This window comes from Halichoerus grypus, chromosome 8 (genome assembly GCF_964656455.1).
Source record: "Halichoerus grypus chromosome 8, mHalGry1.hap1.1, whole genome shotgun sequence".
Taxonomy (NCBI): Eukaryota; Metazoa; Chordata; class Mammalia; order Carnivora; family Phocidae; genus Halichoerus; species Halichoerus grypus.
The window spans coordinates 32,433,558-33,010,273 of record NC_135719.1 but is presented as its reverse complement, the minus strand read 5'-3'; the positions used below and the strand labels follow the sequence as shown (position 1 = coordinate 33,010,273).

At 38.2% G+C, this 576,716-nt stretch overlaps 3 protein-coding genes, 1 non-coding gene and 3 pseudogenes across 15 annotated transcripts in view; 3 read left to right on the top strand and 4 right to left on the bottom strand.

Moving 5' to 3' along the window:
* The window catches only part of GABRG3 (gamma-aminobutyric acid type A receptor subunit gamma3), a 742,225-nt gene extending 703,088 nt beyond the window's left edge, over positions 1 to 39,137 (bottom strand). For 3 of the 7 annotated variants that reach the window (XM_078079005.1, XM_078079006.1, XM_078079007.1), the window contains exons 1-2: positions 38,621 to 39,134; positions 33,353 to 33,501 (exon numbers count right to left, since the gene is read on the bottom strand). In XM_078079005.1, coding sequence (XP_077935131.1) covers positions 33,353 to 33,501; positions 38,621 to 38,673 — 202 coding nt within the window. In that variant the 5' untranslated portion in view covers positions 38,674 to 39,134. Of the gene's footprint in view, positions 1 to 33,352; positions 33,502 to 38,620 lie in introns of all 7 variants that reach the window. The other 4 variants (XM_078079001.1, XM_078079002.1, XM_078079003.1 and 1 more) reach the window with 3 other exon arrangements.
* Positions 39,138 to 64,361: 25,224 nt separating this feature from the next.
* Positions 64,362 to 152,486, bottom strand: GABRA5 (gamma-aminobutyric acid type A receptor subunit alpha5). 5 transcript variants are annotated; one of them, XM_036083577.2, is made up of 11 exons: positions 152,383 to 152,486; positions 150,768 to 150,827; positions 150,225 to 150,384; positions 136,493 to 136,614; positions 134,585 to 134,652; positions 134,255 to 134,475; positions 96,767 to 96,849; positions 75,522 to 75,665; positions 72,231 to 72,383; positions 69,240 to 69,451; positions 64,362 to 65,650 (listed from the first exon to the last, which is right to left on the bottom strand). In XM_036083577.2, the coding sequence occupies exons 3-11, from the start codon at positions 150,308 to 150,310 to the stop codon at positions 65,348 to 65,350; spliced, it is 1,392 nt and encodes a 463-aa protein (XP_035939470.1). In that variant the 5' UTR covers positions 150,311 to 150,384; positions 150,768 to 150,827; positions 152,383 to 152,486; the 3' UTR covers positions 64,362 to 65,347. The 5 variants fall into 5 exon arrangements, with proteins under 5 accessions (XP_035939470.1, XP_035939476.1, XP_035939471.1 ...); XM_036083583.2 differs by lacking the exon at positions 152,383 to 152,486 and adding an exon at positions 152,090 to 152,321; XM_036083578.2 differs by lacking the exon at positions 152,383 to 152,486 and adding an exon at positions 152,110 to 152,321.
* Positions 152,487 to 155,786: 3,300 nt separating this feature from the next.
* On the bottom strand, positions 155,787 to 155,897 carry LOC118530707 (U6 spliceosomal RNA; annotated as a pseudogene).
* Positions 155,898 to 215,366: 59,469 nt separating this feature from the next.
* Positions 215,367 to 215,474, top strand: LOC118530712 (U6 spliceosomal RNA). The gene has a single exon (XR_004914783.1). It is a non-coding gene; the product is annotated as a U6 spliceosomal RNA (small nuclear RNA).
* Positions 215,475 to 272,765: 57,291 nt separating this feature from the next.
* On the top strand, positions 272,766 to 273,705 carry LOC118530224 (ribosome production factor 2 homolog pseudogene; annotated as a pseudogene).
* A 33,558-nt stretch (positions 273,706 to 307,263) lies between these two features.
* GABRB3 (gamma-aminobutyric acid type A receptor subunit beta3) lies at positions 307,264 to 555,397 on the top strand. 2 transcript variants are annotated; one of them, XM_036083608.2, is made up of 9 exons: positions 307,264 to 307,413; positions 308,273 to 308,364; positions 308,586 to 308,653; positions 482,668 to 482,888; positions 506,925 to 507,007; positions 509,697 to 509,834; positions 535,926 to 536,078; positions 542,398 to 542,642; positions 551,062 to 555,397. In XM_036083608.2, the coding sequence occupies exons 1-9, from the start codon at positions 307,274 to 307,276 to the stop codon at positions 551,401 to 551,403; spliced, it is 1,482 nt and encodes a 493-aa protein (XP_035939501.1). In that variant the 5' UTR covers positions 307,264 to 307,273; the 3' UTR covers positions 551,404 to 555,397. The 2 variants fall into 2 exon arrangements, with proteins under 2 accessions (XP_035939501.1, XP_035939506.1); XM_036083613.2 differs by lacking the exon at positions 307,264 to 307,413 and adding an exon at positions 307,949 to 308,143.
* LOC118530251 (translation initiation factor eIF2B subunit beta pseudogene) lies at positions 444,975 to 446,596 on the bottom strand (annotated as a pseudogene).
* Positions 555,398 to 576,716: the final 21,319 nt, after the last annotated feature.

Here is a 576,716-nt window from a genome sequence, read left to right as displayed (position 1 = left end):
TGAAAGAGCCAAGATGTCCATCGACAGATGAATGGATAAAGAAGAGGTGATATATATATATACAATGGAATATTACGCAGCCATCAAAAGAAATGAGATCTTGCCATTTGCAATGATGTGATGGAACTGGAGGGTATTATGCTGAACGAAATAAGTCAATCAGTGAAAAACATGTATCAGATGATCTCACTGATATGAGGAATTCTTAATCTCAGGAAACAAACTGAGGGTTGCTGGAGAGGTGGGGGTTGGGAGGGATGGAGTGGCTGGGTGATAGATATTACATAGTATGTGCTATGGTGAGCACTGTGAATTGTGTAAGACTGTTGAATCACAGACCTGTACCTCTGAAACAAATAATACATTATATGTTTAAAAAAAAAAAAAAGAAGAAGAAGAAGAAGATAGCAGGAAGGGAAAAATAATGGGGGGTAATTGGAGGGGGAGATGAACCATGAGAGACTATGGACTCTGAAAAACAAACTGAGGGTTCTAGAGGGGAGGAGGGTGTCAGGGTGGGTTAGCCTGGTGATGGGTATTAAAGAGGGCATGTATTTAATGGAGCACTGGGTGTTATATGTAAACAATGAATCATGGAACACTACATGAAAAACTAATGATGTAATGTTTGGTGATTAACATAACATAATAAAATTAAAAAAATAAAAATAAAAAAATAAGTAATTTGGGTTATCAAAAGCATAAAGTTTTCGGGGGTATAGAGATGTAAAGAAGTAGATTTTTTATATGCAATTACAGTTGTTATCAGTTTAACATAGATTATTATAATTTTAAGATGTTTAGTATAATAATAACCATAAAGAAAATATCTTATAAATATAACTAAAGGAAGTGAGAAGGGAATCAAAATATGTCACTACAAAAAATAAATGAAAATAAAATAATGCAGTGAGGGGAAAAGAGGACAAAAAGCTGTAAGACATACAGAAAACACTAAAATGGCAATATAGGTCCCTCCATATCAATAATCACTTTAAAAGTAAATGGATTATGGCGCCTGGGGTGGCTCAGTAGATTAAGCATCTGACTCTTGATTTTGGCTCAGATCATGATCTCAGGATTGTGAGACTGAGCCCCACGTGGAGCCTGCTTAAGATTCTCCATACAACAACAGCAGAAACACACACTATTTTCAAATGTGATGGAACATTCTTTAAGACTGACTACATGTTAGGCCATAAAACAAGTCTTAATTTTAAGAATATTGAAACCATACATACAAACTATTTTCTCTGACTATAATGTAATGAAACTAGGAATCACTATGAGAAGGGGGAATTAAACACATACGTGGGAATTAAACAACTCATTCTTAAATAACCAATGGGTCAAAGAAGAAATCACAGGAATTTAAAAGTATTTGGTGTGCGAATGAAAACAAAAACACAACATACCAAAACTTATGAGATGCAGAGAAAGTAGTAGTAAGGGGGAACTTTATACCAGTAAACAATTGCAAGAAAGGAAGAAAAGAAGAAGAAGAAAAGAAGATGAAGAAGAAGAAGAAGAAGAAGAGGAGGACGAGGAAGAGGAGGAGGAGAAGAAAAGAAGAAGAAGAAAAAGAAGAAGAAGAAGATGAAGAAGAAGGAGGAGGAGGATCTTAAATCAATAACTTAACTTTGCATCTCTAGGAACTAAAAAAGAAAAACTAAACCAAAAGTTAGCAGATGGAAGAAAATAATAATGATTGTAGAAAAGTTAAATATAATAAAGAATAGAAAACAACAGAAAAAAATAAACAAAAGCAGGAGCTGATTCTTCAAAATAATCCAGAAAATTGACAACATCTTAGCTACACTAATAGTAAAGGAGAGAAAACTCAAATAACTAAAATTATAATTGAAAGAGGGAACTTAAAATTGATGTCACAGAAATAAAAGAGGTTATAATAGACTAACAATAATTATACACCAACAAATTGAATAATCTGGAATAAACATACAACCTACCAAGACTGAATCATGAAAAAAAAAATCTTAACAGATCAATAACTAGAAAGGATATTGAATAAGCAATGAAAGCCTCTTAACGCAGAAAAGCCCAGGACCAGATGGCTTCACTGGTGATTTCTACCAAACATTTAAAGAATTAACAATCCTGCCCAAACTCTTCCAAGAAATTGAAGAGGAGGAAATATTTCCAAGCTCATTCTGTGAGGCTGCTATCATTACTCTAATACTAAAGCTAGACAAAGACACTACAAGAAAAGTACAGACCAGTATCTCTGAAGTCTGATAAAAATTTCTCAAAAAAATACTAGCAAATAGAAACAGCAAATTAAAGGGACTGTACACCGTGACCAAGTGGGATTTACTCCTGGAATGCAAGTTAGTTCAACATATGAAAATCAACATATATATATATACACACACACACACATATATGTACATATACACACATACATACACACACAAAAAAATTAACAAATTAAGAAAAAAACGTACGATAATCTCAATTGATTCACAAAAAGCATTTGACAAAATTTAATACCCTTTCATGATAAAAAAAAAAATTCAACAAACTAGGAACAGAGAGAAATTATCTCAACCTAATAAAAGCCATACATAAAAAGCCCACAGCTTACAATACAAAGAAATAAAAGGCACCCAAAATGTAAAGGAAGAAGAAAAATTAAATATTATCTTATAAGATGAAAACTCTAAAGATTCTACACACACACACACACACAAATTCATCAAAGTTGCAGGATATAAAATCACAAAAATCAGTTGGATTTCTATACACTAACAATGAACAATCTGAAAAAGAAATTTAAAAAACAGTTCCAGTTACAGTAGCATCAAAAAGAATAAAATACTTAGGAATAAATTCAACCAAAGGAGCAAAGGACATGTACACTGAAAACTATAAAACATTGATAATAGAAGTTAAAGAAGACACCAGTAAATGGAAGACATCCTGTGTTCATGGACTGGAAGACTTAATATTTTTAAGATGTCAATACTACCCAAAATACCAATGACATTTTTGGCAGAAATAGAAAGTCCCATTCTGAAGTCCATATTGAACCTCAAGGGATCTTAAAGACCATAATAGTCTTAAAAAGGAAAAGGCTCAAGTTAACAGTCTCACGTATCTTTAAACATACTACAAAGCAACAGTAACCAAATCAGTGTGGCATAAAGACAGATATATAAACCAATGAAACAGAATAGAAAACCAAAAATAAACCCTTGTGTACATGGCCTAATGATTTTTGACAAGAGTGCCAAAACTACATAATGAGGAAAAGATAGTCTCTTCAACAAATGATGTTGGAAAAATTGTATATCTATGTGAAAAAAAAAAATGAAGTTACATCCTTACCTTATCCCATATGGAAAAATTAGCTGAAATGTATCAAAGATTTTAACATAATACCTAAAACCGTAAGACTCCTAGAAAACTCCTAAAACTAAATGGGAAAATATTCATGATATTGGATTTGGCAATGATTTCCTGGATATGACATGAAAAGCCCAAAGAACAAAGGCAAAGATGGATAAATGGGACTGCATTAAACTTAAAAACTTCTGAAATCACAATAGCCAAGAGGTGGAACTAACCTGTCAATCAGTATATGAATAGATAAAGAAAATGTGTACACAAATACAATGGAATATTACTCATCCCTAGAAAAGAAGGAAATTCTGTCATATGCTAGAGTATGGACGAATCTTGATGACATGTTAAGTGAAATAAACCAATCACAAAAGGACAAATGCTAGATGAGTCCACTAATACTAAGTTAAAAGCCATCTGTGAACCTGTGATTCTATTACAACAAATTAAGCATTAATAATACAAAATATTTTTACTATTTCAAATTGCTTTCACTTTCCAATCTACTTTTATAACTCAACTTTTCAGTATCACAATTAATGGGTTTTATTAATATTTATGTTTTAATATTGTCCTTTCTAAGAATATATGGTAAATCCTATCCTTGCCTTCCTACTTAACGTTCTTCATTCACTCAACAAATAATCAGTGGGTAATTACTGAGCTAGATAGAGTCCTAGGAGCTGAGGATAGCCTATAGTCAAGACATAAAATTCCTACTTTCATAGACTTTAAATCATAGTGAGTTAAACAGATAGGAAACAAGCAAACTAATAATAAATCAGGTATTTTGATAGTGCTGAGTACCATGACAGGAATAAACTTAGATATTGAGATAAAGAGTGAGTATGGTGTGAGGACAGGAGCCTGCCCTCAGTTACTGTGGTTCACACCCCTATAGCCATGATACCCTAGATAGTTAATAGAGCCTTGACTGTAATTATTTTTGAATACACAGGCAGCCCAACTACATCTAATGATTTATAAAGAAAAAAATGTAGAGAATTGGATTCCCAGAAAAAGAGATATTGGGATGAAAAAATTTGAAGAGATTAGAGTCAAGAATTTTCCAAAACTGATGAAAGATATCAAATCACAGATCTAAGTGAGTCATCTAACACCAAGAATCATAAATATAAAGAAAACTCTATCTTGACATGTCCTTATCAAACTGCTGTGTAGTCAGTAAAGAACAAAGTCTTAAGAGCAGCCAAATAAAGATATATTATATAAAGAAGGAAAATGATGACTGATTCATCATAAGGAATAACACAGGCAAGAAAACAATGATACGAGACTTTTTTTAAGTACTGAAAGAAAAAAATATTAACCTATAATTCTGTACCTGGAAAAATATCCTCTAAAAATCAAAGGAAAATATATCTTCAGCCAGATGAAAGAATTCATCTGCAGCATATTTTCATTGTAAGAAATACTAAAAGAAAGTTTTCACACTATTAATAAATTATAACATATGGAAGCCTGGATCTGCAAGAAGGAATCTGCAAGAAGGAATGAAGAGCACCATAAAAACTGGCTATGCAGGTATCAGGCAAAATTTAATTAAATTCAATCAAAATTTGTTATGGCCCCACTACGAACAAACATTGTACCAAGGGGGAAGGTAAGGACAAATTAGATGAACTGCCTGTGAGACTCCTAAAGTGAAGAAAATAAGATGTACATGTCTAAGTAGACAGCAGAGTTGAAAGTAACATGTTCTATTAAAATTACACATGTGTTGTAGAGTTTACTGTGGTTTGCAGTGAAAGCTCATTGGACAAAGTGACCTTGTGAAGTGAGGCTAACAGAAGCAAGTAATTCAGGCAGTCAGAACAGCAAGAGCCGCTTCAAAGAAAGTGGAAATCACTACATGGATACTAAAATCGTTAGACAGCGCCTTTGTCTTTAACTGGTATATAGCAGGCATGCAAGAAAAAAGGGAAAATATGTTTGAAAAAACGTTGGTTTTTATAAAACTATTATACTCATTTGTTGCCAGAATAAGAAGCTTGACTTTCATGGTGAAGAACTTTAACAAGAAGAGGCTCTGCGTCACCACTGACTTTATCCAGATGGTTCTGGCAACAGTGGATAGCTGTAAGGATGGGATGGGAAACTGCCAGGCCAGTTGGGACCTATTTTAAAAGCCACTGCATATGTGAAGTTAAAGAGTTTGATGGAATAGCATGTACCTCAAATATCCAGAAGTAAACTGCAAATGTAGAACTAAGTAGCAAAGTGGTCTAGGCCAAAGTATAGATTTTGGAAAATATTATAAGAATGCATGGGAATAGTGGTTGAAGCCACACATGTTGATGTCACTATTACATTAAAAATGATCAGATTTAAAAAAAGAAGAAGAAGAACAGAAGAAAACTTATTGAAGGGCCAAGAATCTGGGTGATGGGAAGGGAAAGAGATACCAGAAAGGGGATAATGAGAGAGGAGAAAGTATTTCATTGAAAGATATGTTGCTATTAAAAAGGTGTCAAGGTTCTACAGACAGCAGTGAAGAGAAAAAGAAAAAAAACATTCTGAAAGGCCTAAGACAGCTGGGGAATTTTAAGGGAAATAAGTCAATCAGAGAAACACAAATTTATCACATGGTTTCACTCATATGTGGTAAATAAGGAATAGTTCAGAGGACAATAGGGGTGTGGGGGGGAACTGAATGGGAAGAAATCAAAGAAGGAGACAAACCATTCTCACTCGACTCCAGGAAACAAACTGAGGGTTACTGGAGGGGAGGGAGGTGGGGGGATGGGGTAACTAGGTGATGGGCATTAAAGAGGGCATGTGATAGGATAAGCACTGGCTGTTATACTCAACTAATGAATCATTGAACATTATATCAAAAACTAATGATGTACTATACTTTGGCTAATTGCATTTAAATTAAAAAAATACTAAAACAAAAGTTGATGCTATGGTCAGAATTTAAAAGTAAGAATTTCAGTTTTTAAGCAGTTCTGAGTTACGTCAAGGACCAAATTTTGGGATGGTGGAATGGAGAACAATGGTGACTAAACTCTTTAAAACTGAGTAGGTCCTGAGTTGGGGACATGGGTGTGTTATTAAAAAGAGGGGAACAGAGGGGAGGAGCAAGATGGCAGAGGAGTAGGAGACCTGGATTTCATCTGGTCCCAGGAATTCAGCTGGATAGGGATCAAATCATTCTGAACACCTACGGACTCAACAGGAGATTGAAGAAAAGAATAGCAACAACTCTCTGAACAAAAAAGCAACCACTTTCTGGAAGGTAAGACGTGCGGAGAAGTGAATCCGAGGCGATATTCGGGAGGACAGACAGCGGGGGAGGGGGCCTCCGTCCGCTGCTTCTGGCAAGTGATAGAGCCGCGGAGCACAAAATCGGCAGAACTTTTACAAGTCAGCTCCGCTGAAGGACGTCACTCCAGTGGCTAAGCAGGGGGTGGAATGCTCGCTGGGCCAGTGTGGTCTCAGGACCCTCGGGGTCACAGAAAGACCGGGGGTGTCTGAGTGCGGCAGAGCTCCCAGGTATCGGAGTGGGGAAGCCGGCTGCAGAGACAGAGCTGAGGCGTGGGCTCTCAGCTCGAGGTTGCCATAAACTGTGATCGGTGGCACAGTCAGGCCCCTGCTCCTTCAGCAGGGACCCAACAACTGGCAGATCCAGGGAGACTCCCCTTCCTCCCCCAGCAGGAGCATCGAGGGAGTGCACTGCAGGGATCTGCTGGGCTTGGAGACTCCACACGGGGTCCTGAATAAGCCAGAGATAGAAATGATTGGTCACAGGCTGGGTGAAAATGGAGTGTGTGGCCGGAGACCGGGGAGACGGGAGTGACTGCTTTTCTCAGGGGGCACACTGAGCAGTGGGGCCCTGAGTTCTCGGCTCTTCCCGGACGGAGATTGGGAGGCCGCCATTTTCGCTCTCATCCCCCAAAGCTGTACGGAAAGCTCGCAGGGAACTAAAGCTCCCAAGAGCAAACCCGAGCAAATTACTTAGCCCAGACCCGGCAAGGGCAGGGCAATTCCTCCTCCAGCAAAGACATTTGGGAACCACAACAATAAGCCCTCCCCCAGAAGATCAGCAAAAACAGCCAGCCAAGACCAAGTTTACCGATCTCCAGTGCTAGGGGAATACTGCACATAGAATTCATGGCTTTTTCACCATGATTCTTTAGTCTTTCAAAGTTAATTTTTTTTAACTGTCTTTTTTTTTTTTATTTTTATTTTTCCCTATTTCAACCAACATCTTATCAATCCTTTTTTTAAAAAAATCTTTTTTATTTTTCATTTTTAGAGTCATATTCTACCCCTTCAGAGTAGTTACCCTTATTTTTGGTATATATATGTAAGTTGTTGCTCTCTTTAAAATTTTGGGATACAGTTTCTTCTAACAGATCAAAATATACCCTAAATCTCTAGTGTATGGCTTTGTTCTGGTCTCCTGCCTAATCACATTCTCTCCCTTTTTTTTTTTAATCCTCTTCTTTCGTTTTTCAATGAAAACCCTCATTTTTGTACATATATAAGCTTTTCTTTCTTTAAAATTTTGGGAGGCACTTTCTTCTAACTGACCAAAATACACCCAAAATCTAGTGTGTGGCATTGATCTATGCACCAGCCCGATCATATTTGATTATATTCTGCTTTTTTTGTTTTGTTTTTGTTTGTTTTTATCTTTTTCTTTTTTCTTTCTTTCCCTTTCTTTTTCCCTGGTTTCAGGTCTTCTGTGATTTCTTCAGTGTTTATTTTCTGGGGACGTTGTTACCCTATTAGCATTTTGTTCTCTCATTCATCTATTCTCCTCTGGACAAAATGACAAGACGGAAAAAATCACCTCAACAAAAAGAACAAGAGGCAGTACCGACTGCCAGGGACCTAATCAATACGGACATTGGTAAGATGTCGGAACTAGAGTTCAGAATGATGATTTTAAAGATACTAGCTGGGCTTGAAAAAAACATGGAAGTTATTAGAGAAACCCTTTCTGGATAAATAAAAGAACTAAAATCTAACCAGGTAGAAATCAAAAAGGCTATTAATGAGGTGCAATAAAAAATGGAGGCTCTAACTGCTAGGATAAATGAGGCAGAAGAGAGAATTAGGGATATAATAGACCAAATGATGGAAAATAAATAAGCTGAGAAAAAGAGAGATAAACAACTACTGGATCACGAGGGCAGAATTCGAGAGATAAGCGATACCATAGACAAAACAACATTAGACTAATTGGGATCCCAGAAGAAGAAGAAAGAGAGAGAGGGGCAGAGGGTATATTGGAGCAAATTATAGCAGAGAACTGCCCTAATTTGGGGAAGGAAACGGGCATCAAAATCCAGGAGGCACAGAGAACCCCTCTCAAAATCAATAAAAATAGGTCAACACCCTGACATCTAAGGTAAAACTTATGAGTCTCAGAGACAAACAAAAATCCTGAAAGCAGCTCAGGAGAAGAGATATGTAACCTACAATGGTAGAAACATTAGATTGGCAACAGACCTATCCACAGAGACATGGCAGGCCAGAAAGGACTGGCAGGATATAGTCAGAGCACTAAACGAGAAAAATATGCAGCCAAGAATACTATATCCAGCTAGGCTGTCATTGAAAATAGAAGGAGAGATAAAAAGCTTCCAGGACAAACAAAAACTAAAGGAATTTGCAAACACGAAACCAGCCCTACAAGAAATATTAAAAGAGGTCCTCTGAGCAAAGAGAGCCTAAAAGTAACATAGACCAGAAAGGAACACAGACAATATACAGTTAACAGTCACCTTACAGGCAATACAATGGCACTAAATTCATATGTTTCAATAGTTACTCTGAATGTAAATGGGCTAAATGCCCCAATCGAAAGACACAGGCTATCAGATTGGATTAAAAAACAAGACCCATCGATCTGCTGTCTGCAAGAGACTCATTTTAGAACCAAAGACACCCCCAGATTGAAAGTGAAGGGCTGGAAACCATTTACCATGCTAATGGACACCAAAAGAAAGCTGGGGTGGCAATCCGTATATCAGACAAATTAGATTTTAAACCAAAGAGTGTAATAAGAGATGAGGAAGGACGCTATATCCTACTTAAAGGGTCTGTCCAACAAGAAGATCTAACAATTGTAAATATCTATGCCCCTAACATGGGAGCAGCCAAATATATAAGGCAATTAATAACAAAAGCAAAGAAACACATTGACAACAATACAATAATAGTGGGGGACTTTAACACCCCCTCACTGAAATGGGTAGATCATCTAAGCAAAAGATCAACAAGGAAATAAAGACTTTAAATGACACACTGGACCAAATGGACTTCACAGATATATTCAGAACATTCCATCCCAAAGCAACAGAATACACATTCTTCTCTAGTGCCCAGGGAACATTCTCCAGAATAGATCACATCCTAGGTCAGAAATCAGGTCTCAACCAGTACCAAAAGTTTGGGATCATTCCCTGCCTATTTTCAGACCACAATGCTTTGAAACTAGAACTCAATCACAAAGGAAAGTCGGAAAGAATTCAAATACATGGAGGCTAAAGAGCATCCTACTGAAGAATGAATGGGTCAACCAGGAAATTAAAGAAGAATTAAAAAAATTCGGGGAAACAAATGAAAATGAAAACACAACTGTTCAAAATCTCTGGTATGCAGCAAAGGCAGTCCTGAGAGGAAAGTATATAGGAATACAAGCCTTTCTCAAGAAACAAGAAAGGTTTCAAGTACACAACCTAACCCTACACCTAAAGAAGCAGGAGAAAGAACAGCAAATAAAGCCTAAATCCAGCAGGAGAAGAGAAATAATAAATATTAGAGCAGAAATCAATGAAATAGAAACCAAAAGAACAGCAGAGCAGATCAACGAAATTAGGAGCTGGTTCTTTGAAAGAATTAACAAGATTGATAAACCCCTGGCCAGACTTATCAAAAAGAAAAGAGAAATGACCCAAATAAATAAAATCATGAATCAAAGAGGAGAGAGATCACAAACACCACCAAAGAAACACAATTATAAGAACATATTTTGAGCAACTCTATGCCAGCAAATTAGATAATCTGGGAGAAATGGATGTATCAACTACCAAAACTGAACCAGGAAGAAACAGAAAACCTGAACAGACCTATAACCACTTAGTAAATTGAAGCAGTCATCAAAAATCTCCCAACAAACAAAAGCCCAGGGCCAGATGGCTTCCCAGGTGAATTCTACCAAACATTTAAAGAAGAATTAATACCCATTCTTCTGAAACTGTTCCAAAAAATAGAAATGGAAGGAAAACTTCCAAACTCGTTTTATGAGGCCACCATTACCTTGATCCCCAAACCAGACAAAGACCCCATCAAAAAGGAGAATTACAAACCAATATTCTTGATGGACATGAATGCAAAAATTCTCACCCAAATACTAGCCAATAGGATCCAACAGTACATTAAAAGGATTATTCACCATGACCAAGTGGGATTTATCCCTGGGCTGCAGGTTGGTTCAACATCTGCAAATCAATCAATGTGATACAATACATTAACAAAAGAAAGAACAAGAATCATATGATCCTCTCAATAGAGGCAGAAAAAGCATTTGACAAAGTACAGCATCCTTTCTTGATCAAAACTCTTCAGAGTATATGGATAGAGGGTACATACCTCAATATCATAAAAGCCATCTATGAAAAATCCACAGTGAATATCATTCTCAATGGGGAAAAACTGAGAGCTTTCGCCTTAAGGTCAGGAACATGGCAGGGATGTCCAGTATCACCCCTGCTATTCAACATAGTATTAGAAGTCCTAGCCACAGCAATCAGACAACAAAAAGAAATCAAAGGCATCCAAATCGGCAAAGAAGAAGTCAAACTCTCACTCTTTGCAGATGATGATACTTTATGTGGAAAACCCAAAAGACTCCACCCCCAAACTGCTAGAACTCATACAGGAATTCAGTAAAGTGGCAGGATATAAAATCAATGCACAGAAATCAGTGGCATTCCTATACACCAACAACAAGACAGAAGAAAGAGAAATGAAGGAGTCGATCCCATTTACAATTGCACCCAAAACCATAAGATACCTAGGAATAAATCTAACCAAAGAGGCAAAGGATCTGTACTCAGAAAACTATAAAATACTCATGAAAGAAATTGAGGAAGACACAAAGAAATGGAAAAACGTTCCATGCTCATGGATTGGAAGAACAAATATTGTGAAGATGTTCATGCTACCTAGAACAATCTACACATTCAATGCAATCCCCATCAAAATACCATCCACTTTTGTCAAAGAAATGGAACAATTAATCCTAAAATTTGTATGGAACCAGAAAAGACCCCAAATAGCCAGAGGAATATTGAAAAAGAAAAGCAAAGCCCGTGGCATCACAATTCTGGACTTCAAGCTCTATTACAAAGCTGTCATCATCAAGACAGTATGGTACTGGCACAAAAACAGACACATAGATCAATGGAACAGAATAGAGTCCAGAAATGGACCCTCAACTCTATGGTCAACTCATCTTTGACAAAGCAGGGAAGAATGTCCAATGGAAAAAAGACTGTCTCTTCAACAAATGGTGTTGGGAATATTGGACAGCCACATGCAGAAGAATGAAACTGGACCATTTCTTTACACCACACACAAAAATAGACTCAAAATGGTTGAAAGACCTAAATGTGAGACAGGAGTCCATCCAAATCCTAAAGGAGAACACAGGCAGCAACCTCTTCGACCTCAGCCATAGCAACTTCTTCCTAGAAACTTCGCCAAAGGCAAGGGAAGCAAGGGCAAAAATGAACTATTGGGACTTCATCAAGATAAAAACCTTTTGCCCAGTGAAACAGTCAACAAAACCAAAAGACAACTGACAGAATGGGAGAAGATATTTGCAAATGACATATCAGATAAAGGGCTAGTACCCCAAATCTATAAAGAACTTATTAAACCAACACCAAAGAACAAAAGATCCAATCAAGAAATGGGAAGAAGACATGAACAGACATTTTTCCAAAGAAGACATCCAAATGGCCAACAGACACATCAAAAAGTGCTCAACACCATTCGGCATCAGGAATGTCCAAATCAAAACCTCAATGAGATACCACTTCACACCAGTCAGAATGGCTAAAATTAACAAGTCAGGAAATGACAGATGTTGGCGGGGATGCAGAGAAAGATGAACCCTCCTACACTGTTGGTGGGAATGCAAGCTGGTGCAGCCACTCTGGAAAACAGTATGGTGGTTCCTCAAAAAGTTGAAAATAGAGCTACCATAGGACCCAGCAATTGCATACTGGGTATTTACCCCAAAGATACAAATGTAGGGATCTGAAGGGTACATGCACCCCAATGTTTATAGCAGCATTGTCCACAATAGCCAAAATGTGGAAAGAGCCAAGATGTCCATTGACAGATGAATGGATAAAGAAGAAGTGGTATATATATACAATGGAATATTATGCAGCCATCAAGAGGAATATAATCTTGCCATTTGCAACGATGTGGATGGAACTGGAGGGTATTATGCTGAACGAAATAAGTCAATCAGAGAAAGACATGTATCATATGACCTCACTGATATGAGGAATTCTTAATCTCAGGAAATAAACTGAGGGTTGCTGGAGTGGTGGGGGGTAGGAGGGATGGGGTGGCTGAGTGATAGACATTGGGGAGAGTATGTGCTTTGGTGATCGCTGTGAATTGTGTAAGACTGTTGAATCACAGACCTGTACCTCTGAAACAAATAATACATTATATGTTAAAAAAATAAATGAAGAAGATAGCAGGAGCGGAAGAATGAAGGGGGGGAAATCGGAGGGGGAGACGAACCATGAGAGACTATGGACTGTGAAAAACAAACTGAGGGTTCTAGAGGTGAGGGGGGTTGGGGGATGGGTTAACTTGGTGATGGGTATTAAGGAAGGCATGTTCTGCATGGAGCACTGGGTGTTATATGCAAACAATGAATCATGGAACACTACATCAAAAACTAATGATGTAATGTATGATGATTAACATAACATAATTTAAAAAAAAAGACCAAACAAAAAGATACTCACCAATTTAAATGTTGAGGGGAAAATGTCAAATGGTTAAACAAAACTACCATAAGCTTGTTGTGAAAATTTCTAAAGAAGTTTATGAAATCAGAATGATCTGTTTAGAGAGGAAATGTTATCAGTGAAGACTGGCCTGCAGCCAGAGAGAAGTAGACAGACAATGAGCAGACTCTGCCCTGAGATGACACTGGAAAATCTTCCTGTCGGCCACTGAACCCTAACAGAAAACACGATGGTGTGTTATCAGGGTATGACTTCAGGCAGTAGCCTTCAACAACTGTATTATAGTTATGGCTCAAGGTACATGTAATGACAGGGTTTTCAATGTTTGAGTAAAATGCTAATTATTTTTAAAACTTCATTGTTGGAGGAAGATTGGGTTTACTGGTAAGAATATTTTAAAACTTTAAGCTCTTTCATTGTTGTGGTTGACATAGGTAAAAATAAATAGTTTCCTGTGTAATCACTGTAAAAACATATATAACACACATGATAGTTATCACAATATTTGCCACTAGCTGATAATACCCCAACAATCCTTAAAGAGTCCACTTTGCCCTGACCACAGTCTTAAAAGCTGGATATGGGCAGCTTTCTTTAAGAGAAATCCCCTTTTTCCCATCTGTTTCTAAGCCAGATCAGGGACTGCCTCAGAGAAAACAGACCATGAGGGTATCAATTCATCTTTCCCATTCTTTCTGTGACCTACTAGAAACAAGTAATAGAATGTGGTAGATATAAAATTACTGTAAGTACTAACTACTGCACACCCCCATCTTGTTACAAATACGACTTAAGGAGCAACCCGGTAAGAAAATGGCTAAAAAGCAGCATACAAACCCTCCTGCTAGTCCCAATTTAAGCAGTAGCTCCTCAAATCAAGTGGAGAGAAGAAATTCAAGGTCCACAAATGCTAGCCTGTAGAGAAGTAACAGGCTTGCAATGTTAAACTCAGCCAGGACAATGAACACTCCTGTTTCCATCCAAGATGGAGTAATAGAAACTGAATTTACTCTGTCATTTGAAACAGTAAAGAATCAGAAAAAAAAAAAAATATGTGAAACAATGGTTTTCAAGACACTGGATATGTGGCAATGAAAGTCAGTGGTCTCTGAGACTGGAAATAAGTAAGGTTAGCCTAACAACTGCCCCAGCTTACTATCTTAAAAAGAGTTTCCAGGCTGTGGCTCATGACAAGGCACCCAGGCAAAAGCTCAGTGGATTACCTGAGTTGAAGAGATGAAGCTGATTATTTAATGAGACGAAGGCAAATAGTGTTCACAGAACACAACTTGGAAGAGGAAAGAGCTGTGCAGGAGAATTATGGAGATCTGCAGAGGGCCCCTCTCTGCTATCCAGCAGAGCACTTATCAATGCATATGGGTAAGGAAAACTAACTGAAATCAGTGTAAAAACAATCCATACAATTACAGAAGGGTTTCCCATGCTCTCGTACGACTGGGAACAGTGCCTGTGCTCAAAAGCCAGAGTGGAAAAACGCAAAATTCATGGGGTTTTTGGTACTCACAAAAATCTTGACTTAATAGTGGAGAACAATTAGCCCTAGAATCTGCCAGACCACTTCTCCTGATCTGCTGAACAAATTAAAAAAGCAGGATTTAGAAGATCAAACTGTTTCAAAGTAACTTAACGCACCCTAGAATGACACTCAAGAATATTTACAGAAGTGGGATGCCTGGGTGGCTCAGTTGATTAAGTGTCCAACTCTTGATTTTTGGCTCAGGTCATGATCTCAGTGTCATGAGATCAAGTGCTGCATGGGGCTCCACGCTCAATGTGGAGCCTGCTTGGGATTCTCTCTCTCCCTCTCTCTATATGTCTATTAGAGAAGACAAAAGATATGTGGGCATCAGAGCAAATACACTTTTGAAGAAATAATAACTGAAATTTTCAGAATTTAATGAACCCATATACCTACACATCCGTGAAGCTTGAGGAGACTCAAGCATGAGGAACATGCCACGAGGCAAATCATAATCAAATTTCTCAGATATAGTAATAAAAAGAAAATCTTAAAAGACTCGGCAGGGGGGGAGACCATATGGAATACAAAGGAACAAAAAGAAGTACAGCACCATATTCCTTGTCAGAAAAAGGCAAGTGAGAAGACAGTGGAGCATTGTCTTTTAAGTACTGAAAGGGAATAAATAAACAAAAAACCAAAACATGGCTGCTAACCCAGAATCCTATATCAAAAATGAAGACAAGTGACAGGACTTCCAAAATGGCAGGATGAGGAGTTCAGTAGACCCACTCCCAAATAAAATAGCCATTTAACTGGTAAAAATTATTAGACCCAATGTATAACTATAGTTGACAACACTGGTGACTATAGTTGACAACATTGTATTTTTTAATTAAAATTTTCTAAGACAGTGAAATTTATATCTCTCATATATATATATGTATATGAGATGATGGATGTATTAATAATCAGATGAGAGGAATCCTTTCACAATATATATGTACATCAAATTATCATAATGCATACTTTGAATATCTTAAAATTTTACTTGTCAATTATACCTCAATGAAGCTGGAGGAAAAAGAATTTAAAGTCCCTATATCCTAAGGGCATACAGCAAATAGAGATACATTCATTTAAGAAAATCTACTAAATATCAGTGAGAACAGTGAGTCTATGGCATTTTAGCCCTCCACCTCACCCCCAGATCCATTTTAAAAACTCTACTCTGGAAATCTATGTTGGGTGGGTTTGGCCAAGACAACAAATGTCCCCACTCTTCCAGGCTGAGATTAGGGTTAGGGTTTCACCCTTGGAGGGGCAGGTTACCAGTGTTTCTCACTCTTTCTAGCCTTATTTTTCAGCAGTTCTGTTTCAGGTAGGCATGGTCTAGAGGGCTGCTGTTGCCTTTCACCACCGAAGCCTTCCTCATAGGGAAGAAGTTTAATCCAGGTGCTCATACATTGTACACTTGTAGGGTGAAGGTTGCACACTGAAAAGAGCAAGCCAAATAGGCCAAGGTCACCAACCTCCCTCCCCCACAGTCCTTGTAGAGCAGAGATGTCACCATCTGAGAGTAGCAGAGTGCTGTCCCAGTCCTCAGCACTATCCAGTGGCATAGAGAGAGATTCTTTCCAGGAGAAGAAGAAGGCCATAAATATGAAATACTCTTCAGATCTGCATAAGGAGGATGATATTATTTGGCACAGAGTGTGGATAATTCCATGCCTAAGGGTGTTGCTGCAAACAATGGAAATCTTCAAAAAGAGTAATTAAGATCTTAGCTTTATGATACTGGTAACAAAACAAAACAACACAAACAAAATAACAGAGCAACCAGAAGTTTAACAAAGAGAATCAGAGCAAGAGGCACCTATAAAGAGTGCTCTTGTGGAACCACAGTCAACATTGGGCATCAGAAATTCCATGAATATGTGTTAAGCTATATCTACTCAGGAATAATCAGAGCAAAATATGAACATACTGAAAACATTCCCCAAGCCATAAAAACAGATATATCAGTAAAGGTTGGAAGCCTCAATGGCACAAGGGCTTAAACACAACCACTGACCAAACACTGGCTGAAGAACAAAGTACTCTGACCCAGGGGTGATTCTTAAGGAAATCAGACTTTAAATAAAACCATTTGCATACTTGGAAGTCTGGAAGACTGTGTATGACAAAGGCTGCAACATCTCAGGAGTGATGTGTGGGGGGACGGAGGGGTGGATATCCAACCTACTAGTTCCTAGCTGAACATGTGGTAAAATGTAAAATTTCAAAACTTTGAGAGTAGCCTCCAACTCACAAAGACATCCTCTCATAAAATATCTAACTGGAAAAGGGGACTTAAGGACACCTATTGGCCAATAAGTAGTAGATCTGTGACTCAGGCAAAACTCAACCACTTGGTTACTAAGCTAAATGGGGAAAAAAATGTGAGCAGAGACATCACTGGTTGCCTACTCTGGGGGATGGGGGTGGAATATACTTCTCAGAGTTAATACAGGTAAATCACTAGACTAATAAATAAAGGACCTAACAAACAAAAACAATATCAATGCTTAAATGATGGAGGATTAGTATTCAGAGTTGCCGTAATATATTATCTAAAGTGTAAAGTTTTCAAAAAAAAAATTATGGACAAACAGAAAAATGTGACCCAAACAAGGAGGAAAAAAAAAGTAGGCACTTACTCTTCAGGGGTTTCAGATACTGGACTTAACAAAGACTTCAAAACAGCTATTATAAACTAAATATGTTCAAAGATTTAAAGGAAACCATATCTAAAGAATTAAAGGAATATGATAACAAAGTCTCATGGAATAGAGAATATCAATAGAGAAAAGATAACAAAGAACCAAATGGAAATTCCAAAATGGAAAAGAATAATAACCAAAATAAAAATTCACTGGAGAGACTTAACAGTAGATTTGAGCTGATAGAAGAATCACCAAACTTGAGGTTAAATCAGTAGAGAGAATGGGATCTAAAGAACAGAAAGGAAAAAAAATGAAAAAATCAACAAAGATTCAGAGAAATGAAGGATACAACCGAACACACCAATATATGCATAATGGGAATATCAGAAAGAGAAAGGGGCAGAAAATATATTCAACAAAATAAGATTTAAAATCTTCCCAAATTAGATAAGAAACATTCATCTACACGCTCAAGAAACTTAACTCTAAGTAAAATAAACACAAAGAAATCCACATCCATACAAATCATACTCAAAATGTTGAAACTCAAAAATAAAATGCTGAAAACAGAAAGAGAAAAATAACTCATCATATACAAGGAAATTTCAATTAAATTAAAAGCTGACTTCTCATCAAAAACAAAGGCAGAAAGCAGTGGGATGACATAGTCAAAGTGCTGAATATAAAAAAAAGATTATCTTTCAAAATAAAGGCAAAATAAGGATATTTCAGGAAACAAATACTGAGAGAAATTCTTTGCTAGCAGACCTGCCTTATAAGAAACACTAAAATACTTCTTCAGGTGAAAAGCAAACAATCCCAGACAATAATTCAAATAAAAAACAAAAACAAAAACAAAAACCCACAAAGCTGATAAAGATAATTATGTAGACAATTATTTTTTAAAAAGCATAATTGCAAATATCTTCTCTGCTTTCTTCCTAACTAACTTAAAAAGTAATTGCAAAAAATAGTACATATACAATTGTATTGTTAGGACTATAACAAGAAATAAATTTTAAAATAACAAAATATATGTAACAAATATATTTATATTTGTCAACAAATATATTTGATGAAATACATTTAACAATAACAAAAAGACAAGTGATATGTTTAACAATAAGAGCGTGGTGGGAATATAGCTTTATTAGAATAGGTAATAATTCCAGATGACAGCTCTAACAGGAAGAAATGACAAGAATCAGAAATGATAAGTATAGCATTTAAATAGTAAATACAATTTAAAAGACATAAATTATATAAAATAATAATTTGAAGAATAAATTATTGGGTTTATAATACATATGTTTATAATAGCATAAAAATGGGTGAGTGAATGAAGCTACTAGAGTAAATTTCTATATTTAATTTGTGTTAATTAGTAAGATCTAAGGTAGATATTGTTTAGAGTAGAAAAGATTTTGATAAGATGTATATTGTAATAGGCTTGCAAATACTAAGAAAATAAAAAATATATAATTAAAAATCACTGATCTACACAAAAACCCACACAGGAATATTTATAGCAGCTTTATTAACAATTTCCAAAACTTGGAAACAACCAAGATGTCCCTCAGTAGGTTAATGGATGAATTGCAGTATATCCAGATGCGTATTACTTAGCACAAAAAAGAAATAAGCTATCAAGCCATAAACAGATACGAAGAAACCCTGAATGCATATTACTAAGTGAAAGAAGCCAATCTGAAAAAGCTACATACTGTATGATCCCAACTATATGACATTCTGGAAAGGCAAAACTATGGACACAGTAAAAGATCAGTGGTTGCTAGTGTAGGGGAGGGAGAAGAATAAATAGAACACAGAGGATTTTTAAGGCAGTGAAAATACTCTGCATGATATTATAATGATGGATACACGTCATTATACATTTGTCCAAACCCACAGAATGTATAACACAAAGAGTGAACCCTAAGATAAACTGTGATCTCTATGTAACCATGATGCATCAATGTTGTCTTATCCTTAGAAAAGTATACCATTCTTGTGGTGATGTTGATAATGGGCAAAGCTATGCATGTGTGGGGACAGGAGGTATATGGGAAATCTCTGTACTTTCCTCTCAATTTTGTTTTAAACCCAAAAGTGCTCTTGAAAAAATTAAGGTTTTTTAAAAGTCATTAAAGATACTAAAATATTATACCATGAAATATTCATTTAATATAAAAGAAAGTAGTAAAAGGAAGCCAGAGAAAATACTTAAATAAATAAACAAACAAGCAAACAAATGAACTTGAGACAGAAAACAAAAAGCAAAATGTCAGAAGTCTAACTGTATTAATAATATCATTAAATGTAAAATGATTAAATAGTACAATCCAAATGAATATAAAAAGAAGACCCAATACTTTGTTGGTTCTGGAGAAACATTCTAGATTCTAAGATACAAATAGTTTGAAATCAACAAGATGGAAAAGGATGTATCATGCAAACAGCACTGTAAGAAATTGAAAGACCTAGAATAATATTAGACAAAATACTTTAAATAAAAAATGCTATTAGAGACAAAGAGGAATATTTTATAATTATAAAGAGTCAATATTCTGGTAAATACAGTAACTAGAACTATTAACACAGCCCAAAATTACATAAAGAACAAAACTAATGGAATTGAAAGAAGTAAGAGATAATTCAATATATCATACTTTACTTCAATTTTCTACTTTCAATAATGGATAGAATAATTAGACAACAAATGACAGGGAAACAGAGAACTTGACCAACACTACAAAATGACAAGACTTAACAGACTTCTATAGAACACTCTACCAAACAATAGCAGAATATGTATTTTTCTTAGGTGCACATAGAACATGCTAGAATAATATGATATTCTATAAAACAAGCCTTGATAGATGTAAAAGGACTGAAATCATGCAAAATGCGTTCTTCAACTATAATAGAATTATATTAGAAACCAATAACAGAAAGAAATTTGGTAAATTCACAAGTATGTGAAAATAAACAATGCACTTCTAAATAAACAATGGGTGGAAAAAATAAATCACTCAGCAATTCCATGAATTCACAAATATGTGGAAAATAAACAATGCACTTCAAATAAACAATGGGTGAAAAATTTCTGAGTGATTTCTTTTTTCACCATTGTTTATTATAAGTGCATTGTTTATTTTCCACATCTTTGTGAATTTACCAAATTTCTTTCTATTATTGATTTTTAATATAATTCTATTAAAGTATAAAAATCAGAGAGGGAGACAAACCATGAGAGACTCTGGACTCTGGGAAACAAACTGAGGATTACAGAAGGGACGGGGGTGGGGGATGGGGAAGCTGGGTGATGGGTATTAAGGAGGGCACATGTTGCAAAGAGCACTGGGAGTTACATACAACTAATGAATCATTGAACACTACATCAAAAACTAATGATGTACTAAAACTCCTCTCCCTCTGCAGCTCCCCCTGCTTGTGTGCTCTCTTTCTGTCAAATAAATAAATAAAATCTCAAAAAAAAAACTAATAATGTACTATATGTTGGCTAACTGAACATAATAAAAAAAAAATTCCACTTCTACATGTATAAGAAATGAAAATATATGTCCACACAAAATACACACATATTCATAGCAGCATTATTAAAACCAGCCAAAAGTGAAAACAACCTTATGCCTTATTGAGTTTTGTTATTATTAATTGATGAAGGGAAGAACAAAATATAGCCATACAATAAAATATTATTAATAGAAATAATGAAATACTGATACCTGCTATCATATAAATGAACCTTAAAAATTATGCTAATAATAGAAGCCAGTCACAAAAATGCACATATTCTGATTCCATTTATATGCGAAGTCCAGAATAGGCAAATCATAAGAGATGTAAATTAGATTACTGGTTGCCTACTGCCCAAAGTGGGAGGTTGTAACAATGAACAGTGACTGCTAATAGATACTTGTCTTTTGGGGGGATGATGAAAATGTTCTCAACCTAGGGGTGCCTGGGTGGCTCATCTGATTAAGCGTCCAACTCTTGATTTCAGCTTAGGTCATGATCTCAGGGTCCTGAGATCAAGTTCCACATCAGGTTCTCCACTCAGCAGGGGGTCTGCTTCCCCTCTCTCTCCCTCCCCCCCACTTGTGCAATTTCCCTCTCTTTTTCTCTCTCTCAAATAAATAAATCTTAAAAAAAAGAAAAAGAAAATGTTTTCCAACTAAATCATGGCAGCACAACTTTGTGAACATTTAAAAACCACTGAGGGACACCTGGGTGACTCAGTTGGTTAAGCTTCTTCCTTCAGCTCAGGTCATGATCCCAGGATCCTGAGTTGGGGCTCCCTGCTCAGTGGGGAGTCTGCTTCTCACTTCACCCCTGCCCCTCCCCCTGCTCATGCTCTCTCTCTCACTCACTGTCTCTCAAATATATGAATAAAAACAAACAAATAAATAAATAAATAAATAAATAAATAAATAAATATAAAACCAGTGAATTGTATACTTTAACTGGATGAATTTTGTAGTATATGAATTATATCTCAATAAAGATTTTTTTTAAAAAGTAAACTAAAAATATTTTCAGGTTTACAAATGCTGAAAGAACTCATCATAATAGACTCATACTAAAAGAAAAATCAAAGGAAGTTCTTCAAGTAGAAGGAAAATGATAAAAGACACAAATATGTATCCACACACATTTGTACTATATGTAAACTGGTATAAAATCACCTGGAGGTAGACTGTGATAAGTTAAAAATTATACTACAAACCTTTAGTACAACCACTAAAATTGCATCATAAAGGGTTATAGACAATAACAAAGGAAATAAGAGAGAATTATAAAAAGAGGAGAAAAGGAACAACAGACAGGATCTATAGAAAACTAATAAAAAGGTGACAGGTTTAAATTTAACCACAACAACCATTACAATAAATGTAAATGGTCTAAAGACTCCAATTAGAATGAAGAGATTGATGGACTGAATGTTAGGAAAGCAAAACCAATCTATAAGGTGCCTACAAGAAGCACACTTTAAATCTAATGAGGAATATAGTTTGTAAGTAAAAGAATGGAAAGACCTATACCATACTAAAACTAGGCAAAAGAAAGCTGGAGTGTCTATTTTAACATCAGACAAAGTAGATTTCACAAAAAAGAATATTGCCAGGTACAAGGATATTCATTTTCTAATGATGATGTAGTCAATTAATCAAAAGGACATAAAAATCCTAAATGCTTCTACCCCTAATATCATTGTTTCAAAATTCATGATTCAAACACTGATAGAACTATAAAAAAAAAATGGACAGATCCCTAGTTATTGCCAGAGATTTCAATACCCTACCCTGAATAATTGATAAAAATAGGTTTTAAAAAATCAGTAAGTAATAAATAAGTCATGAGAATGAAAAGTACAGCATAGGGAATATAGTCAATAATATTAATGTTGTATGGTGACACATGGTAACTATGCTTATTGTGGTAAGCACTGCACTACATTGTACACCTGAAACTAATGTAACATTATATGTTAACTATACTTCAATAACAAAAAAATTAAATCAACAAGTAGATCTTCATAAAAATATGAACTAACTTCACTTAATCTAATTACACAACATTCCACCTCACAATAACAGAATACGTTCTTTCCAAGTGCGCACCAATATAGATCATATTTTGGGCCATGAACCAAGTCTCAGTAAATTTAAAAGGATCTAAGTTACACAAAGTATGTTCATTGACTACAGTGGATTTTAATTAGAAATCAGTAACAGAAAGATAACTGGAAAAATCTCCAATATTTGGAAAATGAATACCACACATCTAAATGAACACCATGCATGGGTGAAAGAAGAAATCAAAAAGGAAACTAGTAGGGTTTTCTTTATTGAATGTAAATGAAATCAAAACACTGAAATCTGTGGAATGTCACTATAGTATTGCTTAGGAGGAATTTATAGCACTAAACACTAAAATTAGATAAGAAGGTCTCAAATCTATGACTTCATCTTCCACTTTAAGAAACTAAAAATAAAGCAAACTAAATTCAAAGCAAGCAGAAGAATGGTAATAATACAGATCTAAGTGAAAATCAGTGAACTAGAAAATAGAAAAATAATATTCCATAGTAGGTCTTGGGGTTGGGCCCTGAGCTCTGTGTTTTAAAGAGCTCCCAAGGTAATCCTGATATAAAGCCAGATTTGTAAACTGTTGGACAGGTTTCCTTTAGAATCCTTTCAAGCCATGATATTCTATGAAACTATGATTCTCACATCTGCATTTGTCCCTCAAATGTGAATTAGTAGGATAACAACCTAATCAGTATGGGCACAGTAATACTTTATAAAAGGATCTGTAAGATATTTTGGATCAGGATGTTAATTACATACTGATGAAATGCCGACAGCTGAACAGAAATCTCGACCTAAGACAAAGCTTTTATGACAGTGGAACTGGCTGCGACTTCTATTTCACTACTCATAAACCAGGCGGAACAAGCAGCCAACACGGTGTGTAGGTCTAGGAATAGAGTGGGCGGAAGGCAGATGACACGTTCTGTCCTCTCTCTATGGGTCAGGTGTTATAATCTACAATTCTTACAACAAGACTTGGATATAGTTTTAATTAACCCATTTAGAGATGGAAACCCACAGGTCAGTGAGTTTGTATCTCTAAGTGAATCTGCTGACAACTGGTAGAAGAACCCATTATTTGAGTCCAGCTCTTTTCTCACTCAAACCCTCTCTAAGCCACATGAAGCTATTTTGCTCAATTCCTGCAGTGGTAATGAATAAACATAAGAAACAGATCACTTGTTATTCTATAAACTGAATTGCATATTCAAATCAAGTCCAGTCATTAGATTATTCCTAGGGACATGTTATTGGAGTTATTTACCAAATTACAGATAAAAAAAAATACTTATACATTGAGATCTCATTATATGTCTCCTACAAGAAAAAATATAGCCTAGTAAAAAAATCTTTTTTAATGAACCAAACTATAGGCATATGCTCTCATACAGCCTTGCCTTACACAGAATTCTGCCTTAGGTAGAATGCCATGGTGAAATCCCAAGTGCCAAGGTATATGTGTGAAAAGGATCACTGCCCCAAATGGTAAGGATTATGAGGGGAAGGGTCACCTACCAACATGTAGGTCTTACCTGAGGTAATGGGTCTTAACCCAGCATCCTCTGGATGCCTAATTACTCTCCCATAGAGATGACAGGTATAATTTCTCCACAAAATTTGTTCTCCACCTCCCTATGCATTTGAATTAACTTTGTGAGAAAATCAGTTAACTAAGTCTACAGTAATAGCTTTTACTTTGAGCACAGCAATTAAGAATGTCTGTTTCCTCTCCTCCTACATCTGTTCTGAGAATGGAGTGAATATATCTGAATTATTTTCTGGATATACAGTAATTGCTGGGAAATGACAACTCACCGTCTGCATAGTAGGCTGTGGTTTTAGATGAAGACTAACCAAGCTAACCTAAATGTACAATTCAGACAGTCATCTGATGTGCACTAAGACAGGAAAAGACAGTTAGAAAGGTCATCTGAAAATCAGTACCAAAGCTGAGGCACTTAGATTGTGATCCATCGAGTCACTATGCTTTAGGGACCCCAAAATCAACTCTCTCTTCCTCTGGCACACAAGCACCTACACTTTAACATGTGTATTTCATTCCTTCAGATTAAAACCTTATGTCTCTTATTTTTTCTTAAAATATAAAACCATCAGGATGAGGGACAATTGTATATATCCATTATAAATCATATCTTAATATAATTGATTGTTTGTACAGTCCTTCACACATTTCAAAATTCTCTCAAATTCTATGATCCAGCTTAAACTCTCAAAACCCTATGGCAGGGCCTGACAGGAGTTGTCACATTTACACACATCAGGAACCAGCCCAGAAACATAGGAGGGTTTGCTCTGCCTTTCTACTGGCTACTCCAGGCCTCTCTCAGAGACACCACATCTGTGACCAACATTCTTTAGGCATTCTTTTTACAGTTCTTTGGTTACTCAATTATCCTCATAATTTTGCACTGAAAGATATTAAAGAGCAACATGATAAGGTGTGCTTTAAAAATTATACTTCAGAGCCCACTTGTTAGGTCTTTTAGTTGTTTAACATAACATTATCTGCAACAAAACTAACTCCAGACCTATCTGGGGTCATATTCCCACTACTGAGTCATTCTCTCGTTCCCCTTCCTCATCCAGGAACGTGACCCTGGAAGGAGCAGGAGCTCCTCCTAGCGAGGACTTGGCCCTGTCACTTCAGTACTCTTGAATCAGTGCCCAGCTGCCATGTCCAGCTCTGGGAATTGTGAAGAAAAGAAGCTCAAGTGGCCTCTCCACCAGGGGGGGGTACTCCCCACTGAAGAGGAGGCTGGGGTTCCTCTGTCTTCTGCCAGCAAGTTACAGCAGTGCAAAGCTCACCTTCTCACTCATGCAACCAGCTTCTTCTCATACTGGATGCTCATCATTCCTCATTTTGAAGAAGTTTTAACTAAACTGGGAAAATAAGCTTTAGAAAAGCCTGGAAAAGAAGTCCAGATATGCAAACACCTGAAGAAGAGGAATAGAAAAATTAATCCCTCTTGTCATGGACAAAGCCAAGAAAAGATTATTCGGATGTTCTGCCTAAATTAAATGAGTCCATGAGTCATTTCTATGCATTGTGCATGTATTCGGTGTTCATTCACCTTTAAAAGCCAACACATAACCTTTTATTTTTCCCAATACTGACTATATTTGGTATAGACTGTCCAGATTATGGACAAATAATTTGTATTCTGAAATACTCTATTTTCAAGACAGTGGTTCAAATTTCTTCAAACCCTGAAGGGAGAGAAATTCACTCAGGTTCATTTCCTTTCCTTTTCACAGTTCTCTTATTAGAAGGTTTATCCTCCTCTAGCCTTTTTGAGCTCACATGACAAGACCTGTTCCTGAGATAAATGATACCCTGAACTAGTAAAGGACATAGCTGAAGTATTACTTAGAATGAGGGATAGTTAAAGACAGAGAACTAAAACAGATACATCCATAATTTAGTAGTTAGTTGAGAGATAATAGCTGGAAAAATAGTGAGTATTTTTAAAACATGATCACAGTTTGTATTATGAAAACTAAGTTGAGGATTCCATGTGGGTATGTTACTTCTGTGCAACATAAATGAGTCTGTTCGATTCCATCTATTTATTGTGGACAATAACGGTGATGAGCCATTTTATTTATTTCCTGATGTTGGATCTTTGTGGATGCAGTTGGACTACGTATGTTGGGAGAAGCCAACGTAAACTGATGCATCTATAGTTAGGAATGGGAACTGTGTCCTGGCGTGGGGGAAAAGAAGATCAATTCCCAGCTGCAGAACTGTGGAAAGTACACAGAAGTGTTGCAGAAACTATTTCACGGCTGCACCACATTTTGCCATCCTCAAGACAGTCTTTCAAAATGTACTATTCCTATTGCACAAATGAGAAAATGATGCTAGAAGAAACTCAGAGAAACACTTGATCCACCCTGGCAGGGAGGTGAGAAGGGGACAGGTCATGGAAGAGGGCTTCTAATAGGAGGTAACTTCACGGCTTGAAGAAAGGTAGGAAAGAGCTCAGTGCAGAAGAGGGAGAAGGGTGTTAAGAGAACCACATGTTGGAATGAGAGAACAGTAAAAGCAAGCATCCAGTTAAGGAAAGCAGGAGGTTTGGTGTCCCCAAAGGGTATAACATGTGAGACGTGGAGTGTCAGGAAGTAAAAGCAAAGAGGTAGGCAAGGGCCAGATAGTGGCTTACCACTTTATGTCATTCTAAGGGCTTGGATTTTATCCTAGGATTAAAGTGGAATTTTCAAGGAATTTAAACTAAAGAGTGCCTTAAACAGGCTTGCCTTACTCCAAAGTGGGAATCCCAATATCCCAATATCGACTCTTACATGCTTGTAGTCGGGGACCCTACCTCCTTCCCTCTCCTTTAGGAAAACCCAAGCATCTGCTTTGCTCCCCACATATCCATGTCCCAGGGCTTGGTGCAGAGTGAAAGCACAGTAAATAGAGGTTGACTGAGAGAGGGAGGAAGAGTGTAGGAGAGGTGAGTAAATAAACTGCGAATTATAGTAAACTAATGATAAATCCATGTATAGCACTATGCTATGTAATATAAGTTGATTGTGCCTTGAGGAAGAGGCACAATGGTCGTAATAAATAGGCTACAAGTGATAAAAGTAGTGAAAAAAAGAAAAGAAATTCAGATTGTTATAGGAAATTGTCCTTTAAAGCAGAGCCCTTCTAAACCATGAAAGAAAATGGTGTCTAATTCAGTATCTTTGACCAGGAGAGCTGTTCTTGGGCAAGACTCTGATTGAGCATCAGTGAGTTGCTGGATTCTGCCACTCAGACATTACTTAGCATTTAAATGAGACAGGAGGAATCCTAAGCTGCACCAGTGATCCTGCAGACTTTCATCAGGTCACTCTGCTGCCGCAGGGATCATGACATTGTGCTTGGAAGAACTTTAAAATCATAAAACAAAAGAGGAGCATCCTGCTTTATGGTTTTATATTTAGTTGTTTTTTAAGTATCTTTTGCTCAAAAACCACAGAGCCCTTCTGATGACATAAGGCTTTAGAAGAGTTGCCATTTAAAAAAGTATTCTTTCTTAGTGTGTAGTACACTGTTTCACTTAGAAAATTTACAATTCTTATGTACATAGTGGAAAAATAAAATCCTTAGAATTGTGAATTCTGCTTGCCTGTTGCACGTGACAAAGCCTTAGTACATCCCCTTCTGAGTGTTTTGGTGTGTGTGTGTGTAAGAGGGGTTCCCTGTTTTATGAACAGAATTGCCTGGCATTTTCTACAGTAAAGTGGCTAAGTGATCAAGGTATCGTCAGAGACCTGGGTGGGAAGCCGAGCTCATCCACCTTCTACCCATGTCCAATTTTCCACCTCAGAGGACAAATGTGGTACTGAATAATACCATAGATGGAAAGTGCAGTGCTGTATTAATAGCACGGGATAAGCAAAGGACTAAACTTACCCAGAAGGGCAAGGAAAAAGTCTTATTTATCTTTGCTGTAGGGTCAAGCACAGTGTCTGACAATTAATGAAGAAATTAGCAATATTTTCTCAATTTTCTCTTTCCATATAAGTGCAGAACTGCTGCACACTCTTCACACTGGATAGACCCTTTATATAATTATAAAGGGGGAAATGTGGTGACAGTTGAATTTATGAACCTTGTGCAATGGTAATTTAGATGTATTGCTTACTGAATAAATATCTTAAAGCTGGAAGGAAGTTTATAGGTAATTTGTTCCCTTTCCTTTATTGTATGGAAAGGCAACAGAAACATGTAAAGATGAGATGACATGCATCTCCAAACCTCCTGCACACTACACCACAGGGTTTTGATGTTCTATGCCTATTGGAACCAATGTAGTTCTATGTCCTGCTACTGATAAATTGGACACCTGAGCCTCAAACTTGGAAAAACAGAGGAACAAGGTGGCTGGGGTAGTATGCGAGTTGGCAAGCTGCTGGGCTCTAAATGAAACTGAGCCCCATGGAAAAGAAGAAATAAACTAAAGCTTGGGTTCATCCTATAAAAAATGTGTCTGCCACAATCCCCATGGTCTCTGATCATCATCATGAATATGGCACAGGCCTATACCAATAACTGTATGTGATTCTCTCCTGGACAAACACACCACTCTTGTCTTGGTCTTGGATCAAAATCTACTTTTTGATCTATCTATTGTTAACTTATCAAAACAATTGATAGAAAAACCAGACAGAAAATCAGTAAAGATATGGAAGAACTCAAGAGTACCATCAAACAACAGGTTCAATCCATTCAACAACAGCAAAATATACATTCTTTTTAAGTGCCTATGGGATATTCACCAAAATAGACCATATTCTGGGTCATAAATCAAAGATTAACAAATTCAAATGAATTTAACTCATATAGAGTATATTCTCTTATTAAAATAGGATCAAACTAGAAATCAGTAACAGATAATAGGAAAACTTCCAAACACCTGGAAACTAAAAATACACTTCTAAATAATGTGAGTTAAGGAAAAAAAAATCTCAAGAGAAACAAATACACTGAACTTAATAAAAATGAAATTTCAACATACTAAAATCTGTGAGAGAACAGTTAAAGCAGTGTCATTTAAAGCACTATTGCTTACATTAGAATACTTACTGTTCATATTTATGGATGCTATTATTTTATTATTTTTTATATATCCACAATAAACTTGTGTAAGTCTTTGCAAAAAAAAAAAAAAAAAGAATAGTCTTATGTCAAGAAACTAAGTGCTACCTCAAAAAAGAAGAAGCGCAAAATAAACCCAAAGCAAACAGAAAAAAAGCAAATAATAAATATAAAAGAGAAGTTTAATGAAATTGAAAACAGAAAAACAATATGAGAAAAACAATGAAACAAAAAGGTAGTTCTTTGAAAAGATAAATCAAACCTCTAGCAAGATGACAAAGAAAAAAGAAAGATGACACAAATTACTAATATCAGATATGAAGCAGAGGATATATTATAGGCCATAAAGATATTAAGAGGATTATAAGGGAATATCATGAAAAATTCTACACATATAAACTAACATCTTAAAAGAAGTGGACCAATTTCTTAAAAAGCACAAATGATCACTTACCTAATATAAAATTGATAAGCTGAAGAGATTTATATCTATTAAGGAAATTAATTTGTAATGACAAAACTCCAGAAAAGAAATCTCCTGACTCAGAGAATATTGCTGGAGAATTCTATGAAATATTGAAGTTTACACAAACTTTTGCACAATCTTTTCCAGAAAACAGAAGATCAGAGGGCTCTTCCTAACTTATCTTATGAAACTAGTATTACCTGATACCAAAACCAAACAAAGATTGTCAAAAAAAAGAAAAGAAAAGAAAAGAAACAAGAAACAGAAAACTGCAGACCAATGTTCCTCATGAATAGAGAGGCAAACATCCTTAACAAAATATTGGCAAATAGAATTCAGCTATATATAAGAAGAGGTTTTTAAAAAGAATATTATCAAATACATAACTATGTGGGGCTTATTCTAGGGATGCAAGACTGGTTCAATATTTGAAAATCACTCAACCTAATCCACCGTATTAACTGGCTAAAAAAAAAAAAAGTCACATGATCTCATCTACTGATGCAGAAAAAGCATTTGGCAAAATTCAACATCCATTCATGATTTTAAAAAAAGTGACTTTCAGAAAACCAGGAATAGAGGGAACTCTCTCTGATAAAAAATATATACAAATATATAGCTAACATTACACTTAATAGTGAAAGACTGAATGTCCTTCCTCTAAGATCTAGAACAAAGCAAGATGTCCATTCACACCACTGCTATTCAACACAGTGTTGGAAGTTCCAGCCAGTGAAATAAGGCAATAAACTAAAATAAAAGATATACAGATTGGTAAGCAAGAAATAAAATTTCCCATATGACATGATGGAATACACAGAAAATCCCAAGGAACCTATCAAAAAACAAACACACAAAACTTCCTAAAATACTGAGTTTCAGCAAGTCAGAGAATACAAAATCAATATATAAAAAATCAACTCTATTTCTGTATATCTAGCAATGAACATAGGGAAAAAGAAATTTTAAAATACAGTACCATTTATAATCACTCCAAAAACATGAAATACTTAGGTGTAAATCTAACAAAATATATTCAGAACTTGTATACTAAAAACTGTAAAACACTGAATGTAAGAAATTAAAGAAGATCTAAAATGGGAAGACATATCACATTTGTGGATTTGAATACTCAACATAGTACAGATGGCATTTTTCCCAAACAGATAGAGACTTAGCAGAAGAGTTTTTCTAGATATAGGCAAGATAATTCTAAAATTCATATGGAAAAGAAATGGCTTATAAGAGTTAAAATAATTTTTAAAAAGAGGAATAAAGAGGTTGAATTAATCTACCCAATTTCAAGACTTATTATGTAACTATAGTAATCAAGACAGTGGGTATTACACAGTGATAGACACATAAATAAATAGAACAAAATAGAGAATCCAGAAATATCCTATGCCAGTTGATTTTTGGCAAATGTGTAAATGCAATTCAACAGGGGAAAGACAGTCTTTTTAATAAACGGTGATAGAGGGACTGGATATCCATAGGAAAAAAATGGTGGGGGGAACTTAGCTCTAAACCTCACATACTGATTTTATATAAAGACAGATAATGAATTAAATGTAAAACATAAAATTATAAAACTTTTAGAAGAAAACAAAGGAGAAAATCTTCAGGAACTAGGGCTTCATGAAGAGTTCTTAGTCATTACTCCAAAAGCATATTCCAAAAAATGTTTAAAAATCAATAAGTTGAATTTCATCTATATTAAAAAAACTTTTCCTCTGTGAAAGATCTTATTAAGAGAATGAAAAGACAAGCTACATACTGAGAGAAAAATATTTGCAAACTACATCTGGCAAAGGAATTATACTAGATTATATGAACTCAATAATTCAACAGAAAAAATAAAACAAAATAATCCAATTTTTAAAGGGCAACTAATAGGAAGAGATATTTCAATGAAGAGGATATATTGCTGGCAAATAAGCACATTAAAGTAGTTCAGTATCACTAACCATCAGGAAAATGCAAGTCAAAACACAATGAGGTATCAACTTATTAGATTTATGCCTATTAGAACAGCTAAAAAAAAAAATAGTGACAATACTCATTGCTGGTGAAGACAGAGAAACCGGATCTCTTATACATTGGCTGGTGGGAATAGAAAATGGTACAGGCACTTTGGGAAAAAAATTTGACAGTTTCTTTAAAAAACTAAACAGCATAAAACCTAGTAATCATACTCCTGGGCATTCATCCGAGGGAATGAAATCTTATTTCCGTATAAAAACCTCAATACAAATGCACATAGTCATTTTATTTGTAATAAACAAAAACTGGAAGCAACAAAAATGTTCCTCAATAGGTGAATGGATAAACAAACTGTGGTATATTCCTCCTATGGAAGATTACTTAGCAATAAGAAAGAACAAACTATTATTAATACACAGAACAACTTGAATGGATCTCTAAATCACTTTGCTGAGGGAAGAAAAGCCGATTTCAAAAGGTCACATACTGAGGGCGCTTGGGTGCCTCAGTTGTTTAAGTGACTGCCTTTGGCTCAGATCATGATCCTGGAGTCCGGGGATTGAGTCCCGCATCGGGCTCCCTGCTCAGCAGGAAGTCTGCTTCTCCTTCTGGCCCTCCCCCCTCTCTCATGCTTTCTCTCTCATTCTCTCTCTCTCAAATAAATAAATAAAATCTTTAAAAAAAAAAAAAGGTCACATACTGAATGGCTGCATGTATATGACATTCTAAAAATGACCAAAACACAGAAATAACAAATAGTGGCTGACAGGATTTAGGAATTTTGGAGGAGGGAGGTGGGTGCAACTATAAAGAGGCACAGGAAGGGGGTCTTTATGATGATGAAACAGTTCTATAGCTTGATTTTGGTGGTCCTTCCACAAATCTACATATGATAAGATGACATGAAATCATGCACATACATTGTACCCATGCCAATTCCCTGGTTTTGATATCATATTACACTCATAAATTGTGTGATTCTGTACCATCTTTGCAACTTCCTGTGAATTTATAATTATTTAAAATAAAAACTTAAAAAATATATCATCACAGTATATTTTCTATTAGAATAACAAACATCGACACTCACTTCCAATATCCGGCCTCAGCTTTTTATCATATTCTCTTAGCAATTTGTTGAGAATAAGAGTCACATCAGTGTCTTGGGATTTTGGAGCCAAGACCCATTTTTGGTTTGATGATGAATCCTCATATTCATCCTCTTCCACCTTTCTGGACCTGTAATTATGGCACAAAGCATGAAGTATAAGTCGTAGCAATGGCTCCAGGAAGTGTCTTAAGCTTGGCCCACTCAAGCACCACTGACATAAGTAGGCAGTCCCCAATACTCGCAGCCCAATCAATAGATTACCTCTAAAATGAAAACAAAACACCATTTAGAAAGAATCCAATAGGAGGAATGCCGCTGCTCTTAACATGTTACAATGTTTTCATTTAATGTCACAAAATGACTCCTTGTCTATGTTAAGCTATAGACGCGAAGATAAGCAAATCAATGCCAGGAGATCAAACAGCAAGCAATCAGTCTTGCTTGGCTCCACCCTGAGAACCTCTAAAGGTCAACGCACAAACCTTCCAGATGTTTGTCAGATGGTGACTTTATCATGCTGTCTCTACCCCCTACTGCCAAGACCTCATTTTTGTTGAAGGTGAGACTAGCTTTTGCTGAAAATAGCTGAGTCTGACTTTTGTGCTTCTTAAGGAGAAGGGAACCTTCTCCTTAAGAGACATGGGGACAGTATGAGGTGGTCTGCTTGGCCAGCACTCATGTGTGGTGACAAGGAGCAGAGATGGTGTTTGACGAATACCCTCTGGCAATTTTACCTCTTACAACACAAACTGATTCATTTCCTACAGAGCAGGCTAATACAGACATTAAAAATTAAAATCTTTCTAATATGTCTTAATCATTTGCCCTTGAATAAACGGGTTGAAACGAATGCTTGAGCATCTCTGAGCTTGTCTTGTGCAGCAGGTCAGCCGCCTCTCCTGGGTGATACACACTGACAGGAGTACTTGAATGGAGAGGCCTCAAAATGACAAGCTAGTTTTCTCAGTGAGTGAGGCCAAATCAACAACACAGCCATTCAGGCTTGAAAAGAGGAGAGTCTCCTTCTGCCTTAAAGCAGCATTTCCAGGTGGACTTTCATTTACTAGGGCAAGAAAAACTTGTAAAACAACAAACAACTTTGCTTGTTTCCTTATACTTCGTCAACATAAATGCCTTAATGACTTCTTTCTTCACCAAAGAGAACAAAATATAAAATAGAAAATTGTATTGAGGTTTATTTGTCCTGACTTGGTATGAGCTCATTTCTGTTTAGCTTCCCAAACAGGAGCCAAAATGTTAACATTATCCCAGGGCAAGTTGTGCTCTGGAACACAAGTTTAAGTTAATTTTTGGAATTGTCTAAATTATCTATAATGAACATGAAAGAAAGGAAGAGAAGAAACTTCTAAAAATTCATTATCTCTATTTGTTTAAATGCTCACAATCGTATATATAATATTATAATCACATAGTTACATATATAGTACAATAGTATACATGATTTTATATAATATGTAATTATATGTATATGTCATGTATTATATACATTACAGTATTTTTATGAGTGTTAACTAGCCTTAACCTAGACTAGGGCTGTGTCACATAGTCTGGTCCTGGTTGAATATATACATATATATGAGATTTTGAAAATGAGTATATGGCATATGTCTGGCAGATTGACTTCATTTAAGTTTTCCTAGGCTTATCTTAGACTGTAATTCTATTTCTTGAATATATATTGGCTAGAAGGTTAAAATATATCATCCACAGAAACTATAAAATGCTGTGAGTTTTTATTTGCACTGAACATTCACCATCAATAGGAACCTACAAAATTTGGGACACATACAAGAAGTGATATGCTGCATTTCATTATTTTTAAAACTGAACTTTTACAAATAACATTATAGAATTTAAAATGTCACTTTAGAATATTTTATCAGAAATATTGTCAGGAATATTAATTTTATCATCTTGGGAAAAAAAGAACTAGGTTGAAGCAGGTTCTGTAGGACATGGTTAGCTGGAAGCAGTCATTGCCTACAGGACCTGGCAATTCATTCTGCAGCAAAACCATTCGGAGGGACTACGGACAGAGGGGCAGATCACTTTGGCAGAATCACATACAACATTCTCAAGACACGTTCCAACTCCACCACAGTGCTTTCCCCTCTCCCTCTTCTGTCTCTCTGCCTCTTTCTCTCTCTTCTCTTCCCCTCCCCTACCTTTCTCTCTTATTCCTCTCCCTATTTCCCCTCTCCCACCCCCAAAGATAGCTCACCAGCAGAGACCAGACTATGTTCTCCATGCCCTGTTATTTTCTATTGCCCCAATGGTCATATGTACATAGATTGAGCACACTAATTATTCATCAGTTCTCTGTATACACACAGCCTTCGTTTTTGAAAGACTTTGAGCTACTTCAAAAGCAGGTATTATAATGAGCCTAATTCTCCCTCTAGTGGTGATGAGAGGGTTTTCCTGAAATTGCATAAGCTTCTTCCTTAGAGGCCAAGGCAGGTGAGAGTGGGAGAGAGGAGGAAGGAAAAGCAGCAGGGTCCTCTCCCACCCCTTCAGGAGGTAAACCAGAACCTGCAGCGCAATGACTGGGTTGGGGTGCACAGTGGCAAAGTGTGGGCAGAGATCCTCTTGTCCCCTTAGAGGCTGACACCGAGCTTCTCCCAATCCTGGTCTTCGTCAGTTTGCTGCAGGACTTCAGGGAATGAAGTAGAAGCCTCACAGTGCTAGTGTCAGACCACCAGCCCCACAGGAAAATCCTCCCTTTCATGAAAACAAAATCCCGTCTCAGAGGACCCACTAGAATATGAATAAAACAAGAATGATCTGCTTTTCTAGGTAGGCTATATATAATCTTTATGAGTGTTCTATTATCAGGAATGTTGGATCCTAAATACCATCACTGCAATTAGCTTTTCTTAAAAACAAATCGGCAATGTATTGTCATTGTCAAAGAACTGCTCAACCTCCAGATGTTATTTTCAGGTCTTACACCTTCCCTTCAACTAGAAAGACAGAGACAAAGTCTGAAGTATTTTTAAACATTAAAAGGAGCTCCTAAACCTCAGAAAGCAGTTAAGTGTCTGCAAGGTATCACCAAGGTCCACGCATGCCGTGGTGCATTGTAATGCATAATAAGCTCATCCATGGGTGTCAGAACAGGGTGTTTTTCTCTCCATGGAGGTATCAAGCCATCATCACAGAGCACAACTCTCAGAACCTTTTCCAGGGATTCTGAACACCAGAACGCCATTCCAGAGTGCAAACGAGAACACTCTCAGCATTAATAATAGTTTTGAAAGATGTCACTGGACTTCAGATTATTTTACATGTCTGTAAAACCCATTCAAAGAACAAAGACGCTCTCAAAGGAGAGGCATAGAGCAATGCAATTAGTTTAAAATTTGGATTTTTTTTTTCAACTGATATGCAACCTCTATTATAAAGGCCAGGGAATGAACCGAGAGACAGAACATATTAAAATCATTACATCTGCCTTGGTGAAATGGAAGGATGAGGAATCCCAAGAAATTGTACATGTATTCGGGAATCCCTAGAAACCTGACTGCTTCATGTTAGATACTAAGATATCTTCCTACTAAGCACATAAACTAATGAGGACAATAAGCAGTTTTCCTTGTAGCATGTTAAGTAGCTACAAATCTAAACTATATGTAATTATCTAACTCTGAAATGCAGGTCACTTCATCCAGTTGGTAGCAACAGAAAGGTCATGCAGATGTGACTTCAGATCGAGATTATATACTTCAGACGTCTACATTATGCCTGGTGCTATCTGCTGGTCTCTCTGCCTCTAAACAGAGATACTTCCAGGCAGAATCAACTTCAGAAAGTGCACTTCCATATCCTTCCCTAGCTCTCTCCTTAGACAGGAAGAAACTTGAGGTGAAAGGCCCAAGGAGTACAATGCCTGGTTGAGAGAGCTGCCTGTGTATCACCAGCTGACACTGTCTCTGGCACACTGTCCGCCTTTCACACTCTCACCTCTTAATAGGGATAAGTGGTATGGAGGGGAGAACCAGGGCTTTCTTTGTCAGGGTCAAGCACCCCTGTCAAAAGTGGGGAGTGAAACTGGGGGTCCCTTTATGTCTGCTAAGATTTGTTAATGTGCCTTCCTACTTCACCAGTATGAATGAAAATCTAAGACCTGGCATTGCCTGCTGGCACCTGCAGGGCTAACTGCCCATAGGAAGGCTCTCTAGCTCTCTAGCTTCCAGATCCAGGAAATGAACAAAGAGTGTTTTGGGGAAAGGGGTGTCCCAAGACTCTTGGGATGGGGGTAGGAGAAGAGGCATGGAGCTGCTCTGATTTCCAGTCTGCAGGCTCTGGGCTAGAGGATCTAGTCTGGGAGACAGAATTAAAGAAACCAAACCCAGAATATCCAGTTATATTTACAGCAACAGGGTTTAATCTTCTGGTTCGACAGCCCTTCCATCCTCATGAGCCATCTTCATCCCTTCCAGGAGCGTCTCTAAGCTCCCATAAGCGGGTTGCTATTCTAGGAGGCAGGTTAAGGGTATTTAGGGTAAGATAATATCTTACAGTTACCAGGCACAAGACTTATTATCAATTTCAACATGTTTGCTTTATGGGGTAAGTGTGTGTATGTTCGTGTGTGTGAAAAGTGGCTCATCTAGAAGGGGTGCAATGTGTATAGCGTGTGTTTGCAGGGCCTGGGTCGGGGGGAATCCTTTCTAAGAAGTAGGGTTCTTTCCCTTGCTCCAATCCTCTTCCACCTGCCCCCAGCCTGGATGCTCTTTGCCAGTGTGATCTAAACTAGGCAGCTAGGAAATCATGACTTCTGGGTCCTGGGAAATTTCAGAGTGATGGAAATTATACAGAATGTCGGCCAATGTGTGTGTGTGAGCCCCTGGAACACTTGTAGGGAGGGGTAAATAGGAGGTAGACACCTCCGGTTCTTTATGATAGTGGTTTTCAAAACCCCTAAAACAACCAGATCCTAAAAGCTTCAGGAGAAGCCCATTAATCTCAGAGTCCCCACATTCCCGGTTGCAGAGAAGGCTGCAGCCACCCAGCCTGGAGAGGCAGATGGCCATGTCCAGCGGGCAATGGGACAGGTGAGGTGCGGGCCGACTTCCCCTCTTCTCCTGGCCCGGCCCCAGCGGGCTATGCCGCAGCCCAGCCGACGGCGGAGCGCGCCGGGACTCCTGGCCGGCAGACAGCGCCCCCCGCCGCCCTCCGGCCCGGTTCAGAGCCCCGGGGCTGCGGGGCCCGGGCGCCACTTACCGCGCGTGCAAGCCCGAGAACAGGCAGAGGAAGAGCAGCAGCTTCGGGGCCATGGTGCGGTGGAGCTTGGGGAGCAGCGTCCAGGGCCTCCAGCCGGGTGCGGCGTCCTCCGGAGCACGCGCCTCGCCTCCGCCCGCTCTCCTCTCCTTCCCTGCCTCCGGTGCCGCGGAGTGCGGCGCCAAACCGGCTCCCGGCCGCCGCGGCCGGACAGGTGTGGGCTTTGGCGGCCCGCCGCGCCCCCGACGGCCGGCGGGTCTGCGCGCGGCTCCGCGGGGCGCACGCGGGACGCCCGGCCACCGCGGCGCGCCGCCCCCCGCCCGCACCCGGGCGCCGGGTCCGCGCAGCCTGGTGGCAGGAGCGGGTGGGCGCGGGCGGTCCCTGGCGCTGCAGCCCCGCGGCCCGCCGAGGCACTGCCCCCTCCGCGAAGAGCTGCGCGCCAGTGCCCCGGCGGTGGGGTCTGCGCGCGGAGTGAGGCCGCCGCGCGCTCAGAGGTGGGGGCAGCGAGGCAGCTCCTCTGGCAGCGCCTGTGAGGCGGTCCCGGCGGGGAGGAGTTTCCCCAATTACACGCCTGACAACGCGCGTGGCGAAGAAAGCAAGGTTTGAATGGAGTCAAGAGTTTGAGGCCAGGAAGGGGGCGGGGCTCAGCGGGGGAGGGGAGGCTTGGGGATCCCGCAGGGAGCCATTAGAAGGATCCCAGGGACTGGCACCTCAGCGTTGAGAGCTAGCCCCCGAGTCCGACGGAGTGCGTTCCTTCTGTCCTTTCAGCAGACGTGTTGGTTCTCCCAGGCTCTCTGACCTCCTGTTGCCCGTCCTTCCCTGCGCGTCTTCAGCTAGATAGCCATAACAAAGGAGTGAGATGGTTTGCTGAAAGCGCCCCTTCCATGCACACGTCCTGCTAGGCCTACTGAACTCCTATGCACTATTAAGATTGTGTGTGGAAAAAATGGTTTGCTAGGGATATTTAGAAAAAAGCACTCCCAATATGTACCATTCTAACACATACCAATAAACAGGTGAAAAAGTTAAAGGTAGGAGAGAGAAAGATCCTAAGTCAAAAAGTAAAAGACATTGTTTGATTGAACCACGAAGAGCACTTCGTTCAATGTATTTTCATTCCCCAAAGACTGAAAATTGCATTTATGTTTTCATTTGTAATAGTCGCCCCCGAAAGCTAGTCTGTCACCAAATAAGTATTACAATGTTAGGATAGCTTAGAATAAATCCACTAAGAAGTTTGCTTTTATACTGCAAAACAATAGTTCTTATAAATTATTTTATGTTTGAACTACTGTTCATAGAATTATGAAAGAGTATGATAACTGTTTCTTAATATTGTCAAATACTTTTGCTCATAAAATATATAGAACAGTAAGTTGGAAGTTGTTTGGTGTTTTCTCTCTGATTTCTAGTTCATCCACATGAATGTGGTCATGAAGTGGAGTGGAGTGAAGTCAGTGAAGTCAGTATTGGTTGCTTCCTTGTCATTACTATCTTTTTATCTCTGTGTGGCCTTGAGCTCACTCCAGCTCACTGCTTCTCAGGGCTCCTTCTGGCATCCTCCTCTGCCTTCCACATCTCTCCTACTTAAATGCACAGACCCCATTCAAGTCTTATTTTCTAAGAGGACCCCCAACATTCCTGCATTCTGCCACTTCCAGAAATTCTTCCAGCTTCATGGGAATATGAGACTTTATCATACTCTGCCCTAATCTCTAATTTTCTCTATCACACAACTGAACACTTTAAAAATCAGTTAGATAATAACTTATCATTTGTTAATTGCTTATAGAAATATGTCAAATGCTCACATAGTTTTTAAATGTGCTGTGAGAAAACTGCAAGTAAAGAATTCTGACCCCCAATTTTTAACACAGCAATAGGAATATAGGTAAAAATAACCTTCAGATATTGATAACATAAAGGGGCCCAGGGCTGATGTGAAGGCTTTACATTGACTAACTCATTTTTAACTTTCACAGCAATCTTCCTATTTCAAAGATGGAGGGAAAAGTACAGAGAAGTTAGGTCACTTCCCTAAGATCACACAGGTTGAGAACTGGAGGTTAAAACCCAGACAGTCAGCTCCAATGTCTCAGTCTTAATCACTATGTCATACTGCCTCTCAGATGAGTAGGAGCTCAGTGAACCATTGTTGTTTGCCCCTTTGAGCAAAGTTTTAGACTCGTAGCTGTATTCTTTATTATTTGAGCATGAGTAAAATGCTTACAAGTTGTTTATAATAAAGACAGAACAATACTTGAGTGTTTTTGAAGCTCTTCTGGCATTTGGAATGCTTTGCTCCACTTATTGGACTTAATGGGTCAGCTTGGTAGACATGAACATTTTACCTTCAAAAGCCCCCTTTCTCATGTTGAGATCTGGAGCAAAATTTTCCCTTTCCTTTCCTCTCCTTTCTTTTCCTCTATTATAATCAAACTGAGTTGAGAGGAAGGAAAATCCAAAACAAGCTCTCTGGGCATGAGTGTAAAAACAAAATGCAAGGTCCAAAATAGAGAATCTTCAAAGGACAAACTTTCAGGCTTTGATTGTGATTTTCCTCCTTTGCCCAGTTTGACCTGTGGGTAGGGGAGGGGAGGGGAAGGAAAGGAAAGGAAAGGAAAAGAAGGGGCGGGGGGGGGGGAGAGAGAGAGAGAGAGAGAAAAAATGCTTTACAGAGCATGCGCGGTGTTCACTCTCCGTTTGCCTCAGCTCTCCATCTTCAGCACCAGAGAAACTGACAGTTCCACATGGATGCGCGGGACTTGCATTCATTCAATTCCCCAAGTTCACAGAAGAGAAAGGAAAAATGAAACGTAACATAAGAGGTAAGGGTTGGGGATCGATCCACTCAAACCAAGCACATGCACTCCTGCGAATATCGAACATCTTCCGGCAATGCATGCTGTTTGTTTCGAGCTTTTCGGGGAAAGACCCGGGCTGGCCTGCACAGCATGGGTTGAGCTGCATCTCTGCAGGAGGCGGGAAGGAACCCAAGGAGGCAGCCAGACTGGCTGCTTGGTTAGGGATCCTCTTGCGGCGTCTCTGAGAAATACCTCAGGATTTCTTTCACGGCCTCGCTTCACCTCCTACAGGCGCGAAGGGGCAGAGCGAGTCACCGTGCTGAATATAACTAGACCACTGCATCAGTTCTGCATCTTATTCTTTATTGCTTCTGAATTTTCTGTTTGAATAAAATCTCTCCTGCCCTCAAAATTATACTTCTGAATTGTATTATGATGTTTCATAGTTGTTTAAAAAAAACTTTTCCTTGTCACTTAAAAATATTAAGAGAACACATACAACAAAACGCACTCATCTTAAAATAATGGCTCAATGAATTTTTACACATGTATATGCCATATGTATAAGAATAGCATGTGTATATCATCCAGATAAAGATTTAGAACATTTTCCAGGTGCTCCCTCCCAGTCACTGGGTCATCTTCCCAGTCAATACTGACCCCAGGTAAACACTATTCTGGCTTCTGTCACAATAGACAGTTTTTGCCTGCTCTTGAAGCTCACATAGAATCATGTAGTATGTTCTATTTAACATGTGATTTCTTTCACCCAATATAGTGTCTGCAAGATGTATTCATTCCTTACGCTTTATTGAAGCACATGGTATTTCGTTGTGGCATTCAATATACCACATATTATTTAGCTGATATGAACATATTGGTACATTTTTTGTGTGGAAATACGTGCTCATTTCTCTTAGTTTTCTGACTAAAAATGGAATTTTTAGAATACAGGGAAGGTATATGTTTAGTTATAATAAATATTACTGAAGAGATTTTCAAAGTAGTTTTATCAATTTACCACCTATTAGCTATGAATGAGTTCCATACATAACTTCAGTGAAATGTGACTTTATCATTCTTTTTTAATTATAGCCATTCTGATATTTTATTCTAATTTTAATTTCACTGAGCTCCTTTCAAATTCTTACTAGCCACTGGAAAATCTTTTTGTTTATAGAAACTCATTATGTATTTTTGATATGAGCCCTTTAATGTGTGTGTGATGAATATCTTCTCTCAGTCAATAGTTTGCCTTTACATTCTCTGAATAGTGTTTTATGAACATTATTGCTTTGTATCCTATGTAATAAATCGTTGCATACTCAGCCATGGTAAATACAGCCTACCATATTTTCTTCTGAAAGCTTTAGAAGAAAACTCCTCTTTTAGGTCTAGATTTCTTTTCTAGTTAGTTTTAGTATATGATTTTATTCATGTCATTGTTTATTCTTATGCTGACAACTAACTGACCTAGCATGATTTATTTAAAATACCATCTTTTTACCACTAAATTTGCATAAATCAGGTGACCATACATGAATACATCTTTTTTGCTGAGCTCTATTCTCTTGATATATTTGCACCAATACCACACTTTTTAAAATTACTAAAGCTTCAAAATTATTCTTAATAGTATTATTTTTAGTACTCTGAATTTATTTCTTTGGCTGTTCTAGGCTGATTGCATTTCCACAGAAGTAAGCTTCCCCCAAATTTTTAAACTATTTACTCCAAATTTTTCACAAGCTTAAAAAGAAACTGATAAAAATAATACAAAAATTTCATGTAATATAATCTATAGTCCATAGTCAAATTTTAGTAATTGTTTCAATTACATCTTCAAAAGCATTTCCTCTCATATCCTCCAAGATCCCACTCAGGGTCACACAGTTTATAAGTTATTGTGTTCCTTTAGTCTATTCTTAATCTAGAACATTTCTTGTCCTTTCTTGATCTTTCATAACATTGATGGTTTCAGTAGAGAAAGTGATTTTGTAGAATGCATCTCAGTTTGTATCTACCTGCTGTTTCCTCTTGCTCAGATTCAAGTTACACATTTTTGGCAGAAATCCAGCATAAATAATGTTGTTTTTCTCAGTGCATCACATAAGGGACACATAATGTTGGTTTGTCTTATTATGAATCTTGCTGATCACTTGGTTAAATTGGTATCTATCTATTTCTCCACCGAAGTAACTTTTTTTTTCTTCTTCTTGAATTGTTAACTATTCTTTAGGACAAATTATTTGAAAACATTTAACTATTTTAGTTTTAGCTTGCATTGGTGGTTCTTCCCTGCTAGTTGTAAACATTTATTTATTTAAGAGAGAGAGAGAGAGAAGTGTGAGTGGGGGGAGGGACAGAGGGAGAGAATCTTTCAAGCAGACACCCCCACTGAGTGGGAAACCAGAGGCAGGGCTGCATCCCAGGACCCAAGAGATCATGACCTGAGCCTAAACCAAGAGTCTGGAGTTCAACTGACTGAGCTACCCAGGCATCCCACCTGCTAGTTGTAAAAGGTGATTTTGTTGTTCCTTCTACATTTATGAGTTATTATTAGTACACTAAGGAAACACTTTCCCTCTTATTATTTTCAGCATGGATTCATGGTTTCTTGTTTTATTCAATGCATTTTAATCCATTGCTGTAATTATTTATTGTTATTCTCATATTATCCAAGATTTAGACAGTAGGAGCCTCTCCAAGCTGCTTCCTAACTCCTTTTAGTATGTCACCAGTATACTTTTGAGTACATTCTTACATTGTGGTGCAAGAAGACTCTCAAGGCCCACTCATAAGTTCTTTTTCCAGCCCTTGAAGCCACAATTTCTTCCTGGTTCCTTTTAATTGGGAATGATATTTAGAACACAAGATCTAATTCTTCTGAAGTGCCATTGATTTGAGGCTTTCTAGAAGGATGAGCTAGAATATATATATTCTATATGATATACTGAACTACACTATACTACTATAGACTATTATATCATATATCATACCATCTTATATAATATTATGTTATGGAATTAATTATATATGATATTGTATATTAAATTATATATATTACATATATCATATTATATAATATTATATAATATTATTTTATTTTATAGAATTAATGAGTGCTAATGGTACTCCCATAGCATTCTTCCTTACCTTTGCACTTCTATTTGTAACTCTCTTCTTTCACATCAGGACTCCCAATTCTCAACAAAATTAATATATTTATTAATTTGCTCAACCCTACAATGCAGGCAAGGTAGTTTCAGAATTACTGTAAACATACTACAATGAAAAGCAGATTTCTAGATTGAGTTCAAGATTTCTTTTCAGATCTTTTTGTCCTCTTTAAAAGAATTCAAGAGAATAATCAAAATACTGTGTTCAAAAGTTATCTGGTTTAGGTTTTTTTGTTTTTTTCCCCAATGAGAGTATGCTATTAATTTAAACTGGAGAGGACTTCATTTGTTTCCATTTGTACTCAACTTTAGGGTTTGTTCCCCTTCGTGGTAAATTTAAATTTATTTTTTAATATGTAAAATATTAATATGATTCCAAAAGTCAAAACTATACAAAAAGGAGTAAGGAATACCCAGAAGAGTGTCATTGCACCCCATCCTTTCCATTTGCCCCAACCACACATACCCTTCTTGTATATAACCTATTCTATGAATTTCTGCTTTATATTTTTCTTTCTTTTTTTTTACAAAAATACATAGGTGAATAACTATTTTCTCATTCCCTTCCTTTGTTTTTTTTATATTGCATGCTAGGTAAAAAATTTTTGCATGTTTTTTCTTTAACTTCTTCAATAATGTATCTTGGAAACCACTCTATACCAGTTAATGCCGCTTTTACTCATTTTATGTAGCTACTCTGTGAGTAAATACTACCATTTTAAATCATTCTACTTTGTTGGAGAATTTTAGTAGTTTCCAATCTTTTGCAATTGCATATAATGCTGGATTATATATCCTTGTTTGTGTTTATTTTCATTCTGTTGGAGGTGTGTCCATTTCCTTCACTTTTCATATATTTATATATGTTTATATTTATTTTATATATAAAATATAAATATTTTATATTTTAGCAAATTGTCTTCCCATGCCCTTTGAACATTTTTCTGTAAGATTTCTTCATATCTTGTCCTTACACTTTAAGAATTTATATTTTTATATATTATAGCTATTTTTCTATAGTATGAGTTACAAATAATTCCTTCCCACTTGTCATTTTTCATTTGACTTGCTTAAATTTTTCTCATCATGCAAATTTTAAAAATATTTTTGTGGTCAAATTTATCAATATTTTATTGCATCTTGATTTGGATTTTCCCTACATCCAAGTTATAAAAAACTTCAACCATTATTTACTCTGGTCACTATGTACTTGCATTTTTTACATTTATATCTCTGGTCTATTTGGCGTATATTCTTGTGTATTGTGTGAGGTATGAATGTAATTTTAATATTTTCCAAATGGCTATCCAGATCTCCCCACACTACTTATTCAAAAGTTCAAGTTTGTCCCACTGATTTGAAGTATCACCATTATTATATACTAACTTTCTATATGTACCTGGATCTGTCTTTGAATATTCATTCAATTCCAAAGGGTGTTTTACTACTAATGTGCTAATACCACAATTTTAATTATAGAGACTTTGTACTATGTTTTAACATCTGTTTGGGTTAGCAATAGCTCTTAGTCTTCTTGTACAGTATTTTCATGTACTTTCACATATTTTTCCAAGTTAACTTTACTCTCAACTTGTACAGCTGCAGAAAAAACTTTCTTCATCTTTTTTTTTTAAAGATTTAATTTATTTGACAGAGAGAGACACAGTGAGAGAGGGAACACAAGCAGGGGAGGGGTGGGAGAGGGAGAAGCAGGCTTCCCGCAGAGCAAGGATCCCGATGTGGGGCTCGATCCCAGGGACCTGGGAGACACTTAACAACTGAGCCACCCAGGCGCCCCAAATTTTTTCATCTTTTACTGGAGTTCTATTAAACCGATAAGTTAACTTAGGGAGAATTGACAACTTTATGATACTGAGTTGTCCTAGACAAAAACAAGGCTTATTTATTTATTTATTTATTTATTTATTTATTTTTAATTTAAATTCAATTACTTAGCATATAGTGTATTCTTAGTTTCAGATGTAGAGTTCAGTGATTCATCAGTCTTATATAATACCCAGTGCTCATTACACCTTGTGCCCTCCTTAATGTCCAGCATCCAGCCACCCTATCCCCCCCACACCCCTCCCCTCCAGCAACCCTCAGTTTGTTTCCTATGATTAAGAGTCTCTTATGGTTTGTCTCCCTCTCTGATTTCATCTTGTTTTATTTTTCCCTCCGTTCCCCTATGATTTTCTGTTTTGTTTCTTAAATTCCATGTATGAGTGAGATCATAAGATACTTGTCTTTCTCTGATTGATTTATTTTGCTTAGCATAATACCCACGTCATTTCAAATGGCAAGATTTCAATTTTCTGATGGCTGAGTAGTATTCCATTGTATATATATATACACCACATCTTTATCCATTCATCTGTCAATGGATAGCTGGGCTTTTTCCATAGTTTAGCTATTGTGGACATTGTTGCTATAAACATGGGGTGCAGGTGCCCCTTCAGAGCACTACATTTGTATCTTTGGTTTAAATCCCTAGTAGTGTAATTGCAAGGTCATAGGATAGCTCTATTTTCAACTTTTTGAGGAACATCCATACTGTTTTCCAGAGTGGCTGTACAAGCTTGCATTCCCACCAACAGTGTAAGAGGGTTTCCCTTTCTCCACATCCTTGCCAACATCTGTTGTTTCCTGACTTGTTAATTTTAGCCATTCTGTGAGATGGTATCTCATTGTGGTTTTCATTTGCATTTCCCTGATGCCAAGTGAGGTGGAGCATTTTTTCATGTGTCTGTTGGAGAAATACCTGTTCATGTCCTCTGCCCATTTCTGGATTGGATTATTTGTTCTTTAGGTGTTGAGTTTGATAAGTTCTTTATACATTTTAGATACTAGCCCTTTATCTGATAAGACATTTGCAAGTATCTTCTCCCATTCTGTCGATTGTCTTTTGGTTTTGTCAACTGTTTCCTTTGCTGTGCAAAAGCTTTTTATCTTGATGAAGTCCCAGTAGCTCATTTTTGCCTCTGTTTCCCATGCCTTTGGAGTGGTGACTAGCAAGAAGTTGCTGCAACTAAGGTCACAGAGGTTGCTGCTTGTGTTCTCCTCTAGGATTTTGATGGATTTCTGCCTCACATTTAGGTCTTCCATCGATTTTGAGTCTATTTTTGTGTATGGTGTAAGAAAACGATCCAGTTTCATTCTTCTGCATGTGGCTGTCCAATTTTCCTAACACCATTTGTTGAAAAGACTACCTTTTCTTCCCCATTGGATATTCTTTCTTGCTTTGTCAGAGATTAATCAACCATAGAGTTGAGGGTCCATTTCTGGGCTCTCTATTCTGTTCCATTGATCTATGTGTCTGTTTTTGTGTCAGTACCATACTGTCTTGATGATTACAGCTTTGTAATAGAAGTTGAAGTCCGGAATTGGATGCCACCAGCTTTGTTTTTTGTTTTTGTTTTTTGTTGTTGTTGTTGTTTTCTTAACATTACCTTGGCTATTCAGGGTCTTTCCTGGTTCCCTATGAATTTTAGGATTTGTTCCAGCTCTGTGAAAAATGTTGATGGTATTTTGATAGTGATTGCATTGAATGTGTAGATTGCTCTAGGTAGCATAGGCATTTTAACAATAATTGTTCTTCTGATCCATGAGCATGAAATGTTTTTCCATTTCTTTGTGTCTTCCTTAATTTCTTTCATGAGTATTCTATAGTTTTCAGAGTATAGATCCTTTACCACTTTAGTTAGGTATATTCCTAGGTGTATTATGGTTTTTGGTGCAATTGTAAATGGGATCGATTCCTTAATTTCTCTTTCTTAAGTCACATCATTAGTGTATAGAAATGCAACTGATTTCTCTGCACTGATTTTATATCCTGCCACTTGGCTGAATTCCTGTATGAGTTCTAGCAGTTTTGGGGTGGAGTCTTTGGGGTTTTGCACAGAGTATCATGTCATCTGCAAAGAGTGAGAGTTTGTCTTCTTCTTTGCTGATTCTGATGCCTTTTATTTCTTTTTGTTGTCTGATTGCTGAGCCTAGGACTTCCTAGTACTATGTCGAACAACAGTGGTAAGAGTGGATATCCCTGTCCTGCTCCTGACTTTAAGGGAAAAGCTCTCAGTTTTTCCCCATTGAGAATGATATTCGCTGTGGGCATTTTGTATATGGCTTTTATGATATTGAGCTATGTTCCCTCTATTCCTACACCATGGAGAGTTTTAATCAAGAAAGGATGCTCTACTTTCTCAAATGCCTTTTCTGCATCTATTAAGAGGATCATATGGTTCTTGTCCTTTCTTTTATTAATGTAGTGTATCACATTGATTGATTTGTGGATGTTAAATCACCCTTGCAGCCCAGGAATAAATCCCACTCGGTCATGGCGAATAATCCTTTTAATGTACTGTTGGATCCTATCGGCTACTATCTTGGTAAGAATTTTGGCATCTATGTTTATCAGGGATATTGGTCTGAAATTCTCCTTTTTGGTGGGGTCTTTGGTTTTGGAATCAAGGTAATGCTGGCCTCATAAAACGAGTTTGGGAGCTTTCCTTCCATTTCTATTTTTTGAAACAGCTTCAGAAGAATAGATATTAATTCTTCTTTATTTTTAAAGATTTTATTTATTTATTTGAAAGAGAGAGAGAGACAGTGAGAGAGAGAACACAAGCAGGGGGAGTGGGAGAGGGAGAAGCAGGCTCCCCGCTGAGCAGGGAGACTGATGCAGGGCTCCATCCCAGGACCCTGGGATCATGACTTGAGCCGAAGGCAGACGCTTAATGACTGAGCCACCCAGGCACCCTAATTCTTCTTTAAATGTTTGGTAGAAGTTCCGTAGGAAGCCATCTGGCTTTGGGCTCTTATTTGTTGGGAAAGTTTTGATTACTGCTTCAATTTCTTTGCTGATTATGGGTCTGTTCAGGTTTTCTATTTCTTCCTGTTTCAGTTTTGGTAGTTTATAAGTTTCTAGGAATACATCCATTTCTTCCAGATTGCTTATTTTTTTGCCATATAGTTGCTCATAATATGTTCTTATAATTGTATTTCTTTAGTGTTAATTGTGATCTCTCCTCTTTCATTCATGATTTTACTTATTTGGGTCCATTCTCATTTCTTTTTTTTAAGTCTGGACAGGGGGTTATCAATCTTATTAATTCCTTCAAAGAAGCATCTCTTGGTTTCGTTGACCTCTTCTACTGTTCTTTTGGTTTCTATTTCATTGATTTCTGCTCTATTCTTTATCATTTCTCTTCTCCTCTAGGTTTAGGCTTTATTTACTATTCTTTCTCCAGCTCCTTTAGGTATAAGGTTAGGTTTTGTATTTGAGACCTTTCTTGTTTCTTGAGAAAGACTTGTATTGTTTTATACTTCCCTCTTAGTACTGCCTTTGCAGCATCCCAAAGGTTTTGAACAGTTGTGTTTTCATTTTCATTTGTTTCCATGAACTTTTAAAATTCTTCTTTAATATCCTGGTTGATCCATTCATTCTTTAGTAGGATGCTCTTTAACCTCCATATATTTGAGTTCCTTCCAAATTTCCTCTCGTGATTGAGTTCAAGTTTTAAAGCATTGTGGTCTAAAAATATGCAGGGGATAATCCCAATCTTTTGGTACCAGTTTAGACCTGATTTGTGACCCAATATGTGATTTATTCTGGAGAATGTTCCATGTGCATTTGAGAAGAATGTGTAGTCTGTTGATTTAGGATGGAATGCTCTGAATATTTCTGTGAAGTCCATCTGGTTCAGTGTGTCATTGAAGGCCCTGTTTTCTTGTTGATCTTCTGCTTTGATGACCTGTCCCTTGCTGCGAGTGGGGTGTTAAGGTCCCCTATATTATTGTATTATTATTAATATGTTTCTTTAATTTGGTTATTAATTGGTTTATATAATTTGCTTCTCCCATATTAGGGGCATAAATACTTACAATTGTTAGATCTTTTTCTTGGTAGACCCTTCAATTATGATATAGTATCCTTCCTCATCTCTTATTACAGTCTTTGTTTTAAAATCTAATTAGTCTAATATGAGGATTGCTACGCCAGCTTTTGTTTGATGTCCATTAGCATGATAAATGGTTTTCCACCCCCTCACTTTCAATCTGGAGGTTTCTTTGGGTCTAAAAAGAGTCTCTTGTAGACAGCATATGGATAAGTCTTGCTTTTTAATCCAATTTGATACTTTGTGTCTTTTGATTGGGGCATTTAGCCCATTTACATTCAGAGTAACTATGGAAGGTAAGAAATTAGTGCCATTGTATTACCTATAAAGTCACTGTTTCTGTACATTGTCTCTGGTCCTTTCTGGTCTATGTTACTTTTGGGCTTTTGAGGGGGGTTCTCTGAGGCGAGGGGGGTTCTTGCCTCCTGGATTTGAATTCCTGTTTCCTTCCCCAGATCAGGGAAGGTCTCAGCAATAATTTGCTCAAATATACCTTCTGCCCCACCTCCCTTTCCTCTTCTTCTGGGACCCCAAGTAGCCTAATATTGTTTCAGTTTATGGTATCACTTATCTCCCAAATTCTCCCCTCATGATCCAATAGTTGTTTATCTCTCTTTTTCCTCAGCTTCTTTATTCTCCATCATTTTGTCTTCTATATCACTAATTCTCTCTTCTGCCTCATTTGTCTTAGCAGTTAGAACCTCCATTTTTTATTGGATCTCATTAATAGCTTTTTTGATTTCGACCTGATAGATTTTAGTTCTTTTATTTCTCCAGAAAAGAATTCTCTAGTGTCTTCTATGCTTTGGTCAAGCCCAGCTGGTATCTTTATAATCATTATTCTGAAATCTAGTTCTGACATATTACTTATATCAATACTGATTAGGTCCCTGGTAGTCAGTACTGCCTCTTGTTCTCTTTTTTGACGTGACTTTTTCCATCTTGTTATCCTGTCCAAAGAAGAATAGATGAATGAGGGAACAAAATACTGAAATGGCAACAATGGCCCCAGAGAAATATACACTATACAAATCAGAAGAGACCAGAAACTGAAAAGAAAAAAAAATAGAGAATATAATCAGACAGGTGAACAGAACAGAGCAATACACTAGATCCTTGGTGTATTTTGGTCTGTTTGTTAGAAGAAACTACATCCCAAAATTGTAAAGCAAGAAAAACATATATGTACAAAACTAAGATTAAATACAATGAAAGGATAAAATGTAACTCTAAAAGTGAAAATTAAAAAAAACTTAAAAAAAGAGTTAATAAAATAAGAAATTAGTTGAAAGGAAAAAGAAAGAAAAATAAAATTGAAAGACTAAAGAATCATGAAAAAAAACCACGAATTCTATACACTATTTTCCCCCAGCACTGGAGTTTTGCAGTTCTGTGTGATTGGTAAACTTGGTATTAACTGGATGTTCTTGCTGGTCTTCTGGGTTGGGACCTGTTGTGCTCATACTCAGGTGCCCTTGCCCAGGTGGAATTACACTTCCCTTGCCAGGGGGCCAGGCTCAATGTCAGCCCTCTGGATTGCTCTATGTGTCTTTTGTTCCTTGAAGGCTTTCTGCACCACTTTAGAGGATGAAAATGAAAATAGTGGCCTCCCAACCTCTAGCTCCAGAGCTGAAAGATCACACCCCCTACTCTTCAGTGGACCCTTAGGGAAAAGCAGTCAATCACTCTTGTCTCCCTGGTTTCTGTCCACACTCTGTGCCTACCCAGCCTGTGACCAAGCATTTCTATATTAGGCATGCAACCCCACTTTGAGTCCCCAAGCCCTGTAGACTCCTGTGGCATGCACCCACGCAGCTCCCCCCAGGGGGAAGGAGGAGGGTCTCACCCTGGTTCTGTTGCTTGCTGGGTCCTTGCTCAGAGAGCAGTCACCTGACCATGCCAGGGTTTGCAGCTTATAGCAACACCTAGCTGAGAGGCCACTCCAGGGCTTGCTGATTGCAGCTGGCTTCCCTGCTCCAATGCCTGGGAACTCTGCCACACTCAGACATCCCCATTCTTTCTTTGACCCCAGGGATGCTGAGACCACACTGTCCCAACTAAGATTCTGCCCCACTTTGCCATCTGAGTGCCTTTCAGGCAGGGATGTCCCTCACCAGAGCAGACTTCTAAAAGTTCCGATTTTGCACTCTGAGGCTCTATCACTTTTCAGTAGCAGGTTTATGAAGATGCCCTCCTCCTGCATTTTATCTTCCAATATGTTGCCTCAGATTCACTTCTCCACACCTCCTACCTTGCAAAAAGTGGTCGCTTTTCTATTTGTAGAATTGCAGCAATTCTTTTCTTAGATCTCCAGTTGAGTTCACAGGTGTTCAGAATGATTTGATAGCTATCTAGCTGAATGCCAGGGACCAGATGAAACTAGGTCCCCTACTCCTCTGCCATGTTCCTCCCTCCCCTGTGTAGAAGTTTCTTGAGAAAATTCTTTTCTTTCTTCTATGGAAAATGGTCTCCTTAAACTAAAGCTGTGTATCTTTAATGAGGTTAATTTCAGTAAACTACTTCCTCCAAGAAATCATCCACTACATCCATGTTTCCATGTTTTTGAATAAAGGTATGCTAGGGGCACCTGGGTGGCTCAGATGGTTAAGTGTCTGCCTTCGGCTCGGGTTGTGGTCCTGGGATTGAGCCCTGCATCGTGCTCCCTGCTTGGTGGGGAACCTGCTTCTCCCTCTCCTTCTATTGCTCCCCCTGCTTGTGCATGCTCTCTCTCTCTCTCTCTCTCTCTGTGTGTCAAATAAATAAAGTCTTTAAAAATAAATAAAGAATAAAGGTATGCTAAATAGTCTCTTTTTGTTTTGACTTCTTTTTGTTTTTCTCTGTGTATATAGTATCATTTCTTACTTTGTGTGTGATTCCCTTTTATCCCTAAATGGATTGTACATTTCAGTTTATCACCAGAGTTTTGGTTCATTAGTTAGATCTTCTGTTTTTATATACTCTACATCATTAATTTCTGCTTTTATCTTTATTATATTTACCTTGTGCTTTCTTTTGGTCTATTTCATTGTTTTACTTCTAGCTTTTGAGTGAGAATTTAATTCTTTTTTTGCATTTTTTCATTTTTATTGATATAAGTATTTAAGAATATGAATTTTCTTCTGATATGCCTTAAATGTATCCCATAGACTTTTATGTGTAATTTAAAATTACATTTGGGTTTTTTTTTTTTTTTTTGTAATTTTGGTAGTTTTTATGTCTCCCTTTCATTCTTACGCTATTTAATAGAAGTATTTTTAAATTTCCAGTTGGAAGAGACTTTTTTGAATTTTGTCTTTAATTTCTAGTTTTATTACTTATGATCAAAGTACCATTCATGAAATTTCTAGGCTCTTTTTCCATCTCCTAGAATTTCCCTTAGTGAGGATCATTTGGCATTAAATCTCAGATTTTATTACCCTAAATATGTCTCCACTGTATTTTCTTTCTTAAAAATATAGTTGTCATGGGTATAGAATTCAATTTGAAAGTTATTTTCTCTTGACTCTCATTATCTTTTGGTTTCTCATATGCAGTGGAGAAAAGAGGTATCAATTTAACATTCATTTCATCTTTTTTGTCCCTCTGCATTTTTATTAATTTGGAAAAGCATGGCAATTTTAACTAATTAAGCATTTTTTCTATATAATTGCAGATTCATATGAACTTGTAAAAAATAATATAGAGAAATCTCATGTATCCTTTAGTAAATTTCTTCCGCAGGTAACAACTTAATAAATGATGGCAAAATATTATAGCCAAGGTATTGACATTAATACAATCAAGATACAGAATACTTTCCTTACCACTGGGATCTCTCATGTTGCCTTTTTATAGCTATACCTACTCATTCTCACTTCCATCCCTGGTATACCAATTTTTTAGCCTATATCATATTAATTCCACAGAAATCTTGATCACCTTTCAAATCCAAAAAAGGGAAGAGACCCAAATGCCCATGACCATTTTACCTGGAATGAAAGATGTCCAGACATTTGAGTCTGTTCTATTTCATGGGCTGTGGCCAGTAGTGTGTCTGGATGACCAGAGACCTGGAGGGAATACAGTTGGAATATTGGCAACAAGGTGGTCTGGGGAAGATGTATGTAGAAAGAACTTTTCATATGTGCACAGAAGGAAGACATATATGTCCCATGAGAATGCTCACCAACAGATGACCTCGGTAGAGATAACTTTTAATAAGTAAGTAGACAGTATGACCCGGGCTTGGGATACTAGATAGCCTCTTTTTTCAGCCACTTCTGTCATTGACCAATAGGCTAATGAACAAAGAGGCCATGGTGGCAAGGATGGAGACTGTGCATAGACTCAGCAACATGGACTTTCACTCAAATAGGCCAACATGGCTACAGCCACTGTTGAGAGCCCAATCTTCCAGCAGCAGAGAGCTACATTCAATCCTCAATACGGCACCAGTTCCCATGGTGATCAATTCCCATGGTGCTACCTGGTGGTAGGTTGATTACTTTGAACTGCTTCCATTAGGGGGCAGTGTTTTGTTGTTATTGGAAAAGATACTTACTCTGGATATAAAGTTGCCCTCCCTGCCCATAATGCTTCTGCCAAAAGCACTTTCCATGGACTTAACAGAATTCCTTATCCACCACCATGGTATTCCAGACAACATTGCCTCTGATCAAGAAATTCATTCACAACAAAAAAGTATGATAATGGGCCCACACTCATGGAATTCATTGGTCTTACTATGTTCCTCATTATCCTACAGCAGCTTTCTTAATAGAATGGTGGAATAGTAGTATAGAGTAAATGTTTGTATTCACCTAAAATTCATATGTTGAAATATTAACCCCACTGTGATGATTTTAGGAGGGCCTTTGGGAAGTTATTAGGTCATGAGAGTGGAGACTTCATGATGGAATTAGTGTCCTTAGAAGAGATTCACAAGGCTTGCTTGCTTTCTCTCTTCACTCCTCTATAATGAGGATACAAAGAGAAGACAGCTATTTGAAAACCAGTTAAGTGGGCTCTCAGCAGACACTGCTGGCACCTTGATCTTGGACTTCCCATCATCCAGAACTATGGGAAATAAATGTTTGTGGTTTCAGCTACCCAGTCTCTGGTAATTTGTTATAGCAGCCAGAACCAACTAAGACAAATACCCCTTGAAGACTCAGCTATGACACTGGTTAATTGGCAAAACCTAGCAAAATTTGGGTTCCCTTCCCCTTGATCTTAGACTCTACTTGTTTAGAGGTCTCAGTTCCAAAGGCAGGAATGCTTCCACCAAGGGACATAACAGTGATTCCATTGAAAACTAAAAGATGAGACTAGCAACGAGCCATTTTGGGCTCCTCATGCTTCTGAATCAATAGGCCAAAAAAGAGTCACTGCTGGCTGGATTGACTAACCCTGATTACCAAGGAGAAATTGGACTATTGTCCCACAATGGAGGTAAGAAAGAGTATATCTGGAATACAGGAGATCTCTTAGGGCATCATTTAGTACTCTCATGTCCTGTGATTAAAGCCAATGGAAAACTTCAACCACCCAGTTCAGGCAGGACTGCTAATAACAGACACCTTTCAGGAATGGACCTGGTTCACCCCATCAGCTGAAATGCTTGCTGAGAGTAAAGCAAATATGAAATGATTTGTAGAAGGAGGTATTTGTAAATACCAGCTCCAACCATGAGGCAATTTCAGAAATGAGGACTAATAGTTATAAATATTTCTTCTTTATTTTGGTGTGAGTATTTTTGTATGTACATACAAATATTTTGGTTTTTTTTCTCTTTATTATCCCTTCATCTAATATAAAATGTATTTGATAGTAGTTAATTTTATATCTCATTATTTAAGATATAATATATCAGGATGAATGAATAGCACCCAAAGACTTTGTGTACTCACCTGGGGAAAATGTTGGTGTGTTTTTTGTTGTGGGTAGGTTAGTTGTATTATGTTATGCAGAGATATAACTTTGTTATTATCTTTATTAGAGGATTGAATGAATACAGTTTAAGGAGATATTAAATACAGTTTGACAAGGGGTAGACTGTGTTGGCATTTTGATGTGTGAACTTGGTTAGGCTACTGTCCCCAATTATTCAATCAAGCACTAATCTAGGTGCTGTTATGAAGGGAATTTGCAGATGTAATTAAAGTCCCCAATCGCCCATCCTGGTGGTCTACCCTATAGACTTTGAATTTGCTTAGTCAGCCCCTACATTGTGTAAGCAATTATATATCTGTATTATTTATATCTATATATATCCTGCTGATTTGCTTCTCTGGTTTACTGCTGACAAATACAAAATCATTAAAATCATTTGGAGGTATACTGTTAATTCTAGTAGCAAATTAAAAGGATCACAAAAATATTCAAACTGCTTTCTCTCACAGACAATGGTCAGGAATTCAGAAGAGTGGTTTTGACCAAACATTTACATTTTGCCTACCCCTTTTATACTCAAACTTTTAAGTTAGAATATTTCTGCTAACAAAATCCCCTCCATATAATCAAGCTCAATTAGCTCACCCCTGTAAGCAAAATAATAGGTGAGAAAAGTGGAAAATATCTCTTTTCCCCTCTCTTATTTACCATATCAAGGTTTTACGATGTTTGAGGTTTGGAATGGTATACATTTCTAGTAAAACATGGAATTTCCAGGTAGATACAATAAGTAGAGATTAACCATTCTAAAATGCTAAGCATTCCCAAAGCCAAGACTGAGTCTGAAGCCAAATGCAACAAAGGGACAAAGCCAAACTTTTCTTTAAAATTTCCCATAGCCCACCTTTGTCATGTGGATTTAATTTAAAAGTAAAAAATTCTAACTAAATTTGTCTTTAAAAATTGTTTTAAATAGGCATACTGAATTTAAGATTAATTCATTTGAAAATAAAGTGCATGTCCCCTAAAATACCCCAATTCAAATTAGTCTAGAAGATGTGTTACAAACTCAAAAGTCTATAGGGTGAAGTAGGTTTCACACTGCAGATGACTGAAGGAGAAGGAGAGGGAACTATGGGGAGTGGTATAGTCGATTCCCTGCTAAAAGTAGGATGAACACATGCCTTGATTTGTTTAAGTCCGTTTTCATTTATGTCTGTTTTCTTGGTGTAATTATCAGTATTGAGCCCCTCTTAAAAGTATCCTGGTTTGAACAATGAATATTTAATTGAATTCCACTGTGTTTTGAAAACAAACTTTTGTGATTTTAATCTCTTTAATATTGTTAAGACTTGTTTCATGGTACAGAAAATGTGCTATCCTGGAGAACGGTGCATGTGCATTTGAAAAGAATATGTGTATCTTCTGCTGTTGCTGGGTGAAGCCTTCTATAGATGTCAGTCAAGTCAAGTTGGTTGATAGTGCTGTTTTTGTCTTCTGCATCCTTGTTAATGTTCTGACTAGTTGTGCTATCAATTATTGAGAGTGGAGTATTGACATTTTCAACTATTATTATTGATCTATTTCTCCTTTCAATTCTGTCATTTTTTGCTTCATGTATTTTGGGGCTCTGTTGTTAAGTATGTATCTTTTTTCAATTTTTTACATATGCCCGAAGAATTGACTGTTTTATCATTATAAATGTCCCACCTTGACTGTAGTAATATTTTTTGTATTAAAGTTATTTTTTCTGATATTGGTATAATCATTCCAGTGTTTTTTTGGTTACTGTATGCATGCATGGTATATATTTTCCATCCTTTACTTTCAACCTATTTGTGCTTTTGAATCTAAAACCTATCTCTTATTGACAGCACATAGTTGGATCTTTAAAAAAAATCCAATTGACAATCTCTGCCTTTTGATTGGAATACTAAATACATTTCCTTTAATATAATTATTGGTATGGTTAGATTTACATCGGCAGTTTTGCTATTTGTTGTCTTATATCCTTCATCCCATTGTTCCTTGTTTTTGCCTTCTTTTGTATTAGATATTTTCTAGTGCACCATTTAAATTCCTTTTAGCATTGCCTTATGGCCTCCATGGTTTCTGATGAGTAGTTAGCTGTTAAGCTTATGGAGGATCCCTTCTACATGAGAAGTCTCTTCTCTTGTTGCTTTTGAGATTCTTTCTATGTCTTTGGCTTTCAACAGCTTGATTATAATGTAGATCTCTTTAAGTTTACTATACTTAGAGTTCATTGAGCCTCTTTGGTGTGTGGATTAATGTTTTTAATCAACTCTAGGAAATTTTGACCATTATTTCTTCAAATATCTTTATCTTTTTCCTCTTCTGGAATTTCTGTTATGCACATGTTGGTCCATTTGATGGTGTTCCATAGGTATCTTAGACTCTGTTTATTTTTTTCATTCTTTTTCTTTCTGTTCCTCAGACAATAATCTCTATTAAGCTGTCTTCAAGTTTGCTAGTTCTTTCTTCTGCCTGCTCCAATCTGATATTGAGACCCTGTAGTGAATTTTTCATTTCAGTTATTGTTTTTTTAACTACAGAATTTCTATTTGTTTCTTTATAAAAATGATTTCTCTCTGTATTGCTATTACCTATTTAATGAAATATTGTTGTCCCACTTTTCTTTATAGTTTCCTTTTCTTTGAACATATTTATAAATCTCATTTAAATTTCATCTACTAAGGCACACATCTAGGCACCTTCAGGGTCAGTTTCTTTGGATTGTTTTGTTTCCTGTATACAGGTTGTACTTCCCTGTTTCTTTGCATATCTCCTAATAGTTGTTGAAAACTGAACAAACTACGTGTATATTTTAGTAACTTTGAAATCTGATCATCCTTACCATCTCCCCAGTTTGTTGTTATTGTACTTTTTTTTTGTTGTTATTGGGAATTAGATTTGTTTTTTTAGTGACTTCCCAGGACCAGTTCAGTCGTGTTTGTATCCCATGTAGTGTGAAGTCTCTGTTTGTTTTAATTCTTGGTTAATTTTTAGTCCTGGCTTCTTAGGTGTCATTCCTGTATCAGCATAGCTCTCTCTGCAATTTCTTTACTGTTCATAAAACCCTGAACAGGCAAACAGCATTCCAGATCTCCCAGCAATATGTCAGAGGTGTTCCTAGCCCACTGTGGACATGTAATTACCTAGCTAGATCTTCCTTTTAAATTCTTGTCTGGGCTCCTTCTTGCACAGCTGATATCACAGCCTTACGAAGGCATGATATGTACCTTCCCTGACTACGACTGGTTTCTACTGTTATCAACTACACCCTGGGAATAAAGTTTTTCCATGAAGCTCCAGGTCAGGTCAAATAGTGGCAAAGCCCTAGGGACAGGTTTTGTGTGTGTGTGTGTGTGTGTGTGTGTGTGTGTGGAGTTCCAAATCACATTAGCTCCCTCTGGTGGCGGCAAGGCTTCTGGTCTTCACGTTATCATTCTAAAGAGTTGGTAGGGAGATGGGAGTATTCCTAAGTTAAAATGTCATAGACTTCTTTATTCCAACTTAGGTTCAGTAGTTTTTCTTCAGTAAGTACTTTTAATTTGTTGTATGTCTTTGGTTAAATTTCTAGAGTTCTGGAATGATTGCTTTTGATAATCTTGCCAGTGTTACCATTATTTGTCATAATTTACTGAGGTACTCACTCTAACATCTGGAAGTTTCACCCCTAGATAATAAATTTTATAGTCACTCTACCTAAAGGGTCAGCCTGTTAGCCAGACCAAGCCAGTTGTTGCCATGTGGGGATGTGTTCCCAGTAGTGTTGTTATGTGAAAATATGGATAAGTTCGTAAAAATCCTGAAATTTTTATTTTATACATTCTTAAAAAATATTTTCCTTGTGTGGGATACAACCACCCCTCCCCAAAGAGGTTTCATGACATCCAGTCTATCCACTTTCTAGTATCCATTCCTCTCTCAGTTCACATTCACTGAGCACCTGTCACTGCCCTGGAATAGTGCTGGCTGCTAGAGAGGCAGTGGTAGCAACATGAAGAATGTAGAATAGATTGGACCTAAATTAGTATTGGGTCAATTACAGCTCATTTCAAAATTTGCTTTCTAAGATTATACATTATAAAATATAGTATCTGATCTTCGGTTTTGTTTGTCTTTTAATTTGAACTCAGAAAATCTAAGGAAATTCATTTCTTCAGACTTTTATATTAGGGAAATCCAAAGCAGTAAATATTTTTGAATCACAGGTTTCCATAAAGAACCCATGATCATTTCAAGATAAGATACAGGGCATCTGAGTTTGGGATTGAGACAGCCTATTGAAAATGACAGTGACAAACAGATAATCATGCAAATCTTTGATGAAATGAACCTTTCGCACACTTCAGCAGCATTACCTTATATCACTGCAAACCTGGCAAGTAATTGCAATGATCAGAGTTATTCATATTCAAATTCTCACCATGTTTGCTCATGGCATTGATTGTCCCAGATGTACTAGTATTGTAAAAAAGACATCAAGAGTAATTATTAAATATTTAAAACACTGTTTTCACTGAGAGAACTATGGCATTTCCAATTTTCAAAAAATAGTTCTTTTTGATTTGAAGCTAGTTCTTACAATGGAAGCTAATGTTGATTGAAGACTTGATGTCATCATAGTTACGCTTTCTCCTTGAGGTAGACACCACCCAATGCAGTAACCATTATGATTTACGTCAGTACTCTGGAAGGAGCAATCACATCAAGATACTTGGCTCCAGTCAATCAGGGCTTCTCTCTCCCCTCCCTTCCTCCTTCCACCCATCTGCTCCCTGCCTCTTCCTTCCTTACCACTTCCCTCTACCAATTCCCCCACTCACTGTTTTTTTGTCTTTTAGATGGGGGAGGTGGGATAGAGAGTGCTACACTAATAGGTCCATTCCATCAAAAGGAGTTTCTAAGATCACAGAAGCACAGAATTTTTATGTAAAAAGGAACAGACTTAAAGGTCATGCTTTCAACTACTGGGTATTTACTTCAAAGATACAAGTGTAGTGATCCGAAGGGGCACCTGTATCCCCAGTGTTTATAACAGCAATGTCCACAATAGCCAAACTGTGGAAAGAGCCCAGATGTCCATCGACAGATGAATGGATAAAGAAGATGTGGTATATATACACAATGGAATACTGTTCAGCCATCAAAAAGTAAAATCTTGCCATTTGCAATGAAGTTGATGGAACTAGAAGGTATTATGCTAGGTGAAATAAGTAATCAGAGAAACGTGATTATCATATGATCTCACTAGTATATGGAATTTAAGAAACAAAATAGAGGATCATAGAGGAAGAGTGAAAAAAATAAAACAAGATGAAATCAGAGAGGGAGACATAAGAGTCTTATAAGAGACTCTTAATCATAGGAAACAAACTGAGAGTTGCTAGGGGGAGGGGGATGGAGGGATGGGTAACTGGGTGATGGGCATTGGAGAGGTTATGTGTTGTAATGAGCACTGGGTATTATGTAAGACTGATGAATCACAGACCTGTACCTCTGAAACCAATAATACATTATATGTTAATTAATTGAATTTAAATAAAAAAATGAAAGTGAGGGAGAGAGAGAGAGCAAGCACGAGAAGGGGGGAGGGGCAGAGGGAGAGAGAGAGAGAGAGAATCCTAAGAGGACTCCCGCTGAGCATGGAGCCTGATGTGGGGCTCAATCCCATGACCCTGAAATCAAGAGTCTAACATTTAACTGACTGAGCCATCCAGGTGCCCCTCAACTTTTTAAAAATAAAATGTTACAGATGTAGTTAAAACCTTTTGTAAATTCTATCCCATTCCATTCCTCACATTCTGCCTCCCATGTATGCACTATTACACATCAACGGTTTTTCCTCTTGTATCTTTTTATAACTTTATTATATATGACTGTGTAATAAATAAAATACAGTACTGACATGCAAAAAAAAAAAAAGTCATGCTTTCAGTGAAAAAGACAAAAACAAAACAAAAACAAACCAAAAATATCCTTTAAGGTGTTCTTAATAGATAACCATTCAACCAGAGCACAAAGCAAGATTTTTCATTTTAGGTTACATTTTTGTTCTAAATGAACTTCCACCTGGAAGCAATCACATGGTGTTGTGAACTATGAGAACTAAAATCTAGGCCTGCATTTTCTTCTAACATGTGATATGATTTGAGCCAATGGATTAACCTCTTTGGGTTTCAATATCTTTATTTGTAAAACAAATTTCTCCTTTGCTATACCTATTTCCCATAGCTTGTTCCATTGGAGACATAGAACACTATTTCTAAGGCATTCACATACAAATAGGTTAGAAGATTTACAACCTCTTTGTCAACCTTCAATGAGGTGGGATAATGTTTGCTATACCATTTTAACTTTGGTGGTTACTCTAAAAACAATTGAACCCAATTATTCATACAACCATTTAGGCCAACTTTAGCCAAAGCATGCCTTAGATAGGTCCCTGGATTCCTGAGAAATACAGAAGTAATATTGATTGCTAACTTATTAGAATATTCTATTTATGGTAATGTCAAAAGAGATACATTTAAATACATACCCTCATTCTAAAAGTAGGGCACTGTAATTTATAATTATTTCCAAAAATTTTTATTTCTTGCCTTGTTATCATTCTTCCCAAGGTGATTCTTTATTATGTCCTCATTAAAAATAATACACACTGAAATATCTACCATACAAAATCAGAGAGCAAAAAACTAATGTGATCTTTTTCACTAAATAGTAATCATTTTTAAGACTGAGCAGCATGTAAATGCAATAGGCATATCTTCAAACTGGAATTCATGCAGCAGAGCTCCTAGGATTCTCTGTAATAAAGGCTAGAACTTGTCAAGAAAATTATTGCAACTTGTTATGGAAGACATCATTTTCCATTAGATGTTTAAGGTGTCTGTATGTATAGCCATCTAGACCTAAATTATAGTATATATTTCTCCAAACTACAATGCAATGCTAAACCGTGAAGACTATATAGGCAGACTATAACTAAACAATTGATAAAACGGAAGTTTCATACTGAGCTAGGTTTGCCTTTTGTTATAGCAGATTTTATGCTGTGGCATAAGGAAAAGCACATACATTAATTCTACAAATATAGCACCATTTGTAATTGAGAAATGCTTCTTGCTTGAAGATTTAAGAGCACGTTTTTGTTGACCTTTATCTTTCTATGTGTGATATCCTGAAACCAGGCAGAGATAGTGAAAAATGGGTACCCATCTTTTTAAAGAACAAAATGATCTCTCTTACTACTCTGATTAAATATGATAACTGAATCCCATGAAAAGCCTTTTCAGGATAAATACTTGGAGTTCTCAATGAATGGATGTTAGGGGCATTTACATGGTTATTCAAGATGAAAGGTGTTGCTGAATGTCTGCCTATGTGTGTGTCCATGGCCGAGACTGTGTCTACCAAACACAGTGAAGTAAACTGGTATTAAAGAACTATGTACCACTATGTAGTCAATTTAGGCAGGCCTAATTTTGATGCTGTGTGCTAACCATCATAACTCCCCTTTTATAAATCCAGCTGAGTCACAGAGGAGGCAGGAAGTGTTTATTTTATACATGTCATTCCTGGATACTTCCCTTCAACAGTAAGTAGATGGTCCAAATGCAGTACTTTGCATCACTGTCCATAAAAAGCAAAAGGAAGGAGTGAGGACTGAGCAGTTACCTTGCCCATAGCAAGCACCCACTGTGGGAACACCCTCAGGTAGGATTCTATCAGGTAGAGACCCATGTGACATATGTGATGGCAATGGACTTCTCGTTTTACTCATTTACCCTGTGGTTGAAATTGCTTTCTCTTTACCATGCTAGAGAATTAGATTCAAACAGACATGAACCACCAAGAGACTTTTTGCAAGCAATTTCATGACTGGTTTTCTTTATGTCATTTTTAGGAAATGAGCCCACCAAAATATGGATTTTTTTTTTCAAAAAATGACATTTATCCACAGGATTGGTTCATTTTTTATTTTTTAATGAACATTTAAGGTTCATATACAAAAGCTAACAGAGCAATAAGTCAATCATGAAATAAGTACAAGGAAACAAAATGAAAAATAACTCAATTACAATTTCTCACCACTGAAGCACTACGCGCTGGCTGCAGCAAGAGGTGGTCAATGTTTCAGCCAGTGAATGCATGGGCCAAATGCCAAGACTGTCATCACATCGCTTGCTGTGTTAACACTTCCTTTTCTTTCTCTGATCAGTATTCAGTTGGGTGGGGAGGTGGGGGGGGAGAGAAATGTTTCTTTTCCAAAAAAAAAAAAAAAAAAAAGATTTTTAAAGCAGTTGATTTTTTTCCTTGGGGAAATAATTTATCTGTTAATCTAACATACCATATATTTGTTATTAAATTTATCTGCATAAATATTTGCCTAATCTATTTCTTAATGTAAGATCATGCAGTACTTTCTAATTTCAGAACAGTAAGAATTATCAAAGGCAATTAGTTTTGTACATAAATGCCCACAGTTTCCTTTTTAATGAAAAATGTGCTCTTTGTGATCTTTGTTTCTTGCAAGAGAGTTGGTCAAGTAATAATCATGGAGCATTTCCTAAAATATTTATTTGCTGGGAAAATTTGTATGAAATGACATTTGAAGTATAAAAAACATTGTTAGGTAACACTTGGAACAGTTAAAAATATACTTATCTTGTTTGTAAACTATCAGTGTAAGATACTGAGTGTCTGAGTGTCAGAGCCATTGTCTCCTGTTTTTCTAGAAAGTTGTTTGCTTTATTTATCAATGTGACATCTTTGAAACATCTGACGTTATATATAGAAACATCAAGGCAATATTATTTGTACATATTATTAAACATGCAAAAATTTCCTGAAAGATAGTGCCCGAATATGGAAAATCCCTCTGAGCTCAACCTCTCCTTGGTACCATTCTGCTGGAAGTATGGCTCTCTTGGAGTTTGGGAGTGTGGTGGGTTATTTTGGAGAGGCAGCCCCTTTAATCACCGGTTCCCTATTCAAATATGTTGCCCAGTAAACTAAGTTGAAAGTGCCAAACAAGACTGGGAATACAATTCGGGACATTTTGTCAATCTTGCTGATGCTGTTGTAAGTCTTTTTGTTTTCAGAAGTCTTCTCTTCAGAAGGCTTTACTGAGGCTGAAGATGCATTTGAGGTCCCTGCAGGGGTCTGTTCCTTTGGGATGTTGGGGGGGTGGGTCATCTTCCCAGTAGTATAAGCATTTGTTGACTTATTTAATATGAGTTCCCGCTCCTTTTTCTGCAAAATATAATAAGATTGTAAGGACATGACATTCGCAGGCAACTGTCAACTCATTTTTGAAGATTCGAAAGGTTTATCTCTCAAAAGAGAGATAGAGAAACATTAGCTTAGCTCTGGGGAGGGCAGTTCTCCACAGACTTCTAAGCCTACAACCCCACATGGCCAGTCTTGAATAAAAAATTCTAGAACAGGCAAAATAATTCATGGCAAAAAAAAAAAAATCAGAACAGTAGTTGTCTTTGTTGAGGTGGAGACTGGAAAGGCCTCTGTTGATTGGGAAGTGGCATGGTGAACTTTCTGGAGTGCTAGTGATGGTCTCTATCTTGACAGGGATTTGCGTTACACAGGTGAACATGTTCAAAATGCAGCAAATGTATCCTTAATATCTTTGTATTTTACACTATGCAAATTTTTCTTTGAAAGAATCAAATGGTAAACAAATACTGAACTGTAGTTAATGACATACATAAATTTATGTGTATATAAATATATTTACTGGGAAATGTACTGTCCTTTAAAATTTACTTTGAAATGGATAAGAATATAAGATGGATTGAAGATGAGTGAATACATGGATAGATAGATGATAGATAAATAGACAGTAGTGACACATGCATAATAAAATGTTCATAATAGAGAGATTTTCATTGTAAGATTCTTTAAACATTGCTGTCAGTTTGCAAATGTACATGATAAAACACTGCAAAAATTCTGTTCCATTAATATAGTGCCATTAAGTAAAATTTACTTGAGAAAACACAGGAGAGTAAATTAAAAGAAATATATCAACCATTAAAACTGTGGAAAAGGTTAAGAAGTAGAAAGGAAACACATGCAGCAAGGAGCAAGAAGAAGCAAGTGAAAAGAGAGGTAGAGTAAATGTGGAACCAGAGGCAAAGAGCATGGTGACCACCTGGGGACATGGTGAGGTAAGCCACAACAGTCCTGGGCCAGAGTAGGGACCCTCTGGGCCACTCTTCAGAAATACTACAGCTCTTCCATATACCAATGATCATGTGTGCACCCACACTGGTCTGCCAGAGAAACTTTTTTTTTTTTTTTTTAACTACCTTGAATGGCTCCCATTTCTTGGTGGGGCCAAGAAAAGAACAGACACTTTAGGAGACACTACTAATCTGTCCTGGTAGTGCATGTTTTACTTGGGGAGATGAGCAGCAGCACAGGATTCAGCACAGTCACAATGGCTGTAGTGTTCCTGAAGATGTGCCCTGGTCCCCTTTCCAGGATGACTTGCTGCCCAACTGCAGGAAGAGTGGCTGGAAGACATCCTCCAGCTCCAACTCCTTCAGGGTTGACTTCAACTTCTTCCTCTACTGAATGTTGCTCTAAACAAGGTCTGTTCTTTCACTGGTGTTCACCCTTAAAAAATACCCTGCACCCCAAACTCTTAGCTGGCATTTGCCTCTGGAGACCCAACATGTGACAATGGTGAACCTAGTCTATTTTTCAAGCTCTCTACTTCTAAGTAAAAGTCAGTTTATGTGAGTAGGCTAATACTATTTTTACTAATTCATGTGTACTACCCATGTCTAACAGTGTGACTTGCCCGCCTGAATGCCTTTAGATGCCCTGATGCTTCAAATGCACAGCACCTTTCAGGCCTAAGGGATAGGATCCCCAGCACCACAGCCTTCTGGAGAACAACATGTAGTCTTGAAGTTGCACAAGACACTGAAGTGTGCTGCTTATTCTAAAAGATCAGTGCTAATCTAGGACTAGGCAATCCATGTTAGCTTCAACTCTCCCTCTCCTTTCAGGTTTGGATCTATGGCAAGTAGTAACAACAGTGGAGTCAAGTGTGAAAGTGGTGGCTGACAAGGATGGTGAGCCTACATGACATTTTGGGGCTCTCCATTCATCCCTTTCTCTTAGACTCATAGATATGAGCCTGAGGCCTCAATTCCTGTAATAAGCTCCCATCTGCTTTCCTACTCAGACTTGGCTATCTCCAGTCCACTGTCACGTGGCCACCAAGACCCAGCCCTTAGTAATCATTTAATTTCTGGCAACACAGTGCTGGGGGTTGGGAAGTCTTCTCTCCCGATTCCATTCTTGTTCCTCCCCCCACAAACCTCCTCCACGGCTCCTTTTGTCTTCATCATCAAGTCCAGATGCTCTGTCAAGAATCCCCAGTCTGCCTCTACAAATGTTTTCCCAGGTCACCACCAGTCATCCACTGTGGTCAGCTCACTCCTATTCTCCCACTTGGTCCCCAACCCCCAAAACACCCACTCCTGAGGTTGCTACTTGTCAAGGCCCTCCCTCCTGTCCTTCTCCCTTGAGAGGGCCCAGCATGGATCCCACTAGGCCTTCCTCCAACCGGGGAAGCTGGACTTGGAAATGGGTTTTCCATGACTGAAACTCTGGCATGGGAGGGGGCTCCTGGGAAGGAGGAAGGAAATTGCTGTGTTAAATGCAAAAAGCAAGCATGAGGCCATCAGTGAGACAGAGCTGAATGTTCTCAACAAAAAGAGTGTCCTGGGTTGCCATTCCTGATTTGTGGCCCTGGCTGGGAGGTCAGGCCACACAATTCCAGTCTTCTGTAATACCTTCCAGGACTCCCTTCATGCTGAGTTCTCACGGACAGATTTTTTATTTTTAAGGACAGATTTTTACTTGAAGTCTACCCTGTTAACTTTGGCCTGCTCTTGTCTCAGAGGAAAGGCTTTACCTATTTGTTTAATGCATGGTATAATTAGCAGTTTATGCTGTGCTGTTTTATTTTCTGTTCCATAAATGTTATTCTCATCTCCCCCAAGGACATGGTTCAGCTTGGAATTCTGTGTAACCTCTTTTCTTCAACTATTCCTTAGATTTAGGCACCAATCATCCTCTAAATATCTGGCATTTAATTGCTTTGAACAGACTAATGCTTTCCACAATTACTGTGCATCATTTAAGTGAACCAAATCATCTCCTCAGTGGAACTGGGTATATTTTGAGGCTTCTAGGAGGTCACATTGCTCTCCTCACATCTTTAGAGCCACCCTGCAGAAAATCTACTGCTTTGAAGTGACAAAAGAGTGAACAGAAGATGTATAATTCAAAACTGGACAAGTAATCACCGAACAGACAGGAGGTACTCTAGCAAAAATAATAGGCCTAAGTCTTTGCAAGCCCAAGCCATTCACATGACATCAGACCTTTTGCTTGATCGAAGCGGATGATTCCAAACAAAGTGGAAACAGGACCCCTTGCAATAAGACTTGATAGGGTCGGGCGCCTGGGTGGCTCAGCTGGTTAAGGGACTGCCTTTGGCTCAGGTCATGATCCTGGAATCCCGGGATCGAGTCCCGCATCGGGCTCCCTGCCCAGCAGGGAGTCTGCTTCTCCCTCTGACCCTCCCCCCTCTCATGCTCTCTCTCTCTCATTCTCTCTCAAATAAATAAATAAAATCTTAAAAAAAAAAAGATTTGATAGGGTCCTTGAACATAAGGGAAGGGGTTATTTTTTCACTGGCGGGGTGGGGGGAGATAGGGAGGAGAAACACCTGTCTTGTATTTGATATTTTATATCAGGTACATTTTCTCTGGAGGAAGGGGGAAAATGAAGGGGGAAAATTTACCTTGACCTTGGCTGCTTCTGAGGCTTTTTTGCCATCCCAGGCCCAGCCTCTCTTTGTGAAATAGTTGACGGTAGCAAACTCGATCAGCGCGGAGAACACAAAAGCGTAGCACACAGCTATGAACCAGTCCATGGCTGTTGCGTAAGCCACTTTGGGCAGAGAGTTCCGAGCACTGATGCTGAGAGTCGTCATGGTCAGCACCGTGGTCACCCCTGTGGTTGTTAGCAATGGGGCAGGGGCAAGGAGGGTCAGGCAGGGAGAATGGAAACAGGAATCAGTATTGGCACCCAGACCCTAGTATAATATCCTTGACCCTGACAGATGAAGACAGGAAAGGAACTGGTTACTTTTATCCCCAGACAGAACTTCCCTCTCTCCTGTTTCCCTAACATTTAACACATTCATAGCATTTATATTGCTTACTTGATTTATCTTATTAATTGGCTCCTTCCTCTAGAATATAAACTGAGGAGGGTAGGAACTGGGTCTGATATATACACATACTTTGTGTCCCCATTGTCCCGAACCAAGCCCAGAAGACAGCTCGTGTCCAGGAATGGTGTGTTGAATAGGTGGTATTCCTCTGTGCCAATGGGGCAATACCCAATTGAGAACAGGTAATGACATTCATGCGCCATCTAGTGAAGTGTTTCAATAAAATTTGCTTATGCACCCTGTGAGTACGGGGCTCAAGGCAAACTGAAGAGTCAGACTTGCTTTTACATGATTCACCCAACTTGCAGACTTCCAGGAACCGAGCAGCCAATTGCAATAGAAATACTCTGTCTGAATCTGGATCTCAGCACTTCACTCTATCCGAGAGGGATCAGTGTCCCCTCAAAGCCCTTGTGTGAGGCGCCTGTGGCTGTCTGCCTTGGCTTCTGTGGAAACTCTGCAATGACCATGCAACAAGGCCAGACTGTTGGAGGGGGACATCCAGGACTGGCAGATTATGAGCCATCTCTCTTAGTATCCACTAAGTGCCAGACTGATCTAAGCCACATTCTGGATGGGTGTCATTACCCCAATTCACAGACAACAAGCTTAAAGATTTAAAAATATTTAGCAATGTACTCCATTTCACTAGCTGGCAAATGAGAACCCATATTCGGACTCAGGTCTGCAGGACCCTTCACAGCCCGTGCAGCTTCCACATGCTCTGTGCCCTCCTCCTTACCGCAGTTTTGTCTGCACGAGGGTGCACCTATGTGCATGGGGTGTGGGTGAAATGCACTTGTTACGGGTTGAATTGTGTTCCCCCGAATCCACATGTTGAAGTCCTAAGCCCCATAATTTCAGAATGTAACCTTACTTGTAAATACAGCCTTTACGGAAGTAATCAAGTTAAAATGAGATTGTTAGGGCAGGCCCTGATCCAATATGACTGGTGCCACAGATATGCACACAGCGTGCGAAGACTGGAATTATCTGCCACAAGCCAAGGAGCTACCAGCTAGGGGAGAGGCCTGAAACAGAACCTTCCCTCACAGTCCTCAGAAGGAACCAGCTTTGCTGACCTCTTGATTTGGGGCCTGTAGCCTCCAGAACTGAGACAATTAATTTCCATTGTTTAAGCCACTCAGGGCGTGGTACTTTGTTATGGAGCCCTAGGAAATCAGTAGAGTACCCAGGATGTCATGTCACTGGTGGTCACAGCAGCTGAGTTTTCATCCAACGTCACCCTTCAAAGGTATTTATATGTACCCACTGAGCATGGTACCATGCGTGGAATTAATGCTTAGTGAGAAATCAGTAGGCATCTTTGATTTTTCTTAGAAATCCACTTAATCATTGTGCTGGGGGAAAGTGTTCTGTGCATGAGCTTGAACAAGCTTCTCGCAACTTCTTGGGTCCTTTAACATTCCAACGTGCACTGGGAAGCTCCCAGAAGAAACAGAAACTAATATGCAGCATTCTTCAAACTAATTTTTTTTTTCCCCTGCCCACCTGCTAATATTCCCCTGAAGATCTGGGGAGCACTGCCTGGCCATGAACCAACCTCCACACCCCTCTGAAACATTCCTGAAGCTAGATGAAGCAAGGCAAGTGAAGCTGGCCATGTAGGTAGAAAGATGCTCTGACAGGAGTACTCCTGGGCCATCACTTAGAAACTCCCTGGGCTCTCAGCTCCCTACAGACTACGGGAGGGGTAACATAAAATGCAGGTCATGGTTTCCTTCTTCGCAATAGTAAGAGCTGAGGCATGAAGTGTACCTTACAGTTTAGAAATATGTCAGCATCCATTACCACAACTGACCTGCAAAACTACCTTTAGTATTGCTACTCAAATGTCAGGAAGCAGAGCTTCAAGGTAAGAGTTAAATGCTCAACTATGTCTGCTCTGCCGAGGTACCTCCTAAACTAGATCTTGCTAAACCTAATGTATGTCTTAGGGATGCCAAATGATGTTGTTCCAGATTCTTATCATATATATGTGTATATGTATATGTGCATATCTATGTATAATATATATGCATTATGTATATATATATATACAGATATCCACATATTCATATCATATACCCCATAAATATGATGGTATATATGATATATAGATATGTAATTTATTATTACCATATAACATATGATGGATTGAATGCCCCTTGGGAGTTCATTTTAAAGTGGCACTCACATTTCAAAGAAAACTGCCCGATAACATACAAAGTAGTACTTTGGGAGAAGTGTGAAAATACTGTAGCAAAATCTCACATAAGACAGATTGCCGGCAGTTTCAAATCTTAAAAAAAGGCTACCAGCAAAGGCTTTTCAAAATGGAAACAATGATCAAATAGACCATGCATCATTTTCTAAACCCTTGTTAGAGAGCCATCCTGAATCCTAATCCTTAACATTGACTTCTTAACTAATTGGTCTGTTTGTTTTCCAGGTCACAGAACAGACAGTAGGCACTAGGAGTTTAGAGGCTGTTGTTTGGAGGTAGTTAGAAGCAGTCCCAAAACACCTGTGCAGGTCTGGCCTGGGGACACTCACCAAACACTGTCCTGGCAGGGACCGATTCTCTGTTCAGCCAAAAGGACACCTGTGACAAGATCACGGTCATTATGCAGGGAAGGTAGGTCTGGATGACAAAGTACCCGATCTTCCTCTTCAGATGGAAATGAGCCGTCATGATTGTGTATTCACCTACAAATAAGCAAATTAATGCAGGATAACCACCTGTCCTGGAATCCTGCCTGTCACTCCTGCTCCTGGACCAGAGGTGGTCCTTCTCTCCACCTTCCCCTTGGAAAACTATTAGTTTGTATTGTTGGAGTAAAGGAGAGAATGGAGGATGCAGGGATTTCTTCACTGTCATTTTATAAGTAAGTCTTCTAAGCCACAGCCTCTGAAGAGCCTTTGCTGGTGGATGTTTTTCCTGGGGAAAATCAGATTTGTGTGTTTTCCTAATCCCTGGTCACAATCTGTGTCACTCTCTGCCCACCCCTCGCTGCTACTGCCATCAGGATTTTAGGATTTAGCCTCTCCGGATAGAACTCAGGACATCACAGAGCCCTGTTGCAGGTGGAGAATTTTTCTCCCTATTCCCCAGCCAGGGAAGGCTGGAAGAAGCTAGGCGTGACCAGCCCCTGCTCCGTGCTCCCTGCCAGACAGAGGTGGAGGGTGAGCACCAGCAGCTGGAGGAGGCCACGGGTCCTAGCAGCCCTTCCCTCCCGCCGCCTACCAGGGAGATTGGGGCATTTCCTTGGCGATGCCCCAGTGCCTTCTCTGGATCTGCCTGGCAGTGTGGGAGGCCCGCGGGGACCTTCCGTTCATTGCTGAGAATGATGCTACCTTGATGGTGAACTGGTAAGGAGCTGAGATGGGCTGCAGTGGGAGGGCGTGTGAATGGCTGTCAGCTGGAGAGTCTCCAGGGCTAGAAATTTTTTTTTTTTATTCAAGTATAGTTAACATACAATGTTATGTAAGTTTCAGGTGTACAACATATTGATTCGGCAATTCTGTACATTACTCAGTGCTCACCGTGATAAGTGTAGCCACCGTCGATCACCATATAACATTATTACAATATGATTGACTGTTCCCTGTGCTGTACTGTTCATCTCTGTGACTGCGCTCTGGGGAGATGGGAAGGCTGCTTTGAGAAGCAGAGGCAGAGTTGAGCTGATCTGAGGACAAGAGTTCTTTCACTGAATTGCAACGAGTAGACGGTGTGGCCGGGTGGAACTGCGAAGTGGGGAGCAAGGGTGTGAGGCCCCCCTGAAGCAGACCCGGTGGGAGCCGTCTATTCAGGGGGTGGTCTGCTGGAGACCAGTGTGGAGCACTGGGACGTCTGAGCCAGATAACACAGATCCACGCTTGCTTTTGGAATCAGAGCCCAGAGCTCAGCACGGCCAGCTGTGGATGTGTCCCTGCCTTTTCTCACAGCTGGCCAGATGTCAGAGGCAGAGGGAGCCTCATGCAGCAAAATCTGCCCCCTTACAGAAAAAGAGAGCAAAATTCTCAGCAGTGCCTGCCACACACCAGCGGCGGCAGACCACGCTTCCCCATAGTTCCGAGGCGGGTCGGAGCAGAGAGCGGCTGAGCTGGCTCTGTCACAGGGACAAAGAGAAGGAGGACGAGGTATGTCTGATGGCATGGACCAGACCTTTATCGCGATCCAATTTTGCATCTCCTTAACATCTGAGAAGAGGGGAAATGCCACTCTATTTCTCTGGGGTAGGGTTTGATATTACTCTCTTACTTACAGTGCTTTTACTGTTGTTCTTTTCATTCTGGTTTTTTGTTTTGTTTTTTAATTTGATTATAGTTGACACACAATGTGACACTAGTTTTGGGTGTACAACATAGTGATTCAACAAGTTTATGCGTTATGCTGTATTTGCCACAAGTGTAGCTACCATCTGTCCCAATACACCCCTATTACAGTATCATTGACTATACTCTTCATGCTGTGCCTTTGATTCCCATGACTTACTCATGCCTTCATAGGAAACCCCTACCTTCCACTCTCCTTCACCCATTTTGCCCATCCCTTCATCCCCTATCTCATTTGTTTTATTTTTGAGTTGAAGGTAACAATATCAGATAATGTTTTTTTAAAAAGACCATCTTTTTAGAATGCAAAGAGGCAGAAACCCCATTTACACATTTTTGAAGAACCATATGAAACAATCCCTCCATTAGCATGGCGATTCTTTACCCCACACATCTGCCATGCCACCTTTTCACTGTTCCCATAAGGTCAGGCTACCACCCTCCCAGTCCTGCCAGGCTCTCTCCCCTCTCCTCAGGATGCCCAGCACAAGGCCAGTGGGCAGGCTCTGGGAGCCTGTATGTAGAGGAGGCATGCACTCAACGTCTGTGAGCTTCCTGCTGGCTGTGAGGTTTGGCAGTGCGGACAAAGAGTGGTGCTGACCACGGTACGTTTTGGGGCTTACAACTCATCCCCGCGACAAGGGCCCACACCATCCCTGCTACACTTTTCTTCTCTGCTGTGGAGATTCTCTGTGGCCCTGCAGTCTCCTCTTCTGCTAACAGCCAAGCCTCCTGACTGCTAAGGCTGGGCCTCCTGTGGCCAGGAGTCAACCGAGGACACACCTTGCAGGTGCAGCAAGCAGAACACGCTCTGTTCTTTTGGACATCTCACCCATTTTGCATTAGGTGAAGCCAGGTTGTGCTGGGCCTGTGGTACTCAGCCTAGGCATATGCATGTGACAGTGAGAGCCCCTTCCTTCTTGGTGAGGCCTCAGCTGTTTCTATGCTGCTTGGTTGTGCTTTCCAAAATTCAACCCCTGGGAAATCTTCTTAGAAATGTTCAAAACAGAAGTTAGGGGAGCAGGTAAACAGGAGCACCTGCAGGAAGCTGTCTCCCTTTCCTGCAGAGACTGCCACCTCTGTGTCTCAGTGCCTGAAGCAGGAGCTGTGCTATACAAGCAGGTTCATGTGGCTTCCAGGCAGAGCATGCAATCACAGGCGTGTGCTCACTCGAAGGCAGACACACCTGAGATTATACCTCCCATTGCCCTTAATACTGCCAGCCACGGCAGCTGGTGCCTCCCTGTGCCACTGCAGGGACTGCGACCCGAACTGGAGGGCTCCTTGTGGCTACTGCCAGCCACTGCAGCTGGTGCTCCCTATGCCACTGCAGGGACTGCGACCCGAACTGGAGGGCTCCTTGTGGCCAGTACTGCACAATGACAGCCGTGCCCCAGACTGCTAAGCAGAACTGAGGTGAGCCTGGGGTGCATCCTCCCCACAAACATGCCACAGGAGCCCTGAGCTCTCCCAGGGTGCAGCATTCTGCATTCACTTGGGTCTCACCTGTGCTGGTGCTGATGTTCTCGGTGCCCACCGTCTGCCCCATCAAGTGGTACTGGTTCAGCCTGGAGCCATCTTCTGCCACCACCACTGACTTAGTGGTGCCATTGGTCCAGACATAGACAACTTCGGAATTAGGATATGCATCTGTATTGGGAGGGGCAGAAGGTGGTATAAACGTGGAATTATTTTCAGCCTGGCACAACCAAAGATGTTTATAAAAGTAGCAAGACAGATGATTGGAAGGTCAAAGTTAAAGGACCTGAAGAATGCGCAGGGTGGTCAGACCAGGGCAGATGTCACCACTGTTCAGGTCCTTTTCATTTCTAAGTATCTGAGTGGTCAGCAATCAGTGCCTGGTGCTTCCTAGTATGTATTTTGTCTGTAGGGTACACTATTGCATGGACTGAGACCACAGTGCTGGGGGCTCTCCCAGCTCTGTGGTCTTGGGCAAGTCACTTATGCTCTGTGCCTCAGTTCTTCCATCTGTAAAATGGGGCAGTAGTAGCAGCTACTTCTTAGGGCTCCTGCTATCATGATACAAGCTCTTTAATGACCTCATGCACAGAGCACATGAGCAGTGCCTGAGTGCGTGAGCTATGATAAACGTTCCACTTTTGCAACTGGTACTGCTTGTCCTGTTGTCCAATGCTGTCCTTGTGGGAGGGTGGCATGGTAGGTAAGACTTCCTCCCCCTGGCATCATGCCTGTGACTGTTACCTTATATGGCAAATAGCACTGTACAGATGGAGTTAAGGCTATGGGCCTTTAAATCAGAAGATTATCCTGGATTATCCCAGTACACCCAATATAATCACTTGAGCCCTTCAAAACAGAGAACTTTCTCCAGCTGCAGCCAGTCAGAGACCCAGCTCAGAGAGATCTGAGGCTTGAAGTCGTTGACCGTCATGAAGATGGAGGAAGGGGCCACGGAGTGTGAGCAGCTTCTAGAGGGTGAGAATGATCCCCCCAGGTGACAGCTAGCAGGAAACAGGGACTTCAAACCTACAGCCACACAGAACTGAATCCTGCCAACAACCTGAATGAAGCTAGAAGTAGATTCACCCCCAGAAAGAAATGCAGCCCTGCCAACACTATAACTCTGGCCAAGGGGACCCAGCACAGAGACATCAGGCAAACACATTGTATTCTGACCTACAGAACTCTAAGACAATAAGGGTATTGTTTTCTTTTTTCTTTTTTCCAGCTTTATTGAGATATAATTGACATGTAACATTGTGTAAGCTTAAGTTGTACAATGTGATGATTTGATATATGTATAAATTGTGAAATGATTACCACAATAAGGTTAGCTACACATGGATTGCTTTAAACTGCTAAATTTGTGATAACTTGTCATGGAGCAATAGAAAACTAGAACAGGTAGATGGAGAACAAACAAAGACATAAAACATGTAACAGGTGTGTTAGTGCTATAGAGAACTACACACAATTTTAAATGGCATTGCCTGGGAAGGCCTAACTTAGGAGACCCAAGAAATGTTCAGGAGCTGGCCACGTGGCTGTCAGGAGGACGAGCATCCGAGGAATGGGTGCTACAAAGGTCCTGAGGCGGGAGCGTGCCTGCAATGCCTGAGAAGCCAGGCAGGCACTGTGGCTGGACACGGCAGAGGGGAGAGGGCAGAGGAAAAGACCAGATAAAACGGTACCTCAAGGCCATTTTAAGGCCTCTGACTTTTGCTCTGAGCTAGTCAGAAAACACAGAGGTGGGGGTGAGGGGTTAAGCAAATAAGTGACATATTCTAACTTATGCTTTAAAAGGATCCGTCTGGCTGAGATGGGTGAATAGAATGGAGGTGGGAACCAGACAGAAACGGGAGACTGCTGAGGGTGGTATTAAAATAATCCAGGTGGAAGATGATAGTGGTGGGCAGGGGCAAAAAGAGGAGAAATTAGGGATACACGTTAAAGGAAAGGGTCATCCAGTCGCTAACGAATCATGTGAGGTGTGAGAGGGAGAAGGTGGCCAGGCTGGGCATCTGGATAGGTCATTTGCACGTAGGAGGATGGCAAAGATTCTGGAAGGACCTGGCTTTGGTGAAAAGGCAACAGCGCCGTTGCCAATGTGTCAGAGTTGAGACCTTCAAGGGCTTTACTTAGGGACGCTGAGTGGACAGTTATACAAGTTAGTTCATGGGAATGGTCCTGGGTAAGGATGTGACTTCTCCCGTCACCAGCATATGGATGTCAACTGAAGCAGAGGCTGGTGAGATCACCTGAGGAGTGCTGGTGGAGAAAAGGAGAGGGCGGAGCATGCCTTCCTAGGGTGCTGCAGGGTCTAGAGTTTGAGAAGCTGAGGGGAGAACAGCAAAGCCCCTGGACCAGCAGGCACTGCGTGGGAGGGCACAGGGAATGTGCTGTCCGGGAGGCCTGTGTTCAGGCTTCAGATGATGGCTCAGGAGTGGCCCCAGGACCTAGCAGGATCTGGCCACCTCGGCAAGAGCAGTTGGCTTTGAAGAACTGACAGGCTTATTTGTTCCAGATGTCTCTTGAGGACCCTGGAGGTAAACCAGCACACCTGCCCCGTAATCAAGTCCACGAGTCTGAACAGATGCCACATCCAACCACTCTGACACCTTTCGAACAAAGCTGTATGCTTGCTCCTAGCTACTTAAACAGAGCACGACCCTCACTCCAGGTTGAAAGGAACCATGCACCCTCCCAGGTGAGGAATCTGTAGATGTCTCAGGAGATGAGGGATCAGCTGCAGAGGTCTGCTGCCCCTGCGGCAGGGGAGGCCTCCCTAAGTAGGACAACATGCCCTGCAACTCTCCACCAGGAGGGGCTAGCTCACTGCACCGTGAAGGACCCCTAGAGCAGTTAGGCTGAACCAGCAAAACTATCCACTTAGATCAGAGATCTTAACAGATAGAAGCCAGGAGAATGGTCTCAGGAATGACCAAGAGTCCTACTAAAAAGTGTGGATGTTTCTTTGCTAATGTACATCACTACCTTTATTCTTCATTTATGTGCAAAAGAGCACCTGTAACAGTTGAAAAATAATAAAATCAGCATGTATGTTGAAACACTGAGCTTAATACAGAGGAAAACAGCAGAAGCTTCAAAACCCTCTGTGCATGACTCACTGAAAGCTCACCTCCTCTCTACAAGGTGGTATTCTGAATTTTATGATAACCACTGCATTGTTTGCTTTGTGGTTTTACTTTCTGGGCAGAAGTCACTGAATGAAGCTTTTTTCTTTTTGGATTTGCCTACGTTTTCTTTGTGAAATTTGTTCATGTTTTTACCCATTTGATTCATGTTTCCTTTATATATTCTGATACATTTTGTTCTATGTGTTACACATACCTTCAAATTTGTGGCTATTTCACTGTGTTGATGGCTTTTTTTTCTTTTTTGATAAACATTAGTTTTAGTCAAATTTATCCATCTTTTCATCACTCTGCATCTTATTTAAGTGTGAGGTCACACTATATTACACGTGCATTATCAAAGTTTTAATGCGTCATCCTTCACCCTTAGGGCCTTAATCACCAGGAGGTGATTGTATTTATATATATCTTCCAAACAAAAGGCATCCAATGGCATTTTCTCTGTGTGGTTTTCTGTGTTGCCACTGACCTCATCAAGCCGTCTCTCCCACCCACTCACTTGCAGACTTTGCTCTGCCAAGTAGGGTTTCCATCATGCACAGGTCTTCTCTTTGCTGGATCTTCTGCTCTGCTCCCTTTTTCTGTCCTGTTCAGAAGATGCCAATAGCTAGAATGGTCAGGTCCTCCTCTTTTCTTCTTCAGGGGGCCCTGGCTATTCTTGGTCCTCTGCTCACCCAGATACATGTCGGAATCGGCTTCCTTAAAAATACTCTGATGAGATTTATATTGGAACTGAACTGGATCTATATATTATAGATTATATATGGGAAGACATGACATCTTTTGGTATTGCATCTTTTTCATCATGGACATGATGTATCTCTCCACGTATTTAGGTCTTCGTAGTGAAAGTGCCTGACAATAAGCTTTTTTTATTGTAATGTAAGCACCTTATGTTAAGCTTTTGATTTCGGAGGCACTCCCTTCAGACATCCCTCTTGATCACACTGCCAGCTACACAACTAAAGAGCCAGGCCGCCCCACCCATGAGGTTCCCCTTTTAGAAAGCTTGGGGTGACCTAGATAGCTGGCCACTGGAGTCACCCACTTTTCCCTTCTTGTGCCCTAATCCTTGCTCTTATGTTTTAAATTTGACAATAATAAAGAGTGAAACTGCCAAACCCTTGTCACCCCAACCTAGATCCCTATATAAAGGAAGAACCCTAGGTCTGCATTCTCCCTTTCCCTCTCTCTACCTATGACCTCGCTGTGTGGCCCTAAGCATGCAGTGTACCTTCCAGGACTTGTGAATAATATGTTTTTTCAAAGTTCCCTAATGGTTGTTGCTGAGGTGCATCTTGCAATCATTATGAGAACCATAGGGCTAATCCCAGCACAGCATTGGCTCCACTCAGAGAAATGTCACTACGAGTAATATGGCCAGGCAAGTGCCCAGACATTCCTAGCTGACAGCATCACTATTGATAGGCTGAGAAGTACCCAAAAGAGTCTTCTATATTGAAATATTTTTCAATAAGGTTGTATCATTCTCTATCTTTTGCTAGATGTTCTCCCCCTAGATGTGTGATACCTAATAACAGACTTTTCCAATAACCAGTGCGCCCTGTCCCTGAGCAAAGGCCAAATGGTAAGCTAACTTATCAGGAAGTTGCTAAGCAAGGGTGGGGTGAGGTCAGAACCATGAGAATTACTGATATAATTCTGAGATTTATCTGCATATTACTGATATGAAATGGAAGTGAATAGATTGTTATAGCAATTGATGAAATATCATGGATGCTAGACTTAACTCACATTGCAGGTAAATGTTGAGTGGTATTTTTTTTTAATTAACATGACCTTCTATTTTCAAGTTTTAAGTAATACAGAAGTGTATTTTTCACATGGGCAGCATTGGAGCCCCCCTGACACAAGTGCTTTCTGTTGTAATTTCCCTTCTCTACTGAGGAGATGGGTGGCTCTGGGAGCTGAGGATGTTCATGGGGGCTGATGATGCCCTGCGCCTTGGCAAGCTGCTTTCCAAATGTCTGGTCATAGGCACCACTGGGCATATGCTAAGACTGTGAAGGTGCCCTAAGTTCCACATAAATAACAGTGAGATTTCTATCTCCTTCCTACTGTGTAAATGCTATAGGACCCTGAACATTAAAGAGCTGTGGCACTCAGACATGGACGTGAGCAGAGCACCCCGCTGGATTCTGGCCAAGGCTGTGAGTGTGGAGCAGACAGTAGATGGTGATAAGATAGGATCCCCTGGCTTCTTACTGTCCCCAGACTGACTCAGGCAGCTTCCGTTTCTATTGTCCTGTGCACTGCCCTGTATCTTATTCCCAGCTCATCTGCCTCATACGGGGGAGAACTGCTGCCCTGTGAAGCTGTCCCCCCACCCTCCCCGTGGCTACATTTCCAGTGAGGAGGGCTGCACACGTCCCATTAATACCTCCTCATTCCATTTCCCAGTCCCCAGCGGAGTTGTGAGTCTGAACTCTGGTCAAGAGAAGGACCTCCCCTTTAACCCTTGGGAAATACGAGTAGGTTGGAAAATGTGAATCCTGAAGCTCACAAGGGAATTCAAATTTCAAGGCAACAGGTCAGAGTGACCAGGGTCAGTTCTGAGAGTCAAGAACATCTAGGAAACAGATGTGTCTACAAAGAGTACAGAACACAGGAAACAACGCTGCCCTGGTGGAGCTGTCTACTTGGTGCCTAATTTGCTCAAGAAAGAAGGGAAAGGAAGCAAAGAGCATATGAGAGTCAGGAGAGAAAGGACATCAGGACACATGGAGTGTTCTGGGATGTGGCAGAGGTCTAGGGGGCAAGTGTTCCCTCTGGTGGCCTGCAGGGAGGCCGAGTGAGGAAGTGAGGATGCAGATGGGAGTCCTGGAGCGGTGGAGGCACTGAGGTAGGTGTGGAGACTGGGACAAGCCTACGGAAGGCACAGACCCCACCCCGTCTGCTCTCCTGTCTGCAGTGCTGGACATCACTTCCTATGGGGTCTTCTATATTGTGAATTCTGTATCTCCAAGACTGGAGAGGGCACACAGTTACCGATGGCTCTCCTTGGGCCCTGAGGCTGAGCGGCATGGTGACCAGGGAGGCATGTCTGTGCTGCAGGGGTCACTGGCTGGGGATGCGGCTGGCCTGAGACCTGCAGACGTGCTGGACACACAAGCCTCTTTCTCCACTGTGTGTGTGTGTGTGTGTGTGTGTAATAATAATTATCTTATAATAAAGACCCAATAATAATTGTAACCAGATAAAAGTTACTTAAAATCACAAAGTGACAGATGAGCATCACAATGCATACTAATAATTCATATCATCTTACTTTTCAAACTGTTAGGAAGTATTAAGTGTTTACTGATAATGTTAATTGCATTAATAATAACAACACCAGTGTGGCCTCTGGCACATCAGTGCAGCACTGGTGAGTTCTGCTCTCTTCCTCAAATTAAGGGTGGAATAAATGATCACTCGTGTGCATTTCATCTTGGGTATTTAGCAGCACTAAATTCTTCTCTTTGTGTCAGCTGCGTGGCATTCAATCTCTTAGCCAGGCACAACGGTAAATGAGGCAATCAGGTTTGTTCTGCTATCATTTGTCATGAGTTAGAGCTCCAGAAACATAATGCTCGCCTCCCGTTGACCATATATCAGCAGAGCAAGGCAGGAAGGTTTGAAATGTTTTCACTCTTAACTGACTTGGGAATTCATCAGAGTTTTCTGAGTGGCTCCTTCTCCTGGGTTGACACTTTCTGTTTTTCTAGGTCTAGCTTTGCAAATCCTGATGAGGAGGTGGCGATGTCACTATTAATCCTTATTTACAAGGCCTTTCAAAAGCAATGCGTGTTTGCCAAACTATGAGAGAAATACGGTGACACAGCTCTGAACTTCAACAAGCAATATACGCTTTAAGCCTCTATTTCCCCATCTGTAGATTGGGGGGAAATAACTCCTATCTCCTAGGGGTACTGTGAGGACAAAGTACATTCATCAACATCAAGTATTTAGCATATGCCTGACACATAGTAGGTGCTTAATAAATATTAGGAATGTACTCATACAGTGGGAAAGATTCTGGGTATGTGTCAGATCCAATCCTATGAAAAGATATTTCTACCTGAATTCACTTTCTGTCAGTCAAAAGCAAACCGGATGTGTGAAGACCACTGGTTAGCCTTATCTGCCAGGCTACACGGGCACCTGGGAAACCAGGAACTGCCAATAACCAGGTAGGAAATCTGTTTTACTCCGTGCATTCATTGCCTATGATGTTAGAAGAAATGTAGATTAGGATGTACCCAAAAAGCAGAATTTGGGTAATCTGAAAACATACAGAATTTAAGTTGTCTGACAGCCATGTCCTCAGCTTTCCTTTCTCCTCTGAAATGGAAGGTGGGAATGCGCAGAGTAACTAACTCAGAAAACCTCACTACCCACCACCTGTGTGACCTTCTGCAGGATCCTCAACTTCCCTAAACCTCAGTATTCTGAGCCGAAATCCAAGTCAACACTTGACCTATCAATTGCATAATCTAGATTACAAACTTCCTAAAATATAAATGTACGTAGATACATTTTCTCTAACAGCCTACTAGATTCCCAATATCCCTGCTTTCAATCCATCAGGTAGAAGTTAGATCAGAGGGGCTTTGCCATGCTTTTTTCCTTGCCTGGAATCAATTGAGACATAGCTCCATCTGCAGCTATCTACAGATGGAGAAAAACAGATGACACTTCTGCCCTGTTACCAAAGGAATTACAGGGGAAGGTTGAGATTTGCTAGTCCAATGGCCCATAACCACTCCACAGCCCAGTCTGTAAAATTACAGAGTCACTGCCCTGACTGGTCTGACAGAGAGAGAGTCAAAAAGACTGCGTCCTCCATGTCCATGGATTTAAATGGGAACAAATCAGGAAAGAAGGACTAAGGACTGTCACCTACCCAGCAGAAAAGACCGTCCCGTTGTGGAAAGGAGTGAGAAGCAGAGCAAAAGGCTAGAGGTAACAGCAGGAAATCCCTTCATGTAATTTCCCACTATCTCATAAACCAATCAGCTTTTTTAAACCTTGAAACCAGTAGTTCCTTCTAATTACATTCAATTTCCTCACGGAAAATAGATTTCCTAAGTTACATAGTCCTAAAATCGTAATGCCATCTTTGACTCATGACCCCCTTTGATCCTGTATATCCACTTGTCACATCTGGTCACCACCCTGCTCTCAACTCTCAGCATTTCTACTGCTTCAGGGTAATTCCTAGCTCTTGGTGTCACCTCTCTAATAGTGAGTCCAGCACATTCTCCCCTTGCTCCTCAAACAACTCCCAGTCTGCCTACTACTTTTATACTTTCACATTTGAGTCATAAGGTCATCCTGTCATTTCCCCAAAGGACATGTTCATCCCCTCCACTAACCGACCCCCAGTCCCTTGTGCTTTGCCCTTATGTCAGTTATACTTTCTACCCAAATCCTTCCAGGTTCAGTTTAAAATATCATCCCCATGATGAGTTTCCCTGTCTGAATTCCAACTGGCTTTAATCTTACTATGTAATGTGTCCATCAATTTGTTGGGAGCAGAGCATCACTCATGCTTCTGTGATTCTCACTGCACCTAGCAGAAAGGAGAACACACCCAGTGTATCTGTTAAATAGTAACCAAGGTTAACTAGCGCATCTAAACTTAGACACAACTTCAATGTGTTTTTAAGACCTCACAGACTAGCATACCCACATTAGATACTCTGAAATCTGTGTTCTACATCACCCACACTCATGCTGAGTTGCTACATGCTGGGCATGATGAATGCAGTTAATAGTGTCATAATTCCACGTGTTTGAATGAACTAATAGCTCACTACAGTGAGATTTACCCTGATTTTGTGAAATTGTCTCTGCTGGATGTTTACCAAAGAGGCATCTGTATCTAATTTAGCATATATTTTCATGAATCCAGATGTTGTCTCACGACTTAATCTACTATTTAATGCATCATTCCACAAATAAAATGAACAAAAAAAATTAAGTTTTTTTTTTTTTTTCTTTTATAAAAGTCTTGATTTAAGCATTTGCTTCCAAATATAAGCCATGCCATTATCTTCTCGGAATTTCCTCATGGACTAGGAAACATCCCTCTGTAAAGTAGGGCTAATTTCAACATTTGTTTGAATTCTTCAGAGTGGAGATAGCAATAACAGAAATGTCTGTTAATTCAGTTCTGCTTTAGAGAAGCCAGAGCATGTGGCTCATTAGAATAATGACACCTATTTGCATTCCTTTGTCTCGTAATAGCAGAGAACTGTTGGATTGGGTAATTTGAAACTCATTATACTATCACATTTAGCCTCTGCACCATGCTTAGATGCCCATGGTATAAGTGAACTACTTGGCCAAGCAGCTATTTTTAGTAAATCAAAAAAATGAAAGACAAGTAAGAAAAACACTTAATTAAATAACATTTCTTCTCTTAAAATTATTAAGCTTGGTGCTGAAACCACATATGCTGAGGAAAGGTGAAGTTTCTGCCGTTTTCTAGCCCTTGGACAACTGCATATAAACATGATGTATTAAGAAAATCCTTCCAGGGCGACTGGGTGGCTCAGTGGGTTAAGCGTCTGCCTTTGGCTCAGGTCATGGTCCCGGGGTCCTGGGACCAAGCCCCGCATCGTGTTCCCTGCTGGGTGAGGAGGCTGTTTCTCCTTCTCCCCGCCCCCACCTCATGCTCTCTCTCGCTCTCTCTCTCTCTCAAATAAATAAAATCTTTAAAAAAAAATCCTTCCAATTGCTTTGTATATTTTAGTAATGATATTAACAGCAGATATAAAGAAACAATCAACATCTAAAACCAATCTTCAAAATATCAGGCAGATAAAAATAAGAAATTTAGCATGAGAGTTCAAAATCTCTACTGAGTTCAAGAAGTGTTTATATTGGTTTTGGGCTCTCTACTGAGTTCAAAATATATGTATATACATGCACATACACATATACACATGCTAATTGATCTCATTTGGTGTGACTGACTGTAGAAGTGATGAGATCCTATCAGATGTGTATTTTATCTTTGAATGCAATAAATGACTTAACTGCAGTTGGTTGGCTGTTGAATATGAGATAATTTAGCGAAGAAGGATTTAGAGGGTCACATATTTTCTTTCACCAAAAATTGCTTTTGTGCTGCCTGTTCTGCACACCATTGTCATTATATCTGAATATCACATTAACTTGAACTTATTTAACTAATGATGAAAAAAAATGACAATTTCACTTTCAGTGTTTTGCCTTTGATCAAATCAAGAACATAATTTTCATATGCAAAGAGAGGTATAATTTTAAGTCATACAACTCATCTTCTTCTTGGGGACATGAACAATTCATTTCCCTTCAGAGACATGAATCAGTGATTCCCAAAAAAGATGCCGTAGGGATCTTCTGAAGGCTTTGTCAAGTACTGACGTGCACAGCCACCCCATGGCAACAAATGACTTAAATAAATCCTGGTGAAAGTCCCCTTCCATTATACTGCTTCCCCCAAATAAATGTACGTTTAATTTCATAGTTTGAAAAAAATATATATTATCTCCATCCAACCTAAACTTTTGGCTCATCACACACAGTCACCTCTCCTAATTCCAAAAATCTCTTTGAAATGATAGAAGTAGTAGAAAAGGAAACCCCTGGAGTCAAACGAACTTCCCCTGCCAGTGGTTGTAATCAGGTCACAACTATTAACTCTGGAGTTAGTAGTTAGGCCCTGGAGAGTAAACACACAGGAAGAAACCGGAGGGAGTCGCCACTTAGAAGAAGGGAATGCCTTTTTACTTAAAAAGCTTTGAGTCAGAGCTGTGAGGTAACTAAGGCTTAGATACATCCCTTGGTCTTACTGGCTTGAAGAACCAAAAGAAAGAGTCTAGAGCTATCAAAATAGCATGTCTGAAAAATGAGGTATAAAATCCTGGAAAGGAAAGAGCACAGAGAAGCCCCAAATTTAATGTAATGGATGTATGTAAACTCTACCCAGATATCTACACTTATCCCTGAATTATGCATACCTAGAGCATAATCCTATCAGCCCAACTAAGGTAGAGGAACCGCCTGACCATTTCAGCTATTGCCTACTGCAGGAAAGTCAGAGTTTGGAGGTTTCCTTTGGTCAAGTTAATTAGCTAAAAAAAAAAAAAAATTGACACTCTAAATTTAACAGAATCCAGTCTCTGTAATATAACAGTGAAATATTCAGGAAAGAATTCAAAATATTAAATGTAAAAGAAACAGGAAAATATGATCCATACTCAAGAGAAAAGAGGATCAATGTGGAACGATCCCAAGAGGATTCAAATCCTGGATTTAGCACACAAGGATTTTAAAGCAGCTTATATGGTTATGCTTAAGAGTGTAAAGGGAAAAAATGTAATGTTCTGTAATGAAAAACCAAGAGTAAGTCTAGCAGAGACATTGAAACTACTTAAAAGAACCAGATACAAATTCTAAAACTGACAAAGATACTAAATAAAAAATTTACTGTATGAATTTAGCAGAAGATTGAAAATGACAAAAACAAGGTGGTGAACTTGGGGGCTCTGGGTGGCTCAGTTGGTTAAACATCTGCCTTCAGCTCAGGTCATGATCTCTGGGTCCTGGGATTGAGTCCCACATCAGACTGCCTACTCAGTGGGGAGTCTGCTTCACCCTCTGCCCCTCCCCCCTCGTACTCTCTCCCTCTCTCTCATAAATAAATAAGAAATCCTTTTTAAAAAAAAAAGTCAGTGAACTTGAAGACAGACTGATATAAATCATCCAATATAAAGAATAAAGAAAGAAAACATTCTTTAAAAAATGAATATAATTAGAACTCCAGATAGAAAAAGGAGGATGGAACAGAAAAATATTAGAAGAAACAATGGCCAGTATTCCTCAAATTTGATGAAAGACAAATTTAGAAATTCAAGAAACCTAGGAAGTATCAATAAAAATAAAAATACATGTAAGGGGACTTCTGCTTCCAGGAAAATGGAGATGTGTTTTCCCCTAATCCCCCCACTAAATATAACTAGAAAACCTGGACATGATATAAAATATACGAAGGATCTGAAAGCTAGAAAGAATAAGGCAGACAGGTCTTGGGATCTTGGGACCCAAGGGATGACCCAGTAGTGGGTTCTGTGGTTTTATTCTTGCCATATACATCCCAGACTGGGAGCCCAAGAAGCTTAGCAACCCAGAAACACAATGGGCATAGACAAAACACAGTAACACCACTACCATAAGCCTGTGCTCTCTCTAGCCCAAGGACCAGGAAAAGGGCCAGCCTATCAAGACAGAAAACTTTTAGACAATAACTGGAGAAGTCCAGTCACACACCACAGAAAAATTGCAGTCCTGCCTGACCACAGACCAAAAAGAAAGTGGAGAGCCCAGACTTCCACTCCCATCAGATACCCAACCCACCAGTGTAGTGGCATCAGAGAAGGGAACCAGCACCTTCATTCCTGCTGGGCAGTAATGACACCCATTCCTTACAGTGTGCTGGCAGCCACGTGGGGAGCCTGGAGGCCCACATTAATCCAGCAGGAGCAGATCCCTCCTGTGTCAGCAGAGAATCAGTAAAAATTGAGACTTCTGCTACTGCTCAGTGCTAGTGAGACCACCCTACATTTGGTGTCTGCGGAGAGCTGGTATGCAGCTGGAAATCCAGCGCCCATCCAGCAGGAATAAAGGACACCACGCAACCTGTGTCATGGGTATTGAGTGGAGAACCTGGACTTCTACCTCCTCCTGGCAGTAATGAGGCTATGCTGCATCTTTCCCTGCCAGAGCAGTGTTAAAAAAAAAAAAAAAAAAGCCAGCTAAAACAGAAGATTTGAGTAGTAGTCTCACGACACAATACACAAAATGTCCAGGTTCCAACAGAAAATTATTTATCATACCAACAACTAGGATGATCAAACTGAATAAAAAAAATCAATACATATCAAAACAAATATGACAGAGATACTAGGATTACCTGACAAAGAATTTTTGAAGCAGCCATCGTAAAAGGCTGCAATGACCAATTACAAATATGCTTGAAACAAATGAGAAATTATAAGGTCTCTGCAAAGAAACCGAAGAGATAAGGAAAGACCAAACAGAAGTTTTAGAAGTTGTGTTGGTCTGCTTGGGCTACCACAACAAAATGCCGTAGTCTGGGTAGTTAAACTACCACGATTTATTTTCTCACAGATCTAGAGGCTGGGAAGTCCAAGACCAAGGTGCCAGCAAATTTGTTTCTGGTGAGAGTTCTCTTCCTGGCTTGCAAATGCATGCCTTTCTGCTGTGTGTTCACATGGCTTTTTCTCATTGCATGTGTTTGCAGAGAGAGAGAGATTTCTCCCTCTTCCTCTTCTTCAAGGGCACCAATCCTATTGGATTAGGGTTCCACTCTTATGACTTCACTTAATCTTAATCTCTGTCTGTGTTAAGTGTTTGTTGCTTAATTGTGCTCTGTCTCCAAACACAGTAACATCGGGGATTAGGGTTTCAAAATAGGAATGGGGGGAGAGGACACAATTCCGAACATAACACTATGACACTGCCCCCCTCAAATTCATGTCCTTCCTGCATGCAAAATATTTCCATTCCACCCCAATAGCAACAAAACCTTAACTAATTCCAGCATCAACTCTAACATCTGAAGTCCAAAGTCTCATCTAAATCAGATATGGGTGAGACTCAATTCATCCTGAGGTAAAATCCTTCTTCAGCTGTAAGTTTGTGAAACCACACAAATTATGGGCTTCCAAAACGCAATGGTGGGACAGGCAGAGGATAGACACTCCCATTCCAAAAATGAAATCAGAAGGAAAAGGGTGAGTCCCAGGCAAGTCCCAAACCTAGCAAAGCACATTCTTATAGCCTGAGAATCTTCCTCTTTGATTCAGTGCTCTGCCCTCCACGCCCAGTGGGGTGGCAGTATCACCCCAACTGGGGTGCTGCTGTCAAGGCTCTCTGTAAGGGCTCTGCCCATACAGCTCTGCGGGTTGGCAGTTCTGCCCTTTGAAACTGAGGCCTGTGATGGTACCGGCAGCCCTTATCATCTCTGAATTGCCTTCAGAGTCATTCTTCCTGGTTTATGTTGAGACAGCCGATCAACATCATGGGTGTCAATTTTATGAAGTAATTGTCCAGTCACACCGTTGGTGTTCTCTCCATAACAAGCTTCCTCGTTTTTCACAATATGGGCAGGCTAAAGATTTTCCAAATCTTTAAATTCTAGTTCCTTTTTGCTTAATAATTCCTTCTTGAATTCATCACTTGCTTCTCATGTTTTGTTATAAGCAGTGATGAGGAACTCAACACTTTGCTAGAAATCTCAACTAAATATCCAATTTCATTGCTCACAAATTCTACCTTCCATGAAACACTAGAACACAATTCAGCCAACTGCCTTGAACACAATTTAGTCAATTTGTAGCAAGGACTGCCTTCCCTCCAGTTTCCTCTAACTTGTTCCTCATTTCTGCTGAGACCTCACCAGAAGACCTTTCACACCATATGTCTACCAGTAGGCTGTTCATGATTATTTATGGATTCTCTAAGAAGATGGACTTTCTCTCCAGCTGTCCTTTTTTCCTTCTGAGCTCTCACCAGAATCACCTTTTCTATCATGCACCACAATACTCTCCAGCCTCTACCCATTATCCAATTCTAAAGACACTTAACACATTTTCTTTTATTTTTTTTAGAAAACATCCACATTTTTAATTATTTGTTACAGCAGCACCCACTTCTCAGAACCAATATATGTATTAGTCTCCAGAGAAATAGAACCAATAGAACATAAATATTCTTTTTTTAAAAATTTATTATGAGAAATTGGCTCATGTGAAAATGAGAAGTCCTGCAGTCAGCAAGCTGGAGACCCAGGAAAGCTGATGGTATAGTTCTAGTCTGAAAACTGGCTGGCCAGAGACCCAAGAGCTGATGTTTTCAGTTTGAATCCAAAGGCAGGAAAAGACCAATGGTCCTGATGAAGGCAGTCAGGCAGGAGGAGTTTCCCTTATCATAGGAAGGTCAACCTTTCTGTTCTGTTCAGGACTTCAACTAATTGAATGAGACCCACCCACATTAGAAAAGGCAATCTGCTTCACTCAGTCTATTAATTTAAATGTTAATCTTGTCCAAAAGCATCCTAACAGACATCGTTCAGAATAATGTTTGACCAAATATCTGGGCTTGCCATGACCCAGTCAAGATGATAGACAAATTAAACTTCACAGAACTGAAAAATACAATAACCATAATACAAAGCTCAATACATGAATTCATAAGCAGGATGGAGGGAAAAAAGGAAAGAATTAGTAAACTCAAAGATAAAACAACAGAAATTAAATAATAAGAAAAATGGAGAAAACAGGAAAAAATGAAAAGAGCTTCAGAACTTAGGGGGATATAAAAAAATATCTAATATTCATGACATTGGATTCAGGAAAAGAGAAGAGAAAGAGGAGTATTCAAAGAAATAATTGCTCAAACTTCTAAATTTGGCAAAAATCTATAGATTCAAGAAACTTAGCAAGGCCCAAGCCAGATAAACTCAAAGAAATCTTCACCAATACACATCATAGTTAAACTTCTGAAAACTAAAGACAAAGAAAAAAATCTTGAAAGCAACCAGAAAAAAATGACATCTTATCTATAAGTGAAAAATGATTTGAATGGCATCAGATTTCTCATCAGTAAGCAAGGAATCAAGAATAAAGTAGCACATTTTTCAAGTGTCAAAGAACTATCAGAACAGAATATATCCGGTGAAAATATCCATCAGGTATGAAGGGAAAAATCAAAACATTTTCAGATGAAGAAAAACAAAGAGAATTTATTGCCAGTAGTCTATCCTAAAAAATGGCTAAAGGAAATTTGCTAAGCAGTTATAAAATAAGTTCTATTATAAAATATTTTATCGTGTTATTATTTTTATTATTATTTTATTATAAAATAACTTAGTTTTAAAGAAGAAATCTTGGAACACTTAAAGTAAAAAAAGAACACAGTAAGTAAAAATATGGGTAAATATAATAGAATTTCCTTCTTGTCTTGAGTTTGTAACTCAAAGAGAACATCTTTAGGCAACTGTATTATAATTATGGGAAGATAAGCACATATAAAGGGAGGTAAGGTTTTTATTTTTCATTTGATCTGGTAAAATGAAGACACCAGTAAATTGTGATAAGTTATGTATACAGTTGACCCTTAAACAACATGGGTATGAACATGTAGGTCCACTAATACATGGATTTTTTTTATGTAAGTATAGTACAATACTATAAATGTATTTTCTCTTATGATTTTCTTAATAACATTTTCTTTTCCCTGGCTCACTTTATTGTAAGAATACAGTATATAATACCTGTAAGTACAAAATATGTGTAAATTGACTGGTCAGGTTATTGGTAAGGCTTTCAGTAAACAGTGGGCTATTAGTAATTAAGTTTTGGCAAGTCAAAAGTTATACATGGATTTTCAATTGTGTGGGAAGTTGGTGCCTCTGTGATATTGCTCAAGGGTCAACTGTATGTAAACAACTATAGCAACAACTAAAAAAGTTATACAAAAATATACAGAGTTCCCAAATTAAGATGATTTTACTTATGACTTTTCATCATGGTGGTACAAAAACAATACGTACTTTGTAGCAACCGCACTTCAAATTTTGAATTGTGATCTTTTCCCAGGCTAGCAATATGTGGTTCTGGGCTGTGGCACTGAGCCACTGCTCCCAATCAACCACATGATCACAAGGGTAAACAATTTACACATTTACAACCATTCTATGCCCATGCAACCATTCTGTTTTTCATTTTTGCATAGTATTCAATAAATTGCATGAGATATTCAACACTTTATAATAAAATAGGCTTTGTGTTAGATTATTTAGTCCAACTGTCAGCTAATGTAAGTGTTCTGAGCACATTTAAGGTAAGCTAGGTTAAGGTATAATGTTCTATAGATTAGGTATAATAAATGCATTTTCAACTTACAATATTTTTAACTTACAATGAGTTTATCAAGATGTAATCCCATTACAAATTGAGGAAAAACTGTATAGAAAAAGTACTATAAGCAAATAAAAAATTAATAATAATATGATAATTAATCATAATAATTGTCCAGCTAACCAACAGGAAGGCAGAAAAAAGAAAATAGAGAAATGAGAAAAATAAAGAAAACCAAAAATGAATAAATAAAATGGCAGACTTAAGCACTAACATATCAATAGATACATTATGTATAAATGATGAAAATACACCAATTAAAAGACACAGACTGACAAAGTTAATTTAAAAATCTGACCTAGCTAGGGGCGCCTGGGTGGCTCAGTTGGTTAAGTGACTGCCTTCGGCTCAGGTCATGATCCTGGAGTCCTGGGATCGAGTCCCACATCGGGCTCCCTGCTGAGCAGGGAGTCTGCTTCTCCCTCTGACCCTCCTCCCTCTCATGCTCTCTGTCTCTCATTCTCTCTCAAATAAATAAAATCTTTAAAAAAAAAAAAAATCTGACCTAGCTATATGCTGTCTACAAGAAACTTATTTTCACATAATGACATATAAGTGTTGAGACTAAAAATAAGAAAAAAAATACCATTCAAACATTATTCAAAAAGAAAGCAAGAGTGGCTATGTGGATATTAGGCTGACTTCAAAACAAAGAAAATTACCAGAGACAGAGAAGGATATTATACAAATCCACCAAGAAGACATAACAATCCCAAATGTGTATTCACCAAATAATAGCTGAAAAATATGTGAAGCAAAAACTGATTGAACTGAAAGTGGAAATACACAAATGCACAATTATATTTGGAGATTTCAATACCTCTTTCTCAAGAATTGATGTGAAACAACTAGACAGGAAAATGCTAGTCCTAAACTAATGCAATAAGACAGGACAAGGAAATAAAAGATACAAAGATTAACAAGTAAAAACCCCGTCTTTCTTTTTTTTCTATTCTGCACACTTTTATTTTCCTTTCTTGTCTTATTGCACAGGCTAGAATTTCCAGCTTTATGCTGAGTAAAAGTGGTGAAAGCGACATCAATTCCTTATTCTCAGTCTTAGGAAACTACTGTCTTTTTTTTTTTTTTTACATTAAGTGTAATATTAATTATAGCTTTTCATTGTGGTTGTTTGTAGAAATACTTTATCAAATTCGGGAATTTCCCATCTATTACTAGTTTTCTGAGAATGTTTTTCCTGCATCAATTGATATTATTATGTTAGTTTTCTTTTTTTTTTTTAAGATTTTATTTTTTTTAGAGAGAGAGTGTGTGTGAGCAGGGGTAGGGGCAGAGGGAGAGGAGAGAGAGGTAGAATCCCAAGCAGGCTCCACACCCATCGCAGAGCCTGACACAAGGCTTGATCTCATAACCCTGAGATCATGACCTGAGCTGAAACCAAGAGTCAGATGCTTAATCGACTGAGCCACCCAGGCACCCCTATTATGTTAGTTTTCTTGTTTACAATGTTAAAATAGTGGATTATAACTCAGTCTTGCATCTCTGGAATAAACTACTTGGTCTTGGTCATTGTGTATTATTCATTTTATTGTTGAATCCAATGTGCTAGTGCTTTGTCAAGGATTTTTTTTGTGTCTCTATACATGAGGGATACTGATCCAAAGTTTTATCATTTTTGCAATATCTTTGGTTTTGGTGCCAAGGTAATCTGGCTTATATAAAGAAAAATACAAAACTCTAATGAAAGAAATCAAAGAAGAACTAAACAAATGGAGTTATTTCATGTTCATGAACAGGAGGCCTAAATTATGTCAAGATGTCAGTTTTTCCCTATTTGATCTATAGATCCAATGCAATAACAATAAAAATCCCAGCAAGTTATTTTGTGGATAATGACAAACTGACTCTAAAGTTTATGTGGAGGGGCAAAAGAATGGCTAGCACAATACTGAAGAAGAGCAAAGTCAGAGAACTGACACTACCCAACTTCAAGACTTAGTATAAAGTTATAGTAGGAAGACAGTGTAGTATTGGCAAAAGAATAGGTAAATAGATCAATGGAACAGATTAGAAAGCTCAAAAATTGACCCACACAAACCAAGTCAACTGGTCTTTGACAAAGGAGGAAAGGCAATACAATGGATTAAAGATAGTCTTTTCAACAAATGGTGCTGAAACAACTAGACATCCACATGCAAATTTATAAAAAGGAGGATCTAGACATACACCTTCTATCTTCACAAAAATTAACTCAAAATAGATTACAGACCCATGCATAAAATGCAAAACTATAAAACTCTCAGATGATAACACAGAAGAAAATCTAGATATAGACTTTTTTATAGATAACCTTAGTTTTTAGATACATCAGAGACATGATCCATTAAAGAATTAATAAGCTAGACTTCATGAAAATTATAAATGTCTGCTAGATGAAAGACACTGTCAAGAAAATGAGAGGATAAGCTGTAGACTTGGGGAAAATATTTGCAAAACACATATCTGATAAAGAACTGAAAGACAAAATATACAAAGAACTCTTGAAACTAAACAATAAGAAAATGGACAAACAGATTAAAAATGGGAAAAAACCCTGAACAGACACCTCACCAAACCACCATAAACAGATGGCAAATAAACATATGAAAAGCTATTCAGTATCATATGTCATAAAGATATTATAAATTAAAATAAGATACCATTACACACCTATTAGAATAGATAAAATTCAGAATACTGATAACACCAAATGCTGATGAAGATGTGGAGCAAGAGGAACTCTCATTCTTTGCTGGTGGGAATGACAATTTGTCAATTTCTTACACAGCTAAACATATTCACACTATATGATCCACCACTGGTGCTTCTTGATATTTAACCGAAGGAATTGAAAATGTATGTCCACACAAAAACCTGCACACAGATGTTTTCAGCAGCTTTCTTCATAATTGCCCAAATGTGGAAGCAACCAAGATGTCATTCAACAGGTGAATGGATAAATTATGGTACAACCAGACAATGGAATATTACTTAGCACTAAAAGGAAGTAAGTTCTTCAGACATGAAAGGCATGGAGAAACCATAAATACATATTACCAAGTAAAAGCAGCAATCTGACAAGGCTGCATACTATATGATTCCAACTGTATGACATTCTGGAAAAGGAAAAACTATGGATACAGTCAAAAGATCAATAGTTGTTAGGGACTGAGGGAAGGGAGGGTGAATCAGTGGAGTACAAAGGATTCTAAGGGCAGTGAAAACACTTTGTACGGTAATATAATGGTGTATACATGTCATTATACACTTATCAAAACCTATAGAATATACAACACAAGAGCGAACCCTAACATAAACTATGGACCTTAATTAATAATAATGTAACAATATTGGTTTATAGATTATAAAAAAATGTAGTACCTTAATACAAATCTGATGCTCAATCTCAAAGAGCACATTCTTCTGCTTTCAAAAATGAAAACTTCACATAGCATGAGCATAAAGGGATAGCATAAAGAAAGAAGGGAAGAGTTTGGTTCTAACCCTGCCTTCCAACATCTCAGAAGTGAGGATGAGGCTGCAGGCATATGTTGGGGCCAGTGTCATCACTCCACTGTCTGGAATGGCTGGAATTCAAGACTTCCTACCAGAATCAGAGAGATGTTCACCTAATGAATAATTATTTGTTCAAGCAACACATTTCCCAATATGTGTACAAGGTGAGTAGTGAGGGTGAATATGACAATGTCATTGCTCTCATGAACACTCTAGAAGAAGTGTGTTAAGACAGCAATGACTACAATTCAATAAAAAAGATATTGGTTGGGTATTGGAAAGTGGGTCTGGAAGGGTGTCCCCTTGCAGGAGGCAACCTGCAATCTGAGACGTGAAAACAACAAAGAACTACCAGGTGAAGGCCTGGAAACACTTCCCCAGGATCATCTTCTAGATGGTTTGTGCCTCCACTCATATTCTCGCAGTTACAGACAAGGAAACTAGTCTGTGAGGACAAAGGTATAAGTAATCCACAGCATTCCAGTCTTCTCAAGCAGACTGCCACCCATATCGTGCTTATTCACATATGGAACCTAAATTCTGAATGAATGTGGAAATAACCCCGAAAGTATATCCATGGTTCTTACTTGTGAAAATAACTTACAGCTGCCAAATTTCAGAGGGCAAGCATGGGCATCCATCGGGAAATCCTCAAGTTGCATTGGGCATTCTGCAGAGATGGTCAAGCTGAAAAGTAAGAGACAAAGACCTTTAAATGACTCGCCAATTCTGACTATTTACTGAGCAGCACCATGTTCCATAAAGCCATGTTAAGTACTTCACTCATTATTTTAATTACCATATTTCATGAAATTGTCTAAACTGTTTCACCAAATTATATAGGTTTGCATTGAAGATGGATATCATTTAGAAATATGGCTTAAGTCAAATCTACTCGGTTCTGTGGCTTGGTGTGCGTGTCTGTACATACATTACCACTTGCAAAGCAATTTTCAGATGCCTTTAAAAATGATTTATTCTTTGTTTCCCATCCCTTACTCAGAGTAATCTAAAAAACTTCCTTTGACAAGGCTGAAAATAGAAGTATTTTCTAAAATAGTTTATACGCTCAAAAAATATAAATGTGTAATAAATGCTCAGTCTAAATTTTGACCAGAAGCTGGCTATAATTATTGTGTACTGGACTGATGACATGACACTGAAGAGTAGGTGAAATTGTGTTATGACAGCAATCTTCTGGTACAACCTAATTGTTTTTAATCCAAGCCTGGTCTTCCAGATAATAATACCACCATCTACTACCACTGTCACCAATGACTCAAACAGTAATGGACATAATATCCACCAGCTCTACGCCAGGCACTGTATTAAATGCTTACCTGCACTAACACATCTAATCAGAATAGCATTAGGAGATTTGTTGCTGTTAATATCCCAGTTTACAAAGCAGGAAAGTGATGCACAGATATTAAAGGATCAGGACAAGGATATAGAGCTATTAAGTCATGGAGTCATGATTTGAACCCAGACCCCTGACTACTGTGACTCCATAATGGCACGTCTACCACACGCTAAGTAGTAATGGGTTCTGTACACTTCCAAATTTGCCACACTGTCATGCTTTTATTTCTCTACAGACTTACTAATTAGGTAGTGAACCTAAATTTCATTAATGAGTTAATCTGTTTCTTAAGTTTCTTATTCTACTATTTAAAATGAAATTAAATTATATAGAATGAAATCATAATATAAAACATTCACCCTTAAACAGATGTTATAATTACATTTTTGGACAAATAATAATTCGATATGATATTAGCACTATTGGTCCTTCCCTCTTATATTGAGTCTGGATCTTGGCTATGTGCCCAGGGTGAGAATAAAAATGTAAAAACATTCATTTTTGCCTTCACTACTTCCTCCTGTTAAAACAGAGTAAACTTTTGCTATTAAATTGGGCACAGAATTCACACTTGACGACTGCAGACAGAGTAGTCAATGTATGTATTCTCTTTTTTTTTTTTTTAAGATTTTATTTATTTATTTGACAGAGAGAGAGACAGCGAGAGAGGGAACACAAGCAGGGGGAGGAGCAGAGGGAGAAGCAGGCTTCCCACAGAGCAGGGAGCCCGATGTGGGGCTCGATCTCAGGACCCTGAGATCATGACCTGAGCTGAAGGCAGTCGCTTACTGACTGAGCCACCCAGGCGCCCCAATGTATGTATTCTCTGAATGAATGACACAAAAATATGAGTCAGTGCAAGAAAGGTCTGTGTCCATCAAAGAGAAGAAATCCTCTGCTGCCTCTGGTTTGAGGGGATGGAATAATGCTTAAAAGGTGGGAGTGCACATGGACTAGAACACAACACCAAGTATCACATTCAGACAGGGAGATGGTATTTAAAATGATACACTGTATATGTTCATAGAAAGATATGGGAATGTACAGGAGAATTGTGAAGGAGAAAACTACAAATAGATATCATTTCACTTATAATTTAACCCGGTAAATTTTGTCCAGAGTTTTCTGACATGTACATGTATTTTCTTTTTGTTCTTGTATACAAAATTCAGTCTTTCATATACCTAACATTAGGAACAGGGTACTTCTGATGTGAAAATCTCTACATAATCATGATTTTGAAAGACAAACTATTTAATTCTAGGATGCAGATGTGTGGGCTATATGCATGTGTATATACATATATTATATGTATTATGTATATATATATATACACACACACATATAATATAACATGTATAACATTAAATCAATTATGTATAATAATAATAATGGATATATATTAAAGCAATTATTGTTAGACTTTTAGATTGTTTTACATGATAAATAATCTGCAATGGACCTCTTCAAAAGGACTATTATTAGAGACTATGAAGTAGATAAAGTACTTACTTACTAGAATTAAGAAAATTATGACTTAAAAATCTCTGTGAAGAGAGCATTCAGCCAACACAAAAGAAAATAATGTTAACTTTATCTGTTTGTTAGCAAATTTAAGAAATTTTTAAAGTAAAGCATATAGTGTGACAAAGAACTTAAATGAGTCAAAAATGTTTTAGAGAATAAATTCACAATGAACTCAGAAAATCTAAAATTTTCTTCAGAAGCAAATTTTTAGTAGGAAGATAAGAAGTATATATAAAGCTGCAGTGCCAGGTACAAAGCAATAAATGCGAGAATAAGCACACAAAATAACGGGGCTGTCGGAGCTTAAAGGAGAACAGTTTTGATTTGGAGATTCTGTGCTGGTCTGCAGCCTCTGTTCAAACGGTTTATGGATGCAGGTGTAAGGACGACCCTGGCTCAGTCAGTGGGAGCAGTGTGAGGTAGGGTGTAAGCGGAGAGGCTTCAGGTGATCCTGACTGTCTTAGTCCAGCCGCAGGTACTGCAGATCCAGCACTGCAGTCTTCAAGTTGCCCTCCCAAAATGCTGACAACTTCATGGGCCCCATTCCCATCATCAGGGTGATGTGGAGATGGTCTCTCCATGGAGTAATCCTCTCTCTAGACACAGCCACGTCTGCCAGCTCATATAACTGAGCCTCTGTTCCCCAGGAAACACTCTACTGCCCACGGGGTCTGGAGGCTGACCTGAAGCCAGATGTGTTGGCTGAGTCCTTGAAGGTGTCGTGAATCATGGGTCAATGCCTCTTCCCTCCGTGCTCATGGCGGTACTTTGCTTCCATCTCCATGACCATTGGAGGCACCACCACCTGGCTTTTCTATTGTTTGCCCCACTTGTCAGAGAAGATCCCCTCAAGGAGACTTGACTTCCCACCTTGGGCACACTGCCCACTCCTGGCTTCTTCCCCTTTTCCTCATGCCTTCCTTTTTTTCTTGGCCAACACCATGTATTTATAAGAGGGATGAGAAGTCTTCCTTTCTGTCATGGTGGTCTCAGGTCTTACTCAGTTCATCTCATGTCCTGCTCTATTCTGGCTGTTTGGCCCTGAGAGCTGGTTACCTTCTGAAAGCTACTGCACTGACATTTAAAGATGGTAAGGATTATACACTAAGGAGTCTGCTTTCAGCATACAGCTGCAAGACCACAGGGTTTAGTGATGGTGGGAAGAGACTGGTGGACAGAATTTAGCTGGATCTAACTAAAAAGAATATGTTTAAAGAAAAAATAATTCCAGTAAAAACATTAAAAAAAGATAGTAATTCTACAATTACCATCTCAATAAGTGCTATCATTAAAGCCTCATGGATTGTTCCCCCATTTTAACAGACCTCCTTAGAAGTAGAATTCCAAACACTGGAAAAATATACATCTATGATAGCATCTTTCTTCTAAAGGATGAATGTATTATTCAGCTAAATCCTCTAATAGCAAATGTTTCAGCCTCAGTAGGGGAATGACATTCAAATTTTTGATCTCTTTGAACATTTCAAAAATAGCCTATGCTTTTATAATACTCAAAAAATATCTCTAGATAAGAGGATGCCTTCCACTGATGGGTTCCCTAAAATGTAGAATGCCTTGATATATAACCAACTTCCTTCATACAGAATTGAGATCAAAGCAGTCTAAGGAATAATAGATTGTCATAGTTCAAAGGAGCCAGCCAGGCCACCTACTAGAAACTTTCACTTTTCAGATGAAGGAAATAAAACCTAAAAGTTTAAGAAATGTGCCTTATGGAAAAACCACTGAATTACTGGTAGATCCAAGAATCCAGCATTTCCCCCCCCCAGAGGTCAAATTTCTATTATACTTCCCATTTCTGTTAAGATATTCAAACATTAACTTATTGAAACACATGTCTCAATTTTCAACAATATTTTATTTTTAGGGTCAGGAAAGGGCATTTTGTGAGATAAACTACTTGCTTCAACTTGGATTTATATCATACTAATCAAGGGTTTAGGGTCCTAAACTCACTAGAGAGCTCTCTGCTTGACCAGGGGCAGTTCACAGTGGAGAGCACTTTAAGGTGGTTAAAACAGCCAAATTCTAGGGTAGCTTTGCCATTAACTAACTGTGTAAACTTTGTAAAACTGCCTAACTTCTCTGGTCCAGTTTCCCATTTGAAAAAAAAAAGATAATAACAACTGCTTTTATTTTTTGAGAAAAAAAATAGTTGATAAGTGTGAAAAGGGCGTTAGCCTCCAGATGTCTACCTGGTGATCTCTTCAGAGCTGAGCCTTCTTCACTTACATGGAAATACTACCTCAGTGCAGCAGAAGGTATGGTGGTGGCAGGTAGAAAAAGGGTCCCTCAAAGATGCCCATGTCCTAACTCTCCACACTCCCAAACCTATAAATATGGTACTTTAAGTGGCAAAGAAGCTTTACAGATGTGATTACATCAAGGCCCTTGGGGTAAGGCAGATTATCCTGGTTTATCCAGATGGGCCCAGTGTAATCACAAGGGTTCTCATGAGAGAGAGGCAGGAGTCTGAGGGTCAGAAAAGGAGATGTGATGACAGAAGCAGAGATCAGAGCGATGTGGCCATGAACTCAGGAATGCGGGTAGCCTCTAGAAGTTGGAAGAGGCAGGGAACAGAACAGATTCTCCCCTAGAGAATCCAGAAAGAATTCTGGGTGTTATATGCAATGGATACAATGATGAAACTGGATACTTAGATGAGATTTCCAAGCAAAGTGTTGTAGTTGTGGCCTGTTTTCTTCCTGCTGCTTATAGCAAAATGTGAGAAAAAAAGAGAGGATGACGGAAGACCTGCCAACAAAAAAGGACCAGGACTTGATTTGGGAAATTCTCAGTCTATCCAGGTTGCAAGAGATGCTGTAATTAAGAGATTAACTGTCAGGAAAGAATGCTCTTAAAATAAAGATAAGGGTGTGGTTGGACAAACTTTTGCTAATGCCTCGAAAGTATCAAAAGGTCAGAGTATTCAGTTACATAGCGGACTCTCTGAGATTAGGTATGTGACTCATGGGACCCCACACTCCCAAACTTATAGATATGTTACTTTAAGTGGCAAAGAAGCTTTAACCGTGTAAGCAAAAGCCAGGAATAAAGATTAGATTATCCATGAAAGATTTAAGTAGGAGCCTTTGTCTAGTGGTATGAATTCTTGAGACACACAAAGGAGACCTAAAAACTTTTGAGAATTTTATACCAGCAGAAACACTGCCAATTTGGACTGAAAAGGACAGAGAGAGGGAAGAGTGCTTCATTTTTTCCTGACATTTTCTCCCCTTTCAAATGGGAGTATCTGTGACTATTATCATATGCCTGTCCAACCATTTGATTTGGGGAGCAGAAACTTGTTTCTTGAGTTCCACAAATTTACAAATGGGAAGGAATTGTGCCTCAGGGTAGATCATACCCCAATCATCTTGCATAGTCTATTTAGATAACTTCAATAATGATATTTGGAACTTTTGAGCTGCTGAGATTTAGTTGGGTCTTTAATTCAATGCTGTAATGAGTTGTGACATTTAGAGATACTGGGATGGGGTTAATATATTTTTCACGTGGGAAAGACATGAGTTTTGGGGAGAACCAGAAGACAGATTGTGGTAGGCAAAATAATAACCTCCAAAGATGATCATGTCCTAATCCTTCTTACCTATCACAGCAAAAGGAATTTTTCAGATTAGGATGGGATTAAGCTCTTGAGATAGGAAGATTATCCTGGGTTTTCTGGGTGAGCTCAATGTAATATAAGGCTACTTATAAGAAGAAAACAGGAGTGTCAGAGTCAAAGAAAGAGATGTGATGATGGAAGGGGTGATGTAGGGCCATGAGCCAAGGAATGCACACATCCTGTAGAAGCTGGAAAAGGCAAGGAAATACTCTTCCCTAGAGAATTTGAAAGAGACACAATCTTGCCAAAAGCTTCATCACACTTCTAGTCTCCAGAGCAGTGAACAATAAATGTACATTGTCTTAAGTCACTAAGTTCATGCTAATTTGTTACAGCAGCAATAGAAAACTAATACAGTAGTTTCCCTTAAAAAAATAGTATTATAAGTCAAATGGTCAGTTGTTAGTGTGCTGAATAGCAGCCCCATGTATATTTTGAAATCATTTTCCAAAGTTAAGAAAGAAATTTGGTAATATTAGCCAATTTATAAACAGCTCACAAATTGTTAGCTACAGTGAAAATTCAGACCTTGTTAATGAAATAGCATCTCGTGCAAAGTGTTGTGAGCTGTACACCATACTTCAGCTAGATTCACTCAGTGGAAATATAATCTCTCTGTAAAGATGCTACAGTGACTCTCAGGCAATATATGAAATTTATTTGGGGACTCTTAGAAGTAAATATTAACATAGCATTTAATGATTGGTGTTACGGGAAAGAAATAAGGCTTAATTTGGTCATGATACGTTTCTAGCCCTATGAGTCCTTGTAAAGAACAGATGAATTCTTAACGTAGATTACTTTCTATTTACCACAGCTGCTCCCATCTGAAGGGCTGCAGGGTTTCGAGATAGAGCAAAGGGGCGCTGCTCACCTGGCATTCCTGTAGGCAGCATCCTTATTGTACTGTAGCCTCACTGTGCTGCCTCTGGCTTATTCCCACCTGCATGGGGTAGTGAAGGGCTCCTTCAACCCTTCAGTAGGGATGCTGCTGGAGAGTTCTCCTTGCTCTATAGCTAAGTCACATCCTCATTGTTGATGAACTGTAGATTCACACTGCATGTGAGAAGGATCTTTTCCACTGTGAGGGGCTGTCTGAAAGGAAGCCCAGCTTTGAGGAGTATATGCCTCCTCTTCTTGTATTTGACTCACCTCTAGATTGACAAATGAAGAGATGTTTATTCATGTATTCAATTACAGAGAATTGGCATTATTATTAACACATATATGTAAATATATTATAGAAAAGTATAAATTATATATATTTAATAATTTACTAGTGCTAGGAATACACATAGACCTGCTTCTCCTTCAGAAATTTCCCTTTGATACCGTCTTGATGCTAAAACCCTGCCCCACTGGAGCTTTCTCCCTTGTATGTCTGCATCAGAAAAAAAACTGCAAACTTTTTCATTAAATAAAAGAATGCAACAAAGCATTTGTCTTGTTATGAACAATCACTAACATGATGTACCATGCATACTATTGGTTAGTTAGGAATTACCAGTTCTTGGGAACGTAATTACAATTTATAATAATGTTTTGAGGAAAAATGTATTCTAAAACTCAGTCAACTATATAAAAACTGAATTTTTTGAATCTAAACATTGTCAAGTTGGGAACAGTGTATGTTTGGAACCCAAAGGTCATTGCCAGGCTCATCCATTCCACTGCCTTTTTACTAACTGTAATGTGTGTACTGGTCCCTTCTGTGATAATTGTAGATCTACTGCAATTGTGTTTGGTCCAGACCAGAACTGCAAGCCTAGTTACTTTCAGGACCTGGCCATTGTGCTTGTCCTGGTGAGCCAACCTCCTAAGGGATCTTCACCATAGAACTAACCCTGGCCCTACCCAAATCACAGGCAGGGGTTTTGCCTGTGATTACGAATAGATGAGATACCATGTTCATCAGGGGTTAGTGAGGTATGGGAATAGGGAGTAGTCAATGGAGAGCTAATAGAATAAAGTGTGCAGTGACCTGCTTAAAATGTAATAGAATTTAAAGTCAGTGAAGGGCAACCTTGTAAAAAGCAGAAATTAGGAAACTATCTGAAAGTTCAAGTAAGAATATACTAAAATGATGAATGTTCTGACTTATACAATTGTAGAGTTCCACACTTTTTAAAAAAATGTGTTTTAACATAACGAATGTCTTCTTTTTAGCAATGGTGCCAAATTCTACAACTTACTTCAAGCTTGAGTTACATATTTCACTAGTAAGTTGTAGGCTAATTTATTCATTTTGTACTCTTATTGTAATAAGAATGTACATGAGACCAACCATTGGAATTATGCTGGGCTAAAAATTCTCTCTGAACTTCACATTCCTCTTCAGCTACTGGAAAGATTTCAGCAATTCTCATTTATGTTGAGAAAACTAGTATATGTGTGATAATTTTTCAAAGTTAGCATATTTCTTATCAAAAGGAAACAAAATTTATTGATCTATTTTGATTAACGTGGCTGTATCTATTCTTTTTTTTTAAAAAGATTTTATTTATTTATTTGAGAGAGAGAGAATGAGAGACAGAGAGCATGAAAGGGAGGAGGGTCAGAGGGAGAAGCAGACCCCCAGCTGAGCAGGGAGCCCGATGTGGGACTCGATCCCGGGACTCCAGGATCATGACCTGAGCCGAAGGCAGTTGCTTAACCAACTGAGCCACCCAGGCGCCCAACTGTATCTATTCTTAATACTCTTGTTTCTCAGGAAGGCACTGTAATGATTAACCTGAGAGTGGAAATATTTTGTTTAAATTTTTATACATATTCACATGCCCATCAATAATTCTTATTAGATCAAATATAGGAAAATAAAGACAAGCCTGAACAATTTAAAAAAATGCTGCAAAGAAGGAACAGCACAAATATGCAAAGAAGTTCCTTTCTCAAAATGAAATTCAAGTATGTCTTTAATCATAAAGCATAAGGCAACCAAGACTATAATACAGGAGAAAGCACAGAGAAGAGGTAGCAGAATCAAACAGACCCTGCTTCAACTCTCATCTCAGGCTCTGTATACTTGCTGTGTCACTTAACATTTCTGGGCCCAAACTATCCTCTAAAGGGGATTCTAAAGCTTATTTTACAGTGCTGTTTTAAGTCCTGAATATAAATATGTACTGCAATGCCTGACACATAATAGATGCTTTAAAAATGCTTGGGAAGAAGTAACGGTGATATCAGCAAAAGTAGTGAATTAGGGAGCATCCACAAAAGCAATGAATAAGCTGACAAAAACTGTCAGCATCATCTTTTTTTTTTTCTTTTTAGAAAACTGGAATCTAACAAAGAACTTACAACAGCCAGGAGAATGCTTAGTGAAGAAAAAGAATACCCGAATTTCAGTGAGCAAGCTCTGTGGCATTTGAACTTACACTGTCACCAGCCCCCATTCTCTAGCTCTACAGTGACCTTGAAAATGGCAGCCCATATTCCTGCTGCAGGTTGCTGAAGTAGCTGAAGGTGGGTCCCTGAAGGACTGACTCAGGGTTTGCTTTAGTTTCAACTGACTCAGAGTTTTCCAAGGCTGAGGTGTCCTCTAAGGGACCATTTGTTCAAAACATTCAAACAAATATATTCACCACAGCCATCAGGCAATGTATACAGCTGGGGCAAGCAACAGACAGACTAAAAGTCTAGGAAGGAGAGGCTAGGGAAAGAGATACTTGGGGAAGTAAGGGCTGAAAGCTCCTCATATTCCAGAGAATCTAGAAAAATATGTGCATGCCCAGGCCTGGGTGCATGCTCAGAAAAGACCCAAGAAGACTAAGTTCTTATCTCCAGTTGAGCTAAAAAAGCACTGCAAAAGCAAGACATGAAAGCTATGGAAGTTGTAAACTGCCTGGATAAGCATTGAAGGAGCACCCCAACACACACAGAACTTATCTGCAAAGACTGAGAGTTTTCATTTTTTTGGGAACTGTTCCAGATTTTAATGACATACATAAATATAAATGCCAGTATTATTTTATTTTTGGTTTATAACCCCTCTCTTATTCTACAGATTTAAAAGACAAATGCATAAGATGAGAATTATTAATCTACATTAGTGTCTACACTATGTAAAAAGATGTAATTTTTTACAATAACAATATAAAGGAACAGAGCAATGCAAGCAAAGTTTTTTTATTCCACTGAAACTAAGTTGGTATTAATTCAAATTTGATTGTCATGAATTTAGATGTTAATTTAAATACCCAGAGTAACCACTAAGAAAATAATTAAAAATATATACAGTAAGAGAAATGAGATGGAATTGAAATGGTACACTAGGAAAAGAAATCAATTGAACACAAAAGAAGGTACTAATGGGATGCCTGTTTGGCTCAGTCGCGTTAAGCATCTGCCTTCAGCTCAGGTCATGATCCCAGGGTCCTGGGATCGAGCCCTGCATCAAGCTCCCTGCTCCACGGGAGGTCTGCTTCTCCCTCTCCCACTCCCCCTGCTTGTGTTCCCTCTCTTGCTGTGTCTCTCTCTGGCAAATAAATAAATAAAATCTTTAAAAAAAAAGTACTAATAGAAGAATTAAGGAACAAAAAAGAAATAAGACATATAGAAAGCAAATTTTAAAAAAGCAAAGTCTTTTCTTGTCAGTAATTATATTAAATATAAATGGAATAAAAACTTCAATTAACAGGCAGAGACTGGTAGAATCAATAAAGAAATATGAACTATACGGCCTACAGCAGATTCACTTTAGTTTCCAAAACACAAGAAGTTGAAAGTGAAAAGATAGAAAAAGACATTCTATTCAAACCATAACCAAAAGAGAACTTAAGACAAAATTTGTGAGAAGAGACAAAGAAGGACAGTATATAATGATAAAAGCCTCAAGGTATCAAGAATATATAGAAATTATACACATACATGAACCTCACTTCAATACCTCACTTTCAATATTGGTTAGAAAAACTGGACAGAATATTAATCAGAAAAGAGAAGACTTAAACAGAAGACACTGTAAACCAACCAGACTAAGCAGCCATATACAGAACACTCCATCCAACAACAGCAGAATATACATTTTTTAAGAACACATGGAACATTATCCAGGATAGACCATGTGTTCAGCCACAAAACAAGTTTCAATAAATTTAAAAATATTGAAATCATACAGAGTATCTCCTCTGACCACAGTGGAATAAAACTAAAAATCAGTAACAGAAGGAAAAGTGAAAACTTCATAAACATGTGGAAATTAAACCACATTCCTAAGTAACAAATAAATCTAAGTCACAAGAGAAATCAGAAAATAACTTTGAGATGAATGGAAATGAAAAACACAGCATACCAAATCTTACATGATGCAACAAAAACAGTCCCTAGGTTGAAATTTAGAGCTATAAATGCCTACATTAAAAAAGAAGAAACAACCTAATTTCATATATTAAGAAACTAGAAAAAGAAAAGCAAATTAAACCTAAAACTAATTGAAGGAAAGAAATACTAAAGACAGGATAAATTATATGAAGAACAGAAAAACAATAGCCCACTGGGCTTACAAAGAGGTGTTAGGGCATAGGGCATGCTAAGTAGTGATGTGAAAGCCCTCAGGATCCCAACCCCAGTGCCAGTCTTCCACACTACAGATGGTGCTATTTTCAATTCCTGAATCTCTTCTTCCAGATTTCTGAATGCTATAGATAATGAATGGGAAATTTCAGCTGGTTTTAGAACGTTATTTAACATGTTTTAACAACCCAGAATCTTTGAAATGATGATACCCCATCCTTCTTTTGGGGAGCTAACAGAAAGGATGGTGTTGCAGCAGGTGGGTGCACATACACTTGATGTACTAAGTGATGTTGAGAAGACTGACCCAAGGGCAGCCACATCAGAGTGGCAGCCTGCAACCTCCATAATGCAAGTACTTGCGCTGAGTTTTCTGTTGGCCTTTATTCACTGACCAGAGGGGATTTCCTTTTCTCGGAGACTTGACAGTGATTTTCTATCTGGAACTGTCAATCAGTGTCATTGCTCTCAATTTCCATGACTATGATTTGAGTCTCAATCTCTTCTTTACACTTCACATTTCAAGATGATCTGTTTTCTACAATGGCGGCCTCCTTGTTTTACTGAAGTATAGTTGACATACAATATATTTTATTAGTTTCAAGTGCATAACATAATGATTCAACAATTCTATACATTATGAAATGCTGACCATGATGAATGTAGTTACCATTTGTTAGCATAAAAAGCTATCATAATATTATTGATTTTATTCCCTGTGCTGTACTTTTCATCTCCATGATTCATTTATTCTATGACTGGAAGTTTGTACTTCTTAATCCTCTTTATCCATTTCACCCATCCCCCCACCCACCTCCCCTCTGGCAACCACCAGTTTTTTCTCTGTATTTAGAGTTTGTTTCTGTTTTCCTTGTTCATTTGTTTTGTCTTTTTAGTGGACAAAGAATAGTGATACACACACACACACACACACATATATATATATATATGAATGAATATTACTCAGTCATAAAAGAAAAATGAAATCTTGCCACTTGGGCCAACATGGATGGACCCAGAGGGTATTGTGCTAAGTGAAATAAGTTAGAGAGAAAAAAACATATACCATATGATTTCATTTACATGTGGAATCTAAAGCTACTCATTTTGTGACAGTCTGTCATTCCCACAAAGCTAGACAAATATTCTAGACTATCTGGAGTTTCTGAGTTTCTGTGAATCAGTTTCAGGTTTCTCTCACTATTCTTCAAATTACTGAGCTCAAGGCTCCTCAGAAAAGGGTCATCGACTTAGAAATGGTGCATTATTTTTAGCAGTGTGATAAAAAAAGCAGTAAAAAGCCCCTCCATGGGTCAGTCATGTCCCAAGTACATAGTGGATGCCCTACAAGTGGCGATGACTGGTCTGCACTGTGCTAGTTGGGTAGATGGTGGCTCTCGGAAGGGCCAGGGCAGTATGGTAGAGAAATAATAAAAAGCAGGCAATGATATACAAAACCAGCTGGTTAACTACTAACTAGGGAAACAGTCACTATTTAAGAACACTGGGATGAGTTTCAAACTTTGGAGGAATGTGCATGAGGAGGTGTCCTGTAGGCCATTAATTAGGGCTTGACTGTATTTTAAAGCATATAGGTAGACAGACAGTAGTTGGATCCACAGAAGCAGATGGATTTTCAGAGAAGAAATCCAAGAGTGATGCCAGAAGACAAAACACTGCAGGAACCCTATTCTCTCTAGGTCCATGTGGCCAAGTCTCAGTTCAATCACATACAAAATAGGGCAAAATATATGCCCAACCTCATTTCAACAGAGCACACAACACACCTTGAGTGGCCACGAATAACACGTTTTAGCATCCTTCGTAGTGAGTAAGGAAAGGAACGCTGTTGGTGAGTGGAGATTACAGGAAAACAAAGGCTCAAGCAGTGAAGGACAACAAATGCTTTAGTGCCCCAGTGTTCTGGAGGCCAAGAGATGAAGATGAAGGAAAACTGAGGGAAACTGGATGTGACGGGGAGAAGATCCTTGCCAGCCTTAGACCAGCTGTTATAAATAGGTGACAAAGAAAGTGCAACAGTCTGAAGCTGTGAGAAAACACGTATCGTCGCGTGTAGGATGGGAGTGCAGACAGAAGCACCTCCTGTGTGAGGCTGCAGCCCATGGGGTGTCGTGCCAGGAGCTTTGCCTGCACCATCTCATTGATGATCCCCCAGCTCGAGGAGATGCTACAGTGACTATTCTAATCTTCCTGATGGGAACTGAGACTCTGAGAGATGATAGTGCCTGGCGAAGTGGCAGAGCCAGACCACTGCCAGCCAGTCTGATGAACAAGGTTGACGCTCCAGACACATGGCTAGTCTCTCCTTAAGTAGTCCAAGTATTCAGAGAATCGTAGTCATTACATGGAGACATGGATCCCTTCCAGAAGGTTTTTTGTTTTGATTTTTTTTGCAAGTGAATGCTGTAGCTGCTGTTCATGGCAGTCCCAGGCCAGGGGTCCAGGCCTCCTGCACCCTGCTGTGAGGGGTGGAACTTTCTCACCTGGTGGCTTTGACATGGCCTCTGACCTCATGATGTCCTCTCCTGTTAAATGGAAACAGTGATTCCTACTACTCTACAGACATCTGAGGAGGAAAGTAGATGTGGGGTCTATGTGGGTGGTCAGGAAAGGTTCTTCTGACACTTGCCCTAAAACTTCCTGCAGCCCAAAGCAAAAGCAACTAGCTCTGAATACAGGGATCCTTTGAATCAGTTCCAGTCCACCATTTAGGTATTATTCCTGCTGCAGGACACACTTTTCAACTGCTACTTTCACATTTGTACATGTTCGTCCCTATATCTGGGACACCCTTGCAACTCCACCCCTCACCCCAACTGCTGCACCTCCTCAAGACTCAGCTCAGGTATGACTTCTGTGAACCCATCCTCTTCCCCCTCCCACTTACAAAGCCAGGTTTCCCCTTACTCACTGCTGTTTTCCCAAATTTGCCAGCCTCCATCCCAGTGACATCCAGGTTCTACAGATGGTGTTCAATGCACAATTTTTTCAAGGAATTTTATATTAATGAATGGATACAGCAAGTAGAGAGAAAATGATGGTTAAGTGAAGGGTTGAGCGAAGGCAGGGAAGCAGTCAGACTATGGGTCTGCTCCTGGGGTCACTGCTTAGTTATTTAAATGAACACTCAGGGAGATCTGTCCAAACAGATCTGTCTTGACCTCTCCTCTCCCTGTTTAATAATATACTTTCACTTGGGAGATTAAGGCCTATCCCCTTACTCCCACCCCTCAACACACACGTGCCCACACATTGCTCCAACTTCAGCACTGACATCTTCAGTAAGGATGTTCTCGCTAGCTCAGTTGTGCACCAAGAAAGCAGAGCAGGGAGGGGAAGGAGTATGTCCTTCAGAAGCATCTGAAGTTTTCAGTTATTCAGGTAAGCAAAACATAGCTTGTATGTTTGGGGCCTGACAGAGCACAAGATGCAGGTGAAAACCAGTGCAGTAGACACCACCCAGAGCCCTCCAGGAAAGGCTAATGCCCGTCTGCCAACTCCCCTGCCCCCCCAAGCATGAGCACCGGTGCACTCACTGGCTGCTGCCCAGGGCTTGGTCTCTGCTGCCCCACACTCAGGGAAAGGGTTTAGTAATATGCTGAGAGCCAAACATCAAACATCTAGTTTGACTGCATTTTGTCTGCACTACATACCTTCACTTAGCGGTCTCAGAGACTACACAAGCTCAAATTATTTAAAACAGAATTCAACCTTTCTCTGACCTTCTCAAGAAGCCCCAGTGCCCTTCAAGTGCTTCCATTCATTCATTCCTTCAAATCATTATCTTGAGGAATAGCACAACTTCGGCAAGACAGATCCGGGAATCACTTCGGACACTTCTCATATATCACTCCATTTCAGTTCTATCAGCAAATCCTGTCAGTTCTCCCTCCAAAATGACTCTATTTTTTTTCCCCATGGCTTCTGCCTCTGGCAGAGTTGTCCTCATCTCCTACCTAGATATGGCAAGCACCCCATAACAGCTCCTTGATGTCACTTGGAAGCCTGATTTCTTTAAGCCGTATTTTTTCACAAGGCAGCAGATTCCTTTTTTTTTAAAATTTTTTATTGTTATGTTAATCCCCATACATTACATCATTAGTTTTAGATATAGTGTTCCATGATTCATTGTTTGTGCATAACACCCGGTGCTCCATGCAGAACGTGCCCTCCTCAATACCCATCACCAGGCTAACCCATCCTCCCACCCCCCTCCCCTCTAGAACCCTCAGTTTGTTTTTCAGAGTCCATCGTCTCTCATGGTTCTTCTCCCCCTCCGATTTCCCCCCCTTCATTCTTCCCCTCCTGCTACATTCTTCTTCTTCTTTTTTTCTTTCTTAACATATATTGCATTATTTGTTTCAGAGGTACAGATCTGAGATTCAACAGTCTTGCACAATTCACAGCGCTTACCAGAGCACATACCCTTCCCAGTGTCCATCACCCAGTCACCCCATCCCTCCCACCCCACCCCCCACTCTAGCAACCCTCAGTTTGTTTCCTGAGATTAAGAATTCCTCATATCAGTGAGGTCATATGATACATGTCTTTCTCTGTTTGACTTATTTCGCTCAGCATAATACCCTCCAGTTCCATCCACGTCGTTGCAAATGGCAAGATCTCATTCCTTTTGATGGCTGCATAATATTCCATTGTATATATATACCACATCTTCTTTATCCATTCATCTGTCGATGGACATCTTGGCTCTTTCCACAGTTTGGCTATTGTGGACATTGCTGCTATAAACATCGGGGTGCACGTACCCTTTCGGGTCCCTACTTTTGTATCTTTGGGGTAAATACCCAGTAGTGCAATTGCTGGATCATATGGTAGCTCTATTTTCAACTTTTTGAGGAACCTCCATACTGTTTTCCAGAGTGGCTGCACCAGCTTGCATTCCCACCAACAGTGTAGGAGGGTTCCCCTTTCTCCGCATCCCCGCCAACATCTGTCATTTCCTGACTTTTTAATTTTAGCCATTCTGACTGGTGTGAGGTGGTATCTCATTGAGGTTTTGATTTGGATTTCTCTGATGACAAGGCAGCAGATTCCTAAGCTTAAATCACAACAGAGGTCCCCAATGCATTAGAATGGACCTCACTCCCCACATTAGCCTCCTCTTGTTTCCTAAGCTCTGCACATCTACTCACAGCCCTTTTCTTACCCACACAATGCTGCTACATCCTTCTAGCCACGATTGCAAAGTGACTTAAAGATGCCATTCTGGCCCTACCCCCAGCCTAAAGGTCCCCTCCTTATTATTCTCCCATGTTCTTTTTCTTCTCTATGTCTCAATGCTAATGGAAAATAACATTTCCTAGGCTTACATTTACTAGTGTGTATTTATTGACCTTATTAATATTGCCTAAAGCATGATGGAAAAAATTTTAGGTTCAATTTAAAAAAAAAAATAATTTCAATAATAAAAATTAGATTAGCACTGTTTACTATTTTCTTATTAGAAGTCTATTAAAATATTTATAGTCTATTTGGTTATTCATACTTTTAAAATACTTTTCAAAAAAAAATCACCCCAGTTAAAAGATTGTAAGGAGGTAACATCACCAAAATGGCAACTTAGGAGAGCCCAGCATCTGTAACCCCACAAAGGTCAACAATTAGCTATCTACGAACAAAAACAGCTCTGTTAGAGACTGGGGTCCACTTACTAAACTTTAGTGACACAGTGGAGCAAAAGCCTGCAGATAACCACCCAGAAAGGAAAGGAAGACAGCTTCGCTTGGCTGCATCATCCCCCCCACAAGCTATTATTACTCAGAGCCAAGAAGACACTCCCCAGGCAGAAAGAGTACCCCGACCAGGAAAGCAAGAGCTGAATGAGTGACCAGCTTCCCTGGCCTTTCGAAGCACCACATTAAGTTCCCTCTTCAGTTATACCCAACCAAGACTGGCAAAGTTGAGACAGAAAGAGGTGGTGAAGAACGAGGAACAAACACGGGGGCTGCCAGTAGCAACCACACAGCAGCAGCAAGAGCAGGTCACAGTACTATGCTCCGTGGACAAACCCAGCTTGTTTTACTACCGAAGAAACCAAAGGCTAGTCCAGACACCACGGAACCCCTGCGGATTCTATCAGCTCTGGCCCCACAGGTATTCACATTCATGATGCCAGCTGCCTGGGTCCCTCCCCACGGTGCCCCCACCGGAGCCCAGGAACTGCAGCTAGCCTTTCTGGCTGTGCACAAGCATGCCCCAGCCTGATTCCTGTCACCAGTCTCCACTACCATGTGCCTGTGGTGTAACCCAGCAACCACAGTAGTGCACACAGACAGCCGGGGCCCCTGTGCTGCCAGTGAGCCCACAGCTGGCCCTAGGCCTTGCTGCTTGTCCTGGCTCCCACCACTACATGCAACCAGTCTCTGCCACTACACAGGCACCAGCAGCTGGCTCCTATAACCAAGTGTGCACCACAGCCACCTGCCCTGGTCCCCAGCCACAGACCATGGAGATGCTGCTAAGAACCCAACAGCCATTACAGCTGCTTGCGATAGTGCTTGCCATGGAATTCATAAGGAATCAGTGAACTATGACTCCACCAAAGGAACACAGTAAGCTTTTTGTTAACTGGCTCCAAAGAAATGGAGATCCAGGATTTGTCCAACAAAGAATTCAAATTGATTGTTCTAAACATATTATGAGAGCTACAGGAGAACACAGATAAATAACTTAACAACTCCAGGGAAATTACACAAGATCATAATTAGAAGATCAGCAAAAATATAGGGGGGAAAAAAAGAATCAAAAACAGAACCACTGGAGCTGAAGAAGACAATTGACTACACTGAAGAATTCAATGGAGAGCTACAACAGCCGACTTACCAAGCAAAGGAGACTATCAGTGAGCTAGAAAATAAATCAATTGAAGTTATCCAATCAGGGAAGTTAAAATAAAAAAGAATGAAAAGGAATAAAGAAAACCTATGGAAGTTATAGGACACTATTAAGGGAAAAAGGTACTATAATCAGAAAGGAGAAGAGAGGGAAAAGGGAGTGGAAAGCTTACTTAAAGAAATATATGTGCTGCTGAAGCGAGCACAAGCTTACTTAAAGAAATAATACCTGAGAATGTCCTAAAGTTGGGGAGAAAATTAGATATCCCAATTCATGAAGCTAATAGGTCACCCAAAAATTTCAACTCCAAATAATCTTCTCCAAGACAAATTATAATAAAACTATCTAATATCAAAGACAAACAGAATTTTAAAAGCAGTAAGAAAAAAAATTCTCTGATATACAGGAACCCACATAAGATTATCAGTGAATTTTTCAGCAAAGACCTTGCAGGCCAGAAGAGAATGAGATGATATACCTAAAGTACTAAAGCAAAAAACAAAACACAAAAAATGCCAGTGAAGAATACTTTACCAGGTAAAGCTGTCCTTCAGAAATGAAGGTGTCATAAAGACTTTCCCTAGCCAACAGAAGCTGAGGGAATTCATCACCAGTAGTCCTATCTTACAAGAAATGCTGAAAATAGTTCTTCAAGCTGAAATTAAGGGACAATGATTAGTAATATGAAAAAAATATGGAAAAGAGGTGGAGGAGCAGGTGACCCTATTCCAACCGGTCCCCGGAATTGAGCTGGATATCTACCAGACCACTGTGAACACCCACGAATACAGCCTGAGATGTTAAGAAGACAGATCTGGATCTCTACAAACAGAATATCGCAGGAGGTTGTTTTCAAGGTATGAAGCCAGGAGCCGTGATTCCCCGGGCAGATACTGGAGGATAAATGGAAGGAGGAGGGAGCCTGGCCGTGGGGATCCTACACCGCCGGTGAGCGATAGCCTCCTGAGCTGGGGATAGGGCACAGACTTGCAGACCGGTGGCGGGGAAAGGACTTTAGGGCAGCCTCCCGGACAGAAACCTGGAGTGGCAGGGCTGTGTGTGGGAACTGGGTGCGGCTGGCAGTTTTAGAAGCACAAATGGCAGAGATGTGCCCCAATCTGGAGGCCACCACTGGGAGCCCTGCTAAGGAGCGCACAACCCAAGACGCTGCAGTTTATAGCAGCACAGACAGAAATGGAGAGAGTGTGACCTGGAGAGCTCACTGAAGAACAGACTGCGATCTCTCTGCTCTGAGGCAGAGGGTTGGAAACAGTCTCTTCTGCTCTGACTCTCAGAAGAGATGGGGAAAGCCACCAGGCAAAGCTGCCAATGAATAAAAGCCCCCCAAAACCAGTTTTCACTGAGCCCATCCCCCACCACAGGGGGCAGGGCAGATCTGCCCAAACAGGGTTGCCTGAGTAATAGCACAGCAGGCCCTCCCCCAGAAGACAGGCTGGGAAAACAAGAGGCCAGCAACCCTCAGGTCCCTAGAAAACAGGTGCATCTTGCTTGGGTTGTGGTCAATAATTTGGACTCCATACATTCCCTCAACCACCCATCAACAGAATGACTAGGAGGAGAAAACCCCAAGATAAGAAAGACTCAGAGATTATGACTTATGCCACAGATTTACAAATGGATTCAGATATAACCAAGATGTCGGAGATGGAATTCAGGCTAGCAATGGTGAAGACAATAGCTAGAATGGAGAAATCAATTAATGGCAACATAGAGTCTCTAAGGGCAGAAATGAAAGCTGAATTGGCAGAACTTAAAAATGCTATCAATGAAGGGCGCCTGCGTGGCTCAGTTGGTTAATCGACTGCCTTTGGCTCAGGATATGATCCTGGAGTCCCAGGATCGAGTCCCGCGTTGGGCTCCCCACTCAGTGGGGAGTCTGCTTCTCCCTCTGACCCTCCCCCGCCATGCTCTATCTTAAGAAAAAAAAAATGCTATCAATGAGATCCAATCTAATCTAGATAATCTAACAGTGAGGCTAAGCAAGGCATTAGAATGAATTAGTGACCTGGAAGACCATTTAATAGATAAAAAGGGAAAAGAGGAGGCCAGGGAAAAACAACTCAGAATTCATGAAAATAGAATCAGAGAAATAAGTGACACCATGAAACGTTCCAATGTCAGAATTATTGGAATCCCTGAGGGGGTGGAGAGAGAGAGAGGACTAGAAGATATATTTGAGCAAATCAAAGCTGAGAACTTCCCTAATCTGAGGAATGAAACAAACATCAATGTCCTAGAGGCAGAGAGGACCCCTCCCAAGATCAAGGAAAACAGGCCAATGCCCTGGCAATGTAATAGTAAAACTTGCAAATCTTAGAACCAAGGAAACCATCTTAAGGGCAGCTAGGGGGAAGAGATTCCTTACGTACAGAGGGGGGAACATCAGAATAATGTCAGATCTATCCACAGAGACCTGGCAAGCCAGGAAGGGCTGGCAAGACATATTCAGAGTACTAAATGAGAAGAACATGCAGCCAAGAATACTTTATCCACCAAGGCTGACATTTAGAATGGATGGAGAGATGCAGAGCATCCAAGACTAGCAGAAACTGAAAGAATATGTGACCACTAAGCGGGCCCTGCAAGAAATATTAAGGGGGGTTCTATAAAAGGAGAAAGACCCCAAGAGTGATATAGAAAAGAAATTAACAGGGACAATCTATAAAAACAAGGTCTTCACAGGCAACATGATGACAACAAATTCATATCTTTCAATAATCACTCTCAACGTGAATGGCCTAAATGCTCCCATAAAACGGCACAGGGTTGCAGATTGGATAAAAAGACAGGACCCATCCATATGCTGTCTACAAGAGACTCATTTTGAACCTAAAGATACATCCAGACTGAAAGTGAAGGGATGGAGATCCATCTTCCATGCCAGCGGACCTCAAAAGAAAGCTGGGGTAGCAATTCTTACATCAGACAAATTAGATTTTAAACTAAAGTCTGTAATAAGAGACACAGAAGGACACTATATCATTCTTAAAGGGTCTATCCAACAAGAAGATTTAACAATTGTAAATATCTAAGCCCCCAACATGGGTGCAGCCATCTACATAAGCCAACTGTTAACCAAAATAAAGAGTCATATTGATAACAATGTGTTAATTGTAGGAGACCTCAATACTCCGCTCTCAGCAATGGACAGATCATCTAAGCAGAAAATCAACAAAGAAACAAGAGCTTTGAATGACACACTGGACCAGATGGACCTCATAGATACACACAGAACATTCCACCCTAAAACAACAGACTACTCATTCTTCTCGGGTGCACACAAACTTTCTCTAGAATAGACCACATACTGGGTCACAAATCAGGTCTCAACCGATACCAAAAGATTGAGATTGTTCCCTGCATATTCTCAGACCATAATGCTTTAAAACTGGAACTCAATCACATGAAAAAATTTGGAAGAAATTCAAACACTTGGAAGCTAAAGACCACTCTGCTCAAGAACGTTTGGGTCAACCAGGAAATCAAAGAAGAACTTAAACAATTCATGGAAACCAATGAGATAGGAAAACACATTGGTCCAAAACTTATGGGATACTGCAAAGGCAGTCCTAAGGGGGAAATACATAGCCACCCAAGCCTCACTCAAAAAAATAGAAAAATCCCAAATTCACCAACTAACTCTACACCTTAAAGAACTAGAGAAAAAGCAACAAACAATGCCTAAGCCACTCATTAGAAGAGAACTCATTAAGATTAGAGCAGAGATCAATGAATTAGAAACCAGAAACACAGTAGATCAGATCAATGAAACTAGAAGCTGGTTCTTTGAAAGAATTAATAAGATCGATAAACCACTGGCCAGACTTATCCAAAAGAAAAGAGAAAGGACCCAAATTAATAAAACTATGAATGAAAGGGGAGAGATCACAACTAACACCAAGGAAATAGAAACAATTATTAGAAATTATTATCAACAACTATATGCCAAACTGAGCAATCTGGATGAAATGGATGCCTTCCTGGAAACCTATAAACTCCCAAGACTGAAACAGGAAGAAACTGACAACCTGAATAGGCCAATAACCAGTAACGAGATTGAACAGTGATCAAAAACCTCCCCAAAGGCAAGACTCCAGGGTCTGATGGATTCCCTGGGGAATTCTACCAACCATTCAAAAAAGAAATAATACCTATTCTCCTGAAGCTGTTTCAAAAAATAGAAACAGAAGGAAAGCTTCCAGACTCATTCTACGAGGTCAGTATTACCTTAATCCCCAAACCAGGCAAAGACACCATCAAAAGGGAGAATTTCAAGACTGATATCCCCAATGAATATGGATTCCAAAATTCTAGCTAATAGGATCCAACAATACATCAAAAGGATCATCCACCAAGACCAAGTGGGATTTATCCCCAGGATGCAAGGGTGGTTCAACATTCACAAATCAATCAATGTGATAGAACACATTAATAAGAGGAGAGAGAAGAACCATATGGTCCTCTCCATTAATGCAGAAAAAGTATTTGACAAAATACAGCATCCTTTCCTGATTAAAACTCTTCAGAGTACAGGGATAGAGGGAAAATTCCTCGAGTTCATAAAATCCATCTATGAAAAACCCACACGAATATCATCTTCAATGGGGAAAAGCTGAGAGCCTTTCCCTTAAGATCAGGAATACGACAAGGATGCCCACTCTTGCCACTATTGTTCAACATAGTACTAGAAGTCTTAGCAACAGGAATCAGACAACAAAAAGAAATAAAATGTATTCAAATTGGCAAAGAAGTCAAACTCTCTCTTTTTGCAGATGACATGATACTTTATGTGGAAAACCCAAAAGACTCCACCCCCAAATTACTAGAAGTCATACAGCAATTCAGTAATGTGGCAGGATACAAAATCAATGCACAGAAATCAGTTGCTTTCTTATACACTAACAATGCAACTGTAGAAAGAGAAATTAGAGAAACAATTCCATTTACAATAGCACCAAAAGCCATAAGATACCTCGGAATAAACCTAACCAAAGAGGTAAAGGATCTATACTCTAGGAACTACAGAACACGCATGAAAGAAATTGAAGAAGACACAAAAAGATGGAAAAACATTCCATGCTCGTGGATTGGAAGAATAAATATTGTTAAAATGTCTGTGCTACCCAGAGCAATCTATACCTTCAATGCCATCCGATCAAAATTCCAATGACATTTTTCAAAGTGTTGGAACACATAACCCTAAAATTTGTATGGAATCAGAAAAGACCCTGAATCGCCAAGGAAATGCTGAAAAAGAAAAACAAAGCTGGGGACATCACATTGCCTGATTTCAAGCTATATTACAAAGCAGTGATCACCAAGACAGCATGGTACTGGCACAAAAACAGACATATAGACCAATGGAACAGAATAGAGAACCCAGATATGGACCCTCAACTCTACAGTCAAATAATCTTCGACAAAGCAGGAAAAAATATGGAATGGAAAAAAGACAGTCTCTTCAATAAATGATGCTGGGAAAATTGGACAGCCACATGCAGAAGAAGGAAACTCGACCATTCTCTAACACCATACACAAAGATAAACTCAAAATGGATGAAAGACCTCAATGTGAGACAGGAATCCATCAAAATCCTAGAGAAGAACATAGGCAGTAACCACTTTGACATTGGCCACAGCAACTTATTTCATGATACATCTCCAAAAGCTAGTGAAACAAAAGCAAAAATGAACTTTTGGGACTTCATCAAGATAAAAAGCTTCTGCACAGCAAAGGAAACAGTCAACAAAACAAAGAGGCAACCCACAGAATGGGAGAAGATATTTGCAAATGACACTACAGATAAAGGGCTGGTATCCAAGATCTATAAAGAACTTCTCAAACTCAACACCCAAAAAACAAATAAGTCAAAAAATGGGCAGAAGATATTAACAGACACTTCTCCAAAGAAGATATACAAATGGCTAATAGACTCATGAAAAAATGTTCATCATCATTAGCCATCAGGGAAATTCAAATCAAAACCACATTGAGATACCACCTTACTCCAGTTAGAATGGCAAAAATTGACAAGGCAAGAAACAACAAATGTTGGAGAGGTTGTGGAGAAAAGGGAACCCTCTTACACTGTTGGTGGGAATGCAAGTTGGTACAGCCCCTTTGGAAAACAGTGTGGAGGTGCCTCAAAAATTTAAAAATAGATCTACCCTATGACCCAGCAGTTGCACTACTGGGTATTTACCCCAAAGACACAGATGTAGTGAAAAGAAGGGCCATATGCACCCCAATGTTCATAGCAGCAATGTCTGCAATAGCCAAACTGTGGAAAGAGTTGAAATGCCCTTCAACAGCTGAATGGATAAAGAAGATGTGGTCCATATCTTCAATGGAATATTACTCAGCCATCAGAAAGGATGAATACCCAACTTTTACATCCACATGGATGGGATTGGAGGAGATTATACTAAGTGAAATAAGTCAAGCAGAGAAAGTCAATTATCATATGGTTTCACTTATTTGTGGAACATAAGGAATAGCATGGAGGACATTAGGAGAAGGAAGGGAAAAATGAAGGGGGGGAATCAGAAGGAGAGATGAACCATGAGAGACTATGGACTCTGAGAAACAAATTGAGGGTTTTAGAGGGGAAGGGGGTGGGGGATGGGTTAGCCCAGGGATGGGTATTAAGGAGGGCACCTACTGCATGGAGTACTGGGTGTTATACGAAACAATGAATCATGGATCACTACATCAAAAACTAATGATGTATTGTATGGTGACTAACATAACATAATAAAATTAAGTTAAAAAAAAATATATATAAAAGAAAAAAATATGAAAATATATAACACACCACTATATCTAAGTATATAGCCAAATTCAGAATACTCTGTAATACTGTAATGTGGTGGTGTCTTAATAAAAGTTAAAAGAAAAAAAGTATTAAAAATACTGTAGCTACAATAATTCATTAATAGACACACAATATAAAAAGAGATTAGTTTTGACATTAAAAACATAAAAGGGGGGAATAAGAGAGTAGAGATTTTATATGTGATTGAGGATAAATTGTTATCAGCATAAAATAGATTGTAATATCTATAAGATGTTTTATGGACGCCTCATTTAAATATCAATTCACAAAGGAAGAGAACAAGAGAGGAAGAAAGGAACAAGGGAACTACAAAAGAACAAGAAAACAATTAATAAAATGGCATTAGTAAGTTCTTACCTATCAATAATTACTCAGTGTAAATGGATTAAATTCTCCAATCAAAAGACATAGAATGGCTGGATGGATAACAAAAGTAGACCCAATTACATGCAGCCTACAAGAGATCCAGTTTAGACTTAAGGACATACATGGGCTCCAAGTGAATAGATGAAAAAAGATATTCAATGAAAGTGGAAACAAAAAGAGAGGAGGAGTAGCTACACTTATATATGACAAAATAGATTTTAAGCCAAAAAAAATGTAACTAGAGATAAAGAAGGTCATTATATAATGATAAAGAGATCAATTCATCAATATATATAAATATATATGCACTCAACACTGGAAAACCTAACTGTAATACTAAATGTAAATGTAAAACCTAAATTGAATACTAACATCTGAAAGATGAAACAGACAATACAATAAAACTAGAGGACTCAATACCTCACTTTCAATAATGGATACATCATCCAGACAGAAAATCAATAAGGAAACATTGAACTTGTCCCATATTTTACACCAAATGGACCCAACATACATAAATATTTGCCAACAAATTTGATAACCTAAAAGAGACAAATTCCTAGAAACATACAAACTACCAAGACTGAATCAGAAAGAAAGAAAATCTAAACAGGTGAATAATGAGTAAGGAGACTGAATCAGCAATCAAAACCTCCAAAAAAGAAAAGCCCAGGACCAGAGGGTTTCTGTGGTGAAATCTGCTAACATTTAAAGAAGAATTAGCACCAATCCTTCTCAAACTCTTCCAAAAAATGAAGAGGAGAGAACATGCTAAAATTCATTTTATAAGGCCAGCATTACCCAGATATCAAGGCTGGACAATGGCACCATAAGAAAGGAAAAGAGCAGATAAATGTCCCTGATGAATACAGATGCAAAAATCCACAACAAAACATTAGTAAGTTCAATTCAACACTATATTAAAAGGACCACAGTATGGAACCACAAAAGACCCTGAATAGCCAAAGCAATCTTGAAAAAGAAAAGCAAAGCTGGAGGCATCACAATTCCAGACTTCAAGTTATATTACAAACCTGTAGCAATGAAGACAGTATGAGATTGGCACAAAAATAGACACATAGATCACTAGAACAAAATAGAAAACCCAGGAATAAATCGATGATTATATGGTCAATTACTCTTTAACAAAGTAGGAAAAAATATCCAATGGAAAAAAAACTGTCTCTTCAACAAATGGTGTTGAGAAAACTGGACAGCAACATGCAAAAGAATGAAAGTGGACCATTTTCTTATACCATACACACAAATAAATTCAAAATGGATCAAAGACCTAAATGTGAGACCTGAAACCATAAAAATCCTAGAACACAGGCAGTAACTTCTTTGACATCAGCCATAGCAACTTCTTTCTAGATATGTCTCCTGACGCAAGGGAAACAAAAGCAAAAATAAACCATTGGGACTATATCAAAATAAAAAGCTTTTGCACAGCGAAATAATCAATAAAATTAAAAGGCAACCTATGGAATGAGAGAAGATACTTGCAAATGATGTATGGGTTAGCATCCAAAATATATACAGAACTTATAAAATTCAACACCCCAAAAATGAATAATCCGATTAAAAAATGGGCTGAAGACGTGAACAGACATTTCTCCAAAGAAGACATACAGATGGCCAACAGATACATGAAAGATGCCCAACATCACGGATCATCAGGGAAATACAAATCAAAACCACAATGAGATATCACCTCACACCTGTCAGAATAGCTAAATTCAACAACACAAGAAACAACAGGTGTTGGTGAGGATGTGGAGAAAGATGAACTCTCCTGCATTGTTTGTGGAAATGTAAACTGGTGCAGAGACTCTGGAAAACAGTATGGAGTTTCCTCAAAAAGTTAAAAATAGAACTACCTTACCATCCAGCAATTGCACTACTGGGTATTTACCCAAAGAATACAAAACCACTAATTAAAGGGATACATGCACCCCAATGTTTAAAGAAGCATTATCTACAATATCTACAATTCCAAATTATGGAAGCAACCCAAGTGTCTTCTGATTGATGAATGATCAAAAAAATATGTGTTATACACACACACACACACACACACACACACACACACACACACAATGGAAAATTACTCAGCCATAAAAAGGAATCAAATCCTGTCATTTGCACTGACATGGATGGAGCTAGAGAGTATTATGCTAAGCAAAATAAGTCAATCGAAAAAGACAATACAACATGACTTCACTCATATGTGGAATTTAACAAACAAAACAAAGGAGCATAGGGGAAAAAAGAGAGAGAGAGGCAAACCAAGAAAAAGACTCTTAACTACAGAGAACAAACTGATGGTTACCAAAGGGGAGAGAGGTGGAAAGATGGGTGAGTTAGGTGATGGGGATTAAGGAGGGCACTTGTGATGACAATTGGGTGATATATGGAAGTGTTGAATCACTATATTGTACACCTGAAACTACTATAACACTGTATGTTAGCTAACTAGAATTTAAATCAAAACTAAAAAAAGAAGGTCCACACACGATAATCAAGCAGGATTTATTCCTGGGATTCAAGGATGTTTCAATATACACATATCAATAAATATGAAACACCACATTAATAGAATAAAAGATAAAAATCATATGATCATCTCAATAGATGCAAAAAACTATCTGACAAAATAGAACACCCTTTTGTGATAAAAACACTGAACAAATTTGGTATAAAAGGATCATAACATAAAGAGGTCATATGACAAGACCACAGCTAACATTATACTCAATTGTGAAAGTTTGAAAGCTTTTCCTCTAAGATCAGGAACAAGACAATAGTGTCTACTCTCACCTCTCCTATTCAACATAGTACCCGAGTACTGGCCAGAGCAATCAGTGAAGAAAAAGAAATAAAAGATATCCAAATTGGAAATGAAGAAGTAAAAGTCCTCTTTGTTTGCAGATGATAGGATCTTATATAGATAGAATCCTAAAAACTCAACCAACAAACTGTTAGAATAAACAAATTCAGTAAAATTGCATGATACAACATCAACACATAGAAATTAGTTGTTTCTCGACAGATGTTGGCAGGGATGCGGAGAAAGGGGAACCCTCCTACACTGTTGGTGGGAATGCAAGCTGGTGCAACCACTCTGGAAAACAGTATGGAGGTTCCTCAAAAAGTTGAAAATAGAGCTACCATACGATCCAGCAATTGCACTACTGGGTATTTACCCGAAAGATACAAATGTAGGGATCCGAAGGGGTACGTGCACCCCGATGTTTATGGCAGCAATGTCCACAATACCCAAACTGGAAAGAGCCAAGATGTCCATTGACAGATGAATGGATAAAGAAGATGTAGTATATATATATACATATATATATATATACACATACACAATGGAATATTATGCAGCCGTCAAAAGGAATATAATCTTGCCATTTGCAACGACGTGGATGGAACTGGAGGGTATTATGCTGAGCGAAATAAGTCAAACAGAGAAAGACATGTATCATATGACCTCACTGTTAGGAGGAATTCTTAATCTCAGGAAACAAACTGAGGGTTGCTGGAGTGGGGGTGGGTGGGAGGGATGGGTGGCTGGGTGATAGACACTGGGGAGGGTATGTGCTATGGTGAGCACTGTGAATTGTGCAAGACTGTTGAATCACAGATCTGTACCTCTGAAACAAATAATGCAATATATGTTAAGAAAAAAAAAAAGAAGAAGATAGCAGGAGGGGAAGAATGAAGGGGGGGATATTGGAGGGGGAGACGAACCATGAGAGACGATGGACTCTGAAAAACAAACTGAGGGTTCTAGAGGGGAGGTGGGTGGGAGGATGGGTTAGCCTGGTGATGGGTATTAAAGAGGGCACGTTCTGCATGGAGCACTGGGTGTTATGCACAAACAATGAATCATGGAACACTACATCAAAAACTAATGATGTTATGTATGGTGATTAACATAACAATAAAAAATTTTAAAAAAGCAATTAGTTTTTTCTCTACACTAACAATGAGACATTTGAAAATGAAATAAAGAAAGCAATTCCATTTACAATAGTATCTAGAAACAATAAAAGACTTAAAAATAATTTAACTAAGGATGTTAAAGATGTGTAAGCTGAAAACTACATGACTTTGAGATAAAAGAAACTGAATGAAGAAAATATGAACAAACACAAATCCTGTGTTTATGAATCAGAAGAATCAACCTTGTTAAAATGCCCATATTACCCAAAACCATCTATACATTCAATGTAATCCCTATCAGAATTCTAATGGCACTGTTCATAGAAAAAAAAAAAAAAGAAGTAGAAAAAACAATCCCAAAATTCATATGGAATCACCAAAGACCCTAAATAGCCAAAGCAGTCCTTAGAAAGAAGAACAGAGCTGGAGGATCACACTTCCAGATTTCAACTATATTGCAAAGCTGTAGTAATCAAAGCACTATGGTATACTGACTTAAATATAAACACATAGACCAATGGAACAGAATCAAGAGCCCAGAAAGAAATCCTCACATATACAATCAATGTTTGACAAAGGAGCCTAACAAACTCATTGGGAAAAGAATAGTCTCTTCAGTAGTGTTGGGGAAACTGGACAACCTCATGCAGACAAATGAAATTGGAACCCCATCTTATACCACTCACAAAAAATACCTTGCAGTGGATTAAAGACTTAAATATAAGACCTGAATCCATAAAACCCCCAGAAGAAAACACATGGGAAAAGCTTCTTGACACTGGTCTTGGCAATAATATTTTGGCAACAAACAGCACAAGCAACAAAAGCAAAACTTAATAAGTGGACTATATTAAACTAAACCTGTCAGGATGGCTATCATCAGAGAGACAAGAGATAAAAAGTGTTGACAAGGATGTGGAGAAAAGGGAACCCTTGTACACTGTTAGTGGGAATGCAAATTGGTACAGCCACTATGGAAAGAGTATGGAGGTTCCTCAAAAAAATTAAAAATAGAACTACCATATGATCCCACAATTGCACTTCTCAAGATCTCAAGGAGATATCAGCATTCCCATATTCAGTGCAGCATTATTCACAATAGCCAAGACATGGAAACTATCTAAGTGCCCTTCTATGGATGAATGGATAAAGACAATGTGGTATATTTATAAAATGGAGTATTACGCACCCATGAGAAAAATGGAAATCCTGCCCTCAAAGTTCATTTATAGATTACCACAAATGGAGGATGGATTTCTTGGCTCCAAGCATCCTCAGATCTGTTGCAGATATGCCAACTGCACTTCCATGGCAAAACACCCCAGAAATGCAAGTTTATTTTCCCTGAAAGTGTTTTAGTGAAACCAGTGCTTTACTTGAATCTGATAAAGTAGCAGGGCACTCAGGAACTCTCTATCCTAAATTGGCATAGCACCACCTGGTGGACATTATTTTCACACGCGTTGGCAGAAAGGGAGTGCATAGCTTCCTATTTTACACTTCTTAGATATTATATTAAAATAGATACAGGCAGGTGGATTTGGCATTTGGGCTTTAGTGATAGTCTAATTCCTCATCTATCAATGGGCATAATGATGATACTAAATTCTTAGGGTGTTAGGAGTTTACGTTTCTGAAGCACCCAGCACATAATAAAGGCCACATATGTTTTTGGAAAAGTAATTAGCAGACCAGCTTAAGTGGTTCTTCCTTTTCAGACACTACCTTTGTGAGGCTGGGGGCCTGGGGCTGGAGGCCTGGAGCCAAGACCCTAGCCAGCAGCTGCCTGGGGCTTTCCACCCAGAGCCTGCAACCATCACCTCCAAAGAGCAGTCACTAGAGATTCCTGGAAACCTTTTGAAGACGTGGCCCCGAGTTTGCAGGTGGCTCATTTCCAAGAAGGTCCCTGCCTGGACAGGAAAGTGAAGAGCTGCACCAGGAGCCTGGCTTCTCTCTCGCTAGTAGAGAGTGTCTGACAGCCTCTGTGGGCTCTGGACCTCAGAAGACAAAAATGTGCTGGAGATGGCCCATTTGCAAAGGATGAGGTTGTCCTTCAAGAAATGTGTGCCTAACAGTCCAAAAGTCCAGACTGACCAGACTGAATTGACCCAGGATAATTCCAGTCAAGTTTTCAAACCAAATATGCAAGAAATATGTATTAAAATATCCTCATTTGTGTACCACAAGTACAAATTGTTAGCCAAACATCAACTCAAATTTTCATAAACTGGTGGAAACCTATGCACTGAGCATGTTTGTGAAAGAGAAATTCTGTAGGTCTCCTGTCTCAATCCCTCAAACTAAGGTCTGAGAAGTGGGAGGGCCTAGATTATGAGAAGGCAGTGTCATGCATTCATGCATTCCATTATTACTGTCCCTGCATAAACATGCAGGACGTTCCTCCTGAGGGCCAGCCCAGGTGCCAGGCGCAGGGAAAGAGATTACTCAGGGTGCCACAAAACACAAAGGATGCACAGGTGAGTCACGGTGCAACAGGCTGATGGAGAGCAGGAGACTTCAGGAAGAAGTCAGGGGAAGTCTCGGTTTTCCGTGGCTAAGGAAACTGAGGGAGGGTGTGGATGTGTGTGTGATGGAGATCAGAGCATAGTTTGCAGGTCAGGTTGCACGTCTCCAAATTTAGATCATTCTCAGTCAAGACAGTGCACACGCTATCTGTGGGAGTCCTTTCCCAAAGGGAAAAAAGAAAGCCAATGTTACTAGAAATCTCAGGATGAGTCAACTTTTAGACAGTGGTTGCTAATCACATCTTGTGTAGCAAAAAGGGGCAACATTCCATCTTCATCTTTATATATAAAGTGTGAAGGAGGAAGTACTAAAGAGGATTTCCACTCCCACAGCTGGTGAAAGGGAAATTGCTAGTTTTTCTAAAGAACAACTTGGAAGTGGGTATCAAAAGTCTTATCTTTTGGCCAGTTCTTGGAATTTATCCCAAAGATATAATTATGGGTTTGCATGGCAATGTTGCTTATGATAGGGGAAAAATGGAAATGACATGAATTTTTGTCAGCCACAGTATAATGACAGGATATCCACATGACGGAATGTGTTGGACCATGAAGTTTCAGAATGGTGTTAAATGATGGGGGAAGAAGTTTTCAATATATTTTAAATTATAAAAGCTACTTACAAAACACTTTTCAGAGAGTGAGACCACTCAAAAGCTATAGGGAGAGTATGTGTGCAGACATACACCAATATACACAGACGTATACACGAGTCTACACACACATAAACACGTGTACATGATACACACCAAACTTAACAGTGATTCTTTTTGGTCTGAGCGTTATTATAGCTGTATTCATACTTGGTGATTTTCCATGTTTTACAAATTTTTAATTCATATTTTGATCCTTGTCATTAAAATAAATGTTATCTTAAATATTGCAAGATTTAGCCAGCATATCTGTTGGTATCATGAAAGACATTTTTATCCACACACTAGTGTGTGTGTATGTGTGTATAAATACAGATATGTAGACGCCTGCATGTGTGTATAGGGGTACATATACATATCAGTGCCCTGTTAAAAACTTCTACTTATAAATGTATAATTTCCTTTAAATATGTTATCCACAAGTCAAACACGTGATAACTTCCAGTTACTTGTCTTCTAACTTTAACGGATGCTGCCAGTGATTATGCAAAATTATGACTACGCTGCCTCCCAGTGGCCATTCCAGGAATCAGTGTCTATACTACTATTTTTCAAACAAACTTTCTCAGACCCTACAGCTATACTGCTTAGGAAGAAAAGAAATAAAAAACAACAAAAATCGATCTAAGAGATAAAATGACCAAGGACTCATGACTACTAAGTGACAGAGTCAGGACTTGAACTTAAGTCAGCCTAATCCTAAAGCCCATGCTCTTTTCATTACATCATAGTCCCTCAATTCAAAGCAGTGCTTTCTACTGATGAAAATCTAAATGGGGTGTAAGCAATGATAAAGATACGCCTTTCTATTAAGACAAGTGCTAAAAACACATGTGATAAAGATGCTTATGAGATCTGTATGTGCAGGAAACTTTGAGAAGAGTGTTATTTCAGGGAACAGATGATAGATCTTCCATAATGCATGTGAAGAAGTGTTTAAAAACAATTGTAATAACTAAATTTAAAAAAGTTCTGTACTTGCTTGGTAGCAAAAGAACAGTGTTGCCATTTTTAAATGCATTTAGAGTCGTGTTTAAAAACACACATAATAAAGATGTTTATAAAAGTTGTAAAAAAAATATGCCTTTCTCAAATAAAAATAGCACAGGCAAATAGGTATTGTGTGAAAGTGACAATGTGGAGTGGCATGCAGTGCATGACTCTGTCCAATACTTTTACTATGTACAGTGCATTCTATGAGCCCCCCCCAATGGCCCAAGGCACTGTAAAATATTTGCCCGGATGTCTCTATTACACGTCTATTGCAAGGTGATCTTGGATAGAATGGCAGCCAGGTTTTCTGAGACAGGCAGAACTGTGTGGTCCCAGCAGAGCCTGCCTTCTAGTAAGTTCTTTCTTGCCTATTGTGGTTTCTTATACAAGAAACTAAGAGAGACTTGCTCTTCTGCCAGAGGCCCAAAGACCAGGGGAATTGCCCTAAAGTGGTCCTCACTGTGGGTCTTACAGGAGTTTGCACTATTAGATGATGTGGGGAACAGGGGGATGAGAGGAGGGCATTGTCCCCCAGCTCAGGTGTTCATAAAGGAAAATGGATCATCAGATTTGGCATGCTCCCTGAGAGACATGGTCATCCTATACTGCATGGGCTTGCCTGGGCGTGGAATAGGGACCTACTGCTACATGATGACAACTACCAGTTCTACCCAGGGGGGAAAAAAAAAACAATTAGCAAGGCTGGCCAGAAGGACAAGTCCTTTGGTCCCTAGATGGACTGATGTCAAGCTCTGGGCTCGCACCTCCTCTCTCCAGCCCTGCAAGGGAAGGCCCAGGAAATCACGGTGCTGAGTTTCCCTTTGAGGTTTCCTGGCTACTTGTCTAATGTCTAAAGCGCAACTCTGGGGATGGTTCTGTAAAATGTATCACTCTGTTTGCTGAAAGACTGTCCTCAACAAATTGTTCAGTACTCTGTAAGTGTCATCTCCTTGAGGGTCCAACCGGAAATGTTTGTTGCTCTCTATGGAATTATCCTGAGCGACTGATGATTTTTACCTTTATATCCTATAAGCAGATAACCCATCGGTGGTAGAAAGTTCTTCAGAACCAAAATTGGCAATGACTTCCAGGCAAGCACCTAAGACTTTTTGGCAGATATTTTGGGAGCAAATGACAGCAATAGCTTATGTTCCCTTGGCTTCTTTGGAATCACCTATTTAAAGAATTCCATCTTAAGAACTGTGTGTTATCTTTGAATGCTACTTTAAATGATCTCTGGAGCATGGTGGGGATTTTACACAAATAAACCCCATCCACGTACCATAATCTTTACGGAATTACTTTTTAGAAGTTGGTAACAGTATTTTATTAGACATTTGTCTCAGTGGATCACATGAACCCCAGTATGTTCTACACTTTCATATTTCATCTTTTTCATTAGGTCCAAAGTCTGGATAAAAATGTAAAAACAGGGGTGCCTGGCTGGTTCAGTCAGTTAAGCTTCCACTTCTTGGTTTTGGCTCAAGTCATGATCTCAGGGTCGTGAGATCAGGCTCTGTGCTGGGTGTGGAGCCTACTTAAGATTCTCTCTCTCCCTTTCCCTCTGCCCCGTCCCTGCACATTCACGCTCTCTCTCCTAAAAATAAAGTAAAAATAGTTTTAGTTGGAAAATGTTCATTTTTCAGATTCCTTCCAATGTTTGATATCACAAGTAACATAATAGAAATCTTTGTGCATAAAGCTTAATCTATATTCCTAATTATTTCCTTAAGATGGACATTACATGGGAATTACCAGATTTAAGTATATCATTGTTTTTGCAAGGCTTGACAGGAGTGACCCAAATGCCAAACAGAAAGGCTCTGACAATGACAAGGTGGGGGCGCTGAGACAACAATGGCTGTGCGATTAGTCCTATCACACCGTCTTTGCTAAATCAATAGGTAAAATGCTATCAAATTATAGCTATAGTTCTATCACATAAAATTCAGAGCACTTTCAAGTGGAACTATGTACATTTTCCAAATGTATATGACTAAAAACGAAAACTCATTATCAACTTTGCAAATCATTAGCAGACTTCCTCTGCATAAACAAGGAAAAATTACTGCTGACAAGTTGCTTTGGTTCTCACCATCTTCCTTCTGGGCATAACATTTGACAAGAATAAGAAAAAGGCTAGTATATGTCTAGTAATGCTGCATCCTCCAATTTTCAAGTGTGGTGGATCAAACAAGGAAATTGCTTAGAGCTGAATTCAAATTCCTGCTGCCTTTCTCACTAGCTGTGTGACCTTAGGCTGATTACCAAACCTCTCTGAGCCTCATTCTCTTTGTTGGTTAATGGAAATGGTATCATGTAGTGGCCAGGCTGTTTGTGAAGTTGCCAGGTACGTAGACACTCAGTAAGAGGCCCCTCTGCTGCCCCTTCCCTTCTAAACAGGGGGCCTACCTAACCCTGTTCAAGAAATCATGCACAAGATTAAAGCATCCCGCTGTCTTGGGCCTAAATACACTCTTTCAGTGTTAGAAACCAGATGTGAATCAAGGTCAATAATCTGTGGGGACTAGAGGTATTTTTATTCTATGAACAGAATGAAGGCAAACAGCAGGCTCAATGGTGCCCCCACATTAATGGCATCCAATTATTCATCCCAACCAGCATCTTCCAAGACCTGGGACTCTCCCCACACCTGCTCTTTGTTCACAAGGCTGAACAAAGTACCCTTGGATTCACTGCACAGACTGACTCCCTTTTACAAGAATGATGACCAAGGACTAATTTTCAACACTTGAGATATTTTGTAGCTTTTCAAAATACTTCTCTGCATGAAGAATGTGCTGTCCTAGGGCACTGATGTTCACAACTCATGTTTCCATCCATGGGCAAAACATGTTCAAGACCAATGTAGGGAAAAGGAAAGGGTGAGAAATAGTACAAAATGCTAAGGTGTGTATTATAGGCTCATTTATCAGAATCCTTATTGGACTGTTACAAGAAAAATCGAGATCTATTGTCAAATAGGTCTGGGACACAATGTGTCAAAACATTCCTCAGAACATATGTTAGGGCATGTAGCCTCAGAAGATGAGAGCATCAGTGTTATTTCCACTATGATTGCTTCTTTCAAACATAGTTTATAAGTTAGGTGGAGAGAGAAATTCCAATAATGCCCATACAAATATATGCTGTTTTTTTTTTTAAATTTAACTTAGCTTTAGTGCTTTTTTTTTAAATTAAAAAAAAATCTTTTTTAAAAATACTTAGACCCACCATGGAAACTGAAAAGCTATAAAGGAGGCTTTCTCGCCGCCAATGTATTGATTTACTCAAATGTAATGAATAATTCAGAATTTAAAAAATGACTACTGATCATTTTAAATTAGAAATACTAAAATTTAACCTCAGCATTGGAATGTTACCAAAACATGTAAGAAATGGGCTTTTAAAATTTACAAGGGTGCACAACTGCAATAAAAAAAAAAAAATCTCCTTAGAGCTTTTAAAATAAAATTTGTATAAAATAAATTTTCCCTAACTTCCATTACCTAGGTCACTATTCCAAAGATGCTTTCTATCTGGAACCAACAAGTATAGATCGCAAACACACGGACCTACAGCAGCTCAGGTAAACAATCCACATGGACACCAGAATGGACAGGCAAAAGGTAAAGACTACCCCAAACCGCACGTGCTCACCAACTCGAAGCACTCTTCGACCCCACGAGGCTGCAGGGCCCTCGGGGCAGGACAGGCGGGGGCGCGGGCCCCGCGCTGCGCGCCCGGCCAGTCGCGCGGCCGGCGCCCCCCCTCGGCCCCGGACGCTGCGCCCTCTCCCCGCAGCTGTGCGTGCTCACCGCATGGTGTAGAGCAGCGTGCCGTCGTCCTCCAGCCTCAGCAGCTTGTTGGGTGTGGTCATGTTGTGGGCGATGGACTTTTTCCCGTTGTGGAAGAACGTGTCTGGGGTCCAGATTTTGCTGGCAAGAAGATTGTTGAGAGGGAGGCGCTGCATGGGCCCTTTGAACCGAAGCCTTTCATCTTTCCAGCTTTGTCGGAAAAACACGTCTATGGTGTATTCCTAATGCAAAGGAAGGCAACCGGTGATGTGTCAGTAGCGAAGGCCGTCAGGGGAGGTGGTTCGGGGCCTACTGAGAACGGTGGGGGCGGGGCCGTGCCCTGAGACCTACCATTTCCGTGTCGGAGACCGGGCCGAAGCTGGTGACGTAGATGTCCGTCCTCACCTGCGTGATTCGCTCTGAAACACAGACACAGGTTCCTGCCTGGGCTGGAGCTCACACGGGACCGCCCATCACAGCGTCTGCACGTCCTCAGTCTAGGAACCGGTTTCACTCTTGGCAATCACGGGGCTTTGATAATGTGTTTGTTGAATTTGGAAAACTTGACAAACACCAAATGAAGCCCAACTGCTCGGAACTATAGCAGGAAATAAAATGCCCATCGTGTAAGGAAAGGGTGTTGGCTCTCATTGTACTTCTTGCCCCGTGAGAATCTGTCCTCAACAGATGGGGAAGGGGTCCTGGGTTTTAGTTTCCTCCTCCCTAAACCTGAACAATACTCCCAACCTCACAGTGCGATACCCGCTCTCCACAATCTCCGGCTTTTGAAAGGGTTAGGCAGTTTTGATGAGGGGATAAGATCTGAAGGAATGTCTAGTCAAAACTGCAGCACTGGGTGGTCTCTGGGGAAAGGCCGTATGAGGAGGTGTCCACAGTGTGGCTTGGGACAGGACCGCTTGAGAAGACCCATCTTACCTTATGTTGCATTTTGAATTGTTAGAAATTTCTACCATGACAGACTATTATATCAGTTACAATTATTAAATTTATAAAGCAATCCAAGTAGCTAATAATATTGGGGGGAAAGTGTGTGTTCCCTGGGCATCACCCAGGCCCTGTACCCCCTGTGGTCATGAATGGGGACCATTCACAGTATACTACAGTTCACTATAAATAATGCCACACCATTGGTAGCATTGTTGAGTCACACCTGGGGGGCTGGGGGGGGAGGGGGACTTTTTTCTCTGGACATCTCGTTGCGTGGTAATCATATATGTGCATGGTGTGTAGTTAAGTGTGTGTAGGTGTTAGTATGATGCTGTGTGCTTTCGGTGCCCACTGAGATTCTAGCCCCAGCAGGCAGCTCCTTTGGCTCTCTGTGGTGTTCTCAGGATCCTGCCCCAGAGAAGTGTGCCACATGCTGAGTGGATGAGAGAATATTGTATAGCAACAACTCGTTGGATCTCTATATGCTTTGATCCTTGTGGATGTGTTCAAAGGGACAGGGGCTGCTAGACATAAGAGGCCCAGGGGCATAACTCGGAGGGTGGAGTAAGACAGTGTCAAAGAGGCTTTGTGGACTTTTCTTGCCAAGAAGGTAGAGAATGGCAATTCATGCTTTAAGTGAATCTCCCTGTTAAAAATGCAATAATGGAAAAGAACTTTTTCCTCTAGGAATGTAGTTGCTAGAGGGTCTCTGACTTACCTAATGGAACAAGTTCAAATGCACCACAACTAAATCAGCTAGAGCCAAGGGCACTGCACATGCCTGGAAACAGCACATGAGTCTCCGCACAAAATTAAGCTGTTCTAATTGTGCCCTGAAAGCGCATTTTGCTATCCACTTATTTTTATCAACTTCCAGGGGTTAAAGTAAATACAATGATTATGGTCCTAGTGAAAAAGTTAAACATAATATATAAAGATGTAAAGAGCAATTGCATTAAACAGTGGATTTGTGAAAAGGATTTGCATCAATACAAGAGTAGGCAGTTGATTATGCATTATTTCTTAACATAAGTTAATCTTGGCTTTAGTAACACCTAAGAACTGGTTCCTCCCTAAGCAAAGCAGAATGGATAGATTTTCTGAGGAAAAGGGAGTTTGCAGAGAGACCACATCCCCCAGCTTTTTGTACCTGGGAAATGACAATAAAGGATGCAGGAGCCTTTGCAAAACCATCAGTTCAAACTCCTGGTAAGGAACTCTTGAATGAATTGTCTGAATCACAGCAGTGTGAGCTTGGGACTGAGTTTAAGCATGCACTTAGTGGGCTGTAGCTAAGGAGAACCTACTCACCTCCAAGGCCAGGCCGCAGTCTATTGTCATAGCCATCCAAAAGCCCATCTAAGATCCTGGTAAATATTGTGATGTTGTCATTGGTCTCATCTTTTACTGAACTGGTTGGCATCTGTGAAAAGCTTTTAAACAGAGAAACAAGAAATCAAACTTGCATTAAGTATTTTTTACAAATTCTTCTCAAAATATAGAAACCAGAAAATGCTATGGTGACTTGTCTTGCAGAGAGGGCACCTGAAAACCATCTCCTCTACTCATCTAGGCTATTGTTTTTCATAGACAAGCCTTAATTCTTGAATTTCCAGAGTGTGCTGGCTCTGGGCTGGTCATCCATCAACCTAACATGATGCTGAAAATCCATCTTTCCCTGATTCTGAGGCACAGTTTATATTAAGATTATAGCCATTTTAAAAACATTAGCCACTACACATAGACTAGCAGAACCTCATCCACTCCTCGGGGAGTTCAGAAGTTTGGTTTAAACACAGAAAAACTGAGTCTTCATATTGTTAATGAATCACCTGTAATGAGCAGTGGGGTGTGGAGAGGATGTTCAAAAGTGACGCACTTTGAGAGACTGGTAGGCCCAAATTTCACTGCATCCCTAATTGGGAGCATTTGTGCCATGAGCAGTATGCCAGAATTAAGAGCACATGGAGACAGAAACAATCAAGTTTGTGACATGTCTCTGGGCTTCCTCACTCATCAGCACTGCTTGTTGCTGGCACATTCAGCTCCAGCCAAGGCACATGACCCAGGGGCCATGAATTATAAAGACCAGTCTGAAAACCCTTATTAAGATTTACTCAGCATCACCTCAGATCAGGGACTCAGGAAGCACAGTATTCTGAATGACCCAGCATGTCAGACTTACATTAAAACCCCAAGAAGAGTAGGCTGAACCTTCCAAGAAAAACCAAGAACAGTCCTGGTTTGTCCAATTCAGTGCAGTTATCCAGGCCCCAAAACTTTGTGTAGATGATCTGCAGCAGCTGGAAATGAGAAACTGCCCTGAGCAGATGGGGGCAAGCTGAGGAAGTTATTTTGGGGGAAAGAAAGTCCTAAGTCTAGAAGATGGTAATACACCTCAAGAACATGGATCCCACCACAGGTTTCTAGAGCTGCTTTCAAATGTTGCAAAAAGCAAGATGTTTGGAATTACCAAGAACTCAACCTACACATACGGCTTGGCTTCAAGTAGAACTCATGCAGCTGAAAGCCAGCTGTGAGTCCCAAGAAGTTAGCACCCCGGGCACTTGGGAGAAGAACAGGAGATCCCTGGAATTTCCCTAACGTGCCTCCTATGGTACCTCAGCTCTACTAATGGCAATTTCTTTTCCATAAATTGTCTGAAATGAGGGTGAGACCGCCCATCAGCGGTTGGATGCTGAGGGCAGAATCGATGTATGCTTGCCTCACCCAGTTCTTGAAACTCAGTCATTTGTATTGATTGCATCTAAACAGATCAATTCTTTACTGCTCTAAACCTATTCCCTTTTGAATGAGAGAGGATAAAGTTCTTTTGATCTAATTTTCACATCATCATTAAGCATATAGTTGAAACTCTTAACAAGCTAAAATTCAGTCCTGTTCGTATGCAGCCCACAGACACAATTTTTTTACTCTGTGACTTAGTGTTTGAAAATATTAAATTCCCTTTTCTCTGACATCCACTGTAGTTCGACACTTTAGAATGATGAAGCACTCAGCCTCACAGACCTAATACCAGGACAAAAGGCCTTAACACTGTCCCCGGGATTTGTGAGAGAAAGAAAACAGTGACATTTTGTACTTGCCCAGTTGAGTAAACTGCTCAAACTAAATCTGGCCTCACTGTCCACTTCTTATGGTATTCATAACTCTTATCAAAAAGTTTGGTTATTTAATTCTAGGCTATGTCTAAGTGCAGACACTTGGGGGGGCTTCACTGGCTCTTTAACTTAGGGGAGAGCATGCACACTAGCAGAAAAAGCATATCACTTCCTTGTGTAATCTAAAAAAGACAAATTTGCAGAAATAGAAAGTAGAATGGCAGTTAGCAGGGGTTAGGTGTGGGGGATTCTGGGGATGTTGGTCAAAGAGTACAAACTTGTAACTAGAAGATGAATAAGTTCTGGAGATCTAATGCACAGTATAGTGATTACAGTTAATAGTATTGTATTATAAACTTCAAAATTGCTAAAAGATTCAATCTTAAATGTCTTCACCATGAAAAAGAAATGATAATTTTTAAAAATTTATTCATTAGACAGAGAGAGAGAGGGTACAAGCAGGGGGAGCGGCAGGCAGAAGGAGAGGGAGAAACAGGCTCCCCACCGAGCAGGGAGCCCGACACGGGGCTCGATCCCAGGACCCTGGGATCATGACCTGAGCCGAAGGCAGATGCTTAACCGACTGAGCCACCCAGGTGTCCTAGAAGAAATGATAATTATGTGAAATGATAGAGGTGTTAGCTAAGGCTACAGTGGTAATCACATTGTAATATATAAATGTATCAAATCAACACATTATATAATCAATTATATCTCAATTTTTTATTTAAAAAATAAAAATATCACTATGGATCAGAAAAAGAGAAAAGAAAAAGAATATCAATGTTTCAAGTATATTTTTCTAAGCTGTTTATTATCTGTTGTGAAGTGTTCTTAAGTTACATTTGATCTGAACAGCCCAGCCCTGGCTGTTAGGAGACAAACCTTGACTACATCACTGACCATCCAAGATGTTCCAGACACTGTGTACTTGTAGGGGTCATCTCCATGACCACTGCTTCCCTTGGCCCTCTGGTGTTCCTTCTGCTTCACCACAGTTTCAAAGAAACACCAGCCCATCTGCCTCTGAATCCTACTTCACAAATACCCAAATCATTGCCAATAGCAATGCAATGAATGCAAGGCTTAAGAATTCCAAATCTCACCTTCCATTTATTGATCAATTTCAATATCTGCCCTATCTTGTAATTATTTGTGGGCCTATTTACAATAGAGGCCATGGCTGGAGATTTGCTATGACTTCTCTGTATTTACAGAAGTTAGGACCTAGGAGGTAGGAAACAAATTCTAAGAGAATCTCTGAAAATGCTTGTCAGGTCAGGAGTTGAAGTTTTCTCTCAGGAACAACTGGGAAGCCCTCTGAGGTCACAGATCATCCTCAAAAATGGTTAATTTGCAGGCCCTTCCTGTCTCACAGAATGCATGTGATATGCCTGCACATAGGAGAATCTCACAGCTGTTTGGCAAACTTACTTGTGCCTCTCTCAAGGTGCATAATCTTTAAGGGCTACTTCTAAGGTACAGAGTAACTTCAGTTTGCTTTGTTCCATTGTGGTTAGTTGAAACCACTTGAAAAATAATACAAAAACACTGGGCTATGCCTTCAGTGAGCAATAATGCACAGTTACATCTATGAGGCCTCCCTCCAGACGGAAACACAAGATGTCCTCATCTCTTTGAACGCTCACTCCATTTAGGTTCAGAAGGTAGGCTCGAGCTGGCCGACATTCCAATTCAGTTTTTCTTAAATGTATTGACTTTAACCAAGGAGCTCTGCTGATCCTTAGGTTAACTGTGAGTACACAGTTGCTTCAAGGATAAGCTAAAGGCTCAGCTCTCTGGGGGAGTGGATTTTTGTGAGCTGAGACCAGATCCCCATTATTATTGACCATAGCCTTGGACATACTAGAAATATTTGAAAAGTTTGGTGGCTGACCCTTCAGTATTAATCCTAATTAACTAGGTTCTCCTAAAATATGAACTGTTTCCTTATATTTAGTGCATTTTGTCTACAAAAACATGTCACATCTAGTTCATGTGAATAGTTCCAACACTGCCAGATTACTGATGCTCTAGAAAGGGGATCATAAAGGAAATGTAGGGGGTGCCTGGGTGGCTCAGTCACTTAAACATCTGCCTGCAGCTCAGGTCATGATCTCAGGGTCCTGGGATCAAGCCCCACATCAGGCTCCCTGCTTAGTGGGGAGTCTGCTTCTCCCTCTGCCCCTCTCTCTTAAAAATTTATTCATTAGACAGAGAGAGAGAGGGTACAAGCAGGGGGAGTGGCAGGCAGAAGGAGAGGGAGAAACAGGCTCCCCACCGAGCAGGGAGCCCGACAGGGAGCACCGCTCGTGCTCTCTCTCTCAAATAAATAAAATCTTTTAAAAATAAAATAAAGGAAATGTAGAACGAACCATTCTTCTTAAAACATCCTGAGATTTCCTTGCTCAAATATTGGTCCATACAAAAGACACAAGGACTTGATCACTAAACTTTAACTCTTTTACAATGATTTTAGTTTGAAAAATAAGGAAATAAGGCCACGGAGCCCCATATTCTAAGCTGAGAAAGGAAGGCAGTGGCTGTGAAATGCCCAGGGACACGGGTGGGCAGTAGGGCAGCAGAGTGAAGCTCAGAGGTATGGAAGGGCTTCTCAAAAAGCTGTCAATGGCACTCCATCAGACTTGAAGTTCTAGGTCATTCAGGGACTTCTGATGAGGTGCAATGGGGAATGAGAAGCTCAAGAAATTTGGTCTACTAATGGATTTAACAGAGTGTTTAAGAAAAATAAATATGAATGTCTTCAGAAAGGGTAAACTGTTGCAACTGTGTAAATTCCCCCTGCCCCCCCCCCACCCCGTTGTCTTATATCTGGCTTTTTCAAGGCATTTGATTCTGGACTCCTACATTAACTCTTTCTGATTTTCAACCTAGAGACTTGGTTTTGATTGATTCAGGAGAAATAAGGACCAGTATTTTTTTAAGGTCCCCAAGTGATCTTCATGTGCAGCCATGGTGGCTCTAGGCCTACCTAGATTACCAATGAAAAGGCTGCTCTGTTAGCCAACTGCCAGAGTGACTAAATGCATCAGAGAGCTTCTCTCCCCCATTATGTCTTTAAGAGGCTATGTACTTGGGCTCAGTGCTTATTCCAACAGCTCAGCTCAACAGCGTATTTTGGATGTCAACCACATATGTATCTGGTATTGTGGTGAGTACTGGGTATGTGAAGATGACAAAGATAGTATCCCCAACCTGTATGACACAGCTGTGTTCTAAAAGAATCAGTCATATTCACAGAGTATTTCAATAGAACACGGTAAGTATGGGGATCTATGTGATACACAAGACATTCTAGGAACCCAAAGGAAAAAGACAGAGCTCTGTCCAGAGCTAGCAGAAAAGAGAACCGACCTGAGCTTTCAAGCATGAGAATTGAGTCTCAAGCCAAAGAAGGGGATGTTGAAGGGGTTGTGAGCAGTGGCCTTGGGAAAGAAAACAATGATGCCTGTAGAAGTTAAGAAAGAACCTTGGTGAGTGAAGTAATGCATGTCAGTGGAGAGATAGCACACATTAAACCATAAAGGACTTCACATGCCATATGCTGTACTCCTAGGGTCAGTCCTGAAGGTAGTGGGAGCTTCAAAGCATTTAAACAGGGTGCACTTTCTTTTCTTGTGGCCCTTGGGCACTTTGTGGATGATGGACTTGGCAGGGGCAAGGCCAGAGGTATAGAGGCCAGTTACTCAGACCACAGAAGTGGTGACAGAGATGGGGATGGATGGAGCCATCAGCAAGGTTTCTGAGGGGGGACGCAGGGAGAGGTCTGAATACAGCAGGATAGGGAATCCCAAGCAAGCTATCACCCGAATTAGCCAGTTACCACACAAAGTTAACCCTGCAGTAGAATCCATGCATTACTCGAAAGGGGAGTTATATTATTAGTTCAATGTCAGAGTAAGTTTCTTTTTGAGGAACTGTGAAGGATTTTACTCCAACATAACTTTATCTACTTATCTATCAGTATTATAATTTCTAATGATAATAATGATAGTAATAAGAATATGCTGCGGATTCCAGCTTTAAAGGTACTTCATTTTATCAGGTGATACCTGAGGGTGTCTTATTTTGGCACTTAAAAGAATACAAGTTCAACAGTTATGTCATCATTTCTGGGGTTTAGAAAAATCTGTTGAGAACTGTACCACAAATGTTGCTACTGAAGGCGAGGCGTGATGCATTTCTTGGTGATATTATCTCTGTTTATGTTGACAGCCATTTTTGATTTACATAAAATGGGATCAATAATGGCAATGAACTTACTTTGGGAACTGAACTAGATTGCTTTTAAGTGGCAGCTTCTCTGTCTTCTTAAATTGCATTTCTGCATTCTTTCCCCAGTATTTAATTACTTCTGAGAAATAGATCTTCAGGTTATTTGCTTGTCACTTTCAGCTCATTAAATAAGTACCTCTAAGTGGCACCATTTTGTGATGTTTTCCCAAAATTTCCATTGCACACCACTTTAACCATTTCAAAAACTATGTAAAAGAAAATAACAAACATGGTAGACACTAGCTAGCAATGAAAGGTAATTCCAAGTTTTCAAATAAGAGTCGTCCCCTCTTGTGGTGGAAACAGGGACTTGAAACGTGTCTCATGTGGACAAAGTCATGGCCATGAAACAGCATGCCAGAACTCTTAGATTGCTCCCACTGCCATGGGCCTCATTCCCCAGCCCTGCCTGTCAGCTCCCTGCATAGTGCTCCAGCTTACCCCTGCTTGCACCTTTCATGTAGTCTCTACTCTTATCCCTATCACTGCAGTGCAGCTCAGAATCCTACAGCCTACAAGGTAAAACACAGGTCTCCCATCTAGCAGGCCACACCCCCTTCATCTAACCCTACCCACGTTTCCCTAGACTCTCCCCAACCACACTTGATGCCCCATATGTGTGATTATGCTGCACACAAACCATCCTGGTGTTTATCTCACATAGTTTTCTCTCCCTCCTTAATCATTCCCATCAGTAATTACATCTGCTGTAACACAGCAGGTCTTTAAAACATCTCTCATTCACCTTATTTCCCTTCCAGATATTTTTCTATTCTTTGCCTCTCTTCTCAAAACTCGCTGAAGAGTTGTCTACACTAGAAACCTCTGCTGCCTCTCCTCTGTTCTCCTGGACCCACTCCAGTCTGGCTTTCACTGCCTGCATCCCAAAGGAGCCTCTCTTCTGGAGGTTACTGAACACTGCCAAATCTGACGATCGAGTCTCAGTCCTCATCTGACCATGTCTCCCTTCTTACAACAGTTCCTCCACCTGGCCTCAGGATGCTACCCTATCTTCACTGGCCTCCTCCTCTTGCTTGCCCTCACCCCCTTATCTTCCTAAACTTAGACAGGGCACAGTCCAGGGACCTTTATTTAGTTCACAGTCAATCCTAATTGATCTCATCCAATCTAATGGCTTATAGATGAAAGACTTGAAATTCATGTTTCCAGGCCCAGGCTTTTTCTGACCTCTGGACTTCTATGTCCAAGAGCCTGTCTGGACCCTTGGATATCTAACAGGGCTTAACATGTCCGTAACTGCACTCAGGATTTTTGTGAAAACTTTTTCTCCTGCTGTCTTCTCCAACTCAATGATAGGCAACTGAACCCGTCATGTTCTTAGGTCAAATACCTAGGGGCAGGGGGTGTCATCCTTGACTCCTTTCTTTCATGTCGATATCAACCCATCAACAAATCCTGCTGTCCGAAATCATCCCTCCCCTGAGTCGCTGCATTGTCCTCTCAACTGCCTTCACTGCTCCTTCCTTTACTAACCACCCCCGCCCCAGATTCTATTCTATCCTCCACTCCGCAGCCAGAGCAACCTTTAAACTTTAAGTCACATTATTGTCACATCTCAATTGGATCATACTTCACTCCTACTTAAAACCACTCAAAGACCCTCTTTGACCTACAAAATAACAGCCAACTGCTCTTCCTGGTACTACCTAGCATGGCCTACAAGGTCTTTCACTATCTGACCCTCTCCCCTCCCCACTGCCTCTCTGATTATGCCTCCTCCCTATCTTCCCCTTCCTTACACTGCTCTTGTTGTCCCCTCCATGCCATGCATGTCGGTGCATTTGCTGTTCCTCTCACCTGTTCAACCTTCTCCACATAGCAGTGCTCATGTCCTCACTTCCCTCAGATGTTTGCTAAGGCATCTGTCTCCAGCACATTCACTGTCTCTTACTCTGAATGTTTCTTCATAACAATTGTGTCCCAACTGACATGTATTTGTTCACTGCAAAGGAGAATGCACCCTCCTTGCAGGCAGGCTCTACTCTGCCCACTGCAGGATCTCAGCACCTAGAACAGTGCCTGGCACACTGATGCAGCAGCACGGCGACGACCTCTGTGATACTCACACCCTAATCCCAGTCTGTGACTGTGGGTGTGCTACTTTAAATGGCAAGGGAGACTCTGCAGACATGATTAAGGTTATTGACTTTGCCGTGCTCTGGCCCTGGGCCCAGCACCGTGCTTGCCCTGTTGGTCTAGTAAACCTTGGGTGCCTCCTGGTCACAACATCTGAAAAGATAGCTAGCCTACACTTAGCGCCCCCTCCCTACCTGGCCTTAATTCAGAATTTAGCATACATTCAGCAACGTATCCTCCACATCAGCCCTGTGACGTGGGATCCATTATTAACTCCACTTTGAGATTAGGAAACTGAGTCGCAGGCAGGTTTAGAAATTCTTCTGTAGCCACACAGCAAGTGTGCAGCAACAGGGATCAGAGCAGCCTGACTGCGCTCTGTCAAAGTGATACCTGGCGCTATCCCTATACACTTGACAGGGGTCCTAAAACAGGAACCAATTCGATTGTACAGCGATGGCCCAATTTTTTTGTTTGTTAAAACTGAAAATGATCTGGTCCTGGATTTAATTTATTTTTAGGTTTGCTTTTTGATCTTGAAATGAATTGTTAAATAAATACAAATAAAATAGAGTTTTCAATGAACCGCTAAGCTTGTTTCCTAGCATATCTTTCTTTTCCTCACATGATCACTTCTCTATAATATTTTATTTCATAGGACATATTTTGTGTTTGATTTTATTCAAGCAGTGGTAGACACACTATCTTTAGAATGGTGTTATCCGAGTTCTAGATTAGGACGTTCTTTTGTTTCCGATGTATAGATTTCCACCCCCATTCTTTCCCTTTAGACTGCACCCGACATATCAGAACATTCTGGAGAAGGCCCTACAATGGAGAACACTGACCCAGGCCCTGACCCCCGATACAGATCCTGATTCTCCCACTTTCCATGAAATTTAGACACAATTCCCTATGCTCTTCAGCCTGAACTCTTTTCATCTACAAAAGGAGTTTTTTTGTAGTAGAAAATTAAATAGTACATTTTTTGAAATGGCCTTCTAGAAATTGAGATATACCCACATAAATACTGTTAATTACTGTTGCTACCAACAGAGTTCTATAAGATTTCTTTTCACTTTTGATTCTAATATTTTCCTCTGAAATTTCACACCAATTAAAATATGTATGTTATGCAATTGCACCTTTGTAAAAATCCAAAAGCCCACATTCTCCTTCTCCCCTTGAACCAAGCCAGTGACTCATCTTGGAGCTGATCGCCAGACCGGGTCGGCTGGGTTGGCGCTGGCCGACTGTCCTTCTAAGCTTTGCTTAGCTCACTGCCTGTTGGCATGATGAACATGCTAAAAGTTTCCTCTCTAAAGCATATAATTTGGAAGTATTTTTTTTTTCGGTACCTTAAAAAAATGTTGGGTATTACCCTGTAGCAAGGTCCTAGTCACCTAAAATTTTTGCTATATGGGAGAACTACCTTTCTGATCTCTGGCCATCCCTGGGGCCTCCACTTAGATGTCCCACCACCTGCAGGTGTCCTAACTGCTTAGGTGATGCTTCCATGTGTTTTTATAATTGTTACAATGACCATTTGTCCTGGGCCTCATGAACCTGCAGCTACAGTGCAGGAAGAACTTGCCATCTGGGGATTCACAAGAGAGAACTTGCCATTTAAAAAGACATTGTGAGTACTTGAATGATACAGAGAGAACGTACTTTCTGCTCCAGTTAAAAGAAAAGAACCGTCCTTGAGAGAGTGTATGAGAAAGCTCTCTTCATGAAACCAAAGGTCCAGGTTAGCATACTCATATAGACAGATAAAGAATAACTTTATCTGTTCGTGTTCATAAGTTACTTCTACAAGAATCTGCTTTTAATTGCTAATTATAAAACATGGTTTCTGAAGTATATTTGAATAGTAGCTCCCATGTAATAAAATGTTAATGCAGTTTTTCTTTTCCAATAGATAAACCCTTAAAATATATTTAATACAAATAAATGAATGGAAACAGATTTTACCTTATTATTAAGTTGATAATCCTCAAATTTATCTTATAATTATCACTGGTCAGTCAAGTCCAATGAAGTGTGATTTTTCAAATGATAATAAATTAATTCCAGTTTAAATTTAATATTATGTATTTGAACATTACATTGATTCAAGTATCATTTCTGTGCTACTTTTTCGATACCGTGTACTTCTGATTACTGGTTTTGTTAAAATAATTATAATGCTTCAAATAATACCACATCTCTAAACGTGACATAGCATAAGGCTGACAGTCAAATAAGGCCTCTGTCCCATTATATGTTTGACTCATGCTCTGTTATATAACTTAAAACCAATAAAAGAATTATAAAGGCTATTGAAAATGAGCTGCTGGTGACTCTGATCAAATCGGGAGAAGCAAAAGAAATAATACTTGTATATTTTCAAAGCAATTTCACATTAATTATCTTATATAGTCACCAAATATATTTTACTTACCACATTTATAAATTTTCTGATTGCCAAATCCACATACTTGTCACAAACACTGACTATATGCACAAAAGCTCACATTTGCCTCTTTCCTTTTGCTCCCTGACTGGTCTTCTGTAACCCTCTTTACCCTCCACCAGTTGTCTGGTTTCTTTCATACATTTGCAGGAGTCAGTATTTCTCTTGTCCCGAAATGTTCAAATTTAGGGCCTTGCATGCATCCCCTTTCATCTTTCTCTGAAACCCAATCAAACAAATTCTTTCTTTAGGGAGAAATGACAGAGCTTACCACCACTCTTTTTCCCCCCTAATCTCAGAACAGAAAACTCTCTCTACCCCAATGCAGAGAATGCCTTCCAGAATTACGTTCCCCTCCTCTATAGATTGGTCTGACTCAGACCTGCCCAGCAAGCTCTGGGCAGCAATCACTAAGGAGTGCTAAGTAAGAAATCCTAGCAGTTCCTGGCTGGCTTAGCTCTCCCTCCCTCTTACCTTTCCAGACTGTAAGACTGGGCTAATGGTGCTTAGCTCCTAAGGTTCCTCCTAGGATTTACCTAAAACAGATAACATAGCAATACATGCTCCATATTGCAATAGCTATTATTTTGTCAAGATTTTAAGCCAAATGAGTGTTATGAAAGTTTCTTTGCAATTTAACAAAGTCATTTAGAGTAATAAGCAAGTGAGAGGAAACTTGTATAAGAAGGCTCCTTGTATAAGAAGGAAAATCAATAGAAACTTGTGCTCCCAGATGTTAAAATGGCTTTTGCGGCTGGCCAGACTTTTTGAAACCTACCTTTCCACTTTGCTAGAGACCCTACTTCACTGAATGCCAACTGGACACACAGGGTCATGAGTTAAAAGCACTCAGGGAACCTGATGTAAAGTCCACTTACAGGAATATCTTCTAATAGAAATGGTCTCAAATACTTAAAACAGTTAAAGCCAAATATGTTCGTTATAGGAAAATTTATAACAGCATAATCAGAAAGAATGTAAACACCCCTAATTAGAGAAGTAGCAGATGATGAAGCATTCATGCACTGTAATAATATTCATCCATTTTTAAATCATATATTTTAAAGAAACTGTAATAACAAAAAAAGCATGAAAAAAGCACAGTATGAAACTGAAGGTGCAATATGATCCCAAATGTATAAAAATATGCATAGAAGCAAATGGAAGAAGACACCAAAATATAAAAGATGATTGTTTCTGTGTGGTGGAATTAAGGACATTTTCTTTTTTTGTGTGATATTCTGTGTCTCCCAGATTTTCTGCAGTTAGTAGGCATTGTTTTAGGATGGACTGTTGAGCATATATCTAAAATTCAAAACTTCTCCCACAGCTAATTCTCTAGGGAGGTTGAAGGGTCTTATACCACTTGTTCAGTGTTAGCTTCTGGAAAATAACAATTATGTCTCTGTTTTGAAGTTGACCTCAGAAAGCCACCAAATTAAATAAGAAATAAAGCATAGCTGCATCTAATGGCTAACCTCCATATATGCACATTACTTCATATTTCAGACTTGCAGCCACCAGGGAGTGTAGAAACTTCATGCCTACAGAATGCAAATTCATGATAATGTATTCGACCAAAATCTTAAAAAGAAAATGTTTCCAATCCTAGCATATTCCTCACCTCTGAAATATTGCTAAATAGATGCAGTATGTCAGTAAACATACTAACTACCTAATGTATTAACTTGGAAATCTGAATACTGTGTATGAGTTCAGTTACAAAGTTTTCATTCAGGGGAACACCAGGAACATCACAGTTTATAGGATTTTACAGCTGGGAGAGACTTTGGAAAGGAAAAGTTTCATTGAACAGATAAGGAAATTGAAGGCAGAATAGGAGAGATGTCAAGTCAAGATGATCAGCAAAGCAAGAATAACAACGAATGCCCTGTCCCAAGGGAGTACTCTGGCTGAAAGGGCTGCAGCACAGGCATGTCCTGTGCTTGTCAGCATGCATGTGCTGCCCCCCTCACAGTGCTGAGGGCTGGGCATGTCCCTGGCTGACCTGGATTACAGTCCCAGTGTGGGCATTTACCAGCCATGGCACCTGGGGATGGTCACAGTCTCTCTCTTCTGTAGAGACCTGGAAAGATCAGAAGAGCAGAAAATGTCCACAGGACAGAGAATGTCATGTATTTGGGAGGGTCCTCCTTACTGGCCAGAGAGAAGGGGTCTCTGGGGGGTAGGAGAGCCACTGTGTGCTCAAGATCCGTCCATGATTTACGTGAGTGTGGAGTACACTATGGAACTTTAGAACTGATTTTTACAGAACAAGTGGTTGGCAACTTTTGCCATGAAATTTAATTTCTTAATTATACTCCATCAACTTCAAGTTATAATCCTTTTGATTAACCAGAACAATTTTAGGGAGGAGAGGAGGAACATCAGTACCTATAAGAACATTTGCCTGGAATGTTGGTTATCCCTAGTTTGATGAAAACAAAACAAAACAAAAAAGGATCATAATCAGTACGCCAATACTAAAGGTCAGTGTGAAAGAGCTTAAAGGAATCGATAATGCCTGATGCCCAAGTGTGCCTTGCAGATCTTCAGATATGTGTAGTTCCTAGTATCTGCACCTGCATTCAGGTGGCCGCTGTTCAAGGCCTTTGGCTCAGGCCAGGACCACTGCAAGTCCTTGTTAATGCCACATAGTATGGATTTGGCTTTCAAGGCAATTCCTTTGCATAATGGAACCAAGGAGGGCAACCAAAACATTGAACAGTCTTGTCTAACAATCAGTAAGTGTCCTTCATGCATGTGAACTCAGGAATCTTGCTTTAACCTGAGTAGGAGAGAACACAGCTGACTCTGAAACCACCTCTGCTTCCATTTCTGAAAACATAATCTGCCTCTTTCCTCTGACTCACTTCAGAGACCCCACACATGGCACAGCCCTGCTCAAAATGAGAGCGTGGGGTAGGGCAAGGACTCTATTTATTTACAACAAATGGAAGGGCAGGGGAATGCAAAGATGCAAGTGAGGGCTTGCTGATGTACTAGTCAACAAAGTTTCTTAAAGGCACTTGTGCACCAAACCCATAAAATAAAAGCATAAATGGTAACTCACCCAAAGTGACTGGCTAAGTTCATGGAAATACAAAAGAGAAGGAGGTTTTTTATCATGATAAAGCTAGAAAACATTCCATTGTCCATTCCCAATGAGAATAATAGTTGAAGCAGATGAATCTGTAAGAATAACTGTTCCTTTCTCCAACTTGATCTTGAAGCTGAAAGGTACACAAAGGGGGAAAACATATAACATGAATGTTTTTGTGTCACAGTTCCTGAAATCAAATCATACGGCCAGCATGCACAATTTACAAAGAAAGGAACCTGGCCGTCCTTCCCCAGCACAGCTCCACATGGGCTTGTTAGCTATGTCAACTGGGCAGTAAGTTGGGGCATGAAAAGGAGTTACAATATGGCTCAATTTCCACTTTTACTCAGAGTGCAGACTCATTCTAATATTTTTTACACGTTTCAAATACTATGTTTTACTTTTCAGCATATTACCAAATGACCCATTACTCCTATTATTAGAATAAATGTTTGAAGTTATCTGATTAACTGTTTTTTGCATCTGTCAAATCCACAAGTGGAATCATTTTACCTTTCTGAAATATTTGCCACGCGTTCAAAGCCAGCAAGCTAGTCCTTGTTCTGCAAGGTGCTGAGAGAAAGTATGTGGAAAGAAGGGAAAAAAGGCACATTTAAGAAACAAATCTACAGGATCACGATAATATAAGAACTGCTTATAAGAGAGGGTTGCCACTTTCTCAGCATTCTGTCCCCATAACTAAATAACTTAATAATCACTGCATTTGGGGAAGTCTCTCATCTCTGTGCTGGGCCCTAATTAATGCATTTGAAGTCCAGGCAGGCACAGTCCCTGGGCTCTGCAACTAACCTTAGCTAAGGCACATATTTCTCAATATGCGCATAACGCAAATAGGTGCACACGACAGAGGAACACCGCGTGCTCACAAGGAACATTTTCCCAAGGAGACCCCAGGCAAACTCCGGAATTGGGAAACATACAACAGGTACTTCCACCTCAGAAGCTAAAGCCCTTATGTCAAGAAGGGCAGGGTGCCATGCAGTGGTCGCCTGGGCGCGTCCTGGGGCTTGTCGCCTGACCCGGGCCGTACTCCGGGCGGCGAGCACTCGGCGCTGCATGCGGGAAGCCGAGGCGGCGCCTCCTGCTGCCCTCAGCCCTCAGCCAGGACCCCCAAAGAGAGGCTCCGCTCCCACCGCCCCCTGACCACAAAGCGGGGGCTTGCGGGCACAGGTGGGCGCGGGGGCGGCATTGCGGAGCCGCAGCCTGGCCAACCTGGCGCCGGCGGCCGGGCAGCGTCGGCCTCCCACCCTGTCCGCAGCAGCGCGCCCAGCGTCTCCCGCTCGCCGACCCTTCCCCTCTCGCTTCTGGCCCTCTCACACCTCCACTGCTCCAGCCTCAGGTCTGAGCCTCCTCCGCGAGGAGCGCGCTGTGCAGCGGCGGCTCCGAGACCCCCGGCCTCGAGCAGCCCGCCCAACCCACCCGCGACACCCCCGCGGAGTCCGCGCCCACCCCGCAAGCAGCGCCGGGACGCCGCGCGCCTCAGAGCCCCGGGGCTGGCGGGGCCCTCCAGGTGGGCGATTTCGCCTCTCCGGCTCCAGGGACGGCGGCGGCGGGCGTCCCCACACCCCAAGTCCTACCAGCGGGCCCGCGCGCGGTGAGCCCCGGTGCCCCGTCCGGCCGGGCTGTACCGCTCAGGCCCGCCCCAGCCCTCCAGCGTTGGCTTTGCCCCCGCAGTCACCGGGGGAAAGTTTGCGCTCCCCGCCGCCCGCGGCGCCCCGCCTGCTCTCCACCTCCCCTCCCCGGCCATGCAGTTCGCGGCTCCAGAGCCCCGAGGGGAGGGGTGTGCGCCGCGCTGGGGCCGCCCTTCCTCTCACCGTCGCCCGCATCTTCTTACCCCACTGCCAGGGAAGCGAGCCGTCGGCGAGGGTGCATCGTCCTCCTCCTCCTCCGCCTGCTCTCGCCCGGCTGGCAGGCGCGGAAGGCCGGTGCGGCGTCACCGCCCCATGCTGCCAGCGCGAACTTGCCCAGTTCTCCCCGGCCGAGCGGATCCGCCGCCCCGCGCTCCCGCCGCCGCCCTGCGGCTCCGCTCTGCGCCGCGCCCGAGGCCGCGCGCTGCCCCGCTGCAGATCCCCCCGCGCCCCCAGTGCACTCGCGCGCTCGCTCTCACCTCTCCTGAGCGCCACATGTCGTCTCTGGGTTTGAGGAACGTTCCTCTGCAGAAGCGCTCCGGTAGAGGCCGCCAGACTCTCACCAAATGCGCCCTCCGGCCGGCTCAGCAGAGGGGGAGGGCTCAGGGCCCGCGCTTGGCCTGGTTTGGGATAGGCCATATATCTGAAGTTTCTTGAAGGCCTTCAGGAGCATATTTGCAGCCTCCTGTAATAACCACTGGTTTCCCTTTTTTACAGCAAAGGTGGAGGGGGACTGTCAGCAAAACGGTAGCCAGAGGCCGTTGCTCCGAGTTTTTCTCTTTAGGTCCAAATCTGAGTACTTCCCTAACCTGGTGTTCCTCCTCAGTCCTCACACTCCTTCATGCCCTCATCTCCTATTCTCTTAAGGAAGAAACTCCTTTACGAGGCTTTTTTTTTTTTAACTGTAATTCATTGCTACGGGAGGGAAAGAGCAAAACTGGATTAGATTAGAATTAAACCCTTACCTAATCGCAATATACACTGTTGTTTTTTTTGTTTTTGTTTTTTTCTGGAGTGTTATTTATTGACAAGAAACGGTGTGTCGATAGCAAGGGCATGTGGGTCTGAAGACCTGAGAGCAGCTCCGGGGTTAAGCGGGCGGAAGCTCCCCCAAGGAGCGCTCCTGGGACCAGGACATGGGTGCCCTGCACTGCCGCTGGTACCCATGCACACGTAGGTTTCAGGACTGGGATTGTGGGGTTATGTCTGTCTCTGTCTCGGTGGTGCAGATCCTGAGAGGCGGCACTAACGACAACCGTAAGGAAATAGGGTCCCCTTCAAGCAGCACAAACAAGATGGATGCAAAAGCAAGCACAGACCTTAATTTTCCAGATTGCAGCATCTTGTTTCCTCAGAAGGTGGATGCCTCTTGACTATGAAAACATCCGAGAGAAAATGATCAAGATTTAAAATTAAACCACCAAGAAAATGATGACTTATACTATCGTTCCACAGCTTTTGTGACACTGCATTGTTAATAGTCACTTTTAACAGAATAATTGTGAGAAAAGGCAAATCTCTAACTCTGCTCCGGAAAGGATCTTTAATCTTTCAGGGTGTGAAGTTACTTTATTCTTCAGTTGTGCCTAATACCATGTATTTCAAATCTAAGTTACCTGCTGGTACTTTTGCACATTTCAAAAATTCTGGGATTCTTCAAAAATGGGGTAATTGTAAATATGTTTCTGAATAGGACATAAAAAATGTATGAGTATCACAAATATACAGGAGGTGTTACTCTGGATATACATTTAGCCACAGTATTAAATAATTCTGATTTTAGTGGTTCTGATGAAATATAAATTAGATAAGATGTTCATCTGAAAGGCATTTCTTTCTTTTTTTTTTAAAGATTTTATTTATTTGACAGAGAGAGAGAGAGAGCACAAGCAGGGGAGTGGCAGGCAGAGGCAGAGGGAGAAGCAGGCTCCCCGCAGAGCAGGGGGAGCCTGATGTGGGACTCGATCCCAGGACCCTGGGATCATGACCTGAGCTGAAGGCAGTCGCTTAACCAACTGAGCCACCCAGGCGCCGGTGGCATTTCTGATTCTAAACTGGTTAACTTAAACACATACATTTCTTCATTTTCTAATTTTTCAAAAGACCAATCACTGAGATAGGCTTGTTGACAGTCAAAATCATTAAATTAAAAACAATCAGAATCAACTTAATATAATTTTCAGCTTTTAGGTGTTAGAATTCTAGATTTAGATATACCAGTGACAGCTACTTTTCTTTCAGGATTAAACAGCATAAGGCAAATGAAAGAGTTCAAATAACTAGTGAATTTAAAGCTTTCTGAATTTAAAAATTTCTGAATAACTTTGTTTATTCAGAAATTTTTGCAAAAAAAGAAAATGTGGACAAGTCAGAGATTACTTTTGGATTAGTGAGAGGTATGGACATTAAATCTCCACAATAATACCTTATCAGGGTATCATTGACAAATAATGAAATATCCACTGTAAGTGAATTTATGTTCTTTTGATGAATTAATTTTAAACTTCCATGTTTTGGGTACGTTTTCTATCAATTTAATTTCAGTGCATATTATTGAACATATGGAAATTATCTTAAATAAAATCTAATCTTTAAAATTGTATTTAAGCATATGGCTTAGATACTTACCTCCTCCACGTGATGAAATGATAACCCAGTCTTTCTTCTTAATTTTTATGAACATATAACAGAGCCTTAGGTTAGGTGGGCCTGAGGGGATAGTGAAATAGTGACATATCAAAATTATATAGAAACTCATACTTAAAAGAATATTTATTACCATTTTAATAGTGTTTGTTTTGATATAGAATTCAATGTTTGCCCTGAGAAATAACAGTCTATCAGCTGAATTCCCATTTGTTCCATTAGCATTTTCCCTTTTATTGAATGACATAAAGCAAAATAGTTACAGTTCTGGAAAGCAGTAGAGGGCACCCCAGTTCCACATAACCTCGGGGTTAACCAGTCTCAATAAGAATTTAGTTTCCAGTGTGAGAGACTAAAATAGCTGAACTTGGGGAAACTGGGCAATGGGTGGACCACTTGCCCCAATAACACCCACTCTGTACCACCCAAAACAGAGACCAAGAAGGGAGGCTCTGTTTATGTGGGTAGGTGTAGTAGAAATGGCTAAAACCCAGAACCAGTGTCACTATGAGGAAGCAGAACTTGACAAGTTGAGTGGAGGATGTCCTAAACCAAGAGCCTACTTGTATAGAATAAGGCAATTTTGTGGGACTGTAGGTAATTTTGTATTTATGAAGAATCAGGGTAAAAAAAGCAAAAGGTAAGATGAAGCAGATATACAAGGGCCAGGTACAAGAAGACAGGAAATGTGGAGAAGGAATTAACTTCCTCCTGCAAACAAGAAGGAGCTACTGAATAGTTTTGTTGGTCAGGGGAAAGACATGATTCTAGAAGAGATTCACGCTGGCAACTGTATAGAGAAAGAGTGTTGGGAGGAAGCAAATCCAGGCTAAAAGCAGGTAAGAACATTGCAGTGCCAGTCCATGGCAGGAATTTAATAAATGTTTGAGTTATTTCATTAATGGAATAATAAACCAATTGATTCTCAGGTATTCATAGCAGATTTTTAAGTGTTTTGCCCAAACAGAAACAAAAGAGTCTTGATTGTTAGTCATGTCTGACTAGAAGAAGAAGGAAAATTCCGAGGGAGAGATGGCACTTGATCTGGACTCTGAAAAAGTATTTGGACAGAAAATACCAGAAAAAGCAAAAGAAAGAGTAGGAACAAGGGTAGAAGGTACAGGGTGCGCTATGTAATTAACGATCCATTCATAGAAAGCACACTCTGTATTTTTAATTCATCATTTATTTATATTTATTTATTTATTTATTTATTTATTTATTTATTTATTTATCTTTAAATATGGAACACTTCATGAATTTGTGTGTCATCGTTGGGTAGGGGCCATGCTAATCTTCTCTGTACCATTCCAATTTTAGTATATGTGTTGCCGAATCGAGCAGTCACCTTATTTAAATTAGAACTCTCATGGAAGGCTACATATAGACTATGACCATGTCTTAATTAGCCAGTATTGTTTTAAAATAAACCAGAGACAACAATTAAAAACCAGGTTTCACATAAATAAATGAATAAGTAAGCAAAGGAATGAGTAGGTAAATACTCTAGATTTCTGGCTTTTCTTAAAAGAGAAAAAAATTGAAAGTAGATTTAGCAATAATGAGCATACATTCCCATCCTCTCACCCTACCCCGCTCCACTTATATTGGGAATGGGCTTCTTAGAACAGTGTAGTCTATTTATTTTTACACTTAGCCTGACCCCTTCACTTATATTACTTGGCAAATGGAAGCAACTGAGGTTTTTAAAAAGATTTACAATTTTTTATTCTGATTTCATTTTTCCCTGTATTACTGGCTTGTTAGTTATATCTACTTTATTTTGTTTTTACTAGTTGTTCAAGAGTTTAAAATAGATACCTTTAAAGTATTACATAGTCTACCTTTAAGTAACATTATACCATTTCATGTATGGTATATGAATCTTACAATATACTTCTATTCTTTTTTCTGTCCTATTTGCTGTTGTTGTCACACATTACTTCTGCATAGGTTAATTGTTACTCAATTGTCTTTTACATTAACAATGAATTATCTTTTTTTTAATTGTGGTAAAATATGCATAATATAAAATTTACATTTAACCCTGTTTAAGTGTACAATTCTGTGGCATTAAGTTCACTCATGTTGTTGTGCAACAATCATCACTATCCATCTCCAGAACTTTTTCATCATCCCCAGCTGAAACTCTGTTAAAAAACTCTCCCTACCCCCAGTTCCTGGTAACTACTGCTCTACTTCCTGTCACTAAAGGATTTGACCGTTCTAGGTACCTCATGTCAGTGGAATCATATAATAATTCTCCCTTTGTGTCTGCCTCATGTCAGTGGAATCATATAATAATTCTCCCTTTGTGTCTGCCTTGTTTTACTTATCATAATGTTTCCAAGGTTCATACATGTTGTAGCATGTAATTAGTATTTCATTCCTTTTTAAGGCAAAATAACATTCCATTGTATACATACAGCCAAAATTTGTTTATGCATTCATCTGTCCATGGACATTTGGATTGTTTCCACCTTTGAACTACTGTGAATAAAGTTGCTATGAACATTGGTATACAAATACCTGTTTAAGCCCCTGCTTTCAATTCTTTTCTGTGTATACCCAGAAGTAGAATTTTTGGATCATAGGGTAATTATATGTTTAATTTTCTGAGGAGCCGGCCTACTGTTTTCCACAATGACTGCAGCATTCTGCATTCCTAAGAGCAAGAGTTCCAATTTCTCCACATCCTCAACAATACCTATTTTCTTTTTTTTTTTTTTAAGATTTTATTTATTTGACAGAGAGAGAGAGAGACAGCCAGAGAGGGAACACAAGGAGGGCAAATGAGAGAGGGAGAAGCAGGCTTCCTGCGGAGCGGGGAGCCCGACGCGGGGCTCGATCCCAGGACCCTGGGATCATGACCTGAGCTGAAGGCAGATGCTTAACCGACTGAGCCACCTAGGTGCCCCAACAATACCTATTTTCTATTTTTGATTTTTTTAATAGCTACTGTTGTTTTGATTTTCATTTATTTAATGATTAGTGATGTTGAGAATCACATCATGTGCTTATTGGCCATTTGTATACCTTCTTTCAAGAAATGTCTATACAGATTTGACCAGTTTTGAAATGGGTTGTTTTGTTTTGTTTTTTTTCATTTTTGAGTGATAGATTTTTTTTTAAATATATTCTGGATATTAATCCCTTACCAGATATATGATTTGAAAATATTTTCTCCCATTATTTATGTTGCTTCTCTACTCTGTTGATAGCGCCCTTTGATGCACAAAATTTTAAATTTTGATGAAATTTAATTTGTCTATTTATTGTTGCTCTTGCCTGTGCTTTCGTTGTCATATCCAAGTAATCAATGTCAAATTCAAAGTCATGAAGCTTTCCTCTATGTTGTTTTCTTCAAGTTTGATAGTTTTAGGTCTTACATTTACATCTTTGACCTATGTTGAGTTCATATTTGCATATGGTGTTCAGTAAAGGTTCAAATTCATTCGTTTGCATGTGAATGTCCAGTTTTCCAAATACAGTTTGTGGAAAAGATTATTTTTGTCTCTCACTGAATGGCAGTGAGATCACCCTTGGCACCCTTTGGTAAGTCATTTGATCATATATGCAAGGATTTATTTCTGGGCTTTTTAGTTTTTTTTTTTTTTTTTATGCTTATACCACACTATTTTGTTTACTGTGGCTCTGTAGTAAGTTCATAAATCAGTGTGAGTCCTCCAACTTCATTCTTCTTTTTCAAGATTGTTTTAGCTATTCAGTGTTCCTTGAGATTCATGTGAATTTGAGAAAATGTTTTTCTATTTCTGCAAAATAATGGCAATGGGATTTTGATAAGGATTGCATTAAATCTGCATATCCCTTTGAGTAGAATTGACATCATAGCAATATTAAGTCTTCCAATCACTGAATAGAGAACGTTTTTCCATTGATTTAAGTCTTCTGTAATTTCTTTCAGCTATATTTTGTAGTTTTCATTGTAGAGTCTTTCACATTCTTGGTTAGGTTAATTCTTAAGTATTTTATTAGTTTTGCTATGATTATAAATGGAATTTTTTAGAATTTCCTTTTCAGATTTTTCATTGTTAGTGTATAGAAATGCAACTGATTTTGAAGTGTTGATTTTTTTTAAAGATTTTTTTTTAAAGATTTTATTTATTTATTTGACAGAGACAATGAGAGCAGGAACACAAGCAGGGGGAGTGGGAGAGGGAGAAGCAGGCTTCCCACCGAGCAGGGAGCCCGATGTGGGACTCGATCCCAGGACTCTGGGATCATAACCTGAGCCAAAGGCAGACGCTTAACGACTGAGCCACCCAGGCGCCCTGAAGTGTTGATTTTTATGTCCTGCAACTCTGCTGAATTTTTTTTGTCAATTTATCTGTGTGTGTGTGTGTGTGTGTGTAACCTTTAGTGTTTCTCATACAAGATGATATTACTTCTTCCTTTCCAATTAGATGACTTTTGTTTATTTTTATTTCCTAATTTCTCTGGTATAATTTTCAATACTATATTGAAAAGAAGGGGCAAAAGTGAGTATCACTGTTTTGTTTCTAATCTTAGAAAAACAGTTTTAGTCTTTCATCACTGCTGTATATATATAAACCACATTTTCTTTATCCATCCATGAGGGCAACTGGGTTTTTCATATATGACCATTATTTTGTTGAGGTAGTTTCTTTCTATTCTTAGTTTGTTGAGTATTTTTATCATGAAAAGGTGTTGAGTTTTGTCAAATGCTTTTTCTACATCAATTGATATGACCAATAAGTTTTTGTTTGTTTTTGTTTTATGCATTCTGATAATTTAGTGTACTGCATTGATTGATGTCAACCATCCTTGCATTCCAGGAATAAATCCCACTTGGTCATTGTATATAATCCTTTTTCATATGCACCTGAATTTGGTTTGTTAGTATATTGTTCAGAATTTTTGCATCAATATTCATAAGGGATATTGGTCTATAGTTTATTTTCTTTTAGGGATCTCATCTGGTTTTGGTATTAAGGTAAAGTTGGCCTCACAAAATGAGTTAGAAAGTGTTCCTTCCTCTTCAACTTTTTGGAACATCTTGGAAAGGATTGCTGTTAATTCTTTAAGTGTATGTTAGAATTTATCAGAGTAGCCATCTGATCCTGAGTTTTTTTTTTTTTTTAGAAGTTTTTGATTTCTGATTTGATCTCCATACTAGTTACAGATCTATTCAGATTTTCTATTTCTTGTGATTCAGTCCCAGTAGATTTTGTGTTTCTAGGAATTTGACAATTTCATTTAGTTACCCAATTGTTGATATACAATAGCTCATAGTGCCCTCTTATAATCATTTTTATTTCTTTAAGATTGGTAGTAATGTCTCCATTTCATTTCTGATTTTAGTAATTTAAGTTCTGCCTCTCTCTACTTCTTTAAAAGTCAGTCTAACTAAAAGTTCATCAAATTTGTTAATCTTTTCAAAGAGTCAACTTTTGGTTGTGTTGATTTTTTTCTGTTTTTCTGTTTTCTATTTCACTTATTTTTCCTTCTATTAGCTTTGGGTGTAGTCTGTTCTTCAAGTTTCTTAAGCTGTGAAATGAGCATGTTGATTTGAGATCTTCTCTTTTAAAGTAAGTGTTTAGGACTATCAATTTTCATGTCAGTATTGTTTTCATTGCATCCTATAACTTTTAGAGATATTGGGTTTCCATTTTATTTTTTCTCTAAATATTTTCAAATTTCCTTGTGATTTATTTTTTAACCATTGATTGTTTTAAGGTGTGTTGTTTAATTTCCACACATATCTTACTTTTCCAATTTTCCTTCTATTATTGATTTCTAATTTCACCCAGTTATGATCATAGAAGATACTTTTTATGATATCTATCTTTTTAGAATCTATTGAGACTTGATTTGTGGCCTAACTTGATTTGTGGTCTATCCTGGAGAATGCCCCATGTACAGGAGACAATCTGTTTTTTGGGTAGAGTGTTCTGTATATTGCTGTTAGATTTAGTTGTTTTATTGTGTTAAGTCCTCTATTTTCTTACTTATCTGCTGTCTATGTAGGGGCCAAGGGCAGGTTGCCCCAGAAGTCCCACTTTGGCATATTGATTATTTTGAATTAAAAGTTACATAAAAAAAAATCTCCAGAGAGCAGGAAATAAATCTCCCATGTGAAAGAGATACCTTCCCTGTACCAGGAGGTAAAGGGACATCCTTATCACCAAAGATAGGAAATTAGAGCTAAGAAGGCTATATAAACAACCCTTGTTACTTTTTAGTAATTTACTACCCCAGCCCAAACTCTGTTTAGAATTCCTTACTAATTGAAGCTCCTAGATATATGTTTTTTTTTTTTTTTTTCCTGTCAACTTCTCACAAGTTTATTACCTCTTTGTCTAGGAAGAATGAAGACTACCTGCCTTGGTTATTTCTTTGGGTCTCAATTTCATTGCTGGTTCCCTGTGTGTATGTAATTAAACTTTGTTTTTTTCTCCTGTTAATCTGTCCCATTTAATTTAATTTAATCAATTTAATTTAGTCAATTTAATTATTAGACTAGCTAGAGGAATATTAAAGGTTTGGAAAAAAAATGTTTCCTTTCCAACATTTAGTTTCATCTGTTATTAAAAGTGGGTATTGAAATCTCAAATTATTGTTGAAGAACTGTCTTTTTTTCCCCTTACAGTACTATCAATTTTTCTTTTTATACTTTGAGGATTTGTCATTAGGTTCATAAATGTTTATAATTATTTTATCTTCTTCTTGTATTTAACTTTGTATTGATGTATAGTGACCTTGTTAGTTTTATGTAACCTTTTTTTTAATTTAGAGTATATTTTTTCTAATGTCAATATAGCCACCTCAGCTCTCTATTGGTTACTATTTGCAGAGAATGTCTATTTCCATCCTTTCATTTTCAACCTATTTGTGTCTTTGAATCTAAAATGAGTCCCTTGTAGCTAGCATATAGTTGTATCATGTTTTTATCTATTCTACCTATTCTATCTATTCTATTTCTGTCTTTTGATTAGAAAGTTTAATTAATGTACATAGAAAAAGTAAGACAGTTGACCCTTGAACAGCACAGGGGTTGGGGTGCTAAACTTCTATGCAGTCAAAGTTTACTTGAAACTTAACTACTAATAGCCTGTTGACTGGAAGCCTTACTGATAGTGTAGATGGTTGATAAACACATATTTTGTGTGATATATGTATTATATACTGTATTCTTATAATAATATAAGCTAGAGAAAAGAAAATGTTTTTAAGAAAATCATAAGGAAGAGAAGATACATTACCATGTTCATCCATCCTGTTGTAAATGGCAAGATTTCATTCTTTTTTAAGGCCAAATAATATTCTGCTGTATATATATAAACCACATTTTCTTTATCCATTCATTTGTTGATGGACACTTAGTTTACTTCCATATCTTGGCTCTTGTAAATAATGCTGGAATGAACATGAGGGTGCAGCTCTCTTTTGGAGTTAGTCTTTTTGTTTTCTTCAGATAAATACCCAGAAGTGGAATTGCTGGATCCTATGGTTGTTCTATTTTTAATTTTTTGAGGAAGTCCATACTGTTGTCCATAGTGGCTGCACCAATTTACATTCTCACCAACAGTGCACAAGGTTCCTTTTTTTCTCCATATCCTCAACAACACTTGTTATTTTGCCTTTTTGATAATAGCCATTCTAATAAGCATGAGGTGACATCTCATTGTGGTTTTGATTTGCATTTCTCTGATGATTAGTGATGTTGATCATCTTTCCATGTACCTATTGGCTTTCTGTATGTCTTCTCTGGGAAAAAATGTCTGTTCAGATCATCTACCTATTTTTAAACTAGAATATTTGGTTTTGTTTTTTTTTTTTGTTTTTTTTGCTACAGAGTTGCATGAGTTCTTTATATATTTTGGATATTATCCACTTATTGGATATATGATTTGCAAATATCTTCTCCCAATTGGGGGGTCACCTTTTCATTTTGTTGATGGTTTCCTTGTTGTAAAGAAGCCTTTAATTTGATATGGATCCACTTGTTTATTTTTGTTTTTATTGACTTTGTTTTTGTATAAATCCCAAAATTCATAACCAAGACTAATGTCAACGAGTTTACTGCCTGTTTCTTCTAGAAATTTTATGGTTTCAGGTCTTACATTCAATTGTTTAATCCATTTTGAGTTAATTTTTGTGTATGAACATAGTTTTCCAGTTTCATTCTTCTGCATATTGCTGTCCAGTTTCCCCAAGACCATTTATTGAAAAAACTCTCTTTTCCCCATTGTTCACTCTTGGATATTTTGTCATAAGTCAGTTGACCACAGATGCATGGATTTATTTGTGGGTTGTCTATTCTGTTCCACCAATCTATGTGTCTGTTTTTATGCCAATACCATACTGCTTTGAATACATAGCTTTATAATGTAGTTTGAAATCAGGGTGTGTGATACCTTCAGCTTTGTTCTTCTTTTTCAAGATTGCTTAAGATACTTAGAGTCTTTTGTGGTTCCATACAAATTTTAGAATTGTTTCGTTTAGTTCTGTGAAAAATGCCATTGGACTTTTGATAGAGATTGCACTGAATCTATACTCAAGATTACTTTGGATAGTATGGACATTTTAACAATATTAATTCTTCCAATCCATAAGCATAGAACATCTTTCCGTTTATTTGTGTCTTCAATTACTTTCATCAATGTCCTATAGTTTTCAGCATATAGGTTTTTAATCTCCTTGTTTAAATTTATTCCTGGGCATTTTGTTCTTTTTGATGTGATTGTAGATGGGATTTAAAAAAAAAAAAAACAAACTTCTCTTTCTGATAGCTCATTATTAGTGTATAGAAATGCAACTGATTTCTCTATATTGATTTTTGTCCTGTAACTTTGCTGAATTTATTCATTAATTCTAACTTTTTTTTTTTGTAAAGTTTTTAGGGTTTCCTACATATAGTATTATGTTATCTGCAAATAGTGAATTTTACTTCTTTTCTAATTTGGATGCCTTTTATTTATTTTTCTGTCCTATTTGCTATGGTTAGGACTTCCAATACTATGTTGAATGAAATTGGTGAGAGTAGACATCCTTGTCTTGTTCCTGATCATAGAGGAAAAGGTTCAGCTTTTTATTGTTGCGTATTGCATTAGTTGTGTTCTCTTTATATTCACCCTGGTGAGAGTTTTTATCATAAATGAATGTTGAATTTTGTTAAATGCTATTTCTTCAGCTTTAGATACTGTAAGATTTTTATTCTTCATTTTCTTAATGTGGTGCATCACACTGATTGATTTGTAGATTTTGATCCATCCTTGCAAGTTTGGAATGAATCTACTTAATCATGGCGTATGATCCTTTTAATGTATTGTTAAATTTGATTTGTTAATATTTTGTTGAGGATTTTTTTCACCTATATTCATCAGGGATATTGAACTGTAGTTTTCCTTTTTTGTGACCTTTCTGGTTTTGGCATCAGGGTAATGCTGGCCTCAAAAATAAGTTTGGATGTGTTCCTTCCTCTTCTATTCTTTGGAATAGTTTAAGAAAGATTGGCATTAACTCTTCTTTGAATGTTTGGTAGAAATCAAGTGAAGCTGTTTGGTCCTGGACTATTATTATTAAGATCCAATATCCTTACTAGTAATGGGTCTGTTTTAGTATTTTATTTCTTCATGATTCAGTCTTGGAAGGTTGTATGTTTTTTTGACATTTATCAATTTCTTCTAGGTTTTCCAATTTGGTGTATAATTAATTGTTCATAGTAGTCTCTTATGATTCTTTGCATTTCTGTGGTATGAGTTGTAAAGTCTCTGCTTTCATTTCTGATTTCATTTATTTGAGCCATCTCTCTTTTTTTTCTTGGTGACTGTAGCTGAAGTTTTGTCAATTTGGTTTATCTTCTTAAAGAACTAACTCTGGTTTTATTGATCTTTTCTATTGTCTTTTTAGTCTCTATTTCTTTAATCTGCTTTGATCTTTGTTATTTCCTTTCTTCTACTAACTTTGGAATGCATTTTTTTTTGTAGTTGCTGTTGTTGTTGTTGTGCCTTTAGGTGTAGTTGGATTGTTTATTTGAGATTTTTCTTGTTTCTTAACATAGGTATCTATGGCTCTGAACTTCCTTCTTAAAATTGCTTTTTCTGTGTCCCTAAAATTTTGGTATGCTGTATATTCATTTTCATTTGTCTCGAGGTAATATTTTATTTCTTTTTTGATTTCTTTGACCCATTAGTTGTTCAGTAGTATATTGTTTAGTCTCCTCGTATGTGTGAATTTTCCAGTTTTCTTCTTGTAATTGGCTTCCAGTTTCATACCATTGTGGTTAGAAAAGATGCTTGATGTGATTTCAGTCTTAAATTTGTTAAGACTTGGTTTTTTGCCTAACACATAATCTGTCCTGGAGAATGTTCCATATGCATTTGAGAAGAATGTGTATTCTGTTGCTTCTGGATGGGATGTTCTATAAATATCTGTTAAGTCCATCTGGTCTAACCTGTTGTTTAAAGCCAATGTTTCCTTATGTCTGTATGATCTATCCATTGATGTAAGTGATATGTTAAAGTCCCCAGCTATTATTGGATTGCTGTCATTTTCTTCCTTTAGGTATGTTTGTATTTACTTTATATATTTAGGTGCTCCCTTTTTGGGTGCATAAATATTTACAAATGTTATATCATCTATGGATTGAATTCTTTATCATTATGAATAGCCTTTTACCATTAGAATAGCCTTTTTTTGTCTATCACAGAATGTTTTAAGGTTGATTTTGTCTGATATAGGTATAGCTATCCCAGCTTTCTTTTTGTTTCCATTTACATGTAATATCTCTTTCTATACCTTCCATTTTAGTCTGTGTATGTCCTTACATCTCAAATGTGTCTCTTGTAGGCAGCATAAAGATGGGTCTTGGGTTTTTTGTTTGTTTGTTTCTTTGTGTTTTATCTATTCAGCCTCCCTGTGTCTTTTGACTGGAGAATTTAGTCCATTTAAATTTAAGATAATTATTGGTAGGTATATATTTATTGCCACTTCGCTTATTGTTTTTAGGCTGTTTTACAGTTCCTCTGTTCCTTTCTTCTCTTGATCTCTTCCTTTGTGTTTAAATGACTTTCTTTAGTGGTACGTTTAGATTCCTTCCTCATTATTTTTTGTGTATCTACTCTAAGTTTTTGCTTGATGGTTACCATGAAGCTTACATAAAATAACTTATATTTATAACAGTCTGTTTTAAACTGATAACAACTTAAATGTGAATTCATTCTAAAGCCCTACATTTTTCCTCATCCTGCTCCATGTTTTACATTTTTGATGTTACATTTTACTTATTTTTAACTTGTGAGTATCCCTTAACTAATTATTACAGTTACAGTTATTTTTACTACTTTTGTCTTTTAATCTTCATACTAGCTATATAAGTGGTTAATCCACTACCTTTACTATATTTACCTTTACAAGTGCAATTTATATTTTCATATGTTTTCTTGTTGATAATTAGTGCCCTTTCTTTTCAGCTTTAAAACTGGTCCTTTAACTTTTCTTGTAAATCTGGTTTAGTGGTGATGAACTTCTTTAGCTTTTGCTTATCTGGAAAACTATTTCTCCTCCAATTCTGAGTGATAACTCTTCTGGGTATAATAAACTCTTCTGGTTGGAATTTTTTTTTTCTTCAGGACTTTGAACATATCATGTCACTCCCTTCTGGCTTGTAAAGTTTCTGCTTAAAAATTTGCTGATAGTCTGATTTGGGTTCCCTTGTACATAAAACGTTTTTTTTTTCCTCTTGCTTCTTTTAAGATTGTCTCGTTTTTAACTTTTGGCAAAAATAATTATCAAATGTCTTGGTGTGGGTATCCTTGGAGTCACCTTATTTGGAACTCTCTGGGATTTCTGGATCAGGTTGTCTGTTTCTTTCTCCTTATCAGGCAAATTTTCAGCCATTATTTCTTCAAATATGTTTTTGCCCCTTTCTCTCTTCTACTTCTCATATCCCTATAATTCGTACACTTAATGTCCCATAAAACTCTTAAGCTGTCCTTTTTTTCTATTTTTTTTCTTGCTACTCTGATTGGGTGAGTCCTTGTCTTTGGTTCACTGATTCTTTTCTCTGCTTTATTTAGTCTGCTGTTGAATCCCCCTAGTGTGCTTTTTTTTTTTTTTTAATTTCAGTTACTGTACTCCTCAGTAATGTGGCTTCTGTTTGGAACTTTCTTATATTTTCTATCTCTTTGTTGAAATCCTTGCTGTGTTCATCTATTCCTCTCCTGAGTTCAGTAAGCATTTTTGTGACCATTACATTGATCTCTTTATCTCCATTTCTATTTTTTTTCCTGAGGTTTTATCTTGTTCTTTCATTTGTAACATATTCTTCTATTTCTTCATTTTGCATGGCTCTCTGTGTTGGTTTTTATGCATTAGATGAAACAACCATGCCTCCCAGTCTTGAAGTGTTAGCCTTATGTAGGAGATGAAACTTCTTATTCAACCCTGCCTTAGCTCTTTGTTGTCTCTAAAACCCTGTGCTTGTCCAAGCAGCCTATTTCATTTTTAATATCTCTGAGTAGTTCAGGTGTACCAAGACCAGTTGGTGTCTGAAAAGGGAAGATCTCAGTCAGCACCTAGATTCAGGCTGACTGGAAGCCCAAACCTCAGGCAGCAGCTTTTAAAGAATGCAAGTATATGCAGTCCTATGGGACCACAAGTATAATTCCCATTAGACTCCAGAACCAGGCAATCTGGATGTGTCCACTGAGTGGCAGCCACAAAAAATGGGCCTCCAGATGAGTACCAGCTCCTTTTTGGAGATAACAGTGAGCTGTAGTGAGGCAGAGAGAGAATGCAAAGGTGGCATCCTCAGCCTACATTTCCTGAGATCACCTGTGTAATGCCTAGATGTGTGCCAAACCTGAAGCCTGCCCCTAAGGCCAAAACTCCAGGACCAGCAAGTAGGCCTCTTTCACAGAAATGCTGGAGGTGTATTTTAGTCTGTTGTGTGTGCAATGCCCTTGGGGTAGTAGCCTGCCAAGAACTGTCTCTCCAATTGTTACAGTCTTGTGGGACCTAGGATGGCAAGCCCCCCAGGCCATCAGAGCCACAAGATCTAGGGATATTCCCTGGGCAATAGCCATAAAAACCAGAGCACCAGGTATAAAAACTTGAGTACCAGGCACATATAAGAGCTCCCCTTTAGGAGACAGTGGCACTCTGGAGCATGGCAGAAGGAGATAGTGAAGATAATGCCCACCCTCCATGGTCTCAGGGAAGGCTTATAGGCAATCCTTAGATGTGTGTTTAACGAGAAGCCTGCCTCTTAGGCTGCAGCTATGATGGTAAGTGAATAAGTCTCTTTCACAGAAAGATTGAGCTGTTGGGTCTGTTTCTGCTTGCTATTCCCTGGGTTGGTAACCATTTATAGAACTTTTTTTCTTTCTGTAGGTTACAGACTTGTGGACCCACAAACATAAGCCCCACTGACCATCAGAGCCAGACAATGTAGAGGTTTACCTTGGCAATAACCACAAAAATCATGGTACCAGTCAAAGGAATAAGCTCCTTTCTGGAAGATGCCAGTGGGCTAAAGTGAGGCAGAAGGACAGTGCAGAGATTGTGTCCACAGGTCTCCCTTCTGTCAAAGCCCCTCCAGAGGCTCCTAGAAGTTTGCCAAACTGGAAGCCTGCCCCTGAGGTCAAAGCTCTTATACAGACAAATAGGCTCTTTCTCAGAAAGACTGGTGTGTACTTCAGTCTGCTGTCTGTGTAATGCCCTAGGAGTGGGAGTCTGCCAAGAACTGTCTCTCTGATTGATACAGTCCTGGGACCAGGAATACAAGACCCCTGGCCTCCAGAGTCAGACAATCGAGAGGTGTCCTCTGAGTAGTAGCCATAAAAACTGGGTCACCAGACATAAAAATCAGGGTTCCAGACATGTGTAGAAGCTCCCTTCTTGGATATACTTCAGCTTTGGAGTGCAACAGAGGGAAAGTGCAAAGGTGGAACTTAGTGGTGGCAGTGAGGCAGAGGAAGAGTACAAAGATGGCAACTGACAAAGAAAAGAAAAAAAGGAAAAAGGGAAATTAAAAAGAAAGAACAGGAAGAAAAAAATGGTGCCCACCAGGTTTAGCAAGTCAGAGGGAGATCAGGAAGATGTTGCACATTGGCTCCAGAATCCAGAGAGTATCGCAGCAGGACCCTGCCCCTAAAATCAATGCTTTAAAATTAACAAATGAGTCTCTTTCACACTGAGTCTGGGTGTTTTTCAAAGGGCTGCTTCTTCACTGGGCCCTGGGGCAGGTTATTCTACCCCCAGGGCTCTTGAAGAGCTTTTGCTTAGTTCAGCACAACTCTGTGGTCTTCAAAGACAGATGTTTCAGGGGTTCATATTTCAGGTACTGGTCTTAAAAGTTGGGGTGTCTGGTGTGCTGAACAAACCTTTCATTCCTTAGAGAGAAGCTCTGATTTTGTGAGTTTCCTCCAGGTTGTGGGTCACCCTGTGTGTGTGTGGGGAAGGTTAGCAAGATTGTGTCTCAGACTTTTCTACCCACTTTCAGGGTGGTTTCCCTCTCTTCTGCCTGATGTGAAGAGGTTGTTCTGCCAGTTTTTACTTTGTGTGTGTGTGTGTGTGTGTGTGTGTGTGTGTGTGTGTGTGTTCCCCTAGAGGAACTTGTTCTTCATAGCTGTGGATTTGGTGTGTTCATGGGAGGAGGTAAATTCAGGATCTTCCTGCCTCACTACTTTGAACCAGAACCCCTAATAGTAATATAGTAATAATAGTAACTTATATAATAGGGTAATGACACAAGGACAGAGAAATCAACAAAAAGGAACAGCGATTACACAATCACCTTGTATATAACAAAGGGACACTGTAGTGCAGTGGAGAAAAGATAGTCTTTTTCAGTAAGTGTTGCTGATTCAATTTGACATTCATATTGAAAAAAACTTGCTCCCAACTTCATACCACTCACAAAAATCAATTCTAGGTAAGTTGTATATCAAAGACACAAAAGACCAATAAATTGAACTATATTAAAATGTAAAACTTTTGTTTATGAAAAGTCAAAGAGTGGGAAAAATATTTGCAATAATTTTAGTTGTCAAAAGCCTTATGTGGAAAATATATTAAGATTCCTAAAATCAATAGAAAAAAATCAGCAACAGTTTTAGCAGGTTTGTTTTTTGGGGGTTTTTTGTTTTTTTGTTTACCACAGATGAAATCTGAATGGTCAGTAAAGATCTGATAAGATGCTCTGTGTCACTAGTCACCAGGGAAATACACATGAAACCACAGTGAGGGACCACCCTATAGCCTGAGAATGACTTAAATTTGAAATACTGGCAATCTTAAGCATCAACAAGGATATGTTTCAGTTGAAACTCTTATATACTAATAGACTCATATACTAATTGAAATATAATTTTAAAAAATTAAAAAAATAAAGTATAATTACTTTGGGAAACTGCTTGACATTATTTACTAAAATTTACTGAAATTGAACATCCGTATACTCTATGACCCAATACTTTCAATACTTCATATAAATGGGTGCATCTGTGCCCCAAAGGACATGTACAAAAATATTCCTAACAGTATTATTTATAATGGACAAATCTGGAAACAAATGTCCATCTATAATAGGTTGAATAAATAAATTATGGTATATTCATGCAAATACCACACAGCAATGAATAACTACTCCATGTAACAGCATGCAACAATCTTCTAAACAATCACCAGGCACAAACAATATTTATTGTGTGATGCCATTTTTATAAAGTTCAAAAACAGATAAATGTGGTACGCAACTTTAGAAGTCTCCATAGTGGTTTCCTTTGGGGAGGAAGAAGGATTAGTGATTGGGAAAGGCACATGAGGACTTTTGCAGGCTGTTAACACTTTATTTATTTGTCTGGATGGATGGTGGTTACATGGTATTTTTTTAATTTTGTGATGTGATCATCCTATATGCTTATGGTTTGTACACTTTTCTCTCTTATGATTATACATTTATATGAATGTTTAAAAACATTAGACTTCCACATTTGAGCTTCAGAAAGATATTTTTGCACATTTATAAAGGCCTACTCTAGTGGAATTTTCTTCAGTACATGCCCATGACATTGTGGAGGTTGTTATTGGAAGTTAGCTTTGCTGCTGAATTTCTCAGTGGATTTTGCAATTACATTTTAAAATTCAGATAAATATGAAGAGAAGAATACATTTGCTAAAATTTTGGGTCAGAAGTCTGTTTGGGAGAATCAGCATCCAGCCAGGCAGTGAATGCTCTTGGATATATGCACTAGAATGATTCTCAGTCAGCATCTACCCTGACCTTATGGGTTGCTGTTTCCTTCTCAGACTCTGTCACTTCCCCAGTGTCTCCAATTTGTGATCCAAACCCAGTACACTTACATTTCAGAGCCTGGATCTGCCTTAGGGATTGTGAATCTGTTCCCACAGGAGTGTGGACTAGATGTCACACAGGAAGGAAGGACTCCAAAGCCAGTGACAGGTATGTGCCCTGGGGCAGGCGGTCTTAACCCTTTCAGATTCTTGTACTCACTTTGTTAAAATGGATTAATTATATTTTATCATAAGGTGATTGGAAGGATTAAATGAATTCATGTCTGATATAAACACTAGATAAATTCTAACTTTTTCTTTTAATACTTGAAGTTTAAATTTTGACTGTAAAAGACAGCTTTTGGTGGAATACTAAATTTGACAATTTCACATATAAGTGTGTTACGCGTTGGAAACTAAAATAACCCATTATCAGAATTACCTTGAAAAGACCAGGAAGTCTGGGTCTTGAAACCCCTGGAATGCAATTTGAAGTGCAGGACTACATTTATGATTCTGTGCTATAGAAAAATAAAAAAAAGAAAACTTTCTTTTCTATTGTATTTAGTGAAAATACATCTGGTGACATCTAAGTTTATTGTTTTATCCTCAAGTCAAACTGGCTTATCAACAGAATAGACTATAAAATTAAAACAAAGTTGTACATACATGCCTGTGGGTTGGGGGTGAACTTGAGTTTGAATTGATCTGATAGATAAAAATTTATAAATATTTGCTCTCTGTGTATTGGATTCATCTCTTATATCACCCAGATATGCTGGGGGAAATACAAAATTTTTGACAATCCTCATTTAATTATATAAAATGTTCAATATTTATTTTTCTTGGCTTATTTGAAGGGTCCAGAAACAAAAAGCATATTTTGTGAATTCAGAATTTTGAATAATAAATTAATTAAGGTAGTATTTCTATTATACCTAGTCTGAATAAGTCATTTAAAATGAGGCACTAGAGAGATCGCTTGATTTGGAAAGAAAAACCTGGGTTTTAGTGCAGGCTTTCCCCTGTGATTAACCTCAAAAATTTAAACATATTACTTAATTTCTCTATTTTTCCACCACCTCTTCTGTAAAAGTGAAAGGCATACCTGTTCCATAAAGATACCTAGAAGATCAAATGCGATGTTGTATACGAAAGCCTTTTCACAAATACAAGGCAAACATAAATGTAAAGACATTGCTGTCAAACTCAGGGCACCCGTTCATGTTCATAGGCCACTTTATCTTGGATTATTTAGGGGTTTTCATAACTTATAACTTGTTACAGTATTCAAAATGATGAAATATATTTGTGAATTAGACCACTGGTCATCAATAGTGTACTCTGTTCATTTATTATCTTTTTGTTCTCTGAGTGTTGTCTAATCACCAAAAATCACAATCACTTAACAAGCAAAGAGCAGACCCAACATGGACCCTCTGTGAGGAGCACTGATCATCTGGATTCTTAAGCTATAACATCATAGAATTGCTTTCATGTGTCCAATCCGTCCTGTGCCCAATCCGTCCTGTGCCCAAACATGTGACAGTTCTCTCACTGTCCATGGACTGACAGTTAGCAGGTAGCATGCAGATTAATTTTGCTTCTTATTAGCCCACAATGCTAATTTAAAACAGAAAAAAAAAAAACAAGACAGAAACCTCACAACTATGTTTCTATTTTGTACACAAACCAACATTTTAGTTAGGGATTATTCTCATCTGTAGAATGAAAATTCTGTCTAATGAATTACCCAGGAGTTAGTAGCAATACTTTGAATCTTACTGGAGGCCACTCTCCAACTATATATAGAGTAACTACAATTCTAAACCCTTTTATTTTTTTATTATTTAAATTTTTAATTTTAATCCCAGTTAGTTAACATACAGTGTTATATTGCTTTCAAGTATAGAATTTAGTAATTCAACACTTACATACTTCACCCTGTGTTCATAACAACAAGTACACTCCTTAATTCCCATCACCTATTTAAACCATCTCCCCAGCTACCTCCCCTCTGGTAACCATCGGTTTGTTCTCTATAATTAAAGTTTGTTTCTTGGTTTGTTGCGTGCTCTCTCCTGTTTTTTTTCCCCTTTGCCTATTTTGTTTCTTAAATTCCACATATGGGTGAAATCATATGTTATATTTATCTTTCTCTGACTGACTTATTTCTCTTAGCATATATTCTCTAGCTCCGTCCACGTTGTTGCAAAGGACAAGATTTCATTCTTTCTTATGACTGAATAATATTTTATTGTATATATAAGATATCTTCTTTATCCATTGATCTATCAATGGATACTTGGGATGCTTACATGTCTTGGCTATTGTAAATAATGCTGCTATAAACATAAAGGTCCATGTATCCCCTTGAATTAGTGTTTTTGTATTCTTCCAGTAAATACCCAATAGTGCAATTGCTGAATCATAAGGTAGTTATGTTTTTAAATTTTTGAGGAACCTCCGTATCATTTTCCATAGTGGCTGCCTCATTTTGCATTCCCACCACCAGTGCACAAGTGTTCCTTTTTTGTCACATCCTTGCCAACACCTGTCACTTTTTTATGATGTTGATTTTAGCCACTCAGACAGGTGTAAGCTGATATCTCATTGTAGTTTTGATTTGTATTTCCCTGATCATGAGTGATGTTGAGCACCTTTTCATATGTCTGTTGGCCATTGTATGTCTATTCATGTCTTCTGCCCATTTTTTTTAAACATATAATGTATTATTTGATTCAGAGTACAGGTCTGTGATTCAACAGTCTTACACAATTCACAGCACTCACCATAGCACATTCTGCCCATTTTTTAATTGGATTATTTGTTTTTTGGATGTTGAGATGTAAAAATTTTTTATATAATTTGGATAATAACCTTTTGTCAGATATGCCATTTGCAAATATGTTTTCCCATTCTATAAGTTGCCTTTTATTTTGTTGATTGTTTCCTTCACTGTGCAGAAGCTTTTCAGTGTGATGTAGTTTATTTTTGCTTTTGTTTCCCTTGCCTCAGGAAACTTATCTAGAAAGAAGTTGCTACTGCTGATGTCAAGGAAGTTACTGCCTGTTCTTCTCTAATTTTTATGGTTTCAGGTCTCACATTTAGGTTATTAATTCATTTTGAGTTTTTTTTTTAAGATTTATTTATTTATTTTAGAGAGAGAGAGTGCACACAAGCAAGAGGGGCAGGGAGAGGGAGACAGACTCTCATGCAGACATGCTGAACGCAGAGCCCCACGTGGGGCTTGATCCCACAACCCTGAGATCACATCCTGAGCCGAAACCAAGAGTCAGACACTTAGCCAACTGCACCACCCAAGCACCCCTGAGTTTATTTTTGTGTATGGTGGAAGAAAGTGTTCCAGTTTCATTCTTTTGCATGTTGCTGTCCCATTTTCCCAATACCTTTTGTTGAAGAGACTGTCCATTTCCCATTGGATATTCTTTCCTGCTTTGTCAAAGTTTAATTCACCTTATAGTTCTGGGTTCATTTCTGGGTTTTCTATTCTGTTCTATTGATTTATGTGTCTATTTTTGTGCCAGTACCGTGTTGTTTTGATTAATATAACTTGAAGTCTGGAATTGTGATCTCTCCAGTTTTGCTTTTCTTTTTCAAGATTGCTTCAGCTATTTGGGGTCTTTTGTGGTTCCATGCAAATTTTAAGATTGTTTTTTGTGAAGAATGCTGTTGGTATTTTGATAAGGATTGCATTAAGTCTATAGATTGCTTTGAATAGTATACACATTTCAACAATATTTGTTCTTCCAATGCATGAGAATGGAATGTCTTTCCATTTCTTTGTGTCCTCTTCAGTGTCTTTCATCAGTGTCTTATAGTTTTCAGAGTACAGGTCTTTCACCTCTTTGGTTAGGTTTATCCTTAGGTATGCTTTTATTTTGGATGCCTTTGTAATGGGATTGTTTTCTTTATTTCTCTTTCTGCTGCTTCATTATTAGTGTATAGAAATGCAACAGATTTATCTACATTGATTTTGTATCCTGTGAATTCACTGATTTTTTTTTTTTATCAGTTCTGGTAGTTTTTTGATGGAGTCTTGAGTTTTCTATACATAGTATCATGTCATCTACAAATAGTGATAGTTTGACTTCTTCCTTACAAATTTAGATGCATTTTAATTCTTTTTGTTGTCTGATTGCTATAGCTAGGACTTCCAGTACTATGTTGAATAAAAATAGTGAGAGTGGACATCCTTGTCTTGTTCCTGACCTTAGGGGAAAAGCTCTCAGTTTTTCACCATTGAGTATGATGTTAGCTGTTGGTTTTTCATATATGGCCTTTATTATGTTGAGGTATTTTCCCTCTAAACCCACTTTGTTGAAACTTTTGATCATGAATGCATGTTGTATTTAGTCAAATTATTTTTCTTCATGTATTGAAATTATCATATGGTTCTTATCTTTTCTCTTATTGATGTGATATAGCACTTTAATTGATTTGGGAATATATTGAAACACCAATTTGGGAATAAATCCCACTTGATTGTAGTGAATGATTTTTTTTACTGTATTGTTGGATTCAGTTTCCTAGTATTTTGTTGAGGATTTTTGCATCTATGTTCATCAGGGATATCACCCTGTAGTTCTCTTTTTTTGTGATATCTTTAAATGATTTTGGTATCAGAGTAATGCTGGCCTCATAGAATGAATTCGGAGCTTTCCCTTCCTTTTCTACTTTTTGGAGTAGTTTGAAAATAGGTATTAACTCTTCTTTAAATGTTTGGTAGAATTCACCAGTGAAGCCATTTGGCCCTGGACTTTTGTTTGTTGGGAGTTTTTTTATTTCTGATTCAGTTTCAGTGCTGGCTATTGGTCTGTTCAAATTTTCTATTTCTTCCTGTTTTAGTTTTGGTAGTTTATATGTTTCTAGGAATTTACCTATTTCTTCTAGGTTGTCCAATTTGTTGGCATATGGTTTTTCATATTTTCTTAGAATTGTTTGTAGTTCTGTGATGTTGGTTGTTGTTTCTCCTCTCTCCTTTGGGATTTTATTTATTTGAGTCATTTCTCTTTTTTCTTGATAAGTCTAGTGAGAGGTTCATCAATTTTATTAATTTTTTTTCAAAGATCCAGCTCCTGAGTTCCATTGACCTATTCTACTGAAGTTTTTTTTTTCTGTATTATTTATTTCTGCTCTAATCTATATGATTTCCCTGCTTCTTCTGCTTTTAGGTTTTGTTTGTTGTTCTTTTTCTAGCTCTAAGGTTAGGTTTTCATTTGAGATTTTTCTTGCTTCTCAAGGGAGGCCTGTATTATTATATAAATCTCCCTCTTAGAACCACTTTTGCCATATTCCAGAGGTTTCAGGTCATTGTGTTTTCTTTTCCATTTGTTTCAATGTACTTTTTGATTTCTTCTTTGATTTGTTGGTTGACCATTCATTGTTTAGTAGCATGTTATTTAACCTCCACGTATTTGTGCTGTTTCCAGATTTTTTCTTGTGGTTGACTTCTAGTTTCCTAGCATTGTGGTCAGAAAAGATGCATGGTATGACTTTGATCTTCCTGTATTTGTTGAGGCTTGTTTTGTGGTGTAATATGTGATCTATTCTGGAGAATGTTCCATGTGCACTTGAAAAGAATGTGTATTCTGCTGCTTTAGGATGGGATGTTCTATCTGTTAAGTCCATTTGATTGAGTGTGTCATTCAAAGCCATTGTTTCTTTTTTGATTTTCTGTTTGGATGATCTATCCATTGACGTAAGTGGGGTGTTAAAGACCCTACTATTATTTTATTATTATTATTAATTTTTTAATAATTAGTTTTAATAATTTAAAAATTATGTTTGTTATTAACTGTTTAATGTATTTGAGTGCTCCTATGCTGGGTGCATAAATGTTTACAATTGTTATATATTCTTGTTGGATTGTCCCTTTTATTATTATATAGTATCCTTCTTTGTCTCTTGTTACAGTCTTTTGTTTTAATATGTATTTTGTCCAATATAAGTATTGCTCTTCTGGCTTTCTTTTGACATCCATTTGCATGATAGGTGTTTCTCCATCCTGTCTCTTTCAATCTGCAGGTGTCTGTTAGTCTAAAATGAATCTCTTATAGGCAACATATAGGTGGATCTTGTTTTTTTTAATCCATTCTTTCATCCTGTGTCTTTTGACTGGAGCATTTAGTCCTTTTACATTCAAAGTAATTATTGATAGATACATATTTATTTATCTTATTACTTGTTTTGTAGTTGTTTCTGAAGATTTTCTCTGATCTTTTCTTGTCTTTCTCTCTTTCATGGTTTGCTGATTTTCTTTAGTGATATATTTAGATTTTTTTCTTTTTATTATTTGCATGTTTATTAGTGGTTTTTGATATATGGCTACTGTTAGATTTGTATATAACCTCTTTTGCATATAACAGTGCCTATTATTAAGTTGACGATAGTTTAAGTTTGAACCCATTCTTTACTTTTTTCTCTTCTCCACATTATAGGTATATGGTGTCATATTTTGCATTCTTTTTTTCTGTGAGTTCTTTGTTTTTTTACAGAAATATTCATTTTTACTGCTTTTGTGTTTCCAAAATCACTACTATGACTTTTGGTCTCTCCTTTCCATTCAAACAGTCCCCTTTAATATTTCTTGCAAGACTGGTTTAGTAGTCATTAACTCTTTAGTTTTGTTTATCTGGGAAACTGTTTATCTCTCTGTCTATTCTGAATGACAGCCTTGCCAGATAGAGTATTCCTGGCTGCAGATTTTTCCCATTCAGCACTTTGAATATATTATGCCACTCCCTTCTGGCTTGTCATGTTTCTGTCGAAAAATCTCTTATCTCTCTTATGGGTTTTCCCTTAGAAATCACTCTCTTCTTTGTCTAGCTGCTTGTAAGTTTTTTTTTCTTTACCACAATACTTTGCCAATTTAATTACAATATGTCTTGGTGTGTGTCTGCTTTTGTTGATTTTTATGGGAGTTCTCTGTGGCTTCTGGGTCTGGATATCTGTTTCCTTCCCCAGATTAGGAAAATTTTCAGCTATTATTTCTTCAAATTAATTTTTTGCCCCATTTTCTCTCTCTTCTTCTTTTGGGACTCTTATAACATGAATGCTATTATGTTTGATGGAATCACTGAGACTTCCCTAAGTCTATTCTCCTCTTTATTCTCTCTTTTCAGCAGACTGCTTTCCATTTCTCTGTCTTCTAAGTCACTAATTCCTCTGCTTCTTCTATTCTGCTATTCATTCCATCAAGCATGTTTCTCATTTCATTTATTAAGCCCTTTATGTCCCTTTATCTCTGCTATGTTATTCCTTATCCATGTGTTAAGAGTCTCACTCATGTCTTTCACCCTTTTCTCAATCCTTATGATCATTGCTTTAAGTTCTCAATCAAACATGTTACTTATATCTCTTTCACTTAGATCTCTAACTATGGCCTTGTCATGTTCTTTCATTTGAGATAAATTTCTCTGTCTCTTCATTTGTCTACTTCTCTACATCTGTATCTCTGTGTTAAGAAAGTCAGGTGTGTCTTCTCTTGAAAGTAGTGACTTTATGAAGAGGTCCTGGAGTGCCATGCAGTGCCATGTCCCTTGTACACCAGTAATTGGCATGTCAGGGGAGTATCTTATGTGTGTTTCTTATGCCCTGCTGTTGTGTCTGAGTCACTTTTCCTTTCAGTGCAGATGCACTGACAGTCTGCATGTTGTGGTTTTTGTTTGCTCTCTGTGGTGTTAGTGGGACCCAGGCAAGGCAGCTATGAGTGGGTATGCCCACTGGGGAGCTTGGGAGCAGGCAGCAGTGCAGCAAAATTTGCATTGGGCCACTGGTCCTATGTTGGGCTCCCCAAAGCACTGCAGCAGCTGGAAGCTCCGTGCTAGGGTGGCTGTGGGTATGAGTGTCTGTGCAGCATGAGTGATGGCTGAGTACGAATGGTTCTAGCATGGGATGGGGGTAGTGGCTGGAATGCTTGGCTGTACATGGCACATAGTGGGAGCTTTCCACATGGTGGCTGGGCATGGTGCACTACAATGGCTGGGGGTGTGCAGACAGGCTCTGTGTTGCAGCTGGGCATGTGTGCACAGTTTTAACAGAACTTTCTCTGAGCCCTGGGTTGAAGCTACAAGTGTCTGTGCAGCCCTGCCTCCTGCAGATGGCTCTGTGCTTATCCTGGGGAGTGGGAGATGAAAATGTCAGCTCCCTCCTTTTCAAAGAAGTCCCCCAACACACTCCAAAATCAGTATGAACAGATCTATCTCTCATTTGCCCCTGGCATTGTGTAAATTGCCGTTTTTGTGTTCCATTTCCAAGCAGCCTGCTGTCTCTTTCCCTCCCAGATCATCCAGTGCTAAGTCAGCTGACTTTTAAAGCTCCAGGCTCTATGTCCCACTGGTTTTACAAACTTACAGAATTCAGCCCCTCTGGTTTTTAAAGCCAGTGAGGATTAGTCTTCTCCATGTCAGCTCCCAGGTGCAAGGGCCTGTTCCTCTGCCCTCTCTGCACTCATAGCTCCCTCCTTCCTGTAGGCAGACTCCTTTCCCCTTTCTGACCTTCCTAATCTTTGAGATACATCTTCTTCTCTACATTTAGTTGTGGAGTTTGTTCTGCCAGTGTTGGATCGCTCTCTGGTTTATTGACTTGGCTGTAGATGATACGTAGTTGTAAACATGGGACAAGGTGAGCTCAGGTCCTTCTACTCTGCCTTCTTCCTGAGTTCTCTCAACTCTAAATCCTTTTAGTATAAATGCCACAAAAATGACTAAATGGGTTATAAAATACTTACCTCATGAATAAAAATACATATTTCAATTAATGAGTAGTTCTATAAATTTATACTACTTCCTGTTACTTTAATAAATTAATTTTTAAAAATCTGTCAAGTAGTTGCTAGGGAAATTTGCAAATTCCCAAGCAATTCCCAACTTTATCATTATATTTTGCAAATTTAATTACAATATGTCTTGGTGTTGGCTGGCTTTTGTTGATTTTGATGGGAGTTCTCTGTGCTTCTTGGATCTGGATGTCTGTTTCCTTCCCCCAATTAGGGAAGTTTTCAGCTACGATTTCCTCAAATAAATTTTCTGCCCCCTTTCTATCTCTTCTGGGACTCCTATGATACGAATGTTATTACGTTTAATGGAGTCACTGGGTTCCCTGTCTACTCTCATGATCCATAATTCTGCTTTCTCTCTTTTGTTCAGCTTCCTTATTTTCCATTATTTTATCTTCTATGTATCACGTATTCATTACTCTGCTTCTTCCATCCTTGTATTCGTTACATCCAGTCTGTTTCAAATCTCAATTATTACATTTTTCATTTCTGACTGTTTTGGCTCTTTTATCTCTTTGGTAAGGGTCTCCCTGGTGTCTCCCATGCTTTTCTAAGCCCAGAGAGTATCCTTATGATTGTTGCTTTAAATTTTCCATCAGGCATATTACTTATATATATTTTTTATTAGATCTCTGGCTGTGACCTTATCTTATTTCATTTGGGATGAATTCTTCTGTCTTGGCATTTTGTCTAAGTCTCTGTCTTCTGTGTGTTTCCTGCTTCAAGAGTAATGGCTTTATGAAGAAGAGGTCATAGACTGTCTAGGGCCTGGAGCTTCAGAAAGTGTCTCTGGTGTGTGCTGCCTGAACTCTGCAACTATGTTTTGGCTGCTCTCTCCTCCAGCTCAGGGCACCTGCAGAGGCTCTCCTCGCCTACAGTGGGCAGTGTTCGGACCTTGGACGGAGTGTTGCAAGTTTTAGCAGATGTGCTCCGGTCTGCTTGTTAAATGAGACCTGATGTTATTTCCACTAGAACTGAAGCCTTGCAGAACTCTGGTCGGGAGACATGGTGTGGGCAGGGGTTTCTGCTGGTCTTCCGGGAAAGGGGCCCACTGTGTTGGGACTAAGGCACACTTGCCCAAAGAGGGCAGTACTGGCAGAGTGCAAGGAGCAGGACTTGGTTAAAGCGGTTTAGGCAGCTAGTGTTAGCGCTGTGCTATTTACTGCAGGTAGGTGGCTCTGTGTTTATGCTACGGGGTGGGGAAGGAAATGATCCCAGCCAGCTCCGTTGACCCCAGAGAGGGGTTTCTGTGCTTACTGGTCTGAGGAAAGCACTCCCAGAAGAGTGAATCATCTCCCCACTTTGCATCCCAGGCATTTTTCAGATCTCTGTTTTCATGCTGTCTCCATGCTATTTGCCTGCCTTGTCTCCAGGAGCAGCACAGTGCACTCCAGGCTTTATCCCAGCTAAGCCTGCTGACTTTTAAAACTCCAAACTTTAGGGATGTGGTGTGTGGAGGGGTCTGTGCTGGTCTTCTGGGGTAGGGTCTCACTGTGCTGGAACTGATGCAGGTTTGATCAAGAAGAGCAGTTGTGCCAGACTGCAGGGGTGTGGGACTTGGAGCAAGCAGGCTAGGCAGCCAGTGTTGGGGAAAGCCACCCTCAGCGGGATGGTAGGGGGGAAATGCTGTCCACTGGTTCTTTTATTCCAGGAGAGGCATCTCTGTGAATGTCACCTCTCACAGACGCACTCCAAGAAGAGCGAACAGTCTCTCGCCTGTGTGCCTTAGGCATTCCTCAGATTGTGCTGTCTGCTCAGAGTTGTTTGCCTGCCTTCTCTCCAGAAGTAGGGCAGCACACTCAGGGCTCTATCCCAGGCAAGCCCACCAACCTTTAAAACTTCAGTCTTCAAGCCCTGCTCACTGGTTGCAAAAACTCATGAAAATCAGCCCCTGTCGTTTTCCCAGCCAGTGGCTTTGGGGAAGCGTTCTCTTTGTGCATTCCCTATGGAATGGTACTTCCTACCATCCTCTATGTGGCCTCTCCTCTCCTGCTAGCTATGGGATTTGTTCTGTCAGTTTTCAAGTCAATGTCTTGAGTATTCAGAATGATTTGATAGTTATCTAGTCGTGTTTGAGGGACAAGACAAGCCTAAGGTCTTCCTACTATGCCGCCATCTTAGCTCCCCCTACCAAGCAATTCCCACCTTAAAGATGCTTGAGAAATACTAAACATAGAAGAAACTAAAAGACTCAGGAAACCTTTGATCAGATCCAAAGCCTGGTCTTCTATATGTGCTTTTAGTAAATTTTTGGTCATCTTTCTCAGAAGTTTGTGTCTTTTAAAATGTGAATAAAAGATGCCTGTATTGATCTGTTTATGTTACTCACCTATTTAAAGGAGAAGCATTCTCAGTTTTCAAATGCTCATTTATTGGGATTAGAAAAACTCTTAGAATAAGGTCAATGAAGCATGGTGTACATTGTGATGAATGTCACTTATAGTATCATAGATGAACTCTTACTTCTGAAGTGAAGATGATCAATATTAAATAAGAATTTGTAATGTAATTTGGACCCTACCTCAAAAATTTTACTGGGACAGGGGAAGGTATAAAAATAAATAAGTGCAACAAATGCATAAAGCCAACAATGAGATAAAGTACCAGTGAACTTTATATAATTTCTGACAGGAAACATGATTAAATAGTGAGAATGGGGCAGAGCTTTATATTTCTCTATGAGGTGGGAATGAGTTTCTCATAGATCACTCTATTATATCTTTTCGTGGACATGAGCTCATGCTGGATCTTGATGTCTACTACCACTGGTATAATAATTCCTCCCAAAATTTTATATAAGTCCACTGATGTGAAGCTGTGTTTAAAAATAACAATATTTGGGGCGCCTGGGTGGCTCAGTTGGTTAAGCGACTGCCTTCGGCTCAGGTCATGATCCTGGAGTCCCGGGATCGAGTCCCACATCAGGCTCCCTGCTCAGCAGGGAGTCTGCTTCTCCCTCTGACCCTCCTCCCTCTCATGCTCTCTGTCTCTCATTCTCTCTCTCGCAAATAAATAAAAAAAATCTTAAAAAAAAAAAATTAAAAAAAAATAACAATATTTGTAATATTTATAAACCCTTAATTTTTGAAACACTACCCATATGTGGGCATAGCCTAGTTGCTTTGTAAGCACAAGAGGACAAAAGTTATGTGGCAAAGGTGGTTGCATCCTTGTTCTAACTCAGGGCTCCTTTTGGCTTGAAGAGTCTATTCTTTGATGTTCCTTCCAAAAACCATTTACTTATTATTGGAAAAAATTACATGTAACTACAATTGTGTAGAAGCAACACAGTTCTCTGCTAGAAAATATAGTGAATTCCATATAACTGTAAATTTAAGGGTATTAATAACAAGTGTTTTGAGTATGCATTTGCTGGACAGTGCCTTAGTGAACTGAATAACATCACTAACCCCATGCTGTAAAGGAAGTGTAGTTCTGAAATAAGAATGGTTAATGAACTCTGGATGGATTTAAGACTGAGGAACAGATTGAGAAAATAGAAACAATAATATACCAAATGGAAAGGTAGTCATCTCTTAGCACTTGATTAAATTTCTGGTTACTAATTCATTTTCTCTTGGGGGACTTCTATGTACACTCTTCTATTATGGGGAATAGTAATACATTTTGATTAAAAAAAAAGTGCTGCACAAGAAATTAGCTGAGAGGAATGCCTACATTAAGAAGTCATTAAATTACTTTCAGAGCCATTCTCTGAGGAGTACAATGTTATAATGCACAAATAAAGATAATACAGTTTGGGACAAAGCAGGCTGTCATCCACATTTTCACAGGCTGTTCCTACCCTGGGACAAAAGAGTGTCCAGGAACAGTCACCGAGTCTTTTCTTGGCTCTGACTTTGACCACTAGCACCACTGCCCATATCTGGAGACCCTTATATGGAACCTCACCAATCAAAGAATCTACCATTTTCCACTTCCCTTTTCTGACTTCCCTGTGCCCTCTGATGACCCCCATCTTGTGTCACTACCAATGGGGATTGCTGCCAGTTGGATAAGCTGCCCTTTCTGTGTCTAGTTTTATTAAAATATGGCTCTGTGAGTTTGTGTACTCTTTGACATGCTTTGCATGCTTGCACTCACATACTCCGGCTTATGATTATAGAGATCAAGCCCAAGGGCTATCCTTAGAAATCTTGTGATTGGCATCCTCTCTATTCTCCAATTTTGGTGCTCTGCTCTCTCCCAGAGACCTAAGCCTTCTTTGCATTGCAACAACATGCTTCATAGAATTCCCTAATTCCCCAGAGTAACAGGTATTCAGCAGACCCTCCTTTACCATTGCTTTAGAGATGCCCAACTTTGAATCTTAGAGACATCAAGGATTATATTTAAATTAAAATCCTTGGTGCAGGAGTTTATCTTTTAAACAAAATCGTAATGTCTTTGATCACTTTGGGCTCTGAGAATACATCTTTCTGTAAATATTCCCTGTAATATTAAAAGAAAAAATAAAGCATTTAATAGTCTATAGCTATTACAGATAAAGAAAATACCAAATGAGTATTTTCGAGTTACAAGATGAAAAAATATGACACAAATTTACAAAATCCATTTTTCTGGTTAGGCTTACAGCAAAATAAAAACATTTGTCATGCTTTTATACACAGGGAGAAGTGAATTGAAAACAAAACCTAAAAGACAAAGACCTTGTTATTTTTTAACAAAATATATAGTAAGAAAATTAGTTGCTCTTTATTCTGCAAAAAAGCTCTTTTCTGCCCTTCAAAGCATTATACTTCTTTGAAAATTAAATTATTATTAAATTATTATTGAACAGTGGCCAGGTAGAAGTGGCACACTCTTGAAAGAGTGCTTGCATAGTCTCAGGTTATAGAACTGGCATGGTGAGTAGATTCATTTCTCAGCCATGAGTCCTTACAGTTCTAATACCATCTGCCTTCTCGGATCGTCTGTTTTCAGGGAGTGAAGAAGGAGCAGCAACAACAAAACCATGCAGGTGAAGGTAGTGGAGAGAAGAAGGCCTTTCCTATTTTATGCCATCAGAAAACATTTGCTGTGACACAACACTGTCCTGGTGTCACTCAGCTATCCAAGACTGATGTTGCTCCATCTACAGCAGAGTTCAGATCTTTGCTTCCTGGGAATAGTTTTGTACCTTATTTTTACTTTAGTTCCATTTTGGTGTGTGTGTGTGTTTGAAGTAACATTTTTTTAAAGATATAATTATTTTAATTTGTTCTATTTTGGAAGAAAATTATTTGTTTAATTCATAGCCTTATTTTTATGTTTAAAATTGTGTTGATCAAAGGTGGTACAGAGTAGTCCTATCCCAATTAAAATTAAAATTTCCACAAAGGTTTCAAAAACCAAGCAAAGTAGTTCACAGTTCCAAAACATATTTTCTTTCCTGGTTAAGGAGATAAATTGTCAGCTTTCTAAATTATCTTATCAAAAAGTAATATGGGAGCATCTAATAAATTATCTCAATGACCAAATTAAGTCAAAGCAAGATAATGTATTCAGAAGGCTCTGAGAAATATGGAACATGCATAGAAAGCACTCAACAACTGGTACCTATCATTAATGTCACCATTTTAATTATAAAAAAACATGAACCTTGTTCACACACACACACCCCAAATGAGAGGCTATTATAAATAACAGAATTATCTAATAAAGAGCTGGAACAGACAATCAAGGATAAAATAGTATGCAGTAAGGTACTAATAGTGCAGTATCGATAGCAAAGCTAAAGGAGATAAAGAAGGATTGAAGAATGACAAGGTCAATCAGGGTAGAACATCAGCCTACAATCAATCCAGGCCCATGGAGATCAGCCTGGAAAAGAGCAAATATACCAATTATCATTAGACTTTGATAACTCAAGATCATACTTAATGTTAAAACTTATTCTAGAATTCAAACTGGGCATAACATTTGAAAATCTGTCAATGTAATTCACTTCATAATAGAGAAAGGGGAAAAATTATATGATTATCTCAGTGAATAGAGAAAACAAAAAGTGAATTTACTTAATTAGAAAATAATCTCTTAAAAAGCAGTAGAAAACTTCATATATTTATTTATTTAAGACTTTACTTATTTGTCAGAGAAAGATAGAGAGAGAGCACAAGCAGGGGAAACATCAGGCAGAGGGACAAGAAGTCTTCCCGCTGAGCAGGGAGCCCGATGTGGGGTTCGATCCCAGGACCTTGGGATCATGACCTGAGCCGAAGGCAAACGCTTAACCAACTGAGCCACCCAGGCATCCAGAAAACTTCATATTTAGATAAAATAGTTCCTTCAAATTGAGGGGCAATAAAAGAATTGTCATTATTCTCACTCCTGTTAAACATTATGCATAAGGCAAGAATATAAAATTAAAATATTAGAAAATAAGAAATAAAACTGTCATTATTTATCTGTCCATAGAAAATTCAAAATATCTAAATATAAATTATTATAATTTATAAATGTGTTTAAAAATTTGCTAAATAAAAGACAAAACTAACTTTCATTTCCATATTCCAGCAATACAATTTAAAAAACAAAATTCACAAGGAAAATTCTTTTTCCAATATTCAATAATCAACATAGCAGATGTGTAAAGCCTTCATATAGAAGTTATAAAATATTACTCATGTAAATTTTAGAAGACATAAAAAAATACAGGAATAGACCATGTTTATAGGTTAGAAGATTCAACATTGTAAAAGAGTAATTCTATCTGAAGTACTTTAGAATTCAATGAAATCTCAATCAAAATGCCAACAGGATTGTGTGCATGTAGGTGACTTGAGAATTGATTCTAAAAGACTCAGTTAAGGTAAGAAGGATCTGGGAAGATGACAGAGTAGGAAGTACCAGAAATCTTTCTTTGCATATACACAATTGAACTGACAGAATCTGTCTGATGTAACTATTTTGGAAATCTGGAGTCGATTGAAGACTTGCAATTTCCAGGGAAAAACTTGGTTGCTATATTGGTTAATTTTGGTCAGTCCAGCTCTTAGCACAGTAACAGCCTTCATCTCCCATCCCTCAGCCACGTGGCGGGCAGATGTGCATATTCCAGTAGTAGCTTGCACATAGCTTGCAAGAGCCATGATGGGCAAAAAGCACCGTGTCCTCCAAAAATTGAGGGTAGGTACTCTGATCTTGATTGCCGCTCTGATAACAGAGGTGCCAATAAGGAAGTAGAGGCCATGGCTTTTGCAGTGCCGTTATTGTTTCAAATCCCGGTTCCTCTGGCTGAAGTAATTTCCAGATTTAAAAGGTCACTGCCATATTTTTTAAGGTTTTTATTTAAATTCATGAATCACTGAACACTAAACCAAAAACTAATGATGTACTATATATGGGCTAATTGAATTTAAATAAAAAATAATAAAAATAAAATAAATAAATTCCATTCAGTTAACATACAGTGTAATATTAGTTTCAGGTGTACAAAATAGTGATTCAACATTTCCATACAAATCCAGTGCTCATTGCAGCAAGGGCACTCCTTAATCCCCATCAACTATCTAACCTTTCCCCCCACATACCTCTCCCCCGGTAACCATCGGTTGGTTCTCTATAGTTAAGAGTCAGCTCCTTGGTTTACCTCTCTGTTTTATTTCCTTTTGCTCATTTGTTTTGTTTCTTAAATTCCACACATGAATGAAATCATATGGTTTTGTTTTTCTCTGACTTACTTCGCTTAGTGTAATACCCTCTAGCTCCATCCATGTCATTGCAAATGGCAAGATTTCACTCTTTTTTATGGTTAAATAATATTCTAATATATATATATAAAATTTTTACACACACAAACTCCATATATATTTATATATATGGTGTATATTTAATATATTTTATATATATTTTATATATATGTATATATATGTATATCTTCTTTATCCATCAATCTACCAATGGACACTTGGGCTGTTTCCATAATTTGGCTATTGTAGATAACACTGCTATAAACATCAGGGTGCATGTATCCTTTTGAATATACCACATTAATAAAAGAAACGATAAGAAACATATGATGAAGAAAAAGCATTTGACAAAGTACAGCATCCATTCATGATCAAAACCCTCAACAAAGTGGGTTTAGAGGGAATATACCACTGTTATTTAACATAGTACTGGAAGTCCTAGCCATAACAATCAGACAACAAAAAGAAATAAAAGGCATCTAAATCAGGTAAAAAGAAGTAACAGTTTACTATTTGCAGATGACATGATACTCTACATAGAAAACCAGAAAGAATCCACAAAAAAATTGTTAGAATTAATACACAAATTCAGTGAAGTCACAGGATACAAAATCATTGTACAGAAATCTGTTGTGTTTGTATACACCAGTAATGAAACAGCAGAAAGAGAAATTAAGGAATGAAACCCATTTATAATTGCACCAGAAACAATAAAATACTTAAGAATAAACCTAACTAGGGCACCTGGGTGGCTCAGTCAGTTAACGGTCAGACTCTTGATTTTGGCTCAGGTCCTGATCTCGGGGTTGTGAAATCAAGCCCTTAATCAGACTCCACATTGGGCATGAGCCTGCTTGGGATTCTCTCTCTCCCTCTGCCCCTCCCCATCCCTGCTCAAGAGAAAAGAATAGAAAACCCAGAAATGAGCCCACAACTATATGGTCAATTAATTTTTCAAAAAAGCAGACAAGAATATCCAGTGGAAAAAGACAGTCTCTTCAACAAATGGTGTTGGGAAAACTGGGTAGCAACATGCAAAAGAATGAAACTGGACCACTTTCTTATACTGTACACACAAAAAAATTCAAAATGGATTAAAGATCTAAATGTGAGACCTGAAACAATAAAAATCCTAGAATAGAACACAAGCAGTAACCTCTTTGACATTGGCCCTAGCAAATTCTTACTAGATATGTCTCCTGAGGCAAGAGAAACAAAAGCAAAATAAATAAATAAATAAATAAATAAATAAATAAGTAAGTAAGTATTGGGACATCACCAAAGTAAATAGCTTGTGCACAGTGAGGGAAATAATCAACAAAGCTAAAAGGCAACCTACAGAATGGGAGAAGATTTTTGCAAATGACATATCTAGTAAAGGGTTAGTATTCAAAATATATAAAGAACTTAGAAAAATCAGCACCCCCAAAACAAGTAAACCAATTTAAAAAATGGGCAGAAGACATAGACATTTCTCCAAAGATGGCATATGGATGGACAACAGACAAATGAAAAGATGCTCAACATCACTCCTCCTCAGGTAAATGCAAATCAAAACCACAATGGGATATCACCTTAAACTTGTCAGAATGGCTAAAATCAACAACACAAGAAACAACGGATGTCAGCAAGGATGTGGAGAAAAAGGAACCCCCTTCAGGGCATCTTTGGCCCAGGTCATGATCTCAGGATCCTGGGATCCAGCCCCACATCAGACTCCCTGTCCAGTGTGGAATCTGCTTCTCTCTGCCCCTCTGTCCCTTTCCTCACTCATGCTCTTTCTCTCTTAAATAAATAAATAAAATCTTTATAAAAAATCCCACTGTTGGTGGGGATGCAAACTGGTGCAGCCACTGTGGAAAACAGTATGGAGGTTCCTCAAAAACTTAAAAATAGAACTACCCTATGATTCAGCAATTGTACTACTGGGTATTTACCCAAATAATACAAAAATACTAATTCAAAGGGATACATGCATCCTGATGTTTATAGCTGTGTTATCTACTACAATAACCAAATTATGGTAACAGCCCAAGTGTTCATTAATAGATTAATGGATAAAGAAGATATAATTAATGGAGAAAGAAGATGGAATCTTATTCAGCCATAAAAAAGAGTGAAATCTTGCCATTGAAATTATATGGATGGAACTAAATAGTACTATGCTAAGTGAAATAAGTCAGTCAGAGAAAAACAAAGACCATATGATTTCATTCATATGTGGAATTTAAGAAACAAAACAAACAAGCAAAGTTGAAAAAAAAGAGAGAGAGAGGAAAACAGAAACAAACTCTTAACTATAGTGAACAGATTGATGGTTACCAGAAAAGAGGTGGTTGGAGAATAGGTTAAATAGGTGATGGGGATTAAGGAGTGCACTTGGGATGAGCACCAGGTGTTGTAAGGAAGTGTTGATTCACTATATTATAGACCTGAAATTAATATTACACTGTATGTTAACTAACTGAAATTTAAATAAAATTTAAAAAGAGGATTAAATTGAATCCCCCAAAAAAGAATAAATGGTGACAGATGGAAGATTAATTAGATTTTGAAATCAGCAAAGAAGGATTTTAAAGCATCTATAATAATTAATTTTAATGGCATGAAGTAATATATATATACTCACCATGAATGAAAAGTTAGGAAAATATCATCAAAGATACAGAAATTCTGGAAAAAAATAAAAGGAAAATTATGTAACTAAGAAATTAATATTGGCAATTTAAAAATTAAAATTCACCGAACTGGAGAATGTAGATGAAGGATTAAGCCCACTTGAAGGCAGATCAGTAGAAATTATCCAGTCTCTAGAACAGAGTGGAAAAAATTAAAAAGAAATAAACAAACCGGAGGGGGGAAAGATGGTGGAGGAGTAGGGGACCCTATTTCAGCTCGTCCCCGGAATTGAGCTGGATCTCTCCAGACCACTCTGAGCACCCACAAAACCAGCCTGAGATGTAAGAAGATCTGGATCTCTACAAACAGAATATCGCAGGCAGTTGGTTTTGAGGTACGAAGCGGAGAGCTGTGAATCTGCCGGCAGGTATCAGAGGACAAAGGGCAGCGGGAGGGAGCCTGGCCGTGGGGATCCTACACCGCCAGTGAGTGACAGCCTCGTGGACGGGCACAGACTCGCAGACCGGTAGCGTCGGGGAAAGGACTTTAGGGCAGCCCCCGGGGTGGAAAACCAGAGTGGTGACCCTGTGAACTGCAGCCCCCCACCCCCCGATGGAAACCCAGAGCTGTGGAGTCACGTGCAGGTGAACTGCAGTCCCCGGGACAGATACCCGGAGCAGCGGAGTCACACACACCCCACGAACTGGAAGCGGCTGGCGGTTTTAGAAGCACAAAGGGCAGAGAAGTGCCCCAACCTGGAGGCAGGACTGGGAGCGCTGCGGAGGGGCGCACAACCCAGGCCGCTGCAGTTTATAGCAGCACGGATGGAAACGGAGACAGTGTGGCCTGGAGGGCTCACTGAAGAACAGACTGTGGTCTCTCTGCTCTGAGGCAGAGGGTTGGAAATGGTCTCTTCTGCTCTGGCTTGCGGAAGAGACACGGAAAGCCACCAGGGAAAGGCATCAGAGAACAAAAGCCCCAAAGACTGATTCCCACTGAGCCCATCCCCCGCCACAGGGATGCAAGGCAACTCCGCCCAAACAGGGTTGCCTGAGTAACAGCGCGGCAGGCCCCTCCTGCAGAAGACAGGCTGGGAAAACAAGAGGCCATCAACCCTAAGGTCCCAAGAAAACAGGTGTATCTTGCTTGGGTTCTGGTCAATAATTTGGACTCTATACATTCCCTCAAACACCCATCAACAGAATGACTAGGAGGAGGAGCCCCCCAAACAGAAAAGACTCAGAGATTATGACTTATGCTGCAGATTTACAAATGGATGCAGGTATAACCAAGATGTCAGAGATGGAATTCAGGATAGCAATTGTGAAGACAATGGCTAGAATGGAGAAATCAATTAATAGCAACATAGAGTCTCTAAGGGCAGAAATAAAAGGGGAATTGGCAGAACTTAAAAATGCTATCAATGAGATCCAATCCAATCTAGATAATCTAACAGCTAGGGTAACTGAGACAGAAGAGAGAATAAGCAACCTGGAAGACAATATAATAGATAAAAAGGGAAAAGAGGAGGTCAGAGAAAAATAACTCAGAATCCATGAAAATAGAATCAGAGAAATAAGTGACACCATGAAGCGTTCCAATGTCAGAATAATTGGAATCCCGGAGGGAGTGGAGAGAGAGAGAGGACTAGAAGATGTATTTGAGCAAATCGTAGCTGAGAACTTCCCTAATCTGGGGAATGAAACAAACATTCAAGTCCTAGAGGCAGAGAGGACCCCTCCTAAGATCAAGGAAAACAGGCCAACACTCCAGCATGTAATAGTAAAACTTGCAAATCTTAGAACCAAGGAAACCATCTTAAGGGCAGTTAGGGGGAAGAGATTCCTTACGTACAGAGGGAGGAACATCAGAATAACGTCAGACCTATCCACAGAGACCTGGCAAGCCAGAAAGGCCTGGCAAGACATATTCAGGGTACTAAATGAGAAGAACATGCAGCCAAGAATACTTTATCTGGCAAGGCTTTCATTTAGAACGGATGGAGAGATGCAGAGTTTCCATGACCGGCAGAAGCTGAAAGAATATGTGACCACTAAGCCGGCCCTGCAAGAAATATTAAGGGGGGTTCAATAAAAGGAGAAAGACCCCAAGAGTGATATACAACAGAAATTTACAGGGACAATCTATAAAAACAACGTCTTCACAGGCAACATGATGACAATTAATTCATATCTTTCAATAATCACTCTCAACGTGAATGGCCTAAACGCTCCCATAAAATGGCACAGGGTTGCAGATTGGATAAAAAGACAGGACCCATCCATATGCTGTCTACAAGAGACTCATTTTGAACCTAAAGATACATCCAGACTGAAAGTGAAGGGATGGAGATCCATCTTCCATGCCAACGGACCTCAAAAGAAAGCTGGGGTAGCAATTCTTACATCAGACAAATTAGATTTTAAACTAAAGTCTGTAATAAGAGACACAGAAGGACACTATATCATTCTTAAAGGGTCTATCCAACAAGAAGATCTAACAATTGTAAATATCTATGCCCCCAACATGGGAGCAGCCATCTATATAAGCCAACTGTTAACCAAAATAAAGAGTCATATTGATAACAATACGTTAATTGTAGGAGACCTCAATACTCCACTCTCAGCAATGGACAGATCATCTAAGCAGAAAATCAACAAGGAAACAAGAGCTTTGAATGATACATTGGACCAGATGGACCTCATAGATATTTAGAGAACATTCCACCCTAAAACAACAGAATACTCATTCCTCTTGAATGCACATGGAATTTTCTGCAGAATAGACCATATACTGGGTCACAAATCAGGTCTCAACTGATACCAAAAGATTGAGATTATTCCCTGCATATTCTCAGACCACAATGCTCTAAAACTGGAACTCAATCCCAAGAAAAAATTTGGCAGAAATTCAAACACTTGGAAGCTAAAGACCACTCTGCTCAAGAATGTTTGGGTCAACCAGGAAATCAAAGAAGAACTTAAACAATTCATGGAAATCAATGAGAATGAAAACACATCGGTCCAAAACCTATGGGATACTGCAAAGGCAGTCCTAAGGGGGAAATACATAGCCATCCAAGCCTCACTCAAAAAAATAGAAAAATCCCGAATTCACCAACTAACACTACACCTTAAAGAACTAGAGAAAAAGCAACAAACGATGCCTAAGCCACACATTAGAAGAGAAATAATTAAAATTAGAGCAGAAATCAATGAATTAGAAACCAGAAACACAGTAGATCAGATCAATGAAACTAGAAGTTGGTTCTTTGAAAGAATTAATAAGATCGATAAACCACTGGCCAGACTTATCCAAAAGAAAAGAGAAAGGACCCAAATTAATAAAATTATGAATGAAAGGAGAGAAATCATGACTAACACCAAGGAAATAGAAACAATTATTAGAAATTATTATCAACAACTATATGCCAATAAACTGAGCAATCTGGATGAAATGGAGCCCTTCCTGGAAACCTATAAGCTGCCAAGACTGAAACAGGAAGAAATCGACAACCTGAATAGGCCAATAGTAATGAAATTGAAGCAGTGATCAAAAACCTCCCAAAAAACAAGAGTCCAGGGCCTGATGGATTCCCTGGGGAATTCTACCAAACATTCAAAGAAGAAAGAATACCTATTCTTCTGAAGCTGTTTCAAAAAATAGAAACAGAAGGAAAACTTCTAAACTCATTCTATGAGGCCAGCATTACCTTAATCCCCAAACCAGACAAAGACCCCATCAAAAAGGAGAATTTCAGACCGATATCCCTGATGAACATGGATTCCAAAATCCTCAACAAAATCCTAGCTAATAGGATCCAACAATACATTAAAAGGATCATCCACCACGACCAAGTGGGATTTATCCCCAGGATGCAAGGGTGGTTCAACATTCGCAAATCAATCAATGTGATAGAACACATTAATAAGAGGAGGGAGAAGAACCATATGGTCCTCTCAGTTGATGCAGAAAAAGCATTTGACAAAATACAACATCCTTTCCTGATTAAAACTATCCAGAGTATAAGGATAGAGGGAATATTCCTCAAGTTCATAAAATCCATCTACGAAAAACCCACAGCGAATATCATCCTCAATGGGGAAAAGCTGAGAGCCTTTCCCTTAAGATCAGGAACACGTCAAGAGTGCCCACTCTCACCACTGTTGTTCAACATAGTACTAGAAGTCCTAGCAACAGCAATCAGGCAACAAAAAGAAATAAAACATATTCAAATTGGCAAAGAAGAAGTCAAACTCTCTCTTTTCACAGACGACATGATACTTTATGTGGAAAACCCAAAAGACTCCACCCCCAAATTACTAGAAGTCATACAGCAATTCAGTAATGTGGCAGGATACAAAATCAAGGCACAGAAATCAGTTGCTTTCTTATACACTAACAATGCAACTGTAGAAAGAGAAATTAGAGAAACAATTCCATTTACAATAGCACCAAAAACCATAAGATACCTCGGAATAAACCTAACCAAAGAGGTAAAGGGTCTATACTCTAGGAACTACAGAACACTATGAAAGAAATTGAAGAAGACACAAAAAGATGGAAAAATGTTTGATGCTCATGGATCGGAAGAATAAACATTGTTAAAATGTCTATGCTACCCAGAACAATCTATACCTTCAATGCCATCCCGATCAAAATTCCAATGACATTTTTCAGAGTGCTGGAACAAACAATCCTACAATTTGTATGGAATCAGAAAAGTCCCCGAATTGCCAAGGAAATGTTGAAAAAGAAAAACAAAGCTGGGGGCATCACATTGCCCGATTTCAAGCTATATTACAAAGCTGTGATCACCAAGACAGCATGGTACTGGCACAAAAACAGGCATACAGACCAATGGAACAGAATAGAGAACCCAGACTGGGGGTGCCTGAGTGCAACAGAGCTCCCAGGTATCAGAGCAGGGAAGCTGGCTGCAGAGATAGAGCCAAGGAGTGGGCTCTCAGCTCAGGGTTGCAATAAACCATGATCCACAGCACAGTCCGGCCACTATTCTTTGAGCAGGGTTTGGAGACTCCACATGGGCTTGAGTGCCAGAGATAGAAATGCTTGGTCACAGGCTGGGTGAGTACAGAATGTGGCGAGACCAGGGAGACAGGAATGATTGACTGCCTTTCTCTGAGGGCTCACTGAGGAGCAGGGCCCTGAGCTCTCAGCTCCTCTGGGGTCAGAGATTGGGAGGCCACCATTTTCATTCTTGTCCTCCAAATCTGTACGGAAAGTTTCAGGGAACAAAAGCTACCGAGAGCAAATGGGAGCAGATTACTTAGCCTCGCCCCTGGCAAGGGTGGTTCAATTACACCTCAGACAAAGACACTCACCTCAAAAAAAAAGAACAAGAGGCAGTACTGACTGCCAGGGACCTAATCAATACAGACATTAGTAAGACGTTGGAACTAGAGTTCAGGATGATGATTATAAAGATACTAGCTGGGCTTGAAAAAAGGATAGAAGATACTAGAGAATCCCTTTCTGGAGAATTAAAAGAACTAAAATCTAACCAAGTCAAAATCAAAAAGGCTATTAATGAAGTGCAATCAAAAATGGAAGCTCTAACTGCTACAATAAATGAGGCAGAAGAGAGAATTAGCGATATAGAAGACAAAATGATGGAGAATAAAAAAGCTGAGAAAAAGAGAGCTAAACAATTACTGGATCACGAGGACAGAAATCGAGAGATAAGTGATACCATAAGGTGAAACAACATTAGAATAATTGGGATCCCAGAAGAAGAAGAAAGAGATTGAGGGGCAGAAGGTATATTGGAGCAAATTCTAGCAGAGAACATCCCTAATTTGGGGAAGGAAACAGGCATCAAAATCCAGGAGGCAGAGAACCCCCCCTCAAAATCAATAAAAATAGTCAATACTCTAACATCTAATAATAAAACTTACAGGTCTCAGAGACAAAGAGAAAATCCTGAAAGCAGCTCATGAGAAGAGGTCTGTAACCTACAATGGTAGAAACATTAGATTGGCAGCAGACCTATCCACAGAGACCTGGCAGGCCAAAAAGGACTGGCAGGATATATTCAGAGCACTAAACGAGAAAAATATGCAGCCAAGAATACTATATCCAGCTAGGGTGTCATTGAAAATAGAAGGAGAGATAAAAAGCTTCCAGGACAAACAAAAACTAAAAGAATTTACAAACACGAAACCAGCCCTACAAGAAATATTGAAAGGGGTCCTCTAAGCAAAGAGAGAGCCTAAAAGTAACATAGACAAGAAAGGAATAGAGACAATATACAGTGACAGTCACCTTACAGGCAATACAATGGCACTAAAGTCCTATCTTTCAATAGTGACCCTGAATGTAAATGGGCTAAATGCCCCAATCAAAAGACACAGGCTATCAGATTGGATTAAAAAACAAGACCCCTTGATATGCTGTCTGCAAGAGATTCATTTTAGACCAAGAGACACCTCCAGATTGGAAGTGAAGGGGTGGAAAATAATTTACTATGCTAATGGACATCAAAAGAAAGCTGGGGTGGCAATCCTTATATCAGACAAATTAGATTTTACACCAATACTATAATAAGAGATGAGGAAGGACACTATATCATACCTAAAGGGTCTATCCAACAAGATCTAACAACTGTAAATATCTATGCCCTAACACGGGAGCAGCCAATTATATAAGCCAGGTAATAACAAAATCAAAGAGAAACATTGACAACAATACAATAATAGTATGGGATTTTAACACCCCCCTCACTGAAATGGACAGATCGTCTAAGCAAAAGATCTACAAGGAAATAAAGGTTTTAGATGATACATGGACCAGATGGACTTCACAGATGTATTCAGAACATTCCATCCCAAAGCAACAGAATACACATTCTTCTCTAGTGCCCATGGAACATTCTCCAGAATAGATCACATCCTGGGTCACAAATCAGGTCTCAACCAGTACCAAAAGATTGGGATCATTCTCTACATATTTTCGGACCACAGTGCTTTGAAACTAGAACTCAATCACAAGAGGAAAGTAGGAAAGAACTCAAATACATGGAAGTTAAAGAGCATCCTACTAAAGAATGAGTGGGTCAACCAGGAAATTAAAGAAGAATTTTAAAAATTCATGGAAACCAATGAAAATGAAAACACAACCATTCAAAATCTTTGGAATGCAGCAAAGGCAGTCCTAAGAGGAAAGTATATAGCAATACAAGCCTTTCTCAAGAAACAAGAAAGGTCTCAAACACACAACCTAACCCTACACCTAAAGGAGCTGGAAAAAGAACAGCAAATAAAGCCTAAGTTCAGCAAGAGAAGAGAAATAATAAAGATCAGAGCAGAAATCAATGAAATAGAAACCAAAAGAACAGTAGAACAGATCAATGAAACTAGGAGTTAGTTCTTTGAATTAATAAGATTGATAAACCCTGGCCAGACTATCAAAAAGAAAAGAGAAATGACCCAAATAAATAAAATCATGAATGAAAGAGAAGAGATCACAACCAACACCAAAGAAATACAAACAATTATAAGAACATATTATGAGAAAATATATGTCAGGAAATTAGGTAATCTGGAAGAAATGGATGCATTCCTAGAGATGTATAAACTACCAAAACTGAACCAAGAGGAAATAGAACCTGAACAGACCCATAACCACTAAGGAAATTGAAGCAGTCATCAAAAATCTCCCAACAAACAAAAGCCCAGGGCCAGATGGCTTCCAGGGGAATTCTACCAAACATTTCAAGAAGAATTAATACTATTCTTCTGAAACTGTTCCAAAAAATAGAAATGGAAGGAAAACTTCCAAACTTGTTTTATGAGGCCAGCATTACCTTGATCCCAAAAGCAGACAAAGACTCCATCAAAAAGGAGAATTACAGACCAATATCCCTGATGAACATGGATGCAAAAGTTCTCACCAAAATACTAGCCAATAGGATCCAACAGTACATTAAAAGGATTATTCACCATGACCAAGTGGGATTTATTCTTGGGCTGCAAGTTTGGTTCAACAACCGCAAATCAACCATTGTGATACAATACATTAATAAAAGAAAGAACAAGAATCATATGATCCTCTCAATAGATGCAGAAAGGGCATTTGACAAAGTATAGCATCCTTTCTTGATTAAAACTCTTCAGAGTATAAGGATAGAGGGTACATACCTCAATATCATAAAAGCCATCTATGAAAAACTCACAGCGAAGATCATCCTCAATGGGGAAAAACTGAGAGCTTTTCCTCTAAGTTCAGAAACACAGCAGGGATGTCCACTATCACCAATTCTATTCAACATAGTAGTAGAAGTCTTAGCCTCAGCAATCAGACAACAAAAAGAAATAAAAGGCATCCGAATTGGCAAAGAAGAAGTCAAACTCTCCTCTTTGCAGATGATATGATACTTTATGTGGAAAACCCAAAAGACTCCACTCCAATACTGCTAGAACTCATACAGCAATTCAGTAAAGTGGCAGGATATAAAATCAATACACAAACATCAGTTGCATTTCTATACACACACAGCAAGACAGAAGAAAGAGAAATTAAAGAGTCGATCCCATTTACAATTGCATCCAAAACCATAAGATACCTAGGAATAAATCTAACCAAAGAGGCAAAGAATCTGTACTCAGAAAACTATAGAATACTTATGAAAGAAATTGAGGAAGACACAAAGAAATGAAAAAAAACTTTCCATGCTCATGGATTGGAAGAACAAATATTATGAAAATGTCTATGCTACCTAGAGCAATCTATACATTTAATGCAATCCCTATCAAAATACTATCAACTTTATTCAAAGAAATGGAAAAAATAATCCTAAAATTTTTTGGAACCAGATAAGACTCCAAATAGCCAAAGGAATGTTGAAAAAGAAAAGCAAAGCTGGTGGCATCACAATTCCAGACTTCAAGCTCTATTACAAAGCTTTAATCATCAAGACAGTATGGTACTGGCACAAAAACAGAGTCATAGATCAATGGAACAGAATAGAGAGTTCAGAAATGGACCCTCAACTCTATGGTCAACTAATCTTCGACAAAGCAGGAAAGAATGTCCAATGGAAAAAAGACAGTCTCTTCAACAAATGGTGTTGGGAAAATTAGACAACCACATGCAGAAGAATGAAACTGGACCATTACCTTACACCACATACGAAAATAGACTCCAAATGGTTGAAAGACCTAAATGTGAGATAGGAATCCATCAAAAACCTTGAGGAGATCACAGGCAGCAACCTCTTAAACCTCAGCCTCAGCAACTTCTTCTTAGAAACGTCGCCAAAGGCAAGGGAGGCAGGGCAAAATGAACTATTGGGACTTCATCACAATAAAAAGCTTTTGCACAGCAAAGGAAACAGTCAACAAAACCAGAAGACAACTGACAGAATGGGAGAAGATATTTGCAAATGACATATCAGATAAAGGGCTAGTATCCAAAATCTATAAAGAACTTATGAAACTCAACACCCAAAGAACAAATGATCCAATCAAGAAATGGGCAGAGACATGAACAGACATTTCTGCAAGGAAGACATCCAAATGACCAAAAGACATATGAGAAAGCGCTTAACATCACTCGGCATCAGGGAAATCCAAATCAAAACCTCAATGAGATACCACCTCACACCAGTCAGAATGGCTAAAATTAACAAGTCAGGAAATGACAGATATTGGAAAGGATGTGGAGAAAGGGGAACTTTCCTACACTGCTGGTGGGAATGCAAGCTGGTGAAGCCATTCTGGAAAACATTTGGATATTCCTCAAAAAGTTGAAAATAGAGCTACCCTACGACCCAGCAATTGCACTACTGGGTGTTTAACCCAAAGATACAAATGTAGTGATCCAAACGGGCACCTGCACCCCAATGTTTATAGCAGCAATGTCCACAATAGCCAAACTATGGAAAGAACCTAGATGTCCAACAACAGATGAATGGTTAAAGAAGATGTGATTTATATATACAATGGAATATTATGCAGCCATCAAAAGGAATGAAATCTTGCCATTTGCAATGACGTGGATGGAACTAGATGGTATTATGCTGTGCGAAATAAGTCAATCAGAGAAAAACAAGTATCATATGATCTCACTGATATGGGGAATTTGAGAAACAAGACAAAGGATCATAGGGGAAGGGAGAGAAAAATGATACAAGATGAAACCAGAGAGGGAGACAAATCATAAGAGACTCTTAATCTCAGGAAACAAACTTAGGGTTGCTGGAGTGGAGGGGGTGGTGAGAGCAATGGGGTGGCTGGGTGATGGACATTGGGGAGGGTATGTACTATGGTGGGTGCTGTGAATTGGGTAAGATTGATGAATCACAGACCTGTACCCCTGAAACAAATAATACATTATATATTAAGAAAAAAAGAAGAAGAAAAGAAAGCAAGGTGATGGATTAGATGAAGGAATTATTCAGCTGTAGAAATAAGATGTTGGTTGATACCTATTCATGGTATTTTTATTAAACACAATACAATTATAATACCAATTCCAAAGAAAGACCTGATATATACCCTTTTTTCTAGCTTTATTGATATATAATTGATATTAACTTTGTACTAGTCTAAGGTGTGCAACATGTTGATTTCACATATATAGCAAGATGAAGAACACTTTAGCACTAGTCAATACCTGTATCATGTCACATAATTTATCATTTCTTTTTTGTGGTGAGAATATTTTAAAATCTACTTTTAGCAACTTTCAAGTATATAATATAGTATTATTTACTATAATCACCATGCCGTACATTAGATCCCCAGAATTTATTCATTTTATAACTGGAAGTTTATACTCTTTGACCAACATCACCTCATTCCTCCCACCTCCCCACCCCCCCAGCCCTTGGTAAACACTATTCTACTCTCTGTTTCTATGAGTTCAACTTTTAAAAAATACCAAATATAACTGAGATAGTACAGCAGAAATCATACAGTAATTGTCTTTCTCTGTTTGTCTTATTTCGCTTAGTATAATGCCCTTAAGGTCTATCCATGTTGTAAATGGCGGGATGTCCTCCTTGTGGATTCTTGTGGTTGAATAATACCCTATTGCATAAATACATATATACTATGTTTTCTTTATCCACTCATCCATTGATAGACAGTTCAGTTGTTTCCATATCTTGGCTATTGTGAATAATGTTGCAATAAACATGGTGGTACATATATTTCTTCAAGATCCTGTTTTCACTTCCTTTGGGTATATTCCCAGAAGTGGAATTGCTGGCTCATATGTTAGTTCTATTTTTAATTTTCTGAGGAACCTCCAAACTGTTTTGCATGGTGGCTGCATCAATTTACATTCCCATCAAGAGTGCACAAGAGTTTCTTTTCTCCACATCCTTTTCAACACTTGTTATCCTGGTCATTTTGGTGATAACCATTCTATCTGTGCATCTAAGTTCATTAGGGATATTGGCCTGTAATTTTTTTCTGATACATATTCTTAAGGAACCTATGGCATGATAAGATAGGGAAGGTAAAAAAAAAAATCTGATAATAATCAGAACATGGCAAGGATAGGAAGAAGGCAGCAGAGTAGGAGGACCCTAGGCTTCTCATCCCATGAATACAACTAGATAACCATGAAATCACCCTAAATACCTGAGAAATTGTCCTGAAGACTGGCAGAACAAACTCCACAACTAAAGGTAGAGAGGAGGCCACATCAAAGAAGGTAGGAAGTGCAGAGACATGGTTTGGGAGAGAAATGGATTGTGACTGCTACAGTGGGTGGGGCAGTCACAGTCATAAAGAAAGGCAAGAGACAGATCAGCACTCAGGAGAGTGCACAGGGAAAAATGAATCCCCATAGAAATTGTCTTGGAAAGTGAGAGGAGCTTAATTTTGTGACTTCTGACTAAAGAAAGCCTGGAATTTTAAAGATTATTGGGCTTGGATGGGATACAGCCCAGAGGCATTGTGCTGCTCTTGGAGAGAAGACAGACAAACAATCCTCAGACACACAGCAAGGAGACAGTGATCTGAAGAGCACGTGAGGCATATAGTGGGGAGGTTATTCACTCATACTGGAGCACATTCCAGAGAGATTACATCCAAAAGAGACATCTCTGGGAAAAAGGAACTGGCAGGCATGTTTTCCTCCCACACGCTTCATCATAAGAACAGGGTCACCTGTGAGAACCAGTGCAGCATGGACATTTGCTACCTCACTTGTTTACACCAAACCACTACCCACTAACCAACCCCCACCACCGTGCTCCAGTGGAACCCCTACAGTCCCAGGATGATGGCCTCCTTCCCCCAGAAGCCCAGTCAAAACCCCTGCCAACATCATGTCTCCCAATGCAGGAGTTTTATGAAACCTCAGTCCCAGTGGCGGTGACAACAGGCCTAATTTCACAAACAGAGAAGAGCACATCTAGTTAAAACATGCCACATTCAGGTTAGGGACAAAACACTGCCCACAACAGGCAAAGGGAGCCTCTGCAGATGACTGGCCTGAAGGATAAAGCAACCACGACAAAACAGCAGAGCATATGCCACACACATCAGAGACACTCCTGGAAGTGGCAGGCCCTGGGAAGCAGGGGATACCTCACTGCAGGGCACTCCAGGACCTCATATTCTTAAGGCCATTACCCTCAAGAACAGGAGATATAGCTGACTTTCCTAACACAGAGAAACAGGCACAGAGACAAACAAAGTCAGGAGACAGGGAAATTTATCTCAAATGAAAGAATGGGACAAAGCCACGGCCAGAGATCTAAGCAAAACAGAAATAAGTCACATGCCTGATAGAGAATTTAAAATAATGAATGTAAGGATACTCACTAGACTTGAGAAAAGAGTGGAAGACATGAATGAGCCCCATATCACAGAGATAAGGAATAACATAGTAGAGATAAAGGGTGCAATAAATGAAATTAGAAACACACTTGGAATAAACAGCAGGATGGAAGAAGCAGAGGAAATAATTAGTGACCTAGAAGACAGAGAAATGGAAAGTAATTGGTTGAATGAGAGAAAAAGAAGTTATGAAAATGAGAATAGACTTAGAGGATGCAGTGTCTCCATCAAAGGTAATAATGTTCATAATTAAAGGAGTCTCAGAAGAAGAAGAGAGAGAAAAGGGGGCAGAAAATTTATTTGAAGAAATAATAGCTAAAAACATTCGTAATCTGGGGAAGGAAACAGATATCCATATCCAGGGGACACAGACAACTCCCATCAAAACCAACAAAAGCAGACATACACCAAGATATATTGTAATTAAATTGGCAAAATACTGTGATAAAGAAAAAAATCTTAAAAGCTGCAAGACAAAAGAAGACAGTAACTTATAAGGGAAACCCCATAAGGCTAGCTGCAGATCTGTCAACAGAAACATGGCAAGCCAGAAGGAAGTAGCATGATATATTCAACTTGCCAAAAAGGAAAAATCTGCAGCCAGGAATACTCTATCCAGCAAGGCTGTCATTCAGAATAGACAGAGAGATAAAGAGTTTCCCAGACAAAGAAAAACTAAAGGAGTTCATGACCACTAAACCAGCCCTGACAGAAATATTAAAGACAAATCTTTGGGTGGAAAGGATAGACCAAAAGTGATAGTATAACTTGGGAAACACAAAAGCAGTAAAAATGAATATTTCTGTAAAAAATCAGTCAAGGAACTAAAAAGAAAAAGATGTACTCCTTAAACAGCCATCAACTTAACATAGATTGCTATATGCAGAAGATGTTATATGCAAACCTAATAATAACCATATATCAATATCTAGTAATAAATATGCAAAGAATAAAAAGAAAGAAATCCAAATATATCACTAAAGAAAATCAGCAAACCATGAAAGAAAGACAAGAAAAGATCAGAGAAAATCTTCAGAAACAACCACAAAATAAATTTTAAAATGACAATAAATATATATGTATCAATAATTACTTTGAATTTAAATGGACTAAATGCTCCAATCAAAAGACATAGGGTGACAAAATGGATTAAAAGAAAACCCCCACAAGATCCATCAGTATGCTGCCTTTAGACCAAAAGACACCGGCAAATTGAAAAAGACAGGATGGAGAAACACCCATTATGCAAATGGATGTCAAATGAAGCCAGAGGAGCAATACTTATATTGGACAAAATACATATTAAAACAAAGGCTGTAGCAAGAGACGAAGAAGGATACTATATAATAATAAAGGGGACAATCCAACAAGAATATATAACAATTGTAAACATTTATGCCCAGCATAGGAGCATTCAAATACATAAAACAGTTAATAACAAACATAAAGGAACTAATCATAAAAAAATTAATAATAATAATAAAATAATAGTAGGGTCTTTAACACCTCACTTACTTCAATGGACAGATCATCCACACAGAAAATCAAAAAAGAAAAAAATGGCTTTGAATGACATACTCAACGAGATGGACTTAACAGATATATTCAGAATATCCCATCCTAAAGCAGCAGAATACACATTCTTTTCAAGTGCTCATGGAACATTCTCCAGAATAGATCACATATTACACCACAAAACAAGCCTCAACAAATACAGGAAGACCAAAATCATACCATGCATCTTTTCTGACCACAATGCTAGGAAACTAGAAGTCAACCACAAGAAAAAATCTGGAAACAGCACAAATACACGGAGGTTAAATAACATGCTACTAAACAATGAATAGTCAACCAACAAATCAAAGAAATAAAAAAATACATTGAAACAAATGAAAAAGAAAACACAATGATCTGAAACCTCTGGAATGTGGCAAAAGTGATTCTAAGAGTGAATTTTATAGTAATACAGGCCTCCTTCAAGAAGCAAGAAAAATCTCCAATAAAAACCTAACCTTACACCTAAAGGAACTAGAAAAAGAACAACAAACAAAACCTAAAAGCAGAAGAAGCAAGGAAATCATAAAGATTAGAGCAGAAATAAATAATACAGAAACTAAAAAAACCAGCAGTAGTCAATGAACCCAGGAGCTGGATCTTTGAAAAAATCAATAAAATTGATAAACCTCTAGCCAGACTTATCAAGAAAAAAAGAGAAAGGACTCACATAAATAAAATCACAAATGAGAGAGGAGAAATAACCAATACCACAGAACTACAAACAATTCTAAGAGAATATTATGAAAAACTATATGCCAACAAATTGGACAATGTAGAAGAAATGGGCAAATTCCTAGGAACATATAAACTACCAAAACTGAAACAGGAAAAAATAGAAAATTTGAACAGACCAATAACCAGCACTGAAATTGAATCAGAAAACAAAACAAAACAAAACAAAACAAAAACTCCCAACAAACAAAAGTCCTGGACCAGATGCCTTCACAGGCAAATTCTACCAACATTTAAAGAAGAGTTAATACCTAAAATAAGTCAGTCACAGAAAGACAAATACCATATGATTTCACTCATTTGTGGAATTTAACAAAGAAAACAAATGAGCAAAGGGAAAAAATTGGTAGAAATGGAAAGACATTACACATTCATGGATTAGAAGAACAAATATTGTTAAAATGTCTATACAACCCAAAGTAAACTACAGATTCAATGCAATCCCTATCAAAATACCAATAGCATTTTTCACAGAACTAGAACTATTCTAAAATTTATATGAACCACAAAAGACCCCAAATAGCCAAAGCAACTTTGGGGGGTGGGGGAAGCAAATCTGGAGGTGTCACAATTACAGACTTCAAGTTATATTACAAAGCTGTGGTAATTAAACACTATGGTACTGGCACAAAAATAGACACATAGATCAATAGAAAATAATAGAAATCCCAAAAATAAACCCCTAATTATATGGTTAATTAATCTTTGACAAAACAGGAAAGAATATCCAATGGGAAGAAGATAGTCTCTTCAACAAATGATGTTGGGAAAACTGGACATCCACATGTAGAAGAATGAAAATGGATCACTTTCTTACACCATACAAAAAAAAAAAAAACAAACCTCAAAATGGATTAGAGATCTAAATGTGAGACCTGAAACCATAAAATTCCTAGAAGAGAGCATAGGCAGTAATGTCTCTGATATTGGCCATAGCCACATTTTTCTAGATATGTCTCCTGAGGCAAGGGAAAGTAAAGCAAAAATAAACTATTGGGACTACATCAAAATAAAAACTTCTGCACAGTGGAGGAAACAATCAACAAAACTAAGAGGCAACCTATGTAATGGGAGAAGAATTTTGCAAATGACATATCTGATAAAGGGTTAGTATCCAAAATATATAAAGAACTTACAAAAATCAACACCCATAAAATGAATAATCCAATCAAAAATGGGTAGAGGACATGAATACACATTTCCTCAAAGAAGAATTGCAGATGGCCAACACATGAAAATTGCTCAACATCACTGATCATCAGAGAAATACAAATCAAAACCACAATGAGGTATCACCTCTCACCTGTCATAATGGCTAAAATCAATAACACAAGAAACAACAGGGGTTGGGGAAGATGTAGAGAAAAAGGAACCCTCTTGCACTGTTGATGGGAATGCAAACTGGTATAGCTGTTGTGGAAAACACTATGGAGATTACTCAAAAAGTTAAAAATAAACTATTCAGTGATCCAGCAATCACGCTACTGGGTACTTACCCAAAGAATATAAAACACTAATTCAAAGGGACACATGCACCTGTATGTTTATAGCAGTATTACTTACAATAGCCAAACTATAAGAGCAGCACAAATGTCCATCATAGGCCAGGTGCTTCAATCAACACCTGTAGAAACACTTCATTAGGTTATGTTTTGTTGCACTCACAACAGGTTAATGAGATCACGATCTCATTAGCAATAGTTAAATCATACTGAATATATTTTCTGGGCCAGGCAAGACAATGAGGACCTAACATGAGGAGTACAAATGCTGGTTAGGAGCCTGACAGTGCAGGCTTCCATCACCTCCTAACATTGGAGGTAATACCAGCAGTAGAAGCCTAGGGTGAAGTCAAGAGGAATTAAAATATTGAAAATACTTCTATAAGTGCTTTTCTAATTTTTAAATTTTTAATTTCAGTATAGTTAACATACAATGTAATGATTCATCAATTCCATACATTTCTTAATACTCATCATAAGTGTACTCTTAATCCCCATCTATTTCACCCATTCCTCCACCCACCTCCACTCTGGTAACCACCAGTTTGTTCTCTATAGTTGAGTTTGTTCTTGGTCTGTCTCTTTTTTTTCCCTTTGGTCATTTGTTTTCCTTCTTAAATTGTACTTATAAATGAAATTATATGGCATTTGTTTTTCTCCGACTGACTTATTTCACTTAGCACTGTAACCTCTAGATCATGCATGTCTGCAAATGGCAAGATTTCATTTTTTATGGCTGAGCAATATTTCATTGTATGTATGTATATATCTATCTATCTATATCTATCTATCTATCTATCTATCTATCTATCTATCTATCTATCATCTATCTATCATCTACCTATCTATCTATCATCATCTATCATCTATCTATCATCTATCATCTATCTATCATCTATCTATATATCATCTATCATCTATCTATCTATCATCTATCTATCAATCATCAGTGGACACTTGGGCTGCTTCCAGAGTTTGTCTACTGTAAATAATGCTGCTATAAACATTGGGGTGCATGTATACCTTTGAATTAGTGTTTTTATATTCTTTGGGTAAATATCCACTCATGGAATTACAGGATCATAGGGTAGTTCTATTTTTTAATTTTTTAGGAACCTCTATACTGTTTTCCACAGCAGCCGTCCCAGTTTGCATTCACAGCAACTGTGCACAAGGGTTCCTTTTTCTCCACATCCTTGCCAACACTTATTGTTTCTTGTGTTGTTGATTTTGGCTATTCTGACAGGTGTGAGGTGATAACTCATTGCAGTTTTGATTTGCATTTCCCTGATGAGGACTGATGTTGAACATCTTTTCATATGTCTGTTGGCCATCTGTATGTCTTCTTTGAAGAAATGTCTGTTCGTGTCTTTTGCCATTTTTAATTGGATTATTTGTTTTTTATGATGTTGAATTGTGTAAGTTTTCTATATAGTTTGGATACTAACCCGTATCAAAAATGTCATTTGCAAATATCTTCTATTCAGTACGTTCTCTTTTAGTTTTGTTGATTGTTTCCTCCACTGTGCAGGAGATTTTTATCTTGATGAATTCCAATTGTTTATTTTTGCTTTACTTTCCCTTACCTCAGGAGACATATCCAGAAGTATTTTCTACAGCAGATGTCAGAGAAATTACTGCCTGTGTTTTCTTCTAGGATTTTTGTGATTTCAGGTCTCACATTTAGGTCTTTAAACCATTTCGAGTTTAGCTTTGTGATGATATAGGAAAATGGTCCATTTTCCTTCTTTTGTATGTAGCTGTCCACTTTTCCCAACACCATTTGTTGAAAAGAGTGTCTATTTCCCATTGGATATTCTTTCCTGCTTTGTCAAAGATCAATTGGCCATATAATTATGAGTTTATTTCTGGGCTCTCTACTCTGTTCTATTGTTCTGTGTATCTATCTATATATATATTTTTTTGCCATTACCCTACTGTCTTGATTACTACAGTTTTGTAATATATCTTGATATTTGGGATTGTGATACCTCCAGTTTTACTCTTTTTTTTCAAGTTTGCTTTGGCTATTCAGGTCTTTTATGGTTCCATACAAATTTTAAGATCATTTGTTCTGTTTCTGTGAAACATGCTGTCAGTTTTTTAATAGGGATTGCATTGAATCTGTAGTTTGCTTTGGGTATTATGGACATTTTAACAATATTTGTTCTTCTAATCCATGAATGTGGAATGTCTTTCCATTTCTTTGTGTCATCTTCAATTTCTTTCATCAACGTTTTATAGTTTTCAGAGTACAGGTCTTTCACCTGTTTGGTTAGGTTTGTTCTTAGGGTATCTTGTGATTTTGAGTGCACATGGGTGGCACAGTCTGTTAAGTGTCTGACTCTTATTGTAAGAGTCCCATTGTAAATGGGATTGTTTATTTCTCTTTCTGCTCTTTCTTTATTGGTGTATAGAAATGCAACAGATTTCTGTACCTTGATTTTGTATCCTGCAAATTTACTGAATTTGTTTATTAGTTCTAGCAGTTTTTTGGTGGTCTTTCTGACTTTTTATATACAGTATCATGTCATCGGCAAATTGTGAAAGTTTCACTTCTTCCTTAATGATTTTGATGCCTTTCATTTCTTTTTGTTGTTTAATGGCTGTGGCTAGGACTTCCAGTACTATGTTGAATGAAAGTGGTGAGAGTGGACATCCTCATCTTGTTCCTGACAAGGAACTCTCAATTTTTCACTATTACGGGAAAAACTCTCAATTTTTCACTATTAAGTATGATGTTAGCTGTGGGTTTTTCATATATGGCCTTCACTGTGTTGAAGTATGTTCCCTCTAAACCTGCTTTGTTGAGGGTTCTTATGATGAATGGATGTTTTACTTTTTCAGATTTTTTTTGTTTTGCATCTATTGAAATGATCATATGGTTCTTATCCTTTCTCTTATTGATGTGATGTATCACATTGGTGGATTTGCAAATATTGTACCACACTTGCATCCTGGGAATAAATTCTCCTTGATCTAGATGAATGACTTTTTAAATGTATTGTTTGATTTGCTCTACTTATATTTTTTTCAGAATATTTGCATTTATGGTCATCAGAGATATTGGACTGTAGCTCTCTCTCTCTCTTTCTCTTTTTTTTTGTAGTGTCTTTATCTGTTTTTGGTATAAGGGTAATGCTGTCCTCACAGAATGAATTTGGACACTTTCCTTCCTCTTTTATTTTTTGAAATAGTTGGAGAAGAATAGGTATTAACTCTTTAAATGTTTGGTAGAATTTCCCTGTGAAGCCATCTAGTCCTAGACTTTGTTGGGAGATTTTTTTTTTCTTATTACTGACTCAATTTCATTGCTGCTAATTGGTCTTTTCAAATTTTCTATTTCTTCCTGGTTCAGTTTTAGGAGGTTATATGTTTCTAGGAATTTACACATTTCTTTTATGTTGTCCAATTTGTTGGCATATAATTTTTCATAATATTCTCTTACAATTGTTTGTAATTCCATGGTGTTGGTTGTTATTTCTCTTCTTTCATTTCTGATTTTATTTGTTTGAATCCTCTTATTTTGATGTATCTGGCTAAATGTATGTCAGTTTTGTTGATCTTTTCAAAGAATAGCACTTGCTTTCATTGATCTGTTCTATTGAGTTTTTGTTTGTTTTGTTTTTGTTTTTGTTGTTTTAGTTTCTTTATCATTTATTTTCTCTCTAATCTTTATTCTTTCTTTCCTTCTGCTGGTTTTAGGTTTTGTTTGTTGTTCTTTTTCTAGCTCCTTTAAGTGTCATTTCTTGCTTCTTGAGGGAGGCCTGAATTGCTATAAACTTCTTTCTGAGAACTGCTTTTGTGGCATTCCAAAAATTTTGGATGGTTGTGTTTTCATTTTCATTAATCTCCATGTATTTTTTAAAGATTTTATTTATTTATTTGAAAGAGAGAGAGTGAGCAAGAGAGAGCACAAGCTGAGGGAGGGGCAGAGGGAGAGGGAGAAGCAGACTCCTCGCTGAGCAGGGAGCTTGACTCGGGGCTCAGTTCCAGGACCCTGAGATCATGACCTGAGCCGAAACCAAGAGTCAGATACAACTGACTGTGCCACCCAGGTGCCCCAGACTCCATGTATTTTTTAATTTCCTATTTGATTTCTTGGTTGACCCATTCATTTTCTAGTAGCATGTTATTTCACTTCCATGTGTTTGTGCTCTTTCCAGATTTTTTTCTTGTGGTTGATTTCTAGTTTTATATCTATTGTGGTCAGAAAAGATGCATGATATAACTCTGAACATTTTTTAATTTATGGAGACTTTTTTTGTGGTCTGTTTGTAATCTATTCTGGAGAATGTTCCATGTGAACTTGAAAAGAATGTGTATTCTGCTGTTTTAGAATGATATGTTCTGAATATATCTGTTAAATTCATCTGTTCTAGTGCGTCATTCAAAGCCACTCTTTCTTTGTTGATTTTCTGTTTGGATGGTCTGTCCGTTGATGTAAGTGGGGTGTTGAAAATCCCCTACAATTATTATATCGCTATCAATTAGTTCCTTTATGTTTGCATTTAACTCATTTATGTATTTGGGTGCTCCCATGTTGGGTGCATAAATATTGACAATTGTTTTAACTTCTTGTTGGATTCTTTCCCCTTATGATTATATAGTGTCCTTCTTTTCTCTTGTTTCAATCTTTGTTTTAAGGTCTATTTTGTCTGATGTCAGTATTGCAGCCCCAGCTTTCTTTTGACAGCCCCAGCTTTCTTTTGGCTGCCTTGGGCTTGAGTTGAATCAGACTAGGTGTTTGTCAGAGATGTAGTAGCACTCAACTACAGGGTGCTTTCTCTGTGTTGTTCCCTGTGGCTCTTTCATTGGCAGGTGGGTCCTGCAGTCTGACCTGCTGTCTGCCCCCAGCCCACAGCTGAGGCTGCACTTGTACTGGAATGTGTGATTATCTTCCCCTCTCAGGGTGGAGGAGTCACTTTGGAGTGGTACTGGCTCCTGACAGGGCTATTTGCACACTGCCAGACTTGTGCCACCACTTTGGGTTGGCTCTAGCCAAGGGCATGTTGGAGGGAGTTAGGTCTTCAGGAGAATGTGGGGGCAGGGAGTGTAGTGCCAGCAAGGCCTTTGCTGGTCTGCTGTGGGAGGGGACCTGCAACTGACCTTGAAAACTCCTGCCCAAGCTGTCTTGGAGGGGACAGATTGGCAAAGTATTTGGGGTGGGGCATGCTGTTAGCAAGCTAGGTGGACAGTGTTGGTGCTGTGTTGGTTCTCACAAGTGTCCTTGTATCTAGGCTGGTGGTAGAGGGAAAAATGACACATGCCAGCTCTTTTGTTCTTGGAGATACCTCCCAAAGATCTCTGCCCCTCCAGCTTATGTTCTGAAATTCATAAATAAATATTATTTCTGTATACCCCAGGCATTTTCCAAACAGTTTCTATGCTGTATCTCAGAGGGCTCTTTGTTGTACTGTCTCTTTAAGGGCAGGGACTCCACCCTCTGGGCTTTCTCAGCGCTGAGCCCTCTGATTTTTAAAGTACCAGGTGTTAAGCCCCACTGATTGTTAGTTCCCCCTGGTTTTCAAAGCCAAATGTTATGGGGATTCATCTTCCTCATGTGGGTCCCCATGCCTGAGGTGGGAGTCTGGTCCTCTCCCCTCCATACTTGCTGTGTTCCTCCCTCTGTGATAGAGTCCTGCATGTCCTTTTGGCTCCTGACCACATCTCCACCCTTATTACACTCTCTGATGAGGACTGTTCTCTACATTTAGCTGTGGAGAGTCTGTTCTGCCAGTCTTTGGGTCATTTTTGGGGTTATTTACATTGATAGATAACACTATCTAGTTGTATCTGTGGGATGAGGTGAGCTTAAGATCCTCCTACTCTGCCATACTTCCAGGAAGTCCCTACAGCATTATTCTTATTGGTTATCCACAAACTCCCTTGAGGTGGATACTACAATTACTACAATTTACATCGAAGAAAAGGTATGGAAATTGTTATTAACTGATCTGAAAGCGTGTTTTCCTGGCTAGTACCAGAAGAGCAGAGATTTGTATGTGTTCAGTGGGAATCCACTCTATCAAATAAACCCGCAGCAAATTTTCATCCCTATCATTACTGGAGAAGTTAGCATTGGAGATTCATGAGTATGTGACTGCCCTGGGCTAGGCACTGTGACCCACAAGTGGTGTGTAGCCATTTAACACGCACATTAGAACATACCCCAGACAACACTTTATACTTTGAGAAATGTTGGAATAGGTTATTTTTCAGTGGGAATTAGCATTTCCCAGTGGAATTACCAGAATAATGTGATAGGAATGCTATTAGCAGTAACTCATATTTATTGATGTCTGTGGATTTAATTGACGTCTTATACCTCCACCTTTGATTTCCTTTCCATATTTCTTATTTATTTCACCCAGGTTGTTCTTATTGAAGTAGTATTTATCCAGTACATTCTTAACACTTCAGTAAACTTTAATGTATTGCAATTCCTTATGGTGTTGGGGGAAATGGAAAGAAAGCTAAAGGAAATACTTTCTAATGGTAGAATTTAATGCATTTGTGGTAAGTAAGGGCATAGATTTATTTTTAGGTAGTAGATCTTACTTGTTTCCAAATCATAAGGAGAGTTGCCCTTTATTTTTAGCTACCTCACTGTTCACATGTGGTGTGGAAACAATCATCAGGCTCTGAGTCTTTGGAATTAGATTTTTAAGACATTTATTTCCTTTTTTCATTTTTGTTAATGCAAAATTAACTATATGATTTTTTCCTCTGATAGTTACTTTATATCCCACTTGTTGCATCCCATTGGTTCTTATATGTCATATTTTCAACACTAATTTTCTAAATGTTTTTCATTTTCCCTTTAAATCAAGACTTTTTAATAGAGAAATTATTGTGGTACAGATAGAGAGATACTTTGTTGCTTTTTGTTTATATATTTCTTTTCTAGCTATATTGCACAGTACATTCTTTATAACATAAAGTTTTTTGTGGCCTACTAAATTATCAATTTTTGTAAATTTTTATGTGCACTTGAGAGAAGGTATATTCTCTAATGACAGAGTTTTGAGATTAATATATGTATCTATATACAGATAGATATATATAGATATAATATAGATATAGATATTAGGGTTTTTGATTAATTTTAGATCTTCTAAATCCTAGTGTTTCAACTTTTTAATCTGGCTGTGTCTGAGTTGTGTCAATGTCTTATTAGTTCCTATTTCTCCTAGAATCTCTTTAACTTTCTACTTTTAAAAGTTTCTTTATTTGGTGCATAGATAATAGTAATTTTTATGTATTCATGGGCAAATGTAATCTTTTTATAAAATGCCCTTCTTTTGCCCTTCTTTCATTTAATACTTTTGTCATTAGATTGTATATCTTTTCTGAAATGAAGATCACAATTCCTACATTTCTTTAAATTAATAGACTTTATTTTTTATAGCAGTTTTAGGGTTACACAATTGAGCAGAAAGTATCCCCAGATACCCTTTCTCCCTGTCAACATGATTTTTCCTATTATTAACATATTTCCTTAGGGTGATACATTTGTTACCATTGATGAACCAATATTGGTACATTATTATTAATTAAAGGCCATAGTTTACATCTGGGTGAACTCTTTGTGTTATACCTTTTATGAGTTATGACAAATGTATAATGCTGTGTACCCCCCATTTCAGTAACATACAGAATAGTTCCACTGCCTTAAAAATCTTCTGTGCTCCACCTATTTATTCTTTCCTCCTCCCAACCCCTAGCAAACAGTGCTCTTTTTACTGTCATTATAGTTCTGCCCTTTCCAGAATGTCTTATGATTGAAATTCACACAGCATATAGCCATTTTATTTTATTTTATAAATTTTTATTTATTTTTTGACAGAGAGAGAGAGAGAGAGAGACAGCGAGAGAGGGAACACAAGCAGAGGGAGTGGGAGAGGGAGAAGCAGGCTCCCCGCTGAGCAAGGAGCCCGATGCGGGGCTCGATCCCAGGATTCTGGGATCGTGACCTGAACTGAAGGCAGACGCTAAACGGCTGAGCCACCCAGGCGCCCCAGCATATAGCCATTTTAGACAGACCTCTTTCACTTATGCAGTGTGCTTTCAATATGTAAATTCAAATAATTTTATTCTATTATCATTTCCTTGACTTATAGTCTTTTATTGAAATATAATGGACATACAATATTGTATTAGTTTCAAGTGTACAATATATTGATTTAACAATTCTGTACATTACTTAGTACTCAGCATGATAGTCATCACTGTTACCATACATTATTACAATATTATTGACTATATTCCTAATGCTGTACTTTTCATTTCTGTGACTTATTTATTTTATTATAATCTTAGATATTTGCCTAGTTTCAATGCTTTAGTGTTTTTATCAGAGAAGTTCCATATTCCATATGTTGAACGCTCTTGTATGTCTTCCATCTGTATTCCTTTTTCTCATGCCCTTTTTCTCTTTTCTCCATTTGTATTTGATAATTTTACCCTTCCCTTTTTTGTTTTCTCTTTCTCTTACAGTGTTTACCATGATATTCATCACCATTAAGTTTTTTTTTTTCATTTTAAATGCTTTTGAAATATTAAACTAGAGTTTTTGTCTTTAGTTTTGGTTTTCCCAGAAGGAGACCATGAGAAGAGGATTCAGGTGAAATAGTTTATTTGAAATATGGAGGAAACACATGGGGGGATGATGGAAGTAACTGAGGCAAAGGAAGGAAAGACAGGCAATTGAGTACATTATCAATAATGTTACCTTTCTGGGTAACCAGAGCATAGTCTTCCTGGAGAACTTCAGACACTAAAGCAAAGATGCTGTCCAGAATGATTGGGCATTTGAGCATGCTTACTTCAGCATCACCTATACTAAAAATTGGAATGATACAGAGAAGTTTAGTGTGGCCCCTGCACAAGGATGGCTTGCAAATTTGTGATGCACTCCATAAAGGGTGTTTGAACTAGGTATTTTAAAATTTCCATTATTGATTGAGGTTTGCTCCAGGAGAGCTTTCATTCTAAGGCACTTCTCCAACTCTGGAAGTAGAGAAGCCGAACTCTAGCAGCCAGAAAATGTCCTTGGCAATGACATGGAAATGCTGAAAGTGGGGCAGGTAGATGCCAAACATGGTGGAGAAGGGGCACTCACAGTGTCACCTTTTTCATCACATTTTTACATTTCACATTTTATATTTCTTTTTGTCACTTTTTTTCTGGCAGGTTTTATTATTTGGTGGCATGCTATTATGTTAATATAAATATGTTCCCAAGTCCTTGCTTTGTTTTATTAGAAGAACCTTACGTGGAAGCAGCAATGATTCAGGGTGGCTCTCAAGTTCATGGCTCAAGGCACACTCTTGCACCCAGAATTTCTCTATTTCTTCTGGGGTCTGTTTTGGTAAGATTATTTTCATCAAGAAATTGTAAATTAAATAAATAAAAGTATATCTCAATTTTTGCAGAATTAGAACAAAGATTTTTATGATAACATCTTATTTTTTAAATTTCTTCAATATCTGTAGTGATACTTCATATTTTATTTCTAAATATTGATTGTGTGTGATGTATTTTTATTCTTACTGAAATCTCACCAAGAGTTTCATCATTTTTTATTTGTCTTTTCAAATAATAAACTTTGGCCTTGCTAATAATTATCTTTATTATACGTTTGTTTTCTATTTATTTGATCTCTGCTATAATCACTCATTATTTTTATCTTCTACTTTTTCAAATTGGATTTTTTTCTCTACCTTCATGGAATGTACATTTAGTTAATAATTTTTCAGTCTTTTTTTCTTTTCAAATGTAAGTATTTGTGGTAACTTTTCTCCTAATAATTTTTAGCTGTATCCCACAAATTTGATATATAGATTTTTAGAGTTTGCTTCAAATTTTTCAAAATCCTTATATTTTCTCTGATCCATGAGTTAATTTTCAAGAAAATCTTTTGTCATTGATTTCTAAATTAATTGTATTTTATTTAAGAAACATGCTTTATATTATTTCATTCCTTTGAAATTTATTGAGCTAGGCTTTAAGACAACATTACATTTGTAAATATTTTACATAGTCTTACAAAAACATGTATTCTGTATTCATTGGGTGAATTAATGTCCTTATATAAGGTCAGTTTTGTTAATAGTACTGCTCAAATTTTCTTCAACTTCACTGTTATTTTGTCTGTTTTGTTTGTTTGTTTGTTTGTTTTTTAAAGATTTTATTTATTTATTCATGAGAGAGAGAGAGAGAGGCAGAGGGAGAAGCAGGCTCCCAAGGAGCAGGGAGCCCGATGCGGGACTCGATCCCAGGACCCTGAGATCATGACCTGAGCGGAAGGCAGACGCTTAACCATCTGAGCCACCCAGGCGCCCGTGTTTGTTTGTTTTTACAAATAAATGTTTCAGAGTCTTTTTTAGTGAATTGGACACTTTTTCATTCTATAGTATCCATTTGATCCCAAGTAATGATATTGCCTTAAAGTTTATTAAAGTCTTACCAGTTTTGTTAAAGTATAGCTATATCACTTTCCCTTTGGGGTACCATTTCAGATATATTTTTCCTTATTATTTTTCATCTTTTTTTTATTATGTTCAGTTAGCCAGCATATAGTACATCATTAGTTTTTGATGTAGTGTTCAATGATTCATTAGTTGTGTATCTTTCTATTAAGATGACTCAGACATGAAATTGTCTTTTTTGAGTAAAAATATTCAATATTGTAAAAAAAATCTAATAAATCTGAGAATCACTGTCTTTTAAGTGGATTTTTTAGTCTAGCCATATTTAATGAAATTCTTAATATTTAAATTTAAGCCATATGAAATTGCCATTTTTATGTAGTCACATTAAAGATATCCTCATTAGTATTATTTTGGGTACTTTCTCCAGAGAAATAAGGCAAGCAAAGAAAGAAAGGACAAAAGTATCATTATTTTCAAGTACTATAATACATACATAGAAACCTGAGTAAACTGAAGCAGATATTAGAAATTATTTTTAACAGTTTACAAAGATGCTTAGCTGCTTACTTAATATATGTTCCAATGGAAGCCTTTTAAATCATCAAGAAGAATATAAAAATACAAAAATAATGTCCTTTCACATTAGACAATCAACAAAATACCTTAGAGTAAATGTAAGTACTCTGTAGCACCTTAATGAAGATAATCACAAAATATCATTGAATGATGACATTTATTGAAATGTCATTTACTGAAACATTTATTTGTAAAAACAAACAAACACGGGCGCCTGGGTGGCTCAGATGGTTAAGCGTCTGCCTTCAGCTCAGGTCATGAAAAATATTTTTTTTCAAGAAGACTTGAAAAAAAGAGAGAATAGATACATCTGGATGGAAAAACACATTGAAACTATGACAATTTTCATAGGTCTTATTTACTATGTCTAAATAGATTAGCAAACACTAAATTATAGTGTTAGAGTTCTGTATAACACTTCTGCTTTCATCTACAAGGTATGGGACATACTCTGCAATAAGTTGCAACACATATTAGGCAGCACACTAGTTAAAAAGGAGAGGAAGTTCTGCTTTTAATTTTGTGGACTTGCAAACCCTTTCTGAAGCACTGACATTGGAACTTTCATATATGTGACTGTTTGTATACTTTGCTATGATTTTTGGCATTTATTTTAACAGAACATAAGAAGAAAGATGAAGGAAAAAAAGTGCTCACAGCCATACAGAGAAAAATGTTCTTTTTGGAGAATGAATTAAACTTGCAAAATTTCACTTTCTGTTGGTATTAATTTATATTCAGGGGACAGAAATATATTATTTAATATTAGTTTTACTTCTCCTAGATTATTATTCCTAAAAGTTTCTCTACTATTTTTTATATGTCATCCCATAATCAATCTCTCCTCCATGTACAGTCCAGTGTGATATTTTATTTATTTTGGTTTTTTTAATATTTATTTATTTATTTGAGAGAGAGAATTAGAGCACAAGTGGGAGGAGGGGCAAAGGGGGAGGGAGAGGGAGAGAGAATCTTCAGCAGACTCCCCAGTGAGCACAGAGCCCAATGTGGGCCTTGGTCCCAGGACCCTAATATCATGACCTGAGTAGAAATCAAGAGACAGAAGCCCAACTGACTGAGCCACTCAGGTCCCCCAGTGTGATATTTTAAAGCTAAACAAAAAGAAATCACACCAATCCCTATGTGATTGCTATCATTCCCTATGACTTCCCTTTACAGTTAGAATAAAATGAAAATATAAATGCAACCCCCATGAGCCTACATGATCTAGCCACTCTCTTTCTCTCCTTCCTCAACAGCTATCCTTTTCCATCTCAACCACCATTGTCCCATAACTGAAAGATTCAGTGATAGTGAATGAGGCACAGGAACCATGTCTTGGGTCTTCCCATGAAGTAATGATGGAATCTCCTAGAGCCATCCCGTGGCCCTGAGGAGAACTGGCCTGAAGATGGCTTGAACACCACAGTTGACAGATGGAAAGATGCAAGAACTGTTAACAAGCCAAACCTGGAGAAACACTTGCTCCAGTATTCTTGTTCTGTAAAATAGTAATTCCTTATTGTATAAGCCAAAAAAGCTTACCTAAGACAGTTGGGCATCAGAAAACATTCATCAAAGGGGGATAATTGGATAAAATAAAATAGATGTAAACTTTTGAGTTATGGAACCATAGAAAAAGCAACTATGTAGACTGAGAAAGTGCAATGGCAAAGGCGCCAATTGTCTGATAGATACAGAAGAGATTCCAGACTCACAGGAAGCAAAAATAACAGAGGCAAGAATGAGAACTGGGACAGAAACTGGGAGATTTGTTGAAATAAGTATATGAAAAAGCTAGCCCTACCTTTTTTTCTCCTATGCCCCATGCCCACAGCCAGACATTTTCATAGAAGCATAAACTAGGAGGATCTTTTGCTGAGGAAAATGAACAAATAGGCACAAATAGAAATCCGTTAAATTTTTGTTGAAAGACTGAATGAGCACTTCCTAAAACTTAACATATGCTGCACCATAATGCACAGTAACTGATAGAAGCAGCAGTCAAAAAAGTCAGGAAGAATATATCAGATTTGAAGAATGACCACATTCACATATATATATATATATATATATATATATAACACTGCATGTTACAATTCCAGAATATGGGGTGCCTGGGTGGCTCAGTTGGGTAAGCGTCTGCCTTTGGCTCAGGTCATGATCTCAGGGTCCTTGGATTGAGCCCTGCATTGGGCTTCCTGCTCAGTGGGGAGTCTGCTTTTCCCTCTCCCTCTGCCCCTCCCCCTGCTCATGGTCTCTCTCTCTCTCTCTCTTTCACTCTCTTTCTAATAAGTAAATAAAATCTTAAAAAAAATAATTCTAGAATATACACTATTTTTAGGTATACATAGAACATTTACTAAAATTAAATATAATGGGAGCTAAGGAAAGTATTAATACATTTAGAAGAATTAAAACTACATCTTACATTTTTTTTACCTCAGTGAAATTAAATTTAGATTATCAACAATCCTCCTCTCCTACCTTCCCTCTGCTCACAAATGACTAGAATGTAGTTACCCATTTGGGAATTAAGACAGTGCTTTTAAATAATGCATGAGGGAAATAAAAAATAACAATGGAAAATTTTAAAATATGAACCAAATGATAATATAAATAAAAGATATCAAATTTATGATATGTAACTGAAGCTATGCTGATAGAGAATAGATCATCTGAAATGCATAAAAAAACAAGAAAAGTTAAAGATCAATAATCAAATCAGGGATTTCTGCTTCCAGTCAAGAAAGAGTTTTAAAGACTGGATTTAACCTCTTATCTGAAACAAAGGAAAATCAGACAGAAAAGTATAAAACAATGACTTTTAAGACACTGAAATTAGATAATAAAGGAAGTAATTGCTGAGAGATAGAAAATACATGGGGGTAGGGGGGGCGCCCCTGACTGGGTGGCTCAGTCAGTTAAGTGTCCGCCTTTGGCTCAAGTCATGATCCCAGGGCCCTGGGAAGGGGATCCAGCCGTGCACTGGGGAGCCTGCTTTTCCCCTCTCCCTCTGTTGCTCCCCTGGCTTGTGCTCTCTTGCTTTCTCTGTAAATAAATAAATAAAATCTTAAAAAAAAAAAAAACAAGAAAAAAAAAACACACAGGGTAAGCTTATAATTGCTCCCACTGTCAATGCCTTGACAGAGTTGTTAAGAGAACTAGGAAAATTTATTTTTTATTTTTTATTTTTTTATTATTATGTTCAATTAGCCAACATATAGTACATCATTAGTTTTTGATATAGTGTTCAACGATTCATCAGTTGCGTATAACACCCAGTGTTTTGAGTTGAGGAGATGGAGCCCAAAATCTGGAGAGACCAAAGCAGAGGAATTAGCAATATAGAATCTATAGATATTAAAGGATAGTAAAAACATATTAAGAACAACTTCATGCCAATGAACTTGGCATTTTAAATTCCTTTAAAGACATACAAAGCTAAACCAGGATAAAATGGAGAATATGAATAGCCTTGTCTGTACTAAAGAAAAAGAGTTAGTAGTTAAAAATCTTCTCCCCTCAACAAACAAACAAACAAACAAGCACTCCAGGTTCAGAGCTTCACTTGTGAATTTTACCAATAACTTTAAAAAAAATACAAGTTCTACACAAAATCTTTCAAACATTGAGGAGCAGGGAATGTTTCCCAAATCATTCTATAAAGTCAACTTTACCATGATACTGAAAACCAGAAAAATGGCATTGCAAAGTAAGAAAACTATAAACCAATATTCCTCATTAATATAGATACAAATGTCCTAAACTAAATTTTAGAAGATTATATTTAACAATATATATAAAGACATCATTATCAAGTAGAGTTTATAACAGAAATGCAAGGTTGTTTTATTATTCTAAATAAGGGATCAGCAAATTATTTTTTTTAAGGCCAGCTAATAAATATTTTAGGTTATGGCTATATAGTCTTTGTCACAACTGTTCAATTCTTCCACTGTAGCATGAAAATAGCTATATACAATACATAAATGGATGGCATGGCTGTGTCCCTAAAGAAAAAAAAAATTCACAAAAACAGGCAGCAGGACCTTGGGCTATAGTTTGCTGACCACTGTTCCAAATCATTCAATTTAAATCATCATATTAACAAATAAAAAGAGAAAAACAGGGGCGCCTGGGTGGCTCAGTCGGTTAAGCGGCTGCCTTCAGCTCAGGTCATGATCCCAGAGTCCTGGGATCGAGCCCCGCATCGGGCTCCCTGCTCAGCAGAGAGCCTGCTTCTCCCTTTCCCTCTGCCTGCCGCTCTGCCTACTTGTGCTATCTTTCTGTCAAATAAATAAATTAAAAAAAATAAAAATAAATTAAAAAAAAAGAGAAAAACAATATGATGAACTCAATAGATGGAGAAAAAGCACTTGAACAAAATTTACATCCATTCCTACTAAAAATTTCAGCGAAACAAAAATAATTAAAGGGAATTTCCTTTCCTGAAAAAGGACATCTACCAAAAAGCTACAGAGCTGGCATCACAATAGTGAAAGACTGAATGTTTGACTCCTCAAATTAGGATAAATTCAAGCCTACCTACTCTTACCACTTCTGTTAAACATTATAATGAAGATTCTAATCACTTACAATAAGGCTAAAAAATGAAATTCAAATTCATCAAATTTGAAAGGAAGAAGTATAATCATCATTATAGACACAGGATTATTTATATGGGATAATGTGATCCTCAAAAATCTACTAGATATCTTAAGAGAGTTTAATGAGATTGAAGGATATATGAATATAAAAAAATCTTTTTGTTTCTACTGATAATGACTGATTAAAATTGAGATATAAAATAAAACAACTTTTAAATAGTATCAAAACCTATGAAATACTTCAGACAAATTTGACAAAATATGTAAAACAATATACACTGAAAACCACAAATATTGTTGATAGAAATCTTAGAGGAACTAAATAAATGGGTCAGAAGACTCCTAAAATTGATCTTAGAATGAAAGCAATCACAATGAAAATCTCCTCATGTTCTTTGTAGAAATTGACAAAGTAATACTAAATTTCCTATGGTATGTAAAGCCAATAATTTAGAAAAATAAGATCAAAAGCGGAAGACTAATATTACTTGATTTCAAGACTCATAAAACTTTAATAATCAAGACAATGTGGTATTTGTGAGGAGACAGAAAATTACATCAAAGTAATAGAACAGAAAGTCTGTAAATAGACACATGCATACATGGAAAAATGAATTTTTTTTTGAAAAATAATTCTTAATGAAAACACAAGGCGACTGATTTCTGTGCATTGATTTTGTATCCTGCCACATTGCTGAATTGCTGTATGGGTTCTAGTAACTTGGCGGTGGAGTTTTTGGGTTTTCCAAATAAAATAGCATATCGTCTGCGAAGAGGGAGAATTTGACTTCTTTGCCAATTTGAATGCCTTTTATTTCTTTTTGTTGTCCAATGGCTGAGGCTAGGACTTCTAGTATTGTGTTGAACATAATGGTGGTATTAAGGAGGGCACTAGTTGTGATGAGCACTGGGTGTTATACACAACTATTGAGTCATTGAACACTATATCAAAAACTAATGATGTACTATATGTTGGCTAACTGAACATAATAAAAAAATTTTTAAAAATAAAAGTGCCTGTAGAGCAATAGCTCTGAAATTTTATGCCCTAAGATTCTTTTTCTACTGCAGTTTTCACTTTTGAAATATTATTATAAACAACCTCTTGGTAAATAAATTTTATTAACAAATAAAAAGAAAAGAAAACACAAAGGCAAATCAGTAGAGAAAGGATTATCTTTTCAAAAATATTGCAGAACAATTAGATATCTAAGTGTAGAAACAAATAAACTTCTATCTTTATGCTATATATGAAAATTAAGAATGAATCACAGATTTAAATATGAAACCTAAAACTCTATAGCTTCCACAAGAAAACATAGGAGAAAGCTTTTGTACTGACCTTGGGGGAGGCCAAGGTATCTCTGATATGACAGTAACAGCATGGTCCACAATAGAAGAAAAATTTGATGAATGGATTTCATACAAACAAAAGCTTCTCTTTGAAAACATTTTTAAGAAAATTAAAAGAGAATCCTCAGAATTGCAGAAAATATTTTCAAAGAATGTATTTTATTAAAAACTTACAAGAAAAATATATAAAGACCTTTTAAAACTCAATAATGAGAAACCAGTCAAAATAATTGGCAAAATCTTTAAACAGGTACTTCACCAAAGAATGTAAACACATGAAAAGATGTTCAAAATTACAGCTTATTTAAAGAAATAAAAATTAAAACCACAATGAGATACCACTACACACTTTTTAGAATAGTTTGCATTAAAAAGACTCGTGTGTTAGTGAGATTGTGGAAGAAATGGAGCTCTCATTTATTACTGTTAGGAATGTAAAATCATACAATCACTTTATTACACAGTATGCAAATTTCTTATACACTTAAGTGTACTTCTTGCCATATTATCCATGCTTGAAAAGAAAACAAAAAAAAATCACTATTTCTATTCAACACTCACCTGGAAGTTATGACTAAAGCAATAAGGTAAAGGGAAAAAATATAAGGACTATAAAGGAAGAATTAACATGATCATGTACATAAAAAAAACAAAGAAATAATGGAGAGGGAGATTACTAAAATTAATAAGGTAATTTAGCAACCTGGATAGCAGTTCAGTATAGAAAAATAGGTTGTAATGATTATATACGAACAACTGAAAAAAAATAAAATTTAAAAAAGAAACCCCTTACAATATTTTGAAAAACACGTTAAATACAGAGTCATGAATAAATAGTAAGACTGAGACTTAAGACAATAAAAAAAAATACCTTCCACCCTCAAAACCAGGAAAATAAACATTATGTAAAAAGTAATCTGCAAGGGCTGAGCCTCTCTGAATCCCAGTGCAAAAGGAGCTTAAAGCCAAGGATGGAGGAGTCATGAGAGGTGTGGGAGTGTGGAAAACACACCTCTGGCAAGCCAGCCTTTACTCTACACATAAGATATCTCCAGAAGAATCTGAAGCCTGTGGCAACTGAAAGGAAATGTAAGAACAAACCTCAAACAGAGCTGAACTCGACTAGTTTAATTGAAACCCTATCATAAAGCCCTAGATGAAGAAAAGGCATACCCATGTCTAGGGATGAAAACTGTTTTTTCATATTTAAGTCTTATACAAAATATACAGCTGTCAACAACAAAAAATATGAGGTATATATGAAGGCAAGAGAAAACACTTTCAAATGGCAGGATTTCCTTCTTTTTATGGTATATATATCACATTTTTAAATTGAATTATCCATCAATGGATACTTAGGTTGTTTCCATGTCTTGAATATTGCAGATAATGCTGCAGTGAACATAAAGGTGCAGATATCAATATAGTGATTTCATTTTCTTCAGGTAAATACCCGTAAGTGGAATTACTAGGTCATATGCAGTTCTATTTTTAATTTTTTGAGGAACTTTTTTACTGTTTTCCATAGTGGCTGCACCAATTTCGTTACCAACAGTGCACAAGGGTTCCCTCTTCCCCACATCCTCTCCAGCATTTGCTATTTCTTGTCTTTTTGATAATAGTATTCTAACAGATGTGAAGTGATGTCTCATTATGGTTTTGATTTATATTTCCCAGGTGATTAATAATATTGAGCACCTTTTCTTGTACTTGTTGGCCATTTTCTTTGGAAAAATGCCTATTCAGTTCCTCTGTCTAGTTTTAATTGGATTGTTTCTTTTCTTGTTATTCAGTTGTATGAGTTCTTTATGGAATTTGGATATTAACCCCTTTCCTGATACATCCTTTGGAAATGTTCTCTCCTGTTCTAGGCTACCTGTGCATTTTGTTGATGGTTTCTCCTTATGTATAAAACATTTTTCTTTGATGTTGTCTCATTTATTTTTGCTTTTGCTGCTTGTACTTTGGATATAATATGCAAAAAAGTCTGGTGCCAAGACTGATGTCAAGGAATTTTTTCTGTTTTTTTCTAGAATTTTTATGGTTTCAGGTCTTATGTTTAAGTCCTAAATCCAATTTGAGTTAATTTCTGTGAGTGGTCATTATTTTTCATGTGGATATCCAGTTTCCCCAACAGCATTTGTTAAAGAAACTGTCCTTTCTTCATTGAGTATTCTTGGCTCCACTGTTAATTACTAATTGGCCATATATATGTGGCTTTATTTCTGTGCTCTCCATTCTGTTCCATTGGTCTATGTATCTGTTTTTAAGTCAGTACCATAATCTTTGATTATATAGCTTTGTAATATAGCTTGAATCATGAAGTGTGATGCTTCCAGCTTTGTTTTTTTTCTCTACTTTGACTATTCAGGGTCTTCTGTGGTCCCATATGAATTTTAGAATTGTTTTTTTTCTATTTCTATGAAAATGTCTTTGGAATTTTTATAGGGATTGCACTGAATCTTCACTTTTCATTTTTTATTCCTTTTTGATCCTCTGATTGTATAATTTCAATTGATCTGTCTTTGAGTTCACTGATTTTTCTGCTTGGATCTTTTCTGTTTCTTCCTTGTTTAACTTCTTATTTTGTTTTTGTGGTTTGCCTGGTATCATTAAATTATTCATCTGCTCTTTTGTAGCTCTCTGAGCATCGTTAGAACAATTATTTTGACATCACTATCAGGCAATTCATGTATCCCCATTTCTTTGGATTAGTTATGGGAGGTTACTGTATTCCTTTGGTGGTGTTATTTTTCCCTGATTCTTCATGTTACCTGTAGCCTTGCAGAGGTGTCTGTGCATTTGAAGAACTTACTTTTCTACATTTTATGGACTAACTTTGGTGTGGCATGGCACCAAGTCCAGGGCACGTGGCAGGTCTGGGTCCGGGAAGGCGTGAGGTCTTATCAGTTCAGACTTCTAAGATCCACAGTATTGACAACTAAATGGTCTTTAGCTAGAGCTGTGAGGAGTCCAAAAAGTGGCTATACAGACTATTGGGGTCCTCCTGAGTGCCTTTAGGTCCAGTATCTAGGGACTAGTGCAGGCATCAATTGTGGCCAGAGCAAACAGTATGCACACACTCAGCTGCAGGAGCCAGCTGCAGGTCCTCTGTATTGGCAGGGTCCATTTGCAGAGACACACATAGTGGTGGGAGTCAAGGCCCAGCGAAGGCCAGGGCCAACTGCAAGCACAGGCACACTGGCAACTGTGGGTGCCCTGGCTGTGGTGTACTCTATGTTGGGTGTCACCATGGGTGCACAGCAGGGGAGGCCAGCATCTAGATTCAGGCTGAGGTCATGCAGGTGTCTAGCTGGAAAGACTAGTTACAGATCAGAATTAGGGTGTCAGCTAGTGACAGCAGACAAGGCTGGATTTGGGCTGTGAAGGTCTTGGCTATGAGCATGTACTCTTATGGCTGCATGGTCTCCCAATGGGTACATAGCAGTGGAGGCTAGAGTCATGCAGGTATGCAGCTGGAGAGGCTAGGCTCCATTGTATGCACATTGGTGAGGAACAACTGCTGGGATCTAGGCTCTACACTCACACAGTTGCAGAGGCCTGGGCTGACTGCTAGTGTGGGTCCCAGATCTGGCAGTGATGAGGAGAGGAGGCCTAAAAGGAGTCAGGTGGCTGCTGTCTGTGATCATGAATATCTGGGGCAAAAATGGTATCTGCAGGGGGTCCCTGGGGGTGTGCTAGCCCTTGGTTTCTTCACTGTTAATAGTTGTTGGGGTCATCTGTAGAGCAGGTCACTGGTAACCATGGTTGACCTGCACTGCATGACTCATATAGGTAGCTCTTGCTCTTCTTTTTTGTTTGCAGCTGTCTCTGTATGTCTGAGCTCTGCCAGTTGCTGGGTGGGGTGAAACTGAAGCAGGTCCTTCATGTAGCGCCCCAAATGCTGGGGAAGCTGGTTGCTTACTCAGCCCTTCTTTTCCTGACAAGTGGAATTCTTTCTAGTTTAGGAGTTGCCTCTTGGCACTGAACAATGCAGGCCTGGGGAATGGGATGATGCAGAGAAATTTAAGGTGTTCTTCCTTCTTTTTTTGTGCAGTTATTCTTTGTTTTGTGGTTCGACTGTATTACTGGAGTGTAAGGGGACTCCAGAGCTCTCTAAGAGCTGTTTTTGTTTATAAATAGCTGTCTAATTGTTGATCTTTGTGGAAGGAGAGAGGCTGGGGTCTCTCATGTGGCCATTTTGGGTTTGGTCAATTGATATTTGACAAGAATGCCAAGGGAATTTAGTAAGAAAAAAAAATCTTCTCACAAAATGGTTCTAGGATAATTGGATACCTAATGTAAAAGAATGAATTTGGTTCACACCAGATACAAAAATTAACTCAAAATGTGTTAAACCTAAATACAGGAGATAAAACTATTAAACTTTTAGAAGGAAACATAGGTGTAAACGTTTGTGACCTTGAATTAGGCAAAAGTTTCTTAAAGAAGGAAAGGGAAAAAAAATAGATTAATTGGAAAAGCACTGGGTGTTGTATGTGGGGGATGAATCACTGGATTCTGCTCCTTATCCAGTGCTGCACTGTATGTTAACTAACTTGAAATTAAATTAAAAAAAAAGAAAAATTTTGTGCATCATAGTGTACTATCAAGAAAGTGAAAAGACCCATTATGTGGGGGAAAATATCTGCAAATCATATATCTGGTAAGCATCTAGCATCCAGAATATATTAAAAAAAACCTTACAATTCAACAATAAAATGATTAATAACCTAATTTTTTAATAGGCTAAGGATTCAAATAGACGTTATACCAAAGAATTTATACAAATGGCTAACAAGCTCATGAAAAGATGCTCAACATCACTATTCATTAGAGAAATGAAATAACTACAGTAATGTACCACTTTATACCCAATGTGATATCTAAAAAAATATTAAAAAGACAAATAACAATGTTGTTTAGGACATAGAGAAATTGGAACACTTACACATTGCTGGTAGAAATGTAAAATGATGTAGCCACTGTGGAAAACAGTTTGGCAGTTCCTCAAAAAGATAATGATAGCATTAGGATATGATCCAACAACTCCATTCCAAGGTGTATATTCAAAAGAATTGAAAACTTATTTTGACACAAAAACATGTATGTGAATATTCACAGCAGAAGTATTCATAACAGCCAAAGAGTAGAAACAACCCAAATGCCCATCAACTGATGACTAGATAAACAAAATGTGGTATGCCCCAAAATGGAATATTATTTAGCTGCAAAAAGCAATGAATTACTGATACATACTACAATTAGGATGAAAATGAAATATAATGTTAGGTGAAAGAAACTGAACACACAAAAAACCCACATATTTTATGGTTCCATTTATATGAAATGTCCAAGATAGGCAAATCCACAGAAACAAGAAATAGATTAGTGGTTGCCAGGAGGTGGGAAGGGGGAAATTGGGAAGGATGAGTTTATTTTGGGGATGTGGAAGTATTCTGGATTTGATGGTAATTAAGGGTATACAACATTGTGAAGAACACTAAAATCCACTAAGTTGTATACTTTAAAATAAAATAATAAATTCCATGTTACATAAATTTTATATGCATAAAACACTCTTAGAAAACTGCAAATAGAAGGGCACTTCCTTCACCTGGTCAAGAACATCTACAAAAGACCTACAACTAACATCAATCATAAAGGTGAGAGAATGAATGCTTCCACTCTCAGAGTGGAAAGATGGAAAGAAGGCTCTTTCACATACTCCTAAACAACATTGTCCTGGAACTCCTAACCAGTGCAGTAACTCAAGAATAGACCTACATATTACAAATGAAAAAAAAAAAAAAAATCATGTGATATAATTGTCTAGAAAACTAGGAGGAATGTACAAAAAATCCCCTAGAATAAGTGAGTTTATCAGAGTCTCAAGAATTAAGGTCATTATTTAAAAGTCAATATTATTTCTATAGAATAGCAATTAGCAATTAGATTTTAATTTTAAAAATGTCATCTGCGGGGTGCCTGGGTGGTGCAGTTGGTTAAGCATCTGATTCTTGATTTTAGCTCAGGTCGTAATCTCAGGGTCATGAGATCCAGCCCCATGTCAGGCTACTGCTCAGCCCGGAGTCTGCTTGGGATTCTCTCTTCCTCTCCCTCTGCCCATCCACCCATGCTTGCTCTCTCTCTCTCTCTCTCTCACAAATAAATAAATAAATAAATAAATAAATAAATAAATAAATCTTTAAAATATCACCTGCAATAAATTACTTTAGTACATATCTAACAAAATATATGCAGAAACTACACTTATAAAACATTGATGGAAGAAATGAAAGAATTCATAAATAAATGGTGATATCTAATGTTTATGGATTGGAAGTCTCAATATTACTAAAATGTCAATTCTTAATTTTATCTATAGATGAAATGTAATTCCAATCAAAATCTGAGCAAGTGTTTTGGTAGGTCTAAAATATATAAATGTATACGATGGCCAAGACAATTTTGAAAAATGAAAATTTGGAGTATTCATACTACTTGATTTCAAGATTTATAATAAAACTACAGTAGTTAGGAGTGTGGAAAAGATGAGAATTTAAATCACAGATCAATGAGTCAGAGTAGAAAATCTAGAAATATACCAACACAAATCAGGTCAACTAACTTTTGACAATATTGCAAAAACAATTCAATATGAGACAGAATATTTCTTACAAATGTTACTTGAACAATAGGTCCTCTTTACTCAAACCCTTGAATCTTGACACATATTTCATATCTTTTACAAGATTAATTCAAAATGGATCATGGATATGAATATAAAACATAAAATGATAAAACTTCTAGAAGAAAAAAGGAGAAAATATGTGTTCAGTTTTAGAAAAATAAATTTTAGAAATTACATTGAAGGCATAATTCATAAAAGGACAAATTGATAAATTAGCCTTCAGCAAAAATAAAAATTTATACTCTTTGTAAAACACTGTTAAAACAATGGGCCAGCTACAAGCTGAAAGAAAATATTTTTAAATTACATATTTGATTAAGCACTTTATCAGATCCAGAATATATCCAGATTATATCCAGAATATATAAAGAACTCTCAGAACTTAACAATAAGAAAACAAACAACAAAATTTAAAAAAATGGACAGATGACCTAATTAGACATTTTACCAAAGAAGACATATGAATGATCAATAAGAATCAGAAAAGATGCTCAACATTATTTGTCATTAGAAAAAAAAATACACAGTAAACTACCATGTGATACAATACATGCATATTAAACTGGCTAAAATTTAAAAACAAAAACTAGAAATAACAAGTCCTAGTGAGGATGCAGAGAAACTGGATCTCTCATACTTTACTATTTGGAAGGCCACTTTGGAAAACAGTTTGGCAGAGTCTTATAAAATTAAACATACATTTACTATATAATAAAGGAATCACTTCCAGGTATTTATGCAAGTGGAATGAACTTATATTCATACAAAACCCTGTACATGAGTGGGGATTAGCAGCTTTATTCATGGTTGCCAAAGATGGAAACAACCCAGATGTCCTCTTAGGGAGAATGAATAAACAACCTGTGGTACATCCATAAAATGGAGCACTACTCAGTTGTAAAAAGAAACAATGTATTGATTCATAGGACATGGATGAATCTTTAGTGAATTTTGCTAAGGAAAGAAACCAAATCCAAGACACTCTATATGGTTTGTTTCAATTTATATGACATTTTGGAAGAGCCAATACTATACCATCAGAGAACAGATCAGTAGTTGCCTGGGGTTGGAAGTGAAGGAGGGGTTGACAACAAACAAATTGAGGGGGAGGTGATTAACTGTTCTGTATGGTACATTGCTGATGGGTATATAAATCTATGTGTCTGCAAAAACCATAGAACTTATACCACAAAGAGTGAATTTTTATTTCATTCAAAAATTTAAAGATCAACCAGCATATTGATGAAAGCCAAGATGGAATGCAGACTGTGAGAAAAGAATCTGACTCTATTACAAATAAATGACATAATTACATTGAAAGGGTGGGAAAGAAAGGAACATGTTCCCTCACCTTACTGCAGATTGACTCTGGTGTAAGGACCCTCAGAGTGGCTGAGACCCTCTTATTCTCTTTTAGATGGGAAAGTGTACATATGTGAAACCTGGGGTGCTCCATTCAATTTACTTCCATGAGGATAGTCAGCCTGAGAACAGAAACATCTGAATGCGGGTAGAATAGAGAGACTCCCAGAGTAACTGCACCAGGATCCTGATCAAATGTGTCTCCCACCTACCCACTTACACACTCTTTAGTAAATAATTAGTAAATTCTCCTTTTTCCCTCAAAATTTGCTAGTAGTAATCTAAACCATCCTACCAAATACACCTTCCATATGCCCTTTTGAGGAATTTACTTGAGCATGTACTTCTGTAAAATTGGTAAGTAAATAAAGAAAAAAGAAACGCTGAGACTCAGAAAACTGTATCTAACCCACTAAGGCAACATCAGAAGTCCTGTGATCACGGCTTTGCAGCAGTCATAAAAAACAACAGATGCAGGGGTGCCTGGGTGGCTCAGTTGGTTGAGTGTCCAGCTCTTGGTTTTGGCTCAAGTCGTGATCTCAGGGTCGTGGATCCCCCTGCCTCGGCTGCATGCTCAGTGGGGAGTCTGCTTGAGATTCTCTACCTCTCCCTCTGCCCCTCCCCCACTTGTGCTCATGCTCTCTCTCTCTCTCTCTCAAATAAATCTGTAAAACAAAACAAAACAAAACAACAACTAATCCAGACTGAAGCTATCTGGCAAGGTGGGATATTATGGATTAGATAGTATACTTCAGGGTTTCAGAATGACAAAGAAATAAAAATATAGAATAAAGAAAGGATTATATTTATTAGGAGCCAAATGTTTTGCAGAAGACACAAAAAAACTTTCCCATTGGCAAAGACTGAGTCATTTGCCTTCATGTAAACCAGCCACAGGCAAGGGGATACAATTCCTAAAAAGAAGGCTACCTCCTTTGAACTTATGGGAGTCTGAACATCCTAATACACCTAACCTCTGCCATTAGGAAAGTAAGCGGAAAAAGCACGTTTTGTTATCAGTCAACACTTTCTGTGGTAGTATTTTGCCAGCCCATGAAAAAGAAGACTGTTACTGTGGGCTCATAGTCTCATCCTCCCACACTGTTGGGACAATACAGCTCCAGATCTCAGGCCACCCAGGAGCCAAGAGAAAAAGGAAGAAGCCCATTCAGAACCAAGTGTGTTTACATGCTGAATTGAAAGTTACAGAAGTGACTAAGGGATTACATGGATACTATAAATTGCATATGGCAGACCAGATGTGAAAAAAGGTAGAACCATTGTTGGAAATGTAGAGCAATGATTGCTTTTCACTCATGAAGCTAGAGAGCAATGGTGTGTTTCCATTAAATGTGTTGTGAGAAGGGTAACACACATTTGAGCAGTCACAGAAATCTCCTTGGCAATAAGATCTAGTTTAATTTTACAACAAATATTTCCATATCAAAATTGACTTTGTAGCTTCTTCTGTAATGCAAGGATTACTTGATGTGCTAGGCTTTCAATGGCAGCCTCCACTTACATTGGAACTGATTACATTAAAAGGGCTTCATCTGTAGAAAAATTCAATTTGTTAGCCATTTATTCCAAAGATATTTCTCTTAGGAAAAAAAAGTTTCTCATCACTGAAAAGATTAAGAAAGTTTTAGGAGTTTCAGATCCTCAGGAGAAAATGTAAAATGAGGCTGGACAAAGAATCAAAAACTGCATTATTGAAAAGCAATTCTGTAGTAGTTATCAAGGCCTTTTCCTCTCCTAATCACTATTGATTGTCTGACATTGCTAGAGACTCAACAAGTCATGAGGGAAATAAATAGCAGTATGACTGCCAACATACTTGTTTTAGGCTACACATTATCTTTGATACAATTGTTATATAATGCATATCTTCCTAATTGTTTTAATTTTTCTGAATTTACATTTTGTTAAAAAGGCAGATTTTAAAATTTTCTGAGAGACATTTTTTGTAATAAATTTAAATTTTTTCAGTTTATCTATGATTTATGGTCACCTTGAGGTGCCTGGCTTTCTCAGTTGGTAGAGCATGTGACTCTTGATCTCGGGGTCCTGAGACCCACATTGAATATAGGGATTACTTAAAAATTTTTTTAAAGTAATTTATGGCCACCTCATTATTATAAAATGGCATATGTATTTGGAAATTACAGATAACTAAAAAATTAACTCGCTGCAAGTCTTTGTACACTGTTTAGGTTTTGATCTATTTGCTAAGTAAACACATGCAAGGTTGTGTATTATGATATCACTTACTATTATGAGCATTTTCTATGTCATTAAAGATTATTCAAATAGATATTATTATGCCTATTTAAAATTATTTTTGAGGCTGTTACCCTATTTTATTTAACAATTTCTGTACTATTAGTAATACACTTAATCTTTCAATATTTTACTAGTAAAAGTATTTAGATCAATACAACTGGCAGCTAGCTTTTTTGTAATCAGAAATTAGCTCAGATTTCCAAAGGACAGATTCCCAGTTTTATGAACCAGAGTTGTAATTACTGGTTCAAAGTGCATGAAATTTCTTGAGGCTTGTAGACCAGACATATGAAAATTAATAACATTTAGTGCCAGCATGCAATAGAATGCTTTTGTTACAGAATGCTTGACTATATTAATTAAATTTTTTTTCAAATGGTTCATGAAAATGCTATCATATTATTTTAATTCATATTTCCATCAAAATTTGCTCATAATATTTTTATCATATTCAGCTTTTAAAACCTTGTGAAAGATTTATTATTCATTTTTTTCTATCACTTTTTTCTCAAAAGATCTTTTCCCACTTCAAAACTCAATTAATAGTAATTTTTTTTCTAAAATATTTATGACAACTTTTAATTTTATTTCTTTTTTTAAATTTTGTTGTTATTATTTTAATTGAAGCATAGTTGACATGCAATGCTACATTACTTGTACATTAAGTATACATTGTACAGTAAGTGTATACAACATAATGATTTGACATTATGCTATGCTCATTACAAGTGTAGCTACCATCTGTCCCCATACGACCCTATTACAGTATCATTGACAATATTCCCTATGTTGTACCTTTTATTCCCATGATTTATTTTTTCCATAACTGGAAATGGCTTAGGTTTTTAAAGTAAACGTTTAATTTAGATTCATATGCGGCTATAAGAAGTAGTACAGAGAGATCCCTTGTGCCCTTTACCCATGTGCCCTCAAAGATAATATCCTGAAAATTATACTCTAGGAGCACAACCAAGGTAGTTACATTGACACAGTCAAGACACAAACCTTATGTTTCTCACTTGAACCTGTGTCCCATAGCCAATCTTCCTACCCTACCTCTCCTTAAGCTCTGGGTACCACCAATCTGTTTTCCATGCATATAATTTTGTCATTGCAACAATGTTATATAAATGGAATAATCCAGTAGTAATATTTGGGGATTAGCTCTTTTCACCCAGCATATATCCCCAGAGTTTCCTCAGTTGGCATGTATCAATAAAAATAGCTTGCCCCTTTCCGTGGCTGAACACTAGTCCACAGCATGGATTAACTGAAGTCTGTTCAAAAGTTCATTTATTGAAGGACATTTAGCCCATTCCATTTTGGCTCCCATGAACAAAACTGCTACAAAAAGTTGTGCACATATCCTTGTGTGAACATAAATCTTCATTTTTCTGGGATAAACCCAGGAGTGCAATTGGCAGGTTGTATGTTTTTTGCATGCTTAGAATTTTGGTTTTTAGAGCCTGTTTTCTAGTGTGGTAATGTTTTATTATATTTTCATCAGCAATGTGTAAGTGATTGAGTTTCTCTGCCACCTTGCCAGCATTTGATGTAAGTTTTTTTTTTGCTTTAACCATTCTGATAGGTGTGCAGCGATATCTCATTGTTTCAATTTGAACCTACCCAATAGCTGATGATGTTGAACGTGTTGTCATGTGTTCACTTGCTATTTTTACATCCTGTTTAGTGAAATGTCCTTTCCTGGCTTTTGCCCATGTTTTAATTGGGCTATTGGATTTTTTTTTTAACTTTTATGTTTTGTGAGTTCTCCATACACAATAGATAACAGAGTCTCACTGGATGTGTAGTTTGCAAGCACTTTTGCCCACTTTATAACCTGTCTATCCCTGAAGTAGGGCCTTCACAGACCTAAAAATTTCTATCTTGAAATTTGCTAGTTCAACTTAGAAAACTTCCCTGATATGAATTTTGTCTTTGTTGTCATGTACAAGAACTCTTTGCCCAGCCCTGGATCCCAAAGGTTCTTTTCAAAATTTTCTTTCTTTTTTTAAAGATTTTTTTATTTATTTGACAGAGAGAGAGAGATAGAGAGAGCAGAAACACAAGCAGGGGGAGTGGGAGAGAGAGAAGCAGGCTTCCTGCCAAGCAGGGAGCCTGATGGGGGGCTCGATTCCAGGACCCTGGGATCATGACCTGAGCTGAAGGCGTCCCTCAAAATTTTCTTTCAAAAATGCTATAATCCATGTTTTAAACCTAAGTCAACAATTCATCCTTATTTAATTTTTTTAAACAGACTTTATTTTTTAGAGCAGTTTAAGGTTCACAGCAAAATTAAGTGGAAGGTACAGAGAGTTCCCATACACTCCCTGACCCCACACATGTATGGCTTCCTTTATTATCACCACCCCCCTCAAATTGGTACATATGTTACAAGTGATGAACTTATGTTTACACATCATTATTACCCAAAGTCTATAGTTTATATTAGAGTTCACTCTTGGTGTTATACATTCTATGAGCTTGAACAAAGGTATAATGACATGTATCCATCATTACTGTATCATACAGAATAGTTTCATTGCACTAAAAATCCTTTGTGCTCTGCCTATTTATTTCTCCCTCCTTCTCAACACCTGGCAACCATTGATCTTTTTACTGTCTCCATAGTTTGCCTTTTCTAGAATGTCATATAGTTGGAATTATACAGTATGTAGTCTTCTTAGATTGCCTTCTATCACTTGGTAATATGTTTTTAAGATTCCTACATGTCTTTTCATGGCTTGATAATTCATTTCTTTTCATCTTTGAATAATCTTCCATTGCAGTGATGTATCACAGTTCATTTATTTCCTCACCTACTGAAGGACATCTCGGTTGCTTCCAAGTTGCTTCCAAGAACAAAGTTGCTATAAACATCAGTGTGCAGGTTTTTGTATAGATGTGAAGTTTTCAATTCATTTGGGTATATATGGAAAAGTACAATTGTTGGATTGTATGCAAAGAGTTTGTTTAGTATTATAAGAAACTCCCAAAATGTCTTCCAAAATGCTGTACAATTTTGCATTCCCACCAGCAGTAAATGAGAGCTCCTATTGCCCCACATCTTTACCAGCATTTGGTGTTACCAGTGTTCTGGATTTTGGCCCTTCTAATAGGTGTGTATTGTTATCATTTTAATTTGCATTTCCCTAATGATATATGATATTGAGCATCTTTTCATATGCTTATTTGCCACATTTATATCTTCTTCAGTGAGGTACTCATTCAGGTTTTTGGCCCATTTTAGAATTGGGTTATTTGATTACAGTCCATAATCACATTGTTTTTTTCAACTATTTTCTCCCAGTCTGTGGTTTGTCTTCAACTATTTTTTTTCTGGGATCGTGCCTTTCATGTTGTATCTAAAAAGTAATTGCCAGATACAAGGTTATCTATATTTTCACTTATGTGTCTTCTACTAGTTTTATAGTTATGTGGTTTATATTTAGGTCTGTTATTCGCTTTGAGTTAATTTTTGTGAAGATTATAAAGTCTGTGTCTAGATTTATCTTTTTGCATGTGGATGTTCAGTTGTTCTAGCACCATTTGTTAAAAATACTATTGGGGGACCTGGGTGGCTCAGTTGGTTGAGCATCTCACTCTTGATTTTGGCACAAGTCATGATCTCAGGGTGTGAGATCAAGCCCCATGTCGGGCTCCACACTTAGCGGGGAGTCTGCTTCTCTTTCTCTCTCTCTCTCCTTCTCCCTTTACCCTTCTCCCTGGTCACACTCTTGCATGCTCTCTCTCACCCTCTCTCTCTCAAATAAGTAAATAAATAAATAAATAAATAAATAAATAAAATCTTTAAAAAAAATTTAAATAAAAAATAAAAATGCTATCTTTTCTCCATTGTATTGCTTTTGTTCCTTTGTCAAAGATTAGTTGGTTATATAAATATGAGTATGTTTCCAGGCTCTCTATTCCATTCCACTGATTTGTCTACTCTTTTACCAATACTACACTCTCTTGTTTACTGTTGATTTATACTTAAGTCATGAAGTCTGGTAGTCTTCCAAGTTTGTTCTTCTCCTTTAATATTGTGGTGGCTATTCTGGATTTTCCTTCTCCATATAAACTTTAGAATCAGTTTCTCAAAATTAACAAAATAACTTGCTGGGATTTTTATTGGGATTGTGTTAAATCTATAGATTAACTCGGAAAGAACTGCCATCTTAACAATATTCAATCTTCCTATCCATGAGCATGGAATATTTCTTCATTTATTTAGTTCTTTGGGTCTACTCATCAAACTTTTATAGTTTTTCTCATATAAATCTTATTTATATTTTGTTATATTTGTACATAATATTTCTTTTTTGGGGTGCTAATATAAAATGGTAATGTGCTTTTAATTTCAAAATCCATGTGTTCATTGATGATATATATAAAACTGACTGACTTTGATATATTATCTTTTTATCTTACAACCTTGCTATAACCACTCATTAGTTGTGGCAACTGGCAATTCTTTTGTCAGTTCTTTTGGATTTTTCCATATGGATGATCTTGTCATCTGGAAACAAAGACAGTTTTATTTTTCTTTCTCAACTGTATACCTTCTTTTCCTTTTCTTGTCTTTTTACTAACTAGAACTTCCAGTGTGATGTTGAAAGGTAGTGATGAGAGGTGACATCTTTGTCTTTTTCTGATCTTACTGAGAAAACTGTTTCTTCCCATTAAGTACAATGTTAGATACATGTTTTGGTAAATATTCTTTATCAAGCTGAGGAAGTTTCCCTCTATTCCTACTGAGAGTTTTTATCATGAATGGGTGTAGTAATTTCCCAAATACTTTTTCCCTTTTATGCATCTATTAATTTGACCATGTGATTTCTCTGTCTTAACTTGTTGGTGAAATAGATTCTGTTAATTTATTTTCATATGTTGAACCAGCCTTCAATACTTAGGATAAATCACACTTGGTCATAGGGTATAATTCTTTTTGTACATCACTGAAGTCAATATGCTAATACTTTGATGAATATTTTTGCACATGGGACATTCTGCAAGCTAAACCATAATGTTAGGCCAGAAACCAAATCAACAAATTTGAAAGCATTCAAATCATACAAATCCAACCAAAATGGAATAATAGAAATAAAAATAATTAGAAATAAAAAAGCAGAAGGAGATGTGTGAAAATTAAGCATACTTATAAACAACCCATGGTCAAAGAAGAAATTACAAGGGAAATTTGAAAATAATTTAAGTATAATTGTAAATGAAAACACAACCTGCTAAAACTATGGTATACAGCTAACATAGTACTTAGGAAAATTTAAAGCTATAATTGTTTTGTTTTTTTTTTTAAAGAAAGATTTTCATCAATAACCTTACTTCTAGCCTTTAAAAGCTAGAAGGAAGGGGCACCTGGGTGGCTCAGTCATTAAGCATCTGCATTCAGCTCAGGTCATGATCCCAGGGTCCTGGGATCTAGCCCCGCATCGGGCTCCCTGCTTGGTGGGAAGCCTGCTTCTCCCTCTCCCACTCCCCCTGCTTGTGTCTCCCCCTGCTTGTGTTCCCTCTCTTGCTGTGTCTCTGTCAAATAAATAAATAAAATCTTAAAAAAAAAAAAAGAAGCTAGAAAGAAAACAAACTAAAGGTGGGGCAAATAGTTGGAAAGAAATAATAAAGATTAGAATGGAAATAAGTAAATAGATAATAGAAAAAAATCAATGAAACCAAAAGATAATTTTTTGAAAAATGTCAACAATATGCATAAACTCCTACCTAGACAAACCAAAAGGAGAGAAGAGAGAGAGAAAGACAAGATTCAAATTACAAAAAGCAGAAATGGAAGAACAGGAATTATTACTAACCTAAAAGGAAAAAAGATTATGAGGGAATACTAAGAACAATTATAAGTTAGATAGTAGAGATGAAATTGACAAATTTCTATAAAGATAGGAACAACCAAAACTAACTAAAAAAAAAATAGTATTTTTCCTTTAACATTTAGGTTTTTAATTTGACTAGAGCCAATTGCTATATGAATTTACTGACAGAGATTTATATTTTTCTGCATGTGTTGACTCAGTTTTTCCAAAACTTCATGCTAACATGCTCTTTGGTCATTGATTTTTAGTGTAATTTTTCCAGATTTTCCAGATATATTTGTCCATATATACTTGCATGTGCCATTGAGATCTTTACTATATTCCATTAATCTTTTTTAGTTTCTTTTTGTGCCAGCACCACACTGGTCTTACTATTATAACTTTACAATATCAGTATCTGATATGATTAATGACGCTTTTTGCTATTCCTTTAAAAAAAATCAGAGTTGTCAAAAGACATTCTTTCTGTTATAAATTTTTAAATAAATGGTTGAATTTTTAATATTTTCTTCAAATTCCAGCAGCAGTTTGATTGGGATTGCATTGATTTTCTAGATTAATTTAGGAAGAATTAGCATATTTGTATTATTAAGTCATTCTATCTATATGCATGGAACGTCTCATTTTTGAAAACTTTTTAAATATCACTTAAAAGAGCTCATTTTTTAAAAAAAATTTTTGAGAGAGAGAGAACACTTTCACTCACGTGCACGAACTGGGGGAGAGGCAAAGGGAGAGGTAGAGAGAGAATCTTAAGCAGGCTCCACACCCAGTGAAGAGCCCAAGATGGGGCTCAATCTCAGGATGCTGAGATAATGACCTAAGCCAAAATCAAGAGTTGGATGCTTAACTGACTGAGCCACCCAGGTGCCCCCCAAAGGCTAATATTTTCAATAGGAATTGTATGTTAATTTTTTTTCTTTCTATTTGAATTAAAGAATATGATTACTTCTTTTGATGTCTGACTGCTAACTTTAATGACGCATCTGTTCCTCACACCCTTATACATCACATCTGGGCAAGCTGTTAAGAAACTCCAGGATTCCTTCTTGGTTTAGAGACTCCACACAGGTTGGGTGCCAGAGATAGAAATGCTCGGTGACAGGTTGGGTGAGCACAGAGTGCGGCTGGAGGCCGGGGAGACAGGAGTGATTGACTGCTTTTCTCTGGGGGCTCACTGAGGAGTGGGGCGCCAAGTTCTTGGCTTCTGCGGGGCAGAGATTGGGAGGCCGCCATTTTCACTCTCTTCCTCCAAAGCTGTACGGAAAGCTTGCAGGGAACAAAAGCTCCCAAGAGCAAACCCGAGCAGATTACTTAGCCTGGACCAGGCAAGGGCGGGGTAATTCCACCTCCAGCAAAGACATTTGGGAACCACTGCTACAGGCCCCTCCCCCAGAAGATCAGCAAGAACAGCAAGCCAACCAAATTTACCCATCAATGAGAATGGCAGAACTCCAGCGATAGGGGAATACAGCACATAGAATTCATGTCTTTTTCCCCATGATTCTTTAGTCTTTCAAAGGTAATTTTTTTTTAGCTTTTTCTTTTTTTTTTGAATTTTTCTTTTTCCCTTTTTCAACCAACATCTTACCAAACCCTTTTTTAAAAATCTTTTTTATTTTTCATTTTTAGAGTCATATTCTATCCCTTCATAGTAGTTAACTTTGTTTTTGGTATATATATATAAGTTGTTCTCTATTCAAACTTTTGGGATACAGTTTCTTCAAACAGACCAAAATATACCCTAAACCTCTAGTGTATGGCTTTGTTCTAGTCTCCTGCCTGATCACATTCTCTCCCTTTTTTTTTTTATCCTCTTCTTTCTTTTTTCAACCAACTTTTTATATTATAAATTCCTTTTATAAAATCTTTTGTAATTTTCATCTTTACAGTCATATTCCATCCCTTCATCATATTTACCCTTATTTATGTACATATATAAATTTTTCTTTCTTTAGGGGCGCCTGGGTGGCTCAGTCATTAAGCGTCTGCCTTCAGCTCAGGTCATAATCCCAGAGTCCTGGGACCGAGCCCCACATCGGGCTCCCTGCTCAGCAGGAAGCCTGCTTCTCCCTCTCACTCTGCCCCTGCTTGTGTTCCCTCTCTCGCTGTGTCTCTCTCTGTCAAATAAATAAATAAAATCTTAAAAAAAATTTTTTTTTTCTTTCTTTAAAATTTTGGGAGGCACTTTCTTCTAACAGACCAATATATGCCTAAAATCTAGTGTGTGGCACTGATCTATGCACCAGCCTGATCATATTTGATCATATTCTGTTTTTTTCTTTATCTTTTTCTTTTTTTTTTTCTTTTTTCTTTCTTTCCCTTTCTTTTCCCCTGGTTTCAGTTCTCTTCTGATTTGTTTAGTGTATATTTTTCTGGGGTCATTGTTACGCTGTTAGCATTTTGTTCTCTCATTCATTTATTCTCCTCTGGACAAAATGACAAGACGGAAAAAATCACCTCAAAAAAAAGAACAAGAGGCAGCACTGACTGCCAGGGACCTAATCAATATGGACATTAGTAAGATGTCAGAAGAAGAGTTCTGAATGATGATTTTAAAGATACTAGCTGGGCTTGAAAGAAGCATGGAAGATATTGGAGAAACCTTTTCTGGAGAAATAAAAGAACTAAAATCTAACCAAGTCGAAATCAAAAAGGCTATTAATGAGGTGCAATCAAAAATGGAGGCTCTAACTGCTAGGATAAATGAGGTAGAAGAGAGAATTAGTAATATAGAAGACCAAATGATGGAAAATCAAGAAGCTGAGAAAAAGAGAGATAAACAACTATTGGATCATGGGGGCAGAATTCAAGCGATAAGTGATACCATAAGATGAAACAATATTAGAATAATTGGGAAACCAGAAGAAGAAGAAAGAGATTGAGGGGCAGAAGGTATATTGGTGCAAATTATAGCAGAGAAATTTCCTAATTTGGGGAAGGAAACAGGCATCAAAATCCAGGAGGCACAGAGAACCACCCTCAAAATCAATAAAAATATGTCAACACCCCGACATCTAATAGTAAAACTTACGAGTCTCAGAGACAAAGAGAAAATCCTGAAAGCAGCTCGGGAGAAGAGATATGTAACCTACAATGACAGAAACATTAGATTGGCAACAGACCTATCCACAGAGACCTGGGAGGCCAGAAAGGACTGGCATGATATATTCAGAGCACTAAATGAGAAAAATATGCAGCCAAGAATACTATATCCAACTAGAAGGAGAGATAAAAAGCTTCCAGGACAAACAAAAACTAAAGGAATTTGCAAACACAAAAGCAGCCCTACAAGAAATCTTGAAAGGGGTCCTCTAAGCAAAGAGAGAGCCTAAAAGTAACATAGACCAGAAAGGAACACAGACAATATAGACTAACAGTCACCTTACAGGCAATACAATGGCACTAAATTCCTATCTTTCAATAGTTACCCTGAGTGTAAATGGGCTAAACGCCCCAGTCAAAAGACACAGGCTATCAGATTGGATAAAAAAACAAGACCCATCGATATGCTGTCTGCAAGAGATTCATTTTAGACTCAAAGACACCTCCACATTGAAAGTGAAGGGGTGAAAACCCATTTACCATGCTAATGGACACCAAAAGAAAGCTGGGGTGTCAATCCTCATATCAGACAAATTAGATTTTAAACTAAAGACTATAATAAGAGATGAGGAAGGACACTATATCCTACTTAAAGGGTCTATCCAACAAGAAGATCTAACACTTGAAAATATCTATGCCCCTAACATGGGAGCAGCTAATTATATAAGGCAATTAATAACAAAAGCAAAGAAACACATTGATAACAATACAATAATAATAGGGGACTTTAACACCCCCATCACTGAAATGGACAGATCATCTAAGCAAAAGATCAACAAGGAAATAAAGACGTTAAATGACACACTGGACCAAAAGGACTTCACAGATATATTCAGAACATTCCATCCCAAAGCAACGGAATGCACATTCTTCTCTAGCGCCCATGGAACATTCTCCAGAATCGATCACATCCTAGGTCACAAATCAGGTCTCAACCGGTAACAAAAGATTGGGATCATTCCCTGCATATTTTCAGACCACAGTGCTTTGAAACTAGAACTCAATCACAAGAGGAAAGTCGGAAAGAACTCAAATACATGGAGGCTAAAGAGCATCCTACTGAAGAATGAATGGGTCAACCAGGAAATTAAAGAAGGATTAAAAAAAATCCATGGAAACAAATGAAAATGAAAACATAACGGTTCAAAATCTTTGGGATGCAGCAAAGGCAGTCCTGAGAGGAACATATCTAGCAATACAAGCCTTTCTCAAGAAACAAGAAAGGTCTCAAATACACAACATAACCCCACACCTAAAGGAGCTGGAGAAAGAACAGCAAATAAAGCCTGAGCTCAGCAGGAGAAGAGAAATAATGAAGATCAGAGCAGAAATCATTGAAATAGAAACCACCACAAAATTGAACCAGGACGAAATAGAAAACCCGAACAGACCTATAACCACTAAGGAAATTGAAGGAGTAATCAAATATCTCCCAACAAACAAAAGCCGAGGGCCAGATGGCTTCCCAGAGGAATTCTACCAAACATTTAAAGAAGAATTAATACCTATTCTTCTGAAACTGTTCCAAAAAATAAAAATGGAAGGAAAACTTCCAAACTCGTTTTATGAGGCCACCATTACCTTGATCCCCAAGCCAGACAAAGATCCCATCATAAAGGAGAATTACAGACCAATATCCTTGATGAACATGGATGCAAAAATTCTCACCAAAATAATGTACCAACAGTACATTAAAAGGATTATTCACCACGACCAAGTGAGATTTATCCCTGGGATGCAAGGTTGGTTCAACATCCACAAATCAATCAACGTGATACAATACATTAATAAAAGAAAGAACAAGAATCATATGATCCTCTCAATAGATGCAGAAAAAGCATTTGACAAAGTACAGCATCCTTTCTTGATCAAAACTCTTCAGAGTATAAGGATAGAGGGTACATACCTCAATATCATAAAAGCCATCTATGAAAAACCCACAGCGGAGATCATCCTCAATGGGGAAAAACTGAGAGCTTTTCCTCTAAGGTCAGGAACACGGTGATGTCCACTATCACCACTTCTATTCAACGTAGTATTAAAAGTCCTAGCCACAGCAATCAGACAACAAAAAGAAATCAAAGGCATCCAAATCAGCAAAGCAAACTCTCCCTCTTTGCAGATGATATGATACTTTATGTGGAAAACCCAAAAGACTCCACCCCAAAACTGCTAGAACTCGTACAGGAATTCAGTAAAGTGGCAGGATATAAAATCAATGCACAGAAGTCAGTGGCACTCCTATACACCAACATAAGACAGAAGAAAGAGAAATTAAGGAGTCGATCCCATTTACAATTGCACCCAAAGCCATAAGATACCTAGGAATAAATCTAACCAAGGAGGCAAAGAATCTGTACTCAGAAAACTATAAAATACTCATGAAAGAATTTGAGGAAGACACAAAGAAATGGAAAAATGGCCCATGCTCATGGATTGGAAGAACAAATATTGTGAAGATGTCAATGCTACCTTGAGCAATCTACACATTTAATGCAATCCCTATCAAAATACCATCCACTTTTTTCAAAGAAATGGAACAAATAATCCAAAATTTTATGGAACTAGAAAGGACCCCAAATAGCCAGGGTAATGTTGAAAAAGAAAAGCAAAGCTGGCAGCATCACAATTCTGGACTTCCAGCTCTATTACAAAGCTGTCGTCATCAAGACAGTATGGTACTGGCACAAAAACAGACACATAGGTCAATGGAACAGAATAGAATGGCCCCTCAACTCTATAGTCAGCTAATCTTCAACAAAGCAGGAAAGAATGTCCAATGGAAAAAAGTCTCTTCAACAAATGGTGTTGGGAAAATTGGACAGCCATATGCAAAAGAATGAAACTGGACCATTTCCTTACACCACACACAAATATAGACTCAAAATAGTTGAAAGACCTAAATGTGAGACAGGATTCCATCAAAACCCTAAAGGAGAACACAGGCAGCAACTTCTTCGACCTCAACCGCAGTAACTTCTTCCTAGAAACATTGCCAAAGGCAAGGGAAGCAAGGGCAAAAATGAACTATTGGGACTTCATCAAGATAAGAAGCTTTTGCACAGCAAAAGAAACAGTCAACAAAACCAAAAGACAAGCGACAGAATTGGAGAAGATATTTGCAAATGACGTATCAGATAAGGGCTAGTATCCAAAATCTATAAAGAACTTATGAAACTCAACACCCAAAGAACAAATGATCCAATCAAGAAATGGGCAGAAGACATGAACAGACATTTTCCCAAAGAAGACATTCAAATGGCCAACAGACACATGAAGAAGTGCTCCACATCACTCGGCATCAGGGAAATCCAAATCAAAACTTCAATGAGATACCACCTCACACCAGTCAGAATGGCTAAAATTAACAAGTCAGGAAATGACAGATATTGGCGGGGATGCGGAGAAAGGGGAACCCTCCTACACTGTTGGTGGGAATGCAAGCTGGTGCAGCCACTCTGGAAAACAGTATGGGGGTTCCTCAAAAAGTTGAAAATAGAGCTACCATACGACCCAGCAATTGCACTACTGGGTATTTACCCCAAAGATACAAGGGTAGGGATCTGAAGGGTTATGTGCAGCCCGATGTTTATAGCAGCAATGTCCACAATAGCCAAAGTATGGAAAGAGCCTAGATGTCCATCGATAGATGAATGGAAAAAGAAGATGTGGTATATATATACAATGGAATATTATGCAGCCATCAAAAGGAATGAAATCTTGCCATTTGCAATGATGTGGATGAAACTGGAGGGTATTATGCTGAGCAAAATCAGTCAATCAGAGAAAGACATGTATCATATGACCTCACTGATATGAGGAATTCTTAATCTCAGGAAACAAACTGAGGGTTGCTGGAGTGGTGGAGTGGTGGGAGGGATGGGGTGGTTGCGTGATAGACACTGGGGAGGGTATGTACTATGGTGAGCGCTTTGAATTGTATAAGACTGTTGAATCACAGACCTGTACCTCTGAAACAAACAATACATTATTTGTTAAAAAAAAAAAAGAAGATAGCAGTCAGGGAAAAATGAAGGGGGGGAAGTCAGAGAAGGAGACGAACCATGAGAGACGATGGACTCTGAAAAACTAACTGAGGGTTCTAGAGGGGAGGTGGGTGGTGGGATGGGTTAGCCTGGTGATGGGTATTATAGAGGGCACGTACTGAATCGAGCACTGTGTTTTATATGCAAACAATGAATCATGGAACACTACATCAAAAACTAATGATGTAATGTATGGTGATTAACATAACAATAAAAAATTTTAAAAAAAGAAAAAACTAATGATGTAATGTATGGTGATTAACATAACATAATAAAAAAAGAAAAAAAAAAAAAAGAAACTCCAGTCCTCCCTCTTTTGGTACCACTTGAAGTTTGAAACTGTACAAGCCTCTGTCCATGTACAGGAATACTCACTCAGCCCTACCCCCATCACAGCAATCCAACCTGATCTCATTTCCTCACTCTCCCAAGCCATTTTCCGACCCACTTGGTAAGCCTGCTCTTTTAACCCAAAAAAGCCTCGTTATGTGAGTAATAAACCTTTTCATATCCTTTGGGTGTATGAGTGTGTAAAAGTTTGGGCCAAGTTTTGGGTGTGAGGGGGTCCAATTTCTTTCTGCAGGGTGCCAGCAACATTGTGGTTAATGGTATTTTATTTTTATAATAGTTTGATATTCTGTAAAATTTGTATTTTCCAACACTTTCAATTTTGTGGAGATATTTGTCGTTGAAAATTGGTTATATAGCTGCAGTTTTGCCAAACTCTGCAGTTTTAATTGTTTGTGACTTAAGTCTCTCGGATTTTCTATTTAAATTATCATGTAATTTATACATAACAAAAGTTCAATCTCTTCCTTTCAAATCCTGACACCTGACCATTTTTGTTCTTCCCACAGAATATTGTCTAGGATTTCTAAAGTTACATTAAATTCATGACACAATGAGCATTTTTATCCCATCTTGAGCTTAAAGAGAAGACATGTAAAGATATCCTATTAATGTAATGTATGCTGTAGATTTTTAGAATGTAACATTTACCAAGATAAGGAAGGTTCCTTCTACATTTTATTTTCTAAGTTACCTTTTAATATCATAAGTAGATAGGTGTTGATCTTATGAAAATCTATCTCTTCATCTATTGAGATAAGCATTTAAATTTTTTCCTGCCTACTAATTTTATAGATTACAAATTGTTTGACAGATTTTCTAATGCTGAATTATCCAGCAGTTCTTGGTTAAATCAAATTTTGGCATATAGCATATTAACTGCTATCCAATTCTAAGTGTTTTATAATTCCCCTAAGATTTTTTAAAGCTAAGAATCATTTATTTTTCAAAAATACAGGAAATTTTAGCAAGAACATATTTTATAATATTCAAAAAGCAATCTGAATGATACTGATTCTTTGGAACTTGTTGAAGTTCTTTCTTCATGGCCAATATAATGAATACTTGACAAGATCATGTATTCTCTATATGCCAAATATGGTATTCAAGATATAGCCATTGGCTAAACTTTGTTAATTGTATGATTTATACATTCTATTTCTCAGTTTTTTTGTTTTCTCAATTTGTAAGTTCCAAAAGGGATGAGTTAAATTATTTATTTATTATTTATTTATTTATTTTTTTAATACTTTATTTCTCCTACAGTTCTATCCACTATGGCTATACACATTGAAAGTTTATATTGTTAGATATATATTATTCATAATAGTAATATCATTTTTCTAGTTTCTTTTTATAAGTAGGTAATATTTCTCATTATCAAAATATTTGACCTAAATTTTATTTTGCCTTGATATAGCTTTTCTCTGTTTCATTTTCAACCTTTTTTTTCAAGCACACCTACTGGAAACAGAATATTTTTGGATATTTTAAAAAATAAACTGAATCTGAAAATTTTTGTCTCTGAATTCTTGTTTTTAATCCATTTGGATCTATCATAACATTTTAAAAAAATCACTGAATAAAAATGACTTTTGATATAAAATTTTATGAATTTTCATATACTTGTGAAAATTCTCATGCACTTAGATTCATGTAACCACCACCAAATTTAGGATACAGTATAATTCCATGACCACCTGCTATAGACTGTTTCTGTTGCCCCAAAATTCTTCTACTGAAGCCCTAACCTGCCGTGTGATTATATTTAAAGATAGGGTCTCTAAAGAAGTAATTTAGGTTAAGTGAGGTCAGAAGGGTGGGGCTCTGATCTGATCAAATTAGTGTCTTTATAAGAGGAAACATCAGAAGAGTCATTCTTTTTCTCCCTGTGTTCATGCACCAAGGAAAGACCATGTGACGACATAAGCAAAGGTGGCTGTCAGCAAGCCAAGAGGAGAGTTCTCACTAGAAACTGTCCCTGCCAGACCTTGACCATTGACTTATAACATTCATAACTGTGATAAAATAAATCTGTTATTTAAGCCACCCAGTCTATGATATTTTGTTATGGCAGCTGTAGCAGACTAATATAGATCTTGGTACAGAGAAGTGGGTACTGTTGTAACAAATAACTAAAAATGTGGAAATGGCTTTGGAATTGGGTAATAGATAGAAGCTGGAGGACTTTAAAGTAGCATGCTAGAAAAAGCCTGGATTGTCATGAAGGGACTGCTGGTAGAAATATGAATGTTGAAGATGATTCTGGTGAGGGACACTTGAGTGGCTCAGTTGGTTGAGCATCCAACTCTTGTTTTCGGTTTAGGTCATGATCTCAGGGTTCTGAAATGGAGCCCAGCGTTGAGCTCCCTGCTTAGCAGGGAGTCTGCTTCCCCTCTCTCTCTCCCTCTGCCCCTCCCTCCACTTATGCACTCTCCCTCTCTCCCTCCCTAAAATAAATAAATAAATCTAAAAAAAAAAAGCTGATTCTGGTGAGAGCTCACGAAGAAAAGAGGAAAGCTGGAGAGAGAGTCTCCATCTTCTTAGAGAATCCATAAATAATTATAAACAGACTGTTGGTGGAAATATGAACACTTAAGATCATTCTAGTGAGGTTTCAGATATAAAGCAGGAGCAGATTATTGGAAATTGGAAGAAAGGCAATCCTTGTAATAAAAAGGCAAAGAACTTGGCCGAATCATGATCTAGTGTTTTGTGGAAGATAGAACTTATAGATAATGAAATTGATATTTAGCTGATGAGACTTCTAAGGAAAATGTTGCAGGTGCACCCTAGGTTCTATTGACTGCTTATAGTAAAATGTGAGAGGAGAGAAATGAATTTAAAAAGGAATTGTTAAGCAAAAAGGAATCAGAACTTGAAAATTTGTGAAATTCTCAGCCTATCCATATTGCAAAAAAATGAGAAAGCATGTCTTGAAAAGACCACTAAGGCTATGGCTGAACAACCAATTGGTAAGGAGATTATTATGGATGTGAATCATAGATCTAACAAACTCTCCCAACAGAAGTCGGAAATGAGATTCTTAGAGCAGAGATAGAGATAGAGATGGGATTATGCTAGCAGAGACCCTGCCAGCTAGGACGAAAGGAAATAAACAAAAAGGTGGAATGGAGGAAGGCTGCAAACATGTGTTACCCTTCAAGAAAAGTGTAGAATGATTTAATATTTCATAGAGCATCAGGGCTGCCAATCCTACCACAGGCCCAGGGACAAGGCTGATTCTTTCTCAGTTTCAGAAGTAGGACCCTCTCCTTAATTTCGCTGGGACAGGCAGCCACCACAGAGAACTGCATAAGCAGAGCTTTCACAGAATACCATGGGAATGCAGCCCTGGCGGAGAGCCAAAGGATCAAGACTACCCTATAGAGCAGTAGGCATAATGCTGCTGCCCCAGCAAACCTGGAAGGCAGACCATCAAATAAAGAGGATTATTCTCAAACATTAATACCTGGGGGAATTTGACTTGCTAGCTTTTGGATTTGTTGGGACCCATTACACCTTCCTTTTTTCTGTTTTGTTCCTTTCAAATGACAATGTCTATCCTAAGCCTATTCCACCATTATATTTTGGAAGCACATAATTTGTCAGGTTTCACTGGTTCACCACTGGAGAGAAATTTTGCCTCAGGAAAAATTGTATCTTAAGCCTCACCCATATCTGATTTAGATGAGACTTTGGATTTTAGAGTTGATGTTGGAATGAGTAAAGACTTTGGGGACTGTAGGATGAAATTAATGTATTTTGCATGTGAGATGACATGAATTTGGAGGTGCCAAGGGTGGTACGGATTAAATGTTTGTGTCTCCCCATAATTCACATACAGTGGTCCCATTCCCCAATGTGGTTGTATTTGAAGATAGGTCCCCTAAGGAAGTAATTAAAGTCAAATTCATTCAGAAAGGTCAAACTCTAATCTGATAGGCTTAGTGTCCTTCTAAGAAGAAGCACCACTGAAAAAGGGCATGTAAAGACCTAGTGAGAAGGTGGCTGGCTGTAAGCCAGAAAGAAACTGATCTTGCTGGATGTTGGTCTATGACTTCTATCTCTAAGAACTATGAGAAAATAAATTTATGTTGGGGCTCCTGGGTGGCTCAGATGGTTAAGCATCTGCCTTCGGCTCAGGTCATGATCCCAGGGTCCTGGGATCGAGTCCCGCATCAGGCTCCTGGCTCAGTGGAGAGTCTGCTTCTCCCTCTCCCTCCACCTCTCCCTCTGTTCATGCTCTCTTTCTGTCTCAAATGAATAAATAAAATCTTTATTTAAAATAAATAAATAAATAAATAAATTTATGTTGTTTATGCTACCTTGTCTGTGATATTTTGTTATGGCAGCCCGAGCATACTAATATACCACCCAAATTCCTTTGTGCTATCCCCCATCTCTAATCCCTGCAAACCACCAATTTGATCTCAATTATTACAGTTCTATCTTTTTTAAAATGTCATAGAAATGAAGACATGTATTATATAATTTTTTTAGGCTCGTATCTTTTACTCAGCATAATGCCTTTGAGATCCATCCAAGTGGTTTTATCAATAGCCCATTTTTTAAAAATTGCTGAGTATTATTCCATCAAATGAATGTAGCCTGTTTGCTTACTCATTTACCTATTGAACAAAATGGGTTGTTACTAGGTTTAGTCAATTATGAATGGAGCTACTATCAATGGGTCTTGTGTGAAAATATACTTCTATTTCTCTAAATACTCAAAAAGTGCAGTTGTTGATTATATAGTAAATTTATCTTCAACTTCATAAGAAACTGTCCAACTCTTTTGCACTATGGCTGTAGTATTTTGCATAACCACCTGCTATGTATTATAATTCCAGTTGCCCTTCATCCTCACTAGTTTTATTTTTTTTAATTCTAGAGCTTCTAACTGTTGTGTAATAGCATCACAATATGATTTTAATTTGCATTTCTCTAATGTCTAATTTTGTGGCACATCTTTTTGGGTGCCATCTGTATATCTTATTTGCTAAAGCATCTGTTCATATCTTTCACTCAGTTTTTAATTGAGTTGTTTGATTTCTTACTACTGACATTTGAGAGTTCTTTATATATCCTAGATAGAAGTCCTTTGTTGTATATGTAATTTATAAATATTTTCTGCCAACATGTAGCTTGTCATTTCACTTCCTTAAACATTTCATTTCTTAAACTAATGTTTTAAATTTTTATTAAACACAGTTTGTTATTTTATCATGGATTGTGCTTTTGGTGCCATGTTTGCAAAGTCTTCCTAATCTCAAGTCATAAAGACTTTTTTCCTTTTTTTTCTAGAAATGTCTAAAATGAAAAATTTTAGATACATGATAATTCAGATATATGACTAATTTTGAGATCTTCTTTGTGTAAGTTATGAGGCTTAGGTCAAAGTCTAATTTTGCATATGTATGTCCTATTTGCTGAAAGGCTTGTCCTTCGTCATCAATCATTTGAACATATTTTGGGGATATATTTCTGGACTTTCTATTCTATTCAATTGGTCAATGTGTCTATCCCTTCACCAATACAATACTATCTAGATTATATTACTACAGCTTTATGGTAATTATAAAAATGCAGTGGAATTTCTCCTGTTTAATGTAAAATATTTCTTATTTAATTTTGGGAAATTTATTTTTATTTTATCAAGTAATTTGTTTCCTTTTTTTTTTTTTTTCCTCCACTCCTGGTACCTCCTGTTATCCAGAGCTTGACATCTATACTTAGATATTTCATTTCTCTTTTCTACTCCTTTACATTATTATCTCCTCATCCTTCATTCATGCCTTTGAGAGTCTCTCAACATGACCTGCCAGCTCACTCATTTTTTCTTCAGCCATTTAAATTCTATTTATCCCTTTAAATATGTTCCTTCCTAAAACAGTTATATATTTCAAAATCAACAAGTTAACAGATTCTTTTTTATGTTTTGTTCTTTTCCCATGATGCTAATGTTCTCTTGCCTCTTTGAGATATTTATTTTGCTTATTTTATTTCCTCACTCCATCTTTTTCAATGGTTTCGCCTCACAGGAAAAAAGGTTGCCTGGCTTTTTATTAAAACTAGATGTACTTCCCAAATGTCCAGTAGTTATTTTCTGTAGTTCATGTTCTGCTGCCATCACAGCTAACCAGGCGAGCGATAGGTGTTGAAGAGAGGCTACAGGCCAGGCCTCAGGTTTCATTTCTCCATCTCACTGACAGTTTTTCACTGTCAGTTATGGTTTTACTGCCTTGAATTATGGATTTCACTTCCATTGGTTTACTTGGTTACTCTACTTGAGATTATCTTATTTTTCATTGTTTTTTTCTCTTTTCTTCATTAAAACAGTCGTCCCGTAACCATTCCAGCTGTAATGGTTAGTAATCAGAGCAAGAACAAAAACCTAAGCTTATCTAATGTGATGTGTATTACTTTTTAAAATGTGTACACATTTCTTTAAGTATTATTTATTGAATTTCACCAAATAGACACAATTTGACAACATGCTTATTGAAGGAATTTCAGATCTTAGCAATACAGTTAAAGCTTATATCTAATACTTCTTTTACTTTTTTTCAGGAATGCGGTCAAAGAACACAAAAAACTTTATACCATTTATGAAACTAGGTGAGTACATATCTTCAATTTATTTATTAAAGTTTTCTTCTGCTTTTCACTAATGGTACAAGTATTATTAGTTATTATAATATGAGCTTATGACTTATCTTGCTCTATATATTTTGTGTTTGAAACATCCACCAAAATTATTGTAAAGCATACATAGAAACTAAATAATAATAATAATAATAATAACAACAATAATAATAATGTAATATGACCTTAAGTTATCTTATGTAATTTTCCTATAATTGTAATTAAAATTTTAAATTAATAATTTTAAAATTGAATTCTAATAGAGATCTGATTCTAGGAGTAAGTGCATCCAAGGTTAAAATAGAATGTTTTAGCATTAGAAGAAAGTTTAAACATCATCATTTTACATATTTGGAAGGGTAGCCCAGAATGGTCAGGCTAAGATCACACAGCTAATCAGGGATGCCTGAGTGGCTCAGTTGGTTAAGTGTTTGCCTTCAGCTCTGGTCATGATCCCAGGGTCCTGGGATCAAGCCCCGCATTGGGCTCCTTGCTCAGTGGGAAGCCTGCTTCTCCCTCAGCCTCTACCCACCCCCTACCGCTTGTGCTCTCACTTTCTCTCTCAAATAAATAAATAAATAAATAAATATAATCTTTAAAAAAAAAGATCACACAGCTAATCAGAAGCAGCATTAGGAAAACACAATATATTACTTACTTTCATTGCTCCTCACTGCCTGGGGGCAGTAATTCCTATTGAAGAATTTTGTGTGTATAAAAGCATATTCTCTAAATGATATTCACTTGGATAAAAATGGGCTCCAACAACAAAATTTTCAGCAAATCTTTTGAAAACATGTATTTAACAGAAACTAAATCATCTGATAAATTCTTATCTTTAAAAATTCAGCTACAATATAATTTTACGATTAAAATTTCTCTAGATACCAACCACCCCAAACTCCAAAGTCAATCAGCATTCCAGGCAAAGTTCACGCTCTTCCGGGTCCACTATTTGTTAATGTTTAAAGCTTTTCCATATAAAGTGCTAATAATTCTTTCCTTTCTTTCTTCCTTCCTTCCATATATCCAGATTCTAAGTACTGTAATATGAACTACAGTAGTTATTCAATATTTTTGGGAGACGTAATAATTTATTAGAACATATCATTTTAGTTTATTGTTTTGTTTATTGTGTACATATAATTTTATTTACTTATCCAAGTATTTCCTTAGGATAAATTCTTAAAAACAGTATTGCATGGGAAAAAAGTATGCACATTCAAAACCTTTTAAATCTACATATAAGTGTATAGAATTTTGCAAAAATTATAAGTATAGAGTACTAGTATTCACAAGTAAACACAGCCATGTAATCACCAATCAGATTGGGAAATAGCAAACTAAGTCATCTCAGAAGCTCGCTCCACTCGTGCCAGCCTCTCTTCGCTCGGCTCTCCGCACCGATCGAGATAGTGGCAGCCACCCCCTCGACGAGGGTAATGGTTACCGTGCTAATGTCATGACTTCTATCACCATCTGCCTTAGGTTGTACTCCCTAGAAACAAGATTCTTTCCAAGATGAGGATTCTTTTCCAGTGATTTATAGAAAAATACTGTCCGGAAAAAAATTGTGAGAGTGATTAACAAGTATGATATGAGAGGTAGAGAAAATACAAAAAGTGTGCTTTTGCCTCTACCTCATCCCTGGGCACTCTGTCACATCAATTGTAGAGCAAAGTCTGTCCACCTAGAAATCTAGTGGTTATACACCTGCCTCAAAACACTTTAACAAAGCACTGTCTCTGGGGGCAGAGCATCATTTCCCAGCCATCTCCAGGTGAGGCAGCACCTCCGCAATGTTTTGAAAAAAAGGTGTAAGTTTGAGTGATTAGTAGCCAACACTGCATCTGGGAACTAACAAAGGAAGTCTGGTACCAACAGCATATGCTGCAAACCGTGGTCTGCACCATGAAGATCCATTTTCTTTTCACATTAAGTTTATTCCACAGTTTCATAAGAATTTTTTTTAGGGGGCCCCTGGGTGGCTCAGCCGTTAGGAGTCTGCCTTGGGCTCAGGTCATGATCCCAGGATCCTGGGATCCGCCCCGCACCAGGCTCCCTGCTCAGCAGGAAGCCTGCTTCTCCCTCTCCCACTCCCCCTGCTTGTGTTCCCTCTCTCACTGTCTCTCTCTGTCAAATAAATAAAAGGAATTTTTAAAAAGATTTTTATTTATTTATTTGACAGAGAGAGCAAGAAAGCACAAGTAGTGGGAGCAGTAGAAGGGGAGGGAGAAGCAGGCTCCCTGCCGAGCAGGGCTCCGGATGTGGGACTCGATCCCAGGACTCTGGGATCATAACCTGAGCCAAAAGCAGACGCTTCACCATCTGAACCACCCAGGTGCCCCAGTTTTGTAAGAATTCTAACTGGTCACAATTTCATGGGAAATTTACCAGAAAAGGTTTCTGGCAAAAATCTCAGCTTACACCGTGACAGTACTTCCAGAGGCCATGATAGATAAGCATCGCCTCTGTACCCCACACTACTATTGTAAGTGTTCTCAGCTACCACCTATTCTGGGCCAGCTAGCTTACCTGGTGGGATGACCATGTCCATTATCACTGAACCTCTGCTTTTCATGACCCTTTCAGAAAATTTTTATTGCCCCCCCGCCCAAGTTGACAGTTGAGACTGGGCATATAAGTATCAAGAAATGCTCCAAATTGAAAAGCTGACAGCTTTTCCTCTAAAATTAGGAGCAGGACAAGGATGCCCACTCTCACCACTTTTATTCAACACAGTATTACAAATCCTTGCTGGAGCAATTATGCAAGAAGAAAAAAATAAAAGGCATCCAAACTGGAAAGTAAGAAGTAAAACTGTCACTATTTGCAGGTGACATGATATTATATGTAAACAACTTTAAAGACTCCATGAAAAAAACCATTAGAACTAATAAATTTAATGAAGTTGCAAGATACAAAATGTTCTTATACAAGAAACTATTGAATTTTTGTATATTAATAAACTACCAAAAAGAAAAATTAGGAAAATGGTCCTGTTTACAATTCCATCAAAAAAAAAAAAGTAAAATAACTAGGAATAAATTTAATAAAGTAGGTGAAAGACCTGTACACTAAAAACTATAAGACATTAATAAGAGAAATTAAAGATCAAATAAATGGAAAGATAGTCTGTGCTCATGATTTGGAAGAAATAATATTATTAAGATATCCATATTACTCAAAGTAATCTTGGGTACAGATTCAATGCAATCCCTATAAAAATCCCAAGCCATTTTTCATAGAAAGAGGAGAATTCTAAAATTTATGTGGAACAACAAAAGACCTCAAAAAGCTAAAGCAATCTTCAGAAAGATCAACAAGGGCACCTGGGTGGCACAGTTGGTTAAGCATCCAACTCTTGGTTTCAGCTCAGGTCATGATCTCAGGGTTGTGAGATTGGGCTCCACACTCAGCATACAGTCTGCTTAAGACTCTCTCTCCCTCTCCCTTTACCCCTCCCTGCCACACACTCTCTTTCTCTCTCTCTAAAATCAATCAATCAATCAATCAATCTTTTAAAAAAATGAACAAAACTAGATGCATGATTCTCCCTGATTTCAAATTATATTATAAAGCTGCATTAATCAAAACAGTACAGTGTTGGCATAAAAATGAACACATAGAAACAGAAGAGAGAGCACAGAAATAAACCCACACATGTATAGTCAATTGATTTATAACAAAGGAGCCATGATTACAATGGGGAAAATCTCTTCAATAAATGGTGTTGGCAAAACTAGACAGATACATACAAAAGAATGAAACTGGACCACTATCTTATACCATACACAAAAATTAACTCAAAATGGATTAAAGACCAGAATCTAAGACCTGAAACCATAAAACTCCTTGAAGAAAACATAGGCAGCTTGGATCTAACTCCAAAAGCCAAAATAAACAAGTAGGACCACATCAAACTGAAATTTCCTGCAAAGGAAATCAGCAACAGAATGAAAAGGAAACTTACAGAGTAGGAGAAAATATTTCCAAACAATAAATCTGATAAGGAGATAATATCCAAAATATATAAGGAAGTCCTACAACTCAATAACAAAAAACAAAACAAAACAAAACCCAAACAAACCAATTTCAAAAATGGGCAGATGATCTGAATAGACATCTTTCCAAAGAACACATATAGGTCAGGTGCATGAAAAGGTGCTCAACATCACTAATCATCAGGGAAATGCAAATCAAAACTACAATGAGATGTCACCTCACATACAGAATGGCTATTATAAAAAAGACAAGATATAACAAGTGCTGGCCAGGATGTGGAGAAATGTGAATCCTTGTGCACCGTCGATGGGAATGTAAATTGGTGCAGCCACTATGAGAAACATCATGGAGCTTCCTCAAAAAATTAAAAGTAGAACCATCATATGATCCAGCAGTTTCACTTCTGGGTATTTACCTAAAGAAACTAAAAACACTAATCTGAAAATGTATCTGTACTTCATGTTCATTGCTGCATTATTTACAATAGCTAAGATATGGAAATAACCTAAGTATCCATTGATGGATAAATGGATAAAGAAAATGTGGTATGGATATATAAAATGGAATATTATACAACCACGAAAAAGAAGTAACTCTTGCCATTTGCAGCAACATGGATCGACCTTGAGAGCATTATGCTAAGTGAAATAAATCAGACAGAGTGAGGGACAAATACCATATGATGTCAGTTATATGTGAAATGTAAAAGAAAGAAGGAAAGAAAGAAAGAGAGAGAGAGAAAGAAAGAAAGAGAGAGAGAGAAAGAAAGAAAGAGAGAGAGAAAGAAAGAAAGAGAGAGAAAGAAAGAAAAGAAAGAAAGAAAGAGAAAGAGAGAAAGAGCTTATAGATACAGAGAACAGATTGGTAGTTGCCAGAAGTGGGGGGTTTGGGAGGGGCTTGGCAAGATGGGTGAAGGTGGTCAAAAGTGCAAACTTCCAGTTATAAGTAATGCACAGTATGATGACTATATTTAGTAAAACTGTATTGCATATTTGAAAGTTGCTAAGAGAGTAAATCTTGAAAGTACTCATCACAAGAAAAAAATTGTAACTATATATGGTGACAAATGTTAACTAGACTTATTGTTGAAATTATTTTGCAATGTATACAAATACTGAATCATTATGTTGTATACCTGAAACTAATATGTTACATGCCAATTATACCTCAATAAAAAAGAATGAATGAAATGCTCCAATTGATCATCTAGAAATCAAACATATTTTTTATCTGTACCATTCCTCTTCATAATCATATGAGTCAATTCCTCTGCCAATATGGCAACTTCATGGTTAGCCAGCTGATTTACTGGCACAAGGATACCAAAGTGACTGCACAACAACCATAACTTTATGTTTAATAAAGCTATTACTGTAACTATTTGTAGAAGTGTCTCTTCTCTGGGAACCAGGACATGTAGATCCACAATGTTGATCAATTTTTATTAACAAAAGTCCATAGTGTATATTATAGCTCACTCTTGATGTTGTAAATTCTGTAGGTTTTGACAAATATATAATGACATATATCCATCATTACAGTATCATACAGAGGTTTTTCACTCTCTTAAAAATCCCATTTCCATCCGTTGATCCCTCCCTCTTTTTCCCTGAATCTTCAGGAGCCACTGATCTTTATGCTGTCTCCATTATTTTGCATTTTCCAGAATGTCATATAGTTGGAATAATACAGTATGTAGCCTTTGTAGATTGGCTTCTTTCACATAACGATATGCATTTAAGATTGTTCCATGTACCCCAAAGATACAAATGTAGTGATCTGAAGGGGCACCTGCACCCCAATGTTCATAGCAGCAGTGTCCACAATAGCCAAACTGTGGAAAGAGTTGAGATATCCATCGACAGGTGAATGAATAAAGAAGATGTCTGTGTATATATATACAATGGAATATTACTCAGCCATCAGAAGGGATGAATACTTACCATTTACATTTACGTGGATGGAACTGGAAGGTATTATGCTGAGCCAAATAAGTCAATCAGAGAAAGACAATTATCATATGGTTTCACTCATATGTGGAATGTAAGAAACAGAGCAGAGGACCATAAAGGAAGGGAGGGAAAAAAAATGGGAAGTCATCAGAGAGGGAGAAAAACCAAGAGAGACTCTTCACTATGGGAAAGAAACTGAGGATTGCTGGAGGGGAGCTGGGTGGGGGGGATGGGGTGATTGGATGATGGGCATTGGGGAAGGCATATGATGGGATGAGCTCTGGGTGTTGTGCGAAAGTGATAAATTGTTGAACACTGCATCTGAAACTAATGTACTATAACTTGGCTAATTGAATTTTTTTTTTTAAATAGACTGTTCCATGTATTTTTGTGGCTTGATAGCTCATTCCTTTTTATAACTGAACAATCTTCCATTGTATTAGTGTACCACAGTTTGTTTATTTACTCATTAAAGATTTTATTTATTTGAGAGAGAAAGAGCGGGAGCAGGGGGAGGGACAGAGGGAGAAACAGACTCCCTGCCGAGCAGGGAGCCCAACTTGAGGCTCAATTCCAGGACCCCTGGATCATGACCTGAGCTGAAGGCAGATGTTTAACAGACTGAGCCACCCAGGCACCCCCACAGTTTATTTATATATTTACTTATTTAAGGACATCTTGGCTGCTTCCAAATCTTGGCAATTATGATAAAGCTACTGTAAACATTCATGCACAGGTTTTTGTGTGGACTTAAGTTTTCAATTCATTTGAGTAAATACCAAGAAATGGGACTGTCGGATCATAAGGTAAGAGTATGCTTAGTTTTGTGAGAAACCACGAAACTCTCTTCTAAAGTGGCTGTATCATTTTACATTCCAACAAGCAACAAGTGAGAATTCCTGTTGATCCATATCCTTTCTAGCATTTGGTGTTGTCCATGCTTTGGATTTTATCCATTCTAATAGGTATATAATGGTGTCTCATTGTTGTTTAAATTAACAACAATAGTTGTTATCAATTCCTTCATGACATATGATGTTGAGCATCTTCCCATATGCTTATTAGCTATCTGCATATCTTCTTTGGTTAGGTGTCTGTTCATGTATTTTGTTCATGTTTTAATTGGGTTGTTATTGTTGAATTGTAAGAGTTCTTTGTATAATTAGATACCAGTACTTTATTAGATATGTGTTTTACCAGTCTGTGGCTTGTCTTTTCATTTTCTTAGCAGTGTTTTATGCAGGGCAGAAGTTATTTATTTTAATCAAGTCCAACTTATCAATTTTTTTCTCCCATGGATTATGCTTTTTGTATTGTATCTAAAAGTTCAACACTAAACACAAGGTCACCTAAATTTCCTCCTATGTTATTTTCTAAGAGTTTTATAGATTTGCATTTTACATTTAACTCTATGATATCCATTTTGAGTTAATTTTTGTGAAAGGTGTAAAATCTTTGTTGGTTGTTTTTTCCATGTGAATGCCCGGTTGTTTTGGCATTATTTGTTGAAAAGGTTATTCTTCCTTCATTGAATTGCCTTTGCTCTTTTGTCCAAGATCAGTTAGCTATATTTATGTGGATCTATTTCTACACTCTCTATTTTGTACCATAGATGTATTTGTCCATTCTTTCACCAAAACCACGGTCTTGGTTACTATAGCCTTATAGTAAGTCTTGAATCTGGGTAGCGTCAGTCCTCTGATTTTGTTCTCCTTCAATAGTGTGTTGGCTATTTTGGGTCTTCTGCCTTTCTATATAAAGTTTAGAATCCATTTTTAAGTAGATACAAATATTTTTCTGGGATTTTGATTGGAATTGCATTGAATCTATAGAGCAAGTTGGGAAGAATTGACATCTTGATAGTATTAAGTTTTCCTATTTATGCACATGGAATATCTCTCTATTTATATAGGTCTTCTTTAATTCTTCCATCAGAGTTGTAGTTTTGTGGTTTTCCTCATTCGAATCTTGTACATATTTGTTAGATTTATCTTTCTTAAAGTATAATTAATATACAGTGTTATATTAGTTTCAGGTGTACAATATAAGGATTCAACAATTATATACACTACTCTGTGCTCATCGTGATAAGGATACTCTTCATCCCTTTTATCTATTTCATCTATCCTCCCACCCACCTCCCCTCTGGCAATCACCAGTTTGTTCTCTATATTTGAGTCTTGTTTTTGTTTTTCTCTTCTTCGTTTTGTTTCTTAAATCCCTCATATGTGTGAAATCATTTGGTATTTGCCTCTCTCTGACTGACTTATTTCACTTAGCATTATACCCTCTAGGTCCATCCATGTTGTTGCAAATGAAAAGATCTCATTCTTGTTTATGGATGGATAATATGCTATTATATACATACCACATCTTCTTTATCCATTCATTTATGGATGGACACTTGGGTTGTTTGGCTATTGTAAATAATATTGAAATAATCATAAGGGTGCAATATCTTTTTGAATTAGTGTATTCCTTTTTTGTGTGGAATTACTGGATCATATGGTAATTCTATTTTTAAATTTTTGATGAATCTTTATACTGTTTTCAGTATAATTTAAATTTCCACCAACAGTGCAGGAGGGTTTCTTTTTCTCCACAGCCTCACCAAGAATGTTATTTCTTGTCTTTTTGATTCTAGTCATTCTGACAGGTGTGAGGTGATAATCTCATTGTGGTTATGATTTGCATTTCCCTGATGATAAGTGACGTTGAGCATCTTTTCATGTGTCTGTTGGACATTTGTATGTCTTTTTTGGAAAAATGTTTACTCAGTTCCATTTTTAACCAGATGATTTCAGTTTTTTTGGTGTTGAATTGTATAACTTCTTTATATATTTTGAATATTAAGTCTTTATTGGATATATCATTTGCAAATAATTCTCCCATTCAGTATGTTGCCTTGCCATTTTGTTAATCATTTCCTGTGTTGTGAGATTTATCTTTAAGTATCTCAGTTTTTGATGTTAATGATCTAAGGATTATAGCTATATTATTCATTTATTGATTACCATAGAAATTATAATAGACATTTTATTAGTGTCTAACATGAATCATTTTTCACTTCCAAGACAATTATTGCTATCATTAATTTAGATGCAAATATACATTTTATACTCTTACAAGTTGTTATTATTAGATTAGTATATTTTATACATTCAATAGTAATTCAGATTTATTTTCATACTTACCACTAATGTTTCTTTCTACAATACCATGTTTCTCTCAGCGTTTAGATTCTGTGCCCTGGAAGGACTCTTTTTAATATATCTCTTAGTGTAAGTGTGCTGGCAACAATTTCTCTAAGTTTTTTGTCTGATAAATATTTTTTTTCAAAAGTGAAGAATGTTTTCAGAGACTGTAGAATTCTTTGTTGGCAGCTACTTGCTTTCTTCACTTTATTTATTGTCTTCTTTGTTTTCCTGTTTCTATTCAGAAGTCTATTGTCAGTCTTATTTCTGCTCTTTGGAGTTAATTTTTACATTTTCAGACAAGTGTTTATGATTTTTTCTTTGATTCTTGTGTCCAAAGTTTTACTATGATGTATTTAAGTGCATTTTTCTTTTTGTTTATCTTGATTTGGTTTCACAGTTTTTGTGAATCTGTGGCTTTTTACCAGTTTTAGAAATGTCTCAGCCATTATCTCTACAAATATTGTTTCCACACCATTATATCTGTTGTCCCCTTCTGTATCTTTAATTATAATTGTTATATCTTTTTACTGTTATATCATGCCTTTTATTCTTTTTTTCTGTTTTTCCCATACTTTTTTTTTTTCCTTTCCATGCTTCAATCTGTTTTTTTCCAAATAATATATCTTCAGGTAAAAATCTCATCTGCTGTTTGACCCACTTTTACTGTGTCATTTTCTTTTCACTTGTGGAATTTTTATTTAATTCTCTTATATAGATATTGATTCTATGAAGTATTTCTCCATCTTTGATCTATTTCTTAAGCATATTAATCAAAGTTTTGTTAAAGTCTGCATCTGATAACTCCACTATCTGAATCATAATTATTTTATTTTTATTATTTGTTTTTTATTGGTTCTAGATCTTGGTGTCCTTTTAAATTTGATTCAATGTTAGACATGTGTTTTAAAACATAAAAGCTCTATGGGTTAGCCTGGTGATGGGTATTGAGGAGGGCACGTTCTGCATGGAGCACTGGGTGTTATGCACAAACAATGAATCATGGAACACTATATCTAAAACTAATGATGTAATGTATGGGGATTAACATAACAATAAAAAATTAAAAAAAAATAAAACATAAAAGCTCTAGATCAGTACTGTTCAATAGAACTTTCCATGAAGATAGAAATGTTTATATGTATGTTGTCCAAAACCATAGCTACTAGCCACCTGCAATTTTTGAGCACTATGAAATATGACTAGTGTGACTAAAGAATTGATCCTTTATTTTATAAACTTTTAATAAATTTAAATGTAAATAGACACATGTGTCTTATGACTAACACATTGGACAACACAGGTTTAGATGAAGTTTCTTGCTGACATTGTATATTAAATGTTGCAAGTGCTCAATTTGATACTTCTTCCACCAGAAAAGATATTCTTCAGCTTTCTGCAAGTAATTACAGTAGGAACAGATCTTTTTAATGCAGGCAGGCATGGAGCTGAGTTTCATCATGTCTTTGCTTTATTTCTGGTTCATCCTTTCTCTTAGTTTGCAGTTCTTAAGGATCACAAATGAAAGTCGAGTATATTTACCTGGGTCTCTCCACCTTGGCTGACCTGAACTCCAATTTTTGTCTCCTCAGAATAGGGAGAGTGTTGGTAGCTCTCCTTAGCTTTCCAACCTGCTATTACCTGCCTCCTGCTCAGCCTCTCTGCCTCTTGCCTCTACAACGTTGCTTGGGAATTGGCAAATGTCTTAGCACATTCTTTTCTGTGCTTCTCTTTCTTTTTTTTTTCCCAGGCTTTTGACCTCTCAGGTCCTCACCCTTTGATAGCTCTGAACTCAGTTTTTATCTCATTAGCCCTGTGAGATGTCTGAAAGCTCTTTTGGTTTCTTTGTCTCTTAGCAGCTTCTGTTCAACTTCACAGACTCAGCCCACACACAGCTTATAAATCATCAGTTAGGCTGCTTTAGAAGCAGACCATGAGATAAGTATTAGAGTAAAAGTTATTTATTTGGGCGGTGCAATGTTAACGACATTGCATGCCATGGTAGTGGCATGGGAAATTTATATAGAGAAGGGAAAATAGCTAATAAAAGTCAACCAATTTAGTCAGCTGCCTTAGTAGACAATTGGGGCTGAATTCTTCAGAGATACTGTGGAAAGTGGTGCAAAACACATTATCTCAGAGTTATCATATTCAATAGTTGAGAGATCTGGAATCTTTTTATACTAACTCCCAAGGACTACTTTGGAAGGGAGGCAATGTCAATAACAATCCCTCCCTCCAATGTATAGTTTGTCACCACTTAGAGCAGCATTCTGAGGTTCCAGAATAAAACAGGTCATCAGACTTGGAGATGCACATATTGGTAGTTGGAAGTCTGGGAGAGCACACTAAAAGGCTGACAGATGGAACAGAACAAACATAGCATAGAAGGTCATGTTTCTCTCAATGAATTTGCCCTCTTTCCAGGATTTTGGCCTTTCAAATCCTGCCTACCTTAATTGCTCTCTAGTACCCTCTCATATATATTTTTTCTATTTTTATCCCTTTTTTTTCGGCTTGTTCTAAGTAGGAGGATTGGTCTCTTGAAAGCTAGTCAGTCATAGCTGACAGTGGAAATTTGGGTTATATTTTGGACCCTAAAAAGTATTTTACTGAATGATTTATGGGTCTGGGAATAAAAATACCTTTTTATTGATTTGGAAGGTGGATAAATGTTACCCAATTTGTACCAGTTAAATTGAGATATTTTTAAGACATCAAGTAAAAAACATGCATTCATTGGTAACTCCCTTCCTTATTTGAGTGATTTATTAAATGTATGTTCTTTCCAGTTAAAATGTTTTTGTTCTTTGTTATTTTTTCATGTGATTGTATATGAAAGATTAAAGAAACAGTAAATTCTTCTTCAATATCATCACACACAATTCATTGATAGAATTACTTTGAAAACAAAACGGAAAGTGCTAAATAGGGGAAGGTTTCTCCCAAATCTTGTTGTTTATGCTTGCAGAATTTTAATATTCCCCAGCTTGATTCCAGACCACAGTAGTGCCCTGTTGAACGATTCTGGCCTCTAACTTGCTGAGAGCTGTTTTCCTTTCTGATACTGCTGTTGGTGTCAATTCTCATGTTCCCTGAAGCATTTTCTCACAGTGGCTGGGTTTTGCTAGTTAGTGACAAGTGTCAGTGCACATCTTCCCTTGTCCCTGAAACTCACCACTCAGCTATTTCCCTGATCCCCAGGAAAGCTGCTCATCACCCAGCACATTCTATCAGCACAGAACCTGCCCAGCATTAGATTACCAATCAGAGATTCAAAAGTGAGAGTTTCCATGGACTGTCAAGGGCCACTATACAACCATCATGCTAAGTTAGGGAAATGTGGATCAAGGACAGCGTTTGGTAGAACAGTCACTAAGCATTTTTGATCACACATATTAACAGTAAAATAATGAAATAAAGCCCACATACATTTCGTTCTTTATAAAATACATTAATACAGATGAAATTTTTTTTAAGGTCAAAAAATCCTCTAGTCCTGGGGTGCCTGGGTGGCTCAGTTGGTTAAGTGACCGACCCTTGATTTCGCCTTAGGTCACGATCTCAGGGTTGTGAGATGGAGCCCTGCATCAGGCTCCAAACTCAGCGGGGAGTCTCCTTGAGATTCTTTCTCTCCCTCTGCCCCTCCCTCTCATGCTCTCTCTCTCTCAAATAAATAAATCTTTTAAAAAAATTCTCTAGTCCTCTAATCCTCCTCCCTGAAGTGGAGCATCTTGCTGACTTCCTGTGGAAACTATTAATATAGACAAGAAGAAAGCTGGATACCAGGAAATCCAAAGGCACTGTAACTACAAGAGTGTCATTGCAAAAGTAGCCCAAGGTCAGTCCTTGGAATGAAAGTGACAACAGGCAGAGAATCCAGTGTGTGCCACGTTCCATAGGACATGATCATTGAATTAGCCCCCACCCCCACCCCCGCAGGACAATATCCAATTTCAGAGGAGCTTAACTAAACCCTGTAAGCAGAATGGTTAATGAGCAGCTTCAAACCGAAGTGGAATATTTAGAGAATTAGTGTAGTTTCCCAGGAGTAAATCCAAATATATCCTGAGCTTATACTGAGATAGTTTCTTTGCCTTCAAAACCTCACGTTCAATGCAATATGTCGTTGGCTTTGCAGTTATATTTGTATCTGCTGTACAACACCAAAAAACGTAAGGTTGAATTTCCTCTCTATTGTGAGCAATTCAATCTAATTTTACTTAGAGCAGAAATGAAGTATAATATGACTTTAGATTACATTGTTTAGATAGGATGAGTCAAAATCTGATATTGGATTTTGCAATCAATCCTACTCTGGGAGACAAATAAAGGTATGGGTGGTAGTTATAAATACTACCTGAGATTTCCAAGGGAAGTTTGTGTTCAAGCTTCTCTTGTGCAGTGTTCCTCACATCATCCGTGCTTGGCAGCAATAGCCCTGTGAGATGCCATGAATGTATCACCAATATTTGTGTTCCTTTTAACCACTGGCAGAATCCAGTGCAGGGTATCCTGTATTTATCAAGTCCACTTGTAAATGTCCACGAAGATGAGAAGCACAGTGTCACATTCTACCTCCTGACTCTTTTCTTATTAAATGAAATGGAGAGCATCAAGTAGCTTCTGACTTATTTATCTTTATTATTGGTGCTTATCTATTAATATCATATAGTAGCCACAGCTCCATTTATGGCTTGTGTGCATCTGACACACCATGACAAGATTTGGGTGAATGTCTGGTCTCAACCCTAGAGATGTGTATTTTATCCTAGAAGTACTTGCTTAGTCCTAATTTGAAAGTTTGTGTATTGTCAAGATTATTCAAAAAAAAAGATTTGTGATTATCCTAATTTTTCCTATCTGACTTTTTCCCACTTCCAGCCCATCTGTAAATTTTGCACCTGAAAAATCTAAAAATAAGAGTTTTATGTAGGTCATATATTTAAGAGCATTAAGAAACTAGTCACAAAAATGTAAGGTGTTTTATGGTCCCCACAGCAAGTCTCCCTACATTACATGGTCTGGATCATCTCAGGAAATGTAAAAGAACAATGGGGAAAGTGTATCCCACACAGCAGCATCCAGGGTTGTGTTGAACAGCAATTTATTAGTACATTCTACCTAGAGACTTTAGTGGGCTCAGAACTGAGATCACTCAGAGAGGAAAAGCCAATGAGGTATCCCTTATGATCACCTAAATATCCACCTGGAGTAATTTCCAGACCTTGGTGCAAAAAAGGATAATCCAAAGAGAGTCTGTCAGGCTGGCTGAAGAAACAGAGTTCTGAGAAGCTAAGGTTACCATAACTTGGAGACAAGAGTCTCAGAGCAGAAGCAGGTACACAGAAAAAGAGGTTCAGAGATGTGGTACATTTTTGTACATTTGAGTCTTTGGTTCAAGGTACATTTGAATCTTTGGCTCAACATCATTCTACATATGCTTCGAGTAAAACTCTATATGGCCAGGCAAAGAAAAATGTGCAGAAAAGACTCAAACAATTCTAAGAGATTACACACAGCCAAGAATCTTTTGGATTCCCAATATCCACAGTAAAGAAAACTCCTTAAATACGTGAGATATTCAGGAGACTCTAGAAAGATAATGTCTTAATTATAGGGCTAAACTAGACCTAGAAGAAAATCCACCCTAGATCCACCATTATAAAAGCTTAAAAGCAAGTCTTGAAAGTGTCAAGTACATCCATGGAAGCCAGCCAGAACAAAGTACATCAATCTTTACTAGAATATAACAAAGCTAGAGCTCAAAAATGTAAAATTCAGGGGCCCCTGGTTGGCTTAGTCGTTTAAGCCTCCAACTATTGATTTCAGTTCAGGTCATGATCTCAGGGTGGTGAGATTGAGCCCCCACATTGAGCCCACATCAGGCCCAGTGCTAGGCATGGAGCCTACTTAAGATTCTCTCTCTCCCTCTGCCTGTCCCCCCAACTCACTCTCTCTCTAAAAAAAAAAAAATAATGTAAAATTCATAATGTGGTATTTTATTGTGTGTAAATTATACCTCAATAAAAACTGAATTTAAAGAAAAAAGTAAAATATCTCTATATCAAGATAATGAATTTGGTAAAATGTAATACTAGCTCAGTTAAAGAAATGTAGCAATCTGGTAATAGGAGATAGCTTCCTAAAGTAGATAATGGATCATACATTTCTACTAACATTACAGTTAATAATGAAGCAATAGACACATTCTCACTAAGTTTAAACACTGTGGTTAGGCTTAGTCCAAGGATTTTACAGTTTTCATAGTTATGTTAACGACATTGCTTTTTATTACACTTTTTAATGTTAAGAAATATCTTTTCATGTGGACTTTTTTTTGGTGGTTAATTTTTTTTATTATTTATTATGTGATGTTAATCACCATACATTACATCATTAGTTTTTGATGTAGTGTTCATGTTGATTTTTAATGTAACCACTTTCCTTCTCTTTTCCTTCTTTCCTTCCTTCTACCTCATTTAGTTTAATTTTGTTGTTCTCTTTAAAAATTTACTCACTTGAGGGCGCCTGGATGGCTCAGTCGGTTAAGTGGCTGCCTTTGGCTCAGGTCATGATCCCAGAGTCCTGGGATTGAGTCCCGCATCGGGCTCCCTGCTCTGCAGGGAGCCTGCTTTTCCCTCTCCCTCTGCCTGCTTCTCTGCCTACTTGTGCTCTCTCTCTATCTCTCTGTCAAATAAATAAAATAAAAAACAAATCTTAAAAATAAAATAAAATAAAAATTTACTCATTTGAATATTTAGCTCCCAAATTTTAATCTTTTTTATTTTCTGATAAAGTGATTTAAGATAGAAATTTTATATAAGTGGGAGTTTTGGGAGGGATAATTTTATAATATTCTCTTATTTCTAAATATATGATTATTTTGGCTATAATTTTTTTAGTGATTTAATATTTAGGTAAAGAGATATTTTGGCTATCCTTTAGTTATTAATTTGGAATTTTATTACATTGCTTACTGCATATTGATTTCTACATTAATATATACATAAATACATATATATTGTATATATTACTATATATAAATATATTATATATTTATATATAATAAGATTATATATTATTTATAAATATAAATTTATATATTATATAATCAAATATATATAATTTATATATATAAATATATATAATACATATATTATATATTTAATATATATTATTATAATAATATAATTATAATTATATTATTATATATTATTTATATTATTTTATTTAATCAATTAAATTATATTATTTAATTAATTAAATTATATTATTTTTATAATTATATTTAATTCATATTATTTATATAATTATAGTTAATTAAGTGAATTAGTTATTAATAATTAATAATTATAATAATTATATAATTATAATAATAACTATTTCACTTAATTAACTAATTCACTTCATTTATATATATTTATATATTTTATTTATTTATATATATTTTATATATATTTATTTATATTTATATATATTTATTTATATTTATATATATTTACATATATTTTATATATATTTATATATACATTATATTTTATATATATATTTATATATACATTATATATAAATATATTTATATATTATGTATATTATTATATTATTACATATATATTATATATTATATTTTTATATATATTTGATATATATATATAAATATAAATATATGATATATATGATATATATTATATATAATATATAAAATATAAATAAATAAAAATAAAAATATAATATATGTTATATTATTTATATATATTATATATATAATTTATATTATTTTATTTAATTAATTAAATTATATTGTTTATATAATTATATTTAATTTATATTATTTATATAATTATAGTTAATTAAGTGAATTAGTTATTATAACTAATTCACTTAATTAACTAATTCACTTCATTTATATATATTTATATATTTTATTTATATATATTTTATATATATTATATATTTATATTTATATATATTTATTTATATCTATATATATTTACATATATTTTATATATATTTATATATATTATATATAAATATATTTATATATATTATGTATATTATATTATTATTACATATATTATATATATTATATTTTTAATATAGATTCGATATAAATATATATAAATATAAATATATGATATATATGATATAGCATATATTATATATAATATATATAATATAAATAAATAAAAATAAAAATATAATATATATATTATATTATTTATATATATTATATATATTATTTATATTATATCATTTAATTAATTAAATTATATTATTTATATAATTATATTTAATTTATATTATTTATATAATTACAGTTAATTAAGTGAATTAGTTATTATTATAATTATAATAATGACTAATTCACTTAATTAACTAATTCACTTAATTTATATATATTTATATATTTTATTTATTTATATATATTATATATATTTATATATATTTATATTATATATATTTATATATATTTATATTTATATATATTTATATCATATTTATATATAAATATATATACACTTATATATTTATATGTTATAGATATTATAATATATATGATATAAATATATATAAATATAAATATATGATATATATTATATATTATATATAATATATATTATTTTATTATATATTACATATATTATATATTTATATATTTATATAATTTATCTTATATTTATATATAAATATTATATATTTATTATATTTATTATATATTTATATATTTTATTATATATTTTAATATATTATTTATTATATATTATATATAGTATATATGATATACATAATATAATATGTAATATATAATATATGTGTATATAATATTATTATATTATATAAACATAATATATTTATATTATATATAATATATACATATATAATATATATGATGTATATTATATATTAATAATTAATATGCATAATAATATATATTATTGTATATATTATATATAATAAAAATAGTATAATAGTAATATTATTAGTTAAAAATATATATAACCATATATTAGTGAAAAAATATATAAACATACATATTACATATATTTCACTCATTAGTTGTGACCACTCCTTAGTGAAAAAAATGTATATAGAACCATATATTACAAAATACACCATATATACAAAAATTCACGGTGTATTTTTACTTTTCATCAATGTTAAAAATTTACTTTTCTCCAGACAAATAGCATGACAATAGCATAGATAAGTAGTTAAGGTACTGTCAAAGACAAAGATGTAATTCAATAACTAGAAGGACAGATTTGGGTACTCAGTAGTTGCTCCAGCAGCATTCACCACTTTAAACATTAGTTTCCTCACACATACTATGAATGTTATAAATACACCCCCCCTTACACCTTATTAGAGGGTTTATGTGAGGTGAGACACTATATAGAGAACAATTATCTCAGTGCCGGGCATACAGGAAGCACTTAATAAGTATTAATCACCAGTCCCATAAACTATTTGGCAAAGATTTGTCTTGAAAGTTTCTTAAAAATCAATAAGAAAAATACAAAAATATCTATAGAAAAATGAACAAATGAATAGCAATTCACAAAAGGAGAATAAAGAAGAGTATAAGCGTATGGATAAATATGTATGTAATAAACATGTAATAATCAATAAGTGAAATAAATAAATAAGAAATGTAATAACAAAACAAGTTAAAACTACAATTAAAATCCATATATTGCATATAGTGATATATAGAATATACACTGACAAAAAATGTAATTTCTTGTTTCCCGGGATTCGTGTTGCGGTAGCCATGGACGCTTTGGATCCAGTCGTAAAGCCCAAAACGAAAAGAGCCAAGAGATTCCTTGAGAATAGAGAACCGAAACCCAGTGAAAATAATAAAAATGCTATTCTTTTTAAGGGGGAAATGCAAATTCAATGGTGACACAACTACTTAAAGATGTGTATGCACTGAAAAAACCATATCGAGTTCTGTATAAAAAGAAAAACATTACAAGACCATTTGAGGATCAGACATCATTGGAATTCTTTTCAGAGAAGTCAGATTGTTCTTTATTTATGTTTGGCTTCCGTAATAAGAATTGGCCAAATAATCTAGTAATAGGTCTTATGTATGACTACCATGTGCTGGATATGATTGAATTGGGTATCGAGAAGTTTGTCTCTCTAAAAGATATTAAGAATAGTAAATGTCCCGAGGGAACAAAACCCATGTTAATATTTGCTGGTGATGATTTTGATGTAACAGAAGACTACAGAAGGCTAAAAAGTCTTCTTATTGATTTCTTCAGAGGCCCCACAGTACCAAATATCTGCCTGGCTGGTTTAGAGAATGTTCTGCACTTCACTGCATTGAATGGGAAGATTTACTTTCGAAGCTATAAGTTGCTGTTGAAGAAATCTGGTTGTAGAACACCAAGGATTGAATTGGAAGAGATGGGGCCCTCATTGGATCTGGTTCTGAGGAGGACACATCTGGCATCAGATGATCTTTATAAATTATCTATGAAAATGCCAAAAGCGCTCAAGCCAAAGAAGAAGAAAAATGTCTCCCATGATACTTTTGGTACAACTTATGGAAGGATTCATATGCAGAAGCAAGACCTAAGCAAACTACAAACCAGGAAAATGAAGGGGTTGAAGAAGCGACCTGAAGAAAGGATAACAGAAGACCAAGAGAAAAATCAAAGAGAATTAAAAAAAACTGATGGAACTTAGCCAGTGACTATAATGTTATTGCAGTCTGTTTACTTAAGAGAAAATATCTTTGGTTCAAATGTGAAGAAAAGACACACTCAGTGCTTGAGGGAGAGAGCTGTCAGCTGCTTTCTGGGGCACAGAGTCAATACTTTCTGAGAACCTCAACAAGAGGCTTGCCATTTGAACTGACAATTCCACTGTTAAAACCTCATCCGAAGGAAACAAGTAGACAAGATGAAAGTGATGTTTTAGAAGTTCCTACCTCATAGTTTTGTTATGGGTAAAAATTGGAAATTATTGTATAACTAATCATAGGAAATAAGTTAGATAGATTATTGTATAAGAATTACTATTTAGGCACCAATAATGATTTTGAAGTTTATTAATTTTTGGAAATATGTTAATAATGTATCATTTAGTTTATTATGAAGCCAATTACAAACTCTCATTCTCCCAGAGCAACTTGTATATTGAAAGTGACCCTTGAAAAAAATCAATGGTATACACTAAAATGATAACAGTATTATTTTTTGTTGGGTACAAGTCAATCTTATATTCTTTATTATTTTCCTACAGTGATATTTATCATTTGCATAATTTTAAAAGATTAAATAAGGAAAAATACATTAAAAGATAAAGGATCTATATACATTGTTAATTACTGGTCATAATATATGACATTTGCATTCATTTCTTATCTTCCAATTACCAGCAAAATGATACATGTTTTAAAGTTTGATAATGCCTAGGTCACTGTCTTAAAATGCCTGATGATTACTACAGTGGCAACAAATAATCATTTTTTTTTTTAAAGATTTTATTTATTTGACAGAGAGACACAGCAAGAGAAGGAACACAAGCAGGGGGAGTGGAGAGGGAGAAGCAGACTTCCCGCTGAGCAGAGAGCCCGATGCGGGGCTCGATCCCAGGAACCCGGGATCATGACCTGAGCCGAAGGCAGACGCTTAACAACTGAGCCACCCAGGCGCCCCAACAAATAATCATATTGTTGTCAAGTATTTTGATAAGTAATTCTTTTTTTTAAAAGATTTTTTATTTATTTATTTGAGAGAGAGAGAAAGAGAGCATGAGTGGGAGGGGACGGGCAGGGGGAGAAGAGGAAGCAGACTCCCTGCTAAGTAGGGAGCCCTGGGCCAGATCCTGGGACCACAAGATCATGACCTGAGTGGAAAGCAGATGACTGAACCACCCAGGAGCTCTGATAGCCCATTCTTGATTACCATTCCTCAAAATACAGTAATCAATGTCAGTAGATCAATACCTTATATTAAAAAATACATTTTAAGGGTATCACTTAGAATTATAACTGACATATAGAAATATGAGAAGGACATCTTTAGACAGTATAAGCAAATTTGCAGATTGCTTTTAATAGAAACATATGACTTCTGATATCAGCCCTGACATGTAAAGGAAATTGGAAGTAGTCACTGCCATTTTTCCAAACAAGAAAAATCTGAACAATGTGTAAATTCACAGATTCTTTTAGAGGCATCAGACAACTGAGGTTCCAGGGCAAGCTACTACCCTGAAATCTGGAGATACAGAGTACAGGAGTCTATGAAGAGAAAAAGCTGACACCTGCATCTTGGAGCAGAAGCCACTAATGCCATAATCTGGTTGGGACACTCAAAGAGAAATTTGGATCAATTGCTGGAGACTGAGTGTGGAATAGAGTAAGACTGAGGGCCTGCTGAGGATCTGAGCCACAGTTTGGGGGTGACTCACACTTTTGCGGATTTTACCTCCTGAAATGCCACCCGGTTCTCACAGTGCAGATCTGAGAAACATTTCCTAGTGGTTCTGCCATGAAGAAGGGAAAATTAACTACGCAGAATTACTCCCAGAGCCTTCTCTCTAACAAAGGGAGGCCTAGTTTCCAAGGACAATTTTACCTGAGCCTCATACCACCCTTATCACCCTGAGATTTGATCACAATACTATGAAATGCTTATTTTCCCCCATACTTGACCACCATACCAGTAGGGCTTCAATAGAATCACAGTGAATTACAGTGGACAAATCTGAAAGACACAGTCTCTAAGGAAGAGTGAGCAGGAAGCCCACATTCAAGAGGGGAGACAAAAACAAGGACACTAGAAGAATTTGAAACCCCTGGCTCCCCAGGCCAACTTCTATCCAGATTAACATAAATTCTCACACTCAAGGCCTAGTTACTTCAGCTTTCATTACCTGACACAAGTCCAGCTTTCAACAAAAAGTACAAGGAATGCCAAAAGGCAAGAGTAAAAGCACAATCTGATGACGGCAAGCAAGCAACAGACCCAGGCTCAGATATGACACAGGTCTTGGAATTACTCGAGGACATTTGAATAGCTATGATTAATACGTTCAGGGATCTAATGGAAAAAAATATGCAAGAACAGATGGATAATGCAAGCGGGAATGTGGACATGCCAAGAAAAAATCAAAAGGAAACGTTAGAAATCTAAAAATAGGAACAAAATTAAAGAATGTTTTTCATGGGTTTATTAGTACCCTGGGTATGGCCAAGGAAAAGCTGAATGATCCTGGGGAGAACAAGAGAAAATGATCAAATTGAAATGCAAAGAGAATGAAAATAAACAGTGGAGCCATTTAAAAGGTGTAACATACACATTATTGGAATATGAGAACAGGAAACAGAACATAGAATATAAGAAATATTTGAAGTGAGAATGTCTAAAGTCCAAAATTAATGACAGACACACCAAAGAACAGATCCTAGAAGGATAAATACCAAAAAAAAAAAGAGCACGCAAAAGACAAACTGCACTTAGGTATATCACATTCAAACTGCAGGAAACCAAAAACAAAAAGAAAATCTTGAAAGTAGCCAGAAGAAAGATGGGGCACCTGGGTGGCTCAGTCAGTTAATCATTTGTCTCTTAACTTAGGCTCAGGTCATGATCTCAGGGTCATGAGATCCAGCCCTGTATTGGGCTCTGTGCTGGGCATGGGGCTTGCTTCTGATTTGCTTTCTCTCTGCCTCTGCCCTACCTGCCCCCCACACCATGCATGGGCTTCTCTCTCTCTTTCTGGAAAAAAAAAAAAAAAAGGATAGCTAGAGGAAGGAAAAAAAAAAAAGTACCCAAAGTGGAACAAGGATGAGAATTACAGTGAACTTTTAGTCAGAAATCATGCAACCAAGAAAAGAGTGGAATGAAATATTAAATGTGTTGAAAGAAAAAAAAAATCAAACTAGATTTACATATCCAGTAAAATTATCCTTCAAATGTGAAGGAGAAAGTACTTTTGAGGTGAACAAAAACTGAAGGAATTTATCATCAAGAGACCTGCTGTACAAGAAATGTTAAAAGAAATTCATTAGGAAGAGGGAAGATTATACAGGTCAGAAGTTTGGAATGACAAGAAAGGAAGAGTATCAGTGAAGTTATAAATTAAGATAAAATATTTTATTTTTCTTATCCTTAATTGATCTAAAAGATACCTATTTCTTTAAAGTGGTAATAGTAGCAATGTATTAAGTGATTATAGCACATGAATAATTCAAATTAATGACAGGTCAGAATAGAAATTGGGAATATTCAGTTGTAAGATAACTGCATTGTATGTGAAGTAACATATTGTCATTTGAAGACAGATTTAAATTAGTTAAAATTTATATTGTAAGACTATATATAGGGACGCCTGGGTGGCTCAGTTGGTTAAGTGTCTGCCTTCGGCTCAGGTCATGATCCCAGGGTCCTGGATCGAGTCCTGCGTTGGGCTCCTTGCTCAGCGGGGAGCCTGCTTCTCCCTCTGCCTGATGCTCCCCCTGCTTGTTCTCTTTCTCTCTCTCTGACAAATAAATAAATAAAATCTCTAAAAAAAGAATATATATATATAGCTAGATAGATAGATTTAAGAAGAGTATCTATTTAAGAAAGCCCCTAAAATAGTTTTAAAATAAATATTATTGATATGTTAAGAAAAAAGACAAATGGGATCATATAAAATGCTCAATTAAAGCACAAAAGGCAGGAGGGATAAAAAAGAAACAAAGAACAACTGCAATGAACAGAAAATACTTACAATGTTTGTAGATATTAATCCAACTACATAAATAATTACTTAAGGGAATGACATAAATATACTAATTAAAAGGCAGCGATAAACAGACTGGATTAAAAAAACAATATCCAACTATATGTTGTCTATTAAAAAAATTCACTATAAAAATAAATTTACAGGTTAAAAGATGGAGAAAATATATGCTGTCTTGGTGAATAGTGTCCACCCCAAGGTCATGTCCACACAGAACCTTTGAAAGTGACCTTGCTCAGAAATAACCATCTTTGCAGATGTAATTAATTAAGATGAGGCTGTACTGGATTAAGATGGGCCCTCAATCCAAAGCCTAGTGTCCTTTAGGAAGTACCCTTGAAAACACAGGACACAGAGACACTCAGGAAGAAAATGCAATAATGGAGGCAAAGATTTAAGAAATAGGATTGCAAGCCAAGGATCACGAAGGACTGCTGACAACCACCAGAAGCTGGAAGAGGCAAGGAAGGATTCTTCCTGGAACCTTCAGAGGAAGCATGGCCCTGCTCACCCTGCTCTCATTCTGGCCTCTAGAACTGAAACAGAATAGATTTCTGTTGTTTTAAACCACCCATTTATGATAATTTGTTATAGCAGCCTTAAGAGATGACCACATGTGCTAACAATCATCAGAATAAGCTGGAATAGTTATAGTAATTTCAGATAAAGTAGACTTCAGAAGAAGGAAAATTATCAAGGATGAAATGGGGTATTACATGATGATAAAGGGGTCAATTTTCCAAGACAAAACAATCCTCACCATTAGAGCCAAGACTAGTCTACAGAGAAACGGCAACTAAATATAATGCAGTATTCTGAATGGGATCCTGGAACAGAAAAAGAACATTAGATAAAACTAAGAGAATCTGAGTAAAGGATGGACTTTATTTATATACAGTATTAATACTGGTCAATTGTGACAGATATACCTACCATACAAGATGCTAATAACAGGGAAAACTGGGGTGCAGTTTATCTGGGAACTTTCTGTACCTTTTACACAGTTTTTCTGGAAATCTAAAATTGTTTTAAAATAAATATGTGTGTGTGTGTGTGTGTGTGTGTGTGTGTGTGTGTGTGTGTGTATCCCCTAGGGGAAACACAAGACTAAATAAGAAAAATTAGAAATATCTTACGACATTTGTAAAAAATTCTACCTTAGTAAAAATGTTGTATTAAAATGAAAACCTGAATTATTATTTTTTCATGCACCAAATGCTCACAGATGAAAAAATTAAATGAATATTTATGTGGGTGATCTGAATTGGTCACTGTCATACTCTGCTCATGTGAAGGAAACTGTTATAACCTTTGGAAAAAATAATTGGTGATATTTATAGAGGTTTTTTTTTTTTACAATGTCCATACCATTTAACTAAGTAATTTCATTCCTTGAAATGTTTCAGAAGGAAAGTGTCAAAATGGAAACAAAGGTTTGGTCCCAAGATGTCAGAAATGAGACTTACTAATATTGAATATTAAATATGACATGCCTTGCAAAATGTCTCAACAACCAACATTTTCTTAGTAGAAGTCCACTTGATTTTTAGTAGCTTATCTTTATAGGACATATGTCAAGAACCAAGCAGAGCTGGAGAGAGCTAGGTTGCTAGTTTTTGGAGTAGTTGATTAGGACAAGCCAAAGTGAAATTAACTGTTAAGCCTTGAACCACAAACGGCAACGTTCACAGAAGCAAGAGGCTAGACAGGAGAAAGTTTCAGCTCCCCCATGTTTCATTTTCCCTGTTAGCAGTGCCAGCAAGGCCCAGTGGATTAGCTCTGATGTGGGGCCATCTCTTTGCCTAAGGAGCTCCAAACAAAAGGCTCCTGACATTTTTTGTACCCAGAGGCCAAGAAGAAGAAAGGAGGAAGGGCTAGGAGTGGAAAGTACTGAGCCCTGAGTCAAACTGGAGAAGAGTATCCTCAAGGTCATCTTCTCCTGATAAAAAAGGGGAGGTGCTAGGGAAGATTTTAGCTGAGAGACCCAGCAAAGAGGCCTGCAAATGGAGGTTCCTGGGAGAGGAATACAGATATGCATAAGAGCAGGGTGGTGGTGGTCTACGTCCTTGACTCAACTCCCCTGAGAAGCCGCTGCACTCTGGTTGCCACCAACCTGGTGTGGAGAGGACCTGCCAGGTAGAACTTTGTAACTGCCTGTGATTGGGCCTGAAAAAAATCACACATGGGTTTTAGTCTGGAGCTGGAGTCCTCAATATGCTTGTATTTTTAAAAATGCTTTTCTGTTGCTGTTTGCATAGGGGAAAATATATTTATGTTCCCAAGCACAGTATGTTTTTTAACAAAATGGCATGTGGTAAAATTGTTAAGTGACATCCAGTCACAATGGATAGAACACTAGCATTATACAGAGATATTTTGAGAAGAGTGTCATGAATCAAAAAGGGGTGGGCGTCAGAGAGATGCCATGTTACTGAGTGCAAAGCAGCTGTTCGTTAAAAACCACATTTGTTGGGGCTCCTGGGTGGCTCAGTTGGTTAAGCATCTGACTTTGGCTCAGGTCATGATCCCAGCTCCAGGGATCGAGCCCTGCTTTGGGCCCCCTGCTCAACAGGGAATCTGCTTCTCCCTCTCCCTCTGCCCCCTTCCCACTCTCTCTCTGTCAAATAAGTACATAAGATCTTAAAAAAAAAAAAAGGAAAAACACCACACTTGTTTGATGCACAGGAAGCAATGTTATAAGCTTTTTATATCCTGACATGAGAGTTTGTTGCTTATGTACAGATGGTTAGGAAGTTAATTGGGAGTTTTAGATGGATATATACTATAGTATAGTCTATCTCACTTAACATAATAAGAGTCTCCTGGTTACAATGTTCTAGCCAAACATCTAAAATTCAGGGACAGGTCACTGACCTGAAGTGGGAGATGCCTCTATATGGGTTCTTAGGGGAATCTGTTAATTCCAGGATTCATACAATGATTAGTTGCTGAATGTCTATTAGGGCAAAAGATGAAACATTATTTTATATTCAAACAATCGGTGAACTAGAGATTAGATCTAGAAAACTACTTCTAATTCAGCACAGAGAGAAAATGAGATGGAAAATATGGGAGTTTCATAGTCAGTGTTATAGGAAACCATTAATGTAAACCCTGATGTGAATCCTAAGAATTCCAGAAAGATATGTCGGAGAGCGAGGTCAGAGAAGGCAGGAAGGTAAATATTATAAGGGGTATGTTTTCTGGAACTTATTACATTCATGACTTCTCAGACTGAATACTCACAAAAGTAGGTAGAATAAAAAGAAATCCACACACAGACTCTCCTTGGTAAATATGTAGAATATCACAATTTCCATGAATCTGACCAAATTCTAAACAGTTAGATAATCTCGAAGAAGTACATCAAAGACACAAAAATGAAAAAAAACATAAAATTGCTATCAGTTTTTACAAAAACAGAAAAGAGGCCTGAATGCAATGAGCTACTATTACCAAACTATTGATAGGAAATTTTGGCTGTCCAGATATTTGACAAGGCCTGTCATATTTAGTATTCAATATATTTTTAAAGATTTTATTCATCTATTTGTCAGAGAGAGAGAGCACAAGCGGGGGGGCAGCAGGCAGAGGGAGAAGCAGGCTCTCCACCAAGCAAGGAGCCCAATGTGGGACTCAATCCCAGGACCTCAGGATCATGACCCAAGCCAAAGGTAGACACTTAACTGATTAAGCCACCCAGGCATCCCAATATTCAATATTATAAGTAAGTCTCATTTCTGACATTTTGAAGCTTAAGCCTTTGTTTCCATTTTGACACCTTAATACATTAGAATTCTATATTTAGCAAACTAATATTCCAAAATAAGGACAAAATAAATTAATTGGTCAAATACATAGAAAAAAGAACAGGATCCCAAGACCCCAAATAGTCAAATCAATCTTGAAAAAGAAAAGCAAACTTGAGGTGTCACAATTCTGGACCTCAAGTTATATTACAAAACTGTAGTAATCAAAGCAGTTTGGTACTGGCACAAAAACAAACACATGGATCAGTGGAACAGAATAGAAAACCCATAAATAAACCCACAATTATATGGTCAATTAATGTTTGACAAAGCAGAAAAGAGTAACCACTGGGAAAAACACACTCTCTTCAACAAATGGTGTTGGGAAAACTGGTCAGCTATATGCAAAAGAATGAAACTGACCACTTTCTTGCACCATACACAAAAACAAATTCAAAATGGATGAAAGACCTAAATGTGAGACCTGAAACCACAAAAATCCTAGAAGAGAGCACAGAAAGTAATGTTTTTGACATTGGCCATGGCAATATTTTTCTAGATATGTCTCCTGAGACAAGGGAAACAAAAGCAAAAATAAAGTATTGGGACTTCATCAAAATAAAAAGCTTCTACAAAGTGAAGGAAATAATCAACAAAACTAAAAGACAACCTACAGAATGGGAGAAGATGTTTGCAAATGACGTATTCAATAAAAGGGGTTAGTATCCAAGATATATAAAGAATGTATACAACTCAGCACCAAAAAAACCCAAATAATCCAATTTAAAAATGGGCAAAAGACATGAATAGATGTATTTCAAAAGAAAATATACAGATGGCCAGCAGGCACATGAAAAGATGTTCAATATCACTCATCTTCAGGGAAATGCAAATCAAAGCAAAATAGAGATATCACATCTGTCAGGATGGCTAATAGTGTTGCAATATATCAACAGTTTTAAATGCCTCATAAGAGTTGAGAAGTTTTTGGGATGCCTGGTTGGCTCAGTCATTAAGCGTCTGCCTTCAGCTTAGGTCGTGATCCCAGGCCCTGGGATCGAGCCCCACATCTGGTTCCCTGCTCTGCAGGAAGCCTGCTTCTCCCTCTCCCACTCCCCCTGCTTGTGTTCCCTCTCTCTCTGTGTCTCTCTCTGTCAAATAGGTAAATAAAATCTTTTAGAAAATAAAAAAAAAAAAAAAAAGAGTTGAGAAGTTTTTTAATGTTTTTAGATATCGAAGTCGGTAAATTCAGGAAAGATCTATTAATTATATGATTCAAATATTTATTTTAAATGTTTATTTTTGTCTACTTCTTTTGCAATAAATGTTTATTTTTGTCTACTTCTTTTGCAAATGCCTGAGAAAGATTTGTTAAACTTTCTTGTTGCTCTTATGTTAGCATCCATTTTTTCCCTTTCATCCTGAAGATTTTTAACATTGTGTCTTTCTGTTTTAAGTATATGTCACCTAATAAATCTACAATGACCTTTCATTGCTTATTGACACCCTTTATCAACAAAAATGAGTTGTTCCACTTATTGCTATTTGCACTATTTTTTTGATATTATAATGAAACTCTCTTTCAGTTTACCTCTAATAGCAACAACTACTAGATATTTCTTATGGATGATATAATTGGAATCAGTTTTCTGTCCTTACTGATAATTTTTGTTTACTTTGTAGAATTCAATATTATATATTGAATTATATATATCTAATGTATTGGAATGTCATGGAATATTATTCAGCCATAAAAAAGAATGAAATTTTGCCATTTGCAATGACATGGATGGAGCTAGAGAGAATTAAAGCTAAGTGAAATAAGTCAGTCAGAGAAAGACAAACACCATATGATTTCACTCGTATGTGGAATTGTAGAAACAAAACAAAAGAGCAAAGGGAGAGAGAGAGAAAGATAATCCAAGAAACAGACTCTTACTTGTAGAGAACAAATTGAAGACTACCAGAGGGGAGGTGGGTAGGGGGATGGGTGAAATATGTGATGGGGATTAAGGAGTGCACTTCTCATGAGTGGTGATGTATGGAATTGTTCAATCACTATATTGTACACTTGAAACTAATATAACACTTTATGTTAACTATACTGGAATTTAAAAACCCCCAAATGCCAAAATCTCTTTCTGCACTGATGAAGTCCTAAAAAAAATAAGTAACAGATATAATCATTGAAATCACTTCAAAATAAGAATAAAAGCTATGTAAATATTTTAAATAAGGCTATAAATTACTATACTTATAATAATAGAAAAGGATGCAAATGTAGAAAGAAAAGTGAAAATATCACAGTTCTTTTCATGTTATGTAATAAGAAAATAAATATAATTCCATATGGATATTGTGCATTTGAGAAATACATATTCAAACATTTTTTTGAGAATGAAAGGAAAGTAATTCATAAAGTCATACAAGAAAAAACTCATGAAATCAATGACGCACAAGAAAGAGCACACAAAAATAAAATCCAGGAAATCTTGATTCATAAAAATGTAAATTGATTGAATTCTACAAAGTAAACAAAAATTATCAGTAAGGACAGAAAACTGATTCCAATTATACTATCCCATAAGAAATATCTAATAGTTGTTATTAGAGGTAAACTGAAAGAGAATTTCATTATAATATCAAAAAAATAGTGCAAATAGCAATAAGTGGAACAACTCATTTTTGTTGATAAAGGGCATCAATAAGCACTGAAAAGTCATTGTAGATTTATTAGGTGACATATACTTAAAACAGAAAGACACAATGTTAAAAATCTTCAGGATGAAAGGGAAAAAATGGATGCTAACATAATGGCAAAAAGAAAGTTTAACAAGTCTTTCTCAGGCATTTGCAAAGAAGTAGACAAAAATAAATATTTAAAATAAATATTTGAATCATATAATTAATAAGTCTTTCCTGAATTTACCAACTTTGATATCTAAAAACATAAAAAAAAATCTTCTCAACTCTTATGAGGCATTTAAAACTGTTGATATATTGCAACACACCAATAAATTGAAGATAGAAAAATACTGAAGACATTTTCTGATTACACTGCAGAAAATTTGGTATATAATAACAGCATTGCAATTTTTAAAAAATCACAACAAAAAGCAAAGTAAAATCCCTATCACTCAGAAGTTTAAAAATTTTTTGGCCAAAGATAAAATAAAATTGGCAATCTAGAGTACCATTTCATACTGAAAACCACTAATATAGTCAAAGCTGATTCAGAAGGAAAGTCATTGACTAATGCAAAACAAGAAATAGAAAATTTAATATTTTAACATTCAAATCAGGAAGTGAAAGGAAAGGTAATAACAAATACACACAAATAGAAATAAATTAATAAAAATTAAATTATAAAATATTTGGAAAGCAAAAGAAAAATAGAAATGACATAAATCCAGTATCTTTTTTAGAAAAAAAAGTAAAAAATAAAAACTGTAATCTATTTTTTTAAAAGACACAGATACATGAAATTGCATATAGAAACACTGCTATTTCTGTTCAATATGTGAAAATCTGTAAACTTGTAAGGCAGTAAAGATATTCATATAATCTTTATAGGGGTGCCTGGGTGGCTAAGTCAGTTAAGTGTCTGCCTTGGACTCAGGTCATGGTCCTGGGGTCCTGGAATCAAGCCCCATGTGGAGCTCCATGTCAGGCTCCCTGCTCAGCAGGGAGTTTGCTTCTCCCTTTCCCTCTGCCCCTCTCCCCTGTTTGTGCTCTCACTTGCTCTCTCTCTCTCAAGTAAATAAATAAAATCTTAAAGAAAGATAATCATATAATTTTTATATACCCCCCAAACCAAAATTCATCACAGATTAAAAACAAGAAAACCCATAATGAAGTTTGAATTGAATGATACTTCCTTAACATGCTAAATAATATCTATTCTTATATGTATTATATAAATCATATCTTAATATGAGGAATTATATATTTTCTTTGTTATATTTGATTGTAAATAAGTTGTCAAGTACCACTGAAGACAATTGATAAAAGTGTCAAGTTATCACTCATGTTTAACATTGTTCTAAAAATATAAGCCAATTTAATGAAAAGAGCTAAATGAATATGACACATAACAATTAAAAATGAGTACACATTTATGTTATTTCAGATGGTATATTCATCTAAAATATCAGAAAGACTAAATTTTTTAATATTTAGAATTAAAAGAAAAAAATCAGTAAGTTCTGCATTTCAAATTAGCATATAGTCAACAATTTTCTTGTAGGCTTCCAATATTTTCAATTAAAAAATATATTGTTAAGCTTAGAACTGGGAAGGAATGTGTGGAGTCAGTGGATGATGGGATTGGATTGACTGCTAATGGGTACAGGGCTTTCTACAGATGGAGGAAAATGTTCTAAAAAAAGATTGTGGTGGTGGTTGCAAACACTTTGAAAGCAAAATTAAAACTAGAATAAAAGCAGAAAGAATAACAGAAAAAGCAGGAGGTAGACATTTTTAGAATATAAAGCATTTTTACAAAAAATTAGCACAGGACAATCCATAATCATTTGCAATGTAATAAGAAAAAGAAAATGTTTGTCCTTGTTTGAGGGTACAAGCAGATATAAATGACCAGTAAATATGAAAAGATGCTTAATTTTATAAGTAAACAGGAAATTGCAAATTATTACCACAGTAATATTTCATTTTATAACAATGGCAAAAATGTAAGTCTTGTATTACAGAGAATTGGTGAATATATAGATCAAAGAGAACTTTTAGTTCCTGCTGTTGTAATTGTAAGTTGATAAAGTCAATTTGGGAAATAATCTGTGAATATTTAGTAAATGTGAAGATGCACATATCCTTGGATATGACACACTATATGTATATGCTTATATAAATGCACCAAAGCCACAATTATTAATAGTGATGAATCTAAAAAATCATAATCATAAGGGTTAAAAGCAAGTTACACAGAATATGAGGTTTAAAAACAATTTAGTTCTCTAGGACACATCCCTATACACATTACTATGTCAAGTATAGAAGTCCTTTGTATAAGGAGAATATGTTTTTCTCTCTTCCACTTACCTCTCTCTCTTTGATGTTATTAATCATTTAACTAGCATATTGTCCTTAAATCTTCAGCTGATAAACTGAGGCTAAATTTAACAAGGGTATTTTTTGTGATTCTATGAACTCCTCCAACTGATAGGAACACAAATGAACTGTGGGATAGCTGTCATGTTTGCTATCTTGGTACTTTGCTGGTTAAATTCAGCTGATCTAGCAGAATAGTTTGTATCTCTTTCCTCTCTCACTGCGTCATGACTTTTCCTGGCAGATAAGTGACTGTCTTTAGTAGCAGGTATAAGAGATCTTGAATTCTACTTAAATGATCCATCTGATAAATCTAGTTTAAGATCTTTCTAGTTGGCTACAGTACCTCTGATAAAAGGTTTCAGGGCCACAAGAATAACAATAGACTGTATTATTTATTTACTAAAAAATATTTTGTGTTATCACTGGTGATTTTTTTTTGTCTCTATCTCTTCAGTTAACTAAAAATGGTAGCAGATTACCTTTGTGCTTATTGTCACATTTTTCCCCTCTTCCCATTGGAGTTTAAGGAACTACTACTCCAGTTTAAAAAAAAGTTAAATAGCATTTCTGATTGGGATTTTACCATAGATATAAACGTACTTGTAGGATATATAAACCTATTTTGTAAGTAAATTTATTATGTATTTAATTGACTAAATACATGGATATTTTGTGGATAAATGTTCTTATTATTGATGAAATCATTTGCTACTTTCAGATTACTAGATCTGGCCTGAGAGTAATGATAATTTAATTTTCAATTGTGATTTTCCTAAAATCAAAATCAGCTCAAGAATTCTCCTGGCAATAATGATGTAAATGTGAGTAGGCTCCCACCATAAACAACTAGGAAAGCTGAACAAAATATATGAAGCAGCTATATTTACATACTGAACAATAGGCAGTGCAATACTTTGACCCCTTAGAGAAGGGAAACAAGGGCCCTATAATTGCACTACCTTTTTGCCTTGAGATTTTATGGAACACAATGTAGTGAACAAAAACTCAAACAGGATAATACAGATTCACTGGGTTGAGAAGAGAGAGAGCAGCATTCTGAGATATTGTAGCAACTTATACTTGCAAAACATAGAATAGGAAAGAAGGATGCTGTACAAAAAGAGAGCTCCAGACTTATGGGTCCTCTTGCATCTGTTGATGAGTACTAAGCTGTGCATCATAAGGTAAGTATCCACAATGCTAAGCGGAAAATAAGCAAAGACCTACAAGCTATATGATTTTCAGATGTTACACAGGACTGGGAGATATTCCAGTTCTGACCAGCCAGAGTGGAAAGTCATTATTAACCTGGGACATTCAATAGGTATTCCATAAAGAAAATACTTTAGTAGTGTGTCCAAACTAGCCTTAGATTAAATATTACCTTAGACCTGCTCTAAACAAAGCTTTTAAACTACCCTTGAAAAGATCAAACAGATCAGCAAGTAACTGACTGCAAGAAAAGAGTCCAACACTCTTTAAAAGAAGATAACAAAATCCAGCACAGAACAACATAGAATTCAAAATGTGTAGTCCAAACAAGAATTATTAGCATACTAAGAATCGGAAAAATGTGACATACAACTAGAAAAAAAGCAATTTATTCAAAATAATCTCAATGAGAGATGATTAAATAAGCAAGTACAAAATTTTTAAGAGCTTACTATTAAATACCTCAAGAGTTTAAAGGAGAAGTGAACACAATGATGGCAATAATGGAATATATAAAAACAGAATAAGTGGAACTCCTAAGTTTAAATAAAATTTCTAAAATAATTGCGTCTCTGGACATGACTAAAGGCAGATTAGGCACTGCAGAAGAAAAGATACAAGAACTTGAAGACATAACAATACAAATTATCCAAACTAAAGCTTAATGGAAAAACAGAAAAAAAAAAAAGTGATTTAGTGACGTATGAGACTGTATCAAAGTATTCAGCATATGTGTAATTGGATTTCCAGAGGGAGAGGAATAATATTTTAAAAAATACTAGCCAAAAATTATCCAAATTAGATGAAAGCTATAAATACACAAATCTAAGAAGCTCTGTGAATACCTAAGAAGAATAAACAAAATGAAAAGCACACTTAGGAATATCATAATAAATTTGCCAATAAGTATCTGAAACTAATGGTGTACTATATGTTGGCTAATTGAATTTTTAAAAAATGCTAATAAGCATTGAGAGAAGAAAAAAAATCTTAAAAGTAAACAAAGGGTGTATATAAAGATATTATGTACATGAGACCAGTAATAAGTAATTTTATTAATTTCTCATCATAAATATGTAAGCCAAAATAACAATAGAATACTATATTTAACTGTTAAAAAATTTGTAAACTTTGAATTTTATAAATAACAAAGTAATCTTATGAAAATGTAGAAAAAATACAGATTTTCTGATGACCAAAAGCTATGAGAATTTGTCACTAGCAGACATGCACTAAAGAATGCTAGTGTAAGCTCTTTAGACACAAGGAAAATGATATCAGATAGAAACTTGGTTCTGGAGCGGGGAGGAGTAGGAGACCTAAATTTCATCTGGTCCCAGGAATTCAGCTAAATAGTTATCAAACCAATCTGAACACCTACAAACTCAACAGGAGATTGAAGAAAAAAATAGCAGCAATACTATGAACAGAAAAGCGACCACTTTCTGGAAGGTAGGACATGCAGAGAAGTGAATCTGAGGGGATATTCGGGAAGATAGACCGTGGGGAGGGGAAGCCTCCATCAGCCAACTACAGGCAAGTGATAGAGCAGCAGAACACAAAATCAGAACTTTTAGAAGTCTGCTCTGCTGATGGACATGGCTCCAGTGTCTAAGCAGTGTGTGTGTGTGTGTGTGTGTGTGTGTGTGTGTGTGTGTGTGTGTGGAACCCTCGCTGGGACAGTGTGGTCTCAGAACCCTCGGGGTCACAGAAAGACTGGGGGTGCCTGAGTGTGGCAGAGCTCCCAGGTATCAGAGCAGGGAAGCTGGCTGCAAAGGCAGAGCCAAGGAATGGTCTCTCAGGTGGGGGTTGCCATAAACTGATCCGTGGCATAGTCGGGCCACTACTCTTCAAGCAGGGATCCAACAAGCGGCAGATCCGGGGAGACTCCCCTTCTTCCCCCAGGAAGAGTGGCATGGGAGTGTACCACAGGAATCTGCTGGGTTTGAAACAGCAAAAGGGGTCCTGTGCCAGAGATAGAAATGCTGGGACACAGGCTAGGTAAGCACGGAGTGCAGCCAGAGACCAGGGAGACAGGACTGATTGACTGCTTTTCTCTGAGGGCTCACTGAGGAGTGGGGCCCTAGTTCTTGGCTCCTCTGGGGTGAGACATTAGGAGGCAGCCATTTTCATTCTTGTCCTCCAAAGCTGAATGGAAAGCTTTCAGGGAACAAATGCTACCGAGAACAAACCTGAGCAGATTACTTAGCCTGGCCCCTGGCAAGGGTGGTGCAATTCTGCCTCCGGCAAAGACATTTGAGAATCACTGCAACAGGCCTCTCCCCAGAAGATCAGCAAGAACATCCAGCTAAGACCAACTTTACCAATCAATGAGAATGACAAAACCAGGGACTAGGGGAATAGAGCACATAGAATTCATGGCTTTTTTCCAATGATTCTTTAGTCTTTCAAAGTTAATCTTTTTAATTTTCTTTATTTTTTCTTTTTTTTTAATATTTCTTCTTTCCTTATTCAACCAACATCTTCTCTTACCAATTCCTTTTTAAAATCTATTTTAATTTTCATTTTTGCAGTCATATTCTATCCCTTCATTGTATTTAACCTTATTTTTTGTATATATGTAAGTTTTTCTTTCTTTAAAATTTGGGAATACAGTTTCTTCTAACAGACCAAAATATACCCTAAATCTAGTCTATGGCTTTGTTCTAGTCTCCCGTCTGATCACATTCTCTCATATTTTTTTATATTTTTTTCTTTCTTTTTTCAACCAACCTCTTATCAATTCTTTTTTAAAATCTTTCTTAATTTTCATCTTTACAACCATATTCCGTCCCTTAATCGTATTTACCTTTATTTTTGTATATATATTATTTTCTTTCTTTAAAATTTTGGGAGGCAGTTTATTCTAACAGACCAAATACACCCAAAATCAAGTGTGTGGCTCTGTTCTATTCACCAGACCGATCAATTCTTTTTTTTTTTTCCCTTTCTCTTCCCCTTGGTTTCAGGTCTCTTCTGATTTGTTTAGTGTTTATTTTTCTGGGGTCATTGTTACCATTTTAGCATTTTGTTCTCTCATTCATCTATTTTTCTCTGGACAAAATGACAAAGCGGAAAAACTCACCTTAAAATAAAAAAAACAAGAGGGATGTCTGGGTGGCTCAGTCTTTAAGTGTCTGCCTTTGGCTCAGGTCATGATCCTGGGTTCCTGGGATCGAGCCCCGCATCAGGCTCCCTGCTCGGCAGGAAGCCTGTTTCTCCCTCTCCCACTCCCCCTACTTGTGTTCCTCTCTTGCTGTCTCTCTCTCTGTCAAATAAATAAATAAAATCTTAAAAAAAAAAAAAAAAGGAACAAGAGATAGTACCGACTGTCAGGGACCTAATCAATACAGACATTCGTAAGATGTCAGAAATAGAGTTCAGAAAGACGATGATAAAGGTATTAGCTGGGCTTGAAAAAAGCATAGAAGATACTAGAGAATCCCTTTCTGGAGAAATAAAGAACTAAAATCTAACCAAGTCAAAATCAAAAAAGCTATTAATGAGGTGCAATAAAAAATGGAGGCTCCAACAGCTAGGATAAATGAGGCAGAAGAGAGAATTAGTGATATAGAAGATCAAATGATGGAGAATAAAAAAGCTGAGAAAAAGAGAGATAAACAACTACTTGACCACGAGGGGAGAATTTGAGAGATAAGTGATACCATAAGGGATCCCAGAAGAAGAAGAAAGAGAGAGAGGGACAGAAGGTATATTGGAGCAAATTATAGCAGAGAATTTCTCTAATTTAGGGAAGGAAACACGCATCAAAATCCAGGAGGCACAGAGAACCCCATCCAATTAGTAAAAATAGGTCAACGCCCCGACATCTAATAGTAAAACTTACAAGTCTCAGAGACAAAGAGAAAATCCTGAAAGCATCTCGGGATAAGAGACCTGAAACCTACAATGGTAGAAACTTAGATTGGCAGCAGACCTAACCACAGAGACCTGGAGGGCAGAAAGGACACAGGGCATTAAACAGAAAAATATGCAGCCAAGAATACTATATCCCACTAGGCTATCTTTGATAATAGAAGCAGTGATAAAAAGCTTCCAGGACAAACAAAAACTAAAAGAATTTGCAAACACCAAAACAGCCCCACAAGAAATATTGAAAGGGGTCCTCTAAGCAAAGAGAGAGCCTAAAAGTAACAGATGAGAAGGGAACACAGACAATATACAGTAAAAGTCACCTTACAGGAAATACAATGGCACTAAATTCATGTCTTTCAATAATTACCCTGAATATGTAAATGGACTAAATGCCCAAATCAAGACACTGGGTATCAGATTGGATAAAAAAACAAGACCCATCGATATGCTGTCTGCAAGAGACTCATTTTAGATCCAAAGACACCTCCAGATTGAAAGTGAGGGGGTGGAAAACCATTTACGATGCTAATGGACATCAAAAGAAAGCTGGGGTGGCAATCCTTATATCAGACAAATTAGATTTTAAACCAAAGAGTATAATAAGAGATGAGGAAGGACACTATATCCTACTTAAAGGGTCTATCCAACAAGAAGACCTAACAATTATAAATATCTATGCCCCTAACATGGGAGTAGCCAATTATATAAGCCAATTAAAAAAAAAGCAAAGAAACACATCGACAAAAATACAATAATAATGGGAGACTTTAACACCCCCCTCACTGAAATGGACAGATCATCTAAGCAAAAGATCAACAAAGAAATAAAGGCTTTAAATGACACACTGGACCAGATGGACTTCACAGATATATTCAGAACATTCCATTCCAAAGCAACAGAATACACATTCTTCTCTAGTGCCCATGGAACATTGTCCAGAATAGATCACATCGTAGGTCACAAATCAGGTCTCAACCAGTACCAAAAGATTGGGATCATCCCCTGCATATTTTTGGACCACAGTGCTTTGAAACTAGAACTCAATCACAAGAGGAAAGTCGGAAAGAACTCAAATACATGGAGGCTAAAGAGCATCCTACTAAAGAACGAATGGGTCAACCAGGAAATTAAAGAAGAATTAAAAAAATTCATGGAAACCAATCAAAATGAAAACACAACTGTTCAAAATCTTTGGGATGCAGCAAAGGCAGTCCTGAGAGGAAAGTATATAGCAATACAAGCCTTTCTCAAGAAACAAGAAAGGTCTCAAATACACAACCTAACCCTACACCTAAAGGAGCTGGAAAAAGAACAGCAAATAAAGCCCAAACCCAGCAGGAGAAGAGAATTAATAAAGATCAGAGCAGAAATCAGTGAAACAGAAACTAAAAGAACAGTAGAACAGATCAACAAAACTAGGAGCTGGTTCTTTGAAAGAAGTAATAGGATTGATAAACCCCTGGCCAGACTTATCAAAAACAAAAGAGAAAGGACCCAAATAAATAAAATCATGCATGAAAGAGGAGAGATCACAACCAACATCAAAGAAATACAAACAATTATAAAAACATATTATGAGCAACTATATGCCAGCAAATTAGGTAATCTGGAAGAAATGGATGCATTCCTAGAGATGTATAAACTACCAAACTGAATCTGGAAGAAATAGAAAACCTGAACAGACCCATAACCACTAAGGAAACTGAAGCAATAGTCAAAAATCTCCCAACAAACAAGAGCCCAGGGCCAGATGGCTTCCCAGGGGAATTGTACCAAACATTTAAAGAAGAATTAATATTTATTTTTCTGAAACTGTTCCAAAAAATAAAAATGGGAGGAAAACTTCCAAACTCATTTTATGAGGCCAGCATTACCTTGATCCTAAAACCAGACAAGACCCCATCAAAAAGGAGAATTATAGAGCAATATCCCTGATGAACATGGATGCAAAAATTCTCACCAAAATACTAGCCAATAGGATCCAACAGTACATTGAGGGATTATTCACCACGACCAAGTGGGATTTATTCCTGTGCTGAAAGGTTGGTTCAGCATCCACAAATCAATCAATGTGATACAATACATTAATAAAAGAAAGAACAAGAACCATATGATCCTCTCAATAGATGCAGAAAAGGCATTTGACAAAGTCCAGCAACCTTTCTTGATTAAAACTCTTCACAGTGTAGGGATACTGTGAGGGTACATACCTCAGTTCATAAAGGCCATCTCTTTAAAACCCACAGTGAATATCATTCTCAATGGGGAAAAACTGAGAGCTTTTCCCCTAAGGTCGGGAACATGGCAGGGATGTCCTCCATCACCACTGCTATTCAACATAGTATTAGAAGTCCTAGCCTCAGCAATCAGACAACAAAAAGAAATAAAAGGCATCAGGGGTTTCCTGGGTAACTCAGTCACTGGGCATCTGCCTTCGGCTCAGGTCATGATCCCAGGGTCTTGGGATTGAGCCCCGCATCGGGCTCCTTGTTCAGCGGGAAGCCTGCTTCTCCCTCTCCCACTCCCCCTGCTTGTGTCCCCTCTCACTGTCTCTCCCCCTGTCAAATAAATAAATAAATCTTAAAAAAAAGAAAAGAAATAAAAGGCATCTGAAACGGCAAAGATGAAGTCAAACTCTCACTCTTTGCAGATGATATGATACTTTATGTGGAAAAACCAAAAGACTCCAACCCCAGAACTGCTAGAACTCATACAAGAATTCAGTAAAGTGGCAGGATATAAAATCAATGCACAGAAATCACTGTCATTTCTATATAGCAACAACAAGACAGAAGAAAGAGAAATTGCAATTTACAATTGAATCCAAAACCATAAGATACCTAGGAATAAATCTAACCTGAGGCAAAGAATCTGTACTCAGAAAATTATAGAATACTCATGAAAGAAATTGAGGAATACACAAAGAAATGGAAAAACTTTCCATGCTCATGGATTGGAAGAACAAATATTGTGAAAATGTCTATGATACCTAGAGCAATCTACACATTTAATGCAATCCCTATCAATATGCCATCAACTTTTTTCAAAGAAATGGAACAAGTAATCCTAAAATTTGTATGGAACCAGAAAAGACCCTGAATAGCCAGAGGAATGTTGAAAAACAAAAGCAAAGCTGGTGGCATCACAATTCTGGACTTCAAGCTCTATTCCAAAGCTGTCATCATCAAGACAGTATGGTACTGGCACAAAAAGAGACACATAGATGAATGGAACAGAATAAAGAGCCCAGAAATGGACCCTCAACTCTATGGTCAACTAATCTTTGACAAAACAAGAAAGAATGTGTAATGGAAAAAAGCCAGTATCTTCAACAAATGGTGTCAGGGATACAGGACAGGCACATGCAGAAGAATGAAACTGGACCATTTCTTTACACCACACACAAAAATAGACTCCAAATGGTTGAAGGACCTAAATGTGAGACAGGAGTCCATCAAAATCCTAAAGGAGAACACAGGCAGCCACCTCTTTGACCTCAGCTGCAGCAACTTCTTCCTAGAAACATCGCCATAGGCAAGGGAAGCAAGGGCAAAAATGAACTATTGGGACCTCATCAAAATAAAAAGCTTTTGCACAGCAAAGGAAATAGTTAACAAAACCAAAAGACAACCGACAGAATGGGAGAAGATATTTGCAAATGACATATCAGATAAAGAGCTAGTTTCCAAAATTGATAAAAAACCTATGAAACTCAACACCCAAAGAACAAATGAACCAATCAAGAGATGGGCAGAAGACATAAACAGACATTTTTCTAAAGACATCCAAATGGCCAACAGACACATGAAAAAGTGCTCAACATCGCTTGGCATCAGTGAAATCCAAATCAAAACCTCAATGAGATATTACCTCACACCAGTCAGAATGGCTAAAATTAACAAGTCAGGAAATAACAGATGTTGGCGGGGATGCGGAGAAAGGGGACCCCTCCTACACTGTTGGTGGGAATGCAAGCTGGTACAGCCACTCTGGAAAACAGTACGGAGGTTCCTCAGAAAGTTGAAAATAGAGCTACCATATGGTCCAGCAATTGCACTACTGGGTATTTACCCCATAGATACAAATGTAGGGATCCAGAGGGGTACCTGCACCCCAATGTTTATAGCAGCAGTGTCCACGATAGCCAAACTGTGGAAAGAGCCAAGATGTCCATCGACAGATGAATGGATAAAGAAGATGTGGTATATATTTACAATGGAATATTATGCAGCCATCAAAAGGAATGAAATCTTGCCATTTGCAATGATGTGGATGGAACTGGAAGGTATTATGCTGAGCGAAATAAGTCAATCAGAGAAAGACATGTATCATATGACCTCACTGATATGAGGAATTCTTAATCTCAGGAAACAACCTGAGGGTTGCTGGAGTGGTGGGGGGTGGGAGGAATGGGGTGGCTGGGTGATAGACACTGGGGAGGGTATGTGCTACAGTGAGCACTGTGAATTGTGCAAGACTGTTGAGTCACAGACTTGTACCTCTGAAACAAATAATACGTTATATGTTAAAAAAAAAAAAAGAAGATAGCAGGTGGGGAAGAATGACGGGGGGGAAATTGGAAGGGGAGACGAACCATGAGAGACGATGGACTCTGAAAAACAAACTGAGGGTTCTAGAGGGGAGGCGGGAGGGGGGATGGGTTAGCCTGGTGATGGGTATTAAGGAGGGCACGTTCTGCATGGAGCACTGTTGTTATACGCAAACAATGAATCATGGAACACTACACCAAAAACTAATGATGTTATGCATGGTGATTAACATAAGATAATAATAATAAAAAAATAAAGAATGAAAAAAAAAGACAATATGGTACTGGTGCAAAAACAGACACAAAGATCAATGGAACAGAATAAAGAGCCCAGAAATGAACCCTCAACTCTATGGTCAACTGATCTTCGACAAAACAGGAAAGAATGTGCAATGGAAAAAAAACCAGTCTCTTCAACAAATGGTGTCGGGAATACAGGACAGCCACATGCAGAAGAATGAAACTGGACCATTTCCTTACACCACACACAAAAATAGACTCCAAATGGTTGAAGGACCTAAATGTGAGACAGGAATCCATCAAAATCCTAAAGGAGAACACAGGCAGCCACCTCTTTGACCTCAGCTGCAGCAACTTCTTCCTAGAAACATCGCCAAAGGCAAGGGAAGCAAGGGCAAAAATGAACTATTGGGACTTCATCAAGATAAAAAGCTTTTGCACAGCCAAGAAAACAGTCAACAAAACCAGAAGACAACTGACTGAATGGGAGAAGATATTTGCAAATGACATATCAGATAAAGGGCTAGTAACCAAAATCTATAAAGAACTTATCAAACTCAACACCCAAGGACAAATGATCCAATCAAGAATTGGGCAGAAGAGATGAACAGACATTTCTGCAAAGAAGACATCCAAATGGCCAACAGACACATGAAAAAGTGCCCAATATCACTCAGCATCAGGGAAATCCAAATCAAAACCTCAATGAGATACCACCTCACACCAGTCAGAATGGCTAAAATTAACAAGTCAGGAAATGACAGATGCTGGCGGGGATGCAGGGAAAGGGGAACCCTCCTACACTGTTGGTGGGAATGCAAACTGGTGCAACCACTCTGGGAAACAGTATGGATGTTCCTCCAAATTTGAAAATAAATCTACCCTACAACCCAGCAATTGCACTACTGGGTATTTAACCAAAAGATACAAATGTAGAGATCCGAAGGGGCACATGCACCCCAGTATTTATAGCAGCAATGTCCACAATAGCCAAACTATGGAAAAAGCCTCGATGTCCATCAACAGATGAATGGATAAACAAGATGTGATACACACATGCACACACACACACACACACACACACACACACACACACAATGGAATACTATGCAGCCATCAAAAAAAAAAAAGAAATCTTGGGGCGCCTGGGTGGCTCAGTCGTTAAGTGTCTGCCTTCAGCTCAGGTCATGATCCCACGGTCCTGGGGTCAAGCCCCACATTGGGCTCCCTGCTGGGCGGGAAGCCTGCTTCTCCCTCTCCCACTCCCCCTGGTTGTGTTCCCTCTCTCGCTGTCTCTCTTTCTGTGTCAAATAAATAAAATCTTTAAAAAAAAAATAAAATCTTGCCATTTGCAATGACATGGATGGAACTAGAGGGTATTATGCTGAGCAAAATAAGTCAATCAGAGAAAGACAAGTATCATATGATCTCACTGATATGAGGAATTTGAGAAACAAGACAGAGGATCATAGGGGAAGTGATGAAAAATGAAACAAGATGAAACCAGAAAGGGAGACAAACCATAAGAGACTCTTAATCTCAGGAAACAAAATGAGGGTTGCTGGAGTGGAAGGGAGGTGGGAGGAATGGGATGGCTGGGTGATGGACATTGGGGAGGGTATGTGCTATGGTGAGTACAGTGAATTGTGTAAGACTGATGAATCACAGACCCGTATCCCTGAAACAAATAATAATTTATATTTTAATAAAAACAAATCAAAAAAAAGGAAGAAAGAAAAAGAAACTTGGTTCTGCACAAAGGAATAAAGGGTGGTAGGAATATAAAATATGTAAGTAAATATAAAGTAATTATTTTCTTTTAAAAAATTTCTTAGAAGATATTTAAAGCAATAACAATGTATTGTGGTATTTATAACACATATAAAAGTAAAATAAAGGAAAATAGTACACAAGGGGTGGTGAAATTGCACTGTGGTAAGGTGTCTTGCATTAAACATTAAGTTGTATTACTACATTTGATGATAGACTGGCTACATAAAGATGAATGCTCTAAACTTTTAATGATAAAACAGAAAGTTATAATTAATAAAGCTACAATAAAGATAGAATTGCATGCTAAAAATAATCAATTGATTTTTAAGAAGGCAGAAAAAAGTGGGAAATGGCAAAGAACATATGAAACATACAACAGATAAGATGGTGGTAGGTTTAAATAGACAAGTGTTACAAATGAAGAAATCGATGAAACCCAAAGCAGATTTTTTGAAAAGACTAATGAAAGTAATAAACCTTGAACTAGATTTATCAAGAAAAAAATAAGAAGACACAACAAACTACCAACATCAGGAAAGAAAGAGGGATCATAATTATGTATCTATAAAATTATAACAAAATATTATAAGCATTTTTTGTTAATAAATTTGACAATATGACATGAAGTAGGCAAATTTATTAGAATATATAAATTTGCAAAACTGTCACCAGAAGAAGTAGACATCCAAATAGCTTTGTGCCTGTTAAATTGTATTTATCATTAAAAATTAAGGAAAACTTCAAATTCAGATAGCTTCGTTGATGAATTCTAAAAAAAAATTAATGAAATTATAACAATCTTAGAAAAAATATCTTTCAAAACTTAGAGGAAGAGGGAGCATATTGTAGCCTCATTTTGCTTTGAAACAAAAACCAGACAAGGCAAATATACACCGAAATGCTCATGAATATAAGCACAGAAATCTTAACAAAAAATATTAGGAAGTCAAATTAATTGGCGTGTTAAAAATGTTAGCAACATGACCAAGTAATATTTATCCTGGGAATAGAAAACTTGGTTATCATTTGAAAATCAGTGTCATTTACTACATTAATTAAGAATAGAGGAGAAAATCCATATGAATATCTCCATAGATATAACAACAACAACTATAGAATCTGACAAAATTCCACTCCATTCTTGATACAACTTTCCACAAACCAGAAGTGGAAGGCAATTTTCTTTTTCTTTTTTTTTTTTTAAATATTTAATTTATTTATTTGAGAGAGAGAATGAGAGGGGGGAGGGTCAGAGGGAGGAGCAGACTCCCTGCTGAGCAGGGAGCCCGATGCGGGACTCGATCCCGGGACTCCAGGATCATGACCTGAGCTGAAGGCAGTCGCTTAACCAACTGAGCCACCCAGGCGCCCCTGGAAGGCAATTTTCTTAATCTGATAAATGATACCTACAGAAAACTTTTTTCTTCAGCTTTTTTTTTTAATTGAAATCATCATAAACTTACAGAAAATTTTGAAGTACTTCACAACAAACTTTTACCTGAACCATTTGTGCATAAGAAGCCATGCTGATGACTATCATCCTCAAATATGTGAGTGTTTTTCATACATGCAAGGAGACTTTCCTATGTTATTACAATGCAAACATCAAAATCAAGAAACAGATATTAAATTACTACCATGCAATCTTTAGAACCCATTCAAGATCTACCAATTGTCCTATTAATGTCTTTTATAGCAAAATGATCAAGTTCAGAATTATACATGCAATAAGATTCCCTGACTCTTTAGTTTTCTTCAGTTTGGGGACAGTTTCTCAGTCTTCTCCAGAATTTGATGACCTTGACACTTCTGAATAGTACAGGGCCATTGTAATTGAAGTTGTAATTGGAGAATTTAAATTTGGAATTGTGTGATATTTCCTCTTGATTATATTCAGTTTACATATCTTTGTTAGAAAAGCTGCAGAACTGATACGGTATTCTTTTTTTTTTTTTTTTAGATTTTATTTATTTATTTGACAGAGAGAGAGAGAGAGAAAGATTACAAGCAGCGGGAGCCACAGGCAGAGGGAGAGGGAGAAGCAGGCTTCCTGCTGAGTGGAGAGCCCCATGCAGGCTGAACCCAGGACTCTGGGATCATGACCTGAGCGGAAGGCAGACGTTCAACTGACTGAGCCACCCAGGTGCCCCTTGATACAGTATTCTTATGTATTGTATCATGGGGCACATTATTTTGATTTATTCCATCTTCAATTTATTCATATTTGTCACTTGATTAAGGTGCTATCTGCAAGCTGCAGTATTATGTTTCACATTTATAATTAGTATTTTGTTGAGGCCATACTTAAAAGCTATGTATATATACCATTTGTGATCAAACAATTAATTAATGCACATGAACACAAATTTTCCTATTTTCTTCTGTGGGTTATAGTTCATTATTGTCATTACTTATTTTTATGCTCAAATTTTTCCACAATTGGGCAGCATAAACACGTTCAAGCTGAATTCTGTGTCTCTGACATGTCTTCCTTATTCTCTGAACAATTTCTTATTTTTTGGCACAAGATACTCTAGAATCACCTTATACTTTCCCTGCTCATCTCAAGAATCACCCATTTTCTCAAAGAACCAAGTTTTTTTTTTTTTTCAGTAGAAAATTATATGTAGAAGCCAGTATCTGGGTGCAGGGGATGCTGAATGCTATTGGACTGTCACTGTTCCCAGGCTTCCTTGGGATAGATATATATATATATATGTGTGTGTGTGTATATATATATATATGTAATAAATATATGTGTATGTATATACACATATATGTATATATTTGTCTTTATCTATATATTTTGAAAATTGTTAGTTCACACTAATACCTTTGTTGCAGTCTCACATCACAGGGATTGTTTCTCCCTTTTCTGGTATTTGTAGCTCCCATCTCTAACAGAGAGAAACCTAGCTTCCATTACCCTTAACATATTTACTCATTTGATCAATGCCCCCTATGTAACCAATCTCCTATTGCTGTCCCTACTCCCATTCCCGGTATATATTCTCCTTTCCTTGTTCAGGTTCTGAATCCCCATTTTGGGCCATCCCAGTGCATGGAGGCCCTCCTCACTTTTTCTGAGCTCTGAGTTTCCATGATCACCCCAGCATCATTTTCTCACCTCACTCATGCCCATCTTGGGAATGCCTTCTTAACACTGCTTGGGCTCCAACTCCTTATTCCAGGCTAACCCACCTTTTATGGATGCACTTCTCATTCTGCTTGGGCTTAGAGCTTCAATAGGGCAGACCCCATGCCTGGACACTCTCCTCACCCTCTGAGATCCCAACTGCCACATTAGACCAACCTCCATTGAGATGTGGCTTTACCTTGTTTTGGCTCTGATTTCAAACATGGGGTGCTTTCCCCACATCATTGCCTTCCTCATCTCCCATGGGTCCTGACACATGGTAGGTTGTCCCACCCCAGTGATACTCTCCTTACTTTGCTTTGGCTGTGACTTCCAAACTAAGCCTTTAACCAAAAAAATAGACCTTTTCACTCATTCCAGCTATGAAACCTCATGCCCTCCTCACATTGCCTGGGCTCTGACACCCTAGGTCAGAGCCTAAAAGCACTCTAATCTATGCCAGATGCATACTTTGTACTGCTGTACTCTTAAGACTGAACTTTTCAGAAAGGTACAGAAGAAGAAGGAGAAGGAGGAGAAGTAAAAGAAGTAGAGGGAGAGAAGAAGGAGAAGAAGGAGAAGAAGAAGAAGAAGGAGGAGGAGGAGGAGGAGGAGGAGAAGAAGAAGAAGAAGAAGAAGAAGAAGAAGAAGAAGAAGAAGAAGAAGAAGAAGAAGAAGAAGAAGAAGGAGGAGGAGGAGGAGGAGGAGGAGGAGGAGGAGGAGGAGGAGGAGGAGGAGGAGAAGGAGGAGGAAAGAAGAAGGAGGAGGAGGAGGAAGAAAAAAAGAAGGAGGAGGAGGAGAACGAGAAAGGGTAGAGAGAAAAGAAGAAAAATAAGAGGGAGATGCTAATGTCATACTTAATGGTGAAAACAAACAAACAAAACAACAACAAAACAACTGAAAATTTTCCCATAATATTGGAGTAAAGCAAGGGTATCCATTCTTACCACTTCTATTTTGCATTGTACTGGAGGTCTCAGCCAGTGCTGTAAGGCAAGAAAAAGAAATAAAAAGCATCCAGATAGGAGAGGAAGAAATAAATCTGTCTGTAATCACAGATGACATAATTTTTTATATAACCCTGAAAAATCTACAAAAATTAAATTCTATTAAAATAATAAGTCTATTGAGCAAGGTTTTAAGGTGCAATGTCAATATATAAAAATCAATTATATTTCTATATATTAACAAAAAAACAATGGGAAAATGAAGTACTAAAAATAGCATTTATAATGGTATAAAATATGAAATACTTAGGGATAAATTTAGTGAATCCAATGAAGACCTTTGCATGGAAAACTACAAAATATTTTTGTGAAAAATTCAAGATTGTCTAAATAAATGGAGAGATACAGGATTTTCCTAGATTGGAAGATTCAGTATTGTCAAGATATTAGTTTTCCCTAAATTCATCTATAGATTTTATGTAACACAAATTAAAATCCCATGAGGCTTCCCTATGGAAATTAATGAAATCATTCTTAAATGTCTATAAAAATGAGAAGACCTTGTGGCACCTGGGTGGCTCAGTCAGTTGGGTGTCTGCCTTCAGCTCAGGTCATGATCCTAGGATCCTGGGATCGAGCCCCACATCTCCCTCTCCTCCCCACTCATGCTCTCCTCTCACTATCTCTCTGTGTCTCTCAAATAAATAAATAAAATTTTTTAAAAAATGAAAAGAACTTGAGTAGTCAAAAACAATTTTGAAGAAGAAAAACAAAGTTGTATGAATTATGATACCTGATTTCAGTATTTACTTTACAGCTACCTTAATCAAAGCAATATGAAATTGGTGAAAGGATACACATATAGGTCAATGAAATAGCTAAATAAAAGATAAATATAAAATCAATTGATTTTCAACATAAATGTAAGGGGAACTCAATGGAGGAAGGAATAAGATTTTTAACAAATCATGCTGAAACAACTAGACATTCATATGGAACAAAAATACTTTGACTCTTACCTACATCATCCATAAAAAAAGAGCTATAAGTATATCACAGATCTAAATATTAATAGTAACTTCTTAAAGAAAGCACAGAGAAAATCATAACTTTTGATTAGGCAAAGATTTCTTAGGTAGAATACTAAAAGTATGAACCATAAAGGAGAAAGGTTGTAAATTAAACTTCATCCAAATTAATTTCTTTTTTTCTTTGAAAAATACTATCAAAGAAGTTAATAGCAAGGCCACAGATTGGGAGAAAATATTCACATTACATATATCTGACAAAGGACTTGTATTCAGAATATATAAAGAACTCTTACATCTTAATAAAAAAGACTAGGAATGCAATTTAAAAATGGGGAAAATCTTATTTATTCAAAATGAAGATATGAGTGGTCACTATGAAATAAATTACACTTGTTTATATACTTACATGTCATTAGGCAAATGCAAATTAAAATCACAATGACATACCACTATACACCCACTAGAATGGATGGAGAGGATATGGAAGAGCTTAATTCTCATGCATTACAGTTGAAATGTAAAATCCTCAGTTGCTGTGGAAAATATTTATAAAGCTAAACATTAGCTTATATACAACTCAGCCATTATACTCCTAGGTATTTACCTAAGAGAAATTAAACCATATATCCATAGAAGACCTATATATGACTTTGTATTTACAGTAGTCCAAACTAGGAAGGTTCAAAAACAGATGAATGGATAAATAAGTTGTGAAATAGCCATACAATGGAACACCACTCAGGAGTCAAGAAAAACAGACTATGGATCTGCAATAGCATGTATAGATATCAGAAACATGGTAGTAAAAGAAAGAATCCAGATATAAAATAACATAACTGCATAGCTCCACTTATGTGAAATGCTAGGCAAAAAAAAAAAAAATCTGTAATGATAGAACTTAGGTCAGTGCTTGTCTAGAATCCCTGGGAATGACATGTAGGTTTAATGATTGAGAGGGAATTTAGGGGGTGATGAGAATGTATACTGGTTTATACATGTGCCAAGACTCAGCTAACTATAGATTTAACAGTTTATTTCATATGTTATACCTCCAATTGATTGCATTATTTTTAAAGAGCTTTAAAATATATTGTCAGAAGCTTTGATGCTGTTTAAAAAAACAAGTTGATTCTCTACAAATAAGAGACAACTAAGACTGAACAAGAGACAGTTTGGTGAAAGGCATTTGGGTCAGCCAGGTAAAGTGATCATGTGATGCTCTTCACTTATCTTCTTCTCTTCTTTCTTCCTACCTCAAGGACCCCAAAATATTATTCTACCCTGGTTAAAACCACTTTCCTATGAAACAATGGAATTCCTGTCCTTTTTCTTCTGACATGAAAATTTACCCATTGTGGGACCCCATATCCTTTTTCTCCTTCAGTAGAAAATAAGTTAAAATGAAAAGTGAATCAATAATTTCCTGCTGGTTTGGCTAATACATTAGCACCATCTAGTAAAGATATGGAACTATTCTTGGTTTCAGGAATCCTGGCAAGAAGAGTCACAGGATGGAGGTACCTGGAGTTCAGTGTTCATTCAACCCTCCAAAATGGCTATGTGAGAAGGAGCTGATACAGGAGGGTGGGTCCAGGGGCTGCATGCCTAGCCTTTGTTGCTCATATAAGTGCAAGCTGGGCAACAACCATGATGAGTCTTATAACTCATGTACATTAATTATACCTGTATATACTCACCACAATGTTTCTCTTTGATTTTGCTTTCGTATTAAAAAAGACTGCATATTAGATGTTAATTTTAATAATTTGTCAATTGGTTGATGACTTAATCTGGGTTCTCCAGAAAATATATCCTGAGGCAAAATTTAAGTGCTACAGTTTTACTAAAGTGTGCAATACTGATGAAAACAAGAATGAAGAACAAGTGGATTGAGGCATGGAAGAAGAGAGAACACATAGGAGCTACTGCTGCATCTTAGAACATTTCTTAGGGGGCAATAAAGGGAAAATTATCTATCTACCTGGCTCCCACCTCTCATTCACCAAAATTCCACCCCATGGATGGCTAGCTCTCCTGCAACTTCAGATTGCACATATGTAAGTACTGAGAAGGTAGCATCTTGGATCTCATTGTCAACTGAGAAACTTGAAAGTGGGAGGTGAGAGACAAGGAATGTGGACATGAAGTGAGGGATGTGAGTTTGTTCTCATGCAAAGATGATCAGAGCTCTTGTGGAATTGCATGCTAAAGCAGCAACTGGGATGAAAAATAAGGTCAAGAATCTCAGACAGTGGGGCACCTGGGTAGCTCAGTCATTAAGCATCTGCCTTCAGCTCAGGTCATGATCCCGGGGTCCTGGAAGGAAGCCTGCTTTTCCCTCTCCCACTCCCTCTGTTTGTGTTCTTCTCTCACTATCTCTCTCTCTCTGTCAAATACATAAAAAAATATTAAAAAAAAAATCTCAGACACTGGTTGAAGCTAAGATCTGAAGTGGTACACAGTTGGATAATAATTACATTTATAATGTGGTTTTGCAAGTTTTAGAACATATAAAATAGTAGAAAGGGGGATAATACTTATTATATTATCAGCTTTACTCATTTTATTCTCATTGTTTACTTTCTATAGCTGTGATCCCCAGAGGGCATTTCTCTAAAAGAGGTATACACAAATAGAAATAGACTGAACCATGAATGTGGAGGGGAAGGTATGATAACATAGAACTCATTTTCCTTATAATTCCATTGCACATTAACAGGACACAGAACACAAAGTAATTGTGAACAGACTTTTCCAGAAAACAATTAGGGAGCTATATTTGTCTTTTAACCTATCTTAATGTCAACCTTTCAGGTTCTGCGGTCACATTTTCTGTTCCAAAAATAAAATTGCTGATTTTTAAAAAAAGACAATGATATTTAAGATTAATGCACAGAAACATGCCAACTTAAGAATAAAGGTCTAGACTTAGGTATTTACCTACATAAAGTCTCAACAGTAGAAAAGAAAGCCTTAATCGTTTTTTTTTAAAGATTTTATTTATTTGTGAGAGAGAGAGAGAGAGAGAGCAGTGGGAGGAGCAGAAGGAGAAGGACAAGCAGACTCTGCACTGAGTGGGTAGCCCCATGTGGGGCTCAATCTCAGGACCCTGAAACCATGACCTGAGCAGAAACCAAGAGTTGGATGCTTAACCGACTGAGTTACCCAGGCACCCCAAAAACCTTAATCTTTATAGAAAAAAGTAAGTCAATACAGAAAGGCAGTTATCTATTAATTAATTAAGTCCTGGAATGGCCCAAGAAAGTCTATCAAGCACAAAAGTGAACTTGATTTGTAGGTTTTGTTGGTTGATCACAAGTAGAATTGTGTAACCATGTTTCTCAGTATTCGAAGTCTGAGGCACAGAGAAACTTTATTGAAGACTATTCACTAAAGAAAAATATGCAACCTGTGGTCATGGGTGAACAAATACCCCTTAGGTACACTGTGGTGACACACAGGGCAGAGTGGTTTGTGGTGTACATCGGTCTGTTCCTTAGCCAAAGTATCATTGGTTTTCTAATGAGAACCAAAGGACTGAAGCCTATCCTAGGGAAAAGGAGTTTCCCGGCTTTATAAGAACCACGGACAGCTCCACGCTGCACCAGAAAAAGCAAGTTATTTTCCCAACCCTGGAATGACAGTCCAGGGTCTCCAGGTCTGATTTAGACTCCAGTTTACTGATAAGGTGCACATAATCAGGCCTCTCTTTACCATTCATTATAAATGTATTTACGTGAGCAGGGAGGGCCCAGTGCTCGTATGAAATGTTCGGAGGTGAGACTGAGAGGAATAGTTTAATGTGCCGATTTTTTAAAATGGTAATACAGAGCATAAATAATTAATCGGGCCGCCATGCGAGGGGCTGGATCATGGGTCAGGCGGGAAAGCCCGTGGGTGGGGGCAGGGGCGGGGATCCCCGCGTCGCTGTTTGAATGCTCAGTGGCTGTGGGGGAGAGCGGATCCCACCCAGATTAGGTCGGAGGAGCAACGCCATGTGCTCCAAGCTCCCGGCTCTCTTGCTGCCCATCTGGCTCTCCTGGACCCTGGGGACTCAAGGCTCTGAGCCCCGCAGGTGAGGTGGGGGTTTCCCCCCGACCCGCAGCCTCTATCTGGACGCTGTAGCGCGCAGTCCCGTGGGCACAGGCACTGTACTTCACGCACTGGCTTTCGGCCTGTGTCGCAGCTGGGCTGGGGTCGTAGAGGGGGTCGGGCCCAGGAAAGGGGCGGGGGGGAAGCCGATAGCGTTTCCCTCACCGCCTCTGCCTGTGTCGCCGTCGGTCCCCTCTTTCGCCCGGTCGCAGGGAGCGCGGCGGAGCTGGTTTCGCGGCCGAGCCCGGCCCTGCTCCGTGCCGCGCAGCCGCGGCTCCAGCTTGCTGTCCCCGGCCGGGCTCTAGGTCCCGCTCCGCAGCCGCGGGGGCGGGAGGGAGCGCAGAGGGCCTGGGCCACCGGCCGCGGAGAGTGCGGGGGAGGCCAGGGTGAGCGGCGCAGCCGGCTCCGCCTCCGGCTCGCCTTGCCTCCTCCCCCTCCCTCCGCTCCCCAGCCCGCGGCTCCTCCTCTCCCCGGGCCCGCTCCTCCCCCTCCTCCCCTCCCCCTCCCCCTCCGCCCTCCTCCGCTCGGGGCCAGCGCGGCGGCGGCGGCGGCGGCAGCAGCAGGAGCAGACCCGGCTGCGGGTCGCGACGGCGGCGGGGCGCCCCCTCCCCCGTGCCGGGGCGCGGCGGAGGGATGTGGGGCTTTGCGGGAGGAAGGCTTTTCGGCATTTTCTCGGCCCCAGTGCTGGTGGCGGTGGTGTGCTGCGCCCAGAGGTAGGGTCGCGGGTGGGTTGACGGGAAGCGGGCCGGGCGGCGGGCAGGGCGCGCGGGTGTGCGCGCCGGGCGCTGGCGGGTGAGCCGCCGCCTGACCCTCCTATCTGTACCCCTTGCGCCCTCCCCCAGCGTGAACGATCCCGGGAACATGTCCTTTGTGAAGGAGACGGTGGACAAGCTGTTGAAAGGCTACGACATTCGGCTAAGACCCGACTTCGGGGGTAAGCGGGGTGTGCGCGGCCGCTGCGGGAAGCGCGACCCACCGCGCTGGCGGCCTGGGTGGAGGAGGGAGGAGGAAGGTGCTTAAGTCGAGCTGCGGCGGAGTAGGGGGGGTGGAGGGCATTTCCCTTGCTCCCACTCCTCGGGTAGGTACCCGATCCTCAGAGCCACCCGCACCCTGTGCCCGAGCTTGGCTGATCAGTGTGTCGTGCTCTTCCCGCAGGTCCCCCCGTCTGCGTGGGGATGAACATCGACATCGCCAGCATAGACATGGTTTCCGAAGTCAACATGGTGAGTGCCGGCCCTCCCCAGGGCTGTCCCCGAGCCCCTGCCCCACTGTCTGGGCCCACAGTACTGGGCCAGAGGCCTCCTCTGACGGGGCCGAGCTTCCCTGGCCCACAGAGGGAGCGGCTCTCCGGGAGCCAGCCCCCAGCTCGTGCGGCTCCCTCCACCCGCCCGGTGTGCGCGGGGGGCGTCGGGGCGTCGCTGGCGTCGGTGCTGTGAGGAGGGCGCACCCTTCCTGCGGAAGGAAGGGGTCCTGGGCCGGCCTAGCGCTCGTCTTTCGCCGCAGCCCTCGTGCTCCCAGCTCCTCCAGCGGTTTGTCACCTGGTCCTGAGGTTTCCCAAGTGCCGTCTCGCCTCCTTAGCAACAGGCGCTGGGGAGCCGGGGAAGAGAGGCGAGTTGTGGGGGTGGTTCATATTCTAGGTAAGAGGTACTTACGGTTTCCTTTGTTGTCTTTTGGAAAGAGATGTTGGCAGCTGAAGAGGACCAGGGGCAGTGGTCTGTGTATTCTAGGGTGTTTCCGGTCAGTTTCCTCTGTCTCAGTGGGTTCTCTAAAGTCAATCTCTTTGGCAGTGAATCCCGGAACCCCGCTCCTCCAGTCGCTGTCGGAGGTGCTGACGGAGCTCTGGCGGCTCTGAGAACTAGAGCGCCTGGGCCGCAGGCGGGCTCTCGGAAGGGGCCGCTCTGCCAGGAGAGTAGAAGGCTAGTGAGCCCAGTGTCACTTAGAGCTATGTCCATGCTGTCGTGATTCAATATTGTAACCTGTGGAAAGCAGAGGTTCGTGTCCCGAGGTGCGAAGTGGGTACCATAGGCTTTTTTGCTCAGGACACTTTAGGACAACAGGGAATAAGAAGAAAAATAACCCCTTTCATTTGTTAATTGAGCTGAAATATCCTGGGATTTGGAAACAGACTTAATTTTCTGTTGAGTGGCACTTTAGAAATTGTAAGAATGAACATTTGGAAACAATGTTTTTTGGGAAAAACCATTTGGCGACTTTTCTTTCCAACATAACATTGAGAATATAATGAGGCATGGTTTCAGATAGACCCAATAGGTTTCTCAAGTCTGGTGTACATCAGAGTCACCTGAGCAAACTTGTTTTAAATGCCTACTCCCAGGTTCCTCACTCCAAGAGATTCTGATCCAGCCGGGGAGTGGAATCTTGGGGTCTCTGCATTTAAAACTAGTGCTTCACACTTTTTTGAAGCAAGTATTTTGTGGACAGTATTTTGAGAAACATCGCAATTAATTATAGAAATAGGTACATTTACAAATAAATTAAAACTACTATTTTAAATAGACTGTTTAGCAAGATATATTTAAGATATATACTATTGTAGATTTTGTAGGAAGAAATCTTTGACCACACAAAATTAATTTCATCAAATTTTCACTCAATCTAAAGTTTTAAAATTATAATACATGATTTTAAAGTCATGTACTTTTCTTTCAGCATATCACCTTGGACATTTTTGTACAAGGCATTATAATAATAAAAGTGTTAGTAAGAAACACAGAAGGGATATCACATACATAACATTCAAAATTAACATTACATATGTTTTACTTTTTTTATAATCTTGTAAAAATAATCCTGTCCAAATGGCATGCTTTATGATCTTAAGGGAACAAGTTGACATAATCTGTGATTTTCTTAATTGAGAATTTCACATTCTCTAGAGAGAATTCTTCACAGAAGATTATTGCATATTTAGTGGATTATTATATAAAAATATGTATATTGGATGTCAAATGAAATAGAAGATACATTGATGTGGTCCTTTAAGAACTCTATACAATATTAAAACAACCAGGTAAATAAGGAGAATGCGTTCTTGTACAGCATTGCACATTTTCTTTGAGTTAATTTTTAAGAATAGTTATCCAGTTGTCATTATGCTGATACTTGGTACCTTTGAAAACTTCAGCAATAGTTGCCTAATTCATGCACCGTGAATTGAAGTGTCCCAATTTTCTCTGGACCCAAATAATAGAAAGACAAATTGAAGATACAAGCCATTATACTGAATAATCTTTTAGTTTATATCCCAAAGCCAATAATTATGCATAACATAACGATAGTATACTATTTTTTTGTGTTCTCATAATGGTAATTTTGTGGCTCTCTAAACATATATTCATTGTAAACAAATTTAAGAATTGATAGGATTGGAGATTGAAAGCCATTGGACAGATGGGACTGCCTCACATTTGAAATATCTTCAACAAGTGGACTGAGTAAAATTTTATGCTAGAAAAATATGATTTCCCTTCACATATTTGCTCACAATTATGGTTATGATATTTGACCTGTTTTTTAAAGATTTATTTATTTATTTGAGAGAGAGAGCATGCATTTGCACACATGCATGGGGAGGGGCAGAAGGAGAGGGGAGAGAGAATCCCAAGCAGACTCTCCTGCTGAGCACAGGAGCTGATGTGGGGCTCTATCCCTCGACTCTGAGATCAGGAGCTGAGCTGAAACCAAGTGTGTGATACCTGACCCAACTACACCACCCAGGCTCCCCTTGACCTATTATTAAAGACACTTTGAATAGCAGTGGTTAAGCATAATTTTGGAGGTCATATTTCATAAGGAAAGAACAGAGAAATGCAAGCACAAGATTAGAACCATCCTTCAATCATGTTGCTTAAAAATAATAAATTCCATTTATGAACTTCCTTAATCACCTTACTGGTCACACAAAACTAAGTTTTGTGAAGTAATGAAACTAAATAAGAAATGGTCTTGCTTTAAGAGTATTGTAGCTATTAGAGGTTGTAACAAATGGTTGTTAACAAAAAGTAGGATGTAGTCAGTCCCATTAGAGGAACAAAAGAAAGGAGCACACAGAAGAGAGAGAGGGAAGGAGGGGGTGGGGGCTGATATTGGGAAGAGGGAGAGAGATTATTTCTGACATGGAAGGTTTCATGTGTAAGTGGCATAGATGGAGGAGGGTGTTGTGGGTTAGGGAAGAAAATGGCAAAGGTATGGATGGATAGATAAGCAGGATAGGAGATTATGAAGGGGAGATCAAAAGGTGAAATTGGAAAAGTAGTACAAACTCCTGTTCACTTAGGTTCTTCTCTGCCATGCCAATTTCAGATGCCAATTGTCAAGAAATAAGGAGCCCCGTAAATGTTTTAAGCATGTGATTGACGTGATTTGAGATGTGGTTTCAGATGAATCTTTTGGCTAAAATGTAAATTTAGATAGAGGCGTGAGGATGTTGCAGTAGAAGCAAAACTTACAAGAAAATTAAGGATAAATGATTATGGAAGTTTCATTCCTTGAAATTTTCTTCTTGGGTTTTCATAGATATATTTTTGAAAACATTTATTTAGTGAAATAAAAACTTACCAGTGTTTCAAATAAGAATACATAAAGCATTTGTATCTCAAGGTGGAGCAGATATGTGCATGTTCATGAACTTTTGGGGGTGATTGTAAAGAATAACATACACTGCATAATAGTAATATTGGTACTTTTCTCTTTAAATAGTTGGAAAGCACAATCTTTATCTACTGGGAGTGCCTACAGATGGTACTTCCAAAGAAGACCTCTGTCCTCAAATAAATAAATGAATATATTTGTATATATACATGTGTACATCATCATGCTTTTTGGTATTTTGTAGAGACAGTCTAAGAATGAAATTGAGTATTTCAATATTTAACATTATTTTGCTATAACTTGTGTCATGGAGAATAGAGATATTCTACATTTCCATTTTTCCTAATTTTCCAATTCTTCTTTTCATGCACTTTTTTAATAATTAGCTGACTCGACAGCAGTCAAATGAAAACCATTTTGTCTTATATAACTTCCATTGTTTCTCTCAGCTTTTGTTTTAAAATTTCATATAATATTTTAAGATTATGCATGGTTAATTATTTAGATTTAGTTTATATATTTAAGTGACATTGTATATGTGAAAGAACACTGTTGACTGAAAATTTTTGTATACATTTGTTATAATTCTGATGCTTAAGCATTGGTCTTCATGTATAAAAGCATGTGTTGAATATTTAGATGGGGAGATGAATAAATGGAGGAAAAGTATTGAAAGTGTAGGAAACATAAAGAAATATTAAAGATGTAAAACAATTAGAAAATTTTATTTTCAAAACAGTATTTTTACTCAGAGAATGAAGTAGTTCTATAACTCTTAAAAATAAATTTAAAAATGAAAACAATATTTTAAAGTACTCATGGGTTTTTTTTTTAAATTTGATTAGAATAGGCCATTGTTTGATTTATTAATTCAGAGAAGAAACTATACATACTTAATTTTTACTTAATTAACTTTAAAGTATTGAGGATAGAAAACTAGATTCAAATGCTAGTAGTATTAATAGTAACTTCTATGCTTTATCTTGTACTTTGTTATTAATTTATACTTAGTCCATTAAAATTAACTCAATCCTAACGAAAATGTAGCTACAGAATTATTTTTTTCTGATATCATCCATGTAAATCATAAATTGTCTTTTTTTTTGGTCTTGAGTTCCTTTTAGGTAATATATAATGTGTATCTTTAGTTGTTATGAGGTGTATATTCATCCATTATTCTAGTTCTATTGTATTCCTTCTTCATTTGTTGCATTTTCTTATTATAAAATCCACTTTTTAAAAAAGTGTCTAGATGTAAAATAAGTATTGTACATAACATAGTTTTGGCACATCACAAGAAGCAGCTTTGGAGCTGTATCACTGTAAAATGGATACAGTCTCACTCGTGTACAAAACCATGCATACACACACGTACAGACATTTGCACTATCACTTTGTCTTTCCTTTCTTCAGAAAGAGTAGGAAAGAGGAGAAGGTCATTTTGGCTAGAGTGAGCTGGGATCTGAGGTCTGGAGAATTCAGCATTGAGGCATTTTTGATCAAATTTATGTTAATCAATTCCCCTCCCACCACCACCTTTCAGAGTCTAGAGGTTTCTTTGCCAATAGAGAATGCTGAACTAGTGTACAGTGTCCAGCACCGTGCTAGAATCTCAGGTAAAGGAAGAGCTGAATCCCAGGAGTCCAGGTAGTGTGCTGAAAAGAGCCTAATGGGGTTGGAGTTTTTGGTTCTATTTCCAAGTCTATGGGAACATCTAGCCTTAGGCAAATCACTTAACATTCAGTAAATCAGTTGCAGGCTTTCCAGATGCCCATAGCATGCCTACAGAATGGATTCCGAAGTGATATCACACTTTCTCTATAGAGAAAATCGTGGTAGACAATCACAGCTACACAAATACACAGTAGAAAGCTATCCTTTACTGATTTTTTCTGGAGGCTTGGGCCATATTTAAAGTTTGCATATCAATTGTTATTAGCATTTTAAAGGTTGGAAATGTGCTAATGCTCTTATTATAAAGTAACCTGGGGGATGACTCAGCAGAAAGGAAAAAGTGTTTCTCTGACCCAGTTGGGGTTGGAAAACTGCTTACATGGAAGGCACTCCAGGGGTAAGGTCCATGGAGTGTGTTGGCATTTGGTTCCAGGTTGCTGCATTTTGGAGGTGGCTGTTTATTGAGGACATTACTTTTCACTGGCAGTATGTTTCGTGCATAAGTGATGATCATACATAAATGCTGGGGCACTGATAAGAAAGCATATAATGAACTTTAGAGATGGATGAAAATAATACCTTACATAATATGCTTTTTACGAAGGGAAGTTTGTGTTTAATATTGGAAGGAATGGTATAGAGAGTGCAAGGAGAATGCTCTCTGTCTTTTCCCTTGGGGAGGTTGTAAAGCTTATGTTGCTATATTTCTTAAAAGATGGATCTTACACACATTGTCTGGTTGTGAACCACCTCTTGCCTGTGCCTGGCTCAGGGACTGTATGGTGTGTTGCACATAGAAATATTTGGTTTGAAGTGATGGTGCAAATATGCTTATTTACATATAAAAATTTTTCCAGTTTTTGCAAGTAAAGCAATGTGGATTCAGCCTTTGACACTGCTGTTGTGACTCTTCTTTTCTCCCATTGACACAGGACCTTTCTTTCTCATATGGGTTCTATATTGTATCATGCATACTGTCATTGCATAAGAAGCCTACCAACCATTTGGAATCCTTTAAGTTATTTTATAATACATGTTGAGGTGTAACTTAGGGAAATTATAACTAACAGTTTTATGCCATTTTGCAATTTATGAAATACTTCGAGTGTTTTGTCATTTGATCTTCAAACCTGATGATGCACTTGGTAAAGTTGGTAACACAGGTGTTAACCTCATCTCCATTTTTCAGAAGAGAAAATAGCCTTAGGACTTGGGAATAGCACTAACTTACTGAATGGCAAAGCTGGTGCTTACTTGGCCCTGCTTCTGTGGTGTTTCTACCTCATACTACAGAGCAACAAAAAGTGCTCTGTTAGGAGGACACATGATTTTATATTCTTCTGTGACCTTCACTGTTGTCTAAATTAGATCCTCCCATTCTACTTTTCCACAAAAGCTTATTCTTCACTTAAAGCACTTATTACAGTGTTACATATAATTAGGGTGTATTTATTTGCTTAAAATCTTTCTCCTCCATTTTTTTTTTCCCATTAGATTATAAGCTCCATGAGGCAGAACTATGTCTATGGACAGACCTTGTACTTGATAGGCACCTATTAGACATTTGTTGAAAGAAAGTGTATGAATGAAGAATTAATGAATGAATAAATACACAAGCACATAAATAAATAGATATGTAGCTTTCCAATGAAATATTTTTATAACCCAGAATTTGGGCTCATGATCAAGAAGAAGCTTTTACTGGCTCAATGTGATGTACAAAGATTTTACCATAGGGGACTTAATTCGGCCAGAATTTGTATAATTGCACACAATATAATACACTCAGCTGGTATTTTGTAGCTGCTACCCCTTTCACTGGAGAGCTCTTAAGCTGATTTCAAAGCAGAAAGGAGAGTAAAGTGTTGTAGCAGTGTTCTATATGACACAAGTTTTGATTATTGTATACGGATTCATCAGGCTTTGCCTTCCCGTCCCAATGACACTCAGTAGTGCAGTGAAGCTGCTGTGGTTTTCATTTGTTTGCTCGCTTTCCAGCACAGTTTACTTCTGGACCATTTATGCCAGCCACTAAGAAGATTCTTCAGCTGCAAAATTTGGAACACTAAGACTAAGATAGGTCTCACCTCTTGGCAATTTGCTCAGTACCACCAGTTCAATGAAGAGTCAAGCCTCTGATATCTCTGGCTGGAGATGTAGAATTCCTTTATTCCTTCTTATCAGGAGACCACATCGAGTAATAGAAGTCATTTGTAAGCATTAACTCATGTATCCCTCTTTTCATTTTCCATTGAACTTAAGCATCACACAGAGGCATTAATACAATGAACAAAAACTTCAGCATGCATGGAACTAACATTTCACAAGAATGGGAATAAAATTAAGACATGAGAATGTCACAGCTCTTTAAATGCCCTAATTTGTGCTTCTTCAGTCAATCTGAAAGAGGATATGGATTCTATTGATTACAACATCATTGTAGTTCTACAATGCAATTTCCTTTTATGTTAAATATCTGCTAAATCCACATGCTATGATTCATGACATGAAATACATTTATTTTGAATTGACTTTAAAGGATAACAAAAGCTACTGGTTTAAGGCTATAGAATCCTGATTGTGTTTGATACATACGTATAAAATATGTTACTTAGTTCAGTATCACATCACCATTTTTAAACTGAACTTTTTAAATAAGCCTTACCAATTGATAACACTAATGAGTAGAAGAAACAAGTTTTCTGGATCACCCATTGCTACATGTTTTGTGTATGTGTGCATGTGTGCATCTATGCAAACCAAAATTTGTTTTAAAAGAAACAACACTTTGGGTAATTTGTTGTAATATTATTGTTTTTCCAATCCTGCTGACACTAAATATCCATCCAAGAGATAAGTTCAAATATCAGGTGGGAAGTAGACTAGAATGGTTACAGAGCCTAGGGCCTGTCCTGTAGAATATACTTAGTAAATATTTATTAAATGAATTTGTGTAGCAAATGACCCTTGTGGTAAAACTGTACCTTTGATCAATTTTATTGCAGAAATTCCTCTATTTGGGTGTTTGTTTTGCACCTAAAATGAACCACAGCTTTATATGTGAGGATTCCTGTGAACTTGTTTCCAAAAAAAAAAAAAAAAATTATGGAAAACAGTGCCATTCCTATTATGTAGACCAGTGATTCCACAACTTATAGACCAAGAATCTTTGTGTAGTATTAGAGTTATTGCAGGGGTGGACATGGCTAAGTGTTCTCCAAGCATGATATCTCATCATTGGTGAATTCTGTGCTTTGCCTTTCCAAAACAGTACACATACTAGAAAAAAGATGGGGGGGGGGGCGCCTGGGTGGCTCAGTCGTTAAGCGTCTGCCTTTGGCTCGGGTCGTGATCCCAGGGTCCTGGGATCGAGCCCCGCATCGGGCTCCCTGCTCGGTGGGGGGCCTGCTTCTCCCTCTCCCACTCCCCCTGCTTGTGTTCCCTCTCTAGCTGTCTCTCTCTCTGTCAAATAAAAAAAAAAAGATTGGGAATAACCGTTTGAGTGTATGAGGACCAGGATTGATTGCGCTATATTCCTTTTTTAATGCTGTTAAACATTCTACAGATAATTCATTGGTATGAGGGCATATTTAATTGTGCTGTTGAATGAGTTTTTATTTCTGAATCTTTCCTTTGTTTTGGCCCTAGGCACCAAAATTTCCTGTGAGAATGTCATTTCCTGTGGTATGGGCTAAACTAATGGTTTCTTAAGAGAACACTGTTCTATAGAATGTAAATGTGGGCACCATAATCAAAATATTTCTGCTCAAATCATATTGGAAATTATGTTAAAGATATAAAATAGGTTTCTTTGCTGCAGGAATTTCAGGCCCATAATATGCTAATGATTTTGTAAATTTTCATGAGAGGAGTGAAGAATTCAATATTTTAAAAATCATGTTTCATTGGGCATTTTTTTCTTGGGGGGTGGGGGACCCATTTAACACTTCATGAAGTTTTTTGTAGAACACAGTTTAGAAAATATGGGGCTAATCCATTGAATCATAACGACCAGTTCCTGTGAATGATAATTGAGAAGATTGCTACATTAATAAAACCTCTTTTGGGGGCACCTGGGTAGCTCCATCATTAAGTGTCTGTCTTCGGCTCAGGTCAAGGTCCCAGAGTCCTGGGATCAAGCCCTGCATGGGGCTCTCCACTCAGCAGGAAGCCTGCTTCTCCCTCTTCCCCTTGTGTTCCCTTTCTTGCTGTCTCTCTCTCTATCAAATGAATAAAATCTTTAAAAAAAAGAATAGTTAAAAATAAACAAACAAACAAACAAACAAATAAATAAATAAATAAATAAGACCTCTTTTGGTGAAGATGTCCACAGCATGGAAGGTACAATTTTGATCAAGAATCTACCAGTACATATGGGGATGGGTTATATTTTCTAGAAGTGAAGATTAAGCATCTGTTATAATTGATTGATAAAAAGCACAAAGATTTTGTTCTATAATTATAGACTTTGTCATATTGAGGGAAATCTGTGTGTTTTAAGCTTCCTTGTTTTCTTGTATTATAAGAGTACAAGTACATGATACAGAGGTAGAGATATATGTGTTAAAGAAGAAGAGATGCAAAAGGCTCTGGGGCCAACAGCAGCAGATTAATATTAAAAGCAAAATATGGCTCCCTGAGGCTGTTAGGCTTGGCCATTGGTTTTTAGATGGTGGCCTGTATGTTATTAGTATTCATATGTAAAGTAACATTCTGTTTGGATGAAAGGTTCTTTTGATAAACATCCCCTAGAGTAAGTCATTTCTAGAATTTCCCTTGTGACTAGTTTTCAGTAGTTCAATGGAGAGTTTGTATATGTTTATAAATAGTCAGGGACAATAGTCTATAAGGCAGATGCATTTTCTGGATTTTTCTATTAACCACAGTAATATCATAAGGGGGCAATATTGTTCAATATTGCCTGTACCACTGCGGAGGCCCCACTGGGGATCTGTGGTGGCTCAGTGATTGTAAGACTGGTGGTAGGGGCACCGGGGTGGCTCAGTCGGTTAAGTGTTTGCCTTTGGCTCAGGTCATGATCCCAGGGTCCTGGGATGGCCCAGCATCAGGCTCCCTGCTCAGCAAGGAGTCTGCTTCTCCCTCTGCCTGCAGCTCCCCCTGTTTGTGCTCTCTCTCTCTCTGTCAAGTAAATAAATAAAATCTAAAAAAAAAAAAAAAAAAGACTAGTGGTAATGAGCAGGTAAATCAAAGTAGATCCAGAAAATAAGAGATTAAGAATGTTAATTGATTATAATAGTAAATGGGGTTTTGTTTGTTGCTTGTTTGTTTTTAACATTTAGAAACACAGAAAGCTGGTTTAAAAAAAATGGTTCTTATTTTGGAAATATAGTATCTCTCTATAGATACATATATATATGTATATAAAAATTACATAAGAAATATATATTATATATAAATAGACTTATAAGAAATATTTATAAATATAAAATATAAATATTTATGAGAGAACTATAAATATTTATAAGAAATATAAATGTCAAAGAAATATACATATTTCTTTTCTCCCATGCTATACCTTATTTAGCATTACACTGTATTCACTTCAAAATTTTATCTTTATTTTATGATTGAAAAGCTACTCTCAAAGCTTGAGATTTTACTTTATTATTGTAAATGGTTTGTAATTTTAATTATCTAGGTAATTTCCTCAATACTCCAGGCTGTTTTGCCTTTAGAGACCATAGGGGGTCTAACTTGAAAGATTGCCCTCTGCAGTGGAAAGAGTTGCTTGTCAGAGCACTTAGATCCCATGGAAGGGTTTGTTGGAACTTTGGCAAGTCATTCAGACTCAATGGTCATCAATTTGATCTTTTTAAAGAGTGTGTTAATAGGATTCTCTAAATTGCCTTCCAGTTCTGGTTTCTGTGTTTCTTAAGAGTCTGTGAGCAGTTAGAACCATAAGGGGACCTTCTATTTGCCTTACACAAACTACTACTTGTTCATTTGATACTGCATGTGGTTTAATTGATTATCTGAGAGGTTGTCATCTGGCAGTTTGCAACCTTCTATTCTAAGCATGGCCAGTGTGAAACCAGAATGGTTTTTTTTGGGCTACTTATTTCATGTGCTATGAAATTCAGACATTTTGTACATAGTCGGGATTTTAAAATCTGCATCCATGCTCATCAATTTTCAGGTCTCAAACAGTGGTAATTGCTTCTTCGGTCTGAATGTAGAATTATTAATTTATGAGCAAAAACTGTAGTGGACTGTTAAAATGCTTTTTTTACATTCAAAGTATAACCTTTACATTATCACCTAAGAAAAACAGTACAGAAATGTCTTAGTTGTTGTTGGATTCCAAATTGTGTATATTCAGGTTTTAAAAAAAAATTCTTCATAAATTTAATTCATGCATCATTTTTAAATCTTCTATGTTCTTTTATTAACATAACATAATTTTAATATTGTTTGAGTTCATAATTCAGTCCAAAAGGAAGGGGGCATAGGCTTGGTCAGTGTCATCTGGACTGCTGCATTCACCCAGTTTGGGATGCTAAGCCAGCATTCAGTGAAGAAAATTTTAAACTTAGACCTCAAAGGTAGAATTCCCCTATTGTGGCTCTACAAAAAAGAAAGTTTTACCATTTTCTACCTTTTTATTGATTCCTAGTTTCATTTAAAATTGAATTTCTTATATAAAACCAAAACAAGTGAACCTGTGTGGATATAGGGATAAAGATTTGGCTTGCTTCTACTAGAGATTGCAAAATAAAATATGTAAAGTTGTCTAATTTTATTCTATAAAAGTAAAAATGTAGGTGTACCAATCATTACATTATTAGGAAATTACCTATTTAGGATGATATAGATTAAAATGCATAGTGTGACCCACACTTAGATATAACCAATAAGTAACCAAAAAAAAAAAAAAACCCAACAACAAAAAAATCAATAATTTTTAAAGTGCTCAGGTCATATTTTTCCACTGTAGGTGAAATCCTGTTAATTTGTAGTATCTGGTTAGGGGAAATTGTAGCACAGTCTAAAGTGATTTCCTGATTTACCACTTTGAAATAATTTGTTTACAGTGATAGCCCCACATGTATATGTTCCTCAAAGGTTTTCTCTCAGCGGTCTTTCTCTCCCTCTCTCTCCTTCTCCTTATCCCCATGGACGAGAGAGGTATGAAGGCTCTGGCAAAATTCAGATATTAAAAGGGGAAGACACTTTGTTCTAAATGTAACCAAATTAGCACTGAGAGCAGAGCCAACTCTGAGGATCATGAGCAGTGGCTGGTTTACTGAGATTGGGGAGAAAAAGCCAAATAAAGGGGTAGATGTTCCTGAATGACATTTATCTCCCCTTCCCAGATAAGAAATGAGGGTTTTACCTGCCAGTTTCTCTCACCATTTATCTTTTTGGGATTTTGAATTCAAAATTTGGATACCTCAAGAGCCAGTTTGGCTTAGTAATGTTTTTCCTTTTATCATATCTCTCAGTTTCTGAAACAATGAAGGAAAATCCTCTTTTCTTCAACATTTTTCAGAAGGAAGCACAATGAAATTTGTTAAACAAAGGTTGACAGGAAAGCAAGTATCTATTAATTGATATCCAATTTCCTGATATGCCAACCTTTGCCCAAGATTGTACTTGATTATGCAATAATGTGCAAACAGAAAAATCAGAACCTGCCCATGCTACAATACTAATAGAAACTGTCAGTTAACCAGGGGGAAGGACTCACAAATCAGTCTCATATATTACTAAACTATTTTCTGTGTCTATTACCAAATAATATGAGTGTTTCTAGATTGCACTTCTGTGGAGATTTTTTTGTATGACTATCAATATTATAATGGAAATTGTGAAAACAACAACAATTACAACAAAACCCTAAAATGTAAAAGAAAGCATGGTGGAATTCCATTATACTGATAGTGGAGTCTGTTGAGATGGTAGAGAAGAGGGGTGTGGGGGCTTATTTTGTGAATATGTATGGCAAAACACTGTTTGTGATGCTTCAGCACAAAGTACTATACCTAATTTACACTTGTTTAACAGCTAGTCCAAATATAGACTATGTGTATAGATTTTTAAAATCCCAGGCTTATCAAAGCACCTTGCATTTATAGGTCAACACTAGAACTTGCTGGGAAGAAGCAAAGCAACAAACTTTCTTTTTTTTTTTTTTAATTCTCAAAATAACTAATATCACTTAATAATTACTTCCTGTATTGTCTTTCATGATTTGACATTTTAGTTCAACTGCTCTGTTGACTAGCATATTGTTGTGCTGTCTCTTTCATTCCAAATACTTTTAGATTTAAGTGGTGGCTTAACTAGTATATAACTGCTCTCGTAACAAATAGAATGCCCAGCATCGGAGGGACACCTGGCTGGCTCAGTCAGGGGAGCATGAGACTCTTGATCCTGGGATCATGAGTTTGAGCCCCATGTTGACTGTAGAGATTACTTAAAACATTAAAAATCTTAAAAAAAATAGAATGCCCAACATCAGAAATCCACATGATGATAGTTTGGGATTTTCCCTATTTCTCCAGTTTAGCACACCTGTTCAAACTTTGCCTATATTACTTCAGACTTGAAACTGGCAAGACCTCAGGCCCACATAAAGTTATTAAAGAAACTCATGAAGAGGGTGCTTGACTAGAGCCAGGAATGAGTTAGCTCATGAGTGAGTTGGACAATAAATGTGTGAAGTATAAATAATTTTCAACCCCATGTTTGCAGCAATGGTAGGAATGAAGAAAGGACTGACAGACAGTTGGGCCTGGGAAGCTGAGAGATATATAATCAACCATTATTGTTAGTATTCTGAAAAGCAATTTTGGGGAAATATGGATAGAACTAGAAGGCATGGAAAAGACTTTCAAGGTCCTATGGGAGGGATAAAAATAGGCAAAATTGTTACAAGAAATAGGATTTTTTATTCTTTAAAAACTTGAGATACTGGGGTAGTTTGTCATGTTTAATTAGAAAGTAGATATATACCAGTGTGTACTATGCAAAAAAATTTAAATTGTTTACTTTTGCTCTTCTTACACTTATCCATGATAAAAGTGGAACTACTGGGGGTGTTGACTCCCTGAAATTGGACCCATCATCCTCCTGGCATCAGTCACCTCAGGTACAAGTCTCTAAGTAGATTTACAATCTGCAAGGAACTTGTGCAGAAATCCCTAGGTGTTTTCAGAGCTGCAAAACTTGCCAGATGCTGGCAGGTGTGATGGGAGGAGCAAAGCAGGAAGGAGAATAGTGTTCCTTTCAGGTATGATGGGAGGAGCAAAGCAGGAAGGAGAATAGTGAAGTGAAAAGGAAGGCAAGATTCTTCTTTCTTATCCAGCTATGAACTCTCTAAATAATCAGTACATCCATGGATTGTTATATATACAGTTGTGTCAGGCAGGAAATTTTTCCCTGTGAGGGAGGAATGCTCTGCACATTCATTGTGAAAAGAGGACCTTCTTGGCTGGAGCAGACATGATGACCATCTTTTGGGAACTTTGGTACTCTTTACACCTTTACTGCTTTCACAAAAGAGCATCTATTATTTTCCAAAATTTATATATTTGGGTATATATATATATATATATATATAGAGAGAGAGAGAGAGAGAGAGGATATTTGGATATATATTTATCGGGATATATTGGATATATTTTGGATATATATATATATGGATATATATATATATTTGCCCACTAAAAAAATTTAGAATATTTAGAAAAATATACTTGGATGTATTTTTAAGTTGTGTTATACATATGTAATATGTATGCACTATTTTTTACACATAGTATACACAAGTTATTATCATGCTTTTCCATGTAATTTATATTATATACACTTCCATGCTATTGAATATATTTTATAGACATTTTAAGAGCTGTATAGTATTCCCTAGCATGGCTGAATGACGTAGCTTGCTTAATATTTTCCTATTGTTAGATATTTAGGTTACTTGCTCTGATTGCAAGATAAATCATGTTTTGATGACTATCCTTGTACATAAATTATTGTATGGATTATGAATTATTTTCTTGAAAAATATTTCATTAAGATTACTGAATTAAGTAGTATGAATATTTTTAAGGTGTTTGATACATAAATTTTTGTTGGTAATTGGAAAGAGAATTATAGATTACAAAGTAGCAGTATTTAAAGCTAAAATTGAATTAAGCTCCAAAACAATTCTTAATTTTGTCATTTTTCCAACATAATCTCGTCTAACAAGAAAAAGATACAAATAATTTGGCTTTATATTAAAATTGACTTCATCTTAGTTTTATATTTGGCATGCCAGTATGTATAAGGAACAAAGTATACAAGTTCAGGTCATTGTTTTGAATGAATTAGAATTAATGCTAATCCCTCAAATAAATTTTACACCAAAAATTAGAATGTTTCTCACAAATCAGGCCTATGAAGTTGGAAAAAAAAATTATTGTTCGGGGCTCTGAGGTCACAGTCGGTCATTTTTATCTGGAAGAGCACATTATCAGAATCTACCAAGACATTTTAATCTCAATTTAATCTCATATTTAATCTCAGTAACTGAGCTGAGCCTTGATCCTTTGGGTGTTTGAATATGTGGGACAGTTAGTGAAGCAGACATGGGGAAACTCTGAGGAGAAAGGCCTAGAGCTGGGAGGAGCCCATCATCACTAAATGTACTTCGGGAGGGGAGGGTCCTCGTGTGTATCACTGCCTCGATCTTTATCAGGAGGACAGTGAGGCTGATTTGAAGGGAGCTCCTGATTAATCTGAGGTGCTATTTAATGAAGCATTAGTTTACTTTGCCTACACGAGTAACACTTTAGGAGACTATTTTCCATAGACTTAATGAGAAAAAAAAACAGACATCATTTAATGTGATCTAAAGTTTGGTCTACTGATGCAGAGGAAAAAAGAAAATGTAAGGGGCCTAATATTACCATTTAATTGAAAAGGGAATTTGGATTTTTCCACATTGATTATGAGATGAGTGGGTAACCATTCTTCCTTACTACCCTGATTCTATCATGGCCAGAAATGGCAGTGAAAGCCATTCAGAAACAACCACAAATTGCCACAATTTCTTGATTACCTCTGACCTCTGTTTTTGTCTTTTTTACATCAAAGTCACACACGTGACTAAAGATGCCATTCTGCTTTTGAGAAGACCATTTTTGCCGGTCCTCTTGTCTCTTTCTCCCAAACTTCTTCCCTGTTAGGAATTTTAGCTTGACTCCTTGCTCTGTCTCTCATACCAGACACCAGAGAAATCTCTTTCAGGCTCCTGTAGTCCTCCTGGTTGTGTTCAGCTTTTGCCCAGCCTTCAAAAAGATAATTGTCCAAGTTCCACAAGCAAGCATACCCAGCAGGAGGAAATAGTTTCTGACTACAAAAAGTCTCCCAGTCTATAATTTTATTATTTAATCTTCACTGTTTTCACCACCTGGAATATTCTCTCTCCTTAAGGTCTCCATTCTATCCTCACATCTTTACTGGCCGTGTTGAACTCAAATTTTGTTTCTTTCCGAAGATTAAGAGCATGGGCTTCCTTTGCCTTGTATCAGCAGAATGCAGGGCCTCTTGCTCCTGGTATTTTTCTCAGAGAAGGATGTTTTTCCTTCTGTCTGAAATCCATCTTGCTATATGTGCTCTGTGTTTGGCTTTTCCTGTGCCCACATTCACTACACTTTTTCAGCATATATTCCTCTACATTAGGTTCTTTCATTTAGTCTTCATATGAGAAAAAGAACATACCTGTATATAAAAGAGATAAACCAGGCTCTTGCCTTGACTGCGCGGCCCTCCTAGATCAAAGATTTCTGGACACTATTTCTGGGACCAATATCAACCTGTAGTCCTTGCCCATACCCTCACTAAAAAGGCTGCCAGTGCATCTGTAAGTGTTGTGATCAGGGATCATTCTTCCACATGTTAATGTTGGTTAGGCTTCCTGAATTGTGCTCCTCCACCTTGTCACTCAATCCTAAAGATAATTGTTGCCCTTCCTTTTTTTTTTTTTCCAGTATCCAGTGGTTCACCATGTCTTGCCCCCATAATTTTGGTAATATATTGAAGACTCACTCCTTTTTTCCCCATGACTCGACTTTGGATCCCTCAAGTGCAGTGATCATGATCTGTCTGAAATCTGTGATTCTCACGTATTCTGGTTCCATTTATAAAATATTGTCGCTCCACTCTTCCTGCCATTTCCAGGATGAGAGCCCCTAACTGGCTCCAGAGTACCTGCTGGATGTGTCATAAAATGGGTGATTGGCACTAATGCCCACAGTGACAGGGATGTTAGGATTAAGAACCAGCTCCAGGATTTGGAGAAAAGTGCCTGTGGGCTATGTCTGTGCACATCAGGTTGATCATAAGGGAAGAGACTGGAGCTGGAAGCTTTCAGGTTCTAAACTGATATCAAAGCCTTCCCCATTTAGTTCATACAAGGGGTGATATTTAGGGTTCTTCCTGAGAAAATTCAAGAATGAAAGAAGTGGGGCACCTGGGTGGCTCAGTTGTTAAGCGTCTGCCTTCGGCTCAGGTCATGACCCCAGGGTCCTGGGATGGAGCCCCGCATCGGGCTCCCTGCTCTGCGGGAAGCCTGCTTCTCCCTCTCCCACTTCCCCTGCTTGTGTTCCCTCTCTCACTGTGTCTCTCTCGGTCAAATAAATAAATAAAATCTTTAAAAAAAAAAGAATGAAAGAAGTGATGGTCCTGCATATGAGTGTTGAGTGTACATGTTGGGTTTTGAGAGAGCACTCAGAATCTAAGAGCTGGGTTAATAGTGCAGCTTTTACCTTGATACGGCCAACTTGCCCTGTGATTACCCAATTTCGCTTTATTCTAATCTGCATTACAAGCTTTAACGTATTTTTCAATTACTTTTCTATTGGCCTTCAGTTGCTTCCCTTGTACATTTCTTCCCTTTCCCTTATTATCTATCCCTTCACTTCCATATATTCTAACTATCAGCCTTAAATAGATGCTTTAAAAATGAGTATTGATAGTGATGATATTTAGATTATCAAGATGGCCAGAGGCAGAAGAGGAAACCATTACCCTGATACACAGTGCAGTGAGGCAAACAGAACTATTAAAGGCACTTATCAAAGAGAGTGAACAATGAATGTTGAGGAAGTAATTGTGAAATTGTGGGAGTTGGCAGTGTGTGTGCTATGGAGTCCTCTCCCCCAGACTCATCACCTTAACCCTGGGTAACTACACAGTTAAAAAGGAGAATAAGAAAGAAGAGACAGAAAAGAGTGGGTGTGAGAAAGGCTCTTTGTCTGCTAGTTAAGTAACACTATGATGTTGAATTTTAAAACATAATTGAAAGCATGCTTTTTTTGGATAGAAAAATACATTTCTTGGGAGGGGCAGAGGTGCTGTCTCAGCTAAATGGCTATATTTAATATGTACCCTCCCTCCTTGCCAAGTACCCAATAGAAATCAGGTTATATATTATATCAGAAAATTAAGGATGGAGAAAAGGCTTACTGATTGTGGTACAAGAGCATAGCTTTTATTCCTAAAATAATAAAAATCTGAAATTAGTTAGAAAAGGAACAAACTTGACAAATATGAAAGCTGGAGAAATGGTGGCAAGATTTGGGCTGTGACTAAATTTCATTTACTGGGATGCTGAACCAATAACACAAGTCACCTGAGAAAGGTGGTGATGAGTTAGATATACCATTGGTTTTTCCAAAGTGCTTTGAGAATATTGGGATATAATGAAAGTGAAAAGCCAAACATTAAATTCTAAATCAGGAGGAAGAGGTGAGAGGTGGTTAGTTTAAGATCCTTTATCTCATGACCTTCTATGTCTAGAGAGTTCTTTTTAAACTGAAGGAAATCTGATCACTGCTCTGTTATTACATTGGGCCTTGTTCCAGGAGTTGGAAACCATAGACAGTGGAACAACATAGCTCTTCATCTGCAATTGTTCTGGATACATTCTGGTGCATTTCTGGTTTGAATTTCCACAATGAATTTGTTGCCACTTGATATGTAAGAGGTTATTATTATATTTTAAATATTTGATTAACATGAATTGTAAAATATGTTTTGTTAAAGAAAGAGAGGAAGGAATCCCGTGAATTCTAGATAGCTGTATCATCAAAACAATTTTTTTTCAAGTTAACTACAATAGAAAATACGAACACTTAGATTTTGGAGAAATCTTACAAAAATGCATTATATAAGTTTTAACAATAACAGTTCATGAATCTTCCATAATTTAGAAAGATTATGAAAATCTAGAGATTCCACTATTCCTAGATGCTAATTGCATTTTATAACACATTATTTTACAGGAGAAAGAGAGCCAAATGTAGCACTGTTATGTGGGGAACTTAAGGGAAAAAAATGATTCTGTCATAATGAAATGTGAAATTAGCTTTGGAAAACTTTTATGATTCATGATATTGCTGAGTTCCAATAATTTATTAGCAAAACTTTTCTTATTCATCCAGTCTAAACGGCATTACTCTTGACCTCCTCCCCTTTCTAGCTACTTTGCAAGCTTTCAGAGGTTGTCATATTTCTGTCAGTTTTCTACCACTCATGAGTTAAACATTTCATGAAATTCTATTTCTTTAACTTGATAGAGCCATTTATAATAAAATAGCTCCTTGTGTTAACTTTCCTTTTCATAATCAACAATAGCTTATTTAAATCTAATGTAAATCCCATATTTTCGTTAATCTTGATTCACTTGTCTTTGGGTATTCAGCCTGTCTCTTATTTTTTAGTTGAGCATGCTGCCAAGATGGGTACCATGCCAGCTGGTCACTTTGCTTGGTACAAAACAAAACGATTTTTAAAAGCATAATTTATATTTTTCATAACAAAAAGTTGACATTCCCACTTTGTTATGTAGTTTTCCAGTCTGGGTTGGAAGCACCTTATCATGGTCTGAGCAGTTCCATCTAGAAAGCATTTGAAGGGCAGTATCCAGGCAGTGAATGGGGTCTAAGCCTTAGTGTTCCACCACTGCTAATTGAGGGATTGGGTTGAATGGATAATTAACACCCACAGATTATTGAAAACCTCATTTTAGTAAGTAGTTTCAACTTCTTCCTTCACTGAACCTCTTCCAGAGTTGCTAATGAGTAGCAAAATGGACTGATTTTGAATTCTAGCTACTTTTATTTCCCTGCCTTCTTTCTGATGGAGATGCTAATAAGCAAGAATGCAATCAAAAGGCATGACACATAAGGGAAGAATTAAATGAAACTGTTTTTTAAAAACCTCTAAACAGATTTCTAATTCCATCCAAGATGGAGTAGCCTCATTTCTCCTAGTCTTCCCTCTTACAACTTAAAGCCCCAGACATAACAGTTACTAAACAAGGAAGATTCTGAAGGTTGAAAGAAGCAGGGATTGCCTAAAGATCTCAGGACATGAGGAATGACTTGGCATTGAATTCCCTAGGTTTTCTTTCTGCCTTTCAGAGATCCCAGACAGCTTACCGGAAAGCCTACAGCCTAGATAGAACTGCCAACAAAGAGAGACAAAGAAAATAAACTCCAAAAAAGCCCCCTCATAGTCAAAGGATCAAGAAAAGAATGGCCTAACAGAACAGAAACTTGTTGATAATGCCTACCTTAGTTCAGCCAAACACCAAACAAAACAAAACAAAACAACCGTATATACCCTCCTCCCACCGTGGTTTCATCCAGGCCAAATAGGAAGCTAATCTTCCACCCACTGCCCAATAGAAACAGATGGACATGCTCCCAGGATATAGAAGAACTGAACAACACCTCAGTCAACAAGATGTGATTGACATTTAAGGAATACTTCACCCAACAATAGCAGAAAACACATTCAAGTGCCCACAACAGCAGAAAACACATTCAAGTGTCCACAGATAATTTCCCAAGATAAATCATGTTCTGAGTCATAAGACAAACTTCAACATATTTAAGACAATTTACATCCCAAAACAGGGAAATATAAAAGAATCCACATCATACAGTTTGTTTATGTTTTCTAATTACAATGAAATCAAACTAGAAATCAATGCAGAAAAACAATGGGAAGATCTCCAAATAATTGGAAATTAAAAAATAAACTTGTAAGTAATCCATAAGCCAAACTGGATAGCTCAAAGGAAATGAAATGAATGAATGAATGGTGAGTGAAAATGAAAATGAAGTGTATCAAAATTTGTGGGATACATTGAGAGCAGTGCTGAGAGGGAACGTTGTAGTTCCAAATGCTTACATTCAAAGAAAGGTGAGCTCTCAAATCTAAGTCCTTAAAAACAAGAAAACATTAAAATAATCCCAAATTAAGGAGATGTAAGGACATTATATTTTAGTATATGTGCTGCCAAAGCGAGCACAAGGAGATGTAAGGACATTATAAAGATAAGAGCAGAAATGAATGAAATTGAAAACAAGAACATAAAAGAAAATCAATCAAATAAAAAATTGGATCTTTGAAAAAAATCAATTAAGTTGATAAACCTTAGACATACATAAAAAGAGAGAAGACACAAATCACCAATGTCCGAAATGAAACAAGAGGTATCATTACGCATCCTGCACTCATTTAAAGGAAAATAACAAAATAGTATGAACAACCTACAGATAAATACAACAACTTAGGGAAAAAAAATACCAATTCCTTAAAAATCATAAATTACTAAAACACATCCAAGGTGAATTAAGTAATCTGAATACTCCAGTAATGACTAATGAAACTGAATTTGTAAATATGAGTTTCCAAACAAGTAATCATTGGTCCCAGATAATTTCACTGGAAAATTCTATAGTACATTTTAAAAAGAACTAACCCCAGAAGTACACAATTTCTTCTGGAAAGGAGAAGAAGAAGGAGCAGGTCCTAACTTATTTTAGAAATTCAGTATTGCTCTGACACCAAACCAGAGAAAGACAGACAGCACATAAGAAGAAAGTAAATAAAATCTCTCAAGAACATTTGCACAAAAATCCTGAACAGAATACTTGCAAATCAAATTCAGCAATTTGTAAAAAGAATTCTACACCATGACCAAGTGTCATTTATTCTAGGTGTGCAAGGCTGATTTTTTTGATCAAAAATCAATCTGTTTTCCAGAGTCGTTTTGAGTTTGAGCCCCATCTTGGGTGTAGACATTACTTAAAAAAATAAAATATTAAAAAAAATCAATCTGTGTCTACAGTATCAATAGGGTAAAGAAGAAAAAATCGTGTGATATAGATCAATAGATACATAAAATGCATTTGAAAAACATAGTACCCATTCATAATGAAAATTCTCATCAAAGATGAATTTTCCCATCCAATAAAGAGAATCTACAAAACCCCTCTAGCTGTCATCATGCTTAATGGTGAAGACTGGTATGAATGGTGAATGACTGATAAGTCATACAGATTGGAAAGGAAGAAATAAAAATATCTTCCTTACCAGATGACACCATCATCTTATGTAGAAAATTCCAAGGAATCTGAACAAAAAGTCCTAAAATTAAATTCAGTAAGGTTGCTGGATATGAGATCGATAGGAAAACCCATCACATGTCTATATACTAACAAGAATATGGAAACTAAGATTGAAATAGAAAGACAGTAATGTTCACAATCACTTTAAGAAAATGAAGTACTTAGATATAAACTTAATAAAAGAGATAAAGAACCTGTACACTAAAAATTGCAAAATGCTGGTGAAAGAAATAAAAAAAGACCTAAATAAATGGTGAGAACTACTGTTTTATGAATTGGAAGACTCACCATAGCAAGACATCGATTCAAATTGATATATAGTCTTTATGCAATTTCTATCAAAATCTCAGCAAGATTTTTTGCAGACGTAGACAGACTTATTCTAAACCATACATGGAAAAGCAAGGTGCAAGGAATTCTAAAATAAACTTCAAAAAAAAAAAAAAAAAACAGCCGAAGACAACACTCTCTACAATGTTTATGTTTTCTTTATAACTGCAGTAATCAAGTCAGTGGGGTATTGGCAGAGGGGTAGACATATAGATAAGTGGAATAGAAGAGTGAATCCAGAAATAGACTCACACAAATATGCCCAACTGATTTTAAACAAAGGTTCAAAAGCAATTCAGTGGAGGAAAGACAGCATTTTCAACAATGGTAATGGAACAAATGAATTTTGACCTGAATTTCAGACTTATACAAAAATTCACACAAAATGGACTTTCACGTAAAATGTAAAACTTAAGAAGGGAACATATGGGGAATATCCCTCGGGCCTGGCATTAGGGGAAGAGTTCTTAGACTACACCAAAAGCATGGTTCATAAAAGAAAAATTTAATAAATTGGACCTCATCAGTATTAAAATATTTGCTCTGCAAAGACCCTGTGAAAAAAATGAAAAGACAAGTTATATAGTCAGAGAATATATTTGCAAATCATATATTTGATAAAGGACTTGAATGTAGAATATATAAAGAATTCCCCAAATTTAACAGTAACAAAATGAATAATCTAATTAGAAAATGGGCAAAAGATATGGGCAGGCATTTCAGCAAAGAATATATATAGATGGCAAATAAGCACATGAAAAAATGTTCAATATCTAAATACCTATCAAGATGTGTATAATTAAAAAAAAATAGTGACAACATCCAATAATGTGTGGAGAAACTAGATCACTCATACATTGCCAGTGGACTATACAATGGTACAGCCACTCTAGGCAGTCAGTTCACAGTTTATTATAGAATTAAATATGCAGTTACTATACAACCCAGCAATTGTACTCTTTGGTATTGATCTCAGAGAAATGAAAACTTGCAGTTACACAAAAACCTGTAAATGAATGTTCATAGTAGCTTTACTTTTAATCACCAAAAACTGGAAACCAAAGGTACTGCAGTGGGTGAATGGTTAAAGGAACTATGGTACATCCATGTCATGGAATACTATGCAGCAACAAAAGGGAATGAACTATTAATAATTCAACAATTTGAATGGATCTCATAGAGTTATGCTTTTGAAAAAAAAACTAATCTCTGGGCGCCTGGGTGGCTCAGTTGGTTAAGCGACTGCCTTCGGCTCAGGTCATGATCCTGGAGTCCCGGGGTCGAGTCCCGCATCGGGCTCCCTGCTCCTTGGGAGTCTGCTTCTCCCTCTGACCCTCCCCCGTCTCATGCTCTCTCTATCTCATTCTCTCTCTCAAATAAATAAATAAAATCTTAAAAAAAAAAAAAAAGAAAAAGAAAAAAAGAAAAAAAAACTAATCTCAAAAGGTTATACACTATATGGTTTCATTTACATAACAAGTTTGAAGCAGTAACATGATAGAGAGAAAGGACGGATTTGTGGTTGCCAGTATTTAGAGATGGAAGAGGAGAGGGTGGTGGTAAGTGTGGTTATAAACAAGGAGTAGAGGGAGCCTCGTGATGGTAGAACTACATCTGTATCTTGATTGTGATTACCTGAGTCTCATATGTGATAAAATTGCATAGAACTATAACTGCTATCCCCCCCCCACCGATCTAATACACACACACACACACACACGCGTGTGCACACACAGATGAGTTCATATGAACCTGGTGAAATCTGAATGAGGTCTGTGAATTGTACTGATACCACTTTTCTGATTTTGATATTGCATTATAGTTATGCCAGGTGTTACCTTTGGGGGCAACTGGGTGAAGTGTACTGGAATGTCCTTGTACATTTTTTTTACAGTTTTCTGTAAATCTATAATTACTTCAAAATTCAAAATTCTGAACTTATGTGTATGTATACATAAGTACAAATATAAATATACATACATAATAGATTAAATTTTTCTTGAGGATATAAATTCAGAATTGAAAATATGAGTTTCAATGTGATGAGTTTATTACTGGTTTTTCAAATTTTAAAGAAAGTTTCTGTTCTTGTTATGTTGAAAATAATTTCCACCATAGCTGGTAACTATATTTATCTCAGAAAGGAAGCATAGTTTAAATGTTTAAAAAATTACAAAATGAAAGGAAGTGGGCATTACAAAAGTAATTAACTGTCCATATAGCCTATCTGACATTCTAAGTGAACTATCTGAGAATTTTCATGCTTGATCCTAGTATCAAATGCAATTACTGAACAGTTAGCCCTGATCCGTAATAAATGGTATGCAGAAGAGCACGTAGATTGCGCTATTTTTATATGCCTCATTCAGAAAACCTTACTCTGCATAGAATTCTTCACTTCAAGTTGTGTTGAGCTTTGCTAGTTATTTTGGTGGGAGGCACGGACCCAAGAACACTGGAAGGGGGATTACGTATATAGGACTTTATTTTTGGTGACTGGCAGCAGTCTTTTTCCCCAGCTTCCTAATCTGTACATGTAATTTTCTCCCTGCTTAGGGAGAAGACTAAGAAAGAGAATTTTTTTTTACAAAGAAACCTGAAATGTACTTCTTAGAGATGAGTGCTCAATGCATACAAATTGCTGTTGATACTTGTATGCATATTCATTCATCACTGGTGATCAATCCAATCACTGCTTTGAATCAGTTGTTTGTTAAGATGGTAGAAATGGAAATGGTACAAGGTAAACGTTCACAAGGAGTCGTCAGTGGGCAGATGGGGAAGGAAGTCATTTCTTCTTAATAGGAAAAGGGCCTCTTCCTATTAAGGCTGTCATGTTACATTTCGCTCAGTAACAAAACAGACAGAAAAACTAATATGATGTGCACTTTTCCCTCAATTTTGGATTTTCTTTGCTCTGGCATAAAATGTCCATTGATCTAATGAAATCTTATGGGAACACCTAGTTATACGCTGGTATCATTCTGAATCAGAAAGTGTTTATAATAATACATACTAATAATCAAGCACCTACAAATCAAGCACCCACCAATAAACATTAATAGCTATCTGCCATAGGCAGAAACTGAAGGAGTTTAATTTCTCCAAGCCGCATAGCTTGTATAAAGCCAGGATTCAACCGCAGCCTGAAATCTTTCTACTATAGAAGTGAATGCCTTTTGATGTATGAAGGCTTCAGTTAGGGGTGGTGGAAGGAGAGGCCATAGGAGGCCAAAGGAAAGGATGTCATAGCCATTCCATGTGTGCCATCTGTATGAGGAAAATAAAGTCCAGTGACAATGTAATGATAGGATGAAAAGACAATATTATATAGATGTTAATCATTCCCAAATTAATATGTAATTAAAATCCCAGTTATAATCTAGATTTTTGGCAAGAACTTGATAAATTGATAAAGTTCATATGGCAGAATAAATGGGTGAGAATAATAATAACAGTCTGGGAGAAGAAGATTAATTGTGGGAACTTTCCCCATTAGGTACTTAAACAGCACTATAACATGAGAGCTGATTAAGTTGTAGCAAGGATGATATAGTGAATCAGCGGAAGAGAAGAGAAAGTCCGGTAGCAGACACATTCATATATGAGAATTTAGGCAGTTAACAAAAATAGTGTTTCAAACCAGGGACAAAAGGATAATCTATTCAAGGTTTTGGGTGAAAACATTAGCTACTTGGGTTTTCTACCTTTTGCTGTGTGTAAAATATCTTCCTGATAAAGCCAAAGCTTGCACATTAAAAAGACAAAAAAAAAACCTCAGGAGAAAATATATTTGGACTACATCTTAGATGTTAGTTATAATTCCAGGGTAGAAAAGGTTATGCTTTCTTTTTTTCTTTCTTTCTTTCCTTTTTTTTTTTTTTTTTTAAAGCACCACACCAAAACTAGACACTATAAAGAAAACAGAGTTAAAATTAGAAATCAGGTGAAGTATGGACTGTACCATGGCAAAAAGTAACTATCCATTGTAGTAAAACTACTCCTAGACCTAAAAACATCAGAGAACGGGTCCCAGTAAGGGGCCCAACAGATAAGCTATAGAAGAAACATGGATGTCAATAATGGTAATGGAGAGGCAGCCAATATGGGTAAGATGCTTAGAGAAACACAAGTAAAGCGATAGGGACAAATCGTTACTTACCCAGCATTAATAAGGCTGCAGGGAAGTGTGCTTCTGAAACATGGCTTGTAAGAGTGCATGAGCATACAATAGAGAAGGGTCATTTGGCACCATATAGTGCATTTTAAAAACTGCATCCTTTTAGCTGAGACATTGCATCATGAGAATTTCCTTTGAAAACATTTGCATAATTGTTATAAAGATAATTGCATCGTTGTTTAGGACAGTGAGAAACTGATAAGTAACAACAGTAAATGCCCATAATAAGGGAGGCTCATTAAATAGGGTAGATACTTTCAGACAAGAGCATACAGTGAAACCCTTAAAAAAATTAAGTGTATATATCCACATGATATGGTCCATAAATATTTGCAAAACAGTATGCATGGTATGAATATAAATTTGGGGAAAAAATGTATGTACATTAGACATGGCCAGAAAGGATATTCACCAATTATACTATGTGTTTTATTTAATTCTTTTGGAGGGTGTCAGGGAGATGGGATTACAAGGTACTTTCATTTTATAATTTTTTTTTTTTTTTAGTTTCACAGCTAAGGTGAATTATTTTTTTCCCCAAATGGGGATTAGAAGTACTGGACAACAGACTTTGGTGGGTCTCACGTCTCAGTGTTTGGAATCAGCACTCATGCCCAGTGGAACGGCTGCAATATTAATTCTCCTTCCTTCTCTGTTAAGGATTCATGGAAATCACATGGAAAGCACATATTCATTATGTTACAGGGAATTCAGTTCAATTCACACAAGGCTTAAACATTTTCTATTCTGACCCTAAGCTTGGTACTGCAAAGAAAAAAAGACAAAAGAAATAGCAAGAGATGAAGACCATACAGTGCTTGCTTTGTGCAGGTGTTTATATAAAGTATCAGTGCACCCATACACACACCCCTTCCTTAGCCCTATGAGGTATCTTTGTCATCATGCCATTTTCCAGGTAAAGAAACAGAGCGCTTCATGAGTGTTCAGTTGGTCCAGGCAGCCGAGAGTCAGACTCAGAGTCTGTGCTCTTTGTCTTGGCTGTTTGCCTCTCATACTCTCTATCCTCCAAGCACCTCCAAGAAGGCACATGTGTGTGTTGGGAAACCTGGGAAGATTCTATACAGCTTATCAGTCCACTGGGAGACTTTGAGCATGAAAAAGCATTTCTAGTAACCATTCTGGGACAAGCAGGGGTGAGTAAGGCTGCCCGGGAAAAAGTGGGACCACTTAAAACTGCCATCAAATTAGGTGCATCTCACATTGTCTATTATGGAGCAAAGGTGTTTCATGGCACAGATTAGGAAAGATCTGAGAGTTCAGAAGGAGTGCAGAGCCCAGTCATGGGAAAAGGAATGTCTTTGTAGGGTGCCCACTGGCAGCAGCGAGGTCGTCCGAGCAGGGTACACAGAGCTGGAGGGCCAACCCAAGTGCTGCAGAGAGGCAGACCTAGTGAGGGGATATCAGATGCAGGGGGCCCCTTCAGCCTCACGTCAGGCATGTCTCCTGCCGGGAACATGGCCCAGTCCTCAGGTCCCACTGCACTGCCCCTGTTATCTGCTTGGAGATGGTTTTGTTCCTTAAGAACCAGTGTGCTTTCTCCATTCATGGCAGCTCACTCCCTGACTTGGCCACGGTGAAGTCATGACTTCTATCCTTGCTGTGCCTGTGAGCCCTGTCTACAATGCAGCTGCACTTTCCCGGTTCATATCAGCTTTGGCTCACTGGAGCACGTCCTCTGCTGGACTCCCCGTTACTGGAGAACTGAGGCCCTAGCCTAACCTTCCTGGCCTGCCAGCCTGAGGTCAGGCCCTGGCACCCTTGGAGATGGTGGAGGTGGTGGCCCATGTCTTGACTAGTCCTGGGAAGCTCCTGAATGTTGTCTGAGTGAAGAGTGCAGACACCAAAACTGATTTGTAGGAAGACTACTTTTGTGGTGAGGTGGTTAAAAGCAGGGGAGTCCTGGAGACAGAGACAAATGAGCAGCGTGTGCGGGTGTCAAAGCAGGAGGCAGCACGGAGGACTCAAGAACTGGAGGACAGCTCTTGCGTGCATCCCATTTTATTTTCTGGAGATAAAGAATTTTAACTCCATTTTCTCACTTCTACTTGATATATTCCTCTTAATCTTTTCCTAGAATATCCCTATATTCTAGTTTTCCAAATTAATGGTCTGGACATAACAAACATTTATTATTGAGAAATGTCTAGTCAGTAAGAAAAGGCACACTCTGTCCCTCCTGCTGCTTCAGCCTCTCACTGCATTCTGACCATCTAGTTGGTATAGAATTAATGCATTAATTCATTCAACAACTATTTATTGAACACCTACTGACCCCATAATAGATTTCTGATTTACCAGCAACCATATTGGACCCACCAAATGTGGTAAACAAGTATTTTCTGTCAATAAGGATAAAGCTGTCTTGATTTTCTTTTAAGTTAACTCTTCCTTCTCCCTACCACTTCTGACATAAACACACAGGATAGAATATCATGCACAGAGTGGTATTTGTCTGGTCAAAGGCCTTTATAATTTGGTAACAGGACTACATGTGTTTCTGTAGACATTGTTCTTATTGTAGACATGTTCCTTTTTTTAAGATTTTATTTATTTATTTTAGAGAGAGAGAGAGAGATCACAAGTGGGGGGGTAGAGGGAGAAGCAGGCTTCCCACTGAGCGGGGAGCCCGATGCGGGGCTGGATCCCAGGACCCTGGGATCATGACCTGAGCCAAAAGCAGGTGCTTAACCGACTGAGCCACCCAAGCACCCTGTAGACGTGTTCTTATTGATAGATAGACATCTATCTTATTCTGTAACATAGATCAAGAGGATGGCCCATTTGGATGGACGTGAGTGGGCAAGGGTGGGCCAGGCTGAGTAGAAGTGCTGCACCTCCCAGTGTCAGCTGCATGAAGATGGACAAAGCAACCAGCACAGGGCACGGAGGAGCTCGGCCACCTGGGTCCACTTCCTCACTTCACTAAGCCCGCATTTGATTTCCTGTCTTTGATAACGACCTTGCATGTTTGTTGCTATAACTAAGTTAAGTAAGACATATCATTAAAAGAGAATATTGCAGGGGCGCCTGGATGGCTCAGTTGGTTAAGCGACTGCCTTTGGCTCAGGTCATGATCCTGGAGTCCCTGGATCGAGTCCTGCATCGGGCTCCTTGGTTGGCAGGGAGTCTGCTTCTCCCTCTGACCCTCCCCCCTCTCATGTGCTCTCTTTCTCAAATAAATAAATAAAATCTTTGAAAAAAAAAAGAGAATACTGCATATGCTCAATACATCCTAGGTCTTTACCCCTTTGTTCCTCTCTCTGTCACTGTCAAACATGAAAACTCACCCTCTCTTACTCTATCATTTCATCCTTTTAATTTATTAAGATATAAGGCTGATCTTTCACAGGTAAGCCCATCCAGCACTCAGGATGTGATAGCTCAGGCAGTCAGGAAGTGAGGAGAGAGTTCGATGGAGCACTGGGCTTCCCAGAGAGTGAAACTCAGCCTCTCGATTGCATCTGTGAAGTTACATGTTATCCGGGAGGGAATTCCAAGGTAGGGATAGGAGCAGAGTGTGGAAGGCATCACGGAGTGAAGATCATGTGAGGGGTGCTAACAGGCAACAGTCCCTGTTAGAGAATCAGAACTCTCTTAAGCTGAGTGGACAGGGGTGTTCACTGCAGGTGGGGTGCTCTTTTCCTACCAATGATCTGTATTGTTTGTTGAGATTCTTTTAAAACTTTCCAGCCTATAAAGGAATTATAATTCTCACTGAAGATAAAGGGGCAGAGACAAAAGACTCTCTCAGTCACAAATGGTACAATGACAAATCCATACAATTTGTCAATAAGTATAAGACCCTAAAAAAGTTGATATCTTTGTCTAATTATTTCTCTTCCAGCTGTCTATCACAAAGGAGCATTCATAAACTTAGACAAAGACTTACGCCATATTCTAGTTTTAATAGCAGAAGAGCACAAACCAAATGTACAATGAGTAATGTGTAAATAAATGATGGTGCAGATTGAAATGGTAGAATATTACATAGCAATAAAATTAATGTTTTTAAAACTATTTTCTGATGGGAAAATGTTCACATAAATTAATGTTTTTAAAACTATTTTCTGATGGGAAAATGTTCATATAATGTTAAGTTATATGCAATAAACTGCATAAAATCCTTCAATAAATCAAAATATTGGCATTAACGGGTACATGAGAACTGATTAGAAGAATCTCTACCCATTGGCCTGCAAAATTCATCTCTGTTTTCAGTTTCTATCTTGATGAAAATTTTTACATTTTACCTAGCCAAAGAAATAAAATTTATCTTTATTTCAGAACATTGAAATGATTGATTTTGCTATACTCCTGTTTTCTGCATCCAATCCTATTTCGTATAGTGAGTTCTTTTCCTCCTGGGCTATCAAGTTTTCACTGCATTGGAGGTCCCTGCCTTTTGAAGCATCCAACAGAAATCACACAGACCTGTACCTCTGAAACAAATAATACATTATATGTTAAAAAAAAAAAAGAAGAAGAAGAAGATATTAGGAAGGGAAAAATGAAGGGGGGAAATTGGAAGGGGAGACGAACCATGAGAGACTATGGACTCTGAGAAACAAACTGAGGGTTCTAGAGGGGAGGGGGCTGGGAGGATGGGTTAGCCTGGTGACGGGTATTAAAGAGGGCACATTCTGCATGGAGCACTGGGTGTTATGCACAAACAATGAATCATGGAACACTACGTCAAAAACTAATGATGTAATATATGGTGATTAACATAACGTAAAAAAAAATCATACAGAGACATGGTACTTTTATAGTCAAATGCTCCACAAACAAATCAAGAAGGAAGCAAGCACTGGTGGCCTCAGCTGTGTTAGTGGGAATGAACGTAGGTTTCTCTTCTTGTCTGGGAGTGAGACATCATGTTAATGGCATTGGTGGCCCCTGGAGACCTGGCCGTAATGTAAGAGGCTAAGTGGGAAAATCAAGAAGGTCAAGCCCAGAGGGAAAAGGTGGCACTTTGCCAGTTGTCCTCCTTATTGGAAAATGTACTCTCTCCAGACCTAAGCTGGGAAATGCTGGTCATGTGTCTGTGTATTTAAGGGCATTTCCACACATGCAGCATCCTCAGGCTATTCTCTTCTCTGGGTCAGGGCCCATTGCCATTATTTATCCATTGCTTCAGTCAGTGTGCATTGAGCACTGGGGACCTGCTCATCCTTACAAGAGCCCCATCGTGTGATGTTGAAATAGAGACACTTACTAACTAGTTAATTACTTCGCTTTAGGACACAAAGCTTCCCTATGATCCTGATCCACAGCGCTGGAGTGTCCCAACTCCCCCTGAGAGCCCAAATGTTGCCCTTTCCATGGGGGCATGGGCCTTCTTCCCTGATGTCTGGGGCTCCCTCATGCAGATGTTGGCAACACGGTTTCATCAAACTCTGGGTGGAAGATGCCTGATGGGAACATTTAGCTAACAATTTCGGAAGCAGTTGTCTTCAAGACAGCAGTTTCTGTCATGTTTTATTATTTCCTCCCCTATAAACTGTTGGTAAAGAAAATTATTTACACTTCAACTTAAAATGAAGCATAGGTTATGTCTTGTAATTTTATCATGTTGCTGAATAGCGTATTTTTCTTCTGCTTTATACTAATGGGAAAATAAGTATGTTATTCCACTAGATACTGACTTGTGTAAGTAGCTTCTGTTTTTTAAGGGTTTTCAAACAGGATGGAAGTAATGAATAATTACATCTATTATCTATTGATCGACCGATCAGAAGTTGATCTTTCCTTGTAACCAACTAAAATTCCATGTTGACCTTGTTCTCTAGGAAATGAACATAATCGATACACAAATATCATTCATTACAGGTACATTTCAGCCACATGGTCTTCATGCAAGAGGCAGAGGCTATTGTAAACTTTTTTAGAGCAGCACTAACGTACTATGCAAGGTCTCCTTTTTTCTTGTTGACAACCCTCCCTCTTGTCTCTGTTTGTGTGTTTACTGAATTTTGACATAAACTCTTTGCAATTGGTATTATTGTGTGTAATAGTCCATGCAGAAATAGAAATGCAGAGTGTCAGGAATACAAATATGGGAAGAAAAAAGACATTATGCTATGAGCTCAGTTCTTCTGTTTTAGTTGAGTTTCATAAGAGGGTTCAAAAATAGTCTTTGCGTTGGCCTGCACGCCCTTTGCATGCAAGTGTGGGTTTGTATCTATCCTGCTTCCCATGTGTGTCCCCAGAAGGAGCTAATGAGGTTGAAATCCCCTGTGTAAACTCCAAAGTGTAGCCCAGGGAGCCAGCAGAGCTCAAAATGTTTTTTTTATTCAACTCAAGAATTCAACAGGGATATTATTCTGGTAAGATTTGTGCACAATGAAAGATTCTCTCACTAGTGAAAAGAAGTCTTTTGAAAACTTGAGTTGAAATGAAATGCTTGCTGTAGTAAGCAGTGCTTATTTGTATGTGTTTACTGGTTCGTTTTCTTCTTGCTGTTTATTTTTGTTTTGTTGTTGTTTGGTGATTTCTTTCACAACTTTATTAAAAAAGTCATATATGTCTTACAAGTACTTTCCTTTTTAAAACAAGTAGAATTGTGAAATTAGTGTCGATTACAAACATAACTTTTGGATGAAAATAGTATCATTGATTTGTTGAAAAGATTTAAAAAGAGAGATTGTATCATTCGTATTAGTGTTGCTGAACATAAAAGAAACTGCAGTAATAGCTACAAGGATCACACCAATAAGACTAACTGTTGAACCCAAATTTTATTCATGATTGCTTGATAGAAGTTTTTGCATACTTCTTTTGTAAGTGCTGTGTATATGTGAATTCATTTTTCACTTACAATGGTCCTACGAAGAAAGTGTTTTATTATTAGGCCTTTTCTTAATTGATGAGGAAGCTGAGGCCCAACTGGGGTAATTTGTGCCATATCACATAGTCAGAGAAGAGTAGACGGAGGATTTAAGCTCAGACATCTGGTTCCGAATTTTTGTTCTTACCTTCTACATTGTGCTTCTTCTCATTCATTCATTCAGAAGTAGATGCACAAAACCCAGAAAAAATGTAAAAATAAATAAATAAAATGTAAAGGAAGAGCAATGGCCTTGAGTGCCCTGTTTAGACTCTGAGTGAGATAAAAGTGGGCTCAGGCCCTCCCCTGTCCTTTGTACCCCCGCGGCCTCAGGCCAGGTGCTCTGTCTTCTCTGCTCAGTCTCCTTCTGTCTACAGTGGGATGCAGCCATGTTACATGGGGCCTTGGCAGAGTGCACATGTGCGTACTGGGAGACTGTAGTGTTCATCCTGTAAATCTTGCTGTTCTAGATGTTCTCATCGCTGGATCAGTAGTGTCAGGGTTTCAGGAAATGAGACATAACCAACAGAAGAACAGTGTATTTTCTCAGCTTGGACTGTCACAGTAGATATATGCTGGACTTCTCAGGAATTCAATAGATTTGAAAGCCTCCCATTTTCTAAGTTCTTTTGTGTATCTTTTTTTTTTTTTTTCTCTTCAGGGAGCACTGTCACCCCCTCCCTTTATTTTTCTCTGTATCTTTACAGGTTTTTACACACATACAAATAAAGATAAATACAGCATGTTACATACACTATTCTGTACTTTGCTTCTTTCCAGCTAATAAGTCCTGGGGATTTTTCCAAACCATCAAAAGAAATCTTTTGTGTATCTTAATGTTCCTTCCATAACAATAGAGGGGATACTCCTTTTGCTTCATACAGCTAGGTCATTTATGTGCTCAGTATCCATTTAGTGAGCACCTCGACCTGCCAGGCCCTGTTCTAGGTGTACATCTAGGATTACATCAGGGAATAAAGTCAAGTCCCTGCCATACTGGAGCTAACAGTGTATGGGAAGAGATAAATAACAAACATGCAAAAGACCTACAAATCAAATGGTAAAGCCTGCTGTGGAGCACGGCAAAGTCGGGCAGATAGGAATGAGGGGAGGCCCCATGCTTGGGTGAAATTTGAGCTGTGTACCTCGCAAAAGTTTGAAAACAAGTCATGCAGATATGTGGAGCAATGATGCTTAGGACATAGGTACAGAAAAGTGTAAAATTTTTGCCATGAGAAGGAAAGCTAGAACTGACCCATTTTTGGCCCAATGAGTTGTGGGGAGAAGTGAGGTTGTGAGAAAATAAAAGAGTACCCCACTCATGCACAGGGTCCTTTGGGGCCTAGTCTCTGGAGGCTTTAGAATTACCCCAGTTAGCCTGATGGCTACTTCTGTAGGCCTCCAAGGACCCCAGCCATTAGCTTGGTGCCTTTGTCCAGCATGGCAACAAGGGATGTTGTAGAGGTAGCAGTTGGTAGTGGGTGGGTCACTGAGCACACCACAGTGCTACCTGGCCAACCCGGGTCTGTGTGCCCCATTGAGAGGACTATAGAGGAGAGGGCCTCTGGGCAGCGGTGGTGGAAAGGACTGTTAGATTGGGGACTCCAGGTTTTGTTGCCTGCACATCACTCTTGAAGACTAATTGGACGCTGGAAGTAGCCATGCTTAGCAGTCTCCAGAGCAGTACGAACATTTTCTGCAGCTGACGCCACTGAGAATGTAGAGATCCCATGCTATCCTAGCACTGCCTCCCTCCCACTGCTAAGCCAACAGAAACCATCCTGCAGAGGATCGGCAAAAGTGAGATCTGAAAGACTGGATTTGTTTAAAAAAGAATCTGAGGATATATCTTACAGATAAATTATTGAATCTGACTTATTTTAATCATATATACTCAGTGTAGGTAGGAGTGTTTTTGTGATACCCACAAAGTGAGCCTTTTTGAAGAAAATCACAGAGGGAGCTAAATTTTCATTGTACATTTTAGTGCTGTGCATGCAAATTTATACAACCAGATGCATTTAAATTGCTTAGCACAAAATCTGGCCTATATAAAGGGCTAAGTAAAAGTCAGCTGTGGTGTATGGGGTGATATATCTAGAAAGGATCGGAGATATTATGGGAAATGATATACAGATGGAAACATGAGAATCCTTTGTATTTGAAAGTTTGACAACAATCCTAAATATGTGGCGAGATTTGAAATAAATTAATGGTGACTTTTATAAAATGGTACTATCAGAGCTTTTCTGAAAACTTTTGATAATGTAAACTTACCCCTTCCTCATGAATATCTCGCATTGTCAGTATGTGCAATGTGGCCGAGGTGATTACCTGCTTACAAAAATCCACAGTCTCTTCTCCCTCAGACCTGTAGTAGACCACATTTCCCAGTCTCTCTTATAGGGAGATGTGGCCTTGTGCTTAAGTCCCAGTGGAAATGATGTGTACTCTAGCTATAGCCCATAAAGGCCTGTATACATTCCTGAGTGGAGACAGTCCCTAGAATGACTTTGGAAGGCATGTGTTGAAGATGAGAGTCTGTCTGGGAACCCAAGTGAGTGGAGTGATGACCACTTGCTTGTCGGTTTCTCCTGCCCAGTGCTGTTACTAGAAGACTTAAGCTTTGATGGTGTTTCGGTTTTGGTCTCATTGATACAGCTAACCTAATTAGTTAGCTTAACCTAATATACACAGTATATGATAAGCCATTTGACAGAGCATCCCTCAGTTTTCCCCATAAGAATGTCTTTCCTTCCTATTTAAATGTTTATTTAGATACAAGCTTGAGGGGAGTAAGAATCAATCCAGGTAACTTAGAAAATAGTATTTTGACCATTGACTCTTAGGCAATAATTCTACTCAAATATTGTACTCTAATTTCTCACAGGTGTATGGGTTAGAATTTTTGAAACTATTTATAATTTTGAGCATATAAGTAAATATATTACGAGTAATGAAAGCCAGGTTTCTCATTGTCAGAGAAAGGAGTGACAAACAAGGACAGGGGCAATGGTAGAATGAACTATGCAATTTATGAGCCCACAGATTTTTGATGTACATGTGGAGAGAGAGTGACACAAAGATGGACATAAATGTGGAATGTGGTTGTGTGTGTATAGACATGAATGTCCCAGCTTTGTCCACTGAGAGGGCTGAGAAGCAGCGATACATTGGTAGCAATGAACATACCTAGCCTCCAGATCTTGGTTTCTAAATATTTTCCAATGAAATAAACCTTCTTGGACTAATAAATGATTTCAGGGCTGGGGCAGGGAAAGTATAAGATGAACCTAGAATATCTTTCCATACCAAAGAGTAAGAAAGTGCTTAAAAATGATGGGAACCCATGTGAAAAAACATGGGAAACAAGTTGAAGGATTTCTTACTGGCCAAATCCGGGACAATTCAAGCAAGAAAAAATGACAGTAATGGACTATAACCTATAGAATAAAAGTAACCCATTGAGGATTAATGAGCGCACTTGTGATGAGCACCAGGTGTTGTATGGAAGTGTTGAATCACTAAATTGTATATCTGAAACTAATATTACACTGTATGTTAACTAAATGGAACTTAAATAAAAATTAAAAAAAATAACCCATCGAACAATCTATGAGTTCATACTAGTACAAATAAATAATTTAGTAAGTAAATGTATAAATAAGTGAACAAACAAGGGAGCCCTTCCTTACTATAAGGGACAATAGACTAAGAAAACCACCCTTAGGCAGGCATCATAGCAATAGTTGGTTCAGGCAAGAATGACCAGTGTGTGCTAAAATTAGTGGGTGAAATTTTGATGAGAAACAAAACATTTGCATAGTCTCACAAGATACTTATTAATTACAAAAAGGAAACAATAGTGAGCTAACAGTGCAGAAACTAGGCAAACTCCAGTTCGACTAAGTGATGAAAGTTACTGATGACAAAATCTTGCCAACAGTGGCACAAAGAGACATCCCACGTTTCCTGAAGTGATGCACTGAGAAGGGTACAGCATTACTTCAGTGATAGTCTTCATTAAAACACAAAACCTGAACGGAATCATGAGGAAAAACCAGACAAACCCAAATCGCAGACATTCTGCAAGATACCTTGCCACATTGAGGAAGGGTTCAAGATTCAAGAATACTAATGGGCTGTGACAGCTACATGCAATGTGTGATCCTGATTTGGATTCTGGTCCAGAAAGGGATGTTAGTGAAACCATAGATGAAATTTGAACAAGGTCTGTAAATTAGTTAATAACATGGTACCATTATTGGCTTCCTGGTTTTAATCATTTTGCTGCAGTTTTGTTTGATGTTAACAGTGAGGAAGCTTGGCAGGTAGTATATGGGAAATTTTTGTACTAATTTTATAAATCTAAAATTATTTCAAAATGGAGAACTAAAGAAATAAAAATTATTCATGTGTTATTATATGTTATCATAATAGCATTACCAGTTGCTTGCTATGAAGTAGCTCATTTTCATTTTGGAAGCACGAACTTATCTGAACATCTTGCATGGTGCCTAGAAAATGGCTTCTGTTACAGCCACCTGTAACTTTCCCTGGAACAGCTACGATCAGCTGAAACCCTTCACAAGCCTACAAGAATCCTGACTGATTTGTGTGTGCTCCAGGAAATAAGGTACCTCTTCCTATTAACCAATTCATTCTACAGATATCTGTTAGATATTTGTACCAGGCACAGCGTGAAGCACTCTGGGAGACAGACACGAATAAGAAATGGCACTTGTCCTCAAGGAGGTTACACTCTACCACTTGATTTGGCAGGTCATGGCCAACTTCAGTACGATGCGTTCTGTACTCCACATGCTGGGAAACTAGTAGATGTATTTTACATGGAGGAGAAGATAAAAGTGTTGCAGAACAAGTGACATTTCAGGAAGATGGGCAGGTTGTTCCCTGGGACAAGGGTGTTCTCAATAGAGTTCTGCATAAATAAAGAAAAACAGATACAAAAAGTTTGGTTTGTTGGAGAATACCAGGAGAGCAGGGTGATGAACATGTGGACTGTGGCAGCAGATGAAATATGAAAAAATGGGGGTGTTTCCCGATGGCGAGGCGCCCTGGTAAGGGATCTGCTTATGCCCGTGGCTAACAAGTTTGTTTTGGCATTCTTCCTTATTGAAAAGAAATTTAGGAAACACCAGTGCAATTGTTTGATGTCGGCCATCTGATCGATTTCTTTTTTCTTTGCAAATAATCAGTGGAGTTTAGGAATTGTGGGCAACAGGTGGGCAGAGAAAGATATGGTAGGCAATAAATATCTTCATTGCCCAGAATTTGTGGGAACAATGACAGTGGCTGGAGGCCAAGTATGTGTACACATTTGCCCACCTCCCATTCCCACTGCTGTGTGTTCAGCTTTTTGTCTGCATGGACAGGCACATTCTATCTTCATATGTGCAGAGATAATTATTTACTGAAATTAAGCTGGAGTAGCTTGCTCTTTGCAAAATTATAGCTGATGAATGCCAAAATGTGGGATTTCTTAGTATGAAAACAGCTACCCTAGGTGGGGGTTATATTCTGAGATAGTCCATACTTATGAGGATGTAGAATTAGAAAGAATGTCAACAGCAAAGCAGAATACAACATTCAAAAGACTCAAGCTATTTTATCATAAGAAAAGGTAAGTGATGTATATAAGCTTGTTTCAAGGCACACATAAATTTTATAGAGTGACCTTGTAAAGACACTAATGATAATATTACTTTGACAAATTTCTTCTGCAAATTGAGTAGAATTTTCTTTTGTTTTCTTTGATATGTGTAACTTCAAGACCCTTTCTTACCTTTATTAATGTGCTTATCATGGGCAGAGAACTTGAAATGTTCTCAATGGAAATAAAAAGGTCCTTTTGAGTGACATTTTGGAAGCTACTCTAAGAGTCTTAAGGTTGACAGCTTTTGTATTATTATTAAAATGAATTTACTCTCCTGGGAAATGTATGATAAAATCTAAAATAGTGTAAAGCTGATAGGTCCCTGAGGCAAAGCAGTGGGCATAGAAAGCAGTAACAAGTACAGCTGAGCAGAGAAACCCAATGGGTAGACAAGACTAATTTTGATACTCAGAGGCAGAGGATCAAAAGTAAGCCCTTTAGATCTGGGAAATCACATTTGAATGAACAGAAAGAGTCAGAAACTCTGAGTCCTGTGACTTTTTCTCTAGTTAGCATTATATTCCTGAATGGATACCTTTGCCTGGGGTCTCAGTTTCTCCATCTATAAAATCAAAAGAGCTGCTGAGGTGATGTATAAAGATGCTGCCAACCTTGAAATTCTGTCAGATATGAGGGCTGAATGTTGATGTAAAGTTCAGTGAATACATTGCTTAGAATTTTTCCCCTCAACCCAGATCACATATAAGAAGCAAGGGTGAGAGGCTAGTTTTCATTTTCACAGCTCACCATGTGGTTTATTTGCTCCCTGAGTGCTGGTTTCACTAAGACTCTAAGTGGCCCAGAAGGTTAACTAACCAGAAGGCCTCAGGGTCCATGTGGTGGTTTAGTCCTGCATTTTCAAATTCTGTCTCATAAACAAGTAATCCTAAAGGGAACCCACAGATTTCAACGAAGTAGCTCTTTAAGTCTTCATTTTTTTGGCTGGTTCTGTATTTCCCCAAACTGGCTTAGAGCTGAGCCCAGTAGCCCCAACACCTGCCTCATCACCCAACCCAATTGAGTAAAGTCTCTGGGCTGGAACTTCAGTCTGGTTAAAAATCTGCCAGGTTATTCTAATGACCCACTCCTGTTGAGGGCTCCTTTCCTAGATGGAGCAAACTATGCAAAGGGAAAGTGAAATTAGATGATGTAGATTGTGGAAGATTCATTGCATGGGACACACTAGGGGCTCATTAAAAAAAAAAAAAAAAAGATTGCATTCCCATTTAAAGAATGCAAAACTCTTGCTAGTAATATTGTGCAGATGGAGCATTGAGCTTAGGGTGGAGCTATAGTTGGAAAATAACTGTGATTATGTTAGCAAGCACTAATTGAGCCACTGCTATGGGTGCAGATCTCCCTGCATCATTCTTGGATATTTCTACAAAATCTTCCAGGAGAACAGAGGGCGCAGCTGAAATCTACCCATTCTCGCTCTTTTTGGTGTCTCAGCTGACTCACCAGAGTCTTGAGTAATCAGAATGCTGACGCCCCTGGCAGGGAGTGCTGTGGGCATTTGGGGGATGGGCTCTTGCACCCATTTCAGGAGGGTGAACTGCTCTGGCCTGACCTACTGAATCCCAGCAGTGCTTGAGGAATTCTGACTGAAGGCCTCCCATTTTCAAAAAGCCTCAGAAGAGCTGAGGAGACCTCTTGGTTGATGAAAGGAGAATGAAAACCTTGCAAAATAAAGTGTTTTCTCACATTTGAAATGTTGGCATTTTTTTTTTCTTCCTGGTGGGATGTGGTTTGAATCCCACTTTTGAGTACTTTATTTGACTCAGTGATAAGACTGAAATTCTTTGAGCACTTTTTGATAAAGGAAAGCAAATAGAGTCTTTGGAATATCAGCATAACTCGATTCACTGAATTTATAGTTTCTATGTTGAAGTCCTTAAGCTTTATCTTTCTTACTCAGCTTTTCCTTCAACTTCTTCTATTTCAAGTTTCAATTTGAGGGATCTTTCTTCCTTTTGAAGTAACTGGAAAATTCTCTGGGCCTGTGTACTTAGCTGTCTGTATGTGTGTAAAAAAGTTTAAAAAGAAATAATGTAAAAATTCATGAATCAGAGAACTCTCAATATTCCTAAACGGGATGGGGGGGGGCGGAATTGTGGTTTAGGTAAAACCTGATTCCTTTTGAGGATGGATGGGGCAGGAGATTGGACACTTGCCAGTTTTTAAAAATATTTCTCTCTGGGTCCCTCGGTGTTCTGAAATTAATGCCTGCTTGTCATGGTGGTCTGGTGTCCTAAGTCACAGTGACTTGTGTCTCCATCACACTTATTTCAGAGCCCAAATCATACTGAGCTGAATGAGGGAAGTGACAGTCTGACAGCCAGGAGGTAAGTGATGGCTGATAGCAGCTCACATTGGTGACCGATAATACAGATTCTGATGATCAGTCAGGTTTGGGCATTGCCAATTTTGGTAATGGAATCAACTGTTGGACCAGTTTTTGCTTTTTACCTTTTCTCTCGTCCAACTGTCCTGATTTCTTGAAGTGGTTGGCAATGTTAGTAATCAGGGCTAACCTTCCTGAGAATAGCTGTGTCCAGACTGATACTCTGACATATTTTGTGACAGAAATAGCAGCTGCCTGTATGGGATAATAAGACACAGTGTAGGAATCAATGTGTTCACTCCTCGAGGCAATTTAAAACACTGTGTTTGAACAATAGCAAATACTCATTATCTAATGTCAGTCATTCAAGGCGGAATATTTTAAAACTTAGCTTTTACACACCAATGTTGCAAAATTAAGCACATGAACATATAAATGAAATTCAAATATTAACAGTTTTAATAGTTATCGACAATTGCTTGAATCACCATGCCACAGATTTTCATAGAATGATTTCATGCCTGATTAGAAGTGTGAAATTGAAACCAAGCACGTTCAGTTTGTGGTCTGCGCCAACCTGAGTTCCTGGGAAGGTCAACATACATGTCTTTGTAGGTGTGGCATCCTGAAATAGTCCACACTAAACAGGGTCACTGAGGCAGCAAACATGCCCCCAGGTCTGCCACGTGCCTAACTCTATGCTGCATGCCGTTCATGCAGACAAAGATCATGGAGCTGTTGCGGAGGTGGCAGGAATAACTACAATCCACACTGATGTGTGTGCTGTCCAGAGCCGGTGTGGTACATGAAGCGAGCACCAAGGAAGGTCCAACTGCCCCACCTGGGGGGTAGGTTCATGCAAGATGGAAGGAGGAGCCTGGATGCCCCGTGGTACAGGGGCTGGCTGAGCTAGGGGTTCCAGGAGCCTGTGGCTTTATCCATACACAGGAACACACCATTGCCAACTGCATCATGATCATCATCCTACCTGCTTTGTTGGGTGTGTTTCCTTTTTATTTCTCAGGGTGTTTTCCAACTCCACTCCTAGCACGTGCTCCCTCACACCCCACCACAGTCGGTGGAAGACAGTCAGTCTGTGGCATTCCCTCACTGAGAGTGGGTTTTGTAGTTTATAGCCTCTGGGCCCTCAGGACAAAAAAAATCAATCACGATCTTACATTTTGAAAATGAGGCTTTTCTGTTTCCTTCTCCTGAATCGGGATGTTGATCAGCTCATGTGTAGCCTGAACGGGGTGGATTTGCTTTAGGAGATGTGGGGAATTCCTTCACGGCTAGGTTTCCCATTCTGATTGAAAACCAGCCTCTGTTTTCGTGGAAGTTTTCGTTCTTACGATGGCTTGTTCATTCCTTCTGCATTTTGCTTTTTGTAGTCTGTAAGATGTAGCAAGTCTGGACATTTTAGAGCAATCTTGGGAATGACACAAGGTCACATTCTGTAGATTATTAATGATTTACAGTAAAGCATGCCTGTATGTGAGTCATGTACATTTTTAATAACTTACAAAGGAACCTCTTTGCACACAAGACAACAGATAAGATTCAGACAGTGAGGAAATCACAGCAATCTCCCCCCTGTTAGTGTATTACACATTATCGCAGGAACAATGCACCGGCCCTATGCACATTAACATTTCTAGCATTTCAGTCTCTGTAATTTTTATTTCATGAACATATTCTATATGCTCATAACTGGTAAGAGAATTAAGTTTAGAAATGGTATTGTTTCACAATTTGTTCCACATAATTACCAATGCTAAGTCATATCCTCCTAGTTCCTGTCTTGGCACTTAAGGACTTATTGTCATAATGTGGCGTCTTTGTGAGAGTCTTATTCCATCGTGTGGGCTTTCTTGCCTCTGTCTTCTGGGATGCAGCACATCCCACACACAGCTGCAGGGAAGAGTCTTTGTAGCCGTCATATCTGTTGCCCTGTTCCCTGCTCCATTTGGGATAGGTTCTGAGATCCTTCCACATTCAGAATTGACTTTGCAGCCCAGAAGTGTTGGCTTCAGACAGTTGTTATTTCTCCCTTTCCTCAAACCTTTCTGACCTTTATTAACCAGCCCACATCCCCCATATTCTGTGTTGCCCCCATATTCTCTCCTTCAGTGGCATGATTATCAAGGCTTGCTGGTCCTGGAGAGAGACTCTCCCCCCAGGCCACATCCGCCTCATCCTTTAGTCTTACTCACACCTGGTCTTCCTCAAACTTCCCCATTTGTCTTCCACCCACTCTTCCTGCTCCTCATCTGTGCACTCCTAACTCATCCAAATTTAACCAGCACTCTGTTTTTTACCTAACTGCTATGTGGCTTTATAAATTTTCCCATGCTGCTTTTTTGGGATGTGTCTTATCTCCCCTTGATGCAGGTGATTATTTCCTTTCTCTATTCATTCTGTGTCCCCTAAAAATGTCATATTCTACATGGGGTTCAGATTTGTGTTTGACAAGTGTTTACTGAACTTCTCTTGTGAACCAGGGACAGTCTCAGATGATTTCAAACACACATGTCATCTTTACTAACCACAGTGATAATGATAATAGATAGCTACAGGGGGATTATCATATTTCAGACACAGTTCGCATATATCATCTCATTTATTCCTCCCAATGAGAGGCATGAGGATGATAGGCAGGGTCTGTTCTGAAGGCTGTTTTACAAGTGAAGAAACTGAGGCTTGAGTAGGTTATGTAAGTTGCCCCAAAATCATGCATCAAGATGTTTGCACATCTTCCATGACTGAGTTCCCGTGTGTTTGAATGGAGCAACAAGTTCTTCTTACTGTTAACCATTCACATTGCTGGCGCCTGTTAGTTTCCTTCTGGGTCCGAGGTTCCTGTCAGCATTTTCACCTCAGCACCCAACCTCGGGATGACGCCTGTCATCATGCAGACACTTGGACTTATCTGCAGTGGTTCTCTTCCGTCCTTGGCTACCTCACCTGAGGTTTAGTTTTGTTTTGAAGTATCACAAACCTGCAGTAAAGAGAGGAAAGTGGACACATGACGTGGGCAGCCTGGTAAATGCACACTCATGCATAAGCTGCCACCAGCGCCCAGATCAGGACAGGGAACACTCACTCTCCACCCACCACATCTGATGCATCACAGACGGCACCACCCTTTGCTGGAGCCCTCTCTCTGTCCTGTGTCAGCACCCATGCCCCCAGTGCTAGTTCTTCCCTGACGTGGCTGACATCCCACAATTACCCCACTGACTGACTGTCTCGGAGAACTTTTCATCCTGCCTTCTGAACCCTCCACCCTACAGATGCCCAGGCTAGGTCAAGCCCATGGCCACCACCTTCTTCCACACTCATGTACCTCAGCCCTGCATTTTGGTGCCTTCGGAGATGGGTGGTTTTACACAGTGACATACCTGCCAACATTACTGATGAGTAGTCCCCACAGGGATCCATGTGTGCTTACTCCCTCTTCCACCCTTCACCTTTGCTACTCAGGACTTCACCATTTTCCTCATCCCCCTTCTCAGCAGATGGCCTTGGGTCCCATATCCTGAAAAGATAATAAAAAGATTTTCAAAAGGAAATTGCCTTGGTTGTCCTCACAGGGCTGCTGCCCCTTCATCTATGAATACATCTTCACCCCAACACTTTTCTCACCGCTGCATCTCCTTTGGCTACTCTTGGACACCAAGCGACACCCTGTTACCCAAACCATTGTCCTCCTGGTTCTTTCTTTGCTGCTCTTGCCCTCATGGCCTGTTCATTTTGACCAGCAGAGCCTTTACAAAGCTGCCCTTTTCTCTACTGTACCCCACCCAATGGCTCACTGGAATTTCCTGTGTTGGTCTTCTCTTGCATCTGCCATCTGAGTGTACCTCCATGGTGCAACTTCCTTTGTTTCCCAGCCAGTACCTGGAGTAGCTTGCAGGGCCAGTGGCTTCCTGTGAACCCTTAACTCCCCGTACCCTCCTGCCCCCTCCTCTGCCTTTGCTTCAGCCTACGTGTTTGCTCCATGCTGCGGTGCTCTTTGCGCAGGTCTCCATGTGCAGAGCCTCCTCCTAGACCCAAGGTCGGGTGCCCCAACCTCTACCTGCCCTCCTCTCCTTCCAACGTCATTTGCTCTCTGATAACCCCACTGAGTAGCGCAAGCCCTCCCTTCTTCTGAGGGCCAGATTTGCATCCTAAACAACCGCTTGGAAGTTTGAGCATTGCAAGTATAAAATGTCCAAAGCAGAGTTCTGAATCATTGGCTCCTGGCTTCCCTATACTCTCTATTTCTCACTCATCAGAGAATCTTGCAGAGTGCCACCTGCCATATCTGTACAGATCAATCCTCTTGTCCCTGTTTCCCCCAATCCTGTCCTTACCCACAACTTCATCATCTCCATCTGGACCCCTTTAACTGACCTCCTTGCTCTCCTCTTGTTGCCCTTCCTTTTGACATTGTAGCCAGAGCGACCACTGAAAGTCATGCATTATAATCCATATGTAAAATCCTCTGATCCTTTATGTCCTCTCTGCCCTGCCCTCTGTCCCCCTCCTCTGCCTGCCCCCTCCTCAGGCCTTGTACTGGCAATCTTGGTATTGTGCCAATGTATTAAGTTTGTGTCTACCTCAGGGCCTTTGCACTTGTGCTTCTTGCTCCCCATTCCCCTGTCTTTACTGGGCAAACTCCTTAATATTCAAATCTATATTCAAGTGCATCCTCATCAGAGAGCATTCCTGCGTATAAAACAACTGCTCCCCTCTGTCCTAGTCACCCTCTTCCCTTACTTCTCAAATTGACAGTGTAAAGATTGCACTATTTCACCATTTATTTATTTATTTCTTCCTATTTTCTTCTCCCTTAGAATATAATACCACACCAGGGTGTGGGTACCTTATGTTGCTCACTGTGGTCATGAGAAAAGGAAGTTCTTTCTGGACACTAGCTCTGGCCAGAATAATCCCACACACAGTGCAAATCTTATTCCTCACTGTGCCCTGCTGACTAGCACTGTGCCTGGCACCCGGTAGATGCCCTTTTCCTGGCACTGCACCCCTATTGCTCAGGAGTGAGTGGACAGATGAGCTGACTGGTAGTTAGTAAATGCCATGTATGGATCCATTCTGTTTCTGCATTGTCATTTCTTAGGGAGCAAACTGCAGCATGGCACGTGCTTGTTGGGGATCACTGTCATGTACAACAGTCTCCTTTACTCTTTGTTTAAATTAAAACTCTAGAAGAAGAACATGAACATTTTTTTCATAGAACATCTCTAGGAAAATTATTTTAAGAATTTGGGGGGGAAGTTCTAATCTGGTTGTGTATTGTATCATTTTCCAGGGATATTTTTTTCCTCTTTTCCTCTGCAATACTCCCATTCAGTGTAACTTCTGCCCCCATCAACATGCTGAAATCCCTTATGCTAAAACTGCATAAAACCCCCTTTTGTCTAAACTCTTTGTGTTAACATTGCCTGAACCCACCAAACCTAAAGCGCGGTATTCACGCTGTATTAGACTGGATCCCCTAGCAGCATTTGACACCTTAGTCCATGTCTGTGGACTCTGATCACACCTGCAGCAAAGAAATGTATCTTGCTCCATGTGACTGTCTAAAACATCTCAAATTCACCATTTCCAATAATGAATACATCCTCTGAAATGAATTAATAATGAATGAAACCAGGTGCCCACCCTTTCCATCAGCTAAGACAGAAACTCAGGTTCATTCTTGACCCCATCCTGTCCCTCAACCTGTACTTCTAATTACACAGTCACTCTGAAAGACTCAGTATCCCAGATGATTAAGTCTTTATCCTCTTTTCCATCCTAAATGCAACTGTTTAAATTCAGTATCTCGTCATTTCTTACCTGGATTTTTTTTTTGCATTTTTATTGTTATGTTAATCACCATACATTACATCATTAGTTTTTGATGTAGTGTGCCATGATTCATTGTTTGCATATAACACCCAGTGCTCCATGCAGAACGTGCCCTCCCCAATACCCATCACCAGGCCAACCCATCCTCCCACCCCCCTCCCCTCTAGAACCCTCAGTTTGTTTTTCAGAGTCCATCATCTCTCATGGTTCGTCTCGCCCTCCGATTTCCCCCCCTTCATTCTTCCCCTCCTGCTATCTTCTTCTTCTTCTTCTTTTTAAATTTTTTTATTTTTTATTTATTTTATTTTATTTTTTATTGTTATGTTAATCCCCATACATTACATCATTAGTTTTAGATATAGTGTTCCATGATTCATTGTTTGTGCATAACACCCAGTGCTCCATGCAGAACGTGCCCTCCTCAATACCCATCACCAGGCTAACCCATCCTCCCACCCCCCTCCCCTCTAGAACCCTCAGTTTGTTTTTCAGAGTCCATCGTCTCTCATGGTTCTTCTCCCCCTCCGATTTCCCCCCCTTCGTTCTTCCCCTCCTGCTACATTCTTCTTCTTCTTTTTTTCTTTCTTAACATATATTGCATTATTTGTTTCGGAGGTACAGATCTGTGATTCAACAGTCTTGCACAATTCACAGCGCTCACCATAGCACATACCCTCCACAATGTCTATTACCCAACCACCCCATCCCTTCCACCCCCCACCACTCCAGCAACCCTCAGTTTGTTTCCTGAGATTAAGAATACCTCATATCAGTGATCTTACCTGGATTTTTGAGGTTATTTCCCAACTGGTTTCCCTGCTTCTGACCTTGCCATTCATCTTCTATGCTGACAATATCATATTCCTTTAATACAAGTCATATCTCATAATTTTTCTTTTTTTTTACAAAATATTTGCTGGAAGCACACATGTCATCCACAATTTTCATTGCAAATGTCTTCTCCTCCATGGAGCCTCTCTGTCTGCCACAGATACTTTCTCTAACGATCCCATAGCATCTGGAACATTTCTGTTAAAACATTTGTCATATATGCATAATCATGCATTTCTGTGCTTCTTTCTCCTTGATTTTATGAGTGCTTCTAGGATGGAAACCACATTCCCATCTTCCTTGGCATTTCCAACATGTTCCAATATTGTCCACACAAAGTTGAAGCCTAAACACTGCTTCTCAAATACCAATCCTCATTCCCTTTAGAACTTTCACCCCACCTCCCCTCCTGGAAGACTCACTGAAGGTATAGGAGGGTGGGTGAGAGACTGAGAATCCCTTTTATTTTCATGCGGAGATCTGTAGACATAGATTTAATTTAGTAAATACTGGCTTAAAGAATCTTTTTTTTTTTCTTTTTTTTTGTACTCAGCATCAAGTCACCAAAGCTTTGAACTGTGTCAGTGAGCATCTCTGTTTATCTTGATTTATTTTATGCAAACATTGGCAAGATGTATCGTAAGGTATCAGAAAAACCTAAACAGGTTATTTTTGGGGTCTGAGAATGCTCAAAATTTTTTTCATATAAATTAGTAGTAATTGCTTCCTTGCTTAAGGCCATTTGGGCTTAGAAAAGCTTTCATAAGAACCCTCTAATTTTATATAGCAGGGGAAACCTGCATACCTTCTTCTTTGGTGAAGCATCTGTTCAAATCTTTGCCCATTATCTTATCTTTTTTTCTTATTGTTGAGTTTTGAGAATTCCTTATATATGTTGATATAAGTTCTTTTTCAGATTATACACTTTGCAAGTATTTTCTCCAAATCTGTGGCTTTTCTACTATCCTTTTCACCCTCTTAATAGTACAATAATATCTTTCAAAAAAGCAAAAGTTTTTCACTTTGGTGAAATGCTATTTCTCATTTTTTTTTTCTTATATGGATTATGCTTTTAGTTTTGAGCCTAAGAAATCTTTTCCTAACCTAGGGTCACAGAGGTTTCTTTGTATGTTTGCTTCTGGAAGTCTATAGTTTTAGGTTTACATTGAAGTCTATGATCCATTTTCACTTAGTTTTTGTATATAGTACCAGGTATGGGTTGAAGTTCTTTTTTTGCATATGGATTTTTCTTTTTGTCTATGGATATATGTATAATGTTTATTGAAAAGTTCCTTCTCCACTGAATTATCTTGAGGCTTTGTTGAAATTAGTTGTTCATAAATGTTTGGGTCTATTTCTGGACACTGTTTTGTTTCATTGATCTGTTTATCTTTGTGCCAATCCATACCATGACAATTACTGTAGCTTATAATAATTCTTGAAATAAGGTGGTATTAGTCCTATGAATATGTCCTCTTTTAAAGGTTGTTTTGGCTATGCTAGGGTCTTTGCATTTCCATATGAATTTTATAATACATTTGTCATTTTCTATGAAAATACTGAGATTTTGATCCAAGTGCTTTGAATATATAGATCATTTTGGAGAGAATTGACATCTTGGCAATACTGAGTTTTCCAACTCATAAGCTTGTCTTATCTATCCACTTATTTAGGTGTTTTTAAGTTTCTCTCAGCAATGTTTGATAGTTTCTATTGTACAAGTCTTTTACGTCTTTTATCATATTCATCTCTATTTCTTATTTTTGGATGCTATCGTTAATGAGTTTCTTTAACTGGAACTTCTATTGATTGTTACTAGTACATCAAAATAAAATTGGTTTTTGTATAGTGATCTTGTATCCTGCAGTCTTGATAAACTCATTTATTTGTTCTAGTAGCATTTTTTGTAGATCCCTTTGGATTTTTGACATAGACAATATGTCATCTGTGAATAAAAACAGTGTTATCTTGTCCTTTCCAATCTGGATGTTTTTATTTCTGTTTCTTGTCTTGTTAACACTGGCTACATTTATGATTCAATGTTGAATAGAAATGGCGAGAACAATATCCTGTCTTTCTCCTGATTTTAGAAGGAAAGCAGTCAATCTTTTTACCATTAATTATGATGTTTCATAAGATGTTCTTTATCAAGATAAAGAATCTCCCTTCTCTTCCTAGTCTGATGGGTTTTTCAGTGAGGAATGGGTGTTAAATTTAGTCAAAAAATTTTCCCTCTAAACCTACGGGAATGATAATATGGTTTTCTTTTTGTTAATATGCTGAATTATATTGATTATTTTTTTTTAAGTTAAGCCGACTTTGAATTGCTGGTATGCACTCAACGTAGTCAAGGTATATTATTCTTTTTACATATAGTTAGATATGATTTGCTAGAAATTTAAAATTTTTTACATGAATGTTCAAGACAGATATTGCTATCTAGGGTTTTTTTTTTTTTTTTCTTGTGATTTCTCTGTCAGATGTGGGTATTATGGTAATTTTAACCTCAAGGAATAAGCTGGGGATGTTCCCTACATGTCAGTTTTCTGGAAGAGTTTGCATATTGATATTTATCCTTCCTTATATGTTTGGTAGAGCTCACCATTGAAGGAATCTTTGTGGCAAGGTTTGTAAAACTAAAATTTTAATTTCCTTAATAGATACAGGGTTATTCATGTTATCTGTTGTTTCTTGGGTGAGCTTTGGTAGTCTGTGTGTTTGAAGAATTTGCCCATTTCATCTGCGTTGTACCATGTATTAACATAAAGTTGTTCATCACAGTCCTTTATTTTCTTTTTTAACATATATAGACCCTGAAGTGATTTTACCTCTCTCATTCCTGAAATTGATCTTTTTTTCTGTGCTTTTTTTCTTTTTTCCTTATTCATTTGGTAAAGGTTTATCAATCTTCATAAGGAATCAACTCTCAGTTTCATTGATTTCTGTATTGTTTTTGTCAGATTTCTAATCCGACCCTTATTATTTTCTTTTTTCTGCTTAATTTGGATTTAATTTGATCTCTTTTTAGTTTTGTAAGGTGGAAGCTAAGGTCATTGATTTGAAGATTTCTTTTGTAGAAGTGGAGATTCAGTGTTACAAATTTTCTCAAGTACTTCATTAGTGGCCCCCACAATTTTGCTATATTTTCATTTTCATTCAGTTCAGAGGTGTCAGTTATACTCTCTTCATTTTTCTTCTCCTTTTCTCTTTTATTTTGTGTAGTGTCTCTTGCTGTGTTCTCAATTTCACTAACATTTCCTAGCAAGATCTAGTCTGTGCTTATTCCCATTCATATATTTTTCATCTCAGATATTGTAGTTTTCATCTTAGAAGTTCAATCTTTGTTACATCCTTCATGCTTCTAGTTAACTTTTTAAATATACACAATAGAGTTATAATAATTTTTTAAATGTTAATCCTAACATTTTTGTACGTTCTGGGTCTATTTCATTTTGATTCATCGATATATGTCCTCCTTATGGGTTGCATTTTTATGCTTTGGATGCCTGGTAATCGCTATTTGGATTCCAGGCACTGTGAATTTTAACTTCCTGAGTGTTCAATATTTTTGTCTTCCTATAAATATTCTTGTGCTTTGCCCTGGGACACAGTAAAGTTCCTTGGAAATAGTTTTATCCTTTTGAGTGTTGCTTTTAATATTGATTAGGCAGGACTGGAGCATTGCTCAGTCTGGGTTTAATCATTCCCCATTATCAAGGCAAAACCTTATGAGTACTTCACCTCATGCTCCATGAATCTTGTTATGGTGGATTAGGCACTATTTATTCCTAGCTCTGGAAGGTTATTTTTATTTTTTTTAAAGACTTATTTATTTATTTGAGAGAGTGGGGGAGGGGCAGAAGGAGAAAATCTCAAGCATACCCCCTGCTGAGCAAGGAGCCTGACACGGGGCTCAATCCCTGAGACGATGACCTGAACTGAAATCGAGAGTCGGCCACTTAACTGACTGAGCTACCCAGGCGCCCCTGGAAGTTTATTTTTAAACCCTGACAAATGTTCCTCTGAATATTTATATTCCTGCCTCTCAGTTGGCTTCTGAGTTTGTTTTTCCTTTTCCTACCATTTTGATATATTAGCCTAGTGTAAACTCAAAACTTACCATACTGTATAAAGAGTGACATTTTTTTCTTAGCTTTATTAAAGTTTGGTTATTTAATCTAAATTTAGCAATTATGTTACTCTTATGGAGGTTCAATGCAGCTCACTCAAAAATAAAATGTTTTATTGTTGTTCTGCTGGTAGTTGTTGAATCAAATTTACTATATCAGCTTTCTTTTAGTCCTCATAACTAACATTTTAACAGATGAAGTTTCTGACAGCTGAGCGTAGGGAGAATAAACATGCATCTGCTGAACACAAGCTAAGCAGAAACCTTTGGGGAGATATAGGAGAAAGGCAATAATGAGGTTGAAAGAGGGAGGATTAGCCCCATAAATATCTTTTATGTCCCATTAGGCCCTCTCCTCAACTTTCTCCTCCCTTCTCTCTTTATTCTCCTTCTATTTCACCTCCTCTCTTGGACATATTTTTCATTTCCCCCTATTTTATTTTTCCCTATTTAATTTTCATCATTTAAAGAACAATACTCTCTTCTTTTTCTTGTTGTGGGTCCCTTGTCACTATGTTTTTATGTTCAGAGAACAGTCCCCTATAAATGTATTATAATTGTGATTCCCTGAGTGTGATCACACAGCAATCAATTGAATTCTAATCGATTTCACTCTGGCATTCATAGCCAGGTTACAAAAGAAATGGAAGAATATGTAATAGAGACTGAATACTTCTTTTACCAAGAAACAAGCCAAAATATTCCCAGCCCTTACCTTCATGAAGCATATGGGTAAATACTCTTGTGTTTTCTCTCTGTTTCTAATTCCCAGAGGCAAATAAGCTAATGACATTAGTCACATCAATCCATCTGTCCCCTTTTCCTTCTGGGGTGTAATCAGTTGACATTTCTTTGGCAGCAGAGAGGCTAACCTGGCAGCCTGCTTTGCATTTGTCTTTTCTGCATATTGCACGGGGGCTGTTTCATCCCCATCCCCTTTGCTGGGTGTGATTCATAGAGGCTGGCTTAGCTGGTGAGCTGGGACTCTTTATCAGCTCTGAAGTGATGAGGGAGGTGGGGTGAACTGAAATGCCATATGACCTGAGATTCAATAGAAAAATCAAAGCACTTAATGGCACCTACCTTGATCAAATCCCTGAACCTGGCAGGAGAAACGGTGGATATGGAGATATAAATATGAGAAGAACATTGTTGCTTGGTCCTCAAGCTGCTTATGTGTAAGACCAATTTTATTTAACTAGGGTTGTTATAATTTACCAGGTCAGTGACTTGAAAAATGTTTGCACTGGGAGTTGGGGGAGATATTTCAGTCTTTTTTTGCAGCCCAAGGGAACAGACCAGACTTTCTGCATACTCTTGAAACTCTGGGCAGAGAGGGGATGGGACAGTGGGGGGCTGCGGGGGTGGTGGAGCATCCCAGGATGAAAGTGGGTATAGGCTGACATGCATGTGCTCTCTATTTCCCATTTTATCTGAGTTCTTACTTCTTTGCAGGATTTGAGAAGTGCCAGAGAGAGAGAGAGAGAGAGAGAGAAAGAGAGAGAGTGCTAGACAGCTAGGTCCAAGTGGAAATGCAGGAGACAGGTCATTCTCAGCAAGGAGGGGAGACTTACCCCATGCTCAGGGGTTGAGAAGATAGTCACTGAGGAGATCATGCTGTATAGACTTTGCTTCTTTACAAAACTCTTAATTCTCAAGCAGAAGTTCAGTAGTGTGATTTTTTAAGCATATGCAGATAGTGTTTATTTCCAAGGAATTCAGAGGAAAATCACATTATTTAAATAGTAATAAAGAAACACTATTTTTAAAATAGACCATTATTTATCCTATTTAAGTAGGATAATATATTTCTTCAGAAACATTTTCTCCAACTTGGTGCTTAAAAATAATTGAATTTTTAGAATTATACTTCCCATGCAGGTAACACTCTAAAGAATCTATGGGGATCTGAAAACTGCAAGGCCACTTACTTCCAGAAAAGCCTTATATATTACAAGGATTCTTTAAAATGTGTGTGGGTTTGGATATAAATGTGTTTTAAGCATATGTTTTCTTGTGTCATCTCTTTTTTTAATCCCCCAAATTTGATTTTATCACTTATGTCAACATTCTCTCAAATTCATTATATGTTGGCCAGTTTCTGGGGTGCAATATCACATTGTCAGATCTAGTCCAACAGAACTCAGATATTCCATGTACATGCTTTTCTTGAGAGCATTTTGACATCTTTGTCTCCCACCATCAGTGGTGTTCAGGTCCTCTTGATTTTACTCTGAATTCTACAGTACCTTCTGTAAGGTTCATGCCCAGTGTGATGAAGGGGCTGAATTGTCACAAAGCAGCATTGGTCTCTGGCCACTGGAGAGATGAGACTCCGATTGTCTAGAGCCTTGCCCTGTGTAGACTCAGGTAATTGTTGATCCAGGGCCAAGGTGAGAACATGTACATATGTGCAACTTTGCAGGTCCATTCTAATCCAGTAGATGAGGTCATACTAGGCATGATAGACATGAATGAGCCCACAGCAGAGTGCTGAAGAAAGTACCATTTACTCTATCCACATGTATGTGTATGTGGAAAGGAGTTTAAGGATTGAGGGATGTCAATAATTTAGCTTCCTAGAGGTTTCATGTGGGAAGAGACCTCAAATAGTATAAAATTTTCACTTTGAGGAGAAATAATATAAACTCAAACACCATTGCATTTTGTTTTTTTGTTCTGTTTTGTGGTTATCCCTGTAGAATTTACTTCTTACTTTCTTACTTAAACCTACCAGGAAAGCAAAAGCTATTGAGAGTTTACATAAGCACCATAAAAAGACAAATTGCCTTTCAGTGACTGAAGATGAGGTTCCTTGGATTTTCTGTCTCCATGTCAAGCTCTTCACTATGTTAGGTTTCCAGGATCCAGGAAGAAGACCCAGGAGGTTTTATTTCATTTATTGATAAGCTGTAATCTCCAATTCTATTGCTGCTATGATTACGTTGAACAGTTATCTGTTAAATCAATTAAGAATAGAAAAATACAAGATTTTATCCTACCATCACTTATTCTTTGTGTAGATACATGTTTCTTACCTATATCAATTTTCTTCTTTCTGAAGAACTTCCAACAGTCCTTGTAAAGCAGGTCTACTGATAACAAATTCTAGCCACTTATGTTTGGCTGAGAAAGTCTGTTTTTCTTTTATTTTGAAAGATACTTTCACTGGATACAGAATTCTAAGTTAGTGGTTTACTTCTTTCAATAATATAAATATTTCATTCTATTCTAGTCTTGTTTTTATGGTTCCTGAAGAGAAATCTGATATAGTTCTTAGCTTTATTCCTCTGTAGGTTCTTTTTCTGGCTTTTTTCAAGATCTTCTTCTTGTCTTTTTTTTTGCAGATTGAATATGACCACCCTAAGTGTATTTTTTTTTCCTATTTATTCTGCTTGTTGTCTCTGAGCTTCTTATGTATGTGGTTGGTGTCTGTCATCAATTTTGGAAAATTCTCAACATTATTACCTTAAATATTTATGTCTCTTTTTTCTGCTCCTGATATTTCCAGTACATGTATGTCATACCTTCTGTAATTGTCTCACAGCCCTTAGATGTTCTGCCTGTTTCTTTCATTCTTTTATTTCTCTTGGCTTTCCAGCTTGGGACATCTCTATTGAAATTTCTTTTTTTTTAAATTTTATTATGTTATGTTAATCACCATACATTACATCATTAGTTTTTGATGTATGTTCCATGATTCATTGTTTGCATATAACACACAGTGCTCCATTCAATACATGCCCTCTATAATACCCCAAAGCAGGCTAACCCATCCCCCCACCGCCCCTCCCCTCTAGAACCCTCAGTTTGTTTTTCAGAGTCCATAGTCTCTTGTGGTTCATCTCCCCCTCCAATTCCGCCCCCCTTCATTTTTCCCTTACTGCTATCTTCTTCTTCTTTTTTTTTAACATAATGTATGATTTGTTTCAGAGGTACAGGTCTGTCATTCAACAGTCTTACAAAATTCACAGCACTCACCATAGCACATACCCTCCCCAATGTCTATCACCCAGCCACCACATCCCTCCCACCCCCCACCATTCTAACAACCCTCAGTTTGTTTCCTGAGATTAAGAATTCCTTACATCAGTGAGGTCATATGATACATGTCTTTCTCTGATTGACTTATTTCGCTCAGCATAATACCCACCATTTCCATCCACGCCATTGCAAATGGCAAGATTTTATTCCTTTTGATGGCTGCATAATATTCCATTGTGTGTGTGTGTGTGTGTGTGTGTGTGTGTGTGTGTGTATACATATATATATATATATATATATATATATATATATATATATACCACATCTTCTTTATCCATTCATCTGTCGATGGACATCTTCACTCTTTCCATAGTTTGGCTATTGTGGACATTGCTGCTATAAACATCGGGGTGTACATACCCTTTCAGATCCTTACATTTGTATCTTTGGGGTAAATACCCAGTAGTGCAATTGCTGGGTCGTATGGTAGCTCTATTTTCAACTTTTTGAGGAACCTCCATACTGTTTTCCAGAGTGGCTGCACCAGCTTGCATTCCCACCAACAGTGCAGGAGGTTCCCCTTTCTCCGCATCCCCGCCAACATCTGTCGTTTCCTGACTTGTTCATTTTAGCCATTCTGATTGGTGTGAGGTGGTATCTCATTGAGGTTTTGATTTGGATTTCCCTGATGCTGAGTGATGTTGAGCACTTTTTCATATGTCTGTTGGCCATTTGGCTGTCTTCTTTGGGAAAATGTCTGTTCATGTCTTCTGCCCATTTCTTGATTGGATCATTTGTTCTTTGGGTGTTGAGTTTCATAAGTTCTTTACAGATTTTGGATACTAGCCCTTTATCTGATATGTCATTTGCAAATATTTTCTCCCATTCTGTTGGTTGTCTTTTGGTTTTGTTGACTGTTTCTTTTGCTATGCAAAAGCTTTTTATCTTGATGAAGTCCCAATAGTTCATTTTTGCCCTTGCTTCCCTTGCCTTTGGCAGTGTTTCTAGGAAGAAGTTGCTGTGGCTGAGGTTGAAGAGGTTGCTGCCTGTGTTCTCCTCTAGGATTTTGTTGGACTGCTGTCTCACATTTAGGTCTTTCAACCATTTTGAGTCTATTTTTGTGTGTGTGGTGTAAGGAAATGTTCCGGTGTCATTCTTCTGCATGTGGCTGTCCAATTTTCCCAACACCATTTGTTGAAGAGACTGTCTTTTTTCCATTGGACATTCTTTCGTGCTTTGTCGAAGATAAGTTGACCATAGAGTTGAGGGTCCATTTCAGGGCTCTCTATTCTGTTCCATTGATCTATGTGTCTGTTTTTGTGCCAGTACCATACTGTCTTGATGATTACAGCTTTGTAATAGAGCTAGAAGTCCGGAATTGGGATGCCACCAGCTTTGCTTTTCTTTTCAACTTTCCTCTGGGTATTTGGGGTCTTTTCTGGTTCCATACAAATTTTAGGATTACTTGTTCCATTTCTTTGAAAAAAGTGGATGGTATTTTGATAGGGATTGCATTAAATGTGTAGATTGCTCAAGGTAGCATTGACATCTTCACAATATTTGTTCTTCCAATCCATGAGCATGGGCCATTTTTCCATTTCTTTGTGTCTTCCTCAATTTCTTTCATGAGTATTTTATAGTTTTATGAGTACAGATTCTTTGCGTCTTTGGTTAGATTTATTCCTAAGTATCTTATTGTTTTGGGTGCAATTGTAAATGGGATCATCTCCTTAATTTCTCTTTCTTCTGTCTTGCTGTTGGTGTATAGGAATGCCACTGATTTCTGTGCATTGATTTTATATCCTACCACTTGACTGAATTCCTGTATGAGTTCTAGCAGTTTTGGGGTGGAGTCTTTGGGGTTTTCCACATAAAGTATCATATCATCTGCAAAGAGTGAGAGTTTGACTTCTTCTTTGCCGATTTGGATGTCTTTGATTTCTTTTTGTTATTTGATTGCTGTGCCTAGGACTTCTACTACTATGTTGAATAGCAGTGGTGATAGTGGACATCCTTGCCATATTCCTGACCTTAGGGGGAAAGCTCTCAGTTTTTCCCCATTGAGAATGATATTCGCTGTGGGTTTTTCATAGATGGCTTTTATGATATTGAGGTATGTGCCCTCTATCCCTAGACTCTGAAGAGTTTTGATCAAGAAAGGATGCTGTACTTTGTCAAATGCTTTTTCTGCAACTATTGAGAGGATCATATGGTTCTTGTTCTTTCTTTTATTAATGTATTCTATCACATTGATTGATTTGTGGATGTTGAACCAACCCTGCAGCCCAGGGATAAATCCCACTTGGTCGTGGTGAATAGTCCTTTTAATGTACTGTTGGATCCTATTGGCTAGTATTTTGGTGAGAATTTTTGCATCCATTTTCATCAAGAATATTGGTTTTTAATTCTCCTTTTTGATGGGGTCTTTGTCTGGTTTTGGGATCAAGGTAGTGGTGGCCTCATAAAACTAATTTGGAAGTTTTCCTTCCATTTCTATTTTTTGGAACAGTTTTAGAAGAATAAATATTAATTCTTCTTGAAATGTTTAGTAGAATTCCCCTGGGAAGCCATCTGGCCCTGGGCTCTTGTTTTTTGGGAGATTTTTGATTACTGCTTCAATTTCCTTATTGGTTATAGGTCTGTTCAGGTTTTCTATTTCTTCCTGGTTCAGTTTTGGTAGTTGATACATCTCTAGGAATGCATCCATTTCTTCCAGATTATCTAATTTGCTGGCATATAGTTGCTCATAATATGTTCTTATAATTGTTTGTATTTCTTTGGTGTTGGTTGTGATCTCTTCTCTTTCATTCATGATTTTATTTATTTGGGTCATTTCTCTTTTCTTTTTGATAAGTCTGGCCAGGGGTTTATCAATCTTGGTAGTTCTTTCAAAGAACCAGCTCCTAGTTTTGTTGATCTGTTGTACTGTTGTTTTGCTTTCTATTTCATTGATTTCTGCTCTGATCTTTATTATTTCTCTTCTCCTGCTGGGTTTGGGCTTTATTTTCTGTTCTTTCTCCAGCTCCTTTAGGTGTAGGGTTAGGTTGTGTATTTGAGACCTTTCTTGTTTCTTGAGAAAAGCTTGTATTGCTATATACTTTCCTCTTAGGACTGCCTTTGCTGTATCCCAAAGATTTTGAATAGTTGTGTTTTCATTTTCATTGGTTTCCATGAATTTTTTTAATTCTTCTTTAATTTCCTGGTTGACCCATTCATTCTTTAGTAGGATGCTCTTTAGCCTCCATGCAGTTGAGTTCTTTCTGACTTTCCTCTTGTGATTGAGTTCTACTTTCAAAGCATTGTGGTCTGAAAATATGCAGGTAATGATCCCAATCTTTTGGTACTGGTTGAGACCTGATTTGTGACCTAGGATGTGATCTATTCTGGAGAATGTTCCATGGGCACTAGAGAAGAATGTGTATTCTGTTGCTTTGGAATGGAATGTTCTGAATATGTCTGTGAAGTCCATTTGGACGAGTGTGTCATCTAAAGTCTTTATTTCCTTGTTGATCTTTTGCTTAGATGATCTGTCCATTTCAGTGAGGGGAGTGTTAAAGTCCCCCACTATTAATGTATTGTGGTCAATGTGTTTCTTTGCTTTTGTTATTAATTGCCTTATATAATTGGCTGCTCCCATGTTAGGGGCATAGATATTTACAATTGTTAGATCTTCTTGTTGGATAGACCCTTTAAGTAGGATACAGTATCCTTCCTCATCTCTCATTACAGTCTTTGGTTTAAAATCGAATTTGTCTAATATAATGATTGCCACCCCAGCTTTCTTTTGATGTCCATTAGCATGGTAAATGGTTTTCCACCCCCTCACTTTCAATCTGGAGGTGTCTTTGGGTCTAAAATGAGTCTCTTGCAGACAGCATATCGATGGGTCTTGTTTTTTTATCCAATCTGATAGCGTGTGTCTTTTGATTGGGGCATTTAGCCCATTTACATTCAGGGTAACTATTGAAAGATAGGAATTTAGTGCCATTGTATTGCCTGTAAGGTGACTGTTACTGTATATTGTCTGTGTTCCTTTCTGGTTTATGTTAATTTTAGGCTCTCTCTTTGCTTAGAGGACCCCTTTCAATATTTCTTGTAGGGCTGGTTTTGTGTTTGCAAGTTCCTTTAGTTTTTGTTTGTCCTGGAAGCTTTTTATCTCTCCTATTTTCAATGACAGCCTAGCTGGATATAGTATTCTTGGCTGCATATTTTTCTCATTTAGTGCTCTGAATATATCATGCCAGTCCTTTCTGGCCTGCCATGTCTCTGTGGATTGGTCTTTTGCCAGTCTAATGTTTCTACCATTGTAGGTTACAGATCTCTTCTCCCAAGCTGCTTTCAGGATTTTCTCTTTGTCTCTGAGACTCGTAAGTTTTACTATTAGATGTCAGGGTGTTGACCTATTTTTACTAATTTGATGGGGGGGTTCTTTGTGCCTCCTGGATTTTGATGCCTGTTTCCTTCCCTACATTAGAGAAGTTCTCTGCTATAATTTGCTCCAGTATACCTTCTGCCCCTCTCTCTCTTTCTTCTTCTTCTGGGATCCCAATTATTCTAATATTGTTTCTTCTTATGGTATCACTTATCTCTCGAATTCTGCCCTCATGATCCAGTAGTTGTTTATCTTTCTTTTTCTCGGCTTCTTTATTTTCCATCATTTGGTCTTTTATATCACTAATTTCTCTTCTGCCTCATTTATTCTAGCAGTTAGAGCCTCCATTTTAGATTGCACTTCATTAATAGCCTTTTTGATTTCGACTTGGTTAGATTTTAGTTCTTTTATTTCTCCAGAAAGGGTTTCTCTAGTATCTTCCATTCCTTTTTCAAGCCCAGCTAGTATCTTTATAATCGTCATTCTGACCTCTAGTTCTGACATCTTACTAATGTCCATATTGATTAGGTCCCTGGCAGTTGGTACTGCCTGTCCTTTTTTTTTGAGGTGATTTTTTCCGTCTTGTCATTTTGTCCAGAGGAGAATAGATGAATGAGAGAACAAAATGCTAACAGGATAACAATGACCTTAGAAAAATATATGGTAAACAAATCAGAAGAGACCTGAAACTGGGGGGAAAGAAAGGGAAAGAAAGAAAAAAGAAAAAAAAAAAGGAAAAGAAAAAGATAAAATAAAATGAATATGATCAGATATGATCTGGCTGGTGCATAGATCAGTGTCACACACTAGATTTTGGGCGTATTTTGGTCTGTTAGAAGAAAGTGCCTCCCAAAATTTTAAAGAGAGAAAAGCTTATATATGTACAAAAATAAGGGTAAGTACGATGAAGGGATGAAATATGACTGTAAAGATCAAAAGTATAAAAGATTTTATAAAAGGAATTGATAAGATAAGAAGTTGGTTGAAAAAAGAAAGAAGAGGAGTTAAAAAAAAAAAGGGAGAGAATGTGATCAGGCAGGAGACTAGAACAAAGCCAAAACACTAGAGATTTAGGGTACATTTTGGTCTGTTAGAAGAAAATGTATCCCAAAATTTTAAAGAGAGAACAACCCTTATATATATACCAAAAATAAGGTTGATCACTATGAAGGGATAGAATATGACTCTAAAAATGAAAAATAAAAATGATTTTTAAAAAAGGGATTGATAAGATGTTGGTTGAGAAAGGGAAAATGAAGAAGTCAAAAGAAAAAAGAAAAAGAAAAAAGAAAAAGAAAATTATTAACTTTGAAAGACTAAAGAATCAGGGGGAAAAAAGCCATTAATTCTATGTGCTGTATTCCCCTAGTGCTGGCATTCTGCCATTCTCATTGATCAGTAAACTTGGTCTTGGCTGGCTGTTCTTGGGGATCTTCTGGGGGAGGGGCCTGTTTCAATAGTTCTCAAATGTCTTTGCTGGAAGCAGAATTGCCCGGCCCTTGCTGGGTCCCGGCTAAGTAATCTGACCGGGTTTGCTCTTGGGAACTTTCGTTCCCTGCAAGCTTTCCGTACAGCTTTGGAGGATGAGAGTGAAAATGGTGGCCTCCCAATCTCTGCCCCGGAGGAACCAAGAACTCGGGGCCCCACTCCTCAGTGAGCCCTCAGAGGAAAGCAGTCAATCACTCCCATCTCCCTGGTCTCTGGCTGCACTCCGTGCTCACTGGCCTGTAATGAGCATTTCTATCTCTGGCACACGATGCTGTGTGGAGTCTCCAACCCAGCAGATCCCTGCGGTGCACTCCCGCGCCACTCTTTCCAGGGGAGGAAGGGGAGTCTCCCCGGATTTGCCGCTTGTTGGGTCCCTGCTGGAGGAGCAGGGGCCCGACTGTGCCACAGATCATGGTTTATGGCAACCCTGAGCTGAGAGCCCACTCCTTGGCTCCATCTTTGCAGCCGGCTTCCCTGCTCTAGTACCTGGGAGCTCTGCCACACTCAGGTACCCCCGGTCTTTCTGTGACCCCGAGGGTCCTGAGACCACTGTCCCAGCAAGGGTTCCACCCCCCGCTTAGCCACTGGAGCAACTTCCCTCAGCAGAGTCGACTTCTAAAATTTCTGATTTTGTGCTCCGCTGGTCTATCACTTGCTGGAAGCGGCCAACAGAGGCCCCCTCCCCCGCCATCTATCTTCCCGAATATCACCTTGGATTCACTTCTCCACACGTACCTTTCAGAAAGTGGTCGCTTTTCTGTTCAGAGAGTTGCTGCTATTCTTTTCTTTGAACTCCTGTTGAGTTTGTAGGTGTTCAGAATGGTTTGATCCCTATCTAGCTGAATTCCTGGGACCAGACAAAATTTAGGTCTCCTACTCCTCTGCCATCTTGCTCCTCCTCCTTGACATTTCTTTAAGCTCATGAATTCTCTCCTCAGCTATGTCTGGTTTACTGATGAACATCAAAGGCATTCATCCTTTCTGTTACAGTGTTTTTGGTTTCTAGTATTTCCTTTTGATTCTTACTTAGAGTGTCCATCTCTCTGCTTACATTACCCATCTGTTCTTTTTTTTTTTTTTGCATGTTGTCCACTTTTTCCATTAGAGCCCTTATTAATCATAGTTGTTTTTATATTCCTTTTCTGATAATTCCAAAATTTCTGCTATATCTGAGTCTAGTTCTGATGCTTGCTTTGTCTCTTCAGCCTGTACTTTTTTTTTTTTTAACCTTTTAGCATGTCTTGTAATTTTTTGTTGAAAGTTAAACATAAAGTACTGGGAAAAGAGACCTAAGATAAATTGGCCTTTAATGTGAGGTTTTATGTTTATCTGGGTAGGAGTTTGTCTGTGTTTACTGTTTGTTGTAGCTGTGGCTTTCACAAGCGTTTCTTGTTTTTTCCTCCTCCTAAATGAGCAGGAAGACTAAAAGGGGCTGGATTTGGTTATTCCCCCTTCCTTCACATTGGTTAGGCTCTAGTAAAATAGTTTTCCTTGAGGAAGGTCTTCATTAAGGGAAAGAGGACATTTTGAGTGTATTTCTAAGTGGTTTATTTTCCCCTTCTCCTGTTGGAAGCACAGGAGGTTTTTTCTGCAGTCTTCACCTTGATAACCTGTTGGGGCTCCTGGTGGTAAAAACTTACAAAAGTGTGGGAGCCCTCCTAAGACTGTACCCACAGGAGTTTTTAATACTCAAGGGAGCCTATGCTCAGTCTCTGGCAAATGGTCAGTTACCCAGCTGCTAGCTATAGCAACAGCTTCTCCTCTCAGACAGCTGTGATTCTCCATATCTATCCATTCGTCTGTCTAGTTTTTGAGGCAGTAGTTTGCCCTCAGACCACAATTCTTGGGTGTATCTAAGGAGTTGTTGATTTTTAGTGTGTTTAGCTTTTTTCTTGTGAAAACAGGAGTGATGACTTCCAAGCTCTTTAAATGTCAGAGTGGAAACCAGATGATCTCTCCAGGTTGGAGTCTTTTTCCTCAGAGCCAGAAAGTATTATCTTCTGTTGTAGGAATACAGCTCCAGTGGATCTTCTCTTTCTAACCCAACAAGATTACCACAACTGCCTTTGTATTCAGCATGATGCAAATAGGAGAAACTGACTTCCATTTCTTTTTGTGTGTTTCCTGTTACTATTTCAGTCTTTTGGAGCACATTGAAAATAGTGCTGGAAATGCTAGGCCAGCTTGGAATTTTAGGCTTGCCTCCGCCACTAATCAGCTGAGTGAATTGAGGCAACTCAGTAATCAATCTGTGCTTTAGGTTCCCTCACCTATGAGCACAGTTACTGATACTCGTGCCCTTCTTCTGGTTGTTATGAAGGTCAAATAATACAGTGTACTGATGCTCTTTAAAATGAGAAATCCTGTGGGATTAGAAGGTATTATGCTAAATGAATTAAGTCAGTCAGAGAAAGACAAATATGATATGATTTCTCTCATATGTGGAATTTAAGAAACAAAACATGAACATAGGGGAAGGGAAGAAGAAGTAAAATAAGATAAAAAAAGAGAGGGAGGCAAACCATAAGAGACTCTTAACTATAAAAAACAAACTGAGGGTTGCTGGAGGGGAGATAGGAGGGGGGATGGGGTAACTGGGTAATGGGTATTGGGGAGGGTCTGTGTTGTAATGAGCACTGGGTGTTATATGCAACTGATGAATCACTAAATTCTACCCCTGAAACTAAAATAAATAAATAAATAAATAAAAATTTAAAAATATAAAATAAAATGAGGAATCATAGGCCATGGATTTCTTTGTGCTATTTTTTCCCCCCAGCTGGAACTATCATGGCATTAGTTCCTCAACATTTGAAATGCATGTGAGCTTGGGGGCAAGCAAGTCCTTCTTGTGCAGCCTTAGTCTTTTGGTCTCCCTTTATTGTATGTATTCTCTCCCAATTTCTTGTGTGACCTAATAATTCTTAAAGTTAAGATCTGAATCCTGTGCTCCATTTTAACCAATAAAAAAGAAATGAACTTTACTCAAAATTGGAAATGTTTAAAATGGGTTAAGTAAAATGAGATTTCTTACTTTGATCATGCATAGTTGTGATTCACAAAGCACCTTAGTTTAGACTAATTTACACTTTTCTATTATCAAAGCAGTGTAAATAATATGGAAAAGATCTTAAAGTTTCTTTCTCTGCCTTCATTGGAAAAGCTATTGCTGTTATTACGTGTGACTAAAGTAGATATGCATATATCCATATGAACTACCCCCAGATAACTGTCTGCCATATTTGGTACAGAACATAAGCCTTCAGCTGCTTCAGACACAAAAGGTGGGGAATTAATAATCATAATTTAATGTCATCCTACTCTAAACTAGAGTCAAACACTTGCTTTTCTGAGTTGACTATAGTCTTAGAAGGCTAAAAAGCAACTTTTGAATTACAATGAACTGTTCCACTTAATACTTTTACCTGAAGATTTCACAGAAATATATAGGAGAGATTTGTGATACTCAAGCATGGAAACTATTATATCTGAAAAGATTTTTGCTGATCTCACTATCATTTGACCCTTTGCTCTAGCCCATTACCTCGATGAGTGCAATGGGCATAGTTGCTGGCTCTTTCAAATGAGTCATGAATTTCTATGATGCACAGAGTCCCAACCAAGGGCCTGTGTGAGCAGTGAGAGGTGGTGGGGACTCTGTTCAGTATCCTTTCATCACACCCCTATTGAGCAAATGGCAGTCTTTTGTCAAAAATTAAAAGTTGAATTAAAATATGGAAATAAATCAGGCAGTGTATACTTTATATATACTTAATAAAATATGCTTCATTTTATGACATGTTTATTCATTTTTCATGAAAAAAATGCATGCTCATACACTAGTTAATGTGCTTAAGTTACTTTTTCTCATGGTAAACTTGTAATAGGAACAGAGAATGCTTAGAGCTTCATAGCCTCTGAGAATAGAAATCAGTGGTAACCCTAGCCACCAAGAAAATGTATTTAATTGCCCATTATAACCTTCCTTCTGCCGTCCATCCCCTTGGCCTCTCATTTTTCTTTAATGTTAAAATGTAGTTCAGTTGGATACTTTCTCACATAGACTACAGTAAATCAGAAAGGGCATTGTCTCTGAGAGGAGAAAGGTCATATCTGGGAGATTAATTCTTGATAGGATGGCAAAGGAGATACTTGGAACTGGAAGCCAGTCCATATTGATTTGGCCAGTGTGGGAGATATCTAAGTAGAGGTTGGAGGATGAAACAGAATGTTCTGTTGGGTCATTTCCAACTCCAGTTTTTTATAATTATATTCTCTTTAATCCAGTTTGCTATGGATTAATGTGCAGTGAACTACTAGGAAGAATCACTACCTTCTAATAGTAGCCACTAGGGCATATAAGTAACTTTATTCCTTGTAATTCCTTTTTCATAAAGATTAGGTCATTAAACAACTTGTGATTAGATTCTTCTTTCTTTATCCTTTCCCCTGAAGTATTGTGGGTCATTTACTTCAGTTCTGTCCTCTCCATTCTGTGAGGCTCCTAGACCAGCCCAACTGAGACAACTGCCTAAAGGCAGAGGTTTTGAATGGAAGTGACACCTGATAGGGCCACACGTCCTTGAGGCTGCTTTTTGGGGATTCAGCTCTATGAATTCCCATAATTCCTTTAATTTTCTATTCTGACTTCTTCCTTCCTTCTCCCCTTTGCCTTCTCCATGTTCTTTCCTTCCCTATTAAGAACATATAACTGTATCATCCTTAATCCCCATGTTGATATAAAACTCATATCTAGGGGCGCCTGGGTGACTCAGTTGGTAGAGCGACTGCCTTCGGCTCAGGTCGTGATCCTGGGGTCCAGGGATTGAGTCCTGTGTCGTGCTCCTTGCTCAATGGGGAGTCTCCCTCTGACCCTCCCCCCTCTCATGCTCTCTCTCTCTATCATTCTCTCTCTCTCTCACATAAACAAATAAAGTCTTAAAAAAAAACCCTCATGTCTAAAACAAAGGAAAATATAGGGATAAACAAATGAATAAGAGAGAAACACAAAGGATATGTAAGAAAATAGGAAAGAGGGACAAAGCAGAGAGAATAAGGCCAGAGTCTTAGAGTTTCAGTATCTGCTGAGAGGTAATTGTTAACTAACCAGTGCTTAAAAAAAGAAAAAAAAAAAAAACTGGAGAAAGAAGAAAGGGAGGGAGGAAGGAAGGATAAAGAGTGGAAGGAGGAAGTAAAAATGCCTGGAGAAAAGGAAGAAGGAAAGATGAGAAGGTAGGGGAGGGGAGAAGGGGCCTGAAAGATGTTGGAGTTCATGAGAATCTTTAGGACAAACAACATTGGCTAGAACCCTTGTGTTATTAGTGATGTGATCATGTGCATGATAATGAGAGGTTTTGTATAATTTCTCACACTAGAGGTCAAAATGCTCATCCCCCTCATCTATTCTCTTTGCTTTCTTCCTGTGAAGTTTGCTACCTGGTTGACATTGTATCTCACTGTTTATGCTGACACCAGCAGGCCAATGCCAGGGCCAAAAGATGATTTGTACTTGGCTCAAGATGTAACCTTATTGCTTCTCAAGAAACCATTTCTTGGGACATCTGGGTGCCTCAGTCGGCTAAGCGTTTGTCTTCGGCTCAGGTCATGATTCCAGGGTCCTGGGATGGAGTCCTGCATTGGGATCCTTGCTCAGCGGGGAGCCTGCTTCTCCCTCTGCCTGCTGCTCCCCCTGCTTGTGCTCGCTCGCTCTCTCTCTGACAAGTAAATAAATAAAATCTTAAAAAAAAAAAAAAAAGAGGGCGCCTGAGCGGCTCAGTTGGTTGGGCGACTGCCTTCGGCTCGGGTCATGATCCTGGAGTCCCGGGATCGAGTCCCGCGTCGGGCTCCCTGCTCAGCGGGGGGTCTGCTTCTCCCTCTGACCCTCTTCCCTCGGACCCTCTTCCCTCTCGTGCTATCTCTCATTCTCTCTCTCAAATAAATAAATAAAATCTTTAAAAAAAAAAAAGAAACCATTTCTTTCTTATTTGCCTAGAATGAAAACAGTTAGTTTTTCTTCCAATTAATTGTCCCCAAATCTTTGTAACTACTTTTGGACAAGAATTTCATTTGACTTTCTCATTTTCCATGGGAGTATTGTGAGAACAAATATAAGTTGAAATCTCTGTGAAGAAGAAATCTCTGTATAAAGAAAAAGGGTTCTAGAAGTGTGATTCCTGCTTTAGAACTTGCATAAGAAAACAAGGCTTAAATAACCCTGAAAATAAAGAAGAAGCTGAAGTTTTATTATAGATTTGTGCTTTAAAGTCTTATCAACAGCTTAGCTAGATTCTAAGGTAATAGGAATTTCCTCATGATATCTAGACAGTTTAAATTATCCAAGTACACCTTTTTAGAATTCTTGGAGTATTAAAATGCTCAGCATCAGTAGCTAATTATCAGTGGCTGGTTTTACATGTTGTCAAATTTTCTCAGCTACTTTAAAGTGACTAGTCTAATTCCCCACCCATTGAACAAATACAATGAACATGGCTCACTATAGGTTTTAATCCATATGGCTAAAATCTGGACTGAAATAAACAATAACTTGGAAGATCTGTCACAAAAACTCCATAAATGATAGCACTGACATACATGAAACAGTATGGCACTCATAGTCGATTGATTCCTTTAGAAGAGTTTTCCACCTCTCTGATTGCCCACCCCTCCCCCAAGAAAACACAAACCAAGAACAAACAGAAACAACAAAACCAGCATTGGCCTGGAGTTGTGGAGGCTTAGTTCACAAAAGGATATCTGTGCGGTGCTAGTTTAGCCCCTTAGACAAACACACCTACTGAGGTTTGGAGAGGGAATGGCTGGCTTGAGTTTACAGAGCTAGTGAGTAATGGGGCAGGTGTGGAATGCATTTCTGGCAACTCTAGTCCATGTGGTTGTCATTCATTCTACCTGTCTAGTTAACTGTGTGGCTAATGTTTGCCCTGTGCCCAGAACCTTAATCTGTCTAACAACCAAGATTTTCAGGGGAAAATAGGTATTGGGTACATTTACCTTTGCCTTTAAACTATGCCATGTGTCTGTTTTAATTTATGATAACTAATTACTGATTTTAAGTTTTTCACTCAAATTATCAGCCTTGTGGTCATTACATAATAGAGAAAATTTCATTTCCAACTTTAGTTTTTTCATTTTCTGACTAACATTGATATGTCATAAAGTCAGTGTGTCTTCCTCAGTAGTAGAGTCCCCATTGGACACAAAAAAAGATGTTCTGTAAAGATAAAAGTTATTCAATAATTTGTAACCTACTAAAAATTAAAATAATATGTCCATTCTAGGTAATTATTTGGTTTGAAACAGAACTCCTTTTTAAATATACATTCTCTAATGATGGGAAAGAACATTCATCATGGAAAAACTTATTAAAATTTTCAGTCAGCAGGTGTAATTAAACAGGGCCAGACATCCTACAGGGCAGCAGCAGCAAACCTGTATGAAAAATGCAAGACCTGCCCCATTTTGCTCTTTTCTGTCAGACTTTTATCAATTAAGTGAAAAATAACAACAACAAAAATTAGGATGTCATGGTTGTAAATATTTTATGTTATATAACTTTCCATCACTCTGAGAGACAATTGGGAAGGAATAATGGGACGGAGGGAGGAAGAGAAGGGAGAAGGAGAAAGGGAGGAAAGAGAGAAGAAAGAAAGAAGGAGGCAAGCAGGGAGGATGGAAGGAGAAACAACAAAAAGATAAAAGAAAAAATGATACCAAGGTGTGTCAGAGCACTCCCTTTTGGAACATGACACTTAAACCTTTCATGCTAACATTTTTTTTTTTTTTTGTAAATAAGAGGTTGGTTCTATAAACATTTAGTTACTTGTATGAATAAACTCATTTAATAAAGCACTTTGAAATTTTCAAATCTTCACTGAATTCTAAATCTCAAATACACATCTATAACCTCGTTCTTTCAAAAGGTGGCATTGATAAGTTTCTTGTGAAATATACTCAAAATAAGTGATAGAAGTTAGTCTGAAAGATAAAGCTAAATATGTATTACCTAAAACCATGTGAGAACAGAGTAGCGAGTCAGCCAACCAACAGTGGGATGAAGGAGAAAGGGGAGTGATGTGGCTGGGGCAAGAGCCCCCCCCACACACCCAGAGAGGTTTAATCTCCCTGCACTCAGCTCGCCCAGGAGGGGATGTCCACAAGGCTTCGCCTCTCCAGGATGAAGCCGTGTGGTGCCTGAGAGCTGCAGAGAGCTGCCTGGTCATCAAGTTTATGCCTCTTTTGCTGAGGTAGTCGGTTCCACCTCAGCACTTTCCCAGATGCAGCTACTATTGATAAAAGAACTTCCACTAAGTAGAGAAGTATAACACTCTAGGCAGAGTTTTTATTAAACATATTCTTTGCAAAGTAGACTTTGTGCAAGTTCGTGATTCACAGCAACTCCTCAGTGGTGTCCCAGGCATAACCACCCTGCAGTCCAGGAGCATAAATGTGTTAGCACGCTAATGATGCTGGAACTCATGCTGTTTCAGCACTTTTCCTGGGGCATTGTCAGTGCAATATAAAGCAACACTGCTAACATATTATCTTAACTTTATGAAAATCCTTTGATGTGTGGTATATTTTCATGAGCTGTTCAGCTATTATCAAATGAATTGTTAAAGCCAGAGTTTGACCATCCAAATGTTTTGGAGCTGTCAACATTTAATCATACCTTCTAACAGAAGCTGTAGGTTCTTTAGAGCTTTAGATATTGTAATGGACTTTATAGTTTGCTATTTATCAATATAAATACTTTTGCTGAAAGTACTGGAATATTCTCAACAATATAAAGGCAAGAATGCCCTGAAAACTGCAGTGACATCCCATCCTCACTTCTTGTTGAAGATCTTCTATTTTTACATTGTGTCCTTTTTCAAAATAGCTGATGATCTTTCTTTTTTGTGGCAGTCATTCATATTTTGAGAACATGAGGACCGCCATACTTACTGAGAAATGGTGGATCCAGTCCAATATCTTAGCCAACAGTCATACATTTGTGAGCCTTTCTTATCAACGACCTTGATAAGTTTGAAGTCTATTCCTGCTATCTTTACCTTCCTTTAATAATTTATTTTGGGGACTCCTGCATGGCTCAGTTGGTTAAACATCCAACTCTTGATTTCAGCTCATGTCCTGATCTCGGGGTCATAGGATCAAGCCCGGGTTGGGCTCTGAGCTCCGCAGGGAGTCAGCTTAAGATTCTCTCTCTCTCTTTCTCAAATAAATAAATAAATAAATAAATAAAATAATTTATTTTGGGAGAAAGACAGTTATCATATGGTTTCACTCATATGTATATGACTGACATGACCATAAGGGAAGGGAGAGAAAACTGAATGGGAAGAAATCAGAGAGGGAGATAAACCATGAGAGACTCTTAACTATAGGAAACAAACTGAGGGTTGCTGGAGGGGAGGGGGTGAGGGGATGGGGTAACAGGGTGATGGGCATTAAGGAGGGCACATGACGTGATGAGCACTGGGTGTTAAACACACTGATGAAATGGCGAACACTACATCTGAAATTAATGATGTACTATTTTTGGCTAATTTAATCTAAATTAAAAAAAAGAATCTCAAGGACATAGTGATTAATAAAAAAAGACCTGACCATCAAAATAATAATAATAATAACTATTATTATTATTATTATTTATTTTGGTTAAGTTATTTCATAAACTTACTATAACTATTCTTGAACATAATTATTTTTTTAATTCTGAATTATCTCTTGAGATAATTTCACTTGTTTATTACCTAACACTGCCTATCATTTTTTAAAAAATTATATATTTTAAACTCATATATGGGTTAGCACATAGTCGAGTATTTTTAGAAATATAGAAAACAAACCCAAATTCACTTTTCTCTTACAAATTTTGCTTTTATGGACTTGGATCAAAACTTTCATCTTCCACCATTCTATTCAATAATCATTCATGCATATGTTCCTTCATCACTAATGTTATCTCATAGGAGGATTAGTTAAGGGCTCTGTGTCTCAAGTTACCATAATATTAGCTGTTTTTATTTGACTTCCCTGGAAGCAGACCGTGAGATTAGGATCCAAGTTTTATCGGTTTTATTTAGGAAGGGCCTTGAATGCTTGCAGAGAAGTGGGGCAGTGATATAGGGCAGGGAAGCCAGCCAAAAAAGCCTCATTTTTAATCCACTTACCACTGAGAGTGACTTTAGCATAATTCCATGGGAAACAGTGGACAAAGGTGTAGAACACACCCATCGACGTTACCTCACCCAAGAAAATGAGAGATACCCAGTACATGGGTGAGGCACTGACAGTTGGCTCCAGTAAAGTTGTTGTGAGGAATAAATGCATCATTATGTGGGAAATGCTTTGAATAAACAGGGTCTGGCACATGGTAAAGAACCTAGTATCTGCTAGCTATTATGGTTCTTTACTATGAAATTATATGATAGCTATTTTTAAAAGCAGGACATATTTATTAAATGCCAACTATAGGTTCACAGTCCATCAGATCCTAGGGTAACCCCAGTGGATAACATATGGTCTCACTAAGCTTACAAGTTTGTGGGTAGACAAGCCTGTGAAGAAATCAGTGTGGTTAATGCCAGGACACAGACAGGAAGGGAGGGCAGCATTCTATTGAATGAGGAATAGGAGCCTCATTTAGACCTGAGCTACAGAAGAGGGGTGTTTAAGGCTTCCTGAAGAAGGCTGACTGTGGAGCCTGGCCAGGCTGAAGAAAGGTGTATGGGGCCAGGAAGACAACAGAACAAATACAGAAGCATGGGGAAGATGCTGTATTAAAATCTCATCAGATTTTTGTCATAGAGCAGTGAATTTGGAAGACCAAAGAAAAAGGCCAGCTTCAAGGGCTTGTGACTTTTACAGTCACCCAGGACCCTGTACTTGGAAGGGCTCCACACTTGGTTTAATGCTCTGCTCTCATCATGTTGATATTTTTCATAATTTTTGAAAAGGGGATTTTGCATTTTCACTAGGTCCCATGAGCTGTGTAGCTGGTTCTGCATAAGAGCATTAAGTTTGGGACAGATTATAAAGGGTCTTATTAAACTTACTGTGATGGTTAATTTTGTGTATCAACTTGACTGGGTCGTGAGGTCCCAGATATTTGGTCAAGCATTATTCTGGTTGTGTTTGTAAGGGGGTGTTTTTGGATGAGGTTAACATTTGAATCAGTAGACTGAGTAAAGCAGAGTACCCTCCTCAGTTGAAGTCCTGAATAAAATAAATAAGCTGACCCTCTTGTAAGAGGGAATTCCTCCTGCCTGACTGCTTGAGTTTGGATTTGAACTGAAACATTGGCTCTTTTGGGGTCTGAATCATGCTGGCGTTTCAACTAAAACTACACCATCAACTCCTCTTTGTTGCCAACTCCATGATCACATGAGCTAATTCTTTATAATATATTCACATATAGATAGATGTAGATATATAGATTTAGTTAGATGATTTCTGGATAGATAATCTCCTGTTGGTTCTGTTTCTCTGGGGAACCCCCCACTAATTTACCTGCAAAGGTTTTTGTAGTTTCCTGTAGGAAATGTGAGACCATTTAAGTTTTTGTATACAGGAAAATGACATGTGCCCTAGGTAAAAATCCAAAGCACAGAGAGGATGAGTTAAATCAGGAAGATGCTAGTCCAGCAGAGAGATAATGAGGGCCAGCATTTAAGCAAAGTGGTGGTGAAGGAAAGGAAAGCAGCTGGTAAACCGTTTGGTTTGCAAACTTAAGTAAATTGGGTCTAAGAAAGAGATGCATGGAAGGAAGCCTCACAAAGAAAATTTGGGAGACCAGAGTCCTCATGCTGTTGTCTTCCCACACTTGAAAACTTCCTTGATAACTCTGGTCATTTTTTCCCTCCTCACCTGCACTGCCTCCAGCAGCATTTCCCTCTTGCTACCACGTGGCCACCAGACTATCACCCAGTGTCCAGATATGGTTGGCAATGTGGGGGTGTGCATATTTTCTAGTTGGTCCTGTTTTCCATGCTGATGGATGGACTGAGGTTTGTGTGTCTGTTTCTGGCTGCAGAAAACATTAGGGTCTTCAGAAGGCATCCTGAGGTTATTTTTAGCTCCCTTTCCTGGGTTGGAAAACAAGAGCTTGGAGCTATTCATTTGGTAAATAACAACGTTAACTTTAACATGCATATACTGAAGTGTCACGGCATCTCTTTTCTAAATCTCATTCTCAAAAGTTCTGCTGTGGTTATTGCCACTAATTGGACACTTTACTCCCCACAGTAACTCAATAGCATGTGAAAACTTAGAGATGGATTTGTGCCCTCCTCCTTCTAGGTTAGTTATGAAAATGTCAGCAGCAATCTTCATGCCTCTCTAGAGAGCTCTTCCCGTTTTTGCGTCTTTATTCAGAGACATACAGCATTATTTCTACTCGTCTTTTCCATCAGCCAATTCACTACTCATGGATGTATCATTTTATATAGTTTTATAGTGCCTTGCACTTGTTTTAGTCAGGAATGCCTGGTAGAGAAAGCTATAGAGGGTTTTATTTCATGTCTAAATATATTATATGTTTGGGTTTCCTGCTGTTTTCAGACTCCAGGAGACAAGGGTGAGGCAATGTCTTCTCACATAGATTGGGTTTGCTTAGGTCTTCTTTTCCATGATGATCCATGTCCGTCTAGAGGTCAGTGTAAAGTTGTCCATCTCATTCATTTATTCATCCTGCAAACACTGTAAAGCATTTACCATAGGTTAGGAACTGGGTTATGGGCTACAGTAGAGCAAGGGCAGACCGACGCGGCCACTCTTACTCTCCATCCGGCCCAGCAACAGGCCATTTCCAGCCAGGAAACCCCATGACATGGGGGCTCTGAAGTCCAAATGGGAACTTAATTGAATTGAAATTGACCCTCATCTATCTAGAGGAAGTTGTAGCTACATATGCTGTTCATATTTTTATTATTTCATAATGGAGTGCATCTCTACAGAAGAGTCCCTAGAAACTGTGTGCTGGAAGCATCCAGTGTTGGTAGCCAGCAGCCACACTGCCCCAACGGCATTTTTTTGAGCAGCTCTCAGCACGCTAGCTTGGGGGGACCTCTTTTGAAGTGGAGGCCAAGTCTGGACTTCTGATCCCCAAACTTCTCCTGAATTATCCCTAGAACTGAGGGAACCTGCAGCCCGTGTGGGGGAGATAGGACAATGCTGTTGGTGACCGTCCACGTTGTTCAGGCAGTAGTGGCACATACCGCTGGCACGATGAGGTGAGTTCCTTACCAGGGCTGGGGTCGACGTGCCATGTCCCAGAGCTCTCAGCGTCCCCTCGGAGGCTGACAGGTACATCCAGAGGGCAGCGATGGGCCTGAACTGAAGGGTACCACCCCAGCCGGGGCTGTGCTCTGCCAGTGCTTCATCCTCCTACCTCATGATCTAACAATCCGTCATTATGTTACCTACACGTAAGTACAGGGCTGTGACCTGCCCCAACTTACCCTGCTAGTTAGGGGCAAAGCCAGGGCCCAGACTTCACCAGCCCCCTTGCAGCTTCAGGCTCCTCTGGGCAGAAGAGTAAATTCTCTAGAACATAGAGTTTATCCTTCTTCATTTAGGCAGGAGTTAGGAGCCACCTAGTAAGGCACTCAGCACCAACTGGTCATGCATTAGGTTAGGTCACTCTTAAACTTTTCATAGACACTCCCATATTTCCTCTTGCTTCATTATAAGACTCTATCTGCATTCTGCCAGCAAAAAATGAGGAAGCTTATGGAAACCCAGCTGGGTGCTTTTCTTCAAAATAACAAGAAACAGGGTCAATTGTCTTGGAAGTGAGTAGAGGGAAAAGTACGGATACACTCATTCCAGGATTTCCCAGGACTTTATCTAGAAAATTGCAAATATGAAGGTGAAAGCAAGCTTTCATATACTACAATTGAGTCAATACTGCCTGAGCAACATAAGAGAGAAATACAAGAAATGAAGGATTAGATATGAGCATCATATGCTATAAGGACAAACTTAAGGGTAAATATTAGAGTTAATGATTTAGTAAGCCTCCTCTAGAAAAGTAAGGAATCAGAAAGTGTTCAGGGAAAACAGAAGATAGCGAGTAGTTTTGATGTTATTTCTCTAAATGCTGTGATGATTTTATAATAAACATTCTTTTACTTCACTAGAAATGGGTTTCTCAAGTTGCAAGGCCTGGGAATTTCTGATACTAATTACAGCCAACATAAACTTATGATTTCTGGTTTGTAATTTGGACCATTACCTATAACCTGACACTTAAAAACATAAATATAGATAAAAATGCATTCTCTGGGAGAACTGAGAAAAAAAGACTTTCTAAGTTTTTCTTATGTTCTGACTTTACATATGCTTGGCATGGACACAAAATAAATAGGAATCACATTACTGATCAGGTGTAGCAACTTGGATCTGATACTCACATTTCCCATATGAGGAGTCAGATATCACTTGAGATATAATTTATGTTTTTAGTAATCTGATTTTGCAGGGAAATAAGCATTTAGAAACTTATATTGATTTTCTCCCTGAGAAAGGAAATGGAAAGCAAATATATCAGCCTTTCATCTTAGTTCATACTGGGTGCATGCATCTTAAAAGTCTAAGTTCTGGACCAAGTGAGGAATGAATCCAGGATGATTAGATCAAGGAAGGCTCATATTAGAAATGCTGATCATTGGCTGGTTGGTTAATCTCAATCGCCTCCAAAAGATTGACAAAAATACATAATGAGCAGTTAAGATTCTTAAAAGTAAGAGATTTGAAATCATGCCTGAAGGAAAGCAAGGGTAAGAAAAGTAATAGGAAGTAATGGGGAAGGTCAATTTTTTAAAATGCATACATTCATGGCTGCTACAATTGGAAGCTAAAGAGTACACATTTGGCTCTATTTCCAGCAAATAGCACAAAGAAGGCAAGACAGTTGTTCACGAAAATGTGATGCTCCTAGGCTTGGCCTGGGGAAGACTCCTCCACAGAGCTCCATAGAGTTCAGCACTCTTAGCACCTCACTGCCAGGCTCTAAAGCGGTGAATCCTGTCAAGACAGTGTTGACAATGATAATAATTATGACCACTTCTTGAATATTTACCATGTCCAATTATAGAGAAAACGTGAGTTAGCAGCTTAAAAAAGGTCAGCTGGCTAGTAAATGGTTTGTTCTCCACTCAATTTGACCACCAAGGTTTTGCTTTTAACCACCACACTATAAATTAGGAAAAGAACAAATTCAGGACACTTTAGTCTGAAAAGAAAGCATCCTCTATGCCAGAAGACATGTTGAACAGTGAGGTTAAATTGACCTATGTGTGACTTTTTGTCTAAAATAGATTTGGATCATTATATCAAGCAGGGTCAGGTACATGACAAGGTTGCTATAATGTGGTCAGGCAATCATAGCATAAGCTCTAGGGTATGCAGAAGGGTGGCTCTAGGCTTACTGAGTTCTTCCCAGGGTGGGATTCAGTTCCATTGAGGGGTTAAGAAGGTGTCAAGAATGATAAAATGCCTGCAGACCATGTCTTGGGGCATTTTCCAGAGAAATAGAACCAATAAGATGTATACATAGATAGAGATTTATTTTAAACAATTGGCTCATGTGATTTTGGAGGCTGGCAAATCTGAAATCTGAAGGGTGGGCCAGCAGGCTAGAGATGCAGGTAAGAGTTGATGTTGCAGCTTGAGTCCAAAGGCAGTCTGGAGGCAGAATTTCTTCCTCTTTGGAGGACATCAGTGTTTGCTCATAAAGCCTTCAACTGTCAAATGAAGCCCACCACATTATGGAGGATAATCTGCCTTAGTCAAAGTCTACGGATTTAAGTGTTAATCACATCAAAAAAATACTTTCGTGGCCACATATAGACAGGTGTTTGACCAAATATCTAGGTATCATAGACTAGCCAAGTTGACACAAAATTGATCATCATATAACGTTATAAAAGAATGGAGGGAAAAGGATAAGAAAGTTAATCTATATGATAAAAAAATGGCTAGTTGGGTCAGGGCTAGTTTTCTCCATATGTGCTTGAAGGGCATCTTAGGGAATGAGAAATGCGATTTGTGCTGTGGGGTGCTGGAGTGAAGAACCAGGCCTAGTTTGGGATGCCTGTGTGGCTCAGTTGGTTAAGCATCTGCCTTTGGTTCAGGTCATGATCCCAGGGTCCTGGGATAGAGCCCCGCATTGGGCTCCCTGCTCAGCGGGGAGCCTGCTTCTTCCTCTGCCTGCCGCTCCCCCTGCTTGTGTTCCCTCTCTCTCTTTCTGACAAATAAATAAATAAAATCTTAAAAAAGGAAAAGAAAAGAAAAAGAACCAGGCCCAGTGGTTGCCAGCTACAGGAGCAGATGTTAGTCTGAGGTAGGGTAGACCTACCTGCACTGGGCACCAGGACGGGCTGCTTCCCTTATCTTGGAAAGCGGTTGGGAAGCAGTGAGATTGGCTCTCAGCTTTTGTGAAGGGACATGTTTTGTTGCTCTGGGTGGTCCTAGATCCACGTCTACTGTTTGAGAAGATTTAATTTAAGATTTTGTGATCATCAAAAACTCAATTATGTCTTTCCAAAACAAACTTGAATAAGTACACCAAAAATGCAAATGACATAAATAGCTGGAACCTGAATTTAAAAAGGAGTGGTATGGGGACAAAGAGGATGAGTATACAGTATACACCATATCATATGACAAAGTGCTTAACCAGATCAGAGTGAGATTCTAATACGTATGTGTGAATTCTCAAGAGCGGGTGAGTGTGAATCTCACTGTTTTATTCTGCAAATTCAGAAGGGGTATTTTAGAAATGTGATGCCAGGCAGCACTTATCCTAATGAGGTCAGAAAACAAGATTTCAATGGACAGTGTAGCCAGTGATCAATGAATGAGAGGCTTAGAAGCAATTACCAGAAGGCAGAAGAACTTTCCCATGTAAAATATTTTATGTTTTTATTTTTGTCATTTGAAACACATCATAAGACCAGTTATCTACACCCCACATCCTGTAAGGTTAGATCAGGGTGTTGGTTTCATTACCAAGGATACAAAGGAGCTTGCCTTGTGGGGATTGGTGCTGGAGGTCTCCATGCAGGTCCTTAAAGACCTTCACAGTCTCCCAGGGAGACCCTGTTCTCTGGATAGGGTCCTGTTGGAGCTACGTCACTTTGCTTGTGAAGCCGAGGCTTGCATCGCTGTTCCTAGGAACTCTAATATTTCATGTGTTTGCGCTTGAGGAAATTTTACAGACACTGGGCTCTTCTGGTTCTTGATCTGAAGCCTCAGTGAGGCACAGTTCCACCTGGGACAGAGAGCAAAACCAATGCCCACCTGCCTCGGAATTGCCACCGTGAGTCTAGCAACCAGGGCTCTGGAAAGCAGTGTCCCCAAAGCCTAAACCCTGGTGCTCCCTCAGGATCCACCTGAGTTGGTGGTTTGAGGGTCAAGGTGAGCTCAGAGTACATATGGTTCATCCACATTTTCCTTAGACACATTCCCATTCTCTCTCCCTCCATCTCTGTCTGTCTCTCTGTCCCTCTCAAATCAAATAAGGGTCTGGAGAAGCAGGGAAGGGTACTGGGCCTGGGCAGGATGTTGCCAGGATCTTTCCACTCTGCAGTCCTGTTCATTATGAACACCCTGAGAACTTAACACTAGATTAAAAAAAAAAAAAAATTTCCAGGAGTCTGAAAGAGGTACCAGATTGTGAACTGATTAATTTAAGAAATTGTCAGCAGACTAAGCATAGAAGTCCTCATGGCCAGCTCATTCTCTCCCTATAATCAATCCCCTGAGAAGCCAGATCATAATGAGAGTGTTGCTTCGGTGGGTGAAGATAAAAACCCAAAAGAACTGAGTGGCTCTTATGAAAATGTCTTAAGAGAGTTTGAGGAACAGTCACATTCTAGAGGTAGCTTTGCTACCCATGCATAACTTTGCTCTCACTTTTATTTTGGGATCCCTTCTTTGGTGCCACACCTCTTTGATTTTGTTTTTTGTTTTTTCTTGACATATGTTAATAGCAGTGGCTGGTCAGACTGCTAGGATGCTCACACTTTTGTGTGAGCCCACTTTTGCATAGAGTTACTTTCTAGAGCTTAATTGGAAAACAAATTCTTGACCTATTCATGTACTGATGGTAGTTTAGGCTGATAGATACTTTTTTGATGCCCTAGTCATCCTCGTATGTGCTGCTATCTGGATGGAATTTGGAGGCTTTTCCCCCCTAATTTATAAATTCTTCTGAGAACCTCATTATAGCCCTCAAATACTGACAGAAAAGGAACACAAATTATTAATTATTAAAGTAGTTTCATGAGCCAACTTCAAAGGAACAAGGAAAACAAATTAGAGCAAAGAAATAGCTCAGAAAAATGTGATACTCCATATTAATGTGCTGTTGCCATTTTGGGTCACTTTACTTTAAATTGTTCCTGCCCTTTTTTTTGGAAGAAAGAATACTGTTTTAACTTTTCCTCTTCCTCCTTCTGGGTTCCACAAAATTGAGTTGGTGTTTTGACTTCCAGTTTGGGCCTTAGAATTCAGTTAAGTGCATAAGTAGTATCTCTAAAGTTTTGGGGAGAAATCCTCTCTCCCTAAGCTGAAGAATGGTCAAGAGGAGGCCAAAGCACTTGCCTTCATGTTTTGGGGTATTTTCTCTGTCTCCAAAAATGCACTGTTAAGAAAGGCTCTGATACACTGGGTGTTATACGTAACTAATGAATCATTGAACACTACATCAAAACCTAGTGATGTACCATACGGTGGCTAACTGAACATAAGAAGAAAATAAATAAATTAAATTTAAAAAAAAGGCTCTGATAACTTCACTATCACTAACATGTCAGTGAATGAGAAGACTTAAAAAGTTTTCAGTTGTAAGTAACTAAGCAGTATTTGTGTCATCTCCTCTATGGATATTTGTATTTGAATGGTCCATGTTGGAAATAAGCTAAAAGATGGAATTCTACCTGGGGAATTGGGGCATCTTCTAGCTTGTTGGAAGGAATATTTGAGGTGGAATGGCCTTTCTGTCCCTCAAATCACATCTGTTTCCTACCTAGCCCTTTGAAGGAAAGTACTTTTAGATTATTGTAGGTGAGGCTGAAGAAAAAACTTAATCCAGAGGTCAAAGAGGCAACTGGGATAAAATTAAATGAATATAATTCTGTGCATAGCTGATCCAGTTAGGGAAGAGTCCTTCCTAGCACAGGGCCTGGATATGTAATACCCAGTGTGCCCGAGAGGCAGGCCTAAAATTCATGGTTATGAGCCAGTTCTTTAGTTAAAGATACATTTTGGAAAATAACATTAACCAAAATCACTAGATAAATTTAAAAATGCTTCTAAGAGAGGAAGAATAAAAAATCAATTAAAAGAAAAATACTTAAATATAATATGGAAATCTTAATCATTTATTTCATCTTGAATTTATTGTTATTTGACTAATACCAGTCATGCTTATATCTATAGTAGGGCATGAAATGCAAACGATAGTATTAACAAATTTTATTTATTTTAAGTTTGATGGAGATGTTCAACCATGAAGGATTTGGAAAAGTATGCCTAAAACATTGAATAAAAACTAAGATATTAGGAATAAGTTCTTTTATTTTTATTTTAAGAGATTGAGCTTAAGAATCGTTTGTGGTAATGGATGTAACACACTTCTAAAAGAATGACAGGTGTGTGTGTGTGCACACGCACGCACGTGTGAGAACTAGTGTACACACACAAACGCAGTGCCTTGAGTCTCTTTGGTCTGTCCAAATTGTATTTTTAGTTATACCAGCTTCTGCTTGGTTGCAGAGTCGCTCTGCCAGTTACAGGCTGGTGAGCCTCTGCAGGGAGCCTGTTCACTCGGATCTCATCAGATAGACAGTTGATGGCTATCAGTCAATCTCCTACCACCACGGGTTTGCTAGGACCAGAGTCCGAAATGAGAGAAGAGTAAAACCCAAGGGTATCCTTAGAAATCAGATTTTGTATAACTCAATCAAATACTAATCACAAAGAGAACTGAAAGTCTGTCTAAACAGAATAGTTGGGAGCAGGTGCTAAGGAATTTATTGTTTATCAACTCAGATGCTTTGAAAGATGTGCTCTATGTTTATGTAAGAAAAGCTAGAAGGTCTAACAGTGACTCTGTAAATGGTGTAATTAATTGTCCCAATTCTTTTCTTAAAGATGCTTTCCATACTATTTCTACTGACGCTGACCCCTCCTAAAACACACACACACACACAGGCATACACATGCACAAGGTGGAGGGGTGTTCAGGGTCTTCTGATTTTTCAGCTTCTTCCTGATTGAGTTACGTCATCTTGGAAGGGGTCCAAGGATGGAGGGGAAATGGAGAGAATGTGGTACAGCTTCTTCTTTTGAACCAATGTTCCACTCTTGAGTAGGGCAGAGCCCTGAATCAAAACCAAAGCTCTGGTTTTATAAGCTGAAAAGAATCTTAAACATTGTTGTGTTGTTCAGAAAATTGGGAAAAAGTTATGGTGCCATGAGAAATCAACTTCATAATCTCAATTGGACCCAGGGCTCTCGAGTGTAATTTAATATTCAGTGCCTCATTAAGAGACCCAGGGACTCCTGAGATTTCTGAAACCACAAGTAAATATTTCACAGGGAGTCTTAGTAGCTCGATAAGTTTGATCCTACCTATCCCAGTGACAAGGAAGGCAGAGGCTTGGATTGTACATGGTTAGAACTCTCTATGACTGGTTGGTTCCATTTAATATATTATACTCTTGACCTCTAGGAGAAGACAGTGCGGGGTCTAAAAGTGAACCACCTTTTTCTTTTGCGCAGGAGTGTAGTGTTGGTCCTGTACTTGCCCTTCTCAAAGCTGGTGATCTTCTGGTGAAATCCTTAATGCCCATGAATTTGCAGTTACGCCCTGGTTCACGTTTCGCTGTTTTAGGTCCTCACTTGAGCACTTTTTGTCAGATCTCTGCTCACAGTCATCTCCCCAGGGAGGTCTTACTTACCATGAGTCACTCTCTGTCCCTTTCCAAAGCTCTGATTTTCTTCACAACACTTACCCAGTCTCCATCACTGCATTATATGTGTAAGTCTTTATTAGTTCATTAGCGCAGAATTTCAGTGCCAGAAGGGCAGGATCTTATTATATTCCTCTCTGTTATGCCCACAGGGTCTAAAACACAGTCTCAGGAAATACTAACAAATAAAAAAACTAAACTGAATGAGTGAATAAATTAATATATTAATGCGCTCAGTCCTGGAACTTTCTTGGGCTTTTACTGCCAGATAACATATTTTATAGATTAACAGTGTTATGAATATGTGTCTTTAAGAGAGGACTTACATAAAACTACTGTAAGGTGTCAGATAAAAATAGAAAAAGAAATCTGCTTTAATATGGAGTTTTCCCCGTAATGGGTCATTAATTAACTTGTCATATTCTATCTTCTGTCCCAAGAAGGAGGCTTTAGACAGAGTTTTTAACATGATGGTGCATTTCTAGTTGTATTCCTATGTGCTGGGCATCTTCTAAGAATATGGTGACTGTGTGGGGCTGACTGCTCCCTCCTGCCTGTGATGCACAAAGCTGTCTGATTTGCTCACAATGAGGATGCTTCCTGTGGTATTCATAGGCATTGCTTGCTTGAGCATTCTGAGTCAGACACTGCTTTCCCTAAGAATGGAAGGATAATTCCCTCTCCAATGGTGTACAAGACTGGTGATGGCCCTGGGCACCATTCAGCTCAGATCAGTGTTTGAGGGCACTGTTAAATATTACTACTGCAAGTGCCTTAGAGGACAAGCAGAATTTTAGGTGAAGAGGTAAAACCATAAGTAATAAAGATAAGATAGTTACAAGAATTCACTTCTCTAAGAGAGAATGTGAAGATAATAAATAGACTGAAGCCTGAATCTGGCTACTCACTCTTCTAATGGTTTAAAAGTACCTTGTCATCAATTTGCCTGTATCCACCCTACAAAAAACAAAACAAATAAACAAAAAACAGTCACAATTTGATTTTTCTTTCCGGCAATGTTATGGATGGTGTGTTTTAGAAGTTCCTTGAATATAAATGCCTTAATTCTGTGCCCAGCTTCTGTTTTTCCAAAATGAGTTGGAATTAATCTTGGGGAGAGCTGCCCCAGGAAAACACCATAGGAGGTCAAATTGCTGCTCAATTATGACAAACTCTGATTTTTGCTTAAAATGCAGATTCTACTATTTTGTGTATTTTTAGGCATGTAAATATGACAAGCACCTTTTTTTTTTTTTTTTTTTTTTTTTTTGTGGAATAGTGTTTAAGATACCATGAGATAATTACTTATTTTATTGTAGGAGGACATACTTTTTCTTTCTCCCTCTGTTTTCCTTGAGTGTTTTCTTTTCTCTTCCTTAACCTCAGTCTATCATTCCTCCACATATTTTTTCTTCTCTCTTCATAAATATCACATCTCCATTCTGATCATGCTTGTAGAGGCCCAGGATTTTTCCCATTGTGAAAACCTCATGTGTATAAAATGGTGAGTTGTGCCAAGAAAAAATTGAATGATATTGGACAGCCTGAAAAGTCCTAAGCACCCAAAGAAAAGGAGGGAGGGAACACAGAACTACAGAAAAGGAAACAAACAAACAAACAAAAACATTGGTTATAAGCATGCCGTAGGGTAATTTTTCCAATTTTTTTCTTGGTATTATCTTTCCTTCCCACAGCAAAAGCATTTGTTGATATGTATCAAAGTGAATTAACAAATTTATAGTTGTGAAAATGAAAAATAGCATTTTACCTTAGCTGAGATGAGATCAAAGTCTTTTAGAAAGAGACTGAAAGAAAACAGAGTTTCTGGTGTAAAATTTCAGAATCTTACCACCTGTCCCTGTGGCATTAGGGAGAGGGAGGAAAGAACTGAGCATCTCCTTCCAAAAACTCATTTCAATTTTTTAATAGTAAAAAGTAAATTGAAAACATGTCAACCATAAAATGGATGAAATACAATAAAGCCATCTTGAGATTCGAGTAGAAAACCTGACCCAAATTAATCAAATAAGTACTTTATAATTCTTTAATACAACTCATCCATAAAGCACCCCCAGTATTATAAAGCACAGCACTCTATTACAAATTCTGCTGGTCTCTTGATGAATGTTTAAGACACTCTCATAACAGTGAAGAAAAGGTGCAGTCATCACTGAGAGATTCTTTTTTCAGCAGTATTGGATCATTCTCTGAACTGGGAAGAATGTGTCCCTGATTCAATGTTAATCCAAAGTTTTCCTGCCTTCCCACAACACATAGATTGCTTCTAAAGCCTCTGGATATGACACTTTTGTTTAGATGTATGTGAAAGATGATTTTGGATTTTGCTATGAATTTGTGAGTTATTTGTATAGCATAACAAATTCTGTTTATATCAAACCACTTAGTAATAGATTTTTTTTTTCTAATTTATTTTATCATGGAAAAATTTTAAGAGATACCAAAGACCTGAAAGAAAAATGATTGGTTATTTGCATTTTGTTCTGGGGACATTTTTGGAAATTTAAATCCTTATTTTTCTTGATGAACATGATGTTGGGGAAATTTCTGTCATCTTTTCTCCATATTATCATGCCATTTCTTCCTTCATTATGTGACCTTGGCCTCATCACTTAGCAATAAAATAATGAGAATAGCTTCCTGATAAGGGACCTTAGTAATTAATGGTCTTTGGAGGAAAAAACAAGAGCTTAAAGGTGAGAAAGGAAGAACACATAGAAAAAGCAAGGAGAATATAATTTTTTAGTTATGCTGTGTCTTGAGTATACACCTATTGATTTCATCGTATTTCTCAAAATACAGTTATTCTTCATAATTTTCTCAGTACCAATATTATCATTCTTTTAAATCCCAGAATTTTACTTTTCTTATGTCAATATTTATTGGAAAAGCTGGAGCTGGAGATGTGGTAAACACAGCCACTGAGTACACAAGGAACTAGTGTATTGAGTGGAGCCCTGTGGTGCCACAGCACTCACAGGGCTTGTCTTGAGCCCTCTGCCCTCTACTCTTCTTACTACTGTCTTCTGGTGACATCCTCTGAACTTGCTCTGCCTGGGCTTCTTGGATGTGATTTACAGTTCGGGGCAAGATGCCCCAAACCAAGTCTACTCTCCTTACCCTGACCTGCTCCTTCTGCGGAGGGTCCATCTCAGGGGCTCCCTCTCCCCTTCCTTGCCCCACCTCCAACCAGAGCTTCTGTCATTCACCTCTTGGATGTCTCTGCCTGTCTTCTTCTGCTGTCCCCATCCCACTCTGCTTCCCCCATCCCAGTCTGTTTCCCATCTCAGCCAAACCATCCACCTGAGCACTTCTTATGTGGCTTTCTAGGTGTATTCCTCTGTGGGGAACCTGCACACCACAGACCAAGAGCACCGGGGCTCCTCTGCTGTGGCCAGACATGCTGGACTAATGACTGAAACTGGTCTCTTAATTATTATTATTCTTTTTAAAGATTAGGGAAAATCTAATCTTTTGAGTACACTGAGACTTTCTGAATATTTCTTCATGCAAGTGTTGCCCATATTTACTGAGCACTGGCTATGTGTGAAGCATGTGCTAAATATTATCTAATGAGGCTGAAGAGATAGATAAATTCTCTCCTCAGGGTGCTTGGAATCAGCTCAAATCATCCTCAGTTGGCACCAAAACATACAGGAAAGATTTACTTGAGTTTTTCTTGTATCCGTTATCATCAATAAAGACTCCAATCCTTCTCTGTTCAAGGGTTGTGTTGGTTAATGACAGTTGTTGGGGTATCATATGTTTTGTTTGTATAATTAACTTACTTTGTTCTTTCTGTGTTTTGTAACAAGTTGGTCTAGTCAGCTTAGAAGTTTATGTAGGTTATCACAAATATGTGTGTGGAAAATCAACACAAATTTAATCTTTCTGTCCCAAATAAAATCTTTGCAGAAAGATTAGGCATTTTAGAGTGAGGTTGTATTAGGTTGAAAGTTTTTTAAATGGGTTTTATGATAAGCTTGCAGAAGTCTACTTAAGTAGACTCAATATAGATTTTTGAAGTACTTCAAACTAATGCCCTTCTCATATAGGAACTCTGATGAAGGGAGTGTTGGGCTATAGTGTATGGCTTAGAAGAGTCTAAACTTCACCTTGTTTCCAAATGTAACATAAAAGCTTTAATAACATATTGATTTGATACTAAAGTTAAACTTACTTCAGTCCCTTGTATCTTACTTTGAATTAAAGACCAGTGCTCTCTGTTTTCCCTGATTAGCCTCTCACCAGTTATCAGTTGTATGATGATGGGCAGGTCTGCCTTTTCTCTGTGCCTTGTTTTCCTCCAGCACAGAATGAAGAAATGAAGCAGAGGCTGGGCGAGTTCTCTTGGGAAGCAGCACATTGCACTGGGACATTCATACCTATGGGGCATTTCATGGCACCAAGACACTCTAAGGAGAATGGCATCCAGATCTGAGGTGGGGAGTCACAGAGGTACTTGGCCCAAAGGAGAGAGAGAGAGAGGATCAGGGTGAAGGATGGGAAATCTTGGGCCAGGTCAGAACTTTTTTTATGGACCCAGAGATAGGTAGTTGTAGGAAAGACAATAAACACAGTGTTAAAAACAAGGACTTGTTTTTAAAACAAGTAAAAAACAAGGAACTCTTGGACCAAGGTTTAAGAAGACAAGGGAAAATATCAAAAAGAGAAATTTTCATATCAGAATAGGAATACTGAGTGAATACAAGTAAGAGAGAGAGAGCACTCTCTAGAAAGAGTCTTGGAAAGAGGCTGTGGGTCATAAGAACATTAGGAACCACAAGAAGCAAGTTGTGGTGTTGACTATCAATAATTAAAGAAGTGAGTGATAATAGTCAACATTTCTTGAACACTTGTTCCATGGTGGACATTGTGCTATGTGTTCTGGATGGGTTATGTGATTTAACGCTCATAGTAAATCAACAAGTAAGATACAGTTATGATCCCCAATAAACAAATGAGGAAATTGAAATTTGGGGATGTTACCCATCTAACAAATGCACAGCCAGGATTTGAACCCATGTTGGGAGTCACTGTCTTACACCACAATACAAAGAATTAAGATAGGACTGTTTCAGTTAAAGTTAATGGAGGTCACATTTTTAATACCAAAGACAATATATTGTGAATTTGAGAATTTAAAATAAATATGGGGAAGTCATGCCTTTGTAGAGGAATAAGGAAATTTACAAAGGCCAGTCTCAGGAGTCCACACATCCAGGTGTAGCTGTGTCATGCTTCCAGAATTTACCATTCTGAGCAGGTCCTCTTGGGGGACTCTGCCCTCTATGTGGCCACTACATGAAAGCAGTTATGACAAAAGGAAGCAGGTGAAATGTCCTGGAGTGTGTCATGCCACAGATCCTCCTAGAGACAGAAGAACCCTGATGCAAACACCCACAATCTCCAGAAATCTTAGGAAGCTGTCCTGCTTAGTGGTTCAAGTGTCTAAGACTTCTGCACAAACCCTGCCTCTGCTCTGACCTAGTGTGAAGCCATAGAGTGGTGTGCCTTCAGTAAATAATTGTCCCATTATTTACACAAATGGTGTGCACTGGGAAGTGAGACAAAAGTATGAATTCTTATCCTGCTAAGGTCTTTTTCAAAGGAAATGGATTATCCCTTGGTACCCCTAGGAGAGGGCAGAAACGAATGTTCCAACCTACAAGTTGTTAGACCTCTGGGATATGAAGTGACTGGCCCTGTGTTTATTCTTCCTGACACATCCTCCCTTTGAGGGCAGCTTTGGCTGTTTAAATCTTTTCTAGGACCATGGAATGCTTCCTCCACACAAACACTTTATCCTTTGGGGAGGGGGCACCCTTTGCCTGGAATACTATATATGTCTCAACTGGACCTGTGACTCTAATTCCATAGATGTTTCAAGTCTTGTTGGTGGTTTTAGGGATCCCTGAGGAGACACTGGGTTGCATTCCTAGTTTACAGTTTCCTGGTACTTCCTTTGACATGTAATAATGATTAATGGTATAAATAACATCTGTCAGGTTCTCTATGGCTTGCAGATCACTTCACATCCCTCCACATTTACCTCTTGCCTCTGAACTGACTCATGTAGAACAGCAAATGACCCATGAAAAGCCTGTAAGGGTTACTGCACCCCTCAGCCTCCCCCTACTTTACAAGCCTGACTTCAGCACTGCACATATAAGAAGTCCAGTATGCTGCTGGTGAGTGGAAAATACATTACCTGTAACAAATTACTTTCCAGAAAGAATTGCAATAAAAATACTCAGTTCTCACTTCCCATCTGCCAAGTAATAGAAATAAACTACTCAGTTGGTGCCTTAAAAAATTATTTGACCATAAGTAATATGGTACTTGGGTAGAGTGGAGGAGTCATGCTTTCATCTGAACAATTCATTTTCCCCTGAAATCTAAAAATAGAATCACACTTGGATCATTGAGGAGCTTTACAGAGGCCATTTTTCAGTGCTATTGTCCTTACGTAAGCGTGCTTTCTGTTATGTATTGGCTTCAGGGTGAAGAGCAACACTGTATGGGGGTGTGTGTGCATGTATGTATACTTGTGTGTGTGTGTTTGATGAAATAATGATCTAGGGCCAAAGAGTTTCAACTTTGAATGACCTGAAATAGAGAAAGGTTTTCTACTCCTTAAGTCTACTTTTCTCAGTTTCGCCATACCTGTGATGCTATTCCATTTTAACATACATAACATTTGTTATCATTCATTGAAAATAGCCAGGTTTATGTTTTTTACTGCATACAACTTTATAGTTTATCTTAATGCTATCCATACATTGGCACTTTTAAAATGAACAAACAAAAACAAGCAAACAAAAAACAAAACAGAAACCTATGTGTCCATCAGATGAGGATTTATTCTGAAGATTAGGAAGCTGTCACCCAGAAAGGGTAAGGGTCTAGTCAGAATTCCCTAACCCATCTAGCATGGGTGTAGCATGGGCATTAAAGGATCGTCTTTGATCAGACACCATCGTCTTCCAGCACCTTATTTCCTACTCTTCCTCCTGTCATGTGTGAGAAGTGGAAGGTTCCTTTAGATGGAACATAGGACAAATGTCGAAAAGAAAACATTCATTTATTCCTCTTCCTCTTCCTCCTCTTCCTTGTCCCCCTCTTCCTCATCCTCCTCCTTAAAAGATACTCTCAGTCCTCTAACCTTAGTTCTTTGATTCTGTGTGTTTATCCAGCGTTTCAATAGCACTTTCACTGACCTATACCATCTTTATAATTTTGCATTGTTTCCGGTTTGTATATATGTAATGAAAGGACTTAACTCTATAGTCTTTAAAATTTCTTCCTACACTGACAAGTATATTACCCCGATTGAATGAATTCACAAATGAGGACTAGGTTTCTAATTCTAGGCAAGATGGAGCAGCCCCTTTCCTCTTAGCTTCTAGCTCTTACAACTAAAACACCCTGGATGGATGTGGCACAACAAATCAGGAGACGATTTTGAAAGTGGAGAAGCAAGGCAGACTGTCTTGGACCTCAGGATTGAGGAAGAACATGTGGTGAGTTCCTGGCCTTCTTTGTTATCTCCTTCCTGTACCAGACACAGTGCTGGAGAAGGCAGAAACCTGGAGGCACCAACAGACAAAGAACTCCAACCAAAGCCTCTACCCCCGTCAGATGACCAGGAAAAGGGTGGCCTAACAAAATGGAGAACGTTTTTAACAATACTTGCCCTTGTCCAGCCAAACACCAACAGAATAAGCGCCTTTCCCTATTACCCTCATGGTTACACTGGGGCTGAATTGGGAGCTGAAGGTCCTATATGCCCCCAACACAGAAGTAGGCAGCGTTACTCAGATTGTCCACCAGGTGGTGCCAATGGGCTGATCATTGAGCTGACCTTCCATCCCTTGGAAACTCGTACTCCTACTAGTTTTCTGCCTGGATGGTGTTGATGGGGTTCCACAGAGATTTGATCTTTCCTCAGCTTACCCCAGTGTGGTAGTATAAGTAAGGTCTAACTGGGAACTAAACCTGTACCCTCACTCAGCAGCAGTGGAGGTAAGGGAGGCAGTGTGAGGGGGGTTAATTAGCACTTTGCTTCTTGCCCTCCAAGGCCTCAGTGGGGAGCTGAGAATCCATCCCCACACAGTAGTAATATCACTGAATGAGCTAGTGTAAAATGGACTAACTGGCACTTTGCTTTTTCACCTTCAGATGCTAGTGGGATGATAACAATGAGAATGAGTGAGGTTGTGAGGCAGGACTAGTCAGCATTTCACTTACTCCATCCCTCCCAGATTTGGGACCCTGCAGGAAGCAAAGCCCTCAGCCCTCCCTGTCCCAGCAAGGTGAAACATGGTAGTACAATGCAAGGCTAGTCTTTTTGCCCTCCACCCCTTAGGTCAATGGGGCTTGGTGATGGGGTGAGGTAGGGGGTGGGTTGTGGGTTTTTATACCTCCTTCTAGCAATAAGTGACTCAAGTCAACCATCTGTTTCCCACCCCCCCATCCCCACTCTGGAGTCAGTGTGCTCAGTGAGTGGGTACACTGCATTTCCTGGAAATGTGTCAGGAGGGTCTAAGGGAGAAGTTGAATTTATATCCCACACATCTGCAGTTAGGTGTCATGAGTCAGAGAGTGAGGCCGACTGGAAACTTTTGCAGGATAAGGTCAGTGGAGCTCACTGGGGAGCTGAAGGAGATCCACTCCACCCAGCTATGCATGCTAAACTTAAACAGGGTGACTGCCTGCTTAAACAAAGAAAGGATGAAATCCAGAATTTCACAACATAATATCCAAAATGTCCAATATACAACTGAAAATCATTTGTCATATCAGAAACCTGGAAAATCACAACTTGAATGAAAAAAGAAATAGTCAACAGATGCCAGTACAAGAATCAGATATTGGAATTATCTGACAATGATTTTAAAGTATCAGTCTTAAAATGTTTCAGTGAGTAATTACACTCAGACTTGAAAAAAATGAAAAAAATAGAAAATCTCAGCAATGAAATAGAAAACATAAAAATAATAAAAAGAAAAATTATATAACTGAAAAAGACAATAAGTGAAATTAAAAAGAACAAAACAAAACCCTCACTAGATGGGAAATTGAAGATGGCAGAAAAAGGAATGGATGAAGACTAAGACAGATCGATAGATAATACCCAATCTGATAACAAACAAAAAATAGACTGGGGGGGGAGGAACAGGACCATGTGGGGTAATCACAAAAGATCTAACATTGGCATCTCTAGAGTCCCAGAGGAAATGAGAAAATGTGGGGCCGAAAACAAATTTAAAAATATTGTAGTTGGAAATTTTCCCAAATTTGCAAAAGGTATAAATCTATAGACTCATGAGGCTTAGTGAATCATGAATAGGTTGAACCTGACAAAATCCATACCAAAAACATTGTGATCAAACTTTTAAAAAGAAAAAAAGTTCTTAGAAGCAGCCATAGATCAAACTACATACAGGAACACAACAATCTGAATGACAACAAATTTCTCATTTGAAACCACAGAAAACATAAGGAAGTGGCACATTTTTCAAATGCTGAAAGAAAAGAAATGTCACCTGTGAATTCTACATCCAGCAAAAATATCCTTCAGGGATGAAGAGGAAATAAAGGTATTCTTAAGATTAAAAAAAGAGAGAATTTGTCCTAGGAGAACTACCCATAAACAATATCTAAAAGAAGTTCTCTAAACAAAAAGGAAATGATAACTGGAGAAAACTGATGCATCATGAGGGGAGATAGAACTATAGAACACTAAGGTGGATCAATAGATATTGTGGTAAATATAATGAGGTAACAGTGGTAAATATAATGAGGTTTTAACTTAGTGGTAAATATAATGAGGTTTTAAAAATCATATTTGAAGCTTGAAGCAGAAATTATAGCATCATCTGATGTGGTACTCAATGAATGTAGAGGAAGTTTTTAAGCTACTTCTATTTAAAAAGATAAAAGACTAAAAGGACCAAAATAGATATAAGGTGTTTCCACTTTGCTCAAATTGGTAAAATACTGATGCCAGTGGATTCTGGTATGTTTTATGTATATACATATATAAATATATTACACATATAAATATTTATAAATAAATATATATAAATAAGTATATATATAAAACACTAAGTTACTATACTGAGGTAATCAAAACATGATAGATAAATCAAAGTAGACTTCTAAAAGATATTCTAGTAAGCCGTAAGAAGGCAAAAAAGAGGAGACAGGAATAAAAAACAGAACAAATAAAAAACAAGAAATAAATTGGCAGACTTTAGCTCTAACCTATCAACATTTACTTGAAATGTGAAAGGTCTAAAACATAGCAATTAAAAGACAAGACTTGTCAGAGTCGATAAAAAATGTAACCCAAATGTAATACATGCTTTCTACAAAAAGCTCACTTCAAACATAGCAGCACAGAGAGGTTGAAAGTAAAATGATGGAAAAGAGAATATATCATGCAGGCATTAGTTTTAAAAAAGCAGGTTTGACTATATTTATATAAGATAAATTAGGTGTAAGAATGAAAAATAAAAGAGGAACATTACATAACAATTAAAAGATCAGCCTACCGGGATGATATAGCAATACCAAATGTGCATGCAACAAAAAGCATGAAATGCACAAAGCCAAACTAATAGAGCAGAAGGGGAAAATAGACAAGTCCACAGTGGTAGCTGGGAACTTCAATACCCTACTCTCAGCACTTTGTAGAGCTACTAGACAAAAAAATCATATAACGTTCCTAAAAATAACAGAATTTTTAAAAATGGAGAACACATTAGCAGTTGTCAGGGGTTATGAATGGGGAAGGGGTGTTGGTGTAGTTACAAAGGGATCATGAGGGAGTTCTGTATTTGGATTGTGCTGGTGGTTACACAGATCTACACATGTGATAAGATTACTCAGAACTACACACACACACACACATGCACACGCACACACATACACACACACACATGATTGCATGTAAAGCTAGTGAAATCTGAATTAGGTCTGTGGATTGTACCAAGGCCAATTTTCTGGTTTTGATTTTGTGCTTGAATTATGCAAGGTGGTAGGACCAGGGGGACATTGGTGTAGGGGATGTGGAACCTCCGTATACTTTTTTTTCCAACTTCTTGTGTATCTCTAATTATTTCAAAAAAACTTCAAAACAAACCAACAAAAGAGGAATGCTAACACATAGTATGCCACTGGGTTTGTTGGAGTTGCATCTCGACTTATGGTCATGCTTTTACAGTCATCACATAAATGTATTCCTCTTTCTTCACCTGATTTGAATTGGGTTGTAATGACTGAAATGTACTCCTCTGGGCTGTGGATAGAAAGTGAAGGCCCTTCTCTAGTGATCGCCGAGGCAAAGCCACAGGTGTGGGGGCCAGTGTCTCGAGTCCCCTGGGATCTAAGGCCCAGGGTCTCCCCGTTCATCTGCACACAAAAACCATGGCAAAGGCACTACATATAGTAATTATGCCTAATTGTTGTGAGGTTTCACTCAAAGCATCAGAAGCTAAAAATAGGGCCATTTATTTCTTGGTGCCAGTGTAACATCTGTGGAAATGCTCCTGGCTGGGAAAGGGACAGCGACAAAGTAACCCAGTGACAAAGAACATGTGATCTGATACATCTATTGATGGAAATGACTGTAGCAGATAAAAATTCTTATGTGTCTAATCAAATAGAAAATTAACAATTTATATCTGATTAGCTCTCTTTTAGAGCTATCTTTGAAAGCATAGAATCCTCGAAAATTTTAGAATGAATGCTTTTCTCTGGTAATAGAAGTGTCTATTTTCTTTGTTGTGAAATGTGAATGAAGACCAGTGGGTACAAGTAAATCAGCTGGGGAGATGTATTTCTGGTAAATATACATCCTTTTCATGTACTGCACAAGTTTAAAGCCTCCACTCATTCAAATGGATTATGTTTTGATAATTATTAAAGATGGCATCTGATTAAAGATAAAAGGAGTGGAGATGAGTAACTACATGGCTTATTGATTTTAAATATCAATCTTGTATAAAATAGATGATTTGGGGATATATATTAGTCACTTTGGCTATCTTGGCTGAATTTACTTGGATACTCAATATTTATTATGTAATAAAATGTTTTTCATGTGTTTTGTGGCAGTCAGTGCTCAGTGCTACACCTGAAGTGTAACAACTATATTAAGCTTAGCACCAAAATAGCCAAATACTGTCCCAGATAATACTTTGGTGTAAGAACCTGGGGGGACTCCTGAAGGAGTCCTGAACGTCCAGATTCACACCGCAGCTCCCTCTCCACCCCACCTGACTAGGGGCACCTTTTCCTTTGGTGTTTGCCATCTCTTCATAGAGTGGCCCTCTCCAGTCCCCACTCTCTTCTCTGTACCCTGCATGCATTTTCTTCACTACACTTTACTGCTATTGTAAATAATGCTGCTCTGAACATAAGGATGCATATCTCTTTCTGAGTTGGTATTTTCTTTACCTTTAGATATATTCCTAGAGGTTGAATTGCTGGATCATATGGTTGTTCTATTTTTAATCATTGGAAGACCTTCCATACTGTTTCCCATATTAACTATACCGATTTACAATCCCACCAACAGTGCACAATGGTTCCGTTTTTCCCATGTCCACACCAGCATTTGTTATCCCTTGTCTGTTTGATAATGGTCATTCTAACTGATGTTGTATGATATCTCACTGTGGGTTTAATTTGCATTTCCCTGATGATCAGTGATGTTGAGCATCTTTTCAGGTACTTGTTTGACTTTTGTATATCTTCTTTGGAGAGATATCTATTTAGGTCTTTTGCCCATTTTTTAATTGGGTTATTTGGTTTCTGGCTATTAAGTTGTATGAGTTTTTTATATGTTTTGGATGTTAACCCTTCATCAGGTATATGATTTGCAAATATCTCCCATTTCGTAGGTTTTCTTTTCACATTGTTGATGTGTTTTTTTTTGTTTTGTTTTTTTGTTTTGTTTTGTTTTTGTTTTTTCTTGCTGTGAAGAATCTTTTTAATTTGGTGTAGTCCCACTTGTTTATTTTTTATTTTATTGCTTGAGCTTTAGGTGGTATGCCCAAAAAGTCATTATGAAGACCCATGTCAAGGACTTTGTTCTTATATTTTCTTCTTGGAGTTTCATGGTTTCAAGTCTTAAATTTTTAATGCATTTCAAGTTTATTTTTGTGTGTGATGTAAGATAGGGTCCAGTTAACTTTCTTTATGTGTGAATATCCAGTTATCCCAGCACCATTTATGGAAGAGACTATATTTTCTCCAGTGAGTATTCTTTGCTCCTTTGTCAAATATTAACTGTATATGTGAGTTTATTACTGGGTTCTTGATGCTGTTCTGTTGATTTATGTGTCTGTTTTTATGATGGTATCATACTGTTTTGATTACTATAGCTTTATAGTGTAGCTTGAAATCAGAAAGTGTGACACCTCCTGCTTTGTTCTTCTTAGGATTTTCTTGGCTATTAAGGGTCTTTTGTGGTTCCATATACATTTTAGGAATATTTTTTTCTACTTTTGTAAAAAATGCCATTAGAATCTTTATAGGAATTGCATTGAATCTATAGATAGCTTTTAACAATTTTAACAATATTAATTCTTCCAATCCATAAATATGGGATACTTTTTCATTTATTTGTACCTTCTTTGATTTTTTTCCTCAATGCCTTATAGTTTATAGCACAGAGATTTTTTATCTCCTTAAATTTATTCTAAAGTATTTTATTGTTTCTGTTCCTATTGTAAATGGGATGGATTTTTTTCTTTTTCAGAAATTTCATTGTTAGTGTACAAAAATGCACTGACTTTTGTATGTTAATTTTGTAACCTGCAACTTTACTGAATTAATTAGATCGAACAGTTTTTTGATTGAGTCTTTAGAATTTTCTGTATATAAAATCATATTTCCTGAAAATAGAGAAAATTTAATTCTTTCAAATCCTGATACCTTTTATTTCTTTCTCTTGCTTGATTTCTCTAGCTAAGACTTCTGGTACTGTGTTGATTAAGAGTGGACACTCTAGTCTTATTACTACTCTTAGAGAGAAAGCTTTCAACCTTTCACCAGTGAGTATGATGTTAGCTATGGGCTTGTCATCTATGGCCTTTATTATGTTGAGATGTGTTCTTTCTGTGCCTAGTTTGTTAAGAGTTTTTATCATGAATAGATGTTGAATTTTGTTGGATGCTTTTTGATATGTCTATTGAGATGACCATATGATTTTTTTCCTTTCATTCTATTGATGTGACATAGCACATTGATTGATTTACATATGTGGAACGATCTTTGCATCCCAGGGATAAATCCCACTTGATCATGGTGAATGATCCTTTTAATGTGCTGCTGAGTTCGGTTTGCTAGCATTTTATTGAGAATTTTTGCGTCTATATTCATCAGGGATATTGGCCTGTAGTTTTTTGTTTGTTTGTTTGTTTGTTTCCCTAGTAGAATCTTTTTCTGGTTTTGGTATCAAGATAATGCTAGCCTTATAAAATGAGTTTGGAAGTGTTCCCTTCTTTTTGATTTTTTGGAAGAGTTTGAAAATTATTAGTGTTCTTTAAATGTTTGGCAAAATTCACCAGTGAAGCCATCTGGTCCTTGGCTTTTGTTTATTGGGAGGTTTTTTTTTTTTTATTACTGATGCAATACCCTTACTAGCAATTGGTCTATTCAAATTGTCTATGTCTTCCTGATTCAGTCTTGGTAAGTTTTATTAAAGTTTCTAAGAATTTTTTCATTTCTTCTAAGTTTTTCAGTTTGTTGGTGTATAGTTTTTCCTAATAATTTCTTATGATCCTTTCAATTTTGGGGGTGATAGTTGTAATGTGTCCACTTTATAATTTTTTTTTTTTAATTTGGGTCCTTTCCCTTTTTACCTTGGTTAGTCTAGTGAAGGGTTTGTCAGTTTTATTTATCTTTTCAAAGAACCAACTTTTAGTTTGGTTAATCTTTTCTATTGTTTTCTGTTCTCTATTTCACTTATTTCTGTTCTAATCTTTATTTTTTTTCCTCTGCTAACTATGGGCTCAGCTTGTTCTTCTTTTTCTAGTTTCTTAAGGAGTAAAGTTGTTTATTTGGGCTCTTTTCTTGCTACTTAATGTAGATGTTTATTGCTATGAACTTCTCTATTAGAATCATGTTTTATTTGTTTTTTTGTGGGTTGTCTTTTGTTTAATTTTGATTTGGTTTCGCTTTTTGCTATATCCTAGAGTTCTGGTGTGTTGTGTTTCCATTTTCATTTGTCTCAGCTTTTTAATTTCCCTTTTATTATTTCTTTGATTCATTGGTTGTTTAGGAGCGTGCTGTTTAGTTTCCATGTGTTCATGAATTTTCCAATTTTCCTGTTGCTATTGATTTCCAATTTCATGCCACTATGTTCAGAGAAGATACTTGGTATGATTTCAGTCTTTTTAAATTTGCTAAGACTTGTTTTGTGGCCTAACATATGGTCTATCCTAGAAAATATTCCATGTGTGCTTGAGAAGAATGTGTATTCTGCTGTTAGATAGAATGCTCTGTGTATATCTAAGTCCATTTGGTCTATAGTATTGTTAAAATCTGCTGTTTCCTTGTTGATTCCATGTCTGAATGACCTATCCATTATTGAGAGGTGGGTTATTAAATTTCCCAATTAGTATTACATTACTGTTTATTTCTCCTTTTAGTTCTATTATGCTTTTCTTTATGTATTTAGGTGTTCTCATGTCAGGTGCATAAATATTTACAATTGTTATATATTCTTGGTGTATTGGTTCTTGTCTCATTATATAATGACCTTTGTTTCTTTTTACCATTTTAGTTTAAAAATCTCTTTTTTCCGATCTAATTATAGCTACCCTTGCTTTTTTTGTGGGGGAGGGGGAGTGTTTACCATTTGCTTGAAATGTCTTTTTCTATCTCTTCACTCTCAGTGTATAAGTGTCTTTAAGACTAAAGTGAGTCTCTGTATCTTGGATCTTGGATTTTATTTTTGGATCTTATTTTTTATATCTTTTGACTGGAGAATTTATTCTGTTTATCTTTAAAGTAATTATTGATAGGTAAGGACTCACTATTGCCTCTTTGTTAATTGTTTTCTGGTTGTTTTGTAGATCCATTCTTCTTTGTTTCTTATTATTCTATCTTTGTTGTGTGTTATAGTGTCTTGGTATCAGTTACACTTTGACTTCTTTATCATGTTGTTTTGTATAATTACTGGAAGATTTTCCCTTGTGGATACTGTAAGACTTACACAAAGTATCTTTAACTTATAACAGCCTGTGTTAAACTGATAACAACTTATCTTCAAAAGAATTCCTATACTTTATAATTTCACTTCTTTTCCCCTCACATTTTAGGTGATTACTATTACAATTTACATGTTTTTGTATTGTATAGATAACAGATTATTGTGTTCATGGTCATTTTTGCTATGTTCTTTTATTTTTTTAAACTAGAGTTATGAGTTATGCACCACTATTACCATATTGCAGAATCTATGTACAACTATGTATTTACCATTACCAGTGATATTTATACTCCCTCTTTTTGTTCTTACGATGTTAATTAGTGTTCTCTTACTTCCACTCAAAGAACTCTGTTTAGCCTTTCTTCTAAGGCAGGTCTGGTGGTAATGAAATCCCTCAGCTTTTGTTTGTTCAGGAAAGTCTTCATCCCTCTTTTGTTTCTAAAGGACAGCTTCACCAGGTATAGAATTCTTGGTTGACAGTTATTTTCTTTCAGTATTTTGAATATGTCATCCCATTCTCTCCAGGCCTGAAAAGTTTGTGTTGATAAATAGATTGATAGTCTTATGGGGGTTCCCTTGTACATAACTTCTCTCTTTTCTCTTGCCGCTCTTAAAATTTTTTCTTTGTCTTTGTCTTTTGACAATTTAGTTCTAATGTGTCTTGGTGTAGCCCTATATGGGTTCAACCTATTTGGAATCCTTTGGATCTCAATGGATCTGGATGACCATTTCTTTCCCCATGTTCAAGAAGTTTGGGGCCATTATGGTTTTAAATATACTTTTTGTCCCTGTCTCTTTCTCTTCTCCTTCTGGAATTCCCATAATGTGAATATTGTTTCTTTTCATTGTGTCCCATGATTTCATAGACTTTGTTCATTCTTTTTCATTCTTTTTTCTTTTTGCTTATCTGATTTAGTAATTTCCAATGTCCTATCATCCAAGTCACTGACTCTTTCTTTTGCTTGGTTGAGTCAACTTTTAAAACTCTGTATTCAGTTCTTTAGTTCAGTTCCTTTATTTTTCTGCTCTAAGATTTCTGTTTGTTTGTTGATAGTTATTTCCTTGTCAAACTTCTCATTTTGTTCATGCATGGTTTTCATAATTTCCTTTAGTTGTCTGTCTGTATTTTCTCATAGTTCACTAAACTTCCTTAAGAGAATTATTCTGAATTTTTTTCTCTGACAGTTCATAGATTTCCATTTCTTTAGGGTCAGTTACTGGAGTTTTATTAGTTTCCTTGGTGGTACTTACCTAATTTACCTGATTTTTGTGATCCTTGATTTCTCACAATGATATATGTACATTTGAGTAATGGAGCTCCTTTTCTAGACTTTGTAGATTTGCTTTACAGAGATAGTTCTTCATCACTCAGCTTAGTTTGGATTTCTGGTTATGTTTGCTGATAATGTCTTTGCTCTGGGCCAATCAGCTATTCCTGCCCATCTCTTGGCTCAAGTGCCACTGGACCACACAACTTTTAGGGATTATTACCAGCCTTTCTGGTCAAATGGGGCTGGAAGACACTCTCCATAGCAGGTGGGGCTGTGATTCAGCTATTTGTGTGGGTCTGGGCAAACCAGGCTCCAAAACTAGCAAAACTTCAATTTTGATGATCTAAATCAGGCAGATTCTACAACTTGCTTACTTCCCTGGTCAGTGTGCCCCTGACTTGGTTCTGCAGATGAGCAAAGCCACTGGTTGGGATTCTACTTGGGCACTGCAGGTATGAACTAAGTCTGCCAAGATCCATGTGCTGGTTGTTGCAAGCCTCTCCCCTCTTCTCTGTCACAGTCAGATTCCTGTGGCTGGGCCTTGTAGGGTCCCTGAAATCCCCTGGTGTGAGATAACAGTATGGGTTGCTACAAAGCTACCCATATGCTAGGGGAGACTGGTTGTCCCCCCTGCATTCTCTTTTCCCACTAGAAGAACCTGAAGCTCAGGGGAAGCCTCTCTGCATAGTACTACACTCACCTGGGGGAGGGACGCTGTGGCCAATGTGAAGCTACTTCTCTTACTGAATGCAGTCTGTCCTGGTCTTGGATGTGCAGCAGGTTATTCACACTTACCTCCGTGTTCTAGAATTCCCTCAGGCATGTTCTTGAATAGATGTTAATTGCTCTTCTTGTGATTGGGAGTGAAGTCAGAAATACTATGTCACCATCTTGGTGACATTACTCTAAATATTTTTTAAAATTCCTTGTCATTTACAAAGTGTGGTCATGCCACTGTTTCATTTTATCATCATAACAGATGTGTGTGGTAGGCCTAACTGGTTTTATCTCACTTTGCAGATTATGAAATGAGGTTCCTAATTTTGTTGACTTATGGGGCTAGAAAAGACAAATCCAGATCCAGAGCTCAAGTGGTCTCAATCCTGGGTATTTGCCCTAAAATATCCCACAGAACTTGACTGCTGCCTGGAATTCTGCCAGACTGGAAGAATAGTCTTTTACTATCAAAGCATTTTGAACAGTTGCCAGTTGATTTTCATTCTAAATTAGGCCTCTATTAATTCTCATATATTTATCCTTTATATAGAAGTTTAGAGGAGAATGATGAGGAAATTGACTTGGGCTTCAGAACTCCCTCACCATCTGAGATCAGGTGGTTTTAACTACAATGTAACTAAACTGTTTGTTACACATATTCAGTTGCTATGGACATAACCATGTATTTTGTAATCAACTAGATGTTGGGAGGGTCCTAGCTTCAATCACTAATTCACATGTGCATTTTCCCTAATGAGGGTCAAATCTGCCAGTTGCTGTTCCCTGAAGTGTACATTAAAGGGATTCCTTCATCTTTCCTGACAATGCTGGCAGAATAGCTTTACAATGTGCATCCTGTGACTTTCTATGTGCTGTTTTACTTGTGGGTTTCCCAAATGCAGGCTAATGTCCACGGACGTGGTGCTTTCCTTCAGAAAGTGCCAGGGCTGTCTTTAGAAGCTCATGGTTGTTTCTTTGCTGATGAACCCTTTTCTTGACAAAGAAGGTTTATTCCTTTCTCATTTCCATCTTCCTCTTTCCACTCTCTCTGTTTTTAAACTACCAAGTGAATAGGTTTGGAGGATGTGACACTTGAGTAAGATTTGTTAAAAAATCAAGTTTATAGATAGTCAGCTTTTTTATTTTGCCATCATCATGATACTTAAGTTATTTTTAATAAGTTGTTGGCTTCATTTTTCAAACAACAAATGAATCTTACAGAGTAAAAGATAATGTGTGAGTTGAAACATGGAACAGTGGACCCACTACTTCATCTAGCAATGTTTATCTCAGATGCACCTCCCAAATAATGTCAGTCTTTGAAAGCATGATAATCTCACTTCACCCCCAGGTCTTAAGAGCAAAATACAGTGGACTTGGGCTTTGTATTCATATGGCTAAATGAGAAAGAGAAAATATATTCTGGGGGGCAGAAATGGATTGCTTGTAGGAACAATTTGATCAATTTATTTTAGCATAGTTATCTTTACCTATGACTTATTGTCCAAAAGAGTATGCTATGACTTCCTCTGGTTGAATTCTAGTTTTGAGTGTTTCATTTCAGTAAGTAACATAGCAGTCCTGGGGATGTTTGAGATCAAAACAGCCAGTTTCTCTTCAAATGGCAATAAATATGGAGAGGTGTCAGCATTGGGTCACGGTCATTAGTCCTGGGGATGTTTGAGATCAAAACGGCCAATTTCCCTTCAAATGCCAATAAATATGAAGAGGTCTTAGCATTAGCTACACAAGTAGCATCATGCAATGCAAAGAATATGGGCCTTGGAATCAGATGGAGACATACTATTTTAAGCATCTACTAGTGCATAATGTAGGTTTAATAAAACTCTTTGAAACTCAGATACCTATGAACTAGAAGGAATACCCCTATTCTTCATATGTTTGCTATGAAATTTTAATGAAGTCACCCATATTAAGTAACTAGCAGTGTCTGGGATGTATCATGTTCCCATTAATATTCCCTTTTCTGGTCATTAGCTTACTATATTCATTTTCAGGGATTTTACTCACAGTTGGATACATGGATGGCTAATTTTTTACCTTACATCCATCACCAGTTTTGCCCATAAATGTCTCCATTACTAAGTTAGGGAAAGTAATGAAAAGGTTAACATTTCATTGTGAAAGTCACTTTGGATTACATTTGACAATTGGGATTCAACTCAGAGAATTATAAATCATTGACTACCAGTTATCTCTGAAATCTGAAAGTTAGTGAAGAAAGAGAAACCACTCACCATTAGATACTAACAGCTCCAGGGGGAGCAATGTTTGGTTAAATAAGGCACTAAATAAGATATGCCTCTCCACAGGAGATAAAAGGTCAACTACAAATGAAGTCCAAGCTGTTTGTCTTAAGCCACCTCCTGCCCACAGCAAACTCAGCACTTCCGGTGTGAGTTAAGATGAAGGTAGAGAAAGTAATTGCTTCCCAAAGACCATTATCAAAAAGCTTAAGACTTTGGGGCGCCTGGGTGGCTCAGTTGGTTAAGCGACTGCCTTCGGCTCAGGACATGATCCTGGAGTCCCGGGATCGAGTCCCACATCAGGCTCCCTGCTCAGCAGGGAGTCTGCTTCTCCCTCTGACCCTCCTCCCTCTCATGCTCTCTGTCTCTCATTGTCTCTCTCACAAATAAATAAAATCTTAAAAAAAAAAAAAAAATTAAAAAAAAAAAAATAAAAAATAAAAAAAGCTTAAGACTATATTGATGTCTATAAATCCTCCAAATAGTGGGTTGTGTTTTCTTTCCACCTCAATACAAAAGGGAAGGTGTTGCTTTCTACTCAGACCAGAGCTCCTACGTGAGAGCTCATTATCAGTGTTTGCAATATCCCATGAAGTGCTGGGACCCAGATCACAAGGATCTCAAAACCTAGACAAGAATTCTTTTTTAGAAATTCTGTGCTCAAGGAAATTCAGAGTAAAGTTAACAAAGGTTAACCATGCTTAAGGTACTTAAATAAAAATCTTAAATTTGCAGTTAAGCATAAATCATGCCTCTGAGGTTTTCTGGAGGGATTTGATTTTATAGTCATTGAATTCTTCTTGACAGCATTTATTATTGAAGTTTAGGAAGGATCAACTGAGTTCTGCTTGTTACAATAAAGTTGCGACACAATTTATACTTTCGGAGGTGGAAGTGATGAGAGATGGGCAGGCTAGATCATTTGTTTTACAGATCAGAAGCTGAGGCCCCAAGCAGGTGAGTCACTTGCGGGTGGCAGAGCAGAAGCTTAGCTCAGAGCCGTCCCCTATGCCTCACAAAAGAAACAAGCTGCAAAGACTGCTGCATTTGATGACTGTTAAAACATGCATGTCAAAAAAGTCACAAAGAGATAAAAAGAAGAAACTACAAATGGAAAACTGACTTGCCAAAATATATCAGTCAGAGGTTAATAACTGTAATAGACAAAAAGTGCCATGACAAGAACAATCTGAAATCTGCAGAGAGATCTGGGCAAAGGGCTCATTTCGTCTACTCACAGAAAAGGAAATACAAGTGATAAAACTTACGTGTACTTGATAATTCAAAAACTGCAAATGAAAACAACAATGAGCTTTCTTTTTGGTCTGTCTAATAAATCAACTAAAACTGCAGGTGCTTGGGTGGTGAGGCCAGGCTTTGCAGCAGGGTTCTGACAGGTACATGTCAGTTCTCCGTGAGAGCATAGCTGGAAAATTTACATTCACTTCCAGCATGTACCCCACAAAATAGTCAGTAGCATGGAAATCTATCTGTATGTCTATGAAATTATTCATCACTATATTATTTGTAGCACTTAAAAAAGGGGGTAGGTTAAATAAGTTATGATACATCCATATAATAGATTGTGCATTTAATAAAGTGATCTTCAGAGAATTTTGAATGTGGAAAGATGTTCAAAATGCAATTTTATATGAAATGAAGCGCACAGCACAAAATTCAATATAAGCATGATCCCAGTTATATTAATTCATGTGTATTACATTAAAATGTAAAGCAGTTCACCCATAAAGTAATAGTAGTTATTGCAAGATAATATGGGTTTTGTTTTCTTTATTTTTTCAAACATTCTACAATAAAGGGGAATTATTTTTATAAGCAGAAAAAGGAGTACACTTATTTTTAAATAATTTATAAAGTTAAATTAAAATCAAACCCATTTTTTAAAGTACCTCAATTTGCCATGAATTTAAAATTTTCAGAGTCATCAAACCCCATATGTTCACAGTGCATCCTCCACAGATCACACAAAATGGCTGTCACACACCTCATAACGGTATTATTTCCCAGTGTTCTCTAGATTCAGGATTTATTATTTTAAAATTCGAGCAGTTTATTAGTCCTAATAAACATTACAGTCATGAACTGATTGAATACTTTTCCAAGCTACTTCCCAAGTTTTCCATAAGCCTTGAAAAAAGGGACTTACCTCAATATTCAATATTCTCAGCTTCTACATACTGCCTGTTGGAAAAAAACAATAATAATGACTAATATTTATTCAGTGTACCAAGAGCCCTATGTGTGCAGTTTCATTTAGTCCTCTTGCCTTCCTATTTTAAAAATGCATAAAGGAAGGCATAAGAGGCTTTCTCTTCAGGCTGTCTTGCCCTCCCTGTCATGCCCCATGCCAGTCATTTCCATGTCTCTGTATCCTGGACTCAGAATAAATAGGTATAAATAAATATTTTAATTATCATTGTACAAAGATTAGATTTACCCTCCAATTTGATAGTTTAAGAAATTGCAAAGCACGAGCAAGATGGAGGAGGAGTAGGAGACCTAAATTTCGTCTGGTCCCAGGAATTCAGCTAGATAGGGATCAAACCATTCTGAACACCACCGAACTCAACAGGAGATTGAAGAAAAGAATAGCAACAACTCTCTGAACAGAAAAGCGACCACTTTCTGGAAGGTAGGACGTGTGGAGAAGTGAATCCAAGGCGATATTTGGGAAGATAGACGGCGGGGGAGGGGGCCTCTGTTGGCTTCTGGCAAGTGATAGAGCAGCAGAGCACAAAATCGGAACTTTTAGAAGTCGGCTCCACTGAGGGATGTCGCTCCAGTGGCTAAGCAGGGGGTGGATCCCTCTCGGGGACAGTGTGGTCTCAGGACCCTAGGGGTCACAGAAAGACCAGGGGTGCCTGAGGGTGGCAGAGCTCCCTGGTATCGGAGTAGGGAAGCCGGCTGCAGAAATGGAGCTGAGGAGTGGGCTCTCTGCTCAGGGTTGCCATAAACCGTGATCCGCGGCACAGTCGGGCCACTGCTCCTCCAGCAGGGACCCAGCAAGCAGCAGATCCGGGGAGACTCCCCTTCCTCCCCCGGGAGGAGTGGTGCAGGAGCACACTGCAGGGATCTGCTGGATTTGGAGACTCCACACGGGGTCGTGTGCCAGAGATAGAAATGCTCAGTCCCAGGCCAGGTGAGCACAGAGTGCAGCCAGAGACCGGGGAGATGGGAGTGACTGACTGCTTTTCTCTGGGGGTGAACTGAGGAGTGGGGCCCCAAGTTCTCGGCTCCTCCAGGTCAGAGATTGAGAGGCCGCCATTTTCTTTCTCGTCCTCCAAAGCTGTACTGAAAGCTTGCAGGAAACAAAAGCTACCGAGAGCAACCCCGAGCAGAATACTTAGCCCAGCCCAGCAAGGGCGAGGCATTTCCACCTCCCGCAAAGACATTTAGGAACCACGGCAATAGACCCCTCCCCCAGAAGATCAGCAAGAACAGCCAGCCAAGACCAAGTTTACCGATCAATGAGAACGGCAGAACTCCAGCGCTAGGGAATATTGCACATAGAATTCATGGATTTTTTCCCATGATTCTTTAGTCTTTCAAAGTTAATTTTTTTTTGACTTTCCTTTTTTCTTTTTTTTTTTGAATTTTTCTTTTTCCCTTTTTCAACAAACATCTTATCAATCCCTTTTTAAAAAAATCTTTTTGTTCATTTTCGGTCATATTCTATCCCTTCATAGTAGTTAACCTTATTTTTGGTATAAATATATATAACTTGTTCTCTCTTTAAAATTTTGGGATACAGTTTCTTCTAATAGACTAAAATATACCCTAAATCTGTAGTGTGTGGCTTTGTTCTAGTCTCCTGCCTGATCACATTCTCTGCCTACTTTTTTTTTTAAATCCTCTTCTTTCTTTTTTCAACCAACTTCTTATCAATTCCTTTTATAAAATCTTTTATAATTTTCCTCTTTACAATTATATTCCATCCCTTCATTGTATTTACCCTTATTTCTGTACATATATAAGTTTTACTTTCTTTAAAATTTTGGGAGGCACTTTCTTCTAACAGACCAAAATACGCCCAAAATCTAGTATGTGGCACTGATCTATGCACCAGGCCGATCATATTTGATCATATTATGTTTTTTTTTTGTTTGTTTGTTTTTATCTTTATCTTTTATTTTTTTCTCCTTTCTTTCCTTTTCCCCCAGTCTCAGGTCTCTTCTGACTTGTTTAGTGTATATTTTCTGGGGTCGTTGTTACCCTGTTAGCACTTTGTTCTCTCATTCATCTATTCTCATCTGGACAAAATGACAAGATGGAAAAAATCACCTCAAAAAAAAGAACAAAAGGCAATACTGACTGCCAGGGACCTAATCAATACAGACATTAATAAGATGTCGGAACTAGAGTTCAGAATGACAATTATAAAGATACTAACTGGCTTAAAAAAAAAGCATGGAAGATATTAGAGAAACCCTTTCTGGAGAAATAAAAGACCTAAAATCTAACCAAGTCGAAATAAAAAAGGCTATTAATGAGGTGCAATCAAAAATGGAGGCTCTAACTGCTAGGATAAATGAGGCAGAAGAGAGAATCAGTGATAGAGAAGACCAAATGATGGAAAATAAAGAAGCTGAGAAAAAGAGAGATAAACAACTACTGGATCACGAGGACAGAATTCAAGAGATAAGTGATACCATAAGACAAAACAATATTAGAATAATTGGGCTCCCAGAAGAAGAAGAAAGAGAGAGAGGAGCAGAAGGTATATTGAAGCAAATTATAGCAAAGAACTTCCCTAATTTGGGGAAGGAAACAGGTATCAAAATCCAGGAGGCACAGAAAACCCCTCTCAAAATCAATAAAAATAGGTCAACACCCTGACATCTAATAGTAAAACTTACCAGTTTCAGAGACAAAGAGAAAATCTTGAAAGCAGCTCGGGAGAAGAGATCTGTAACCTACAATGGTAGAAACATTAGAGTGGTAACAAACCTATCCACAGAGACCTGGCAGGCCACAAAGGACTGGCATGATATATTCAGAGCACTAAACGAGAAAAATATGCAGCCAAGAATACTATATCCAGCTAGGCTGTCATTGAAAATAGAAGGAGAGATAAAAAGCTTCCAGGACAAACAAAAACTAAAGGAATTTGCAAACACGACACCAGCCCTACAAGAAATATTGAAAGGGGTCCTCTAAGCAAAGAGAGCCTAAAAGCAACATAGACCAGAAAGGAACACAGACAATATACAGTAACAGTCACCTTACAGGCAATACAATGGCACTAAATTCCTATCTTTCAATAGTTACCCTGAATGTAAATGGGCTAAATGCCCCAATCAAAAGACACAGGCTATCAGATTGGATTAAAAAACAAGACCCATCGATATGCTGTCTGCAAGAGACTCATTTTAGACCCAAAGACACCCCCAGATTGAAAGTGAGGGGGTGGAAAACAATTTACCATGCTAATGGACACCAAAAGAAAGCTGGGGTGGCAATCCTTATATCAGACAAATTAGATTTTAAACCAAAGACTTTAATAAGAGATGAGGAAGGACACTATATCCTACTTAAAGGGTCTATCCAACAAGAAAATCTAACAATTGTAAATATCTATGCCCCTAACATGGGAGCAGCCAATTATATGAGGCAATTAATAACAAAAGCAGAGAAACACATTGACAACAATACAATAATAGTGGGGGACTTTAACACCCCCCTCACTGAAATGGACAGATCATCTAAGCAAAAGATCAACAAGGAAATAAAGACTTTAAATGACACTGGACCAAATGGACTTCACAGACATATTCAGAACATTCCATCCCAAAGCAACGGAATACTCATTCTTTAGTGCCCATGGAACATTCTCCAGAATAGACCACATCCTAGGTCACAAATCAGGTCTCAACCGGTACCAAAAGATTGGGATCATTCCCTGCATATTTTCAGACCACAATGCTTTGAAAGTAGAACTCAATCACAATAGGAAAGTCGGAAAGAACTCAAATGCATGGAGGCTAAAGAGCATCCTACTAAAGAATGAATCAGTCAACCAGGAAATTAAAGAAGAATTAAAAAAATTCATGGAAACCAATGAAAATGAAAACACAACTGTTCAAAATCTTTGGGATACAGCAAAGGCAGTCCTAAGAGGAAAGTATATATCATTAGAAGCCTTTCTCAAGAAACAAGAAAGGTCTCAAATACACAACGTAACCCTACACCTAAAGGAGCTGGAGATAGAACATAAATAAAGCCTAAACCCAGCAGGAGAAGAGAAATAATAAAGATCAGGGCAGAAATCAATGAAATAGAAACCAAAAGAACAGTAGAACAGATCAACAAAACTAGGAGCTGGTTCTTTGAAAGAATTAACAAGATTCATAAACCCCTGGCCAGACTTATCAAAAAGAAAAGAGAAATGACCCCAATAAATAAAATTATGAATGAAAGAGGAGTGATCACAACCAACACCAAAGAAATTCAAACAACTATAAGAACATATTATGAGTAACTATATGCCAGCAAATTAGATAATCTGGAAGAAATGGATGTATTCCTAGAGATGTATGAACTACCAAAACTGAACCAGGAAGAAATAGAAAACCTGAACAGACTTATAACCACTAAGGAAATTGAAGCAGTCATCAAAAATCTCCCAAAAAACAAAAGCCCAGGGCCAGATGGCTTCCCAGGGGAAGTCTACCAAACATTTGAAGAAGAATTAATACCTATTCTTCTGAAACTGTTCCAAAAAACAGAAATGGAAGGAAAACTTCCAAACTAGTTTTATGAGGCCACCATTACCTTAATCTGCAAACCAGACAAAGACCCCATCCAAAAGTAGAATTACAGACCAATATCCTTGATGAACATGGATGCAAAAATTCTCACCAAAATACTAGCCAATAGGATCCAACAGTACATTAAAAGGACTATTCACCACGACCAAGTGGGATTTATCCCTGGGCTGCAATGTTGGTTCAAGATCCACATATCAATCAATGTGATACAATACATTAATAGAAGAAAGAACAAGAACCATATGATCCTCTCAATAGATGCAGAAAAAGCATTTGACAAAGTACAGCATCCTTTCTTGATCAAAACTCTTCAGAGCAGTGCTCGCTTTGGCAGCACATATACTAAAACTCTTCAGAGTATAGGGATAGAGGGTACATAACTCAATATCATAAAAGCCATGTATGAAAAACCCACAGCGAATATCATTCTCAATGGAGAAAAACTGAGAGCTTTCCTCCTAAGGTCAGGAACATGGCAGGGATGTCCACTATCACCACTGCTTTTCAACATAGTATTAGAAGTCCTAGCCACAGCAATCAGACAACAAAAAGAAATCAAAGGCATCCGAATGGGCAAAGAAGAAGCCAAACTCTCACTCTTTGCAGATGATATGATACTTTATGTGGAAAACCCAAAAGACTCCACCCCAAAACTGCTAGAACTCATACAGGAATTCAGTCAAGTGGCAGGATATAAAATCAATGCACAGAAGTCAGTGGCATTCCTATACACCAACAACAAGACAGAAGAAAGATAAATTAAGGAGTCGATCCCATTTACAATTGCACCCAAAACCATAAGATACCTAGGAATAAATCTAACCAAAGAGGCAAAGAATCTGTACTCAGAAAACTATAAAATACTCATGAAAGAAATTGAGGAAGACATAAAGAAATGGAAAAACGTTCCATGCTCATGGATTTGAAGAATAAATATTGTGAAGATGTCAATGCTACCTAGAGTAGTCTACACATTCAATGCTATCCCTATCAAAATGCCATCCACTTTTTTAAAAGAAGTGGAGCAAATAATCCTAAAATTTGTATGGAACCAGAAAAGACCCCAAATAGCCAGAGGAATCTTGAAAAAGAAAAGCAAAGCTGGTGGCATCCCCATTCCGGACTTCAAGCTGTATTCCAAAGCTGTAGTCATCAAGACAGTATGGTACTGGCACAAAAACAGACACATAGATCAATGGAACAGAATAGAGAGCCCTGAAATGGACCCTCAACTCTATGGTCAACTAATCTTTGACAAAGCAGGGAAAAATGTACAATGGAATAAAGACAGTGTCTTCAACAAATGGTGTTGGGAAAATTGGACAGCCACATGCAGAAGAATGAAACTGGACCATTTCCTTACACCACACACAAAAATAGACTCCAAATGGTTGAAAGACCTCAATGTGAGACAGGAGTCCATCAAAAGGCTAAAGGAGAACACAGGCAGCAACGTCTTCTACCTCAGCCACAGCAACTTCTACCTAGAAACATCGCCAAAGGCAAGGGAAGCAAGGGCAAAAATGAACTATTGGGACTTCATCAAGCTAAAACGCTTTTGCACAGCAAAAGAATCAGTCAACAAAACCAAAAGACAACTGACAGAATGGGAGAAGATATTTGCAAATGACATATCAGATAAAGGGCTAATATCCAAAATCTATAAAGAACTTACCAAACTCAACACCCAAAGAACAAAAAATCCAATCAAGAAATGGGCAGAAGACATGAACAGACAGTTTTCCAAGAAGACATCCAAATGGCCAACAGACACATGAAAAAGTGCTCAACATCGCTCGGCATCAGGGAAATCCAATTTCAAAACCTCAATGAGATACCACCTCACACCAGTCAGAATGGCTAAAATTAACAAGTCTGGAAACAACAGATGTTGGTGGTGATGCGGAGAAAGTGGACGCCTCCTACACTGTTGGTGGGAATGCAAGCTGGTGCAGCCACTCTGGAAAACAGTATGGAGGTTCCTCAAAAAGTTGAAAATAGAGCTACCATATGACCCAGCAATTGCAGTACTGGGTATTTACCCCAAAGATACAAATGTAGGGATCCGAAGGGGTATGTGCACCCCGATATTTATAGCAGCAATGTCCACAATAGCCAAACTGTGGAAAGAGCCAAGATTTCCATCGACAGATGAATGGATAAAGAAGATGTGGTATATATATACATGATACATTACACAGCCATCAAAAGGAATGAAATCTTGCCATTTGCAATGATGTGGATGGAACTGGAGGGTATTATGCTGAGCGAAATAAGTCAATCAGAGAAAGACATGTATCATATACCCTCACTGATATGAGTAATTCTTAATCGCAGGAAACAAACTGAGGGTTGTTGGAGTGGTGGGTGGTGTGAGGCATGGGATGGCTGGGTGATAGACATTGGGGAAGGTGTGTGCTATGGTAAGGGCTGTGAATTGTGCAAGAGTGTTGAATCACAGACCTGTACCTCTGAAACAAATAATACATTATATGTTAAAAAAAAAAAAAAAAGAAGATAGCAGGAAGGGAAAAATCAAGAGGGGGAAATTGGAGGGCGAGACGAACCATGAGAGACTATGGACTTTGAGAAACAAACTGAGGGTTCTAGAGGGGAGAGGCGTGGGGGGATGGGTTAGCCTGGTGATAGGTATTAAAGAGGGCACGTACTGAATGGAGCACTGGGTGTTATACGCAAACAATGAATCATGGAACACTACATCAAAAACTAATGATGTAATGTATGGTGATTAAGAAACATAATAAAAAAAAAAAAAAGGAAAGAAATTGCAAAGCTCCATGCCTTGATTTTTTAGTCCATCCATTGGAGATGATTAAGAGTTTTTATCCAGGCTAATGTTCACCTTTCTGTTGACTGTTTCCTAAAAAAAAGTCTCATGGCTTTGTTAAATAAAAAAAATTCAACCAAAGAAATTTGAAGATCTAATTGGCTTTATGAAATGATTTATAAATTGGGCAGTACCTCACCTAGCAAGTAGAGGGGGCTCCAAGCAGTTTTGCAAAATGGAAAGTTTTTATAGAAAGAGGGTTGGGACAAGAAAGTTATTAGCAAAAGAAAAAGACTGTTCCAGGAGAGCCCATTTTCTAAGGGGAAGGCAAGGTATCTTATTATACACATTGAGGGGTGGAGAGTTTCCTGATGACAGACTCAGCTTGTATTGAAAAATTCCTGGCTGACCAGTCAAGACTACATTTCTGGAGGAAGTTGAAACTGCAATTAGATTATGTATTGGGCACCAGTTTGGGAATCCTAAGTGACACCATTTTGAGCCTATGGGGTTTTTTGTTTGTTTGTTTTGGTAACAGCATATGTTTATATTTTCATAGATACATTTATGTTGTAATATGTTTTATTAAATATAAATTTATATTTTAATGAGATTATGGGGACAATCTCTACATATCGTACAGTTAAAATTGTGGTGATTTTCTTTTGGTTACATGTGTCATTTTCTTTGTCTCTGGGAAGATGCTAGCCTTAAAAGCAATAATTGTATATAAGAATTATTTCCACTTATAATCTACTTGCCTCAGCATTTAAAAATGGACTCTAATCTCTGAATATATTTACATGTTTTCACAAATCGGTACACCTTCTGACTTTTATCAACAAGTAGCTGAATGCAGAGGGATGATACTAATGCAGATATTAAAGGAACTACATATTTCCATTTGCTTCTGAAGACAGAGGGATCTTTGACCATTTGCTTCTCCTTCCCTAACATCATGCAATAGCATTATACAAATATTAGTAAAATTAGATGAGGTGCAAAGTCTTATTTGCTGTATATGTTTTTAATTAAATTAAATAATTAAGTACACTGATTATAGAAAAATATGTTCACATAATTCTCCTGAGTTAGGGGGTGGTGGAGGAGCAGTTACCCATAAAATAGCTTCTGGTTTCCAAGTTCAGAATCCACATCTTTATTTTTTTCTTTTGTGGCTACAGTTTCCTCATTAAATGTCCTAAAAATTGACACCCACCTCCTCCTAGAAATGTGTCTAGTTGATGGCTGTAGTACTGAGAAATTTACTTGATCCTTTCAATATGCAGGTTAATTGCATGACTTTGCAGTCCTTTGAAATTCACTGTTTTGTGATAAGATCTGCCCTACTGCAGTCATTTAAAATGCAAGTTATCATAGCTGGGTAACAGAAAACTGTACTTACAAGGTAATGCCTCACACAGTGTCCAGGCTGGATGTGAGAAGATTCTCTAGGGTGAGGAATTGAAGAGGAAAACCACTACTAAGAAGAAAAGGAACAGGTGGTGCCTTCGACCCTTCGGTGGGCAGGTCTGGGTCCCTGACATGTGAACTCTGTGCCTGATCAGTGGGAGGGCTTGTCCCCCCGGGCAACTGCTGTTGCAGGGAGAGGGGGGGGCGCAGACTCATGACCTCACCCTGCAAGTGGGCTTGCTTAGGGCCAAACCTGAATCTGCAGCTTTGTGAGGTGGGCATCCAGAGAGCACTTGACTGAATTATGCACGTTAACAGATGCCTCTAGGATGAAATGGTGAGACAATGAACAAAAAATAAAAATGGCTCTAGAGGAAAGTGCGTATAAGGAACAAGTGACAGTTTCACACTTGGATCTGATTTCTCAGATATATATTTGGCTTGTCTCAAGCCCTCCGGCTCTCCACTGGGATTGTGAACCTCCTTTGCTGGATATCAAGTCGTAAGCAGATTTGTCAGGCTTTGCTGGCAGATTCCTGCATGCACATTATGATCACCGAAGAAAGGTTTCTTCTGGAAGGCAGCAGGGCTTTGTGGAAGGACCCAGGACTGGAGCCAGAACTGGGATCAACACAGGTGTTGCCTGGACCTCAGTTTCCCCAACCTGCAAAATGAGAGCATTGAGCAAGAGAGTAAGACTAAATTATAGTTCTAATGCTGTGGATGCTGTTACTGAGAAATAATATTCATTTCAAATATTCTGATTTTTTTTTGCATGAAGAGTTTGGCGAATACCAGTGTTCACTCTACAGAACAAAGGAAATGATTCTCAAGCTCTGTTTTTGTTTGTTTGCTTTTTATCACCTTTAAATAAAGTCCTTTTAGGATTTTGAGGCTGTAGAAGTCAGTATCGGGGAAAGATCAGTCAGCATGTTCTGGAACAATTTTCCTAAGTTATACTTACTTGAGTGTTAGTTTTTAAGCAGAGTAACCATTATTTGCTTTTTACCTGCATGTTCTAATTGGGCATACTGAATATGGTACTTCTTTGCGAATTCTGATTCTCCAAGGATTTGGAAAGACTCAGTAATTTTCCTATAAATTTTATCTTTTTATTCTGAAGTTGTTCATCTTTGATAAATATAAAATGCTTAACTATTAAACAGTTGCTCTGTTGAAAAAACTTTTGAGAAGTTGTAGTATTGCTTCCCACTGCTGAAGTTAATCAAATTATTGTCCCTTGTGGGTAGTAAAGAAAGCGATAAAAATGATTCCTTGCTCTATTTGGTATTCTTTGTCATGTGAATACATGATAAAACATTGTTATTACGGCATCACCTCCATGTTTTCTTGATAGGTGACTTTCAGAAGTATTTGGTGCCCTCCCCCCTGGACTTTTTCACAGTATTCCAGGTTCTGGTAAGGAAAATGGTATGACCAAATAATGCTGGCGCAAGAATGTTATGTATTTGAAAGTTGGGGGCTGCTGCAATGAGATTGCAGTACCTGCCGTAGGGGAAGAAAGAAATTCTTTTCCTGTACCCACCTTAGAGTCATACCCTAGGGCTAGGGCTCTCCAAATTAGATGGGCAAAAGAAAGATTAGTAAGAGAAAAACAAACAGAAGTATATTAATGTGTGCATCGAGCATAACCACAGGGGTACTGAGGGATGGGTTAACTCAGAAGACCTGGTTGGGGAGCACCTGGGAAGCTCAGTTGGTTGAGCATCTGACAGGCTCAGGTCATGATCTCAGGGTTGTGAGATCAAGCCCCGAGTCTGGCTCTGTGCCCAGCGCATAGTCTGCTTGAGACTCTCTCTCCCTCTCTGCTCCCTTGCCCTTGCTCACACTCAAATAAATAAATAAACATTAAAAAAAAGTAGAGGTGGTTGGAACTTGGGCTTACATGACATCTTAACAAAAGAACAATAAATCTGTAGATAAGTGACATGGTAAGGAAAAGGCTTTTAGGGCTGGCAAATATATGAGGAAACTAACGGTAGATAGGAGCTAGTTAGTAAAGTTTGTGTAGACTCTTAGTGTCATCTCATCTCCTGTAATAAGGCTGTTACTTTCTTCCTGGTCTGGACATTGGGGGAGGAAGGAGCATCTTCACAAGGGGACTCTGTTCCGTTCTCAGGTAAATAGGGGAAGAGTTCTTCTTGTGTCTGCTTTTTCTGAGTTGCCTTCAACTCAAAATTCTTAGGCCTGAGTGGCACATTTTGGGATGGCATATTTTGAAACCCTTCATCAGCCAAGCATGGGTCCGTATAAGGGCAAGACTACCCATAGATCCAGCAAGGGTTGCAAAAGCAGGCCAAGCAGCTCATGCTCAGGCAGACAGTGCCTTCAGAGGGAGACTGGGGTTTTTACCATAGCCATTTTTCTCCTTACTGGGCCTTGGTGTCCTTCAGGAAGGGAATTGCTCGTGAATACTAAGGGTATTCTAGGGATGGCCTGTGGTGAGTCTGCCTTCCCCATGTCCAGAGCTGTGGGAGAAAACCCATGGTCAAAATGTGCAAACTCAAGACATTGGCGGCTCTCAGCAGCACCGAGGCACAACTACCACTGGATTGTGTCTGGATTTCCCTTGCTTTTGCTTTTTCTTCAGTTTTTTTTTTTTCCCCAGCTCCTTTTCTTCTTTGTGTAGAAATACCTCAAGTTCTCAAATCTAGATCCATGAGCTTCTTCTCTCAGTGTCCACTGTGCCCCAGCCCCATGCTAGCCCTTTACTCTGTTCCTTTGAGATTCCCATCTCACTCAGAGTAAAGTCCACTGTTGCTGATACCGGTTTCCAAGCATACCTGACGAGCCCTGACCAATTGTGTCTACCATTCTCTTGCTCTCTGCCCAGCCCCATTGACTCTTATCTTCTTAATTTATCTAATGCACCAAAGTATGCTCCTATCCCAGCACCTTTACCTGTTCTCTTTTCCCCCTCTGGAACATTTTCCTCTAGCACCAACCTGACGACACGTCACCATGTCACTCTATTCTGTGCATAACAGTTTCCTTTAAGAGTTTTTCTGCCTGCTCCATCAAAAATAGCATTCTTCTGCACCATTACTCTCCATTCTTTCAATGTACTTTTACTTTTCTTCAAAATATCTGGCATATCGTGTAGTTCTTTATTTGTTTTTAATTGTCTGTATACCCCAGAAGAGGTCTGTTTGTGCAGCTCCTACAGCATGCCTGGTCAATGGGACATCTCAATAAGCTAAATGAAGTTAAGTTAAATGAAATATGGTGAGTCTCCTCTACATTATGTGTCGTCACTTTTCTTTAAAAATTGCATTTATACCTTCCTCTTAACTCATTTTTGTCTGGTTCTCCTGGATGTAATACTTCCTCTTTTATTTTATTTATTTATGCCATTTCATTGTCTTTTCCCTCAGGCTCCACAAGAGGTTTAGCCAAGAGGCTTGCAGACTTGCATTTGGTTCAGTGTTCTCTATTCTTTTAAAGTTTACACTGTGCAGCTGGACCATCTCCCCATCCTTGCTTCTGTTGCTGCCAAGCTCAAGAGCATGTTTCTGTGATTCCTCCACTAATGTAGGGCCAATAACTAGTTGTCCATTTCCTTCCAATTCATTCTTGTTAGTAGCTCTCCTCTGGAGCTTCTGAGTGTGCCTGCAAATGCCGCTTCACTGGGATTCCCATTCCATTGCAAAATTGTGCAGATGTGTCTCCATGTTAACCTCTTGGCAGTACTTGTTCATATATTTATTCATCTGGAAACAGAGGCCAATCCTGTGCTGGCAGCTGGGAATCAGAGGGGCTTTTGATTGACAGTCATTGTCCTCAAAGAGCTTTTATCCAACTGAGGAGCACACAGATGAAGGGGTCAGTTGAGATTGAGCCTGTAGAGTATGCTATCAGAGGTGACAGAGTGGCGTGGATGTCTCTTGGGTTTGAGGAGAGTTGAGGAACTCAGCCTAGTCCTGAGGGCGTATGCTTAGGGACCTCCATGGATCCTGTTAAAATATGGCTTCGAGATTCCACTCCATACATCCTGGTTTGGTGGATTTAGGTCAAGGCACAGGCATTGCATTCTTATTGTGGAAAAAGGACACCCTGGGTACTACATAAACATGCAATCCACCTGTGATAGCACCTGGCCCCAGGGACTGTGTCAACTCTTTATTCACAGAAAAATAACCTAAATCATTTTAGGAGACCCACTGAATAGCCTGCTCACCTGCAAACTATTGAACTAGATTCATCAGATTTTGCTAAAAGCAAAGTTAATTTTATAATGCAGAGCTAGAGAGTACATTCTATTTTTGAGGATAGAAGTAGGAAATTATATATGTAATGTACGCTTTCTATATCCAGATATAGAAATAGCTTTTTATTTATCTAGCCTTGATGAAAAAGCAGTTATAGGCCATAATTTAGTATGGGCTAAGCATTTTCCGGAGTGGCAGTACTATCTATCATGGACATTAAATATCCAATATGGAGGAGGCTACAAAATGTTTACAGTAACCTCTGAGTAACTTGTTGGGCAACAGTGAAGTCCTCAGTGCTTTGGGTCTGATGCTGCTCTGTCTGTTCACTCATTGTGGGCTAGACATCTGTGCTTCTTGATGTCATGGTCAGGGAATTGGGTCCCTTTGGGACACTGTGGTGTTTAACTGCAGAGCTTCTGTCATTTTTAAATGCAGTTCTTTACCCCAAGTCTTATGTTAACATTAAGTGGTTATAAAACATTTTTTTAGAAAATTGCATGAAGTCATCAAATGTGAAGTTCTGGAAAAAAATCTTCATAAAATAAGACTTGTATTAGTCACTAAGATTTTAAATGAAAGAATTAATGAAAGTATTAAGTTTTTCCTTCCTTTCCATCATTCCTTTGTTGTATATATATTTTACAAACATTATATCTTGTATCTAATGTATATATGCACACTATTTCACACACACTCTGATAAGTCTGATGGGGAGAAAGCAGTTCCTCTCCTCTCTGCAGCTGCTCATATTAAAGTTTTCTCTGGCAGTTCTGATCCAAACACAAATATGTGTTTCTTTTACATATACAATGTAAAATAAAAAATTCACAAAAGGGACATTGCCCTCCCAAATATGACAATTACATTCTTCCGCATGTACATCACCAAGTGATGTTGGATCATCACGGGAACGTGGCAAGACATGCATGACTTCCCCCAGTTCACTGGTCACAGCAAATCACGGCAGTCCCACATCAGCCACGCCATCTCATGGTGGGAAGGAGGGAGCCAAGAGATTTGGTGGCTGCACAAATGATGCCTGATGAAGGGAGAGTGTTGAACTTTATTTATGGATGAAAGGATTTGAGTGTATTTGTAAGCAGAGGGAAAGAAGCCAGCAGAAGGGAGACATAAAAACTGTAAGGCAGGCATGGATGAAAAGAATCAAGAGCAGAGGGGAATGGTTTTCCTGTCTCTACTTTTTCCCTTTCAGTAGATTTCTACTTCTCACTTGCACTTCACTTTTATACTAAAAGTGAAAATAGATAGCTTGGGGACTACCTGATATTTATTGTATTTTCAGTCCTTATGTTTTGTTTACTCTTCTCCTTCAGTCTTCATCTGTTTTCTGTCAAAATGCTCACTGTCCTTCATGGTTCAGCCTGAATCCCACCTTCAGAAGGCTCCCTGATGCCTCTCCCCAGATGCATCCTCTTCTTAGCTCCCATCATCCTTTAGCCCATGTTCCTCTCTTTTAGAGCACTTTTCCCTTCCTGCCTTGTGTAATTATGTGTGCCCTCCGCACAAGGGCGACTTGATAATGGAGCCACTAAATTGGTGTTTACTTCAAAATCCAGCTTGATTTCTGCCTCCTCTCTGAAGCATTCTGAACTACCCATGCCCACATTGTTTTTATCTTTTCCTGACCTTTCAAAGCTCATTAAAAATTTGTTTTCATCTCCATGACTTATTTATTTTATAATTGGAAGTTTGTACCTTTTGACCCCCTTCACCCATTTTGCCCACCCTCCAACATCCCCCCACAGCTCTAGCAATCATCAATCTGTTCTTTGCATCTATGAATTTGTTTTGTTTTATTTTAGATTCCACTTATATAAGTGAGATCATACAGGATTTGTCTTTCTGTGTCTGACTTATTTTACTTAACATAATGCCTTCAAAATCCATCCATGGTGTTGCAAATAGCAACATTTCATTCTTTTTTATGGCTGAAAAATATTTATATATATCTCACATCTTTATCTATTCATCCACTGGTGGAAGCTTAGGTTGTTCACTTGTCTTGAACCATTGTGATAATGCTGCAGTGAACATGGGGATGGCATGTATCTTTTGGGTTTAGTGTTTTCCTGTTCTTTGGATAAAAGCTGAGCTTGATTTCTTTATCCTCTCTAGAGCATTCTGAACTAACCATGCCCACATTTTTCTTTTCCTGTCCTTTCAAAATTCAGTCAAAAAATAATGAATTGATCTCCCTCCTCAAGCACTGATCCTAGTCTACCTTAAATATTTCAGATATTTAAGACTGCCACCCACAAATTTGTGAGCTCATGGACAAGTCATCAATAAATGGTAGCTCTCCCATCCAAGTACTAACCAGACCCGACCCTGCTTAGCTTCCGAGATCAGATGAGATCGGGCGCATTCAGGGTGGTATGGCCATAGACTAGCTCTCAATATATGCTTATTCAAAAGAATGTCTTCAAGGATCATTTTATTCATAGATGTATGTCTGTTGTTCAGAAAAGATAGTAAGCTATCTCCAGAACCAGATATTTTATTTCTTAAATATCCTTTCAAGAGTCCAATATAAACTATACTCAAAAAAAAAAAAAAAAAATCTCCACTGTAATTCTAGATTAGATGGTTAAAAACTAATTGACTATGGTAGAAACCTAGGAAATGTTAGAGTTTATATGTATGTGTATTACTAGTGATATTTATGATGAAAACGGAAATAGTATGCAAAATGAATTTAAATGAAGCAGTGCCTTTGTATTTAAGAGATGCGGGGACACACAGTTGAGGAGGTGAAGGTCTCTATGTTTCTGCTCACATAAGTAGCTATTAGATTTCATAGAAGCTCAGAAAACAAACAGAGCTGTCCTCTGCGATTTACACAGCTTAACAGATTCCACAGAGCTCCTGATACTGTGCCACTTCTAAACAGAACAATAAGGATTCTGTTTGGAACTGTTTTATGAAGAGAATATGCTTTGGAACAACCATTGCTTGGTGAAACAGCTGTGACCTTCTTTCCTGATTCTGTTTTGAAGGGTTTAGATTGTGTCTATGTTGTAGATGTTTGCTTTGTTCATTCAGCCCTATAGCAGGACACTTGACTTCAAATTAAATATTTGTATACATCAGCAGACCCTTTAATCTCCTCTCCATTTCCTCTTAGTAACTCCTAACATCTATTTTAGACTGCCAAGCTATGATCTTGAATCTTATGAAATATTGTAGTACTGCCTTAGGTACTGCCTAATTGAAGATTTTTAAATATCCACAAAAATAAATGTTTATAATGAGTTGATAAAAAAATTATATGACAGTCTCTTAATATATTATTACACTGTGACTCAGTTATCTTATTTTTTGCATGCAGAAGGGGAACCTATTCCTTAGTACAACAGCAAATGAAACAATGTCCTTTCATTTCTATAGATCAGAAAAATGTATTGTGTTTCAAATTCTCTTCTCGCCTCAAATGTTTCACCTCTGGGTCTTTGTGTGGCAGATAAGATATTTGGGGTCCTGACTAATTTGGTGTTATGGTTGCTTACGCCCCAGAAAGCTTGGCATGAGGTGCTGACAGAGCTACAAGCTGAATGGTACATTTTCTCGTGGAAATACACCACTAGAATTGCACAAATGTACAGTTTTACACTTGGCAAAAGGCATGTAATGGAGTCAGACAAAAAGCCTTGGTGCCTTCATGATAAAAACTGGAGAAACAGAGGGGCGCCTGGGTGGCTCAGTCGGTTAGGCATCCAACTCTTGGTTTCGGCCCAGGTCATGATCTCAGGGTAGTGAGATCAAGCCCCATGTCAGGCTCTGTGCTCAGCAAGGAGTCTGCTTGAGATTCTCTCTCTCCCTCTCCTCTGCCTCTCTCCCTGCTCATGCTCTCTCTCTCTCTCTAAATAAATAAATGAATGAAAATAAAATCTTAAAGCAAAACAAAACAAAAACTGGAGAAACAGATGTGTGCCCCCTGGGAACCACTCACTTGGGGGACTGCTTTCCCCATTCCCCTGAGAAGATGGAGAGGAAAAGAAAGGAAGCTGGGGCCCATCACACTTCTGATTCTGGTAGCCCTGCTTACCCAGGCTCTGGGCAACAACATCATGGCATCTGTCCCGTGTTTTATAGTGGTGATCTTTTACTGCCCAGTTTTTGGATGGGCTTTGCTATCCTCATGAAGGAGCCTGTTTCTAACTCTTAAAGTAATTTTCCTTTCACAATAGTTAAGTGAGGTTCTACACCAAAACCAGAGAAAGATGTGTACTGTTGTGTGTATGTGCATGACCGGAGGACTGAGAGCAGGCTCTGGCTGGTTTCCCCAGGTCCAGCCCAAAGGTCAGCACCTCTAGAATGTCCCAGCCTGTGATGGTGGTTGTGGGACACAGAGCAGAACTGAGGTGTTCTAAGGGGATGAGGTGACTGAGGAAGGCCTGCAGCACCTGTGAGATAATTAACTGAAGGAGGGAAGGAATGGCCTCTGAGCCAGGGCGTCTCAGTTCCCAGATGACATCAGCTGACATGCAGGGTCTGAAACCAGCTTCTGGAGAAGGTCAGGCTCAGCAAGCAACAGCCTTGTGCTCATGAGGCTTTCAAGGTGCCTCCAAGGAGCCACAGCCCCTGGGACGGAGATGAGTAAAGCCAAGAGGGAGGTGCAGGTTTCCAAGTTCCTGCCTCACCAACTCCAGACACATGCTTCCACATATTCACACAGAAAACAAATACCAGACATATGCACTTTGCCAGACGAATTTCTAGCTGGGTCTAGTTCAGTGGTTGAGCACAACGTTACCATCAGTGCTTCCATGACCACTTCAGGCTCACACCTTTCTCTGGTCCTCAGAGCACTTGTGTTTGGCCATCTCCATGTTTGATTGATCACTTGCTATCTAGTTGTTCATTGTGTCATTTGCAGAAAGACTGATGATGAGATTCTGTAATGGATGGAATTTGTGCTCCAGCTTGAGCTACACAAAATGATATCATGAGGGATACATTTCTACTGATGTAGTCCCATCACCAAGAAAGCACTAGGATCTCTGCTTCCCACTCTCTCTAGTGTGGCAAGAGAAAAAAATCACCCAGTTTGTATGTTGGCAATTCCAGGTTGAGAAGACTGGAAGCAGATCAGCTTCAAATCTTCCTTGGGATATCTAATCAAGAATTCTTTCATAAGTTTGTGTAGGAAAGTTAAAGAACTAAAAAGATATATCTTAATCCCTATATGTTGAGAGTGGTTCCAAATATATCCAGGTACATAGTTCTGTGGGTTTACTTTATTCACTTCTTTAGACAGATTATGTAAGAAAGAGAATTATAATGTAAGTATTTTTACATTATTATTTTTTACATCAGAATGTTTAGTAATTGAAAACAATTATTTCAAAAAGAAAAAACCCTGAGAATGCTCGTGTTTACTCAACATCCAAATAAACTGAATAGTGGTTTTCAAAGATTGATGGCCTGAAATGAATATCATATAACTCAAAATTTAGGGGATATTGTAAATATCAGACCTACTATAAATTAGCAGGTAATAAATGTGTTCTTTTTTTTAAGATTTTATTTATTTATTTGACAGAGAGAGACACAGGGAGAGAGGGAACACAAGCAAGGGGAGTGGGAGAGGGAGAAGCAGGCTTCCTGCAGAGCAGGGAGCCCTATGTGGGGTTTGATCCCAGGACCCTGGGATCATGACCTGAGCCAAAGGCAGACGCTTAACGTCTGAACCACCCAGGCACCCCAATAAATGTCTTGAATAAGTAGGCCAGGTGATTTCAGATCACTGGTACTGAGCAGAACATTAAACACTATGTTTGACTGAAGTAAAATAGATAATTACGGAAATGTGGTTTTCAAATTTTCTATTTATGTGCAGTGTGTGTAGGAATGGGGTACATGAGACAGCTCTCTCGACTTCTCTCTCATAGTGATGCTTACTTCTCTGGTTTGCTCTACACGGTAATTTCCATACTATATAAAGTACCTTTTTGTTGTTCATCTATAATATATACTTGAAAGACAAAATTAATGCAATGAGTAGTCACATGTGCCAAGTAGGATAAATTAATGAGTGAGTCATCCAATGGGAATTTAGAAATATTAAAAGCCAGTCAGAGGATAAAGGGAAAGTGTAAACTGTACCCCCAGTTACTTATATTTTATATAGAGTGATCAAACAGTACAGAGACAGTATTGATGATGACTATGGGCTAGGCAGGAACGTGAAGGCTATCCCCTTAGCACTGAGAAACAGGCAAGACATTTACTCTGTGTGCAAGGTTCATTTGTAAAACACTCACCTAATCAACTTCATAGGCTGATAATGAGAATCAGATTAGATGCAAAATATAGAAGTGTTTGGAAAAAACACAATCTGCTAAAAATAGGAAGAACATAATTAAATGATAATAATCCTGGTTATAGACAAGATGGAGTAACAAGGATAGGATTTGCTGTTCCATCTAGAACAACCAAATATTTTTGTTTTTTGTGTTTCTACCACCAGCAAATAAATTAATCTAATCTAGTCTAATCTAGTATAATATATGAGATAATTGTTTTCAAGACACTGGGCTTTAGACAGTTAGTGACTGTGGTCCCAGATGGGTGGGAAACAAACAGGTAAACCCTATGATTGGCCCAGCTTACTGCATTGAGAGAGTTTCAAGGATATGATGCAGAGAGGGGAACCAAGGCAGAGCCTGGTAGTGACTCTGAGTGGACAAGGCAGAGCAAAGAGTCTGGGGAGACCAAAATGGCCAGTGTTCACAAGATACAGTACCAGAGAGGAGAGAGGTACACAGAGAAACCTCTAGAGATCTGCAGAGTCCCCCTCAAACATTCAACTGAATATTGAGATCAGTGCATGCAAATGAGGAAAATGCCTAAGGCTGGAGGAAGAACAACCCAAAAGGAGCCTCCTAGCTAACTCAGGGCTGGGAATTGCCTGTTCCCACTAGTTAGATCAGAAATCTCGTAACTTACGGGGCATTGGAATAGTACCATTGAGTAGGTAAGAGTTTTACTTCAACAGTAGAGACTAATTAGCCACAGACTGAGCCCAGCTCTGGTTCCACTTAATAAATCTTAAAAGTAATATCCAAAAGGATCAAACTGGTTCCAAATAACAACATCCCCAAACAAAGCTAAAGCAAATTTACAAGAGCACAAATACCCAGCTCCCAGCAAGGTGAAATTTGTAATGTCTGGAACCCATTCAGAATTTACTAGACAATTTACTGAAAATAAGAGCCATACTGAGAGAAATGGATCCATCAAAATTGATCCAGGATTGACACAGATGTTAGAATTAGCAAATAAGTGCATTAAAACAGTTATTATAGGACTTCTAGTTCTAAGATGGAACCGCCTTGTTCCTCCCAGATTCTCCCCCTCACTCACAAATGAAAATCCCTGAACATAATACAACAAACACACACAGGAAGCCTCTGAAAGATAGGAAGAGGAAGCTGGGCTGCCTAGAGGCCATCATGAGACATCATGAGACATAAGTTAGTGGGAGCAAAGGCTAGTGGCCACTATGCTTTTCTTCCTTCCCCCTACTTTGTCAGTGGGGCCCCTTGGTGAGCTGAACTTTCACTCCCATCCTATAACAATAAAGCAGAGTGTTTATCTTTCTTTTTCCTCCCTACCTGGTGTCATTGAGTCTTAGAAGGACTCTGATCTTACACCCCACCACAGAGGTGATGAGGTGGTGTGAGTCTATGCCACCCCTGTCCCAAGGAAGATTTTAGTGAGACCAAGGAGGGGGCTGACCCCCTACCCTAATGCACCCTAATGAGGCAGTACCCATTTTTGGGGGGATGCTGTAGGTGGGGACTAGTGGGAATCTGAACGTTCACACTCACCTGGCCCTTAAGCTATACCTGATCATGGGAACTGTCTACTAAAAACAGAATATTAAATGGGAGTTGCCCAACATAATGCCCCAAATATCCAGGATATAATAGAAAAATCACTCATCATTCCAAAAATAAGGAAAATCACAACTTAAAAGAGAAAAGTCAATACTGAGATGAATTGAATGGTGCAATTGTCTGATAAGGATTTTAAAACAGCTATCATAAAAGTGCTTCAGTGAGCAATGACACTTTTAAAACAAATGAGAAAATAGAAAATCTAACCAAAGAAACAGATGTTATTAAAATACAGAAATTATAGAACTGACAAGTATAATAACAGGAAGTTTAAAAACTTGCTGGATGGGCTTAATAGTAGAGTGGGAATGACATAGATAAAATCAGTGAACCTGAGGATAATTAACAGAATTTACCCAGCTTGAGCAACAAAGAGAAACTATACTCAAAAAAAAAAAAAAAAAAAAAAAAAAAAGAATAGCATATCAGGGACCTGTGGAACCATAACAAAGAAGCTAACATTTATATCACTAGAGTCCCAAAAGAGAAGAGAGGATAAGTGTAACTGAAATGTATTTGAAGACATAATGGCTAAAAATCCCCAAATTTGGCAAAAGGTACAAATTTATGGATTCAAGAAGGTAAGCAACCCCAAATAGAATAATCCCAAAGAAATCCATGCCAAGATCCATCATAATTAAACTTCTGAAAACTAGAGATAAGAGTCAATCTTGAAGCAGACAGAGAAATTATAGGGGGACACCAGTTTGAATGACAGCAAATTTCTCATATGAAACCATGTTGTAGGCATGTAGTAGGAAGTGGTACAATAATTTTGAGATACTGAAAAGAAAGAATTATCACCTGTGAATTTTATAGCCAGTGGAAATATCCCTTAGAAATGAAGGGGAAATAAATACATTCTCAGACAAAGATAAACTAAAAGAATCTGTCACGAGGAAATCTAGCCTTTGAGAATGATTAAAGGAATTTTTTCTGAATAAAAAGGAAATGATAAAGAAGTCTTGGAAATTCAGAAGGAAAAGAACATAGATTATCCCACTTGTCATTACTATCTTAAATCATAATTCAATGGCTGAAACAAAAAATTATATCATTTGATATGATGCTCAATGTATGTAGAGGAAATACTTAGGACAACTATATTTTAAAAACGGACAATAAAGTCACCTAAGTGAAAGTAAGGTTTCTACATTCCACCTGAGGTGGTAAAATGTTGATACCTGTAGACTGTGATAGTTAGCTTTGTATATTATAATATCTAGAACTACTAACAAAACAATGTGAAGTGATATTCTCAAAAACATTATAAATAAATCAATATGGAATCCTAAAAAACTCAACTCAGGAAAATTTTTAAAAAATAGAGAGAGAAACAGAGGAAACAAAGAGAGAACAAATAATAAAATGGCAAGCTTATGTTCTAACATATCAATACTTTAGATGTAAATCATCTGAATGAACCAATTAAAAGATAGGAATTGGTAGAATGGATTCCAAAATACATGATTCTGTGCTATGCTCTGTAGAGGTAACTCACTTCAAATACAGTTACATAGATAGGTTGAAAGTAAAAGGATAGAAAAAGATACACCATGGAAACATCAATAAAGGAAGAAAGCAAGTTTAACCATGCTAATATCATATAAAGTATACTCTAGAGCAAAGAAAACTCTCTTCGACAAAGAAGACTATTACATAATCAATCCACCAGGAAGATGTAACACTCCTAAACGTGTGTGCCTCAAAATACATGAAATAAAAAATTTATGGAGCCTAAAAGAGAACAAGGCAGATCCACAATTATAGTTGAGGACTTCAGCACCCTACTTGATAGAACTAATAGGCAGAAAAATGTCAAGAATATAGAACTGAACAGCACAATCATGGTTATTGACATATCCACAACATTTCACCCAACAAAGTAAAATACATTTTCAGGTGTCCATGGAACATTCAGCAAGATAGATCATATTTCAGGCCATAAAACAAACTTCAGCAAAGTTCAGAATGTTCAACAAAAGTTCAACAAAATTCAGAATGTTTGCTCTGTGAAAGACATTGTGAAAAGGATGAAATTATGAATTGTAGATCTAGAGAAAAATATTTGCAATCCAAATATATAACAAAGGATTTGTATGTGTGTGTGCATGTGTGTATAGATGATGATGATGATGATGATGATGATGATACCATTAAAAAATGGGCAAAAGCCATGAACAGACATTTTACTGAAGGGTGTATATAAATTGCAAAGATGCTCAATATTGTTAGTCATTAGAGAAAGGCAAATTAAAACCAAAATAGGTATCACTCCAATACTTATCAGAACGACTAAAATGAAAAATAATAGTAACACCAAATGCTAGTGAGGATACAGAGAAACTGTATCACTCATGCATTTTTGGTGGGAATATAAAATGATAACTCCATAACATAATTTTGAAGTTTCTTATAATAAAAACCAAACATGTGCTTACCATATGACCCAGCAGTTGCATTTTTTTGGTGTTTATCCCAGGAGAATGAAGGCTGTTCATAGTGTAGCTTTACTCATAATAGCTAAAATAGCTAAAAAGGAGAAAAAAGTAAACAACCTAAATGTATTTCAGAGTGTATGGTTAAATAAACTGCCTTATCCATACATTGAAATGCTACTTAGCAAAAAGAAGGAGGAAGAAATTGATATGTGCATTACTTGGATAGATGTCATGGGAATTATTCTGAGTGAAAAAAAATATCTCAAAAGATTGCCTACTACATATTTAGGTTTATGTAACATTCTATATATGACACAACTCTAGATCTGGAGAACAGATGAATGATTGCCAGGGGTCACAGATGGGGGTGGAGGAATTGAAGAGGGGAAAACTATCAAAGGCCTTGATATGAGGCAACCTTGTGTGATGTATGTGAAATATATTGGATGTATACTAGAAATAAAGTAAAGGTACTAAAGTATCTTGACTGTAGAAGTATCAATACCCTGGTGTGAAATTGTATTGAGTCTTGCCAAATGTAACCATGATAGGAAATTGGATACAGAGTGCCAAGTGTTTCCATATTATTTTTTATAGTAGTATATGAATTTAGAAGAATATCAAAATAAAAATAATTAAAAAATAGGGATTATAACAGTGTCCTGTATGTTCAAAAAGTTTAGAAGGGACACAAAAGATATAAAAAACAACCCAGTATCTGAGATGAGGAATGCTGGATGGGATGAATGACAAATTAGAAAGTGCAGAAGAAAATGTTAGCACACTTGAAGCCACTGTAATAGAATCTATCTAAAATCACATACTGAAAAGGAAAAGGGCCAGAAGTGTTATAAAGAGTATTACAGAGGGCAAAAAGGAGGGAGAAGGCAAAAAAATAAACATATAGTGACCACACCTTTTCCAAGTTTGAGGAAAACTATAATCCTAACTACTCAAGGACCTCAACAAACCTCAAGTTTGCAAAAGAAGCATGGAGACAACCACACCATAATCAAATTGATCAAGATCAGTAATAAAGAAAAAAATATTAAAAGAAGTCAGAGGATAAAAATGTTATGTACAGAAATACAGCATAATGAGGTCAGTAGATTTTTTGTTAGAAATAATGCAAGTGAGAAGACAGTGGATCAACATTATTAAAGCCACTGAAAGAAAAATAAAAAACAACTATCAATCTAGGATTTGTATCCTCTGAAGATATCTTTCACAATCAAAGGCAAAATAAATAATTTTTTAGACATACAAGATTTGAAAGAATGCATTGACAGCGGAACTGCAGTATAAGAACTGTTAAATGTAGTCCTCAGGCAGAAAAAATTACCACAGATGGAAATATGGGTCTATAAAAAGAATGGAAAGCACCCAGAAATTATAACTACATGGGTAAATATGTAAGATATTTTTTATTATTTTAAATAATTTTAATTAGATGACTGAATTTAAACAAAAACAGCAATACTGTATATTGTGGTTTATTAAAATATGCATAAGTGAAATGCATGAAAATAATAGCATAATGGATAGAGGTGAAAAAATAGAAGTATATAGTAGTGAGATTTTTATACTATATGTAAAGTGGTATAATATCATTTGATATTAAGCTGTGATAAATTAACTAAATATACTATTAATTCTAAAGTAACCACTAAAGTAAAACAGCAAAGAATTATGACTAATAAGTCAAAAAAGGAGATGAAATCATGAGACATACTCAGTTAATCCAAATGAACATGGAAAAAGAGAAGAAGATGAGCCAAGAACTAGTGGGAAAACTACAAAAGAAATAGCAACATGATAGATTAATCCAAATCATAACATTAATGAAATTAAATGTAAATGGTTTAAATATCTCAATTAAATTGATAGAACATGATAGATTAGATTTAAAAACAAGAATTAAATATGCACTGCCTACAAGAAATTTACTTTCAGCATAAAGATAAAAATCACCTTATAAGTAAATTATTTCCTAAATATGACTCCAAAAGAAAAAAATTGGACTTCATCAAAATTAAAATTTTTGCCCTTCAAAAGACACAGTTAAGAGAATGAAAAGATAAGCCATAGGCTGGAAGAAAATATTTGCAAAGCATACATTTGATAAAGGACAGGCATCTAAAATACCTAAAGAACTCTTAAAACTTAAAATAGCAAAATAAATAAAGCAATTAAAATAATGGATTAGAGATTTGGATAGATCCTTCACCAAGGAACATATATGGATGGTCAAATAAGCATACAAAAGGATGCTCTCTATCATTACTTGTTAAGGAAATTCAAAGTAAAACTACGCACTTATTAGAATGACTAAAATTTCAAAAAGACCAATCATATCTAGTGTTGATGAGGATGTGGAGGAACTGGAACTCTGATGTAGTACTGGTGGGAATGAAAAATGGTACCACTTGGGGAAACAGTTTGTAAGGTTTTAAAAAGTCAGTGATACAGCTACAATGATCCGGCCATTATATTTCTAGGTATTTAGCCAAGAGAAAAGGAAATACATGTCCTTGCAAACATACACACATATTCATTACATCTTTATTCCTAGTAGCCAAAAGTGGGAAACAACCTAAATATTTTTCAACAGGTAGAACAGATAAAAAAATATTTAGTATATCCACACAGTAGAATACTACTGAGCAATAAAAGGGAATGAACTATCGATAAATACAACACGGATGAATCCCAGAATAATTAGGCTAAGTGAAAGAAGTCAGACAAAAAAGAGCTATACTTCATTAAAATTCTGTAAAGAGTCATAATGTCATAAACCTCATTATGGACTCAAAGCCTCAAGAAAGATTAGAAGGAGGGGAATCAGTAAGACAGTGATAGTTATTAAAGGTAATCTGTTGACATAAAAGTGGAAAGTTTAGCTTATTGTAACTATTTGAGCTGATTGAGGCTTTTCAGAGTTTTGTCAATCTTTTTGTCACACTTTTCTTGATTCTGCTATGTTTCATCATCATTTCTCATGTGTCCCTTGGCCCAGTATACATCACTTTCCTCTAAAAATATTTTAACTGGAAGTGCTCTCTTTTCCTCACAAGAATATATTCATTAAATGTGAATATTTACATTTTATTTCCTTTTCCCCAAGTCTTTGTCTCTTTGTGAGCAGTGTGTTAGGTCATTTGAGTTGCTTGCTGTATCTGTGTTGGTTTTGAGTACTATGGCCAATTTGTCTCTTGTCTGAATATAATTAGGGATGGATCCCTAGCCACGTCTTCACACTTAACTTTAGAATAAACTGATATCATGTCTCTTTTTGCTTTGAGAACAATTATGACTACAATCCCTTCAGCTCGGCAGATAGGTATTACAACCATCCATTCTTCATGAATGTGCAGCATGCTGAAGCAGAAAGAGAATGAGATTTGGAGATTGGGGCCCAGTTCTGAACCTGATGGTGATTTACTGGGGCACCCTGAGCAAGTTCCATGACTACCTTAGTTGGTTTTCTCTTCTACAAAATAGGTAAAATAATAAGGCTTACCTTGCAGAATGTTATAAATATTAAAGGTAATATATGTAAATGGGTATGGCTCATAATCAATAAGTGATATCACTGTTATTCTATGACTGCATTCCAGAAACACCTGGAAAGGGGACTTCAATGAAAAGGGCCTCTATACCATATCCATCTCCATTTCAACTCTCTTCTTTACCTGCTTGTAATTTCTGTGACACCCTGTAACCCCTGTCTTGGAGCTGCTAGCACTACATTCTCATCATTAACGCAGATGCATCAGTCTCTGGGATGGCTGACTTGATTGAGGCAATCCCTTCTCAGCCTTTACAACTCAGGGGCTGTGTTGTAATAAGCACTGGAATGTGTTCCCCCTCTTCCTGATGCTTATCTGATGTCAGCCCTCCTGGTAGGCCTCCATTCTGGAGGGTGTGATGTGCCTGCCCTCTTTGTTGGGCAGGATAAGTTATTTAGTAGAGGTGACAAACCATGTGTGAAGGAAATTGAGTGCCAGACAATAAGATGGCATTGGTGACTTGAAGGCCTAATCTGGAACTTTTCTGGGGTCATCTGAGGATGTGTTCTTTCTGGTTCACCCTGTGCCCATTGACATGCCTGGACTAGAGAAGGAGACCACTGTCAAAATATGCCATGAAACTGAGGACTAATTGACCCCATGAGTATAAATTGAGGCCAACACACATTTCTTGACCACTGTGCTAGGTGCTTCCTAAAAAGATGGATACAGTTACTTCCTGAAGAAGCTCACAGTTCTAGGATTCCTCAAACAGATGAGTTCAAAAGGATGTGCCAAATGCAATAATCAAGATATGCACAGGGTGTTCCCTGGTTTCTAGAAAAAAGGAATAAGAGGCTTTTGAGCCAAGCCTGGGATTTTGGGAAAACCATACTCAGGTTGATGATGCTGGGCTGCTTCAGGATGATTAGGAGCCAGGCTAAGGGATACACTGGGTGTTGGAGTGGATAGTATAAGCTGTCATGCACCAGCCAGCATGCCTTTTATAATTACCAACTGGGCAAAGGCTCCAAAATAAATGGGCTGCCAGGATGGGAGATCTAGGAATTATCTTGCAGAGGATTTGGGGATGCAGAAGAGAGGGGATTATCTACACAAAGAGTTAAGCCAGGAGCCATTCCTGTAGAAGGCAGAGTATGAGTGAAGGTTTTGGGTTGGAAAAGGAGGTGGGTTTTCAGGACCTTGCAGCAAGTATAGGCATAGAGTTTGGTAGACAAGGAACTGTGAAAGGGTTCTAAACAGATTTTAGATATTGTTTCAGATTTTGTTTGTGAGCTCACCGTGACATGGTGTGGAAGGTGGATGTATCTTTCAGGCTGCAAATTGGAATGCTCTTGGAGTAGTCCAGGTAAAAATGCAAGCACCTGTGCTGAAGAAGTATGGAAAGGAAGGAATCCATTGGAGTAAATAAAGGAAGGGAAAACTCATGGGAATCAGTTGTTTGAAACTCTGGTTTAAGCAAGGGAGTGATCAGTGATCCTTGCCAAGTTTTCAGCTCATACAAATGAGTAAATGTCACTAATTTAAAAAATTAACTCAGAAAGAGCAAGCAGGCTTAGGAAGGACAATGATTTTATTTTTGGTTATGCTGTGTTTTACCTGTTCTAGAGCCTATTGGGAATAGGAGGCCCAGCTCTGGGAAGAGGTCAGTGTGAGCTTGTTAGAAGTGTTAGTGCAGGTAGTCTAGGGTTGTAAATGGGTTTTCCAACCACAACATAGGGGCTGCAGTGTATCCGGATAACATCCATCTTTAGGGGCACTTAGAGGGATGGCGCCTCTAAGAAGAGGTGGGGAAGGGTTGAAGAGAGGTTATAGAAACTGAAGAAAAGCAGATACCATGGAGTGTGTAGTTAGCAGTAAAATGCATGCAAGAGGACCAACGAAGTAAGCACAGAAGCACACCCTGTGGACGCATTGTCTGTGCAGAGGAGTGGAGGAGGCCAGAGTAACCCGAGGAGGTGTGAGAAGTCAGGTGAGGAAGGCACTAAGTAAGGCCACTTGGCCAGCACACTAGATGAAGGAACACAGTCACTTACCACCATCATTAACTGGGAAACACCTTCTTCTCCCTCCTGCCTTAGTAAACAGGATATCAGCTGAGTGGCAAAACCAAATAGATGCACCTTTAACTCCAGACGGTTCTTAGTCTCAACTGGGGCTGCTGCCTATTTACGCCTATTTTCCATTCTCCCCGGGCCGGTGAAGAACTGGGCCTGCTGATGCTGCATGTTTTCAGGTGCTTTGGTTGATTTCTCCCAGCAGCAACTTGCTGGAAGAAGGTGCCCGTATTGGCCTTGCCCTCAGACCTGTACACAGCCCCAGCATTCTCCCCAATGCCTTTGCAGTGGCCTCACCCAGAGTGGCTGTCTTCCCTCTTGGTTGTGCTCTGGGCCTCTTTCCCCACCGTCTGTGCACACACCTTTCCAGCCCTGCCCTCCCTTTCCTGAGTGCTTCTGGTGCCTGGGGACTTTTTCCCTGTGCCGAGTTTGCTGTGTGAGGGGCTGCGTGGGAAGGGAGTCCTGCACCTCAGAATTAGCCGGGAGATGTCCTGATCTGAAGGAGGCCAGGCATGCTTTGATTCAGGAGCTGAGTCAGACTAATTGGCCCCTTGACATCTTTCATGTGAATGTGCTCTGCGCCCTGCGGTTTTCTCCACCGACTTGTTCAGGATGACGGGATTTGTCTTCACTGCAGACAGGGGACATAGCCAACTAGCAGAAGATCCCTACACAGTTGTTGAGTTCCTATTGTTATGAGAACAACTGCTCAGAGAATAGTGCTTTTCGCCTCTGGGCCTTAACTTCTTCACCAGCATACCAACTAAAATAGCAGCTGATGATAGTAACTTCATGTTTGGATCTTTTTGAACCATCAATAAATGGCAAAACTAAACATCAGTTCACCTCTTTAATTACTTCAGCTGTGAAATTAAGAAAACCTTCCAAAGCAATCTGTAAGATACTGTAAAAACTGAATATGTGCATAAATATATATTTATATTATTAATATATTATTTTAACACAAATATATAATATATATAAGTAAATTATATATAAAAATATATAATGCATATTAAAATATTTATATACAAACATATACTTACATATGTATTTATGTATATAATTATTATTTTTTTAAACAGAGATTTTGCCCCCCCCCCTTTTCTTTTTCTTTAAGAAGCTTTTATTGGCACAGCCCAGGGCAAGGTGTGGTAGCCATTTAAGAGCAAAAACCTGTATCCCAGCAAGGTCTTCAGTGTTAAGTTTAACACCCCACTGAACCAGAAAGTTTAAGTTCCTGAAACTTAAGTTCCAGACTCCTCAGGTCACTGAGAGGTTAAGAGGTTCCCCCACCAAAAAAAAATTTAAGTAAACTCTATGCCCAGTGTGGGGCTCAAACTCATGACCCTGAGATCAAGAGTCACATGCTCTACCAACTGAACCAGCCAGGTGCCCCAAAAGACTCCAAAATTTATAGGTCAAGCCCTGCTGCTTCTGTTAAGATCAGAAAGGCAAGAGACAGTCCTGAATGTGCATCCTTGTTATGGGATGACTAAAAGGGCAGGAAAGAGTATTAAGTTTTTTCAGATTGACTCCAGGTCACTCCCTATTACAAGGACGATGTTTTCAGCAGTCACACTGAAGTGCCTCTCCATTCTGTATTTGGCTAAGCAGCTTCTGCTTAGGACAGGTGGTGGTCATAGGACATGATCATTAGGACGGTAGAGTGCACTCATCAGGCGGTAGATGTAGGAAGGTGCATTCCCACCAATGTTGGAGATAAAGAGGGTAATGAGCTCTGGGGGGACTAAGTCAAACACAGGGCAGTGAACGCTGACCTTCTCCAGAATGTCCCCTTCTGTGAAAGGCAGGACTTCTTCAGGAGTCACAAACTTGTGAAATGAATCTTCTTCATTGGGGAGCTGTGGGGAAAGCTTGAACATGGGAGCACACACGATGAGCGGGGTGGAATGGTGTTTTGCTGCCAGTGCTAGAGTGTGAGTTCCTGTCACAGCTCTCAGGGCACCGTTGGCCAGGATGGTCTTTGTGCCAATGATCACCTTGTTGATTCTTGACATAACAGCAAAAATGGCAGCATCAGTCATGACAGTTGTCTCAATACCTGTTTTGGATAAATTGACTGCCATTTCATGACCCTGACAGAAAGGAACACACTCTGCCACAATGACATGGAATTTCCTCTTTCGGGCAGCCTCTTTGAGGAAGGCCTCTAGTGTCCGGGAGAAGCCAATGGTCATGATCACCTCATTGGAGTGGATGTGCTCCAGAGCCTGGGCCGCAGTGTTCTGTAGTCCCTTTCAGTTCCACAAGCAGCTCATTATTGCCTCAATGATGTTGGACTGGAGTTGGGCATAAGGGAAGCTGAAATCCTCGCTCAGGCCTTCCGATGTCAAGAGTTTGTGCAAGGACTCCTGCTGATCGCTCTCTGAGTCTGCCATACTCCTCCCGGATGATCCTGAGCACTCTCCGCACCATGTTGCCCACCGTGGTCTCTGAGGGCTGCGCAGCCGTCATTTTCTGGCCCTCTCGGCGGATCAGTTCCATCAGTTTCTCTGCGTTGCTCCAGCGGTGGTCGGTGATGATCCGGCGCTGCAGCCCCAGGGTCTCCGGAGCCATGTCCTCGGAGCTGCGCAGCCTGCCGTCCCGCTTCAGGGCCTCCACGAAACTCTCGATGCTCTCGTACAACTCCGAGCCCTTAGCCGCGGCTCCTGGCATCTCGAAAAAAGCCGCCTCGCCGGCGGAATCCACACCTGTACGACCTCAGTCCTTGCACTTCCGGAGCTTTGCCCCCCTTTTTTAAAAGGTTTATTTATTTTTATTTTAGAGAGGGTGGGGAGGGGCAGAGGGAGAGAGAGAAAGAGAGAAGCCCCCTGCTGAGCGCAGAGCCTGACCCGGGGCTCAATCCCAGGACCCTGAGATCATGACCTGAGCGGAAATGGAGAGTCAGACGCTCAATGGACTGAGCCACCCAGGCGCCCCTTTATTTATTTAATTACATGTATTTATATATACATGTATATTTATGTATATATTGAGTTTTTAAATACATCTTACAGGTTGCTTTGGAAGGTTCTTAATATTTGTATATACAGTTGACCTTTGAACAACACAGGTTTGAAACTGCCTAAGTCCATTTATACATGGATCTTTTTCAATAAATACAATAGTGTAAATGTATTTCCTCCTCCTTAGGATTTTCTTAACATTTTTTCTCTACTTTACTGTAAGAATACAATATGTAATGCATATAACATACAAAATATGTGTTAATCAACTCTTTAGGTTATTAGTAAGGCTTCTGGTCAGTAGGCTATTATTAGTTAAGTTTTGGGGGAGTCAAAAGTTATACACAGATTTTTGATGGTCTTGGGGGTCAGTGCCCCCAACCCTCGTGTTGTTTGGGGGTCAACTGTACATAAAAATGAGCCTATATATTTTTATATATAGTATAAATATAAACATTTTTAATCTATATATAAGTAAAAATTATGTATAAGTGTATACACACAAACACAGAGATATATGTAGCAAAAGTAACTTTCTTTTTGCTGCATATATTACTCAGGACCTTGTGGCTGTGCATCAAATTGGAAAGCTCATAGTCTAGGGCTGTTGGGCAGCTGGTTGCCGAGGCAGTCAGTGTGACTCGTGGATTACACAAGCCTTCTTGTCCATTATAGCTCCCTTTATTATCTGTCTAGTCTTTACCTGCCCTTCCTATCTCATTATTAAAATTAACAAGGGAACTAAAAATAGCTTGTAGCATAAGCTTACTTTGTACCAACCACTTTTCTCAGCACTTTGCATATATCCTCAAGACATCCATATGAAGATGTCAGTGTCGGCTCCTATCTAGCAGCTTCTCACTTTCCTTTCAATTCGCTCACAGAATCTCAGTTTTGTTCATTCATTCCCCTCAAATGAAGACACCTCAGATATAAATTCTGAAGTCATAGCATCCCCTTCCCCTTGCTAGTGATTTGGTTAGATGGTGATCATACAATCCAGTTTTGGTTAGAGATGTGAGCAGCCTGATAAGCTTCCTAGGAAATTTGTCTTTCTAACAAGAGTCATGAGGAAGACATGGCACTATACAGAAGCCATGGTATGCCGTACGTGATGTGATGGTTTGCTCTCCATGGCCATATTACAACTAAGGAATGCTAGCCCGAGGAAGAGACAGTTTCTGAGAAAAAGGAAAAAGAGGTGATTCCAGGACTGCCAAGCAGTCCTACTTCAAGGCTCCATAGGGAGATGTATTAATTAGCTATTGTCACAATTATGCTGCATAAAATCTGCCTAAAATGCAATGGCTCAAAACTACAATTATTTTTTCAACTTCACATGTCTGTAGGTTGGCTGAGGGTTGAGTAATCTAGACTGCACTCATGTAGGCTTGGCTCCAAGCTGCAAATTGGGTTCAGGTTTACACCATGTATCTTTCATCTTCTGGGCAAACATACTTGCAAGAGAGCAAGCCGAAGCATGCAAGCACATTTCAAGTTTTTGCTTAAGCCACATCCTCTAATGTCACAATGGCCAAAGCAAGCCGTAACCACGTCTACCATCAGTTGGCAGGTATGCATCCCTGGTGAAAGTCTCTGCAGAGTCTTGTGACAAAGGATATGGGTGCAGGAAAGAGTGAAAAATTGGCAACAACATCACAGTCTACCAAAGGATATAATTTTCCTTATTATTTAAGCCAGTGGAGACAGGCTCTAATATGGTTTACAGCTAAAGGCATCCAAATAGAGGTCCGTGTTTCAAGCTTCCTAACTTAAAGGCAAGGAAACACGACATGTACTCTAACCCAGAGGCTGTGCTCTTGGAGCTATGTTGAGTAAATACAAGATTATCATTTCTAAGACAGTTACCGAGAGTTCTTTAGGATTATGTATTAAGTGCATTTTCATTTGCATAGATTTCCTCCCCAAATTGACTTCTTAAATATCACTTTGGACAATAAAGGAAAAGACATAATTTAAGGAAGCGAGGAAATGGAGAAGAGAAGGTAGCAGTGAGGATGAAAGAAACACACACACAGAAACACATTAGGTAATGATGTAAGACAGTGTATGAACCTTGTGAAATTGATGGTTCAGGTATTACTGTGGGATTAAGAGGTCAATAAAATATCTCTCTTTTTTTTTCCTCTCAGAACCAGTTGAGAAAGAGATAAAGTCAACTGAGTAGAAATCAAAATATCAGGTTTATTACTGGTGAGATCTGGAGTGCAGATCAATAAAATATCTCTCTTCTTTTTTCCTCTCAGAACCAGTTGAGAAAGAGATAAAGTCAACTGAGTAGAAATCAAAATATCAGGTTTATTACTGGTGAGATCTGGAGTGGAGAATATGTCTTTGATAGGCAGGCACACATCATTCTACTCCGAGCCAGGGCAGCACTGGGAAGCTGCAGGCTTCAGAAGCTAGCTTCAAAGGAGAGAGGGCAAGGGGCCCTGTTCAGAGTGCCTGCATTTATTCTGCTCTGATTCACAGATGAGTTACCCCAGTTCCCATGAGAGGAATGATAGCCTAACATCAGTCTCTCCCCACATTGGTGAAGCTCTGTCCAATATCAGTCCCAAGGAAGAAAATTCTCAGATAGAAATAAATGAAGAACTAAGTCAATCAGAGAACGACAAATACTATATGATTTCACTCATATATGGAATTTAAGAAACAAAACAAGTGAACAAAAAGGGAAAAAAAAAAACAACAGAGAGGCAAACCAAGAAACAGACTCTTAACTATGGAGAACAAACTGACAGTCACCAGAGGGGAGACAGGTTGGGGGGATGGGTGCAATAGGGGATGGGTATTAAGGAGGGCACTTGTGATGAGCACTGGGTGTTGTATGGAAGTATTGAATCACTAAATTGTACATCTGAAACTAATATTGCACAACATGTTAACTAACTAGAATTTAAATAAAAACTTTTTATTTTTATTTTTATTTTTATTTTTTTTTTTAAAGATTTTTTATTTATTTATTTGAGACAGAGAGAATGAGAGAGAGAGAGCACATGAGAGGGGGGAGGGTCAGAGGGAGAAGCAGGCTCCTTGCTGAGCAGGGAGCCCGATGCGGGACTCGATCCAGGGACTCCAGGATCATGACCTGAGCCGAAGGCAGTCGCTTAACCAACTGAGCCACCCAGGCGCCCAATAAAAACTTTTTAAAAAAAGATTTAAAGAACTAAAGACTTAATTTAAACCTGGATGTGTCTTAAAAGAAATAAGAAGTGGGGCGCCTGGGTGGCTCAGTCATTAAACTTCTGCCTTTGGCTCAGGTCATGATCCCAGGGTCCTGGGATCGAGCCCGATGCTCCTGGGATCGAGCCCGCATTGGGCTCCCTGCTCAGTGGGAAGCCTGCTTCTCCCTCTCCCACTCCCCCTGCTTGTGTTCCCTCTCTCGCTGTCTCTCACTGTCTGTCAAACAAATAAATAAAATCTTAAAAAATAAATAAATAAAAAGCAATTTGAACTTTATAAACAATAGGAGTGAATTTAGGAAGTCTTGTAATAATGATAGGATTTTAAGAAAACTAAGCATGAATATAACATGAATATATTACTTAGGCTTGAAATGTAGGTAAAGGCTTTATATACTTATTTTGAACCATAACAACAATCAAATATGCCAATAATTCACCATCTTGCTCTGAAGTCTTGAGCTGGGGGATTCTAGCATCTCTGTGTTCTCCCTTGTCTGTCACATTTATCTCTCCCCAGATCCCACTATATCTTCAGGTCTGACCTCTCCCTCCTCCCAGGTTCAGCCCCTCCCTCAACAACATCCCCTCCATCTCATTTCACAGATCTCAGAGCCTTCTTCCCTCATCTGTCCAATAGGGCTTTAGTTCATGAGGTTGGGGTTGGACCTACTTGGTTCCACCATTAAATTGTTTAGGATTAAGTAAGTTCATTAACCTAGGCCTCAGTTTTCTTGCCTGAGAGTTAACATGACCGCAACATGAGCTTTAGGAAGTGGCTAAGATGATGAGTGTCTCAGAAATGTGTGGTCTTGGTGGTGCTATTATTCTAAGTTCCTCATTGTCGGACTAATGAAGGTAATTGAATTGAGCCACAGAAACCTGTACAGCTTCAGTCTCTGTTGGAGCCTCCAAATGGCTCAGCATTTTGTTTTGGTTTTGTGCCCAATTATCTCTAAACACAGAATTGGACTGTTTTATCTGGCTAATAAAATATCCCCCTTGTAGAAAATTTGGAAATTAGAAAATGTTAAAAACCCATGATCCCACCCCCTGAAGATAGCTTTACTCTACTATTTCCACATGTTAGGATATTTTTAGTGTATTAGATATCTCTATCTAGCTGACTAGTTGGCAAACTATAATTCATCCATATAACCTTGTATCCATCTTACTCTCTTCTATGGACTCAGCATATTTTCCTTTCTCTTCATCAGCTCTCTTTCCCTTAGAGCAGCCGTTGGAGAACCTGACTTGTCTCTTTAAACTACGTCAGTTCATGCTGTTCATCTTACCAAGTGGCCACAGAGAAGATAGAGAGACAGAAGCCAACAGCTCTACTACCTCCTTATTCCCCAGACTCCTATGCGTCCTCCTGCCTTCTAGCTCTTCCACTCTGCTCTGTTTCCATGGCTGTTCTCTGCTTACCTTCTCTGGGACTCAGCTCCTGCTACCACTCTCTCCCTAACGTCAATAGCTCTGGTCTCTCTCAGGTACCCCCCCATCAATCATCTCCATGCTGAAGCCTCCCCCCTTATCTCCACCCGCCAGCCACTATTCCCTTCCCCACCACTCAGGAACTGTGGTCTCTCTCCCTCCTCAACCTACCAACGTGCCCTTGGTCTTCTGCCTAATGCATTAACCATTTTCACGTAAGTTACCCACGTCCTCTGAAGCCCCCACACCCATGGCCTCTTTCCAGACTGCCTTTCCTCCAGTTCTCAGCCACTATATAAACTCTTGACTACCTGTGAGTTCCAATTCCTGGTTTTCCTGATACTTGCTCACTCCTTCTCCCCAGTATTTTTTAATTGATTGATCATCCTCTGCCCCTTTCTTAGGGATCAGAGGTTCTTACTCCGCACCCACTCTGTGGTTATTCATCCACTTTAAAACCTTCACCTCTTTTAATTTTTAAGCTTTAAACTCTTACTTCCACATCACACTTACTTCTCCTCACTACCCTGCCCCACTGCACTTCCAAATTTTTGTGAGCAAAACAGAACATCTTTACAATGAACTGTTATTCAGCCTTAAAAGGGAAGGAAACCCTGATACATGTACAACGTGGATGAACCTTGAGGGCATCATGCTAAGTAAAATAAACTAGTCACAAAAGGACAAATAATGTATGATTCCACTTACATGAGACACCTAGAGTAGTCAAGTTCACAGAGACAGAAAGTAAATGGTGGTTGCCAGGATTTGGAAGGAGGGAAGAATGAGGAGTTAGTGTTTAATGGGTACAGAGTTTCAGTTTTGCAAGATGAAAGGGGTTCAGGAGATGGGTGGTGGTGATCATGGTTGCACAGTAGTGTGTATATAGTTTATGCCACTGAATTGTACACTTAAAAATGGTTCAGCTGGTAAAATTTTCTTCCAACTCTATTGAGATATAACTGACATACAACATTGGGTACGTTTAATATGTATAATGTGATGACTTGATACACATATATATTGTGAAATTAAGCTAGTAATTTTATGTCATGTGTCTCTTACCACAAAAAAAAAAAAAAAAAATCTTTTCCTCCTTTTCTGATTTATCCACTTCCTGACCCATGTAGCCTCCTTTAGTCTCTATTTTGGATAAGCAGTTGCTCAGTGTCCTTAACTAGCACCGTGGGAGCACAGCCCCCATTGCTGACCTGACAAGCATGGCTCTGGGATCCTACGTTTACTTAAGCCCCCCCTCCTGCCTTAGTCTGAGTTTCATCTCTTGAGAATGGCTGCCTCTTCAGTTTACCCTATAGATTGCTTTCCTGAATTGAAACTATACTACTTCTGTAGAATGCCCAGCTTTTTTATGTGTACTTCTCTTTACCAGGAATGAATACCCTCTTTCCTTTCTTTGACAAGCAAAGTTATACATACATGATCTGCACATAGAAAAACAGATTCAAAGTAGATCCTAGAGCTAAATGCAAGCACTAAAATGATAAAACATTTAGAGAAGAAAAAAGTAAGACTAAATCTTCCTGATCTTAGGTTCAGTAAAAATTTCTTAGATGTGACATCAAAAGTCGAAGTGATAAAAAAAGACAAAAGACATTGATAATTTGGACTGTGTCAAAATTTAAAATTTTAGCTCTTTAAAATATTGCTAAGAGAATGAAAAACAATCCACAACCAGGGAGAAAATATATGCAAAGCATATAACTGACATAGGAACTTATGTTTAGACCACAGAAAGAACTCTTGCAACATAATAAGAAAAACACAGATTGGCAAAGATTCTGAACACACCTTTCAAAGACATTAAATGAATGGCCAATAAGCAAAAGAAATGGGAAATGCAAATTAAAAGCAAAATGAGATACTCATATCATACCTACTAGGTTGACCATAGTAATAATAATAAAAAAGAAAATAGCAAGAGTTTGCACAGATGTGGAGAAATTGGAACCCTCATATTGCTGTTGTGACTGTAAACTGATGAAATTACTTTAGAAAAACAGTTGGGCATTTTCTTAGGGTAGTTACTGTATGATCCAGCAGTTCCACTCCTAGGTAGGTACACAAGAAATGAAAACGTTTGCCCACAAAAGACTTATACACAAATGTTCATAGCAGCATTATTTATAATACCCAAAAAGTGAGTATTCAGATACCCAAATGTTCGTCAATTGACAAATGCACTAACAAACTGGTTTAGATTCATACTAGGTGATAAATATTTGGCACTAAAAAGAAATGAAGCACTAACATATGCTCCAAATAAATGTGCATCAAAAATATCATGCTAAGTGAAAGAAGCCAGATGCAAAATAATACACGCAGTGTGGTTCCATTTATATGAAATGTCTAGAAGAGGAAAATCTACAGAGACAGAAAGTAGATTAGTGGCTGCTTAGGGTGATAACAGTGTAATGGAGAGTCACTACAAATGGACACATGGCTTATATTTGGGATGATGGCTATGTTCTAAAATTAAACCATGGTGGGGGCGCCTGGGTGGCTCATTTGGTTAAGCATGTGCCTTCAATTCAGGTCATGGTCCCAGGGTCCTGGGATTGAGCCCCGTGTCAGGCTCCCTGCTCCGTGGGGAGCCTGCTTCTCCCTCTACCTGCTGCTCTCCCTCCTTGTGCTCTGTCAAATAAATAAATAAAATATTTAAAAATAATTAATTAATTAATTTAATTAAACTGTGGTGAACTTTGCAAATTTACAAAAAAACCTATTTAATTGCACCCTTAAAACTGGTGAATTTTTTGATATATAAATTATGTCTCACTATTAAAAATAGATCTCATTATTTGGAGTGTAGAAATAAAATTTAAATGTAGTCTTAATTAAAATACCAGGCATGAATAAATCAGGCAAGTTTCATGTATACCTGAAACTAATGTGACATTGTTTCCAAGTATACTTCAATAAAATATATATATATTATATAAAGACAATATATATTACATGTATATTATAAATGATATGTATAATATAAACATAATATATAATATAAATATGTAATAGCAGGCATAATAAAGATGGCCTAATTTCTGTTAACAAGTAGTTTATCTCTGTGTGTACACACACACACACACACACACACACACAAATACCAGATCAGAAAAAGAACTGAAAGTGTATGCATCAGAACAGGAACAAAGGTGACTTTTGATTGGAGATATTAGAGGTGTTTTTAATTTTCCCTTTTCCATTCATTTTCTAATTTTACCACAAATCTAGATGAGAATTTTCATTGAGACTCCATCACATGCTGATGAGATAAAATTACTCTCTTTATTGGCCTGCCTCCTCCTTAGCACTTCCTTTCCTCACTGCACACACACTATCACGAGGACACTAGCATCTCATTGCCTAAATTTCTTGCAAACATATTCACATCTTTCTTTTTCAGGCAAGCAGACATTTTATTTATTTAAAAATATGTGTTTAAATACAGGGAATTTTGTCCTTTTTTCCCAATATAGCATTTTATAAGTTGTACAATGTGATGACTTGATAAATGTGTATATTGGGAAATATTTACCACAATAAGGTTAGTTAACACATCCTGCACTTCACATAATTACCATTTTGTTGTTATTGTTGTTATGGTGAGAACATTAAAGCTCTGCTCTCATAGTAACTTTCAAATATATCATACAGTATTATCAACTATTAATTATAGTCACCATGCTATACTTTAGATCCCCAGAACTTATCTATCTTATAACTGGAAATTTGTACCCTTCGTCCAGCATCTTCCCTTTTTCCCCCACCCATCAACCCCACCACCAATCTACTCTCTCTGAGTTCAGCTTTTCTAGATTCCATATATAGGTGGATCATACAGTATTTGTCTTTCTCTGTCTTGACTTACTTCACATAGCATAATCCTCCCAAAGTCCATCCATGTTGTCTCAAATGGCAGAATTTCTTTTTTATGGTTGAGTAGTATTCCATCGTATATATAGAGATATATCTATCTCTCTATATATTCCATTGTATAGTAATATTCCATTGTGTATATATATAAACATATATATACATATCATATTCCATATATATATATATATGCACACACACACACACATACCACATTTTCTTTATCCATTCATCTTTTGATGGACACTTAAGTTGTCTCCATGTCTTGGCTATTGTAAATAACACTGCAATAAACATAGAGATGCAAATATCGCTTTGAGATAGTGATGTCGTCTTTTTTGGATATATTTTCAGAAGTGGGATTGCTGGGTCATATGGTTTATTTTTTAATTTTTTGAGGAACTCCCTTTCATTTTCAATAGTGGCTGCACCAATTTACATTCCCACTAACAGAGCCACCAGGGTTCCCTTTTCTCCACATCTTCCCCAGCATTCCTCAGCTCTTATTTTTTTGATAATAGCCATTCTCACAGCATCCATGATCTTCTATTGCCGTCACCACACCCTTCATGGGCTGTGGTGGTTTATTAGTTGCTAGGACTGCCATTACAAAGTACCACAGACCAGGTGGATTAAACAACAGAAATGTATTTTCTTGCAGTTCTGGAGTCTAGAAGTTTAAGATTAAGGTGTCAGCAGGGTTGGTTCCTGCTGACGGCTCTGAGGGAGAATCTGTTCCAGGCCTTCTCCTAGCTTGTGGTAGTTTAATGACCATCTTTGGGTTCCCTGGCTTGTAGAGGCATCACCCCAATTTCTGCCTTCATGTTCACAGCTGTTCTCCCTGTGTGGTGTCTATGCCCAAATTTCCCCTTTTTATAAGGACACTACTCATATTGAACATTGATAATGTCTTATTTCCCTTTGAATTCCTTCTTCTGTATATCGGTAATGACATATACATGGTCATCAATAATGTTTATTGGATAAATACATGAAAACTGTAACAACAGAGTGAGAAGGTTTGTACCTTGGAGTTTAGACTGAGGTTGACCATAAGGCTAATCCCAGTAAAAACCTGTGGAGTGAATCTTCACAACACACACACACACAGACACACACACACACACACACACACACGGCCATCCTTAAACCCAGAGAACGTGTTTTGATTGCATATTGGTTCTGTCATGTTCCCATGCTCAGAAGGAATGCAGATGCTAATGGCATTGACCTCAGTGTACTGTGAGGGAATCTGAAGACACCACAGGAAGAAAATTGTTCCTGCCTACAACTGAAGACTGCATTTTGGCTGATGCCCACAGCTGCTATTTTCAGTTTGCTCTAATAAGTGACTCTATCCTTGAGGATTTAAGGTTACTTAGTGGATGTGCTCAAAATGGGCTGTCCATCTCTGATTGCTCCTTGTCCCTTTGCTTGTTTGCTTTTCTGTTTTCCAGCACCCACAACTCTGTGACTGTACTTTAGCTATTATATATTGATTATCTCCTATAACCCAAAATGGGTGCATGGGGTGTTTGTGAAACAAGTAGATAGCAATTACTTGGTAAACTGTTATATATGGCCTGTGTTGTTTTACAGAATTGTGAAATTTTAGTAATCTTGGTAGTCATCAAGGACAACCTCTTTATTTTAGGTGAGGATCTGACTGAGTCCACAGTGCAAGAGAGTCCAAGAAAGCTCCATGGTGGACATGTCACTTGAGTATTCTTTGCAGAAAGATGGGATGGGGTAGGAAAAGCTTGTGAGATGGTGAAAATATAAAGAGGGCTAGCCGTGGCGAGGAGCAGGGTGAGACAGAGGGAATCAGACAGAGTGGCTGTGTCAGTGGGTTGGAAAATCGACCACAAAGCTCGTGGGAGACCAGCCAGAGTTCATAGCTCATGTGCTGGGCAGGGAGAACACTTAGTTGCTTAAGAAGAGCAGGTTTTTGGCTCAAGCAATGATGAGCCCAGTATCAGGTCTATTTGCAGGTGCAGGATAGGTCACCCTGGCAGGATCTGCCTGTCGGAGTCCTAGAAACACAGACTGAGGGAAGTAAGAGCATGAAGGCCCGGAGCTGCAGGGCCTGGCCAGGACCAGAGCACACAGGGGACTCCTCAGGAGAGGACAGGCTCCTCTGTGCTGCCTCAGATGCAAACACAGAGTGAGGTGGGGCTGACCGGCAAGGAGCCAGCCTAAGGCAGGGGGAGGTGGTACACTGCACTGCCTAGGGATGATGATGAGGGTACTGGCCAGGATGGGGGCAGGGCGGGGAGAAAGTAAGGAAAAGAAGGACCTTTAAAAGATTTTGATGTGAGAAAAGATGGGGCTTGAACAGCGGGTCTAAATAAGAGGGTCACATGTCTTTTGGACTGAATTCTTAACAAGTATTCCTCTTATAAGCTTGGTTAGGCAAATGTAGCAAATAAATGAATAGAAAGTGATGAATGAATGAATGAATGAATATAAGACTGAATGACTAAGTTCATGAATAAATTAATTGATTTAATAAGTGCCTGGCCATTAACTAACTGATAATCTTTTTCGCAATAACCCACAATATTTAAAAATTACATACTGGTGCAGCTATCCAGTACTTCTTTGGTGTGTGTGTGGGTGGGTGGGTGTGTGTGGGTGTGTGTGTGTTTGCGCGCACATATATATGCAGATATGTATATGCAGATAGATAGGTAGATAGCTAGACTATTTTTGGAGTGAGAACAGTAATTCAAAGTGTTCTTTCTGTTTCTCATGCCTTTGCAAGCTTTCTCAGCTTTCCCAACTCCACAGCTAGGATTCAGCCACTGTGCTGCTGATAGATATATTTTTTTAGCTGGTAGTCACAGCTTAGAGATACATTTTCCTTCCCATGAGTTTGGAATTGTATATTTGTGTGTATTTACATTTACATTTATACACATACATATATCTGTGTGTTTGTGGGTGCATGTGTGTGTGTCCATTCTCTGTTCTTTTTTTTTCTTGTTCTTTATTCTTTTTTTTAATGTTTTATTGTTATGTTAATCACCATACATTACATCATTAGTTTTTGATGTAGTGTTCCATGATTCATTGTTTGTGCATAACACCCAGTGCTCCGTGCAGAACATGCCCTCTTTAACACCCATCTTCCCAGGCCACTCCCCTCTAGAACCCTCTGGAAGGCCAGTTTGTTTTTCAGAGTCCATCATCTCTCATGGTTCGTCTCCCCCTCCGATTTCCCCCCTTCATTCTTCCCCTCCTGCTATCTTCTTCTTTTTTTTTTTTTCTTAACATGTATTGCATTATTTGTTTCAGAGGTACAGATCTGTGTTTCAACAGTCTTGCACAAATCACAGCGCTCACCATTCCTGTTCTTTATTCTTAACGTTACTTCATTTTGGCAAGACACTCTGCAGCTGTGTATGCCTCTTGCTGTCAGTTCTCCTCTGTCAGCCAGGGAACCCAACTGCACCTGACACTGGCCCAGGAATGAACTGGTAGACTGGTGTGATGGAAATCGTCATCCACCCCTTGACACATCCAGTGTGACTCAGATGTGCTTATGAAACTGACCAGAGCAGATGCAATCTCCTTCTCAGGTCCGGGGGTTTAGTCATGGACAGTTGAGAAGCAAAGTATAATTCTGGGAACCTTAATTCTGACCACAAGTTTGTATTCCACAGGATTGCTGACCCTGTATTCCAGTGTCCTGTCCCTTGGCTAATCTTTGAACCTCAGCTACACCAGTCAATCCCTTATCCCCCTTCCTTACTCTCTCACTGTCATCCGGCCTGTCCCAGAGGGAGGGCAACCCTGAGAACTAAGGTCCCTGGAGCAGCTCTGTCAAGCCTGTTCTACAGAACCTCCCAACATTTGCTTCAGCTCTGGGAAGTCATCTGATACAGGGACCAAGTTCCAGACATTATTTATCTGGCTCATGTCCTGCACTGGAAGGCCATCAGATCATCACAGGTTGTCATTCTTAAAAGTAAATTTGCTAATGACCATAGGGCTGGAAGTAAGTCTAAGGACTTTTACAGATGCCTGTCACTCACAGTACTGTTTCATTTAACCTTCCACAAATAGCTTAAGGATATGGGGTTACATTTTCAGTCAGAGCATAGCAGGAGACAACAAAAAGGATTGTAGCTTTTGTGACATCACACCCTATACATTTTAAGTGCCAACAGTTTCATGGTTTTAAAGGTGAATATAAAGCAAGTGAATCATGACTGATTAAATTACCAGCTGTTAATTATATTGCTGGTTATAAATTATAAACTCTAATTCTATATAACACAGCAGTTAATTAATTGACAACTTTGGTTGTGTTACAACTGAGTCTGGCATGCACAATTCCAAACTCATGGGAAGGGAAAAAAAATGTCTTCAAGCTGTACAATTAGTGGCACAGTGACTAAATCCTAGCTGTGTGGAGCCTGAGGCAGCTTACAAGGGAACGGGACATGTAAAGGACACTCAGAATTAGTGTTCTCATACTAAAAATAGTCTAGCTGTTATCCAACATGAGGCCAGTCACATATGGAAAACCTGTATTTTAGTATCCAACATTACTCACAAAATCAGGAAAATGTACAATTACCTTGATAGTTGATGTTCTAACCAGCACCTTGGTGAATACAGACCTTTTGCTACTTTAAATCACCATCTGGATGCTATGTGAAAGTTTGTTGTCAATGGCTAGAACCCTCTTGGCTGGCCCACAGCTCTGCTTGATGACTCCTGTGAACTCGTATGCCTAGGAATAGTGTCAGATATTACGTTGAAGTTTACCAGGACCACAATGGCCAGCCGAAGGAGTGCACTTGCTTTCTTAAAACAATGCTCTTCCTTTTGAATAATTGAACAGTTCTTGTTTATTTATCAAATTCTAAAGTAAAACATGGGCATTTTAACAATCAGAATCATCCTTTCATGACTCCTGTTGGCACCATCAACATTTCACCTTCTTTTCATGAATCCTAAATCTTCCCTGTGCATTCATGATGTGAAGGTATAAGTATTAAAGGGAATAATTAGAAACATCTGTTTACATTTACCAGAAGCAGATATTAGAAGAATTAAAATAAGCAAAACCAGCTTGCAATAGCTTAAAGAAATTGAATATACAAGAATGTCTGAATATCATGAGAATGCTGGATTTCTGTGTAAACACACTATATGAATACACTGTATGGTATAAAAAGATCCTTTATGAAATGATATAAACAGCAAGCAAAGTTAATATGTACTGAATAAATATTCTGAAATATTCATTTCTCTTGTTCTTTTACCAAACAGCTCGTCAGTGTGCTGTTTGACGGTAGCAGTGCAAGTTGGGTTGATGGCCACAGTTATTTATAGTGTCAGGACCTGGAACGAGGCAGGACATCCATGCTCTGAGGCAGTGCTCAGACACCTGTGCTGAAACACTGTCAGAGACCTGTAATCCTAGAGCCCCAACCCATGTCTTCATGTTGTCATGTTAGCTGCTTGACAGAGTTGATGGTTTTTGTTGAGACTGCTTGAAGCAGTTTGCAGCAGGACACATTGGCAACCACTAGAATCTCAGACGCAAGTGGGAAGATTGTGTTCTTGCAACTCACGCAGCACAGATTTCTCCTCTCCATGGCAGCGCATGGCGGGAGCCGTCCATATGCCTGCGTTTCAGTGCACACGTGCATGCTTTCTAAATATAGACTGTTGATGTTAGGACATAGAGTTTACTGATTTTAATGAAGTGAAAGGATCCTGTATAATTTTAAGTAAAAATAGTGATCAGAATGTGAACTCATGGTGTAAAGATTAATTACATGCAAAAATAAGAATCACAAATGGAACTTTTAAAAAATACCAGTGTTGGGTGTTACCTCCTACAATTCTGACCCAAGCCAGTTAGGTTGGGCCCTGGAATTGGACTAGGAATAAGGAAAGAGAAAAGGTAAAGATGATAAAGACACTACCAAATAGAGCTGTCAAAAGAGCAACTGGATAAGGAATCAGTGCTCAAAGGGATACCTGGCTTGCAGATAAAAACAGGGAGTCATTAGCTAAACATTCTGTTAAACACCCTAGGGATGGATGACATCACCATGGAAGAGGGGAAGAAAGAGGAAAGGAGCAGGGACAAGCCTGAGGCAGTCAAACATTGAGATATAGTTGGGAACCTCCATACTGTTTTCCAAAATGGCTGTACCAGAAGATGGCGGAGGAGTAGGAGACCTGGATTTCGTCTCCTCTCAGGAATTCAGCTGGATAGGGATCAAACCATTCTGAACACCTACAAACTCAACAGGAGATCAAAGAAAAGAATAGCAACAACTCTCTGAACAGAAAAGCGACCACTTTCTGGAAGGTAGGACGTGCGGAGAAGTGAATCTGAGGCGATATTCGGGAGGATAGACGGCGGGGGAGGGGCCTCCATCGGCTGCTTCTGGCAAGTGATAGAGCCGCGGAGCACAAAATCGGAACTTTTAGAAGTCGGCTCCGCTGAGGGACGTCACTCTGGTGGCGAAGTGGGGGGTGGAACCCTCGCGGGACAGTGTGGTCTCAGGACCCTCGGGGTCACAGAAAGACCGGGGGTGCCTGAGTGCGGCAGAGCTCCCAGGTATCAGAGCAGGGAAGCCGGCTGCAGAGACGGAGCCCAGGCGCGGGCTCTCAGCTCGGGGTTGTCATAAACCGTGATCCGCAGCACAGTCGGGCCACTGCTCCTCCAGCAGGGACCCAACAAGCGGCAGATCCGGGGAGACTCACCTTCTTCCCCCTGGAGGAGAGGTGTGGTAGCGCACCGCGGGGTTCTGCTGGGTTTGGAGACTCCACCCGGGGTCGGGTGCCAGATAGAAAGGCGCGGTCACAGGCCGGGTGAGCGCGGAGTGTGGCCGGAGACCGGGGAGACGGGAGTGACTGACTGCTTTTCTCTGGGGGCTCACTGAGGAGCGGGACCCCAAGTTCTCAGCTCCTCTGGGGCGGAGACTGGGAGGCCGCCATTTTCACTCTCTGCCTCCAAAGCTGTACGGAAAGCTTGCAGGGAACAAAAGCTCCGGAGAGCAAACCCGAGCAGATTACTTAGCCCGGACCGGCAAGGGCGGGGCAATTCTGCCTCCGGCAAAGACATTTGGGAACCACGGCAACAGGCCCCTCCCCCAGAAGATCAGCGAGAACAGCCAGCCAAGACCAGGTTTACCGATCAATGAGAACGGCAGAACTCCAGCGCTAGGGGAATACAGCACAGAATTCATTGCTTTTTTCCCCATGATTCTTTAGTCTTTCAAAGTAAATTATTTTTTTAACTGCCTTTTTTTCTTTTTTCTTTTTTTCTCTTTTTTTGAATTTTTCTTTTTCCCTTTTTCAACCAACATCTTATCAATCCCTTTTAAAAAAAAAAAACATTTTTATTTTTCATTTTTAAAGTCATATTCTATCCCTTCATAGTAGTTACCTGTATTTTTGGCATATATATATAAGTTGTTCTCTCTTTAAAATTTTGAGATAGTTTCTTCTAAGAGATCAAAATATACTCTAAATCTCTAGTGTATGGTTTTTTTCTACTCCCCTGCCTGATCACATTCTCTCCCTTTTTTCTTTCTTTTTCTTTTTTTTTTAAATCCTCTTCTTTCTTTTTTCAAACAACTTATCAAATACTTTTATAAAATTGTTTATAATTTCCATCTTTACACTCATATGCCATCCCTTCATCATATCAACCCTTATTTTTGTACATATATAAGTTTTTCTTTCTTTAAAATTTTGGGAGGGACTTTCTTTTAACGGACCAAAATACACCCAAAATCTAGTGTGTGGCACTGATCTATAAACCACCCTGATCATATTTGATCACATTCTGTTTTTGTTTTGTTTTGTTTTGTTCTGCTTTTGTTTGTTTTTATCTTTATCTTTTTCTTTTTCTTTTTTCTTTTTTTCTTTCTTTTTCTTTTTTCTCTCTTTCCCTTTCTTTTCCCACTGCTTCAGGTCTTTTCTGATTTGTTTAGAGTATATTTTCTGGGGACATTGTTACCCTGCTAGCATTTTGTTCTCTCATTAATCTATTCTCCTCTGCACAAAATGACAAGATGGAAAAAATCACCTCAACAAAAAGAACAAGAGGTAGTACCGACTGCCAGGGACCTACTCAATACGGACATTAGTACGATGTCAGATCTAGAGTTCAGAATCATCACTTTAAAGATACTAGCTGGGCTTGAAAAAAAATGGAAGTTATTAGAGAAACCCTTTCTGGAGAAGTAAGAGAACTAAAATCTAACCAAGTCGAAATCAAAAAGGCTATTAATGAGGTGCAATCAAATATGGGGGTGCTAACTGCTAGGATAAATGAGGCAGAAGAAAGAATCAGTGAGATAGAAGACCAAATGATGGAAAATAAAGAAGCTGAGAAAAAGAGAGATAAACAACTACTGGATCACGAGGGCAGAATTCGAGAGATAAACGATACCATAAGACGAAACAACATTAGAATAATTGGGATCCCAGAAGAAGAAGAAAGAGAGAGAGGGGCAGAAGGTATAATGGAGCAAATTATAGCAGAGAACTTCCCTAATTTGGGGAAGGAAACAGGCATCAAAATCCAGGAAGCACAGAGAACCCCTCTCAAAATCAATAAAAATAGGTCAACACCCCGACATCTAATAGTAAAACTTACGAGTCTCAGAGACAAACAGAAAATCCTGAAAGAGGCTCGGGAGAAGAGATATGTAACCTACAATGGTAGAAACATTAGATTGGCAACAGACCTATCCACAGAGACCTGGCAGGCCAGAAAGGACTGGCAGGACATATTCAGAGCACTAAATGAGAAAAATATGGAGCCAAGAATACTATATCCAGCTAGGCTGTCATTGAAAATTGAAGGAGAGATAAAAAGCTTCCAGGACAAACAAAAACTAAAGGAATTTGCAAACACGAAACCAGCCCTACAAGAAATATTGAAAGGGGTCCTCTAAGCAAAGAGAGAGCCTAAAAGCAACATAGACCAGAAAGGAACACAAACAATATACAGTAATAGTCACTTTACAGGCAATACAATGGCACTAAATTCCTATCTTTCAATAGTTACCCTGAATGTAAATGGGCTAAATGCCCCAATCAAAAGACACAGGCTATCAGATTGGATTAAAAAACAAGACCCATCGATATGCTGTCTGCAAGAGACTCATTTTAGACCCAAAGATACCCCCAGATTGAAAGTGAGGGGGTGGAAAACCATTTACCATGCTAATGGACACCAAAAGAAAGCTGGGGTGGCAATCCTTATATCAGACAAATTAGATTTTAAACCAAAGACTGTAATAAGAGATGAGGAAGGACACTATATCATACTTAAAGGGTCTATCCAACAAGAAGATCTAACAATTGTAAATATCTATGCCCCTAACATGGGAGCAGCCAATTATATAAGGCAATTAATAACCAAAGCAGAGAAACACATCGACAACAATACAATAATAGTGGGGGACTTTAACACCCCCCTCACTGAAATGGACAGATCATCTAAGCAAAAGATCAACAAGGAAATAAAGACTTAAAATGACACACTGGACCAAATGGACTTCACAGACATATTCAGAACATTGCATCCAAAAGCAACGGAATACACATTCTTCTCTAGTGCCCATGGAACATTCTCCAGAATAGATCACATCCTAGGTCATAAATCAGGTCTCAACCGGTACCAGAAGATTGGGATCATCCCCTGCATATTTTCAGACCACAATGCTTTGAAACTAGAACTCAATCACAAGAGGAAAGTCGGAAAGAACTCAAATACATGGAGGCTAAACAGCATCCTACTGAAGAATGAATGGGTCAACCAGGAAATTAAAGAAGAATTAAAAAAATTCATGGAAACCAATGAAAATGAAAACACAACTATTCAAAATCTTTGGGATACAGCAAAGGCAGTCCTAAGAGGAAAATATATAGCAATACAAGCCTTTCTCAAGAAACAAGAAAGGTCTCAAGTACACAACCTAACCCTACACCTAAAGGAGCTGGAGAAAGAACAGCAAATAAAGCCTAAACCCAGCAGGAGAAGAGAAATAATAAAGATCAGAGCAGAAATCAATGAAATAGAAATGAAAAGAACAGTAGAACAGATCAATGAAACTAGGAGCTGGTTCTTTGAAAGAATTAACAAGATTGATAAGCCCCTGGCCAGACTTATCAAAAAGAAAAGAGAAATGACCCAAATCAACAAAATCATGAATGAAAGAGGAGAAATCACAACCAACACCAAAGAAATACAAACAATTATAAGAACTTATTATGAGCAACTCTATGCCAGCAAATTAGATAACCTGGAAGAAATGGATGCATTCCTAGAGATGTATCAACTACCAAAACTGAACCAGGAAGAAAGAGAAAACCTGAACAGACCTATAACCACTAAGGAAATAGAAGCAGTCATCAAAAATCTCCCAAAACACAAAAGCCCAGGGCCAGATGGCTTCCCAGGGGAATTCTACCAAACATTTCAAGAAGAATTAATACCTATTCTTCTGAAACTGTTCCAAAAAATCGAAATGGAAGGAAAACTTCCAAACTCGTTTTATGAGGCCAGCATTACCTTGATCCCAAAACCAGACAAAGACCCCATCAAAAAGGAGAATTACAGACCAATATCCCTGATGAACATGGATGCAAAAATTCTCACCAAAATACTAGCCAATAGGATCCAACAGTACATTAAAAGGATTATTCACCACGACCAAGTCGGATTTATCCCTGGGCTGCAAGGTTGGTTCAACATCCGCAAATCAATCAACGTGATACAATACATTAACAAAAGAAAGAACAAGAATCATATGATCCTCTCAATAGATGCAGAAAAAGCATTTGACAAAGTACAGCATCCTTTCTTGATCAAAACTCTTCAGAGTATAGGCATAGAGGGTACATACCTCAATATCATAAAAGCCATCTATGAAAAACCTACAGCGAATATCATTCTCAATGGGGAAAAACTGAGAGCTTTCCCCCTAAGGTCAGGAACGCAGCAGGGATGTCCACTATCACCACTGCTATTCAACATAGTATTAGAAGTCCTACCCACAGCAATCAGACAACAAAAAGAAATCAAAGGCATCCAAATGGGCAAAGAAGAAGTCAAACTCTCACTCTTTGCAGATGATATGATACTTTATGTGGAAAATCCCAAAGACTCCACCCCAAAACTGCTAGAACTCATCCAGGAATGCAGTCAAGTGGCAGGATATAAAATCAATGCACAGAAGTCAGTGGCATTCCTATACACCAACAACAAGTCAGAAGAAAGAGAAATTAAGGAGTCGATCCCATTTACAATTGCACCCAAAACCATAAGATACCTAGGAATAAATCTAACCAAAGAGGCAAAGGATCTGTACTCAGAAAACTATAAAATACTCATGAAAGAAATTGAGGAAGCACAAAGAAATGGAAAAACGTTCCATGCTCATGGATTGGAAGAACAAATATTGTGAAGATGTCAATCCTGCCTAGAGCAATCTACACATTCAATGCAATCCCCATCAAAATACCATCCACTTTTTTCAAAGAAATGGAACAAATAATCCTCAAATTTGTATGGAACCAGAAAAGACCCCGCATAGCCAGAGGAATGTTGAAAAAGAAAAGCAAAGCTGGCGGCATCACAATTCCGGACTTCCAGCTCTACTACAAGGCTGTCATCATCAAGACACTATGTTACTGGCACAAAAACAGACACATAGATCAATGGAACAGAATAGAGAGCCCAGAAATGGACCCTCAACTCTATGGTCAACTAATCTTTGACAAAGCAGGAAAGAATGTCCAATGGAAAAAAGACAGTCTCTTCAACAAATGGTGTTGGGAAAATTGGACAGCCACATGCAGAAGAATGAAACTGGACCATTTCCTTACACCACACACAAAAACAGACTCCAAATGGTTGAAAGACCTCAATGTGAGACAGGAGTCCTTCAAAATCCTAAAGGAGAACACAGGCAGCAATCTCTTCGACCTCCGCCGCAGCAACTTCTTCCTAGAAACATCGCCAAAGGCAAGGGAAGCAAGGGCAAAAATGAACTATTGGGACTTCATCAAGATAAAAAGCTTTTGCAAAGCAAAGGAAACAGTCAACAAAACCAAAAGACAACTGACAAAATGGGAGAAGATATTTGCAAATGACATATCAGATAAAGGGCTAGTATCCAAAATCTATAAAGAACTCATCAAACTCAACACCCAAAGAACAAAGAATCCAATCAAGAAATGGGCAGAAGACATGAACAGACATTTTTCCAAAGAAGACATCCAAACGGCCAACAGACACATGAAAAAGTGTTCAATATCGCTCGGCATCAGGGAAATCCAAATCAAAACCTCAATGAGATAGCACCTCACACCAGTCAGAATGGCTAAAATTAACAAGTCAGGAAATGACAGATGTTGGCGGGGATGCGGAGAAAGGGGAACCCTCCTACACTGTTGGTGGGAATGCAAGCTGGTGCAGCCACTCTGGAAAACAGTATGGAGGTTCCTCAAAAAGTTGAAAATAGAGCTACCATATGATCCAGCAATTGCACTACTGGGTATTTACCCCAAAGATACAAAAGTAGGGACCCGAAAGGCTACATGCACCCCGATGTTTATAGCAGCAATGTCCACAATAGCCAAACTGTGGAAAGAGCCAAGATGTCCATCAACAGATGAATGGATAAAGGAGATGTGGTATATATATACAATGGAATATTATGCAGCCATCAAAAGGAATGAGATCTTGCCATTTGCAACGACGTGGATGGAACTGGAGGGTATTATGCTGAGCGAAGTAAGTCAAACAGAGAAAGACATGTATCATATGACCTCACTGATATGAGGAATTCTTAATCTCAGGAAACAAACTGAGGGTTGCTGGAGTGGGGGGTGGGGTGGGAGGGATGGGGTGACTGGGTGATGGACACTGGGGAGGTTATGTGCTCTGGTAAGTGCTGTGAATTGTGCAAGACTGTTGAATCTCAGATCTGTACCTCTGAAACAAATAATGCAATATATGTTAAGAAAGAAAAAAAGAAGAAGAAGAATGTAGCAGGAGGGGTAGAATGAAGGGGGGGAAATCTGAGGGGGAGAAGAACCATGAGAGACGATGGACTCTGAAAAACAAACTGAGGGTTCTAGAGGGGAGGGGGTTGGGAAGATGGGTTAGCCTGGTGATGGGTATTGAGGAGGGCACGTTCTGCATGGAGCACTGGGTGTTATGCACAAACAATGAATCATGGAACACTATATCTAAAACTAATGATGTAATGTATGGGGATTAACATAACAATAAAAAAATTAAAAAAAAAAGAAGTAAGAGTGTAGGAAGTGGCAATAAACACGCATTTCCTGAATAAAAAAAAAAAAAACAAAAACAAAATGGCTGTACCAGCTTGCATTCCCACCAACAGTGTAAGAGGGTTCTCCTTTCTCCACATCCTTGCCAACATTTGTTGTTTCCTGCCTTGTTAATTTTAGCCATTCTAACTGGTGTAAGGTGGTATCTCATTGTGGTTTTGATTTGAATTTCCCTGATGGCTAGTGATGTTGAACATTTTTTCATGTGTCTCTTAGCCATTTGTATGTCTCCTTTGGGGAAGTGTCTATTGTCTTCTGCCCATTTTTTGACTTGATTATTTGTTTTTTGGGTGTTGAGTTTGAGAAGTTCTTTATCGATCTTGGATACCAGTCCTTTTTCTGTAGTGTCATTTGCAAATATCTTCTCCAATTCATGGGTTGTCTCTTTGTTGACTGTTTCCTTTGCTGTGCAGAAGCTTTTTATCTTGATGAAGTCCCAAAAGTTCATTTTTGCCTTTGTTTCCCTATACAATGGAATATTACTCAGCCATCAGAAAAGATGAATACCCACCATTTGCATCGACATGGATGGAACTGGAGGGGATTATGCTAAGTGAAATAAGTCAAGCAGAGAAAGACAATTACCATATGGTTTCACTCATATGTGGAACATAAGGAATAGAGTGGAGGAGCATAGGGGAAGGGAGGGAAAACTGAATGGGAAGAAATCAGAAGGGAGACAAACCATATGAGACTCTTGATTCTGGGAAACAAACTGAAGGTTACAGAAGGGAGGAGGGTGGGGAGATACGGTAGCCCGGTGATGGGTATTAAGGAGGGAACCTGTGGTGATGAGCACTGGGTGTTATATGCAACTAATGAATCACTGAACACTACATCAAAAACTAATGCTGGCTAACTGAACATAATAATAAAAAAGAGAGAGAGAAAGAGATGGGAGGTAGAAGCACAGGAGCTTTGAGCTGAACTACCAATGGAGTAGGAAGGCTAGAAGAGGGAGTGTCTCAGGCTGAGTAGAGGGTCTCAAGGAGAGCGAGCTTTCAGCCATGCTTCAAGCTCCGTATATGTTGAGTCAAAGGAGGACAAAAAGTGCCCTTTGGAGGTCGTTGGGCAACCTTGCTGTGACCAGGCTGGAGATTGGAAGCAAGTCTCAGATGGACTGATGAGGGGATAAGAACTCTGTGTTCAGCAATTTGGTTGACCAGAAATTCTAAAGAACTCTCAGTATAAAACTATTAGAAATGGTGAACAAATCATAATAAACATTATTGAAATGTATCATTTAATTTATAGGAAAATAAGAGAAAGTTCCAGGAGCCACAAAAAAGGACAAATTTTGAGAGAAAGCTGAGGATGAAAGTGTTGTAAGCTACACTTGAAGACTGGAAAGCCTGGGGTCATTTGCCCTATGTGACCAGTTGGCTTGCTGTTAATGACCATGCAGAAATAAGAGACTAAGCTAAGGAACTCTACAAAGCAGAGGGTTAAAATTGAGTCTTCATAGAGCTGATGCAACCAAGGGCCGCACACTCATTAAAAGGGTATTGTAGAAAAACATTCCCCAAAGGGAATTCCATCAAAGGGAGATGATAAGGAAATGTGTCTGTCTCACTGGGCTTTAGGTGGCATGAAAGACATCTTCCCTGAGAATTTGTATCACATGCCTATACTAATCTGGATTTGGGATTGACTTTAAACTGCAGAGAAATTTTCACTGGAAGTGATCCAAGGTTATCAACCAATGTGGAACACCAGGTGAAAGCACATGCAGAACTTTTATGAAGGGACATGCTGGCAACACAGATACCATAGAAGTTCTGCTCACTTGATTAGCAAATGTTTATGAAACCTCTATCATGTGCAAGGCACTGTCTTAGCACTGTGCTCATAATACATCAGTGAGCAAAACAAAGTTCCTGTACTCATGCAACTTACATTCTAGCATGGGAGAAAGAAAATAAACATAACTTAAAAATATAACAAATACATATATCATCTAGAATATGAGCAGGGTTAACAGGATGTAAGAGTGCAGGGGATGAAGGTTGCCATTGTCAGGAACAGCTTGTTCAAAAGGTGAATTTGAGTAAAGATGAAGCTGAGTAAGTCAGACTAAGTTGAGGAAGGTTATTTGGGGAAAGAGAGTTCCAGGCAGAAGGCATAGTTAATACAAAGGGCCTAAGGTCTGGATTGTTTGAGGAACAACAAAGAGGGTGTTGTTGCTGAAATGAAGTTAGCAAAGAAGAGGCCAGAGAGGTGGTAAGTGGACCAGAGCATGTCTACCTGGGCTTAATTTTCAGTGAACTAAGGAGTCATAGTATGGTTTTGAACACCAGAGCAAATGATCTGACTTAAATTGTTAAAAATCACTCCAGATGCTCTATTGAGAATAAGACCATGGGAAAGGCCATGTTCAAGGAACCATTTAGGAGCCTTTGACAGTATGGAGGGAAGAGAGATGGTGTTTGACCAGGGTGATAGCAATAGCAGTGATGAGAAGTGGCTGAACCACAGTCTGTTTTTAATGTGGAGTCAACATAATTTCATATGGATTGATGTAGGATGTGAGAGAAGGGATAAACAGAAAATGAATGGAGATTCTGATTTGAGTAACTGTAAGGATGGAATACCATCAAGTGAACTGGGAAGACTGTAGGTGGATCTGTTCTTGGGGTGAAATTAGCAGGGGTTCAATCTGGATGTGTTGAGTTGATTCTAGAGTTTGATTTATACATCAGGTTGGAGATAAAATTTGGGAATCCTAAGCATACAGATAGCATGTAAAGCCATGAATCTCTAAGAGATAACTAAGGAAGTAAGTACAGATAGAGAAGAAAAGGGATAGAGGTTTGGTTGAGTAGGTAGATGGTGCTACAGAATGAGGAGTCTTGGGACACGCTTGGCATTAAGAAGAAAAGGAAGAATTGGAGTGAGTGGCAGAGAAGATGGGCCAGTTGAGTAAGAGGAAAAGCAAAAGACTGTGTGTCAAGGCCAGTGATTGGTCTGGGATTTCACCGACAGTTTCATGGATGCTGGAAGAAGGCATGAATCCCGTGGGTGAGACAAAGGACAGTTGACTACTCTCATCTAGGGCCAGCTATATAATTTGTGGGGTCCAGTGCAAAATGAGAGTACTGGGTCCTTTGTTTAAAAAGCAGGAGTAAAGTGTCATTCCTCTCCTATCTAAAAGTTAACACTTGTGTTTCTTCTTCCTTGGGCACTTGTATTTGACTAAGTGTATGCAAATCGGCATTGCAGTTTCTTTCTGACTACCTAAGGTTTGATTACAATGTCCCAGAGGATAGGACTGTTTCATGTAATTCCATGTAGTGATGTCCATCCAAATTTTTCTGCTGAAATTAATAACAATTCAGAAAAAGAATGATGATCAAGCCAGTATTTTCTCAGTTATATAAAGTATAATATTGTTAATATTGTGATTTATCTAATAGCAATAACCTAACAGGTTCTGGGTAGAAACCAGAAATAGACATGATCTCAGAAATGAATGGGCTTGCTGTCTAAAAATAGCACATCTTCTTAGAAACTGAAAGTACTTTAAAATGTGTGGCATCACTAATCCACATGATTTGTCTCTGAGGAGAGGAAATCCATTGTTAAATTCTGTTATAGAGGCACATATATAAAAACAAAGGGCATTGAATTCTCACAGTATAAATATATGATGGGGTTCTTCAGTTAAAATGGGGATATTCATCCTTTATTTTATGATAAACACCCTTCTTTCTGTTGAAGCATACTTTTTACTTGTTTGCTCTCTTGAAGGGATTCAAAGAGAAGTGATTTTAAGTGATATTCAGTTCAGCAAATCTAATAATGTGAACTCTAGAAGCCATGTAACCCAAAAGATGACCATCACTATTTAAAGATGTAAAATCTTCAACCTCATGGCCATCTGCAGGCACCATGCTTGAGCAAGGGAAAAGCACAGAGGCTTGTTAAATGCCACACAGTCAGAATGTAGGCAAGTCACTCACAAGTCTCCAAGTGTGACATTCCACCAGTTGTTCAAATATCCCTCAAATATAGAGGTGTTGAGGGTTCCTTGCACAAGCAATATGGCTGTTTCTCACAGCCAGTTCTTGGAGTATCTTTGGATGAATGACATTTTTAAGAGACATCCCATCTCCTTTTGGAAGCCTATTAATTAAAGATAGTTGCTGGAAAATAAAGATATGTATCTGATTATATACACATACATTGCAGATTATATATATATATATGTTATTTTTTATATGTATTGATATATACATAAGTTACTAAACAGTCTGGTGTCTTTAGTGAGTATTATTCAGATAAATACTTTTTTAGAATAAAGGAGAACATGCAGTGACTCCCCAGTTTACAAACACATTCCAAAATTTCATTCATATGGTGTTTGTACTGAGTTGAAACATCTGTTCCCATACAGAGTGTGAGACATCTGATCATCTTGCATATTCTTGTATTTAACCCATTATATATCCGAGGTATGGTGTTGGACTTAGCCTGCCCTAGACATGGGTTAAGTGTTCTTCTGGGATGTAATTTGAGAGTCCAGGAGCTTATCTCTAATCATGAGGCTATCAGTGGAAACCTTCCAACCCTCTGTACTGCTGCTGCTGACTCATGGACCAGTTCTAGATACGGAAGGCATTTAGGCAATAGGGTCAACAGAACCCAGTGACTGAATAAATGTTGGATGTAAGATGAGAAAGAAAAAAGAGATTGGTGTACAGCCTCTGGCTTTGATTTGGTTGAGAATGAATGAGTGGGTACAGAATGGTGGTACAGAATGGGGAACAGATTTGGGGTAGAAAGATAATGAGTTAATTTTGGACATATTGAGCTTGGGTTGCCTGTGGGGCATCTGGATGGAAAGGTTCAGAAGGCAGCTGGATCCCTCCATGCAAATCTCAGAAAAGTCCAATGGGTCCGAGACACTGATGGAGGAACCTGGGAATGGGAAAGAAAAGCGGGTATACTTCTCTCTCCTGGCTCCTTGGTGCCCAGTTTGGGAGAATAACTTCTGCTAAAAAAAAAAAGGCTATACAGGGCTACCAATTTACAATTAAAGGGGGCCGTAAAAGGGACACTTAGTAAAAATGTTCTTTATACAGAGGGGTCAATTGACTGTAAAATGGGGTTTTTCCCATTTTAAAATGGGGAGGACTGGGTGGGAAGTGAGTCTGGGAGCATCTGAAGGTCAGGTTACTCACAGCAGGTCAGGTGGGCAGGATGGCTAGTTTTGTTTTTTTGTTTTTAGTGCTGTAGCTATTTTTACAAATCTGTGTTTAATATTAATCTGTAACTTCAAAACATTTTACAGCAGAAAAAAAGATGGTTGATAAAAATCTAGTGACCTGATACATTTGCATATTGAGTGAAAGACAAACTTAGGATTTTAAAAGCAAAGGGTGAAGCCTGCTTCAGTGGTGTTGAGAATTCTACATTAAAGTATTAAGCTGAGTCTTTTTTACCTGCACCTCCAAATAATAAAGCCCATTTTTCTTTGCAGTTTGGTATGTACTTAGCATGGAACAATGCGCTGGGGGTCCAACTGTTAAAGAAGAGCATTTTTCATCCACTGCTGGGAGGCTTCTTTCAGGGGTGACTGGCCCTGCTCTAGGATGAAGGAAGACAATGTAGAATTTTCCAAATGCCTATTATGAGTCAAGCACTGTGTTAAGCATTGTTAGCTCAATTAATTGCTAGAGCACTTTTGTAAAATGTCCATTTTTAGTTTCTTTTTTCCACAAGAGATTTCTGAGACTCAGAGTGATTAGGTAACTTTCCCAGGTAAAGTACAGGGCAAGGAAGTCTATCCAGTGTGTCAGAGGCATCCTGCTCTACCACCCCTGCACATCAGCCCCTGCCAGAGATTTATTTAGCTATGGGCATCTCTCTTACATTTTCCTTGTTCTCATTGGCTTACGTTGAATTCTCAATTTCTTCTGATACTACCTTTTTTTTTTTTTTTTTGTCCTTTGGAGGTAGGTCAGTATAATCATTTTGCTTTTCAAACTTAATGGACTCCAGAAAAATATCTATGATATCTATTCATATGTGAAAAGAAAAACATATATTCAAAATAATTTATATCCTATGCCAGTTTTTCAGGTGGCTTTGGAGGACTGGGGAACTTGTAATTATTTTCATCAGCCCTTTTACATTTCATACAGAGGTGACTGGTTCATCTTTTGAATACATTTAGCATTTAGGTGGATGAATAAAAAATACAAACTATGAACCTTTGGGCGGGTATAACAATTGTAAGAAGACCAGAATATCTCAGCGACCTTCCTTCTCATTTGCACACCAGCCTCCTTCCCTGCCAGCCCCAGACGTAGTAAATATCCCTTAAATATACACTTCTTTTGCATTATTGTGCATTCCTTGACTCCTAATGGGTGCCCTTCACCATGTTAAGCCCTTAAGAGTGTGGCAGGCTGTCTTCCCAGATAGGGTAGGTGGGCTTAGGACAGTGAAATGGTTCACCTATGTTTGCCCAGCCAGCAGGAAGGAGGCTGACTTGAAACTTGGGCATATTTGATTCTAAAGCTCCTTCTCTTAATCACTTTCATTTTTTTCTTTGGTTCAATTTTATATCTACCTCCTAGATAGTGAGCTAATTAAAATTACAAATTATGTCTTCCTTATCTCTGGGTCACTGGCACCCTGCATGGTCCCTGGCTTATGGAGATATGCGGTGAATGCTTGAAGGGGGTTAGGGGAGGAAGAGAGGGTAGCAGAAAGAGGTAGGTCATGCTTTCTTAGGAAAGATCACCATATGGATTCAACGAATGGAAACCTAAGCACCAGTGAAGTCTGTTTTGGGAGGAGAGATGGATGTCATGTTGGATACTCATTTTTAGATCATTAAAAATAATGGATTCAAATTCTCTAAATAAATTTTGTTAATGGAAGGGCCAAGATTCCCCCAGCTTATTCTTAGTTGCAGAAATGCCTACAAAGGAAATCTCTATGACCTAGGTCTTATGTATACTTTTCAGAACAGTTTTCCCTAACCTGAGAACAACTTACCTGTGAGGTTTTGTATCACAAACTTGCTGAACCAGATGTAAATGCAGGTGTCCCGTTGCTTTCACAGCTGCAGCTAGATATTTAAATGTGGTTTAGAGATTGCATTTCTTTCTCAGGGTTAGTAAATTTTGTCTTCATTTCCTGCGCTGAGGAAATCTCTTCAATTTCTTAATTGCAGAATAATGAGCAGTATTTCCACTTTCAAATATGTATTCTTGTTATTTTAATGTGATAAATGTGGAGAGATTTCCACTAGCAGAAAGAAACTTTGTTGTTTATCTCTTATTGCAATTTATGTGAGCTGCTTGAATGCCCAAAAGATGGGCTGAGGTTTTGTTATTTTTGTTGTTACTGCTGCTGTTTCTACATTCTTAGGAGATTTTGAAAGGATTGTCACCTATGTATGAATGCTTGGCAGATGAATGGCTCATATTCAAGAATGCCTGTTCCCTGCCCCCAGCCACTGGGGCTTCTAGAGCTAAGAGTGCCAGCAACCCTTTCCTAGCAGCTCCAGACTGTCTGCCTGTTTCTGCCCCACCCACTGTATCTCAGCCCACTGGCTCCAAACCCTGGGACCCTGGGCTGGGCTGGTGTCTTACCAGGAACTCTGGCTTCCGACCTTTGCCTGAAATGGATTTTTGTAATCCGGGGTAAAACCAAACAACTGTGTCATCTTTTTTTCAATGACAAAAATTATGCAAATTCTAAAGAAATTACTTAAAAACTTGAAGAACTTCAATCACTAGTGTTTGTTCTCACCTTGTGAAGGTAATATGAAGTAGGTAGGAATGCACCTCCATGGACTTCAGTATGCTGATTGATTTGATACACAAACATCTGCACACACGGGCATGCACACGTTAGAGAGGGCAGAGGGTCCATGACTTCATTAGCTTATCAGAGGGCTTTATGATCCCCCCCAGAAAAGCCCCGAGGAAAAATGGCCTTTTAATTGAATGATTTTGCTTGTAAGATTCTGTTAAAGAAAGACTGTTCTGAATATAGTTCTTACCTCAGTATTTCTTCATGCTGATCCTCAGTTTGTTATACGCCTTTTATAAGACAGGGAGAGAAGAATTCAAGACATTTAACCTTATCTAATGATTTTGATGAGTTACCATAGTTCAAACCAACTATAATTAAATAATCCACATTTATACATTATATCCCAGAGAATTCTAGGTCCTAGTGGACTAGAGAATTCTGGATGAGGAAATACTTGGGTTTCCTCCTCACTGCCTGACCTCTCTCCACTGAATCCCATATCCCAGGGCTACAGTGTCCCCTGGAATCTGTCACAGTATAAGCCAGAGAGCTGGAGGTTCTCCTTGTATGGATAACCATCTCAGATGCACTTGGCAGGGCAGAAGCCCAGAGGGTCTCAGCAGGTGTCCCGGGTCTAGGTCCACACACACGCACACACATACACACGCTCAGGCAGTCTGTGACGGGATATGGAACAGCAGTGAGTCTCCACCCCTGGAGACATGTCTGAGCTAGCCTAGGAGGCCAAGGATAGTTCCTCTGCATGGGCTTCCAGCTGCCTTTCCTGGCAAGGATTCAGGGGTGGACAACTGAGTGAGTGGAGAAGCAGAGGTTACCATCTCTGCTGGCAGCTGAGGGGGCCTGAGGGCCAGGAAATCAATGCCTTTCTTTAGGGCCTCGCAACTATCTGGTGCCAGCCCCAATCCAGGGTTGGATCTGCACCTAAACCAGGAACCCAGTGTTCTCAGGGCTGCTAACACAATGGATGGGAGTCACTATCTATGCATACACACTCAATGTGTCAATTAATTAACTTATAGGAGGGATATTTTATAAATGCTCAAAGTACTGCAAATCTCAACCACCACCCAAAGCACAGTCTTCTGAAATCAAGTGATACCAAATTATACCCAGAAGGAACTTTGTGAGCATATATTCCCAGCCAGGTCTGAAGAATGTGGGACAGGGCTAGGAGTGAAGGTGTTCCCTCTCAGCCCATGAAGGCCCCACAGCAGAGGGGACTCGGTGTCTCCTGGACACAGGGCCCCGTCTTGTGCCTCCGCTGGAGGCTATTTCCATTAGTCCCGATCTCTAGGCCGTTGCTCCCTTCCTGCATCTGCCAACATGTCCTGTCTAGATGTGCTGATACGGCTGGTTGTGCCACAGTAAGAGTCAGTGCCAGGAAGCAGACTGGCTCTTCCTACTGTGTGCTAATCTAATTAAGCCCACCCTCCCAGGGTGAGGTTTCTGGAGCCTGTGTCCATCACACTGCACGGTGAAGGGGCTTCATGGGCCCCACCCCTCCTGGACACCCACTGCTCTCATGAGCCTGCTCCTCCCAGACTCCTGCTTCTCCCCGTGCCCCACCCCTTCCTGCACCTCTTTCCTCTGTATTCCTCACTGAGCCTGGATGCTCCATGCTGCCTCCCAGAAGCCCACAACTACTCCCTCGAGCCCTTTTCCTCCAGACCGTCACTTTTCCCCTCACCGGGCCCTTCTCTCACTCTGAGCCCCTCTGACACCCATACCTCCTAATGCTAGCTTCTCCCTATACTCCACTCCCCTCTCATCCCCTCCCGTTCCCACACCCACTCCTCCCTAATGTCTCTAACCAGGAGATTTAGTTTCCCCTGCAAAGCGCAAAGGTGGGAAAAGAGAAAACAATCACAATTGCCTCTCAAAAGCAGAGGCTTTTGGTGTCTGAGAGTTATGTGTCAGTGTGACTGCAGACCCCTCCCTGTGCTCAGGTGGATTACATCGCCAGAGCAAGAAAGATGACAGCTGGGGACACGGTGAGCTCTGCAGAGGCCCAAGGAATGGAGACGCTGGTATTCACCACCAGTATCCAACTCACCTGTATTGCCTTATTCTCATCCCCATGACCCTCAGATCCCCCCGAAAGCCCTGCATTTGAGAAATGCCATTTCAAGACCTCTCCCCTGTCTCCTTTCACCCCCCTCCAAACCTCCCCTCAGCTGCACCGCATTTGGGGGTGACCAATCCAGGAAAAAGGCAAGGAAGGCCCACAAAGGCTCTGGGGAGCTCCGAATATGGGAAGCATCAACTTGTCTGGGACCCCCTGAAGGAAAGAAACTTCCACAAGGCATCTGTCTACATCCCAGCTGTGCTAAATGTTTGCAAGGATGGGGGGCTTTAGTGGCGCCACAGTGTTTATTCCCCTCAAAAACGGCATTACCTTACGTGACTTGATTCTCCGCTCTTCGAGATATCTTTGCAAACCATCCTCCCACCAAGTTCATTTCAGTATATTATGCAGAACAGTTTAGCTTCCTGTCCCTTAGAGCTTCGGTTTCTAGGTTGAGAGTCGCACCCTGCAGGGAGGTAGCCCCAACTTCAAGTCCCATGTCCCCCAGTTACTCCCATTTAGTGGGGCATGGAGGGGAGGGAGGAGGCAAATTACTTCAGCTCTTTAATTTTTTTTCTTCATTGATTGGGGATGATAATGAGAATACTGATAATCCCTGCTTTATGTTTAAGTGAAATGACATTAGAAATGACTGGCACATACCAAGGGGTCAGAGCATGTTCCCTGCTACTGTCATTATTTTGCGTGGTGCTCACTGCTGCCCAGGAGTCAGCACTGTGGCCTACTGTCTGCTGTCACCTTTCCTTTGTCTGCCAGTCTGTACAGGAGAAAGAAGTGGGATACTGACTAGTGTCCCCACTGCCCTAGTGGAGCCATTGCTTCAGAAGGCACAGCTGATGCAGCAGGTTTGGATTTAAATAACTATTTTTCTCCCTCTGTCACCTAAGCTCTCTGCCACCCTGTCCACACAAGTCACCTCAGCCAACACCCAAGACCAAAACTGAGAAGTGCTGTTAATGGTGTGGAGAACAGCACCGGTCAAAATAAGACCCAGAGCCCGAGCTTGCAGACTCTGGATGACAACTGGGTTCCCAGGGCAAACTGACACATTCCCTCCATCCTCATGGCAACCCATGTGAATGCCAGTTGGAAGGGAACTCAGAGAAGTGCTAGACTTCATGACTCAGGCGTGGGATGTGGGCTTAGAAACCAAAGAGAGAAGCAAGTGAAATGCTTCTATTTCAATAAGAATGTAATTTGGAGCATTATATTCAAATCGAAAATCCTTTAACTGCTACTGCTGTTTTATTTCCATCTTGTTATGCCACCAAAACTTTGAATGTTTCAGTTAAAATGCATCACCTATATTAGCCATCATTCATGGTGATGCAGGGGACGTGATTGCACTCTTTGGGGGTCCACTCGCAGCCTGAAGTTGTACATCAAGCCCAACATGTGTGAACTTTTAGGATTTCCCTGACCTGCACCCCCTTTCCAAGCACTCTCCACCCATTTTGGCCTTTGCTCATCATTTCTCTCACCACTGCACAACTGATCTTCCCGATCAAGAGGCAGCTGCCATTGAAAAATAGTTTGCTAACCACAGACCTTAAAGGAAGGGAGTACACCATCCATTGTAGGGAATGGGCGGGGGGGGGGGGGGTGGGCACACAGGGAAGCACTAGCATCGGTCACAAGGAAGAAGGGAAACTGTGGGCAAGGAACTTTATTGTGGTTTCCATGGGAATGAATGGGCATATGGGAGGCTGGATAAGCAGGCTTTGGATGGGCCAGTTTGAATAATTAAAGGGGGCCCCGGGGTCTAGACTGCCCCTAGTTGCCTGGTACTTGAACATAGTTGAAATATTGGCCTGGAGTGTGAAAGCCCAATAGAGAAGGCACTTGGGGGGTGAGCTCTGGATTGGTTGGTTTGCTTTTGGAAGGCACAATCTAGAGTTTGACAGAATTGTAGCCCTGGGGGAAAGGATGAAAGTCCCTCCAGGGTCAGCCAGGGTCCAGAAGCTAAAGCATGAAAAAACAGAAAATAAAAGACAGTTAATACACTTGGTTATGTCACTTGTTACTGGAAACTCAGTGGTGTTCATTGGCTGAGGAGCTGGCATTCAAGTTTTTCTACATTCTGGTCACTGCCACAGAGTCCAGCCTTGCTCACCACTCTGTCCTTTTCCCCTCTAGAACCCTAAGTTCCACCAAAACTGCACTCCTCAGAGTTTCTCATCAATTCAGTAAAATCAATGCAATAAAAGCAACATCCTTGTATGATTTATTTTTCATGCCCCCTATCCAATATCTGGCTAGCCAAAGCCTATCTTTAATGTCACCTGATCTTTGAGAATTGGTGGTGGGGTGGGGGCCCGTTCACACAGGTAATGCCACGCACAGAGCTCTGCCCATGTAAGTGCCTGGGAAAAAACTCTTCTGTTTCTTTTCATCCACTCAAATGCTATCTCTTGTTCAAGTTGCAGATAAAACCTCTATAAAGACTCCCCAGCCCATTTGAATTTTCTTGCTTCCCCCCGCCTTTGATTTTTTTTTTAATGGCCCTTATAGCTTAAAACTTATTTTGCTGATAGTTGTTTAGCATGTATTGGTTTTGTCACCTTGCCTGTGAGCACCTGGAGAAGAACATCCAGGTGTGTTCTTTGTCATTTCAGAGGCTTCTGTGCTCTAACACTCATGAGATCAGTGATAAGTAGGCATTGTTAGATTAGCAAGCACTGAGAACTGCCCTGTGAATCAGCAAAATGAGTACTGGATGGGATGTCATAAGACCTGTGCCTGGGATGGGTTCTTGAATTGATTTGCAATCCCACCTCTCATTGCCTACAAAGCCAGGATGTTTGCAAACATCTGTAAGTGTGTGAATTCAGAAGCTCCTGTATGTAACAGTGACTTCTCCTTCCCTGGTTAGGGAGTTTACTCACTTGCCTTTGGATTTTCAGCTTGGATCCTTCTATAGTGGGGTTCAAGATGTCCCATGAATATTACCAAATTTTCAGACTTGATGTAGACTGGAATAGTGATTGCCAAAAGAATAAAAATTTAAAAATAGAATTTTCATGTTCCGTCTGATTTCTTTTCTTCACTTTTTTTTTTTTTTTAAAGATTTTATTTATTCATTTGACAGAGAGAGACACAGTGAGAAAGGGAACACAAGCAGGGGGAGCGGGAGAGGGAAAAGCAGGCTTCCTGTGGAGCAGGGAACCCGATGTGGGGCTCGATCCCAGGACCTTGGGATCATGACCTGAGCCGAAGGCAGACGCTTAACGACTCAGCCACCAAGGAGCCCCTTTTTTCCACTTTCTTACTGCATTACTTTGCAAACAAACAAAACAAAACAAAAACAGATGGACAAACAAACAAAAGTAGGATCATCTGCCTAAATACTTGCTTATTTTGTTGGCAAGCCTGTGGGGGTTGCACCATGGCCCATTTCCCCTCTCCTACATCCGGCTTTAGCTATAGGCTCCCATTTTCCCCAGACGAATATATCATCCTCTCAAGGTGATGATATGGCCTACTTAGTGTGGAAATGGCTGTGGCATTCTGGAAGAAAAAGAAAATGTAATGAATAAGGCATAGAGACCTCCCACAGGTCATTGTGTCTCCAGTGCATGTTTATGGAGGGTTTGTATTTACAATTCTCACAGAGGGCAAGAGAGGAAAGTGGCTTACCTTGTAGAGAGAATCTGTAGATAGAGCTCCTCTGCTGTGGGTGGTAAAGATACATATCTGCCTGGTGGGAGATGCAGGACCTAGGGGAGTTTTCAGGGTCCTGCCAGCAACCTGATTTTATGATGACTTTATTTAAAGTTATTTTTTGACCTTTATATCTGTGTGGCTATTGCTTAAATGCCAATTTGTCTAGTCCGGTTCTTACCTAAATAAAACAAAGGACTTAAAAAAAAAAAAAAAAACGGGATTTATAGACATGATTTACACCTACTAGACCTAGTATTTGCATTTATGAGAAAGCAACCACTGTTTTCTACCCTGCCTGAACATAATATCCATTTCTTCTGGATTCCAACCTGAATTTGACCAGTCATGAAGGAAATATGCCTGTGGCTGAGCACAAACTAATTTTTTTTCTTTTCTCTTTTTCCCCCAGGATTACACCTTAACCATGTATTTTCAACAATATTGGAGAGATAAAAGGCTTGCCTATTCTGGGATCCCTCTCAACCTCACGCTTGACAATCGAGTGGCTGACCAGCTATGGGTGCCTGACACATATTTCTTAAATGACAAAAAGTCATTTGTGCATGGAGTGACAGTGAAAAACCGCATGATCCGCCTTCACCCTGATGGGACGGTGCTGTACGGGCTCAGGTCTGTCTGTCTTTTCAGGGCCAATTTTGCAGTTGCATGATGCATTGGCATTGAATTTCTCACTTGAGATGATTATAGGGAGTGAGGCTACATCCTCAGATTAATTAGGAGACAACCATGAAACACTGAGATTTGCACATACACACAAATCTTATAAATATAAGATTTGGGGCATTACAGTTACTATAAATAGTCACCATGCAAGGGAAAAACTTCCCCCTTGGATTGATTTTAAATAACTGGGTTGCCCTATCTAAGAACACAGATTCCCTGAGGACAGATTTCCCGTATCATAGCCACAAAGGCCTGAATTAATATTGCTCTGACGCTGCAGAGGTTCACAATAAAGTTTTCCCAAAGCTGTTTGCTGAGTTGAAAAAAATGTCTAGTTTTGCCATTATATGGTGTAATGGATACAATGGATATCCATTATATGGATATATGGTATAATCGCCTCAGAGCTTCATGAGGTGGTGTCACCAATATTTATGGGAATGACTAAATGTGAGGCTTCCTGATGAGAATCATCTCTCACCAGGTCTCATAATGAAATCACTTGAATAATGAAACCAGACTGCTGCCTGGAACCCTGAGGAGCCCCTGGGCTTCCCTGGTTACCCTGGAAGCCACCAGACCTTCCCATGATGCTCCACCACTGCTGGTGGCTAATTATTTGAATATCATCACCCTTGTTAAATGGTGATCTTGAAAATCTTTTGTCTCTTGTGTTGATTTTGCAATGATTTTTTTGTTTTGTTTTGTTTTAGAGTAATTTGTGTGTCTGTGTCTGTGTATCTGTGTCTGGGGGTGGGTGGGTAGGTGTGGATGTGAGTGTGTATATGCACACGTGTGTGTCTTTCTTGATCCCCTGGCCTAAAAGTGCCTTTGAGATCTTCTAGGAGTGACCACAGTTTTGAGTAGGACACGGGTGGATATCTTGGAGAAAACATTTATCATAAAATTTTGTGAGTCCATAGGCCTTTAACTAAGACTCCCGCAGGTCTAAAGGAAATCATAACAACATATATTTAAATCCATATCACTGTGACTTTTACTGCTTCAAATGAGGAAAGGAGATTATTTAACATTGTCTTAAGTAGAAATTGTTGAGTGACTTTCTCAAAACAGCAATATATAGAATAAGAGAATTTTAGCAAAAAATCAGACTTTTTAACTGTAAGGGGAAAAAAGTGATGCATGTCAACCAAGCCATGGTATTACTGTGTAAAAAAAAAAAAGTTCAGATTGATGTTTCTCTGGGACATTTCAAGCATTTTGTATTTTTGCCTGGAAATCAAAAATGTGGATGTAAAATTCTGGAGGTTTTGACAAGTACGTCAGTTCTACAAAAGATTACCCAGAAACCATGTGAGCATGAAATGAGGAGTCATGTCCCTCATTTATCTGCCCCCCAAAAAATGAATAGAAAAAGTGTGTATGTGTTGTGTGGGCTGGGGGGAAGAACAAAAAGAAACAAATATCAATAAAAATTAAGCCTAGATTTCTTAGCTTTTTTTAAAGATTTATTTATTTATTTATTTTAGAGAAAGAGAGAGAATGAGAACATGATCAAGGTGGGGAGCAGAGGGGAGGGAGAAAGAGAGAAACAGACTCACTGCTGAGCCTGAGGTGGAGCCTAAGGCAGGGCTCAATCTCAGGACCCTGAGATCATGACCTAAACTGAAATCAGGAGTCGGATGCTTAATCATCTGAGCCATCCAGGCACCCCTAGGCTTCCTGTCTAAACAAAACTTGCTATTTGGGTTCTCTCCATTTTTATTTCTGCATTCTTTATTTTCTTACCAGAGGTAGAATACGTTAGTATACCTCTATTGAAACTTTAACTGTTAGGATAGTGCCTTAGTCTATTCTGGCTGCTGTAACAAAATACCATAAGTTGGGTGGCTTATAAACAACAGACATTTATTTCTCACATTTCTGGAGCCTGCAATCCAAGATCAAGGTGCCAGTGTCGAGGGAGGGCCCACTTCCTCGTTCATAGTAGGCACTTTCTTGCTGTGTGCTCAGCTGGTAAAAGGGGCAAGGGAGTTCTGTGGGATCTCTTTTATAAGAACACTAATCCCATTCATGAAGGATCCACCCTCATGACATAAGCTCCCACTTCCTAATACCACCACCTTTGGGGGTTAGGATTTCAACATATGAATATAGTGGGGGGGACTTAAACATTCAGACCATAGTAGACAGAATGATATGATATGAATGAAAGAACTGTAATAAATTTCCAAGCTCTGTTTGGAAGTGTTGGATTTAACACCATAAAACATGCAAGAATAAGAAAAACCAAAAGAATAAAACTATATCCTTAGCTAATACTCTGCTTGTACATTTATATATAAAAGTTAAGTAATTATATAATAAGCTATGGGAAATTTTCAATAATAAACTTGGTATAATAACTTTAAGAACTCTCTAGTCAAATTTATATCCATTATACATCTCAAACAGCCTCGTAAGTCAGTAAATGGATTTCTAAATAAATAGCTGTTTTTATTCAAATGTAGTCGTAATATACTCCTTAGATCTTTATTTAGAACCTCATATTTTTGAAACAATTCTTCAGATCTCTGTGGACCTGGACAAGCTGTCAGAAAGAAAATCTCTAAACAACAGACCGCCACATTCTGCACATGCTTAACAGCTACCCTGTGCCATCTGATTCCTTTTGAAATTGGCTAATCTAGAAATTTCTGCCTTTAGGTTTAAAAATCACACATAGCTATAGATATTAATTTGAATTTGAATTTGAAGTAATTTGAATTTTCGGACAAGAAGCACCTTAGTATTTCAAAATACTGATAATGTTATTAAATTCATGTATATACATATTCTGCGTTATTTTGTGTGAACTGAAGTACCATTTATATGTATTCTATTTTATACACACACACACACACACACACACACACACACTCACATACAGTATATGTATCGTGTTTTCAGTAAAAAAACAGTGTGAGTGCTCACATTGGTAAGACACCCTCTATTGTCCTCTTGGCCCCAAATTTTATCGTCCCTTTGCTCTTGTTCTCTTGTTGTGCTCACTGGATCATGTTAGTGACATGGCAAGCCAAGGATGGGCCAGTGTATGAAACCCCAGTGATACAGTATATCCTTTTGGTATCTAGGTACCATGGCATGAACCTGAAGGAGGTCTGGTGCAACTGAGGACTTTAGCGAGTTAAACTCCCATGAAGGTTTATGGAGCACTAGGATTGTTGTTTATCTCCTGCTTTTACAGTGCTGCTGATGAAGTTCCAGCCCAATAGGGATTGCTTTCTCCCTGGATATATCTCTGAGATACTGGTTGTCCTGGCTGTACCCCTGAGACATTAAGGTTGATTTTTTTCTCCCCATTGGAGACTGGGATTGCCTTCACCTGGCTATAGAGCAGTTGCGTACACTGGTAGGTCAATCACCATTAAGCCTCCCTAGGCTCCTTTTCCTGTTCATGTCCAGCCATTGCAGTACAGGATCAATGAGGGCTTTTTCTTTATCAAGCGTAGATGAAGATCTCTGGCTGTGGATGAGCTATCCATGACGTAGGTTTGTACGTCATCTCAGTCTTATTCTGGGAAATCATTAATCCATTACTCTGATGATTCTGCAAAAGTGGTCGATGACTGCTCACACAGACAGTTGAGAGTGATCACGTTCTTGTAGCAATAAAAGGTCATTATAAATCATGAACTATTTTTTCAATGACTCTTATAGCCCCTTGAGTTTGAAACTTGAGCTAACACTACCTTGAGCTTATTGGCTTGAGCTCAGCTGAATAAAACAGTGATCTGAACCTCTTACACATGTTTAAGTCACCATGTGATGTGAGAGAATGCTCTAGATAGGGTATACATACCATCCTAAAATAAAACTGGGGCTCTTTGAATTTCCTTTGGGCAGCCAAACCTTTTCAGGAACTAGGAAGATCTTGGCTAAGATGTTTATGGATCTTGGTCCTATTCCTGTCACAGTTTTTCTGTTTTCTTTGGTGCTGGGCTGGAGTTTTTTTGCTGCCTGTGAGAAGGCAGAGTCATCCCTCTCCTGCTTTCCCGTGTTTCTTTTTCAGTCAACTGATCATTTGATGTCACTGAATATCTCACCTAGCACCATTTTGTAACATGATCTTTTCTTCAGGCCATATACTTTGTCTTTGAACTTTTTTTTCTGATGCTAGGAATTGGTAATGGGTTCACAAAATAGTATTTGATTTGCTTCAAAAAGCACCTGAGAATCTAAGGTTGAGTCATCTTCATCAGAACAGTGTAGCCATGTTCTTCCTGAGAAACTTATTGCAAAATTTGTTGGAAAATAAACTGCAATATTTCCACTTGCTATTAAAAATACTCAAAATTGTTAAAGTTGACAATCTGATAATGAAGCAGTTGAACGCAATGTTAAGATGAAACTACGACTTATTTCACAAGATTCAAATTAAGTCATCTAATTGGTTTGGCTGTCATCTTATTCTGAAACTGCTTTATACAGTGGTTCCGATCTGACATCTTTTTCCCCCAGAAAAGATGTAAGGTAACACAATTAATAAGGCCCATGTGAATTGAGCTCAGGTGTGCTTACTTCCCAAACTCCTGTTTCCCAGTCACTTTTATGTAAGCAAATAACTATTGATGAATTGCTTTCTAAAAAAGATTATGCTGGGACCCCTGCGTGGCTCAGTCAGTTAAGCATCAGACTCTTGATTTTGGCTCAGGTCATTCATGATCTCAGGGTTGTGGGATCGAACCCCATGTTGGGCTCTGTGCTCAGCACAGAGTCTGCTTGTCCCTCTCCCTCCCCCCGCTTGTGTGCTCTCTTTCCCTCTCTCTCAAATAAATAAATAAAATCTTTTTTAAAAGAAGAATTATGACGATTTTTACTCCTATCAGCAATCAATTACATATTTAGGGTTGTGACACATGCTTTGGACTTTATCCTTATTTTGGCTACTGTAAATAACCTATCTATTTATTTCATCCCTCAGGGCTGGAGAAAATCGCTCATTTCATTTTAAATTCACACTCATAAAATTCTGTGTGTTCCCTATGCTCATCCATTCCTTCCTTGCTTTTAAAGACTCTTTCACACCTTCACTTCAGTCACCTCCCACCACTCTCATTTGATGACATTGCCTCATACTTTAATTAAAAACAGAGAAGCCTCTTCATCTTCCCATTTCCCATCTAACATGCTTATTACTAATGCTTTGACTCCTCCACTCACTCCTTATCATGCTTCCAGAATGCAGACCTTCCTTCCACTCTTCAGAAGTATCAAGGATTAGGATGTGCCTGTCTTAAGGCCTCTGCAAATGCTTTTTGCTGGATGTAATACTTCACTTCTAGATGTTCATGTTTTTAGCGTTATGGAGTAATTATGTAACTGAGAACAGTTCAACTGTCACTTCCACAAGGAGAATCCTGCTTTGATCATCTATTCCCTTTCTATTACAACATCTTGTCTTATTTTTATTATAGCACTTATTCAGATGTAATAGTATCTTGTCATTTTATTGCATCTCTTATTTATTGACTTTTTGTATTTATCAATGATGGTGGGGGAAACCACCATGAGAATTCTAATTCTTCTTTCTGTAGCATTTCTATTTTTATATTTTCTATTTAGATTCTTAATCCATCAGAATTTATCTTGGTTGGAATTATGCTCATTAAATATTACTTTGAACAAGTGTTATACTATATTCAATCTTTCCTACATAACTGTGACATTTCTGAATTCATTCATGTCTTCATTCATGGCTTGTGGCAGAGTTTTGTCATTTTCTTTAGACAGCCCACTCATATTTTGATAAGGTTATTCCTATTCTTTATGTGTGATACTGTTAGGAATGGGATCATTTTTATGTTATTTTTCCAACTGACTTTTACTGTTATGTGGGAAAGCTATAATTTATTTGTTTATGACTATCTTTGTTTAGGCATTTATCCAATATCATATCCATCCAGGCTAACTGTTTGGTTAATACTCTTGAGGATTTTAGTCTAACAATCATATTGTTTATAATGATAAGTTTTATGTTCATTTTCATTAGTTTTATTCTTTTTTCTATTTCCTGATTATTGCATTGATTTCAACTTCCAGAAAATGAAACAATAGGGTTAACAGTGTACATTATTTCCTAGTCTTTTGTTATAATAAGAATGCTTCTTGTATCCCACTATGAAAAGATGATTTACATTTTCAGTTTAAGGTAGTTATGACTCATTCTTTTACTTCCACTAAAAAAGTATATTTTTTGACTACCAATTAGTTTCTGGGAACTGTGTCATGAGTTGGATAACACAGATAATCACCAACTTATGGAGTTTATATTCAAGAACTAATTATAAATCAGATAACTGACCCCAGATTATTTTTTCTTTATATATCAGAAATAAAAATAGATTTTATTAATTCACTCCTCTCTATTTGCTCACTTTCCTAATTTAACCTGTAACTGAGATGTATTAATTCCCTACCTTGATTCATCTTTAAATTCCTGAGATAAATCCTATTTTACCATGGTGGGCAATACTCTTTAAAAAACTGTTACATTTGTTTTGTCCATGGCTAACTTACAATTGTTTTTATTTTCACTGAAAAATAATTGACATAAAATGTTCTATTGGTTTCAGGTGTACAACATATTGATTCAACAATTTTATATATTGCTCAAGCTTACCGTGATAAGTTCAGTCACCATACAATGTTATAATATTATTGACTATAGCCCCTATGCTGTATTTTTCATCTCTGTGACTTATTTATTTTATAAATGGAAGTTTGTACCTCTTGATTCCTTTTATTCTACCAACCTCCAACCCCTTTCCCTTCTGGTAGCCACCAGTTTGTTCTCTGTATTTAAGAGTCTGTTTGTTTTTTGTTTGTTCCCTTGCTTGCTTTGTTTAGATTCTACATACAAGTGAAAGCTTATGGTATTTGTCTTTTTGTGTCTGACTTATTTTACTTAGCATAATACCCTGTAATTTCATCCATGTTGTTGCAAATAACAAGATTTCATTTCTTTTTATGGCTGAGTAATATTCTACAATGTGTGTGTATGTGTGTGTGTGTGTGTGTGTGTGTGTGTATCACATATTCTTTATCCATTCATCTATCAATGAACATGGGTTGCTTCCATAATCTTGGGTGTTGTAAATAATGCTGTAATAAACATAGGGGTGTGTATATCTTTCCAAATTAGGGTTTTCATGGGCAAGGGTGGGGGGTAAGTGTCCATAGTGGAATTACTGCCTCCTATGGGACTTCTATTTTTAATTTTCTGAGGAACTTCCATACTGTTTTCCACAGTGGTTGCATCAATTTACATTACCAGCATGGGGGGGTCCCTTTTTTTCTACATCACTGCCAACACTTATTATTTTTATCTTTTTTGATATTTGACATTGGCTGGTGTGAGGTGATATCTCATTGTGGTTTTGATGATTGATGGATGATGGATTGATGATTTTCCTGATGATTAGTGATGTTGAACATCTTTTTATATGTCTGCTGGCTATCTGTATGTCTTTGGAGAAATGTCTGTTCAGGTTCTCTCCCCTTTTTTTAATCAGATTTTTTTTTGATGTTGAGATGTGTTCTTCATATATTTTAGGTATTAATCCTTTATCAGATATATCATTTGCAGATATCCTCTCCAATTTACTAAGTTGACTTTTTGCTTTGTTGATCGTTTCCTTTGCTGTACAAAAGCCTTTTATTTTGGTGTAATCCCAATAGTTTATTTTTGCTTTTGTTTCCTTTACCTGAGGAGACATATCCATAAATATATTGCTATAATTACTCTTTTAAAAATCCTTAGACAACAAGTTTATTGGTGGTAAGCACACCTTGTGATCTAGTTTATTTGTCCCCCAACATCCCCTTGCACACTGTTCAGTGAGGTATTTCTTCACCTTATAAAAATTTGGGCAGATCTCATGGTTTTCTGCCAATGTTTTAGTAATAGTTCTTTTTCATCTTTATGTGACACAGGAATTCTCAGGTCAGTGTTCAATACTAAGTTCAGATTTAGCATTAATATTTTCTCTTTCCATAGCCCAGCCCTATTTTAGGCTAGAAGCATGTAGTGGCAAAGGGAGGATAATTGATTTCTCAGCCTCCCTGATTCTGCTTTCCTCTATACCCCTCCCACCCCACAACCTAGGTTGACAGCCTACCTTGACTCCTCCCATTTTGAAGATTTAGGGGGTGGAGGTAAAATAAGGAAGAAAAGTTTTACTTGAGCTAGTACCATTTTTTTCATGGCTTCATACTCTCTGGACTTAGAAGATATTGAAAATTGACTCTTCTCAGAGCTTCCCACCAGGAGGCACCTTTCTTCAGCTGGTCCCTTGACCAGCATTGGGGGTTGGGAAAATAGGAGAGTAGGCTATGTTTCTATTCTGTGGAGTCCCTTGGAACTCTTTCCTCAGCTCTAAGAATCCATCTTTCATAGTCAGTTTCTATCTCTCTACCCTGTAGGCAGCCCTGTTATAGAAGATCCAAGATAACTTTGGATCTTCCATTTTTTTCCATGTAGCTCATTTTTTCCTGTGATCCACGGGAAATATGCCTGCATTCCTAATCTAACAATCCAGTTGCTATTCAGTCTCCTCTATTCCTACCACCTCAAGACTACTCTAATTGTCCCAAATATGAAGCAGACACCATTCCTCCTGGAATCCCAATGAAGGAGTTAATCTCCATAGGGATGGCTGAAGACCATCCCAAGAAATCTATTCCCACGTTAGTTCCTTCTTTCTCATTACTCTGACTCCAATTAAGATCTATGACTTGGCTGAAGTTTCTAAGAACCATGGACCAACTCACTGAAATTCCCTAGTAAATTATTCATTGGTGAGGTGGTAATGTGGGGCACTCACACATTTGTGATATATACCATACAGATTCTGTTAAATTATCAATAGATTATATCTGTCTTTATATTTCATGGTATGTTTTGACATAACATGAATCAAGAAGATTTCTCTCTTTTTGTATGTTGTGAAGTAGATTATATTATATAGTAAATATCTATTCCTAAAAGGGTTAGTATTCCTGTAAGTACTTTAAAAAATTACTCATAAATATACACGTCATATGAAATGTTTTGTATAGATGCATGGTACTTTGAATAGGCTCTTGAATGACATTTTCTACCCTGGCACACAAGGCTTCAGTTTCTGCTATACTTATAGTTTTCTCTAGATTTTCTTCTTGCACCAATCTTGAAAATTCATGTTTTTCAGGAAAATGTCCTTTTTTATCTGGACCTTCTAAATAATTAGCATGTGTATATGCATTGCCCCCTAGAATACATTATTATATGCCATTTTTCATTTTTAATTTTGTTCAGTAGCATAAAGAAATACTTATTTTTTATATTTTTAAAGAGATAGCTTTTGATTTTATATAATTCCATTTATTAATTTCTGCTTTATCTTATTATAAACATCCCCCTCCTCTTGATTTTAAAGATCTCTTTATTGGGGAGTGATATCAGCAAAATGGCAGATTAAGAAGCTTCAAGCTCTTGTTTCTGTACAGAAATATCAAAAAATAAGCAGAAGCTGTCTGAAATAACTTTGTAGGAGCTCTGGAAAACATTCCAGAGTTTGCAGAAGCCAACCAAATGCCAAATAAAGAAAAAACTATATTCAAAAGAGTTGGAAAGTTTTGTGACATTTTTTACCTGCCATTTCCCCATCCCCTCCCTGGTTCAGGGGCAGGTGGCAGCCTAGTTACCAGTTTCCTCCCTTGCACTGGAGGGAACAGAGGAAACCTTTTTTGTAAATTATTGTGTACATATGTTCTCAGTTGTCTGGAGGGTAACTGAAGGACTAAAGCATCATGCTCATCTCTATTTACAGAGATAACTCATAATGCAGGCAGGAAAAAAAAGCAGGTTGTGCTCATAAAGGCTACATGTCTACAAACCCATAGGTGTCCAGGGCAAGAGACTCAGGGTAGAAATATGAAATAGACCATGGAAGGCCCAAAGGAGAAGCTGGAGTGAGACTCTGAGAAATCAGGTTATTCAAAAGCAGCTAAGTATACAGAATTTAGAAAGCTATGCATATGCCCAGGCAAAACAGTCCCAAGAAGACCTTAAGTTTTTACCTTGGCTGATACCTAGGCTCAGGGCCATCCTAGCCAAGTGGTGAAAGAATGTGCCAGGACAGAGCCAATCTGCAAAGACAGGAAGAGGTGCCTGTTTTCTCTATTTATTGTTTGTTTGTTTGGATTTTTTGTTTGTTTGTTTTGGCTCCTGCCATTCAAAAACATCTCTGTTAAAACATTAACTGAACATGAACTAATAGAACAAAGATTTTGCTGATTTTATTGATAAAGTATTTTTTTTAAAAGTTTAGATATACCTCAAAATAAATGAATTGTTAAAGCCTTCCTAAAAAAGAACAACAAGAACAAAAAAGATAGCAGTCCCTGTGGGAAGGAAAAAAAATCTGATTTTTAGAGTTGCAACATTATAATAGTCAAATGACCAATTTTCAAGAAAAATATCACAAGACATACAAAGAAAGAATAAAACATAACTCATTCAAAGGAATAAAATAAATTGACAAAACTGTCCTTGAATATGCCCAGACATTGGACTTACTGGATGAAGACTAAATTGTCTATCTTAACTATACTCAAAGAGCTAAGGGAAAACATGGACAAAGAAACAGAAGGAAATTGAGAAAATGATACATGAATAAAATGAACAAAATAAAAGAAAGAGATAGAAATTATAAAAGGGACCAAACAAATTCTGAACCTGAAAAACCGAGTAAATCACACGAATTCACTAGAGGGGGTTGGTTCACCACCAGATTTCAGCAGCCAGAAGAAAAAATCAGCAAATTTGAAGATAGGACAACTAAAATGATCAAGTCTGAGAACAGAAAGAAAAATGATTGAAGAAAAGCAAATGAAGCCTAAGGGACTTGTGAGAAACCATCAGGTGCACCAAGAGATGAGCATGAGAAAGATGCACAGTATTGGCTAAAAAAAATCCCTGAAGTTGATAAAAAACATGAATCCTCAAATCCAAGAAGCTCAATGAACTCCAAGTAGGATAAAACCAGAGACCCACACTAAGACACATATAATCAAACTGTGAAAAGCCACAGAGAGAATCTGGAAATCATCAAGAGTGAAGTAACTCATCCTATATAGAGGATCCTCAAAACAAATTATCAGCCATTTTTTTTCATCAGAAACCTTGGATACCAGACGGCAGTGGAATGATTAAATATTTGAAGTGTTGAAAGATAACACCTATCAAAAAAAAAATTCTAAATCTGGCAAAACTGCCCTTCAGAAGTGGAGAGAAATTAATAAATTCCCAGGTAACAAAACCTGAGGGACTTCATTACTACTAGACCTGCCCCACAAGAAAGGCTAAAATGTGTCTTCAGTTTGAAATGAAAGGATACTAGACAGTAACTTGAAGGTATATGAATATTAAAAGATCCCCAGTAAAGGTAAATGAAACTAGTATTACTTTAATTATTTTTTATAACTCATTTTTTCTGTTATTGAAAAGACAGGTGCTTGAAAATAATTGCAAAGCTATATTGTTAGGTACACAATGTATAAAGATGCAATTTGTAACATCAATAACATAGGGTGGTGCAAAGCAAATTGGGAAGAGATTTTATATGTGGTTAAAGTAAAGCTTATGTCAATTCAAATTAGATTATAATAATATTAAGATGTCATATATAATCCCCAGGGTAACCAAAAAGAAAATATCTATAGAATATACATAAAGGAAACAAGAAGAGAATCAAAACATCTCACACAAAAAAAATCAACTCAACAGAAAAGAAAAAAATGGAGGAAATGAAGGAACAAAAGGCTACTGAACATACAGAAAACAGCAAAAATGTAGAAGTCTTTCCTTATTAGTGATTACTTTAAATATAAATAGATTAAACTCTTCACACAATAGCTAGAGATTGGAAGAATGGATACAGAATAAAACAGGATCCACCTATATGCTATTTACAAAAGACTCACTTTACATCTAAAGACATACATAAATTTAAAGTGAAAGGATAGAAAATGTATATTCCGTACAAATAGTAACAAAAGAGCTGAAGTGGCTATACTAATATGAGATGAAATAGACTTTAAGTCGAAGACTATAACAAGACAAAGAAGAACACCATATATTGATAAGTCAATTCTCTAAGATTTGACAGTCATAAATATATATATGCACCAGACATCAGAACTCCAAATATATGGAATTGAAATGAGAATTAGACAGTTCTACAATAATACCAAATTTATGAGATGCTGGCAAACAGTGTGAAGAGGAAAATTTATACCTGTAGATACATACATTGAAAAGAAGAAACCAACTTTACACCTTAAGAAACTAAAAAAAGTAAAGTAAAATGAAAGCTAGCATAAAGAAAAAAAGAATAAAGAGTAGAGTAGAGATAGATAAAATAGAGAATACTAACACTATGTAGAAAAATCAATGGAATGAAAATTAGGTCCTTTGAAAAGATCAACTAAGTAGACAAACCTTTAATTAGACCAACTAAGAAAAAATAGAGAAGACTCAAATAACAAAAATCAGAAATGGAGGAGCGCCTGGGTGGCTCAGTTGTTAAGCGTCTGCCTTCAGCTCAGGTCATGATCCCAGGGTCCAGGGATCGAGTCCCGCATCGGGCTCCCTGCTCCACTGGAAGCCTGCTTCTCCCTCTCCGACTCACCCTGCTTGTGTTCCTGCTCTCGCTATCTCTCTCTCTCTGTCAAATGAATAAATAAAATCTTAAAAAATCAGAAATGGACAACATTACTACCAATTTTACAGAAATAAAAAGATTTACAAGAAAATACTATGGAAAATTATATGCCAAAAAATTGGATAACCTAGGTGAAATGGACAAATTCATAGAAACAGAAAATTTGCCAAAACTGAATTATAAAGAAAGAAAATCTGAACAGACTTACAATTAGTGTGGAATTGAATTAGTAACTAAAAAAAAAAATCTCTCGGGCGCCTGAGTGGCTCAGTTGGTTAAGTGACTGCCTTCGGCTCAGGTCATGATCCTGGAGTCCCGGGATCAAGTCCCACATCGGGCTCCCTGCTCAGCAGGGAGTCTGCTTCTCCCTCTGACCCTCCTCCCTCTCATGCTCTCTGTCTCTCATTCTCTCTCTCGCAAATAAATAAAATCTTAAAAAAAAAAAAAACCTTTAAAAAAAAAAAAAAAATCTCTCAACAAAAACAGCCCTGAACCAAATGGCTGCACTGATGAATTCTACCAAACATGCAAAGAAGAATTACCCCCAGTTAAAACATGTGAAGAAACCCCAGTTAACAAAATTCAAACTCTTCCCAAAAAAGGATGAGGAAAGAATTGCTTCTTTACTCATTGTGTAAAGCCAACATTACCCTACACCAAACGCAGACAAAGACACTACAAGAAAGCCACACATCAGTATCCCTTATGAATATTAATGCAGAAATATTGTTAAGATGAAAATACCATCCAAAGGGATCTACAGATTCAGTGCAAGCCCTATCCAAATCCAAGTGCCCCCCTTTTTTTGTAAGATGGAAAACCCCGTTCTAAAACTCATACGGAGTCATATGGAACCCTAATTATCCAAAATAATCTTGAAAAAGAAGAACAAATTGGAGATCTCACATTTCCTGATTTCAAAACTTACTACAAATCACAGTAATCAAAATAGTGTGATACTGTCATAATAATAGACACATTGACCAGTAGAATAAAACAGAGAACCCAGAAATAAACTTTAATATATGTGATCAAATGATTTTTGACAGGAGTGGCAAGACTCTTCAATGAATAAAGGACAGTCTTTTTAACAAATAGTGCTGGTAAAAACTGAATATCCACATGTAAAAGAATGAAGTTGGATGCTTATGTTATACCATATACAAAAATGAACTAAAAGTGGATCAGATATGTAAATTGGAGCTAAAACTCTAAAACTCTTAGAAAAAGATGGGAAAAGCCTCAAAGCATTGGATTTGGCAATGATTTCTTGGATATGACATTAAAATACAGGCAACAAAAACAATAACAAAATATACATTGGACTACAGAAAAATTAAAGACTTCTGTGCATCACAGAACACAATCAACAGACTGAGAAGGTAACCAGGGGAAGGGGAGAAAATACTTGCAAATCATATATCTGATAAAGGTAGTTAATATTCAGATTATATAGAGAACTCCTACAAATCAATAACAACGACAACAACAAATCAGACAATCAGTTTAAAAATAGGCAAAGGACTTGAATAGTCCTATTTCTCCAAAGACGATAAACAAATGGCCAATAAGCATGTGAAAAGATGCTTAACATTATTAGTCACTAAGGGAATGAAAATCAAAACCACAGTGAGATACCATTTCATACCCATGATGGCTATTATGAAAAAAAAAAAAGAGAGAAAATAAGGAAGGAAGGAAGGAAGGAAGGAAAGAGGGAGGGAGGGAAGGAGGGAAGGAGGAGGGAAGGAGGGAGAAAGAAAAGAAAAGAAAAAAGAAAAGTGTTGGCAAACTTATAGAGTAATTGGAATCCTTATGCATTGCTAGTAGGAATATAAAATAGTTCAGCCACTGGGAAAAGCAATATGACTACTTCTCAAAAAGTTAAACATAGAATTATTGCAAGGTCCAGCAATTCCAATTCTAAGTATATACCAAAAGAAACAAAAGCAGTGACTCAAACAGTTTTACACCTATGTTCACAGCAGCATTATTCACAATAGCCAAAAGTTAGAAACAAACCAAATGTACATCAACACATAAATAAACAAAATGTGGTATATACATACAATGGAATATTATTTAGCCTTAAAAAGATATAGAATTCTGACATATGCTACAACAAGAATGAATTTAGAAAATGGTAAATGAACGAAGCCTGGCACAAAAGAACAAATATTACATGATTCCACTTATGTGAGGTACCTAGAATAAGTAAATTTATAAAGAAAATAGAAGAGAGGTTACTAGGTCTGGGGGCCGGGTGGGGGAGGGGTGGCAGTGGAGAATGGGGAGTTAGTGTTTAATGGGTACAGAGTTTCTGTTTGGGATGATGAAAAAGTTCTGGAGATGGATTGTGGTGATGGTTGCACAGCAATATGAATGTCCTTTACACTAAACTGTACACTTAAAAATGGTGCAAATGGTAAATATTATGCATTTTAACCCAATTTTTAAAAAAATAATTCTTTATTGTTTCATGTTTAATTTGTTGACTGTATGCTGTTTGTTTGTTTGCTCTGCTTGTCTAATAAAGCTGTTTCATACCTATTTTCTGTCCTATACCTATCTTCTCTCTGTTTTCAAATCTCTGTCTTCTTCTGCCTTTAGGAAGGTTCTACATGTTTGCCCTCTCCTTTCCACTTTAACTACTGTCCCCAGACAGGAACAGCACCATCATGTGGGAAATTCAGAATTAAAGACCCACTCCAGACCTTCTGCTCTGAATCTGCTTTTAACAAAACCCCTCAGTGACTTGTATGCCCATTAAAGTTTAAGAAGACATCCACGTCATTAAATTATTTTCAGCTGTGTCAATTCTACTATCTGTCTTCAGTATAAATTTCAATTCAGTGCCTATGGCTGGGAATCCTAGCATTCTTTTCTTAGCTTTATAGCATCTATCTATGCCTTTATCTCAGGCTCTTCTTTCCCTATGTCTCCCTGCTCTTGTTCTAAAGAGAGCATATGCATTCATGTCTTTAACTACCAGACATGTATCTTCCAAATGTTTCAACTTTCATTTTCTTCACTTCCATACTTTTCATAGAACACCTTTTTGTTTTATTTATGATTATCCTTAGGTGGGATATATCCTAAAGACAAAGTGATTTTCTAGTGAGACTAATGGATATGGTGACCTTAGTCTCCTTCTGCCTCACTCTCACCTTGGAAGCCTTAGCCCCTTAGGGTATAAATCTGAAAATTTGGTTAATGTGCTCCATTTGGTAATGCCTAATTGTATTCATTCAGAGTAGGACCCTCACTTCTGACTGCTGGGTTAACTGACTAGGCCCTGAAGTCGGATGCAATGTATCATACTTTGAATAGAATCTTGAATGATGTCTTCCACTCTGGTATGCATGGCTTCCAAGTCCTGTGGATATCTACCTTTAGCAGCAATGGCTTTTCTTTGAGTGGGTGGGTTATATGTATTCGACTGTGTTCCCCAACCACTTTCAACCAGAGTCGTGTCCTCTGAAGCTATAGAGGGAAGGAGAGAGACAGAGAGAAAGAGAGAGAGGGACTGGGGGGTTGGGTTAGTGGGCAAGGCCAGACCACTCATTTGTCTGCCTCAATGCTGTTTTCTAGCCCTTTCCAGGGGAACTTACTGTGGTGATGAAGATGCTCTATAATCTTACTGTCTGATACAGTAGTTGCCAGCCATTTGTGGCCATTGAGCACTTGAAGTGTGGCTAGTGCTGTGTGCACACACACACACACACACACACACACACACACAGGAATATTATGCAGCCATCAAAAAATGAAATCTTGCCATTTGCAACGATGTGGATGGAAATAGAGGGTATTATGCTAAGCGAAATAAGTCAGTCAGAGAAAGACAAGTATCATGATCTCACTGATATGAGGAATTTGAGAAACAAGACAGATGATCATAGGGGAAGGGAGTGAAAAATGAAATAAGACGAAACCAGAGAGGGAGACAAACCGTAAGAGACTCTTAATCTCAGGAAACAAACTGAGGGTTGCTGGAGTGGTGGGGGGTGAGAGGGATGTGGTGGCTGGGTGATAGACATTGGGAGGGTATGTGCTATGGTGAGCGCTGTGAATTGTGTAAGACTGATGAATCACAGACCTGTACCCCTGAAACAAAGAATGCATTATATGTTAATAAAAAAAATTTTTTTAAAAAAAGAAAGAAAAAAGAAATGTGGCTAATGCATCAGAGGAACTGAATTTCAAATTTGATTTCATTTTAATTAATTTAAAATTTAAATGTAAAATAGTCACATGTGCCAGTGTCTACCATTTTGAACAACATACTTCTAGATGTGAAACACTGCCAAGTGACATAATTAGACCCAGGTAGTTGGGGAGTACTTTCCTGGTACTTTCAAACTGATTCCTCCTTTCCTGTTTAGAGTGTGGAGCCTGTGGCGTTCTCCTTAAGGACTTCCTCAGTCATCCACTCTGACTGTTCTGTTCCTGGCAGATGATTAAGGATCTGGCATACGCCTTTCTGTTGGTTTTGGTTTTCAGCACTATTACCAGTTGTGGCCTTTGTGTTGCTTTATCACCATATTGTTTGAAAATCAGGAGGAGATGCATCAGGGCCTGTCTCATTTGCCTTATGTTACTACTCATTTCATCAAGATTGATATTTCTAAAATGATAGTGGATTTTTCCTGAAACATGGAGATAGATGCTCCTGTTTTGGAAAAAATGCTATCTACAAAGGGCTTTGCTATCTTATGACACTCTTGAGAAGTATCACATTGTGATTTCCATTCATTTATAGGAAAATTTATGCTTTTCTATGTACGTTGTTGCCTGTGTTGATTGTTGTATCTCTTATCTATTGCTACAATGTTTCTGTGTAACAAATAGCTAGAAAGCCTCAATGCCAGATGATAGTAAGTGCTCATTACTTGTGTGTCTGTGTGATTAATGAGTATCTCTGCTCATCCTGGCTAGCTCATTCACAGACCTGGGGCTGGATGGTCTCTGCAGGGATGAGTGGGCACCTCCATCCTGCTCCCCATGGCCATTCTCCGCCTAGGACAAGCAGATTCATCTGGGCACGGTTTTCTCACAGTAAAGGCAGAAGCACAAAAGAAGACTAGAAACAGAATGCCTATTGGGAGCTAATCTTGAGACTGACACATTGTCACTTCCACAGTTCTGTCAGACAAAGCAAGTCACAAAGTTGGGCCTTATTCAGGAGGTGGGCAGACAGCTTCTTTTTAGTGAGAAGAATTGTAAATGACATGGCTAAGAGAGTGGATATTGGGAAACAAGGAAAGAATGGGGCTGCCAACACAATCAACTTAACCCAAGGACTTTCCCAGCAACATGCTCAAAGAATCTGCATACCAAAGGCTTTCAGACAGTTCTGTGAATGTATTTTCTTATATTTTTTGTAAAATGAGACAAAAATTAGAGTAAGTTAAATGTTGGTTTATGCCTTGTGTTTTTTCTACATTGAATAGTAAGTACTTGCTTTAGAATAAAACTTAGTTAGTTTGAATTATTTGACTTAGGTCCTTAACCCTAGCATCTGTGTTCCTATTCCTGGAAAAATGCCTGATGAACCTGGCATATGGGGAACCAGGAAGAAGAGGACTATGAGTTACCACTCATAGTCCTCTATGAGAGCTGTTGCAAAGGGCTGAATGATTACCTGTAAAGCAATAGCCCAGATGTGCTGCTATCCCATGACCATAGATAACAACTGTTGCTCAGAGTTCTCAGACAGCCATCCCAAGTGCAAGCCAGAGGTCACACAGGAGGTACTGCTAACGTGCTCCTGGGTCCTGTTAGTTAAACAAGATGATGATCAGAGAGCTAGGACTCTACTGATGGCTGCATTTTGCTCTCATCTTCCCTGCAGGCCAGGCCATAAAACCCATGGGCATCAACATTGGCCTGCTAAGAATTCATCCTGCAGCAGAAGGATTCACAGAGACTACCTGGTTATTAACGCAGGGGGTATCACCAAGCATCTTGACCAGTAAGCCCATGGAGTTCTCAGTGAGTCAGTAACTGTGCAGGGCCAGGGCTCCCGCTTAGAGTGCCCCTCTTGCACTTAGATTTCAGGGATTAAATCCAAGAAGGACTAAGCTATCTTTTTCCCTTTCTACTTCTTGAGTCCCATGCTGTCTGCTTATGCTTGATCTCCCATATCTTCAAAGTCATTGTTTTGTTCAGTGACTATTTATGGGACACCTACTGTGTGCATGTGAGAGCTATTCCAGGCACTGGGGAAATGGCTGCTGCCAGAAGAGACAAAGCCCTGCTCTCAGACTCATCTGAGGAAGTAAAAGGGACCTACAGGTCAACAAATAGATGGATGTTCGAACTGTAGATAGTTCTGAGTGTAATGAGAGCATTGAATGAGAGGAGAGGTAGGTGAGGCTGAGATACTTTAGTTCTGGAAGGGCTCTGAGAATGCTAGTCAAAGACATTTTCATTTCTGTCCTGTCTGGCATTTACTATGAATCTAAAAGTTTAGTACAAGTTGGTAAAGAGATTGTGTGCATTGTCTAATGATTTACTATAAGTAAGGATCCCAGACTCTACCCATAGTCCACCTTTCCCAGCAGCATTGGCAGGGGGTACTTTTGCACCTTGGCCAACAGTGGACATTTCAGGCAAATGTTTTGTGGTACTAAGTGTGCTGATCAGCCAACAGAAATATTTCCACAGCAGCCTCTCTAGGTAGTCTGTGGGGAACTCTGCATCTGTGCAATGACATGAGGAGCTTGCACTTATTACTATTTTCAATTGGTGGAAATTTAAAAGTGCTAATACCAAAGTACATCTCACAATCTTAATATAATTGAGACAAAATGAAAACCCTTCAACATGCTAAAAGTCATGGGTCTCCTCAACTCAGGCTTCCTCACTCAACTGTGCAGGCAAAGGACAAACAAGATAGTTTATAGATGGTGTCTTAATATGGCTGTTATCACATCATAGGATTCATAGGATTTTAAATTTGCTAGGGATAATGATCCCCTTATAAGCTTTGACTTTATTCCTTGAATTTTCATACTTTTGACTGTTAAACACATCTTTAGCAATATATCACTTATAAAAGCAAGACTATCTACTAAATTCTATCCTATTCCACGATGAGTTAAATATCACTACTGTTACTGCATGTAGAATATTTATTTTCTTCCTTTACATATTATATTTACATATTGTCATATATATAATGAGAATGCTATATGTATATATATGATCTCTGTGTGTGTATATATTGTATATATTATGTGTATATATTGTATGTATGCATATATATGTGCATATATAGAATTACAAATTTCTGTACCTTCTTTGATCTTCAACAAGAACCTCACTCACTGAGTAGACCTTTAAAAGTTGAATATACAATATGTCATGCTTTAAGGCAGAAGAGATGTCAAAGAGGTAGTAGGGTGTAAGACTCTGGCTTCCTGGATGAATGTTGCATCTGCCTTCTAGTAGCATTGTAAATGTGGCCAATGTACTTATTCTTTCTGAGCCTTGGTTTGTTTATCTGCCAAATGGGAATGATAATAACACCTCCATAGTATGGTTATTAATCAAATGCATGAATGTTCAAGGGCTGAGCATAGAGCTGGGTACAAAGCAAACTCTCAACCAATGTTACATAAAGTACAGATATGACTGCACGCTGTACTGAGCACCAAGATAATAAGTCAACATCCTTTTCTATGGTGTTTCCCAGTCCTCTGTCACTTCTCTACTTCTCTCTTTTTTTTTTTTTTTAACTTTCTACTTTCAGCACCCTCAAAGTGTGATTGTTTGTAAAGAAAGGACATACTGAATGGTAGACACTTTTTTGGCTATCATCTTTCTCTGCTTTTCTATCATAAACATAAATTGCAGCTATAGAGACTCTAAGCACTGCTCTCTCTTAATCAGAAAACAAAAAAAGAAACAATGACACCCCCCCAGAAAAGCATCTACTAAAGAGTAATACTGCAGAAATCTTCAGCCAGTCATGTTTCTCATGACCCTGCCACTATTCCTTAGAAATAGAATTCTCAGATTATAGAGGGCTGTGGAAGTGAGCTAGATATTGGTTGAATTCTCCTCTCAGGACAAATAAGTTTATTGGGGAAAAAATATGAAAAGTTGTGTGTGGATGCTGGGGATTATGCAAATGGAGCCCAGTTATTGTGGCTTCCCTGCCCTTGGTCCATGTCCTTTAACTAGGCTTGAGCCCTCAGTCCTGCAGACTCAAATTCCCTCCTACAGTTTCTGCAAAGTCCCAAGCCTCAAAATTTGGTCAATTCATGCAAAAAGTTCACTCCCCAAGCCAGTCATGAATTTAGCCAACTTGGAAGAAGGTTTCATAGTTCAGGGAGCAGTTCTGGCCTACTACACCCTTCTTGATCTTTCTGCCTCCCCCCCACCCCGGCCTTTCCTTTTTCTTGCCTTTCTGTCCCAGTGGCACACAGACCTCTTTCCTTCCACTGTGTCATCCCTGTGCTTACCTTTTGTAGCATGAGTAGGCTCTTGTGTCCTACTTTCCACCAGGAGAGGGTTTTCTATGTTATTTCTTCCTTAAGTAGTAGTAGTAGTAGTAAATATATATATATATTTACTGTATTCATCAAGTAAATTCAGTAATTCATCAAGTAAATTGGAAAAGGGCTCCATTTTACAGCCAATCTTATGCCAGAATGAGAAGACAGGACAACAAGTATACTGGGGACCCTTTTACGGATTCTTCCAACATCATGTTACACTTCCAGTAATGCCTATGAAACACATTACATAATGTCACAATCAGTGTGAATCCTTAAAAAATTTGGATATGTTCATGTTCCTGTTTGTGTGCATTTATTTTATGGGTGGCATTGAGAATAAGAAAAACAAACAGAAAATACTAATCTCAGTTATTGACTCTAAGTAAATAGGTACCAAAATATATAGGAACTTTAGTAGAGATCTTTTCTTTTCTTCATAAAAATTCATAATTTTAACAGAACCTTATTCTAATTTTGCCTTATAGGCATCTTGTATAGATGTTGGGTTGTCAATATGCCACAAAACATGCCAGAATTTAAAAGTGTGAGGCTGGTCCTTCATTTGGCTAGAAAGTCGGATGCTGTAGAAAAATATATCAAAGAGCTAGGTGTTGACTTTGGATTACAGAATGTAATCCACTCCTTGGAGTGATAATTGAAAGTGTTATGACATTTGGAAAGGACACACTTTCACCATTGGTATGGATCTTACAGCATATGTCTACAAGGCACTTATATACCATTTATAGAGAATAATTTAGTAGTTACCCATGATTGCCAAATATGTTAACATTTCCCTCACTGCTCTTCTTAGCCATTGGAAAGTAGAACTTTTCTCAGCCTTCCACTTATCCAGATGCTAATAGAAGGACATGCTTTACTACTGCACTTAAGTTAAATGAGACAAGCCCAACAGAACTGGCCCATGCCTGGTGTTTTACTGGTGTTTTGGTTAAGATCTGCTGATAGGAATAGAACTTGCTCATGTTGCCCAAAGTGGTAGAAGGTCTGTTGTGAATATTCATACAGAAGGCTATCTAGAGAAAGCTGAATACTGGCCTTCAAGAAAGCTGGAACATGAAAGGTGGTTGGGAATTCAAGGTAACTCTAGGGGTTTTAGGAGGAGACATTCTTACTTCTTCATTCTTTTTTTTTTTTTTTTTTTTTTTTTTTTTTTTTTTTTTAAAATAGATTTCATTTATATATTTGACAGAGAGAGACACAGCGAGAGAGGGAACACAAGCAGGGGGAATGCGAGAGGGAGAAGCAGGCTTCCCGACGAGCAGGGATCCCGATGTGGGGCTCGATCCCAGGACCCTGGGATCATGACCTGAGCCGAAGGCAGACGCTTAACGACTGAGCCACCCAGGCGCCCCTTACTTCTTCATTCTTATCCACCACTGAATGGGTATAGCCAGGGCTGCCAGTTACACACTTCCACATAAGCCATAGGAATGCTATTCCCCAGTTCTTGCCTCGGTGGGACATATACTAGAAAAAGAATGCTGTTCCCTGGGATATGTAGCACATACCCTGCAAGGCCATGTTCTGTGGTCCAGCCATAGTGACCAGTGTCTCCTCAGCCATCCAATTTGCATTTTTCTCTACCTCTATGTTTTCACATTCCTCACTCTCCAATTGGAAAATGACATTGCAAGCCTCTAATTCAAGAACTTGCAAGGTCAGCTCCATTCTTGCCCTGTCTTTAATTCACTTCCATGGAATAGAATCCCTTTAGCTCCATTCTACCTTTTAGGTCAGGCCACATCATAGATTCTTTTTTTTTTTATTATTATTACGTTAATCACCACACATCATAGATTCTTGATCAAGTAATTCTTGATCTCAATCCTTGAATCAGGGCCCCATCCCAGTCCCATCAGCTGTAACTGAGGTGAAAAGGGAGGCATACTAGAGAAAAAGAGTATAAAACATAGTGGCTTAATTGTATTTCAACAGAGGCTGGGTGTAGGTTGATTTCCCTAAAATGAGGCTGTAGACAGAGTAGGAAATAATCTTGACATTTCTAGAAGTGTTGTTTCTTAATGGACAGTTGATTTAACCATTGCATGGTGGAGGCTTAACTGTCCTTGGGCCATGATATAAATTCTTTCCATGGCTGCAGCTTACCCCAAGGGAAGCTAACCCACTCAATTTTGATTCATAATCAATAACATAGAAGCCAAATATCCCCTTTGAAAAGATAGATGCTTTCATGGTGAGAAGTTCGGGAGCATTAGGATCCAGCCCAGCAGACGACTATAATAAAATAGGATCAAGCAGAAGCTTGGCTGAGAGTTTCCCAGTGCAGCCTGTGCATCTGTAGCTACTTAGACACTTCACATGGAAAATCAAAGAAGTCAATCTTGATCTAATCAGTGCTGTCAACACACATAAGTTTTCTCTGTGCTATAAAGGTTAGAGAACCTCTAAACAAGGAGGCAGAACAAAAATTGAAGACAAAAGTTTCCTTAGAAACCCCTTTCTCTGCCCTTATTTAACCAAAGTCAACAAGGCTACATGAATAATTTTATCAGATTTAGAGGTTTTGTGTTGCTTTTCTTGATAAATCTGGTCTCTAAAGGTACTCAAAATTTATTCGGTATACGTTATGAAATATATTTAATCAGGTGTATCTTGGGGAAAAGGAGCCCTACATGGGGGCTACTCATGGTTTAGCTGGAAGCAATTTTCCTGCTACATTTCTCATCCCATTGTTAATATCTGCCCTCATCTGTGTATTTCAGAATCACCACAACTGCAGCATGCATGATGGACTTGAGAAGATACCCCTTGGACGAGCAGAACTGCACGCTGGAAATTGAAAGCTGTGTGTATCTGTACTACTTTTTCATTCACTGTATTTTAGGTCTTGTCATTATTTGGCATCTTTTTCAAGGCATATATAATCTTCTTGCCATAGTTTTTAACTATCTTAAAGATGGGAGTTTAATCCTCCACGCTGCAAATTACACTGTCATGAGAGAGAGACAGAGATAGAGACTCAGCATAAAAGAGTTTCCCATTCTAATCTGATTAAGAGAGTCTGCTTGCTGTGCTGAAATATAAGAAAACAAACACTCCTCATCTTGGTCCATTCAGTGAAAAGAGAACAAGCACTAAGATGCAATTTTCTCACAATATGCTTCATCACACATGAGTGGCTGTACTCCTGGGAACCTGGGCAGTTGGAGTAAATTCCCATCAGGAACTCAGCTTTCCAAGCAGACTATTCCTGCATTTTGTCAATTTTCTCAATTTGAAGAGTATTCAGATGCCTTATTGATAATTCAGTGTTGCATACTTCTTTGTGAGGGATGAGAGCTGCATCTTTATTATCTAACAAACAAGTGTCCCGCCTGCTACCTGAACTACATGTCCTGGCATATCCAGATGTTACTGTTGCTGTCGTCACTTATCCTGGTCTATCATAGATTGGTTTATAATTGGTCTCAATTGGATTTAGTCTTGTCTGTATTTATGTGGATTTCTTTGAGGGGGATGGCAAATAGCTGCAGTGTTACTCAATGCGTTTGTGGTGAGAAGTGAGTGTCTTTGTGAGTAAACATACTGGGAAGTTGTGGTGGGTGTAGGCCAGTTTTCATCCCATATAGAGCTGGCCCCACAGTGCCCCTCACTTCCACATTACATCACTGTCAAGTTTTCTGAGAGCCATGCTTTCAGAAAGTGAGGGACATGAAATCATGTCAAGTGATACATAGTGGAATCATCTGGGGAGATTTAGCACGGAGGACAGAAAGCTCAGGGGAAAGATGATGATTTCCCAATAGTTGAAGGACTATGTTAGAAGTTAAGTGGATTCTGTGTAGCCAGAAGCTACAACTCCCAGTGAGGTGATGGAAGTCACTGGAAGGCAAATTTGGAACCTAAGTAAGGAAGCAGCTCCAAATGTCTGAACACATAGAGAGTAGCCTCAGTGAGTACAGATTCTATTACTGTAATGTTTGAACTGAGGGGGATGATGGGCAGGAAGGTCTGTTATCAAAGAGATTTCCTCAGAAAGTGTGAGGCCGCTTGTCTTCAGAGAATCCATAGTTAAAGCATTTGAGTGGAAGTAGGGATTTTCTGGTGACCTTGACTACGCAAGAGGTTTTATTTAAGTCAAGATGGAAATGTGGTGATGTGTGAGCCCCTACACAAGGGGGTGGGCACACAAGCCTTGGGCACGGTATGCTGGTTTGAGCCACAGCCAGAAGACCAGTGGTACTGGGCTGGGTGAGCGAGGGAGAGAGAGTGGATGTACTCACCATACACACAGAATCCTATAGATTCTTGTCATCCTTGTAAGGAGTTTGAACTTATTGCACTAATTGTATTGGGAAACATGTGAGGGGTTTAAGCAGAGGAGTGGCTTGATAAGATGTGTGTGTTACGAACAATTGCCATGGCTGCCAGATGAGAATGGAATATAAGGAAGTCAGAGGGAAGGGAGGAGACAGAAGCTGGAACCACCATGATCCAGGGAGAGAGTGTAGCAGATGGGACAAGGGAGATGACATTTACCATGGAGAGCAGTCATCCCCATAGCTTTGGTCTATTTGTCAAATATGGAGTGTCTGTCTTATGTCGTATTACACATTCAAATCAAAAAGTCCATTATACTGACAGGGTACTTTTCTCTAGGTGTGAGTTTTAATCAACCTTACTGATAAAGTTGACCTAATCCTTTAGAAGACTCTTGGTGCTACAAAAAATATCAGATTTTATTGTCTTATTTCTTCATTCTGAAGAAGCATGGATTGATTGATTACCAAGTGAATATGAACACCGTGCTAAGAGCTGGGCTTGGAGCTATAATCCAGCTAATAAACACTCCTCTCTCTAAGGGCCAAGGGTATTCCAACAAAAGGCATTTCTAAAGATGGCAAACCTCATAACCAGGAACACCTGTTGAAGTCATCGAAAAATGCCGAGGAGGACACTATTTTGCCCTGAGAGTTTCTGCTGTTATCAAACATTGATCGGTTAAATTCACCTTCAGTGTTTTAACTTTTCCATAGCTTTTCAGAGTCGCCTTTCTAGAATTCTTTATATTTGAGTTTTCATTTTTTTCTTACAACCATCTTCTTCAGTGCTGTTTATATATATATATATATAATATATATATATATAATATATATATAATATATATATATAATATATATATAATATATATATAATTTTTTTGTTAATATATATTTTAAATTCATTTCAATGCAACACCCAGTCCTCTACAATTAGGATTTACAAACAAAACTCTGGTCAGAGCATTCAACTTCCCCAGTGCCTCTACTTTTCAGCACCAGTATGGTACAAATCAAACAGCACAGGTAACCAAAAATATTCAAAAGTTAGTTCTTTGATGACACTTTTTCTCATAGACAAGCACATGAAACAAATCTACTTCAAATATGGGCAAGCTGTTACTCCATTTTATTAGTTACAGTTTCTTTATCCTTGCATGTAAACAAAATGATGATTCTTCATTTCTGCCATGTCCCTGCTTTCTCTCCTGGCAGATGGCTATACCACAGATGACATTGAATTTTACTGGCGTGGTGGCGATAAGGCTGTCACTGGAGTGGAGAGGATTGAGCTCCCACAGTTCTCTATTGTGGAGCATCGTCTGGTCTCAAGGAATGTCGTCTTTGCCACAGGTGAGTCCTGTGTCCACTCACTGGCTGAGTAAACAGTGATGGTCTCCTAATGATACTGTGCAACTGAATCACAGCACTGGGTCACCCAAAGATGTACCACCATCAATAATTGATCATCTTAGCTATTCCTTTTCTCTGTATCTAAAGGAATTGATAAGCTTTGATGGGAAGGAAAAATCACCTGACAAGGAGATGCACTCAGGGGCTGGCTATTGAGAAGTTAAAAAACTAAGGGTGAATTTAACCAACCCATGTTTAGTAACATAAGAAACTCTCATCTCTGGGCAGATGGGAGGCCACTGATGGCCTTGGAGGCAAACAGGAAGGTAGGAAAGGAAGGAAGGAAGGAAGGAAGGAAGGAAGGAAGGAAGGAAGGAAGGAAGGAAGGAAAGGAAGGAAGGAAGGAAGGAAGGAAGGAAGGAAGGAAGGAAGGAAGGAAGGAAGGAAGGAAGGAAAGGAAGGAAGGAAAGAAGGAAAGGAAGGAAGGAAGGAAGGGAGGAAGGAAGGAAGGAAGGGAGGAGAGAAGTGAAGAAGAAGGAGGAGGAAGATCTGAGGAAGTGGTGCTATTCCCCTCCCAGAAGTAAGAGACCTTCTCCCCACTTCTGGAGTAGCAGTCAGCCTTGATGGTCCAAGAAGTTGCCCCACCCTCAGTTAGTGATGCCTCTTGAAACAAGGTCATCTTCTCCTGATACTATCTGGTTAAGGTTACCCTGGCCTGGGTTTCATTGTTGTCTTTATTTCAACTGTCTAAAGACTGAGAAGGTATGTTCTGCTCTCCTGTCTGTCCTTGCTGAGGTTTTCTTAACTTACAACTATATGTATTTTAATTTGTGCACTGCTTTCGTGTTACCTTTGCATTCCTGCTGAGTGCCATATATTGTGATTGAGGTAATAAATAAAAGTGCTTTGTAAATTGTAAAGTATTCTAAAGACCACAAACCCTGGGTTGAAAATGCTAAATAGAGGCAGAGCTGGAACCTCCCATCTTGGCTTTCTCCTGTCAGTATAGGTTGAACAATGACAAGTAGGTCGCAGTTCGCTTTAGTCCTGTGAGGGCATTCATGAAGCCCAGGGAAGGTCTATTCTCTCCAACTGTTGTCTCTGACTGGAATGCCTGTGACCCACAGTCACCTGCCTCCCCTTCACCTGGTCACCTCCAACTCATTCTTTAATTTAGATGTCACTTCCTCTGGGAAGGCTTTTTGATCCTGGCCTACACACCTATACACTGCTAACCCAGGCTCAGTTAAGTGGCTACTCTGCATTCCCATAAGACTGCACTGACCTTCTTCTAGCTCTGCTGTACCTCCCTCCTCACGGATACATCTCCACTAGGAGGGACCTGTCCTGGCCATGGTTTACCCCTAGCTCCTTCCCCACCTTGTGTAATGCCTCACATGTCCTAGGCATGCAGCAATAGTCCCTGGGTAAGTGAACCACGAGTCAAGTGTCAACTTCCCTCCTCTCCACCCCAGCCTCTAAGAACCACTGGGACATGCCAAGTATAGACAAAAGCCTGAATATTTAAGACACCAATCAGGTCCATTTTTATGCAGTGCCACTTTATCCTTTGTTGCAAGAGGTGTGACAAATATCCCTATAATCACTAGAGGCACTCATCTCGCTGGGCAGTAAGATCCAGCAAGTACATAGGCTTATGATTAAGGAATGGTTTCTACAACCAAGAAATGTGCCCTGTGTTGAACTGGATAAAATTATTTTTCTGCTTTTAATACAGGGATTAAAACTTCCACGCTCCAGGTGATATGAGCAAAAGGTCTGCTCAGAACACAAGGGTAGTTTTCTCTCAGTGGAATTAAATGCCCATGGCCTGCCTTGGTCTTGAAAGTCGCTGTTGTGGCCATTAGTGTGCTGCCATGAGGATCCCTTACTGCATTTTCATGCAGCCTCATCAGAAAGCTGGATGAGGTGTGTATGGAGGATGCAGTGCTTCCATAGGAAAATGCAACCACTTAGAATGGCCTTCCTGAATCCTCTACCACAGAACCACTCAGGGGCAACTGTTTTCTAAGTGCAATCTTTGTCTTTCTTTGAAGTATTTATAAGGACGCCTGGGTGGCTCAGTCGGTTAAGCGGCTGCCTTTGGCTCAGGTCATGATCCCAGGGTCCTGGGATCGAGTCCCACATCGGGCTCCTTGCTCAGCAGGGAGCCTGCTTCTCCCTCTCTCTCCCTCTGCTTGTGTTCTCTCTGTCAAATAAATAAAATCTTTAAAAAAATAAAATAAAATAAATAAAAAATAAAAAAAAAATGAAGTATATGGTAGAAAATATCCCAAACACATCTGGAAAAAATAGATACTACAGATGTGGGGGATAATATTTAAACTGTGCATAGAGCCATCAGCCCCTCAGAATGTAGTGCAATGTCTTCTTCCTACCACCTACCAAGTTCTGGCAAGATATAAGCCAAGCGTTCCATATCAGTCAGTTACAAACCTCCAACCTTCAAAGAGGTTTGTATTGTATGTCACTTTATAGTGTATGTCAACTATACTTCAATAGTAACTTTTTTTAAAGAACTTGTAGTTTAAAATTATTCTAATTGGCCTATTCATAAAAAGTGGCATAAGCCTCATTGTTTAAAATTTATTTTAAAATTAAATATTACACTAATTTGTTTTCCTTTCCACAAGTGTTTTGAATTAATGAGATTTTGATCAGTTGACTGGATTGAAGAATTCTGTAGCCTGATAGAATTCTCAAAAAAAGGGTTAATTAAGAACAAATGCTCTGGAGATTTATTTGGACCAGGCAGAGTCCATGATGGAGGATTTATTTTTTTTTATTTTTATTTTTTTTTAAAGATTTTATTCATTTATTTGACAGAGACACAGTGAGAGAGAGGGAACACAAGCAGGGGGAGTGGCAGGCAGAGGGAGAAGCAGGCTTCCCGCCGAGCAGGGAGCCCGATGCGGGGCTCGATCCCAGGACCCTGGGATCATGACCTGAGCCGAAGGCAGACGCTTAATGACTGAGCCACCCAGGTGCCCCCATGATGGAGGATTTAATGTGATTGTTTCCACCTGTACTTCAGCCTGTTGGTAAACATGGGGCAGCCACAAGAGTCTGCAGGACAATGTGCGGAAGCAAGCCTGGTTTTGGGAAGCAAGCAAGGCATATAGAGTACAAAATTTCAGGAGATGTTCATGAATGTTTGTGCTTTACCCTCCTTGCCCTTGTCCTGCCCACTGGGGACTTTGTAGAAAGCCCCTTGCTGGGGTTTCCCATAGGCAGCTATCTTAGTCCATCCCCAGGGTAACATGGGGTTGCAGGCTACAGGGAAGGGAACACACATAAAACCAAGTTATGAATATTCACTCAGCAATTGGCATGAACTAGGTGTGGGGCTTGGCCTGGCATCAAGGAGAGAAACAAGGAGTGTCTGGTCCCCTGGGATTTCTCATTGGCCCTTCATGTTTCAATGATGTTCCCCCTATGATGTCACATAGTCTATTAGTAAAGGAGTGTTTAATGGGAATCAGTATGTACAGAATTTAAAAACACAGACGCTGGAGCCAGACTGTTGGAACCTAAGTCCCAACTGAAACTTTCTAGCAGTGTGACCCAGGGCAACTTATTTAACCACTTTGAAAAAAAGAGATATTAATAATATCTATTTGGTTGGTTTTTGAGAGGATTGTATGAGTTAGTATAAACAAAAAGCCTAGAATAGTACCTACATTAAGCACTGATTAGCTCTCATTAACTAAAATATGTGGGATCAGGAATGAGGCATATTCTGAGGGGTCTGAGAATAGATACTCTAGCAGCTGACCAAATCTTTGCATATTAGAAAATTTATGACATTGTTCTCCTGGACTATTGGGCTCCTAATGGCTTATTGGAGGGTTTTAAGAGTAGGGGTTGTCTTGGATTCATATATGTATCCCAGTGCCTAACCCACTCAGCAGTTTGAAAACTGAATGGTTATTGAATTGAGGAAAGAAAATCTGACAATCATTACTAAGTATGTAGTGAAGTGTAATTGAATAATTTCTGTAAAAGAGATTTTATTAAAAATTAATAATATTATATATTCAAATATTTAATGTACTAAAATATGTATTTTTTTTAAATCCACATAAAACCCCATTGTACCTGGGAGGAAGTGGAGTACACTTTTACCTAGAAAGAGGGAGCTGTGTTCCGTAAGTGTGTTTTAAAGACAATAAAGAAATGACTAAGATCATATCAACAAGTAATTATTCAGTTCCTACCATGATTCAACACTTGGTTTTTGGGAAAAATCAACCCCTTTAAACTTGAGAGAAAATGAAGTAAGACTGCATTACTATAACTTCTAACCACAGCAGCATGCTATATTATAATTTATAACACCTTGTTTTAAACATTTTTCACTAATGTCCATTGGAGGCTGGTAGTGGACAAATAAATTAGCCCAAGTTAAAGTTTAGGAAAACCGATGTTCAAGAATAATAATAATTTCACCAAATTTGCATAGTAAAGCTAGAAAGGATCCTGATTAATCCCCAAGTTTCCTAAGAAATGGGAACCCCAATACATTTTTTGACAATGATTTTAAAAACTAGTCTTTTATGCTTTATTTTAAATGATCATTTTCCATACTTTTACATGTTAATGTTATAAGGGTTCTTACAAAACAGGCAAGTACATAGTTGGGATGACAAATAATGTCCACAGTGCCCGCCTTTAGAGTCTATGCCACTCTCTCTTTGATATGCCTGTACTAATGGGCCGTATGTTCCTGATGAACAGTGCTTTATGCAGGTCTCTAAAAACATATTGGGATTGGAGGCCACCAAATTCCTAATCCAAGGCCCTAAAATTGTTTCATCCAACACCCAGAAATCTTTGGTGTCAGGAATGTGCCTCTGCTTTCCTGCACTTTGCTGCCATATTAGTAGCTGAGCAATACCATTTTCATGAAGCCGTTACCCAGATCCAGACACTTTGATGACTGGCCTTTGCAGCATGGGATTCAGGCTCCTTCACCTTGTTTCCAGGTGTAGCACCAACCTGTCCTCCTCAGTTTAGATCACAAAAGTCCCCAGCATGGAGGCTTCATGATAGTTGTTGCATCTAACTCTTTTTCTCTCCTCCAAGCATATGCTCCCACATTCTGCCCAAAGACTTTTGTTCTGTTACAGCCCCCATTTGATATATTTTCTTCCTGTTTTTCCTGTCCAAATCCAGTACATTTTCAGTGGACAGTTCAAACACCTCCATTTGGCTTTCCTTGAGAGGGTCTGTAAGTTATCTCTTTCCTTTGGAAAACTTTGACTCACACATTGACTGTATCATTCCTTTATCAACTGTCAAACATTATTAATTTCTGTCAAATATTGTTACCCTCATTCTCTTATATGTCAGGTAAGCAATGATGATCTTTTGAATTAATTTATTGGTTCATAGGCAGGTGCTCAAGATTTTCACAAAATGCCCAAACCCCAAATATAGATTGTTCTTGAAAGTCAGAAAAGAGAAAAAAGAAAATAAATTATTCTCATTAGGCTCATTGTATGTCATCCACTATTTCAATCTACTGGATTTCTTAGAAAGCCCTGGATCCATGATAAATAGTCCTTCTTGATCCAGAATTATATTTAAATTTTTATTAAAGTATAGTTGACACACATTGTCACATTAGTTTCAGATGTACAACATAATGACTTGACAACTTGCTCTACATTATGCTATGCTCACCATAACTGTAGCTGCCATCTGTCATCATACAACGCTATTATAATACTATTGACTATATTCCCTGTGCTGTATCTTTCATCCCAGTGACTTATTTACTCCATAACTGGAAGTTTGTACCTCCCACTCTCCTTCAGCCATTTTGTGCATCCCCTACCCCCTTCTCCTCTGGCAACCATTAGTTTGTTCTCTGTACTTAATGTGTCTGTTTCTGCATTGTTCGTTTGTTCATTTGTTTTGTTTTTAGATTCCACATATAAGTGAATCATATGGTATTTGTTTTTCTCTATCTGACTTACCTCACTTAGAATTATATCCTCTAGGTCCATCCAAGTTGTCGTAAATGACAAGATCTCATACTTTTTAATGAATGAGTTTATAAAATTTATAAATGAGTATAAAATTTATAAATGAGTATAAAATTTATAAAATGAGTACTCAGATTCTTTGGCACCTACAATCTATAGGATGAAGCCAAACCTGAAAACATGCATGAGTAAGGCTTTCTAAGAAAAAGGAGGCCGAATTAAAAGGGATACAGAAGGACAAAGAGAAACAATGCAAGGAGGGGGGATCCTCTCCCTCCTGCAACTTGTTACCTAGATATGAGATTACATGGCATTTTCTTTCTGCTTTAACCATTAAAATAAAAAATGTATTTACTATAGTCAGTGTATTTCTATTTAATGTGTCATCTACTTCTGTAAGACCCAGAAGGGATCTATGGTAGAATTTCAGGAAATACTGAAAATGGATTTTTAAAGTAAGTAGAAACTTATATTAGTCTTTGAATTTTTTTTTATTGAAATCTGAAAAGATATTGGCCTTCTATATAAGCGTTTGGGAATAATGTAAGAAATTTTTACTGAACTTAACTTTTAAACCTGCCCTAGATTGATAATCCTTAATCATTTAAAAGTTGGGATCTAGGAAAATTCTCTCAAAAATATTTAACAAAGCAAATGTTATATCATCATAATCTAATTACTGAAATTAAACCAGTGACTCAAGCAGGAATTTCAATGAAGAAAAGATTTTCATTTTTTTAATCCAATTTCTGTTCAAACAAAATAAATATACATGTGTTACTGAAGTATTTGGGATGTGCCAAAAATATCTGGCTGAATGTCCTTAAAGAAAATAGATCCCAATTCATTAAAAAAAATATGTGAGAATTCTAAGTAAATTGTCAAACTCCAGTTTTAAAGACTTCTAAGAGACTCCAATTAAGCAAAACATTCCTAGGAATGGTTAGAATTTTTCTCATGCTTTATTTTTTTATACAGAAGCATAGATTGTTATTTCTTTTTTACTTTAATGATAACTTTTAAAACTTTTCTGTATGAGCACATATAGAATATTACTTAAAATATAAATGTAGAGCTAAGAGAATTATCAGAAAGTGAATAATCTTATAACTGCAATTAGGTCAAAAAGTAGAACCACAAAATCCTCACAATGACTTCTCCTAATTTCCTCACCTCCCTCCTTCTCAAAGGAAACCACTATCTTGTCACAGTATAATTTTGTGTTTTTAAACCTTATTTAATGGGATAATAGAGTTTTAATTAATTTGTGACTGTCTTCTTTAACTGAACATTATGCTTATGAAATCCGTCCATGTCACTGTCGTTCATTTATTTTCATTGCTATACTACTGTGCAAGTATACCACATTTGTTTATCCACTCTACTGCAGATGTAGATTTATGACTAATGCTACTATGAACATTCTTGTACTTGTTTGTGAATATATGCACACGCAAATGTTGAGTGTATACCTGGAAGTGCAATTGTGAATGTTCAAGCTTAATGATTATGCCAAGTTGTTTTCCAAAGTGGTTTTACCAATTCACATTCATACCAGTAATGCACGAGGGTTCCTTTTGCCCCACAACCTTGCTAGCATTTCACATGGAAGTCACTCCTGGGTGTTAGGTGATATTTTTTGGTTTTAACTTCCATTTTCTGAGTACTAGTGAGATGGAGCACCTTTCCTTATTGGTTATTTGGAGATCCTCTTTTGTGAACTACTTGTACAAGTCTTTTTTGTTAATTATCTGTCATTAATTTATTTGAATTATTTATACATTTTAGGTGCAAGCTTGTTATACATTACAGTATGTTACAAAAATGTACTTTTTTACATTGAGACCCACAGTCCACCTGACTTTTGTGAGTGGTGTGAAGTATGGGTCAGGTTTTATTACTTTCTATAACACCATTGCTTTGCAGCAACACATTTGTCATAAATTTTTTTGTATGTGCACAGATCTGCTTTTGGACTTTATATTCTGTACCATGTATTTATTTATCCATCTTTACCTTATCTCATGATAAGTAGATGAAGTGTCTGCTCTAATTCATTTACTATTCTATCGACTTTACTATTTACTATTTACTACTTTACTATTTACTATTAATATTTACTATTGACTTGATTATTTTGGGTCCTTTATTTCCTTATAACTTTTATAATCAGATCATTAATTTTCACCTAGAAAATGGTTTGTCTCTTTATTAGGAATGCCTTAGTTAATTTGGGGAAAAGGCACATTATTATAATTTTTCCCATCTGATATATTTTATCTCCATTTATATAGGTCTTCTTTAATTTGTGGTAATAACATTTTAGGGTTTTTTTTTTTTTTAAAGATTTTATTTATTTATTTGAGAGAAAGAGAATGAGAGAGAGCACATGAGAGGGGGGAGGGTCAGAGGGAGAAGCAGACTCCCTGCAGAGCAGGGAGCCCGATGCGGGACTCGATCCAGGGACTCCAGGATCATGACCTGAGCCGAAGGCAGTCGCTTAACCAACTGAGCCACCCAGGCGCCCAACATTTTAGGGTTTTCTGTATAGAAATCTTGCACATCTTTGTTAAACTTTTCTAAATGTTTGATATTTTCTGGTGTGATTATAGATGGTAAAAATTTTTAACATTATTTCTTGTTTGTTGCTAATATATAAGAACACAATGATTTATGATTAAACAACCTTGCTAAAGTATTTATTACTTCTGATAATTTATCTGGAATGGTCTTTTTATCTCTTCCCAAACACTGCAGAGACCTTTGTGCATCTTAAATTGACATTTTCTCATTCTGACTTATATATGCTATTGTCATTATATTGTCATTACAATTTTATACATATTTACAACACTGCATGATACTTTTATTGTTGTTAAATGTTCACTTAGATATAATTATAAATGTCCTCTTTTCTTTGTTATTCATTCTTTCTTTTATCTCCAAGTCACTATCTGTGAATGTTTCCTTCTGCCCAAAGAAATATTTTTTTTTCCTAAAAAACATTTTAAAAATATTTTCTTTAGCCTGAGTCTCCTGGTCACAAATTTCTTCTAGTTTTTTTTTTTTTTTAAACTGTTTATGACCTTATGTCACATATTCTTGTATGATGGTTCTAGAAATTTACGTTGGCATTTTTTTTTCTTTTCCACTTGAAGATATTATTTCATTGTATCTGGCTTCCATTCTTTCTATTGAGAAGACCCTTGTTGATCTAATTGGTGCTCTGAGATTAATCTGTTTTTTCTTCCCCCTCTAGGAATTTTTTATTATTTTTTTCTCTCTTTTTTTTTTATTTCATTGATATTTATGATATAACAAGATATGGTTTTCTCTGTAACTGGAGTTTGTAGATCTTCCTGAATCTTTGGCTTGAGGTCTTCTAGTACTTTTGGAGCATTCTCAGCCATCATTGCCTTTGCTCTATTCTCTCCTCCATTTTTATTCTAGGATTCCAATTTTAATTCCAATTTTACAATTCCAACATTGGATCTTCCCACTATATCTTCTACATATCTCACTTTCCCTTTTGAAATTTTCATTTTATTTTCTCTTCCTGCTTCACTCTGGAATTTTCTTCTGACTTATCTTTCAGTCCAACAGTTTTCTCTTTGTATGTGTTTAATCTGCTATTATTATCCATGGGGAAATTGTGGACATAATTCAAAGTGTATGATGATGTTTTCTTTCTTCAGAGAGGATCTACTATGCTTAGCTCTGTCAGGCAGCTAGAGGCATTAGCAATCCATGACAGGTAATTCTGAGTTCAGATCCAGTCCTTGTGTATGTGTTAATCCTTCTGGTTTATCTTTACTTCTTGGACAGAACTCTTTGGAATCCCTACTTGATGTGCTCTGCCCTAGTGTCTGCTCTTTTAGTCCATGAATCTGTCAAATGTCCTACCCAACCTCTCATCTTTTCCTTCTAGAAAGTATATGTTTCAGCTACCTGAAATGTGGCTCACTTCTCTGTTTCTTTTTTCTCCCAGATCTTGGCCCAGATTTTTACTGGCTTGCTATTTCTCCAGTGTCTTCAGGGAGATGTATTTAAATTTTGTCCATTTTCCTCAAGTTGTTTCCAGTGGAAGTGTTACCTATTCTATAATACTCAAACACCATTAGTTTTTTTTCTACTACTCTTTATTTTTTCAGAAAAAAAGTACACTTCTTTCAATATTTAATTCTTACTTAGTTTGGTCTATTAATACATGAGAGTAAAAAAGAAAAAAAATTAGGATACATTTTGCATTCACATTTTCAAAATATAATTCTGTATTTTTCCAATAACATTATATAGAGGAAACACTTATTCCAAGTGCTGTAAAGCTCAAAGGAGATCTACGTCTTTGGTTGTAACAATAAAAAGCTGTGGGGGGGGGGGCGGAGCAAGATGGCGGAGGAGTAGGAGACCTGGATTTCGTCTCCTCTCAGGAATTCAGCTGGATAGGGATCAAACCATTCTGAACACCTACAAACTCAACAGGAGATCGAAGAAAAGAATAGCAACAACTCTCTGAACAGAAAAGCGACCACTTTCTGGAAGGTAGGACGTGCGGAGAAGTGAATCCGAGGCGATATTCGGGAGGATAGACGGCGGGGGAGGGGCCTCCATCGGCCGCTTCTGGCAAGTGATAGAGCCACGGAGCACAAAATCGGAACTTTTAGAAGTCGGCTCTGCTGAGGGACGTCACTCTGGTGGCTAAGTGGGGGGTGGAAACCTCGCGGGACAGTGTGGTCTCAGGACCCTCGGGGTCACAGAAAGACCGGGGGTGCCTGAGTGCGGCACAGCTCCCAGGTATCGGAGCAGGGAAGCCGGCTGCAGAGACGGAGCCCAGGCGCGGGCTCTCAGCTCGGGGTTGCCATAAACCGTGATCCGCGGCACAGTCAGGCCACTGCTCCTCCAGCAGGGACCCAACAAGCGGCAGATCCGGGGAGACTCACCTTCTTCCCCCGGGAGGAGAGGTGCGGGAGTGCACGGCAGGGATCTGCTGGGCTTGGAGACTCCACCCGGGGTCGGGTGCCAGAGATAGAAACGCGCGGTCACAGGCCGGGGAGCACGGAGTGCGGCCGGAGACCGGGGAGACGGGAGTGGACTGACTGCTTTTCTCTGGGGACTCACTGAGGAGCGGGACCCGAGTTCTCGGCTCCTCCGGGGCGGAGATTGGGAGGCCACCATTTTCACTCTCCACCTCCAAAGCTGTACGGAAAGCTTGCAGGGAACAAAAGCTCCGGAGAGCAAACCCGAGCAGATTACTTAGCCCGGACCGGGCAAGGGCGGGGCAATTCCGCCTCCGGCAAAGACATTTGGGAACCACGGCAACAGGCCCCTCCTCCAGAAGATCAGCGGGAAGAACCAGCCAAGACCAAGTTTACCAATCAGTGAGAACGGCAGAACTCCAGCACCAGGGGAATACTCATATAGAATCCATGGCTTTTTTCCCATGATTCTTTAGTCTTTCAAAGTTAGTTTTTTTTTTTTTTTTGAGTTTTTCTTTTTCCCTTTTTCAACCAACATCTTATCAATCCCTTTTTTAAAAAAACATTTTTATTTTTCATTTTTAGAGTCATATTCTATCCCTTCATAGTAGTTACCCGTATTTTTGGCATATATATATAAGTTGTTCTCTCTTTAAAATTTTGAGATAGTTTCTTCTAACAGATCAAAATATACTCTAAATCTCTAGTGTATGTTTTTTTTCTACTCCCCTGCCTGATCACATTCTCTCCCTTTTTTCTTTCTTTTTTTTTTTTTTAAATCCTCTTCTTTCTTTTTTCAAAGAACTTATCAATTCCTTTTATAAAATTTTTTATAATTTCCATCTTTACAGTCATATTCCACCCCTCATCATATCAACCCTTATTTTTGTACTTATATAAGTTTTTCTTTCTTTAAAATTTTGGGAGGCACTTTCTTTTAACAGATCAAAATACACCCAAAATCTAGTGTGTGGCACTGATCTATATACCAGCCTGATCATATTTGATCACATTCTGTTTTTGTCTTGTTTTGTTCTGTTTTTGTTTGTTTTTATCTTTATCTTTATCTTTTCTTTTTTCTTTTTTTCTTTCTTTTTCTTTTTTCTCTCTTTCCCTTTCTTTTCCCACTGCTTCAGGTCTTTTCTGATTTGTTTAGAGTATATTTTCTGGGGACGTTGTTACCCTGCTAGCATTTTGTACTCTCATTAATCTATTCTCCTCTGCACAAAATGACAAGACGGAAAAAATCACCTCAACAAAAAGAACAAGAGGTAGTACCAACTGCCAGGGACCTACTCAATACGGACATTAGTATGATGTCAGATCTAGAGTTCAGAATCATCACTTTAAAGATACTAGCTGGGCTTGAAAAAAGCATGTAAGTTATTAGAGAAACCCTTTCTGGAGAAGTAAAAGAACTAAAATCCAACCAAGTCGAAATCAAAAAGGCTATTAATGAGGTGCAATCAAATATGGGGGCACTAACTGCTAGGATAAATGAGGCAGAAGAGAGAATCAGTGATAGAGAAGACCAAATGATGGAAAATAAAGAAGCTGAGAAAAAGAGAGATAAACAACTACTGGATCACGAGGGCAGAATTTGAGAGATAAACGATACCATAAGACGAAACACCATTAGAATAATTGGGATCCCAGAAGAAGAAGAAAGAGAGAGAGGGGCAGAAGGTATAATGGAGCAAATTATAGCAGAGAACTTCCCTAATTTGGGGAAGGAAACAGGCATCAAAATCCAGGAAGCACAGAGAACCCCTCTCAAAATCAATAAAAATAGGTCAACACCCCGACATCTAATAGTAAAACTTACGAGTCTCAGAGACAAAGAGAAAATCCTGAAAGCAGCTCGAGAGAAGAGATATGTAACCTACAATGGTAGAAACATTAGATTGGCAACAGACTTATCCACAGAGACCTGGCAGACCAGAAAGGACTGGCAGGACATATTCAGAGCACTAAATGAGAAAAATATGGAGCCAAGAATACTATATCCAGCTAGGCTGTCATTGAAAATTGAAGGAGAGATAAAAAGCTTCCAGGACAAACAAAAACTAAAGGAATTTGCAAACACGAAACCAGCCCTACAAGAAATCTTGAAAGGGGTCCTCTAAGCAAAGAGAGAGCCTAAAAGCAACATAGACCAGAAAGGAACACAAACAATAGACAGTAACAGTCACTTTACAGGCAATACAATGGCACTAAATTCCTATCTTTCAATAGTTACCCTGAATGTAAATGGGCTAAATGCCCCAATCAAAAGACACAGGCTATCAGATTGGATTAAAAAACAAGACCCATCGATATGCTGTCTGCAAGAGACTCATTGTAGACCCAAAGACACCCCCAGATTGAAAGTGAGGGGGTGGAAAACCATTTACCATGCTAATGGACACCAAAAGAAAGCTGGGGTGGCAATCCTTATATCAGACAAATTAGATTTTAAACCAAAGACTGTAATAAGAGATGAGGAAGGACACTATATCCTACTTAAAGGGTCTATCCAACAAGAAGATCTAACAATTGTAAATATCTATGCCCCTAACATGGGAGCAGCCAATTATATAAGGCAATTAATAACAAAAGCAAAGAAACACATCGACAACAATAAAATAATAGTGGGGGACTTTAACACCCCCCTCACTGAAATGGACAGATCATCTAAGCAAAAGATCAACAAGGAAATAAAGACTTAAAATGACACACTGGACCAAATGGACTTCACAGACATATTCAGAACATTGCATCCCAAAGCAACGGAATACACATTCTTCTCTAGTGCCCATGGAACATTCTTCAGAATAGATCACATCCTAGGTCATAAATCAGGTCTCAACCGGTACCAGAAGATTGGGATCATCCCCTGCATATTTTCAGACCACAATGCTTTGAAACTAGAACTCAATCACAAGAGGAAAGTCGGAAAGAACTCAAATATATGGAGGCTAAACAGCATCCTACTGAAGAATGAATGGGTCAACCAGGAAATTAAAGAAGAATTAAAAAAATTCATGGGAACCAATGAAAATGAAAACACAACTATTCAAAATCTTTGGGATACAGCAAAGGCAGTCCTGACAGGAAAGTATATAGCAATACAAGTCTTTCTCAAGAAACAAGAAAGGTCTCAAGTACACAACCTAACCCTACACCTAAAGGAGCTGGAGAAAGAACAGCAAATAAAGCCTAAACCCAGCAGGAGAAGAGAAATAATAAAGATCAGAGCAGAAATCAATGAAATAGAAACCAAAAGAACAGTAGAACAGATCAACAAAACTAGGAGCTGGTTCTTCGAAAGAATTAACAAGATTGATAAGCCCCTGGCCAGACTTATCAAAAAGAAAAGAGAAATGACCCAAATCAACAAAATCATGAATGAAAGAGGAGAAATCACAACCAACACCAAAGAAATACAAACAATTATAAGAACATATTATGAGCAACTCTATGCCAGCAAATTAGATAACCTGGAAGAAATGGATGCATTCCTAGAGATGTATCAACTACCAAAACTGAACCAGGAAGAAATAGAAAACCTGAACAGACCTATAAGCACTAAGGAAATTGAAGCAGTCATCAAAAATCTCCCAAAACACAAAAGCCCAGGGCAGATGGCTTCCCAGGGGAATTCTACCAAACATTTCAAGAAGAATTAATACCTATCCTTCTGAAACTGTTCCAAAAAATCGAAATGGAAGGAAAACTTCCAAACTCGTTTTATGAGGCCAGCATTACCTTGATCCCCAAACCAGACAAAGACCCCATCCAAAAGGAGAATTACAGACCAATATCCCTGATGAACATGGATGCAAAAATTCTCACCAAAATACTAGCCAATAGGATCCAACAGTACATTAAAAGGATTATTCACCACGACCAAGTCGGATTTATCCCTGGGCTGCAAGGTTGGTTCAACATCCGCAAATCAATCAACGTGATACAATACATTAACAAAAGAAAGAACAAGAATCATATGATCCTCTCAATAGATGCAGAAAAAGCATTTGACAAAGTACAGCATCCTTTCTTGATCAAAACTCTTCAGAGTATAGGCATAGAGGGTACATACCTCAATATCATAAAAGCCATCTATGAAAAACCTACAGCGAATATCATTCTCAATGGGGAAAAACTGAGAGCTTTCCCCCTAAGGTCAGGAACGCAGCAGGGATGTCCACTATCACCACTGCTATTCAACATAGTATTGGAAGTCCTAGCCACAGCAATCAGACAACAAAAAGAAATCAAAGGCATCCAAATCGGCAAAGAAGAAGTCAAACTCTCACTCTTTGCAGATGATATGATACTTTATGTGGAAAATCCCAAAGACTCCACCCCAAAACTGCTAGAACTCATACAGGAATTCAGTCAAGTGGCAGGATATAAAATCAATGCACAGAAGTCAGTGGCATTCCTATACACCAACAACAAGTCAGAAGAAAGAGAAATTAAGGAGTCGATCCCATTTACAATTGCACCCAAAACTACAAGATACCTAGGAATAAATCTAACCAAAGAGGCAAAGGATCTGTACTCAGAAAACTATAAAATACTCATGAAAGAAATTGAGGAAGACACAAAGAAATGGAAAAACGTTCCATGCACATGGATTGGAAGAACAAATATTGTGAAGATGTCAATCCTACCTAGAGCAATCTACACATTCAATGCAATCCCCATCAAAATATCATCCACATTTTTCAAAGAAATGGAACAAATAATCCTAAAATTTGTATGGAACCAGAAAAGACCCCGCATAGCCAGAGGAATGTTGAAAAAGAAAAGTAAAGCTGGCGGCATCACAATTCCGGACTTCCAGCTCTACTACAAAGCTGTCATCATCAAGACAGTATGGTACTGGCACAAAAACAGGCACATAGATCAATGGAACAGAATAGAGAGCCCAGAAATGGACCCTCAACTCTATGGTCAACTAATCTTTGACAAAGCAGGAAAGAATGTCCAATGGAAAAAAGAGTCTCTTCAACAAATGGTGTTGGGAAAATTGGACAGCCACATGCAGAAGAATGAAACTGGACCATTTCCTTACACCACACACAAAAATAGACTCCAAATGGTTGAAAGACCTCAATGTGAGACAGGAGTCCATCGAAATCCTAAAGGAGAACACAGGCAGCAACCTCTTCGACCTCAGCCGCAGCAACTTCTTCCTAGAAACATCGCCAAAGGCAAGGGAAGCAAGGGCAAAAATGAACTATTGGGACTTCATCAAGATAAAAAGCTTTTGCAAAGCAAAGGAAACAGTCAACAAAACCAAAAGACAACTGACAGAATGGGAGAAGATATTTGCAAATGACATATCAGATAAAGGGCTAGTATCCAAAATCTATAAAGAACTCATCAAACTCAACACCCAAAGAACAAAGAATCCAATCAAGAAATGGGCAGAAGACATGAACAGACATTTTTCCAAAGAAGACATCCAAATGGCCAACAGACACATGAAAAAGTGTTCAATATCGCTCGGCATCAGGGAAATCCAAATCAAAACCTCAATGAGATACCACGTCACACCAGTCAGAATGGCTAAAATTAACAAGTCAGGAAATGACAGATGTTGGCGGGGATGTGGAGAAAGGGGAACCCTCCTACACTGTTGGTGGGAATGCAAGCTGGTGCAGCCACTCTGGAAAACAGTATGGAGGTTCCTCAAAAAGTTGAAAATAGAGCTACCATATGATCCAGCAATTGCACTACTGGGTATTTACCCCAAAGATACAAAAGTAGGGATCCGAAAGGGTACGTGCACCCCGATGTTTATAGCAGCAATGTCCACAATAGCCAAACTGTGGAAAGAGCCAAGATGTCCATCAACAGATGAATGGATAAAGAAGATGTGGTACATATATACAATGGAATATTATGCAGCCATCAAAAGGAATGAGATCTTGCCATTTGCAACGACGTGGATGGAACTGGAGGGTATTATGCTGAGCGAAATAAGTCAAACAGAGAAAGACATGTATCATATGACCTCACTGATATGAGGAATTCTTAATCTCAGGAAACAAACTAAGGGTTGCTGGAGTGGGGGGTGGGGTGGGAGGGATGGGGTGACTTGGTGATGGACATTGGGGAGGGTATGTGCTCTGGTAAGCGCTGTGAATTGTGCAAGACTGTTGAATCTCAGATCTGTACCTCTGAAACAAATAATGCAATATATGTTAAGAAAGAAAAAAAGAAGAAGAAGAATGTAGCAGGAGGGGAAGAATGAAGGGGGGGAAATCGGAAGGGGAGAAGAACCATGAGAGACGATGGACTCTGAAAAACAAACTGAGGGTTCTAGAGGGGAGGGGGGTGGGAGGATGGGTTAGCCTGGTGATGGGTATTGAGGAGGGCACGTTCTGCATGGAGCACTGGGTGTTATGCACAAATAATGAATCATGGAACACTATATCTAAAACTAATGATGTAATGTATGGGGATTAACATAACAATAAAAAAATAAAAAAAACAATAAAAAGCTGTGAAAAAAAAAAAACAAGCAAAGCACTTGAATAGCAGTTGGTAAGGGAGTCAGGTTAAAAGAAATACTGCATTAAATTCATTTCAATAAATATATCTAGCTAATAATCAAAGAGCTCCTTAAATATCACTCTGGACACAGGATCACCAGATTGAGACTTCATCTTTTGTATTGATCTTGAATGCATATTCTGCTGACCAGCAAAATTTGGGATGTATTTTTTGTTTTTGCCAAATCTGAAATTTACTCCTAACTTTTTAGTTTTGTGTGAGCTAAAAGACTGAAGTTTTTGCTAGATACATGAAAAACAGATTATTTAATATGCTTCTTTAATTATGTGGTGTTTTTATTTCTCTTCCCTTTTTTTTTTTTCTGGAGTACATTTGGACTGATATCTTCTGGCTTTATTTCAAAATACTTCTGCCAAGATTAGAAGAAAGAAAAAGAAGTATACCAAAATGAATGATAATGAAACATTTCTGTTAAGATATGTGAATTTTCTATTTTTCAAAAATCAATTTTCAAAAAACTATTTTGCTTTTCATTTATGATTATGACAAATTGCAAGTGTTTTTAAAGTCTGCATGTCACACTGTTAATACATTCATTTAATTTTCTCTAAAGTCCATTTGTGAACTCCATGCTTTAGTAAACTAAAGCCCTGTGATCAAATAATTGTCCATTGGGTCTATAAATAACATCTACTATAGGTCTAGAAAAAGTATTATATGAAATGTTAAAAGGAATTTTCATCTCTATCTTATTTATAATGTAATTTAATCTTAAATTCTAGAGACAAATTCCCATTCTTTTTTCCCCCATTGACTTTTGTTAGAAGGATCCTAAGAGACAATTCATCTGTATTTCCCAGCCAAGTGCTAATCCTTCAATCCAAAATGGTGGGCCCAGAGCAAGCTTACTCTCAGTGCTAAATGAGAGTTTAGCTATCACAACTTGTTGCTATGAAATCATTTTCCTTTAAGGGCTCCTGACCTATGAAATATGTCTCACTACAGAAGCCAGATTTCTTCAGAAATTCATTGCCCCACATCTCCTCTGCAAAAGTAATTCTCGACTACCTTTATCTTTTGGAATTACTTTTTAAACCTCTAGCACATTTTTTTTAAAATGCTCAATGGTAAAACCTCTTAGATTATAGAATCCTGAACACAGAGGCATCAGAGAGGAAGAAAGGGAAAGAAAGAAGCAACTTGTATTTATCGAATGTGTATTTGGGGCCAGATAGTATGCTTGTTACTTGATATAAATTAAGCTATTTAATTTCCAGTAAAATACAATAGTAGGTATTCTTTTTTTCTTTATAATAGATTTATCAAAATACAATTTAGATACCATACAGTTCACCCATTTAAATTATACAATTCAGTGGTTTTAATGTATTTCCATAGCTGTATAATCATGACTGTATTCACTTTCAGAATATTTTTATCAACTCAAAAAGAAACCCTGTACCCATTAGCAGGCACTCCCCATTTCCCCCAGCTCAATTCTCCTAATCCTGGGCAATCACTAATCTAATTTCTGCTTCTATGTATTTGCCTTTTCTGTGTACTTTATATAAGTAGAATCGTACAGTATATGGTCCTTTTGTGACTGGCTTCTTTCACTTAACATGGTGTTTTCAAGGTTCATCCATGTTGCAGCATATATCAATACCTCATTTCTTTTTATTGCTGAATAGCATTCCATTGTATGAATATATCATATTTCATTTAACTACTCATCAGTTGATGAACATTGTGCTGTTTCCACCTTTTGGGTATTAGGAATAAGGCTGCTCTGAACATTCATGTACAAGTTTTTCTGTAGATATATTTTCATTTCTCATAGGCATGTACGTAGGATTGGAATTATTGGGTCATTTGGTAACTAACTATATTTAACTCTTTTGAAGAACTGCCATACTGTTTTCCAAAGTGATGGCACCATTTAACATTCCCACAAGAAGTACATGAAGGTTCTAATTTCTCCACATCCTCACCAACATTTGCTATTGTCTTTTCTTAAATTGAAATATAGTTGTCACACAATTTTATATTAGTTTCAGGTGTACAACATAGTGATTCCACAACTCAATACGTTATACTGTGATCACTAAATGTGTAGCTACCATCTGTCACCATACAACTGTTTCAATACCATTGACTATATTCCCTATGCTGAACCTTTCATCTCCATTATTTATTCATTCCATAGTGGGAGCCTGTATCTCCCACTCCCCTTCACCCATTTTGCCCATTCACCACACTTTTCCCCTCTGGCAACCACCAGCTTGTTCTCTGTGTTTATGGATCTGTTTCTGCATTGTTTGTTTATTTGTTTATTCATTTATTTGTTTTTTTTAGATACCACATATAAGTGAAATCATACAGTATTTGTCTTTCTCTGTCTGACTTATTTTTACTTAGCATAATATTATCTAAGTCCATCCATGTTGTCATAAATGGCAAGATCTTATTCTTTTTTCTTGTTGAGTAATATTCCTGTGTGTGTGTGTGTGTGTGTAAGCCACATCTTCTTTATCCATTCAACTATCAATGGACACTTAGGTCACTTTTTGGTTATTGTAAATAATGTTGCACAGGCATTCATATATCTTTTTGAATTAGTATTTTTATATTATTAGTATTATTAGTATTGGGTAAATACCGAGTAGTGGAATTACCAAGTAGTATAGTATTTCTATATCTATCTTTTTTCATTGTAGTCATCCTAGTGAGTATGAAGTGGTATCTCATTGTGGTTTTGATTTGCATTTCCCCTAATAAGTAATAATGTTGAGCATGTTTTTATGTTCTTATTGGACACTTTCTTCTTTGGAGAAATGTCTATTCAAGTCCTTTGTCCATTTTTAAATTGGGTTGTGTTTTTTTGTAAACCTTCTTTATATAGTCTAGATACAAGATCCATATCAGATATATGATTTGTGAATATTTTCTTCCTTTCTGCGGGTTGTCTTTTTTTTTTTTAAGATTTTTATTTATTTATTTGACAGAGAGAGACACAGCGAGAGAGGGAACACAAGCAGGGGGAGTAGGAGAGGGAGAAACAGGCTTCCCGCGGAACAGGGAGCCCGATGCCGGGCTGGATCCCAGGACGCTGGGATCATGACCTGCCGAAAGCAGATGCTTAACGACTGAGCCACCCAGGTGCCCCTGCAGGTTGTCTTTTTATTTGCTTGGTGGTTTCCTTTGCGGGTTAATAGTCTATAATTCTGATGAAGTATAAAATCTTTTTCTTTTTTCACTTGTGATATTCTTGTCCTATTTCAACACAAGAAAACTGAGGGTCTAATAGGACAGTCAGTTCCCAAAGGAATAAACCATGAGGCTGAAACTAGATCCTTTAGACACCCCCTCTCTTTGCTTCACAGTCATGTGATACAACATTCTGGTTTTATTGTGGAGAATCAGAAGGAGAATCATTGCCTATTGAAACAATCTGAAAACAACTTTTTGAGCTCCTGTCCTATTTTTCTTCTTTCTTTCCATGCTATTTCATATATATCCTTCCCTTCATGGATTTTTTGAACATAAAATAATTAAGGGGACTTGTAAAGGGAGCAAGAAAATTACTAACACTATTTTGAATTTTAGGTTATGTTATAATGTGGAAAAGTAGATTATAAATGAATGAGCCCAGCATGATGAGACAGGCCATGCCGACAAAAACCCAAGAGCATCACTGAGAGCTCACAAAGCTTCTTAGGCAATGGTGGGAGAACCTCTCACAGTGGCCACCTTAAAGAGGGAGAAGCACATGTGTATAGGTCAGCTCTGCCGCAATTGCTAAAATAGTTTATTACTTTATGGACACATTTGAGTGGCTCTTTCCCTCCACAAAGGTGACACAATACTCTGTCCACATTTTTTATGAGTTCTTCAACAATATTAATGCTTTAGAGAGCAATATTAATTTAGGCTAGATTAAATATCCAGAGCCTTGTTTTTGGCATAACTTTTAGTGCATCTAGGGAGAAAAGGTTGAGATCAGCATCTTTGTTAGGTAATTTTGCCAAGGAAGCTCTGAACTGGAACAATGCACTTGTGTTCAGGGACTGTTCCTCTGTCTGTTGGCTCAGCACCTACTTGGGAACCTGACCACATCTGCATTGGCACACAGGCTTTAGGGCTTCTGTGCCTTTCTGTTGTAATTTTTAAGCTTCTATTGCTGTTTTGAAGGCTATATCTTTCTGTAGCTGACTCATTACTTCTCAACTTCATTAACCATTAGCTATGATCATGTGGGGAGTTTTCCCATAGATACAGCATACATTATGGCATTTGCCCTGCAGTGTAAGGACTTTGTCTAACAGAGCTACAAGAAGACTTTTATGTGCTCTTTAGGATGCATATCAAATGGCAAAGGCCTTAGCCTAGAACATGTCTCAACATCTCTGAGAATTCTTGTGTTTATTAACATTCTGAGGTCTCTTTCTCATGGCATATTGAAAGGCTTTTCTTCATTTGGCCCAGCTGAGTCTTACCTTGAAGGCTTTCCTGACTGAAAAAAAATTTTATCCAACCAGGAATAGTATTTCAGTTCAGATGCCATGAAACCTCTCTTGCATCACCAGCTCTCATGCTCTAAAATATTTTTGTATCTCCAGCGTGGCTCTTACCTCTGTTTACCAAGGTCAGTCTGTATGAGTCTCTCTGACATGGATTAATTGGAGCTAGTTGAGAGTGTAGACCCTCTTCTTTTTCATCTTTGTTGTCTGCTCCATTCACCATTCCCACATCTGAATTATGAGACTAGAATGGAGAGGGCATATGGTGAGTGCCTAATACTTGTTTTGATTTGAAGTGGCACTTCAATTTCGACAAGTAGAATATATTTACTGGACAAATACATAAGAAAATGGTATGTTTCTTAATTTTCTAAGTTCTGTATTATGAATTTTGTGTTATTCTAAGTTTTGTGTTATATCTTGGCAAATTTTCAGAGATTCAGGTATTTTTGAAATCAGATTAGTATTCCCTTCCTCAAGGTCTATAATGATCTTCTAAATGTTTGACTATGCATTCATGTCATTAGCCTCCATGTTATAGGGACAAGAATTCCCAACAGCCTCAATTGTACTTCATTACTTAAGTATTGATATTTGCCTCTGTTGGGAATGGTTTCCCTGAAGAAGGTATACTTCGGGAAATATTAGGAAAGTTGACTTAAAAATGGAAAGTTGAGGAATATGGTAGATTAATTTTTTACTCAAAAAATATCTGTTGCTCGCCGCTGGGAGGGGACTAAACTGTTCTCCAGTGACATAAGGATTGACAGTAAGATTTGCTTTAGACAAGGAAATGTGAGGGCAGCTGAGTGTAGCACTTCTACCACAATATCCAGCAGTGCTCCAGATACAGCATAAGTGGATATGTAGCACAAGAAAAAAAAAATCCTTGTTGTCAGCTGCAGAGACCTGGGGGGGCCTTTTGTTATTGCAACATAAGTCAACTTATCCTGATGAATACAGAAACTATTGTAAGTATAGTTGATATAGTGAGACATATCTGAAACAAGAGAAAAGTGATAAGTGATAAGTAAAGCATGAGATTGTCATGAAATTGCAAACTACGATCCAACATTGAAGTTACTTCAGTAAAGATATTGAAGTTGCTGTGGGATTTCAAACTAAGATTCAATAAAGATTGAATCTTTTGAGTATTACACTTGTTAGAAAGTCACATAACTAAACCAAATACTCCTGTTTTCATGCAAACAGATGTATTTGTTGATAACCTATGATAGTTTAGACATTTACCTAGGCATCACAGTATATGAAAAATACATCACTTCACAAACTCTGCCTTGGGGACTGTAGAATGTACTAAGGAAGATCTTGCCTTGTTAAATAGTAATAATTTTAATGAAAAAGAAAATGACTCAAGAAGGTAATGACTTCTATTTGGAGGAAAGAAGAAAGGATTCATGGAAGATGTGGCATTTGACCAAGGTTTTGGAGTGTGGATAAGGAAAGACATTTCTTAAGGAGGGAAAAGTATGCGTGAATCAGCAGGGGCAAGAAATATGGACAATTATTTTGAGGCAGTGAGGACACTCTTTGGGCTAGAAAATGGTCTGTTTAATGAAGAGACATAGTAGAAAATAAAACTGAAGTTAATTTGGGAAAACATTTTGGAGACACTAAAATTCCCAGATGCATATTTGGACCTTTATAGAAAGCAGTGAGCCATAGAAGATTTTGAGTATGGGTTGACAGTGAGTGTCCATGCTGTGCTTCAGGAATGTGTGGATGGATCATAGGGCCAGGGATTTGGAGATGGGAAAGCCTACAATGAGGCTCTGACCTGGCTCAATGGCACATCATGCCAATGATCCACATATACATAAAATGTAATATAAAACAATAATAGAATCTATCAAACCTATGTCAAGGAAATTTTATTCCACTGATGGTGTTGGGAGGATTGGTTAGCTGTTTGGGGAATAAAAATCAATGTACATGTACACTTCACATTGAACACTGAAATAATTACCAACCTTAAAAGTAGGTTTGTGGTTAAACTTCTATTGTGAACTTACCTAAGCCTAAAAACAAGTTTTAAAAATAACAAGGAAAAAAGAATGGATAAATTCTATATACAAAAAATTTAAGTATTTATATGTCCCCCACTCAAATCCATTACAAGTTTTAAAACAAACAACTGTGAAAATGCTTGCAGACAATACAAACAAGGATTAGTATCAAAAGAACTTAAATGAATACGTGAAAACAATAAGAGGAACAAAAAATGAGAAAAATGAATAAATAGTATAATCAGATCATTTATGAGCTTAAATACAGAGAAAAAAACAGATATTTAGGAAGTATGCAGTTAAAGAAATTGATTGGAAAGGAAAATTTTTCCCAAAGAAATTAGCAAAAGTTATTTTTAAGAAATATTATGGAACATTGTCATGTTTACAAGGTGAGATAGACAATTCTATAAAGTGCTCATAGTGATGTGTATACTGGCATGATTCTTAGGCAAAGTAATTTGGCAATAAGTATCAAAAGCCTAAACATTGGCCCAGCAATTCCTCTTTTGGCATATTCATCCTAAGGAAATAAGTCCAAATATAGAAAAGGACTACTCAAGTATATTCTTAAGAATATTATTTATAGTTTTGTAAAAATGGAAATAACCTAAATTTGTAGCATTCAGGAAAATGTATTTATAAACTAGAGTACATATGTATATATTTGAAGGAAAATTTGGAAGAATTTTAAATTGTATTTACAAATAATTTGAATAAGTATGAAAATGTTTATGCTCTGATGACAGTATGCTATATGCATTTGATCAGAGCTATGTAAAAGAAATTCTACATACACACAAAAACGACTGGAAGAAACTTCACAGATTGTCAGCCTTTAGGTGCTAAGTCTCTTAGGTGGCTTCTTTTCTCCTTTATATAATTCTGACTGAAAATAGTTGATACCAAATTAGAACCCTGGAGATAAGTCTTCATCTTCGACATAGAACTAATAGTCGTATGAGTAAATCAGGCGGCTAAAGAAAAGAATGTAGGGACAAACACAGAAGGCATGGAATGAAGTCTGGAAAATGCATATATTTGGGTGCAGGAAGAGAGTAGTAGCTTGTCAGTCTTGGAGTAGAAGGAGGTCAAGAGAAGCAAGGTACAGTGATCTCAGGAAGGGAGCACCGTCCATCAGTGATGGTGGGAGGGAAAGAGGCAAGGAAGTTGGTGATTAGCAAAGATCATTGAGTTTTCACTGGTTGTCCTTCCAGCAGCTTCACTAGACTCTAGATCAGGAGCTGGGAGGTTTGGGACTGATACAGCGGACAGTTGAAGTGGACAGGAAGAAATGGAGACTACCCTTGCTTTGCTCTAAGAAAAGCAAAATAAAACAGAGCTGGCAAATATAAAACAAAATGTGACATAATCAGTGGGCGATTTTCTTACCTTGTGATGGTGGGGTTCCAAAAGTGTCCTAAGTGAGATGCACACATCAGATTAGCACTGGGATTCATTTACAAGAAAGCGAATAAGGTGCTTCTCTGAGGCTCTCCTTAATGCCTTGTCTGTGGTCAGAGTAGATCATCGCAGTGTACACTGGCCCCTGTGTCTGTGCCTCTCCAGCTCTCAGGGTAGCCCGGAGGTGTCCTTAGATGAGGATCAGCAATTCACATATCTGTGTACAGTGTTGCTCTAGATGGGCGGAAGGGACAACTGGTAAAAGCCATTTTGCCCAATAAAACCTTGAGCCAAATCTCCCCTATTTACAATGGAGAAGAGAACAGTCCTTAATTAAACAATGAACAAGATACTTGGCATGATTCTGTATTCTAAATTAAATACTTTCCCAAAGTTTTCCCAGGGATGGTCCTCAGCTGAGCACTTGGCTTTAGAAAAGTATCCTCAATATTCTCTTATAGACTAAAATGGACTCCCCTCCCAATTCTTCTGTAAATACCATTAGGCAGACAGAAGCAAATTGCAGTGGCCACCTCTCAGTTCATGAGCTTTTCAAATGCATGCTGTTGAACAATGGAGGTCAAAGCAAACTCTTTGTCTGCTATGTCTTTTCTCCAGTGTAATCTTTGTCTCTTTACCGTAGGTGCCTATCCTCGGCTCTCACTGAGCTTTCGGTTGAAGAGAAACATTGGATACTTCATTCTCCAGACTTACATGCCCTCTATATTAATTACGATTCTCTCATGGGTGTCCTTCTGGATCAATTATGATGCATCTGCAGCTAGAGTTGCCCTTGGTATGTGCTATTTTTAAATGATATCTAAAATGTAAAGTAACCGTATCATTACAGTATTAAGGAAGTTCAGAGGCTATAGTTCAACTACAATTTTTTGACATCATGACACCAGTCTTGCCCATACAGTCACTTTTTATCTTGAAACAATAATTTCATGCATGATTCCCTTGATGTGTTAATTTAATTATAAGGCTCAAATGTGAATTTTCATGCCAATGAAAGGGAAAATATGCTTGCCGAATATTTGCATAATAAAACTATTTTTGACACTAATTTTAAAGCAAGGATTAACATCTCCTGTTCAAAATTGTTCTGTGGCCCAGAAAGAAGACTTGATTAATTGGGTATTCATCTTTTTTAAGTCAGAAAAATAGTCAAATATTATAGCATGTAATTGGAATTACACAATTTAATGAGCATTTAAATATGTGATTAGATTCTGAGCGATTCTCAAGAGCGCTAGTGATCTGTACTGGCCACTGGTCATTTGGCAACTGGATTATTAGCTAATGTACAATATATTTTATAGGTTCTAATAATATTTTTAATATTTTTAAATTATTAAAGGAAGGCTTATATTTTCAAAAAAAAACATTATTCTCTATTCAGCTAATTATTATGAAGCTGCATGAATGAAATAATCATTTAAATACATTTTAGATAAGTATAGAGCTGAAGAGCAATTATCTAGTGCATCCCTTCTCTGGGATGGTTGAATTCAATTCCTGAAAGCAAAATTATCAATAATACTTTTAAAAATTGATGGAAAATAATTATCAATACATTTGCTGATAAATTAGCTTAGAGAGAACCATAAGAATTCAGGGTTCCAGTTATCCCTCTTTCTTCCCCCCTTTTTTTTTTTTCATCTTTTTCCAGGACTTCAAGTTGATTGACACTGTTTTCCCTAGGAAAATGTGTGTACATGTGTGTATGCGGATGTCTGGTTTAGACTCACAGATAGGTGACTGGCAGAGTTACATTCAAGATTAGATTAACACATAGGAAATCAGGTAACTATTCCTAAAAGTGTTAGCTGAATAAAAAGGTAGTTTGAAAAGAAGAAAGTATCAAAAAACTAAAAGCGCTATATTGTTATGTATTTTTAATGGGTCTAGTAAGAAAAGCATCCCTCAAAAAGATCTCCAGGACTTTTCTATGGCCTGCAGAGGTTACCCTGTTGCAATAGTCCTTTCTGTAAGTTTCCCCCTTCCTTTTTTTTTAATGTTACTAGATTACTCTTCGTTAAATAATTTTCTCTTCTTCTCACCTGGAAAAGCAGAACTAAAATGTATTTAGAGGGGCAGATCTAAATTTTGCAGACCTGTTAGCTTATACATTTTCGGAGTCTCTCTTTAAGAAAGAGAATATAAAATAGACAAATATAAAATTTCTAAGACCCCACCCCAAGTCTGGATGAGGACTATGCAAGTAGAGCTCTAAAGCTAAAGCTTCTTGAGTTTCACATTGAATTGGCCTTGGAGAATTTGTCATTATTGAGATAAGTAGAGAAATATAAGTACCAAAGAACTGTAATTATCTAGCATCAATAGGAGTGAGGTGTACTGAAAATGTGAATTTCTAAATTTTCTAGATACACATTCTATAGCTCCTTAATCGTAAGACACTGTCTTCCACAATATTAAATAATCTATCTGAAGTGAGTTGTAGTCAACCCAACCTCATTACAGTATGTGAAAGTAGATTCCATTTTTTTCCAACAGAACAGCATTATGACTATAAACCTAAATCATCCTGTTATGGCTTTGCTAGGACAAAGGAATGGTCTGCCCAGAGTTGCTAAGGCTTCACCACTGGAGGAGTGCCAGGTTCTGACAGATGTCACAAGTCTGGGAGGCAGATGTGAGTACAGAGGCAGAAGTGAATGGGCATTTGCCAGTGTCCGGATGAACCTGAGGCCTGGGGGTCTGGAAGGCAGCTGTGACCCTAGGGCCACAGGTCTGAGCAGACAACAGTCCAACAGGTCTAGCTCTCAATGTAGGATACCAGCGTGCTCACTCCCTTTGTCCCACCTTCTGCCTATGTAGAACAGGGTCTCTGAGCCTGGGTCTGCAGGGATCAAGAAATGTCACCAGGTCACCTCCAATAACTAAGGGAAAGTATATCACAGGGTCATGAACACTGAATAGCAACACAATAATCATTAACGCTGAAATTTGCTGAATACTCAGGTACCAGGTTCTCTGCAAGGCCACTAATGGGGTTACCTTACCTGTTCTACAGAACATCCATAGCACAATAAGCAATGTTATTGGTCCCATTTGACAGAGCAGGAAAATTAGGTACAGAGAAGCTACATAACTGGTACAAAGTCATATGACATTTTAAGCGTCAGAAGAAAGATTTTAATCCAGTTAGTCAGACTCCAGGATTCTCTCCCTTAACCACTACAGGTGACTCCTATGGTGTCAGTAGACAGTACATGCAAGAGTCATCTTGTCTATTACATTGTAAAAAAGGATCAAAAAGAAAAAAAAGCTAAGCAAGAACTATTATTAATTATTACTATTGAGGGATCCCTCAGAATCTTTAAAATGCTAATGTGCTCTGTGCCTCTTTAAGAAGATATGGCTATGGTTTGGGGGCTTTAATTGGAGAAATTCTCCTACCCCAGCCCTTTTCCACCTGTCTTGTCTTGTAACACACCTTTGAAATGCTCTGAGTGCTGTTATCAGCATCCTGAATGGCTGCTGATGAATGCACCTCATTTCTGAAAGAGATCTTAGAGGTACAGGTCGGTGCAGAGGAGTGTTCAGCAAAGATGTCCATGGAACACCCTCTCTGGCGAGGGCTCTGTTGGACCTGCAGTTGTCTGGGGTTGTCTCTCTATTGAGAAGGGAAATGCTGGTCCTTCACGAAGCTGTGTTGCACTGCTGTTCTGTGCGCTTCAGGGTTTTATGCTTCTACTGATCAGGGGCTGACTCCCAGATCTGTTGAATTGTTAGTGTTACAAGCCATCAGGTTGCAAAGTTGGGAGGTGTAATTAGGTGATCTTCCTCAAAAACCTGAAGTGAATAATAGTGAATAATAGTACCGGTCCTTTTGAAAGGGAAAATTTAAACTAAAATAATTTAGGCCACATTATTTTGATCACAAAGAAGAGAAATAAAGTATCTTTTGATTAAATGAAGCAAATTATATTTTTATTTCATAGTCATCTGTATAAATGCAGTTTTTCAAATATGATATTAGCATAATCTAAATGAGAAATAATTTGAGGCTAACAATTAGTAGAAAGACTGAACAGCTTGATCAGTGTACAAAGAACATGGAAAGCACCATTCAGTCATCTCCTGTACTGCAGTTGGATGGGCCCCTTGGAGGGCGGAAGCTCAAAGCAAGGCTATGGCTGTGGATCTCTTTCCAGGAAGCCAGAATCTACTGAATAATTTATTTTTCTGTAATGATAATAATAAATACGATTATTTGTTGTTATTAGTGTTAACACTGCCAGTTACCGTTATTAACATATCACCAATGGTTTTCAGGCATCACATTTAGACTTCACATCAGCTGTAGACAATGGTGTGGACCATCAGGGCTCAGGTCATGCTGCTGGGAAGTGGCAGAGCTAGGACTCTGGCCTGGGCCATGTGGCTGTACCATCCAGGTCTGTGAATCACTACAGTCCACCATCATCCGCAATATCTAGATAGGAAGTAAAATGATACAGAGAATTAGTAAATGTACTGGCCTTTTAAACTAAGAGCTAATGTGAGCCCAAACAGAGCACTCATCCCAAAACCATACTCCTCGAGCCTGAGCTGATGGGCCTGAGCCAGGTTGCTGTCCCATTTTACTCAGGGCTGCTTTTCCCAGGCTGAGTGCCTGTGACATATGCTGGCTCTTGCTATCCCTGTGTTCTTTCAGCCCATTTCCCAGGATATCCACTAAGGCCTGTGTCATACATGTCTGTTCAAAATAGTCAACTGGAGAGCCACAAGAGTCAACTGGAGAGAACCAGAGCATTCATGCTTTCCAAGTACATTTGGAAGGAAAAAAAGTTGTGGCAGCAAAATTACAAAATTTTTGAATAATGGTGAGAACACCTAATTTTGGAGAGTTTGCATGGTGTTTTCACATTTATTTGTAAACTGTAATCATCCCATTGCCATTTTCGAATTTTAAAAGTCCCCAGGTGCACATGAATGTTACTTTAAAGGGGAATCTTAAAATATTCTGACATATTCGATTTCCATATATTCCATAAGCTATCATGGTTTGCAGTTATACACAAAAATAGTTTCTCAGTGCCTCAGTTCCCTCCTCTACTTTTCATAGCAGTTTAGAGGTGGGTGGAAGGAAAGCATGTGCTAGTGACAGAAAGACTGGGCTTTATTCCCTGCCCTCCAGATGGTCCCGAGCAAGTAGAGATCTGTGGTCTAGAGGTTCTCTCTGTGGGACACACAGGATAAGGATTCTTACCTCCAGCGATGGGATGGGAACCCGGAGGGCATCAAATTAAGCTGCTTAACAAATACAAACCCTCCACTGGAGAGTTGGGTGGGATCTGGGGGCTCAGAGAAGTGCCTTTGGTGGAATCATATGTAAAGGTGGTCTGGGCTGTGCCTTGTATCTTGGGAACACTGACCTCTCTGGCCTGCACTGTCCCCTGGCCTCAGTGACATCATATTTTTCAGGTTGCTGTGGCTGAGGGACCATGGCTAAAGCTCTCACTTTCAGAAGTCTCCTTTTTGACGGAAGGCATGAATAGCAATGAGGAGGAAGTGTTTCTCTCCATTGGGTCCTTGAAGACACAGGGATAATTGCATTCAGTGGCACCAGTTAGTTGAATGGATAGAAAAGAGTTGACCCTTTGGAGCTGTCTTTTTTTTTTTTTTTTTTAAGATTTTATTTATTTATTTGACAGAGAGAGAGCACAAGTAGGGGGAGCAGCAGAGGGATAGGGAGAAGCAAGCTCTCTGCTGAGCAGGGTGCCCGACGTGGGGCTCCATCCCAGGATCCTGGGATCAGGACCTGAGCCGAAGGCAGATGCTTAACAGACTGAGCCACCCAGGCACCCCCCTTTGGAGCTGTCTTAAGAGAGAGCAAGTCAGCTGTAGTATTTACTGTCCCACCAAGAAGTGAGCAATCCATATCTTTCCTGCATGTATGACTTCACTCAGTTCAACAAACTCTAGTCATGTCACCGACATGTCCCCTCCTTTCTGTGTCTTCAAATTATCCAATATGGAATCTTTGTATTGAAAACAAAAAAAATGTCCATTGCTATGGTATAATTGCAAAATATGGTCCTTACATGTTTTTAGAGACTGAACTTAGCTCTGTTAGGGAAACAGAAATCATTCACATACTACATTATGAGAATTCAACATTATGATTTAAAAAAAAAAAAAAAGGATCTGGTCAGTTCCCCCAGAATATGGCAAGATTCATTAGCCCTTGACTTCATCACGCATGTTCTGAGAAGCTTGTATAGACTCTTAGTTGAGGAGGGAAAGGACTCTGAAATCATCTGTCCTCAGGAGCTTCCCTGAAGTACTCTTTTTTTTTTTAAGTACTCCTTTCTTTTTAAGCTCAGGACTGGATCAAGTCCACTATCAGTTTTAAAAATCATTGCCTCGGGGTGCCTGTGTGGCTCAGTCGTTAAGCATCTGCCTTCGGCTCAGGTCACGATCCCAGGGTCCTGGGATCCAGCCCCACATCAGGCTCCCTGCCCCGCGGGAAGCCTGCTTCTCCCTCTCCCACTCCCCCTGCTTGTGTTCCCTCTCTCTCAGTGTCTCTCTCTCTCTGTCAAATAAATAAATAAATAAAATCTTTAAAAAAATAAAAATAAAAATCATTGCCTCATTCCCCTTTTTCATAAAGCATTGTGGTAAGAATTGTTTTCTTTTGACGGGCAGGCTCACTGAGCCCTCACTAATGGCCATAGGTGACCCTTTTTTTTGAGTCTTCATAGATTCATTCTTCTTGGAAGCGTCTCATCCAGACACACAGTGTTTTATGTTAATTTCTGGGATTATTTTCATTTCTTCCAACTTTCCTAAAAAGCACATTCTCCTTTGCTGCCTATACATCTCCATATATTCTCCATTCCCTCTCTCTCTAAGCTAGGTGCCACGGGATGGTGCCCCACCAGGGAGCAGAAATGTCAGCTTCCTGACCTGAGTGGTGACCTGATGTCCATACATGTTTCATGCTCTGTTGCTTTCTGGTCACCTAATAATATTCAATCTACTATCTCCAACTATTTTGAGCTGTTTGAGAAAATACAAAAGTGAAACTGAGGAATAGAGCTGCAAAACTGCAGCCTCTCACCCTTTTGTTTCTTTTGTAGGGATCACGACCGTGCTGACGATGACAACCATCAACACACACCTTCGGGAAACATTGCCCAAAATCCCCTACGTCAAAGCCATTGACATGTACCTCATGGGCTGCTTTGTCTTTGTGTTTCTGGCCCTTCTGGAGTATGCCTTTGTCAACTACATTTTCTTTGGAAGAGGCCCTCAAAGGCAGAAGAAGCTTGCAGAAAAGACAGCCAAGGCAAAGAATGATCGTTCCAAGAGTGAAAGCAACCGGGTAGGCCCTTCACCAGCCTGACCACTCACCCATCATGCCTTTCACAGACCCACCCTGCTCCTACCACTCATCAGTCACTACAGTTACTTGCATGACCTTTAAGTAGTTGTGTGGGCTTTTGATTATAACCTGAAATGTTGCCTCCTGCAAGTCACGGAGTTTTATATAAAACCAAAATTAGTGCAGAAGCTGGAGAAGCCACAAGCTTCCAGTTGCCTCTGAAAAGAACAGAACATGTGAATACCATGTGGGATGTTGACTCTGAACTTGACAGGCAAAAGCATGTTTCCAAAATGTTGAAATATTCATTTAGTGATAAAATTACAAATTTTATTGTCCAGCACGCCACTGTTCTTTTACAGTGTGGGCAGACCCGTCTCTCATCCACCCACTATCTGGCATAGTCCCCTAGTCCAAGGTCCTTAGTGCAAGGGAGGAACTGTGCTCTGTTCAAGGGATCTCATAGATCTGCCCAGGCCCTGTCCCCTGCCAGGTGTGTTCGCAAAAGTCAGAGCCTAGCAGGGCCAGATAGTGGTAGCCAAGGATGGTGCATTGCTTTAGGAGGCCTTTGGGCTGTACACTAAGAAAGAGACCATAAATTAGGTCCACCCCCTCCAGCCCCGCTCAGCATCCTTACATCCTTCCGGGTACAAAGTAACTTTGCAATTACATGTCATTTCATTTTTTTTAAATAAAAACAATATGTCATTGCAATTATAAACAATACTTTAATGAAAGTACATTATAGTTTCTATGTAATTTTTGTCTTTATCTTTTTACCTCTTGCACCCCATAAAGTTCTCAAAAATATATTTCTCCTTGTTTACACGCTACACTTGCTCCTACATTTCTTTATTATTTAATTCTTCTTGCTAAACTTACTTATTTCTCAAGCCTGTGGTCTTTCCTTGCTTTTTCCCATGCTCTTAGTACATGTTATGGGTCTGTTCCTTAGAGAAATGTAGCAGCTCCTTAGAGTATTTGCTGTGTCCATAGACCACTGGTGGCCCAGAATAGGTTCACAAACATTCATGAATGAATGCAGTCAGTTAAATGAATGCAAATGGTTCCCATCCCTTCAGCAAAACATAAATAGAGTTGGTCAGAGAAACTCAGGATCTGTGAAAAAAATCAGGCTTCCACAAGCAAAATTATCCTGAACTTCTTACTGGAAAATATACTTAGTACCACACTGTTATGTTTCTAAATACGTCTGCATCCTACTATGAATACACAATATGCTTTGGTCATGCTGTTTCCAAGGAAACTGGAATTCATCACATCATTATTGTTTTCATCACACAGATATACAGACACACATACACATACATTGCTGTTTTTCCAAATTCCCTCATAATTTAAACAGATCATAAATTGTTTCCTTTCTTCTAAATGAGATGGTTTAGAACAGTCAGGTTGTGCCGCAGAAATACCTTTTTGAGTGTGAAGCTTAAAATTTAAAGCAAAAACAGAAACACCTCTAACATTCACAGAGAAAAGTAGCAGAATATGAAAAATATTTTACATCAGATATTATATTATAAATCAGATGCAGAGGAAAATTTTATTTTATTCACAAGGCCATTTTATTGTTTTTCTGAAAATGTTTCTGTGTTTTCCCAGCAGCTTTGTTAAAGCCTTTATATGTTCATATTTTTAAAAATCTATAATTGTAAATCAGCTGTCAAGGTCTAAAGTTGATATACAAATTCATAGATACTAGTTTTAAATGCATATTTGATATTCTTAAAGATAAGCATTAAATATTATTGCTGACCCACATCTAAGACTTTAGTGATAATTTTCAGATGGAAATGAATCTCCCAAAAAGCTTATATCATGTGATGTGGATGAGTTAAGGGAAAGCGAGAAAAGAATCACAAACTTCATGCAAAACAGAAATGTCACTATGCACCTGGCCAACACCTTCAAGAATTCTTTGTAATTACAATTACAGAGAATTTAGTGATATCTTTTAGTGATATCTTTCAGGATTGTTTGTTAGCGTGGCCATCAACAACCTCAGGGAAACCCATCTGTGTTATAGATGGGGCTCAGAGGGCTGCACCTGTCCTTGGACTGAAAGAGGACACTGGGCTGACCACAGGGATTTGCACTGCCATTGTTTTTCTGAGGTCACCTTTCCTATCCAATAAGGGGATATCAGGGTGGTACCCTCGGGGGCTCTGCAGGCCACCAAGAGGGATCTGTGCCATCAATGACTATCTTTGGGATGATGATGTTATTGACCTTACTATAAAACCTTAAGTAGATTTTCCTTATATTCAGTGGTTGCACATTATTTTAACTTAGTGGTTGATGCATGAATGCTCAAACTGTTCATGTATTCACTTAGTTTCTCCTCAGACCAGTGGTGCAATGTAAATCGTGCCCTTAATTTATTTGTGCATAACCTCTTTGGTTTCCTGAATTGTTTCTATACTCAAGAGTTAGTCTTTGATTGTATTTGAATTTCATGAAGTGGCAGAAAGTTGTAATTCCTTCCAAGGTATTAGAGCTGCAGACTTGACATCATTCCTCTTACTAAAGAGCAAGATTTCTTTCCTCACATAACAAATACTTTTTTTTAAAATTTTTCTAATAGAGTATTTTACTTATATAGAAGTTTGAAGGTAATTAGAGAATGAGTATCAATAAAGTGCCACTCTGGTGAGAGATTCTAGAAAAAAATGAAAACCCCTTTGTGATATATTCTGCATGAAATGTTTTCTACCTTTGAATATTTGTGCCTGTCAAGGTTATAGAGCAGGAAGAAAAACTATATTAAAATCATTGATTCTAATTATAGTAGATATGACACAAACTCTTCAAAATATGAAGTATTCATGAAATGCTTTAATTTTTTTTTCATGAAATGCTTTAAAAAATGCAAGTCATCATCTGTCATTCTATACAGGGCATTTCAGTCTTATGTTTCAACAACACCACTTCCATCTGTTTTAAGATTTAAATTTTAGATTATAGGAGAAGATTAGCATCTTTTGGGGACATATTTGTTTAAAATGTTTGGTTTCTAAGATTTAACACATTTTAATAACTCCTTTAATTCTTTTAGAAAAAAAATCTTCTCATAATGTTGTTGGAAATTTTCTACACATTGCTTCACTTTTAAATGAAAACTATGTAAATGTAAAACTATAAGTCAGAAGCATCCAAACTAATTTACACTAAGCTCTTATTATCCAATATATGTTCAAGTTGCTTTCAACATTATTGTTTCCATTACAAGTGTTCACCCACTCTGAAATAGAAATCATGGGAAATAGTGTTGGTTATTGAGACCTACCTCACAAGAGCTGTGTCCTGAAACAGCTGCAAGATAGTCATAAATGTCCAAAGCACCCAAGAGCCCTCTAATTCTGTAAATTATTGATGATATTGGGTTTGGTTTCCCTTAAGGTAAGTTTCCTTCACTAGAGTCAAGGACACAAAATTAGATCTCTGCCCTCATGAAGTCCTTTCCCAAATGCACAGCACTGGCCACAGGGACTTGAGAAGACAGGATATTGATTCAAACAAATTTGTCATTAAGTCTTGAAAAATCAACTCAACATTCAGTTGACCTCATTTCTTGTGTTTTCTCCGTTCTCCCTGTATGCTTCCCAAAATCCCTGTATATCTTTTTGCCTTGGATTCTCTCTTTCCAGAATCCCTTTCTTCTTTGTCCACATCTCCCCCTCCTTCAAGACCTAAGCCAGATGCTCTTCTCTATGACATTGCCCAGGATTTTTTTTTTCTTCTACTTGTGTCTGTCCTGCCTCTGTCACTCCCTTCTTCAAGAAATTGGTTTTGTCCCTGTTCTCCCAACTTCCATGGCACATGCTCTGCATTTATGAAATGGCGTGTTACATTTCACATGGCCACCATGCTTTCTCTGCTAAACAGCATTTGATTTTTCACATCGACCAAAATATGCACACCATGGCTCAGATGTGGTAAATGCTCATGGAATGTGTGTCCATGAATGAGTGGTATCAGAACACCGTTTTTTGCTGATGTGGTGTGTTTTTTCACTTTTCTGGTGGGAAGAGAGGGGAAGGTTCTCAAATGCATCTTTTTAAAGTCAGGTGAAGCTAAATCATTAGAATCATTGATATTGATCAGAATTAGCTTCTCACAAAATATTCCCCTCCCTTCCTATAAAAAAGACTTGTCTTCATTTGGTATTTAATTCTATAAAGTGGTTATTTATAATCGCCTAGATTTTATTAAAGGGAGCTTTTCATATGGCATTTTTAATAAAAAAGACAGTATTAATGGCATGTATTTAAAAATGTGCTTAAGGTTCATTATGCAGTATTTTTTTTTAAATGTGCTTGGTGATTAATTGAAACTCTTACCTGCTAGACCCCTTAAGGGTAAGGATCTTTTCTTATTCATCTATTAGGGTCTCTCACCTAGCACAGGGCATGGTACAGAGCAGATATATAATTTTTTTTTTTACATGAACAATCCCACAAGTCTGGACCCTTCATGTGCATATCTCCAGTGAAGTATCCACGTTCCTAAGTGGACCACTGGGCTTTTTATCTCATGGTTTTGTTGTATTTAAAATATTACATAAAATGGAAAGAACATTTTTTAGAGTTAAGTGATGTTTTTTTTTTCTACCTTTAGGAAAATAATTTCAGTCTTCTGAGGTTCTAATTAACATATAGTAAATCATTTATTATTATTGGAAAGTATAAATGCCACGTGAGGACTTAAAAAAAGCAAGCATCTTCCACCTTTGGTTATTCTCTGGCTCAAATTTAGATAAATTTTGTTTTAAATATATCAGCTTACTGTTTAAGAAGGTCTATTTAAAATATCGGTCAGTTAAATAAGATCTAATTGAGCCGATTTGATAAGTGATCTCAGTTTGTTAAATCCCCTTAAGTGATAACTTAATATATTTCCTGTCATGATTCGAAAACAGATATCTGGTAGGGTATCACACCTATTCATTGCAGTGCTAAAATACACTGATTGACTCCCTCTCAAGAAAAAGATGCCCAAGTGAGCCGGGTTCAAATCACGCCTTTCTTAGGGAGAGTGACTACTTGCAGAGAGGACATGCTTGTGCCCACTCCTTTGCTGGCCTTTCCTTTGTTGCGCCCCCCTTTCAGGCACACCTTAATGTGTGTCTCAGGCTTCTCCTTCTACAGCCTCTTCTTACAGTGAGAGACTGTCTCCCAAACCACTGGGGGCTTCACTGATCCTGAAGACAGGCAAACAGACTTTTTTTTTTTTTTTTTTTGGTAAGGGTTTTACTGCTAACCATTCCAGGGCAAGAAAACAAAAAGAATAGATATGGAACACATGTTCCAAATTCTTACAAAGGTCTAACATTCCTGGTACTGTTGAGACACAAGGCCCATTTGAGTTTTTCCCTCTACTGGATTAAAAAACAAAAACAAAAAGCAGAACTCTAATATTCTGTCAGTGCTCTGTCCCTAGCCCCAAGAATGGGTCTCCATGAAGGGCCTTCTCCCCAGTATCTGGATGTCTTCTTGGTCCACTTGCATTTCCCAGCACCCGCAGGCTTGCTGTCCTCCATTCTAAGAAGACCATAGGTCTTCACGGTCTCCCCACTATGGCACGGCTGGCCCGACAGTTCAGAGGCAGCATCACTGAGGAGAACCAAGCACAGCCCAGGCTAACATGTGCCTGCTGCCACTACCCCACCCCCCTGCACTCCGCATGGGTGGTGTGAGTGTTTCTGCAGAGAGCTCAGGAAAGGCCAAGAGGTCAGGTGGAAGCAGGTGGCAGGCAACTCTCTCTCCATCCCTTTCCCACCTTCTTCACTGAGAAGATATAGAAATGAGTGGTAATGGCGGAGCACCTCTGCCATGTGGACACAGCACGTGTTGGGAGTGCTGGGATTTGCTGCAGTGGCAAGAGGGGAGCCTTGCTCACAGCCTCTTGGCATTTCTCCTTCAGACTGCGCTAAAGGAAACAGGAGTGCGGTGCACTCCAACAGTGGTCCCTCTCCTTACTTCCTCCTCTCAAATGCATCCATTACTCTTCACTCTGCAGCTTGGGTTGTAGTTCAGAAGAATGTCACTTTTCTCTAGAAATCACTGTTACTTTTTACTACCTGGAAGGTAAAGTCGAAATTCCTTAATGCAATATACAGAAACCCTTACTGGCTTGACTCTAATGTGCATTCCTGTTCATCAGGGGGGTGTATTTTCTTAATATAAAATGTTAGGAAGATGGTAATGACAGTGATAAGAATGACCATCGTCCCATCAACTGTGAGCTTAGCATGTGCCAGGATCCATTCTCTCCAAAGTCCCACTCAGTTAGTTTGCCTTTCTCAAAACAGTTCAGTCATTTTTCAAGCCTTTGCTTGTGATGTTTTTTTTTTCTGCTTTTTGCTGAAAAATGTCTACTCATTCTTTGAGGCCCAATTCAAATGCATTTCTCCTCTGAAATCTTCCCTCTTTCCTCCTGTAGTAGTTTTGATTGCTATCACAACAAATTACCACAAATGTAGCCACTTAAAACAGCACCCAGTTCTGTTGGTCGGAAGTCCAGTGCAGTGGGGCTCAGCTGGGTTCTCTGCTGAGAGTCTCAGGATGCTGAAATCAGGGTGTCTGTGTGGCCGTGTTCCCTTCTGGAGGCTCTGGGGATAGATCTATCTCCAGACTGATTCAGGTTGTTGACCACAGTTTCTTCTGATTGTAGGGCTGAGACCCCTGTTCCCTCCTGGCTATCAGGCAGAGCCAGTCTTTGCTCCTAGAGGCTGTCCCATTTCTTCCTATGCTTTATCTGCAGTGCCCTCTATCAATAGAGGATCCAGTTTTTCTCACACTGCAAATCCCTCTGCTCTCACCTTCTGCTGCACCTCTCTTTCCCTCTTGCTTCCAGCTGGGGAATATCCTATACTTTTGAGGGCTTATGTGATTAGATTAGGCCCACCTGAATAATCCAGGCTAATCTCCCTAATTGTAAGGTTCATAAGCTTAAATATGTTTGCAGTGTCCCTTTTGCAATGTTTGCAATGCCCCTTTTGCACGTAAGGCAACATACTCACAGATCTGGGGAGTAAGGGGTGATATCCTGATGACCACACCTCTCCTTCCCCAAGCATAATGGAATGGTACTCCCAAATCACGGGGTAGACATCTCAGAGTCTGTTTTGGTGCCTTTGTACCAGAGCCTGAGTGGCCCCCAGATGTTTGCAGCCCTTCCTGTGTCTGGGCTACCTTGGTGTCTAGGAGTCATCCCACCTGTCGTCTTGGCTCTGCTCAGAGGTCTGCACAGGCACCTGCCTCTTCTTAGCTGGGAATCTTCTCTCCACACCTCACCTCCTTCATATCTAGCACAATACCTTTAATGAAACTAAGAAGTATACAGAAGATGGGAACACACAAATTAATATGTATTAATAAATTACTCCTCCACAAAATAACTAATTTTGTGAAAGTTTCATGGAAGAAGCCATAGACACTTAATCTAGTTCTAGAAGAAAGGGTAGGCTTTCCACAGACAAAGATAGGACAAGGAAGATGGCCCTTTAGCAAAGGAATGAAGATGGGTGGGATAACATAAAGCATGCTGGAGAGCAGTGAGACCCAGGGGAATGTGGAATGGGCCACGTGGCCCTGAGAGGTGTTGGCACTGCTCAGAGTGGGGATTACAGACCACTTAGAAAGGACTCCACTGGGGACCCCTAGCCTCAGTTATGGTCCATGGAAATTTCATGGCAGATGAGCAAATAAACAAATGGACCATCGACATCACCGTGAAAGGTCTGAAGCTGTATTTAGCACAAAATAAAATGTTATTTTAAAGTTTGGCTCCAATGTGGGAGGGGACTTTAGTCTATCTTAAATATAGTCCTTAAAAAGGAGGCCTCCTGCCAGGACCAGGATTGGGCAAGGAGGTCATACTTGGGTAGGAGTCTGTATCTACCCCCATCAAAGTCATCAGGAGTGTCCGTTCATCACAGGAGTATTTCCTTGTTTGTCCATGGTAGTGTGAATATTTTTGTAGAGGCAGAAAAGGGGACAAGCTGACTCTAAAGAAGATGAGAAAGTATAGTTCTCATCCAGTGTCCAGTTATGAAAAATGGTTTCCTAAATCAACATCTTGAAAGGAATTTGTACTTTAATTTTGTCTTCAGTAAGGACTTGTATCCATAATAGGAAATGTCAATTTAAAAAAGCCCGCTTTATTTAATCTAATCTCCTATGTGAGAATTTCTAAATTGAGGAAATAAAATCTCTAAACTGTAGTTAAGCCTTCAAAATGACATTTTCCACGAAAACAGTGCTGGGTTTGACAGATGTGCAGTTTCTCATAATGTATGTGACATGATTGCATGGTATAAGTCTGTGCTGGGTTTGTATATGAAAAGTAGATTTACTGGCATGCTAGGTGCCTAACGATGTGTATTTTCTTCAATTAGGTGGATGCTCATGGAAATATTCTCTTAACGTCACTGGAGGTTCACAATGAAATGAATGAGGTCACGGGCAGTGTTGGCGATACCAGGAATTCAGCAAGACCCTTTGACAACTCAGGAATCCAGTACAGGAAACAGAGCATGCCTAGGGAAGGGCATGGGCGACACATGGGGGACAGAAGCATCCCGCACAAGAAGACCCATCTACGGAGGAGGTCTTCACAGCTCAAAATTAAAATCCCTGATCTAACCGATGTGAATGCCATAGACAGATGGTCCAGGATCGTGTTTCCATTCACTTTTTCTCTTTTCAACTTAGTTTACTGGCTGTACTATGTTAACTGAGTGACTGTACTTGATTTTTCAAAGACTTCATTTAACACTGAGTGAAATATTACTCTGCCTGTCAAGTTTTTATACCTGTACACACACACAGACACACACACGCAGACACACATATATACATACGCAATTGTATATATATGTGAACTTTCTCAGCATATATATAAAATACACGTGTATATGAGGATGTATGTGTATATGTTTATACACACAGGTATAAGTACCCATGTGTATGCCAAACAAATACACATACATATATACATTTTGCAGCTATGGACAATTTAACACAGGATGCATATTAAAGAAAGTCATAGTTTTTTCTTTTTTAATTGAAAGGGACAAGCATCGTCTAAATATTATGCCTTGAGAATGAGGGCGTGAAACACAATATCATCCCAAAATGTGTTTTTTATTATCATAAGTTAGATGTTTTAGTTTAAAAATCAGAAAGAAACTCTTAGTTAATCTTCAAAAACTCATACAGTGATATTGCTAGTTTAAAATGAGTCACACACTTCATATCCTTTCTGTTTACTAAGCAAAGGCTTTTCAGCTTTTTTGGTGATGGGGTTTACTTTCATCGGGCTTACTTTTTCCGTACTGGTTTAGTGGATGAAGTGAGCCACTGGTGTGTGCTCACCTGTTGTCTTAAACATAGATAGATCCCATGTTGATGTCTGAACGCCCATCTTTTGAAAACCCATCAGGAATGAATGGCATCTCATTGTAAGTACTCTGTTGTACAGTGTATTCTTTTGTTCACTTGGAGTGGATCCAGCTTACCTGTCATGCAGGAACACAGTGGCATGTTTTGGCAATGTTTAGTTGACATTTCAATCACTGAAAATGTGCTCCACATCTCGTATGGATTTCTAGGCCTGATAACTAACAGAAAGCATAGACGTCTCAGGTTATTTGTTACTCTAAGGTAAAACCATCTAGGATGATTTTCCCCCTTGTCTTTACGTTATCAATCACTCTTATAACATTGTATGTTAATATAAAATATATTTGCATAATATGCATATATATGTATATTTACCAAAATTTTCTTTCTTAATGCTTGCTATCATGGCAGCATGCAATGTCATATTTTCCTTTACGTGATGTAACTACTTTCTGTTACCTAGAATTAAGATTGAAGCTTAAAACACTTCTACTGTTCAATTTCAGAAACCAAGAAACATCTTCATACCTTTATTTCTGTATCTGACATATTTCATAAGCACATCCAACTACTCCTAGTCTAACTAGGATGCTGCAGGAACATGACCAGTACACACCACACATCACCCAGTGACCCATGACCGTTCTCTTGAGGCAAAGGAGAGCAACCTGACAACAAACACACTCACTTTTGGTTCCTTCTGATCCACAGCCTCATCAGTATTTGGACTTTTTAAAGCTCGTAGAAACAAGACAAGGTGCACCGGTTTCATAGACGCAACCTTAACTTACTATTTAGATGAGATCTTTCTAAAGAAAAAAAAGAGATGATATATTTTTTGTAAACAATATTTCTATCACAGGCCTCCATAAACTGAAATGACTACAGTTGTACAAACAGATGTCACAGTGAAGTTAAGCACTTGGAGAAAAAAAAAAAGCAAAATATTCAGGAAAGAACTACTAAATTAATATTTTATCCCAACATGCCACATATGCCTCACCCTCTCTGTTCTGTCCTAAACCAATGACCAAAATCTCATCCAGTACTCTATTAGCTGGCACTAGTTTTCTCCGCATAGATAGAGATACCACCTTCCCTGAGGATGCATGTGGTGTGGGCTATCACCGTAAGCTGACCACTACTTGATTTTTCTTTGGTGGCCGTAACAACCTTTAATTTGTGGGAGTCTGTCACAGTTTAAGACCCACTGTCAGGTAAAACATAGCCCACAAAATCTCATGCTAGAAGCAATGACCAGTTTTATACCCTTTCCTCTCCTTCATTCCGACCTTTCTTCAACATCTTCTTCCACCCGCTGCTCTCTGGTTTTATTTTTATCTGGAGACTAGCCAGTGGTCTTGGGCTTTTCTCTGACAATTTTTGTTTTTTCCCCCCATGGGTAACAATGAGGGATCCTAAAAGTTAAACAGATTGGGAAAAACCTTGTAAGTGGCCTTATCATTGTTAACATGTTAAAGAAAAAAAAGACATTTGTGAAGACCTTATCCCTTTCAATACTTCAGGTATCTTTTTCTGTATCCAGTGATTCAAGGAGTGAGCTCTACATGCAGAAGAGGGACCCCAAAATGCAAATGAACATGGACAAAAGTAGTCAATGATCGATTTAAGTGTACAATTTATACTATTCAGAACTGTGACATTAATTCTTTCTGGGAGAAAAATGATTCAAAACATTTTTTGATGCATAGTTGAGGTACCCAACTATCAAAGGCAGAGACCCTATGGGGCTCAGAAGAGCTGCAGTCTACTTACCAAGGTTTTCTGGATATAAATTTGCATGGTATAGTCATAATAGCTTTTGAGCTTTTTATATGCATTTGGCACCAAGACTGGGATCCACAACTTTGTAGACACTGCGATGAAGTTAACATAATAGCTATACTATAAATAGTGTTTGTAACTACACACATACATACACACACACACACACAAATACATAACATATATTCTGTAAAAAAAACAACTTTTTAAGATTCTTGGGTATGTGTTTGCTTTACTCCATTTCAGAAGAAAATTACTTTTCTTCTAATAAAATTATTTTATAGCTTCTCCATTTTTAAAAGTTGTGAGAAATATTGAGAAGCAGAACTCTGTGCTGACAGAAGAGAGTTGAGTTTGGTTCTCTGTTCTGTTAAAATGACCTCTCATTACTCCACAGTAGTTACTGGAGCCAGTGAGAGAGCCGTATTGATGAATTCTGAACCCGGACCTCTGACATTAATGTGAGGTGGCTGTTACCCACGTCCAGACATCTTGAGTAAGGAGAGAAAATATGATTTTGGAATATAATGATATTTCTTTCTCAACAACTGAACGTAATAAAAAGTTAATTTTCTATGTAGTCCTGTCTTTCCAAAATGCTTCACAGGGGCTCAAAATGTACAGAAGAATCTTGCTCTGACAGTTTGTTATTACCCATATTCAGATATACTTGAGACAACTCAAGAGCCCTACTACATAAATCCCTACAGAGAAAGACTGATAAGACTTGAGTAATCTTTAAAACAAGTGTTATTCTTGTTCACCGACCCCAGGACTGTAGAGGGGTTTCACTGTCTATACCATGAGACATTCACTTCCCCACTGAATCATAAATGAACTAGAAAGTATGTCATGATAGTATTCCTGTTAGGTTTGAAGATTACATGTACATCTGCAATATCATGTGTTTTTAATGCCAGCACCCAGAACTTTTGACATATTCAGTCATTCAGATTAAAGGCACTTTTCCCCTGTGCAGCTTTGGAATTAACATTTTCACCCAGGAGATATCTCAGAGGTGATGCCACACATGTTTGGGACTGGTTTTAAGGAGACAGGCACATTGCAGCTGTAGGTGTTCACTTTCAGCATCTAGTAGATAACCCCATTGGTGTTAGTCCCACAATGGTGTGTTTGATAAAAGAGAATATGTCTAACTTGGAATCTCCTGGCTTGAAATTATAAACCATCTCATAATTCTTACTTAATGCTCCACCTGAAAACAAGTCCATATTTCTGGCCATTTTTATGTAAGCAAAACCGAACAATTGGTGAAATACTTTGTTACTCATGGAATTGACTCTGGCTCTCATCTTATGTGAGCCATCAGTCAGAGTAACATTGAATCGTGGGGCAAAGAGCTGCCCAGGTGGATTAAATTTTCCCAGGACACTAGCTAGTGTGCCTTGGATCGATTACCTCTTCTACTGCATTGAAAGGTGCCATGTTTTCCAAAATACTCAATTCCCAACATCTGGGTAAACAGTGACCTCCCAGAGAGTGGCTCACGTAACATGCTTCTCCCTAGGGTGAGCCCCATAAACATGTTTTATCATTCTTGTCTCATATTTCTACTTCACAAGTCAGTAAGTGTGTTCAAGGTAAGTACAGGATTATTCTAGTAGGAATAGGCGATTGCTGTCATGATCAATTCCCATGTTGATTTCATTTCATTGTAAAGATAAATTAAAACCCAATTTTGCTTAAGCACATTGATGTAATTTTTTGGTATTATTTGACATGAAAAAACAGCAAAATTGAGTGATAGATACAATATGAAACTTGTTGATGAATGAATTCAAATTTATTAAAAAAGAACTAACTGACTTAAATATGAAGACTGATTTTTTTTTCTTCCTTGGGTATCTTTTGGTGAAATGGTGTGCTTATTTTAATTCCAGGTATTTTTAGATGCACATGCCCATTTAGGTTACTCGGAAAGTCAGAGGAAATAAGGTCAAAGCTGAGTGCATGCAAGAACAACTGAACCATGATATTTCTTTAAAAATCATGATTTATTCTGAACTTCAAAAGAGACCTAGACACACAGAGATCCAGCTTGTGTTTAAAGAGAGTAATATTTTTACATGAAAGACCAGGGGAAAAACCTACCAATAATCTCTGGCACAGGTGGCATTTATTGGTCCTTACTGTTTAGGCTTCTTTTAGTACTAAAAGGCAATTTCCCTTGTTTCCTCTCCAGTGAGAAAGTAACAAGCAATGTCTATGAATAAATTGAATGAATGAATGAATTGAATGAATGAATGAATGAATTCAGATCCTCAGACACCTCAAGCCAGATAGAACTTTTATTGAGAAATATATCTGTAGGCTCCCAGAAAAGCTGCTGGCTCACCTGCAAACACCTTAAAAGGAAAATCCCCACTGTGGTTGTCAGTCTTACAAAATGTCCTCAGCCAATTAGTAGACCCTCAAATTTATCTACTGTAAGCAAAATAATACAAATTCTTTAGTAATTCTTTATAAGGCCTGTAACATTCTTTTCATCATATGTTTTCATCCCTGATCTACTTTGGGACACTGACTTGGACATATTTCACACTAATGCTTCATCTAAGACTAGAACATCACTATGGGGACATTTCTCGCCTACTCCATGAGGCTGTAACACTATTCATTCAGATGACAAGTTTAAATTACCAGTAACTTCAGAAAAAAAAAAAGGATTTTCATAATTTTGACTGAGTTTCTTAAGTGTTCTTTCAAAAGCAACCCACTTTTGATTAACCAAAAAAGCCTCACTAAATGCAGAGCACAGTTGTGCCCAGAGAGCCTCTACCCAGAATCTACTCAGTCCTATGTCCCCAGGGCTACTATGGCCCCTGTACACGTTTGGCACCATTTTACAATTCTTGCCTACCTCTTTTTTTTTTTAAGATTTATTTATTTGAGAGACAGAGTGTGTGTGGGCAGAGGGAGAAGGGAGGCAGACGCCCTGCTGAGCAGGGAGCCTGAGACAGGGGACTCAATCTCATGACCCTGAGATCATGACCTGAGCCAAAACCAGGAGTCAACAGATACTCAACCAACTGAGCCACCCAGGCGCCCCTCACTTATCTCCTTTTTATCAGCTTCTAAAGGGCAAGAATTGCCAACTCTCCTTTGAATGTGAAAAATCCTTCGGGAAAGATTGACTCTTTGGAAAATAGGACATTGAGCCCCGATAGGACTAAATCAGCAATGGTATTGATTGAGGCACTGCTGGTATTAGAGTGACTCACACTCTATGATTTTATTTTTTACATAAATAGGTTCCATTTAGAATCCATGAGCAAGCAATGCAGAGGGTACTTGTAAGCAAAATGCAGTTCACTGAAATGGTGTGGAGTGGGTATGAATGTATGTGTGCGTCTTAAAACGAAATAGGAAACGAGTTAGTGGCCTTGGTAGCCAGATGATCCTAAGAAAAATATCTTTATAACTGAAATCTCCATTTCCGATCCCCAGGTTTTTAAGCATTTCTCTTGACTCCATTTTTTTAGATAAATATATCAACACCCCTATCTTTTCATGAGTTTCTCTTTCTCCTTTCTCACCCCACCCCCATCTTCTGTGAACTGTAACTGTGGTTTTATATTACCAGGGTCCAACACATTTGCATTCTGCCTACAGTCATAAAGTTATATTTTACTATTTAATATTATGTTTATAGATTGATTCTAAACAAAAACTAATGAAACAACCCGTGTTATTGAGCTATATTTGGCACAGTTCAATGTTTAATACTTCATTTGAAGGCATAAAGATAAATCTTAGAAGGAGAAAAAAAAAAACCCAAATACAGTAGCTAATAGTTTTTCTGACTGCAAAATGGGTTCAACTGATGCATAAACAAAGAGGGGTCCTGGCCGTTATTACTGCATTGTGGAGATTGAAAACTGTCCCATTCAGAACAGTAGCTACTTTTCAGCCTTTAGGGTTTTACTTATAAATTAATTCTAAAATTTTAAAAACAATGAAAAATATTATCAAGTATATAAATATTCAAAGCAAAGCTGGGCAGCTTGTTCTGACTTCTTTGTGCAGTATCTCAACCTTGGGCTATTTGAGGAAGAATCTTCCTAAGGTCCAGATAAAATGAATTACTTTTTCCTACACTACTTCATTTGATCCAAATCATACAACATATATGTCTCATCAAGTCCCTCCCAATCACCCACAAACACCCATTCTGGAGATTCTAATTTGCATTCTTTTTTCTTAATAAGGAAGGAATGGTGTGCTTTCTTGACCTTGTACCTAACATCATTCACCACCTTAGTCATTAAATTTATTGTTTGTTATCCTTTCTATTTTTCTTCATGAAAATATTTTTCTTAGTATTAACTGACTTCCCATACAAATTAGGACTGCTTACATTTTGGACCTGCTGCAAAATTCTCATCCTATGATTTCTTTCCATTGAACTCCTGGATTAGTTCCACCATTTTTTAAAATAGCCCAGGTCTTCTCTTTCTGGGTTTTATTTCTCATTTTGCCAAAGTTCAGCCTCTGGAAATGTCCAAAAAATGAGTATGGCACAGAAGGTTTCTGAAGCTTTACATATCTGAATTCTTTCTTTGGTCTTTTTTGTTTACTTGGTAGTTAGCTTGGTATTGATGTGGATTCAAAGCAATCTCCCTAGAACTTTGAAATCATTGTATAATTATATTTTATCATCCAGTGATACTGATAACAAGTTTGATGTCAGTTGATTCTTATTTACTTATAGAGACTCACCCCTAACTTCTCAACCCACCCAGGATTAAGGAAGCTTTTATGACATCTTTCTAGCATTTCATAAAGATATATTTAGTACGAGTCTTTTTGTTCATTGCGTTGTGGATTCTGAGTGCAACTCTGGATCTAAAGATCTATATCTCTTAGCTCTAAATGCTTTTCTTATATTACTTTTTAAGAAAATGTCCTGTGCCTTTCTTCATATGCTCCTACTAGTCATATTTTGCACTCAACAGTTCTATGCTTAACGTACAACATTTCCTATTGTAGTTTTGTGTCTGTTAGTTGTGTGTTCTAAAAAATTGACTTTAATAATTCTATTTCATTTTCTAAATAGCTTTTTTTAAGTATAAATGACATACAAAACTGCACATATTTAAAATGTGTAATTTGATCAGTTTTGACATATATGAAACTGTTATCACAATCAACATCATCACAACCAAAATTTTACTTGTGACACTTTGTAATATCTCCACCCCACTCTAGCACCCATTCCTGTCTCAAGCAACAAGTAATGTGCTTTCAAGAACTGATGCACTAGAGATTAGTATGTATTTTCTAAAATTTTATACAAGTGAAATAGTATGCACTCCTTTTCCTCTAACTTCTTTTACTCAGCATAATCACTCTGAGGTTCATTCATGTTTTTTCATGCATCAATACTTCACTACTTTTTATTGTTGAATTGTGTTCCATTGTTATGGATATCCACAATTTGTCTATCCATTCACCTCTTGACAGACATTTGGATTGTTTCCAGTTTTTGGCTCTTGTATATAAAGTTGCTATGAACATCCAGTATGTTTTTGCACAGAAGTATGCTTTCATTTTTCCTGGGTAAATATCTAAGAATGAAATAGTTGGATGGTGGTATATGTTTAACTTTTAATGAAACTGCCAAACTGTTTTCCAAAGTTGTTTTACCATTTACATTTCACCAGTTGATAGTACTAGTTCTCCATATATTCTCCAACATTTGGTACAGTCTTTCTAATTTTAGCCATTCTAATATTTATATGGAGGTATTTCCTTTTGGTTTTAATTTGCATTTCCTTATTGGCTAATGATATTGAGCATCTTTCCATGTATTTTGTTGCCATCTGTTTCTCCTCATTAAAAAAAAAGTCTGTTTAAATCTTCTGTCCATTTTTAATTGGTTTGTTTTTTTATTATGTTTTCAGAGTTCTTTACATAGTGATACATTTCAGATACAAATTCTTTATCAGACATATGCTTTATAACTTTTTTCTCCCTGTCCATGGTTTACCTTTTCATTCTCTTAACAGTTTTTTCAGAAAGCATAAGTTTTAAATTTTGATGAGGTCCAATTTATCTATCTTTTTTCTTTTATGGGTTATGTATTTGGTATTTCTAAGAAATCTTTCCCTAATCATAAGTCACAAAGATTTTTCTTTATCTTTTCTTCTAGAAGTTTTATATTACAGTTAGGCTTAAGATACATTTTGGGTTAATTTGTACATCTTTTTTTGGGTTTATCCCTATTATTTCATATTTTTGGATGTTATTGGAGATGGTACTTTTTTTATTTCAATGTTTGATTGTTTGTTGCTAGTAAGTGGAAATGCAATTGATTTTTGTATATTGGTCTTTATCTTAGTTCAGTCTGCTCTATTTTCTTGACTCTGAGAATAGTAACGGTTTTCTTGGATCCCCAAAGTATTTATTTAACACTAATTTTTGTTTTTGTTTATTGCAGTGTGTTTTTATTTGCTTGTTTGTTTATTTTCATGCCAGTGGGTTTCTTTCTAAGACTGATGGTCTTTTGTGAGGTATTTTGTGAGATGGGTTTTCTCAGGGTTTCTTTGTATCACAGATCTTGTGTGGTTCTCTTTTACAACCAGGTTTTTCCTATAAATATAAAGATTAAATTAGAGGTCTGAATATGTTTCTGGGATGTTAGCAGAAATGTTGTATTTTAGGGTGAGCAAACAAGACAGCTAACTGACCTAAATGCTGGGACCACCAGTGCTAGAACAAAAAGAAAATAGAGGTATTTTCTGGGCTACTTCTCCCCCCTCCAGGAGGCTAGTTCTTCATTACATTTTAATGTCTCTATTAAAGGTGTTTGTGAAGAATTTTTTCTTGTTGCTTATTTGTTTCTTTTATTTTGGCAATAAAATTCACAGTACATGGGGTTGGAGGGAAGAGGATAGAGCGCAGTGAGGGTGGAGTTCTAATGGGATTGGTTGTCCCAAATGCAGATTCCAGTAACCCTTCAATTTTTTGGACATCTCTTTTCGTACTGCTAACATCATTTATGTTAACTGTATAGCCAGTAAAATCTATTTACTTTATGACCTTTAGAAGAAAAAATTTACAGACCCTTGTTTTAAATGTTTTAGGTGAATGAGAAGTAAATGGTTTGGAACCTAGCTTTTTAGTTAAAATCACATTCTGGTCTTAGGTCCCAAAAGGCTTTTGTCCTCAAACAATTATTCTTATCTTCACTATTATGGGCTGAACAAGTAAAATTTTCCAGTATACTACATCGAGTTAGCAGAGGATTTCTTTTTCCATCAAACCTGTATCTGGTCATAGCTTTAGTCACCTACTTCACTTATGACTCCTTAGCTCATTTTTGGATCCTCTAGTTTAACAGTAGGGCTTAGTATAAAAATTCAAATTTTATATTTTCAAATAAGCCAAGCAAAAATTATTTAGCTTTACTCCTTCAGAATTGAAATGATCTTATTGAGCTACATGAGGATAAATAATTGCTGGACTTACCACATTGATAATTCCTTACTCTCAAAAGAATAAGCCTCTCAAAAGAAGGAGAAAAAAACTATTTCTGCAGGATACCCTATGTTGGGTTATTTACAAGCTTTATGTACATTATCTTCATAGAAAAATAATATTATTTCTTTAAATAGTAAATAAATCTGAGCTAAAGGGAAACAAATGTCCTGTTTCCAAGCCCCATCCATTAAAAATAACAATGATTATTTATGGAGATTTATCACAAGACATCAACTTTTACTCTGAGTATCGCTCTGGTGATTATAAATTAATTAAAGCTGACTATCTCTAATAGTAAGAATTGAGTTTGAATACAGAAAGATCAATGAAACCAAAAACTAGTTCTTTGATAAGATTGACAAATTTGACAAAATTTTAACCAAATTTACCAAGAAAAAGAGAGTAAGATTACTTAAATTACTAGAATCAGAAGTTAAATAGGGGACATTACTACCAATCTTATAGAAATAAAAAGGATTATAAAGGAAAACTGTTAATAATGTATGCCAATAAATTAGAAAACTTAGATAAAATGGACACATTTGTAGAAAAACATAAACTACCAAGCCTACTCAAGAAGAAATATACATTCTGAAAAAACCTATAACAAATGAAGTGATTGATAGTAATTTTAAAAATTACAAAGGAAATTCCAAATCCAAATGGCTTCACGGTTGAATTTTACCAAACATTTAAAAAAATAATACCAAATCTTCAAAAGCTCTTCCAAAAAATAGAAGAGAGCACTTTCCAAGCTATTTTATAAGTCCATTATTACCCTTTTACCAAAACCAGGCAAAGATATCATAAGAAATGAATACTATAGACCAATGTCTCTTATGAATGTAAATGTAAAAATCCTCAACAAAATTCCAGCAAACTAAACCCAGAAACATATAAAAGGAATTACACACCATAACCAAGTGGAATTTATCCCAGAAATTCAAGGTTGGTTTAACATTCAAAAATAAATTAATTCAGTATATCATATCAATAGAATAACATGCAAAAGACTGAAGTTGGACCCTTATATCATATACAAAATTAACTCAAAATGATCAAGGATCTAAATGTAAGAGCTAAAACTGTAAAATTCTTAGAATAAAACACAGGGATAAATTTCATGACCCTGGATTTGGCAAAGTATTCTTAGATTTGACGTTAAAAACACAAATGATAAAAGAAAAAATGGAATAACTGGATATTATCAAACTTAAATGTTTTTGTACCTTAAAGAATATCATCAAGAAAGTGAACAGACAACCCATAGAATGCAGAAAATATTTACAAATCATGCATCTAAAAGGACTTGTATCTGGAATATATCAATCATAAAAAACAACTCAAAGGATCTGAAAAGACAGTTCTCCAAGGAAAAAATACAAATGGCCAATAAGCACATTAATCATCAGGGAAATGCAAACCAAAATCACTTTGAGATACCACTTCACACCCACCAGGATGACTAGGATCAAAAAGTCAAATAACAACAAGTGTTGGCCAGAATGTGGAGAATTTGGAAATTGTCTCATATACTACTGGTGAGAATGTAAAATGGTGCTTCCATTTGGGAAAACTGTCTTGAGTCTGGCAGTTCCTCAAATAAATAAACATAGAGTTACAGTTTGATACAGCAATTCCACTCTAGGTAAATGAAAACATGTTTATAGTAGCATTATTTATATTTATAGTAGCATTATACATAATATCCAAAACGTAGAAATGACCCAAATTTCAACAATGGATGAATGGATAAACAAAATGCAGGATATCCATACAATGGAATATTACTTGACTGATATGTGCTACAACGTGGACGAACCTTGAAAACATTATGGTAAGTTAAAGGAACCAGTCACAAAAGACCACATACTCTATGATTCTGTTCATATGAAAGTCTAGAATAAGGAAATCTACATATAGAGAAAATTGATTATTTGTTCCTCAGGGCTGGGGTTGGTACATAACAGGGTAATAGCTAAAGTGTATGGGATTTCTTCTTGAGGTAATGAAAATATTATAAATTTGACTATGGTGATGGTTGCACATATCTGTGAATGTACTCAAAACTTTTGAATTGTACACTTTAAATGGGTGAGTTACACAATATGTTACTTATATCTCAATAAAGCTGCTAAAAATTGAGTTTGGTTGGTAACAAAAAAAAATTAAAGTAAAATAACAGTGGTTTGAATAAGATATGTTCAATTTTTATCACATTCAAAAGATCTGGAAGTAGCCATTCCAGAGTATGTGTGTCAGTCCAAAGTTTCAGAGACCCAGGCTCCTTTTGTCCTATTGTTACCAAGATTATCTCATCGTCTACTGGCTGCTGGACTGGCAGCTATAACATCTGACTTTTAAACAACAGGAAGGTGAAAAGGGGAACAAAAGTTCAAGCCTATCCTCTTTTAATGACACAACTCACAACTGTACATACCATAAGCTAGTTACATGGCCATACCTATATGAAAGTGAGAACAAGCAGTGTAATTTTTGTTCCAGCAAAATGGAAGAACAACAGTTATAAGTGAACATCAGCCATCTCTGTCATGTTAACAGAATAAATCTTTAATCAGGATAGCCATAAAAAATGTAATGATATTGGGGCGCCTGGGTGGCTCAGTCGGTTGAGCAACCAACTCAATTTTGTCTCAGTCATGAACTCAGGGTCATGAGATCCAGCCCCACGTCAGGTTCCATGCTTAGTCGGGAGTCTGCTTGAGATTCTCTCTCTCCCTCTCCCTCTGGACCCCACTCCCACTTATGCTCTCTCTATCTCTCTCTAAAATAAATAAATTTTTTTTTTAAATGTAATACTCTTACTAAAATATAAAATGACTTTCTTACTGAGGTGTGAGGTAGGGAGGGAGAGGAAGAGAGAATATTTAATTAAAAATATAAAAATAGTGAAATTTTGGGGTGCCTGCGTGGCTCAGTTAAGTGTCTGCCTTCAGCTCAGGTCATGATCTTGGGGCCCTGGGATGGAGCCCCACGATGGGCTTATAAATAAATAAATTTTTTTAAAAGATTTTATCTATTTATCTGACAGAGAGAGACATAGCGAGAGAGGGAACACAAGCAGGGGGAGTGGGAGAGGGAGAAGCAAGCTTCCTGCGGAACAGGGAGCCCGATGTGGGGCTTGATCCCAGGACCCTGGGATCATGACCTGAGCCAAACGCAGACGCTTAATGACTGAGCCACTCAGGTGCCCCATAAATAAATAAAACTTAAAAAAAGATAGTGAAATTTTATATCAGAAACTCTGAGTGACACATATTCATTATAATCAACTATCGAAATAAAAGTTTTATAAACTACAGAGAAACAAGCATAAGCTTCAGGAAAGCAGCTGATTTCAAGGCAGCTCTGAAGTAATAGGAAGATAGATGAAGTTTGGTCTCTCCCCAAAGACAAGGCAATTAAGGTGCTGGAGTACAAACATTAAAAAAAAAAAAAAAAAAAGGAGGCAAAAGCTCATTTAGATCAATTAAAAGTTGATGAAACATCTATTCCTTTTTTACCCTGTCTCTGCTGTCATGAAATAGAAACATACACTAAGGAAAGCGTTTCATAAGTGATGACATTTGGAAATAAAATCTATTTTATTACAAGATCTTGAGAACCAAAATAAAGCATGTATTGGTGTGTCAGAAAGGTGATTTAATCTACACTCCTTATGTTTGCCTGATTTTGAATATTAGCACAGAGTGTTGGAAAAATTTAGCAGTCATAGGTGTTTACTTTAGCTTGAATTCATAGTTCACATTGCAGGGTTGATATCGGCATCACTTTGTCAACTAATATAAATAACCCATGAGGAATAATTTAATATCCAGGAAAGGTGTTGATATTTAAGTGCAGTATCATTTTTAGTTGCATACTAAACAAAGTAAAACAATACATTTGTGTCTTCACACATATATTTTAAAATAACTATCATAATGAAAATAATCATAAACATTGTAAATGATGGCTTCTGGTAATGAAATTCTCAAAAATAGAAGGAACTCTTTCATAAAACCTATTTGCAAATGTATGGGAAAAGAAGATAAATAATGCACAGATATTAAAAGAAAGAACCAATTTCTCTAGCATTTCTTTAGCTCTAGAAAGATGTTACAAGAATTATGTCAGACTTTTGATGAACACAAAAGACCTGGACTCAATATCATTTCCTCGCTGTTACCTTGGAGAAGTTAATTAGTCCTTCTGAGCTTCATTTGTCTCTGGTACAGAATGGGAATAATCCCCATCTTGTAATAAGAGGTCATTGAAGTGCTTGCAATATAATAGATACTACTTTTCCCCACTCCAGTCTCCCTCTTTGCTCTTTTAGGGAAATGTATCAAGATCATCAGTAGAATATAAGGCACAAGACAGTGGAAAAATCAGGCAGCCCAGTCATGTAGGTCACAAACATTTATTTTTCCCTTAATTGGTTCCCAAATTGGTATTTGGTCTACAACTCGGTTGAGGACAACAGTTGATGGGAGATGCAGTGATTAAAGAGGTCTCTCAGCTGACATTGGTCCTAGAGTGTCAGCTCCACTTAACACAGGATATTTGTATTTCATAGCTTTTTGTCCCAGTCCCGGGTGCATACAGGTCTCCTAACGGGCTCCAGGAAGACCTTGGAGCTGAGCAGACTGGGTTTAAAGTAGAGAAGTCAGATTTCCTTCCTCTCCTGCCTGTTGGTTTGGGTGAGCTTTTCCAGGGCCTTTCCAGGCTTTCTTTTCTCTACATGGTGCTAACTACTGCTATGGGACTAATAAGCACATTCAGATGGGTGACTAATAATTTCTCTACCATCAGCTCTCATTTATCACAGCCAGATTATTTGAATTTCAAATTATCTCCAGAAAGCCTCCCTTTTGAATATTTATTGACATTTCAACAACTCTTCTTAATTAAGTACTTTATTGGAATGAACAAGATCTTTGTTTACTCTAGTCCAGCAGAAGCATGAAGAGTCAAAACAACATCATTACTGCTCTGTGGAAGACATCGAGAAGAACTTTGCCAAGAAATCTTTGTTCTGTTTTAGATTGGTTATTCATTCATCCAACTGGCATTGAGCTATGTGTAGAAGGCACACACTGCTGGATTCTGGGCATGTGTAAATGAAAAAAACACATTTGCTGACCTTAGGAATCTGAGAATCCCCTGGGGAAGACAGACATGAAAACACTGAAAATATAGACAGAAATGTATCTCATGGAAGGCACAGTGGAGAATGGGAGGAGACATCTAAGTCAGCCTCACAGAATCAAAGATGGGTCAGAGGAAATGGTACTGGAGCTCAACCAAGTTTGGGTGGCTGTGAAACTGGACGAATGCCATGTGTAATGGCATTGCATTGTGACAGAGGAAAGATCAGTCCTTTGTTGCAAATGTGAGTTTTGTGAGTGGTGATGTAATCCTTTTCCAGTAGAGGATGGGTTACAGAAGTCGTATGCCCCTGGTGGTTTCACTCTTTAATATAATATGTGAATCCTCAGAATATTAGAGGCTCCTGCCTTCATACTTTGATGTTAAATAAATCAAAACAATTTAATTGTATTCATGTATTTATTATTTCAGATATTTCATCCTCTTAAGGACAGGTAGACTGCATTCACTGTCGTATCCCATTAGCATCCATTTGAATTGTTATGATGTGCAATTCTTATTCCAGGAGTTGGAATTGTCTTCTGAGCAACCATGAAAATAGAGGCTCCATGTATTGAATAAAGGGCTGCATGTATTCAGTTTTTACGTAAGTCATCTCATTAAACAATATACATTAGTAATTATTTAAGTTACGGTTATTTTCAAGTCTCTATAAAAGTTATTGACAGCAGAAGAAAAATACTAAAAATGTGATTGTTTTTCTTTATACAAACTTTAGTTTCTTGAACAACAAAAAATTTTCCTTTTAATCAAGTCACTAAATCTATTTAGGTTTTGTATGATCTATAAATATACATTAATAAAAAATTATTTCCTTTGCATTCATTGACCATCACACTATGTAACTTTTGAGTTTATTTCATGTTTTCAGTGATTAATAAATACAATTTTCATAATTTTTTATGATGAAAATGATTGAAGAATAAGTGTATATAAGGAGTAAACCATTTCATGAGGCATAGAGACATTGTCTAGATAAAATTCTGAAAGTCAAAATAGCTTTGAGTGGTAACAGAATTTAAAGGCCATCTTTCCCTGCACCTACCCAGGGCAAGTCACTTTTCAAAAGCTGATCTGAGGGGCTCCTGGGTGGTTCAGTTGGTTAAGCTTCTGACTCTTGATTTCGGCTCAAGTCATGATCTCAGGATGGTGGGATCAAGCCCTCGAGGAGCCCCACATAAGGGCTCAGCAAGGAGTCTGCTTGTCCCTCTCCCCTCTCCTCTGCCCCTCCCCCAGCTTTTGCATGTGCACTCTCTCTTAAATAAATAAAATCTTTAATAAAAAAAAAAAAGCTGATTTGAACAAAAGAGTAGAAAAAAGCACCCCCCTGGGAGTGGAAGAAATGTCAGTGTGGACAGTGTTTATATGGAGTCTGTGAATCAGATGACATCATAACTTGCATATGGATGCTTTCCTTTGACTTTTTCTGGTCTCCCTCCCATTCACTTCTCCAAATGTGGGATTGTAAATGGGAAGAGGATAATCGTGCATGCCACCATAGCCTGGATACATAAATGGTTCTCACTGACGTTGGCAACTGGACAATGGGTAAATTACTTAATGCACATCCTCAGGACAAATATTAACATTGGAATCTTCGGTGACAAAAATGAAATCTGTTAAGCCAGAAAACAAAGATCAAATGCTACTATCTGATTTTGCTGACAATAAATAGAGACAGAATTTTCCCCTGGCTTTAAATGTTTTAAATGTTATTATTTTGTAATTATAATGTGATACATAGATTCTATTTTAATTTATCTTGCACATAATTATCTAGTGCAAATGCTTTTCTTCAAACAGAAATTCATTTGATCAGCTCTGTGTTAGCAAGAAAGTACATTAGTGTCTGTTTATCAGTGAATATTAAGGAATAGGAATGCAAGTTTTGAAACAATGATGCAGCTCTGTGAAAATCACAGCCTTTATTTCTAGTTGCCTCAATTTCAGAATTAGTTAACATAAAAAGAAGGGCCACAGAACAAAATGCAACAAAATCCCATAACAGATTGGGGTCATTTTCCTTTAAAGATATTCTTGATCTTATCTAAGGCAGGGTGTCCCTAGAAGCAGAGCCTGATACGGGAATTCAGGTTCCATTGATTTATTGGTGGTCTTCTCAAGTGAAAAGAAGTCTCAGCTCAGACTGGCTTCTGTCCCATTCCAGGGGGGGTGATGTGCAGGACCACACAGGGGAAGGGGCTGGCGTTTGCACCTGTGTCAGTCACCGGGCCAGGTTTGGTTAAATATGGTTCCTCTTTAGAAGAGGGCAGTTCTCCAGAGAATAGACAACTGTGAGGGGTAATCGTTCCTGGTGTGTACCACACAACCAGCCCTCTAGCAATGACTCAGAAGCTACCTGCAGAAGCTAAAGGTAGGAAGCAAGTGGAATTCATGGAGAGATGTGCAGAGCAGCATCTGTAGATGGCAGCCATCTTTAAAGACGGTACTGTGTCAGTACTGGAGTATGAGATGCCCTCCCAGACATGACCTCTAGCTAGCCCTGTGTCCTCTATAAATCACACTCTTGAAACCTGGGGAAATGGTGACCTTGTTGGCATGATGTTCTTGTAGAAGGTTTGCTTAAAACACTGTCGTTTGGGTGGCAAATCACCAACAGTGCCAGAAGCTTCCCCGGGGAACTTCAAGCCTTCCAAGTTTTTATATGCCACAGGTGAGAATAAATTTACACTGCTGAGCAAAAGGAGAATTCTCTCCTGAGAAAAGGAGAAAGCTAAAAAGAGAGAGAGAGAGAGAATTATTTAACCAAAACAACAAAAGCTACTCTTTGGATCCCCTGGGTCATGGCCTTATTCACTGGGCAAAGTCTCCCACTTCCTGTGCTATGATATACCCTAATGCTTAAGTGTCTGGGGTGGGGAGGAGGCAGAGGCCTGCTGCCTCAGACTCCGGTCTTGGGGTCCTGGGAGGGTCTCCCTCCCTAGTTATCTGAGCCTGGAGGCCACATCCTCACCAACTGGAGCTACTGCTGCACTAATGTCCCAGAAAGCAGGCACCCACTCCACTCTTGCTACCAATATTATCAGGAGAGGAACATTTCAAGAGGAGCTTCACCAAAAATATGCTTTACAAACTTTACAAAATTTTAAACTAGTTAGCTTCCACACTGAGCCCCTCTGCCCTTGGGAATGTGCATGCAGTCAAGTAATGATTTCCATTAAGTCTTTCCCGGTGACTGACTAGGGCCAGCGCTATGCTGCTTTCATGAAGCATAAATAGGAAAGCTGATTTGAATCCTGGGGGCCTCTTCAGTGCAGCAAATGAGTTTCCTAGGTATCGGGGACTATTAAAAAGGGGGACGTTTCTGTGCACTGTGCAGATTGGAGGGATGAGAATGAAGTGCGGGAGGCCAGTTAGGAAGTTATTACAATGGAGCCCTTGAGATGCTTACGGAATACAGTGGTGGCTGCAGGCAGGAGCCGCCAGACAGACACCTATCACTGATGTGGACCTCTTTTAGTATGGATTTGGGTCCATTCCACCCAGTATCATGTGAGAAGAGACAGCAAGAAGCTCCCCTAGTTCTTTGGCCACCATTGCTCCAGGGAAGAGAGGGGGTAGGTGTCCCATCATTCTGAGAACAGCAAGCATTAAATAAAGGTTGGTATCCTAGGTAATGTAGCATTTAATATCTCCATGGGATAAATCAGCCTTGAAAAAAAAAACAGCAAGTGAGCAGCCCAAGGAGATCCTCTCCTGTTTCCCAGCAATAGGAAGAGATAAGCGATGACTTGACAAAGGTGCTAATATGGGTGCTGATCCAGGCAGTCTCAATCCTTTCCTGGCAATCCCCAACAGTGTGAGAAGAGCCAAAAAGCAAAATAGAGAGATGCTGCCTCTCCAGGACGCTTCTCAGCTGCCTTCCACTTCCCATTGCTTTACAAGGTGAAGGTAGGATCCCAGAGCAGGATTTGAGTAACCGCTTCCCAGTGGCTCCAACTTTATTCTCACCTTCCAATATGACAGAGAGCCACTGTGAGTCTCAACTACAATTCCTGATTCAGTGCAAAGAGGTCAGAAAGCAATTTAAAAAATAATCATTAGAGATTCTTCTATAAGCTGGATGCTGTGTCCAGTGCTTTCATATACATTTGTATTGTCTGTTTTCTCAAAGCCTTAAAACAATGATAGGAAAGTAGCATTACTAGCTCCATTTGACAAATGGAGAACCTGCAGCTGCTATGCCAAAGTTACATAATAAGTTAAAGAGCTGAGAGAACCTCTGGTCTAAATTGAGTTAGATAGTGCTAGTGGGTTAAAAGAGACTAATTTACTAATTAATGTCTTGTTCATCTGTAGTTAGAAAGTCCAAGGTTATGGTAGCAGAGAAGAGGAGGATGTAAGCCCATCAAAAGGAGAAAGGAAGAATTCCTTGTTTGTATTTCCTTGTGTATTGCTAAGACCAATGGAAAAAACTCTGTTATCTGATGTTTGATGTCTGATGGGTCACCTTCTAGTTAAAGGAGATTTACATGAATGTTCATAACAGCAGTCGGTTCACAATTGGCAGCGCCTTCACCTCAGCAGCAATGATTTGAGGGAAATATATATGTATATATAACATTCAGGAGCCAAAGCTCTATGTGTCCATCAGTTCCCCTGCCCCTGATTCTCAAGGAGTGAGGCAGGGTGGTGCAGGAGCTCACCGAACATGCAGTGGGTCTGTGCCGCAGCTGAGCCACTTGGAACTTAGGAAACTTTGATCTTACAAGGGGCCCCAGGGAGAACTATTTCACTTTCTTTACCTGTTCAAGAGAAAAATATGCCTCTGTCCTGAGGGAGATGCTCTCTCTGTTTTCCATGGATACCACAAGACATGTAGAAACACCATGGAAACTTGCCTCCAGCAGGAATTACCTGGCACCTGTTAGACATACACACTCCAGGCTCCTCCCATCCCAGGGCCTACTGAATGGGAATCTCTGGGGAGAGTTTAACAAGCCATCAGGTGATTCTGTGAGAAGCATGACTGTACATCAGCCCTCCTTTGTTTCTGATTAAGTGTGCAGCTGTATATGTAGGCAGTCAAGGGCTTTCAGGCCAAGGAGCTAGATCATGTGCCTGCAAATTGGAGCCGTCCTCCAGTTTACCCACATGCACTGGATTGCAACACCCTTTTCTTCACTACATAGTCCTTGGGATAATATTATAACAGTGATCTCACCGATGTGCAATCTCTCTTTTTCTTTTAATTTCACACAATTATAACACTGAAAATGCAGATGACAGTTTTGACATTCACAAAAATGCAGTTTTAATTAGCATGGTGATCACTTGATCTAAAAAGCCAGATGCCAAAAAAAAAAAAAAAAGCCAGATGCCTAAATATTACAAAAGGTCACACAAAAGAAATCTTTAGTTTTCATCTCAATATGCTAATTTTATTGAATTAGAAGTGATTTTATTTAGTTGCATTAGAAGGTGATTTTATTTCGCGCCCCACCCTCTCTTTTTAATTTTTTTTTCTTTAAGGTAATTATAGAAATTCAAATCTCATTAAAAAAAGGAAAAAATAAGATTACCCAGTCCTTACCAATCGTCTTTCCTTTTTCTTTCCTAGTAGCAAGCATTTATTATAAAAGATCAGTGAATAGAAAATAGCAATATAAGGAATAACTCTTTGCTTGATACAGATGATTGAAAAGACAAATTTGAATAAAGTTTTCTTTTTTTTATCCTTTATAAACTTTATTTTTCTTATTGACATGAAATTCACATATAATAATATATTAGTTTCAGGTATACAACATAAAGCTTTGATATATGTAGATGTTGTGAAATGATCGCCACAGTAAGTGTAGTTAATATTCATCCCTACCCATAGTTACAATTCTTTTTCTTGTGATGACTTTTAAGATCTACTCTCAGCAACTCTCAAACATACAAAGCAATATTGTTAACTATAGTTACTGTGCGACTTTGCTACATTACATCCCAAGACTTTTCTTAAGAAAGTGGTTTTAACAAAACTATCCTTCTAGCTCTACTTTTTCCTCAGTGTTTCATAGATTCCAGGTGAGATTTTTTTAACTAGGGAAGAACACCCTGGCCAATTAGGTGAACTTTCCACAATCTAACTGAAAAGTAAAATATTATCAACACTCCCTATACTTCTGATTAATTAGTTTGGCAATAGAATTAAATTAGATGGGTACATATTCTTGGGTAAATCCAACCTAAGCTACCCAAACTGAGTTCACTAAACATTTCCTTGCAGTCCTTATTTCTATCTTACTAGAAAAAAAATGAAGACTAATGGGACAATTAATGTGAAAACCGAGATTCAACTTAAATTCATACTAGAATAATTTCCAATGGTGTTGTGTCAAGTGACCCTGGTTGTATATTAATTATGGAATATTCCTATATCTTTGAACCCTAACGGTTTGGGCATCTTGCAAACTTCTGTATTTGCCTATAGCTTGCAGTGCTTCAGTAGTGATTTATCTTCCTTTTTGTTTCATCTTGAATTAACATGTAAAATGTTAAGTTTCTGTGATTGGATCTTCTTTCCTCAACATAATATAAGAACACCCAGTTGGAAAGAAACTTGGGAGCACCTGGGTGGCTCAATCAGTTAGGTGTCTGACTCTTGATTTTGGCTCAGGTCATGATCTCACGGTTGTGGGATCAAGCCCCCCCCAGCTCCACGTTGGGTGTGGAATCTGCTTAAGATTCTCTCTCTCCCTCTCCCTGTTCCCCTCCCTCTCTTTCTCTCTCTCTAATAAAATTTTAAAAAGAAATAAAATAACAAAACAAAACACAACAAAAACTTTCCTAGAGAAGAAACTTGGGTTTTAGACATTTAATGAATTATTATAGCCTGCATAATGAAAATAATCAGCCAAGTTTTTAACATGTGATTTTATTTATTAGATTCCACATATAAGTGAAATCATATAGTATTTGTCTTTCCCTGTGTTATTTCACTTAGCATAATATCCACTAGGTCCATACATGTTGTTGCAAATGGCAATTGGCAGGGGAGTGGGTGGGCAAAATGGGTGAAGGACAGTGGTGAGGGGTACAGGCTTCCACTTATGGAATGAGTAAATCACAGGAATAAAAGGTAGGGCATGGGGAAAATGGCCAATGGTATTGTAATAGTGTTGTATGATGACAGATGGTAGCTATACTTGCGGTGAGCATGGCATTACCTATAGAGTTGTTGATTCACTGTGTTGTACACCTGAAACTAGCATCACATGGTGTGTTGACTATACTGCAATAAGAAAAAAGCGTGATTTTATATGTTGATTAATAAGGACAGTTAGACCCACCTGCCTAAGTATTCCCACCTCATAGCTCTGCCAAGGCAAAACTACTTTGTCCAGTGTCCTGCATAAGCATGGGTAGGAATGGAGCCACAACTTTGTCATTTTCCTTTGTTGTCTAATTTGTCAGCATACAGTTGTTCATAGTATTCCCTTATAATCCCTTATATTTCTGTAAGGTCAGTGATATCTTCTATCAACTCAAACCTACTGCTGAGCCCTTAGCAAATTTTGCATTTCAGTTATCCTTTTCAACTCCATAATTTACGTTTGATTATCTTTATAACTTCCATCTCTTTATTGGCATCCTTCATTTGTTCAATTATTGTTACCACACATTTATGTAATTGTATAAACATAGTTGTCTTTAGTTTCCTTGAATATTTGATAATAGCTATTTTTAAATCTTCATCTGCGAAGTCCAACATCCTGGTTCTCTCAGAGTCAGTTTTTATCTCCTGTTTAACGTCTTATGCAAGGCTAGACTTTCCTATTGCTTTGCCCATCTCATCATAATTCATTAATAAAAACCATAAACTGTAAGTAACATATTGTAGCAACTCTGGATAATGACACATACCTCCCCTTTCTGGGATTTCTAGTTTGGGGTCATTTAGTGGCATGTTTGGTCATTTTGTGTAGTGGTTTTGTTGGACCAAATCTGTGAAGTCCATTTTACCCACAGTGTGCAGTCCCTAATGCCTTTACTCGGCACTTCCCCTTATTTTTATCTTGTAGCCTGGCTTTCGAAGGGTCACATCCTGGGTCTGCATTAACTACTTTTTGGTCAAAGGTTGTGCTTAACCCTTTTAACGAGTTACATTTTTACCTTTTACTGGTGGTTGTATGTGTGGCTTAGAGACTGCTTTTACTATTTGAGGACTTTAGAATCTTGTGTCCTCCCTTCCCGTCACATTCCTCTAGAAACTAGTAGTTTCGAGGTTAAACCTCCAGTTGCTTCCGAAAGGTCTCAACCCTGGGCATGTGCATGATCTTCCTGATCATCAGGGATGAGTATGATTTTTTTTAAGTTTTTATTTAAATTCCAGTTAGTTAGCACACAGTGTAATATTCGTTTCAGGTACACAATATAGTGATGCAACACTTCCATACATCACCTGGTGCTCATCATAACAAGTGCATCACCTATTTAATCCTTAATCCTCATCACCTATTTAATAACTTTCCACCTCCCTTCTGGCAACCATCAGTTTTTTCAGGGATGTGTGGGATTCTGTTTTTAAGCCTGGCTTCCTATGAGCTGCCTCAGTTTCAAGTGGCTTATTTGTCTACCAGTGTTGGTCACAGGTTGTTTTTAAGCCTCTAGAGCCTTTAAAAATCAAGGGCCTTTACTGATAGATGTATGGGTGGCTTGGGGAATTTGTTCAAGTGTGAACCACATCCTGCTTTGATTTTTCTAAGTGGGTACAGTCTAGGGCATGTGCACATTCTATGATCCCTCCTGAGGGTGACCCAGAAGGACTCATCCTAGCTATCTCTTTTCTTTAGTCCTTCTGTTAAACATCAAACTCTGTTTTCCAGCCGGGATTTTTGGATTTCCTTTCTTTTTTCCCCTCCTGCATACTAGTCAAATCCACTTCGGATTTACCAGGAGCAAGGTAAACTAGACAACATCTAGCCTGATTCTCAGTGTTTGGCAAGCTTTCCTTTGCTACAGCTAGCCTTAGTGCTACAATCTATGGTGAAGGAGACACAATGCATTGCTGCTAGCTTTCTTCTCACCTTCACTCTCCCTAGAAAATCGTATCTGTAAAGATTATATTCTCCAGGCTATCATGCACCTCTCCCCAGTGCTCTGAATAATGGAGGTTGTTGTGTGGAAGAACATGATCTATGAAAGTAAAGAAGATGACAAAACTATTGGAAGTTTTTATTACATGGTAATGATCCTGAGGCCATATGGAGGGTTAGCATGGCATCTGAACTGGATCAAACCAGTTAAAAACTGGGTCATAGGGGCTTGTTTGGGGTTTGAGTCTGGCATCTGGCCTTAGTTTCTTGTGGCAGGGCTGGAAAACTGGGTTATTGTGGCTTGTTTGGGTCTTGTTAGTGAGTCCCTGGGGACAGTATTATCATTTGAAATTCTCTGGCAAAAGCTGAATTTGTGTTCATGGTCTTATTGAGAAGACCTCAGTGAGTTCTCTTCCCTCCTTCTTCTCTAATCATTTTGTGCCCCAGCCCCCAAGCATTCAGCAAATAAGACCCTAACCGCTGCAATTCAAGGAAGGGTCAACCCAAGCACATCCACATATGTCAGAGAAAGAGTAGTGAGCAGCAATTAAGGAAAAAAATTTGATTTGTTTCCTCTTCATTCCTCAAAGCTTAACACCAAGCTAGCCTGGACCCCTTGGCCTGTGTCCGAACCTGCACCTGGCTGCCACGTGGAGAGAGAGACAGCTAACCCACTTCCAAAGGGCCTGCTCTCTTGGCATCGCCAAAGCATTCATTTCAAAAGTGGAAGGCAGGGCAAGAGAACGTACTCCATGTGAGCAATGAACTTCAATACATGGTGATGTGACCCACCATGATACATGATGCGTGGCATGGGCCCGATTACTGTCAGGTTATAACCAAGCCAGTTAACGCCTTCCTCTGTGTGGCAATGATCTAGTGGATAGAAAGAAAGGTTGAGTTTGTATCCTCCACTCTTTTTCCATTGTGGGAGAACCTTGGGTAGAAATTCCATCTTGCGGGGCCCCTGGGTGGCTCATTGAGTAAGCGTCTGCCTTCGGGTCAGGTCATGATTCCAGAGTCCCGGGATCGAGCCCAGCATCAGGCTCCCTGCTCTGCGGGAAGCCTGCTTCTCCCTCTCCCACTCCCCCTGCTTGTGTTCCCTCTCTCGCTGTCTCTCTCTGTCAAATAAATAAATAAAA

Bases quoted from the DNA above. Each gene is read 5' to 3' on its own strand.
- GABRA5 (XM_036083577.2), bottom strand. From the start codon at position 150,310: ATGGACAATGGAATGTTTTCTAGCTTTATCATGATAAAAAACCTCCTT. The intron at 72,384-75,521 runs GTGAGACCCAAG...GCTTATTTGTAG, and splicing joins GAACATCAGCACCAGCACAG to GTGAATACACAATCATGACG. The intron at 69,452-72,230 runs GTGAGTGTCCCC...TAACAACCACAG, and splicing joins CCCTGCCAGGACAGTGTTTG to GGGTGACCACGGTGCTGACC.
- GABRB3 (XM_036083608.2), top strand. From the start codon at position 307,274: ATGCTCAGTGGCTGTGGGGGAGAGCGGATCCCACCCAGATTAGGTCGG. The intron at 307,414-308,272 runs GTGAGGTGGGGG...GCCCTCCCCCAG, and splicing joins CAAGGCTCTGAGCCCCGCAG to CGTGAACGATCCCGGGAACA. The intron at 507,008-509,696 runs GTGTGTATCTGT...CTCTCCTGGCAG, and splicing joins CACGCTGGAAATTGAAAGCT to ATGGCTATACCACAGATGAC.